This window comes from Mus caroli, unplaced genomic scaffold (genome assembly GCF_978045245.1).
Source record: "Mus caroli unplaced genomic scaffold, Mus_caroli_1 scaffold_8, whole genome shotgun sequence".
Classification (NCBI taxonomy): Eukaryota; Metazoa; Chordata; class Mammalia; order Rodentia; family Muridae; genus Mus; species Mus caroli.
The window spans coordinates 90458659-90946245 of NW_028227263.1; the positions used below are offsets into that span (position 1 = coordinate 90458659).

At 40.8% G+C, this 487587-nt stretch overlaps 1 protein-coding gene and 1 pseudogene across 2 annotated transcripts; one reads left to right on the plus strand and one right to left on the minus strand.

Annotated features, from left to right (window-relative positions):
* The first annotated feature begins 116104 nt into the window (after positions 1–116104).
* Positions 116105–116188, plus strand: LOC115031680 (U2 spliceosomal RNA; annotated as a pseudogene).
* A 58473-nt stretch (positions 116189–174661) lies between these two features.
* Oca2 (OCA2 melanosomal transmembrane protein) lies at positions 174662–484807 on the minus strand. Of its 2 annotated transcripts, none has more exons than XM_021168684.2 (23): positions 484563–484807; positions 456971–457039; positions 453526–453714; positions 450933–450990; positions 449792–449864; positions 433872–434032; positions 432237–432316; positions 430593–430746; positions 406515–406586; positions 404885–404950; positions 401858–401914; positions 399717–399841; positions 398667–398805; positions 389985–390117; positions 388550–388697; positions 387050–387107; positions 385199–385307; positions 371026–371153; positions 294671–294730; positions 294018–294122; positions 285720–285813; positions 279491–279584; positions 174662–174746 (listed from the first exon to the last, which is right to left on the minus strand). In XM_021168684.2, exons 1-23 carry the CDS (start codon positions 484805–484807, stop codon positions 174662–174664), a joined length of 2502 nt encoding a protein of 833 aa, XP_021024343.1. The 2 variants fall into 2 exon arrangements, with proteins under 2 accessions (XP_021024343.1, XP_021024342.1); XM_021168683.1 differs by having other exon boundaries at positions 456971–457066.
* Between the last annotated feature and the right edge of the window lie 2780 nt (positions 484808–487587).

A 487587-nucleotide genomic window follows, 5' to 3' on the forward strand; every position in this document is an offset into this window, starting at 1 on the left:
TATAAATAAGAAATGTTGAATTTCATTTATACTGATAGATTATTGGTTTGGAACTTTAGAACACAATTATATGGAAGGGTCTTTGGAAATAGGAAGACAGGAAACAGAATACCAATTCACGGAAAATGTCTTATTCACAGTTTTCCCTGAACTCCCATCAAATGGCTACTAGTGGCCTGTGATAACCATTGGGTCTAAGACTAATCATGGTCCAAGAACTGAATCTAATGAAGTGCTCAGGACAGACAGGCCCATCTCTGATCTCCCTTCTACTGTAAACATGGATCAAAACATAACAGGGAGAGAAAACAACCCGTGTCTTGAGATGATAAGGTAACAGCTAACACAGACACCTTCCCAGAATAAGGAGTTGTTTTGTTTTTTAAATATATTACGGTTTTGGAGCCTTGAAGTTGGGATGTTTCAACTTCCCTCTTTTAAAATTTCTTTAGCTTACAAGATACTAATCCCATGATAAAAAGCTTGATTTAATTCTGTTAAGGTTAAAAGAGAAGATGTTTCTATTCATTTGCTTCCAAGATGTCTTTTAGTTGAGTGGTGCTTTTGTTCTAATATTCCCTGTAAGACTTCTAAACTTCTTTGTTACTTTTCCTAGACTAAAATCCCAGTCTTAAAAACAGCTTACATAAATCAGTGCAAAACTCTGACTTGAACTCTCGTTGGTCATTAAAAAGTTTCCCATGCTTTGAGTTAACCAGGTTAGGTTATGTGAACTAGTAAATACTTAAACACACACACACACACACACACACACACACACACACACACACACACCACTTCCAAATTAAGGAAAGTCTGATTTGTTTTTTCATTTTAATTGAGGCAAATGTAAACTGCTTTGCTTAACCTGTTCAGTTAAGCATCTATTTTAAGCACTTCATTTTTCACATCTGTAAGCACAGTACAAGGTTGTCCCAGCCCAGGGAACAGGTTGCACAGGGTGAGTCAAGAGTAGTTACTGTGGGAAAGGAAGGCTTCTCTGTCTGCAAGGTAGTTTAAACTGCAAGGGTAGGGAGAAACAATTGACTTTCAACCACAAAACCTCCCAAACTGAGCTAGTTCCTGCTTGGTTTTGTTCTTTCCTAGATATTGAAAAATACTGCTCTGTATTTCTGTGAACAAGGAGAGTCTGCTTCTGGATCCATGTATTCTGTATCTGTGATTTCAACCACCATCAAGAATGTCAACCACTTTTGTCTCTGTACCTAGCATGGGCAGGCATTTCTCCTTGTGATTATTTCCCTAAATGTAAGAGAGTAACAACAGAGGCTGACATAGAATGTACAATGCATAAAGCCGTGTAAGCTGTCCTGGGGTGGTGGAATGTATAGAGAAGAATGTGCATAGTGTCTATGCACATAATGCCCCGACTTTATTCAAAGGACCTGTGTGTATCTGAGAGTTCTGTTTTCCTGAGGGATCCTGGAACCAGTGCCCCCTGCAAATTTGGAGAAGTGACTGCAATGTTTTCATTTCTTATAACAGACTTAGATCCTGATGTCTCCTGGTTGCCCTACCCACTGAAGTACCATGTCAGTACGTGTACATAACCAAGCCAGTGTTCATTTCTTAAATATGCATTTCTTAGATCAGGTGCTCACAACATGGCTATTACAGTCCCCTCTATACATCTTAAAATTATGACATTGTCCCTAGCTTCCATTCACAAAAGATAGTTCCCATTTACCATTGATCATTGATCACTGATCATTTTTGAATACACAGGACTTTATATAGTGGACCCTAAAATCACACTAGGGAAAAAAATGTTTGACCCTAAGCTGTAGCTTTATGAACATTGTGAGAATCAATGTGGAAGCTTAAAGTGTCAGGCATGGGCTGAAGTAAGGGTGACATGGGTCCACCTTCTGATTTTCTCCTCAAACAGGCTGAGTTCTTAATGTATGAATGAGTCTGCTTCCTGGCACAGTGAGGCAAGTGCTTCTGGTAGGGTTGTGTTTGCACCTACTGAACAATCTCCCAGGACAGCTGGCTGGATAGGCAACCATAAATGTCCTTGTCAGTTGTCGTGAGAGTGCCCACGACTTGCCTACATCATTTTCTTAAACATCAAGTTATGCCCCGGTTCACAGGAATCTTCTGGAAAGATTCTCAAGACATATTTTAGAAGTCTTCCCATTGTGGAATTGGTATTGTCAGGGACAAGTGATGACAGCTTTGAAATAATTAGTATTTGCTGAAATGTCTTTTTATCAATAATTGTCCAGGCTTTTAACAGGAAAGATTCTTATCAATTTTAAGTTTGTGTGAAGGCCCCCAACACACAGAACCCCACACTGAGAAGACCTAACTGCCCAACCCTCTGTCTAACCTTGGCAGTCACAGGTAACCATCAGTGAACTGGACACATCATTGTGTCCTTGCATTTTCAGGGTTATCTGGGAAAATAAAAATAAAGAACAAAAGAAAGCTAAGAAACAAATCATATCTTCTTAAGTAACATTCTCTGTAATTAAAAGCTGAAAATGTACATAACCTTGATGACTGAACTTTCCAACGTATCCATCAGATATGAAGGAAGAGTATGGCAAGACCTCTGACATGGTTTTTATCCATGGTCTAGTTTGTAGCCACCAAAGCACTGCAGAGATTTTCTGTCTTTTATAAGCTGTGACAAAATTAGAACATGTATTTTTTTTAATGATGACAAGCTCTTAAAAACTTTAATTGTAATGTTAGAATAGAGTCCAAATTTTTGTTCGTTCCTTGGAAGTCCATCTGCCCTGGTTCCTGAGTTTCCCAGCATTTGAGGAGTGCATGCCACCCAGTATTTATTTCCTGGTTACTTTTCTTCTTTTCATTTTTGCCTTATTGGACATTTTTAGTCATTTTCTTCTAGATACAATTTTGATTGGCTAGGCACTATTTTTTCTAATGTGGCTGCATCTTCAGAAGTTGTAAGTTTTGTTGCCCAAAGAAACCATCACTCCTTTGCTCTCCATGTCTTTGGGTCTAGGAGTTACTGCAGATCTTGTTGGCATTTTTTTACTATAGTCTCTCTAACTATATAGTAGTGAAGAGTTTGCTATTGTTTTCCTTTTTTCAGCTTAGAGTAATGATGGAAACACCCCCAAAGCCACAATGGCCAAATTGTGCTAGTGAGCCACGTTTACATACTGACATATTTGTGTACAGATACATGTTTTCTTTTAAGCAGCTCCTGGACTCAGCAAAGCTTTGCTTGTTTATGTTTTCCATGAAAGGCTCTAGGAGAGTGACAATTTTCAGGGACTGACCTGTAACTCGTTTGAAGTGATGGGGTATCTTGTGTTTACATGCAGTGATGTGTGTTTTCGTGTTTGTATGTAACAAGGTAAAACTGAACAACCTATTAATGTGTGCGTTACTCTATCAACTGCCCCACATTTAGTTGAAACACTTAGGAGCACAGCTTCCTAGTGATAGCATGTTAGTTTAGTAAGCCTCTGGTTAAGGCAAACAGGAAACAGGGGAAAGAAGGGAAAAGGAAGAAAAGGGCCCAGATAGAGTAAGAGACAATCATTGTATTTCCCCAAAATATGGGATCACATCCTTTAAAAAACAAATCAAGATGAGATGCCTGATCAGAAGCACCACCAAGTTTCTTGGGTGCCTTGATTATCTGTGTACTGTGACCAGGCTTATCTAATATACTGATAGTACTTCTTGATATATGGAACACTGGCCTTACAGTGTTCATTTGGGAAGCCATGTAGTTGTTCACAGACAAACCTAGGTAGGGCCTGTCGTCAATTTTCAAAGCCTAGGAGTCAGCTACAGAGTATGCAGGTTCATTCTGAGAAGTAAAACTTTCACAGTCCTGGGCCGTGACTCAGGCAGAAAAGTATGGAGTTGATTTTCTATCTGCCTGGAGTCCTTCCCACCTCTACAGCCTAAGGTAGGCTGATTCCAGAATCCCACAGCATTTTGACATCAGTTCTGAGCAAGTGAGGACTGTAGAGGGCATTGGCTGGGAGGAGGGTGACCTGTCCTGCCCAAGTGCTGGCTGGCCCCTTAGAGAACTGGGATCATGGTCAGAGGCTGGCCTCACACCAGTGGCTTGCAAGAGCACTGGATGTCCTGCTGTCCTCGAGGGCCCTCTTCCCCAGCATAAAAACGGTGACTCCCCTGTACCCTGCAACTCGTGGTGTCCTAGTGAAGAGAGGGCGCCCTTGTGCCCAACGTGCCTTGGCGACCCCGGCGGCACCGCGCCCTGCCTTGCACGTCGCGACCCCGCCGAGCCCTCAGGGCCAAACCCAGCCAGAAGCCACCTGAGCCTCTTGGCTGGGCCGCCCTCTGTATTTGTATTTGGATTCCTATGTTTGTACTTCTGATACAAATAAATGCACATGTTGTCAGAAATATTGAAGTGCACCTCCTTCTGGTCTGAGCGGCAACTGGGAGGGCACTGCTGGTATTGAGGATTAACAACATCAACTGTCCCTTTCAGACATGCATGTCTCGGGAGCCAGATGCATTAGCAGATTGCACACCCGGTCAGGATAGTTATGACCTCAAAGTTAAAAGGGTGAGTTTTCTGCAGGCCGCTTCTCCCTCCACTCCTGCCAAAGCGAATGCACGAAGACCCTGAAGCCAACGATGACAAGCAGGAAACTTCAGTGCACTCAAGACAAGGTAACTGTGCCAGCCTCCGGGTCTCACCTGCCCCACAGGAGTGGACTCAACCACAAATGACGTGGAATACTAGGAGACACAGGCTCATAACGAACTACCTGATCCTACGGCTCTTCTGCCCCTCTTCCACAATATTCCCTGAGCCTTTGGTGGGGTCTTTTGCACTTATATTCATTGCAACTGGTCTCCACAATGCAACATTTTGATTGTTTGTGATTTTCCGTGGTGATCTCTTCCTGTTGCAAAGAGACATTTCCTTGATGAAGAGTAAAGACTATACATATCTGTGGGTATAAAGACAAATGTTTATAGAATGTTGTTAGGTATACTGCTGGCCTAGTAAAGTTGTAGGTTCTCCTTTCATAGCTGTAACTTCGATAACACTGAGCAATTAGGTAGGTATGCAGTACCTGGCTATGCCCAGAAGTCTCACCAACATAACTGAGCATGAGCTAAACAATAGACATGCCAAAGTGGATGAGAGAAAATCTCAACCCTACACAAAAAAAACTACAGACAAAGTATGCTGAGACCGTGCAAAATAGCCTTCTCCAGGGAAGAACACACCAACTGGTATCAAAAGTCAAATGGCTCAGCCCAAAACTGTACATACAAAAAACCTAGCATTATGCAGACTGAGCAGGTTATATATACATATACATATGCATATACATATATATGCAATAACAATTAATGAAAAGACACCATAAATTTGGAAGAGAACATGCAAGGGTATATAGGGAGGATTTGAAGAGAGGAAAAGAAAGGGAGAAGTGTTATAATTATATTATAATCAAGAAAAAAGTTTTAAGGGAGCTAGGGACAGACTAAGGGCTATCCTAGGAAAGTCAGTGGCTAGGCACTGAGACTGACTATGGGAAGGTCAAGTGTTGGTCCCCTTGACACAGACACTGCTGCCCAAATAGGACACAGATGGTTGCAATGGGATACAATAGCTCTCTCAATCATTATTAATGGGACAATTTAGGACAACGCCCTTTGAGGCTGGCCTAGGCTACATAGATAAATGTTTTCTCCCAAAACAAAAACAGTAAAACAGAAAAAAAAAAAAAAAAAAAAACAATGGATATAATATCATCAACAACCACCATGGGGCAGTAGCTCAGTCAATGTTAGAAGCTTCTACATCACACTTTGGTTGGTCCACATAAATGAAATGTATTTTTCTAAGTAGAACAAATGCAGGTTGGAAATTGAGACTTCTTGTATTTAAAATTAATTTCCTTGAGAGGGCTCACTTTCCAGAAAGTATCTTTATAATATGTCAAACTGTCAGACTGAGGTCACCAGTACATGCTAGGAATACACATAAATCAAGAACATCTACTCCAAGCATCATAACTAACTAAAAGAAACCCACAAACAACATTAGGGCATTTGGGCTGTTCTCTTGCTCTGTGACTTGAGAATTAGGAGCAGCAATTTCTCTTATTCAGAAGCAGAATTGCAGTGACTCTGGGTCATGCCCCCACCCTGACAGTGCTGCTTAAAAGGAAAAACTTCCCAAAGAACCAAGGAGAACTGGGACTCTGCCCCAATCCTATTGTCTTATCTTTTCTAAAAAAAATTCAGTAAATTTCTCTGAAGCCATTTCTCTTGTGAGAATAGTCTTTTCGAATGGCATTGCCCCCTTTTCTATTCATGCCTGAAGCAAATTACATACATGCCCTGTTCAGAAAGATGTGCTCTGTATAAGCAGCAGGCACTCTAAAGGGAACGTGCGTAGTCATCTATATTAAGGATGCTGGAATGAGACAGGATGAGCTCTAGAGCTGCTATGGCTGGGTATATAAAGATTGTTAAGGGAAATGAATAGTTCCATGGGACATTTAAAAATAGAATTACAGCACCTGCTGCCAATGAAATCAAAATCCAGTACCTTCTGAATGCAATAGAAAAGAAGAATTCCAAGTCTTTTGATAGTAAGATTGTCAAGATGGGTAAATTAGTATTATGAGTATGTGTGTCATCTCAGTACATTCGAGATTCAAGGGTATACCCCTCACCTGGAGACTAATGCCATTTAGTGGGAGAAATCCAGGCAGCTACTGAAGCACAGATGCCAGCAGGAAATGACATTTAGAATCTCTGGTTTTGGTAGGACACATAATATTCAAAAGGAGCAAAGTTAGGTGGCATAGTGCAGTCTCCAAATACATTAGATTCAGTTCCTGTAAGGACCTGTACAGGACCTGTTCAGGTCCATTCCTAGGGACCAAGAAGCCTGGTGTTTTGATCTGTGTCTTTTCCTGGGATCACTAGCCATCTGCCTGGTATCAGGTTCACTACACTGAACCCTCCACATTATTGAATTGACACTGAATATATATACATGTGTGTGTGTGTGTGTGTGTGTGTGTGTGTGTGTGTGTGTGTGTGTTTGTCCTTTAAAACAAGTAAAGATTTAAAGTTTTCCAGGTAAGACTTTACCTACCCTCCCCCCATAGCCATGAACATGCCTGCAGAGTGCCTCCATATGGCCATGACAGAAAACACACCATGTGGCTCTTCAGGCAGCGAACCAGCTTTTCAGATGTTCTCAGAGATGTTTTTAACCACATAGAAATCCCAACCGGTAAGAAGGACACATGCTCCACTATGTTCATAGCAGCCTTATTTATAATAGTCAGAAGCTGGAAAGAACCCATATGCCCCTCAACAGAGGAATGATACAGAAAATGTGGTACATTTACACAATGGAGTACTACTCAGCTATTAAAAAGAATGAATTTATGAAATTCCTAGGCAAATGGATGGACCTGGAGGGCATCATCCTGAGTGAGGTAACACAATCACAAAAGAATTCAAATGATATGTACTCATGGTAAGTGGATATTAGCCCAGAAACTTAGTATACCAAGATATAAGATACAATTTGCAAAACACATTGAAGAAGAATGAAGACCAAAGTGTGGACACTTTGCCCCTTCTTAGAACTGGGAACAATCACCCATGGAAGGAGTTACAGAGACAAAGTTTGGAGCTGAGACAAAAGGATGGACCATCTAGAGACTGCCATATCCAGGGATCTATCCCATAATTAGCCTCCAAACGATGACACCATTGCATACACTAGCAAGCATTTGCTGATAGGACCCTGATATAGCTGTCTCTTGTGAGACTAGGCCAGGGCCTAGCAAACACAGAAGTGGATGCTCACAGTCAGCTATTGGATGGATCACAGGGCCCCCAATGGAGGAGCTAGAGAAAGTATCCAAGGAGGTAAAGAGATCTGCAACCCTGTAGGTGCAACAACATTATGAACTAACCTAGTACCCCGGAGCTCTTGACTCTAGCTGCATATGTATCAAAAGATGGCCTAGTAGGCCATCACTGGAAAGAGAGGCCCATTGGATATGTAAACTTTATATGCCCCAGTACAGGGAAACGCCAGGGCCAAAAAAAAAGGAAATGTAATTGAGGAAAATATGTAATAAAAAAAATATTTAAAAAAAAGAAATGAATGTTTTCATTGGTGACAGAGGTTTAAATATCAATGGGTGATTCAATAAATGGTATATAAATATACCCAGACTCTCCAATCAGGTAAGTCATATTTTCTTATAATAATTGCAACCCAGTAGTATAGAGATAAACATAAAGAGAAATAAACTCAGAGAAAAGCAGGTGTTAACCAAGGATGACTTAGCGAAAGAGGCCACCAGGCACTTACCTTTTTCATTTTTATTTCTTCTCTCTTAAGGTTTTTATTAGTATGTAGTCACTGGAAATAAGTTATGGCCTTCATAATGGCATTTTTGTTTGAGTGGATTATGTTCTATGTACTCTGACAAATTTATTTGCCATCACCCTTCCCTTCTCTCTCCCTTTCAATTAGTGTTCCTCCCCTTCCGCAATTGTTCCACATCTTTTTTATATTTTCAGGGTGTGTGTGTGTGTGTGTGTGTGTGTGTGTGTGTGTAAATTCTAACTTGCACATATGAGAGAAAATACAGTTTTTCTAACTTTGCATCTGACTCATTTCACTCAATATGATGGTTTTCAATTCTATGCATTTTCCTGCAAATGATCATTTCTGTTTCCTTCTTAGTATTAGATAAAAGTCCATTGTATATAAATACCAATTGTCTTAATTCATTCATCTCTTCATGGCTACCTACACTAATTCCATAACTTGGGCACGTGTCTCTTCAGGGTGCTATCTTTGATGCCTTGGGGGTATACTCTAAGGAGATGTGTAGCTCGATCAGACAGTAGTTTTATTTTTACTTTGTTGAGGAACCTCCATAAAGATTTCCATCATAGTTTTCCTAGTTCACACTCCTACAAGCTATAGGTTCATTCCCAGCACCCTTTTTAAAGGTAGATATAAAGACAGCTATAACGGGCACAACAGAACCTTAGCGTAAATCTGTTGTGCATTTTCCTAAAGGTAAGCATGCCCAGCAGTTCTCCATGTATCTCCGGGCCACGTGCATTTCACCTTTTGAGAAGTACCTGTTCATTTTAGTTCCCCAGTTGTTCGTTGACTTATTTGGCTTCTGTGTTTAACTTTTGAGATTTTAAGAAAATACATTCTAGATATTAATTCCCTGCCAGATATATAAGGACAAATATTTTCTCCCATCCATCATTGTTGTCTGCATGTAGATTTTTCATTTGATGGCATCCCATTTGTCAATTCTTGGATTATTGGAATCCTTTAAAGAAAACTGGGTATTCACATTTAATATGACCTACCCCACCCACCTTCCTCTGAGTTACTGTGACAGGTTATGATAAAAACAGAAACCTCCTCACATGCCCATTAGGGAGTAGAAAGTCATTGCACTTGAGTAAATAGCTACAAACACAGTAATAAAAGCAAACAAAATAGAGTCTCCTTTTAAAGAGCCTAATGTATCAAACAGCAGTTGATAAAAACTACAACCCCAGATGAGAAGTGAATCAGGAGCTTCAGCTGAGGAATACCGTGAAGGCTGATACAAGATAAATGGGAATAAAACAAAGAAGAATCCCAGTTGGCTATGGTTATAAGGTGCTTTGCCCTATGTGTTCTGCTGGAAAGCTTGTGGTCTTTTAATTACATTGATTTACTGCTTCTGATTCTTGAGATTACATTCTCTTTTTCTTTAATATAGGCATTTATAAGAATAGGCCCAGGTTAAGCTATTTTTATATATACAGATCAAGCATGGAAAAAGTAAATTGTATCAATCTTTGCCCAGGACACTTTGAGCCTGGCCTTCCCTCCACTAGACACAATGAGAAGCAATACTGGATACCTCAAAGGCAATAAGCAAAGATGTACAGATCAACCATTGAAAAGGAAGCATTAGAACAACTATTCTTTTTCCTTCAGTGGGGAAATTGTGAGGAAATACATGGCTGACAGGAATATTTCTCCCCAACACACAGAAGCTCCTTTAAAAATGGAAGATTTTTAAAGCTAGTTGCGGTGGGTTGAGTGAGAAATGTCCCCCATACGCTTACATGTTTGAACATCTAGTCTCCAGCTGCTGGTGCAGATTGGGAAGATATAGGTAGTGTAGCCTTGCTGGAGGAAGTAAGTCATTGAGGGTGGCACCTGAGAGTTTATGATCTCATCCTACTTCTAGCTGTCTCTTTCTTCTTTGAGTGTTCTCATTGAGGATATGTTCTCAGCTTCCTGCTCCCGCCACCATGCCTGACGTCCCCATCACCCAGCCATGATGGACTCTTATCTTTCTTTAACCATAAATTCAAGTAAACAGTTCCTTCCATAAGTTGCTTTTGGGCGTGTTTTTTTTTTTAACCACAGCAACAGAAAATTAATTAATACACTAATCTTCCTCAGTCCATTGTTCTCTTCCAAGGCAAAGCCCACTTTGCCTGCTTCCCCATGTCCAAACCTGAACTGTATATGAGTGTAAGACTAGGGCATCCACTTCAAAGTTCCTCAGGTAGCAGTGCTGATGTCCAGACCTCAAGCATGGAGCAGAACCCAGGAATATGCAAGTACGACACACCTGCCCTCTTCCCTAGAATCATTGGAAAGGGAGGGGAACAAACCTGCCATCTAGGCAGGTATCCAGAGACTGAGAAAAATTATATTATGTTAAGTAACTGACTTCTCAGTGAGCCAGTGGTCGCAGGTTTAGGGACTCCAGTCCCAAACACTATGTCTTTGGGACTCTGATATCACAGCTTATAAGCTCTGAAAACTCAGGGGCTGTGGTTGAGCTCAGTCTTTCCATTTCTCAGCACAGGACCCAGCTATGGTGAGCCCAGCTCTACCCTTTGTCTGTTCATTCTACACATCCAACATCTGGGAAGGAGAATGAGACACTTCCATGGGGGTATATTTATAAATGAGGCTTTAAAATAGCTGCATTCTCTTAGCTGAGACTGACTAACATCGTTACTACCAGCTGACTGCAGAGGAGGCTGGGAAACGTGGCCCAGCTCCACAACCTGCATGGAGTGAGTATGGATTTTGGTGGGCCAGAGTCTCAACGCAAACACAAGTGAAATGGCAATTCAAATATAAGAAAGCAGCATCAGGCATGCTGGAAGATCAGCACACCAGGTACCAGTAGACTCCCAGACACAGCAACATCTGCTGACTACAGAAAAGAAAACCTGAGGTTATCCAGACCTACCCCATTAAATGCACGTTTGAAGACATACCAGGTCATAAATAGTATTGTTTATTCCACCATGGAATTATCTCTGTTCTAGTCACTGTTGCTATTTCTGTGATGAAACACCAGAACCAAAAACAATGGGGAGAAGAGGGTGTGTCTGGCCTACACTTCCACATCTCTGTTCATCATTGAAGGAAATCAGGACAGAAACTCAAACAGGGCAGGAACCCGAAGGCAAGAGCTGATGCAGAAGCTATGGCGTTGAGCTATTTAGTGGCTTGCTCCTTATGGCTTGCTAAGCCTGCTTTCTTATAGAACTCAGGACTACCAGACCAAGGGTGGCACTATAGTGGTCTGGGTCTTCCCCATCAATCACTAATTAAGAAAATGATCTCTAGCCTTGCTTACAGCCCCATCTTATGGAGAAATTTTCTCAAATGAAGTTTCCTCCTCTCTGATGACTATAGATTCCATCAAGTTGACAGAAAACTAGCTAGCCCAGTCTCCAAATAGTTAAATTTAATCCCAATTTTTAAAATTCTTACGTATATGAGTGCTCTGTCATTTGACATGTAGTCCTGCATGCCCCAGAGAGAAAATCAAACAGATAGTTTTGAGCCCCCGACATGGGTGCTGGGAATTGAATTCATGACCTCTGGAAGAACAGCCAGTGATCTTAAAAACTGAGTCATGTCTTTAGTCCCTTAATCCCAAATTTAAATGTTGAAGGAAACAAATAGAAGATTCCATTAAAATTTTCCAGACTTTTCATGAATGTGAAAAGTTTAACAGCTATGAGAATAAGTATTTCACCTGTGACATGGAGCATTTGGAATTTTGGACAATTACTGAATGTGGAGCCCAAGGTCTCTACACAGTAGGTAGGTGCCCTACCACCGAGCTCTGTCCTCAGCCCTCCTTCGTGTTAACTGTTAAATTTTGAGATAAAGTCTCAGTAAGTAGCCCAGATTTGCTTTGAATTGACTCTGAAGTTCATGGTGGCCTTGAACTTGTGACACTCTTTCCTCATCCTTCTGAGTAGATGAGTCTCAGCACTGCACCATTTCCAGTTGATTCCTGTATTCACTCAAATCCTGTCATGGCTTCCTCTTTTCTGACTTTATTTGTAAATAACTTGGAAAGTTATAGGAAAGAGGATAATAAATGGAAAATTTTTATTACTAGGCCAGCTAGGGCTGATGACATGTACTACGCTTAGGACCACATAAGTCAGGGATGTGGAACTCAGAGCCTTAGATACGTTTCCAAACTCTCTACAAAACCATAGTAAACCCCTAAGTATCTGTAGCACAGGCCTCCTGCATTCTTATGAGTCCAAATGTGCCATTAGTACATGACCATCACTTCCACAGTCACAGATCTCTCTCTTGTGTAGAGACACAGAGGTTCAAGTTACACGGAAAGCACGTAAAACCATACCAAAATATGTCTGATCCATTTCTAGGTAGGAAGGGAAGGAGGGAAGGAAGCTCCAACAGCAATCACAGTGAAGATGACACCCTGGTAAAAAATGTAGCTACATTCCACAAATGAGAGCTAAAGAGGTCTCTAGAAAACAGGGAGCATAAAGGACATAAACACCTAATTACTGAGAGCAATAAACTAGTAACAAAGGCTGAGAGTCCTGAGGCTTTTAAACTATGGTCCACTGAGTTCCTACAGAGACAGGCACATCCAGACATGCAGCTGTGGAGGTGCACTGGCCCAGGGAGCTTAGAAGACCTGTCATTCTGAGCATCTTCTTACCTCTAGGAAACAAAGAGGAACAAAGTATGAGAGGAGCTGAATCTACTCAAGTCTGCCTTCATCTACCAATAAGATGAGTGGGAGTGCAATCCCAGACACAGGGAGTCTTCAGGACGGCCTTCCCAGTACTGTTTCAATCCCCTATTATAGCCACACGACTTCTGTTTGTTCACAACAGTAGGAAGTTTCTCAGAGAAAGAACTGTCTCCAGAGGATGGTACTGAGGCAGAGATCTGATCCAATTGGTATAATCATGACTCCTGAGCCTTTTTCTTTTTATTCTTCTCTTTAAAGTTAAACTCCTGGTACAAACTCAGGTATTATGCAGAAAATCATTGAAAAATAATTTGGAAGTCTTAAATTTGCTGAGATACTGTGTATAGAGAGAAGACATACTAGCTGTGATTCACATACATACATGTACATACATATACAAACAGTAACCAGACTTTGGGAAAGTCTATTTTCTTTGCTTTCAACTGACCCCCTCAATGATAGAATTCACTGATGAAGCCTGAGAGCTGTGCACATAAAATAATTACATTTGAATTTCTGCACTAAGAGATCTCACCAAGTACTAGCTCAGATTCAAACAGGGTCATGTTGCTATGGTGACCATATCCTTAACATGACTGTGTGATAAGTCAATGCAGCCATGATTTATTTGTCTTAGACAAATGTATCTATTTGTTCCACTGAAAACCTGGTGGCAGGCAAACAGAGCCTCAAGCACCCTTACAGTTCACCTATAATAAAGGCTGGAAATTGTCAGCCTTGCTCTGCCTTGAATGATGTGAAGGTTTAGTCAAACCCTGTCTCCATAGGGTTCTGGAAAGTTCTTTTTGAAATGCAGACACCAAGAATGTGCTGTGACTCTGTCTCCTGTCCCAGTCCCCATGGGTGGGGCAGAAATAGTACAATGCTCTGCTCAGACCTACATTTTGCTCCCCCTCCACGACACTGTCCTTTTAAGGCTGGGCCTTGCTTCTCTGTATAAACACCAACAAGGACACCAAAGGTGGTCCAGTTACAGGGCTATGCACATTTAACATCCTTGGTGCCTTTCCCCAAGCCCATCCTAGCCTATCAATACTCTGCAGCGTTTTGTTTCTGTCCAGTTGATCTCAGCTCCTGCTGGACTCTCTCTCTCCAGTGTCACAATGATTCTAGAATCAAGCCTTTCTTTCTGCTTTAACTGGGTACAGCCCAGCTTGCCATTGTAAATCTAAGCTAAAATATAATCCTAAAATAGTCTACTTCAACCTTTCCCTATAAATCAGTTCCCTCTTCAAATGAATCTGTATAAAGGTCTATAAAGAAAATAGAACTATTTTTCAGTGTGGAAAAAAATGAAGTGAAGTCAACTCTTTAAAGGAATTACTGGAAGAAACATCCATTTTTATCATAGTGTAACAGCCATGACCTACCTGTACACAGTACCATTTCACAGTTTTCTCTTTGGCTAGGGAAATATTAGCATAGAGTCTCAATAATAAAAACCAAAGAACAGATCAATCTACTTTTAAACATGGATAATAAATAACCTTTTAAATGTATTAATTCTTCAAAGTGTTCATAAAAGCAACAATGTATTTTGATCATAATCATCACAATTCTTCCATACAAATTCTTACTAAGTTCATCTTCTATCCCTACCGCATCCCAACTGCATGTCCTATTTTTTAAATAACTCACTGGGTTAAATTAATGATGCACATATATGTATGGTAATGGGACTATCCACTAGAGCAAAATTGTCCTGCCAGGAGCCATACCTTTTAAAAAAAACTAATTTTTCTCTAGCAACCATCAACTAGTCAATCATCCTTCAGGAAAAGAGGAAAAAGAGATGGGTACTTCTGAGCCTCTCCATGCCCCATGCTAGAATGTTGACTTCCTTGTTCTTATGCGGGTTTGTTCAGGCAACCACAGCTGCTTGACTGAATATAGCAATCCTATTATGTCCTGAAGATACTGTTGTATTCTAGCCCTTCACAACTCTCTGGCTCTTATAGTCTCCCACCCCATCCACTTCTATAATGGTCTCTAAGTATTGGGGAGAGTGGATATGATAGAGATATCACAATTATTCGTGAGCACTCCTTTGACATTCATTCTTTGTACTTTGACCAGTTGTGAGGTTCTCCATTAGTCAACCACTGCACAGAGAAGGAAGCTTGTCTGATGAATTCTGAAACCCATACTAATCAACTACATGTATATATACAAACTTAGTAGGCAGCTTGATACTATGTTCAGTTAGAAAAATATTAGTACTATGGCTGGGATCTATGTTCTCCCAAGCTTTGGGATTTTAGCTAGATTTTAAAGTCCAAACCATATGTCTATTCCAATAGACCAAAGTTTATAATCCACCAGAAAGTATGGTTGCCTCCATGCCATTTATTGCACCAGTGTGATTTAGTATGCTAAAACCTTTAGTATGCTGAAAAGCTTCTAAATAATGCATGTTATTGCCATTGTGCATGGTTGATCATCAGAAATTGATGGTAAGACCCTAAACATCACACATTTTGGTCCAAGGACATGGGGAGATCAAGTTGATACTGACTAGGAAACTTTCTCCTGATGTTCAGCTTTCACAGTACTAGAAGGTGCTGTGAAGGCTACTAGAAAATAGCAACTAGTAGATGTATCTAACAGTGAACACTGTGAGTTACAATAATTTTTCTTATTCATAAAATAAAGGTTCAAGGTGGTCATTTTCTGTTTGAACTTTGAATGTTTGGCTAGATGATAGACATCCAGAAATTAAACCTAAGCTACCAAGCCTGCTTTCTATTTTGTAAATACATCAGCTAATTCTTATACCTGTCTCTCCCTCAAAATCTCCTAAGGGATTCACCTGGAAGCCTTCCCTATGATTCTGCCCTGCCCTGGCATTTTTAGATGCCACTCATCACCTGACTGCCTCAGCATTGCCCCAGAAAACACAGTACATAGAGACGCTTGCTAAATAACATAGCACAAAAAATCTATTGTTTCCAGTTCTGAAATTGAATATTCCCTGTCCATTTTTGTTGAGATATACTGTCCAATGCTGGGCACAAGGTGTTGCTCTACCACAGAATACATACTATTCACATACACAAAACCTTCCCCCAAATACTTCACAGGGAAGAAGCAGACAGCTGCAGACAATTTTGTTTGCTACACATGCTGTTACCTGCCCTGCTATTATCAAAGCAGTAATACATACAAATACTTGCCTTGCTATTATCAAAGAAATACTACTGTTGCTTTGATATATTTTTGCTTTGATGTTATGGCTTTGGTAATAGGAAGGCAGGTATTTGTATGGAGAGATATGTGTACCTTGCAATACTGAGTGGTCTATAAGACTAGGCAGTATGATTTATAAGGAACATTTACTATGAACAATGAGGGATGCATTCGTGCTCCAAGATCTTGTCTGGCATCTGCTTATTTAATTCTTACCTCAACAATGCCTGGCTATGTTCTTAGTTCACAGACTTGTTAGACTTATCTCAGTCCTGAATAGAAAAGGACTCTTTTCCTAACTTCAAGTGCTTTATTAGTGTGTTGCTAATGTTTCCAGCTGGTATGCTACTAAAAAATCCATCTTTCCATAAGAACTTACAAAGAACGAAAATAGGTCTGATTTAAAATATCGGCATCTTATGTTGGGTGTTGACTCTGCTCCTTAGCAAGAGAAAACTTGTTCCACTAAATAAAACAGTTCAATGTCTTAGGTTTCACATATGAGGTTGGGGCCAGCCTGGGATGCACGCCAAGGAAAGCATGGCAATTTTTTTTATTAGGTATTTTATTCATTTACATTTCCAGTGCTATCCCAAAAGTTCCCCATACCCTCCCTCCCCCCAAGCCCCCTACCCACCCACTCCCACTTCTTGGCCCTGGCGTTCCCCTGTACTGAGGCATATAAAGTTTGCACAACCAATGGGCCTCTCTTTCCACTGATGGCCGACTAGCCCATCTTCTGATACATATGCAGCTAGAGACACGAGCTCCGGGGGGTACTGGTTAGTTCATATTGTTGTTCCACCTATAGGGTTGCAGATCCCTTTAGCTCCTTGGGTACTTTCTCTAGCTCCTCCATTGGGGGCCCTGTGATCCATCCAGGCCCCGGCATAGTCTCACAAGAGACAGCTATATCAGGGTCCTTTCAGCAAAATCTTGCTAATGTATGCAATGGTGTCAGCGTTTGGAAGCTGATTATGGGATGGATCCCCGGGTGCAGCAGTCTCTAGATGGTTCATCCTTTCGTCTCAGCTCCAAACTTTGTCTCTGTAACTCCTTCCATGGGTGTTTTGTTCCCAATTCTAAGAAGGGGCAAAGTGTCCACACTTTGGTCTTCGTTCTTCTTCAGTTTCATGTGTTTTGCAAATTGTATCTTATATCTTGATATACTAAGTTTCTGGGCTAATATCCACTTATCAGTGAGTACATATCATATGAGTTCCTTTGTGATTGGGTTACCTCACTCAGGATGATGCCCTCCAGGTCCATCCATTTGCCTAGGAATTTCATAAATTCATTCTTTTTAATAGCTGAGTAGTACTCCATTGTGTAAATGTACCACATTTTCTGTATCCATTCCTCTGTTGAGGGGCATCTGGGTTCTTTCCAGCTTCTGGGTATTATAAATAAGGCTGCTATGAACATAGTGGAGCATGTGTCCTTCTTACCGGTTGGAACATCTTCTGGATATACTAGCATGGCAATTTAGTATGACTCTATTTCAAAATATAAACAAACAAGGAATTCAGGTTCCAAGCCTCCCTTGCAGTTCTTTTCAGGCATTCTCTATGGGAAGCTGAACTGTGACTGTGGTATCCCCGTCCTTGTTTTTCCCACATGTGAATTGTATGGATTAGCGGTGTTGTAGTAGCACACACATGCAGAAAGCATGTACTTACCAAATCTAACCTCTCTCTTCCACTCTTTCCATGGTACCCTTTCCCATCTTTAGAAACAACTATTCCATTTTCAGATTGATGTTGTAGCTTCCACACCTGGAGGAGAGCATGCTACAATAATTTTTCTTCATCTAATGTATCTCACTTAGCATAATGTGTTTCAGATCTGTCCATTTTGCAGCACAAGACAGAATTTCATTCCTTTTACTTTTTAGGGATACAGCTCAACAAGATTTTAATTAAAATGCATATAATATAAAATTACTTTTACAAGTACTTTTAATTCCCTGTAGCTTAGTAAAATATTATTTTCAAATATTGTTATTATAATTTTTCTTCCTCTTTCCCTCCTGCTCTTTGCTGTCCTTTGTCCCCACTCTGCATTTATCTCCCACCACTTTTCCCACATCTTCTTCATAGCAACTGCATTCTACTACTCTCCTCCCTAGCACTCATGTTTCTTTCTCATCACACCACAGTAACTTCACACTTTCTTTTGTGTCTGTGGCTAATCTAGCTTACATGCTTATACATAAAGATTCAGAGTTAGCATTCACAAACTAGAAAAAATGTGCATCATTTGCCTTTCTGGATTTGGGTTTCCCCATTCACTATTTGTCTCTGTTCACTTACCTGCAAATTTTATGATTTCATTTTCATTATCTGTCTATCAGTAAAAGGCAACTGGGTCATTTCCACTTCCTAGGTATTGTGAATAGAATGGCAAGAATGGCAATGGCAATGAACATGACTGAGCAAGTCTCTGTGGAATGATATGAACCTTCTGGACATACATCAAGGAGTGGTATAGATCTGATGGTTCTTTGAATTGATTTCTTTGCTTCCTGTCTATCTGATGTTCTATATGTTTCTTATATCTGTATGGATTTGTCTTTTCTTAAGTTGTAGTTTTCCTCTATGACTCTGCTGAAGAGCTTAACACCTGAAAGGTTTCTTTATTATCTATGCCTATAATTTGAAGCTTGATATTTTCAGTGTCCCACATTTTTGGCACATTCCTTTCTCGAGATTTTTTTTTAATTATTTGCTTGTGTTGTCTTTATCTCTACCTTATCTCTGAGTCCTGGTAGTCTATCTTTTACTTGGTTTATTCTACTTGGAAAGCATTTCCTTGAGTTTTCTAATTGGGGTTTTTATTCTTTCAGTTTCATCTTCATTTCAGCTGGAGCTCTATTTAATATTTCTATTTCTTTGAATTCCAATTTCAAATACTAAGGCATCTCCATCATCTCATGCAGCCACACATGCGTGTTTTCTTTGACATCTCTCATGTGTTTATTACTATTCAATCTAAGTTTAATAAAGCATTTGTTTGTGTCATCACTCAACTCTTTGAATACCTTGATAAGGTTTGTGATTGTTCTTTTAAATTCTGGGTCCTGAGATTCATTTAAATAATGTTGTATGGTTTTATTTTTTATGTTTTTCTAAGTTTTTCATATTCAATATTTAAATGATCCATTTCTTCTGCTTATTCTTCAAGTCTCATGCTCTGTCTTATATTTGATCCATTCTGCTGGTAAAGCTTTACTCCAAACTTTCTAATTCGGTTATTGAGATTTTTTGATTTCACCTTAATTTCAACTTGAGCTTTCTTCAATATTTCTTTATTGTTACTGAATTCAGTTTTCAGATCCTGAATTCTTTTCATCATTTCATTCAGATGAATTTTTTTTCTTAGACTTCACTCGGGTGGTTATTGTTCAGTGAGGTATTTATTGGCATCTTTAAATAATTTGAATTACTTGAGCAAGTTTTTTTTATTATTATTCTTTTAAATTCTATGTCCGAGGGGTTTATCTGGGTAATTCTCATTGGCAGATGTTTCCACAGGACCAGTTGTCTTTGATGATGCTCTTTAGACCTTTCATATTGTTTGTCTCTTTGCAATGAGACTAGACTAGGTCATGTGGAATTCTTTATTTGATTCCATGTCTAATAAATTGGATGAATGCAGGAGCTACATGGCTGTAGCTAGGCCAGTGAAAAAGAGCACATGAGCTGGAGTGTAGACCAGGAAAACCTGTTTGTAATATGGTACATGTCAAGAGCTAAGGATGGATGGCACAAAGACAGATGGACTAAGTGGGAAGGGCTCACCAGGCAAAGCCTGTTCACAAGCTGTGCTTCTGGACCTAGGTTGGGCAGTATCAAGATTTCATTCTCTACAGCTAAATAAAGCTTTGCTGTGTATCATCCATGTATCTTTTCTCTTTTCTTTTCCCTTCTTTTCTCTTCCTTTCTTTTCTTTTTTTCTTTCATTTTCTTTCTTTTCTCTTTTTTTCCTTTCTCATTTCTTTTCTGTTTTTCAGTTGACAGATACCTGGTCTGATTTCATATGGCAGATAGTATCATAAAAACATGGGTGTATTCTCAATCACTTCCTCAGATTCCCTCCTCAAATTTATTTCTAGAGGTGAAACAAACCAGTGCAAAACAACAACAAAAAAAAAATTCAACTTCCACCTGGAAAAATTTTTCTATGGTCTCATTTACCATTCAGGGTTGAGTGTTTGCATCTCATTGATTAGATCTGATTCATTATGCATATAAATAGGTATGTATAACAAAGCTCTTCTCTTCTGTTCCCTGTAATAAGCTTGGTTATTCTTGCCCATTTTTATTTTTTAAATAAAATTTATAAAAAAAAATGCTAGGATTCTGTATTAGTTTGTTTTGGCCTCCAATTTCTGATTTTCTTCCCTCAGCCTTTCAAGTGCTGCAACTGCAGATGTATTTGTATTATCTCATTAAGGACTTTTTTAAATATTTGTGTTCACAACAAGTATTATTCTATTCTGATATTGAAAATCGTGATTTGATAGTTGGTATATCCGTCAAGTTTTCATAACGGCATTATTTTCACAGTAGTAAGTGGCAACTCAGAGTTCTCTTTAGTGGACCTAGAACCCCAAATAGGCTGGGCCTGAGCTAGATGGGCACACAGAAAAGCCTGGGCCTGCCCTGATCATGTACCCAAGACAGCCCATCCAGACTTTGACATGCACCCAGGATTGCCAGGCCAGAACCTGGAGACATCCAGAGTTCTCGGTTTTCCAAACAGAAAGTCAAGTGTAAGACCATAATCAATGACAGAATCATATTTTATTCTAAGATAGAGTTGGTAGTTGATTTTCTTTCTGTTTTATCAAAAGCACCATGTTCTTCAGAAGGTGGATTTGTTCAATAGCTATGTATTCAGTACTCATTGCTCACCTTCTGTGAAGTTTACTATTAAAGATTCATCAGAAGACAACAAAACAACAACACAGTGAAAACAAACCCAGAATCACAAGCACATTTCTACTGAAAGTGTACTTCTGACATTGCCACTGCTGTTTCCATCCATTATTCTTGACTAAAGCATAAGCATGTATCTTATGCTTTGTAATTTAAGGTTTCCCAGATTTGACACCAATCTAATTTCAAAGCTTTGAATCCCTGTGTAACCCTCTTCATACAGTCTCCTACATCGCAATCAAAAGAAACTCGAGCTCTTGCAACTCCCATCCCCCAGAATGAGTGTTTCCATTTATTTTGTTTTCCTAAACTGGAAAGTATTTCATCCCTCATTCACCTGATGCTCCCAATTCAAATCTCAACTCAGAGATTACAATCAACACTGACTTTCCCCCATGATAAGCAATCTCCTGAATGGAATCACTAGAAACGGTGTCTCAGTATCCATTTTTGGTGCTTCCTGCTTTAGATTACAACTACCATCTTTATTCTATATCAACATCTCCCATATTTGGGTTGAAGTTCTTCAGTAGTTCAGGAAGTTTAAGGTCTTCCCATCACAAACTTCTTTAGGTTCATCACTATTATTGCTACTGAGACCAATCAACTATTTTGGAAATAAACCAAAAGTAATTTCACCATTTTATTTCCTATTACTTTGATTAAACTATCCACAAACTTAGGAAAGAAAGGATTTGTTTTAGCTCATAATTCCAGATTATAGTTAATGGCGTCAGGGAAAATCATAAGAGCAGGAGCTGGAGAGAACTGATCACATTATGTCTCCTGTCAGCTCATTTTCCTAGTCAAGGTCTCAAATCCTTAGAATGGTACCACTCACTTTTAAGCTAAGTCTCTCCAAATTAATTAATGTCACCAAGACAACCCTACAGACATAATAATCTAACCTAGAGAGTTTCTCAATGAGCATTCTTTCCCATGTAATTCTATGGGTCAAGTAAAACTAAATAGCAAAAGTTGTACTAGACTTGGTTTTCTAAGTCAAGAGAATGAAATGAACAGCCCTCAAGTATGATCCATTTATATATATCCAAGAAATTGATTGACAGCAGTCTTGTCCATACATAATACTTTTAGAGGTCGCTATATATCTTCTACACCTTCATTTTCAGAACACCTCTATACTCAAATAGTGTATCCCATCAAGGAACCACACCACTCTATACCATGTAGAAGCAGATGGCCAGTGTGGGTTCCACCCTCTGGACATTCTATTTCAGATGCTTTGGCCTTAGTTACATGCCTATAATAATGCCATAACAAGAAAGTTCACTCATGCCATATGGAGAAGAATCGCCATAATGAGACTATACCAACCCATGCATATATTCTACACCCAAATCAGCTCAGTCTCAGCCAGTTCAGCCTCAGTCACATATTTACTGTCCATAGCCTGGGCTTTGAAACTGGTCTTTTTAAACTCATGTTTGTTTCTGCTGTACATCATGTTCAGACATTGATTTAATGTGTTAAGTATACCAAATGGCCTACAGCACTGGGACACCTCATGCCATGCACAACCATAAGTAGGCTATACTTGGAACAAGAGTGAACAATCTGGGCCTATGGAAAACAAGCAAGAGCTGTTCTTGCTTCCCAAGGGAGTCTGTGGTTGTCTTTTAAAAAATAATCCATGACTTAGCAGGGCTGTGAAAGCCACTATTCAGTAATAAGTAGGCCTATTCTGATTCTAGCAGGAGGTTCTGTTTGACTTTGAGATCTTGTTTATGGAAGCATAGTTGGCAGAACTCATGAGTCAACCATCCTTGTCTTTCTTAGTTTTACCAGATTTCAAAGTGGCACAGAACAGTAACTCTAGGCCTTATCCTACATTCCTGACTTCCACATTTAACTATAAATTTAGTTGTGTACACAGAACAGATCAGTGCATTTGAAATAGTCATTGTTAAAGTCTGTTGGAATTACTGTAGGGTTGAATAGAAAATGAATGGGTTTTTGTTTTGCTTTGTTTTTTATCATTTGCTACAATGGAATCCTTACAAACCATCCATATTTCAATAGCATTTTGTCTGCATCAGGAAAGTAATTGGCATTTCCTTGTACAGAGATCAGTGGTCCCATTAACAAGACTTTCAGAGCCTTTTCAGCTCTTGAACCTGGATGAACAGAAGCCACACAGCCAGACATGTCTTACCAGAGTGGGCAGCAGGCAGATGTGGGTGTGAGATTTCCCCGAAAAGAGAGTATTTGAGCTAGAAGCACCAAGATGAAGGATGAGCTGTCTATAGAAGTAAATGAAAGACTTCACATTGGAGAGCCTCTACATTACTCCAAACTTGCTTATCATGAGAGACTAGACAGAAAGGAAAGAGTTTCTGAGGCAGGAAGAGATTAGGGAAATTTCGATCACAAGATACTGAAGCCAAGGAAAGTGGTACATTGGGCACTTATTCTTACATCCTCCCAGAACATTAAAGGGGGAACAAAGCCCCATGGATTTATTTTCTTCAGAAATATTTTGTACCCAGGAGAATCACAAGAGAAATAATATGGGGTAGAAGTCACCAAATACCAACATATTTTGGGAGATATAGTAATCTATTTTCTCATAGCTGTGTCAAGGAGAGGAAGGGATTATTCTGGTTCATGGTTCCAAGAGAATCAATCCATCATGATGTGTGTAGCAGCTATTTTTTGTCATTTGACACAAACCTAGTTAATTCTAGAATGTGAGAATCTTAATTAAGACATACATCTATAAGATTGGCCCATAGGTAGGTCTCTTGGACATCTTGCCCATTTATATTTGATGTTAGGGCCCAGTACGCTGTGGATTGTGCCTACCCTGGGCATGTTGACTGATATTATATAAGCAGCCAATCAAGTCTTGAGAGATAAACTAGCAAATTGCACTCCTCCATGGCTTCTTCTTCATTTCCTTTCCTGACTTCCCACCATGATGGTCTGTGATCAGATGGTGTAAGCAAACTAAACTTGTTCATTTGCAAGTTCTTTTTGGTCACTGTGTTTTATCACAGCAATAGAAACCTAAGACAGTGAGGATGGTATGGCAGTGGGACTGGCCTATGTCCATGATGGCAAGATCATGAAGCACCTACTTGTTATATGGAACTAATCACTGAAATAAAGACAGCTAAACCAGAACCCCAGAGTCAGTTTTTAACCTTCAAGGTCTTCCCTTAGTTATCATTGTCAGCCAGGTCTCACTTCTTAAAAATGTTAGATTTATTATATATTATATACTTACATATATTATATAATATACATTTTATTCTCCCAAACAGTGCTACCAGCTAAAGACAAGGACTGAAATATGTAAGTCCATAGATGACCACATAGTTTTAATTTATTAGACATCCCTTACACCAAATACCAAAATACATCAGTTTGAATGCATTAATGATAAACTCAGAGTCACCAATAAGGTATTAGTGTCACACTAAGGAAAAAAAATATTAACATAAAGCCCTTCCCGTTGGTGTCATTTCATTAGGAACGAGTCAAGATTTGAATTTTCTCCTTTTCTATCTCTATGTCTTCTGTTGTTCCCTGTCTTCCTGTTGTAGCATTCTGAGTCTATTCCTACCTGAGTTATGTCCTGTGACTCTGCCTGGCCCTGGCTCTGTGTCTGAGTGTGTCCCAAACAGTATAGAAAGCAATACATGAAGAGGAATGGTGAATACTTTACATAAATCTTTAACAGAGTTATGGGGTGAAGTTTCTCGTGCCTACTGACCCTAACTGACCCTGATAACAAACAGTATTGCAAACATCATTGTTTATCAAAAAAAAATCTATATTTTGCTTTTAACATTTATGGTGGATCTTCATTTATAATACTGGTTATAACCTATTTTGTTTCTAGAAGTGTTTTTCTTGGGTCAGGGGCATGGAAAAGTACCTTAAGTACTTAAGATTACCAAACTATGCATTAGCTTAGGTTATAAAAGTTGATTACATGGGAAATCCAAGTAAAGTAAACTTGATTGTTCTCTTAAAGACAAGTTTTAAAAAGCAGGCTCAGTACACAATGGAATAGCAGACTTAAGTCTTAAGTGACTTCAAGGTGTAATATTGAGGAAGGTTCAGCAAAAGTACCATTCTGTCAAAATATAAGAAATATTTTTAATATAATGCATTACTACAGAGGACTTGTCACCACCACAGCAAGAGAGAATGAGGAAAATAACCAGAATAAAGTAAAAGATGAAGAAATCAGACCTGTGGAGTAAAATCAGTGGCCAGGTGATAATGCCAACTCAGGAGTCATGACAGTAACTGTGCACACCCTCTAGAAGAGACACAGTATGGATGCCAAAATCTGTACAGGAAGCTCTGGTTAGGACATAAAGGTGTGCACAGGAAATGGCAGTATGAAAGCCCTTTCTTCTCTGACCTCTAGGGTTCTTTTAGGTGACCTTTCTAGAAATAGCTATATGACTTACGATCATGTCAGTCTTTCTGATTTAGTTTTTATTTTAAGGGGGACTTTAAGTGAGCTTCATTTTTTTGGCTCGCACAAGGATGACCACTTATGACTGACATAATGACCCCAAACCCTGAAGGTCAGGAAGCCAGGCCCACACCTGTCCTTCACTTCATTTCTTCAACACAGCTTGAATGCACAGTTGAGCCTCACTGAGATAGGCAGAAGTACTCACAGGGATCATTTCAAGAATACCTGGCATAATCTAAAATCTACTGCTATGAAGCTCTTTTTATAACAGAGCATTCTAGTATAATGTGATGTGCTTCCTCACATATGCATTAAATCATCTTGTTATTTATGATACTAAAAACAATGTAAACCATTGTCGTGTTGTTTATAGAGATTGCTGGCAAAGAAAATTTAGACCTGATCAATGTAGATGGCATTTAAAAATACTTTTGACAGATGAGTGACAGAGCCTGATTCTTGAATCTGGGGATATGGAGCCTAATCCTAGAGACAGAAGCTGCACTAGAAATATTCAGTTTTATCTGTTAATAAGCTCCGTTGGAGTCTGGTGAAAGATGTAAACTCTGTGGGCTTGCTGATGCAGATATCAGTAGAAATGCTATTGCTTCTCTGAAGTAGAGTGGAATGTCCCACAGTGAGCTATGCCAGACTCAAGGCCACTGTTAGGGCTAATCTTTTATTTAATATTATAGAGATATTATTTTCCTAAACTTATTCTATGAATATGATATAATTCTTATAAAAACTCTAGGTATATATTTTTTTTGTCTTGAAAAACTGTAAACACTATCAAGAAGCCACACACTGATGCCCCACTTATAGAACAGCTACTAGGATGACCTGATAAAGGAATAAGACGTAAGACAGGATCACACTGGTATTTCAGTGAATAGTTATAAATGGGCTTGAATATGCAGAAAGACTGGGCAAAGAAATATGGTGTAGGGAAGACCAGATGGGAAATTTGGAACTGAAAGTGTACAGTATAGTAGTCAATATGAAATCTTAATGCAATCACTTGACAGCAAAATGAACTAGACAGAGGAAAATCAAGAGTTGAAAGCTAAACAGCACAATTGCCATTGTGTGCAAGTGAACAGCACCTCCCCCTTACTGCTGAGTCACTGGAGCTATGGCTTCCACACTCTCTCCACCAACATTGTATTTGTGGGGGACTGTTTGTTTTCAGCCTCACAGGCCTTGAACTAATATGGGTTGTAGGGAAGGAGAGCCAGATTTTACCTATTATACTTGACTGGAGTAGAGCACTGTGGTCCATCTTGCTTAACTGCCCTTCTGGTCTCTGCCTGGAGATTGTGTGTGTGTGTGTGTGTGTGTGTGTGTGTGTGTGTGTGCGCATGCTGTAGCTTTTTGTTTATTTTGTCTGTATTCATTGTGGTTTCTGAGTTGCTCTTTCTCCAGGATCCAGTTTGAAATATGATCAGTAAAAAGAAAAACAAGGAATTCAGCACATGCTGTTCCTTTATTTCTCACCTGGATTTGTTATCTCTAACTCTGAATTTCCTTCTATCTGTTCCCTCTGGCTAGGAGATGGATGCCTAATAATTTTTTTTGATATTTTATTTATTTACACTTCAAATGTTGACGCCCCTACCCCATCCCCCCTTCCTCTTTGTCTCTAAGAGGGTGCTCCTCTGCTACCCACCCACTCCTGCCTCACCACTCTAACATCACCCTATGCTGGAGCATCCAGCCTCCACAGGACCAAAGGCCTCCCCTCCAGTTGATGCCAGCTAAGGCAGTCCTCTGCTACATATGTAGCTGGAGCCATGAACCCACCAATGTATACTCTTGGGTTTGTGGTTTAGTCCCTGGGAGGTCTGGGGGCTGGTACATTTTCTTAAGCATTAAAACAATTTTAGAAATCCAGAATCCTCTTCTGATTCCCACTAAGGGTCTTTCCCTGCCATCCAGAACTCTATGGTTCACTTTGTGTCTGAAAAGCAATAAATTATTTTTTCTTAGTACTGAACAAAAGTTTCACGCTAATCTAATAGTGATGATGAGTTCTGATGATGTCCCTATTCTGGAATATACTTACCTATATGTAAAGTCAGCTGGAAGAAGGTCTGTGTCACTCTGTGGAGTGACCATTTTTAAGAATTCACATTGTCTTCAACTTCCATGCCTTGCAATAGGTGAAACCATCCTCATCTGCCGGAGCCAAGAAAATCCTCCGCTTAAGGACAGTGTTCTTGGGTTGCAAATGTCAACTAAGAGCAAATGTTGTACACTATTAATTTTAAACTGCATTGTTTTAGGGTGACTAATCTTGTCTAGTCTGACTTTGTAATTTCAATTTCAATAATACTGTCAGGCTCATGGGTCAGTCAAAGAAGATATTGTTACCTACCCATGAGATAGAGAATGTTCAATTTTGGACAATGTTAAAGTAGAAAAAAATTCTGGTCACAAAAATAAAATCGCTGGGTTGAGTAGTGACCTAACAGTGACCAGGCCATGAGATTACCTCATAGGATAGCAGGCTCACCATAAACCAATGTGAGGAGACAGGCAGAATAACTGGTCATTTAATGGGATACCTTTTAAATGCTATTTTTAATATAAATGAAAGCAGTAAGTTAATACAGCAGCTATATTTCTTTATCCTGGTAGTTCCCAATAATGACACAGAGAGACCAAGATTTATTTTCAAACTTCATCTCATTATCTGGGCAGTCAATTAATTCATCTTAATTTCCAAAGCTGATCTGGCTGAACTCTCAAGAACTCTTTCCTCTTTCCTCCTTATGGCTGACGTGAATCTCCCTTCTTCTCTCCCTCCATCCCCTGGCTGGCATAAGTTTTCTCTATTCTCTCTTCTAGCCAGCCATTTGGTAATCAGTTTTTATTGACAAGACAGAAAATAAATGGTAAAAATAAGAGATTCATGGCATAAACATTACAATACCATGTTAGATTGAAACAAGATATAAAGGCACAAAAATCAGCATTTGAAAAACACAAGGATAACCTTTACACAATGCACAAAAACATTACACCTACAACGCTTTCCTTCCCAGAATCCCTATCCTTAGCAAGTACCTCGCCAGGCTGCAGCCATGAAGCCTCAATAGTCTGCCCACTTCTCTGAGTTAGAAATTATAACTTCTTTCCTTCTCTCTCTTTCTAACATGTGTTTCTTAACCCTTGGTGTTTCCCCAACATTTTGTGCCTCCTTACTCTTTCTCTAAAGCCTCACTCCATGTCATGTGGCTTCCATATATGACTTCCACTCAAGCTTAAATGGCTTGGATTTTTCTTTTTCTCTCTCATTCTTCTTTAAGTAGCTGTTGAAATTTGCAGCTTGCTTGATCTTGAGGGTTTTCTTTGAAACTCTAATGAAAATGTACTTGATTTTCCATTTTAGTCTACTCCTAAATTCATTTATTATTGAGACTAAGAACCTCAACAAAGGACCCCAACTTCCTCAACATCCATAACAGGATCCCTGTGACTTTATGGTAGCACACAGATTCTCCTGGACGTGATGACGTGATCACACACACACACACAATTCAGTGATCACTCAACAATAGTTATCTCTATTTACTTTATATCTGGATCCAGACTGAAACATCAATCATTTCAGGCCCCAGGATACACTATGCTAGAGACATTTTTCACTGTTGAGGCTGGAGCATACCTCTGGCAGTTGGAAAGAAGCCAGGGAAGCTGCCAGAGATCCCACACTGACATCAGCTCCTACCACAGTGAAATGTGTAAGTACTGATACAAATAATTGATACCAAGACACTTTGATACAGATAAATCTTCATCCACCTTTTGGTGAGGTTTGCTCCAGGATTCCTAGTGCATTCAGCAACATTTTCTAATGGATTTGATAGAAATAGTGGTTCTCAATGGTTTCTAAATACAAAGGCTTGAGACAACCAAGCTTAGGTAACCCTACTGAAAATGCTTATTCTAGGGATTTGTATTGCTTCTGGTTGTTCAACAGACTGCTAAACTTGCTGAATCACTAGAGATTTCTTATTAAAATGTGTATTGAATTTGCTTACCTCACTGTCCTTTGTTCTGTGTGACACAAATTAGCATTCAAATTACCTTCAGGAAGTACTCCATCCAGGGGATTCTAAAAGGAGTGGTCATTATCATTATTTGAGGAAACTTTTAACAGTTTTGGGAACAACAGGAGGTGATAAAATAGAAGATGACATCACTATTTAAGGAAAGCCTTAATTTCAGTTTCCTATTAAAATGCCATAGTTAAAAAGAAGAAAAGGAGAAAGAAAGCAAGATGCCATCTCTATAATACTATTTTCCATTGTTAAAAAATGCAAGGAACCCAGAATTCTTCCATAAGAATGTAATTATTTATTTATTCCTGTGTGGTGAGCCACCATCAACAATCTGATTCTAATAAGCCAACAGTACTGAAATCTCAAAGCAAATTCTATATCTAACTTTAAAGTATCTTAATACAGTTATGGCCTATTATAAATCAGACAAGTAAACAAAATTTGAAATATGCACTATTATGGAATCCAAGGAGTTAGCTTTATCCTTTCCAAGTTCTTTTGTGTCTACTCATGTAGAATAAAGGCAGTTTTATATCAACATCTGATTATGTCTGCTATTCTAAGATCTGCCTCTTTTGAAAAATTAAAACAATGTGCTCTCTATATCTTTTCAAATTTAACTAATTATCATAAATCTTTAATCAGAGTTTCTATGCTAACATAGCACTCCAGTGTATTGTTGAGTGTGATTAATTTTAGTGTTGACTCCTGCTGATCCATGCCATTCAATCTTGCAAAGCTTCCGTTCCCATCTTGTTTAATTAACTTTTATTATTTCAGCAGCTTTTTCCATAAACCAATTGCTTAGGACTCACAAAAGGAACATTTTCAATTTTGCTACATATCGTACATAAATACTAGATAAATTTAAAAGCTAAGGATGTCTATTAAATTTTCCATTTCTTCACACCTTAGTCAATACTAGATTGTGCTGATAATCTAACCTTTGTGGCTCAAATGAATGATAGTGTTTTACTTGTGTTTGCCTGGTTATGAATTAGGATCTATTTTTCAAGAGAGTACTTATAGAAAACCTCTGCTCATACATGAAGTAGACTATAGAAGACAACAATGAATACATACAATTCTTACAATCTGATAGCTCATTCTAAATTTTACCATTAAGAATAGCATAGTAATGGAGATTTTGTAATGGCTACTGCTCATTTTGTTTGAAATAATCAAAGAAGAACAGACAATAGTAGACATCTAGTACGATGACATGAAATTATAGGTTCTTTTTGCCTCAGATCTTCCAGGAAACAGAGAAAGACAGTCAGGTTCATACAAGCCCAGAGATTCATCTAATCCCATGCGAGTTGGCCACACAGTCAGAACTGACTTCACTTCTCAGCAGCTGCCATCAGGAAGAAAGGCTCAAGTCTAGGCAGGAAGCGTCTTCTCACTTCCAAAAATAAGCCTAGTTTAAAGTCAAGCACCTAGGCCCTTGGAAGTGATAAGCTGTGGAGCCTGTCAGCGGAGTATTAAATTCTCATGTGGGACCTGTTCTTAGGGGCCAACAGTCAAAAATTAAATTTCCATATCCAAAGCCAAATGTCAATTTTCTAAAATTTAGGGTATAGAAATATACACACTAAAATTAACTATAATATCATTATTATGTATTTGAATAGTTGTACTTTAAAATTTTTGTCACTTCAGGTTCTGAGTCACTAAGGCAAGGAAATGTTACACCAAACAGACATTTATTTTAACTCTTTAAGTATCACAAAACCTTTTGTTAAAATGTTAACCCTATAGGCACTCTTAAAGATACCAGATCCCCTAGTGAAATCATGGCTTTGGGGAAGAATCTATAACAACTAATTAAACCACCATAATCCCTAATAGCAATCTATTAGCATGTGTCTTTGTACCCACAGATAAGTGTAGTCTTCATGCCTCATCAAGGAAACTGCTCTTTGTAATAGACAGAGACAACTACAGAAAACTACATCCAATCAAAATTGATTGTGTCTCCCAGTCTTATACAAAGCTGTAAAATCTCACCATCAGGACCACCCAAAGTTAAGCTGATCAAGAATGACACTGATGAATATACATGGGTTAAAATTCAGGGAGTATCACAGGATTCACAGGGATAAAGATGGAGCAGAGATTAAGGGAACGGCCAGCCTATTACTGCCCAGAATTGACACCCACTCCATGTGAAAGCCAACCACTGATATTTTTATTGATACTCTGCTATACTTGCAGATAGGAGCCTAGAATAACTGTCTCCTTAGAGGCTGTATCCAGCAGCAAAAAGAAACAGATAGAGATCCACAGCCAAACATCAGGTTGAACTCAGGGAATCTTATGGAGGGGAGTATGGATGGAAGTGATTGAGCCGGAGGGGCCAAGGACACAATGAGAAGAAGTACAAAGTCACCTAACCTGGGCCCATGGGCACTCAAAGAGACTATACCACCAACCAAAGAACATGTAGTGGCTGGACCTAGATGTCCCTACACATTAGTAGTAGATGTGCAGCTTGGTCTTCATGTGAGTCTCCTAACAATTGGAACAGGAGCTGTCTCTGGCTCTATTGGTTGCCATTTGATCCTCTTCCTGTATCTGGACTGCCTCATTGGACCTCAGTGGAAGAGAATGTGCTAAGTCCTGCTGCGATGAGCTGTCCCAGGGCAGATGATGCCCAAGCGGGCCTTCTCTTTCTTTAAGGAGAAGGGGTTGGGAGTTAATAAGGGAAGGGATTTGTACAGGTGGGTCTGGGAGAAGAGGGAGGGGGCTGCAGTCAGGATGTAAATAAATAATAAATAAATGAATGAATGAATGAATAAATAAATAAATAAATAAATAAATAAATAAATAAATAAATAGTAGAAAAACTCTCAGGAGATATCAACCTTACATGAAGAACTATAGGAAACTGAGTAAAACTGGGAGAGGGAGGAGTGGTCTTCCCCAAGGAAGACCACAGAGATTGGTTTGCCAGTGCCACATAGTTGTTAATCCCAAAGATAAAAGGCAAAAGACCACCAACCCAAATCATCATTAAACCCAAATTAATTGAAACAAGCAATTAAAGCAAGCTTTTTTATTCATATACACAGGCTGCTTATATCCAAGGCTAGGTTCAAGAGGCCCAGTTTGTACATGGGTAAGATAAGGTTTTCCTAGCTCTAATACAGGGGCTTTCCAAACGAGGAATTTGCCTGCAAATACGTGGGGTTACAGAAGCAGAACATAATAAGGTTGTATGACCTTTTGAAACAAAGGTAGGGCTGCAAGATGGTCATAACAACTTTTTGAAACAAAGACATAGTTGCCATTTCCTGGATCAGGCAGTACAGAGTCATCTATAATTAAGGTTACAAATGAAGCATCTTTGTGAAACAGAGATTTAATCATAAACAGGAATGAACTTGGTTTGTCTTTATTATAAGATAGATCTCAAGGCCAGATGGAGACAGGCCAGTTTGTATGTATGTGTGTGTGTATACATACGTGTGTGTGTATGTGTATGAATATATGTATATACACACAGATGCAATAAAGTTTGAGGAAAAAGGAGACCATGAATTTGAAGGAGAATGAAGTTTGGAGGAAAAAAATTGTAAGGGAAAAATAGTAAAATGGTATAATTAAAATGCAACCAAAAATAATCAAGGAGATACAAATTGGAAAGGGAGAACTCAAAAAAAAAACTTTAATTAAAGTAAAATAAAAGAGAAAGAGACCAGATCCTTTAGCTGTAGATAACCCACTCTGGAACAAACAGTTAAGGAGCAGCAGGTGCTGGGACTCCACAGCTAGGAATTTATAGACTCTGGCCCTTCCCTGACCCTTTCTCTTTTATTCTGGGGATTTCTGGGGATCTCTCAGCCTCTGTTTCTCCTTTACTTGCATTCTTAATGAAGTTTCTCTCTGGACTTTCAAGAGAATACTCTCCTTTCTTTTAGGGCTCCATTATGCTTTCCTCTCCCATATACTGTGCCTTTTATTTTAATCTTATGGTCTCCCTCCTACCCAAGCATGTCACTGAGACCTCTCCTAACAACCTGCATCTTCTAAAGAAACTGTCAGCCTTCTTTCCCATCCCATACTGCTACATTAGCTGTTATTTAACCCACAGTAGAATGAGGGTCAGACAGTGCTGCAGTACTGTTTTCTGGAAGAAGCTATTCTTCATAGATGATCACCTTGTGCATACCTTAAAACAAGTTAACACTCAATTATAAATAAAGTAGATGTTTTGTTTATTCAATAATTTCAAACACATAATAAACTACCTCTTTGTTTTAAGTTTTTTGTGTACTTTAATATTGATTACATTCTTTTTGTTTTAATTAATTTTTTTAATTAGGTATTTTCTTCATTTACATTTCAAATGCTATCCCAAAAGTCCCCCAGACCCTCCACCCCCAGCTCCCCTACCCACCCACTTCCACTTCTTGGCCCTGGCGTTCCCCCATACTGAGGCATATAAAGTTTGCAAGACCAAGGGGCCTCTCTTCCCAATGATGGCCAACTAGGCCATCTTCTGATACATATGCAGCTAGAGACATGAGCTCCAGGGATACTGGTTAGTTCATATTGTTGTTCCACCTATAGGGTTGCAAACTACCTCTTAAAGATTGTATTTAAACTATTGTTTAATTTGGTTCATTGAAAATTAACCATGTTTGACTAGGCTAAATTAACTAGGCTCTTACCTCATTATATTTGGATCAAAAATATTTGCCACAGTGTTGTATAATGTAAGCTTGATCTCAGATGCCATGGGTTGCCAAATAAAAATTGCCAATTCTGTTTTTTCCAGTATCTTTAAAGGCTTATTAATTTTTATTTTATGTGTCTGAGTGTGCACCACATGCTTGCCTGGTAACTGAGGAGGCCAAAAGAGAGTGTCAGATCCAGTAGGGGCAGCGCTGAGAACTGACCAATTCAGTTTTGAAGACTGCATGATCCTAGTAGCAAGACAATAAAAAATAGAAAAGAAATCAGTATAAAAAAAAAATAAAACTACAGACCAATCTATAATTAATACATATGCAAACTCAAGCAGTGAGTAAAGTGGACAATATAGTAAGATAAAGCAAAAGTTTACTCCAGGGACACACAGTTGCTTCTATATTTCTAAGTCACAAACGTAACACTCATACTGTTATAATGACTACAGAAATTGTTGTGGTGTTGAAAACCAAGAGCTAACACCAAGATACTGCTAGTCTCTCTTCATAGGAGGATGAAGTGTCTTACAAACTGTAGCAGAGGAATTCTTGTATAGGTCCTTTATGACTTTTGCAAGCAAGTAAGGCTAACAAAAGTGAAACTTTTGTGATTAGCATTTACATAAATTAGCATAAACACATTGCTACTGGTTTTTAAGGTTGTCATGGTCAACCCCTTTTGGAAAGCCTTGTTTTTCAAGTCAAGTCTATATGGCTCTCTGAAGGTCTTTATGGACTGATGGTTTGAAAAACAGTCTTCACAATAGGAATATAAATTCCATCTTACCTAAGAAATACAAGTACATATATCGAGACTCTGGAAACAAGTCTGGAAGTTGAACAATAAAGAGAACAGAGGCCCTGTTATTATTTAACTCACATTAAAATCAATAGTGAAGGCAGAAATGGAGGAGCCAGCTTCTACAGAAATTGTATTATTAAATCCATAAAAAGCCATCAATGAAATCCACTGCTCTTTTCTAATTGAAACTGTCAAACCACGGCTAGGAGGGAAGTTGCTTAACAGTGAAGGTCACATTTTAAAAGCCTATTGCTAAAATCATCCTTAATAACAAAGAAATTGAATGGTTATTTTTAGAATAATTTTTTGTCTTTTAAATTGTTTTAGTTAGCATAGAAAATAATGGGCTTTGTTGTGATATTTTCATACACACGAATCACTGTCCTGTGCACATATTGTTCATAATGCTGCCTTCTGTCTGAGCCCATGCCCACTGTTGGGCTTAGGCTCCTTTCCTCACCTTTAGCCCTCTTCTACATTTCTATTCTTTATAGATTTTTTTATGTAGATTCAGCAAGTAGGGGGAACAGCAGTATTTGTCTTTGTTTGTTTGTGTTTTCTGTATTTTTTTCTGTTTGATTGCCCTTTTTTGCTCCTAATCTATCTAACTGAATCCTTTCTCCACAAACAAAGCTAAACATGTGACATTTGTCTGTCTCAGTCTGGTTGTGTTTCCTTAATTTTATGTCTTCAGCTTCATTGATTTTCCAGAAAATAAAATAATTTCATAAAATTGTCATAATACAAAAATAAAATTCAAATGTTTACATAATTAAATATATATGACTCTAGCAAATGTAAGCAATGATACAAATAGCAGTCAAGTCATTTAATACTTTAAGATTTCTATACTCTGCACCTTTATTTATGCATTCAATGGGGCATGCTTATGTTTTGTAGATATCAACACATTGAGTCTGAAATGGAGAGGAAGACAAAATCAGAGAATAGCCAACATGACACTAAAAATCAACAGAGTAGGAAAATTCCTATCACCTGCTATGTCACAGCACAAAGCAATACAAACCAAACCAGAGACTGGGGAAATATAAGCATGTTCACAAAACAGAATAGAGAATTCAAAAATAGAATTATGGAATATAGCTAATTGATCACGTATTTTCACCAAAATACCTGGAGGATGAAAAGAAGTTTGTTTTTGTTTTGTTTTGTTTTTTCATAAATGTTGACTGCAAAATTAGATAGCTATTCCCAAGGATAAAACTAGATAGTGACTTAATAAGCTAAAGACAAATTTATTAAAGTTAGTTATAGACTAAAGATCAAGATGGAAACTTAGAAAACTAACAGAGAAAAGGAAAGGGAGATATCCTAATACTTTTGTAATAGTTTTGTGATGAACTTTTAGACCAAACAGTAAGAAGATCCACAGTAAGATAATCAAAGGTTGATGAGAGAGCAAATCAGGCTCAGCCACCCTGACAGGTGATCCAGTCCCACAGAAGCAGATCTAAACACCTATACGTAGAACCATTACTAAACAATAAACCAATAGGTCATATTTATCTACACATCTACAAATTTGTATTTATATTAACACATTCATATAACTAAAGAAGAGCTCATGAGTTTGAAAGGGAGTTTGAGTCCATAAGATTTAGAAGATGAATAGGAGGAGTGAAAATTACCTAAATATAGAACTCGCATATGAATTTTTTTAAAAAATAGGTATTAAATTTAAAAATTAAGGGGACATGACTTCCTCTAAGAAAGAATAACTTTATTTCTCTTCCTTTCCCAACCTCTCCTTCAGCAGCCACATAGATAGGCAGCTTCCCATAGTTTTCTCTCTTTAATTCCAATAACTTTAGCTCTAATAGCTCCAGGAACCACAGAGCTAGTGTGACAGCTTGCCACACAAGCTAAGCAATCTGACTTCAATCCCCTAAGGACAAGTACAAGTGCAAGGAAAGTGTCTTCATAAAATTCTTTTGACATCTACAGGGATACTCCACCATAAAATATAGAAAGTATAAAGAAGCAGTAGTTTTCTGCCCCATGGAATATTACTTCAAAAAGGGCAGATTATGGATATGGGCAGGGTAAAGAAAGAATGTATACATTAAAAACAGCAACATCTCATTGCATGGTATGGTTTTCCTCAAGCAATCCCATCTAGAACTATGTTCTCCAATTTAGAATATAGTCCTATGTAACTTAATAAAAAGGAAAAAATAGCTAGTCAGCTACTCACAGATACTATAGAGCCATCCCTGGAGTGCTATCTCATGATTCAATGAAAGCAAAGAGACTTCTAAAACATGGCCTTGTTTTATTGACTGAAGCCCACCCCATCCCACCCAGCCACATGGGCAAAGCACATGCTTCATGCCAAGCTGCAATGAACTGTCAGTGACATATGAGAACTAATGACAAAGCAGACCACCCATCAGTTCCCACATTCTCTTTAGGACTCAGGCTCCTGGTTTATATTCTTAAGAACCTTTCTTTAAACACAGCACTTCAGTCTGTATCACTGAATTTCAAATAGTTTCCCTCTATCATCATTTTGAAGCACGAAGATCATTTCCTAAGCCATGTATTTCTTCTTGAATTTACAGACACAAATTGGAAAGGTATCTTGACTTACTCATGATGATGAGGTATTGCAATAGTCACTATCTAGGAATGGAACCTGCCAAGACCTTCAGTAGATGCCTGAAGTCATGGATGGTGCCAATCCTTATGTTTACTGTGCTCTTTCATCTACACATACTATGTTAGTGAACCCCTTTCTGTTTAAAAAAATGCCTGAGAGAAATCTACATCAAGAAGAAAGATTAATTTGGGTTCATAATTTCAGAAGTTTTAGTGTGTGACCAACTGGCCCTAGTGCTCAGGCTTGTGGTACATCACTGAGGTGGTCCATTATTGATGAGGCTTATTGACCTCGTGACTGCCAGGAAATGAAAGTTAAGGGCAGATTTGTTTTCATCATAGCTCAAGAACACACCTTTAATGGGCTGAAAATTTCTAATATGGCCCACTTACTTGAAGTTCCTACCACATCTTAATGAAGTCAAGCTGTAGACTGAATTTTAACACGGAACTTAGAGGGGAGGGCAATGTACATCCAAAACATATGTAAGGTGAGGTTTAATTTATACATCAGGCAAAGGAAGAGAGCAATATCAACAACTACAATAAAATAGGATAATTACAAGGATGTATCACATCCAATGCATGTGCTATCTTTATATACATACTACAGATACACATGCACATAGATTAGATAGACAGAAGAGAAATGGAGAGACAGACAGATAGATTGGAAAGATGTAAGACCGAGACAGATGGATAAAAGATCATATCAGATTGTGGTTGGCCACATGTACCCCAAAACATGGAAATAAGATAATAAGTTTGTAATAACAGTTGTATTTTGAAGAACAAAACCACAACCCCAGATGCTGTAGTGTTGTAACATCTGTTAGTTTTAATCTATTTTTTCCAATTTAGAAGCCTGCACTTAAAATGTGAATCTAATATAACAGAGTCAAATGGATTTATTTGATGCTTTGAACAGAAAAAAAATAAAATTAAAAAAAAAAACAAGTTTTGACACTATTTACCTTCCCTGCCTTTTATTAATCAAATAAAAAATATATGTTAAGCATTCAGTGTGAAGCAACAGCAGCCCTGGAGAGATGTGAATGGATCACCAGAAACATTATATTCCTACTAACAGAGTGGAGTCACAGGACTCAGGCTACAATAAAGTGAGGACTGGCTTTCCAAGATGTGAGGCAGGGAGACCAGGTAGAAGGGAAATGTCAAGAGCCCAACAGGTGCTTGAAGGGAGGCACTCATTTATGTCTTGGCTTCTTAGAGAATACAATGTTTCCTGAGAACTCTAACCATAGGCCTTGAACTACCCTACTTTTAAGAATTCCTCTCCACATTGCTTGTGTGGTTCCTGTATCTTTGATGAGGAAACATGTGTAAGTTTGTGATGTGTCACAAAACATCAAATCCTCACCTTTCTGACCTCTAAAATCAGACTGAAGACTCAACTTTCAACACATGAACCTTGGGGGACCTTTCACACCCAAACAATAGCACTTGCATCATTATGTACATGGCACTCATCTTAGTAGCCAACATCACAGGGACTCTGAAAAGTCAGAGCAGTTCAACATAGTTTTTCTTTTTCTAGATAAAATGGTTTTAAAGAAATTGGCTGAATTATTTTTGCCTACTCGTCAAACAATAAAAGGGATAAGTTAGGTGAACTGTGTGTGTGTGTGTGTGTGTGTGTGTGTGTGTGTGTGTGTGTGTGTTGCTTTATAAACTGTGTCTTCATATTACAGGAAAACTAGATTTTTCTCCCCACAAGGTAGAATTTACAATACTGTAATTCTGAGCCAGACTTTCTACCCTGGCATGCAGTGGTGTTGCCCTAAAGAGTGTGTGATTCAGGAGTCATTCCCCAGGGACAGCAACGAGCTGATAGGCAGGTAGGACCCTAAATATTCAGAGTGGCTTCTCTCTCCTTGTCAATCCCTAGGCATTTTCAACTGGCATCTGAGGAGTGTGTCAGTCACAGCCATCTCTAATTTTAGTAATTTTATTTTTGAAATCATCACCCAGGAAACATCACATAGAATAAGACACAACATTCATGGTTTGTTCTTCCTTTACAATGTTCTGTTTTTCCTTTTTTTTTTTTTAATAGCATACTTAATGTGAACACAGAAACACAGAAAGCCTGAGTAATTATAGCCCAACATTCCAAAAACTGCACAGTACTTTGTGACAATTTCTTAAAGCCTCTCGTTTAAAAAATAGACAAGAGCCGTTAACAAATACACAATGTAATGATGTTTTTAGACTACATATGCTGCAGCTTAAGCAGATGTTGTTCTATTGATCTTGTTGGCAAGTCACTGACACTCTGAGTTCAGTAAGCAGAGTTCCATCCACACTCAGGACTCTATTCATCTTAAAATATGGATAAAGAAGCACATTTATAGCTCCTTTTAAAGTAGTTACACTGGGTTTCTCGATAAGAATGCAACTGAAGACCTCTGTGAAATTGTTTTCTGGTGTTGTTGTTGTTGTTTTGTTTTCCATAAAGATTAAATAAAGGCAGACTCATGACCTGAAGCATCTGGAGCAGCCACATCAGAGATGATAACACTGCTTTGTGAGGGAGACCATGCAGTAGCCAACAGTGCCACTCATTTTCCTGTCACATTAACAAATGCCTGAAATGAATAAAATTATCAAGAGAGAAGGTTAGGCATGCAACAGCCATATGGATACCTAAAATCTTCCAAAAACTGAAAAAGTGCTTTAAATAGGCTGTTAGAATTCTGATAACATGAAAGAAGTGGGGGAAACTTCTTTTAAGGTTAAAGGCTTAAGGGGAAAGCTGGGAATGAGAGAAAGCAGAAGTATAGATCAATCAATGGTTTATAAAGATGCTTCATCAAAATCAGTTATTTTTCAAGATATCTAAAATAAATGTCAACCCAGTGCCACATAGTGCAAGTACTGGGGGAGGGGGGAGGGCATCCCAGATAATCCCCACACCAGCACCATGGGGCCTGGTCAGGGACCAAACCAGAGATGACCCCTGCCCCTGCCGGTGCCACATGGCATGGGTATGCTCCTGAGACCATTCCTGAGATGACCCCAGACACCCAGAGGCTTCAGGCACCGCTAAGATGAACAAATAAGTGGTGGAGACATGGAAGAGAAGTAGAAGTATGTGTATACAATGAAGAGAGAAGGAACTGGAGACTCAAGGGTAGTGAGGAACAACCTGATGTGAGTAACCAATGATGCCACCTAAGGTCACGTTAAGGTCCTGGCCTGTGCTGCCATCAACAGCCATATCTGGTTTTGTGGCCTTGCAGCAATGAGGGTCTGTAACCACCAAAATTTAGGTCGACATCCCTGGCCTGGGCTGCTGCCTGGGGCCGTATTGATGTATGGGGGCTATCCATATCTGGCCCCACCCTTCACCTGGACATTGTGGGAGAGCTGGCCTCAAAGGTGTGAGAGCAGGAGAGATGGTGCAGCCCCTTGTCAGCTACAATACTTGGGAGAGAGTCCCTGGGCCTTGCCCAGGAAGCACTCTACATCTGGCTCTGATTTTAGGAGTTGTAGCTTGTGAGCATGAGAGAGATGGCCCTGCCACTTGTCTGCCATGAGGAGGCATGGGAAAGGGAGAGATGCCTTCTCCTGGCCCACGAAACCCTCCACACCTACAGCAGGTGCAAGAGATGAACACAGGGTCTTGAGAGCCAACTGCAGCACTCAGTAGATCAGCCCCTGTGCCTCACAGGGACAGCACAGTAAAGATGACCCTAGTGATGGAGGCACAGGTGAGCTTGCCCCAAGGGCATGCGCATGAGATCTGCCTCTGCCATTTGTCTGCTCTGTGGTGGCATGGGTGAGGAAGAGATGGCCCCCTCCCTCACCCCTTATCACCACCTGCAGCACTCCAGAGAACAGGCTCTGTACCTCACATGCACCCACAATAGAGCTGGCCCTGCTGGCACAGGTGGGAGTGAGCTGTCCCTTAGGACATGAGCTAGAGAGCCAGCTCTGCCCCTCCCTGGCTGACAGGGCAGTGCTGGATAGCTCATTCTGGTGGGGGTGTGTGGGAGAGTTGGCAGACTGACTAGCTCAACTACCACACAGACTCAGATTCGGGGTTTTGATTTGGCCCATCCCAGCATCAGCCCCATTGATGAACTGCTGGAGCTGGTGAAGCGACTGGCCCTGTAGATTTCAGGTTTTTGTCTGTTTCCAGTACTAGATGTGATTCTTTTTTCTTCTGTAAAGTGGACCTAAAGTCCAGTCAGTCAGTTGGTCTTATCCACAGTCACTCTAGATACTACACATCTTGCCTGGAATATTCCTAAGGACACACACACAGGATCCACAGTTGAGTAGGTAGCTTCTGGAACCAGAGGACTTAGCTTGGAAGGAAGGGGACACTTCTGGCCCAGTCTGAGTTTTGTTTCTCTAAGTTCAACAGCCAATGCACACAACCTCTGCAGCATATAATAGTATATAATCTGACCATTCTGTTCTCAAAGGCAACCAGCAACTATGGCAATAGTTGATTTGACAATAGTTATATGGCCAAGAACTCCTAAGAGAAGTAACCCACTCCTCACACTGTAATTCCAAATTAGTCACCTCATAGCTCCAAGGAGCATCAGTTTTTACCTTTTGGATACTCTTGAACGTTTACAGGCACATTATTAGAAACTTTCCCCAATCACCGTGGTGGGTATTATTTTTGTCCTACCCAGTCATAAAGTTCTCACAAATTCCACTGCAATACCTAGTTTTTGTATCCTCTGTGAGTGAATTACCCAGTACTTGATTCTCCAGGCAGGCTTCATTTATCTTGAATAAATAATCAAATCTAAATATCACCTAAGAGTGAGTGTTCTGCTGCCCCATATGTAATAAAACCTCTGTGCAGAGGATGGGCAGAAGTCTCAAACCACCATCTAATAATGGCTAAATGGGACCATGAAAATAACTATATATTTCAAAGTCTGGGTCATCTATTCCAAACAAGTGTCAGGTGATCACAGAAAGTCACAACTGTGAAGACATTGAAGTCAAACATAAGCAAAGTTTAACAGAACAGAATACTATACCCACTAGTACCAGGTGTTTCTTCCACAGATCCATGCTGGGTATAGTAGCATGGAAAGGGGAGATTAACTTAGCTTATCATAATCCTCAGTTTTCTCTCTGAGCCATTCCACTCGATGCCCTGGAGCACTTCCATGGAGCACCTCCGTGCATTTCCCTACCCCTGCTGATCATGTTGGGATGGGTACATGCTGCCCAGCTATGCTCAGGGCCAATGGTAAATGGGTTCCTGCTCTCCTTTGCTGCACTTGCAGCCCAGGCTGGTTCACTGGGTTATGGAGACTTTGGGTGAGCACTGTGGCTATAACTGCAGCCTCTCTATCCACCACACCTGGTTTCAGGGAGATGCTCTGGATAGGCAAACTCTCACTAGTATTAGCATAATCATGCAGGACAAAAGTATTCCCTGCTTAGTCTGGAAGGATAACTGCCCAATCCCTGGACAGGCTTAATCTTTTTCACCTATATTGTTTTATCTTGGGGACCTTCTGTGAACTGCTGCTTGAGCTGTAAAGCCTTCCATAGTTCATTAGCACAGAATTGGGCTGTCAATTTTTCCCTTAGGGACTCAGGCTCAACCCATATACTTGTCACATTTGTTCTCAAGTAACCCAGACAGATCTCTTCCTCGGCATTGCCTTTCAATTATCTCTCTCAGTTCTCTCAGTTTACAGACTCTACTTCCACACTAGTCTAAGTCACTTAGATCCTCCAAAGCCTCCTACTTTATACAGTTCCTGCCTCACCAAAGGGGTCAGCAAAGCTTCCAAAGCACCATGCCTGTCTTAAAATCTGGATCCAGTCCTTTGCTAAGGCTCTGGGAAACTTTACTATCGGGCTCTGTGAACTGGACATCATACATGATTTCCCTCATACCTAGTTCCTTCAGGAGACGTTCCCTGTCTATTTTGTCCTCCAACCCCGTGATACCCATGGGATTTCCACTGTTGATGACCTAATGTGGCTAATGAGTTGTATGAAAGACTCCAATAGGGACTGATGCCTCATGTGTTGCCTCGGTTATAAAGCATGTGTGGTTACATTGCTCGGTTTCTACTGCACTCTTCCTGCTCTTATCTGCCCCTGCATTCTGTAACTTCACAAGCCAAGATGCAAGAGATTCTCTCATTGTTTAAAACTTTCTTCCGAGTCCTGATAATCAGCATTCTCTGATTACCATAGTCTCTTGCCCAGACCATTGTTAAGACTTCTATGTCATACTGGATCATGAATCCTGTCTCTGTATTAAAAGTCAGAGTATCTTTGGTTGTTCCTAAGTAACTCTCGTCCTTATCACTACCTGACTTCTCCCAGACCCTCCAGGCTTTGAGACTTCAGAAGGGGCTCTGTGTTCCTTGTCTAGTTAGGACCTTCTGCTTCTTTCGGCCCCTTGGCATAAAAGTCAGCAACCATCACCTCCATTTCTGCATTTATTTTATCTAATTTACCAGCTAAGTCAGAGTCCAGAGCTGATACCACCAATTACAGCATATTCCTTTCTTGATGCAATTCCCCCTAGTATCTGAAACGTCCCTCTGGTGTGACCCTTCTGACTTAGGTAGATCTCCTATTACCAATAATAGTGGCCAGGCTGCCTCTGAAACTGTTTTCTGTCCCTGATGTGTTATTAAAGGGCTCATAATGTCTGCTTTAGACCTTTGGCAGTTCTAAACACTTTTCTTTTTCTTTTCTTTTTTAATTACATCTTTTCCTCAATTACATTTCCAATGCTATCCCAAAAGTCCCCCATACCCTTCCCCCTAATTCCCTACCCACCCATTCCCATTTTTTTGGCCCTGGCGTTCCCCTGTACTGGGGTATATAAAGTTTGCATGTCCAATGGGCCTCTCTTTCCAGTGATGGCCTACTAGGCCATCTTTTGATGCATATGCAGCTAGAGTCAAGAGCTCTGGGGTACTGGTTAGTTCATAATGTTGTTCCACCCATAGGTTGTGGATCCCTTCAGCTCCTTGTTTACTTTCTCTAGCTCCTCCATTGGGGGCCCTGTGATCCATTCACTAGCTGACTGTGAGCATCCACTTATGTATTTGCCAGGCCCCAGCATAGTCTCACAAGAGACAGCTATATCTGGGTCCTTTCAGCAAAATCTTGCTAGTGAATGCAATGGTGTCAGCGTTTGGATGCTGATTATGGGATGGATCTCTGGATATGGCAGTCTCTAGATGGCCCATCCTTTCATCACAGCTCCAAACTTTGTCTCTGTAACTCCTTCCATGGGTGTTCTGTTCCCAATTCTAAGGAAGGGCATAGTGTCCACACTTCAGTCTTCATTCTTCTTGAGTTTCATGTGTTTAGCAAACTGTATCTTATATCTTGGGTATCCTAAGTTTTGGGCTAATATCCACTTATCAGTGAGTACATATTGTGTGAGGTCTTTTGTGATTGTGTTACCTCACTCAGGATGATGCCCTCCAGGTCCATCCATTTGGCTAGGAATTTCATAAATTCATTCTTTTTAATAGCTGAGTAGTACTCCATTGTGTAAATGTACCACATTTTCTGTATCCATTCCTCTGTTGAGGGGCATCTGGGTTCTTTCCAGCTTCTGGCTATTATAAATAAGGCTGCTATGAACATAGTGGAGCATGTGCCCTTCTTACCGATTGGGACATCTTCTGGATATATGCCCAGGAGAGGTATTGCTGGATCCTCCGGTAGTACTATGTCCAGTTTTCTAAGGAACCGCCAGACTGATTACCAGAGTGGTTGTACAAGTTTGCAATCCCATCAACAATGGAGGAGTGTTCCTCTTTCTCCACATCCTCGCCAGCATCTGCTGTCACCTGAATTTTTGATCTTAGCCATTCTGACTGGTGTGAGGTGGAATCTCAGGGTTGTTTTGATTTGCATTTCCCTGATGATTAAGGATTCTAAACACTTTTCTATATTCCCAAAGCAGACCCTGCCCATCAAACATCCTGGTATTTTCCTCATTGATGGTTCCTGTAGCTGCACCTTAAAAACTGTCTTACTGTTCTCTACCCTGTCTGTCCAGTATCTCCACAAGTCCTACAGTGACAAACTACCATTGAAACTTCACCTGTGGAGATAGCCCTGCCATTCCTCTGCTGTGGCATAGTCTGGACATGGGAAGATATCCTCTGCTGTGTCCCCTCATCCCTCACCAGAGGCTGTTGGGAGAGCTGAGCCTAAGGTCATAAGAGCAGGCAAACTGATCCTGACTCTTAGTGGCTATAGAACTTGGAGAAGCTGGCTCTCCACTTCACCTGGACAGCACAATAAGCTAGCTGTGCTAGAGGGGGTGGAAGTGGGGCTCAAGTGAGCTATCTCTGAGCACAGGTGAGCACAGGAGAGCTGGCCCCATCACTCATCTGCCATGAGGTGGCCTTGGTACAGGAATAATGTTACCTCCTCCCCAGTCCCTTGCTACCTGCAGCAGTTGGGAGAGCAAATTCATGGGTCATGAGAGTGGATGAGCTGGCCTGTTCCTCAGTGGCTCTAGCAGTTGGGAAAGCAGGCACTGCACCTCACTTAGGCAACACAGTAGAGCTGCCCCAGATGGCAAAGACTTAGATGAGCTAGCTCTGGGTGCTTAGGAGTAGGACAGCTAGCCCAGCCCCTGGCAGGCTGTAGCATTTGGAAAGTGGACTCCAGCCTTGACTGAGCACACAGTGGATCTGGTTCTGGAGGTATGGTGCTGGTGAACCAGCTCTGAGGGCATGAGAGCAAGAAAACTGACCCTGCCTTTTGCAAATGGCAGCAGTGGATGGTCTAGCCAGAGTAGTCATGGAGAGCATGCCATGGTGGTGTGAATAAGGGAGAGAGAGAATGCTAACCAGCTCAACTACCACCCATGCCCATACTGGGGTCTTTGAGTTGACCCACATCCACATCAACATCAACCCCATCCATGAACTGCTGGAGTGTGTGAAAGGGCCAATCCTACAAACCCAAAGCTGCAGGGTCTTCATGACATGACAATAATAGGATAAACTAAGAGGAGTCCCTGTGAGGAATCAATACTTATGATGTCACAGGAGCCAGAGATATGAAACCAGACCAATGACTTACTGCAACATTTGCATGGGAAGATGTGTGGAGAGAGAAATATACTGTGGAACACACTGTAACATACTACCGCTTCCACAATGGAATGTTTTCCTGTGTGGGGAATATGCAAACATAATGCAAAACTCACAAAGATTCAATAAAAGTTTGAAAAAGAAAAGAGAGCACCTGGGTAGCGGGAGCGCAGGGTTGCCTGACACCCGCCAGCTACCCACGACCCCCGCCACAGGATTTTGGGACTGCTGGTGAGTGGAACACAGCTTCTGCTCCAATCCAATTGCGCAGGACCTGAGACTGCATTAGTTAGGGAAGCAGAAACCGGCCTGAGTAGGGCCACAGGCCTCATCCGGCCAGATCAGTGCCGGGGTAGCGGGAGCTCAGGGTTGCCTGACACCCGCCAGCTACCCAGGACCCCCGCCGCAGGATTTTGGGACGGCTGGTGAGTGGAACACAGCTTCTGTTCCAGTCCAATCACACGGGACATGAGACTGCTCTGGTTGGGGAGAGAGAAATTCCGGCCTACATAGGGCCACAACCCTCTTCCGGTCAGAAAAGCACCGGGGCAGCTGGGGAGCAGGGTCGGCTGACACTCACCAGCTACCCACAACAACCGCCACAGGATCTTAAGACTTCTGGAGAGTGGAACACAGCTTCTGCTCCAATCCAATTGCACGCGGGACCAGAGACTGCATTAGTTAGGGAAGCAGAAAAACGACCTGTGTAGGACCACAGGCCTCTTCCGGCTGGACCAGCACCGGGGTACCGTCAGCTACCCACGACCCCCGCCGCAGGATTTAGAGACTGCTGGTGAGTGGAACACAGCTTCTGCTCCAATCTTTTAACAGTGACAACGATAACAACTAACCCCAGAGATTACCAGATGGCGAAAGGTAAACGTAATAATCTTACTAACAGAAACCAAGACCACTCACCATCATCAGAACCCAGCACCCCCACTTCGCCCAGTCCAGGGCACCCCAACACACCGGAAAAGCTAGACACGGATTTAAAAGCATATCTCCTGATGATGATAGAGAACTTCAAGAAGGACTTTAATAACACACTTAAAGAAATGCAGGAGAACACTGCTAAACAGGCAGAAGACAATAAAGAGAAAGCACAAAAATCCCTTAAAGAATTGCAGGAGAACACTGCTAAAGAGTTACAAATCCTTAAAGAAAAACAGGATAACATAATCAAACAGGTAGAAGTCCTTACAGAAAAACAGGAAAACACATCCAAACAGATGATGGAAATGAACAAAACCATACTAGACCTAAAAAGGGAAGTAGACACAATAAAGAAAACCCAAAATGAGGCAACACTGGAGATAGAAACCCTAGGAAAGAAATCTGGAACCATAGATACGAGCATCAGCAACAGAATACAAGAGATGGAAGAGAGAATCTCAGGTGCAGAAGATTCCATAGAGAACATCGGCACAACAATCAAGGAAAATGTAAAATGCAAAAAGATCCTAACTCAAAACATCCAAGAAATACTGGACGCAATGAGAAGACCAAACCTACAGATAATAGGAGTGGATGAGAATGAAGATTTTCAACTCAAAGGACCAGCAAACATCTTCAACAAAATTATAGAAGAAAACTTCCCAAATCTAAAGAAAGAGATGCCCATGAACATAGAAGAAGCCTACAGAACTCCAAATAGACTGGACCAGAAAAGAAATACCTCCCGACACATAATAATCAGAGCAACAAATGCTCTAAATAAAGATAGAATACTAAAAGCAGTAAGAGAAAAAGGCCAAGTAACATATAAAGGCAAGCCTATCAGAATTACACCAGATTTTTCACCAGAGACTATGAAAGCCAGAAGATCCTGGACAGATGTTATACAGACACTAAAAGAACACAAATTCCAGCCCAGGCTACTATACCCAGCCAAACTCTCAATTAACATAGATGGAGAAACCAAAGTATTCCACGACAAAACCAAATTCACACATTATCTCTCCACGAATCCAGCCCTTCAAAGGATAATAACAGAAAAAAACCAATACAAGGACAGGAACCACGCCCTAGAAACAACAAGAAGGTAATCCCTCAACAAACCTAAAACAAGACAGCCACAAGAACAAAATGCCAACTTTAACAACAAAAATAACAGGAAACAACAATTACTTTTCCTTAATATCTCTTAATATCAATGGACTCAACTCCCCGATAAAAAGACATAGACTAACAAACTGGCTACACAAACAAGACCCAACATTTTGCTGCTTACAGGAAACTCATCTCAGAGAAAAGGATAGACACTACTTCAGAATGAAAGGCTGGAAAACAATTTTCCAAGCAAATGGCATGAAGAAACAAGCTGGAGTAGCCATTCTAATATCTGATAAGATTGACTTCCAACCCAAAGTCATTAAAAAAGACAGGGAGGGACACTTCATACTCATCAAAGGTAAAATCCTCCAAGAGGAACTATCAATCCTGAATATCTATGCTCCAAATACAAAGGCAGCCACATTCATTAAAGAAACTTTAGTAAAGCTCAAAGCACACATTGCACCTCATACAATAATAGTGGGAGACTTCAACACACCACTTTCACCAATGGACAGATCATGGAAACAGAAACTAAACAGGGACACAGTGAAACTAAGAGAAATTATGAATCAAATGGATCTGGCAGATATCTACAGAACATTCTATCCTAAAACAAAAGGATATACCTTCTTCTCAGCACCTCATGGTACCTTCTCCAAAATTGACCACATAATTGGTCACAAAGCAGGCCTCAACAGATATAAAAATATTGAAATTGTCCCATGCATCCTATCAGATCACCATGGCCTAAGGCTGATCTTCAATAACAAAATAAATAATAGAAAGCCAACCTTCACGTGGAAACTGAACAACACTCTTCTCAATGATACCTTGGTCAAGGAAGGAATAAAGAAAGAAATTAAGGACTTTTTAGAGTTCAATGAAAATGAAGCCACAACATACCCAAACTTATGGGACGCAATGAAAGCATTTCTAAGAGGAAAACTCATAGCTCTGAGTGCCTCCAAAAGGAAACTAGAGAGAGCACACATTAGCAGCTTGACAACACACCTAAAAGCACTAGAACAAAAGGAAGCAAATTCACCCAAGAGGAGTAGACGGCAGGAAATAATCAAACTCAGGGGTGAAATCAACCAAGTGGAAACAAGAAAAACTATTCAAAGAATCAACCAATCAAGGAGCTGGTTCTTTGAGAAAATCAACAAGATAGATAAACCCTTAGCCAGACTCACTAGAGGGCACAGGGAAAGCATCCTAATTAACAAAATCAGAAATGAAAAAGGAGACATAACAACAGATCCTGAAGACATCCAAAACACCATCAGATCCTTCTACCAAAGGCTATACTCAACAAAACTGGAGAACCTGGATGAAATGGAGAAGTTCCTAGACAGATACCAGGTACCAAAGTTGAATCAAGATCAGGTTAATGATCTAAACAACCCTATATCCCCCAAAGAAATAGAAGCAGTCATTAATAGTCTCCCAACTAAAAAAAGCCCAGGACCAGATGGGTTTAGTGCAGAGTTCTATCAGACCTTCAAAGAAGATCTAATCCCAGTTCTTCACAAACTATTCCACAAAATAGAAACAGAAGGTACTCTACCCAACTCATTCTATGAAGCCACAATTACTCTGATACCTAAACCACAAAAAGACCCAACAAAGATAGAAAACTTCAGACCAATATCCCTTATGAATATTGATGCAAAAATCCTCAATAAAGTTCTTGCTAACCGAATCCAAGAACACATCAAAACAATCATCCATCCTGACCAAGTAGGTTTCATCCCAGGGATGCAGGGATATTTCAATATACGGAAATCCATCAACGTAATCCAGTATATAAACAAACTCAAAGACAAAAACCACATGGTCATCTCCTTAGATGCGGAAAAAGCATTTGACAAGATCCAACACCCATTCATGATAAAAGTCTTGGAAAGATCAGGAATTCAAGGCCCATACCTAAACATGATAAAAGCAATCTACAGCAAACCAGTAGCCAACATCAAAGTAAATGGTGAGAAGCTTGAAGCAATCCCTCTAAAATCAGGGACTAGACAAGGCTGTCCACTTTCTCCATACCTATTCAACATTGTACTTGAAGTCCTAGCCAGAGCAATTCGACAACAAAAGGAGATCAAAGGGATACAAATTGGAAAAGATGAAGTCAAAATATCACTTTTTGCAGATGATATGATAGTATATATAAGTGACCCTAAAAATTCCACCAGAGAACTCCTAAGCCTGATAAACAGCTTCGGTGAAGTAGCTGGATATAAAATTAACTCAAACAAATCAATGGCCTTTCTCTACACAAAGAATAAACAGGCTGAGAAAGAAATTAGGGAAACAACACCCTTCTCAATAGTCACAAATAATATAAAATATCTTGGCGTGACTCTAACTAAGGAAGTGAAAGATCTGTATAATAAAAACTTCAAGTCTCTGAAGAAAGAAATTATAGAAGATCTCAGAAGATGGAAAGATCTCCCATGCTCATGGATTGGCAGGATCAACATTGTAAAAATGGCTATCTTGCCAAAAGCAATCTACAGATTCAATGCAATCCCCATCAAAATTCCAAATCAATTCTTCAACGAATTAGAAAGTGCAATCTGCAAATTCATCTGGAATAACAAAAAACCTAGGATAGCAAAAACTCTTCTCAAGGATAAAAGAACCTCTGGTGGAATCACCATGCCGGACCTAAAGCTCTACTACAGAGCAATTGTGATAAAAACTGCATGGTACTGGTATAGTGACAGACAAATAGACCAATGGAATAGAATTGAAGACCCAGAAATGAACCCACACACCTATGGTCACTTGATCTTCGACAAGGGAGCTAAAAACATCCAGTGGAAGAAAGACAGCATTTTCAACAAATGGTGCTGGCACAACTGGTTGTTAACATGTAGAAGAATGCGAATCGATCCATTCCTATCTCCTTGTACTAAGGTCAAGTCTAAGTGGATCAAGGAACTTCACATAAAACCAGAGACACTGAAACTTATAGAGGAGAAAGTGGGGAAAAGCCTTGAAGATATAGGCACAGGGGGAAAATTCCTGAATAGAACAGTAATGGCTTGTGCTGTAAGATCGAGAATTGACAAGTGGGACCTCATGAAACTACAAAGCTTCTGCAAGGCTAAAGACACCATCAATAAGACAAAAAAACCACCAACAGATTGGGAAAGGATCTTCACCTATCCTAAATCAGATAAGGGACTAATATCCAATATATATAAAGAACTCAAGAAGGTGGACTCCAGAAAGTCAAATAACCCCATTAAAAAATGGGGCTCAGAACTGAACAAAGAATTCTCACCTGAGGAATACCGAATGGCAGAGAAGCACCTGAAAAAATGTTCAACATCCTTAATCATCAGGGAAATGCAAATCAAAACAACCCTGAGATTCCACCTCACACCAGTCAGAATGGCTAAGATCAAAAATTCAGGTGACAGCAGATGCTGGCGAGGATGTGGAGAAAGAGGAACACTCCTCCATTGTTGGTGGGATTGCAAGCTTGTACAACCACTCTGGAAATCAGTCTGGCGGTTCCTCAGAAAATTGGACATAGTACTACCGGAGGATCCAGCAATACCTCTCCTGGGCATATATCCAGAAGATGTCCCAACCGGTAAAAAGGACACATGCTCCACTATGTTCATAGCAGCCCTATTTATAATAGCCAGAAGCTGGAAAGAACCCAGATGTCCCTCAACAGAGGAATGGATACAGAAATTATGGTACATTTACACAATGGAGTACTACTCAGCTATTAAAAAGAATGAATTTATGAAATTCCTAGCCAAATGGATGGACCTGGAGGGCATCATCTTGAGTGAAGTAACACAATCACAAAAGACCTCACACAATATGTACTCATTGATAAGTGGATATTAGCCCAAAACTTAGGATACCCAAGATATAAGATACAATTTGATAAACGCATGAAACTCAAGAAGAATGAAGACCAAAGTGTGGACACTGTGCACCTTCTTAGAATTGGGAACAAAACACCCAGGGAAGGAGTTACAGAGACAAAGTTCGTAGCTGTGATGAAAGGATGGACCATTTAGAGACTGCTGTATCCAGGGATCCGTCCCATAATCAGCTTCTAAACGCTGACACCATTGCATACACTAGCAAGATTTTGCTGAAAGGACCCAAATATAGCTGTCTCTTGTGAGACGATGCTGGGGCCTAGCAAACACAGGAGTGGATGTTCACAGTCAGCTATTGGATGTATCACAGGGCTCCCAATGGAGAAGCTAGAGAAAGTACCCAAGGAGCTAAAGGGATCTGCAACCCTATTGTTGGAACAACATGATGTACTAACCAGAACCCTGGAGCTCTTGTCTCTAGCTGCATAGGTATCGAAAGATGGCCTAGTCGGCCATCAATGGAAAGAGAGGCCCATTGGACTTGCAAACTTTATATGCCCCAATATAGGGGAATGCCAGGGCCAAAAGAATGGGAATGGGTGGGTAGGGAAGTGGGGGGCGCTATGGTGGACTTTTGGGATAGTATTGGAAATGTAATTGAGGAAAATATGTAATAAAAAAAAAAAAAGAAAAAGAAAAGAAAACAATCTCTTCAGCGCGCGCGCGCGGGCACACACACACACACACACACACACACATCTTCACCTCATCTGCTTGTCTAATTCTCCATATCAGGAACATCATTGTTCTCCAGTTTTCTTGTATCTTGATGACTATCTCAAGCATTGCTAAAATGACTTCCCAGAGAAATGTAAGGAATATTTATGTCTTATTTTAAGGATTCAATGACAAACTGAACACCATTCTACCAAAATTCACTCTGGGAAACCAACAAGCTTATTAGACTTCCTTACTGAGTGTTGGGTGGAGGGGATAATCACAGAAGTCTGGACATTTCTTCCCCCAAAAGCCCCACCTAGAAAGCCTGTACCCAACTGGAATAAGGGTTTCTACACAGATGCATAGATTGAGCCCAGCCTCTAATCTTCTATTGCATGAATGCTTATATGTATATCCCTGTCTTCTTGTAATTCTGCCTCTTGTGTGCATGCTTTCTCTCTCTTTCTCTCTCTCTCTCTCTCTCCCTATATATATACATATATATATGCACACATACATACATACATATATATACACATATATTTGTATGTATATATGTATATATATATATATATGAAATAGTCATATATATGAAAAATGTAATAGATATTGGTGACACAGATAGGGAATAGTAGATAGATAGATAGATAGATAGATAGATAGATAGATAGATAGATAGATAGATAGATAGAAGATAGATAGATAGTTGGGTGGACAGGCAGACAGACAATAGCTCTTTTCCCAAGCCATATTCATTGTTACTAGTAGGTAGGGAAAAGTGGGGTACTTGTGGGGAAGGTATAAACTGTCAACAAACCAAGCTAGGATAATCTTTTGCAAGGGAAACACAAACCTTAAGATGGCAGTTGCTTAGGTCATAGACAGTCACTCGCAATCAATGGAAGAGTCGGGTTTATTGGCCTTATTTACAACATCTCGGAGATTAAAGTATTTCAAGTTTATCCTGGGATGCAGAGCAAGTTGGAGGCCAGCCTGGACATAGTAAGACCATACCTTAATATAAAGGATGTTTACGACAAACTTTATTAATATAAAAAGATTAAGTTGGTGGTAAAAGATTGGTAGGTCTCATGTTTGTTTTACCACATTTAAAATTGTGCATTTTAATCTCTCATTTGTGCTTAATTCTATATTAGCATATTTTCTTTCCAAACCCCAATGTACTTTCAAAATATGAAATACTATACTTTATAACAGAATGTTGATAATATTTTAATAGTAGAATGTAGTATATATTAACAATTTCAGAAATTGTGAACAATAATGATTAGTAATGCATATATTGCTGATATCTGAACTAATATAAGATTGTTCATAAACTCACAATAAGTGATGAACTGTGTTCATAGGATTAGGGGCCTATGCAGTAGTTTATATAAAGCTGTAAAGTTTTTCAACTCTGTCAATTATATGGTCTTTTTTAATTAAATAATTTTTTACTATATATTGATTATATACTGCCCCTCCTAGCTCCTCCCACATTTCCCTCACCTCCTCACCTGTTCTTTCTCTCTCACTCCCTCAAAACAAAACAAAAACACCAACAAACTAAACAGGAGAGTTTATATACGGACATACCATTTAGTGCTGAGTGCTTCAGAGTCTCTCTCTCTCATCATGCTGTCCTATTGTGAGCCTCTGTGTTAATTACCATCTACTACAAGAAGACGCTTTGCTGAAGAACATTGAACAATACTTTGATCTATGGATATTGCAATGTCATTAGGAGTCATTTTATTTCTATGTTCATTTAGCAGAATAATAACATGCATATATAATTAAAAATAAAGATGAATCTTAAAATACTTTTTAAGGAAGTAAAGTGAAATTAAACAAAAAGAAACAACTATAAGCCCACTGTATGCAAAATCTCCAGAAGAAAATGTCTAAAAGTCTTTGATTAATGACTAATTCTAAAATTCATGTATTTATATTATGATTTATTGGGATGCTCATTTCATTTGTGCTAAGGGTAATTATTAAGTTTTGTTGCTCTGTATATTTTGGATTTCATTTCTTAATTACTCTAGCTGATGGCCTTAAGTATATTGTGATAATGTTTACTGATGACCACATCAAGCTAGAATGTATTTCATTATTTCACAAGCCTACAAAGGGTCCCAGACACAGGCATCTTCCCAACCCTCAACATTATCCTCTGTAGCTATCCAGCTGTGAGGCAGTGTTTGTTTGTAGGTGTATGGATGTAGGTGTGGGTGTGTGGGTTCACAACAGATCACACACAGATGTTCTACAAATGATGATGAAATTAAAGTAGATATACCCTAGAAAGCTGAAATAATACAGACACAACTTAGTGCACCCAATATACTGAACTCCATGATGTAGCACCACAGTACACTGTGAGATAGTGACTCAGACCTGTGTTCACTGCTGCTAGCCAGCATCATCATATGATATCACACCACATTGTCCTAACCTGGAGAAAGACTGTAATTCAAAACTCATAGTACAGCTCCTACTGAGCTTGTGTTGCTTTTGTAGCTCTGGGAAGAAATATAATCACTAGGCTAAACCACTTGTAAGTCATGGATCTAACTACTCATGCACAGGTAAATAGATAGATGATACATCTGTAGATAGAGAGATAGCAGAAAAGCTTGAGAATACTTTACAGTATCTACATTGCCGCTGCTCTGGGACTCTCTAGGCACTGGTATTTTCATTGAACTCAGTCACCTTTGTATCTTTAAAAGAAAGTCTAAGTTTGCTCTCATGTCACAAGCATTAGATCAATATTATTAGGTCAAGAAGTTAGAAAATGTCACTTATTAGTTTACTGATCTAGAAATGCATGAGTTTCTTGGCCTAAGTCAGTAGATGAAGATATCCACATGGATTGGTAGAATCATGAGAGAGTCATAGAGTAGATACAGAAGCAGAAACTAGAGTGGTTTTTCCATTAAGGAGTCAAAGGATTGTCTTAAACCCATCTTCTCTCAACAGACTTTGCTTAATTAAGGAGCCTAAAATTAGACAAAGTCAAAATTACAGCTGTATTCTTTTTTTTTTTTTTGAAAACAAATACAGTTCCAACTTTGCTACTTCAAGGTACTGCATCCATGCCTGACATATCAAGTTAGCAAACATTGCTAAATCTTAAGTAGATTTCCACCTAAACAGGCTACTTTGTCCTGAGTTTGTTCGGTTTATACCTCAGAGAGAGAGGTGTATTCATAGGCGAGAAATTGCAATGTAAGTACTTAAGGACCAGAGTTGAGAACTAAACATGTGAGAGTGGGCGTTGAGACAGCCCACCACTTCCAAGCAAAATTTGAGACCCAGAAGGCATAGTGGTGCATGCCTATACTTCTAATTGGAAGGCGGAGGCATGAGGATTGCCAAGAGACAAACGTCTGGTCTTAATATCAAGTCCCAGAACAAACATGGCTTTATTTGAAACCTTGTCTCATAAAATGTAAGTGACAGAAGAGGAAGGGAAAGAAAAAAGAAAGAGGTTAAAAATTAGCACAGTGGACATTGTTCCCTAGAGAGGTGAGCCAAAGTCCACAGGATGGACCACTTTTGGGCTGGGGGCTCCTTGACCTCTCATTCTTTCAAGGCCTCCTGATGCTATTCTTGTTTTTCTCAGGCTCACACAGAGAATGTCCTTACGATTGTGTACAGGATTCAATTCAAGTATGCTTTCCCAACTTCCCCTTGGTGAGACAATGTTGCTGCCAGTACATATCCCAGCCATTTGATTCTTAGCATTAATGCTCTCCATGATTCCATCCTGTAGTCACCAGACTATGCACCAATATAGAGCAGAAGGAAAACTGTCTTAAAGTATTGTGTATTTCTTAGTCCCTCTCTTCTCTTGGTGTATCTTCTCTTTAAGACTCCATGACCATAACCGTACCCAGTTGAACCTGGCTGTTGAACCTATTAGATGCAGTAAAAACATTGCAAATTCAACACTGACCCACAGTACTTCTGTCCTGTTTCTAGGGTACACCATGTTGCCACTAAGGCCTGGCCAGCACAGCTTCTCCTATCTCCCCATCTTCCTTGCCCACTTATACATATTCCACCATTGTGATGTTGTCTGCATAGGACCCCTTACCTGAGCAAAGCAGCATGACTTTGAACTCCAGAACTTGCTTTAATTTTGTACATATAACACAGGTATATTTTATGACCACAGGAAATGAACTAAGACAAAGGTCACAGAGAGTCTCATATATTTTTAACAAAACAGAAAACAAAAAAGGCAGGTAAGGGTGGAAAGAGGGGACAAGATGCTTCAATAGATAAAAATGTTGTGTAGAGAAACAGAGTTTGTTTTGCCAGAACTCTACAAGAAATCAATTCCCAAAACTTGTCTTCTGACCTCTATGTGTACAACATAGCACATACACACCCATATTCTCATGCATACACATACACGCATGCACACACAATAATAACGAAGGAAATTCAAAAAACAAACTCAAGCTATCTCAATCTGATAATATCTTAGTTGTCTCATTTTTCCAGGAATTTGGATATTTTAATGGCTGACTTAATGGGTCAATGTAACAAGACCATGGTGACCAAAGATTTGCTCAAATCCCTGGCTTGATGTCACTGTGAGGATGTATTTAGCTAAAACTAACACTGAATAAGACAGATCTCTGCCAAAATATAATGGGCATTATCCACTCAGTTGAAAGATTTCATTAAAAGTACACCAAGTTTCTCCCAAGAGAAAAGGATTCATATTTGAGACCAACTTATGACTCAGAGCTGTGAGACTAACTTTCCCTTGAGTGTCACCTGTCATAAACTCTGAGATTTCTGACACCCATACCCACATAGGCAGCTCCTTAAAAATCCCTCCTCTTTCCTTCCTTCTCCTGCTTGCTCTCCCCCTGAATCTTCATATGCATACGTGTATAAATAAATGCACATGCATAAGTGTGTACAGTCTTATTGTAGTTATGTATACATGGGGATACAGATTTATTTTTAAGAATGGGCTGAGAATTGTGGAGAACAGCAAGTCCAATCACCTCATATGTATACTTGTACATGTACTGTGTTGGCTCTGATTCCCATTGACTCTTAGAAAGCCAAGCCTTACTGGTCTTACCTTCTAGTGCTTAACAGGACAAAATAGAAAAGCCATAAGAAACAATAGGTAGGGGAATTCCAGAATAAGGGAAAAGCTACTGTTTGTTGAATGTTGAATGTTGAGGGATCCAGGAGGGAAGTGAACACAGGGAGAAAGAGGAGAATGCAGTGTTGGGTTGAACCAAATGCAAAAACTCCATTGAATAAAGATACAAAGGTGACTCTTATAATCAGTTACTGAATAGTCTAAAAGAAACCTAGATGGTACTAGATCGCATGACTAGATTCTGCTTGCTAGATCTCTCTGCTAAGCTCAAGACCTGCTGACCTGCTTCTGTCCTCCCTATAAAGATCTCTTTCAGCTATTAAAACCCACCATATCCAAAGCTACAGTTTCTCTGCAATCCTGTACATACATGGGTTAAAAATCTCAATGAAGAATGGTAGCACCAACTCATAGGGAAAGACAAAAGCATGAGCATCATCTAGCTTCCTTTGTAACTTACCATCAAGCAAATGTTAGTGCATACTCCTGAAGCACCAGTATTCTTAAACTCCCTTCATGCTCTTCCCAATAAAATGTTTCTTGCTGTTGCTATGGCCAGGAGTTGGGACAGATTTACGCACAAATTAATATCTGACTATTGAATCTCTGTATTTTATTGATAAATATAAGTGATGTGGCTTATTTACATTAATATCTAAGTTAATATAGCTGTTATGAATTCCACGAGTTTTGCCCTTAGAACAAATATAAAGTCCTTAAGAAGGCTCCAAGTGACGGGTTACTAAACCTCCTTCAGCTTCACCTTTTTTTTGGAGATAGTTTTTTTTTTTAATTGGGTATTTATTTCGTTTAAATTTCCAATGCTATCCTAAAAGTCCCCCACACCCTCCCACACCCACTCCCCCACCCACCCACTCCCACTTCTCGGCCCTGTTGTTCCCCTGTTCTGAGGCATATAAAGTCTGCACAACCAATGGGCCTCTCTTTCCACTGATGGCCGACCAGGCCATCTTCTGATACATATGAGTTCGTTGTTGGGGGGGGGGGGGGGAGTACTGGTTAGTTCATATTGTTGTTCCACCTATAGGGTTGAAGATCCCCCCAGCTCCCTGGGTACTTCCTCCAGCTCCTCCATTGGAGGCCCTGTGATCCATCCAATAGCTGACTGTGAGCATCCACTTCTGTGTTTGCACAAAATCTTGCTAATGTATGCAATGGTGTCAGCGTTTGGAGGCTGATTATGGGATGGATCCCCGGATATGGCAGCCTCTAGATGGTCCATCCTTTTGTCTCAGCTCCAAACTCTGTCTCTGTAGCTCCTTCCATGGGTGCCTTGCTCCCAATTCCAAGAAGGGGCAAAGTATCCACACCTTGGTCTTCGTTCTTCCCGAGCTTCATGTGTTTCGCAATTCTGCACAGTTGCCCTTATCCTAAGCCCTAGGACTTATCACAAAGGTTTATTCTAGCTAAATGTGTTTCCCAAATCTCCAGCTAGCACCCACTGAGCGCCCATTGCCCAGAGACATTCACATTCCAGGAGGCTGCACAGGATGCCTCTTTTCTAGTCAGTCTACCTGCTAGTTACTCTTCTAAGAAACTGCTCTCTATGGAGCCTTCATTTCATGTATCATTGCAGGTGGTTAAAGCCTTCCCCAGTGGGCTTCCAAGGCAATGTGGTTTCTTCTCCAACTATAATGACAGAAGCAAGGTGAGTTTGGAACATTACAGATACTCAACAGACATGCATTCAAACAGATTAAAATTTTAAGTGGGTGAGTTACCTGACATATGAACAACATAAATTGGATTTGCACATCAAAGATAAGTTAAAGAAAAACAATTTTCAGCCTAAAGTTAATCAGCAAAAACCACATAAATAAGACAGTATAGTTTGCACTCCTATGATATCTCTTACCATGCCTTTTGATCTGGAGTTCTATAATTGAAAATAATTGACAGATTGCTATATCCACTCCAGTAGTGACTTGCTTGGCAGGCCTAAAAGCCTGGAAGCAGTCACTAGGCAAAGAGTTTCACGGAAACTTAGCCTCCTGGCACCTTGGCATTCCCATAGCTAGAATGCCCCAGATTTGTCCCTGCGATATTGTGGAGGGTATTACATGCTTTCTTACAGTATTTTACTGGATAAGAATTAGAAATCTCAGGGCAAGCTTAGGAAAGTATACTTAGAATCTTCACTACAGTCAGGTATTGCAAACTACATTGCATATTAGAAGAAAGATGGTGAATTCTTCTGACAAATGGAGATTCCCTACAGATACTTAAGAACAGCCAAGTTACTCTCATATGCAAGAATTTACCAAGGCCTAGAAAAAAGGGGGTTGTGGTATTGCATTACTCAGGATAAGGTCTGCTAGAGCAGAACCCCCTGGTGCTAGCTTTCACAAGGCTCAAAGGAATAGCATAAATTGTGACTAGGGTGTGAAATCCTTACCTGTCATTAGCTGACTCTAGGCAGAGCTGTTTTATCTTTACTGTAAACATTGCCTGGTTCTTGTCAGTCCTTTGAAGGCATTCCTCTGTTTTGTGTGAGATACTTCAATGTACCTTGCCTGCTGTGACACCCTACTCCTTTGTTTTCTGTATAATATAAAACTGATGCCAACTTTGACAAAAATTATATCCAGATACAGCACTCCCTTGTGTTTGTATTTGTTTGTCATTCATTTCTCACCAACTCTTGCTCACCTGTAACTAGAACCCTGTTTCCTGCAGATCGGAGACCAAATAGAGGTCCATCTGCAGTAACAGATGACATAACTTTCTCTATTATTGAAATGAAAAGTCCAGGTTTGTATCTGCTTGAACCTTACCTGAGACTTTGGTTTCAGTTATAATACCCTCACTGAGTGAAGGGAGCAAACATATTTTTATTATATTAGATCATGAAGACTAGAATTTTACCCAGCTTAATATTTTGAGTGGAGAATCTTTTTCTGGATAACATTATAAGCCAAGTAATGATGATAACTTAGCATAAAGTCATTAACACTAATTGAAATGTTTCTAGACAGACCATTCATTGGATAGTTAAAGAAAATCAATGGAAATACAGAGCATGCAGCCAAGTCACTATTGTAATAGGTTTGTCATTACCAGATCAGAAGCAGGAAATATAACCACAACGTTCACAAGTACTCTCTGTCTCTCTGACATATTCTTGAAATACTAAGAGGTTTGCAGAGTGTGTGCAGGTGTTTGTGCATCTGTGTGTATAAGACACAAACATTAGTGTTGGCCTTGGCCTGTCAAGGGACTGCCCATGTCACTGTCCTCTACTCTACATTTCTTCCCCCAAAGACTTGAGGACAGTTCCACACAAATTGAACTGATACTTCTAGAGACAAGCCCTTTTTCATAAAAGCTCTTGAGTGTTTGTCTTGAGTCTGGCAGGCTGTTTTTTTAAAGTGAGATTATAAGGGTTAAACTCTAAAATAATGAGGAAAAACTATGAAGTGAATGTTGAACCAGAAACAGCTTTTTTTTTTTTCTGACACATTCTGCACAAAAACGCACAGTTGCACTTCCTCAAAAGCTTCAATACCGTGGATTCATTTGCACAGGCTTTACCACAGCATGTCATCACACATTAAACTAATCATCAAAATGAATGTCAATGGGATTCAATTTGATTTTAATAATTTATCTACTAAGTTAATAAGAAAATGCTTGTAAGAACGAAGAAACAGAGACAGAGAGAGAGACAGAAATAGAGAGAGACAGAGAGAGATAGAGAGAGCTGACCCGTCCAGCAGGTCCACTTATTCGAGGGTCTCAAGGGGACCTTCTCCTAATAACAAAATTGGGGGTAGAGAGAGACGAGAACCTTGTTCAATGAACAACACACGGAAGCAGTCTGAGTAGCATCAAGGTCCCACTGTATTAGCAAGGCTCAAGGTTTAAATGCACAAGCAAAAGAGGAAGTACTTCTCAGCAGGAGGAATGGGGCAGCGGAAATTTTTCTTTTGGCAACTACATGGGGAAACAGGAACTTGGCTGTATCAGGGTACATCTTGAGGTCAGGACATCCAGTGCTGACTTGGGGCTGGAACAATCTGTGGTTGTTCTCGGAGCGGTACATCAGTGGCCCGCTTTTGACCCTTTTTTCTTCTCGGAGGGAGGGGGGGGATGGGGAGGCCCAATTCAGAGATCAGGACAATAGTGTTGTCTTAATAGCTCCCAACAGAGAGCGAGGAAGAGAGAGAGAGAGAATGGTGGTTAAAAAAAACCTATGATTTGCAGTTCTATGAATGACGTCTTAGTGCAGACAGTTAACATTATGTTTATGCCCAGTACCCTATGAGACTCAGTCATATGGGCTTCGCATCACTTAGCAAATAGAATCTTTGGCTTCGAGAACTTTCAGCAAAATACAGGCAAGACTGCAGGGGAGGAAGCCCTTCCAAGTGCTGCTAGGTTTTCATCTATATTTTCATCTATCTAGTCTGGATGACAGTCGCAGGGGCATCAACCAGATTCATAGTTCTCAGCCATGTCTTGAGGTTTCCAAGCTGACATTAAATCTTTACACAGTGCCCCCAGCCTCAAGGAAAAAAAAAGTGAAATCACCATGTCATGTGTCTTAATTTCAGTCATCTTCCAAATTCCTAATGGTAAAAACTAAAAGTAAAATAAAATCCTCTTTAATTTTATGGAGTTCACGACCCACATGTGATTCAGTTTTCAATACACTAAACTATAGTCACAGTATAACTACTTTCTCCCTAATACACCAGATCTAAGCATCAGGATGCCAGGAGAGTCTAGTCGGATGAATGATTCAGTTCCAAATCCTGAGTCTGGGTAGTGCTCTGTTAGATTTTCCTCAATGGCAAATTCTTCATGTTTGGAATTTTGTAGCACACTGATCAAAACCGAGAGGGAAGATGATAGCATATACTGGTAGAAAGTATTTCCCTACCATATCCAGACTAAGCTTAGTCTAATCAAGAGCTCTGAGAGTAGAGTCTGGTCTATCTACCTCACTCAAGGACTCAGGCAGATCTGATAAGTGCCCATAGCTCCTGTCTGCTCCCAGATTAGGAAGTCTGTTGAGTGTTCTTTAGGGATAGACAGCAAATGCCCCAAGCTTTGTCTCTGTTTCAGTTGCTTAGCTCATACCTCAAAGCTCCAATTCAACCACTCATTTAACATTTCCTTCTTGTTTATGGGTCCAATGAGAATTTAACAACACCACAATTGTCATAGTATTGGTTTTGCCTCCTTCTAAGTTCTAGATATTCTAGTAGTAAACAGCCAATTAGATCTTCAGTCAGCCCACCTTGATGTAAGGATTCTGAAGACAAGGAACAAGAAACTCTCCAAATTTTATCTCTCTCTCTCTCTCTCACACACACACACACACACACAAAACAAACAAAAAGACAAATAGCATCATTTTATGATAGACACTCAAGTCAGGTACCAAGTGATTGGCTCTCATTACCTCAATAACAGTAACACCAGAAGTGCTTAGTATAGAATATCCAAATCAAAGTGGTGATTTGAATGAGAAAGTTTTCATAGGCTCAAGAACCTGATCAGTTGATCCACAGTTGGTGGTACTATTTGGGAGTGGCAGGGGGCAGGGTTTAGAAAGTGTGGCCTTGTTGAAGGAAGTATGTCACTAGAGGCAGTACTTGAGAATTTAGAACCTTGTGCTATTTCCAAGTCACTTTCTCTGCTTCCTGTTTGCAGTTCAAGATTGCTCAACCTTGTTACTCCAGCATCCATGCCTGCTGCTTGCTCTCACTCTTCCTAGACCTATTAGATTATTATTCCTCTGGAACTGTAAGTCCAAATAAACCTGTCTTTCCATAAGATGCCTTGTCATAATGTTTTCTTACAGTAAGAAGCCAATTGAGGACACAAGTACTATCAACTATTTACTCCTCACAATTGTAACTCCATAGGTCATACTTTACAAGTGCATTTATGGGGGAGGAAGCAGTATTGCAGAATAAGAAAGATGCACAGGTGTTAATGGCTCTGAGTTCATAAAATATGGAATTCCATCCACATGTACTACAGCATTCTCAACAATGTTACTCTTTCATCAGTTGGTAGAAGTGGTATATTTCTTTTCTCAAAGTTAATGGCATTATAGTATGTTCTTGAATGGAAATAATCAGCAATGAAATGGTAAAATGCACTCAAATACATCAATAAAAAAATAAGACATTGATTTGTAAGGTTGCTCCATGCTGCACCAACATTATTAACAATTGTTGAACCATCAAGTAGGACTACTTATTAGACAAATTGTTTCCTAGATATCTTTGTCAGCCAAATACCCTGGCTTAAGATATCTCAAGTCAGAAGTCTTACAGTAAAGAAGAGAATCTACTTCTGGGTGGAGGTGTGCCATTTTCTCCTCCCTTAAAAGTTAATCCAGTTGGACAGGACCGTAACCTGAAAAAGGAACTATTCCCCAGGAAGATAAGATCACCCCTAAGAAGGCAGGCTCATCTTAAGATTTGCTAAAGAGCTAGGCAAAACAATTATCCCTTTAATGAGACACTGTAGTTTTACTTTCCAAAATTCTCTTCTCACCCATAACACAACCCTTACAAATTGTCAAGACTTTAGATGGATCTTCCCACCCCTATAAGTTCTGACTCAGGAATGCTCTACTTTATTTCCTCCTCCTCCTCTTCCTCCTCTTCTTTCTTCTCCCCCTCTTCCTTCTCTTCCTCCTCCTCCTCTTCCTCCACCTCTTCCTCCTCTTCTTCTCCTTCTCCTCCTCCTTCCTCTCCCTTCTTCTTCCTCTTCCTCCTCCTCCTCTCCCCTTACCCTGTTCTCTCTCTCTTCTTTTTCTATGCTAACAAGAACCTACCTGGCTCTTCTGGTACTTTTAACTTCCTTACTTTTCCTCTAAAGCATTGTTTCTCACCATGTGGGTGACCTCCATACTAGATTAACTCAAAGGCCATGGCTTTTTCTTCTGTACTTTATTTTCCCCTGGATAGAAGCTAAGGTTTTCAGATTATTGGTGATAGAGTATTATTCTTTTCAACTCTAATAAAAATTGTCTTTGAGCTTCCATTTGAGCCCCCTTTTAAAATTCTTTAATCATGAAGCTTCTAACCCCAAAGTGGGATCCGGGTTTCTCCAGAACCAAAAGAATACGTAGAAAAGTCATGAAAAGGAGAACATGCTGACTCACTTCGTTCCTCAGTCCTTCTTGTTGGCCAGAATCCACTGTGAAGGTTTTCTATATAAATTAAAAACAAAAAAACAGTCAAGAACAGCAGGTATTGTTAGAATTTTGAGGCAGCCACCAGCACTTTTGTTTAGCAGAGACACAAAAGGAAGCTGGAAAAGGAGGGGGCTTCATAGTGGAGCAGGATTCCTAGTTGGAGGCTGCTGGCATGAAGACTGGATGCAGATGGAAGAAAAGCAGACCTTGCTACACAGCTGTCTCAGCTTGTTCCAATAGATCCTGGGTAGTAATGTGAGCAGTAAAGATGTGAAAGAAGCTGTCAGTCATTAGCCAGGTCCTGATTAATCCTGGCTGACTACTACAGAAGCTGTGCTCTCAATGTCTATAGGAGTTCCAGAATCCTCTTATCAAACATGATCTAGTTCTAATTGTATGTTGTTTCTCACCCAGGTGACCCCATTTAGATCGTCTATAGAGGCTGAAAGGAGAGCATGTTGACTACACAGAGGGAAAGAATGACCTTCTCAAAATTTAGAGCTTGACACCCAAACACTAGAACAAAGTCTGCATATATACACACGTTCTCTCCCACATGCTTACACACATGTATATTCAACCATGCACATGTACTTGAGCATACATAAACATATATATGCACACACATATGTCTACTCATATATGTTCACACACGGCCATTCCTAAAACTTCAGGACAATCTATCTTCTCGTTACTATCAGATCTGCTTAGTATATGCCAGCAGAAAGTCTTCTTCCTGCCCAGTGCATAGAGTACTCTGTACATCTCCCAGTTTTCCCTGTGTATGATGGAAAAGCATCTGTCCAAGCCTTTGGACATTAACATCAGTCTTCCCCCCCTACCATTTTCCTTTGCCAATTAGTGGTCACAGTGTAGCCTCGTCTATTTGAAAAGTACCAGCTTGTTCCTATAATTTAAGTCAGATTTCATCTCAGTCTTCTATCACATAATTGTAGATAATGGTGATGGAATCAACTACGTCCAGGATTAGGCAAGTGCATATACATTTTCAGTCTTCTCTTTTGGCAGATTCTGTATTTTCTCATGTCTTTCCTTCTAGAATTTTTGAGGGCTCAGCCTCAAACAGAAAAGCATTTTATCTGTCTCCTGGAACCTCTCATTTTATACAAATATATGTGTTAGATAAAAATGGCTAACTAAGATGCCTATTTAACACATCAAGATCATCATGGCTGCCAGGTTCTTTCACAGTGCCTCAATCTCTCCCTGCTACAGGGTATGTCTGACATTTCCCTGACCCATATCCTGACCTCTCCAGCCTAGGGTCTGGGGTGCCTTTCCCTGTGATCCTTTCATATACAATCCAGCCATTTTCGATACCCAGCCATTTTGTCTACCCTTTACTCTCGTGGCCCCTTGGTCTCCTGGTTCTCTCCTCACCTCTGCTCCTCACATGATTCAGATGAGTGTTGTTCACTCTGATCTCTTCCAGACATCTCTGCTTCTGGCTTACTCTTCCTCATATCTACAATAAACCTCCTCTTCCACCATACCTAGGAGCAATCATGCCCTTCCTTTTTTATTTATTTTTTCCATTCATTACAGTTGTCTGTAATGACTTATGTCTACTATGGAGGGATCTCCACTGAAACATCACCTTGGAAGGTCTATAATGCATTTAGACCTATTTAGATCTAAACAGTCCCTTCCCATCTGGAGTGTACTGCTGTGAGGACTGCTCCCCTGCAGAGTCAAATTCTCTACTTCTCAGATGTGCAGCTTCAAATCCTTCATTGCAAACAGTATAGTAAACCACAGCTGGCTAACAATGGCTTTGCAAATGTGATTTGCAAATGTGGCGTTTGGGCTCCCTATTAGAGAGTGACTCACCTCCAGCTGCTCTCTGAGGATGATACACGGTATGTCTGCTACCCAACACTGTAAGAATGCTTATGGGACAGACTTACAATTTATAGTTTTGAATTGAAAAGTCATGATGAACCTTTTCAGTCATATATCAGAGGCTCAAAGACAGCCTCGGGTACTACTCAGGGTTGGACTACGAGCTGGGGTGGATGAAACTTTATTTGGATTCAGTAGATCACATCTTCCTTTCTGTTCTGTCTACTTCCAATTTGGCCTCCTCCTCTCTCCCCTGAGATGCTTTCTGTCTCTCCAACTCTTTGCTCTGCCTCCTTTTCCCTGTTCAATCACAGGTCTCCTGCTGCACTAATATTTTAATGTAATTGGACAGGGAAATTCTGCCACACCTTTCCAGAGTATCCTTGTACACACCAACTAGTCCAGCTATGAATATCCCACCTACCCATGAGGACCTCATTCCCAAAGTCTCCCATGCTGCAAACTTGGGAAGCTTTCTATAAGTGATGCAATACTACACAGAAAAAAAATTGATGCTGCTATTGCTTTGGGACAAGGGATCTTATTAATAACATGGTGAGTCACAGATTCCTGGCAAAGGTGACATAAGCACTTAAGCTCATGCAGGACTCTGCCAATGGTAAGTCACATATCCTGGACCATGTGACGGCCCTCTCTATGCCTCTCATCCATCTCAATCACAGTACATTAGAAATTGATTGCCATAGTCATAGTGCAAAAGCCTAAAATTTTCCAGGATATTTGTAATGCAGTGCAGTGAAGGAAAGAAAATATGGTTTTCCACTCTAGCTCATTATAAGGATAAGAATTGTCAATGCAGTCTACCACCATTGTTCTTGGAACCACATATCACTCAGTAAGTAGCAGTAATTGTTATTATTCCTTCATTTTCTAAACTGTAAAATTCATCTACTATATTGTTATGGAACTAATGCCTCCCCAGTGAGAAACAACTCCAAGGATGTAGAAATTAATAAAGGAAAAACTGTTCAATAATAAAGGAAAAATGCACAAAAGGGAACCAGGCCTAAACAAACTTCTGCTTCCTTATATAGCTCTTAGGTTTACACATTCCACATACAAAGTACCTTAATTTTTTTTCAGGTCCTGGCCCCAAATTGCATTTTGAACAATTCAGATATAGACAGGAGGCTCCAAGTCTGGACATTTGGGCAAATAGGAGGTTTATACAACAAAATATGTTGCCAGAATTAATTTTTTTTTAGTGACCAGCATTAATCTTTTTTGAGTAGCTGTTACCGAGAGCAATCCTGCTCACCTAACAAAATTATGCTCTTTCTGATAAAATAACCTGGACTTGATTGTAGATCAGGGCATAATGATAGTCATCACCTTGTACTGGGCCCTGAGCACCCCCTTAGAGGCATCTGCTTTGATTAGGAAGTAGGACTAACAGCTATTTGAAAGTCACAGTGGTTTCCTTTTTCTATGATAATGGGATCTATTCGGCCATCACTCTTGGTAACAAAACATAGATGAAACTTTTCTACAGTTTATAGTAAGTCAGGCCAGAGTACTATTATCCCTCAGTCATATTGGAGACAGAGCTCCTTAGCCAATTTTAACTTTGTAAAATGATGTTTCTTAAGCAATTTTATTAGTAAGTCATTTATAGCATAAATTTTACTTCAGTTTTCTCTTGAATCATTTCCCCTGTTGGAGCTATTAAGAATCTTTATATATATATATATATACCCTTTACTGTTGTTTTCTTTTTTCAATTTTTATTAGATATTTTCTTCATTTACATTTCAAATTCTATCCTGAAAGTCCTCTATACCACCCCCCTGCTTCCCTACCCACCCACTCCTACTTCTTGGCCCCGGTGTTCCCCTGTACTGGGGCATATAAAGTTTGCAAGACCAAGGGGCCTCTCTTCCCAATGATGGGTGACTAGGCCATCTTCTGCTACATATGCAGCTAGAAACACAAGCTCGGGGAGGGGGGAGGAGGTACTGGTTAGTTCATATTATTGTTACACCTATAGGATTGCAGACCCCTTCATCTCCTTTGGTACTTTCTCTAGCTCCTCCATTGGGGACCCTGTGTTCCATCCAATAGATGACTGTGAGCATCCACTTTGTATTTGCCAGGCACTGGCATAGCCTCACAAGAGACATCTATATCAGGGTCCTTTCTGCAAATTCTTTCTGGCATATGCAATAGTGTCTGGGTTTGGTGGCTGATTATGGGATGGATCCCCGGGTGGGGGCCAGTCTCTGGATGGTCCATCCTTTCATCTCAGCTCCAAACTTTGTCTCTGTAATTCCTTCCATGGGTATTTTGTTCCCTATTCTAAGAAGGAATGAAGTATCTACGTGTTGGTCTTCCTTCTTGATTTTCTTGTGTTTTGCAGTGGAGAAAGAGGAACTCTCCTCTATTGCTGGTGGGATTGCAAGCTTGTACAACCACTCTGGAAATCAGTCTGGCAGTTCCTCAGAAAATTGGACATAGTACTACCGGAAGATCCAGCAATACCTCTCCTGGGCATATACCCAAAAGATGTTCAACTGGTAATAAGGACACATGCTCCACTATGTTCATAGAAGCTTTATTTATAATAGCCAGAAGCTGGAAAGAACCCAGATGTCCCTCAACAGAGGAATGGATACAGAAAATGTGGTACATTTACACAATGGAGTACTACTCAGCTATTAAAAACAATGAATTTATGAAATTCTTAGGTAAATGGATGGATCTGGAGGATATCATTCTTAGTGAGGTAACCCAATCACAAAAGAACTCACTTGATATGCACTCAGTGATAAGTGGATATTAGCCCAGAAACTTAAGGATCTTTTATAAAGCTCAATTTAAACTTGTATGTTATAGGGGCTGGGACATTCAGGTGTTGTGCCCATTTTGTGAACCCCAAAAGAACACCAAGGAGCCAGGAGTCAATGCTGATGCAATCACACTAGAATTTTTATTACAAGCTCAAGCTTGGGCCATGCAGCAGAATGGGAGGTCGAAGCCAAAATCTCAACAAGACAAGGTTTTATAGGAAATAGTAAGCAAGCGAGAGGGTTTCTAGCCTAGGGCATATTTGATTGGGGGGCCCTTATGGAATTTTGTTGTCCTTTAACATAATTGGCTGGTGCTGGGAACCAAACCATAAACTTAATTTCTACTCTCTTCCTGATTGGTGGTTGTTAGTAAGGGTAGTTCCAGGGGCAGGCTTGTAACCTGAAAACTAGTGCCAGGCACCACCTTGTTGGGGAATAACCTGGAAAATGGTGCTAGGTCCTGGCTTGTTAGTTAGGTCAGATTCTCTAAGATGGAATCTGAACCCCAGATCTGGTCTCTCACAGGGTCCTCTTGTTTTACCCTTTGACAAGTTGGCTCCAAGATCAGAACCTTTTATAGATTATAACCTGTACTAAAGAGGTAACAAATTGGGTCAATTATTGCAGAATGCATGGTCTGAAGCATTGGTCTAGAATGATTGGATGAAAAGGCCATGTCATAAAACACACAAGTTTTTCAGTAACTGCATCAAGGATACAAGAAATTCTTTAGGTCTTCCATTTATATAAATACTTTATCAAATTATTGTTACTCCTTATTTGTTAGCATAATAAAAGCACTCATTAATCAGAAAAGCACATAACTTCTGTAGAAGGATTTTAATTCAGCAATGTGGTTACTCTGGATGGACTACAGACACACCCTTAGCACACACATTTAATCCTCCTTTCGAGAATGCAGTCATACCCTTGGTACATACCTTTAATCATAAACAACAAAGGTAAAGTTAGTTTGTAGAAGGAAGCACCCATATTTGAAAAAGGTGGCTAAATGAGTGGCAGACAAAGTGATGAATGAGCAAAAGATTTGACAGAATAGGATATGTCTAACTCTCAAGAGAACAGAGAGAAAAGGGAGGCTACTTAAGAGAGAGAAGTGCAGAGAAAGAAAAGGAGGGTTGACAGATTGATCAGTACAGTTGTAAGAAGCCAAGTTTCAGAGAAAGAGAACAAGCTAGACACAGGTAAAGAAAAAATGAACCAGAGAATGAGAACGAGCCAGAACATTAGCACATATTGCCAAAGTTAATATGAGGCCAAGCAGAGCCATTCAGAAACCAAGAGAAGCTATATTGAATCAGCCAAGCTTAGAAAGTAGTTTTGAGCCAGAACAGCTGAGTTGTATCAGAAATCTAGTGATCTGAAAGAACAAGGAAGGGGCAAACTTATTCAGCAGAAAGTTTCAGAGGCCAAAACATTCTAGGCCTAGATAAGAGTGTTCAGAGGCTAGAAGCTTCCAGGACCAGGCCTAGGTTAGCAGAAGGAGGCAGTAAGCCTCCAAGATTGATAATTATAACAGGCAAATAAAAGATATTTTTACACCCTTCCACAGGAGTTAGTAGATTTAGGCCTTTTACAAAGTTGTAAGGCTCTATTCATTGACAAGAAGATATTTGTATCATCTACAAGGACCAACTGTCACTTGGCACATAACTAACTCATTAAAGAAATCAGACAATATTTTTATAAACCTGTTATTTCCAGATATAGCAGAACTAATAAAATTCTTTGTGTCAGAGTCCAGTCATGGGGAGTCATCATGGCAAACCCTATAAAAAACATTATGGCTAATATTGCCCATTTTTACTGTCCAAGGAAAGGATAGCCCTGTGGCAAAGCCTTATGTTATTTAAAGCTCTCCCAGGACTCCTTACAGAATCAGGTATTGACCCTCAAACTGGGACTGAACATTGAAAGCTAGATTAAAAGACATGGCTAATTGAACCAGTATGCATGGAGTGGTACATAGCAGTTATTCAGTGAGCTTGGGTGCAAGATTCTCCTGTTCACAAATTCTCATTTGTCAATTCAGGAGACTTTGAGTGCAGAGTAATTGCATTGTACCACTCCATTGCTTGTGACATTTAGGATATGGGTTCAGACTCTCCTCCATTTTCCCAAGAGAAGCCATCTCTCTGTCGTGTGAGCCATGAGGGGTAATTCATCTTCTCCACAGATATTGAGAAGGCTTTCCTACTCAGGCCTACACAGCCAGAAACACACCAGACCTTGGCAAGTCTTATTTCCTCATGAATCTTGCCATGAAGCTAGCAAGATAAGTTTTGTGTCCCATCCAACAAAAAAGGTATGACTTGAGCCTGGAGAATGTCTTGCCATGTAGGGTGTATTGTAAATTTAAACTATTTTGTTCAAACATTTAATTCTCTATAACTAGTTTTTTGTTTTGTTTTGTTTTGTCTTGTTCTTTTTTTAATTAGATATTTTCTTTATTTACATTTCAAATGCTATCCCCTTTCTAAATTTCCTCTCCAAAAATCCCCTACCCCTCCCCTTTCCCCTGATCTCCAACACACCCACTCCTGCTTCCTGGCCCTGGCAGTCCCTTATACTGGGGCATAGAATCTTCATAAGACCAAGGGCCTCTCCTCCCATTGATGGCTGACTAAGCTATCCTCTGCTACATATGCAGCTAGAGCCATGAGTCCCACCATGTATTTCCTTTGGTTGGTCTTTTAGTCCCAGGGAGCTCTGGTGGGTACTCATTAGTTCATATTGTTGTTCCTCCTACATGATTTTGAATATTATTTTACATCAAACTAACTTTATGTTTACTTCTAAATTTGTTTTGAGTTACATGCCTTAGGTTTAACTTTGACATTTACAGAGAACCATATAATGAAATATGTAAACTGTTCTCTTCCTTCAGTCTTGTCTCTGTAAATGAAATACATTTGTACTTAGCATGACTGCTAAGTGCACAATTCTGGGCACATTAAGGACATCTAATCACTTATAAGATGACCAATCATTAACTGTTATGTTTTAATTACCTTTGTTTCAATAGTTTACAATAAATCAATTCTCACAAGATTAAGATTTTATAACTTTATCCATTATGATTATTTTCATTGATTTATTTATTTATCACTTTACATCCTGATTGCAGCCCCTTATCTTCTTTCTTCCCACTTCCACCCTCTCACCCCTCCCCCAACCCCCTTCCATTTTTCTCAGAGAAGGGGGGGGGGTCACGAATGTGTATCGACTTCACCCACACCCAAACACATCAAGTAGCAGCAGGACTAAGTGAATCCTATCCCACTGAGGCCAGACAAGGCAGCCCAGCTTGGGAAAATGAATCCAAAGGCAGACAACAAAGTCTAAGTCAGAGATAAGAGACACAAATCTGCTCCAGTTGTTAGGGGACCCACATAAGGACCAAGCTGCACATCTACTACATATGTGTAGAGGAACTATTTCCAGTCCGTGCATGCTCTTTGTTGGTGGTTCAGTCTCTGTGAGGCCCCATGAGCTCAGATTATCTGGCTCTCTAAGTCTTCTTATGGTGTCCTTGAGCCCTCCAGCTCCCTGAATCCTTCCCCCAACTCTTCCACAAGACTCCCTGGGCTCTACCTAATGTTTGGCTATGGGTCTTTGCCTCTGTTTCCATCAGCTGCTGGATGAAGTCCTCAGAAGACAATTATGCTTGGCTCCTGTCTGCAGCATAGCAGAGTATCATTTGTAGTGTCAGGAGTTGGCTCATTCCCATTGGATGGGTCTCACGTTTGGCTAGTCAGTGGTTGGCCATTCCTATCCATTTAGATCTTTCGTCTTAAAAATCAAGAATTCTTTAAACTGAAGCTCTTTTAGTGGCAAAATATGCTTTAAACTCCAAATACAGTCCATTGATAAATCCCATTCTCCTGGTACTTTTATAGTATATTTTTACAGATTCTAAATTAATTTAATAGATCTTTTATATTAGGTGACTCATTTTATCACAAAAATGTAATTACAGGAGATAATATTAAGGCTGGCTCTCATAAGGACACATTTATAACAGTAAAATGGAGTACAATTAAATTTTTTGACAGTTAAGACTCAATTTCTCCAAATAAGTTTGTCCAAATGAGACATAAAATCACTAGTCATATTTCTTTAGGTCAGTATTTGCTAACATGAACAGACTATCATAACCATAAAAACATTAACAATTTTTAACTATTAAGTATATTAACTTTAAGTCTCCATAAATCTTTTACAACATACTGAGAGCTTTTGTGATTTGGCTTCAAGCTTTTATAGTTTTGCCATTATCTTTATTTATATAATGTATCTTATTTAAAACAATTAACCATTTTATTAGAGATATAACCTCAAATTTACCCCTTTTTATTCCTTTCTTATGGTTTCACCGATCCTGAGAAAGTTTACATCTCACCAAGAACTTCAGAGATAGCAGCAAGCTTGAATGAAGGCCAATCTTCTTAAATACTCAGAGAGCTAACGTCGTGTAAGTGTAATTTTAGAGGATAAACTTTTTTGTAAGTTCTGTAAGCTATCTTCAACTTGCATATAAATTCCCTTGATTAGACAATTTAGCATTTTTCAATATTACTACACATAACATTAACAAATAAATTTGCTGTTTGTTATAAACTTTCCCTACAAGTTACGTGTTAGACAATATGTATTATCATTTGGGACTTTACCCAGTAATATATAAAATCTTTCAAGTTTCTGCATAGATGCCCATGCCCTGGGTCATAGTTTCCCTAGCCTATGCACACTAGTTTCTCAAGAAAATCTTAAAGACTCACACAATTAGCTGGGAGAAGTGACAGGAGGACACTCAGGAAAGGGGCCTAGAGCCTTACTGGCCTCCTTTCTGAAGGAATATTAACTTTTAATATTGCTATTGTTTTAAGCAGAAAAAACTATAGGGATCTGAAAATGGGAACTGTTCAGCTTAGAAGATACTGTGAAACATCACCTTAATAAAAGAAGGTTGAATCCAATTACACACATAATGAAATAAATTAATATTATCTGTGCACTTACGGTTAAACTATTAGGCCTTCCTGGGCCTGATTGGGCCTTATTAGGCCTTAGATAAACCTTATAGAAATATAAGACATCCTTTATGACTTATATACATAGTATATAGAGCTATTTATCAATCATTATTAATGTTTAGAGCTTCTAACAGAATTTAACTGAGGGAGCCCTGTTAAAAGTATGGTGCTGAAGTTATTTAGAGATTTTTGGTAGTGGTTTCTGTTTATCCTTTCTATGTATGAGCGCTCCATTACTTGGTTTTATCATAGATACCTTTTATACCTTGAGATAAACAATAGCCTCTGTTATAAATAGTTTAACCTCTCTTAGTGGTTCTTAAATACACAAATCCTTGTTTCTGGTCTCTTCTCTTGTTCTCCTCACTATCAGAGTTAGGTGAGCAACCAGACCAGGGGCTTTGGAGGAAACGTTGGGACAAAAATATTTGAATCTCAGATAGGCAGGTCAGATTCTAACCCCAGAACCAGCTTTTCAATGAGCCAAGGTAGCATGAACCAATCTTTTCACATTATCTATACTAAAACCTATTTGCTACTTTGTAGGATGGAATCTAGTGATCCACATACCCTTAACTGCATATTTGGGCAAACGACCTGAAACTCTTTCTCAGATGTCTCTTATAAAAACATCAAATTCCAAGTTGGTATAGTGATTCTATGAGGAAGGGAGGTTCCTTTGTCAAACTCCAATATAGTGTTTCTCTTTGATCCTTTCTAAGCTTATAATTACCTGTAACCTAGAGGTCATTAAATAGAAAACCACAAAAATCAGACATCTAAGCGAACTCAGAATATACTGACATCAAGTCCCCCCTACTTCTCTTAGTTTGTCTATGTATTTATAACTGAAAACAGAAGTAAAGGCAAGAGTACCCAGAGTTGGTGGGGCAGAAACAAAGGCATGAGGCCAGGGAGTCCCAAGATCAAGAAGACTACCCTATCACAGTTAGAGGAAGCAGCCTTGGAGTCCTAGTAGAAATTACAGGAATTAGAACCCAGTATAGCTTCTATCTCCAGTCTCACCCAATGCTGCACAGCTAAGGGGCTCTTTGCCACTGAAAAACTGGCCTTATACCTCATGACCTCTCTGAGGCGGGGCCTCTGGCCTCCCTAGCTGACGAGGCTGCCAGGACACCTAAGGTTTGAGGGGTTCTGGGGTGTCAAACAGGGTGGGGATGGGGATAAGGGTGGGGGGCTTCTCTGTTCCTGGGAACACTGCAGCTCCTTGGTGACTTCTATGAGGATTAAGCAGTCCTGCCTAGACTAGAATCTAATCATTCTGGGCTTGGTAGTCCATGCTCAACACATCAGAGGATTCCTTTTAGAGACACCAGACCCATTGTCTTGTCCCAGTCACAATTCAAACCGACTTCCCCCTTATCAAAAGCAGTGCCCCTGGTTTCAGTTGGACCTTTTGTATCAAAAGAGAGGGAAAGGGGGAGACAGAGAGAGAGGGAGAGGGAAAAGGGGAAAGGATGAGAGAGAGGGGGGAGGGGGAGGAGGAGGACGGGAGAGGGAGAGAGAAGGGGAGGGGAGGGGAGGGGAGGGGAGGGGAGGGGAGGGGAGGGGAGGGGAGGGGAGGGGAGGGGAGGGGAGGGGAGGGAGAGAGGGAGAGAGGGAGAGAGGGAGAGAGGGAGAGAGGGAGAGAGGGAGAGAGGGAGAGAGGGAGAGAGGGAGAGAGGGAGAGAGGGAGAGAGGGAGAGAGGGAGAGAGGGAGAGAGGGAGAGAGGGAGAGAGGGAGAGAGGGAGAGAGGGAGAGAGGGAGAGGGAGAAAGGGAGAGGGAGAAAGGGAGGCTGACAGGGAAAGAGACAGAGACAGGGAGAGGGAGCTCTTTGAGTCAGCAGCTCATCCCTGTGGCACAGATGAGGCAGGTTTCAAGGATGGAGGTAACAAGGCAATCTAGTTTAAAATTTTCAATCCTTCAGAGCAGGAAACTGATTTCCTCAGTGAAAGCTCTTCCTACTCACCTAGGACACAGGAGTTTCTGCAAAAGGAGTTCTTGAACAAACAGGCAACACCTTAATTCAAAGGTTACTGTATCCCTTTCCCCCACCCCCATCCCCCCACACTGTTTTCCTAATGGGTAGCCAGGCAGCTTTTCTAGGAAGGGTTCCTGGTGGGCATGCAGAAGAGGACATACACCCCATAGTTATTTATGTAGGGTGAAACCTAGTGAGCTGCTCCCCATCCAGTTTGGCATTTCCCTTGGTGGCATCCCTGTTCAGCTCACATTTGGGTGATTATGTTGGTGAGCGTTTATAGGAATAGTGTCTGATGCTGCTAGGAGGCACAGTTTACAGCAGTCTCTAATCCTCTGGCTCTTACACTAATTCCTCCTCTTCATCAATCATCCCTGAGTCTTAGGTGGGGGAGGGCTTTGTAGATTAATCCATTGGGACTGGACTCTACAACTTTACATCTTGAATGGTTGTGGTTTTATGTTTTAATCTCTCTGTTGCAAAGAGGAGTCTTCTTGATGAGGGTGATATGTGCATATAAAGACACATGTGTTAGAATGTGGGTAAATTATTGGTTGTAGATTCTCCTCCAGTCGCCATGATTTCACTAGTACTGAGTCAATATTTAGGTTTCTAGTACTAGACATGGTAGCCCTTTTGTTGAGTGGATCTTAAATCCAATTAGAGAGCAGTTGGCTACTGTCAAGGTGTGTGTACGAATAGTGCACTATTAGGGTTATCATGTCACACTGGTTGTTGATGTGGTTCATAGACATTATAGCTGAGTAGTGCTGTTGGTTGCCTTCCTCTTTTTAAGCTTGCACAGTACCTTATGGTACCATGAAAACTAGTCCTTTCCTCTATAGTAACTACAGAAACAAGGAAAGTGAAATAGGACTATTGTCAACATAGGGGGATTGGGAAGCAATAGAGAGGAGAATGACAGGAATGAGTGATATGTTAAGGGAAATGGGGGAAATGAGGGCTCCTTAGGGAGGGAGAAGAGGTAAAATCAGAAGGGGATAGGAGGGGAGTAAAGGGAACTAGAATGATAAAAGTGATTAACAGGGTAACAGGGCTCCTTAGGGAAAAAGAGTGGAGGCAAATTCAGAAGAGAGGTGGATAAAATAGCAATATGGGTATCTGAAAGAATTACAAGGAATCATACTATTAACTACTCATCCAAAAAGAACCAAAAAGTATCATGCACATATATCCAGTATATAAGTATAGATACATAGATTTTTGTTTTGTTTCATTTCGTTTTGAAACAGGGTTTCTCTATGTAGTCTTGGCTTTCCTGAAACAAGTTCTGTAGACTAGAACTTGGCCTGGAAATCACAGAGATCTGCCTGCCTCTGCCCACAAGTGCCAGGATTAAAGGCATGCATCACCACCCAGGTTACATATAGAGTTTTAATGAACTTTCCTCATCTAGGCTACTTGTGCTCCCTCAAAAACCCAACCTAAAAAACCCCCCAACACCAAACACGAGAACCCCTCATTTGAGTTCTTGTCGAGGGCTGTGCAAGAGATCCCCCAATGCATACAGCTTATTGCTATTGCCCTTGGTTAATGTTCCCATCCCCCATTCCCCACCCTGGAGATGGAAGGAAAATGCCTATTGATGGATTCATCATGTACTTCAGACAATAGAGCCCAGAGAGCCCTGGAGCTAGAACTTATTTTTTGAGTACCAGCAGCTTTCTTCTTGTCAAACAGTTGTTGCCCAGGTTAATCTTGCCCACCTGGCAGAATTATGCTTTTCCTGATAAGAGTTCAAAGGACTTAATGGCAGATCAGGACTAAATGGTGACTGTGACTTGGCACTGCTTCCTTGATCTGCACCTTAGAGGCATGCTTTTTGATACTATGGGGATGGACCTAATCAGAAATCAATCAGAATGAACAATGTTAGCAGAAACTTTTCAACAGGTTCTAACAAGCATTGCCAGTGTTCTATTTATCTCCAGGGCATATTGGAGACATTGCTCCCTAGCTAAATTCAACTTTTATAACTTAATATTTCCTAAGCAAGTTTATTAGCAAATCCTTTATAACATCAATTTTATTACTTCAAGCTTTTCCAGAATCAATATGTCCTCTACACAGAGTTGAGCTCTTATAAAGAAGAAATACCACAATGTCTCAGAACACTTCGCAAATCTACTTAGCTTCACAAAATGTCTTCAGGCTCACTAGTCACTTCTCTGATCTTCCTGTTCTAGAGTTTGAAGGCTGTGTGAAGACTGTTGAGATGGCTCAGCAGACAAAGACACTTGCCAACAAACCAAAGTTTGACCACCAGGGTCCGTATGGTGGAAGAAGAGAACATGTTGTTCTCTGACCTCCATTCATGCACCATGCTTCCTGCACACATTTGCATGAATGAGCAGACACACGCACACACACAAAATTAAAATTGTAATACAAAATTTTAAAGGCTGTGTGATTTTGAATCAACAGCCTTGTGACAGATATCTAGTATTGTCCTGTAGCAGCTAGAGGAGGTAAAAGATTCAATCCCAGCCCATCTAAAGGGAGTATGTTGGTATTATGTCTACTTCATAGCCTCCATTAATGATGCTGCAGATCCTAATTACCCATCACATGAAAAGTCAAGTGGAGTAATGTCATAGTGTCTGAAAATGCTAGCAGGATAGCCACCATGTTTTAGGAGCATGCACATAGTCACCTACATGTTTAGAAGTCAGTACACAGAGATGCTGGAGTCCAGATGTTCTGCAGTCCCTTTCTCTTGCACAAGTTCTGACCCAGATGTGGCCACATTCGGAAGATCATAGCCATTAAATAAGGCCTAGTAGGAATGTCCTCCAGAACAAAACAACATCACAAGGGCAGGGAAGTGTAGATGGAAAGAGACTGCCCAAGCTCTGCTTATAGTTTCCTTTTTAGTAGCTAGCTAAATAATATATAAACAGCAGGTGGGGGTAGGATTGTTCATTCTTGATCCATCCCATAAATCCAGAGTTTCCTGTCTCTGTCTACCATTACTCCTTTTCTGGGTCCACTGCTACACTGGACATATGACAGGGAGCCAGGCATCACAGTGTACCTGAAAATCACAGCCATCTTCCATGGCACTAAGGACTTAGGGTGGCATCTGTGTAGTAGACTGAAAATTGAGGTTGGAATTCCAGTTGTACCTAGGGCCATCATATGTTGCTGACTTTGGACACATTCCACCCTCCAAGAAGCAGTTCTTGAAGGAAAGCCTGACACTTGATGTCCCACATAATTAAGAAGTGCTATGCATTCTCCTGGACACCGGTTGACTGTGCAGGCCTGTCCATCCAGGTTCCCAAATTCCAGATTTGCCTCTTCCAGCCACTGTGGTTCCTAAGCCCTCCCTCCTTTCCTGAGGCATCTACTTTATAACCTAAACAGGGATGCGCAGTTGGGATTGTGCAGCTCCTCTCACTCTCTTGCCTTCATCTGCTGGGCTGCGCACATTCGCTCACCTCTGCTTTCTGATTGCTATGAGCCTGAAAGCCAGGAGGTCTGTATCATGGCACCTCTGCTCCAGCATGCAGAGCAGAAGGCACAACATCACTTCCCTGAGTCCTTCCCTTCTTTACTCTTTCAGCTTGATCTGTTCAATTCTTTTCATCTTCCTTAGATGTCTCTGCATTGAGGACATTTCTTCAGATGCTCTTTGAACAAGGGCTAAATGAACAACTACATATCTCACAATGGGGGCAAAAATCCAAATATACCAGTGCTCAGGACTCTTCATCTTGAAAGTCTTTGAAAGCAGTCACTTCTCTGGTCTTGCTGATGGGCATTTGTTCCAGATGCTTTCTCTCACCTGCTACAGGTTCACTTCCTGCAGTTAAGGTCATCATCCATTTATATGCTAGTCAGCCTCACATTACATAACATACCTGAGGCAGCCAACTCATAAAGATAAAAGATTTGCTTAGTTCATAGCTTTAGAGGCCAAATCTTGCCAATGGCATCAGCTCAGGGCTGATGAGCATGGTTGATGCTGGTGGCAGAATGAATGCTCAGAGTGAATGGTCACAGTCCCACATTCCCTTCAAGTTCATAACCTGATGATCTCAGGCTTCTAAAGGTTCCCACCTCCATAAAGCCATGTCATCTCCCAGTAATTGCCTGAGGACCTGATAGGCAGTCTTTCTTGGTTTTCCTTGACCCAGACATGTCCATGGTCATGCTGATGACATACTCGGGAGATCCTCATGACAGAAAGAGAGCACCTTGTACTGAGGGGAGCACAGAGCTCAAGGTTCCAATGAACATCCTAGTGTTGTAACAAAACCCATACTTGCCTTCTGAGCCATTTCCCAGGGAAAGTAAGGTAATCACCATAAATTCAGTATTGTCCTTGCTAGGGAAGCCCTGTTGTATCTCCTTTATGAGTAAGTCCAGTTTTAAAGACATCATCACTACCCTGCCTAGCTTGGCTGAGAATAATTCATAGGCCAGAGGCTGCTTCCCATCGTCTAGTCGGCCATTACTGGAAAGAGAGGCCCATTGGACTTGCAAACTTTATATGCCCCAATACAGGGGAATGCCAGGGCCAAAAGAATGGGAATGGGTGGGTAGGAAAGTGGGGGGCGGATATGGGGGACTTTTGGGATAGCATTGGAAATGTAATTGAGGAAAATATGTAATAAAAAAATAAAAAATAAAAATTTTAGAGAGAGAAGAATTTTAGAGAGACAAGATCATATGTTTTAAAACCGTATCAAAACTATGAGATTTCCCTCTTCAATTTTATAAAAATCATGTATTTGGAGCTAAATGCACATTTGTGAATCTGGGTCTATTCTGGAATGACTGTAGCTAAATGCTAGGCTCTCCCTCCTGTTCTGTACAGCACAGTATACCTTACTCTAGCAAAGGCCAAACTGCTGACCCTTAAGCATATCTCAGATTCAGGGCTGTTGGTGAGCCACAGGATCTGCTTGCTATATTTTCAGTTGAATAATAAAAATAATAAAAATTGAGTTTCACTGTTGTTATTTGGGTTAGGAGGTGAATTGGGTCTCTAGGATATCATTAAAATCTGAAATCTGAAAAATAAAAGTTCTCATACAGTCATAGAATGAGCACATCAAGGGATTTATTTAAACAATTTAAATAATTATTGACAGTGTTGCTAAGATAGGATCGCCAGTTGCATCAAATCCAATAGTAGACACAGGCCTACCTCAGGGATACTAGCAGGAATGTGAAATCAAGCCTGTTTCCCCATGAGGAGGAAGTCAGCGGGGCCTCCAGAAGATCTAGCACCCAAAAAAGCTATGTGTAGATACATTTTGTCTTGATATTGACATTCTACAACTTACTCAGTTGTGAAATAGCTTCCTTAGAACCAGAATTAGACAAGGTACTTTGAAAGACAAGTCACAAATAAGCACATGAAAGTCAAATAATATACAGAACCAGATTGGGTTCCCTCTGAGGGCCCTAGGGCTGTTTTTGTCTGAGATAGGAACTAGAATCGGAAGGCTGTGACTTTCTATTTTAAGGGGGGGAAAAAGCCGTTTAGTAATTTGCATGAACAATGACTTGAGGGAACAGCCAGTCTCTCTATAGTCTCTCTGTCTCTGTCCAACTATGCCAGAAACATAAATGAATGTTTTGTGTATTTCCACATTCCCCAATGACAATAATTTCCCAAGGTTTAGTGGTTCCAGTGACAGGATCTCTTTTACTTTTTATAGTCTTCCTTCGTTGGTAATCTGGCCATGGTGAATACAGGTTCGTTTATTCCAATCTTAATTACCAGTGTTCACTCTCATATCACAAAGCACACAGAAAAATCTATCTGTGAATATATATTAGTTTACAGAATAAACATAGGTTAGAGAGGCTGAAGCAGAATTTTGAAACATCTCAGATATGAGCTGAGAGTCTGTATTAGTAAGATAACAAACCAGACCAGTGCTGGGAGGGAGCTTTTTCTGATGCAACTAGAGCTGGTGTTTGAAAGTAAAATGGTAGTCTGACTGCTGGGTTACAAACAAGGGCCCTACAGTAGAAAAAGGCAAGTTCAGGTGCCGGTCCATACCAGGTAGATAGCAAGGCTACCATGGAAACAAAACCAATACCTGGTGACTGAGTCAAGCCAAACCTCCAGGGACCATTGAGGAGTGGCCCACTTGGCAGTCCTAGATGTATGCACAGGGTGTCATGAGAAGCTAGTGTGGGACAATGCACGTGCCACTTGCTGTGCCATGCTCTTTATGGGGGCCAAGTGAGGGACTTACACCAAAGTGACACCTTGGAGTCTCAGTTTTTCTGCAATTCCATGGAGACATTTAATCAAACTCATAGCTGCTTTTCTCTTTATCAACTATCTGGGATCTCAGGCCTTAAGAGTGAATTAGCATTTATAGTTTATTTTTGAACATTGTAGATAAATGGTGATATCTGGAATCTGTTACTTTATTTCATCAATCTCCCATTCTTCCAAACAGTCATAAAATAATAATCAAGTGATTATTATTGGCCTTCAAAGAAGGACAAAGAGCAATTTTGAAAAGCTGATCAGGAACCAACGCCAGGACATTCACATAAATTCTCTCATAAACCCTCACAGGAATCCTATTATTTAGGCATGTGACTAAGAAGATGTTCCAAAAAATAAAACAGAAACACCTTCTACAGAATTCTGGTTTGGTTTGGTATTGTTTGCTTGCTTGTTTGTTTTAAGATGATGTAGCTGGGTCTCTACTTTAATGCTGTGTTACCATTGTCAACTTCTTATCATTAAGAAATGTACATTAATTTTCTACTCTATGTTTCCTTTATATTTAACAGGCTATGTTTGAATATTTCATGTAATCAAAGCCATACACAGTAACTGCATGGCAGGTTTTCTAAGAGTTGATAGACTGCCAGCCCAAGGCAAACATCCTGCTACTCATGTCACAGAACACTTTACCATGGGTGGAATGAATAATTTCCTATTGTCTTAGAGTTTGATTGCTGTGAAGAGACACCATAACCAAGGCAACTCTTATTTTTTATGTTTATTTTTATTAGATATTTTCTTTATTTACATTTCAAATGTTATCCCCTTTCCTAGTTTCCTCACTGAAAATCCCCTATCCCTTCCCCACCTCCCTGCACCGCAACCCACCCACTCCTGCTTCCTGGACCTGACATTCCCCTACATTGGGGCATAGAACCTTCACAGGACCATAGGACTCTCCTCCCATTGATGACCAACTAGGCCATCCTCTGGTACATATGCAGCTAGAGCCATGAGTCCCACCATGTGTTTTCTTTGGTTGGTGATTTAGTCCCTGGGAGCTCTGGGGGTACTGGCTAGTTCATATTGTTGTTCCTTCTATAGGGTTGAAAACCCCCTCAGCTCCTTTGGTCTTTTCTCTAGATCCTTCATTGGGGACCCTGTGCTCTGTCCAATGAATGACTGTGAGCATCCACTTCTGTATTTGTCAGGCATTGGCAGAGCCTCTCATGAGACAGCTATATCAGGCTCCTGTCAGCAAGCTCTTGTTGGCATCCACAATAGTGTCTGGGTTTGATGGTTGTTTATGGGATGGATCCCCAGGTGGGGCAGTCTCTGGATGGTCATTCCTTCAGTCTCTGCTGTGAACTCTGTCTCTGTAACTCCTTCCATGAGTATTTTGTTCCCCCTTCTAAGAAGGATCGAAGTGTCCAGACTTTGGTCTTCTTTCTTTTTGAGTTTCATGTGTTTGGAAATTGTATCTTGGGTATTCTGAGCTTCTGAGCTAATATCCACTTATCAGTGAGTACATATCATTTGTGTTCTTTTGTGATTAGGTTACCTCACTTAGGATGATATCCTCCAGATCCACCCATTTGTCTAAGAATTTCATAAATTCGTTGTTTTTAATAGCTGTAGTACTCCATTGTGTAAATGTACCACATTTTCTGTATCCATTCCCCCGTTGAGGGACATCTGGGTTCTTTTCAGCTTCTGGCTATTATAAATAAGGCTGCTATAAACATAGTGGAGCATATGTCCTTATTACAAGTTGGAGCATCTTCTGGCTATATGCCCAGGAGTGGTATTGCTGGATCTTCTGGTAGTACTATGTGCAATTTTCTGAGGAACCGCCAAGCTGATTTCCAGAGTGGTTGTACCAGCTTGCAATCCCACCAGCAATGGAGGAGTGTTCCTCTTTCTCCACATCCTTGCCAGCATCTGCTGTCACCTGAGGTTTTTATTTAGCCATTCTGACTGGTATGAGGTGGAATCTCAGGGTTGTTTTGATTTGCATTTCCCTGATGATTAAGGATATTGAACATTTTTTCAGGTGCTTCTCAACCCTTTGGTATTCCTCAGTTGAGAATTCTTTGTTTAGCTCTATGCCCTATTTTTAATAGGGTTATTTGGTTTTCTGGAGTCTAACTTCTTTAGTTCTTTGTATATATTGAGTATTAGCCCCCTATCGGATTTAAGACTGGTAAAGATCTTTTCCCAACCTGTTGGTTGACTTTTTATTTTATTACAGTGTCCTTTGCCAAGGCAACTCTTATAAAAGAAATCATTTAATAGAGGCTGGCTTACAGTCTCAGAGGTTCAGTCCATTATCATTAAGGCAGACAGCATGGCACCCTGCCAGCAGACACGGTGCTGGAGAAGTAGCTGAGAATTCTACATCCTGATCTAAAGGCAGCCAGAAGGAGACTATCTTTTGCACTGGCTTTTGCTATAAGATCACAAAGATGACATCCACAGTGACAATACTTCTTCTAATAAGGCCAAACATACTCCAACAAGGTCACACCTTCTAATAGTGCCACTCTCTATGAGAATCTATGGGGACAAAACCAAATAAAACCACCACACCTATGGTCTTTAAATTTTTATTTTTTATTTTATATTCATGAATGCTTGCCTACATGTTTATCAGTATACTACATGTGTGTCTGGTGCTCAGCAAGGTGAGAAGGTGGCATTGAATTCCTTGGAGTTGGAGTTACAGACGGTTATGAACCACTTCACAGATACTAAGGATAGGATCATCTATCTCCTCAGGAAGAGCAGCCAGTGCTCATTCCTATTGAGCCATCTCTCCGGCCTCCATGGTGTTTTACAGAGTATTGAAAACTAAAATATACTTTCCAAATCCCTGGGTTCTGTCTAGGACTATAGATTAGTGACCATTAGTCTAAGGTTTCCTTCCATCCCATAAGCATTGTTTGCTTTTACTCTGAAGCCATGAGATAGAGCAATCTGGTCACATCTGACTGAGTTCCACATTCAGGTGGTTCTACACCTTGGCTCTGATCTTACTCTGGTGTGATTCCTGGGGGAAGAAGGGACCTCTGCAACAAGGGAACTCCCATGTAGCAATTCCTTAGATGTCTTCTTTATAGTTTTAAATTACTTTAAATAAAGGCAAAGACCTTGCTTTTTGGCTCACTTTTATTTCTGCAACATTGAGCATTGTATGAAAATAATAGCAGCAAGTGAGAACACATTTCTTCTAAGCAGTCCTACAAAGCCAAATATTTTTAAATTTTTGGTCAAATTGTGTAAATGTAAATCTATCGAAGGCAAACAAGAACAAATGCTCTGGTTTCTATGTTCCATAGCAAGTACACTTTATATGTTATATTGCTGCCTATGAAAAGGTTACACCTCCAGCAGCTACCAATTAGAAATGAAGGCTTGGAACATACATGTCTTCCCAGATACCAGGAGCTTCACAGGCAATGTGCCATTCAAGCCCCACCTCTTCTGCTAAGGTAAAAGATAGAGATCGTTGCCATTTTGTAGAAGTTTGCAAGTATCCCCTAACAATGTATAAGACATCAGCCAAGACTTTGATTGGGCTATGAGAGTTATTATTGTATCAAGAAGCTGAGACAGTTGATGAAGCCTAAGAAAGGAAGCTATTAAGAATAGGGCAGCAGGCAAAATAAGAGAATTAATGTCACATTTTATCTTCTAACATTTACTTGACTGAACTGACATTTACACGTGAGTGCATAGAAACACACATCTCTTTATAACTGTATAAAGATGTACTTGAATATTCAGGTGTGTATATGTAGAATTGCCATTCACATATATATGCACTAACATAAATCTACATTCATCTTGTATCAGAACATTTATAAAACAGGCAGAATCATCTTTTTTTTAAAGTAAAACTTGACTATAGTGGAAATACTTGGATAAATAAGATTAGGCTATTATTTGGAAATTAAATTTCCTGTAGCTATTTACTGGACATTTATTTAGTATAGCATGGTGCATTCATTATCTTCTTGATGATTCAGTTTTGAAGGGCAGTGGTACTACTCTGTATTCCCTAGTACTCATAAAAGTATCCCAGGGAGACTTTAAATGTTGTGTAGTGCATCCTGGGCTTGAAGTACAGCTTTTCTTGTACAAAATGCTTTGAAACAACAACCTTTACTCTGGGGAGCATTCAGATGCTGGTCCTGGGGGATGCTGAGAGGAAGAAAGTCCCCCTGCAGACCTTATGGTATGTCGCAGCTGTGGTGCAGCCGTTTCTTCAAAGAGATGTTTAACATCCTGGTTACACAGCAGAAGCGGTACAGAGCTTCCATCTTGTCAGTATCTGTTCTTTAGGCATTTAAGAAGGCCTGTCTTTTATCTCAACAGCCCTTAATTGGAGGGAGATGTATTTTGATTTTCTTTCCTTGCAGAAAATTATATCTCACAAACTAGCCCTACAAAGCCATGGTTATTGTTGACAGTGGCAGGAGGAACATACCAGATGCAAAGGCATTGAGCCTACAGTAGCATCCCTAGAATTATTTGGACTTTCTGACCTAAACTGCTTTAGTGGGAGGAATAAACCAGCAAGAAGATGCCATAGCACTAGAGAGAGATGGGAAGAGTGTGAAATTAAGGAAGTTCCAGAGCGAGCCTTTACCTTACTCCTCAGTTAACCTTTCAGGTAAGAAATGGCCTTCCCACTCTTATTCCACAACTGGGCATCACATGATGATAATGAGGATGATGATGACGATGATGATGATGACGATGATGATGAAGAACAGTAAGATGGCCATGAAACTAGCCCACCAGACAGCGATCAAGTTTTCCATGCTGCTGCAATCAGAAAGAGACTACAACCTGCCAGGTCATTTGATCATCAGAGACTCACAGAGTCAAAAAAGCTGCAGCACCAGAGCCATGTGTTTGTCAAAATAAAGGCTCCTCTCAAAAAGGCTCCTCTTAAAGTGGCCCTGGGCTCAGATGGCTATTCAGAAGAGAAGAAAACAAAGCCTGTCACGCAAGCAAAAAATAAACTGATTTATTGACCTTTAGCTCTCCTCTAGGCAACCAAGCAGCATAGCAGAGGGAATAAGCACCCCAAAGCCAAGCTTGTCTAAGAAGCCACTGAGCCCTCTATGAACACTGCTGCAAACACTTGCACAGTGCACATGCACTGTAGGAACAGATTGGGAGGAAAGGAAAGCAGGGTTGGGTTGGGCACAAAGCAGGTCCTCAACACGTGTCTTTTGGAATGCTAGCAATTTATGACAATGAGACTTACATAGAAAATTTCACCTACAGTAATTGAATAAATTACATCATAGTTTTTAGTCCAAAAAAAAAAAATACTTAGTGGGTGTTTGCTATGTTGTCCCTGGGCTCAAGTGATGGTCCTGTCTCAACCTCTTAAGTAGCTGGGACTCCAGGTTATAGCCATCATACCTCCTAAAATTGAAGTTAGTTTTTACAATACAAAGTTCCAATAGACTAGTACACGGAAACAGAGCCATTCTACAATCTGCTATTTGGAAATAATCTTAAATTTTACACAGTTAGTCTATTAACCCTCAAGATGGAAAGTCCTTAGAGGAAAGCATTGGGAATTTTTAGCACCTTCTTATCTAATTTGAGACAAAGATATAATTTTTCTAGACCTGGCAATATTTTTTAATTTTTATTTTTTATTAATCATTCCATTTATTTACATATCAAATGATATCCTACTTCCTGGCTACCCCCCATCAGCCCCCCATCCCACATACGATCTCCCCTCCTCCTCTTTGCCTGAATGAGAGTGCTCCCTGATCCACTCACACTCTCCTGCCCCACTGCTCCAGCATCCCCCTACTCTTGGACATCAAACTTCCCTGGGACCAATGGCCTCCCTTCCCATTGCTGTCAGGCAAGGCCATCCCCTGCTACATATGTATCTGGAGCCATGGATCCTTCCAGGTATACTCCTTGGTTGGTGGTCTGAACTCAGGGAGAACTGTGTGGTCAGGCCAGCCGATCTTGTTCTTCCAATGAGGTTGCAATCCCTCTCCACTCCTCCAGTCCTTCTGCCAGCCCCCTGCCCCTGCCCCCAGGTTCCCTGAGCTCAGTCTAATGGTTGGCTCCATGCATCCACATCTGCATTGCTCAGTTGCTGGCTGGACCTCTCAAGGAACTGCCACACTATGTTCCTGTCAGCAAGCACCTCTTGACCACAGCAACAGTGTTGGGTTTGTTGTCTGCAGACATAATGGACCCTCAGGTGGGCAGTCCCCGGTTGGCCCTTCCTTCAGTCTCTGTTCCATTTTTTTGTCCCTGTTCTTCCTTTGGATAGGGACATTTCTGGGATAAAAACTTTGAGATAAGTGGGTGGCCCCATCCCTCAACCAGGGGCCGTGGTGTCTACTGGGAATGGTCTCAAAAGGTTCCATATCCCACTTTTCTGCACATTTCAGCTGAAGTCATCCCTGTTGGGTCCTAGGAGCCACATGTTTCCCTGATGTCTGGGACCCTCCAGTGACTGTCTCTTTTCCTCATCTCCCCACCTGACACATATTTTTGTTCAATTTCATGACCCTTGGTACCTGTCCCACATCTGTTCCAGTTCCTGACTCTGCCACTGTTATTTCCTCTCCCCCCTTTCTCCCTCCTCAGTGTCCCTCTCTTTGCACTTCCCACAATTGTCCTTTTCTCCCTCAAAGCAGGACTGAAGCATCCATGCTCTGGTCTTCCTTTCTTCTCTGCTTCATATGGTCTGTGGGTTATATCATGGGCATTGAGCTTTGGGGCTAATATCTATTTATTTGTGAGTACATACCATGTGTGTTCTTTTGTGTCTGGGTTACCTCACTCAGGATGATATATTCTAGTTCCATTCATTTGCCTGTGAATTTCATGAAATCATTCTTTTAAATCGTTGTGTAGTACTCCATTGTGTATATGTACCAATTTTGCTTTTTTTTCCATGCAAAAGCCAACTTTATTCTGAAGTTCACATGAGTTTAGGTTGTATATAGTCATGAGGACAAACTAGTCTTGGATATATATTTTTTCTTTTCTTTTCTTGGATATTTTCTTATTTGCATTTCAAATTTTATCCCCTTTTCTGATTTCCTCTCCAGAACCCCCCTATCCCATCTCCCACCCCCTCCCCCTGCTTCTATGATAGTGTTCCCTCACCCACCCACCCATCTACTCCTGTTTCCCTCTCCTGGCATTTCTTTATACTAGGGCATCAAGCCTTCACAGGACCAAGGGCCTCTCCTCCCCTTGATGACTGACAAGGCCATCCTCTCCTACATTTGCAGCTGGAGCTATGAGTCCCACCATGTGTACTCTTTGGATGGTGATTTAGTCCCTGGGAGCTCTGGGAGATCTGACTGGCTGATATTGTTCTTCCTGTGGGGTTGCATACCTCTTCAGCTCCTTCAGTCCTTTCTCAAACTTCTCCATTGGGGACCCTGTCCTCAGTTCAGTGGTTGGCTGTTAGCATTTGCCTCTGTATTTGTCAGGTTCTGGCAGAGCCTCTCAGGAGACAGATATATCAGGCTCCTGTCAGCAAGTACTTCTTGGCATCCCCAGTAGTGTTTGGTGACTGGGTTTGGTGACTGTATACGGGGTAGGTCCCCATGTGGGATAGTCTCTGGATGGCCTTTCCTTCAGGCTCTGTTCCATACTTTGTCTCCATATAACCTCCTGTGAGTATTTTGTACACCCTTCTAAGAGGGACTGAAGCATCCACACTTCAGTTTTCCTTCTTCTTTGAGCTTCATGTGTTTTGCAAATTGTATCTTGGGTACTCCGAGATTTGGGGCTAATATCCTCTTATCAATGAGTGCATGTCATGTGTGTTCTTTTGTGACTGGGTTACCTCACTTAGGATGATATACTCCAGATCCATCCACTTGCCTAAGAATTTCATAAATTCATTATTTTTAATAGCTGAGTAGTATTCCATTATGTAAATGTACCACATTTTCTGTATCCATTCCTCTGATGAAGGACATCTGGGTTCTTTCCAGTTTCTGGCTATTATAAGTAAGGCTGCTATAAACATAGTGGAGTATGTGTTCTTTTTACATGTTAGAGCATCTTTTGGATATATGCCCAGGAGTGGTATAGCTGGGTCCTAAGGTAGTACTATGTCCAATTTTCTGAGGAACCGCCAAGCTGATTTCCAGAGTGGTTGTACAAGCTTGCAATCCGACCAGCAATGGAAGAGTGTTCCTCTTTCTCCACATCCTCCCCAGCACCTGCTGTCATCTGAATTTTTTATTTTAGCCATTCTGACTGGTGTGAGGTGGAATCTCAGGGTTGTTTTGATTTGTATTTCCCTGATGATTAAGGATGTTGAACATTTTTCAGGTAAACATTGATTTTTTTAGGTTGAACATTTTCTCGGCTTTTTGGTATTCCTCAGTTGAGAATTTTTTGTTTAGCTCTATACCCTATTTTTAATAGGGTTATTTGGTTTTCTGGAGTCTAACTTCTTGAGTTCTTTGTATATATTGGGTAATAGCCCCCTATTGGATTTAGGATTGGTAAAGATCTTTTTCCAAACTGTTGGTTGGGGTTTTGTCCTATTGACAGTGTCCTTTCCTTACAGAAGCTTTGCAATTTTATGAGGTCTCACTTGTCTATTGTTGATCTTAGAACACAAGCCATTGGTGTACTGTTCAGGAAATTTTCCCATGTGCCCATGTGTTTGAGGCTCTTCCCTACTTTCTCTTCTATTAGTTTCAGTGTATCTGGTTTTATGTGGAGGGCCTTGGTCCACTTGGACTTGAGATTTGTACAAGGAGATAAGAATGGTTCAATTGGCATTCTTCTACATGCTGACCTCCAGTTGAACCAGCACCATTTGCTGAAAATGCTGTCTTCTTTCCATTGGATGGCTTTAGTGCCTTTGTCAAAGATCAAGTGACCATAGGTGTGTGTAAGGAGCCGCCTTCACATTCGCCATTACAAGATGGCGCTGATGGCACTGACACCCGTGTTCTAAGTAGTAAACAAGCAAGCTGCGCATGTGCCGGGGTAGCTTTCCACGCCATGTGCTCTGCCTTTCCCGTGACGACAACTCCGGCTGATGGGCTGCAGCCAATCAGGGAGTGACACGTCCGAGGCGGAGGACAGTCCTCCATAAAAGGGAGGGGGCTCCGCCATCTCTCTCTCTCTCTGGCGCTCTCTCTGGCTCTCTTCTCCACTGGCTCCTGATGGGGTAAGCAATAAAGCTTGTGCTGCAGAAGATTCCGGTTGCCCTGAGCGTGTTCTTACCAGGGGGACACAAAAGCGGCGGGCAATAGGTGTGTAGGTTCATTTATGGGTCTTCAATTATATGCCCTTGATCTACCTGCCTGTCACTGTACCAGTACAATGTAGTTTTTATCACTATTGCTCTGTAGTACAACTTGAGGTCAGGGATGGTGATTCCCGCAGAAGTTCTTTTATTGTTGGGTATAGTTTTTGCTATCCTGGTTTGTTTGTCTGTTTGTTTGGTTTGGTTTGGTTTGGTTTGGTTTGGTTTGGTTTGGTTTGGTTTGGTTTGGTTTGGTTTGGTTTTTCGAGACAGGGTTTCTTTGTATAGCCCTGGCTGTCCTGGAACTCACTTTGTAAACCAGGCTGGCCTTGAACTCAGAAATCTGCCTGCCTCTGCCTCCCAAGTGCTGGGATTAAAGGCATGCCACACCACCGCCCAGCCTATCCTGGATATTTTGTTACTCCAAATGAATTTTAGAATTGCTCTTCCTAACTCTATGAAGAATTGAGTTGGAATTGTGACGGGGATTGCATTGAATCTGTAGATTGCTTTCGGCAAGATAGCCATGTTTACTATATTTATCCTGCCAATCCATAAGCATGGGAGATCTTTCCATCTTCTGAGGTCTTCTTTGATTTCTTTCTTTAGAGACTTGAAGTTTTTGTCATACAGATCTTTTGCTTGTTTGGTTAGAGTCACACCAAGATATTTTATATTGTTTGTGACTATTGTGAAGGGTGACATTTTCCTAATTTCTTTCTCAGTCTATTTATCCTTTGAGTAGAGGAAGGCTACTGATTTGTCTGAGTTAATCTTATTTCCAGCCAAGTGGTGAAGTTGTTTATCAGCTGTAGGATCTCTGTGGTGGAATTTTTGGGGTCACGTAAGTATACTATCATACCATCTGCAAATAGTGATATTTTGACTTGTTCCTTTCCAATTTGTATCCCTTCCACCTCCTTTTGTTTTCTAATTGCTCTGGCCAAGACTTCAAGTACTGTACTGAATAGGTAGGGAGAGAGTGGGCAGCCTTGACTAATTCCTGTTTTTAGTGGATTGCTTCATGTTTCTCTCCATTTAGTTTGATGTTGGCTACTGGTTTGCTGTATATTGCTTTTACTACGCTTTTAGGTATGTGCCTTGAATTCCTGATCTTTCCAAGAATTTTATCATGAAGTGGCATTGAATTTTGTCAAATGCTTTCTCAGAAGCTAATGAGATGATCATGGTTTTTTTTTCCTTTGAGTTTGTTTATGTAGTGGATTATGTTGATGGATTTCTATATATTGAACCATCCCTGCATCCCTGCGATGAAGCCTACTTGATCATGATGAATGATCATTTTGGTGTGTTCTTGTATTCTGTTTGCGAGAATTTTATTGTGTATTTTTACATCCATATTCATAAGTGAAATTGGTCTGAAGTTCTCTTTCTTTGTTGGGTTTTGTGTGGTTTAGGTAGAAGCATAATTGTGGCTTCATAGAACTAATTGAGTAGTGATCCTTCTTCTGTTGCATTCTTTCCAGCTTCTGGCTTTTATAAATAAGGCTTCTCTGAACATAGTAAAGAATGTGTCCTTATTACATGTTGGAGCATCTTTTGGGTATATGCCCAGGAGCAGTATAACTGGGTCCTCAGGTAGAACTATTTCCACTTTTCTCAGGAACTGCCAGACTGATTTCCAAAGTGATTTTGGCCTGGCAATATTTTAATGAGTTTTAATATCCTTAGTAGTGAGGTTTGGTGGTAAAGAAGTTGCACAGATTTTGTATGGACAAGGGTGTATGCCCTAGCATCATAAATAAGCTTGAATACCAAAAGTGAAATTAACTGTTGACTACTTCCATTCCCCACATATCATAAATATACTAATAGGTAGTGTCCCAGAAAATACTTGGGGACATAGTGGGGGACAGAGCACAGTACTTCAGCAATGCCCTGTGGGAAGTTCTTGTCTGGAAAAGTATACTCCTAAACCTTTTCCTAAATCATCATGCATAAGAACTGTTTTCTAACCCTGCCCCAGACCAAGGCATGTGTCTTAGTCACTGCCTTCCACAGCATCTCTGATCCAAATGTGTGCTTTCTGTTCTTAATAATAATAAAAGTTATTATTCAACTTAACATAAAAAATCAACTTAACATATCCCAGACATAGAAGCATCTCTTGTGTTTTTCCAGTGGTAGATATAGAATCTAAGGCCTTATACATGCTAGACAAGTGTTCTTTCACTGAGCTACACTGCCAGCCAGAGCATATGTCATTTTTTAAGTGCCACAAATAACCCTGCAAGGTAGACACTGCCAAGGCTTGGTTTTTCTAGAGCTCTATGCTTCTAGAAACAGTAAAAATGTTACCCTAAGGAAAACATTGACTATAAAAAGCCACCCTTCTTCTTCAGATAAGACTCAAAGGTTACCCTTTCTATAGCTGTGGTAAATCAGGTACAAGTTCTTACAAATGTCTTGCTTAAATTTCCCCCACTTATCAATCTGTACAAAGAGTTCAATAGTGGATCAAGCTGGAGGTAAGGGAGGCAGGATAATTTCCTTCCAAGATGTAGAACCTGCTACCCAGACTGCAACTGTGCTGAGCCAGGGCATCAGTATGGTTGCACACTATTCTCAATAACCCTTTCTTTTCAGCCAGGCTACCCTTCCATGAGGAAATCCCTTTCTTCTCATTCTTTAAGGGATTTGTTAGCCTGGTGGTCTAAGGATTGGCTTTCAACAGCAGTCTACCCATTTAGTAACTGTTAGTTACTGTTCATTCACAAGTTCATAAACAATACAGAAGGCTCTGTGGTTTGCTGGCATCTCACAGCTGCAGCCACCTCCAGAGCCCCAAGCCAAGCATCTCTACAATGTCCTGCTATGTATTGTTTATCTTCTAATCTCTTCCATCAAAAATAGACTTCACCATCTGTCCATCTGCAATATTAAAATTCTGGCCTGGAGCATCATTGAGAGGCAAAGAGACTGTGACTCTGAGATGTAAGGACAGATGTGCTTCCATTCAAAGTATGAGAATTAAGATGGCATTTTGTTGTTAGAAACAGAGATGGTGATAGGCTCTTGTTCAAAGGAAAATGTGACCTTGAATTAAGTGTGTCACAAAAAATTTGTATTCTTGGGAACTCCTGGGGGAGATCTGCTGTTGACAAATGATATGGTTGTAATGACAGTTTCCTCTCCAAAGTGTACACTGAAACGTATTCCCCAAGGTGGTGATTTGAAGAGCGGAGCCATTGAGAAATGACTGAGTCCCGAAGACTGTGCCCTCAGAAATGAGTTAGTAGCCCTCAAAAGTAAAGGAAAGAACCAGGTGAGGCTTCTTTTCCTCTCTGTCTTCCACCATGTGGGGATTTCACTGAGGAAAGGGGCTATCCTCATCATACAACATACTTCAAAACATTTTGCTTTCCCAGGCTGCGTAGCTATGAAGAATAAATCCCTCTTATTATAAATTACCCACTCTAAACCAGGCATAATGCATAAACCTGCACAATTTGGGAATCTGGGGTAAGATAATGGTGTGAGCTCAGAAAGTCAGGGCCAACCTGTGAAAACCAGCAAAATCCTGTCTGACAAAAAATAATTAAGAAGAAATCCATTCTCAGGATATTTTGCTATTGCAGCACAAACCGGCCAAGATGCAATAAGAAACATATAGCTAAGATTCAATTAGTTATAGACTCCATACTTGCAGGGCATTTATTCATAGGATATATTTGTATGCACTCTAAACTAAAAGGTGCTTTCACAAGTGTTTTCAGACACAGACAGAGTGGAAACACTTTTAATTGCCCAATGTACACATTCCCATGAGAGGTAGAAGGTGAAGGAGACTTGGCCTTCTTGATTTGTGCTGTGAATAACTGGCACCCTGGTAATACACAGAATTCAAGTGTCCCCTCATGTTCCTAAGTGTAAGGCTGTGATGTGCCATTTGAAGAAAATGATGTATGTGTTAAACTTCATTTAGAAATGAGTTACAGTGCAGCTGGCCAAAAATTCACTACTAATGAGTCAGCACATTTCAAACAGGGAGTCTTTAAACGGGAAAACAAAACTAAACAAAACTTTAAACTATGTTGGGTTGGGTAAAATGCCACAAACAGGCATTTCAGGAACTACAGCCCATATTCAGAAGCAGCCACAGCTCAGTAGCCTCTAGTACAGTGATTAAGCATCCCAGGACACAGCCTCTGCTTGACATAAGAGCAATCAGACAACTGTTGCATGAGGTGTCTTGTAAGCTCTACCATTTGCACTTTGTGAGCTTCAAGGTCACTAAATTTGTAAGCTATTAGTAAGAAATCCTTCTGTCTGTACTCAGAAGGTGAAGGCTATGGAAAAGTAGTAGAAAGTCAGAAAGAAGGCAAACTGTGAATGTGGAAACTACTCTCAGATTGTACACCCTTTTCTCAGTCCAATGTTTTGATATGACTTGATAAAGAACAACAGGTGAATCCAGAGGAGAAAAGAGAAGTCTCCACCACCTTGGCTTTCATTATTTTCTTTTGTGTTCCCAGTTTTTAATTCCAAGATTAGTGCTATGTATCTGTAGTAATTTGAATGATAATGAACCCCATAGGCTCATTTGAGCATTTGGTCCCCACTTGGTGGAACAGACACCACCCATTATGACATTGCCATGGTTTATGGGGGCCAGAAAGTAGAATCTAATAGTTTGAATGATAATAGCCCCATAGGCTCATATATAAGAAGGCTTGGTCCTCAGCCAGTGAAACTGCTTGGGAAGGATTAGGAGATGTGGCCTTGTTCCAGGAAACATGTCACTGGGCATGGGCTTTGAGGTTTCAAAAGCCCATATTTTCTCTCTCTCTCTCTCTCTCTCTCTCTCTCTCTCTCTCTCTCTCTCTCTCTCTCCTTCATGGTTGTAGATCATAATGCCTGCTTGCCTACTGCAATGCTCCAAGTCATGATAGCTGTGAACTCTAATCTATAGGGATACATTGTATGAAGGTGTGTCTCTGTATATTCAATTATTAATTCTGTACTAGCAGAGAGCTAAGTGCTAGCAGGATCTTGGCATTGCTATTTCAATGGACCATTACCAGCCTTATATTTTGTAAATATTCATATCTCCCCACTGGTCTAGAGACAATCTAGAATTGTATCTGATTGGCTATAATGAAGATATGCTGGCCAATAGCTGAGCAGAAAGTGGAGGGCAGGACTTTGGGGTGAGAGACAGAGACACAGAGATAGAGATAAACACGGAGACAAACACAGAGAGATAGAGACACAGAGAGACAGAGAGACACTAGGAGTAGAAATGAGATGCAGAAATTTGCCAGCAGACATGGAGGTAAATAGATGGACAGAGCAGAGCAGAGAGATAGAACTAGCCACATAGTGGGACAAAGTCCCTGGATTAGTTGGGTTAAACTATGTAGCTGGCTGGGAAACTGCTCTAGCTGAAAGGCCTAAGCTTTAAAATATTAAAAAGCCTCTGTGTCATTATTCATACTGCTGGCAGGTATAAGAAAGTCCCACTATACTAATCCTCTGGGACCATGAACCCCAATTATATGCTTTCTTTTGTAAGATGCTTTGGTCATGGTATTTTATTAGAGCCATAGAAAAGTATCTAAGAAAACAGCTTTAGAAACTAAGTTACTTTATAGAATTAAAGTCATTGATCTAATGTTTCCTTGGGTGCTAGAATATTTATAGAGACTAAATTGTTCATTAGAACTTCAAAATCAGAATATAAGCTACTGGGTACTGGCCTGCTGGCTAGTATTTTATCAACTTGACACAGTTGGTATCTGGGAGAAAGAAACCTCAAATGAAAAGATGCCTCTATCACACTGGCCTATAAGCAAGGCACATTCTTCATTAATGATTGACATGGGAGAGCCTAGCCTATATGGGCAGTGTCACCCCTAGCTAATAGCCCTGCATTGTATAAAAAAGCAAGCTGAACAAGCCATGAGGAGCAAGTTAATAAAAATTCCTCTGTGGATTCTACTTGAGTTCTAGCCTCCACATTCCTGCCTTGAGTTCCTTCCCTCCTGTTTCTGTCTTGCGTTCCTTCCCTGCTATCTCTCAGTGATGAATCATTATTTTAAAAGTGAATAAACCCTTTCCTTCCAAGTCATTTTGGTCAGTGTTAAATCACAACAGCATAAAACTAGCTAAGACATCCCCACGCACTGGATAAGATGGACTCACCAGCACAACCAGCCCCTAGCGTTGGATACTATTATGATTTGAATATTGCCTGTCCCTCACAGGCCATGTTCAGTATTCAGTATCAGCCCCAAAATAGTGATGCTCTTTGGGAGGTCCTAAAAATTGTGTGAGGTAGGACTTGGCTGTAGGAAATAGGCTACAAAATGCTGTTTTGAAGGTTATTCTTCAACTTCTCTTTCCTGTCTCCATGGAGTAGTCTGTTCTCATGGTCAGGATATTCTGCCTTGCAAACCCTGATTTGAGATATATTCTGGTCAAGCTACATGTGTCCCTCAGTAATTCAGAAGAGGACTTTGCTGCAAGAGATGTAATAAATAGTGGCAGAGTAGAAGGGACTATGATACTTCAGGCCATTTATACAGCTATTTGCCTTTATGAGATCTTGTCATTAAAGTGTAATTCCTCAACAGACAAAATGATATACATCAATATCACCTCTGTTTTTACAATATAAGTTTAAAAATATTTATGCCAAATATATTTTAATTATTTTCTTTCACATGTGATCATTTCAGGCTTAGTATTAGCCAGAAATAACATTCAAAATTATCTGTCAGAGTTTAAATGTTGTAAAGGTATTTTCAATCTTTCTTATAAAAAGAGAAAAGAAAATAGTATTTGGAGGCTGGAAAGAGAAATAGGATGAAAGAAGAAATATTAACTATAGGTAATTTGTATTTATCTATTATGCATTGCAAAAACAAATAGATGAACCCTATAGAAGATAGAATGGTGGCTTGATACAAACCTTACTCATAGGACCATCAAAGGTGCTTGTTACCATGCCTGAGGACATGAGTTAAGATTCCTGGGAAACACATAGTAGGAGAGAACTGACTTCTATAAATTGTCCTATGGTACACACACACACACACACACACACACACACACACACACACACACAGAAAGAGAGAAAGAGAGAGAGTAAAATATAATTAAAAGCTCATTTTACCTACCCATGGACTCCATTACTATTTATATTATGGTTAAATTCATGGTAACCACTCACAATAGTCCATTAGTCCTCTGATTACGCCAAGGACTAACTCCCCTTCATGGATTTTTCAGATGATCACCCATGTGATGTCTCCCATCTCCATTAAGACAGACAGCCAAAGAGTGAAATGTGTATTGTATCTCCCCTAAAGCTGACAAGTATACTGGGCAAATGTCTGACTCATGCAACGAAGACCAGATCAATTCTGAAATCTTGCTGACAAACTTGGCAGCTGGCACTTTCTCACACCAAGCAGCTGACTCTGTAATGTAATCTTCACTTTGAGAGGAAAACAACTGGCACAAGACTCTTGATTCCTTCACCCATTCTGTAGTGATCTAAGAGGGTCAAACTTTGAGAAATCATTGAGGGCTTCTTGAAACATGCCCAAGGAGATTTTGGATGATGCTAATCATAGGCAACTTTATACTGTAGATCCAGGAGTTCATTAGCTCAACTTTGGGTCAAACCTAAATTCTGTTCATGGTTCCAATGAAATCAAATCCAGGAGCTCCAGGAACAGATGATAGAGTTCTGATGTGAAGAATGTGGTGCTGATACCCCACCTTCAGGTCTAGTTGCCTGAACACCCTCCTGCTCAACATGCAGGCTGGCTTACCAGGGTGGTACTGGGTCTCACCTTACACGGTGATCTTTGGTCTCTACTGATGATTTACGGATGTTTGTCATTACATTTCTACACAGTATAGGGATCCAACATTTTTCTCCCTAACAGAAAGTCTGTATAGAATCTCTCTCCCTAACCTACTTGATAAAACAAACTAGGCAGGACACTATCACCAGTTTCTCCAAAGTGAGGTATTCCCAGGAGGCACAGAATAGTTGCCAATGGGATAGCTGAAGAAGATGTGTAGACATTCCACCTATGCAGTATATGGTACATTCATAATTCATGAATATATATGTATGTATGTATATATACATATATATTAAGAGTTAATGTTCAAAAAACCATTTATTGGTAGACTATTAGGTGTGCCATATGAGAAAAATTTAGAATTCACTAAATTAGATCACACTATAATAATCTGTTCTATAGTGCAGTCAAGCTCCTGTAACAACAGCATGCCTGGACAGTCTAGAAACAAATTTATCTCTTGAAGTTGTGGAAACTGGAAGACTAACATCAGTGCAGATCCAATATCTACTGAGAGCCCTCTTTCCTGTTCAGTAATGAAGACTTTTTGCTGTGTCCTCACATAGTCTCCTTCTGCTGCCTTCATATCACGATGTAGAACTCCCAGCTCCTTCTCCAGCATCATGTCTCCAGAATCATGTCTGCCATGTTCCCACCATGATGATAATCAACTAAACCTCTGAAACTATAAGCCAGCCCCACTTATTGGTTGTGATGTCTTTTCACAGCAATTAAAACCTAAGACAGTTTCCAAGGTGTGAGGACAACACATAAAAACCATTGCTGGAAGCACATGGTCTTAAACATGACAATCCACTAAAATTCCCCACTACCTAGTCCTTCTTTAACTTTCCCAATTCTAGTACTGTATGTCTCTCTCAGGTTTCATATTCAAAACCAGGGGAATCTTTTTCATCTGGCATGCCCTTCTATGGCTCTATCCCATAGCCTGCTATTTTGGCTGTGTTCTTCTCAGATACTTGCCTCTAGAATTTCCTGGAGGCTCCATTTAAGCAGTTCCCTGGTGCTGTTTTAATACCAGAGTCTTCTTGGAATGCAGAAATAACCTTGCTTTTGTGGTATACCTCCAGTCACCTGGCCTGTTTACATCTTTCTTACATTGATGAACTCTCCCCATGTATAGTTTGAATGTTTTCTCCAAAATTTACATATTAGAGACTTAATCATCAACCCAATGGTATTGAGAGGTAGAACAAAATGGAGATGGTTAGACCATTCTCCATGCCCATTAGTGAAATAGAGCTAGTTAGTGTGTCTGTGACAAGGATTTGTGGAGTGTTCTCATCCTTTTTCCCTTCCTCATTCTCACATTCTACCATGTGAAGATATATTTGTTCCTGCTCATTTTGTCTAGTTCACAGCAATAGCACCATCTCGAAGCAAATATTCAAATTGTCAGCACACTGATCTTGGATTCCCAGCCCACAGAACTATCAGAGAATGACTATTCATTTAAATAAGCTTCCTGGTCTGTGGCATTCTACACAGTGGCACTAAATAGAATGACATAATTTTAAAAATCTCGGTGGCTTTAGGGTGTAGATAAGGAAGCCATTCCATAGGTGAAAGGGTGAATGAAGTCCCTGCTAGCACATAGGCATGTTCAAACTGTCATGTCCTGTCATGATAATGTCCCCTGCAGCTCTTCTGAACCCGTTAGTTTTCCTATGCTCATCCTGATTCTTCTAAACCAGTTACATGCAGTTCTTCATTCTAAAATCAGACAGTGATCATGTTTACTTTAAATACCATCTCTACTATTCCTTCTCTCCCTTCTCCGTATCTCTGAGGCTTCAATTTCTGGCTTATTGTCAAGTAAACCAGTCTCTTCCTCTACACTACTTTTTTGTCATTTTTATGATTAACCTGAACCTCAACCATTACTATAGGACTTTACCAACATTTTTTTTTCTTTTCCTAAGATGAATTGAGCTACATAGAAGGTAAGTGCTTACAAATAGGAGACAGAAACAATTCCCACACCATTGGCTGACTGCTACTGAGAATAAAAGACAGATGGAGAGAAAGGAGAGAGGAAGAATAGTAGAATAGTAATTTTAGGAAGAATATTTAAATGACTTTCTCCACCATTGCACCATTCCTGGAGGGGGGTTATCTGCAATATAAAAACTGACTGCAGATCTGGAAGATGAGTGCACAGCTACATACAAAAACAAATGACTGGGAACAGGCCACAGCCAACCTTGCCTCAAGGCACTAACATTGTTTGTTTGTTTGTTTGTTGTTTAGCTTTATTTATTCATTTATTTTTACATTGACTTAAAAGGAAAAAGACAGATACTGCCCCAACATGTGACACCACAGAAACAAGTCCAACATGTGAACAAATAGGAGCATGATGGTGTTGAGAGTAAAAGCTACATATGTTGCCCATTCTGTTTTCTCTGGTAGAATCATAATTTTTTTTGCAAACAAAAAGCATAAAAATTACAGTTTTTCTCACTAGAATAATCACTCTGACCATATGCAGAGGAAGCCTTGAATTCAATAAAGGACCTTCACAGCCATTTTATTTGCTTGGTTTAGGACAGAGTTGAACACTGAACCAGAAAAATCCACATGGCTTCAGTTATTAATGCTCCAAGGGCTCAGGACATGAACATGAATTACCTGGCTCTTTTGCCAAATATCCCCCAAGAAACTGTGTAACCATCGTGAAGAGCTAGCAGCTGTGGCTTGGAGCATAAATGAAATAATCTATAATTAGCCAGAGATTTCCCTTTGCCACTAAGGAAATTTTCATTTGATCCAGTCCCTTTCCAGAGGCACGATTCTGGCTTCCAGACTGTTCTGTGGGATCACTGGGTACTCAAAGGCTTTGTGTTCCCTGTGCCTATCAACAAGGAAAAGATCTAATTTAATTATCATCTCAACAGATTCAAATATAGGAAGCAAAGTTATGCTCACTGAGATGACATCCAGGCTTTTGCATAAGTCTTCTAAGTTCTCAATTTGGAGCTAATGTCCAGGCCAATTAAGAGATGCTTTCTGGTAGCTGTATGTAGATGAGCTATAATTCTTTTGGCTTCTAGGGAGGTAAACTCTCTGAGATACTAAATTCACAGACACATCTAGGGATCTATTTGTCTCCCATGCATGACAACAGTCACCACAGAGGCCTCAAACTGTTATCTGTAAACTTCACATTTATTATTGTCAGTAACTTCCCAGCTCTCTATAAAGCAGTACCCCACAGCCAGCATCCTTTTATGAGACTTCCTGAAGATGTATTTGCGGAAGGTACTTTTCACTCTTGTGTCATGATTCAAAGGAGCAAAAGAAAACAGAAAGGACAAGCTGGACAAAAGCATGGTGTGATTATGGCATAGATAGGAAGCCCCTCGAAACAGAAAGCATCACTATAACAGACAGAAGGCATGCTTCTGCAAGTCCAGCTGCATAGCCAGGTGTAGTGAAGGCTTCGTGAGTGAGATGCAAGCCATGCCAGGATTACAAAGACCATTTATTGAGGATGAAGGACATAAAATGTAAAGTAAGGGACTGTTGGAGTTCAAAGGCATAGTGATCAGTCCCAAACAGAGATGCTGGTCACAGGAGTAGGGGCAGAGGTGGTCTTTGCTCTAAGTGGAACTGGAAATTGCATTTTGATTTAAGATATCAGATGTTTTGGCTGAATCTCAATCTTTCACAGCCATTTATCTTTCACTTCTAGTTTTCTTCACTTTTACTTGCACTGAAGTTGACTGCACATTTGGCTAGATTAAAGGGGCTGTTTGGAAACAAATTCTTGTCTTTTAATATAAGAGAAAGTAAATGAATAGCCACAATAGTATGAGGAGACAAAACTACTAAGCTTGAGGCAATTCAACACTCTCTTCCACACCACAATCCCCACACCCTCACAGCCAACTCCCAGTTTAACCAAAGCCTAGCATGTTAATTTTCCTTTATCAATTTCTAATTCCCAATTTCTCATAGAACACAGGGAACTAGGTAAGGAACTCAGCTTCACACATCACAAACATACAACCACATGCACACCATACACACAACTGTACATACAATCCACAACCTCACATCCCACATGTTACAAGCACATTCAGCCCTCCACATATGCACAGCACACAATCACAGTACTTATTCACATACAATACACACTTTCAAAGCACACATATAAAACACAGACATACACACACATACTACAATCAGTACACAGTCCTTGCACACAGACCCTCAACCTAAAACATTACATAATTATGCAATGTGTGTGTTTATGTGTATTTATATTTATACAAACATGCCACTTTAGACTACAAACACACATAGAGGCTAAAGGTAAGTGATAGTAAGGTCGGAGCGAACTGTAAACATGACAAGCAATGACGAGCTCCAAAAAGAACCTATCTACTATTACCAGAACCTTACCTATGGACAGCAAAGTAATGAAGAAAGGACAGACACAAGTACAGTAAAGCTGGGATCAGGTAGGGTCCTCTAACTGCTGCAACCTCAGCATGTTTCTTAGGCATAGTGCAGGGGAAGAGGTTTGATAGTCTCAGTAGGAGGTTTCCATAGGCTAGTAACCTCAGGCTATAACATTAGGGAGGGAGAGATGGAAACTTCAGTTGCTAGTCTTTTCACACATTGATCAGTCATAAACATTCATACTTCGACTTCCAATAAAAGCCTTTGCCATGTGCCTAAGACATATGATTTTTACCAATTGTCCCATGTATCTGAAGCCTTGGGCATCCTGGATCTGAGGCTGTGCCTATGTCAAAATTCACATTCACTCAGGGTTTCCTCTGTTCCCTACACCTACTTCTCCCTATTAGCTAAGAAAATGAGCATCTCAAAAGCACTATAGACCTCCAGGTGCTCAGTATATCTTACCAGGCCTCCTGTATACTAGTGACCTCTCCATTATTATGGGTGTTTGGGCTTTCTCATAATCAATCAAAGTCTCTTCTACAAATCTTATATCCCAGTGTGGTGGTTTGAATGAGAATACCCCACCACCACCATGGGCTCATATATCTCCATGCTTAATCCCTAGTCAGTGAAACTATGGAAAGAATTAGGGGGTGTAGCCTTGTTGGAGGAGGTATAGCATTGCTGGATGGGGTGTGCCACAGGGGTTGGGCTTCAAGGTTTTAAAATCCCATGGCAGGCTTAGTCTTTCTCTCTGCCTATTGCCTGCTGTACTGAGTGCTGGACACACAGCTGTGAGCAAGATGAAGCAAGCGTCAGCCTCTGCCCCAGCACTAGACCTGTCTGCTTCCTGCCATAATGATCATGATCTAGTTCTCTAAAACCATAATGAAGTCCTCAATTAAATGTTTTCTTTTATAAGAGTCTCCTTGGAACAGCCCACTTTGAGACCTATCCTAAAGGCAGGCACCAGTCCTTCCCCTATTAATGATGGTATGTTGTGCTCGCAGATAGCAGCCTAGCCTAGCAGCCCCCTGAGAGGCTCTAACAAGCAGCTGACTGAGACAGATGCAGATATCCACAAACAAACATTAGACTGAGGTTGGGGACCCCTGTGGAAGAGTTGGGGGAAGGAGTAAAGGCAACCCTACAGGTAGAGCCAAAGTGTCAACTCACCTGGACCCCTGGGAGCTCCCAGAGACTGAGCCACCAAAGAAGATATAGGGGCTGGTCCTAGGGGGAGGAGGGATAGGGAGCAACTCTGCAAGGTGCAACCAGGAAGGTGGGCAACATTTGGGATGTAAATTAATTAATTATTATTTTTTTAAAAAGTCACCTTGATTCACTGGGTCTCTCCACAGCAGTAGAACAGTAAGATAACAAGTGAGTAGAACAAAATCTCTCTATGTTGATGAAGGAAAACCTTGAAGTAGTAAAACTAATGATATAAAAGCCTTACTAATAAGCTTGCTTAAGGAATATTAAGCTATACAGAGTAGAATTTAGCTAAAGGAACACTGCCTCCAATATGGCTGAGAGATTACTTATAGACCAACTAGTTTTCCTAGAAACTGTGAGAATGAAAACTCTGTACCGTAACTGAAAGTTAGGGATGCAGGGACAGTTTTTGCTCATATTTATTTACCAAGCTTGACCTCCAATGAGGCACTATTCTCATAACAAAAGGCTACAAGTCTGAGTTCCAACCAGCTATTAAGCTCCTTCTCCATTAAAGAACATGTCTCTAAGAAGCAGCTCAAAGTGCACAGTTCAGAATCACAGCCATTAAACTGTGGTCTGCAGATGAGGTCCCTGAGCTCTTATCAGGAGGAGCATAATTCTGCCAGGTGGGCAAAATGAACCTGGGTAACATCTATACAAGAACAACACTGATACATCATGAAATAATTCTGTCGGTGTTATGCTGTGTAAATCTCCCATCTCCATAAGTGGCCAGTCTTGCAGTCTCCTGTCTCTGTTTAAATTGTTCAAAATGTAACCTGGGAAGAGACCCAAAGAGACTAAAGAATGCCATAATACACGGAATGCATAAGTCTTCGGTGTATATAAGTTAGTGAAATCTTCTATTCAAGGGCAGCTCCTCTTTGAGCATTAGCCAGAAGCAGAAGTTCCCTATATTAGAGAACCTTTTCTTTGTTAACCCCTAAGTGTATGGAGTGATTTCCTACTGGAAAAGTATATTATTTCTACAACAATGTCATGGCTTTGTAGCACCCAACAAGGGTCCTGACTTGGACAGAGAACAGCAGGGCTCCAGGAAGGAGCACAAATTCAGTATACCACATCAGCATACAGTCATGATAAGCTAAACAATGCTTCTCTCAGATGGACAATTTCTGCCTTTAAGAAATGGAATCAGGAGAGTGGATCTGGGGGAGAGTCGGGTAGAAGGGGAGCTGGAAGGATGGGGGAGGGAAACTATGGGTTCTGATTTATTGTATGAAAGAAGAATCTATTGTCAATTAATAAAGAAAGAGAGGTGGAGGGACCGAGGGAGGGAGGAAGGAAGGAAAAAAGGGAGGATGGAGGGAGGGAGGGATGGAAAGAAGGAAGTAAGAAAGCAGGGATGAAGAAAGGAAGGCAGGCAGGCGAGTGGAGTCCTCAGTGCCACTGAAGGTCAGAGAGATAAATGCCTTATGTCACTGCCATTATCTTTGCCTGTTCCCTGCTGTGTCTTTTGTCTCATGAATATCCCTCATAACTACCATTTGTTTATTATGTTTTCTACTCTGAAGCAGAGTGCAAGCCCCGTGAGAATGATGCTTCATCTTGCTCACAGCTGTGTGTCCAGAACTCAGAACAGCACATGGTGATCAACAGAAATTTAAAGCAGATTTATTGCGTGAAAGAAGAAAGGGCATTATAATCAGAGAAAATGTCAGGAGAGAAAAACCCTAGACTCTAGGGGACTATATTTCTTATTTCTGTCCCACCCTAAGCACCAGCTGTGGATACTCTTAGACCCAGGCAACCTGGGGATTTACTGAGAGCTAAGGTGATACCACAAACCCTTGGACACTTCAGGCTACTTAAGTCTTCTGGAATCAGAACAGTCCAAGCATTTGGAAGAAGACTACAAGATATCATTTGGAATATTTGTAAAAAATAAACGCAAAGAACTGGTTAGATTTTCTCCTTTGAAGGGGCTTGGTCTGTCTGATTTTTTTTCTTTAAATATCTGTTGACAGGATAGCTGCATTCATTATTCTGTTGAAATGCCTCAAAGTCAGCCACCTACATGGCACATCCTCACTTTAGAATTAAGACCATGAGTGTACAGAGCATACATTCTGAGCCTGTGTGTTCAGCCTAGGAAGTATGATGGAGTGGACAGCCTCCTGCTCCCCCAAACATACCTAGACTAGGGAGGGACACCTCTCCAGTGTTAAAGCACTGCTAATAAATAGTAAAATAATTTTAGTGTTTATGCAACAATTTCAAAGTTTTATTTGTATGCACACAAAGCATTCTTTATACTTATTTTCTAGTAATTAAGCAAAGGTTGGAGGGTAGGGCACTTTGACCCTGTCAGCTATTTGACTGTCCCTTGCTACACTGGCTGCTTTGAGGAAAGGGATGGAATTCAGTCAGTCAGCCAACCACACCACCCTGTCTTAAATATTCCATGCCTAGCTTGAAAAAAATCACACAATGATTCACAGCCAATCAGTCATTCTGATTCCTAAGGGCACGGCCTTACTCAGGGCTATTTCAAAGTAGACTTTCTGCTATCATGAGTCTTCATGAACTCTATGAACCTGCAACGATTTCCAGCCAAGCCTGTGAAGAAGTCCTTCCTCTGCTGGACTTGCTGTGGGGAATTGCTGCAACTGGGCACAGGAGATAAAGCTGTGATTGGTGCAGACACAAACCTTCATTGACATACAAGATATGCTGTGATTACTCAGAACATACATTCCCAGACTTGTGGCAAGCTAAGAGATGCTCCTCACTCACAATCTTAGGGTTCCAGAGGCCTGAGGCAGTTCCACTTTTCTGGTTCTGCCATCCACGGTACATTTAGCTTGGCTTGCAGGATTAGGCCCAGATCTGTTTCTGTCCTTGGCAGTCATCCCATGGTACTGGCATCTCCCAAATTTGGGGGCTGCTACTGCCCCTGAACTGAACCATCTCCAATAGCCTCTATTAAGTTCTCCTTGGGGACTCAGATCTGCCACACTATACTAAACCTCAACTTCTCTCCAGGACCCCCTCAATCCTGCACTTCTACTACAACTGAGGCTTCACCTTCACCAATCACCATCACCCAGCTTCTCTTGGGAGACCCCAGGATCCCAAATTTCCAAGACTCACCTGCTCTCTATGACCCCTTCATGTCTTCAAAACCAGAAACACCTGGGTGATTCTCATCCTACCAAGTTCAGCTACCAGCATGAGGTGTAGTCTCAGGTCCCTCTGGACCACACCATCTGTGAGCTGACCCTGAGGAAATATTCCCAAATTGGTGATCCTCAATGATGCTGATCTCTTCTTAATCACAGCTGACTCCAGCTCAAGCTAACTACTATCAATTGTCCTAGTAAAACAAAGGTTACACTTTACTGATTCTCATCCCATGTTAATCACAACTGATTCTTCAGCCCTAGCTGATCAGAACTACAGATTCACAATTCAAAATATCTGACAGCCTTGATGGAGTCTTTAGGAGACTTTCAAACTTCCCAGTGGAACTTCACAGGTCAGGCCTCCACCACCTACACAGCTCTCAGAATTCATCTTCTAAATTCACACAGAACAGTCCAGTGAGCTTTGGGCTTTAAATTGCTTTTCCAGATCAAAGTTCCAAAAATCTTTCTGCAGTCCTCCAAAATTCACCAGGGCTGTGGCCAGGTCTGTCACAGGAGTATCTGAAAGACTGGTACAAATTTTTGTCTTACTTACTTACACCAAAACCAAAAGCAGGTAGTGAAGAAAGAGTTATTTCTTCTTACAACTCTCAGTTCAGAGTCCATAACTAGAGAAAAGTCAGCGTAGGAAATCAAGGCAGAAACTTGAGTCACAGAGGTCATGGAAGAGTGTTATTTACTGGCTTGTTAACCTGACTTTTAAACCACACAGGAGCACTTACTCAGAGGTGGTGCCATCTCAGTAATCTGGATCTACCCACATCAATCATTAATTAAAATTGTCAACAGGCAAATCGTATGGAGGCACTGACTCAGTTGAGAATCTCTTTTCCCAACTGACTCCAACTTGTGTCAAGTTGGCATAAACCCAATCAGCACACTCTCTGCCATTTCTATCATTGTATAGCAAAAGGACCCCAACCAGCTGGTGAGGATACTGCACCATGCTCTTGGCCCAACAGTATTTGATAGAGAGTTTACAATGTAGGTTTTCTTTGCAAGGACAAGCACCTCAGTCACACTGGGTTGTGGCCAAGGCATGTTTGTGTGCATCCCCTCTTCAGGGCATGGAACAGTGAAGCAGGAAGAGGGGGTGTGTTGTGGATAGCCCTGGGGCTAATTATATTTTATGTTAATTCTGTTCTCCTGTGTGGGGTTGTGAACAAGGAATGAGTCAGCACTCCAGTGATTTCCTGTAAACCACCTTAATTTGTAAAATAAAGGAAAGCTGATGATTGGGCAGATAAAAGGGAAGGTGGAGTGGAAAGTTGGGAGAGAGAAGAATGGGGAAAATGGAAGAGGGAGAGGATGCAGAGGAGGAGGAAGAAGAAAAGTGGAGCAGAAGCATATGGCCCAGAGAAACCTCAAGTTCTAATGGGTCTCATAGATGTGGAAGATGGTAGTGTAGTGATAGATCTGCCCAATCTAGGTGCACAGCACGTATTCATATTAATTGTGTTGTGTTTTCATTGCCAGGGCATATTTGCATTGGAGATATACTGCAACAGGGGAGAGGCCCTCGAAGACCCACCATCACCTGCTCTATTACCTCTCTCACCCAAGCTGTTTAACAAAGCCTTCTTCAGAATCCTTATTCTCCATTCTGTAAAAATGGGTCAGCCAGTCTGGGTGTCCATACACATACCAAAAGGGCACAGTCCAGGCAACAGCTTGGATCATTGCCCCAAATTGCAGCACCAGAATTGCTTTCCTTGGAAAGAGGGAAGGACCCTACTCAACCTTCTGTTGAGCACAACTGTGAGCTGGGACTTGAGAGAGGAGGAGGACTTCACCCTCTGCAGACAAGGAGAAGGCTGCTTAATTCAAGAGATGTTTCTAGCAAGGTGAGGGCTATGAACAGAGAAAGTGCAGCCAATGCAGGTCCTGAACTGCTTTTGTTTTAGCTTTTTATTGATTTATTGTGAATTTCACATCATGTACCCAAATTCCATTCATTTCCCTGTCCCTTCATGTCTGCCTCCACCCTTGTAAACCCCCCCAACAGAAAAAAACAAAAACAAAAACAAAAACAAAAACAAAAAAAAAAACCTCATTGTGGAAACTGTAATGTGTCATGGTATATGACACAGTGTCTTAGTTAAGGTTTTATTGCTATGAAGAGACAACATGACCAAGACAACTCTTACAAAGGAAAACATTTAATTGGGGTTGGCTTACAGTTTAAAAGGTTCAGTCCATTATCTTGATGGCAGGAAGCATGGCAGCATACTGGCAGACATGGTGCTAGAAGAATCAAGAGTTCTACATCTTGATTCTCAGACAGCCAGGAAGAGACTGGATTACATACTGGGCAGAGCTTGAGTATAAGAGACGTCAAAAGCTCATGCCCACAGTAACACACTTCCTCCAACATGGCCACACCTACTCCAACAAGGCCACACCTACTCCAATATGGCCATATCTCCAAATAGTGCCACTCCCTATGGGCTGAGCATTCAAACACATGAATCAATGGTGGGCATACCTATTCAAACTACCACACAAAGTATATCTTTTTGTCCACACATCTTTACTTGCAAATGTTCATTTCAATGAGTCATTGGTCTGGTTTGAGGCCTCTCACTTCTGCTACATTATCAATACTGGATCCTTACCTGCATGACTCTCAAATATCCTGCCATAGCTGTGTCATGGAGCTTTAGCTTTGAATCTATAGGAAGAGCCCTTTCACATGTGCCAACAGTGCATAGATGGGATAGATGTTGGAGTGGGCCAACTCAAAGCCCTAGATATGGGCCTGGGTGATAGCTTAGTTGGTCAGCTTACCAGCTCTCCTGCACCCATGCCACCAGGGCCAGCTCTCTAGCATTGCCCAGGTTAACGTATACAAATGCCACAGTCAACAAGGGGGAGGAGAAGGAGGAGAAGGAGGAGGAGGAGGAGGAGGTAAAAAACAAGCCAGATGGGAGAAAACAAATGGAACAAAGAGCCAAAGAATAGGTAGAAGAAACACACACATGATAAAACATGCATTCACACACACATACTCACACAGAAAACCCACTAAAACAAAATAAGAAATCACAATATATGAGCAAAAGATCTGTAAGTTTTAGCAAAAATGCCCAGACAAAGCAAAACACCTCAAAAAAGAGCACTGTGTTCATTTTATGTTCACCATCTACTGCTAGGATGGAGCCTGTCTGTGATGTGCTTCATATACCCTGTAGACTCCATTGGAGAGAACTAATGTTTCCTTTGGGACAAGTTAGCAATTGGAGATAGCTTCTGGGTTAGGGATGTAGGCTGTGTCTACTTCCCCTCACAGTAGAGTTAGACATGTGCAGCTGCTGTGCATGCTGCCACTGTCTGTGTGAGTTCACATGTGTGTCAGTCTTGTCATGTCTAGAAGGCCTCACTTCCTCAGTACATCAAAATGAAAGTTAGTGAACAGCACCACACTGCTGTAGATCTTATACCCACTCGTTACTTGTTCTTTACTCTCTGCCTTGATCTTGAAATGAAACCATCAGACAACTTTTTCCCATTTGAATTGTGCCTTTCTTAACGTTGACAGTGCTCCCAAACTATCCCTGAAAGGTAAACATTTTCTGTCCTTTTCATTGTCTTCATTTCCTTCTGCTTCTTCCTCTTTGCCTTTTCTTTCATGTTCCCCTCACTCCTGTTATTACAGCACATGGCATTCAAGAGAAACACCAATGATACTGGCATTTATTTATTTATTTATTTATTTATTTATTTATTTATGTCTTATTTATTATTATAAAATTATTTATTACCATTCATAGTAATATTTATTACCATAGTAATGAATGGTAATAAATAATTTGTATAATAATAAGCATAGCCTCAAGACTATGTTTGCTTACAACACAGAAGCTCTAAAATTTAGAGTGAATCTGTAGGTTTTTACTAATTATTATGTATTCGTATTTCTACACTTTCAATTTTTGATCTCTTGAGAACATGTTGTCCCCCACTCTGCTGAGGACAAAGTATGGACCTCTAAGGGACTCTGGAAAGAAGGCAAAGATTTGTGCCTTCCCCTTTGGCTGTTGGGGTACTTAAACAATTTAAGTGATGAGCTTCAATTAATTGGCACTTCTCCAGGAACCTTCCAAGAGGAGAACTAGGCTGAACCTGGTGCCAGCCAGAGAACTTACCTCAGATTTCACACAGTTCTGATAACTTGCCAGACCATCTTTCAGGAAAAATTAGGACCAATACAATGATGGATCAGTGACAAGCATTACTACTCACTGACCAGGATGCTTAGCTATGCACATCTCTTGCCCTCTATTTAATCCTAAATTTCATCCCAGGACCCTGAAGATGGAGTTAGGAGTCACTTTTTACTTATTCCTCTTCCAGACATAGGCACAGTGAATAATTTGCCCTTCTTTGCCTTTCTGGATTTATTTGTCTCTTTAATTCGCCTATTGGACATAGATGGAAGTTCCTTGCCTGTAAAGGTTGCCAGGGTCCAAGCTCTGACTTTAACAGTTGTAACATTTCTGCTCGTTCTATCCATGCTGATGAAACCCATTAAGGACTGGGAGTGAAGAATAAACCTGAGATCTTTTGTCTTATGGGTCTCTGTCTTGCCTTAGAAGCAAGATTTTGCTCCATCTAAGCCTTGAAGCACAAAACACTTCTCTGTAAGACCACAGATGTAAGTATGCAGAGTGGACCAAAGAGGATTTGGAAACAGAAGGTGAAGGGTTGGCCTCCCCAGCCCACAGAAGTGTCTCATAGAGAGAATCATGTGTGATAAGGGGAGATAGCATAGTGAGATAGAGCTGCTTTGGACAATTTCAGAGCCAAGGTACAGGGAAGGAAGGCATAGAGCACTAAGCTTAACAAGAAGCAAGTGGGGGAAAGGGATGTTTTGTTTTACCAGACCCTGAGGCCAGAAAGCAGAAGTGGGGGGTCATTGCCAATCAAGCAAGAGCCTAGGGCTCTGCTTTGATGTTTCCTGAGCCTTAGTTTCTTTTTTTTTTTTTCTTAGCAGAGCTTAGCCACAGTGCCCATCTCAATGTGCGAGATAATCACCAAGAATAGAGGCAGGTGGAGTCTGCAGGTGCAGAGAGGAGGATTTTTGTAACAGATTAACCAACCACATGGAATTATAATATCTCAAAATTAGGCTTCTGGCAGATGCTTTCAGAATTAGGTGCCCCACCTTTAGAAGCTGCAGAAGATTGGAGGCATCTCTGTGTCTAAATCACCCTTTGCCCCTTGCAGGACTGGCCTGAATGTGGACAGACCTCTGAAGAGCTAAGCTAAGCAGCCTTCAAAGCAGACAAAGGAAACTATGACGGCACCCTCCAGCATCCCACAAGCTGGCCATTCCCAATGCTTAGATAGCAATCTTCCATGAATGTGTCTCATTTTCATCCCACCTGGCATAAAATCCACATATCCCGTAGGGTTGTCAAAACAACAGATAGACAAATCTAAGGTCTGTCCATTACGGTTTTTTTTTTCCGTACCAAATGTTCTGTAAAATACTGGGTTTCATGCAGCTCAGGGATGAAAAGCTATCTATGCCAGCAGCAAAGAAAGGTACTTTCTCCTTTATTAAGCAGGCACAGGGAGGGGCTCCATGGAGGAGCAGGTGGCCACGGATGCTGCCTCCATGGCAACCCAGTGTGCAGTCACCTTCAGGGTTAGTTCTTTCACTTCATAGGAGAATTGAGGAACGTGTCAGTACTTCTGAAAGGGCAGGCTCAGCTTAATTGCTGCTCATCTGTGACGGTGGCCCACCCACTGAACATGGCCCTGGCCACCTGAGGAAGTGCATGAGTTAGTGGAGATGATTTGCATGGTGTCAACTGAGCATAAAATCAACTTGGTGGAGAACAGGAGAAAATTACATTTATTTGGTGCTAATTAGGGTTGCAATCTGGGAAATCACAGATTCAAGCCATTTGAAAATGTACTCTAAGGTCTTAAAAACAGCAAGGATATTTGTAGCTTGAAAATTCAAAAGGGCAGACATCACATCACTCCTTAGCAACTATGACTGGTTGGGGCAAAGGTCAAACAACACTCTCAGGAAGGCACTGGGTGTTGGTTCCAACCTCAGTATTTGAGAGGAAGGAGCCAATGGGCAGGCTGTCGGCAGAGATTAGCAAACAGTGTTTTAGGGAACTGAATATGAACCCAGTACCAAGGCCAGCACATGATGAGAATGTCTTCAGGCCAGTTTAGCAGCAGACATGTCCACCTTGTGACCTGATTTTACCATACCTGTCCCCAAACAATGCTACTCAACATTATTCAATTTTGGCTTTCCTCCTTGGTGGTAGCCATTGTCTTCTGAAAGTTTCTCTATCGCTTCTCGGCCTTTTGGCTAAGATCAAGTGTAGTATCTGAAAGTTTCTCTATTTTTTTCCGTTTTTTAGATTTTATCTATCTTTTGTTTGGTTGCTTTTCAATTTTATTTCAATGAATATTTAAATTTGTTAGAATCATGCTTTTCATGCGCTCTGTATTCCTTTGGCATAAATATTATACAACTATGCAGTATATGGAATTTTTAAGAAAAAATTCATAAGTTGATTTTGCTTTTCTTAAATAGTAAAGTATAAGTAAAAATGTCATGTTTCGCTTTTTAAAGGCATTTTTATTTTTAAATATGTGCTGTTATATCTAATGAAAATATCAATTTTTATTTAAATATATTTTTCATTTCTTGATCTATTAAATCTTAGAAAAACATTTAAAAAAAAAACTACCATCCTTTGATAGCTCAGTTGGTAGAACAGAGGGCTATAGAAATAAACCTATCATTCTAACATACAATATCTGTTTTCTATATGAGGTATGAATGCCATACTTTTTAAATAAAAAGATAAGCAATAATTCATTGTATAAAGAGAATCCCTCATCCAAAATATAGACAGCTACACAATTTTACCACAGTCAAGATGTATGAACTGTATAAATTTAAACCTGTTTTTAACTCAACTAAATTCAAGATTACTAGCAAAGTAAATGAAATAGATGATAGTTTTGGGAAAGTCTCTCTCCAGTCAACTACAGGAAAAGTTATAAACCAGATCTCTGAATCTTAAAACTAAGGAGCTATTTATAGGTAACTGCAAGCTAGCAAATGTACAGAGCATTGGTGTTGCTAATAACCAGAAGAGACATTTTTTGAAGGCCATCTGAAAAGGCCTGTTGCTGTAGCAGACACTTTGGTCACTTGCTACTTTCTAATCAAAGACCCAATATCTTACTTACCATTTTCCCAAATACAATGGACAACTTGGTCATTATGTACAGTAATACACTTCAGAGCTAAGTAAAAGTCTTGTCTAAAATTCCCAGAATTATTTCATTTAAAATGTTGAGCTTTCCCATGGAGCTATCAGAAACTCGCTGCTGACAACCCTCAGATAGAACTGTGAAAATTTCCCTGCAGAGGTTCAAGAGAGGGGATCTTTGATATACATGTTTTCTTAAACCTCTGTCTTATCACTGTCTGTCCAGAGATGATTGCTGTGAAAATTTAGATATAACACTTTGGAGAAAGTGAAACTATTACAGGACTTCACCCCCTAGAAAATAAAGGCTGGACCCTGGGGCTGTGAAATCATCGAAGAGTACCGTCCAACCTCTGGTGCTGTAACTTAAAAAGAAAAGAAAGTTATGGTTCAATGTGTGTCAGGTGGTCACAGCTGTGGAACAGCTTGGATTCCACCATCTGTCCCCCAAAAGGAACCCACCCAAAACTAAAACCAAATTTAACTATCTACATCATAGACTGTGTCTTGGCTGTCTTTATCAGCTGTCTTTATACTGTCTTTTAGGAAAGGGCTTGTTCTGCCTCCTTACATGGCTGCAGCTTGGAGTGCTGTCCCCTGCTGGTCAGACTTCACAGGATTCAGGGATGATGCTACTTAGATCTGGTATATGCAACTCCCAAACTTGCTTGATACTTGGGAAAGTCTGTGTTTTATTTTGCTTTGTTTTGTTTTGTTTTGTTTTGTTTTGTTTTGTTTTCTGACAGAAAGCCATATGAATCATATGATTTGATGGTAAAGATGCTACAATAGGGTTATTCAAAGCATGCATTTTTAAAATTCTATCCATGTACTATATTTACACCATTCCCCCTTCCCACTTCTTCCTCCAACCCTGGGAAGGGGGAATGGTGTAAATATAGTACATGGATAGAATTTTAAAAATGCATGTTTTGAATAACCCTATTGTCCAACCCTGTATCCCCCAACTTCTTCTAAAATTTGGCTTTTCCTTTATTATTATTGTCACACACATACACATGTGAATAAATATATATAAATGCAACCCGATGAGTCCATTTAGCATTGCTACTATATATGTGACTTTAAGGCTGACCACTTGGTAACTAACCAGAAGGCTCATTCCTGGGAAAGACTGATTCTCACTACAGTTCTTCCCCTATGGATGTGTCCTTATGAAATTTCCCTGGCCCATGTTGAGAGACATTATCTAGTGTTGTTATTGTTCACGCCTTCTTTAGGTATCCATATCATTAAGAGTCTATAGGTTTAGCTTTCCATATATTTATAGAAGATACAATGTCACAACAGACATTCTGGTCCCCTTGCTCTTGAAGTGCTTTTTCCCCATCATACCTGATGTTCCCTGAGGTGTAAGGTGCAGATGTATTGAGTGGGGCTGAGTACCCACAGTCTCTGCAACTTGACAAATTGTGGTTTTCTGTAGTGGTCCCTCTTCTGCAAAAGAACCTTGTTTTGATGAGGTGGTAGCTACACTTACCCATAAATATAAAGATAAATATTTGATATTTAGAAATCACACTGGGTTAGGAAAGTGGTCGTGGTGAGTTCTAGTCTACCTTGCATGGTATCGCCAGCCATGGGTACATGACTAAGTTTAAAGTATCAATCTTGTGAACAAGTTCAGACCAGATGGAATCCCAGCACTGAGAAGAGGATATGAACATGGGCTTCCAACCCTAAACAAGAAGCTACGTGCAAGTGCTACCCACTTGTTAAGGAAATATTGGTTGTCTCCAATGGAGTCTCATTGGTTATATTTACCTTCAGGGCAGGTCCCATGATCAGCAGTAGATGGCCAACATAAAATGAACCAAATGGTAATTTTATAGACTGTTTTCTTTATCTCAAATTGTTTGGGTACGTTTTTTAGAAATCAAAATAAGTTCTTAATAACCTAGTGCAATTGAGAGTCACAATAAAGTTTGTTTTTATTCTTACCCTATAGGAAACCTGAGGTGAGCACTCTTGGTGCCTGTGGTTTGTCCATTGTTGGCACTCACACTTGAAGCTCCACCTTTTCATTATTCTCTGCTCTTCTATTGGGTGAATAGTGTGCAAGTCTCCCCCTGTTAGTGAACAGGAGAACAATGTTTAACTCAGGCCATCCTGTGAAATGCTCCTTGAAATACCTACACACCTTCAGAGAATATATACACTCAGTTCTGTTTGCAATACTTTTAGGTAGAAGTTAAACTTTACCAAAATGGCTTCTTTTATATTTATTTACTTTATGTATACAGGTGTTTTCCCTGTATGTATATCTGTGTAACACATCAATGCCTGGTGCTCCTGGAGGGTTGGGAGAGAGTGTCAGGTCCCATAGAAACAGAGTTAGTTAACTGTTGGAACTCCTGTGAAAATGGGCCCCAGTGACCACCTCTGACTGTCCTCTCTCAGGCTCATCACCCATGGCAGTGAAAAACCTCATGCTTGAGAGTCCATGTCTCCTGCTGCAAAGCAGATATGTGTAGCCTGTAGTTCAAAAGAGAAGAGACAGCTGGGTTAGCTCTGTTGTAGGCGTTTCTCTTTGCTGGAGCAGCAGTTTCCCCTTAATACATATAAGGAACTTGGATACCATTTCAACTTCCTGAAAGACAGACATAAGGGGAGAGTTAGCAAGTTTCCAAGGAATGTTGAAGAAACACTACAAAATTTGGTGGGGATTTGACCACTCCCTGTCCTGCTGTCCTAGACTCTTCAGCATGATCACTAGCCCTGGGATGGAATCTGGGGACAACTTCTGTATCCCTGACTCCAGCTGCCCTCCACATCTTCATTTCCTCCACTTGGTCACCCTAATCCTGTTTAAAAAGAACTATTTGGGTGAGATTATAGTATGTATTGCCTAAAATAGTCTTCAATGCACTCTGTTCATCCCTCTCTGTGTAAAGGGTTTTACTGTTACTTATCTTACCCAAGCACTTAAAAATCCTTGTGTATCTTGTTCTAAGAGAGAACCTTACTGCAATTTTCTAAATAAACTATTCTGCCTCTTTAAGTTTGTACAATAGAAATTGTTTGCATGTGTATGTGTGAATGAGTGTTCACTTGTGTAAGAGCATATTGATGTGTGCATATAGAGGTTCAAGGTTGATGTTGTGTGTTATCCTCAATTATTCTCTTTATATACTGAACCCATAACTTATTGGTCAGATAGTCTATGTAGCGATCTTACCCTAGGGATTTCAATATATGTCATTTCTTCTAATATGCTGAGATTACACTGTGACCATCAGCTTTTTAAGTGAGTGTTATATCTAAACTCTGATGTTTGTGTTGGTACAGCAAGCGCTTAATCCACTAATCCCCTCCCCTTCTGGTGTAATTTTGCATTGGCTGCATCAGAGCTACAAGTCCTTGAGGAGACCCTATACAATCTTTCTCTTCTATTTTTTCATTAAATTTCACCCCTGTGGTTCTGAAATCCTTGTGACCTTGTTAAGCTTGGGCCTTTATCATTTGTCAGTCATCTGCTTCGACAGAGCTCTGATCTCTCTGTCTATGTTGTCATTATCAAATACTCTAATGAATCTGAGGTATGATTTCCTTGAAATCTCTGATGAAATATGTGATTGTTCCTTTTAGTTCTGTGTCCTAAGGTTCATCTAGGTAATTCTAATTTAGTACATTTCTATCAGATTGGTATATCTCAAGAAAGATACACTGTCTTACCCTCCATGTATTTTTATGCTGAGCCCAGGGCAAGTAGTCTTCTTCATTGGCTGTGTGTTTAATATGAAGTTCTATGCTTCCTCGAAGTAGTCCAGATTATAGACTTTGAGGATGAGACAAGGCTGGTGGGTATGAATGAGCTAATGAAGTTTCGGCTACTCGTGAAGCTGAATCCTTTCACAGATGTTTTATAGGCTAAGACTGGAGATTGGATACAGTAGTACATAATGGTTAGGGTATAGTACAATACACAGGATATGTGACTGGAGCCAAACTTGGTTGTTAGAAATAGCACAGGCAGTACACAACCTGTGCTAGGTCTGGAGACTGGAGAGTGTGCAGGCAGCATAGATGTAAGGCAACTGACTAGATTGGACCTGAACACAGGACGCAGAACACAGGCAGGTCCTGGTAGTTGGCTGTGGTATGGGCAACTGGAGTGGGTGAGGAGGAAAGGGAGAGCACAAAGAGCACCCCTGGTCTCTGCCATGTGTGGTGGCTACTGAGTTCCTGGGAGCAAGCAGGGCTGCCATCAGGGAAGTCCCAAAGGAAGTGAGTTTTCCTTTCTTAGATTCATAAATACTTGGACAATCATTACCTAGTATTTTTTAAACAGGAGCTATGGTGCTCTTTTATTTTATTCTATGACTACATAGTTAGGCTTTTCTGACGGCCTTCTGCTTGCTAGCTATGTGTGAAAGGAGCAGCAGATGCAGTAGGCAACATGGCTATGCCTTTGCCACTTTGACTGTCACAGACTTGTGAAGGTAAAGATAACACACTAAGAAGTGATAAATATTTTTTGTAGTCACTGATATCTATTCTTTTCAAACAATGCAGAAAAGTTGCCATTTGAAGTTCAGTAGTTGGAAAGAACCCCATTCATAATCTCAACAAGTCCAAGCCTATATTTGTTCCAAAACTTCCTTTTACGAGTCCTTTGCACTTTTGATGGATGTCAAATGTAGTATAAATTATAATCACCTAGAGAAACTTGGAGACCCTCTAGTCCCAGTCACAGACTTCTCATTCAACACATCTGTAAAGAGTGTATTCAAGTACCTCCTCAACATTATGAATGCTCTAGTTGGAGCCTTCTCTGACCTACCATTCTAAAACAATCACACCAAAAAAAAGAAAATGGACTTACTTATTATAGGCAACATGGTGAACACACCTGAATAACAGCCTTGTCCTTAAATTCATAACCTTGGATGAAACTAGGAAAATTGACCACTGTTATATATTTTTTCCAATTTTTCATAGTGAGAATTTTCTAGTTTTTTTTCCATATACAATGCCATTCTTCTTTACTAGAGTTTCATGAATCTGGGTAAGTCTATAAGCCTTAATTTAGCATTAGTTACTGTTTGTGTGTTTGTTTGTGTGTGTGTGTGTGTGTGTGTGTGTGTGTGTGTGTGTGTGTAAAACATTAGTTCATTTCTTTACCTTGGAACTCTTAAAAGATATATAATACAATCCAGAACATAAAGCATACACATATAACACATATATACAGGCACACATACACATACACATGCTCACACATATGCACACATATATACAGGCACACGTACATGCACATGTATCTCTGCTTGTGGGGATGGAAAATGGTGCAAATATTTTTTAAAAATGCAACAGCTTACTTAGCTAGGTATGGTGAATGATGCAAGTATACTTTAGATCACTGGAGGGACTATGACAGACTGCCTCCGGCCTCTCAAAATGTGTATCCATCATACATGCAAAATATGTTCAACCATTTCCAACTGCCCCAACATTCTCATCTCATGGTCAATACATAATTCATCTAAATCCCATCAGTTTAAAAGCCCAAGTTATTATGCAAGCCATCTGTGAATATAAGTTTGTTCTCAGTATACAGGAATGGTCCAGGAATAGAACATCAGTTACAGATACTCCCATTTGAGGACCAGATGAATCATTATATCCTAAACAGTTGTGAAATAAATATTTGCAAACTCCATTACATTCAAAGACTAAAAGTATTTCTCTACAGTCCTAAATTCTGCCTTCTGAATTCCTTTACATTTCAAAATGAAATATAATTAGCTTTCCAGCACTGTGATGAAGCATTTATGGCAATTGATTTCATAAGAAAAAAATGTCAACTTAGGCTTAACATTTCAGAGAGTTCAGCCCATGTTCATTTATGCCTGTTGCTTTGGTCCTACATGGCATATGGCATTATGGTTAGTACACATGACAGAAGTAGCCAGGATACAGAGAGAGACAGGCATACCCACCAATGACCTAACTTCTTCCCAGGATTCACCTTCTAAAGGTTCTGCCAACTTAAATAACATTACAGGGCATGAATGAAGCCTTTAGTGTAGAGATCTTTGGATACATTGCAGATACAAACTAATACAAATATAGACCCTTCATGAAGCTAAGTAATTGTTCCACTCTGTTTTTTATGAATAGAATTTTGAAGCTCTAACAGCCTTCCCCTTTTTCTTCTTTATTCCTTTCAGGGTTGGCTGATAGTGTTTCTGCAGACTTAAAATTCTAAATAACCTCTACACACACACACACACACACACACACACAACATGGGGCTTCACTGTAATGTTCAAGAGCTTACCTACAAATATCCACTAGATAATTCAGTCTTCATTTTTTGCTTCAGTAGTGGGAAGAAAATGCCCTTATACTTCCTGGATGTGAGTCAGTTTGATAGCACCTGTGAATCACCTTTTATGTGACTTAATACTCTGACTTATAGATCCTAATGTATTGTGCAGAAGATTCTCAGCCTTCAACTTTTTCTCTAAGGCATGCTTTCTGACAATAACACACACCTCCAGTAGTATCCATATTGCTACCAATGCTCTACTGACAACTCATGCACTCCAAGCGTGATACAGATTTCTCTGCTGTGCCTCATATTCTCTTTGCTTGTTCTCTGACAATATCAATGCCCATGTTTTCTATTGCTAGTCTATTCCAACAACCAAGGCCTCTTTTATCACCTCAAAACCTTTCTAGTCTCTTTGTACTTCCCTATTCAGGACAATTTCCACATTTTCAAGAAGCTACTGCAGGGATGCTCATCTTCTGGTTCCAAGCACATGCATGAGCTCTCTTTTTTAAATTCTAAAACATAATGATCAATTATTGACATTTCATTGTAGCATTTCTCTTTCAATTCAGGTTGTCATGGTTTCTATTGCTATAAGATTCTTGACAACCTTTTGGGCTACATGTGTATCATAAGGCCACATATGAGTTGATAGGAGGCTTGTCCCTAAATACTTCCTAGAGCAATCTCTCCCTATCATTAATACAATTCATTATGGCAATCAGCACCATCTATTAAGGAATTAGGTGTTGAACAAGGTAAGGAACAAGGTGTTGAGGGTTGTGCGTCTTTCTGGAGGCTCTAAGGAAATATCAATTTTCTCTCTTCCTTGTCTATTTGAATTGTTGGCAGAAGGCAGGTTATACACTCACATGCACACACAAATACTCATATAGACACATGTATACAGATATACACATATATACACATGCACATATACACACATACATATACACACACACACAGAGGCACATGCTCCACTATGTTCATAGCAGCCTTATTTATAATAGGCAGAAGCTGGAAAGAACCCAGATGTCCCTCAACAGAGGAATGGATACAGAAAATGTGGTACATTTACACAATGGAGTACTACTCAGCTATTAAAAACAATGAATTTATGAAGTTCCTAGGCAAATGGATGGATCTGGAGGATATCATCCTGAGTGAGGTAACCCAGTCACAAAAGAACTCACATGATATGCACTCACTGATAAATGAGCCCAGAAACTTAGAATACCCAAGACACAATTTGCAAACAGGATTTTCTAATTCTAAAATTTATACGATTGACATTGGGAAATGAAAACCTAAGGATGTGGGTAGGAGCAGGATTCTACCTAGCACAAAGGTGTACTTAAAACTACAATGAGCTACAACCCTGAATGTGGTGCTTTAGTGCCTTAGACTTATACTTTAATCAAAGGATTTTAAAAGAAAAATAGATATGTTTATTTTCAATTGAGATCCTATTCACAACAGTTCTTGCAAGAAAAGAGGTAGAGGAGGGCAATTCAGCATCAACAGGTCATCTAATACTTTGACATCAACTGGGCATTTAAAAAAAAATCACCTAAGGAATTTCTCACAATTTTTGAAGTTGGCAGGTGAGATCTCAGTTTCTTTTTTTTTTATTTATCCTTTTATTTGTTTACAATTTAAATGATATCCCCTTTCCCTGTCTCCCCTCCACAACCCCTAATCCCATCTCCCCTCTTCCCCATCCCCTTTGCATATATGAAGATGCTCCTTCACCCACTCAACAGTTTCTTAAGTGAGCCCCAATTTCAGATCAGAGTCACAAGCTCAGGCTTCCCACAAGTCAGACCAAACTGCAGTGAATTGCAGCTTCCCAAGACTCTGCCCCCTTCCCTCTCAGGGTCTGGTGATTCAGAGAAATGCCTCAATACTCAGGAAACACATTTTTCTCTTTTGTCAGTTTATGTTAAGGCACGTAACATAGCTATATTTTAATGGATGAATTGTATAAAACTCCTGGGTGATGCGCTTCCACAGTACCCTACCCTCTGTAATCTGCCAGAAACTTCAAACTCATGGATGCTTTCTTGGGCAGGCATGGTTGGCAGGTATTAGCTGTGGGTGATTAATGTGATCTCCAGATTCTTTTCCCTTCCTGAAGGTGGGATGGGTGAAATCCCCAACCATCTAACAATGCTTTGGCCATCTGAGCATCCAGCTCAATCTTAAAACCTTCTAGAGGGCCCAGCCATGGCTTACCTCACCAGCATACAAAAGATACTGCTGTTCTTCTGGAGATTCACAAATATGCCAGAAACCAGGGACAAAGGGACAAATACTTACCCTCATTGTGTCACAGGAATTTGGAAACTAAAGTGATGTGGCTGCAAAACCAGCCCTAGAACACGTCACAGAAAACAAGCACATATAACAGACAAGAAGAGTAAAATGTAGAAGGATTTCCAACCCCAGAGGGCTGATAATCGAGCCCATATTTCCTCAACATTATTCCTAGTTAAAGTTAATATTTTCCTCACTTTAAAAGTGAAGCTCAATTTTCTATCTACGAGTAAACTCATGACTCTACCTATTAAGCTGAAAGACTTCACAGCTCCTAAAACTTGCCCAAGTCACTTAACTAACACAGAGCTGGCTGTGGGGTAGTTCCAAACAGCTTGAGTTAAATTTGTACTAGGTCATAATATTACCTTAAAATGCAAAAGGCAGAAGTAGCTGTGCAATTCTTTTGAAAATAGTTTCATACAGATCATATATTTTCATAAAACTATAGTGGATCTCAATTTACAATCTCTGTGTGTTCATAGTGGTAAGGAAATTACTTGTAAAAAAAAACACTATCAGCTCACTCTAGACTTAAATAACCAACCCCACTCAACCCACAGCCCTCTCTTGGACCCAATATTCATTCCACCAAATCCACCCATTTCTGCAGTTTGCCCTCTCTTTCTCTCCCTTTCTCCACTATCTCAGACTGACACTACCAACTCCTCCTGCGACCTGTCTGAGACCAGGAATCTCAAGCCTGAAATCTGGCCTCCCTTTTTCCCTAGAAGGACCGTAGATATCTACCAGCAACTTTATCCATTCCAGAAGCTTGTGTGAGAAACACATGCATCTGACCTGCTGGTCTAGCCTTTTCTATGTAGGGGCTATAGGCTCATGTTGCCAATTCTACCTATGCCTGTGGCCTGCCAGAAGACTGTGTACCCCTTCCTCACTTACCACCCCCACAACCCAGCTTTGTATCAGTCTCCTGTGGACACTCCCTCTATCCCTGCCTCCTAAGCACCTACTCCAGACTGCTGTGTATTGACTGTTAGAATCATCTAACTGCACAGAGAATTACCCTGGTCTTAGAGACTTCCTTAGCTCCAACCAAGGTAGAACCACTTCTGATAACCCAATCAACCATAAACAGTGACTGAACTCTAACCTGCATTCAGAGAGTCTACAACCTGAAAAAATAACAGGAAACAGAGATTCAAACACCTACTCAAGAAAAGACAGATGAGATTTCCATACCAAGAAATATGACAGTAACCCAACGTCAAATGCACACACACCACACAGTTTCATGCCCAATAGGGTCCCAGGGCAGAGAGGGTGAAGTGGTCATAGTCTCCTTCCTCTAACCAAGAAACTATGTGCAGTTGACACCCACTCACAAGGGAAAATGCAGTTTGTCTATTGGCATCTCACTGAAATATTAACTGTACTCCAGAATAGGTCCCATCCTCACGAGTAGCTGGCCAATACAAAATGAACTCACGGGTAATTTTTAGAACTTTTTGCCTCATTTTGCTTTGCTTGCACATTTTTGTCTTGTTGGTTGGTTTGAGTTTTTTTGCTATCTAATTATCTATCTATCTATCTATCTATCTATCTATCTATCTATCTAACTAACTATTACAGCCTGACTGAAGTTTCCTCTCCCTCCTCTCCTCCTAGTCTCTCCACTCTACCTCCCCTCTTCCATCCACTCCTCCTCTGTTTGTCTTCAGAAAAAAGCAGGCCTCCCATGGATGTCTACCAGCCATGGCATATCAAATTACAGTAAAACTAGATACTTCCTCTCCAATTAAAGCTGGACAAGACAAGCCAGTAAGAGGAAAGGGCCCCAAAAGCAGGAAACCAAATCCAAGATAGACCTTTTGTTCATAATAGCTAGAAACTAGAAATAACCTATATGTCCCTCAAGCAAAGAATGGATGAAAACGTGGTGCATTTACACAACAGAGTATCATTTATCTGTTAAAAAACAGTTATGTTAATAAAACCCCACCCAGAAAGGCAAACATGGTATGTACTCACTTATGAGTGGCTATTAGCCATAAAGTAAAGTGTAACCATCGTTGGGTGTTTTAAAGAGAGAAAAGGAGTAAGAGTGTGAAGCTGGGAAGGTAAGCAGGTGAGGAGTACTGGGAAGAGACAGAGGAGGGAAAAATATATTGTATGAAACAATTTTTTTCAATAATAAAACTATCAAAACTTATAAAGACATAATGAAGGCAACCCTAAGAGGAAATTATATAACATTGTATGAATATATAAAAAATTTTAATGAATCTCAAATTAACAAATTAATGATGTACCTGAAGACTTTAGAAAAGCAAAGACATTTTGTGGGGACACTGCAGATCTTCTGAGCATCCCAAGGAAGAGGGAATACAATGAATAGTTACGTACTTATTGAGATTCAGGGAAGACTGGAACAGGAGACTAAATGAGGAGGGAAAGGGAGCTTTTGGTTTTAGGAGGTGAGAGAGAGAAAAAGCACGAGGCTGCGTAGGTAGTGTGATGGGTCTTTGAGGAGTTGCAGAATGAGGAAAACATGATCAAATTCTATTGTTTATAAAAGTTTTCATTTTAAAAAGATCTTCAATGGGATTACTCCATAATCTGACACAATCCCCATAGTATACAAAGCAGGTTAACAAATAAAAAGCCTAATTCAGAAATGGGTTACATCTGCAAGAAGCCATGGAGTTGGCTTGGCCTAGCTGCCTTGAGAGGCAGGCATCATAGCTTTTTCACGTTAGAGTCCATGGCTCCTGGAGAATATTGTGCCTTCCAGTTTCTGAGAGACTGATGCACTCTCTGGCAGTGAAGTGTCCAGGTTTCTTTGTATTTCTCTCTATGTTGCCTTAGTTGTCAAGGAAGCATAGAACCTTGACAAGACAATTGGTCTTAAACATTAATCTTGTGTACCCTGTAGAACTTGCAAATATCATTGTATTCTAGCAACTACAACTCTATTGATCCTGGCAATTGCCATCACATTCTGTTTATGATAAAGGTATAAAAAGTCTGATCACTCTTAATAAAACTGTCACAGCCTCCATTATGCTGTGGTTCCTAGAACATAGGTTAATTTAATTCTTTGGAGCCATATCATGTGACCTTGGTCTTGTAAGGAGGCATTAACATCTACTGGAGTTGTTGGCCAATGGTATTCCACAAAACTCTACATACCACAGGCTACTGTCATTGCTCTTATTTACCCTCCAGAACAAGATCAAAAGATATTTTCACTGAAAATATAGACTTGAGTTGTAAAACATGGAGAAATGAAGCTGGACCCCACTGGGAATCTTCCTTACTACTGCTAGCTTTCATGGTTCCAAAAGGTGCCACTTAGACTTCGGCAGGACAAAATTTATCTTCAGTCTTGTTCAGCTGTGAACTATGTGAGCTACAGTAATGACAACCTTGTAAAATATGACTCCTGGTGCAATGGTAGGATCAATCACTTCCCACTTAGAGGAAGAAGGAACAAAATTACTACCTTCAATCCATGTTGTATACTAGGTGCTGGGACAAAGGAGAGAGAACCAACTTAAATCTCAGGGATACAGGATGGGACATCCCATCACAACATACACAGCATTCAAGAAATAAAGATGGAAGTTGCAGAGTTAACCTGGAGTGCAGGACTTTCGGCACTGCCTTGACCACAGAGGACCCAATGAGAAAGGAGGACACATATGGGTATGACGTGGTAGGCTCTCAAATTATCTGTCTCTTCTGCTCAGTTTGCGTGGCTCTGGTTCTCTCCATCAAGATGCCACTTCAACACTGAGGTTGATCTATGACACAGCAGCACACAACTTACCTGGCACAAAGTGGCTCTGAGCCCCTCCTGATACACACTGTACAACAAGCATTCCCCCTCCCTGCATTCCAATGTTCACCATACAAACAAGCATTCCCCACCCCCATTCAGATGTGTTACTGAACCCAGAAGTCAGTAATAACTTTCAGACATATTAACTTGAAAAAATTGGAGGTGAGAAAAGTAGTCATGTTGCATTTTTGCCTGACAGGAGGGTTTGGCCTCATAGAAAGAACTCAATGTGATTGTCATTTGTATTCTCAGATGGTCATATGCATCCTTCTTCATCTGCCCACCACAGAAAATTGGGCAAAGGATAATTACAATTGTGTATCAAAAAGCAAAAGCAAGTGGGAAAAGCACTCTGCAGCAGAGACCTGGTGACCCACAAACCCATTAGCATGCATTGTCTACTAAAAGACATTCCAAAGCCTACATTCTTCTCCATAGATCTAATTTGGTTAAAATAGCTTCCAAGTACCTAAGAAGTTTTTGGCTCATTCAGACTTTCAAAAAGACAGGAAATACCATTAAAACCAGAAATTAGGATTTAATTTTTTTTCTATTTCCTTTTTTATAGACTTTTATCCCCTTTGGAAAATATCAGTCCAGTTGAATTCTTCCTTCAAAGGAAGTGAGGTGGATCCACAGCTCACAGTATATCCACCTCTCTGCTATTCCCTCAGCTTCCATCCCAATGCCTCCTAAACCTTAGACTAGAGCCTGCTTCCCAAATAGAGCAGTATATTAGTCTAAGTTCTCTAGAGTCATAGAACTTATGGAATGTCTCTATATATTAAGGGAAAATATTGGAATGACTTACTGTCTGTATTTCAACTAACCCAACAATGGGCAGCTATGCATAAGAAGTTCAAGAATCTAGTAGTTGCTCAGTCCCATAAGGCTAGCTTTTTTACTTGGTCATCTGTATAAACTGAAATCCTGAAGTATATGTTCCTACAGATGTGCTGGCAAGTAAATGCAAACAGGCAGAGAAACAGGAAGCCTTCCTTCTCCCATTGTCTTTATGTAGGCCTCCGGCAGAAGGTATGACCTAGATTAAAGGTATATATCACCACATCTGGACCTAAGCTGTTTTTGACTTGGAACTTTCTCTGTCCCAGACCAGCCATGAACTTAGAGATCTGTTTGCCTCTGTCTTCTGAGATTAAAGGAGTTACCACCTTGCCTGGGTCTAAGCTGTTTATGGTCACTATTCCTCAAGATCCAGATCAAAAGCTTGTGTCTTCCAGCTTCAAGATCTGGATCACAAGTGTGCCCTCCATTTCTGGATTGTAGTTCATTCCAGATATAGTCAAGTTGACCACTGGGAATAGTCATCAAAATCCACCCCTTGTCAACTTGACACTAACTATATCTCATGTCCAAATGAAAACACTAACCAGGTAAGAAATACACAGAACATGATGTAACTATCTTTTGTATAACCACAACTACATTGTAAATGTAGAATAGGTCTATGTCCCTTGGGAAACATCCTTTTTGTAACAAAATAAAACAGAAGCACTCATGTCACTCACAATCCCTGTTTCTGCACCTGGTCACATGACCCTAGATGATTATTTATAACTGCCTTCTTCTACTGCCCATTCTATATTTCCTCCACCCTCTGCAAGCACCTCGGCAGGTCTTGGCTCTTTTTCTGGAAAATAAAAACCAACTTTCATTCCTGGTGTGTCTCTGCTCTTTGTCATCCTTCAGCAAGTCCTACCAGCGGAATACATCCATGATTTCTGCCCACCAATAGTTTGATTCGGTTTCCTTGAGTTATCTTCAAGAAGGTATTTACCACTTTAGTCTTTCATACTACACCACCCCTCAAGATCTCAAACTGTGCATTTCCCCTGATAGCCAGACAGAACACACTCTAGAACCACCTGGGAACACCACAATTCCTAGATGTTCAAGCCAAAGATAGAGCTCAGCCATTAAAAACACACACTGCTCTTACAGGGGACCTAAGTTTGGATCTCAGCACCCTCATCAGGCTGTTCAGCGACCTGTTCCTCAGAACCCATGGGGTCAAGCACTGTCTTTTAGACTCCACTGGCATCCACAAGTAATGCCATGATTTGTGAATTATGTGAAGACAAGCCAGTCTGTTCCGCTATCATCAGAAGTGTTATTTAAATCTAGTCAAGTTGCTAGAGGGAAAGGCAAGATACAAAATAGTCAATTAGTTCTATTATCAATTCGTTCAAAACCTGTAAGAGGACAACATTTATAGTGGTACCAAAGAACATGAAAATATTAAGAATAAGTAAAATTATAAAATGTATGCAAGACTTCTTTGCCAATGTAATCCTACAAATCAATAGTCAGAGAATAAAGAAATCCTGAGTAGAGGGATCACGTATGAAACTCATGGGTTTGTCTTCCCAAATTTATTTGCAGATTGAGGAACATTCCAATCAAAATCACAGCAGGCATTTTTGTGGAAGTTAAAAATTTGTATCTAAAATTTATTTGTATTATTTGTTTTACAAATGAAAAGGCAAATTGCCTAGACAATCTTGAGAAATGAGGCTAAGTTGGAAGTCCAGCATATTAGGACTCATTATAAAGCCACAGTGATTATAACAAGGATGTCGGTTTGAAGTTAAATGATGAGTGAAGGAGAATATTCAGAAATAGAAAGACTAAATTTCCAATAAAAGATAACCAAATACTTATGAAAAAGATTCTCACTTGTGTCATCTATTAAAATAAAACCTAGTTCTGAGTGCATTGTACAAGTAAACACAAAATATAAAACAATACAATTTCAAGGAAATATTGTGAGAAATGGCTTTTTGTGAGGAATAAGCACAAATAGCACTATCCAAATGAAAATAAAATAAAATAAAATAAAATAAAACCTCATTGTTGGGAAACCCTGCTAGTTAAGGTCAAAACCTACCAAGTCCAAATAGCTCCTCTGAACTCAGTGAAAAATGGAGGACCCACCTTTCCAGCAAGGTTTCCCTTCCCTGACCTAATTAGGGAGCCCGTCCCCCACACCCTCTCCCTGAGGAAGGTCACATAGTTCTTGGCAAACCTATAAGTTCAACTTCCTCTTTCCTAATAACCCATCTAGCAAGTACCTAGGATTTCTGGAATGCTTCTCCATGCAAATGAGGCATTCCCCCTAATTCAAACTCCAGCCAATAATTTATACTCACCCTGAAAACTCCTTCCCACTATGCACGGTTCATATATAGCCTTTGTTCACCCCAAATAAAGTGTGTGCACACAAGGTGTTTCACTGAAGATTGGCTAAGAGAGCTATTTCACTGAGTACCATCTGAAAGAGAACATGAAAACCCTCGGAGAAGGCTTCCCCAAACCTCCAGCATTCACTCCCAGCCAGACTGGGAGTCTTCAGATCCTACCCATTCTGGACTCTGCATCATCCTTCCAGTCTGGTGTACAATGTTGCCTGGACACGCTGAGGGAACAGAGAACTTGGAACTATAGCTGGCACCCAAGGAAAGCATATACATGAAACCACAACTTATAAGATCTAGTGTATTAAAATTAGGATCATATGTTATGTTCAAATATGTTGTTATTCAAGACTATACTACAGGAGACAGATAAACCACACACAGGACTCAGAGAACGTAGCGAATTCTTGTAAATTAGCATGGAAAGATAAGATAGGAGAGTGGCAAAGGGCTTGAATAGACACTTTACAACATCTTCAGAAAATTAAACCTCAGGGGAAAGGTCAGAGGGTATAATTATGGGTCCAGAGGCTGAGTGAATGGAATTCAGCATTGACTAAAAGCAGAAACAGACCAAATACCACAAACAGCAGGACAGATAAAATAACTGGCAGACTCACACAATGAAATATTTTGAAGGAACAAAATAAACTCTGCTATATAACAGCTCTATCTGCCAACAGATGCTGAGTGAGCTGGGATTGGAAAATAGGAAAGAAACATACAGTGTGCATCCAATGTGGACAAACGAACCTATGTTATTAGAAAGTAGGAGCTCCTGGAAGACCTGGCAGATGAAGACGGGCCCTTGTAAGAGGGTGTGTTAGTGAAAACGCATCAGGCTGCACATTTCTAGTTTTCTATATGCACATTGTGATTTAGACAAATATTCATTCAACTATTACATCAGCAGGTTTTTATCCAATTTAGAAGCAGTCAGGTAGCCTGTATTCCATTGCCCCTGAACTGCAAGATAAATACTGAGGTGCAGACACTGAATAGCAAGTGCAGACTGAAATTATTGGAAGAGCAAAAACAATTCTATTCCCAGTGTTCTAGAATGTAAGGGAGCAGTTGTGGCACAGCTCCATACCACACTGTTACCAAAGCCACCAGAAGAGATCTTTCCAGAGACCTCTACCCAGACAAAATCAAACATGGTTTTGATGAAAAAAAGAATTTCATGGTAAATCAGAGTTAAGCAGATTGAATTTATTAAAAACAGACAACAAGGCATAGGACCACAGGCCTCATCCGGCTGGATCAGCGCCGGGGTAGCGGGAGAGCAGGGTTGCCTGACACCCGCCAGCTACCCACGACCCCCGCCGCAGGATTTTGGGACTGCTGGTGAGTGGAACACAGCCTCTGCTCCAATCCAATTGCGCGGGACCTGAGACTGCATTAGTTAGGGAAGCAGAAACCGGCCTGAGTAGGGCCTCAGGCCTCATCCGGCCTGATCAGCGCCAGGGTAGCGGGAGCGCAGGGTTGCCTGACACCCGCCAGCTACCCACGACCCCCGCCGCAGGATTTTGGGACTGCTGGTGAGTGGAACACAGCTTCTGCTCCAAGCCAATTGCGCGGGACCTGAGACTGCATTAGTTAGGGAAGCAGAAACCCGCCTGAGTAGGGCCTCAGGCCTCATCCGGCTGGATCAGCGCCAGGGTAGCGGGAGCGCAGGGTTGCCTGACACCCGCCAGCTACCCACGACCCCCGCCGCAGGATTTTGGGACTGCTGGTGAGTGGAACACAGCTTCTGCTCCAGTCCAATCACGCGGGACCTGAGACTGCTCTGGTTGGGGAGAGAGAAATCCGGCCTACATAGGGCCACAACCCTCTTCCGGTCAGAAAGGCACCAGGGCAGCTGGGGCGCAGGGTCTGCTGACACTCGCCAGCTACCCACAACACCCTCCACAGGATCTTAAGACTTCTGGTGAGTGGAGCACAGCTTCTGCTCCAATCCAATTGCGCGGGACCTGAGACTGCATTAGTTAGGGAAGCAGAAACCGGCCTGCATAGGACCACAGGCCTCATCCGGCTGGATCAGCGCCGGGGTAGCGGGAGAGCAGGGTTGCCTGACACCCGCCAGCTACCCACGACCCCAGCCGCAGAATTTTGGGACTGCTGGTGAGTGGAACACAGCTTCTGCTCCAATCCAATTGCGCGGGACCTGAGACTGCATTAGTTAGGGAAGCAGAAACCGGCCTGAGTAGGGCCACAGGCCTCATCCGGCTGGATCAGCGCCGGGGTAGCGGGAGCGCAGGGTTGCCTGACACCCGCCAGCTACCCACGACCCCCGCCGCAGGATTTTGGGACTGCTGGTGAGTGGAACACAGCTTCTGCTCCAGTCCAATCACGCGGGACCTGAGACTGCTCTGGTTGGGGAGAGAGAAATCCAGCCTACATAGGGCCACAACCCTCTTCCGGTCAGAAAAGCACCGGGGCACCTGGGGCGCAGGGTCGGCTGACACTCACCAGCTACCCACAACACCCACCACAGGATCTTAAGACTTCTGGAGAGTGGAACACAGCTTCTGCTCCAATCCAATTGCACGTGGGACCAGAGACTGCATTAGTTAGGGAAGCAGAAAAACGGCCTGAGTAGGACCACAAGCCTCTTCCGGCTGGACCAGCACCGGGGTACCGTCAGCTACCCACGACCCCCGCCGCAGGATTTAGAGACTGCTGGTGAGTGGAACACAACTTCTGCTCCAATCTTTAAATAGTGACAACGATAACAACTAACCCCAGAGATTACCAGATGGCGAAAGGTAAACATAATAATCTTACTAACAGAAACCAAGACCACTCACCATCATCAGAACCCAGCACCCCCACTTCACCCAGTCCAGGGCACCCCAACACACCGGAAAAGCTAGACACGGATTTAAAAGCATATCTCCTGATGATGATAGAGGACTTCAAGAAGGATTTTAATAACACAATTAAAGAAATGCAGGAGAACACTGCTAAAAAGGCAGAAGACAATAAAGAGGAAGCACAAAAATCCCTTAAAGAAGCACAAAAATCCCTTAAAGAATTGCAGGAGAACACTGCTAAAGAGTTACAAATCCTTAAAGAAAAACAGGATAACATAATCAAACAGGTAGAAGTCCTTACAGAAAAACAGGAAAACACATCCAAACAGATGATGGAAATGAACAAAACCATACTAGACCTAAAAAGGGAAGTAGACACAATAAAGAAAACCCAAAATGAGGCAACACTGGAGATAGAAACCCTAGGAAAGAAATCTGGAACCATAGATACCAGCATCAGCAACAGAATACAAGAGATGGAAGAGAGAATCTCAGGTGCAGAAGATTCCATAGAGACCATCGGCACAACAATCAAGGAAAATGTAAAATGCAAAAAGATCCTAACTCAGAACATCCAAGAAATACAGGACACAATGAGAAGACCAAACCTACGGATAATAGGAGTGGATGAGAATGAAGATTTTCAACTCAAAGGACCAGCAAACATCTTCAATAAAATTATAGAAGAAAACTTCCCAAATCTAAAGAAAGAGATGCCCATGAACATACAAGAAGCCTACAGAACTCCAAATAGACTGGACCAGAAAAGAAATACCTCCCGACACATAATAATCAGAGCAACAAATGCTCTAAATAAAGATAGAATACTAAAAGCAGTAAGAGAAAAAGGCCAAGTAACATATAAAGGCAAGCCTATCAGAATTACACCAGACTTTTCACCAGAGACTATGAAAGCCAGAAGATCCTGGACGGATGTTATACAGACACTAAAAGAACACAAATTCCAGCCCAGGCTACTATACCCAGCCAAACTCTCAATTAACATAGATGGAGAAACCAAAGTATTCCACGACAAAACCAAATTCACACATTATCTCTCCACGAATCCAGCCCTTCAAAGGATAATAACAGAAAAAAACCAATACAAGGACAGGAACCACGCCCTAGAAACAACAAGAAGGTAATCCCTCAACAAACCTAAAAGAAGACAGCCACAAGAACAAAATGCCAACTTTAACATCAAAAATAACAGGAAACAACAATTACTTTTCCTTAATATCTCTTAATATCAATGGACTCAACTCCCCGATAAAAAGACATAGACTAACAAACTGGCTACACAAACAAGACCCAACATTTTGCTGCTTACAGGAAACTCATCTCAGAGAAAAGGATAGACACTACCTCAGAATGAAAGGCTGGAAAACAATTTTCCAAGCAAATGGCATGAAGAAACAAGCTGGAGTAGCCATTCTAATATCTGATAAGATTGACTTCCAACCCAAAGTCATTAAAAAAGACAGGGAGGGACACTTCATACTCATCAAAGGTAAAATCCTCCAAGAGGAACTATCAATCCTGAATATCTATGCTCCAAATACAAAGGCAGCCACATTCATTAAAGAAACTTTAGTAAAGCTCAAAGCACACATTGCACCTCATACAATAATAGTGGGAGACTTCAACACACCACTTTCACCAATGGACAGATCATGGAAACAGAAACTAAACAGGGACACAGTGAAACTAAGAGAAATTATGAATCAAATGGATCTGGCAGATATCTACAGAACATTCTATCCTAAAACAAAAGGATATACCTTCTTCTCAGCACCTCATGGTACCTTCTCCAAAATTGACCACATAATTGGTCACAAAACAGGCCTCAACAGATATAAAAATATTGAAATTGTCCCATGCATCCTATCAGATCACCATGGACTAAGGCTGATCTTCAATAACAAAATAAATAATAGAAAGCCAACCTTCACATGGAAACTGAACAACACTCTTCTCAATGATACCTTGGTCAAGGAAGGAATAAAGAAAGAAATTAAGGACTTTTTAGAGTTCAATGAAAATGAAGCCACAACATACCCAAACTTATGGGACGCAATGAAAGCATTTTTAAGAGGAAAACTCATAGCTCTGAGTGCCTCCAAAAGGAAACTAGAGAGAGCACACATTAGCAGCTTGACAACACACCTAAAAGCACTAGAACAAAAGGAAGCAAATTCACCCAAGAGGAGTAGACGGCAGGAAATAATCAAACTCAGGGGTGAAATCAACCAAGTGGAAACAAGAAAAACTATTCAAAGAATCAACCAATCAAGGAGCTGGTTCTTTGAGAAAATCAACAAGATAGATAAACCCTTAGCCAGACTCACCAGAGGGCACAGGGAAAGCATCCTAATTAACAAAATCAGAAATGAAAAAGGAGACATAACAACAGATCCTGAAGACATCCAAAACACCATCAGATCCTTCTACCAAAGGCTATACTCAACAAAACTGGAGAACCTGGATGAAATGGAGAAGTTCCTAGACAGTTACCAGGTACCAAAGTTGAATCAAGATCAGGTTAATGATCTAAACAGCCCTATATCCCCCAAAGAAATAGAAGCAGTCATTAATAGTCTCCCAACTAAAAAAAGCCCAGGACCAGATGGGTTTAGTGCAGAGTTCTATCAGACCTTCAAAGAAGATCTAATCCCAGTTCTTCACAAACTATTCCACAAAATAGAAACAGAAGGTACTCTACCCAACTCATTCTACGAAGCCACAATTACTCTGATACCTAAACCACAAAAAGACCCAACAAAGATAGAAAACTTCAGACCAATATCCCTTATGAATATTGATGCAAAAATCCTCAATAAAGTTCTTGCTAACCGAATCCAAGAACACATCAAAACAATCATCCATCCTGACCAAGTAGGTTTCATCCCAGGGATGCAGGGATGGTTCAATATACGGAAATCCATCAACGTAATCCACTATATAAACAAACTCAAAGACAAAAACCACATGGTCATCTCGTTAGATGCGGAAAAAGCATTTGACAAGATCCAACACCCATTCATGATAAAAGTCTTGGAAAGATCAGGAATTCAAGGCCCATACCTAAACATGATAAAAGCAATCTACAGCAAACCAGTAGCCAACATCAAAGTAAATGGTGAGAAGCTTGAAGCAATCCCTCTAAAATCAGGGACTAGACAAGGCTGTCCACTTTCTCCATACCTATTCAACATTGTACTTGAAGTCCTAGCCAGAGCAATTCGACAACAAAAGGAGATCAAAGGGATACAAATTGGAAAAGATGAAGTCAAAATATCACTCTTTGCAGATGATATGATAGTATATATAAGTGACCCTAAAAATTCCACCAGAGAACTCCTAAGCCTGATAAACAGCTTTGGTGAAGTAGCTGGATATAAAATTAACTCAAACAAATCAATGGCCTTTCTCTACACAAAGAATAAACAGGCTGAGAAAGAAATTAGGGAAACAACACCCTTCTCAATAGTCACAAATAATATAAAATATCTTGGCGTGACTCTAACTAAGGAAGTGAAAGATCTGTATAATAAAAACTTCAAGTCTCTGAAGAAAGAAATTATAGAAGATCTCAGAAGATGGAAAGATCTCCCATGCTCATGGATTGGCAGGATCAACATTGTAAAAATGGCTATCTTGCCAAAAGCAATCTACAGATTCAATGCAATCCCCATCAAAATTCCAAATCAATTCTTCAACGAATTAGAAAGTGCAATCTGCAAATTCATCTGGAATAACAAAAAACCTAGGATAGCAAAAACTCTTCTCAAGGATAAAAGAACCTCTGGTGGAATCACCATGCCGGACCTAAAGCTCTACTACAGAGCAATTGTGATAAAAACTGCATGGTACTGGTATAGTGACAGACAAATAGACCAATGGAATAGAATTGAAGACCCAGAAATGAACCCACACACCTATGGTCACTTGATCTTCGACAAGGGAGCTAAAAACATCCAGTGGAAGAAAGACAGCATTTTCAACAAATGGTGCTGGCACAACTGGTTGTTAACATGTAGAAGAATGCGAATCGATCCATTCCTATCTCCTTGTACTAAGGTCAAGTCTAAGTGGATCAAGGAACTTCACATAAAACCAGAGACACTGAAACTTATAGAGGAGAAAGTGGGGAAAAGCCTTGAAGATATGGGCACAGGGGAAAAATTCCTGAATAGAACAGTAATGGCTTGTGCTGTAAGATCGAGAATTGACAAGTGGGACCTCATGAAACTACAAAGCTTCTGCAAGGCTAAAGACACCATCAATAAGACAAAAAAACCACCAACAGATTGGGAAAGGATCTTCACCTATCCTAAATCAGATAAGGGACTAATATCCAATATATATAAAGAACTCAAGAAGGTGGACTCCAGAAAGTCAAATAACCCCATTAAAAAATGGGGCTCAGAACTGAACAAAGAATTCTCACCTGAGGAATACCGAATGGCAGAGAAGCACCTGAAAAAATGTTCAACATCCTTAATCATCAGGGAAATGCAAATCAAAACAACCCTGAGATTCCACCTCACACCAGTCAGAATGGCTAAGATCAAAAATTCAGGTGACAGCAGATGCTGGCGAGGATGTGGAGAAAGAGGAACACTCCTCCATTGTTGGTGGGATTGCAAGCTTGTACAACCACTCTGGAAATCAGTCTGGCGGTTCCTCAGAAAATTGGACATAGTACTACCGGAGGATCCAGCAATACCTCTCCTGGGCATATATCCAGAAGATGTCCCAACCGGTAAAAAGGACACATGCTCCACTATGTTCATAGCAGCCCTATTTATAATAGCCAGAAGCTGGAAAGAACCCAGATGTCCCTCAACAGAGGAATGGATACAGAAATTATGGTACATTTACACAATGGAGTACTACTCAGCTATTAAAAAGAATGAATTTATGAAATTCCTAGCCAAATGGATGGACCTGGAGGGCATCATCTTGAGTGAAGTAACACAATCACAAAAGAACTCACACAATATGTATTCATTGATAAGTGGATATTAGCCCAAAACTTTGGATACCCAAGATATAAGATACAATTTGATAAACGCATGAAACTCAAGAAGAATGAAGACCAAAGTGTGGACACTGTGCACCTTCTTAGAATTGGGAACAAAACACCCAGGGAAGGAGTTACAGAGACAAAGTTCGTAGCTGTGATGAAAGGATGGACCATTTAGAGACTGCGGTATCCAGGGATCCGTCCCATAATCAGCTTCTAAACGCTGACACCATTGCATACACTAGCAAGATCTTGCTGAAAGGACCCAAATATAGCTGTCTCTTGTGAGACGACGCCGGGGCCTAGCAAACACAGGAGTGGATGTTCACAGTCAGCTATTGGATGTATCACAGGGCTCTCAATGGAGAAGCTAGAGAAAGTACCCAAGGAGCTAAAGGGATCTGCAACCCTATTGTTGGAACAACATGATGTACTAACCAGAACCCCGGAGCTCTTGTCTCTAGCTGCATATGTATCGAAAGATGGCCTAGTCGGCCATCAATGGAAAGAGAGGCCCATTGGACTTGCAAACTTTATATGCCCCAATATAGGGGAATGCCAGGGCCAAAAGAATGGGAATGGGTGGGTAGGGAAGTGGGGGGCGCTATGGGGGACTCTTGGGATAGTATTGGAAATGTAATTGAGGAAAATATGTAATAAAAATATTAAAAAAAAAAAAAAAAAAAAAAAAAAAAAAAAAACAGACAACAATGTCTTCCAAGAGACTAAGGCATTCCCAACAGCAAGGACATGGGCTTTTAAGGGAGATTCACAACTGTCTTTACAATGGATACATATGTAGAATTTGTGGCTTTCTAAGCAACATTGACTAATGGGTGTGATTTCCTCTAAGGACTAAAGAAGTTTTCTTAGTAAACAGAGTTATAAAGGGGACTTACGAGGGGACTTTTTCAGCTTTAGGTAAGAATACTTACATTGCTACATCCCTTTGTATCGAGTAAACACACTTCACTCTTTGGCATCTGTGATTAGAGTGTCTTTATCATTTCATCCCAACCGAAGCACAGCTTGATTGCCTTTGATATCTTAAAAAATATATATATATATATATATATATATATATATATATGTGTGTGTGTGTGTGTGTGTGTGTGTGTGTGTGTGTGTGTGTGTGTGTAGAAAATACAGACTGTCTCCATGGGTATTTAGTTTCGTCAGTAGTACCTAGAGTTTCTGACTATTAGGACAGGTGAGGATCCCTGGCATCCTGACAATGTTTCTTTCCCATGCCTCATGTTCCCCTTTACATATTTCTTGTATTTCCACCCTGCATCAATGAGTTTCCTTCCTTCCACCTTGCTGTACCAATCTAAAGATGCTTCTTGTGATTTTCGATGCCATGGCCATAAGTGACGAGAGGTTGTAAGTACAAGAAATAGATATTAGAAGGTAACTTCTTAAGGAAACTTATCAGCATCACTATTATTCAAGTAAAGGCTAAAAGAAAGCAGGCCCATGACCCATACATCACTATGAAGGGCTCCCAAGCAGGTCACAATTATTATGCAAAGATTCTAATCATTCCCCAGAAGCAGCGATGATGGGATTGCACAGTGCTCATCAGGATTCTCAACATTAGCCTTCATCACTTACAAGCTCATCAATTATCACCTCCATCTAAGCTTAGTTGGTACATAAATCCCACGTCTTCTTCACATTCCTATGTTTGCTGAGGGAGAGCTGTTTAACCGGAAGCCACCTGTCCCAGAGAGTTAACACATGTCCTGGACACTACAGTCCTTGGAGGCCACAACTTAAGAGTGGTATCATTAGATGTTTACCTCAGATAGTTTTAATTGGCACATTAGGTTTAATGTTTAGTCATATGCTGCTCTTTGGGGTCTGAATAACAAGAAAATGAATTGGAAATTATCTTGTATTTCCCTGTCTTGAAAAACACTCGAATTGATAAATGGTCTCCAGCTCTCAATCAACCATTGTGCAGTGGTGTTCACAGGGTGCAGAAGAACTGGGGTAGGACCTTGGACAGTGTGGTAAGTGTGGCAGGTACAAACTTCCTGGGAGACTATTTCAAAGGACAGTTCATTTACTGAAATAGTAGGACTAGCTGATAAATCTCAAGTCAGTGGAGAAGAGAAGAAAAAGGACAAGGGAGGAAGTGTTGCACAGGAAGTGGCCGTGGGGTTCCAAGCTATCAGTTAAACTAGCAGAATTCAGGTCACATGACATCTGAGAAGCCAGTTCTCTGGCAGGGAAAACAGACACCTAACTGACTTTATCATCAGGTGGCCTCTGTGGAGTTGAGTAGGCCTAAGCCTGATTTGGGTAGGGAACGAGCCCTACTCCTGCTCTCTAAGAGATGTTCAGGGCATGGGCAATGCTCTACAGTCCCTTACCTGGCTTGGGAACTCACACTTCGCTATGCATAACCTGCTTTTATAAATGTGTCTCATACCACCTGGTTTACAGCATCCATTGTTTCCTGTTGTTTTAGTTCAGTGGGAGAGGCATTTTCTGAGTTCTGCCCATCTGTGGGTGTGGTTGCAAATTCCTGTTGAAGTTGTGAGTGTACCTGGCCACACAAGATCAGAAAAATCTGAAAAGTTCTTACTCAACTTTACTAGATCAGGCCTCTGCCTATGCCCATCTTCCCAGTGCAGAAGCAAACCAGAACACACAGGTCATTTCCCTGCCTGTTACCAGGGAAAGAAAGTGATCACTAAAAAAAAAAAAAAAAGTTGGGTCCAAAGTAGGCTCTCCCAAACCCCGTAAATGGCAGTACCATTGACAATGTTCTGCGTAATAGTCTGGGTTCAGTTCAGGCTGGACTCTGACAGGTAAACAGAAAGGTTTCTACTTAAAGCTAGCTAACATTCCTCAGAAACTTTATACAGTAGGTTTCTGTTTGTCAAGAAGAGCTATCACTTCACTTATCTCCCCAGCTCCCTGCTAACTACCTCCAGGAAGGACATCTAGCCCCCTATTAACTCAAATAAGCCTCCAAAAGATGAAAGCGCAATGCTAGTTTGCAGGCTGTCTCACCCAACTCACCTACCTCCCACTACAGCTTTCCCTCCATTTCCACTCTCTCTGTTCCTAGAGATAGGCTTGGCAGTTTGAATAAACTTCCTTTTCCTCCCATGAAGTGCTCTAGTTTGGTGGTTTCCCTGCACCCTCACTTAAATCTGGTGGGGAAACACGGGAGAATACAGCTCCCCTTGCTCTTCCTCCCAAAAGAACCCTGCTCCCTTCTAATTGAACCAAACTGCCAATTTGACCCTCTTGGTTACAGATCATTAGCTGTCTCCTGCCACCCATGATGTTCTACTCCAAATTTTAGGGTTGGCCTCCTTAGCCATTTTTCTCCCTGACCTACTACTCTATCCATTTGTCCCTTTTCTTATGTCCATTTGGATATACCTATTCTTTCTCTCTGGCTTGCTGGAACCTGCTACAAAAGTCATACTGGTATGGTATGGAGTGGTGGTTTGAATAGGTTTGGCCCCCATAGATTCATGTGTTTGAATGCTTGGCTCATAGGGACTGGCATTATTAGGAGGTGTGTCTTTATTGGAATAGGTGCAGCCTTATTGGAGGAAGTGTGTCATGGTGGGGGCAGTCTTTGAGGTCTCCAGTGCTCAAGAAACACCCAGTATGAAAGACAGTCTTCTGGCTGCCTTCAAGTCAAGAACTCTCAGCTCCTTCTCCAGTACTATATCTGCTTGGACTCTGCCATGCTGCCCTCCATTGGTGATAATGGACTAAAACTCTGAAACTGTAAGCCAACCCCAATTAAATGTTTTCCTTTATCATAGTTGCCATGGTTCTGGTGTCTCTTCACAGCAATAAAACCCTAACTAAGACAGCCAGGTAGCTTCAGTGTGGCCTTTTAAGCATCCTATTCCATGGGCCTCTGTCCATGGAATCCTGGGCATCTCTGACAAGTCACTTTAGGATGCCCTTGGTTTGAGGCTCTGTTGTTTGGTGTTCTCCCTTATCACGCCACTCTCCCTGTATCTGTGCTTTTGGAATCCTCCTTAAGGCAGGATTCCGAGTTGTAACCCCTTTCCTAAGTCTGGTCCACCTCTCCTTGCTCTGTTCTTGGAAGATCTTTCCTGACACCCTTTAAGGATGTCTCCCTTCCTCTTTCCTCTTTTTCTCACTTGCTAAGCTTGCTTCTTTCCTACCCACTCTGTCTTTTGCTCACTGCTGGAGCTTGCTCTGTATCTCTTGCCAGCTTATTGGCCATGGGTTCTTTTTAGACTTGTGGCTCCTATTGTCTGCCTTCTCTAATCTCTTCCTCTCCTGTCTCAGAAACTATTAAAGCTTGGCTGGTTTACTATAGATGTATAGCCTTAGTACAGACTAGCCAATTGCTTGGCCTTAGTACAGACTAGCCAATGATTTTCAACCTGTGGGTCATGAACCCATTGGAAAACCATATCAGATATCCTACATGTCAGATATTTACATTACAATTCACAACAGTAGCAAAATTATAGCTATGAAGTAGCAACAGAATATTATTGTTGGAGGTCACCATAACATGAAGAACTGTATAAAAGGGAAAGTTGAGAACCATTGGACTAGACAATCAGTTTTGATGAAAAAGAGAGAAAGAAAGAAAGAAAGAAAGAAAGAAAGAAAGAAAGAAAGAAAGAAAGAAAGAAAGAAAGAAAGAAAGAAAGAAACAAAGGAGGGAGGGAGGGAGGGAGGGAGGGAGGGAGGGAGGGAGGGAGGAAGGAAGGAAGGAAGGAAGGAAGGAAGGAAGGAAGGAAGGAAGGAAGGAAGGAAGGAAGGGAAAGAAAAAAAAAGGTGCACTTGATTTTGAAATTCTCAGACTGTGATAACTTCTGCCAAAACACAAACAACCAAAGCCCCCTTATCTCTGGGCCTTCTGTATTGTCCACTCTTGGACCTCTCTCTGATCACTGGATCCAGTCTTACATAGATTCAAATGTATTTTGTGTGTGGATAATATTGAAATATTGTTGCATGCTGTCTTAGGGTTTCCATTGCTGTGAGGAGACACCATGACCAAGGCCACTCTAATAAGGGACCAACAATTCGGCTGGCTTACAGTTTCAGAGGCTCAGTCCATTGTTAGCATGATGGGAAGGATGGCAGTGTGCAGACAGACCTGGTGCTGGAAGAGTTAAGAGTTCTACATCTTGATCCTCAGGAGAGGATTGGCTTCTAGACAGCTAGGAGGAGTGTCTCAAAGCCCACCCCCACAGTGACACACTTCCTCCAACAAGGTCACACCTCCTAATAGTGTAACTCCCTGGACTATGCATATTCAAACCATCACTCATGCTGTCCTGATCTACTGAAAAGCTGACTCTGGAGATGGGATGTGGCCTGCTCACTCTAGACCCAAGTACATTGGTTTAAAAGTTTCCTCTAAAGTCTCTGTCTTGGGTCAGGCTGTTCACCTGACTCTATGAAAGTAAAAGGAAAGCAAAACAGAGCCCAGGAAAAGACACTGTGTACTTGAGAACAGCTAAGTGGCAAACTATTTCCAGTAGAGCTTGTTATTGACAAAGTATAATCACAGATATCTAACTCTCTGAGTCCTCTCCTCCAATTTACATCTTTAAAGCTTTTCCTGAAGACTAAACTTTCTCTTCGGATTTGGATTTATAATACCATTGTATAAACTTTTTTTTATATCAAAACGTGTGAAATTGTAAATATATATGTGCAAATGTGTGTGTGTGTGTGTGTGTGTGTAATGTGGGGTTTAAAAGTCTGCAAAATTTATAACAGTCAAAATTAGCTTAAAACTTGTAACAAAAAGGTTAATAATTTTTAAAAATCTATGCATAGGTTAATCTTAATTTGCTATAGTATAACATATATGTAACTTGGATTCAATTCTTGTTTAGGAAAATTGATTTGCTACAACATATTATATATGCAACTTCAATTTAACTCTTATTTACAGGAAGTAGGACTTACTAACAATATGTTTTTGATCGTTAAGGCTTATGAGTTCCTAATGTCTGTCTATTCAGTCTGACAAAAACTGACTCTAATCACTTATGCCCTTGCTAACTTTGATAAGTGGCATCAGGAACTGGCTCTACAGTCAGGAACCAGCTTTACAGTCAATCACAGGTCACCTTCGCATTCATAGATGAAGGTGATGTCACCCTTAGGCAACAGGGACCTGTGCATTTGTTGCCATGGAAATCATCATACATTCCCAGTGTCTGCCTGGTCTACCTGCCCAACTTTACCTGTGCCAGCAGTGCACGTGGTTATATCATAGCCCAAATAAAAGTCAGACCCCTCCTGACCTTCACTGTCTTTCCCTTTTTGTCTTCGTAGCCTCCTTTTGTCATCCATACTCCCCCACCCTCAATAAACCTCTCCTGTGGAACTGTGCTGGCCTGGTGTGATCAACAGACCTAGGCTGCAGCAGAGACCCCTGGCAGTAGCTACCGTGATCAACCATTATAACCGCTGATGAATTTCGACCCCAGCTGCTGCCGCCACCACTGCCACGCACCATGTGGGTTTTGACTGCAAATGCAGCTGCTCCCCCCACCCCTGCTGCTGTGAGCCATGTGAGGCCCCCACTAACTCACCGATGCCATCATGTGGATTTCTGTCACCGAAGCTGCACACAAACTTCCACCAGGTGAGCTGCTGCTGCCACTCTCTACCATGTGAGCTAGCTTTTGCAACGTAGGTTAAGCCCCATGGCCAAACCTCATTCAGACAGGTGTACCAACTGCACAGTTCCTTTTTTCCTGCTATCAGACCACTAAAAATCTCATACAAGCATCATTGAATTGGTAAGGTCTTTCCTCCAGTCAGCGGGTAGGGCCCCAGTTTCCCAGAAAAGCCTTGTCAGCCTCTATGAGCTAAGGGGTTGGTGTTTCATGGCTATGGTTCCTATGGCTATCCTCCTAGGTGATGAACAAGATAGGACTTTGACCCTTGGGTGATTTCCCTCTCTAAAGTAGTTTCTGACCTTTCCCCTCGGGCTTTTGCACTCATTCAGAAAACCCTAAGCATAGGTAGAAACACATTTTGGTGAGTCCAGGACTCACTGTAGCCTTTTGATGGCCCACATGATGACCTGGACATCTAGCCTGGCTTGTATTCATTGTTGACCTTTCTCACCATGCTTGTACAAATAGTTAAATAATATCCCCATCACCCAATGGGCTCATCATCATCTTTGACTGTGCCTCCAGGCTCCCCACTGGAAAGTCTCCGGGAAAATCTCAAATCTCTGAAGTTAATGCCCGACTTGAGGGTATCAAAGCTGCTACACCTCTGCAATAAGGTCTGGATTCAGTACCCATTAGACAATGCCTCTAAATGGCCACTGAATGGCCATTTATTTTACAGGATCTTCATACATACTGATAAATGGAAAGAGGTCCTCCATGCCCAAGCATTTACCTATCTTTGCTCCAATCCCTCTCTGTGTTTTTCCTGTTCCCCAACCCAACTTCTCCTAGCCATGAAACCTCCACTAGATGATGCTACAACCCTCAATCCAGCAAATGAACCACCTCCTTTCCACCACAGACATGTTTCTATGCCTTCAAAAAACTAAACCACCACCATACTTTCTTCTTCTCAACCAATTACCCAAAAGCCTCTTTGCTCGACCTCTCCAGACCCCTCCCTTCCTCCTGTGCCAGCTGTAGGTTGCTCCAATCACCCTGGATTGGCACCTCCCTTCAGCCCTCCCATCACCCACTCTAAGGCTTCAGTCAAACCCCCAAGTCCCTCTCCCCCAGACACCTGACCCAGCATCAGTTGTTCCTTTAAGGGAAGTTGCTGGGATAGATGGCCTTGTCAGAGTACACATTCCCTTCTTGCTGAGTGAACTTTCTCAAATAGAAAGCAGACTGAGTTCCTATACGTCTAACTCCTCTGCCTTTATTAAAGAGTTTCAGTATAATACTCAATCTTATAGTCTGACTTTCCATGATGTACATATATGATCCTCACTAATAATTTACTTCCTGACAAATGCAGGCAAGTTTGGGAGCAGGAGAGAATATATGCAGATGAGACTCATTAAACACATGGAACATATCCAATCAGATCAGAGGCAGTACCTGACCAAGATCCTTGATGGAATTATAATTCTGCAGGTGGTATCTTAGCCAGAGATATTAATAACCTGCCTCCTGATTGGTCTCCATAGGACAGCCTTAAAACCAGTAAATTTTCAAAATCTCCAAGAGGTCATCCAGGAAAAACAAGAAAACCCATCTCAGATTTTAGAATGCTTTAGAAAGGCCTTATTACAATATACTAATCTAAACCCTGAAAACCCAGAAGGTAAGCAACGTCTGATGATCTACTTTTTTTCCCAGAGCTACCCTGACATGAAAGCTAAACTTGGGCAGTTGGAGACGGGGCCCCTAACTCCACAGGCAGACATTTTGGCTCTGGCCTTCAAAGTGTACCATGAAAGAGATGAAAAGGCCCACAGACCAAAATACCATATGCTGGCAAAGGCTGTGTGACCAGTCCCAGCCACTGTCCCTGACTCCTGGTCTTCTAAGACTCAGAGATCACCAAGCTCCTGCTACAAATGTGATAAACAAGGTCATTGGACGAGGGCTTGTCCTAACCCCGAAAGCCAAAGGTCATGTCCTAGGTGCTATCAGGGTAGCTTTTACATCTGGATAGCTGAAGTTCAAGAAACCCCTACTGATAATAGTCTTTCCAAGTGGGGTCAGGAAACTATTCCATGGCTGGATGCCAGGAACCAACCCAAATTGCTGTCACCCCTGTATCTATTATCCCATCTAAATATTATGCTCTCTTTGCTTGCTTTCTCTTTGACTGGACAAAAGATGATTATAAAAGATGGCCAGACGATATGGGGCTGCCCATATTGGTCTTGCCAGACCCATATGCTAAGATCATGGACCAATTACTTCTTCTATCAACAACACAAGACACTCTTTTTCTACATACAAGACCCATCATAAGTTCTATCATAAAAAACAAGCTGGGCTCCCCAGTAAGTGCTATTCACATCCAGAGAAAAAAGTCTCAATTGCCCAACCTCTAGATAACGGAAAAGTAGGAGAAGTAACCAAACCCTGCTCCAAGGTTTTTACCTCCTTTATGTCCCCTCTCATAAATGGCACTAACTTGTCGTTTCACCTTTTGCTTCAGACCTTGACCTCGGCATACCAACTCCTTAACGTTACCTGATCTGGTCACTTTCAAGACTGCTGGTTATGTGTAGCCCCTAGAACTAACTAACAATTGCCACTTACAGCCTCTCCAGGATACTGCCAAGTACTGTTACCTCACTTTTTGTCAGCTGCCCTGACTCTGACGTTGCTGTGACTCCACACCTTCCCTCTCTATCCCTTTTTTTTTGGGCATGGCAAACTCTTTTAAGACCTCCAGGACACATTCTGTAGGAACACTAAGCTCCCTACAATGCAATAGAACAACAAGCCTTGATACCTCATCTATGCCACAATGCCCTGCAGTCCAAAACACATCAGTTCTTTGTGGCACTCAGTTATATTACCACCTACCTGACAGGTGGTCGGTTGGTCAGGTGTCTACATGCTGGTATTCATTTTCCCTAAACTAGGAGTAATCCAGGGAAATGAGCCCCTACCAATCTCAGTTGGAGATATGATAGCTGCCTAACAGAAGAGGGCAGTTCAGGTTGTGTCACTCCTGGTCACTGCTGGAATAGCCATAGGAACTGGTAATGAAATTACAGAGATAACTACTTCTATAACCTGACATGATAAATTCACTTCAAAGCTTAGCACTGGTTTTCAAAAAATGTTTGAAATCATGCTTACCTTCCAGAAACAGATCAATTGTTTGACAGCTGTGGTGCTTCAGAACCAATGGGGGCTAGATGTCCTGACAGCTAAAACAGGTGGTCTTTGCCTGTTCCTCCAAGAAAAATACTGTTTCTAAGTCAACCAATCTGGGACAGTGAGACTACAATCAGACATGTAAAATTCTGGGAATGTGATACCTCCAATTCCTGAATTTTTGAAAATCCAATATGAAAGTGGATACTCCCTTTCATAACACCTTTCTTAGTCATCTTCCTGGCATTATTATTTGTTCTCTGCCTCATTAATCTTGTTTCTACATTCCTTCAATGACAAATACAAAAAATTTCTAACCAAACTATTAATCAGTTCCTGTTACAGGACTACCAGCCACTGTCCACAGAGGAGCCTGATGCAAACATTTACCAAGTGGACCCCAACGGTGAAAGTCAGCTACACCCCGAAATTGATTATGCACCTAGAAAGCAGGGAGAAGTTTAAGAGATTCAATGCCCCTATTCCCCTTTCACCATCAGCTTTCTCTTCCCCTTTTATTTCTTCTCCTTATAATAAGTAAAAAGGGGTGTATGTTAGCATCAGGAACTAACTCTACAGTCATGAACCAGCTTTACAGTCACAGGTCACCTCTGAATCCAGCAATGACAGTGATGTCACCACAGGCAACAGGGACCCATGCATCTGTTGCCATGGCAATTGCCATACATTCCCAGTGTCCACCTGGTCCACCTGCCCATCTTTACCTGTGCTAGCAGTGCACCCAGTTGTGTCACAGCCCAGATAAAAGGCAGATCCTCCCCCACCTTTGTTCTCTTTCCTTCTTTGTCTTTGTCACGCCCTTTTATCCTCCTCCCCACCCCCAATAAACCTCTCCCTTGGAACTCTGTTGGCCTGGTGACAGACAAGCAGTGAATCTAACAAAACAGTTAAGCTTTAGCTATTTGGAGAAACTGTGTCATATAAGAAACTGTGAGAAAAGGGGGGCTGTGATCCGGATGTAAATTTAAAAAATAGATAACAAACAAACAAACAAACACGGTGATACTCTGTAAAATTACACTATAAAAGGATCAGGAAAATGAGGCTTCCAGTCTCTCTGTGGAATATATTTATGACTTAAAGTTTATTCTGATACTAAAGGATTTTCCATTCAAAAGTATGAATTTTAAGGCTCAACTGTAACAGGATTAGTTATGAAACCCTAATCTTATAAAAGCTACTAGCATATTAGAAACTGTTTAAGATAATTAAAATATACAAGTTAATGGTCCATCACCCTATAAATGAGCAAACATGCTCAGAACTGTTTGTAGTCAGGTGAATTGTGAATGTTATTCATTTATAGAGACAAGCTTTAGCCTTCTGTGTATGTTAAAGTAAAGCCTTATGCAAGCAACTGAATATGAAATTCATTTAACATAAAACAATAGTCAAAATCAGGTACTAGATGATGCCCCTCCCCAAGAGAGAGTTTCTGCATATAGTATTTAAGGAAAAAGCAGGCAAGTATGAAAAATGCTTCCCATGATAAACACAAACACCAGCTTCTGGCAGCCGCCATGGGGCCAACTCCAAAGGAGATAAGGTGCCAAAGGACTCTACCTGGGACCTCCTTCAAGTGTAGCATCACTGTCCCCAGGGCAAAGTCCTCTCCCACACTTCGCCCTCTGACAGCTCCCTGGTTAAACTGTGGGCAGGCTAGACACTGGGGTGTTAACTCTCAATGTCTGTGTCATGTCACCAAGTAGATCAGTTCCCCAAGTTCCTCCTTCACAGGGAAACCTCTCAGATCTTCTGAGCCTTGTCATCAAAGACTGGTATGACTCTATATAACAGCTAAAGTCTAACACTGCTCTGCAACCCTGGGATCCTCCAATGGAGGAGCCAAGACTGACTGTCCGTATAGCAGGTTAGATTTCTGTCATTTTGAATTGATCCAGATGCCACTTTGTTTATGCTTCCTGCTCACCCCAGTAAGACTTGTTCTTCTAGTATCTCTGTGATGGGTGTTGATGGCTGTCCGCATCATGTCCCAGGGCCCTATCTTCATCAAATTATTAGACATCCCTATCACCTGTTGTTAGAGCAGGAAGCAAGCCCTGGCCAGCCCCTCCACCATTACCAGTTAAGTCTTTACAATAACTGTGTGTGCAAACAATGGACCTATTGCTTGCTGATAATATACATTTGAGAACTTAAAGAAAAATTTACAGATAATACTGAGACTTAAATTAAAAACAAAACAGTATGAAAAAACTGAGGTAATTGCCTGTCAGCTTAAGTTGGTTTCAAGTATAAATAAAAATCAGGCCTTGCTTTTTGTAAATAAAATCAGAGCTGGCAGGTATAGTCACTAAATAGGTTTCAGTGAAAAAGCAAACTCCAAGCTGCCATCCTGTTACTACTTACTAAAAAAGACTTGCCTTTTCAATGTTTACCATCAGTACTCAATCATTCATGTCTCATGGTAAAGGATGGGGTATGAGGAAATGAAAGGTTTATACAAGCTGTTAAGATCTGAGGACTGATTTAAGGTATATGAGAAATGAGATTCACAGATGTATCATATGATAGTAAAAATTCAAAGTTCAAAGTTTAACATATTGATCAGTGGAGCTCTGAGGAGTCATTGGTCTTGGTGAACATTATAAGCACTGGCTGCTAAAGCTTTTGGAAAAATTAACATAGTCACAGGCTCAACAAATTTAAATTTCCTTTGGTTGTTTTCTTTCCCAAATATGAACTCCAAGGTGCTTCTCATTGTGTTGAAAAGATCTCTGTCCAATCTTTATCTATCCAGCCCTCTTAAAGTGCTGTTGTGAGAACAATCAGACAAAGAAAAAAAGAGTTCATGCTTCCATCCAGAACCATCTTTGGGCCCTCCAGTTCTTCTTCCCCTTGGTTCTCCTTTCTGCCAGGAAGTTTTTATCTCATTGCAGATGAATGGTCATGTTTATATTTTTAAATTTTTAAATTTTAAATGTTTAAATTTTTAGGCATTATTCTTGTTATGGCTCAAAGGCAGGAGTCTTCTGCAAGCACTTGTTATCTACTTTCCCTACAATGAGGATTTCGGTGCAGATTAGATGATATATCTTTTAAAAAATTATCTCTTTTTGTTAACTTCAAAAAATTCTTGTAAGCTTTTGGGAGAGTCCTGACTTGCATCTATCTGTCACAGGTCAAACAGGCTCTGAATTGAAATTTTAAGTATATATCTGAGGTAGAGATCCCCCTAAGGAGTTTTCCTTAACTGATTTCTATCTCTAATCTGTCCCAGCAGATTTACACTCAGCTGACAGACACCATCTAGGAATCAACTTTGTCCTTGCAACTATTGCATAACCAGCTCATGTCTCCAGTTTAGGTGATACTACAGAACCAGCAAACCCTCAACTTGTTGACAGCAGAAAAGGAGCAACACTTGCCTCTTCTTCAGTGAAGAATGCTGCTGCTGTTGTATTTTATAAATCTTAGCAGGCCCTGTCAAGGCATTCCCCTGAGGAATCAGGCATATGACAGGCTTAGTATAAAGGGGAGTTTATTTGGGGGAAGGGAACTGAACCTGGGAAAGGGGTAGAAGCTGAGAAAGGGGACAGAGAAGGACAGAGAGAAGAGAGAGGAAGAGGGAAAGAGGCCAAGGGGAGAGGGGGAGAGAGGTAAAGGGGAAGAAAGGGAGAGGGAGAGAGGAAGAGAGGAGGATAGGGGAGGGGAGAGAGGCAGAGAGGAAGAGGGATGGACAGAGGGAGAGGGAGGGGGAGGGAAGGGGAAAAGAGAGAAACAGCCCTTATACTTGAACAACTATGCAGGCTGTTGCTAGGTAACTGTTGGGTGGAGCCTAAAGAAATTGCTAACAGCTTCTGTGTGAACCAGTCTAGACATAAAGAAAAGAGGATTCAAGACTTACAGGATCTGGTTCACAAACTACTGCTTCCAGATGTTCTTCTTTTCCATCTCCCTTGAGGCTCTGGCTTCTATCCCTCCTTGGCCCACTGTTCTCTATCCTTCTCACAGTTATGATTGCTCCCTGTCTGTCTTAAGAGTTACTATAGCTGTATGAAACATCGTGAACAAAGCAACTTGGGGAGAAAAGGGTTTATTCAGCTTACACTTTTACATCACAGTTCACAATCAAAAGAAGTCAGGGCAGGAACTCAAGCAAAGCAGGAACCTGGAGCCAGGAGCTGATGAAGAGGCCACAGAGAGGTACTGCTCACTGGCTTGTTCCCCATGGTTTGCTCTGCCTGCCTTGTTACAGAACCCAGGAGCACTGGCTCAGGGTTGGAACCACCCACAATGGGCTGGGCCCTCCTCCATCAGTCACTAAGTAAGAAAATGTCCTACAGGCATATGTACAGATGGATCTTCTAGAGGTCATTTCTTAATTGAGTTTCCCTCCTCTCAGATGACATTAACTTGTGTCCTGTTGACATAAAACTATCTTGCACATTATCTCTTCAAGTTCTTTCAGGCAAAATCGATGGTCAATAAGCCAGATGTTACTAATGGAATTTTTTCAGTCTCCTGACTCCCCCCACCATTTACCAACATTTTGGTAATGTTGGGGCCCCCATAATATCCCTACTCATCCCTGCTCATGACAATTATACCCTTTCTTTAAGAAGTTAGAGACTATGACCCCCTCAGCATCAATGGAAAAAACTGGCATGTTAACTCCAGTTGCCCCCACCTACACACCCTCAAAATGTTAGTGCCACTGAACGTCCCAAATGACATTCTGGGTTCAGCCTAGACTAGCCTGGCCTCTGGTAGGTAAAAATAATAATTTCTACTTAAAGCCAGTGTTTCTTAGAGAGCACATAAAGTGTATTTCTGTTTGTTTAAAAAAAAAAAAGTCGTTACTTCTTTTATCTTCCTCCCTTCTGCAGACAACATAGGCATCTAGATCCCTATTAACTCTAACAAGCCTCAGAAAGGCTTTGACCTCATGATAGTTCCCAAACGGTTGTTCCTAGCTCAGTTACCTCCCAGTACAACTTATAACGGTTGTTATAACATATAATTTATAACTGTCAGGGCTCTCTCATCACTTCCATTCTTTCTGTCCCCACTCCACCCCCACTCCCAGAGATAACCTTGAAAGTTTCACAAAACTTTTTTTTCTTTTTCCACACATGAAGTGGTCTGGCTCAGAGGTTCCAGTATGCCTTTGTTTACAAAACCCATGTTACTGTGCCCACTTGTTATCTCTGCCCTCAGGGTTTCGAAAGGCCAGAGAGAAGGAGAGGTGGGAAGTTGCCTAGTCTGATCCACATCATGTTCATGAGGGGAAGTAGCAATACTTCCTGTATGCTGGCTCTTTTGCCAGGTGCTAAGATGCAAAGCTGAGGCATGCAGGCTTTGCACATTCCCAGCTCAGAGAGAGAGAGAGAGAGAGAGAGAGAGAGAGAGAGAGAGAGAGAGAGAGAGAGAGCGCAAACAGGCTGAGGAATACTTACCAAACATGAGTCATGGTAAGTGCAACCAGAAGACGGCCTAAAGAACCAGTGGTCTATCTTACTCCCCTGCTAGCTTAGTTGAACAAAGGCAGAGACCTGTGTGGGGGTGAGGACCCAGTCTCCCAAAGCTATGGACACCCCTAAAGGTCTCTGTTCCTGCAACATGTGTGAGACAACTCCCAGCCTTGTCCTCTCCTTCTTTTCTCAGCTCTCCATTATCACTTGCCTTTATAATGGGCACACTAGGGCTAAGCACACCTGCTGGGGTTTACAGAGCCCAGGTTTTAATAGCCTTCTTTCCAAATTTCATCATACTGCCACTGAGCTACATCCCCAGTGCAAGTATTTTTCCTTTGTAGACATGGTTGAAAGAGCAAGGTGTTGCAGGAGAGGAGAGATCTAAGTTATATATCAGGGTAGAGGGTTCATTTGTGGCAAACCTTTCCAGAGAGAGAGAGAGAGAGAGAGAGAGAGAGAGAGAGAGAGAGAGAGAGAGAGAGAGAGAGAGAGAGAGAGAGAGACTCTGATTTAACCACTAATGTTTCAAGGAGCACAGAGGGGTCAGGGAAAATGTGACTAGGCTACTATGAGTTATCTCAAATGACTCACATTCAAATGACCATCTAAATTGTTATGAATAGCATACTTCTCATTAAAGTTACATGACAAACATTAGTCATCACGTAAAACAACTTAGAGCAGCGAGTGTGCTTTAATCCAGTTTTTAAAGCATATTCTCTTTGACTTTTGATGAAAAATGCTGATTAAAAAACATACACCTTAAAGACTTGTCTGGATCTTGAGGACACTGTTTGCTTGGAGGCAGGTAGTGTGTGCCCTTTACCAGCACTGTCTGTCTGACAGAAGAAGAACAATTCATACTAGACCTGAACAAAATGGAGAAAGCAGACACATCTGCCTCCTAGCTAAGCTAGAGAGGGAGACAAGGCCAGGGCTGTGCTTGCCAATGAGAAGAGAGGTTGAAATGGAAGATTCGGTCCTCTTGGAACGCAGATTGGCAGTGGTAGAGCATCGTGTTAACAAACTGCAGAGCAACCAGGAGCTGTGAAACAAAGCCTGGGGTCAGCTCAGCCTTTAGCACACTTGTGCAAAAACCAGAGTAGACCAGACTGGATTGTGCAGGGCTGCAGGAGGAGACAAGAGAGCTTCCGAGCATTGTCTGGAAAGATAGACAGATGAAAGATAGATAGATAGATAGATAGATAGATAGATAGATAGATAGACTGCAAAACACCAGAGAGAAACATCAGAGCAGACTACAAGAAAGAGCTTGAATCCAACAAGACAAAAGTCTGCATTTGTTCTCAAAATAACCATCTAGGCATCCAAAAACATAGTCATGTTTCAGTTCACATTCAATTTTATGAGGGTCCCCTGGAGAGTCTGTATGGATTAAAAAGCACTTTGCCAGTGAGCAGGGCCTTGAACAGTGACTAGTTGGAGTAGGAAGTGCTCAGTGGAAGTAACCACCTCATAAGGCCGAGTGTTAGATGATCTCTAACTGGAAAGCTTGCTTTTTCGTTCTTTCAAGCAGAGACTGCTGTCAACCCCAACATTTGCAGAGGTTTCACTGGCCACTGTATGGGCTTGTCTTCTGCTTGGTGCTCAAGTGAGCCCAGCATGGTTGTGAAAAAGCTTATGTGCAAGGCTGAGCATTTTCCCTGAGCGCCTAGGGTAGGCACAAGGATCAGAGCAAATTCCAGTACCTTGTTGACCAAGCCATAAGTACTAGGCAGGGCAACATTCAATTGTGGTGCCCTTAGAGACTAAAGAGAGGAATTGCAACTGTGTTAACTATTTTTATGTCAGCTCGGCACAAGCCAGATGCATTTGGGAAAGAGGAACCTCAATTGAGGAAATATCAACATAAAATATACCTTTAAGTAAGTCTGTGAGGCATTTTCTTGGTTAATGATGGATGTAGGAGGGTCTGGCTCAGTGTGTGTGGTACTCCATTTGCATAGGTGGTCAGTCTTGAGTGCTATAGGAAACAAATTGAACTAGCTGTGGCAACAACCTAATAGTAACCAGTGTTCCTCCATGGCCCCTGCTTCAGTTCCTGCCTCCTTGATTTCCTGCCCTAACTTCCTACAAGGATGGACTGTGTGATATGGAAGTGGAAGTGAAATAAACCCTTTCCTTCCCAAGTTGCTTTTGGTTATGGTGTTGCATCACAGGAGCAGAAACTTTATTAAGACAATAACCTGTTAGTGACTCCTGAAAAGGGATCAGGGATGTGTCTGACCCATGGACGCTGTACGGAACCTCAATGATGGTTTAACCAAACACTTCTGAAGCCAGAGTAGTGCAGGTTCTGAAAGCCTGCCTTCAGAGTTTGGGCTTCACTTTCTAGGATTAGAGCCCTGTTTCAGGCAGCCTAACCTGAGTCTGCTAAGTTACAAAGGGTACCCAGGTTTGAATTATGGAGAGTCTGCCTGAGCTGTGCCTTCCACTGGTCGTCCACCACCAGGTGTCTGCCTTGGCGGGTACTCAAATTTCAATGGAAACTCTTCTGTCTCTGCTAAGATAGTGTACAAACTAATGAATCTATCAGACAGGGAGAGAGAGAGGCTCACTAAAGTTCCTGACAGCTACCCAGAACAATTGCTCCATTCAGACACCCTACAGACTCTCTCCCTCTAGGCAGACTGCATCACCATCTCCTCTTCTGATCTCTTAGCAACTGCTCCCTACTAACAACTAAATCCATTTCCCACATGAATTCCTCATTGATTTTTCTACCACTGGAGGCAAAACTATATGAGATTGAAGGCTAGCAAAAGCTGCTGGGGGGCCTCTCATACACATTTATGCCTCATGTTAGGGTACATGATGCAGAGGATATGTTGGTAACTATTATAAGACAATCCTCTGGGCCAAGAAATCACCACCTTGGGCTGGGGGGAGGTTCAGCTGTTCCCCCCTTGAAAAGGTCATCCTAGCTGTCCGGCTTGACCATTTCCACCCCAGCATAGAGGCTGGGAACCGGGCACAAGATTTAGATTTGAACTTGAGTGTTAAGCTGCTCCCTACTGCCTGGAATGATCCAATTGGCCTGGGGCAGAGCCAAGAATATATAGAGTTGGGAGAAGACTACAGCAGCAGCTTCAGAGAAGCCCTCATCTCTGCTGGGAAAGGCTTTTTAGGTGTGTCAATTGGAGGAGGAGTGACCACACACCTGTAAGTAACCCCTCTCCTAGGCACTGTAAGGGAACCCAAGAAATGCATTGGTTACCTAGCATGAAGTTTTTCAGAATCATACCATGGTTTGTAGTTGAAATTTTAGCAACATCAGCCAAGGTAGAAAAATAAAATTAGTGATAAAGGTCTGGGTGTTTCAGCTTCTCCCACCTCAGCCTAGGCATCCTACGTGTCTTGCATCACAGAATGTGGAGCCCAGAGTGGAGAAGGGCTTTTAATAAATTATTGGATTCATTCTAAGGTATAAAAAAGCAGCAATATTTAAAGTACAGTTACTCCTTAGCATCTAGAGGATATTGGTTCTGGGGTACCCACCCCTGTAAGCCCACTATATAAAATGGCAGAGCCTTTGCCTGGAATTCATGTGTCTGGCTGCATAAATTAGCTCTATGTTGCCTACAATGCCTAAGACAGTGTAAATGCTTAAGTAAATGGTTCTGATTTTATTAGGGTTTTGTATTTATTATTATACATTATACAACTTTATATACGTGTTGCCTCGAATTACTAAATAATTTTGTCTTTTTCTAATCAGTATTAAATTAGCCAGTTCCTTTTATTTCCTAACTTCTTTTTTGTTGTTATTTTTTGAGATTATAATTATATCATTTCCCCCTACCTTTCCTCTCTGCAAATACTGCTATATACCCTCTCTCTTGAATTATATAAATAATATATAAATTAAATATATGAAACCACATAAATAAAAATTTTTAAATAAAATTATATAATCACATAAATAATCTCTCTAAATACAACCTGTTCAGCTGTGCATGCCTGTATTATGCATATACAGAGCTTACCATTTAGTACTGGATAATCAGTCTGTGTTCTCTTCCTTCGGAAGACTATTTCTTCAATGCATCATTCCTTAGTTGCCTGTCATTATTTGTCTAGGGTTGAGACCTCACTAACTAGTTTTCTCCCTTCATCTTATCATATCTATAGGCATCATCCCTGTTCAGGCAGCCATCCTGGTGAAATCTCCTGGATATAGTCTCTCTGATATTTCTAGGAGACTGACTGTTACAGAAAATTTCTGTAACAATCTTTTCAGTTCCTTTCCACAATGATCCCTGAGCCACAGGTACAGGAGTTGTGTTCTGGATATTTTGGTTGGGACTGGGCTTTGATTTTCTGAAAATATAGTTAGGATTATGGTGGTTTTGTAAAGAGGTAGTTGTAAGTTCTCCTCCAAGATCCATGACTTCACTAGCTCTGGGTAGTTGGTTTTCATTACTGGGCATAAGTTACTTCTTATTGACTAGGCCTCCTAAAGACCAATTAGAGAGCTTTTGGTTACCACCAAGAAATATGCACCACTATTAATTACACTACTAAGATTTAGTTCCATGCTTGTCATTGTAGTTCATAGCTGATAGGACCACTGGTTGCTCCCCTCCTTTGGAGACTTTAAACATAGTACCTTCTGGTAACATGAAAGCTAATGCCCAGGAAGGAAGCTTTCAAGTCAGATGAGCTCAGGTTCTCTGAATCTCATGTCGGAAGTGCATGTCATCTTTAGCAATGACTTATTTTTCATCTCTAGAAGGCAACAGAGGGCAACAGCAGTAATAATATATGTTTTAGTAGTCTTTGATAATAAGTCAAAAGAAGGCTTCTCGTGCCATGTGTTGGGATTTTATTGGGTAGTCTTTGCTCTTGGAGAGACCATCTCTAGGCCATTTCCTGTATTTCATCCTCTCTAATTAAAGCTCTGGGTTGTTGTTGTTTTTGTTGTTTTTTTTTTTTTTTTTTTTTCCATTTCTGTAGCCTGTGCTACAGGACAACTTGCCACAGGACCCTAACTGCCCTTGGGGGTTGGAGATGAGGTGGCCTGGAATAAGCAACTCAGACTCTGGGAGCAGGTGAGAAACGCTGCACCAAGCTTGTCTGACCACTGCTGCAAGCGCCTTTAATACTTTCCACCTGCACCCCATTGGTCCAAAGAAAGCATCGCTTCTAAACAGCTGATTGGCTGACATTGTCTTCGTCAGCAATCATTGGTCTCTCAGGCTGTCCTCAATTAGGTCCTCCTGCCGGAGAGGCCTTTGTGGCTGTGTGCCCTCAGCATTTATGTAATCTCTGTTCCTCCGACACATTTCCACCGTCAGATCACTTTTACTCTTTCTATCCCTTTCACCCCTGCAATAGTCCCTTTTTATTTTGCTACTTTCTGTATTTACTCTAGCATACATAGTCCCATTTGGGAGCTGGACCTTGTAACCTCAGATTAAAAAAAGCATGTCACATCTGTCTGTCTGGGTCTAGGTTACCCAACTCAACGTGATCTCCTGTTCTTTTTTAGTTGTTTGCTTTTTCACTTTACAATTACAACATTTCTCCCTTCACTTTCTTCCCTCCAAGCCCTTCCATATAACCCTCCCCACCCTCCTTCAAAGTCATGACCTCTTTTTTCATTAATTGTTATGGCATGCATGTATGTATATACATATATATATTTCTAAACACACACACACATATATATATATATATTATTAAATATAAACTTCTTAGTCAATATGTTACTTGTAAGTATGTTTTCAGCGCTGACCACTTGGCACTGGACAACCAATTGATTTGCTCTTCTCTGGAGAAGGCTGCCACTACTTCTGCCAACTTTTCTCAGCTGCCTATAGTTCTTTATCTAGAGCTAAGGCTTTGGGGGCTTTTTCCTGTCTACCTTGGCATGTCCATTGTTTCTGTCCTTGTTCAGCTCCAGTTTAGGCAGTCATAATTGTGGGACTTTATGGATGTAACTTCCGTCATTATAAGGAAACAATCTCACAGCAAACTCCCTTATCTTCTGGCTCTTACCATCTTTCTGCTCCCTCACCCAAAATGTTCCCCAAGTCTTAGATACAAGTCTTTTGTAGGTGTACCACTTATCTTAGGACTGACTGCCACAACTCTGAGATTTGATTGGTTGTGGTTTTATGGTGTAGTCTTTGTAGCAGAGAGAAATTTCTTTGATGAGGGTTGACTACACTTACCTGTGGATAAAAGGATCAATGTTTATAGATAAATTAGTTGTATATTCTGCTCCAATAATGATAACTTTAATAGTATGATAGACTCTGATAGGTGAATAGTATTCCATAGTACTACATTTGTATTTATGTAAATAATTATATACTTACAAACCAGGATCTCCAGATGTGGTCAGTGGGAATGAACAAGGCCACATTAAAGGGAACTCAGCAAGACTGAGACAAGTTTATTTTAAGCAGTCAGACTTTTTATAAACTCAGCACAACAGAACATAATGGCATATTTAAGGCCAGACAGCACAATACAAGATTAATATCAATGCTAAATGTTTAGCCAAGTTCTGTATGCTTTACCAAGCTCCATGAAACACAGAATCACACGGTTGCCTCAGTGCTTCACTACCTGAGGAGGTGGATTGGGTTCTTAAGCACTGAAAGGCACACAAAGCGGCACAGGATCAAAGTGCAAAAATTCCATTATCCATGCCTCTCAAGGTAGCTAGACCAGACCAACTCAATGATTCCTTGCAGTTGGACATTTTTAATATCCATTCATCTGTTGAAGGACATTTAAATTGCTTCCATTTGTTTTATAATTGTGAATGGATTAGCAATGGCCATGGCCAAGCAAGTATCTGTAAAGTAGGATGTCAAGTCATTTGAGCATATGCCAAGGGGTGGTACAGTGGAGTCATATGGTACATATTTAGCATTTTAAGAATTCCCTATCCTGAATCCTAGACATTTTTGAAAATTTTGCAATCCCACCACCAGTGAAATGGGGTTTCCTTTTCCCTCCAGCATTCATTGTAAGTTGTTTTCTTGATATTGGCCATTCTGACTGGAATAAAGTGAAATCTCAATGCTGTTTTCATTTGCATTTCCCTAATTTGTAAGGAAGATGAACAAATTTCTCAGTTATTTTTATTTATTCTTTTGATAACACATTGTTCAGGTCCCATGCAAAATTTTTTGAGAGGGTTGGGGATGATATTGTTGTTGTCGTTTTTATTTTAAATCTTAGGCTTTTGTTTGTTCATTTTTTAGTTCTGTCTATATTCTGGATATTAATTCTCTGTCAGTTGTATAATCAGAAAAGAATCTCTCCCATAGTGGGCTTCCTCTTCATTCAATTGGCTGATTTTTGAGTTAAATTTAATCTGTATCTTTAAGTCTAGGAATGTACTTTCTATAAAAATAGATGCACCAGAGTTTGATGCATATGTGTTTAGGATAGTAATGTCCTCTAATTGTTCCATCGAGTCTCCTTCTTTATCTCTGTAACGTGTAATTTTAGAAATCCACACTAAAACCTGATAGATGCCAGCATCGCAGTCTCACCCCTCTCCCGTACCTAGATCTAAGCAGCCTGTCTAGCCCTGATTCCTATGGCCCAGCTTGCTAAGTTGACCAAACCAGTTTTTTTCTGGAAACAGGAAAAACTATCTGCTCATGTTCCTCAGGCCATGGATGGACTGCAGAATACCAATGACCTCTCTGATCTCACTCTACTCCCTATAGGCACATGAAAGGAAAACACTAGAGACTTATATTTGTACTAGCCAAATTTACATCAGTAAATCTCCAATCGCAATATGCACATGCAAAGAACACACAACTCAGTTAATATATTTATAAGCTGCACAAATATATCACTACACTACTCTATTCTCCAGCTATGAAATCCCTAGCTACTTGTGGTTCCTCTGGGCTGTGTGGGTCTGTTCCATCTCCCACCTCTTCTTCTGCCATCTTCTTCTCCCTCCATCCTCTATCTCTTCTTCCCTTTCTTTCTTCTTTCTCCTTCTCTAAAACTTCCAGCTCTACCTTTCCTTCCACTTCCCAATCACAGGCTCTAGCCTTTATTTGACCAACTAAGATTTCACTTGAAATCACCTGATCTTCTCCTCATTGGGATACACCTCTTTAAAAAAAATTATTATGTATTTTCCTCAATTACAATTCCAATGATATCCCAAAAGTCCCCCATACCCCCCCCCACTCCCCTACCCAGCCATTCCCACTTGTTGGCCCTAGCGTTCCCCTGGGCATATAAAGTTTGCAAGTCCAATTGGCCTCTCTTTCCCGTGATCACCTACTAGGCCATCTTTTGATACATATGCAGCTAGAGTCAAGAGCTCACGGGTACTCGTTAGTTCATAATGTTGTTCCACCTATACGGTTGCAGATCCCTTTAGCTCCTTGGGTACTTTCTCTAGCTCCTCCATTGGGAGCCCTGTGATCCATCCAATAGCTGACTGTGAGCATCCACTTCTGTGTTTGCTAGGCCCCGGCATAGTCTCACAAGAGACAGCTATATCTGGGTCCTTTCAGCAAACACTTGCTAGTGTATGCAATGGTGTCATCATTTGGAGGCTAATTGTGGGATGGATCCCTGGATAGGGCGTCTCTAGATGGTCCATTATTTTGTCTCAGCTCCAAACTTTGTCTCTGTAGGTTTTATGTTATTCCAGATGAATTTGCAGATTGCCCTTTCTAATTCGTTGAAGACTTGAGTTGGAATTTTGATGGGGAGTGCATTGAATCTTTAGATTGCTTCTGGCAAGATAGCCAGTTTTGCTATTTTGATCCTGCCAATCCATGAGCATGGCAGATCTTTCCATCTTGAGATCTTCTTTAATTTCTTTCTTCAGAGACATGAACTTCTTATCATACAGATCTTTCACTTCCTTATTAGAGTAACACCAAGGTATTTTATATTATTTGTGACTATTGAGAAGGGTGTTGTTTCCCTAATTTCTTTCGCAGCCTGTTTATCCTTTGTGTACATAAATCCATTGACTTGTTTGAGTTAATTTTATATCCAGCTACTTCATTGAAGCTGTTTATCAGGCTTAGGAGTTCTCTGGTGGAATTTTTAGGGTCACTTATATATACTATCATAGCATCTGCAAAAAGTGATATTTTGACTTCTTCCTTTCCAATTTGTATCAACCTAATCTCCTTTTGTTGTCGAATTGCTCTGGCTAGGACTTCAAGTACAATGTTGAATAGGTAGGGAGAAAGTGGGCACCTTGTCTAGTCCCTGATTTTAGTGGGATTGCTTCCAGCTTCTCACCATTTACTTTGATGTTGGCTACTGGTTTGCTGTAGATTGCTTTTATCATGTTTAGGTATGGGCCTTGAATTCCTGATCTTTCCAAGACTTTTACCATGAATGGGTCTCAGATCTTGTCGAATTCTTTTTCTGCGTCTAAGGAGATGATCATGTGGTTTTTGTCTTTGAGTTTGTCTATATAATGGATTAGATTGATGGATTTCCATATATTAAACCATCCCTGCATCCCTGGAATGAAACCTACTTGGTCAGGATGGTTGATTGTTTTAATGTGTTCTTGGATTCGATTAGCAAGAATTTTATTGAGTATTTTTGCATCGATATTCATAAGGGAAATTGGTCTGAAGTTCTCTATCTTTCTGTATCTATCTGTGGTTTAGGTATCTGAGTAATTGTGGCTTCATAGAATGAGTTGGGTAGAGTACCTTATACTTCTATTTTGTGGAATAGTTTGTGCAGAACTGGAATTAGATCTTCTTTGAAGGTCTGCTGGAACTCTGAACTAAACCCATCTGGTCCTGGGCTTTTTGGGGTTGGGAGACTATTAATGAATGCTTCTATTTCTTTAGGGGATATGGGAATGTTTCGATCCTTAACTTGATCCTGGTTTAACTTTGGTACCTGGTATCTATCTAGAAATTTGTCCATTTCATCGAGGATTTCCAGTTTTGTTGAGTATAGCCTTTTGTAGAAGGATCTGATGGTGTTTTGGATTTCTTCAGGATCTGTTGTTATGTCTCCCTTTTCATTTCTGATTTTGTTAATTAGGATGCTGTCCCTGTGCCCGCTAGTGAGTCTAGCTAAGGGTTTATCTATCTTGTTGATTTTCTCAAAGAACCAGCTCCTCTTTTAATTGATTCTTTGAATAGTTCTTCTTGTTTCCACTTCGTTGATTTTGCCCCTGAGTTTGATTATGTCCTGCCGTCAATTCCTCTTGGGTGAATTTGCTTCCATTTTTTCTAGAGCTTTTAGGTGTGTTGTCAAGCTGCTAGTGTGTGCTCTCTCCAGTTTCTTTTTGGAGGCACTCAGAGCTATGAGTTTCCCTCTTAGAAATGCTTTCATTGTGTCCCATAGGTTTGGGTATGTAGTGGCTTCATTTTCATTAAACTCTAAAAAGTCTTTAATTCCTTTCTTTATTCCTTCCTTGACCAAGGTATCATTGAGAAGAGTGTTGTTCACTTTCCACGTGAATGTTGGCTTTCCATTATTTATGTTGTTATTGAAGATCAGCCTTAGTCCATGGTGGTCTGATAGGATGATGGGACAATTTCAATGTTTTTGTATCTGTTGAGGCCTGTTTTGTGACCAATTATATGGTCAATTTTGGAGAAGGTCCCGTGAGGTGCTGAGAAGAAGGTATATCCTTTTGTTTTAGGTTAAATGTTCTTTAGATATCTGTTAAGTCCATTTGTTTCATAACTTCTGTTAGTTTCACTGTGTCCCTGTTTAGTTTCTGTTTCCACAATCTGTTCATTGATGAAAGTGGTGTGTTGAAGTCTCTCACTATTATTGTGTGAGGTTCAATGTGTGCTTTGAGCTTTACTAAAGTGTTTTTAATGAATGTGGTTGCCCTTGCATTTGGAGCATAGATATTCAGAATTGAGAGTTCCTCTTGGAGGATTTTAACTTTGAGAGTATAGTGTCCCTCCTTGTCTTTTTTGAAAACTTTGGGTTGGAAATCGATTTTATTCGATATTAGAATGGCTACTCCAGCTTGTTTCTTCAGACCATTTGCTTGGAAAATTGTTTTCCAGCCTTTCACTCTGAGGTAGTGTCTGTCTTTTTCCCTGAGATGGGTTTCCTGTAAGCAGCAGAATGTTGGGTCCTGTTTGTGTAGTCAGTCTGTTAGTCTATGTCTTTTTATTGGGGAATTGAGTCCATTAATATTAAGAGATATTAAGGAAAAGTAATTGTTGCTTCCTTTTATTTTTGTTGTTAGAGTTTGCATTCTGTTCTCATGGCTGTCTTCTTTTTGGTTTGTTGAGGGATTACTTTCTTGCTTTTTCTAGGCATGATTTCCTTCCTTGTATTGGTTTTTTCTGTTATTATCCTTTGAAAGGTTGGATTCATGGAAAGATAATATGTGAAGCTGGTTTTATCGTGGAATACTTTGGTTTCTCGATCTATGGTAATTGAGAGTTTGGCTGGGTATAGTAGCCTGGGCTGGCATTTGTGTTCCCTTAGTGTCTGTATAACATCTGTCTAGGATCTTCTGGCTTTCATATTCTCTGGTGAAAAGTCTGGTGTAATTCTGATAGGCGTGCCTTTGTACATTACTTGACCTTTCTCCCTTACTGCTTTTAATATTCTCTCTTTATTTAGTGCATTTGTTGTTCTGATTATTATGTGTCAGGAGGAATTTCTTTTCTGGTCCAGTCTACTTGGAGTTCTTTAGGCTTCTTGTATGTTATGGGCATGTCATTCTTTAGGTTTGGGAAGTTTTCCTCTTTAATTTTGTTGAAGATATTTGCTGGCCCTTTAAGTTGAAAATCTTCATTCTCATCTACTCCTATTATCCGTAGGTTTGGTCTTCTCATTGTGTCCTGGATTTGCTGGATGTTTTGAGTTAGGATCTTTTTGCGTTTTGTATTTTCTTTGATTGTAGTGCTGATGTTCTCTATGGAATCATCTGCACCTGAGATTCTGTCTTCCATGTCTTGTATTCTGTTGCTGATGCTCACATCTATGGTTCCAGATTTCTTTCCTAGGGTTTCTATCTCCAGTGTTGCCTCACTTTGTGTTTTCTTTATTGTGTCTACTTCCCTTTTTAGGTCTTGGATGGTTTATTCAATTCCATCACCTGTTTGGTCGTGTTTTCCTGCAATTCTTTAAGGGATTTTTTGTTTTTCCTCTTTAAGGTCTTCTACCTGTTTAGCCGTGTTCTCCTGTATTTCTTTAAGTGAGTTATTAAAGTCCTTCTTGATGTTCTCTACCATCATCATGAGATATGCTTTTAAATCGGGGTCTAGCTTTTCGGTTGTGTTGGGGTGCCCAGGAGTAGGTGGGATGAGAGTGCTGCATTCTGATGATTGTGAGTGGTCTTGATTTCTGTTAGTAGGATTCTTACATTTGCCTTTCGCCATCTGGTAATCTCTGGAGCTAGTTGTTATAGTTGTCTCTGGTTAGAGCTTGTTCCTCAGGTGATTATGTTAGCCTCTATTAGCCGACTTGGGAGACTAGCTCTCTCCTTAGTTTCACTGATCAGAGTACTCTCTGCAGGCAAGCTTTCCTCTTGCAGAGAAGGTGCCCAGATATCTGGTGTTCGAACCTGCATCCTGGCAGAAGTTGTGTTCCACTCACCAGAGGTCTTAAGATCCCGTGGGGGATCCTGTGGGGGTCCTTGAGGGGATCCGGTAACTCTGCGGGCAAGGAACCCCAGTGCTGGAGTGGACCAGAAGGGACTTGTGGAGTATATCTCTTGAAGGAGCAATCCACAACATATCTCTTCTGCTAGTATAAATTATTTGAAATATTATTTCTCAGATATAACCATGCCTGCTTGCTTCCTGGCCACGTTTGATTAGCTTCCTTTTATCTATTCATTTACCTTAAAGTGGTAGCTATCTTTAAAACTGAGATATATTCACCAATTTCTTTGTTTTAATTAGAGAGCTGAGGCCATTAATATTACTGAAATGTATGTGTTAATTGTGGTTATTGCATTATTGATTTGGGGTGGTTTGGGTGGTATTTTAAGATTTAGCAATTAGGGTTTTCTATTTCTTTCTACAGTATCTTGGTTATGTTCATTCCTCTTTTTAGTCAAAACTATATTCTGTTGCATTTTCTTTAGGTTCAGGTTATTGGGTGGAATTTTTATATACTGTTTACATTATGGAAAATTTTTCTTTTCCTTCAACTATGGTGGAAATTTTTCATGAGTAGTCTAGTAATCTAGACATCATGGTCTTTTAGGGCTTGAAATGTATTATGTCAGGCAATTCCAGCTTTCCAAGTGTCCACTGAGAAATCAGTTATTATCCTGATGGGCTTTCCTTTATAAGTGACATGTGTTTTGTTTTGTTTTTCTTCCTTTGAAGCTTCCTCTTTCTTTGCTCTGCATACTAAGTGTTTTATAAATTAACTACGGTATGCCAATGTGATTCTCTTTTCTGGTCTTGTCTAGTTGGTATTCTAGGTGCTTGTTTGATGGTATGGGTTTGTCTTTCTTTATTTTGGGGAAGATTTCTTCTATGATCATACTGAAGACCTGTTCTATGCCATTATGCTCCCTCATCTATGCTTATAGTTCAAAGATTTTTGTCTTTTCATAGTATCTCACATTTCTTGTATGTTCCTCTCCAGTAGTTTTTATTTTAGTAAAAATACATTTTGTCATACATATATTGTGATTATGGTTTCTCCTCCCCAAATCCTTGGAGATCCTCCTCCCTACTTTGGGAATTATGACTATTAATTGAGAGTTACCAATGAGCAGTGTTAATTGATTACTTTTGTTGTTATTGTGTGCTCCCTCCCATTGATTTACTGGTCTGTAATTATTTGATCCTTTTGTTTTCTTGGATGTAACAAACCTCTTCAGGATCGTCTCACATCTGTAGAGTTGGATTTATAAATAGATGTTGCTTAAACTTGGCTTTATCATCGGATGTTTCCTTTCTCGATCTACTGTGATTGAAAACTGTCTAGGTAAAGTACTCTAGGCTGGCATCTCTGATTTGTAGAACATCTGATCTGTCTCTACCCTCCTGGCTAGTAGAATCTCCACTGATAAGTTAGGTGTTATTCTAATGGTTCTGCCTTTGTATGTTATTCGGTCTTTTTTTTTCTTTGAAACTTTCAATATTTTCTTTGTTATGTATGTTTAGTAATTTGATTATTGTGTGTAATGGTGACTTTCTTTCCTGGTTCTATCTATTTGGCTTTATGTATGCTTCTTGTAACTTAATTGGTCCCTCCATCTTTAGATTGGGGATATTTTATGATTTTGTTGAAAATATTTTCTGAGCCTTTGACCCCTGTTTCTTCCCCTTCCTTCATCCTATTATTCTTAGTGGTCTTTTTTATAGTGTCCCAGATTTCCTGGATATTTTGTGCTAGAAGCTTTTTAGATTTAACATTTTTGACAGGTGTATTAATTTCTTCTATCATGTCCTCAATAACTGAGATTCTTTCTTCCATCTCTTGTTCAGTGGGTTTCTTTATTTCAGGCCTGACTACTCTGTGCAAAGGTAGGAAGCTGCTGAATAGTGACACTGATTTATAACAACCATTCTTGGCATGTTCTGCTAATGGTTCCATGACCCAGATTTACTGGGGATCCAATATCAGAATCACAATGGCTATCTAGTGAGCAAAAAAAAATCTTCAAGTAAATGGGGGCAGAGAACTGTGTTCTCAGTGTGGGAAACACCTGGAGGTCTATTTTTTCAGCACTAATCTCAACAGGAATTAATAAGGAACTTACATATAACCTGCTTTTATATCTCATCTCTTAAAATTGTCTTTTTTCCAGTTGAAATAAAAGAAGTAAAACTATGATTATTTTAAATGTAGTTTGGCTGGGTTTTTTAAAGAATTATCTTTTAAGAGCATTCCACTTGATCATGTGAATTATTTTATAACAGCAAAAGAAAATGATGGTCTAATTAGATAGAGTAGATTATTGTTCCATTCTTTCCCGCTCTGCATGGTTCAGGATCTTAAAAGCACTGGAAATGGACAACAGAGAACTATGAAAAGTAGATGGAACAGGTTAGCCCAAAATAGATGAAACACAGAACAAAAGAGTGGTGGGACCTCAACACCCTCTACCAATCATAGGAAACAGCCCAGGCTTGGTGCTACCCAGCCCTACTAAGCTAGAGAAGTTGGCCCAAATTGCTTCCCTCCATCTTCTGGTTCAACATAAGATTACCTATAACAGCAGGAAAGCTGGAACACAGAGAGGGAGATCAGCTGAAATCCCTACTGACTATGAGTGGTCTTCTTCACCTAGCCCAGAAGTCCCTTTTCCAATTTAGAGAACTGGCCATGAAAATATCCACCAAAGGATCCTGTCTGAAGATTGTCTTATATGTGAAATACTGATCATTCTACTTACACACAGCACCTGAGAGCACACTTAGAGCACAACTTGGAATAAAGCCAGAGTGGGGTTCCCATTTATCAGGGAAGAGAGAGCATTCAGGCCCTGGTGCAAGCAAATATAAAGAGCAATAAGAAGATGTGTTTCCTCCCTCTAAGAGTTTCCACTTTGTTCTCAGTGAAATAAGATTGGCACTAGAGCAAGATGACATTAGAGATGAAAGAAGTAAAAAGAGTTACAAAATGGCACTGAATCAGAGGAAGATGAACTACCCAGCTGAGCTGAATCCCTTTCACCTGGCCTTTTCCCCTACCCCAAGCCATCTGGTGGCTGCACCTGAGCCTGTTGCTTAACAATGCATACAAATTTGCTGAAGACCTGTCTGTTGCTCCTCTCATTTTCTCTAGGTCTCTTCCATAACATCAATACATCCCTAATTATGTCTGCTTTACACATAAATTATTATGAATACCGAAACACTCCATGATCTCACCACTCTGTTTGGAGTGATCAGGTGTTGAAATCAAATGATGTGATGCCATAGGGGAGGAGGGAATAGAGGCTCTGAATAGGCTAAATGTATTCATGACTTCATGCAACTGGAATTAGATATTTAGTGCCCTGATCTGAGCATTCAAAAGAAAAGTCTAACATGTAGACTAGGAATTGCTGATTAATTCTTGACATGTGGAGAAAGGTCTAAAAAGGACTCTGGTGGTGTACAAACCCCTCACAGTCCCATGAGAAAGCCCGGAACTTTCCTTATCTTGTTATTAATATAGGTGCTGTTTGGAATGGAAACCGTCATACACTCAAATGCTGAGCACTGACATGCTTTGGAAAGTACTGATGCCATAGGAGTGCAGTAGTGGGCCCATGTTCCCTGTTCTCTGTGATCATAGTGAGACTCCAAGGTGGTTGAGGCCAGGAAAGTCTTGGTCCAGGTGAGAACTAACTACTCAGTCTCAGCATGCAGCTTCCCATAACTCAGGTGCTGGCAATGACCCTTTCTCCCCACTTATAGGGCCCACCGTGTCTCCTCTGACTAGCCTGGGAAAGTTCATAGTATCATGTTAGGAGCCTCTGGTAGGGGAGAAAAAAAAAATCACATGGTGATACAGCAAGCTCAAGAGCAGGGAGGGGCCGGCCTTGCTCTTTTATTACAACTTGCTTTTAAGGGAACTAAAAGGCTTTCCATGAGAACAGTGTAAATCCTTTCTGAAACTATTTCCCCCATCACTAGGCTCTGCTTCTTAAAGCTTCTACCATCTACTACAATCACTACAGTGAGGACGAAGCTTCTAACACGGGAGCCCTGAGAGGAAAAAACAAAATAAAACAAACAAACAACAACAACAACAAACCCTACCTCACATACTTCAACAATCCATAGCAGAAAATAACCTGGAATAACTGGCCAGAAGTACGAGAGATATCGGAGATGCTTGAGAAGAAGAAATCATAGTGTATCTGCTACTGACCAAGTTAGTGTCCTATGTTAGAGTAGAATTAGAGTAAAGAGTATGTGAGCTAACAAAATCAAATTTTAAAGTTGGGGAGATCGGAAGGGGTCTGAGGAGAAGAAGGAGGAAAAACTGAGTCACGAGGGAGGCCTAGCAGAACAAGAAGGAAAAAGTGAGGAGCTGATGAGGATGTGGCTTGAGGCAGTGATGGAGAGGAGCAGAAGTGAGCAGGAAGCAGCATGGAGTGGAAGAGCATCAAGACCACATCACAGCATGCAGAATCATAGGGTGGACCAAAACAATGCTTTCAGTGAAAGAGCAAAAGAACTCAGGCTTCCATGGAGCCAACAGGAAACAGAGATGTTTCGTCATGGGTTAATCAGGTACTTAAGAGAAAATGCAAGCATGCAAACATATAGAATGCTGAGCCCAGATTTTTAAATAAAAATGTGATGCATCCTATCTTTGCTTTTAAGACATTCAGAGATAATGCGTGACTCCTGAAGAATCATGTGCAAAGAGGAGAAGAATTCCCATAAACCACTGGTTCTCAGTCTTCCTAATCCTTTGGCCCTTTAATATAAAAATGCTACTTAAAAGATACTTTTGGTCTTCTGCAAATCAAACTCTCTGGGGGGTGGGGGGTGGGGAGAATGCAGAAGCAAACTGTCTGCACACACTGAAGTGTCTCTTAATCAGTAATTCTGGGTTACAACATTTACAGCCTCTGACTGCTCCTCTACCTCATGTTGTGGTAATCCCCAGCCCTAAGATTATTTTACTGCTAATTCATAACTGGAAATTTGCTACTGTTATGAATCATAATGCAAATATCTATGCTTTCTGATAGTATTAGGTGAGCCCTGTGAAAGAGTGGCTTGGCCTCCACAAAGGGTTCGCAACCCACAGGTTGAGGCCCACTGCTATAAACAGTGGCAGTGTTTCAGGAAGGGAGTACTTTGCCTCTTCATAAAAACATGCTCTGATTTGCAGGAAAGCCACATCTACTCTGAGAGTGTCAGCAACAGAAAATAGAACTAGAAAAGTCTCCTAAATTGTACTTTAGTGCTCGAAGCTCCTTGAGCCTTTTTAAATTAGAAGCTCTTCCATGTAAAGTCCCTGATGAACACCCTCATGTCTCATGGTTAGACATAGATAGCTAAGAACTCAGGGAATGCCTCTAGGCACAGCAGAGGCAATGACAACTGAAGCACAGAGACATCTGCATAGGCACAGGCTCCCTCTGGCTCTGTGCTCTCAATGTTTCTGTCTGACATGGGTAGTACACAAAGGAACCACACCTAGAGATGTTACTGAAACAGCTGGAGCCTCACAGGGATAACAGAGACGAGCATATTGATCAAACTTTAGTGTAATTGATGTAAATAGCATGTGTCATTTTCAAAATGGAAAATTACTGTTCTTGGCCATTAATATAAAAATGCTACTTAAAAGATACTTTTGGTCTTCTGCAAATCAAACTCCTAGACTTTTAAATACTAATTTTAAAACTCTACAGAAAAGAATAAAAGTGGATAAAATGTAGTTCGATGTAATTGAAAATACTATGGCAAATAAATTACCAAATCATATGTCAAGGGACACTTTATTTTTTTTTAAATACACAAAATCTTTTCTTAACACTCATCTGTCTCTTCCCAGAAAAAGACATATTAAATGGATATATAAACTGAATGCTATTTCCACATGTAGGGTGATTACATTGAGAAAAACTGTATATCTTAGAATTGACCACTAAAAGGGACAGCTGTTTGGGTGGATTTGCACCATTTCTTATATAGAATTACAAGAAATATTTTCAAAATATATTTTTTTCTTCTGGGAATCTTGGTAAGTTGATTTGTTTTTCCCGTTTTTTTTTTTTTTTTTTTTTTTTTTTTTTTTTTTTTTGTCTACAGGGAGAAGATGTGGTTTCCCATCATCCACCTGAACAAAGATTGGTTGCCATGTATATCATGGTGAGCTCATCCTTTTCTTCTTCAGAGGTGCTGTGGGGAAGCCTTCCACCTGATGCTGATGCTGATCAAGTCTCTCTTGGTCTGCAAATGACGGCTGGCTGTTAATTCCATCCCACCACAATGTGAGCAATCAGGAGATAGCACATCCCAATGGTGCAGGACATGAGCATCATAGGGAAGCCCAACCTGAAAAACAGAAAGACGTTATGGCCTCTGGTATGCAGAGAGAACTAAGAGATGCAGACTCTTTATACGTTATGTATTGCAGAAGAATGTGGCCCCAGAATCTTTATGTAAGGAAAACTTAATTTTTCATTCAGGTTGTGAATACTTTTGCCATAACTCATTTATTTATTTTTTTTTAAAGATTTATTTATTTATTATATGTAAGTACACTGTAGCTGTCCTCAGACACTCCAGAAGAGGGCGCCAGATCTCGTTACGGATGGTTGTGAGCCACCATGTGGTTGCTGGGATTTGAACTCTGGACCTCTGGAAGAGCAGTCGGGTGCTCTTACCCACTGAGCCATCTCACCAGCCCCTTGCCATAACTCATATGGCTAGGTCCTGGAAACCAAACTAGATCAATGAGGGAATGAAGAAAGGACAGGCATACAGACACACATACAGAAATACTGGGATTAGAGAAGCCACACACATACAGAAATACTGGGATTAGAGAAGCCACAGACTGTTCACCAGCAGTGGCTCAGAAACTGTGTTTATTTTTTACATGTGAATATAGGAGACAGGTTTATTGTATGTGAAGGAAGGTAAAATATTGTAACTTGCGAGTTGTTTAAGAGCCCACTGCCCAGGCCTGGGACTGGGAACAAAGCGAACAGCCCCCAGGCCTGCCAGTGCAGGGCTGTTGTTAAGGCATTCCTAAGAATATCTTAACTGTGAAGATGAAAAGAATTCAAGGAAGCAGGCAAGGCTATCTTGTCTGAGTCCCCACCATCTGGCCGGAACCTCTCCTCTGTCTATTGCCCCTTGGCGCCAGGTAAAAGTCATACATCTACTGGTTGCTATGTGAACAAAGATAAGCCCCCAGCCCACAGGAACAAAGTCCTGTTGCTCTGTAATCCTTCTGTTAATGTTTGAATAAGCCAATAGTGTGTCGCTATGCTGAATTCCACACCCCTAAGCCCCTTACCCCATAAAAACTCCTAGCTTTCGAGCCTCGGGGCCGATATTCATTATCTCCTGTGTGGGATGCATGTCGGTCCGGAGCTCCGTAATTAAACGTCCTCATGTAATTACAGCAAGAGATGGTCCTTTGTGATTTTTTAGGTGCACGCCGAATCGGGAATGGGGTGGGGGTTTCCCCACTAGGTCTAACATATGCAGCTGAACAAGGAGGTGGGCTCAGCTAATCTTGGTAGAATGTAATCTCCCAAATGTGGTCTAAGAACTGATGGTTCTGTGATGTTTTTACCCTTTTTCTGATGTTTCATAAGATCTTCCAAGTTTTAAGGTATGACTATGTATCTCTAGATTCTATGTGGCCCATGGTTTACACCCAGTGCCCAGAGTTACACCTGCACTGCTCCCTTTACCTTTATTCTTGTGCTTCTCATGGGAATGTTCCCTCATTTGATGTGTGAGTCCCCTGCAGTCAGGTGTCCCTATTTGGGTGCCAGTTGTTCTGATCTACTCAGCTTTGGAACTGGCCCAACTGGGGCCATAGGGAATGCAGAAAGGGTAGACACACAGAGACACTTACAGGTCAGGTAGGCTGTGTGCTCTGATGAAAACACACCAGAAGTTCTCTGGAATCTGGGCATGTTTATTTTACATCTAAATCCATGAGGCAGGTTTCTGTATACAACTGAATGAGGAGGTACTGTTATTGTATACAGCTAAAAAAGGAGGCTTGTGGGTTTAGCTCATCTCAGTGGGAGGCCTCTGTAGAGGAGCAGTCGGAGGCTATAAAGTTGTAACCCAGAATTACTGATTAAGAGACACTTCAGTGTGTGCAGACAGTTTGCTTCTGCATTCCCCTGCCCCCTCCCCCTGAGGCTCCCATTCCCCACCACCACCCCCCTGCCAGGCAAGCACAATAATGCAGACAGCTGGTTTCTGTGCTGCTTCCTCCCGCAGCAGCCCCTCCCCATCCCCAGCATTAGAATGGCACTGCCTCTGTGTCTCCAAAAACCAACACCCAACACTCCTCCTGATAACTCTCCAGGTGCCTGTCCTTGATACCTTAGAGAAATAACAAGCTCAAGGGAGACCATGGGAAAAGTAAAAGGTAAACAGAGGTCAGGTCACAGACAGTTACGACTGTCCATAAAATTAGTCCTTGAACAGACGCCTATTAAACCCCCTCCCACTTCAGTACTATTCCACCCTCTACTCCCCTTTTCTGTGAATATTCACACTATTTCTATACTGTATATAAACATTGTTTTCTGGAATCAGGGTCTCTTGCCAGCATTCACACAGTGAGTTTGAACTTGAAAATGAAAGACTTTTTTGTGAGTTGTAGCAGACTTTGCAATTCTTGGGCTCCTCTGGGTTTCCTGTGAACTCAGGGCACAACATAAACATCCCAGAGGAGGAATCTGAGATCTGCATTTTCTGCACCCACTGTCAACATCCACACATGACTAGGGAATTTGCTATTTCCCTAGACCTGATTCAGGGAAGACTCTGTCATTTCCATGAATCTGGGCACTGCAATGTGTCCATTTCAACAATACACATTCTGTCTACTCCTCACATGTTTTATATAGGGCCACTATTTAAATCTCTGGTACAGCATTTATCTGGCATGTGTAAGAATCTGGGCTCAATTTCTATCATCTTTCTCCCTCCAAAAATAATCTCTGGATGTTTCCTTCAGCTGTGTCAAGTTGCAATGGGCATTCTATAGCCTCCAAAGGAAGTCACATTTCCATCAATTCATAAGGTCTCTTTCATTTAAATCAAGGGGGGGCGTTGAAAGGTAGGATTGGGAGATAAGGCCACCTCTTGTCTGGAGAACAGACAACATGACTTTCCTCTGCATTTGGTGAGGTACATATGGGATATGAGAATAGGTATTTAACTATTTATGAAGGCTATTGAGAGGAGTCATGAGTTCTCATCTATAAATCTTTTAGAACAGGTGAGCCCTCAACTAACATGAACCACTGCTCCTGCTTCTCCATGCAGACATCTGACTCATACTCTATGACAGGGTTCAAGAGAGCACAAAGTCAGAAAAGCCTGTGTGGTATTTTAACTTCTTTCTGGTCCTGTGACAAACACTATGTATAACTAGGACAACTTGGGGAGAAAGAGTTTATTTCATCTTGCAGCTGAACTTTATCAGCAAGGGAAGCTACAGCAGGAACTCATGTGAGGAGCTTTAAGCTGAAACCCAAATGGAAGAATACTATTTACCTACTTGTTCCCTCTAACTTTCTCAGATACCTTTTTTTTAAAATACAACCCAGGGCTGCTTGCCTGCTGAGTGATTTTGCTCCTACAGAGGTATGGGTCCCCCTACATCAATTGGGAATCAAGAAAGTGCCCCCTCCTCCCTCCCCCTCCCACACACACACACACACACACACACACACACACACACACACGATTACAACCCAGTCTGATAAAGGTAATTCTGCAGTTGAGGCTTCCTTTCCCCAAGCGTCTCTAGTCTGTGTCAAATTGAGTAGTAAAACCCACATCTTGTCAACGTGGCACACAAACACATCACTATTAAACCATAACCTTTTCTTTCTTGTTTGTCTCTAATATCTCAGACTAACATTAATATCACAATATAAAACACTGTCCAGCTTTGAAACATCTGACAATCTTTTAATATGTCAATACTTTAAAAGTTCAGGATTTCTTTAAAAATCCAAGTCTCTTAACTGTAGACTCCTCTAAAAATTGGAAGTTAAACACATTGTTTGTTTGTTTTATACCAAAAAGGAAAAGCCTGTATGTAAAAACAATTATTTTAAAGCATAACCCAAACTCAGTAGTTTAAAGCCAGATACTGAAACTCAGTGTCTGATATCTGGGAGCTACTCATGATCTTTGAGGCTCCAAATGGCTTGAGTAGCCCCACCTCTCCAGCTCTGCCATACATAGTGCACACACAATTTGCTTCATAGGCTCAAGTGTCAGATTGTACTCCACACCAGCCACTGTCCTTGGTAGTTGTCCCATAGTCCTGGACTCTCCAATAGCCCAAAGACTCCATTGTATGTGAGCTGTACCAATGGCCTCACCTAGGCTCACTTTAGGGACTCCAATCCTGCCAGCTGGTAGAAAGCCTTAGCTGTTCTCCATGACCCCTTCATACCTTCAAAATATTTTTCTAAGAAATTCTTCTCTCATATATTACATCCTGACTGCTGTTTCCCCTTCTTCATCTTCTTCAAATCTCTCCTCCCGTAACTCCTTTCTCCCCAAGATCCAACTCCCCCACAGAAAAGAGCAGGCATCCAAGGGACATCAACCAAACATGGTATAGCAAGCTACACTAAGACCAGGCATGTACCGTCACAACAAGACTGGACAAAGCAATCCAGTAGGGGAAGGGTTCCATGAGAAGGCCAAAGAGTCAGGGTCAGCCCCTGCTCCCACTGTTAGGATTAGAACAACAAGGTACTAAGCCATAACATATATGTAGAGAACCTAGGTCAGACTCATAGAGGCTCCTCAGCATCTGAGTCCCCATGACTCCCAGTCGGTTGATTTTGTGAGCCATGCTTTCATGGTGTGTTCCTGACCCCTCTGGTTCCTCTATTTCTTCCTTTTTCCTCCTTTGCAGAATACCCCCAAACTCCACCTAATGTTTGTCTGTGGTAGTCTGCATCCACTCCCATCAATTGCTGGATGAAGTCTCTCTGGTATATCTGATGCCAATTATACTAGGCTCCTGTCCCAGCACATCCTGCAGGCATGACAAACTGTAGGTAAAAGGTTTTGTGGCTGGGTTGGTGGTGTTCCAATCCTTCCCCTTGAGGCCTTGCCTGGTTAGAAAATACGGCTCCTTGTTCCCCATCACTAGGACTCTTTGCTAGGGTTACTGTTGTAGAGTCTATGGGGTTTCTATAACACCAGACTTTCACCTCACCCCTGCAATGCCCCCGTTTCATTCATTTCTGCCATCATTTTCTCCCTCCACTCCCCACTCTCACCTGATCCCTCCTGTTCCCAGCCCACCAAACCTCAGTCTACCTGAGAAATCTATTGCATTTCTCTTTCCCAAGAAGATCCTTGCATCCTAGCCCCATTAAGGCCTCATTTTTGCTTAGCCTGTCTGGGTCTGTGTACTGTAGCATGATTGTCTTTTATTTCACAGCTAATATCCACTTATAAGTGAGTGCATACCACATTTGTCTTTCTGAGTCTGGATTACCTCACTCAGGAAAATTTTTTTCTAATTCCATCCATTTGCCAGCAAATTTCATGATGTTACCATTTTTAACAGCTGAGTAGTACTCCATTGAGTGAATGTACCACATTTTCTGCATCCATCGTCAGTTGAGGGACATCTAGGTTGTTTCCCGTTTCTGGCTATTATGAATAAAGCTGCTATGAACATAGTTGAGCAAGTATTATTGTGGTATGATAGAACTTCCTTTGGGTATATGACCAAAAGTGATGTATCTAGGTCATGAGGTAGACTGATTTCCAGTTTTCTGAGGAACTGTCATATTGACTTCCAAAGTGGTTGTATAAGTTTGCACTCCCAACCGCAGTGGTGGAGTGTTCTCCCTTGTTCCATCCTCATTAGCATGAGCTGTGATTTTGTTCTTAGCCATTCTGATAGGTATAAGATGACATCTCAAAGTCATTTTGATTTACTTTTCCCTGATGCCTAAGAATGGTGAACATTTTTGTAAAATGTGTCTTGGCCATTTGATATTTCTCTGTTGAGATTTCTGTTTAGATATGTATCTCATTTTCTAATTGAATTATTTAGATTGTTGATGTCTAGTTTCTTGAGTTCTTTAGATATTTTGGATATTAGACCTCTGTCAGATGTGGAGGTGATGAAGGTCTTTTTCCCATCATTCTGTAGGCTGCTGTTTTATCCTATTGACAGTGTCCTTTGCCTTAACAGAAGTTTTCAGTCTCATGAGGTCCCATTTACTAATTATTTATCTCAGTGCCTGTGCTATAGGTCTCCCGTTCAGGAAGTTGTCTCCTGTGCCAATGCATTCTGTCAGGTTCAGTGTATCTGGTTTTATGTTGAGGTCTTTTATCCACTTGGACTTGAGTTTTGTGCAGGGTGATAGGGATGGATCTATTTGTACTCTCCTGTATACCAATAGCCTGTTAGACCAGCAGCATTTGTTGAAGATGCTGTCCTTTTTTTCTGTTGTCTATGTCTGGCTTCTTTCCCAACAAAACCAGGTGTCCATGGGTGCGTGGATTTATGTCTGGGTCTTCAATTCAATTCCATGGATAATGTGTCTATTTTTATGCTCTTGTGGCCATTCTTACACATTATCTAAGTCCTGCTGCCATCTTGATCTGCTGCCTTGGTCCTTTCAGACCACAGCTGACCCCGAGGCAATACTTCCAAGATTTCACCTCAGTGATGCTGATCTCTTGTGAAGCACAGATGATTTCTCAGTGCCAGCTGATGGCATTCCTCATCCCAGTAGCTCAAGATCAATTCACTTCCAAATCCCACTTATAAATACTATACTTACTTTTAATTCTTATGTGTGCTTTGCCTGCATGGTTGCCATACAGCACATACCTGTAGTGCCCATGGGGGGCTAGACAAGAGCACAGGAGCCTCTGGAATTAGAGCTACAAAGATGGTTGATAGCTATCATGTGGCTCTGTCAATCAAAGAGTAACAAGTGCTCATAACCACTGAGCCATCTCTTTAGCCCCTTTCACTGGTTCTTAATTCAAATCTATGCCACACAAACAGCCCTGACAGTCTTTGCTCCCCTGTAAAACTTCAGAAACTATGCTTCCATTGTCTCCATTGCTCTCCACATTGTTATCTTCGAAGCTCCCATAGAACAGCCTGCTGAGCGCTGAATGCTCTGCTAACTTTCCAAACCGATATTCCAAATGTTTTCACAACCTTCCTCCCAAACAACAGCCTGGGCTGTCAGCATAATACTCCACTCAATTTCTATTTTTGTTTTCTTTCTGTTCTTGTTGGCTCTATGCAGTGATAAACACTGTCCTAAATAAAGGAAGGAATGGATTTATTTCATCTCACAGGTTATTTATAATCCACCATGGAGAGATGCATAAGGAACTAAAAGCAGGCAACTGAAGCAGAAACAATGAGGGAACATTGTTTACCCGCCAGTTTGACCCTGGCTTGCTCAACTATTTTTTAAAATACAGATTTGAACCACTGGTGTAGGAAAGGTAGCACCCACATTCATCCAGGTCCATTCACATCACTTAGATATTAAGAATGTCCTGTACCCCAGACATGTTCACAGGCCAATCCAAGAGAATAATATTTTAATTTTTTTAATTTATTTTTTATCAGATATTTTCTTTATATACATTTCAAATGCTATCCTGAAAGTTCTCTATACCCTCCCCCCACCCTGTTTCCCTACCTACCCACTCCCACTTCTTGGCTCTGGCATTCTCCTGTACTGGGGCATATAAAGTTTGCAATTCCAAGGGGCCTATCTTCCCAGTGATGGCCAACTAGGCCACCTTCTGCTACATATGCAGCTAGAGATACGAGCTCTGGGGGTACTGGTTAGTTCATATTGTTATTCTGCCTATAGGGTTGTAGACCCCTTCAGCTCCTTGGGTGCTTTCTCTAGCTTCTCCATTGGGGGCCCTGTGTCCCATCTTATAGATGACTGTGAGCATCCACTTCTGTATTTGCCAGGCACTGGCATAGCCTCATACGAGACAGCTATAACAGGGTCCCTTCAGCAAAATCTTTCTGGCATATGCAATAGTGTCTGGGTTTGGTGGCTGATTATGGGATGGATCCCCGAGTATGGTAGTCTCTGGATAGTCCATCCTTTCGTCTTAGCTCCAAACTTTGTCTCTGTAACTCCTTTCATGGGTATTTTGTTCCCTTTTCTAAGGAGGAATGAAGAATCCACCCATTGGTCTTCCCTCTTCTTGATTTTCTTTTGTTTTGCAAATTGTATCTTGGGTGTTCTATGTTTCTGGGCTAACGTCCACTTATCACTGAGTGCACATCTAATGCCTTCTTTTGTGATTGGGTTACCTCACTAAGGATGATATCCTCCAGATACATCCATTTGCCCAAGAATTTCATAAATCCATTGTATTTAATAGCTGAGTAGTACTCCGTTGTGTAAATGTACCACATTTTCTGTATCCATTCCTCTGTTGAGGGAGATATGGGTTCTTTCCAGCTTCTGGCTATTATAAATAAGGCTGCTATGAACATAGTGGAGCATGTGGAGAACAAGTTTTTGATTAAAGTTCTCCATTCCCAGATCTCTCTAGTTTGTGTCAAGCTGACAATAAAAACTAACCAGTATAGACAGGAACATGAAATGTTTTTGACAAGAGAAAACCTAACAACACAGCACACAGGTCTGTTGGAAAATAGAATATAATTATGTTATTCTCAAAAAGTATAGAACAGACTTTTGGTTCTCAAGCAAAATAAAGAAGATACATTTCTTCCTGTAGGCACCCCCACCCCAGCACAGCCTGGAATAAAGGAGAACCCTAGTGGCATAAAGAACCTGAACAGCAAGGTAGCTGAGAACCCCACCCCACCCCCAAAAAAAACAGCATGGTAGTGAGTTGCCTTCCCCCATCCTCTATGTACCCTTTTGGGAAGCTGGCTCATGAAACTCTCAATGGACAGTAGATTCTCAAAAGAAAAGAGGCCCCCAGGAAAAGCCTGCTGTAGTCAAAGAACAGTAAAGGGGGGAGTATAGGTCGTCAGAAATCTTGCAAATAGTAACTGCTGAAAAACAGGCAAGTTTTATTAACTAAATCTTCATTCTGCCTCTTTGGCAAAGGCAACAGAGAGAGCTAGGATTTCTACCTCTTCAGGCTGTGCTGAATTATCTTCCTGGGGAGTCGATGGAGAATCATGAGGAGCCTGGACTTCCACCCCTCCTTAGATACAAGATGTCTGTGGCTTTCCAGCTAGATGGCTGGAAAGGGCAACTGCAAGAATAAAGCAGTTCTTGCTCTATTATCTGTCAGATGTAGTAAGACCATGCTTCCACCAGGTCAACAGAGCAATAGGGATTGCCTGGAAAGAAAAATAATGCAGTCCTCCACGTGTTGGAGATCCTCGGTGAAGGCAGAATGACCCCCACTAGGAAATTCCCCACAGGAACATGCACTAGCATGAGTACAGGTCTAGCAAAAAATGTAGGACTCAAGTGCACCTACCCTGTCCTCACCAGCACTGTCATGACCTTCTCAAACTGAAGGTTTAAAATAGGATGCAGACATGATACTAGTCACAAAACTGCACACATTAACAGGGACCTTTAGAGTGATGGAGACCCGGAAAGCATCCAACAGACATTTTAAATGGCCATCATAAAAGACTACTTAGGAAGCAATTACAAACACTTGAAACAACTGGAGAAAAGTAGCTTCAAAAGAGCAGCAGCCCATACAAAGGTGGACCTGGTGAGTGGAGTTAAAGGGAAATGACTTCAAGACAAAGCTAACTAACTGATGGGCACAGTGTCAGAACAGAACTTTTAAGGGAAGATTCACAAACTTGAAGATGTCTGGAAAAGAGAACTGAATATCATTCACCAGAGAAAAACAAACTAAAAAAGTTATAACATACAAATCCTCAGAGCTCCACATGACAAAGAGCTAACATGTGTCACCAGAAAGAAAATGAGGGAAGAGGGGAAAGGAGTATTCAAAGAAATAACAGCTTAAATTCACACCCCCGAAAAGAATGTCATTTTAAGACCTACAGGTTGGGCCTCCTTTGGTGGTTAAACAACTCTTTCACAGGAGTGGGGAGGGCACCAGTGGAAAACACAGATATTTACATTATAATTCATAACAGTAGCAAAATTACAATTATGAACTAGCAATGAAAATAAGTTTATAGTTGGGGGTCACCACATCATGAGGAACGATATTAAAGGATCGCAGCATTAGGAATGTTGAGAACCACTTCTCTAAAGACTTAAGTGTTGGATCCTTTTCTAGGTGCTAGTTACAGGCAGAAAGTGATTTTTCTCATCAGAAACCAGCACCTCCCAGAGCTCCCAGGGACTAAACCACCAACCAAAGATTACACATGCAGGGATTCATGGCTCTAGACAGATATATAGCAGAGGATTGCCTTATCTGGCATCAGTGGGAGGGTAGACCCTTGGTCCTGTGGAGGCTTGGTGCCCCAGCATAGGGGGATGCTAGGGTGGTGAGGCAGGAGTGGGTGGGTAGGTAGAGGAGCCCCCTCGTAGAAACAGGGGGAGGATGACATAGGGGGCTTGCAGAGTTGAAACCAGGAAGGGGGATAACATTTGAAATGTAAATAAATAAAATAACCAAGGAAAAAGAAAAGAAACCAGCAGATCAACAGAAAGTAGCACACATTTCCTGTATCCATTACAAATCCTATTCATGGATGAAGGAAAACAGAAAGGGCAATAGATGACAAGAATGTTCCTGAAAGGGTTCTTCAAACATCAGGAGACCATGCAAGAAGAACGGAGGGACCAGAAAGGAATACAGAATGAAATAGTTAAACATAATATCCCTTCTTTGTTTTTCAGTTTTCAAATGCTGTTGGATTGTTGAAGAAAAAAAAAAAAGTAAGTAACTAGAAAGGAGTTTAAGTGTTTAACCACATAACCATGTAACTTTAAGATAGTGGACATGCTAATTAATTTTATTTCATCATTACAGGATGTATATACTCATAAGCACATAAATATGCTCAATTTATGTCCATTAAAATCAAACAAAAATAGTCTCAGGATGCATTTGTCCATGCACAAGGCCTTGGATTCAATCTTCAGCACTACAAATTTTTTAAAAAATGAAATTAAAATATCATTACTCTGATGTGATTTTCAAGGCATATAAAGGAATATTTGAGACAAATGTGTCATAGATGGGAGCACCAAGAGATTTAAGGGAAGCTGGATTTTCACATGCCCCAGGACAGTGAAACAGCAGAAGCAATCGTTGTGTGAGTATCTACTGCTGGCAGTATAGACAAAGCATGCATGAAGACACGTGGGAGCTCTCTAAGAAAGGCCATGTAGCCCACTAGAAGGCAGCAAAAGAAACTAAAAAGGAACTACAAAGAAAATCAAGAGAAGGCAAAAATAAAATAGTACATGTGAACACTACCAATCACTGCATTAGGAGCGAAAAGCCTAAACTAAACATGCTTATTAAAAACATGCATTATACAGTGGCATTTAAAAGCCCTACATTCGATCTATATGAAATTCACTTCAACTATAATGGCATGGATTGGCTGAAAATAAGAGGATATAGAAGAGAAAGCATTAACCAAGAGAAAAAGTGTGGCTATATTCATATCCCATAAACTGTAATTGGAGCAAGAAAATTTAGCAATGAATTCGCAGAAATTGGGACTAAAAGCTTACGACAAGTTAAACTCACTCCGAATATAACAAAATGTTTCGTGCCAGTGCTTACACCACAGCCCATGGTTCCTGCTTTAGTCATACTTTACAAGGCTAATGGGGAATGATGCATATTGATAGAGCATCTGATCTACCAAGAGCAGTTCTAAATAAGCATTCTACAAATAGAAGACCTGGAAATACACCAGACAAATATTAACAAAACCAGCAGGAAAGAATGGCAAATATGCCCATAGATTTCAGGATGTCAAACCCTCATTATACTTGAACATGTATAACAGTACAACTTGCAAGAAATCAAACAAGACTGTGGCACAAAGTATTGTCCAACAGCCAGACATTACTGGTACGGTACTGGTACATTAGTGGGCACATTCTACCCAGTAAAAGCAGGTTATGCATTTTTTTCAGCATCCACAAAGAATTTACCAAGATAGATGATATTCTAAGCCAAAAAATAAACTTGTCAAGATTTAAAATAATCACTACCATACAGAATTTGGAGTCATACACAATTAAATAGCAGAAATGTAAAAAATAAAATAAAATAAAATTTAAAAAGTCCAGGTAGTCAAAGAACATGCTTTAAAAGAGTCAATGGGCATAAGATTCTTTACAGAGAAAAATAAATAAATATGTAGAAATGAATAAAAATGCTTCATATCACAAATTGAGAGAGAGTTTATAGGAATGAATGTTTATGTTTTTAAAATCTCAGATCTCTAATGTAAGATTCCTATTTAATGAAATAGAAAAAACTGGAAAAAAAATAAACCCAAACCAAGCAGAAGGAAGTAAGGATGAGAACACACAAAATTAAAAACAGAAAAAAATAGTAGAAAAACCTGGCGCAACCAAGAGTTGACTTTTAAAATACATTTATGAAACTTAACAGTTAATGCCTGACAAAGCACACAAAGAACAGACATGAGCAGCTACAGTCAGCAGAGCAGGGAACAAACACCACATACCCTGGACTCTCTGTACGCACTGCACACACTAATGGAAGGGTGAAGCAAGGTGAAGCTGCCATTGGCCAGATAGTTTAATTGGTGAGTTCCACACAACATTAAAAAATACAAGTTCTACACATGTATTTCCAGAAAGCTTGAGGAAAAAAATAAAACTTTTCAAGTCACTTGGGAGTGAACACATGGTACTGAAAGAAAATGAGATTTTGTATCTTGTGATTCATGTAAAAGAGTTGTCTATGAACCTGTGGCCTGGGGCCAAGAACAAAGCAGAACAGACAGGGCTGTTGTTAAGACATTCCTAAGAACAGCTTGATTGTACAAGCAGGGCTATCTTGTCTGGGTCAACACCACCTGGCTGGAACCTCCCCTCTGTCTACTGCCCCTTGACACCGGGTAAAGTTATACATCAACTGGTTGCTATGTGAACAAAGATAAGCCCCTAGCCCACAGGAACAAAGTCCTGATGCCCTGTAATCTTAAAAAAAAAAAAAGAATAAGCCAATAGTGTGTCACTATGGTGAATTCTACACCCCTAAGCCCCTTACCCCATAAAAACCCCTAGCTTTCGAGCCTCGTAGCCTACATCCGTTATCTCCTGTGTGGGATGCATGTCGGTCCGGAGCTCCGTAATTAAACGTCCTCATGTAATTACATCAAGAGATGGTCCTTCGTGATTTTTTGGGTGCACGCCGAATCGGGAATTGGGTGGGGGTTTCAGTACGAAAGCCACAGCCAATCTAACTACCATGACAAAGTACAGAGAAGAACCTGCCAATACAACAGGGACTCTGCAGCTTTCTGTGGCTTTTTGTTTGGTTTTCTGTACAGATAGGTTTTGTTCTTGTTGGTTTTTGTTTTGTTTTGTTTTGACTGTTGCTTTTGTTTTTGTGTTTTGGAGGAAGGAGAGGAATGGAGAGACGGGGGGGGGGGCTGGGGGGGGCAGAACATGAAGTTGGGTTAGTAGTGAGGTGGGGAGGACCTAGGAGGAGTTAAGGGTAGGTAAAAACAAACAAAAAACAGTATATTGCATGTTTTGAATAAAATTGCATCTGTTTTAAATAAAATACTTTCTAAAAGACATATAGATGAAAACAGCAGGAATAAGATTTGCCTTCTTCGCAGATAATATAATAACTTAACTCAGAAAAATCTCATGAAATCTACAGAAAACCAAAGAACAACAAAATCAACCCATAAAAATAACCAGGAAACAATGAATTCAGAGGAACAATACAAAATCACATAATTTTTCTATGTATGACGAATGTATATATGGAAATTGAAATTAAAAGCTCTAGATCAGTTGAGATCATTCCAAAGACTCCAAAGTGTGTAGTGGCGGTACAGTTTGTCACGATGGTTCTACAGTATATACTGCAATCAAATCCACTGATCCCTTCAACATTATTCTGCTTGCTCAAAATTTCTTTGGCTGTCTGCGTTCTTTTATGTATCCACATGAATTTCATTTTATTTTTTCTATTTCTATGACAAATGACATTGGAATTTTGACAGGGATTATATTAAATATCTCCTTTTGGTAAGAAAGCCATTTTAAAAGTATTTATTTTCTCAGTCCATGAGCACTATCTTAGTGTTACTATTGCTGTGGTAAATCACCACAACCCAAGAAACTTAGGGAGGAGAGGGTTTATTCCGCTTACATTTCCATAGCATTGTTCAGCAATGAAGGAAGTCAGGGCAGGAGCTCAAACAGGGCCTCATCCTGGAGGTAGGAGCTGATAAAGAAGTCATGGAAGGGCGCTGCTGCTCATCATGGCTTGCTCAGCCTGCTTTCTTATAGAACCCAGGATCTACAGCCCAGGGATGACACCACTAACAATAGGCTGGCCCCTCCCTTGTCAATCACCAATTATGAAAATGCCTTACAGGTGGATTTTATGCAGGAATTTTCTCAACTGAGGTTCTGTGTGAAGATCTTACAAAACACTATGATAAATCTACCATAATCCCTAGCCATGCCTCCACTCCTCTGTATTTAACCAAGGGAGACTAAATAAACACATGGCTAAGATACTTGCACATCAAGAGTGAAACAAAATAGTGCAAAGCCCTGTAACCATAGGAAGGTATCCAACATCAGAGGAATGGATAAAGAAAATGTTGTATATAGACAGGGTGGAATTTTCTCAGCCAGTATGACCAAAGAGTCCCAAGGAAGGAACCCAGCTAGTGGGGAAAGAGGCATAGTGTGAGGGGCAGAGAGGAAGAGACGTGTAGCAGAGAGAGAAAGCCAAATATCAGCTATAATCTCTCCTATTAGTGGTGTGGGTTAGCATGGAAAATTCCGATGTGTCATTTTATACAGGTGTGTCATTGCACTTTGTTTCTGTTTGGCTCTAGTGTCTCAGATCCTAGCCTCACCCCGTGCTAATTGGGTTAGGATATGACAACAAAGAATAGTGCATGCAAACATAATTACTCACAAAGTGAGAACCTAGAAGCCCTTAACCCAAAACGTTGTACAGTGGTAGGTTTTTATGACTGTAGTATATGCCTCCCAGACCAGCAGCCAAACTCCTCCACACCCAAGACCAAACCTGGCTCAACACTTGTTTCGTGGGAAATTTTGCCATACTCAACATAAAACTTCAGTGAAATGGTTTACATCACTTTTCTTCTAAATCTTTGGAATCTGTGTAGAGTCCTTCATCCCGCACATCTGTCTGGACTTGCTGCATGTCAGGACGCTAGTGGAGCCCTCTCCCAAGACACTGGTCTTGGGAAGCACTGGGCCAGATGCAACTTTCAGACTCTGAAGAGTAACATTTTTGTGGGGGTTGGCTAGGACCTGAAACAGGTGTGCGGCATAGATACCCAATTGCTAGGGGGCGTGGCATCCTTGCCAGGTTTTAGCCGGCCAGGAAAAACAAATCCCTTCTGCTAATATTTGTCAGGCTCCTTGATCAACCGTAGTCTAAAGGTAGCAGAGCTGTTTTCTCAGAGCTTTCTCTAGCCTGCAGACAGCTCCTCCTGGGATACTTCAAAGCTGCCTGTGGCAGGTGGCTGGTGCTTTTTCCTGTCCTTTCAAGGGAGGGAGCTCTGGTGATGTCTCAGAGATTCACACCCTTCCCCAGCCCGGAGCCAAAAGTAATGACTTCCTGTCCTGCTGGGAATACACCAATATAATAGAGTCCATGATGCTCCAAGCTCCCCAGGATCTTCACATTCCCAGCAGATTCATTTATCTTGCTCCCCCAGGCTATCCGAAAGGTGACACCTCTCTATCAAAGGCCTTAGGAAAAGAACATTTGCTCAGCCATCAGTAGGACTTTATGTTTTCCTTTCTCCGCAGGGCTCTTTTCAAACTTGTCTGGCCGAAGCCACCACATTGCCTTACTCCAGACAAAAAAATACTTGAATGTCAAAGTGCAAATCATGATGCAAAATGTCAAATGAAGGCTGAGACAGAAGTACATTGCATGTACTATTTAGTTTTAAGCTAAAAGAAAACTATCTGAATGGCATGTTGTGGCTTCTAGGCAGCTGGGAAGCAAAGGGCAGGGAGGAGATGTTTTACACAGGCCTGTATTCAACAGAAAATCGTTGCTAACAAAACTCCCTGTCTGAAGCTTAGACTGAAGCAGTCTATTGTTTCTTTTCCAAAAGGCAGCTTGTCTACAATTTAAAAAAAAAAAAAAGGACAGTTGATATTGTCTTTCAGCAAAGATGATCCTGTTTCTCTTTCCTCTAGCCCATGCCAGAGATGAACCCAGGGTTTCCTACATGGATGTGTTCTGCCACTGTACCACAGGCTGTTTCAAGCAAGAGCAAGAATGCTTTTCCTTCTGCAGGCCTGTGAAGGCTGATCACAGGTACACAAGGCTACAACCTTTCTGTAGCCAAAGGATCCCTTGAGATCAGACCTTCAGTACCATAGCCTGTCCTCAGGTTGTTCGGGGTAGGGAGTTTATCCTCTAATCTGTTTCATGAGTGATGGCTGGAGGGCCTCCCATCCCCTACAGATAAAACCCCATCATTGTGTTTCCTCTAGAAATGCAGGTACACCGGATGGGAGAGAGCCCAAAGGATTTCAGAAAAGGCAGAGAGTGCTTTCAGGGCAAGGAAGTAGCTTTGGTGGTCAGTAGCAGCTCCCTAACCCAGAGCACTGTAACCTGCCTCCAGCATCAGCCATAGGCTAAGAGACAGTACAGACATCTTAGACCTTCGGGTAGTGAGTAATTCAACAAAGGAAAGAGGGCTTTGTTAGGTTTCAAAGCAGGTCAAAGGTGAAGGACAATGCCTATTTAACATATCAAAGGAGACCTGTCTGCCAGGTTCTCCCTGATTCCCCACTGCCCCTCTCTGATCCTCTCCCTCTCTCCCCACAGGGTCCACCTCAGGGTCATATATACTCTGGTCTCTCCTCTGGCTATGCTCCCCCACATATCTATAATGAACTTTCGCCTTCACCACCCCTAGGAGCAGTCATGTTTCTTTCCTTCTGTTTCTTTTCTTTTTCATGCAGACAGAATTAGAGAGTGAAAGTCACTCAAAGCTGAAATTCTAATATTTAACTTTGTTCCATCCCAGGACATGCCATCTGGGTGGCCTTTTCTTCTTTTTCTTTTTTTCCATGCATTTAATTTTATGGATGGATCTATCATCGTGAGAAGAAAGTGGAAGAGGAAGAGGAAATTGAGAATACTTCATGACCTGGTCTTTCTGGAGCAGGGAAAAAGGGTGGGGGTGGGGGGGCTTTCCTCACTTTCTCACTGTACACCTGCACTATGCACCTCATCCCACAATGTGTGTGTGTATGTGTGTGTGTGTGTGTGTGTGTGTGTGTATGCGCGTATGCACGCACACATGTGTTTGGTGTGTGTCCAAGCACATGTATGTATAAGGATGGGGTTGTACCCTCTGCCTCATCACTTGGTCAGTTACAGGTCTCTTGTTTATCACCCGGACTAGGACTCTCTCCCCTTCCTTCCGTGGAACATGACTGCAATCAGCATAAATATCCCTCTTATTTTGTACTAGGACTCCTTAAATGGCCCTGTATGTTGGAGGGCATATTTATCTGCTGAGTACCCCACTGTGCACATCCCCACTCTGCAGGAACACAAGGGCCAGGACCAATACACACTTGGCTTCATGTCTAGGCACTATACTGAGTTCTGCTCAATACCTTCTAGAAGCAACTAGCTCCTTCCCATATGCTTATCTTCAGACTTCAGAATGTGATCTGTTTTTTTTTTTTTTTTTTTTCAGATTTTTTGGAGAGTGTTTTTATTATCCAGGTTAAACAGGAACAACTTTGCTTAACTCCCCCAGCAAGCTGCTTTAATGCGATGTCTTCATTTCTTCCTCCTTTTATGTGCTAAACTTAGTTTGGACGGCATCGTCGTTTGCCTCCTTCTAGAACTTTCTACCAAATGCTGCCTGCTCTCCTACCTGCAGTGCTGCTCTTTTTACTGAAATCTTCTCTTGGACAATACATACCACAAAACCTTCCCTTCTTTGATCACAAAAACATTGTTTTTCTCTCTGTTCCAATCGTCTCAAATCCCTTCTTCCCTCACTTGCATGGCCTTACAAGACACTCACAGTGAAAAAGGATAATACAAAGCCAAGATCTGAGTGAGGAGTATGCATGTTTTCATTGCTGGCACGGGTGCTGACACAAGCCGGACTTCAATGGAAGTGCTCTACATGGAATCCTCAACTTACTGCCCATGTTCAGCATCATGCAAGAATTAGACAAAGTATCACTAACCATGGATCAAAATCCAAATTCTAGTAGATTGCACTGAATGAGTAAGCTTTTAAACTCTCTTTCAAATTAAAAAGAGAGTGCACATCAAGCCAGTGCTATAAAGCAGTCTGTATATTTTACTTCAATTAAAAATGGCTAAAATACATAAGGCTTCATTTCATTCCTAAGTGTGGCTTCAAAGACTCAGTGGAGGTTATGGTGCCACCATGCATCTTAGGACAAGATCAAATGTCTGCCCACCCTCAAGGCCAACATATCAAAGCCTTAGTGTGTGACTAGTGAATGCTGGGCCAGCTAAAGGGTTGGTCTTTTCCCCCTTCGCTCCCCAGGCCTCCCTTCCCCGATTTATGGCTGGGTGCCATGACACCAACCTCTCTGAGCCCAATGTGCCTATATTTGCTGCTAAGAGACAGTAGGACATGCAAAATAGGGTACTTTCTAATCTAGTAGTTGGTAAATATATATGGAATGGTGCACTTACTGTTTGTGTGACTGTACCTGTAAATTCTATTTATAAAAATATATTTATTGATTTGCATTTCTTAGCCCAGAAACTTAGTATACCCGAGATATAAGAGACAATTTGCAAAACACATGAAATTGAAGAAGAACAAAGACCAAAGTGTGGACACTTTGCCCCTTCTTAGAATTGGAAACAATCACCCATGGAAGGAGTTACAGAGACAAAGTTTGGAGCTGAGACAAAAGGATGGACCAGCGAGAGACTGCCATATCCAGGGATCCATCCCATAATTAGCCTCCAAACGATGACACCATTGCATACACTAATAAGCGTTTGCTGAAAGGACCCTGATATAGCTGTCTCTTGTGAGACTAGGCTGGGGCCTAGCAAACACAGAAATGGATGCTCACAGTCAGCTATTGGATGGATCACAGGGCCCCCAGTGGAGGAGCTAGAGAAAATATCCAAGGAGCTAAAGAGATCTGCAACCCTGTAGGTGCAACAACATTATGAACTAACCAGTACCCCAGAGCTCTTGACTCTAGCTGCATATGTATCAAAAGATGGCCTAGTCGGCCATCACTAGAAAGAGAGGCCCATTGGACAGACAAACTTTATATGCCCCAGTACAGGGGAACGCCAGGGCCAAAAAATGTGAATGGGTGGGTAGGGAAGTAGGGAGGAGGGTATGGGGGACTTTTGGGATAGCATTGGAAATGTAATTGTGGAAAATACGTAATAAAAAATATTAAAATATATATTTATTAATTGTACTAGTGCTATCTCTGTCTGTCTGTCTGTCTGTCTCTCTGTCTGTTTCTCTGTCTCTGTCTGTCTCTCTGTCTCTCTCTCTCTGTCTGTTTGTCTGTCTGTCTCTCTCTCTCTCTCACTTGCTTGCTCGCTCTCTCTCTCTCTCCTGTCTCTCCTGTACTGGAGATGAAATCAATAACTTACACATTCTGATTACATTCTCAACCACTGGACTACAATTAATCTCTCAGATATTTACATTCTGAGGCTGCTGGTTTATAGATACCTCCTACAAAGACCAGATAATCCCTTCTCCTGTGCTGTACACTAAGAAAAGTGCTGAGTTTCTTTTCTTAGGAAAGGTTGCCACCCCAACAGGTAACAGATTCCCCATGTGACCCCATCTTTCCTGCATGTGTGCTGTGTACATCTTCTCTTCATCATACCATACAGGATTATAGCACTCCTGTAGCTATTATCTAGCCTCTTTCTATCCTCCTTTTCCCTGCCCATGTCTTTCAATAATTACCCTTACCCTTCTATTCTTTATTCTCATAAAGTCATTTATTTTGATCCCACAAATGAATGAGACCACGCAGTGTTTGCCTTCCTGTGCTCAGTTTTGTTGTCTTTGTGTCTAGAAAGAAGCCAGGCCTCAGACTGAGCCCTCCCCCTGAGCTCACTGGAAGCAGATCCACACATCCTTGCTCTTTGCTTCACTATATACTGGGCCAGCTCCCACTATAAGAAAATGGACTCAAGAATGACCTGTCAGCCTCACAAGTCAGGTCTCTTCAGCCATGTAGTGCCCCCCATTTAGGATATATAGGACTATGTGCCTTGGATGCTCTCTCCTCACATAGCTTCCCCATCTAGGGCTTTTCTACTCAGATTAGATCATCTGCTGGAACACTGTTGAAATACACTAAATGGGTCTCCACTGTTCGCTCTGAAGCCTTTTTGCCTCAGCCTTAGCACCCATTACCTACATTGTTTTACTTTTTTTTTTTCTGAGACAGGGTTGCCCTCGCTGTCCTGGAACTCACTCTGTAGACCAGGCTGGCCTCAAACTCATTAATCTGCCTGCCTCTGCCTCCCAAGTGCTGGGATTAAAGGCATGTGCCACCATGCCGGGCCTTGTTTTTATAAACAATGTAAAGGGAGCTGCAAGCTATATGATGTGCACAGTGAAAACCAAACTTGAGACCTCTGAAAGATCATGTGCTCTTAACCACTGATCTCTGGGGATGGGGGTCTTTTCCTAAAAATGTACCCTGTCTCAGGATAGATGTGTCTCAGATATGGAGGTCTCTGGTACTCCTTCAAGGATATTGGCAAGAATTTGACATTGGGCTAGGACAAGGAAGTAGGCTCAGATCTTGATCATCTTGATAAATCCCTGAATACCATTGGATCTTTGTTTATGGACCTTTAAATATCCTATCTTCAAATATAGGTACATTCTGAGATGTTAAGTATATAACCACAACATACAAGTTTTGAGTGAGACCCAATCTGGTTCATAATAGCATCCAATATGAAAGTCTTTATCCTAAGTGGGAATCAGTTCCCAGCTTTTCTCTTTAGGTGATATTCTTCTCTAGCATTCATCAATTCTCAAGGTCATGGCTTTCTCTTTAGTCTTTTAGTTTATCAGACATGAAATTGTAAACTTCTGTTGCTATCAATATTTCATTTTTTTTCAATCTTTAAATGGCTTTTACTACTTCTCTGGTAGTTCTGGCCCACACTGATGCATATATAAGTAGCTACCTTAACACTTTTAAGCATGCTTTCAAGGAACTCATAGCATGCACACACATTTTTGACACTAAGAGCTCATAGCAATGTGGTCATACTCAGAGTCCATGAGCCATGAATGACTCTGGGGCTTCTGCTCTCTGCCTGGAATAGCAGTGGGCATAAATGCTCGAGGGCTTTTTAGTGCACTATGTGCAGAGGCTCAGCTCTGCAGCTGACCATGGAGAGCCTTGTTTAATAAGGAATTGATGAGTGCTCCCAAAGGACAGAGTCCCTACCCTGCCAGCACAGTCAAGGTGACAGCGTCTGATGTTTGCCTTTTCTGAATTCTCAGCCCAGGGAAGAGGTCAAACAGAACTCAGAGGTTTTGGTCACCCTTTCTCAAAGCAAAGAATAAAGAATAATGAGGGCAAATAAACTCCTTTTAATAAGTTGCTGGTAGACCACAGCCTACAGTAATTTTAAGCCCATTAAACAGTGGAATTAGTGAGAAAATCATATTTCAGGAAGAATACTTTATGCATAAATACCACCTAATTTAGTTAAGCCTATTTTATGAATTCGAATTTCTTTATATAAAAATTCAGGCATGAGACCTGTGACCAAAGCAGCTTTGTGGACATAGTTTTATTGCCTAACTTTAGATTTTTGACATCAAACCACTTACTGAACCACCAAGGTAAGCTATCCACTTTTAATTCAATATCCTTTCTGCCCCTCTATTTCCTCAATAATTCAGCACTTATGACTGAGCTGTAGAGATTAACCCTGCATTCTTTACTAATGCATTTGCACCATGCCATGGATGAGCTAGGGCTTGTAACAAAAACTACTGATCTAATTTTCAACATAGTTGTATTGGGAGATGTCTGAGCACTAGAGATTAAGGCAGCCAAGATGGATTAGTGCTGTCCTCCAGAGAGTCTCCTTCAGTTGGTGAGCTGGAGTCTGGCAAGCATGCTTATTTTGCTGATGGTCATGCAGGCTATTGAAATTTCATGAGCCAAGATCCAAGCACATAGCCATGTCAACAAGAGTCTCCCTGAAGAGCATATCTGGCCCACTCTGACTCCAACATGAATATCCTTGAATAACTACCAGTGTTATTCAAATAAAATTACAAAGTAAATTAAACTTAGAAAAACTGAAAGGACTCTATAGGTCACCCATGTAGTTTAACACAGTGCTCCATAGAGTGTAGTATCATGGACAAATGTTACTCCAAAGACTATACCACAGCTTTCAGAGGTTCAGACATGAGTTTGACCTGGTGTCCTCTTTTGGAATTACTATAAGCATCTGTGCCCTGAGACCCTTTTCTAGAAGAAGAGGGACAGAAGGCAATAGGACTAGAATTAGTAAACTACTAGGAGCCATGGTCTACTTCACACACACACACACAAAGAGAGGGTGGGGTTCACAAATGTATCTTTACAAAATTTTGAGGGAGGAATATTCTGTGGTCTTTCTTAATTCAGAATTCATCCAGACATTATGTGAACATACCTTGTCTGTCTCCTTCTGTACCAAGCATATAATTCCGTATCTATTCAGACATTCTATGAAAGTGCTTTGTCTGTCTCATTCAAGTATACAAGATACCAAGTATACCCTTTTATAAATTCCACTCCCATAACACCAGATTTGGGCATTCAGCATAACATGTCTGTCTTAGTCAGGGTTTCTATTCCTGCACAAACATCATGACCAAGAAGCAAGTTGGGGAGGAAAGGGTTTATTCGGCTTACACTTCCATACTGCTGTTCATCACCAAAGGAAGTCAGGACTGGAACTCAAGCAGGTCAGAAAGCAGGAGCTGATGCAGAGGCCATGGAGGGATGTTCTTTACTGGCTTGCCTCCCCTGGCTTGCTCAGCCTACTCTCTTATAGAACCCAAGACTACCAGCCCAGGGATGGTCCCACCCACAAGGGGCCTTTCCCCCTTGATCACTAATTGAGAAAATGCCTTACAGTTGTATCTCATGGAGGCATTTCCTCAACTGAAGCTCCTTTCTCTGTGGTAACTCCAGCTGTGTCAAGTTGACACAAAAATAGCCAGTACAATTGACCCCTTGTCAACTTGACACACAAACACATCACTAGTAAGCCTCAACCCTTACATTCTTATTCATCCCCAAGATCTAAATAACTTTAAAAGTCCCATAGTCTTTACATATTCTTAAAATTTGAATCTCTTTAAAATATCCATCTCTTTTAAAATCCAAAGTCTTTTTACAATTAAAAGTCTCTTAACTGTGGGCTCCACTAAAACAGTTTCTTCCTTCAAGAGGGAAAATATCAGGGCACAGTCACAATCAAAGCAAAAATCAATCTCCAACCATCCAACGTCTGGGATCCAACTCACGATCTTCTGGGCTCCTCCAAGGGCTTGGGTCACTTCTCCAGCCATACCCTTTGTAGCACACACGTCATCCTCTGGGCTCCAGATGCCTGTACTCCACTGCTGCTGCTGCTCTTGGTGGTCATCTCATGGTACTGGCATCTCCAAAACACTGCATGACCCCTTCAGTCCTGGGCCTTCAATTACAACTGAGGCTGCACCTTCACCAATGGCCTTCCATGGCCTCTCACAGTGCTTAGCCTCAGCTGCTCTGCATGACCCCTTCATGCCTTCAAAACCAGTACCACCTGGGTGACCCTTACACATTACCAAGTCCCGCTGCAGAAGGAGTACAACCTTGCCTATCTCTGGAACACAGCCTCTTTGTGCTTTCAGAAAACACTTCCCAGAAGATGTCACCTCAACGATGCTGGTCTCTTCTTAATCACCGCTAATTTCTTAGCTCCAGCTAACCAGCATCAATAGTCCCAGTAATGCAAAGTTTTTGCTTTAGTAGTTCTGGTATCTTGTTAATCACAGCTGATTCTTCAGCCCCAGCTAACCAGAACTACAAAATCTTCACAATAAAAACAGCAATGGCCCTGAAGAGAGTCTTTAATTTTCCCTCTGAAATTTCACAAACCAGGCCTCCATCTTCTGCACTGTTCTCAGCATTATCTTCCAAGCTCCTACACAACATCTGACAGAGCTCTTAAAAACAAATGGGTCTTCAAGCCCAAAGTTCCAAAGTCCTTCCACAGTCCTCCCAAAACATGGTCAGGTTGTCACAGGAATACCCCACTCTGCTGGTACCAATTTGTCTTAGTCAGGGTTTCTATTCCTGCACAAACATCATGACCAAGAAGCAAGTTGGGGAGGAAAGGGTTTATTCACCTTACACTTCCATACTGCTGTTCATCACCAAAGGAAGTCAGGACTGGAACTCAAGCAGGTCAGAAAGCAGGAGCTGATGCAGAGGCCATGGAGGGATGTTCTTTACTGGCTTGCCTCCCCTGGCTTGCTCAGCCTACTCTCTTATAGAACCCAAAACTACCAGCCCAGGGATGGTCCCACCCACAAGGGGCCTTTCCCCCTTGATCACTAATTGAGAAAATGCCTTACAGTTGTATCTCATGGAGGCATTTCCTCAACTGAAGCTCCTTTCTCTGTGGTAACTCCAGCTGTGTCAAGTTGACACAAAAATAGCCAGTACAATGTCATTTATAAGTCCTAATCTCAATGCAGATGTTTCCAGGGTTAAAGAGTCACCTATCTTCCCAGGCATTCATTGTGGGTTCTGACCTTCACCTACTTCCTAGAGAGGGTCAGAAATTCTGTGTGCATTTACAAAACTCACAAAATCCCCTATAGTCAAGTGGAAATACCTCACTTGAAAGATATTTAAATCTACCTCCTGCCTCTTTCACATTCTCTTTTTCTTAGTCTTTCAACCAATCAGTTAAAGACCTGGAAATCTTCAGTCACTCTTTTTGATGTAATGCAGGTAGTAAGTATCTCAGTGTTGCTCATGCTCATGTTTTAAAGGCAAACTTTCATAGTGGTACATGAGTAGAGGATATCCCTTGCTTAGTGACTTGTATGTTTTTTCCTGCCATTTTCCCATTGATGGATACTGACTTCCTGAGTCGTTTAGGTTTCTGTAGGTTCAGTGAGATCCACCACACATCTATGCATTTTTATTTATGTGCTTTAACACCTTTAATGACTTCTCTATCCTTTCTTCTACACCAGATGAGATATAAGATGTTCTGGAAGTCTTTTTTCAGGGAGAGGGGGGAGTCTTAGAATTGTAAATGTGAATGACCCTTGGTAGTAATCTTGTCTGACCCTTTATGTTGCTCACAAGAAGCTGAGACCTGAGGTGCCAAAGAACTGCTGCAGCCCTTTCCTTTAAGATAAGTTTTGGGCATGTACCACTGCTATATCTGGCACGACCTTGGTAGGGATAGAATGACATGGTTCCTGTCCCTGGGACAGGAAGGTCAATGGCGGCTGTGAGTGAAAGGATTGTTTGTATAATAATATACACATTCTACATTACTCCTTCAAGAAATACCCTCTCTGTTAATGTTAATAACACTATGAGCCTAGGAGACGAAGATATAGCTAATGTCTTAGCAAAATGGTAAACACTGGGACTTTCAGGACAGCCCTTAAGGCTATGGAAAAGAACTCTAAAAACATGAGTTCAAAAATATAAAATTTCTCAAAAAAATATGAAGGCCATGTGGATCATAAAGGATTTAGGAACAAAATCATCCACAAAAGATAATTTGTCAGAAAGATATTAAGGGAGGAGATAAAGAGATTTAGGGAGTGGTAATTACAGGAGATCCCACCCAGCTAAGTTTATTTTTTTTATATGGTTACAAAGGTAGGTAGATTCCTGAGTTCTGGGTAGGCCTAAGACAAAGCAAGATTAGGCCCAAGTGTGGTAGAAATGGTAATTTCAGAACAGGATCCCACCCAGCTAGCTTATTGTTTGTACTTAACAGAGGCAGGCAGATCTCTGAATTCTTTTGCAAGGTTAAAAGAAAATGTATGCTTGCTGTCTCCTAAGAACTAAGGGGCTGAAATCTTGGGGATGCTGATTCACAAGATAATTAAAAGGAAACCTGGAGTAAATGACTAGATTTATATGTAAAATAAAAGGCTAGGCTTATGATCTGCAAGAGATAAGCTATCCAGAGAATTTTGAGAATAGCTAGGGGAACTGCTTGGAAAACAGAGAGAGAGAGAGAGAGAGAGAGAGAGAGACAGAGAGACAGAGAGACAGAGAGACAGAGAGAGGGGGGAGAGATAGATGGCTATAGAAAGTAGATTAGAGAGAAAGATAGTAGAATAGAGAGAAATCAGGCTGGAAAGCTTTCTCAAGCAGATCATAAGCCTTCAGTTTAGACCCACAATTTGACTTCATTTCACTGCTCCTAAACACCCCTTCCTCAGAACCCTTCACCAAGCTGGAGGCTGTTCCTTGGCATACCACCTGCTATGATACATTGTATTTTATGGTGCAGGGAGGAGCCTGCAAAATTATCTGTTTCCAGTATGCTGTTGTTTAAAATTTTAAATAGAAATCAATTCTTTCCATTACTCTCTTGGCTTTCTCTCATCCATTTCCTTTTATAACATAACAGTTACTTTAAATATCCACATTCCTCACATATACATGAAACCCAAGACTAATAAAAAGCTATTTGTACTTAACATAAAGCTATATTTGATAAGGCTGATTCTTTTGGGAAACCCAAGCATTGAGGAAGCAACCTCAATAAAATGAAACTGAAGAAAATGAGAGTCTAAGATTGCAGATTCTAGGTCGCTGTGACAAAACATAGTTGTCTAAAGAGAAGATATGCTACAGAAAGTTTCTCTAAGAGGATGGTCCTGGGATTGTTTTCTAATGCAAGCTGGAAGACAGGTGTGTCAGACATGCTCCAGCTTTTAAACTGTGTTGATTTAAAAAAAAAAAAAAAAAAAACAAAGTAAAAGGTCAACTCACAAAACATGGCATTTTAAGAACAATCAGCTTTAAAACATGCATGTTGCTAGTTTTAATGCATTCTTATCCGTAGTCTGATTCACCAATAAACCTGCCAAAAAGCAACTTTGTAGGACTGTGTAGCAGTGCCTTGACTGTGTAGGGTTTGAAGAAGACATTTCTGGTTCTTGTTAGCCTTTACTTCTCAGTTTCCTACCCTGCTCTCCTTGGAGTTGCATGTCTCATTTTTATATCTGTTAGCTCATTTAACTGGATATATTGAAACCTGCTATTTTCAGGAGTGCTTTAAAGCAAGTAAGGTTTTATTACCTTCAGTGGGTTATATGAACAGTGATGGAATGAGATATGTATTATTCTCTGTAGTCTTTGTTTATTACATCATTGATCAGACATGCAACACTGTCTGTGGAATTCTAAGAGAAAGCACACGGGTTCTATGCAGGATGTAGCTATGTAATCACATGCCTAAGAAATTAAAGTATCGTTGTAATCATCTGTGACAGTTCAACCATGTCTAGCACGGTGTGCTGGTCACCAGCATTCAGGATGAGATGGGAGATGCTACAGGTAAGCAGCAGACCCATAGCATAGCAGTCAAAGTCGCTGTAAACAGCAAGTGTGGAGGTGTATCACTGGGACATTGTGGAGAAAGACAAAAGGACTATTTAGTTTGGGGAATCTATTTCCCCATGCCATGTGCTTCGATTAATTAGTGTAGCTAACTGTCTCTTATATCAAAGCAAATGTCGATCTTAAACCAAAACTATAACTTACAACCATATATTAAATCCCAAGTCACACATCAAAACTGTTCCTGAACCAATCATACAACCGAAGTTCTGGAGCACTACCTGCCCAGCAGTTAAACAAAGGCAGGCAGCTGTGTAAAGATACATGATATGAACACCCACTTACTTGTCAGAAGTCTACCAGACACTACTATGAAGAGTTTAGTTCTAGATGTTTAGCCATCTGATGACAGCAGCATTTGGCCTTGTGAGAGAATATGTAAATGCTATGGCTTCATATACAGGGAGAATATGTACTTGCACCCTCATCTCTATGAACTTCATTTAGTATCCAAAGAAGACTAAGAAGTGCAGCTATTTATATAATCCCAACAGAGGAATAGGCATCTGGTATGACACCAGGCCTCGATCCATCTCCATGATACCTGAATAGACCAAAGTTCAGAGTTATAAGGATCAGGGAAACAAATACTGTGTTCTTGGATCCCTGATGAAGACTCACTGAGCCCAGCAGGACTAACACAAAACCTTAAGCAAGGAGTAGGAAAAAAAAAAAGACACTAAATTGGAAGTGGGAGATAGGAGGTGCAATGATAACACACTGTATGAGATTCTTAAAGTATTATGTTAAAAATAAAATATAAAATTATGAGGGTAGCGGGAGCGCAGGGTTGCCTGACACCCGCCAGCTACCCACGACCCCCGCCGCAGGATTTTGGGACTGCTGGTGAGTGGAACACAGCTTCTGCTCCAATCCAATTGCGCGGGACCTGAGACTGCATTAGTTAGGGAAGCAGAAACAGGCCTGAGTAGGGCCACAGGCCTCACCCGGCCGGATCAGCGCCAGGGTAGCAGGAGCGCAGGGTTGCCTGACACCCGCCAGCTACCCACGACCCCCGCCGCAGGATTTTGGGACTGCTGGTGAGTGGAACACAGCTTCTGCTCCAATCCAATTGCACGGGACCTGAGACTGCATTAGTTAGGGAAGCAGAAACCTGCCTGAGTAGGGCCACAGGCCTCACCCGGCCGGATCAGCACCAGGGTAGCGGGAGCGCAGGGTTGCCTGACACCCGCCAGCTACCCACGACCCCCGCCGCAGGATTTTGGGACTGCTGGTGAGTGGAACACAGCTTCTGCTCCAGTCCAATCACGCGGGACCTGAGACTGCTCTGGTTGGGGAGAGAGAAATCCGGCCTACATAGGGCCACAACCCTCTTCCGGTCAGAAAAGCACCTGGGCAGCTGGGGCGCAGGGTCTGCTGACACTCACCAGCTACCCACAACACCCACCACAGGATCTTAAGACTTCTGGAGAGTGGAACACAGCTTCTGCTCCAATCCAATTGCACGCGGGACCAGAGACTGCATTAGTTAGGGAAGCAGAAAAACGGCCTGAGTAGGACCACAGGCCTCTTCCGGCTGGACCAGCACCGGGGTACGTCAGCTACCCACGACCCCCGCCGCAGGATTTAGAGACTGCTGGTGAGTGGAACACAGCTTCTGCTCCAATCTTTAAATAGTGACAACGATAACAACTAACCCCAGAGATTACCAGATGGCGAAAGGTAAACGTAATAATCTTACTAACAGAAACCAAGACCACTCACCATCATCAGAACCCAGCACCCCCACTTCGCCCAGTCCAGGGCACCCCAACACACCGGAAAAGCTAGACACGGATTTAAAAGCATATCTCCTGATGATGATAGAGGACTTCAAGAAGGACTTTAATAACACACTTAAAGAAATGCAGGAGAACACTGATAAAAAGGCAGAAGACAATAAAGAGGAAGCACAAAAATCCCTTAAAGAATTGCAGGAGAACACTGCTAAAGAGTTACAAATCCTTAAAGAAAAACATGATAACATAATCAAACAGGTAGAAGTCCTTACAGAAAAACAGGAAAACACATCCAAACAGATGATGGAAATGAACAAAACCATACTAGACCTAAAAAGGGAAGTAGACACAATAAAGAAAACCCAAAATGAGGCAACACTGGAGATAGAAACCCTAGGAAAGAAATCTGGAACCATAGATACGAGCATCAGCAACAGAATACAAGAGATGGAAGAGAGAATCTCAGGTGCAGAAGATTCCATAGAGAACATCGGCACAACAATCAAGGAAAATGTAAAATGCAAAAAGATCCTAACTCAAAACATCCAAGAAATACAGGACATAATGAGAACACCAAACCTACGGATAATAGGAGTGGATGAGAATGAAGATTTTCAACTCAAAGGACCAGCAAACATCTTCAACAAAATTATAGAAGAAAACTTCCCAAATCTAAAGAAAGAGATGCCCATGAAGATACAAGAAGCCTACAGAACTCCAAATAGACTGGACCAGAAAAGAAATACCTCCCGACACATAATAATCAGAGCAACAAATGCTCTAAATAAAGATAGAATACTAAAAGCAGTAAGAGAAAAAGGCCAAGTAACATATAAAGGCAAGCCTATCAGAATTACACCAGACTTTTCACCAGAGACTATGAAAGCCAGAAGATCCTGGACAGATGTTATACAGACACTAAAAGAACACAAATTCCAGCCCAGGCTACTATACCCAGCCAAACTCTCAATTAACATAGATGGAGAAACCAAAGTATTCCACGACAAAACCAAATTCACACATTATCTCTCCAGGAATCCAGCCCTTCAAAGGATAATAACAGAAAAAAACCAATACAAGGACAGGAACCACGCCCTAGAAACAACAAGAAGGTAATCCCTCAACAAACCTAAAAGAAGACAGCCACAAGAACAAAATGCCAACTTTAACATCAAAAATAACAGGAAACAACAATTACGTTTCCTTAATATCTCTTAATATCAATGGACTCAACTCCCCGATAAAAAGACATAGACTAACAAACTGGCTACACAAACAAGACCCAACATTTTGCTGCTTACAGGAAACTCATCTCAGAGAAAAGGATAGACACTACCTCAGAATGAAAGGCTGGAAAACAATTTTCCAAGCAAATGGCATGAAGAAACAAGCTGGAGTAGCCATTCTAATATCTGATAAGATTGACTTCCAACCCAAAGTCATTAAAAAAGACAGGGAGGGACACTTCATACTCATCAAAGGTAAAATCCTCCAAGAGGAACTATCAATCCTGAATATCTATGCTCCAAATACAAAGGCAGCCACATTCATTAAAGAAACTTTAGTAAAGCTCAAAGCACACATTGCACCTCATACAATAATACTGGGAGACTTCAACACACCACTTTCACCAATGGACAGATCGTGGAAACAGAAACTAAACAGGGACACAGTGAAACTAAGAGAAATTATGAATCAAATGGATCTGGCAGATATCTACAGAACATTCTATCCTAAAACAAAAGGATATACCTTCTTCTCAGCACCTCATGGTACCTTCTCCAAAATTGACCACATAATTGGTCACAAAACAGGCCTCAACAGATATAAAAATATTGAAATTGTCCCATGCATCCTATCAGATCACCATGGACTAAGGCTGATCTTCAATAACAAAATAAATAATAGAAAGCCAACCTTCACGTGGAAACTGAACAACACTCTTCTCAATGATACCTTGGTCAAGGAAGGAATAAAGAAAGAAATTAAGGACTTTTTAGAGTTCAATGAAAATGAAGCCACAACATACCCAAACTTATGGGATGCAATGAAAGCATTTTTAAGAGGAAAACTCATAGCTCTGAGTGCCTCCAAAAGGAAACTAGAGAGAGCACACATTAGCAGCTTGACAACACACCTAAAAGCACTAGAACAAAAGGAAGCAAATTCACCCAAGAGGAGTAGACGGCAGGAAATAATCAAACTCAGGGGTGAAATCAACCAAGTGGAAACAAGAAAAACTATTCAAAGAATCAACCAATCAAGGAGCTGGTTCTTTGAGAAAATCAACAAGATAGATAAACCCTTAGCCAGACTCACTAGAGGGCACAGGGAAAGCATCCTAGTTAACAAAATCAGAAATGAAAAAGGAGACATAACAACAGATCCTGAAGACATCCAAAACACCATCAGATCCTTCTACCAAAGGCTATACTCAACAAAACTGGAGAACCTGGATGAAATGGAGAAGTTCCTAGACAGATACCAGGTACCAAAGTTGAATCAAGATCAGGTTAATGATCTAAACAGCCCTATATCCCCCAAAGAAATAGAAGCAGTCATTAATAGTCTCCCAACTAAAAAAAGCCCAGGACCAGATGGGTTTAGTGCAGAGTTCTATCAGACCTTCAAAGAAGATCTAATCCCAGTTCTTCACAAACTATTCCACAAAATAGAAACAGAAGGTACTCTACCCAACTCATTCTATGAAGCCATAATTACTCTGATACCTAAACCACAAAAAGACCCAACAAAGATAGAAAACTTCAGACCAATATCCCTTATGAATATTGATGCAAAAATCCTCAATAAAGTTCTTGCTAACCGAATCCAAGAACACATCAAAACAATCATCCATCCTGACCAAGTAGGTTTCATCCCAGGGATGCAGGGATGGTTCAATATACGGAAATCCATCAACGTAATCCACTATATAAACAAACTCAAAGACAAAAACCACATGGTCATCTCGTTAGATGCGGAAAAAGCATTTGACAAGATCCAACACCCATTCATGATAAAAGTCTTGGAAAGATCAGGAATTCAAGGCCCATACCTAAACATGATAAAAGCAATCTACAGCAAACCAGTAGCCAACATCAAAGTAAATGGTGAGAAGCTTGAAGCAATCCCTCTAAAATCAGGGACTAGACAAGGCTGTCCACTTTCTCCATACCTATTCAACATTGTACTTGAAGTCCTAGCCAGAGCAATTCGACAACAAAAGGAGATCAAAGGGATACAAATTGGAAAAGATGAAGTCAAAATATCACTTTTTGCAGATGATATGATAGTATATATAAGTGACCCTAAAAATTCCACCAGAGAACTCCTAAGACTGATAAACAGCTTCGGTGAAGTAGCTGGATATAAAATTAACTCAAACAAATCAATGGCCTTTCTCTACACAAAGAATAAACAGGCTGAGAAAGAAATTAGGGAAACAACACCCTTCTCAATAGTCACAAAGAATATAAAATATCTTGGCGTGACTCTAACTAAGGAAGTGAAAGATCTGTATAATAAAAACTTCAAGTCTCTGAAGAAAGAAATTATAGAAGATCTCAGAAGATGGAAAGATCTCCCATGCTCATGGATTGGCAGGATCAACATTGTAAAAATGGCTATCTTGCCAAAAGCAATCTACAGATTCAATGCAATCCCCATCAAAATTCCAAATCAATTCTTCAACGAATTAGAAAGTGCAATCTGCAAATTCATCTGGAATAACAAAAAACCTAGGATAGCAAAAACTCTTCTCAAGGATAAAAGAACCTCTGGTGGAATCACCATGCCGGACCTAAAGCTCTACTACAGAGCAATTGTGATAAAAACTGCATGGTACTGGTATAGTGACAGACAAATAGACCAATGGAATAGAATTGAAGACCCAGAAATGAACCCACACACCTATGGTCACTTGATCTTCGACAAGGGAGCTAAAAACATCCAGTGGAAGAAAGACAGCATTTTCAACAAATGGTGCTGGCACAACTGGTTGTTAACATGTAGAAGAATGCGAATCGATCCATTCCTATCTCCTTGTACTAAGGTCAAGTCTAAGTGGATCAAGGAACTTCACATAAAACCAGAGACACTGAAACTTATAGAGGAGAAAGTGGGGAAAAGCCTTGAAGATATGGGCACAGGGGAAAAATTCCTGAATAGAACAGTAATGGCTTGTGCTGTAAGATCGAGAATTGACAAGTGGGACCTCATGAAACTACAAAGCTTCTGCAAGGCTAAAGACACCATCAATAAGACAAAAAAACCACCAACAGATTGGGAAAGGATCTTCACCTATCCTAAATCAGATAAGGGACTAATATCCAATATATATAAAGAACTCAAGAAGGTGGACTCCAGAAAGTCAAATAACCCCATTAAAAAATGGGGCTCAGAACTGAACAAAGAATTCTCACCTGAGGAATACCAAATGGCAGAGAAGCACCTGAAAAAATGTTCAACATCCTTAATCATCAGGGAAATGCAAATCAAAACAACCCTGAGATTCCACCTCACACCAGTCAGAATGGCTAAGATCAAAAATTCAGGTGACAGCAGATGCTGGCGAGGATGTGGAGAAAGAGGAACACTCCTCCATTGTTGGTGGGATTGCAAGCTTGTACAACCACTCTGGAAATCAGTCTGGCGGTTCCTCAGAAAATTGGACATAGTACTACCGGAGGATCCAGCAATACCTCTCCTGGGCATATATCCAGAAGATGTCCCAACCGGTAAAAAGGACACATGCTCCACTATGTTCATAGCAGCCCTATTTATAATAGCCAGAAGCTGGAAAGAACCCAGATGTCCCTCAACAGAGGAATGGATACAGAAATTATGGTACATTTACACAATGGAGTACTACTCAGCTATTAAAAAGAATGAATTTATGAAATTCCTAGCCAAATGGATGGACCTGGAGGGCATCATCTTGAGTGAAGTAACACAATCACAAAAGAACTCACACAATATGTATTCATTGATAAGTGGATATTAGCCCAAAACTTAGGATACCCAAGATATAAGATACAATTTGATAAACGCATGAAACTCAAGAAGAATGAAGACCAAAGTGTGGACACTGTGCACCTTCTTAGAATTGGGAACAAAACACCCAGGGAAGGAGTTACAGAGACAAAGTTCGTAGCTGTGATGAAAGGATGGACCATTTAGAGACTGCTGTATCCAGGGATCCGTCTCATAATCAGCTTCTAAATGCTGACACCATTGCATACACTAGCAAGATCTTGCTGAAAGGACCCAAATATAGCTGTCTCTTGTGAGACGATGCCGGGGCCTAGCAAACACAGGAGTGGATGTTCACAGTCAGCTATTGGATGTATCACAGGGCTCCCAATGGAGAAGCTAGAGAAAGTACCCAAGGAGCTAAAGGGATCTGCAACCCTATTGTTGGAACAACATGATGTACTAACCAGAACCCTGGAGCTCTTGTCTCTAGCTGCATATGTATCAAAAGATGGCCTAGTCGGCCATCAATGGAAAGAGAGGCCCATTGGACTTGCAAACTTTATAGGCCCCAATATAGGGGAATGCCAGGGCCAAAAGAATGGGAATGGGTGGGTAGGGAAGTGGGGGGCGCTATGGGGGACTTTTGGGATAGTATTGGAAATGTAATTGAGGAAAATATGTATTAAAAAAAAAATTATTTCTATGCAATCTCAAACCAGACCAAATCACAGTGTGGAGAGGGTAGTTGGTCATGAAGTCCCCTAAACAGGGAACTATTGGTAAATGAGGTCTGCTGGAAGGGCAGTCAATTTTCTTTAGTAAGAGTATAACCTCTGGCAAGTCTACCACACTTCAGTGGAAGGCCACACATCCATGAGTACATGGTCAGTGCAAATAGTACTTGATGTGTAAATAATAAATAAGAGAATCTAAAGCTGCCTGGATAGGGGCAGGAAATGTATCTGGGAGGAGTTGATGGGGGTGAATATAATCAAACCACATTATACAAAATTCTCAAAGAACTAATAAAAAATGAAAATTAAAAAAAAAGTAGTATCATCAAGTATAAACCATGTACTCTAATGCATGAGCCGATGGGAACATTTTGAATTCAAATCACATTAACTTAAACACAGAGTAATACTACATGAATCTCAAGATTATAGAGCACAGCAAATAACCATAGCAACAACCAATCTCAAGCCAAGACTGAATCAAGCCCTGCAGAGAAGGCCTGGGAGGGAGAGAAATGTGTTTTCATTTCCAGGCAGAAATGAATACTTGCTTTAGTTTCTACTCTGCACATCTCAACAAAAAAATTTGAGCTATATGAATGAGCTAGGGAGGAGGTTGGAGGGGGAAGAACCAGATACTCTCAGGAGACAAAGCAAAGTACATTCTGCCAGTCCTCCACCTCTCCTATAGTCCTTCGCCACTAAATTCTCTGCTTGTTTTCTCTGATCTCCCCTAATATTATTTTAAGGCTGGCCTTTAGGGTTTAGTGTAGCTTGTTAGTCTGACAGGGTTGTGTCAGTGGTTGTTCTGAAACACTTTGCCCAGTAGGACTCCCTCAACCTCCATGTGGACCAATATGTGTGGGGTTCAGGGATGCAGTTACAGCTCAGGCATTCATAGCTCCTCCATTTTTAATTCTTGACATGTGCAGAGTTTTCCACACAAAGCAATAAGGAGCACTGAGATCTTCTCTTGTCTCTCAGTACGTGCTCAGCCTTCCAGGCTCTCAGTACACAAGAGCTTCACAAAGCCTGCTCGGACTCTTCTATTACCAGATGTAGTGGTTTGGCCTCCCACAGACTCATATGTTTGAATGCTTAGCCCACAGGGAGTGGCACCATTAGGAGGTGTGGCCTTGGTAGCAGAAGTTCATCACAGTAAGGGTGGGCTTTGAGGTCTCCTATACTTAAGCTCTTCCCAGTGTGGAATTCCAGTCTCCTCCTGGCTGCCTTTGACAACTTTCCAGCGCCATGTCTACCTGGATACTGCCATGCTTCCCACCATGATGATAATGGACTAAACCTCTGAAACTGTAAGCCAGCCACAATTAAATGTTTTCCTTTATAAGAGTTGTCTTGTTCATGGTGTCTCTTCACAGCAATAAAACCCTAACTAAGACACCTGGATCTCTTTAAATGTCTGGCTAGCATTTTTATTACTATTTTTTAAAATAAATGAAAACATATGGCCTTTTCAATGAGTGGTGCTATAAGGATGACATATCCACATGCAAAATGAATATTTAATCATATCTCATACCATATGCAAAAGTAAACTCAGAGGAATTATAGACTTATTATTTTTGAGTGCTGGGAACAAATCCAGACCCTTCTGCATATTAAGCAAGCACTTTATCAGTGACCTACTTCCCTAGCCAAGAGCATACATTTAATAGAGGTAAAATGTAAACCTTGTAAGTTCATTTAAATACTCACAGGGCATAGAAGGGAAAATGTAAGCCTTATAGTAGAATATAAGATAAAATCTATGGCAATGTTTTAGCTATGGGGTTTAGATATAGCAATAAAAGCATGATCTATACAGGAACAACAGCAATCCATCAATTGGATTTTATTATAATAAAAAGCTTTTGTCTGAGAAAATTGCTATGACAGAGATAAAACAAATTTAAGTCACTTATATTACAAGACATGCATTCCGAACATATAAAATCTTGCTGAAACGCAATACAAAGAAACAATTCAGTTTATAAAGCAATGCAAATTTCACATACCTTACCCAAGAACACAAACACATATAGACAGGTTCAGCATCATGAGCTGTTAGTAGATTACAAATTAAAACTTCAAGATATCATCTTACTCACTAGAATGGATAATAATAAAATCTGACAGAACCAACTTCTGGCTCCACCTTTCACAGGTTAGTAATGGGATTCAAATGATACAATGACTCTAAAACTAAGTGTCACACACCATCTGTGAGGCTTACAAACAATCCTATTGCTAAGTACTTTTTGCAGATAAATCAAGGTATGAGACTAGGTTCAGGCCTCCAGGGAATCTGTGGTTCAGCCATTGTCTACTGATAAGTGAGGAAAACTAGACCATGTTTTTCTGAGACACTGGAGAAAGCAAAAATGTGGAAACAAAAATCATATCCACTCTTGCCCAGGAGCAGGAGAAGAAGAAGGTGAAGAATATAATAAGAAACCAGGAAACTTTGAGAGTAATAAAAATGTTCTATGTCCCTCTTGGGCTAGTTATTTCATCACTACATGTTTTCCCAAACCAATTGAAGGACACACTATAAATAGCAAAGAATAGTGTGTAGTTTTATCTGAGCTTTGGGACCTAGTACAGTACACTGTGATTATAATATCTGCTTGTCTCTCTCTCCATTGAGCTGTCAATGTCAAGGAGAGACAGGATTTGATTTGCTCAGAGCCCTGGAGTAACAAGTAACACATGGCTGAATGCTGCTGACTTAAGGCAACAATCCACAGTGAGGGCTATGGGGAAAAGCTGGAGAGTCAGGCAGAGGAAGAAAGTGGTGTCTTATCTGGACTCACAACAGTTGCCCAGGGAACAAAGAAGGGCCTGCCTGGTTCCTGCCCCTACAACAGCACAGGGGCACTGAGCTGTGAGCATTGTATCATCATGAACAATATTTCATCTTGTTTATCCAATCAGCTTCCAATGAAGCAGAGATCAGTGTGGCTGTGCTACTCAAAGTCGCCACCTTGTTGCTAAATACTTTCTTCCAAATGGACCAGAAATTTAGCACGTGTCTATTTCAGCTCAGTTTCATAACTATGAAGCTTACAGAAAATTAGGTATGTGACAACTTATATTTGGTGAACTATTACTAAAACCTGACAATGATAATGTTATCTATACCCCACACACATGTACAAAATGCTCACCTAATAAAATCACAAAGTTGCCTACCAGATGGACCATATGGAAGGGAATGCTTTAATTTCAGGTGAAAACTAGCTCTACACTCACTCCTTTATTAGAATATTCAGAAATATTTTAAGACAAATATGATTGGTACATTGTCCAGTAATCACAGACGCTTGATCCGGCAGCTGGTGCAGAGATACACAGCCAGATATTATGCAGAGAAATAGTCTAAATTGGAAGTCTCTATCAGGTCCCTCCTCTCAGAGCTCAAGGAAGCCAGAAGAAGAGAAGGAGGAAGGATTGTAGGAGTCAGAGGGAGTAGAGGACACCAAGAGAGCATAATCCACTGAATCAACTAAGCAGGGCTCATATGGGCCCACAAAGACTGAAGTGTGAAGTACAGGGTCTGCATGGGTCTATACCAGGTCCTCTGTGTACCTGTTCTAATTGTTAGTTTGCTGTTCTGTGGGACTCCTAACAGTGAGAGCAGGTGTTTCTCTGACACCTTTGTTGCTTTTGGAACCCTTTGCATCCTATTGGGTTGTCTTGTCCACTCTCAAAACTAGGGCTTTTTCCTTGTCTTATTGTATCTTGTTTTGTCACCTTTGGTTGTTGTCTCTTGGAGGCCTGCTTTTTCTAAAGAGAAAGGGGTTGGATCTGGAGGAGAGGGTTGGTAGGGTGCATGCAGGGAGGAATGGCGGGAAAGAAAACTATGATTGGAATGTATCATATAAGAGAAGAATCTCTTTTCCATTTTAAACAAGAAGTAAAGTGGTAATTCTTCAATTGTTACTGATAACATTTTTGATTTGAGATCAGAGCACAATCTCCAGGGCCACCCCTTTAGTCCCATATGGTGCCCACTCTTCACTCCTGTGTTGGGTGGGCCTCTAAGCTGCTGTTCCCTTCTTAGCCATTTATCCAGTCATCAGTATTTGCTCTGCCTCACCACAGCTCTAATTCTGAGATCGTTTTCAGTGGTTAGTTTAGACACTGAAAAGGGCAACTCTGTCTCCATTTTCTAAGAACCTTCCCAAGAGTCCATCTAAATTCTCAGCTGCACATCTCACAAGGTCCTTCTAAGCCTGGGGTTTCTGACACAGGAGTGAGAAGGGAGTTACCTCACTAGATCCCGGCACCTTGCTGAATGGAATGGTCCATAAACTTAGAGATGGTGTTATCATACTTCTTCGCCTTCATAGATTTCAGGGTCCTGAGAGTCTATAGAGCTCAAGTGCATTAGTGAGCGCTGTAAAGCTCTTTCTTTACATACATGTGGAATGATGCAGGGCTGAGTTAGAAGCTTGCCTGTGAGGTAAGCCCCTTCTTACTGCAGAGTTGACGATGCTGTAGTCAGAAACGCCAGGCTTAGAAGGACCTTGTGAGATGTGCAACTGAGAATTGAGATGGACCCCTGGGAAGGTTCTTAGAAATCCCTGGTGTTAACCCTGTTTCCTAACCTGTATGTGGGGTGATGGATCATAAGAGGAAGCCTGGTAAGGTTAAACTAAGGCTTGAAGACCTGGGGACCCTGAAGGGATTGTAGGAGCTTCACCTTCTCCAGGCATCAGGCCCCTGTCATGTAGCAACAATCCCCCCATAGAGAGAATTGTGGCCATCAGACAGCACCTTCAAGCCCCTCTAGATGTAGATGAGGCATCTCTAACATCTCAGACCAAGCCAATAGAAAGCACCTGCTGTCAGACCCCAACTCACCCCAAAACTGTATATAAGATCCTATCTGTAGTCTGTAGTCTAAGAGCATCTGTCGCAAGAGCTGTAACACTGCTTTGGAAGAGAACTGCTGTCCTGAAGCTTTTGTCACCAGAAGCTCCTCCCTTAACCCTCACTGGCTCAGCTGGGTGTGGCTCGGTACAGCCAGTGCAAAATCTTGGAGCAACCTGCTAGAGCAGTGGCAGCAGTGGTAGCTGCAGTAGCAGCAGAGGCAATGGAGACAATTCCCCCTCCCTGCTCACGCCCTTTGCCTTCACTTGAATCCTCCCACCTAGCCGGACCAGAGATCCCCACAGATAGCCTCTGATACACAGACTGGCACCTGTATACTTAGGATCTCCTAGAATGTTTCCTTCTTTTCTCAGCTCATCATTTTCCCAGAGTACAGCTATGTATAGAAATAAAATTTCATCCTGTGTCTTTGGCTCCTCTTCAATACCTTCTCCTCTGTGACTGTGGAGAGACGTATTCAACGCTTCCCCATGGTATTCAATGTTATTTCTAAACATGAACCAGAGCAAAATTTCTAGGCTGTTAATCAGGAAGACTGAGGGGGGTGGTGAGAAATTCCTGGTTACATCCCCACTAAGTAGACAGCAGTTCCCTACTTTCCTGTTCTCCACAGAGACTCCCAAATCATAGCTCTTCCAGCCATGCTTAATATGACATTCTCCATCTAAATTTCTGTGGGACAGGGGATATTGTCATAAATTAAAAGGCTATCTCATGTGGTTGTGTCACTTATGAAATTGTAACAGGACAATTGCTTGCTGTAGCTTGTCATGAAGAAGTTACATACATTCGGAGGACATCATACTTTGAAATTTAAGCTTTCCTTTTGCCCTAGGCTAGCAAGTCTGAGTAGTGATAAATTTCTGCTCTAATTGACAATAGGATAGTGAGGACACATGACTGGCCTTCAGCAGTATACATACTGTGTTGCTGAGCAATGGGTTAAGTGGAGTAATTAGTACATTTAGTTATCAACTTGCCATAACTTACAGTCATGGAATGCCACCAAAAGTCATGTGAATTTTCCTAAGGAAGAAAACTCAAAGGTTGTTCTAAAACACATTCATTTTGTGCTTTCTGAAGCATCCTAATTGATTTTTCCAGTCATTAACACTCATGCTGCTATAGTCTAGATTTGGAACATATCCCAAAGACTCATATTTGGATATATTAGAAGGTGGTGATCTTGTTTTAGTCTCATTTCTATTGCTGTGACAACACAGTCTGACAAATAAAATAAAATAAAATAAAAACCTTATAAGGATGAAAATTTGGCTTATAATTTTGCAGTTCCAAAGAAAACAAGAAGGAACTCAAGAAACTAGTCACATCAAAATGCTGGCCAAAATACAAGAGACAATACACACAGCTTTGTTTCTTGCTTTCATGCTTATGGCAATGTTCCACTAGCTTTCAATGTTCAGCTAGCTTTCTTTACTGTTAGTCATCCCAGAGCCCAGCCTAGGAAATGGTGATGCCCACAGTGAGCTGAGCCTTCCTTTATTAATTAATAACAAAGATACCACACAAAGACCTGCCTACAGGCCAACTTAATCTAGATAATTCCTCAGTAAGATGCTCTCTAAGTCCATCTGTGCCATATCTATATATCCATGCTCTCAGACCTCTATCTGGTCACATAGATCCTGCACCTGCTTTACCTCATGAGTTTCTCCACAACCAAGGCCACTAATGCTATCTCTATACCCTTGGAAATACCTCTAGTTGTAAAGCTACTGCACTTGTTTTCCATGAAGAGTTCTTCCATAAGCACAATCCTCATACTCCTAGACTTATCACAGACTATATACTCCCAGGCCTCCCTCCTATACTGGCTTTATTTGAAAAGTTTCCTCAGAAACAAGTTGTCTTTGAACTCCTAGACCTAGTTCCAACCATATAGCTCACATACCAGCTTTGCCTGGTGAAGTCCCACAAAAACTCACAAACTATCACCATACTCCCAGGTATATCTCTAGTCACCCACTTTCTCTAGGTATATCTCTTGAACCCACTTTCCCTGTTCTCTAAAAACAAGCCTGCCAACACCATCTCTACACACTCAGACATACACCAGGAACACAGTTCATGCATCTTTACCAATCCTAAGTCCTAGAGGGGACTAATGTCCAGTATATATAAAGAACTCAAGAAGATGGACTTCAAAATATCAAATAACCCTATTTAAAAATGGGGTACAGACTAAAAAAAAGAATTCTCAACTGAGGAATACTGAATTGCAGCGAAGCACCTGAAAAAATGTTCAATATCCTTAATCAACAGGGAAATGCAAATCAAAACAACTCTGAGATTCCGCCTCACACCAGTTAGTATGGCTAAGATCAAAAATTCAGGTGACAGCAGATGCTGGCAAGGATGTGGAAAAAGAAGAACACTCCTACATATTTTTGTGCATACATGCACACACAGTTTAAATGAAGCTGCATCACTTGGGTGATAATACCTTCCCTAAGAACCATAGACTGTCTAACAGAAATTCAGTGCCAACCATAGAAACCTTTCTTCGGGTTGTTAGTCAGGGAAGTCCAAGAAGGCTCTAAAACAAATCAGGATATTACTGTTGTCCTTGGGTGCCTCTCAGAACTATTTCTGAAGACACCACAAACTTTGAACACAGGACTTGGATAAGTTGGAATTGAGCTGGAACTGACCTGGAAGCCACTCCCCTGAGGAATAACTCTTACTGTATCAGAAAGTGTTATTCAAGTTGCTCAAGGGAAAAAAAAAAAAGAAATCAACAGTCAGTCCTACTCAGTTGTAAATATATGAGTCAAAACAATGTGACAAGATATCCCAGACAAGAAACCTCAATGGTGCAGTGGTGGCACTTTTACATTGGCCATTACATATCTAAACATACATTACATATATAAATCATTAGATAGTTTTTACCGGCCTGAGCAACAGCGGGAGACATCTTGGTTCCAGGACTCTGCCGAAAGTAGTCTGCACAGGTGAGAGTGTGGACTACAGAAGCTAACAGCATCTGGGACAGGTGGGAGCCACAGAGCTTCTGAGGCAGCCACATTTTTGGGCTCCAGATATCCAGGCACCTTCCCAGCCAGGAGATAGGTGTCTGCCCTGCCCAGGAGGGCTTTGCAGGAGCACCTGGGGGAGCCATCTTGGTTCCTGGATCCCTCCGATACTAGTCTGGGCAGGTGAGAGTGTGGACTACAGAAGCTAACAGCTCCTGTGACAGGCAAAAGCAACACAGGTTCGGGGACAGGTCCTGTTTTGGGCCTTCATCTTCGGCCAGGAGGGAGGTCCGAAACCCAGATATCTATGCACCTTCCCTATAAGATGGGAGCTTGCCTGCAGAGAGTGCTCCAACCAATGAAACTCAGAGGAGAGAGCTATTATCCCAGGTCTGCTGATAGAGGCTAACAAAATCACCAGAGAAACAATCTCTAACCAGAGACAACTATAAAAACTAACTCCAGAGATTGCCAGATGGTGAAAGATAAATGTAAGAATCTTACTAACAGAAACCAAGACCACTAACCATCATCAGAACCCAGCATTCCCACCTTGCCCAGTCCAGGGCACCCCAACACACCCAAAAAGCTAGACCCAGATTTAAAAGCATGTCTAATGATGATGGTAGAGGACATCAAGAAGGACTTTAATAACTCACTTAAAGAAATACAGAAGAACACTGCTAAACAGGTAGAAGACCTAAAGAAGCACAAAAATCCCTTAAAGAATTGCAGGATAACACGACCAAACAGGTGATGGAATTGAATAAAACCATCCAAGACCTAAAATGGGAAGTAGACACAATAAAGAAAACCCAAAGTGAGGCAACGCTGGAGATAGAAACCCTAGGAAAGAAATCTGGAACCATAGATGCGAGCATCAGCAACAGAATACAAGAGATGGAAGAGAGAATCTCAGGTGCAGAAGATTCCATAGAGAACAACAGCACAAGAATCAAAAAAAATGGAAAATGCAAAAAGATCCTAACTCAAAACATCCAGGAAATCCAGGACACAATGAGAAGACCAAACCTAGAGATAATAGGAGTAGATGAGAATGAAGATTTTCAACTTAAAGGGCCAGCAAATATCTTCAACAAAAATTATAGAAGAAAACTTCCCAAACCTAAAGAAAGACATGCCCATGATCATACAAGAAGCCTACAGAACTCCAAATAGACTGGACCAGAAAAGAAATTCCTCCCAACACATAATAATCAGAACAACAAATGCACTAAATAAAGATAGAATATTAAAAGCAGTAAGGGAAAAAGGTCAAGTAACATATAAAGGCAAGCCTATCAGAAGTACACCAGACTTTTCACCATAGACTATGAAAGCCAGAAGAGCCTGGACAGATGTTATACAGACACTAAAAGTACACAAATGCCAGCCCAGGCTACTATACCCACCCAAACTTTCAATTGCCTTAGATGGAGAAATGAAAGTATTCCACCACAGAACCAAATTCACAGGTTACCATTCCACGAATCCTGCCCTTCAAAGGATAATAAAAGAAAAAAAAAAAAAAAAAACAATACAAGGACGAAAACTACGCCCTAGAAAAAGCAAGAAGGTAATCCCTCAATAAACCTAAAAGAAGATAGCCACAAGAACAGAATGGCAACTTTAACAACAAAAATAATAGGAAGCAACAATTACTTTTCCTTAATAGCTCTTAATGTCAATGGACTCAACTCCCCAATAAAAAGACTAACAGACTGGCTACACAAACAGAACCCAACATTTTGCTGCTTACAGGAAACTCATCTCAGGGAAAAGAATAGACACTACCTCAGAATGAAAGGCTGGAAAACAATTTTCCAAGCAAATGGTCTGAAGAAACAAGCTGGAGTAGCCATTCTAATATCTAATAAAATCGACTTCCAACCCAAATCATCAAAAAAAAAAAAAAAAAAAACCAAGGAGGAGCACTTCACACGCATCATCAAATGTAAAATCATCCAAGACAAACTCTCAATTCTGAATATCTATGCTTCAAATACAAAGGCAGCCACATTGATAAAAGAAACATTAGTAAAGCTGAAAGCACACATTTCACCTTACACAATAATAGTGGGAGACTTCAACACACCACTTTCACCAATGGACAGATCATGGAAACAGAAATTAACAGGGACACAGTGAAACTAACAGAAGTTATAAAACAAATGCATCTAACAAATATCTACAGAACATTTTATCCTAAAACAAAAGGATATACCTTTTATCAGGACCTCATGGTACCTTCCCCAAAAGTGACCACATAACTGGTCACAAAACAAGCCTCAACATATACAAAAATATTGAAATTGTCCCATGCATTCTATCAAATCAATGGAATAAGGCTGATCTTCAATAGCAAAATAAGTAATAGAAAGTGAACTTTCACGTGGAAACTGAACAACACTCTTCTCAAAGATACCTTGGTCAAGGAAGGAATAAAGAAAGAAATTAAAGACTTTTTAGATTTTAACGAAAATGAAGCCACAACATACCCAAACCTAGATGACACAAAGAAAGCATTTCTAAGAGGGAAACTCATAGCTCTGAGTGCCTCCAAAAAGAAACTGGAGAGAGCACACACTAGCAACTTGACAGCACACCTAAAAGCACTAGAAAAAAAATGGAAGAAAATTCACCCAAGAGGAGTAGACGGCAGGAAATAATCAAACTCAGGGGCGAAATCAACCAAGTGGAAACAAGAAGAACTATTCAAAGAATCAATTAAAAAAGGAGCTGCTTCTTTGAGAAAATCAACAAGATAGATAAACCCTTAACTAGACTCACTAGAGGGCACAGGGACAGCATCCTAATTAACAAAATCAGAAATGAAAAGGGAGACATAACAACAGATCCTGAAGAAATCCAAACCACCATCAGATCCTTCTACAAAAGGCTATACTCAACAAAACTGGAAAACCTGAATGAAATGGACAAATTTCTAGACAGATAAAAGGTACGAAAGTTAAATCAGGATCAAGATAACAATCTAAACAGTCCCATATCCCTTAAAAATAAATAGAAGCATTCATTAATAGTCTCCCAACCAAAAAAAGCCCAGGACCAGATGGGTTTAGTGGAGAGTTCTACCAGACCTTCAAAGAAGATCTAATTCCAGTTCTGCACAAACTATGCCACAAAATAGAAGTAGAAGGAACTCTACCCAACTCATTCTATGAAGCCACAATTACTCTGTTACCTAAACCACAGAAAGATCCAACAAAGATAGAGAACTTCAGACCAATTTCCCTTATGAATATAGATGCAAAAATACTCACTGACCGAATACAAGATCACATTAAAGCATTCATCCATCCTGACCAAGTAGGTTTTATTCCAGAGAAGCAGGGATGGTTTAATATACAGAAATCCATCAACGTAATCCATTATATAAACAAACTCAAAGACAAAAACCACATGATCATCTAGTTAGATGCAGAAAAAGCATTTGACAAAATCCAACACCCATTCATGATAAAAGTCTTGGAAAGATCAGGAATTCAAGGCCCATACCTAAACATGATAAAAGCAATCTACAGCACACCAGTAGCCAATATCAAAGTAAATGGTGAGAAGCTGGAAGAAATCCCACTAAAATCAGGGACTAGAAAAGGCTGCCCACTTTCTCCCTACCTATTCAACATAGTACTTGAAGACCTAGCCAGAGCAATTCGACAACAAAAGGAGATCAAGAAGATACAAATTGGAAAAGATGAAGTCAAAATATCACTTTTTGCAGATGATATGATAGTATATATAAGTGACCCTAAAAATTCAACCAGAGAACTCCTAAACCTGATAAACAGCTTCAGGGAAGTAGCTGGATATAAAATTAACTCAAACAAGTCAATGGCCTTTCTCTACACAAAGAATAAACAGGCTGAGAAAGAAATTAGGGAAAAAACATCCTTCTCATTAGTCACAAATAATATAAAATATCCTGGCGTGACTCTTACTAAGGAAGTGAAAGATCTGTATGATAAGAATTTCAAGTCTCTGAAAAAAGAAATTAAAGAAGATCTCAGAAGATGGAAAGATCTCCCATGCTCATGGATTGGCAGGATCAACATTGTAAAAATGGCTATCTTGCCAAAAGCAATCTACAGATTCAGTGCAATCCCCATCAAAATTCCAACTCAAGTCTTCAACGAATTAGAAAGAGCAATCTGCAAATTCATCTGGAATAACATAAAACCTAGGATAGTAAAAACTCTTCTCAAGGATAAAAGAACCTCTGGTGGAATCACCATGCCTGACCTAAAGCTTTACTACAGAGCAATTATGATAAAAACTGCATGGTACTAGTATAGTGACAGACAAGTAGACCAATGGAACAGAATTGAAGACCCAGAAATGAACCCACACACCTATGGTCACTTGATCTTTGACAAGGGATTTAAAACCATCCAGTGGAAGAAAGACAGCATTTTCAACAAATGGTGCTGGCATAACTGGTGGTTATCATGTAAAAGATTGTGAATTGATCCATTCCTATCTACTTGTATTAAGGTCAAATCTAAGTGGATCAAATAACTCCACATAAAACCAGAGAAATTGAAACTAATAGAGGAGAAAGTGGGGAAAAGCCTCGAAGCCATGGGCACAGGGGAAAGATTCCTGAATAGTACAGCAATGGCTTGTTCTGTATGTTAGAGAATCGTTAAATGGGACCTCATAAAACTGCAAAGTTTCTGCAAGGCAAAAGACACCATCATAAGACAAAAAGGCCACCAGCAGATTGGGAAAGGATCTTTACCTGTGATAAATCAGATAGGGGACTAATATCCAATATATATAAAGAACTCAAGAAGGTGGACCCCAGAAAATCAAATAACCCCATTAAAAATGGGGCTCAGAGTTGAACAAAGAATTCTCACCTGAGGAATACCGAATGGCAGAGAAGCACCTGAAAAAATATTCAACATCCTTAATCAAATGCAAATCAAAACAACCCTGAGATTCCACCTCACACCAGTGAGAATGGCTAAGATCAAAATTTCAGGTGACAGCAGATGCTGGTGAGGCTGTGGAGAAAGAGGAACACTCCTCCATTGTTGGTGGGATTGCAAGCTTGTACAACCACTCTGGAAATCAGTCTGGCGGTTCCTCAGAAAATTGGACATAGTACTTCTGGAGGATCCCGCAATACCTCTCCTGGGCATATATCCAGAAGATGTCCCAACCGGTAAGAACATGCTCCACTATGTTCATAGCAGCCTTATTTATAATAGCCAGAAGCTGGAAAGAACCCAGATGCCCCTCAACAGAGGAATGGATACCAAAAATGTGGTACATTTACACAATGGAGTACTACTCAGCTATTAAAAAGAATGAATTTATGAAATTCCTAGCCAAATGGATGGACCTGGAGGGCATCATCCTGAGTGAGGTAACACAATCACAAAAGAACTCAAATGATATGTACTCACTGATAAGTGGATATTAGCCCAAAACTTAGGATACCCAAGATATAAGATACAATTTGCTAAACGCATGAAACTCAAGAAGAACGAAGATCAAAGTGTGGACACTGTGCCCCTTCTTAGAATTGGGAACAAAACACCCATGGAAGGAGTTACAGAGACAAAGTTTGGAGCTGTGATGAAAGGATGGACCATCTAGAGTCTGCCATATCCGGGGATCCATCCCATAATCAGCTTCCAATCGCTGACACCATTGCACACACTAGCAAGATTTTGCTGAAAGGACCCAGATGTAGCTGTCTCTTGTGAGACTATGCCAGGGCCTAGCAAACAGAGAAGTGGATGCTCACAGTCAGGTATTGGATGGATCACAGGGCTCCCAATGGAGGAGCTAGAGAATGTACCCCAATCGCTAAAGTGATCTGCAATCCTATAGGTGGAACAACAATATGAACTAACCAGTACTCCCCCCTTGGACCTCGTTTCTCTAGGGGCATATGAATCAGAAAATGGCCTAGTCGGCCATCAGTGGAAAGAGAGGCACATTTGTCATGCAAACTTTATATGCCTCAGTACAGGGGAACGCCAGGGCAAAGAAGTGCGAGTGGGTGGGTGAGGGAGTGGGTGGGGGAGTGTGAGGGGTACTTTTAGGATAGCATTGGAAATGTAAATGAAATAAATACCCAATTAAAAAAAAAAGGACCAAGAACTTGGGAAGATTAACATTTCCTCCAAGGTAAGACAGAGCTGGAAAAAAATCTTTCTACTACTTCCTCCTTCCACTATTCATGAAGTATATTTTTATATTCTAGAAATCCTTCTAACCCCATCTTAATTGGTGCGTCATTATAAACATACACACACACAAACACACACAGAGAGAGAGAGAGAGAGAGAGAGAGAGAGAGAGAGAGAGAGAGAGAGAGAGAGAGATCACATTGCAGACATCTGTTCAGTGAACCTGTGGTATGCCTATTTGCTGTTGTTTACTTCCCTAGTTAGAGTAATGGACTCTTAAGAACAGGGCCCTTGCTGTGTTTTCCATTACCTACCTAGGGCTAGAATGGTGCATGTAGTAATGTATCTAATATATTTTGAACTGATGCACGAGTGAGGTTCACTGGGTCTTCAGGCTGCTCTACAATAGCTAAACCTGTAACTGAACTCTCAGCAAGCAGACACAGCCCTCCTCTTTCCCAGAATTGAGACTGACTAACTTTTTAGGCTAATGAGAAAGAATCATATTTTTAGGGTACTTGTTGAAAAGCATTGTTTGTTCGCCTTAGATTCAACTGCAATGCTGATCCAACAAAGTTTATAGCTGTTCTCAAAAGGCTAACCACATTATCATCAGGGAAATCACATTCTAAACAGAACACTCAAACTGGAGCCTTTATAATCAAGTGGTTGTTCACCCACATGAGATGCTATGCTTCCTAGCCAACTGACAAATGCTTTGTAAATTTAGGTCCTTGTAAATCTACAAAGAAGGTCAGAAAATCCTGTAACCATTTATGTTGTTTCAGATGTTGAAACAAGCTGATGCTGGCATGCTCAGTGATCCCTGGTCAACCAAAGCAGAAGGTCCCTCTTCAGGGTCACCAACACAAGACCAAAATTGCTTGCTGCCACATCAAATGCCTACCTCACTGATCTCGGGTCAGCACAGCAGGTAGGTTAATTGTCACCTTACATGACCTCACATCAGTACAGCAGGTAGGCTGTCCCCTCACATGGCATCACATTAACACAGCAGGTAGACTGTCATCTCACAGATCTCACTAAAGTCAACTCCTGTGCAATAAAATGTTATGAAAGACAGAGAGCAAAGATTCATGGAACCTTGATGACAATCTACTATAGACAAGTCTGTTTTATTCATGACTGTTGTTAGTCTCTGTCCAAGTTTTCTTTCATTATAAGAAGCAGCTGATACAATCAATTTTTAAAGAAAAATATTTATATGGGTTCATATTTTTGGAATTATTAGTCCAGTAAGGGCAGTGTATCATGTACCTGAATGGTGGGCTACAGTTCCAGAGAGAGGAGGGGAACCCGCAAAAATGCTGAGGCAGCAGGGGCTTTCAGATGTGGAAAAGGCTAGAACAAGGATGGAGGGCTGTGGAAAATGTGCCCAGGCAAGAGGGGCTACCACACAAGAGACCTCATGGATTCATGATCAATCAATGACAGAAAGATCCTTGGCAGCTCCCCACCATCTCATCTCTGTTCTGTCTTATATCTAGACCAATACGACAGTAATGTGATGTTGTTGAAGTACCTTTTATATTATCATTGAAAGGAAATAGCACTTCATTTTATTTGGTTTTTCTCTCAGTATCATCCTGAAGTTCCATGTGAATTTTTTAAAATAGAGCTTTCAGGTTAAAAAAAAAAGACAAATAAAACAGTATATTCTGTGATCTTTTATCTACAGTATTTAAAGGCTTTCCTGAAGTTTGATTCTATAGAACTGAAGACAGTTGCCATCTTAGCAACAGGATGGCAGATGTTGAGCACACATGAGTGACCACCCTCCTTTCATTGTATCTTTTCTCACACTGCTGTATTTTTTTGAGTTTACGTATTTGTAAGACTTATTTCTTGGTATTTTATAGTTTCAATGCTGTGTTGTGTTTTTTTTGTTTTTTTGGGTTTTTTTTGTTTTTTTTGTTTGTTTGTTTGTTTTTTGGCCCTGGCATTCCCCTGTACTGAGGCATATAAAGTTTGCATGACCAATGGGCCTGTGTTGTGGTTTTTTGATTGTTTTTCGTTTTTGTTGTTTTACTTTCTTTTGTGAATTTTATGCACATGTGCTTACTTTTTAATATAATAAAATAAGTCAACAATGCATTCACATGGTAAAATTGTCAAACAGCATAAGACACCTCATATATAGAGTTAAAGCTCCCTCCTAATGTAAATGTGTGTATATTGAACTTAGTCTACTAGAGATTTACTAAGTGTGGTTCTAGGAGTCTTCTATAGATTATATCAAATCTGTTTCATTAATAAATGCAATTCACCTTTATCTCTCCGAGAATGTATGCACCTTTCATTTCCTTCCTAAGGGCAATGTCTAGAACCTTTAGTATGGCACATTGGTTATATCCCCACTAGAGTTCTGAACAGAAATGGTGACAGCATTTCTTTCTGCTGGTCTTATGAAGCATTTTCATTGTGCCTGATGCTAATGTATTTTTCTCCCCCTCTCTTCTTCCTATGCCCCACCCAAATCCATTCCAACCCCCATGTGTTACGTGTGAACTTCAGAAAGTTTTCTGTTTTCTTCATCTTTATCTTTTTGAGGCAAGAGGGGGAGGAATCCTGGGAATCAAGCCCAGGGACTTGAGCATGCTAATCTAACCCTATTCTAACACTGAGCTATATTCACCTACCAGTGGCCAACCTATGTGACTTAGCGAAAACCTGTCTGAAAATAAAAAGTATAAAACTGAGTGGTCTATGGGGCATAGCTCAATGCAAGAAAGCATACCTACAAAACATAAGGTCCTAGGTTCAATCTCCAGTACTGATAGGGAAAGAAACAATATTTAGCATATGTTACAAAGACAATAAGACCAAAATCAAAGTAACTGGATATATACCCAACCATTGACTGAGGTCTCAAATAGACACTTCTACATCTACTCTCATAGAAAGACTTATTGAAATAGACAAAATGAGAACTAATCCAATCCATTGAGATTTACAAAGTAGAATGTTATCAACTTGAAAAGGAAAGGAAGTCCAGATACACACTGAAATGTGGGCAAACTTACGGATAAAGTGAAATTCCAGACCCCAAATAGTAAATTCTTTGCAATTCAGCCCATGTGAGTTCCAAGGGCAGATTCTTATATTCATAGAGTTGGACACAGAGAGACAGTTCAGTTGGTGACATGTTTATGATGCAATTATGAGGATATGAGTTCAAGCCCCAGTACCCATATTAAAGCTATTGTGGCTGTGTAGTCTGCAATCTCAGTTCTGAGATATAGAAGATAGTAGAGCCCTGAGGATCACTAGTTAGCCAGTCTAGCCAAATCAGCCAACCCCAGATCTCACCGAGGATATAGACTCAAAACAAAGCAAAACTCTAAGGTGAAGAAATACCCAGAAATGCACCTGCTTGAAGCCAACCTGGCCTCCATGCACATGTGCACTGCCACCCCCAACACACACACACACACACACACACACACAAAAGCAAGATGAATTTCTACTTGAGCTAGGAGTAGTAACAGCATAGTTGTCATTGTTAATGTTAATTGACATAGCATTTGCTTTGCAAGATGCAAACTGTTCAGGAGATAGACAAGACTAATGATTACTCAGCAGTGTGGCTGTCTGTAATGCTGCTGAGCTGTGCTACTTAAAATACTTTGTATTGCTTGTGCTTTGCCATAATAGAAAAACATACATTAAAATGAAATTCATGTCTACAACCAAAAGTACAAAAAATATTTAAAATGCACAGAAATAGAAACTCTCATCCACTACTGATAGAAAGACACCATTTGGCTAATACCTTAAAATTGTCAGTTTGTGTATGACACAGACTCTTAAAAAAAACTAATGACATACTTAGAATTTAACCAGTCATTTCATGCTCTGATTCTTGTTCAAAAAAATAGATGCAATCCACCTGCTTTGGCCTCCCCCTGAATGGCATGAAAAGTATGGGTCATTACATCCAGCAGGAGACTGTAGTCCTGGAGCAGTCTGCTATCCCCAGTGGACCACCATTGTCCTGTCTCCTCTCTGTCCTCCTTCATCAGACCTGCTAGAATTCAATGAAAATGAAGGCACAATATACCCAGATTTGTGGGACACAGTGAAAGCAGTGCTAAGAGGAAAGTACATAGCACTAAGTGCCTACATAAAGAAATTTAAACATTCTCATACCAGAAATTTTAAAGTACACCTAAAAGTTCTAGAAAAAAAAAGACACAAACACACTGAAAAGGAGTAGAAGGCAGGAAATAATCAACATCTGGGTTTAAATCAATCAATTAGAAACAAAGAAAACAATACTAAAAATCAAAGAAACCAAGAGCTGGTTCTTTGGGAAAATAATAAGATAAACAAACCCTCAGTCAAACTAATCAAAACATAGAGAGATAATAACCAAATTAACAAAATCTGAAATGAAAAGGGAGTCATAACTACAGACACTGAGGAAATTCAAAGAATCATTAGGTCTTACTTCAAAACCCTGCATTCTACAAAAATCAAAAAATCTTAATGAAATGAGTGATTTTTCTAGACAGATACAACTTACAAAAGTTAAATTGAGGTCAGGTAATCTATCTAAACAGCCCTATAAGCCCTAAAGAAATAGAAGCAGTCATTAAAAGTCTCCAACCCCCCCCCCCAAAAAAAGCCCAGGGCCAGATGGTTTTAGTGCAAAATTCTACAGACATTCCCAGAAGAACTAATATCAATACTCCTCAAACTATTCCACAAAATAGAAACAGAAAGTACACTGCCAAACTCATTCTATAAAGTTACAGTCATCCTGATACTTAAACCATACAAATACTCAACAAAGAAAGAAAACTTTAGACCATTTTTTCTTATGAGGATTGATGCTAAAGTACTTGCAAACCAAATCCAGGAACACAGCAAAAACATCATCCATCATGATCAAATATTCTTCAACCCTGGGATGCAGGGATGGATAAGTATATGAAAATCCATCAACATAGCCCACCTTATAAACAAGCTGAGAGAAAAATATCACATGATCAATCTCATAAGATACTGAAAAAGCATTTGACAAAGTCCTTCATATTAAGTCTTAGAGATATCAGGGATACAGGGGGCATGCCTAAACTAATATAAGCAATATACAGCAAGCCAATAGCCAATATAAAACTAAATGGGGAGAAATTTCACTAAAATTAGGGACAAGACAAGGCCTCTCCCTATCTATTCAATATAGTACTTTAAATTTACATGAGAGCAGTAAGAAAACTAAAGGAGATCAAGGGAATACAAATTGGAAAGGAAGAAATCAAAGTATCACTATTTGTAGGGTGATATGATAGTATGCATAAACAACCCCAAAAATTCTATCACAGAACCCTTACAGCTGATGCGCACCTTCAGCAATTCAGCTAGACACAAAGTTAACTCAAAAAAAAAAATCAGCAGCCCTTCTATATACAAATGATAAATGGACCAAGAAAGAAATTTGGGAAACAACATCTTTTACAATAGCCATGAATAATATAAAATATCTTGGTGTAACTCTAACCAAACATGGGAATATCCTATATGACAAGAACTTCGAGTCCCTGAAAAAAAGAAACTGAGGAAGATTTCAGAAGATGGAAAGATATCCCGTGGTCATGGATCAACAGGATTAACATAGTGAAATGGCCATCTTACCAAAAGCATTTCCCATCAAAATTCTTTACAGACCTTAGCAGAGCAATTCTCAACTTCATATGGAGAAACAAACAAAACAAAACAAAACAAAAATCAAAAATCATGATATCTAAAACAACCTTGAATAATAAAAGTGCTTCTGGAAATATCACAATCCCTGACCTCAAGCTGTACTACAGAGTAATAGTAATAAAAACTGTATTGGTATAGAAACAGACAAGATTGATCAATTGAATCAATTGAATAGCCACAGACAAATCCACACATCTATGAACACTTGATATTTTTGACAAAGAAGGCAAAGCCATAAAATGGAAAGAAGAAAACATCTTCAACAAATGGTGCTGGTCTAACAGAATATCTGCATGTAGAGAATGCAAATAGACCTATATCTATCACCCTGCAAAAATGTCAAGTCCAAGTGAATTAAAGAACTCAATGTAAAACCAAATACACTGAATTTAATAGAACAGAACGTTTTTTAACTCATTTACAGAAGACAATTTCCTGAACAGAACACCAATGGCTCAGGCTCTAAGATCAACAACTGGTAAATAGAACTTCATGAAACTGCAAAGCTGTAGGGCAAAGAATACTGTTAAAGAACAAAATGGCAGCTTATAGATTGGGAAAGAATCTTCACCAACCCTATCTGACAGAAGCTTAATAGCCAAATTTTATAAAGAGTTCAAGAAGTTAAATACCAATAATCCAAATAACCCAACTAAAAATGGGGTACAGAGCTAAACATGGCATTCTCAACAGAAGAATTTTGAATGGCTGAGAAGCACTTAAAGAAATGTTCAAACTCCTTAATCATGAGGGGAAAATAAGTCAAAATAAAAGTCTTGAGATTCCATCTTACACTGATCAGAATGGCTAAGATCAAAAACTCAAGGAATTGCACATTCTGGCAAGGATGTGGAGCAAGGAAAACATACTCCTATTGCTGGTGGGAGTGCAAACTTGTACAACCACTTTGGAAATCAATTTGGTGATTTCTTAGAAAACTGGCAATAGTTCTATCTCAAGACCCAGCTATACTACTCCTGGGCATATACCCAAAAGATATCCCCACTAAACCAAAGGGACACTTGCTCAACTATGTCCATAGCAACTTTATTTGTAAAAGCCAGAAACTGGAAACAACCTAGATGTCCCTCAACTGAAGAATGGATAAAGAAAAGGTGGTACATCTACACAATGGAATATTATTCAGCCATTAAACAAAGACATCATGAGTTTTGCAGGCAAATGGATGGAACTTGGAAATATCATCCCGAGTGAGGTAACCCAGTCTCAAATGGATCATGGTACATACTCATTTATAACTGAATATTAGCTATAAAATACAGGATATCCATGCTACCCTCCACAGACCGAAAGAAACTAAACGGCACAAGCAAGGATTCTTGAATCTCACTTAGAAGAGGGAATAAAATGGTCATAAGAGGCAGATGGGAGGAGAAAACTGGATGGGAAAGGGGATGGGGAGGGGGATTGAGGGTTTCAGAATCAATTGGGGAGAGACAAGAGAGATGGCCAAATGGCCTTGAGTATGAAAAATCTGCTCACCAGGGACAGGTAGGAGGTGCATATGGAGGACATGCCAGAGACCTGATATCAGGGAGGTTTTCAAGAATCAGTGAGAGTGACCTTAGCTGAGACTTACAGCAGTAGGGATATGGAACCTGTATTCAGGCAGAAACCTCCGAAAAACAATAAGGACACCAATCCAGCCACAAAACTTTTGACCCAAAATTTATCCTGTCTAAAAGAAATACAGGGACAAGAGATGGAGCAGAAACAACCTAGCAATTACCAGCAATACCCTTCCCATGTTCAAGCACCAATTTCTGACACTATTAATGATAATCTGTTATATTGCAGACTGGAGCCTACCATGGCTGTCCTCTGAGAGGCTCTACCCAGCAGCCAACTCAGAGGGATGCAGAGATCCATGCCCAAACAGTGGATAGAGGTTAGGGACTCTTATGGAAGAGTTGGGGGAAGAATTGAGGCCCCGATGGGGATAGGAACTCCACAGGAAAACCAACAGTGTCAATTAACCTGGACCCTTCAGGGCTTTCAGAGACTGAACCACCAACCAAAGAACATACATGGGCTGTATCTAGGACTCTCCACACATATGTATAACAGATATGCAGCTTGGTCTTCATGTGGGTCCCAAGCAACTGGAGCATGTGCTATCCTTAAAACTGTTGTCTGCCTATGAATCTTGTCTCCCAATCTGGGCTGCCTTGGCTGGCCTCAATGGGAGAGGATGTGCCTAGCCCTGCAGGGACTTGATGTGTCAGAGAGGGAGGATACCCAGGGGGACCTCTACCCACTCAGAGGAAAAGGAGAGGGGGACTATGGGAGGGGCATCAGAAGGAGTGTCAGCAATCCGGGTGTGACATATATTAATTATTTTTTTTAAAAGACAGATACATGCAGACAAAAACTGCATGAACACTTTACTTGAGTAGCCAAGCACTAAAAATGGCCCAAAGAGATTTGTGAGTCTATCCCTACCTGAAACTCACCCGAATTAAAAGATTCAAATTATTTTAAAAACAAATGAGATGGATAAATACAGTACAGTATACTCACAGACTGGAATACAGCAGTAAAAAGGAATGAGCCATTGATAAAAAAAAAAAATACTCAAATCCAAATTAACTATGCTCACGTTAGAAACAAAACAAGGACGCACTAAAGGAAAGAACAGGAATCAAGAAATATTGTCATTATAAAGTCAAAAACAAAATTTTAAAAGTTTCATTATATATAAAACACACACACACACACATATATATTATATGTATATATAACAGTATTTCAGTATTTTAAAATTAAGAGGCTGTGGCGGAACACAGCAAAATATTAAAAACAACAATAAAATGTTCTCTGGTTCATTCTGAAAAAAATCCCATAACAAACACATAAGTAAAATATGACTCAGGAATTGTCAGAATGTCTGTGACTTCTACCTCTGTTTCCTGTGGTGTGCTAAGATGTTCCAACCGGTAAAAAGGACACATGCTCAACTATGTTCATAACAGCCCTATTTGTAATAGCCAGAAGCTGGAAAGAACCCAGATGCCCCTCAACAGAGGAATGGATACAGAAAGTGTGGTACATTTACACAATGGAGTACTACTCAGCTATTAAAAAGAATGAATTTATGAAATGCCTAGGCAAATGGATGGACCTGGAGGGCATCATCCTGAGTGAGATAACCCAATCACAGAGGAATTCACACAATATGTACTCACTGATAAGTGGATATTAGCCCAGAAACTTAGAATACCCAAGATATAAGATACAATTTGCTAAACACATGAAACTCAAGAAGAACAAAGACCAAAGTGTGGACACTTTTCCCCTTCTTAGAATTGGGAACAAAACACCCGTGGAAGGAGTTACAGAAACAAAATTTGGAGCTGAGATGAAAGGATGGACCATCTAGAGACTGCCATACCTGGGGATCCATCCCATAATCAGCCTCCAAACGCTGACACCATTGCACACACTAGCAAGATTTTGCTGAAAGGACCCTGATATATCTGTCTCTTGTGAGGCTATGCCGGGGCCTAGCAAACACAGAAGTGGGTGCTCACAGTCAGCTATTGGATGGATCACAGAACCCTCATTGGAGGAGCTAGAGAAAGTACCCAAGGAGCTAAAGAGGTCTGAAACCCTATTAGGTGGAACAACAATATGAACTAACCAGTACCCCCTGGAGCTCGTGTCTCTAGTTGCATATGTATCAGAAGATGGCCTAGTCGGCCATCAGTGGAAAGAGAGGTCCATTGGTCTTGCAAACTTTATATGCCTCAGTACAGGAGAACACCAGGGCCAAGAAGTGGGAGTTGGGGGTAGGAGGGGGGGGAGGGTATGGGGGACTTTTGGGGTAGCATTGGAAATGTAAATGAAGAAAATACCTAATTATAATAAAATTTAAAAAAACTATATAAAAAAAGCTAGACACTGTATTTTGTTCCTTGTGAACATTAACACACAATATCTAGGCATTTCTGCACAGGAAGGTAAAATTAAACAGGTTTCAAACTTCAAGCTCCTTGTGTCTAAACTCCCTTCTTGAAACTTCAAGGGAAAGAATTGCACACTATGTGGGGTGCAGAATCAGAAAGGCCCAATCTCATACAGACAGAAATAGAATCATTCCTGAACAAAAAAAGAGAAGATTGCCCAAGGCACTTTCACATGGAACATTCTTCTTTATTTTCATTATTTACACTACGGTTTTATTTCCTAAAGGCATGTGACAAAAATAGAGTCATATAATGTGCCCATCACAGAAGACTGGAGAACCATCTGGTTCTTCTTTGTGATGTAAACAAATCAACTAAAGCCCAGATAATGAAAAGTATCTGGGGAGGAGGCTGGGCAGGAGACTAGACATGGGGACAAGGTTCACTCATTCCCTGGACCAAGAAAGACAACAAGGCCAACAAATCACTGTCCCAATGCCTATCAGGACAACAAGAGTACAGGAGTCAGGTCCATTCTTTAACAGAATATTCAAGCATTCAATTCTTTCAGTGCCTATTTCTTTTTACCTCTCTTTAACACACAAAGCTCTGAGCTGCTTCATGTGCAGCTCACCCTATTACCACATAGAACTTCACTGAGCTTACTTCTGGCTGGATACACAGAAATGAATCATTAGACAGCATGGTTAGTTATTCAGTGGTATTTACTAGTGATGCCTTCGTGAAACTCCTGGAAAGGGCGGTAATGGTGGAGAGGAGTTAGCAGAGCATTCGTATAAGTAGGGAAAGGACCACCTGGACCAAATAAGCTATTATCCACGGGATTTCACAGGACAGCAAGTGCTGGAACTGACATCATGGTAGCATAGCAGTTACCCTTACATCTAGTCTAGGATGAAGCTATCTCCTGTTTATCACCCTTCAGGTGCTCTATGTAGTGAGTGGTAGGAGGTACAATAACAATTACTTCTGAAATTACAGGCAAAGCTGGGATAGCCCAGGAAGGGCCAGCAGAGTGGAGGCACATGAGGGTCATGTTCAAAACTTGTTGATAATTTCAAGGTGCAAGAGCAACATTTTGAAAGTGAAGAGTTGCGGGGCGTGGTGGCACACAGCTTTAATCCCAGCACTTGGGAGGCAGAGGCAGACGGATTTCTGAGTTCGAGGCCAGCCTGTTCTACAAAGTGAGTTCCAGGACAGCCAGGGCTATACAGAGAAACCCTGTCTCGAAAAAAATCAAAAAAATAAAAAATAAAATAAAATAAAATAAAAATAATTTAAAAATAAAAAAAGAAAGTGAGGAGTTCTCAGGGGGCTCAGACACCTACACACTTTTGGAATGGCCCTGCCAAGGTTTAGTAATCAACTGAACATGGAGGAGGAAAAGTGGAAGGTGTCTCCATCCAAGGTGCCTGGGAATGACGAGGCTGAGCTGGCCAGCATCTGGAGATGCTTTGGCCATGGAACAGGCAGGAAGAGAACAGAGATAGCTGCTGAAGAACCTGAACCATCCACACTGAGGTCCTCATGAACTGCTAGATGTACAGTGAATACTAAAAGAGCATGCAGATGGGGTCCAAACCATGAAGAAGTACAGACGAGACCCTGATAAAGAAACGGCAGCAGATGTATTCCCAACAAGAAGACAAGCCAGAGGTTGAATTCAGAAGAGGAGACTGAAGTCCACAATGTAAAGCCTTGCTTTTCTATCCTACCTCCAAGCTGATCACACAAATCAGCCAGGTCCCTACAGGCTAATTACAGTGCAAGTTTCCTGCCATACTGAAAATCAGATGTTTTCTAACATTAGTGCATTTAGAAGGGTTCCAGTTCTACAGCCCAGCTATCCTGGCGTAGGTCATATCCTCCCAGTTCAGAAAGACAAGGTCTCTAAATGGTTATGGTAGCCCTGGGTATACAAATACCACTTTTAATCTTGTCTTGATATAAGCTTTATATGACCCTTAGTCTGCACTGGAAAGATTTAGAATTTCTCAGAGTAGAAAGTTTTATTTTTCATCATGATGTCTTAAAACTTAAAGTTCAAGGGGATCTGAAAAGAGTGTAAGGTCTGATCATGATTCATAAATTCACAAAGAGTGCTTAAAATATTAAAACTGTTTTCCACCCCAAAAGAAAGACTCTGTGAGGGAAGTGGCCAGTTGGGAGTTTGACTGAGTAGACTGAAAAGTGTTTGGGGATTTTGGCCTACCACCCCTGCCTCCACCTTCTCAGGTTGCATTTCAAGATGGAGATCAAAACAAAACTCCCCTGAGGTCTTAGATATATAATCGTTTAGGAGTGGAAAGTACCTCAGCAGAATGCCATTCTTAACTTCATGGAAGATCTACTCAACACACGTAATGGGGGTCTATCCACCATGCATGGAAGGTTTATGCCTTGTGGTTAGTTGCAAGATCAAGCCTGCATGTGTGAAACAGCTACCACAGCAGTAGTGCATAGAGAGCATCTTGCATGTGTGGAGGATCTACCTCTGTCCTATGGAGCATCTACCTTGCCTGATCGTATGACCACCCACTCTCTGTCTGTGCTCACTCCTAGTCACAGCCATCGGACCAAACTGATGTCATAAATCAATGCTGGGATACAAGCTTAACTAATGAACTTTTTATGCAGAAGATTATTCCTGGTGGAATAGAAGACATATTCTGAAGAAAAAACACATAACCAATCCAATAGTGGCCCATACTTTAGAGACATTTTCCACTTTAGTAATAGCTAATGAGATAATTTTCTTCATATATACCACCTATCAAAGTTAAATCAGGATCAGATAAGCAATCTAAACAGACTTTTAAACCTTAGTAAACTAGAGCAGTAATTAAAAGACAATCAAAAACAAGAATTCAGTGAAGCATTCATCCAGATGTGCAAAGAAGAATTAACATCAACACTTCTCAAATTATTCCATAAAATAAAAACCCAAGGAATACTGATTAATTCTTCTTATCAGGTTACAATTGCCCTGGTATCTAAACCACATAAAAACCCAACAAAGAAAGAGAATTATAGACCAGTTTCCCTTATGAACATAGATGCAAAAATCTCAATAAAATACTTGCAAATTGAATACAAGAACATGCCAAAAAAGATCACCCACTACCTTCAAGTAGGCTTCAAGACAGTTCAACATACAGTAAATCAAGATATGTAACCCACCACATAAACAGACTGAAAGACAAAAGCCACACGATCATCCCATTAAATGCAGAGCATTTCATTAGAGGCCAACCTCTTTTCATGATAAAAGACCTGGAGAGACTGTGGATACAAGGGACATACCTCTCAACATAATACAGATTATTTACATGTAGCCCATAGACAAAAACAACTTAAATGGAGAGAAACTCAAAGAATTTCTACTAAAATCAGTTCTAAGATCAAATATCAACTCAAGGACCACTCTCTTCACACTGTTCAGCACAGGACTTGAAACCTTAGCTAGAGCAGTAAGTCAACTGAAGGGGATCAAGGAGATACTAATAGGAAGGGAAGAAGTCCAAGTATTTTCATTTGCAGATGATGATAGTATACGTAAATGACCTTTAAAATTCCACCAGTAAACTCATACAGCTGATAAACACTTTTAGCAAAGTATCTGGATAGAAAATTAACACCCAAAAATTAATAGCTCTCCTATATACAAATGAAAAATGGATTGAGAAAGAAATGAGTGAAACAACACTTTTCACAGTAGCCTCAAAGAAGAGGTTACTAACTCTAACTAAGCAAGTAAAAGACTTGTATGACAAACTTTATGATGATAAAGAAAGAAATTAAAGAAGCTATCAGGAGATGGAAAGATCTTAATTAGTATGAATTAGTATGGTAATTAATTAGTAGAATTAGAATGGTTAAAAAAAATGACTATCCTACCAGAAGCAATCTATACAGACTAAGTGCAATCCCCATAAAAATATCTAACAGTTCTTAGCAGAATTGAAAGGACAAGTTTGGCAATTGTAATATGGAAACACAAAAAAACTTGGGATAGCTAAACCAATCCTGAATAATTAAAGAACTGCAGCCAGTTCACCATCCCAGACTTCAAGGTATATTACAGAGCTGTATATAAAAACAACATGGTAATCACATAAAATTGATACCTTGATCACTAGTGTCTAATGGAATGAATACATAGACATAAGTCACACACCCATGGACACCTGACTTTTTATAAAGAAGCCAGGAAAACACACTGCAAAAAGACATCATCTTAAACGAAGAATGTTGGTTATGCTGGATGACTGCCCGTGGAAGAATGTAAATACATCCATACGTATCAACCCACACAAAATAGAACTCCAAAACCTCAATATAAAATCAGATATATTGAGGCTGATAGAAGTAAAAGGTGGGAATAGTCTTGAACTCATGGGCAATGAAAAAGCTTTCTGAGAAGAACACTGATAGCATAGGCACTAAGAGAAATAATTAATAAGTGAGGTCTCAGGAAACTGAAAAGCTTTTGTGAGGCAAATGACACCATCATTCAGAAAAACATGAGGCTACAAAATGAGAAACATTTCATCAACTACATACCCAAAAGAGGCCTAATATCTAAAATATATAAAGAACTAAAAAAGTTAAACATCAAAAAATAAAAAACCCAATTTAAAAATTTGTTACAGATATAAATAAGGAATACTAAAAATATCCCACCCTAGAACCAAACTCTACGTTAGTCAGAGTTCTCTAGAAGAACAGAAATTATAGAATGAGTATATGGATATATAGAGATAGATAGGGATATATAGTTAGAGATATATAGATATAGATAGATACATTGAATGTATATTAGAGAGAGAGAGAGAGCAAGAGAGAGACAGACAGACAGAGAAAGTTGTTAGTCTACAAGGTTGGATGTCTCAGCTGTTGTTCAGTATACATTGGAATCCAGAAGAAGTAGTCTCTAATGCTGGTGAAGGAGTGGACCTGCTAGTGAGAACTAAAGCAAGCAGGCAAAGGAAGAGAGTAAGTTTCTTTCTTGCTTGCTCTCTTTCTTATCCCTTATATAGGCTACCAGCAGAACCTGTGGCCCGAATTAAAGGTGTATCTTCCCACCTCAAAGAGACAGATTAGAAGTGGGTCTTCCCACTTCAAATAATTTAATGAAGAAAAACTCCCTCACGGGTGTGCCCAGCTATTTGGGTTTTAGTTAGTTCCAGATGTAGTCAAGTTGACAACCAAGAATAACCATCACAGGCTGAGAATCACTTAAATGTTCAACAGCCTTAGTTATCAGAAAAATACAAATCAACACTTCTTTAGATTTTTATCTTATACCAGTCAGAATGGCCAAGACCTATTTAAAACAAAATGACAGCTCATGCTGCCAAGGATGTGGGTAAGATGAACCCACATCCATTGACACTGTGATTGCTAGTTAGTTCAGGCACCACGAAAACTAGAGGTTCCTCTGAAAGCTGGAAATAGATCTGTCTCAAAATCCAACTATACCACTCTTGGGTATATACCAAGACAACTCTGCGACCAACTACGGAGACACTTGCTTATCCATGTTCATTGGTGCTCTATTCATAATCATCAAAAATTGGAAACAGCCATCAACAAATAAATGGATAAAGAAAATGTGGTACATTTACACAACAGAATATTACTTGGCTATTTAAAAAATGAAGTCATGAAATTCACTAGGAAATGGTTGGAGCTAGAAATGAAGCATCCTGAACGAAGTAACCCAGATCTAAAAAGATCTATAGTATTTATTTGCTGAACACAAACGTTAACTGTTAAATCTTCGATAAGTACACCACAATCCATATAATCAAGCAGTTAGGTATAGAGTAAGAACTAAAGGAAGGGAAGGTTCTCCCTAGGTATGGAAAACAGAATAGATAGTTATAGATGGATGGGAGTGGCTAGATAAAACATCAAGATAAAATGGTATGGGAGACAGAAGGGGTAGGAGAGAGAGGGAATTCAGGGAGAGACACTAAAATTAAAGGCCATTTGAGATGGTATTACCAAATAACAAGGGTGACAAAGTCCGAACTACTCACCTCTCACCACCCAATGAAACCTTCCATGCTTTATATCTAATAGAGTTGCTGGCCAAAGGGGCCCCCACGGAAATGCCAAACAACCCAGGCTGTTTCCAAAGCTATTAGTTGCTCTCCACAAACTGATGGTAATGACCTGTTGTGGAAGCCAACACCTATGTACCTCACCAAACACAGAAAAGTTTGGCTGGTACCTACCTAAACCCTTCACTCCCACAGACCAGTGTTCATGGTACTGGAAGATACTCTGCACACTACCAAAGGAGGAAAGAAAAGACACCCATCCAGCTACAAACCCTTCAATCTACAATGGTGGCTTACACACAAGATGTACTGGTGCTATAAAGGCACAAAGCTATTGCCAACCAGTATCTGATTGGAGTGTAGGCCCACTCTGAGATGGAGCCCATCCTCCATGCTGCTCATATGGCCAAGAACCTGAGACTAGATAGGGTGGAGATCCAGGGGAAGAAAACAAATATTTTTTCTACTAGAGGAAGGTAGCAATAAGATGACTCATAATGGTATTCTGCTATACTCAAAGGCCAGTATCTTGTTCAGCCATCTTCAGAAAAGTTTCCTTCTGCAGTGAATGGGAACAAATACAGACTCACAACTGGACTTTAGAATAATCAGTCTTAATGGGATGTCTCCATCAAATACGTCCCCCTCAGGCCTCAGAGAACCTTGAGTTTCTGGATATACATACCATTCTGTATACTGTCCCTCATAAAGAAGTGATTTTTTGGAAGAAAATCATGTGTGCTGTCCAACTACCTGAAGAGCTCTCTAGAATGAATTTTTTCAAAGTTTTTTTTTTAATTGGCCACATATTAAGCAACAGTCTTCTTGTCCCTAGAGATGCTTTCTGCCTCAGGGAGGGGACTTGGCTCTTGTCCTAGTTAGGGTTACTACTGCTGTGATGAAACACCATAACCAAAAGCGACTTGGGGACAAAAGTATTTATTTTGCTTACACTTTCACATCTGTTCATCATCAGACGCAGTCAGGGCAGGAACTCACATGTGTTCTTTATGAGTCTCTGTATTTGTTTCCTTCCACTGCAGAAGGAAGCTTCTCTGAAGATGGCTGAACAAGATCCCGGTCTACAAGTATAGGAGAATGTCTTAATGGGTATACATATAATTCTTAAAGATAGGTCCTATGCAGTAGATGGCCAATAGCATTTTGGAAGTTCTTTATCATATAATTCTTCATCAGGGCATTGTTTTAAATTTTACAGGTTTTATGTGTATATATTATGGTTTCTGATCTTGTGTTTTTATGGAATTTTTGTGTGCTTGAATATGTCTCTTAGTCGGTATGTGTTTCTTGTGATTTTTTTTTGACTCCTTTTCTTTGTTTTGTCTTGTTCTGGATTGCTCTTATTTTATCTTATCTATTATCTTTTTTAGATGCCTGCTTTCTTATGGGAAAGAGAGGGAGGGTATATATTTTGGGAAAAGACAAAGGGGGTTGATCAGAGAAGAGTTGGGGAAGGGGAAACTGTAGTCAACATACAAAGATATAATTAAAATCTATTTTCGATAGAAAAACAGAATAACTAATGAGAAGCAAACAGAGGTTCAAATAAAGGGCGTTGACCTCACCCAAGCCTGGCTTCCCATTTGCCAAATGGTACCTTGTTGGCTCTTCGTGATTACAGGCTAGTCCATTTCCTGCCCACTCCAAACGTAGCCACACCAGATGTGAAGACCACAGCCATTCTTTTCCAGTCAGGCTCACCTTAGCAGCCTCCTCAGATCTGAGAGGAGTGTGCCATGTCATCCAACCTCTGCCATCCAGTCACTGCTCTTGATTAGACAGCTAGAGTACTCCCTGACTGAGCACTAGCTGTCATGGTGCCTGTCTACAAAGTACGAGGATTATGTTGACATATAAAAATAAGTAAACAAAAGTCCTTCTGATTTCCAGAAGATCAAAACCACATCCAAATCCCTGACTTAATCTCTGAAGCCCTGCCTGGGCCTTCCACTCACCCACACAAGGCATTTTCACCTGGCTTCCCACACATAGCCTTATTTCTACACCTGCTGACTTGCTGGCACATGGCTCAAACCAACACACCTCTAAGGTTTTTTCTGTACAGCATGCCTAACCAGCCCAGTCACTTAGCACTCAATGGAAAAACCATACACACACAAATAAATATATACACATAAAAACACATACACAAAACACCCAAACACATACATACACATACATAAACACAAATGCAAACACACGTGCACTCTTACACGCGCGCGCTCGCTCGCGCGGACACGCACACGCACATACACACATGGAGTAGTGTCATGGAGTAGTGTTAATACTGAAGTGGTGGGGAATAAGAAGGAAGAGCCACCTCTGCCCTTCTAGCCTCCCTGTGACAGGAAGCATCTCCAGGGACAAGAAGAATGTTGCTCATTATGTGGCCAAATTTAAAAAAAAAAAAATTGAAAAACTTTGCTCTAGATTGCCCTTCAGTAAGTTGGGTGGCACACATAATTTTCTTCCAGAAAATTCCTTCTTCTTTGTGAGAGACAGAATTATGCTTAAAGTTTCTCTTCCTATGATGATTGGGGAAAAAAAGCAAGCAATAAATCCCTAGCCCTACCTACCTATCTTAAGGTGACTCTTCTATGTGACCCTGGCTGAAAGGAAAGGGAATCACCAGCTGTCTGGAGATGGGTGGAAATCTTCCATGATCTGCAGAGGCTAAGGCAGCACAAGCTATTACATTATATGTCCATATTAAATCATGGGTAATTGCTTCCTGCCTAGCTTTGCTAGGCCTCAGAAGGAGACATAGGAGACCCTGAGCAAAGGAAACAAGATGTACTGATTGGTTTTATGTCAACTTGATACAAGCTAATGTCATCTGAGAGGAGAGAACCTCAATTAAGAAATGTCTCCATAAGATGGGGTTTTAAGTCTGTCTGGAGAGCATTTCTTTTGCATTAATGTAGGAGGGTCTAGCCCATTGTGGGTGGTGCAATCTCTGAGATGATGGTTCTGGGTTCTATAAGAAATTGGGCTGACTAAGTCATGAAGAGCAAGCCAGAAAGCAATACTCTTCCATGGCTTCTGCATCAGCTCCTGCTTCCAGGTTCCTACCCTGATTGAGTTCCTGTCATGACTGCATTTGATGATGGACAGATGTGAAAATGTAAGCGAAATAAACACTTTTGTCCCCAAGTTACTTTTGGTTATGGTGTTTCATAGCACTAGTTACTCTAATTAAGACAAAAAACAAGTCTTCAGCACTTTGCCCCAGTAGGAATTCATTTTCTCCACTCCCCATGTGCAAAATGCCAAGCGAGGCTTTATGAATGCAGCAGGTATGGAGTATAAAACAAGGGTAAGTGTGTTCCGTTCTGTTCTGGTAAGACCACGTGAAATGTAGAAAATCTGAGCACTCACACCTGCTCAGGTCGGATGGGAAAGAGTGTGGGTGGCAAGAGCTATGCAGAGTTTTAGGTGAAGACAGAAAAGGCCAGCTATGAGTGGTAATCTTCTGGAGCTGAAACTATTAAGTCAGGACCCATGGATAAAGGCAACATTGAAGGGAGGACCATTGGGAGGCAGAATTTTCTTCCCTGTTAAAAGAAGCCATCGAACCACCAAACTAAATGGATAGAGTAAGCTTGCTGTCCAAGGACTGGAAGACACATGATATGAGAAGATACGTGTGGGCTGTTGGGGGTGGGGAGCTGTGGATTGACTCACATGTCCTAATACACCACTGATGTTCTCTGACTCTGACACTCCTGTCCTGAATACCTTCCATAGCCTGGGAGTGTGTTCCCTGAAGTAGGAGAAAGCTGTGCATTTTGCAGCAGGGAGACAGTTGGTTCTGAGCATAAAGTAGAACTGGCCTGGTGCAGAGTGGAGTAGAAGCTTGTGCACTGTCTTTCTGGGAATAAGATGTCCACCCTCCTTTATTGCCCTGCTGAATAACCATTGCCATTTCCTCTCTTCCTCACCTTCTGTTGCACCCTGAGGTCCTCCATGGATCTGCTCACCTCAGCCCTCTTAGACTCCCTGTCTTTGCAGCTTTCTTCTCAGCTGCTCCTCATACCATCAGATGAACTTCCTCTTACCAAGGCAGGCTGCCTCCCACATTTTTGTTTCTTGGATTTTTTATTTTCACTTTTTTGTGGCAATCTACTTTTTGGGAAATTCTGAATCTTCAGATGTTTAACTTTGTTTGGAATCATTAGCTTTTCTACCCCTCCCCCCAACCCAATTCAAGAATTCTCCACCTGCTGAAGCCGAGGAGCCTCGGGGCCCCATATTTCTTTGTTAAATGCATAAGACAATCACTAAAAGAAGACAACTAACTTAGTGTTGTTTCAGAGTCTTGGAAGAGTTGTTGAAAGGTTATCTTTCTTTAGAAAAGTAGGACCAGTGTATTCCTGGGCTTTGTGGCAATTGTCAGAAAGAGAAGCACACACACACACACACACACACACACACACACACACACACCTGGACCCCCGAGATCTCTCAGACACTGGGCCACCAACCAGGCTCCTTCCTAACCCCTCATCAATACTTTGCAAAGATTGTTCCTAATTTTGAGAGTGTGAAATATGTAACTGAAGTCTCCTTGGAGCGCACCGTGAATTTCAATGTCCCATTAGGCCTCGCTGTAATTACAGATGTGATGGATATTTTCTCCTGGTTGGAAAGCTTTGCATGAAGATGAAGTACTTCCCTTTAATGAGCTTTAATGACCTTTACACCTCACGGCTCTTTATCTTCCTTTCTCCTGTTTTAAAAAATGTTGAGATCTGAATATTTAAGACTAGTTTCTACAGTTTCTGTCTACTGGAGAAGAGTACAGCTGTGGTGAGGTGCCTTGGGGGAAGCAAGTTCAGACTGACTGGACTGAGTGACTGAAAGCCCACTAGGGTGAGCTTTAGGGGGGAGGCCTTGGGGAGGCTGTGGTGCCTGTCATCTTGTTAGTCAGATCTGTCGTGGTAAGAGAAACAGGACCTACTGAGTGGGCATAAAACTGAGGGAGGCATCACAGCACACAATTCTTCATAAAAAGAAGAGTTTTGTCTGTGTTTTGGGGGGTAAATGTTTTTGACAATTTTAAAAGAAGAAAAGTATATTCCGGACTAGGAATGAATAGTAAGTTCACTAAGATAGCAGTCCTGTAGGACTAAATAGAACCATTTACTCTAAAATGCAGCTTAATGATTTTTAATAAAACATTTAACACAGCATCAGTCTGAAGGCTTCTCTAGAATGTCTTTCTGGAGACCGTTACAAACAGCACTTGCACAGTGGGGCTGGGTGGCTACAAATCATCCCTCCCAGATAATTTTCTACACCAAATTAGAAAAAAATTAAAAGTGAATTAATAAAGTAAATAAATCTTTAAAAAAAATAAATATTCAAAATTCATAGTTATGCTGAAAGTATCCTGTTATGTCATGAGGTGAGGAGCACGCGACAGTCATTTGCTAGGAAACCTGGAAGCAACAAAATGGAAAACTAGCAATTTTGCTTCATCATCTGTATTCCAGAGATGTGTGTGTGTGTGCCAATGTCATGTACACAAAGACACTAGGAAACACACTCCTGTTGACCTACCACAGCGGAATACAGTGAACCACTAAAGAGTGGGCAAATTACATGCATGCTCACAGGGACTGTCCTTGAGCTGTATGACTAAATTTTAATAAAATAAGGTACAGAGCAGCATACAGAATGGTTCTCGTTTTCAGTATATTGAAACAATATATACACAGAGAGACATGCATATATTGACTGTAAATGATCAATGTTGACTATTTCTCAGAGAAAGTTTTATTTTAAAGGAAGATAGGGGGAAATGTAGTTTTTAAAAAACATTAAAGACCCCTGACCCCTCTGCATCTGGTTTAGACAGGTAAGGAATATCCAGGCCTGCTTACTTTCTTCACACTTCCATTACGCCATGAATATCCAGTCCAGACAGGTGAGAGGCCTGGAAAGTCCCATCTCCTGCCTCTCTTCCCCCACCTCATGAGTATCAAACCTGGACAGAGTAGAAGTCTCCAGACCCTCTGACCATGTATACACTTCCTTCATACCACCAGAGCAACCCAGTGTCTTCTGGATATAACTGGGCCACTGCTCACACAGACTAAGAGAAGCTGTGGTCATCTGCATAAGACCTGTACAAAATCAAGCTAGTCAAGTAATTAATTAATCAGCTAATTAATTAATCAAGCTAACTAATTCTAGCCTGAAGCTCAAAAGCCTTCCCCACCCTCCCATCTCTAACAGAAATGCTTTTGATAGCTGATGGCATCTAGGGGAGGGAGAGTTAGTTTTTAAGGGTGTGGCTCCTGGTAGGTCTACCACACTCCAGCAGATGGCCCCACACACATACATATATGGGCATAGCAAACCAGAGTCAGTGGATTATTAAATTAAAAAAAAAAAAGAGGCAGTTAGACAGTGGGATCCAGGAGTGGATCTGGGATGGGTTAATGAATGAATATGATCAAAATACATTGTATGAAATTCTCAAAGATTAGTAAAAATATTTATTTTATAAAAATTCTCGTATTCTTTACGTGAATTTTGGAGTAAAATCCCAGTGTCTAGAAAGCCAAAATTTAGTATAAGGGGAAAAAAAACAAAAAACCTCAAGAAGATAATGCTAGTCTCCAGAAGCTGAGAGAACAAAGGAGAGAAATTATCATGCTAGAGAAATCTCACATGCGGAAATTGGATTCTCAGGTCCTATATTCTTTATTATTCCATGAGTCACTTGTGGGAAAAAATACAAAGAAAACTATGAAGATGCTATAAATTTAATTGTAACATCCAGGTCACAAAACAGTAGAGATCAAACTATTTTAGTGCAAGAAAGAAAGGGTGTTTTGTTTTAAACCGTGGAAAACTGGCATGATATTAAAAATTTAGAAAACTAAATATAGAGACATTTAAGACAGGCACAATCATATCCTTGCTTTAATTAGGGAAAAGTGAATCATCTGTTAAAAATACAGATTTGCATTTCTAAAATGAATTTCCATTCGTGTTTTTGATTTTTTTTTTAAACCGACAGATTTTCTGTAAGGACATTTGATAAAACAGTATATATAGCACAAGGCATTCTCAGGGTAAATCCTATAACTCAACAGAGATTTTGTTGGGCTGGCCTTATAATTTTCTGGTTTTCACGTTGCTTTTGTGAGTGGTAGAATAGAAGATGGACCTGAATCTAGGTAAAACGAAGTCCAGGGCATTACTTCCTGTCCTGGTGGCACTGCAATACTCCTGTTTTGCTCTCCACCATCATCTCAGACATACTCTCTGTGTGATCCAGATTCTCTAACGAACACTGAGTGAGTCCTCAGTGCTGACCTTCTCTACTCTAACTGGACCAGGCTGGTCAGATACCAGTGTCTCCTCAGTCATCCAGGTCTGGACCATGGCAGCTACCTGAGGATAGTGTCACATTCCAGGAGCCTGTCACTTCTATGCTTAGAATCTTACAGAACATTTGTGGAAGAAACAGAAAGGATTCACATAGAAAACCACTTCCCAAATATTCAGCTATTCTTGGTAGATCTCAAAGTGCTGATAAGAACATTTAGATAGATGCTCAGGTGACCCAGACAAGTTCAGGCTGATAAACATCACTGCCATTCAAAATGAATGTAACATCGCAAAAACAATGTTATAAAAAACTATCCATTCACAAGTATGTGAATGCAAGGACTGAAAGATGTCTTTTCAGGGTTAGATTTCTCTACTGGGTCTGGGGAAATGTTGGACTGTGCCCAGAGTACCTAGGAGAGGCTGATAACACTTGACTATGCACATTAGAAAGAGGGCTAGTTCTCTTTGGCATAAGTAAAAGAAAATTCTGGGTTCTCCAGCACCCTGAGAGTGTTGGGGGTTTCCTGTGACTAGGCAGTCAGAAAATGGTTGCTCTGGTCTGCTAGCTAAGTTATCCTTAAGATTAGTCACACAGCTGCAAGGGCAGAATACATGAAGCAGCCTAGGGAATCAACAGGTCCCAAAAACAAGGGCCAGAGTCTCATGGACAAGAAGCCCCCACTGATATAAAAGTAAACCTGAAGCCAAAAGGCCTGTAACAAAAGTGATGCCATTAGAATATGTGTTAGATGATTATGGGGAAAAAAAGAAAGGCAGGTATGTGTAGAGAGATAAAAATTAAATAAAATAGACATAATAAGTAAATAACAGACAATAAATAAATAAACAATAGTATATGTTATATATAATGCCATATATTACTATATATAGATAAATATATAGTAATAGGTACTCAGATAATAGTTGTTTACTTAGAAGATGATAAATTATAGATAGATTATAGGTAGGTAGATAGATAGATAGACAGACAGACAGTAGATAGTGATCAATACAGATGAGAGATGCTGAGCTAGACACAGAAATACAGACATAGCATAGGCTATTAAAAATGTCAACAAAACAGACTGAAACAAAACATGTACAAAAACGCCACACATTAAAAATAACTTATTCCTACTGTGGTGGGAAATGGAAGGTTTTCCCTGGAGGAAGGCCAGGTAATAGGAATGAAGCCATTACTTTCCATAACATTCAAGGAAGGCAGATTTTTTTAAATTACATTTTTATTAGATATTTTCTTTATTTACATTTCAAATGTTATACCCCTCTCCTAGTTTCCCCTCTGAAAACACCCTATCCCCTCCCCGCTCCCCCTACTCACCAACCCACTCACTTCTGCTTCCTGGCCTTGGCATTCCCCTATACTGGGGCTTAGAACCTTCATAGGACCAAGGGCCTCTCCTCTCATTGATGTCTGACTAGGTCATCCTCTGCTACATATGCAACTAGAATCTTGTGTCTTTGGTTGGTGGTTTAGTTCCTGGAGCTCTGGGGGTACTGGTTAGTTCATATTTTTGTTCCTCCTATGGGGCTGCAAACCCCTTCAGCTCCTTAGGTACTTTCTCTAGTTCCTGCATTGGGGACCAAAGTTGGCTGAGAGCATCCACCTCTGTATTTGTCAGACACTGGTAAAGCCTCTCAGGAGACAGCTATATCAGGCTCCTGTCAGCAAGCTCTTGTTGATATCCACAATAGTGTCTGGGTTTGGTGACTGTATATGGGATGGATCCCCTGGTGGGGCAGTCTCTAGATGGTCATTCCTTCAGTCTCTGTTCTACACTGTTTCTGTAACTCTGATCTTTCTTACAAGGGGGAACAAAACACCCATGGAAGGAGTTACAGGAAGACAGATCTTAAAAGCTAGACGTGGTGGTAGTACTTGAGGAGCCATATGACTGACTTGTAGACTAGGAATTCTAAAAGATCTCTTTTGCTCCCGCCCCTGCATCCCTTCAATATATGTAATGAATACATTATTTTCACCCCACCCCCACCCCGGTCTTTTCATAGGAGATATCCTGTTTTGTGTTTTGAATGTGCTGCCATGGTAACAACACTCAGTGATGGATACTAAACCCAGAGATAGTTAAGGCTAGTGAAGAGTAAACACCTGTCCTCCTTGGGCCAGACAAAGCCCTTCCAGAGAACACTTTCAGGTCTTCCTTGGAGCTATAGGGACTGTTCCCTGCTATATGTAAGAAGCCCTGCCCCTGGCCTAAGCATGGTTACCAGAGAAGGACAAGTTCAAAACAGGGTTCATGCTACTGACAAGGCCTAGCTAGACAGGCCATTCAGAGCTGGCAAGTCTTCTGGTCTGCTTACCATTTTCTCAAGCTAATTAGGTTAGAGTTTGAATGGCCCACAACCACAAGTCATAACTAACAGTATACCATATTATGTTCCTCCTCCTCCTCCTCTTTCTCTTTCTCTTCTTCCTCTCCCTCTTCCTCCTAGAGCACACAAAATGACTCAACTGCCTGCTCTTAAGACCATCTCAAGCCCCACATATCATTGTCTCCATTCTAGGAGTTTTTGATTGCTTCTCTCTTTGGACCTGTGCCACAGCTACCCTGGCATCTGGCAGTCTGTCTCCCAGTGCTAAAGGTAACAGAAAGTCAGACTACTTTTCTCCTCCTAGAGAACTCCTACATTTGAATGCAGCTGTGACTTCTTTACTCCTTGACTTACTGATGTTTGTTTTCAGGAAATCTAGCTCACTTGATACTACATCAACCCCTGCCCATTCTCCATGCCTCTGAGACATCCACCCCCATTCCCGAATGGGCTTCAGTCCTGTCTCCCTACTGGCAATCTTGAGTCTTTCCATTTTACTGCAAGCAGGAAGAAATGTTCTTTCAGAGGTAAGTCTTGATTTATTTGTTCACTCCTGTTGAAGTGCATAACCTTATCATACCTGCCTTCCTTCTGCTGTACCCTGTGTGCAGCCCCTTCACCAGAGCTTGGCATTCCACACCAAAGGCAGGAGCTCACAAAACTCACTTCCTCAGATCATTTTCCTCCTGAGAAACAATGACTTTAGCTTTTACCAGTGACAGCCAAGGCCACATCCTCTCAACTGTGCTTGATGTTCCCCTCATGGGCAGCTTCCCAGCTCTGCAGATCCTATCTAAACATTTTGCCCTGTGTGATACTCATACTCTGGCCCAGTTTGTTTAAATGTGTAATCTGAATAGATAAATGTAAATGGACAAGACATTTTTTACATGAGTGTTTATAAAATATGGCCTGATCAATGTCTGATAGAAATTGGTTATCTATAAATATACCACTTTATAAAGTTAAGGCTACCAACCCATGTGAATATGTATGTCTATAGTCATTTTTTTTAAATTGTGTGCCTTATAGGGAAGATGGGCCTTTTTCAGGAAGTTGTCAATTAATAGTTTCTCAAGAAAGGGCAGTTTAAGAGCATTTCTATCAACCATTAGTGGGGAACTACATACCACTGTTTGGATTTTCAGGACATTACTAAATATGCATTGCTTGTAGAGATTATACAGTGAGTGTCTGGGACTCACTGGACTCCAACTCCTCCTTCTACCACACTACCAGATTATTTTACTTTTGAGTAATGTTAAGTCTCTTATGTCACTTTAAGATTTTCAAAACCATCTAAAACCATCTCAATTTGCCCAATTGAACACATTCTAAGTACTTCAATATTTGAAATTTCTCTTATTCAATTAATAAAATCATTTAGGCTGTAAGGATCGTGTGCATCTCCAGTCTAGTTGTAGGGAATTGTACAATGTAAAGGCAAGGCAAAATTTTACAATGAACAGCTCCATGGAACATTTTTCAACTATGGTTTGGAGTATAGAGTCTGTTATTTATTTATTTATTTATTTATTTATTTATTTATTTATTGCTTAATTTATGGGGGAGGTGCATACCCCATGGTATATATATCAGTGTTAGAGAATAATGTATGGGAGTTGATACAGTGTGAGTTCCAGGGACTGAACCTAGGTCATTGGGATTGGCATCAAGCCCCTTTTCCCACTAAGCCATCTCACTGGTCCTGCATATAAAGAACAACTGACAGTGAGCAATGGTCTTCTCAACTACCTTAACTAGCACACCCATCTCAGTAAATAACCTATATAAATTCTAGATCAGGTAGTGTGGGTGAAGCAGTAAGACATTTAGCTAAAACCTCTAGTTCCTCTAGGCAGGGAGTTAGACACTGATAGATTTAAAGGACTGTGTATGTGACTTCCTCTCTCACACTCAGCAACTTATACAAACAAGATCTGAACTTTGAGAACCTAGTTACTGGTCAGAAGAATGAGATCTGAGTTATCTCTGGTCCTGGCAGGAGACATGACATTCTGAGCTGCATGGGACACCATGAACAAATAACTACCTACACCATACAATATTATATAGCCATAGGCTAATAAAATATAAGGACAAACCATTGTCCTTTCCTGTAAGTGTCAGTTTCAACAAGCCTGTCAATCATGGAAACAGGAGCAAGCCTTTAGGAAAGGTTGCTTTTGGATAGTTTGGGAATTCCAGGCATCCCACCAGGAATGTTGATTGGGACACTCTTTCACCTATCTCCCAAAACAACCACTGGCGCCTGCTGAGGTTAAGAGTACAACTATAAGAATACCTAAGTATTTCAACAACATTCACATGTCATTTTTGTAAGTATCCTTTCCTAAGGGATATCCAGGTAAAGCAATTGTCCTCTATGCCTCATAGAACATGACCATAATGTAGCACAAGTTGCAGGTGTCCATAGTAATAGTCATAGAGGCTTTAGCACCTCCTACCAAAAGGAGAACCTATACTTGAGGTTCTACCTACCACTCTCTTCTGCCTCCCAGCTATACATTAATCTTGTGAGATGCTAGTATATATAAAATATGGAAGGTTATATGAAGACTTGTATCTATGACAAACTTCCTATGGGAGGATTTCACTCACATTCGATTGTGCTTTGGGAATTCTGTAGCTTGTTTCAGAGTCATCCATTGATGTGATTTGAATGGACATATCCCATATAGTATAAGGCATTTGAACACATGGTCTACAGTTAGGGTCACCGTTATGGACGGTTTAGGTCCAGCCTTGCTAGAAATGTCTCACTTGGGAAGGCTTTGAAATTAAAGCCTTGTGCCACTTCTAGTTGTCTCTCTCTGCTGCATGCTTGCATTTGAAGATGAGTGTTCTCAGCTTCCTATTCCTGACACTATGCCTGCTTCTTTCTGTTATTCCCCCATGACATGATAGACTCAACCTTTGGGGACCATTAGCCCAAAGAAAAATCTTCCTTTTGGCTGTTTCTGGTCATGGTATCTCATTCCAGCAACAGAAACATAACTAATACACACATAGTCCTGATTACTCATGTTCTTCTAAGTAAGCTCAATAAATTCATTGGCTCATGAATTTGACTTAGATGGAATCTCCCCCCACCTCCCCTCTATCTGTCGATAGTGCCCCATCTGAGTGCACAGACTTTGTTCACATCTCCTCAAGAAAGGTAAAACTCTTCTAGTGAGCCATCCAATAAACCAAAGTAGTCACATTATTACCTAAGCCACAAGCTAAGATGTTCCAAACCAGAACTTTCTAAATATAAAGGAAAAGAAAAAGCAGGAACAAATACATAATTAGATGTCCTTAATTTAAAAAAAAACTAGTTAAACTGAGTACTTTTTAAATATCATGAAGGGATGATTCATTTTTTGAGGCATTATATGACTCAGATACCTTATAGTCCCAAGGGACAAAAGTCCAGCATAATGCAGCCAAAGAAACACTAAGATTCATGAGATCATAGGAATGTCACACCTGGAGATAAATGGAGTTATGTAACAGGTTTTATTTTCCAGTTTTGTTTCTACTTGTGTATTCTACCCTACATGCTCATCTTCTAGTCTTGACAATGGCCATCTTCACTCTATCTGCCATTGAAGGTCTAGATTGTGTCACACAGACTAAGCATCAGGTCCTAGCTAAGTTACCCAGCTCCTAGCCCACCTACACCAACTTGACACTACCAGGCCTAGTTGAGGTCCTTCGGCTTGTAAGCTATCCAGTCCTTGTGAATGACCCAGATCACTACTTGTCCAAAACATCTGGATACCCCCAGGTCTAGCTAGTGTCATGCAGCTTTTATCCCAGCCCAAAAAAGTGAGTGCTATAGATTGCTGCCCACCCACATTGTCCCCACATTCTCAGAGAGTCTTGTTCTAGTCAAACATACGATCATGAGCTCCACTCAGTGAGTGATCCAGACCTCTACCCAACAATGCCTTCCCAATATTTGCAGGCCTAGCTCAAGTTACCCAACCGGAGCATCAACTGATCCTGGCAAATGTCCCCAGCTACCACATGCTTGTGCCATCCTGATACTCTCAGGCAAAGGTGGAGTCATGCAGATCATACTCAGTCAGGCGAGTGCTTCAGATCCCTGCATGCCCACCTATGCCCACACTCTGAGAATCCAGCTAGGTTGTGTGCCCCAGATCCCAGCCTTCCCACCATGTCAGCATCAAATTCCTTCAATCCAACCTCTATTAACAGAGCCTGCATCCTGACCCAGGAAGGCCCAGCCAGAAGAAACATTCTCATGCTTTCTTGCTTCTCACTAAATTGGCTCTCAGATCAAAACAAAAAACAAACAAGCAAACAAACAAGCAAAAAAAAAAAAGTCCACAGGTCTATAGAAATAATCTCCAATGAGAATTACCTAGAAGAAACCATGATATGGAATTAAAAATAATGATAAACATGACAAAAGAATTTAAGGAGTTTAAAGACACAAACACCCCAATAAAGGAAGAAGGAAAGAAGAAAGAGAAAGAGAAAGAGAAAGAGAGAGAGAGAGAGAAAGAAAGAGAGAGAGAGAAAGAGGGGACCAAAATAACAGATTTAGAAGTAAGCAATGAAATACTATATTTTTAAACACCAAAGACATTCAGAAGACTGTAAGGAAATATTTTAAAAACCTGTACTCTATTAAGAGATGTAGATTAAATTCTAGGTTTACACAAAGTTATGCTGAAAACATTAACAACTTAAACAGACTTGCAAAAAAAAAAAAAAAAAAGGATTGAAACAGTAATAGAAAGCTTTTGATGAGGAAAAACAAAGTCTAGCTCCAAATGGCAAATGGATGGACACCAGAATTCTACCAGAACTTCAACCAGGTATGAAACAGTGGTTCAATAGTTAAAAGCACTTGCTGCTCTTGCAGAGGACCAGCATTTGGTACCTACCACTCACATGGAGGCTAAAAAGCTTCTGAAATTTTAGTGTAAGATACTCTGGATACCCGCTGCTGATCTCTATAGGCACCAAGCACCCATGCAGTACATTCAGGTAAAACCCCCATACACATGGAATAATGTTTTTTTATGTTTTTTTTAATAAATCAATTTTGAAACAACTACAACCAATACTTTTAAATTATTCAAAAAATATTCAAAAACTTATTAAAAAAAGAAACAGAAAGAACATTACCAAAATCCTCTTTAAAGGAGTATTATTGTAAAACTAAAACCAGATAAAGAAAGAAACAAACAAAAACCTTCAAGCTAATATCACTAATGAACATAGATACGAAAACCCCCATAAAATACTTGCAAACCAAATAGAGGCATATATCAAAAAGATTATTCACCACAATCAAATTGAATGGGCTAATATAAATAAGCAATAAATGTAATTAATCATGTAAATCACCTTAAAGACCTCAATAAAATACTTTCTTCTGAAATTTCATAAGACAGGCTCCCATAGTCTGTATTCTCCCAACATTCTTACCTTCCAAGATACCACAAAATAGCCCATTAAGTTCTGAGCTCTATAGAGTAAGTACCCAAGGAGCTGAAGGGGTTTGCAGCCCCACAGAAGGAACAACAACATGAACTAACCAGTACCCCCAGAGCTCCCTGAGACTAAACCACCAATCAAAGAAAACATGGTGGAACTTGTAGCTCTAGCTGCATATGTAGCAGAGGATGGCCTAGTTGGTCATCAATAGAACGAGAGTCCCTTGGTCCTGTGAAGGTTCTATGCCCCGGTATATCTGAGCTCTAAATAACTTTTCCAGCTCAAAGTTCCAAAACCCTTCCACAGTTCTCACCAAACACAACACAGTCAGCTCCATCACAGCAATAGCCCACTCTCTACTACCAATTTCTTTCTAAATTAGGTTTCTGTTGCTGTGGTAAAACGTCATGACTAAAATCAACTTGAGAAAAAGGTGTATTTAGCTTACACTTCTGTAATCACACAGTTTATACTTAAAGGAAGTCTGGGCAAGAACTCACAGAAGAATTTGGAGGCAGGAACTGAAATAAAGGTCACAAAAGAACACTACTTGCTAAGCTCCCCATGGCTTGATGAGCTTGGTTTCTTACATAGCCCAGTCCTATCTTTCCACACCAAAAAGCAATCAAGAAATGCCCCACAGATCTTGGTTCCCAGATCCCTCTGAGACTAGTCTGCACAGGTGAGAGTGTGGACTATAGAGGCTAGCGGCTTCTGGGACAGGCAGAGATGACACAGCTTCTGAGGCAGACCCCGTTTCGGGCCACAGACATCAGGGCACCATTTCTGCCAGAGGAGAGGTGTCCACCCCACCCAGGAAGGCTTTGCCAGAGCACCTGGGGGAGCAATCTTGGTTCCCAGATCCCTCCTAGACTACTCTGCGCAGGTCAAAGTGTGGATTACAGAAGCTACACAGCTTCTGTGACAGGCAGAAGCAACACAACATCTGGGGCAGACCCTGTTTCGGGGTTCCAGACATCTGGACCCCTTCCCTGCCAGAGGAGAGGTATCTCCCCGGCCCAGGAGGGCTTTGCCAGAGCACCTGGGGGAGCCATCTCTGGTCTTGGATCTCTCAGAGACCAGTCTGTATAGGTGAGAGTGCCAACTACAGAAGCAACACAGTTTCTGGGACACTCAGAGGAAACACAGCTTCTGTGACAGGCACAGTTCCGGGCCTTCATCTTCTGCCAGGAGGCAGGTACGAACGCCAGATATCTATGCACCTTCCCTGCAAGAGAAAAGCTTGCCTGCAGAGACAAGAGTCTGCAGAAACAGGGTCTGACCACTGAAACTCAGGAGAGAGCTAGTCTCCCAGGTCGGCTGATAGAGGCTAACAGAATCACAGGAGAAACAAGCTCTAACAAGAGACAACTATAACAACTAACTCCAGAGATTACCAGATGGTGAAAGGCAAACATAGGGATCTTACTAACATAAACCAAGACTACTCACCATTATCAGAACCCAGCACTTCCACCTCAGCCAGTCCTGGGCACCCCAACACACCCAAAAAAGCTAGACACGGATTTATCTATCTCATGATGATGGTAGAGGACATCAAGAGGAACTTTAATAACTCACTTAAAGAACTACAGGAGAACACTGCTAAAGAGTTACAAGTCTTTAAAGAAAAACAGGAAAACACAACCAAACAGGTAGAAGTCCTTAAAGAAAAACAGGAAAACACAAGAAAACAGGTGATGAAATTGAACAAAACCATACAAGACCTGAAAAGGGAAGTAGACACAATAAGGAAAACCCAAAGTGATGCAACACTGTAGAAAGGAACCCTAGGAAAGAAATCTGGAACCATAGATGCGAGCATCAGCAACAGAATACAAGAGATGGAAAAGAGAATCTCAGGTGCAGAAGATTCCATAGAAAACATCGGCACAACAATCAAAGAAAATACAAAATGCAAAAGAATCCTAACTCAAAACATCCAGGAAATTCAGGACACAATGAGAAGACCAAACCTACGGGTAATAGGAGTAGATGAGAATGAAGATTTTCAACTTAAAGGGCCAGAAAATACCTTCACCAAAATTATAGAAGAAAACTTCCCAAACCTAAAGAAAGAGATGCCCATGAACATACAAGAAGCCTACAGAACTCCAAATGACTGGACCAAAAAAGAAATTCCTCCCAACACATAATAATCAGAACAAAAAAAGCACTAAATAAAGATAGAATATTAAAAGCAGTAAGGGAAAAAGGTCAAGTAACATATAAAGGCAGGCCTATTAGAATTACACCAGACTTTTCACCACAGACTATGAAAGCCAGAAGATCCATGACAAAACCAAATTCACACATTATCATTTCACAATTGCACCCCTTCAAAGGACAATAACAGAAAAAAACCAATACAAGGAAAGAAACTACACCCTAGAAAAAGCAAGAAATTAATCCTTCAACAAACCTAAAAGAAGACAGCCACAAGAACAGAATTCAACTCTAACAACAAAAATAATAGGAAGCAACAATTACTTTTCCTTAATATCTCTTAATATCAATGGGCTCAATTCCCCAATAAAAAGACATAGACTAACAGGCTGGCTACACAAACAGGACCCAACATTTAGCTGCTTACAGGAAACCCATCTCAGGGAAAAAGACACACTACCTCAGAATGAAAGGCTGGAAAAGAATTTTCCAAGCAAATGGTCTGAAGAAACAAGCTGGAGTAGCCATTCTAATATCGAATAAAATTGACTTCCAACCCAAAGTTATCAAAAAAGACAGGAGGGACACTTCATACTCTTCAAAGGTAAAATCTTCCAAGAGGAGCTCTAAACTCTGAATATCTATGCTCAAAATGCAAGGGCAGCCACATTCATTAAAGAAATTTTAGTAAAGTTCAAAGCACACATTAAACCTCACACAATAATAGTGGGAGACTTCAACACACCACTTTCATCAATGGACAGATCATGGAAACAGAAACTAAACAGAGACACAGTGAAACTAACAGAAGTTATGAGACAAATGGACTTAACAGATATCTACAGGATTTTTATCCTAAAACAAAAGGACATACCTTCTTCTCAGCACCTCATGGTACCTTCTCCAAAATTGTCCACATAATTGGTCACAAAACAGGCCTCAACAGGTACAAAAGTATTGAAATTGTCCCATGCATCCTATCAGATCACCATGAACTAAGGCTGATCTTTAATAACAGCACAAATAATAGAAAGCAAACATTCATGTGGAAACTGAACAACATTGTCCTCAACGATAACTTGGTCAAGGAAGGAATAAAGAAAGAAATTAAAACTTTTTAGAGTTTAATGAAAATGAAGCCACAACATACTCAAACTTATGGGACACAATGAAAACATTTCTAAGAGAAAAACTCATAGCTCTGAGTGCCTCCAAAAAGAAACTAGAGAGAGCACACATTAGCAGCTTGACAACACATCTAAAAGCTCTAGAACAAAAGGAAGCAAATTCACCCAAGAGGAGTAGAGGACAGCAGGAAATAATCAAACTCAGGGGTGAAATCAACCAAGTGGAAACAAGAAGAACTATTCAAAGAATCAACCAATCAAGTAGCTGGTTCTTTGAGAAAATCAACAAAATAGATAAACCCTTAGCCAGACTCACTAGAGGGCACAGGGATACCATCCTAATTAACAAATTCAGAAATAAAAAGGGAGACATAACAACAGATCCTGAAGAAATCCAAAACGCCATTAGATTCTTCTACAAAAGGCTATACTCAACAAAACTGGAAAACCTGGATGAAATGGACAAATTTCTTGACAGATACTAGGTACCAAAGTTAAATCAAGATCAGTTGAATGATTTACACAGTCCTATGTCCCCTAAAGAAATAGAAGCAGTCATTAATAGTCTCCCAACCAAAAAAAAAGCCCAGGACCAGATGGGTTTAGTGCAGAGTTCTATCAGACCTTCAAAGAAGATCTAATTCCAGTTCTTCACAAACTATTCCACAAAATAGAAGCAGAAGATACTCTATCCAATTCATTCTATGAAGCCACAATTACTCTGATACCTAAATCAAAGAAAGACCCAACAAAGATAGAGAACTTCAGACCAATTTCCCTTATTTATATCGATGCAAAAATGCTCAATAAAATTCTCCCTAACCGAATCCAAGAATACATCAAAACAATCATCCATCCTGACCACGTAGGTTTTATTCCAGGGATGCAGGGATGGTTTAATATACAGAAATCCATCAATGTAATCCACTATATAAGCAAACTCAAATACAAAAACCACATGATCATCTCGTTAAATGCAGAGAAAGCATTTGACATAATCCAACACCCATTCATGATAAAAGTCTTGGAAAGATCAGGAATTCGAGGCCCATACCTAAACATGATAAAAGCAATCTACAGTAAACCAGTAGCCAACATCAAAGTAAATGGTGAGAAGGTGGAAGCAATCCCACTAAAATCAGGGACTAGACAAGGCTGCCCACTTTCTCCCTACCTATTCAACATAATATTTGAAGTCCTAGCCAGAGCAATTCAACAACAAAAGGAGACCAAGGGGATACAAATTGGAAGGGAAGAAGTCAAAATATCACTTTTTGCAGGTGATATGATAGTATATATAAGTGACCCTAAAAATTCTATCAGATAACTCGTAAACCTGATAAACAGCTTCAGGGAAGTAGCTGGATATAAAATTAACTCAAACAAGTCAATGACCTTTCTTTACACAAAGGATAAACAGGCTGAGAAAGAAATTAGGGAAACAACACCCTTCTCAATAGTCACAAATAATATAAAATACCTTGGCGTGACTCTAACTAAGGAAGTGAAAGATCTGTATGATAAGAGCTTCAAGTCTCTGAAGAAAGAAATTAAAGAAGATCTCAGAAGATGGAAAGATCTCCCATGCTCGTGGATTGGCAGGATCAATATAGTAAAAATGGCTATCTTCCCATGGAAGGAGTTACAGAGACAAAGCCTGGAGCGGAGACAAAAGGATGGACCATCTAGAGACTACCATATACGGGGATCCATCCCATAATCAGCTGCCAAATGCAAACACCATTGCATACACTAGCAAGATTTTGCTGAAAGGACCCTGATATAGCTGGCTCTTGTGAGACTCCACCGGGGCCTAGCAAACACAGAAGTGGATGCTCATAGTCAGCTTATTGGATGGATCACAGAGCCCCCAATGGAGGAGCTAGAGAAAGTATGCAAGGAGCTAACTGGATCTGCAACTTTATAGGTGGAACAACAATATGAACTAACCAGTACCCCCTGGAGCTCGAGTCTCTAGCTGCATATTTATCAGAGGATGGCCTAGCCAGCCATCAGTGGAAAGAGAGGCCCATTAGTCATGCAAACTTTATATGCCTCTGTACAGGGGATCCCCAGGGCCAAGAAGTGGGAGTGGATGGGTAGGGGAGTGGGGGGGAGGGTATGGGAGACTTTGGGGATAGCATTGGCAATGTAAATGAGGAAAATACCCAATAAAAAAATGTTTTAAAAAATGTCTATCTTGCCAAAAGCAATCTACAGATTCAAGGCAATCAATTCTTCAATGAAATAGAAAGGGCAATTTACAAATTCATCTTGAATAACAAAAAAACCTAAGATAGCAAAAACTCTTCTCAATGATAAAAGAACCTCTGGTGGAATCACCATGCTTGACCTAAAGCTGTATTACAGAGCAATTGTGATAAAAAAAAAAAAAAAAAAAAAAAAAAAAAACCAAAAACTGCATGGTACTGGTATAGTGACAGACAAGTAGACCAATGGAGCAAAATTGAAGAACCAGAAATGAACCATAGGTGTATGGTCACTTGATCTTTGACAAGGGAGCTAAAACCATCCAGTGGAAAAAAGACAGCATTTTCAACAGATGGTGCTGGCACAAGTGGCAGTTATCATGTAGAAGAATACCAATTGATCCATTCCTATCTCCTTGTACTAAGGTCAAATCTAAGTGGATCAAGGAACTCCACATAAAACCAGAGACACTGAAACTTATACAGGCAAAGTGGGGAAAAGCCTTGAGGATGTGGGCACAGGGGAAAAATTCCTAAATAAAATAGCAATGGCTTGTGCTGTAAGATCGAGAATCAACAAATGAGACCTCATAAAATTGCAAAGTTTCTTTAAGGCAAAAGACACTGTCAATAAGACAAAAAGGCCACCAACAGATTGGGAAAGGATCTTTACCTATCCTAAATCAGATAAGGGACTAATATCCAATATATATAAAGAACTCAAGAAGGTGGACTCCAGAAAATCAAATAACCCCATTAAAAAATGGGGCTCAGAGCTAAACAAAGAATTCTCACCTAAGGAATACCAAATGGCTGAGAAGTACCTGAAAAAATGTTCAGTATCCTTAATCATCAGGGAAATGCAAATCAAAACAACCCTGAGATTGATTCCACCTCATACCAGTCAGAATGGCTAAGATCAAAATTTCAGGTGACAGCAGATGCTGGTGAGGCTGTGGAGAAAGAGGAACACTCCATTGTTGGTGGGATTGCAAGCTTGTACAACCACTCTGGAAATCAGTCTGGCAGTTCCTCAGAAAATTGGACATAGTACTACCAGAGGATCCTGCAATACCTCTCCTGGGCATATATCCAGAAGATGTTCCAACTGGTCAAAAGGACACATGCTCCACTATGTTCATAGCAGCCTTATTTATAATAGCCAGAAGCTGGAAAGAACCCAGATGCCCCTCAACAGAGGAATGGATACCAAAAATGTGGTACATTTACACAATGGAGTACTACCCAGCTATTAAAAAGAATGAATTTATGAAATTCCTAGGCAAATGGATGGACCTGGAGGGCATCATCCTGAGTGAGGTAACCCAATCACAAAAGAACTCACATGATATGTACTCACTGATAAGAGGATATTAGCCCAGAAACTTAGAATACCCAAGATACAAGATACAATTTGCAAAACACATGAAACTCAAGAAGAACGAAGACCAAAATATGGACACTTTGCCCCTTCTTAGAATTGGGAACAAAACACCCATGGAAGGAGTTACAGAGACAAAATTTGGAGCTGTGACGAAAGGATGGACCATCTAGAGACTCTCATATCCAGGGATCCATCCCATAATCAGCTTCCAAACTCTGACACCATTGCATACACTAGCAAGATTTTGCTGAAAGGACCCAGATATATCTGTCTCTTGTGAGGCTATACTGGGACCTAGCAAACTCAGAAGTGGATGCTCACAGTCAGCTATTGGATGGATCACAGGGCCCCCAATGGAGGAGCTAGAGAAAGTACCCAAGGAGCTAAACGGGTCTGCAACCCTATAGGTGGAACAACAATATGAACTAACAAGTACCCCAGGAGCTCATGCCTCTAGCTGCACATGTAGCAGAAGATGGCCTAGTTGGCCATCATTGGGAAGAGAGGCCCCTTGGTCTTGCAAACTTTATATGCCTCAGTACAGGGGAATGCCAGGGCCAAGAAGTGGGAGTGGGTGGGTAGGGGAGTGGGGGGATAGGATCTGGGGAACTTTTGGGATGGCATTTGAAATGTAAATGAAGAAAATACCTAATAAATAAATACATAAATAAATAAATAAATAAATAGACAAGAAAGAAAGAAAGAAAGAAAGAAAGAAAGAAAGAAAGAAAGAAAGAAAGAAAGAAAGAAAGAAAGAAAGAAAGAAAGAAAGAAAGAAAGAAAGAAAGAAGAAATGTCCCACGGACATTCCCATAGTCCAATCTGGTGGAAGCAATTCCTGATATGAAGTTCTCTCTTCCTAAATGATGTTAGTTTGTGTCAAGTAGGTAAAACATAACCAGCAAGAGTTATTCCATGTGTATGGGTGGGAGTGCCTGAAGTATGTATATGTACTGCATGAGTGCTTGGTGCCTATAGAGATCAGCAGAGGGTATCCAGGGTATCTTGCATTACAGAGTTCTCACAATAAGAAAAAAAATGGCTAGGAAATATCTGGAAAAGTATTGAACATCCTTAGTAATGTGGAACTGGGAAATAAAACCACTATAGAAATCAGTGTAGAAAATTCTTCAAAGGCTGGCCTATATGCCCAGTTATATGACACTTCTGACATAGTCCCAAAGGACTCAACAGATGTATGATCAGTTGTGTTCATTGCTGCTTTATTCACAATAGCTAAGATATAGAAAGAACCTAAAAGTCCTTCAACTGATGAAAGGTTAATGAAATTGTGGTACATATTACACAATGGAATGCTAGTCAACTATAAAGAGAAATAAGATCTCTGGATGAATGACTGAAACTGGAAAGATATTATACTGAGTAAGGTCACCCAGACTCAGAACAACATACACCGCATGCTTATTTCTTATTTGTGGAGCCTAGCTCTGATGAAGGGGAAACAGGAAAAATGGGAGGTGGGTAGTTACCTAGAGAGGAAGGGTAATATAGAAAGAGAGGAAGGAAAATAAATAACACTAAATATATTTAAAAAGAGTATAGGGAAACACATTTTATGTTTATGAAATACACTAGATGAGAGAAAGATGAATAAATAGATTGTTGGTGGAAGATATAGATAGATAGATGATAGATAGATAGATAGATAGATAGATAGATAGATAGATAGATAGATGATAGATATGGATGGATAATACATACATACATACATGCATGCATACATCCATCCATATATACATACATATACATTCATTCATACATACACATATACATAGCAGAAACAGAGGTGGGTAGATAGATAGTTTAAACAGTTACTTCATATGAGGTGATTGTGTTTCTCTCAATAGCTATAGACTATCTGACAGAAACACTACTGCTGGGCATAGGGAACTTACCTTAGAAATGTTAATAACACTGTAAGAGACTCCCAAACAATAAAAGCTATTGCCAATCTTTGATTGTCTCCAAGAACTTGAAGGTAATACCCTGTTGCTGAAGATACCACACATTTTAGAATCAGGACTTGGAGGAATGAAGATGACCCAAATTAGAGGCCTCCTCCCTGTGGAATAGCTCTCATAGTATCATAAGGTATGGCACAAGCTGCTAAGGGGTGAAATCAAACAACAGTCCTACCCACTTGTAGAGGTTACTACACTGGTTAAGTTTTGTCAAGTTGACATAAGTGAGGGTCATCTTGAAAGAAGAAACCTCAATTAAGAAACTGCCATTGATAAGACAAAAAAAAACACCAACAGATTGGGAAAGGATCTTCACCTATCCTAAATCAGATAAGGGACTAATATCCAATATATATAAAGAACTCAAGAAGGTGGACTCCAGAAACTCAAATAAGCCCATTAAAAAATGGGGCTCAGAACTGAACAAAGAATTCTCACCTGAGGAATACCGAATGGCAGAGAAGCACCTGAAAAAATGTTCAACATCCTTAATCATCAGGGAAATGCAAATCAAAACAACCCTGAGATTCCACCTCACACCAGTCAGAATGGCTAAGATCAAAAATTCAGGTGACAGCAGATGCTGGCGAGGATGTGGAGAAAGAGGAACACTCCTCCATTGTTGGTGGGATTGCAAGCTTGTACAACCACTCTGGAAATCAGTCTGGCGGTTCCTCAGAAAATTGGACATAGTACTACCGGAGGATCCAGCAATACCTCTCCTGGGCATATATCCAGAAGATGTCCCAACCGGTAAGAAGGACACATGCTCCACTATGTTCATAGCAGCCCTATTTATAATAGCCAGAAGCTAGAAAGAACCCAGATGCCCCTCAACAGAGGAATGGATACAGAAATTATGGTACATTTACACAATGGAGTACTACTCAGCTATTAAAAAGAATGAATTTATGAAATTCCTAGCCAAATGGATGGACCTGGAGGGCATCATCTTTAGTGAGGTAACACAATCACAAAGGAACTCACACAATATGTATTCACTGATAAGTGGATATTAGCCCAAAACTTAGGATACCCAAGATATAAGATACAATTTGCTAAACGCATCAAACTCAAGAAGAATGAAGACCAAAGTGTGGACAATATGCCCCTTCTTAGAATTGGGAACAAAACACCCATGGAAGGAGTTACAGAGACAAAGTTTGGAGCTGTGATGAAAGGATGGACCATCTAGAGACTGCCATATCCAGGGATCCATCCCATAATCAGCTTCCAAACGCTGACACCATTGCATACACTAGCAAGATTTTGCTGAAAAGGACCCAAATATAGCTGTCTCTTGTGAGACTATGCCGGGGCCTAGCAAACACAGGAGTGGATGCTCACAGTCAGCTATTGGATGTATCACAGGGCTCCCAATGGAGAAGCTAGAGAAAGTACCCAAGGAGCTAAAGGGATCTGCAACCCTATAGTTGGAACAACATGATGAACTAACCAGTACCCCGGAGCTCTTGTCTCTAGCTGCATATGTATCGAAAGATGGCCTAGTGGACCATCACTGGAAAGAGAGACCCATTGGACTTGCAAACTTTATATGCCCCAATATAGGGGAGTGCCAGGGCCAAAAGAATGGGAATGGGTGGGTAGGGAAGTGGGGGGCGGTATGGCGGACTTTTGGGATAGCATTGGAAATGTAATTGAGGAAAATATGTAATAAAAAATATTAAAAATTAAAAGAGAAACTGCCATTGTTACATTAGCATCTAGGCAACTCTATGTAGTATTTTCTTGATTAATGTTTGATGTGGAAATAAGTACTCACTTTAGTTTCTGCCTCCAGGCTGGAGTTTCTTGCCTTGAGTTTCTTCCCTTCATGAGGAACTACACGATGTAAGCTGAAATAACCTCTGCTCCCCATGTTGATTTTGGTCATGGTGTTTATCACAGCAATAGAAACCTAACTAAGATACCTATAAGCCACAATGAGTGGCCTCCCAAGATATCTCCAACAGTGTAATAGTAGCAGGTTTATCTTGGAAGGAACCAGCTGCTGTCTGATTAAATTCAAAGAACGAACAATAAGAGGGATGCCATGCCTGGTACTGTGAACCAAGACAGTTACCAATGGCTGGACAGGTCATAGACCCTAATAGAGAACCTACTACTGACTGTTTTTTATACCAGTAAAATGTCTAACCAGTGTGTGTGTGTGTGTGTGTGTGTGTGTGTGTGTGTGTGTGTGTGTGTAGAAAGAGAGAGAGAAAGGAGAGAAAGACTATTTACATTTATATAGAAGACTAAAGAGATAAAAAAAAAAAATCTGAATCAGTCTAGATGAGTTCCCAAGCCTTGATCAATGCATAGTGGTTGAAGTATAGCTTGTGAGTTAGCCTAGCTTCAATGCTTGAAAGCTCTCCCAGATTGCAGGCTGACCTGTTCCATTCATTTGTTTTCTCTTTGTTTTGTTTTTTGGGGTTTTTTGTTTGTTTGTTTGTTTGTTTCTTTCTTTCTTTCTTTCTTTCTTTCTTTCTTTCTGTCTTTCTTTCTTTTTTTAGTTAAAAGACCCCACAATAATTTAATGTGAGCCAGTCTCCTTATGATTGGCAAATTCTAATTTTGATTTTATGTTAATGTATTATCAAAGGTTGTTTTAGGCAAACTAACTTCATTATTACATTTTATTTTCTGGGTGCAGTGGCCTATAGACCACATACAGGAAGAAGTCCAGGATCTGACCAGTTGCCAATCTAATGTTTCTGAGTTGGCTTAGGGGCAGGTGTGTCAAGAACACTCTGGGACTATCTAACTTTTTTGAGCTTTTCACAATCTCCATGGCAAGGAAGACTCCCGAGGAAGACCAGATAAGGTTACTTCTTGGAGAGCAGAAATAATTTTCTGGGTAAAAGGCATTAATGAATCACAATGTAAAAAACCCTCCACAAATGAAACGTGCAGAGATCAGAAACCCAAAATAAAAGGCAGCACTTGGCTGAGCTTTGCTAGACTGTGTGGGGCAGCTGTGCTGGCTTTATGGCTCTCGCCAGTTTTTCACTACTCATGGCTGTGCCATCTCCCTTTTTCTTATCTATTAACTGTAAGGCTTGTGGCATGCAGGGCATATCTTAATCCCTGGAAGATGACTGAAAGGATAAGAATTAAAATTAGACCAACTCCCAGAATTATTCCCAAATTAATAATGGAAGACAGAATGCCTTGTCCTGAGACAATGGACCTCAGAGACTGCAAAATTTTCTTTGCAACATTTGAGACTCAAGTAGATTTTAATTGTGCTGAGCTCAAAGCTGAAATTTGTCAATATAAAAGCTGCATATTTATTGCCAGATCAGGACTACTCCACAAGCCAGTGGAGATGGGATTAAACTTGTTCCCATGACATCTCAGATGGATTATACTGAAGTAGGAGATATATATCCAATTGAATGGTGAATGACAGCGAAAAGTCAATCAAACCTTAATATTTTGAATTTGATAATATATAAAGAAGATTGCTTCTTCTAATGCATTTATCTTACCCTCTAAATTATTGTTTATATTTTCCTGTGTAGTAAGTACTAAGGAGACATTCTTAGAAACTGGTTAACATGTTCTGCAGGATGTATTTGCTGAGTCAAGGCAGTACAGAGACTATGACAGATGCTAAGATTTCAATTAAAGCAGTAATTTTGAAAATGAAAGCAGCAACAAATCTTTTGGGACTAGTAAGAGTGTTCATATCTAAAGCGTGAGTTCCTAGGTCATCAAACCAAGCCTGGCTCAGATTCACAAGGAATAAAACATAGGAAGTTCTATCTACTGTATCAAACATTTTCTCATCATGTGAGGAGCTAATACAGTTAGTGATAGTACAAGATGAGCATTTTATGTGAAAACATTTAAATTTAGTGATAAAGCCTTTTTTATATTAATACAGCAAAGGCAGAAGAAACAGAAACTCAGAAACAATAGATTTGGCAAGAGATCAGATTACAGGCTTCTTCCTATGTAGTCTATAGGACACTGCCCCAGAAAATAAATATATATAAGAGTTTGCATGCATGTATGTATGATATATATATATATATATATATATATATATGTATATATATCCATTTGTAGCAAACTGGGGCTGTTCCAAAGAACCACATCTGGTGAAAATGTAGAGAATAAGATGCCTATTCCTAATGATTCATCTGAAAATAAATCTCTACATCTTAATGCTCAGAGAAAATCATGGAAGAGGGGACAGAAACACTGTAAAAGCTGGAGGACCTCCAGGATGCTTGCTGTTAAATAGTGCCTTTTAGACATGATCAGGAAGCTGCACCCCTGAAGACTCAGCAATGTGGTTGCCTGAACAAGGCCTTCATAATGACAACAAGTAGCAAGCTAAGGAGGATGGGGAACATTTCCCAAGACCTTGCCTCTAGATGAAGAGCTACAGGCAGTGGTTACTGGGAACTTGCGATAACAAGTTAGGTGGTCAGCCCTAAACACACACACACACCTCTAAATAACATGAAATGAGCTCAATAAACTGTGTGTGTGTGAGAGAGAGAGAGAGAGAGAGAGAGAGAGAGAGAGAGAGAGAGAGAGAAAGTGTGTGTGTGCATGAATACAATAAGAAGAGGAGCTCATGAATTTGAGAGGGTCATGAATTAGAGAGAGCTGTGGGGAATGATGGAGGGACTGGGATGGGTAGAAGAAGGAGATGTTTAAAATACTACTTCAAAAGCTAATAATAAAATAAAAATATTTTTACTTGTGCATCTGGGAAAGCCTATCACATAGTTACAGAAAAAGGCCTAAGAGGCTCTAGCATAGCATCCCCAGATGTCTGAGTCTCTGCAGCCCTAGATGAGAAATAACACAGAAATGAGCAAGTAATAACTGATTCAAGCCCCTGGCTTAAGCAGACCCCAACAGTTCTGAGAACAGAAGTACACTTGCTTCTTCACATTAGGTAACAACAGGACATTAAAGGTGATATAACTATCTTTTAATTACTACATTCTGAAACAAGTTTGCATGCAACCACAATAACTGGACCATAGATATACAACTAAGGCCCTTCTCTCAACTCTGACACCTTGGGACTCAGGCTCTATTCTCAGGCTTCTACCTATGGCACCTGTGACCCCTGGTTTGCTTCTTGTTTTAAATTTTACTGTTATTTTATGTTCATGAGTGTTTTTCTACATTCAGATAGAGAGAGAGAGAGAAAGAGAAAGAGAGAGAGATACATACATACATGTATACATACATAAGTGATAGATCGACATTTTATATATATATATATGTATACACACACATATATATGTGTATATACATATATATGTATACACACACATATATATAGGATATATATATATATATACACACATATATATATATATATACATATATATATATATTCTCAAGATCAAGAGAGAAAGAGAAGGTGGATGCAGGGGAGAGCACATGGATGCAGTAGTCCCCATGGAAACCAGTAGAGGGTGGCCATCATGGTTCTGCCATGTGGTTGCTGAGACCCATACCTGGGATGTCTCTAAGTGCTCTTAATGGCTGGGCCACCTTTCTAGTTCCCACTCTGTGTCTTAACAAGAGCCTAGTAAGATGTATCTCTTGCTCCAAGAAAACAGATGTCTATTTCTCCAGCAGAAAGAAAGCTACATGGAAAATGGCCTTCCCCTCTCTCCCTTTCTTTTCTCCTTTTAATGAACAGCAAAATATATAGAAGAGACCAAGTTTGAAATTCACATTCAAAAACCATGGGTCTGATATGTATGATTTCATCCCTCAGGAGGAAGGAAGGACTCTGTCTCTGCTGCTATAAGGCTGCACATGGCAGTCCAAAGATTAACCTTTAGAAAAGGACCCTGTAATACATTAGCATCTGCTGTGACCTTTGAGAATATATGCATGTCTGGCCAGAGGTCCCTGAAGCAGTGGCTAGGCAGGCTTTATAAATCTACAAAGAATTCTACTCTGACAGTGTCGGTCGATGGTCACAATAAGTAAAGCCAGGCCATCTTTAAATCAGCTTCAAAAATGGTGTTCTCTATTCTCTGGATATATTTTTCACTTTTTGCTTTGTTTTATCAGCTTGTTCATTTTTTAAAGCCTCATAAAAGTTAGTTATGCTCCAATAAATTTCAAAAGAAAACAAAATATTGTCTTTATAGAAATTTACTTTCATGAAAAATTAATTTAATATGTCTCCAAAACTAAAGAGATAGCAACAAGTCTACATTATCAATTGATAAAACAGCCTTTTATAGATGTGTGTATATTGTGAGTAGGAGTGAAAACCAGTAATCTTTCCCTGTAGGAAAACGCACAGGAGACTACATTTCTACCCAGTGAAAGAATACATCAGAACAATCTCTAGTCATAAAAATAATTCTCCTCAATGGAAAAAAGGGGTACCTTTTCCTGGAGAAAAAGAAAAGATGCTCTTGGTGGTGGTGGTAGAGGGGAGGTACATGGGTGTGGTAGGCTTGAGGTGCAAAATGGAATTAATAGAATCCTGTCCTTAAAAGAAGAAGGAGCTCTGGAAGGCACCATGAAAGGAGCCACAATAAACTCATTCACCATTAAAGACTAACAAAGCATCTCACACTAAAGCCTGAAAAGACCATGAACAATCATCAGTTCTCATCATGACCATCTCTCCTCTTATGCACCTGCCCCAAGCTTGTGCAAACCACTATCAGAGCCAAAAACAAAAACAAAAACAAACAATAGCAGCAACAAGAAAACAAAGACTCAACTAAAAGAGGAAAGAAGCAATAAATGTGTAACATTGAAGAAACAACAGCTAGTGCAAGGAAGGCCAACCTTAATTAAGAAATGTAGCAAAGAGCACAGGATGCAGAAAGCCATGCCATTCACATGTCTCCACATGATATCCTGGATGCCATCCTTGCTGGGGAGGAGATAGAAAAGAACAAGACTGGCTCATGCATCCATTAAGGACTGAGAGAAGGGGAAAGCAATGAGGGGAGAAAATGGAGACAAAAGAAACAAAGCATTCATGGATTAGTTATCTCTCAAAGCTATAACAAAATAAAACTCAGAAGACAGACTCTGGAGTTTGCAGCAAAGGCTGAAGACTTCTATTAAACTCTGAATAGTGGGAAAGACTCAAGCTGGTAGCCTGTCTCTGAAGCACAAGAATCCAAACTCAAAAAGACTGTAAAAATGCATACACAAAGCACCCTACAGATGTTTCCAAAAAGCCAAATGTAAACTAAGAAAAAATACTAGACTGAAACACTCTGCAGGAATGGCATACGCTCAGACACAATATGAGAATTTGATAAATTAACTTGAATCAAACCTTAAATATTAAGAACAGAAGCAGACAAAAATACAAAGTGAGAATTCAAAGACCTAATTATGCTACAAATGAAGATCAAATGCTAAGACAGAAAGAGTAAAGTCAAGGGGAAGGAAATAAAGGACAGTGAAGGAACAGAAAACATTCCCATATTTTTATGAAAAAATGAGTTAAATGTGAGACAGTAAGAAGCCACATAAAGAGAGCCAAGAGGCAAGGAACATAACAAATATTTAAAGTTACGATCCTAGGGAACTTTTTGAAACTAAAAGGAGATAAAGTCTTATATGTTATAAAGCCCATGGGACACCAGAGGACAGTCTAATAAAGCTGAGACTTCAAAGGTAAGTTTTTAAATCCTTCAGGCCTGCAGCAAAATGAACAAGCAACTTAGAGATATCACGGAAAGCATTTCCAAGCAAGCTTCCTAGAAATATGTGTTGGTTAGTGTCCATTGTTAGCTGGACAGAATCTAGAGTCACCTGGACAGGTTTCAGGGCACAACTGTGAGGGTAAGAAAACATCTAAACCTAGATCCTAGCTGAAAGCCAGCTGAAAGCCTGTGGAGAATAATCTTGATCAGATTGATTGAGATGGGAAGTCTCTGTGGAGAGAATCATTTCCAGGGCTGGGATCTGGAACCGTTTACAAAAGAAAAAGGAGGGGATGAGATGCCTATATTACACACACACACACACACACACACACACACACACACACACACTGCACAAGGAAAATCATAGAAAGGGGAATGGAAATCTTGCAAGAGCATAGGAGGGGAAGACAATGTACTGGCTAGTTTTGTGTCAACTTGACACAGCTGGAGTTATCACAGAGAAAGGAGCTTCAGTTGAGGAAATGCCTCCATGAGATCCAACTGTAAGGTATTTTCTCAATTAGTGATCAAGGGGGAAAGGCCCTTTGTGGGTGGGACCACCTCTGGGCTGGTAGTCTTGGTTCTATAAGAGAGCAGGCTGAGCAAGCAAAGGGAAGCAAGCCAGTAAAGAGCATCCCTCCGTGGCCTCTGCATCAGCTCCTGCTTCCTGACCTCTTTGAGTTCCAGTCCTGACTTCCTTTGGTGATAAACAGCAGTATGGAATTGTAAGCTGAATAAACCCTTCCCTCCCCAATTTGCTTCCTGGTCATGATGTTTCTGCAGGAATAGAAACCCTGACTAAGACAGACATGAAGCAAAAAGACATCTTGAGGACATGACATGGCCTTTGCCCTTCATAAAGTCACTGCAACTGGGTTACCTGCCAAAGAGCTGCAGGTGATAAGGCTCGTCACCATTTCTTCAAAGATGGGTATGGGAAATGTACTGGGGAGAAAGGATGTCCTTTCCTTTTGTGATATCATAGTAATGATATCAATAAAGCCCTAGTAAGTACCTCCCATCCAAGCTCAGGCAAGATATTCTAATTCAACTCAGTGAGTCACACACACAAGAAGAATACAGAAACCAGTAGATGGACATGTTAGAAAGAAGGGTTTTAGTAGGAGAAGGGGAGGGTGAGGAAGGAGAATGTGTGTGAGAATAGTGAAAATTTATCATAGAAATGTATGAGTCTATCACACAGAAAATGAGAAGAGAAAAGAAAGCGAGCAGTGTTCATCCCTCTCTGCACCCTAATTACCACACACTGTGTCTAGAGTCCCAAGCTCCTGCTGACAGAAATCCCCCAAAACACACACACACACACACACACTCGGCCCTTGAGCTGTGAGCTAAAGTAAACCCTCTCACCCTTAAGATGCTTTTGTCAGGGAATTTTATCACAGCAACAGGAAAAGAAACTAAGGGGAAAGATGCTGATAACACAGCATCTTCAGAGACACAGAAGAGAAGCCAACCCTGCCATGTGGTAAGGATATCCAAAGCCAGCTTTAAATTCACAGGAGCTGAAAGAATATTCTATATAAGAGGTGTTCAATATTAACCTCATCCATTGGGCTAGAGAGATGGCTCACCAGTTAAAAGCAGTGGATGTTCTTCCAGAGGACCTGGGTTCAATTCCTACCACCCATACAAAGGCTCATAACCATCCATAATTTCTGTTCCAGGGGATCCAATACCCTCTTCAGTCCTCCATGGACATCAGGCACTCATGTGGTATACAAACATATATACAAATGAAAATGCCCATATACATAAAATAAATAAATACTATGACTTTAAAAATAAATGTATTAACCTCATCCATCAAAATACTAGGAAAGCCTGGGAAAAATGAGCCAGTGATGAACATACAGGAGGATTAACTGCAGAACTCAGACAAACAAATCGAAACCATCAATGAAAAGTAATAAGTACATGTTCTATCTAGAAAGGAGAAATTAATCAAGTAGCAAGTATATGGAGAAAGACCTAAAGAGAAAATAAACTTACCAATGGTCATACAGGTGATAACTAGAGGCCAAAGGACATCTAAGATCCCTTTGCAAAAATTAAAATATGAAAGAAAAGTAAAATGTAGTCAGGGGCTGGAGATAGTTCCACGGTTAAGATCACTTGTGGCTCTTACAGAGGACCTTGTTTGATTCCCAGCACCCACTTAATGGTTCACAACCATCCATCACTCAAGTTCCAGATGATATAACACGTTCTTCTGGACTCTTTGGGTACCAGGCACACAAGTTGTGTTAGCTATTCATGGTTGCCAACTTGACTATGTGTACAATGAACTATAATCCAGAAATGGAGGGCACACATGTGAGAAATTTTCTGCTTGGTTTGAAGTGGTGAGTCCATGTCTAGTCCAGACTTTTGACGTAGGAAGACAAAAACCTTTGGTCCAGATCCCAAGGCAGGAAGACATGCCTTTCATTTGGACCATACCTTTTTGTGGAAGTCTATATAAGGACATAGCAGAAGGAAAATTTTGTTAATTGCCTGCTTGCCCTCGCCTTGCTAGCACATCCATTCCTTCACTAGCGGTGGAGCCTACTTCTTTGGGATTTCAGCATATACAAAAGACCAGCTGAGAAATCCAACATTGTGGGCAGAGCAACTACTAGATTACTGGACTTTCTGGATACAGCTAACCACTATTGGATTAGTTGGGCTGTACCCTGTAAGTCATTCCAATAAATCCCCTTTTAAATAAATAAAGAAAGAGATTCATTCCATAAGTTCTGTGACTCTATTGAACCCTAATAGACAAATGAGGTACATGCATATATACAGAAAATCACACATATACATTAAATAAATAAATGTAGTCAAAGCATTTCTATTCAAAGTTCTTCCTTCATGTAAACAAACTGTATATTAAGTATTAAGAAACAGAATGAAAGACTTGAAGGCATATTACAAGAAGATGTACCCAACTGAGTTTTGGGGGTTTTCCTCTTTTTGTATTATGGGGAATTGAACCTAAGGCTTTCATGTATGCTAGATAAGAGTTCTACTTGTGAGCATACTCCCATTTCTAGGTTTTTATTTTGAAACAGGATCTCACCAAGTTGCTAAGTTGTGGTGGCTGTGGACCATGAGGGCATTCAATTTCCATGCAAGAGATCATCTGTGATATATGAGGGGTTTGTGAAGGTCAGCAGGCTCCTGGAGGTCATCCCAGCTTTCAGCTGTGACTTACCATGCTCACAGTATCCACTGATGTTGAACCACAGGCACTCCATATGTCCTGAGAAACTGGGCCTCTCCTAACTCCCTAAGAGACCAATGCTTCAAAATCTACATGAAGTTTACCTACTCAGTGAAAATAGAAAGGAAGTAGAGAGGCCATTGACTCCTGTGCCTGGATAACCAAAGAGGAACATTTAGGTGACATCCTCTAACTCTTCTGAAATTAAGAGCTCAATCTAAATGAGGGGGAGTTGGTTTATCAGGTCTAGGTCTCTATACTGTGACTTTCCATGACACTGCTCATCTCGGTACTTCTTTCTTGGCTATATTCTGGGCCTGAATTCTCCCTAATGATGACACAAAAATAAGCTAGTACCATGAAGCAAGTCAGTCTGCTGAGACCACTGCCATGATTATTATTAAAACAATTCTTCATATTTAGGATTACTCTTTTCATTATCAGCACAGGCAGAAGTGAGTCTGAAGAAGAATAATTTGGTCAACACTATATTTTGCACCTTGTTCCCTAGCAGCAGGATCAGCAGAATGCCCAGGGTCCAGTGGGAAAATCAACAGTTAGCACATGCTGTCCTGAACAGCAGCAGCTCACTGTCTTTTTCCCACATCTCAGACTCCCAGAAATGTCCATCAGGTTAATGTCTCCACAAAATTTTACCATATTTATAGTTTCTCATGAGCTGGGAAAATGTCTATTAAACTAAATCTCACCAAAGTTATCATTTGTTTTTACATGAGGACAACTTACTAATTTTGACTATGCCCCTCAAATTTTCCGTGGTGGAAACTTAATCTCCAAATTCATCTATTAAGTGTTTAGAGGTGATATCACTGGGAGGTGGCTGAGTCATGCAGAGTCCACTCTCATAAATGGAGTGATCTCATGAATTAATAAATTAATGGACCGTTGATGGAATGGCTTTGTAATAAATGTTCTCTGGCATAATTGCTCTGTCTCATCAGTGATGCCATTTCCCATGTTATTATGTAGCAAGCAGGCTCTGCACCAGATGCCAGGCAGATGCAAAGGCAAATGTCTTAGATGTTCAGCCTCCAGATTTCAGAGCTAATCAAGCCATTATTCTCAGCAAATTACCCAGTTCTAAGTGTTTGTTATATCATGATATTGTGATAGAAAATAGACCACGGTGGTTGGTCTTGATTGCTAGAATGACCTAGGAAATACACCACTGGATGTTCCTGTAAGTACATTTCCAAAGAGGATAAACTGAAGAGGAAAAATTGTCCTCAAAGTGCAAAACCTTCCAACCCCAGTCAATAGATGGTCAGGAGGAAAAGCAGTATCCATGCACCTCCTTTGTGTATTCATGAGCAGGTGTGTCTATCACTGATGCTGTGACCCTCTGCTGACACCACACTCTCATCTCCTCAGTCTTCTAAGGTAGATTAAACACTAGTGGCCCTCCAAGGAACGTGCAGGCTTTCAGCATTAGATTGGGATGGATGACTCACTCAGCTCCATGAGCTGAGTCTCTAGTGTGTACTTTTACTCTCCAGTGTGCAGGTGGACATTGTTGAATAACCAATGCCTATTGAGTAACCCAATCTAATATATTCTGTACATGGTTTGTTGTTTTGGCGGGGGACTTGTTTTGGGGAGAATATGCACGAGTTTGGAGCTATGGCCTAAAGATGTTCCAGAATGCCTCTTAGAAGATTTCAATGAATCATTCTGTTGAGAATGTAGAATGCTGATAGCAATACAGATGTTAATAACAGTGCTCATGAGATTTAAGGGGATGAGAACTCTGCTGGAAATCTTATTGTAGATTCCTTTATGTGGTATCCTGTAGTAGAATATCTGACAGTATTTTCCCAGTTTTTAAAATTTTAACAAAGTTGAATTTCAAAGTAATGAACAATGTGTTTGCTACAGGAAATTTCAAGACAGAATAACCTTTGGGCTGTGGAATGGTTGCTCCTCACTGATCTTAACCAGGTTTACAATTAGAGCAAAAGTAGATCTGTTTCTTGCTCCAACAACCTTATATTCTGCTAGTAGAGAAGACATGGTTCCTAGACGGGAGAATGATATTATCTCCACTAAATTGAACACTAACACTTCTCCTTGGTTACTTTCAATTCTTCATGTCCTTGAGTCAACAAGCCAAAGTAGGAATTATAGCAATAGCAGGTGTGTGATTGATTCAGATGACCTGTGGGAAATTGGACTTCTATCACACAACAGAAGATTAAATAGGGAATACAAACAATTTAAAGCTCATTTCTTCTATTTTCTTTTTCTGTTATTGTTGTTTGTTTGCTTGTTTTCAAGACAGGGTTTCTCTGTGTAACAGTCTTGATTGTCCCGGAACTCACTTTGTAAACCAGGCTAGCGTCAAACTCACAGAGATCAAAATCACAGAGATACACCTGCCTCTACCTCCAGACTGCTGGGATTAAAACTGTGCACCACCACACCCAGCTTTTTGTTCTAATTATTTATTTTTAGTTCATGTACATTGGTCTTTTGTCTGCATGTTTGCCTGTGTGAGGGTGTTGGGTCTCTTGGAACTTGAGTTACAGACAGTTGTGAGCTCCCATATGGGTGCTGGGAGTTGAACCCAGGTCCTCTGGAAGAGAAGCCATTGTTCTTAACTGCTGAGCCAAATGGCACTAACCCTACAGGGCATTTCTTAATATTCCTATGATTGTAGTTAAGTTCAATGGAAAACAACCCAATTCAAACAGGATGAAAATGGAACATGAAAGTGATGAGTGTTTTGCTTCTGTTTTGTTAAGAATGTTTTTCTAGGTATGGACACATGGCTCAGTGGTTAAGAGTACTCAGTTCCCAGCCTTCACAACTCCAGTTCCAGGAGATGCAATGCCCTTTGCTGAGCTCCTTAAGTAGTAGGCACACATGTGCTGCACATATACACATACAGACAAAGCATTCACACACATTCAAAGAAGAGTGCATTTGTGTGTATATATGTAATATATATGTTATATATATAATATATTAAGTGAATAGTCATGCTTTCTTTACCTTCTATTATTTTCCATGTAACATAAAATCAAATGGCTATCAGCATTTTAGTATTATTTAAATTATGTAATCATAATTAAGTTATGAGATATCCAAAGACTAAGTATTCTTCAAAAGACTTTGTCATATATTCTGTAGAAAGAATTAGTGAATTCTCAGCTGTATAGGAGATACTTATATGAACTGAGAAGTAGTTATTTCTTTGTCATTATCATAGTTTAGAGGAGTTCAGAAAATGTGATTGAACTTTATTATCAACTTGGCTGCATTTAAGATTTCATAAGAGTGACAGATCAGGGTATATCTCCGAGGTCATTTACAAAGAGGATTACCTGAAGGGGTCTACCCATAGTGGCCTCTCCTCTAGCCCACATATAAAGGGATTCAAGGAAAAAGAAGTTGCCTACTCCTCTGCCTTCACTTCTTCCTAAGCAGGTATATCTGCAGATACCAGCTTCCTTTGCCTTCTAATAGAAGCTGAATACCAGGGATGCTCCAGGAATCTTTTAGACCTTCAATTCCAGGTTGGAACTTCAAAGGCATCCATCTCATGGGCTGAGCAGCTACCAGGTTCTGAGGCTCTCTACTATGCAGCTAACCATTGTTTGACTGCTTGGTACCTATTCTGCAAATTAATCTGATCCTCCAGAGAGCCTTGCATATCACATAGACTAAGATACCATTTAGTCCTCAAGTATGTATGACAGCGATCTTCTCCAAGCTCAGACCGGGACAAGCGATGCCTTGCAGAGGGACAACTTTCTATGGTAGGAATGACTGCCTCCAAGAGTCATAGTCGCTCTCCGCCACTTAGCCCAACTTGTGTTAGGATTCTTCACATACAGGTTGACAGAAGCCCATTACTGTGCATATACCAAGGTGCAGTTTCATGATTCGACATGAAATAAAGCTCATTTCGGCAGGACCATTTTGCACAAGCCTCTTGATTCCATTCTTCTTCCTCTGAGCTTGAAAAGTAGCCCTGGGCCACATAAACAGGCACACTAGCAACCAAGACCATAGAAGGAACCCTGTCTCTCTGGAACAGATTTTCTTTTGTAGATATCAGCTGTGCTCCCAATAACACTGGACCCATCTCTGTGCAGGGCTCCTGTGAGGTGCTCACACACGAAACACCTACTTTCAGGCTGCCCTAGGCATGATTAGTGTGCACCCAGTTATCAGCATTACTCCTGAATCCTTGCTAGCATCATTTCTTTTTTTTTTAATTTTTTATTAGGTATTTTCCTCATTTACATTTCCAATGCTATCCAAAAAAGTCCCCAATACACTCCCCCCCACACTCCCCTACCCACCCACTCCCACTTTTTGGCCCTGGCCGTTCCCCTGTACTGGGGCATATAAAGTTTGCAAGTCCAATGGGCCTCTCTTTCCAGTGATGGCCGACAAGGCCATCTTTTGATACATATGCAGCTAGAGTCAAGAGCTCTGGGGTACTGGTTAGTTCATAATGTTGTTCTACCTATAGGGTTGCAGATCCCTAGCTCCTTGGGTACTTTCTCTAGCTCCTCCATTGGGGGCCCTGTGATCCATCCAATAGCTGACTGTGAGCATCCACTTCTGTGTTTGCTAGGCCCTGGCATTGTCTCACAAGAGGCTAGCATCATTTCTCTATGCACTTGCTACCTTAATGATCAGTTAGCATTAAGATTTCAAAACAGAAAAACATGAAGTGTCCACGAAGCTCACAACTGTTTCTTAGCTGCTGACTCAACTCATTTCATTCAGAATATGATGACACTAATCCAGGCTATGCCATTAAGTCTTAGCAACAAATGTGCCTTGATCTGAGCTCATCTTACCTGCACCGAAGTCTCTAAACACCAAATGATGAATTATCCACGTGTTCAGCAGCATGCATTGGTGCTTTTTTTTAATTAAATAAGTTAAAGAACCTGATCCTTAAAGATACATCTTAAATGATTATTTTTTAATATTTAAAGTACCTGAAAAATTCCATGAAAGAGAATCCATACCCATGCTGCTCTGCGATTCCTGCACAAACAACATTTGTGGATGCTCCGATAAGTGTCCCATTACCTGGAATCAGAAATTAAAAAATAAAATAACATCCCAGATCATCTTGGAAGCTATTTCTGTTCTTTTCTTCTGCTCAGAGGCTGTGGTGTGATGAATACAGTCATCATCAAAGTTAATGCTTTGCAAATGTCTGGGAGCAAAACATGTTGCCAACCAGAAAAGGAGTTACCTGTCTGTAAATAGCATGATTCCTTCACAGTTATCACTGCTCTATGTGATGCTAAGGAGAGTTGAGAAGGTCCCTGTTGGAATCAAGTAACATGTATGTTTTAGAAAAAAAAATGCAAACAAAGCTAAAAACCATGGGTGGCAATGTGTGTCCTTTTAAAACAGTGACATGAAACCTCAGACATGAACCATTGGTCTCTAGGCTCAAACATTTCCTAAGAAATTCTTTCAGCAGATGAAGAGGATTGAAAACACTATATGAAACAATGGCATAGCCTAGTTTTGTTCAGTGATGGGTACTTTTTTCACATAAATGGTCTCTTAAATAAGCTTTTTTGTGTGCACACTTTTTCATAAAGAGACATGCTGTGCACACTGAAACATAAGCCAGTTCTCCCAGTTTGGATAAAGAACACAACCAAGGCTATCCAATCAGATTACTCATTTCAGTCCTTCTCCTTCCCCAAGCCCCACAACTAATAGTTCATGAAAAATGAACACAGCCAAGCCTGTAAGCCTCTTCTTTCTCCCTAATTGGACCCATCAGTATTCAAATGCACAACACAAGCTCCCCCAACTTAGCTCAGGTCTGACATCAGTGCATAAGCAGTAGAGAAAAAGACTCATTCCCCTGAGGCTTAGTGAGTGGATAATGCTGCTCCAGAGTTGCTACAGTCTACAGGGAGAAAATGATGCTCCTGAGACTGGAAACATAAGAACAGAACAGAGAGGTAGAAGAAATCCACTGTCCTCATGAAGAAAACAATGGGAGGGAGACTGAAAAGTTTGTGGGGGTATCAAGTGTGAGGAGTGAGAAGCCCTGAACATGAATCCAAACTTTTGACTAAAGAGCAGTGGTTCTCAACCTGTGGGTAACATTTGGGGGATCAAATGACTCTTTCACAGAAGTCACCTAAGACCATCAGAAAACACAGATATTTACATAACAATACATGACAGTAGCAAAATTACCACTATTTAAGAAGCAGCAATGAAAGTAACCTTATGGTTGGAGGTCACCATAACATAAACTGAACAACACTCTCCTCAATGATACTTTGGTCAAGGAAAGAATAAAGAAAGAAATTAAAGACTTTTTAGAGTTTAATGAAAATGAAGCCACAACATACCCAAACCTATGGGACACAATGAAAGCATTTCTAAGAGGGAAACTCATAGCTCTGAGTGCCTCCAAAAAGAAACTAAAGAGAGCACACTAGCAGCTTGACAACACACCTAAAAGCTCTAGAACAAAAGGAAGCAAATTCACCCAAGAGGAGTAGGCAACTGCAGGAAATAATCAAACTCAGGGGCGAAATCAACCAAGTGAAAACAAGAAGAACTATTCAAAGAATCAACCAAATGAGGAGCTGTTTTTTTGAGAAAATCAACAAGATAGATAAACCCTTAGCCAGACTCACTAGAGGACACAGGGACAACATCCTAATTAACAAAATCAGAAATAAAAAGGGAGACATAACAACAGATCCTGAAGACATCCAAAACACCATCAGATCCTTCTACAAAAGGCTATACTCAACAAAACTGGAAAACCTGGATGAAATGGACAAATTTGTAGACAGGTACCAGGTACCAAAGTTAAATCAGGATCAGATGAATGATCTAAACAGTCCTATATCCCCTAAAGAAATAGAAGCAGTCATTAATAGTCTCCCAACCAAAAAAAGCCCAGGACCAGATGGGTTTAGTGCAGAGTTCTATCAGACCTTCAAAGAAGATCTAATTCCAGTTCTTCACAAACTATTCCACAAAATAGAAGTAGAAGGTACTCTACCCAATTCATTCTATGAAGCCACAATTACCCTGATACCTAAACCACAAAAAGACCCAACAAAGATAGAGAACTTCAGACCAATTTCCCTTATGAATATCGATGCAAAAATACTCAATAAAATTCTCGCTAACCGAATCCAAGAGCACATCAAAACAATCATCCATCCTGACCAAGTAGGCTTCATTCCAGGGATGCAGGGATGGTTTAATATACGGAAACCTGTCAACATAATCCACTATATAAACAAACTCAAAGACAAAACCACTACATGAGGAACTGTATTAAAGGCTCACAGCATTAGGAAGATTGAGAATCACTGTGATAGAGCAGCATCAAAGAGGAGCATAAGGGTGCCTAGGGCTGTCTATGGATAGACAGAGAGCATCTGAAGGGACTGAAACAGATAGCAACATACAAGTCATGGTTTTGTTGCCCCAGACCACCTCTCATGGGTGTTATTCTTAGATGTATCCAATCTATCACCTGTCTGTCTGTCTGTCTGTCTGTCTGTCTGTCTGTCTGGTCCTGTTCTGAATCTAGAGACTTGACAAATGAGACTCTTCATCCTTGTCAAATGTGATTAATGTCTTAATGTCAACCTTCCAGCAACCAAAGCCACCTGGGTGATAGGCTTCTGGATGTGTGCTGGAGATTACACTGATTGTTAACTAAGGAAGGAAGTCCTGCACACTACGAGTATCACCATTCCCTGGCTGTGACCCTGGCCTATGTATTTAGAAAGGAAAGCTGAGCATTGCATTCATTGCTCTCTGCTTCCTGACTGCCAGGAATCTGGCCAGATGCTGTGTGTACTGCAGTTTCTATGGATGTGATGAAGCACCATGACCAAAAGGAAGTTTGGGAGGAAAGGATTTATTTGGCTTATACTTCCATATTGAGGAACATGAATAGGCAGAAGCTGATGCAGAAACCATGAATGGGTACTACTTACTGGCTTGCTCCCTATAGTTTGCTTAGCCTGCTTTCTTATAGATCCCAGGACCACCAAACCAGGGCTGGAACCACCCATAATGGGCTACATCCCTTCCCAACAATCACTACTTAGGAAAATGGCCTTGCATTTAGGGCATAGATGTTCAGAAATTAGATGTCATCTGGTGGGTTTTTCCTATGAGGAGTATAAAGTATCTTTTGCCATCTATTTTGATTACTTTTGGTTGAAAATATATTTTATTACATATTAGAATGGCTACTCAAGCTTGTTTGTTGGATCCATTAGATTGGAAAACCATTTTCCAGCCCTTTACTCTGAGGTAATATTTATCTTTGTTGTGTTCCTTATATGCAGCAAAATGATGCATCCAGCTTATACATCCACTCTGTTAGCCCTTTGATATTGAGAGATATTAGTGACCAATGATTGTTAATTCCTGTTATTTTGATGTTGGAGTGTGTGTAAGAGTTGGAGGAAGAACTGAGGAACCCTGAGGGTGTAGGGACTTCACAAGAAGACCAACAGGATCAACTAACTTCAACCATTGGGGTCTCCCAGAGACTGAACCACCAACCAAAGACCATACATAAGCTGTACCTACCCACTCCCCCACATACATATATCAGATGTGCAGCTTGGTCTTCATATGGGTCCCCAACAACTGGAGCTGGGACTATTCCTGACTCTATTGCCTACCTCTAGATACTGTTCCCTTAACTGGGTTGCATTATCTGGCCTCAGTGGGGGAAGATGTGCCTAGTCCTGCAATGACTTGATATGCCAGGGTGGTTAGTATTCAGGAAATCCTCCCCATATTCATAGGAGAAAGGGAGAGGGCTGAGAGAGGGACTGTGTGAGAGGGAGACTGGGAGGAGGGGGGAGCTGCAATCGGTATGTAAAGTGAATAAATAAATCAATGAGAAAAGAAGAAAACAAAAAAGAAAGTGTCCTACAGGCTTTGCTACAGTCCTTGGGAAGCATTTTCTGAAGTGAGGCTGCCTCCTCACTGATGACGTTAGCCTATGTCGTGTTGCCAGAGAACAAGCCAGTACATTCTGCAAGTTCCTGCTACTTTGATTCCTGGCATGGTAGACCATAGCTTTAACTGTGAACAAGAATTAGCCTTTCTTGTATTAACTTGTCTTTGTCAAGGAAATTTATCACAGCCATAGAAAAAGAAACAGTGACAATCAGATGAGTAAAATATGTTTTAGTTTCGAACTATCTAGTCAATGTTCCCCAGTCCATGAGAGATGGGCCCCAGCAGAATTTGTGTACAACTAACACCTAGCAGAAGTGTTTAGTATGCCAGGAATAAGTACCTTCCAAGACCAGAAGTACTTTTTAAAAGTTCTCAGTGCCAATAAAACTCTATTGGTTAGTAGTGCTACATACCTGCTTCCCAAATGTACTTGGTGTCTAGCCTACATTTGCTTATTATTACATAATAGGTCAACTTTAGTGTCTCTCCTGGAGACTCCCTCCATGTTTACCCTTCAGGAACTATCCCAGGGGGCCTAATGCCTTTAAGATCCTTCTCAAAACCCCCTCTCCTCTGATCATATTCTCTGCCTACTCGCTCTATCACAATCTTTTTCTGGAATTTTCCATGTGCTCAGAAAAAAAACATGGGAGAATGTACCCATTGTTATTACCTTAGGTCAAATGATTGGCTCGCCCCCACAGAGCACAATGCCAGGTTATTATAGTAGGTAGTTCATACATTTGAATTTTTTTTTAAAGATTTATTTATTTATTATATGTAAGTACACTGTAGCTGTCTTCAGACACTCCAGAAGAGGGCGCCAGATCTCGTTACAGATGGTTGTGAGCCACCATGTGGTTGCTGGGATTTGAACTCCTGACCTTTGGAAGAGCAGTCGGGTGCTCTTACCCACTGAGCCATCTCACCAGCCCCCACATTTGAATTTTTAAAAATTCCATTTAAGGAATGAATTTTCAAATGTCCTTGCATCTTATTTCAATTGCTGTATCTATGAAAGAAACACAGTTGCCGTTTTCCCAAGCTGTTTCTCAGATGGGAAAAAATATAAACATTCTGCACTTTTATATGAATTTCAGCCCCAGTCACAGCATTAGATGAATTAGTTGTCTCCTGAAGTCACAGATGCATCACTGCCTGATGTTAATCCCCCTTCACAAATAAGCAGATAAATGAACCAGAAAGTTATCGACTCAGTAGTCAGAGAAGTCAAAGAACACAGAAAGCTAGATTATCTGGAGGCAATAAGAATGTTAAATATATCTGGTGTGTTTATCTAAGATTCTCCACAATCCACCTGTGTTCCCACAGGTGATTAAGCTGTCTAAATATTAAAAGGACTGTAGCTTGACTCCCCTCCAGACAGCTAAATCCAAAGCCCTCAGGTATTAACCAGCGGTCAATTCCATCTGGCAATCTCTAACTCACATTGCAGTTTTCTTTAGACTTCGGTCCCAGCACCTGTGCTTGATCTCTTACCATCTCTCTTCCTTTTCGATAGATAGAGTCCCTGCTCTACCTAATGCATGTGCATTTCTTCTGAACAGGGGAGCCCAGAGAGGAGAATGAGAAAGAATGTCCATTGCAGAGCCTTACTTGGACAGGGTGGGAATGCATTAGCTTTGAACTATCAACAGTGACTGTCATCAGATCATGGGTTCTGCAGAGTGAGAAGTAGAGTGAGAAGTAGGGAGAAAGTAAAATCCTGAGTGACTATATTGTTGCTGTAGCAAAGCCTTCCTCTGATCTGGGTGTGCATGGAGACAGTGTGTAAAGCGGATGTCTGTTATAGCTTTCTCACCCTGTGTGTTTACAGCCTGAAGACTGCTCCCCTACAGAGATTAGCTAAGCCTGTCTTCTTGGTCAGATGTATGAAATAACCTCACCTCCCTGTTCAATTACGTATAATAAACTCTGAGCTTCCCAGAGACCCCAGACCACATGATCCCAATTTTCCTGTATGTCCATGGTTTGTCCATTTCTTCATTTCCCTGGGTAGCCTTGATTAGGGTTCTGGGACCCAATCCATGAAAGTTCATGACCAAAAGGAGAGGCTTCACAGAGGAACTGAGGAGTTCTGGTTGTTCAGATTTTGAAATCAGGAAGTCACCAGGATTCTCCTCAATTTACTTTTGATCTGTTAACTACTAAATCTTGCTTTGTCTAGACAAGGAGGTCAGTGTGGTCTCCCAAAATGCTGTTGTCAACCCTTACCTCCCAGGCAGGCACCGAGGGCCAGGGCATACATGAGAGGCAGTGCAGGCAAACTAATTTCAGGGTCTTGGCTCAGGTTCAGGAGTACAGGAATCTGTGGAAGAAACAAGTATTATGGACACAAGCCATAGAAAATTATAAGAGCCACCCACTGTGACTGGTTTACAGAACCTAAAGAACCTTGTTTTAGAAGAGATAGCTCAGCCGTTAAATGAACTGGCTACTCTTACAAATGACTAGCTTCAATCCCCAGTACCCATGTGGAGCCTTACAACCAGCCTCTTAAGGATCTGGCCTCTGAGAATAAAATAAAGACATAAATGTAGGCAAAATGCCTTTCACATAAAATAAAATTTAAAAATTTTAAGAGCTTTATATCATTATTGTTATCATATTATCAACATTATTATTAGTTTGTGTGTGTGTGTGGGCGGGTGATGGCGTGGTAGTATCAGCACAAGTATGGAAGGCCAACCTTGTAGATTGGAATCAGTACTTTCCTTCTGGGGATAAAACTCAAGTTGTCAGGCTTACATTCTCATATAGCAAGTGCCTTTACCTGCTAAGCTATCTCACTAGCCCTCAGAAACATATTTTTTATTAGATATTTTCTTTATTTACATTTCAAATGCTATTCCAAAAGTTCCCTATACCCTCCCCCCCCCGCCCTGCTCCCCTACCCACCCACCCCCACTTCTTGGCCCTGGCATTCCCCTCTACTGGGGCATATAAAGTTTGCAAGACCTAGGGGGTCTCTCTTCCCAATGATGGCCGACTAGACCATCTTCTGCTTCATATGCAGCTAGAGCCACGAGCTCTGGGGGTACTGGTTAGTTCATATTATTGTTCCACCTATAGGGTTGCAGACCCCTTCAGTTCCTTGGGTACTTTCTCTAGCTTCTCCATTGGGGGCCCTGTGTTCCATCCAATAGCTGACTGTGAGCATCCACTTCTGCATTTACCAGGCACTGGCATAGCCTCACATGAGACAGCTACATCAGGGTCCTTTCAGCAAAATCTTGCTGGCATATGCAATAGTAGAGACATTTTTTTAATGGCCAAACTGTTTTGTTTTTTTTTTTTTTAATTTAAATGAGCACAAGATGCATGGCAGGGAACCAAAGCAAATTTTGGCATTCACAAAACTTTGTGTTTGTACCCATCTGTCTGTATCTGGTGCTATCCAGATGAACAACCAGGTTTCCTTGTTTAAAGCTGCCCAGGCTGCTGCTGTGAGTCACAGTGGATGAAGTCATGTCAACTCTCATGTGGTGTCTAAGAGCCATGCATTCAGTGTCTATGATACCCTGCCAGTGTTGTGCTGTTTGTGAGTCATCCTGTCAGTGTAAGTCCACACTAACTCACCCCTCAAATGTGTCTGCTTTCACTTTAATTGACAGATGGAGGCTGGTGATATGGCTAGGAGGGACAGGGCCTTGATGCCAAACCAATGGCCTGAGTTTGATTCCCAGACTCCATGTGTTAAGAGGGAGCTAACTCCTGCAAGTTGATCTCTGATCTCTCTCTCTCTCTCTCTCTCTCTCTCTCTCTCTCTCTCTCTCTCTCACACACACACACACACACACACACACACACACACACACACTTGGGGGAGGGAGGGCAGGCTTGTGGCCCTGCAATTTCCCTCCAAGGCCACCTTCCCTAGCCAGATGACTCACTCATCACCTACCCATTGGGGAAGTCCTGCAACCTGCATTGCCAAGTTCATGGAGGGGACAGGGTGCCTTTGTTGCTCACATTCCTATTCCTCTTAGTTCTCATAAATGGCATATTGGGATCCAATCCAGATCCTCCCTCTGCAGAAACCCAGCCATGAGTGCCTATAACTGCTGTGTTATTTAGCCTAATTGCAGGCCACTGGACCTGGCTCAGCTCTCTATATTATTTTGTTTCAGAACATTTTAGAAAAAAAGAAAAAGGCTAAAACCAAAAATGGCATCAAGTAAAAAACAAAATGTAAGTGTGTGTGTGAAGGACCTTTGACCTTTATCACCACTGCATGGTTTTCCGATCCCAGCTACGACAGCCAACAGCAACACTTGCTAGAATGCCTCCTTGTGGGCCTGGAAACAGACCTGGGATGAGAAACTGCTGAAGAAAAAGATGGTGTTCAAAAAAATGACTTCACACATGAGCTAAATGGCAATACACACAACTATGCGTATCCAAAACAAACAAACAAAAAAAAACACAACAATTTTTAAGAACTATAAAATTATGTGCACAAGTGTGCATCATTTGAATTCAGGCCAGGACAAAAATTATAACATTTTAAATCTGAACGTTGCCACAAAATCTTTCCCATTCAAATGAAGGAGTATGAAAAAAAGGGAAGGAGGCTTCAACAAAGAAAAACTGTCATAGAATTCTCAGTGCTTAGCTAAGTATTTCAGGTTCCCTTTAGGGCACTGTAGCAGAGACCTAGAAATTCTCTGCTATGGGGCTATACTCAGATTCCCACAAGCTCTTGTCTGCTGCAGACAGGAAGAGTGAGCAAGGAAAGAAAGGCAGGTGAGTGTAAAGGGGATTCCTAGGCATGGAAAAATGTGTCCAAATATTGAAATATCTCAACACCAAGATCCCCATAGCTTCTATTGACTTAGCCTATTCGGGTTTCCCTTTACCTCAAACAAGCAAGGGACTGACGCTGGCACATAGTGAGGAGCAGAGCCTCACACTGCCCACTCCAAATACCCTATGGCTGTTCTCATTGCATTAAAAATTAGTAGTGCTAAATATTGTCTCATATTTCACAGCTAACAATAAGCAATGATGGCAAAGGCCCATGACAGCTATCCTGATTATCTAGACACAGCTCTTGTCTATAACAATAGTGACCCAGAAACACTCAGACGTGATGAGTGTCAGAAGCATGTTACTTCAGGTTAAAAAATACAATAGCAAAGATAGCCAGACATGGTGGTAAATGTCCACCACTCAAGAGGCAGCCTCAAGAGTTCAAGGCTAGCCTAGTCTACCTAGTAAATGCCAGGCCCAGGGCAACTTCATGAAGCCTAGTCTTAAAACTAAAAACAGCTAGTAGCAAACTTTGTCTATCACCAAACCCTGGAATGTGGATGCCTTCCATAATCTACACTGCTCTCAGTACAATGTTCCTAGAAGCCTTATCCAGACAACATGGAAAACTGAACTCATCTCCTCTGGGCATAAATAAAATACTCATGGTGTCATCCTGCCATTTATGGGCTAATTCTCTGAATATCCTCCCTCCAAATGATAACTCGTTCTTTCCTGACTGTGGAAAGTGGAGCTCTACAACTGACACGCATGAGCTGTTCTTTGTACACAGTTCACATAATCAATGTGTTGGAGATCACTACAACATAAGGAACTGTATTAAAGGGTCACATCACTTTTATTTTCCTGCAGCCACGGCAGCTCCTCACCAAGAGGCCTCTGTACTGGCTAGTTTTGTGTCAACTTGACACAGCTGGAGTTATCACAGAGAAAGGAGCTTCAGTTGAGGAAATGCCTCCATGAGATCTAACAGTAAGGCATTTTCTCAATTAGTGATCAAGGGGGAAAGGCCCCTTGTGGGTGGGACCATCCCTGGGCTGGCAGTCTTAGGTTCTATAAGAGAGCAGGCTGAGCAAGCCAAGGCAAGCAAGCCAGTAAAGAACACCCCTCCATGGCTTCTGCATCAGCTCCTGCTTTCTGACCTGCTTGAGTTCCAGTCCTGACTTCCTTTGGTGATGAACAGCAGTATGGAAGTGTAAGCCGAATAAACCCTTTCCTCCCCAACTTGCTTCTTGGTCATGATGTTTGTGCAGGAATAGAAACCCTGACTAAGACAGCCTCTGACTCCCAACTACATCTGTACTAATAGTCCTTTGAAACAGCAGCTGTCTCTGCCAGCTCTTTGGCCCTTGGTGAGTTTTCCTAAGTGTTCCCTACATGCAGAAGGCTCTACATCTGTGGAGAATGAAGACACTTCCAGAGAGAAGTAACTCTCTGCAGACAGGAAACCTGGTGCCCCTCAAACCACTGATCAGTCAGTGGGCAGAGCCAAATCAGTGAGGGGAAACTGCCAAACACAGGTTCACAGTGGGAAGTCACTCCACACACCTGGCCTTGGACAAAGGAGGCTAGAGATCCATAAAACAGCCCTTGAAACCCAGAGACATTGGCTCCAGCTTTCCACAGTTGGCCTGGGGGAAGATTCTGCTGGAGGTAGACAGGCACTTAGTGGATGGAAGAAGAAGGGGGCACATTCTCAAGCCCTGGTCTTTTATTAAGCAATGGAAAATTCCCAGGTAGTGTATCACTGACTGCAAAGGAAAAAATAAAACCAAAAGCAGTAATAGGCAGCTGGCTAGTTCCACATCACTGGCCATGGGCCACACAAGCACTCTGCAAGCCTGCTGTTTGGCTCTGCTGTCAGCGTCTAGAAATGAGCGCAGGCTAAACTGTAGAAAGATTTCTGGTGATTAGATAAAAGCCTAAATTCCTTAGGCACTTGCAAAACTGGTTCCTAGCTGCCAAAAGAAGTCATTCCCCATACCCCTAGCAGTGGGGACAAGTGGCTACCTGTGGTGCCAATCAGCATATCAAAGTCGATGCTGGCCACCAGACCCACTCAGTACCTGTTACACATCTCTAAGTCCATGCTAGCATCCTGCCCTTTCCTCCTCCAGATACTCATCCTCCTTATGATTCAAAGGCTGTCTCCCCCCACACTCTGTAGCCGGTCTCTCTTTCACTGTTCATGCTCTTGTTCACCACTCCCTCTTGCTGTCTCTGTCCTCTCTCTCCTTCCTTACCTCCCTCCCTCCCTCCCTCCCTTCCCCCATCCTACTCTCTCCTCTATTTCTTGCTACCTCACTATCTCCACCATTCTCTCCCATTCTTTCCCTTCTCTAGAACTGACTAGGCCCCCATCTAATTTCTCTTTCTCTCTACTCTGGACTCCTCCAGATGCCTCTGGACATTATCTCTTAGTCACAATTAAAACAAACAAACAAACAAAAACAACAACAAAAATCCTTATCTTAATAAGGAAGCAATTCTGCTGGCAGTCTCGTTCATGCCCCCTCCCCTACACCCCACCCCACATCTCCATCCTCCACTCCCTTGAATACACCCATAGAGTGTAGAGGACCACTGCATCACCTTCCACAGGTAGTGCTAAAACCACAGGAGCAAAAGAAGGCTCTGCATGGGCATTTGCCATCACATTGTACCAGCACAGGTGTAGGATTCCCAATCCGAATCTGCACTTATGCATGTGCAGGTGCCAGGACAGAGAAGGAGAGAGAGCTGTTACCAGATGCAAAATCAACAAAGCAAAGGTTAAGGAGATGGTAAAGAGAGGCACCCTGCCTCTAGTGATGCGATGGTGTGTCTCAGATAGGGGAGGCCCAGCCGGAGGGGCAGGCAGAGATGGAGCCTATGACTCTGGGGGACACAGTAAAGCTCTAAGAAAGCCTGAAGAATTTGAAGATATAAACAGAGTTACTTAGGGAAAAGCAACCTACTGTGATTAATTCCTATTTTTATCCATTTATGCCAGGCATGGCTCTTTTTTTTTTCAACATGAATATGCATGAGTTTCCCTAATAAAATCCCTCTGTCTCCTTTGTTTAAGGAGACTGGGGCTTTGGGAGTTACCCCAGAGCTCTTCTTACTTGTACTCCTAATAAAGCTTCCTTAGCTCTTTTATTGCCTCGTGTGCTGATTGGCTTTGCACTCATCCAAGGAGGGTGAACTCACTGTGGTCTGCCACAGGCTGAACTATCAAATAAAATGGTCCTCACTAAAACACCATGAATAAAATTGTTAACCGCTAAGGTTCTCTACTTGGAATTTTTGAAAACTTATTTACATAGTGTTGGAGTGTTTTTTAAGAAACTAAAAAGAAATGTGAAGAAAAGAGGTTTTTTTGGTTTTTTTTTTTTTCATTTTATCCAAATGAATGTTCGGTCTTCATTCTGCACGTGCACCACATTCATTTCTAGTGCCCTTAGAGGCCTGAAGAGGGTGTTGGATCCCCTGGGATTGCAGTTATAGATGATTGTGAGCCACTATGTGAATGTCAGTACCCTTAACTGCTGATCCATCTCTTCGGCCCACGAAACAATATTTTAAAAGAACAAAAATAAAGCATTGGAACGAGATACAGCAAAGACTTGAAGAGAAGGTAGAAACCTCACCCAGGATAAAAGAAATACATCACATGAACAATAAGCCTTTAGTGCCAAACACAACTATGAAGCAAATAAGGAAAAGCTGTGCTGAAATGTGCTAAAGTGCAAGTCATAAAAGACCTTCTCTAGTAAGCCATGAATAATTAGCAAAGCAAGGAGGGTCCCACACACCTATGGATGGATCACAGGGCTCCCAATGGAGGAGCTAGAGAAAGGACCCAAGGAGCTAAAGGGATCTGCAACCCTATAGGTGGAACAACATTCTGAACTAACCAGTACCCCGGAGCTCTTGTCTCTAGCTGCATATGTATCAAAAGATGGCCTAGTCGGCCATCACTGGAAAGAGAGGCCCATTGGACACACAAACTTTATATGCCCCAATACAGGGGAACGCCAGGGCCAAAAAATGGGAATAGGTGGGTAGGAAAGTGGGGGGGGGGAGGGTATAGGGGACTTTTGGGATAGCATTGGAAATGTAATTGAGGAAAATACGTAATAAAAAATTAAAAATTAATAAAAAACAAACAAACAAATAAAAAACAGTAGCCTCTTTGGTTTCCTAGACTGGAGTTCTCTCATCCCCAGGCCTTTCCCAAATAAAGCCTTGCTATCCTAGAGTTGTTCATTTCTATGTCTGCCTTACCTTCTGATATTACAGTGCCCAGCATGAAGAACAGATAAAGGATTATGGCAAATGCTTATGTCCTGGGACCACATGATGTGGTCTCACTGAGATAGGATAAGTGTGTAAGGTTGCCTTGTTGTCTCTGGGGCTGAAGATGCATCTGATAATGGCATCTATTTCAAGTTCTCATTATTAGTCTATTGTGCCTACAGAGGAACACAATGATTTATTAACTGACTTTTATCTCTACAGGACCTGAAAAAATTACCTATCAATCCTAATTGTTAATTAGTAGATTCTTTAGCGTTATCTAATATATAGATTGTCACTGAAGTTTAATGTCTCCATTTCCAGTCCTTTCTCTTTGTTTCTCTTGCTTTATTGCACAGCCTCTGACTAGTAAGACATGTTCATAGATAACATTGTCTTGTTCATTTCTTAAGGGGAAAACACTCAGTGTTTTACATTAAAGCATACTGCTTTATTGCAAATTTTATAGACTCTCAGGACTCCTTAAACACACCATCCTGCAACCTGAAGATCTTATGTGTTTTGTTCCAGATGTGTCCACTAGAAATAACAACCACTGAGTTAGTTCAGAATTCCCAAACCCACACCTTGAAACAAGAACTGTTCTGGGTCACTAGAGAATAAAGCTTAGCATAAAATGAATTCCAGACTGAGGAGGTCTAAACAATGTAGGTTGGAGAAAGAAAGGCTATCAGCCTAACCAGCCCTCTCCTTACATGGCCAGCTCTGCTGTACTCATATGTGGGGATCCTTGTTCACAACATACATACGCTATCTGTATGGGAGGGAGGGACCACTTGGGGCCTCATGGAAAACAGAGAGAAGTCCCCCATCAGAATCCTGCTGTGAGAACACTCACCCTTCTGCTCTAAGCACTCTTGGGCCCTGAGCTGTTTGTGGCAGGACTCAGATCTTATGGTTAAATCTCTATTCTCACTTTGATTTTTTCACACAAAAGACCACAGTTCCTGTCCTAAGACAAACAATCAATGATGCAGAAGATGGCCCAGAGATAGGGGTCTTGGTGTTGGTTGGGAGTTAGAATCAAAAAGAGACTTAAATCTCTGTATGGACAAGCCAAGTACCAGAATCCATTCAGGCTGCTTAGAATAAATAACTTCTGCATTTGAGGAAAAATGAAGGCAACAGCTCAGACTTTTGGTTTCTTGGATTTCCTTTGAAAAAAAACTGAAACTTATTTTTCTGGGAAGGGTAGCAGCCCTCAACTGGGCTCCCCAAACAGGCAGTGACCATGATATGCTGTCCACTCTCCAAAGCCTGGTCTCCAGCCTGTCACTGTTCTCTAAGTGTTCCATATCCAGCTGCTCACATTTTCCCCTTACATGTAAGGGCAACAGAGGAGCTGGTTTCATGCACTGCTTCTTAGGGAGAAAAAGGATGAGCCCAAATAGGAACAGGTAAAGCTTTGTCTTAAACACACAGAATCACACCACTTACCATCGTAGCAGTAAATGGGATGTTGTCAATCAAGGACGATGCCAAGGCTGAGACCCACACTATTAGGACAATGGCAGCTGCAAAGCGCTGATCTTCTGGAACCATCTAAAAGGATCAGATGATAGCCACATTAATGCATTAACTACTGCAATGCTAAGCCATATACACAAAAAGAGTCAAAAGATTGTTACTCTTTCTTCTGATACATGATAAGACCCAGGTAAGCAAAGATATGCAAATGAGGGCCATATCTATACCAGGAACCTTGGCCACAAGTAACTGGAGAGGAGCCACTCTCAGCCAAGTAGCTCTATGTGAGGAAAAATGTGCATTAATTACTAACATCTGATGACCACACAGATTGGCCCAGCAGAATCCTAAGATGGGAATTTCTGCAGCATTCACTTTATGTGCTACTCCTTTTTAGACTTACTGTAACTAAAGGCAAAAGCAAGATAGCAAGCATCTATAATTGTATATTATTTGACAAGTATCCCCTTCATCTCTAGGTTACCCAGGGTAAAGTAGGCTCCTGTCAGTGCTTTTGACATAATTAATGTAACACTCTTATCAGACTTCTTTTGTTCATTTTTCTTTTAACAAAAATCAAAGGATAATGGCTTGAACATATTCTATTAGAACATTCAATGTACCTTTATTAGTAGGGCAGTCTGTTCTCCAACATACTCTACTAAGTGAAGATGTGTCAATGCCTAAAAGAAAAGATATGTTTAAAAGTGAGAGTATGTACAGATTTCATTTGTCTTTCAAAAAGAGAACATAGGGTAGGCACAGGTTATCCTTTCTCATTGACAACTATATTCCTTAACACAGTCTATAAGTAATTTGGTATCATACATACACATGAAGATGCACAGAGGGAGAATGTACAACAGCAATGGCAGGAATTCCCTCACTGATTCATGTTAACATCTATGCTACATTTATACGCGGACAGAAGGCAATCCCTTTATTTTAAGGTCTATAAGAAACATACCATTTGATCACATACAAAGAAATGTCAATCCACAAAAAGGGACTTTTAAATAAACTATATATCCACAATGTATTTTAAAGGCTTGAGTTTAAATTTTCAGTTCTTAAAACCATTGAAGCAAGTTTGTTTGTTTGTTTGTTTGTTTGTTTGTTTGTTTGTTTTAAAGTACATCTAGTGAGGCACATGACCATTTTCCCAACATAGTAAATCTGCCTCCATGAGAGCCTGTGCCCAATGGAATATAGAAGAGCAGAGTAAGATGGTGGATGCTCAAGAGATTCTGCTCACACCACAATCTTGGCCACAGGCAGAGGACACAGCACTGGGATAGGACAGCAACCCAGGTGCCCATCACCTCTTCAATGTATTGCATTTTTCACTGGGATTTCCACTGAAGGGAGATTAATATTGGAATATCAACTTGAATGTGCATAAATATAAGTTGCAGTATCCTGATCCATGTGTACAGTTTCCAGTTGGATTTTATTTGAAGATGATAAAGCTGTAACCTCAAACACAACTCTCAACCAACTTGGATTTTTTTCATTAAAAATAGATTTTTCCCTCATATAATATATTCTGATCACAGTTTCCCCTCCCTCTACTCCTCCAAGCACCCCCTACCTCCTCTCTCCCTCAGATCTACTCCCCGACTCCCAGTTTCACTTCAGAAAAGAGCAGTCCTTCAAGAGACAACAATCAAACCAAACAAAACAAGATACACTAAGACAAGGCAGAAGCCCTCAGGTCAAGACTGGCCAAGGCAACCCAATAAGAAGAAAATAGTCCCAAGACCAGGCAAAAGAGTCAGAGACATACCCAGTCTCTCCATTTGATCTCTTCCTTTGGAGTTCAGAAAACCCAAAGGAAGACTGGGAGAAAAGATTGCAGGAGACAGAGAGGATGGAGGGCAAGGAGGAAACGGCCCATTGAATCAACTCAGCAGGGCTCACATAGTTTCACTGAGACTGAAGCCAATGATACAGGGCCTGGAAGGGTCTGCACCAGACCCTTTGCATATGTTATACTGTTAGCTTGAGTGTTTTGTGGGGAAGAGGAGAACTTGATGAACCTAGTTTTTAACATTAACTAGATAAGAAAGATAATCCACCCATAACAGGGCTGCTCAGCTCCAGGGATACCAATATTTGGAGATCATCAACTTCAAAATCAACACAATGAGAATTACAATCACCTCAGTGGGATACCTCTAGGAATGTCTGTGAGGGTGCTCTAAACAGATAGCATTTAAGAAGGAAAACTCACCCACTATTCCATGGGCTGGGGTCTCAGACTGAATTTAAAAAATGGAAAAAAGAAAGCAAGTGGAGTGCCTTTCATCTCTCTCTACTTCCTAACCATGGACACAATATGACTGTTTTTCTCATGATTCTACTACCATGTCTATAGTCACAAGTGAGGCAAAACAAACTCTCCTTTCCGTGAGTTGTTTTTGCCAAGTAAGTATTTTGTTATAGGAATGTGAAAAATAATACAGAAGATTGGTATGGCAGCGGGGGTGGGGGTAGGGCTGATTCTTGCTGTAAGAATACATTGGCAAAAGTAAAGTCAAAGGGGAGAGTTGGCTTTGGCTGAGGATATAATCCATGATGGCAGGGACAGCATGACAATAGGAACATGAGGACATTGGCCACAATGAATCCACATTCAGGAACTCTTTTGTACCTTCAATAATAATTTAGGGCCTTGGTGCATGTAATGGTATCATTCACATGTAGGTGGGTCTTTCCCCTTCAGTTAAACTGTTCTGAAAACACTATCATGGCCATAGTGCTTCTAAATCCAGTCAAGTTGACAATGTGGTGCTTAGGCATTGGCAAGTGGCTTGTGGAAGAATGTGAAGACTTTATAGCAGAGACCACAGAAGCCCTAGAACGCTATACGCATTGATGGGCCATTCTAGTGGAAGCTTGAAATACCAGGATGTCAAAGGCAACAGGCATTAGAGACTGTGCCTATGAGGTCCCAGGGGGAGCAAGATTTTACCATTAAATGGGCTGGAGGTCATTCATGTTGTAGTAAAAATAAAGAAAAAAATCTGTTTTCAGCCTCGATCCTGAAAACTTCAGTGGAGCTAAATTCAGGTGTAATGGATTAAGTTGTTTGTTGGAGAAATTCCAATAGAGAAAAACACTCTACACTTACTGTTCTCGGTTAGGTCTTCAGTGAGAGAGCAGATAATCATGAAAAATTTGCAGTTTGATGAGGAAATGAGTCTAAGTGACTGTAGAGTTGCAGGCAAGATGGGTGCAGAAAATGTGGCTGTGGTTAAGGAGGTGAGTATGTAGCCTGTAAGAGAAACTTTTCCCCCTTACATAGGGACAATAGGGATGGCCCCAACTTATAAAATTATTTGAAAGAAGGAAGTCTGACTTTAAAATGCCACTAAGTTGGTTCCTTTTCCAAAACAACCAAGTAGAGAATTATTTTCCAAAGTTTAACCATTAAGATGCAGAGAGGCTACTCCAACAGTGTCAGGTTGCCAAACTAAACCTTAACCCAGCAGTAAAATTGACAGCATGATCCACGTGGTGCTTGTTTTTACAAGTATGCAAAAGAAAAGAGTTATAGAGTTGTGGACATTTCCACCAAGGTGCAGAAAACATGCTGAGGCCAGGCATTGTCTCAGGGTAAGATTCCTGCAAGAAAGCCTTAAAGGGCCTCTAGTGAAGCTATTGTGCTGAGGCCTAAATTATAATGGAGACCCCATTATATCGAGGTTACCAGAACCATGGATGTCTACCAAGGAAAGCTGCAGGCACAGAGAGGAGCCAGCCCAAGAGAGGTTGCTACAGGTGATAGAGCTGCAGAGGTGAAAATGGTTGGAGTCCAAATGATTCCATCCCATGACCTAAGTGCCAGGTATGGAACTGCCTAATATGGTCCTTTCCTCCTGTTTGGAATGGAAATGTTTTCTGACTGTTTTTGAACACTGGAAATATATAGCTTGTAACTCTTGTTGTTGTTTCTTGTCACTTTGGACTTTATAAAAGTTCACAGTTATGACCTGGCTTGCACCCCAGTAGGGATTCTGCACTTAGACTTTTGAATAGCATTGGAGCTTTAAAATACTGAAGACTCTTAGACATGGACTAAATAGATGTTGTATTCTGAAATGAGCATGAAGATATTAGACAAATGTGAAATATTAAAACATGAAGTATTGGATTTGGGTGTCAAGTTGACAAGAAGACTTATGATAGCTAATTTTCAATGTCAGCTTGGCTAGATTTTGATGTAGACGTCAAACCTCTAGGTAGGCTTGTGAAGGTGTTTTCAGAGAGATTTAACTAAAGAGGGAAGACCAATCCCTGAATATGAGAGCCACCAACCATTCCTGTTGATTAGGTTTCTCACTGAATGCAAAGGAGAAAGTGACTTGTGCACCAGTCCCCATTTCTCTCCAGTCCCTCACTTTGTTCCATGTGACCAGCCTTACCCATCTGTCATCACAGCTACAACTACCTGCTGTCACAATTACCCTGTCAGGGGAAATGCTGCTTTTAAACTGAGCCAAATAGAGCTTCTGAGGTATTCTGAGGTATTGAGCTTCTGAGGTATTCTGTCACAGTGAGCAAAGCAGCTACTGCAGAGCAAGGCAATCACTCCTTGCTGAGGGGTGGACTTGTGCACGGTAAAATGTTGTGCTGTGTCCCCCATGGGTGATAGTAATGCTTCTACCATTGCCATATAACACCACAAATGTCCCAGAAAACAGGCTGAGTCTCATAAGACAATAAAATAAATCCCTGTTACTAGCTAGTAACCTAATATAATCCAAGTTTAATTAAATAATAATGTGCATTTAAAAAATTAAATGCAGCTAAACCTTTTGTTTTATTTTATGGAACCATTGACTAAGAGAAAAATCAGATGTCTGATTTAAAATTTTCTGACAGATGACATGTAAAGATGGTCATATGTGCATATTTCTACACAATATGCAGTGCCTATCTTATGTGTATATATAGATGCCTAGTGTTATATAAACTCTCAGAGTCTATGTGTATAGTATGAAGAAATAAAAAAAATCATAAACAGACTTAAACATTGCACCAAATAACTCATTTTGAAATATCTAACACATCATAAAAAATAAGGATAATACAAATGTTGTGTCTTACTATATAAAGTGGTAAATTAGGTACGTATGTGGCGATTCCATCTCTCAAGTATAAAGTTGACAAATATAACATATTGTGTTTGTGTGTGCTTGAAGACTATGAGCATCACTCATTGCCATCAATGACATACAGTGGAGAAAAGGGAGTGATAATAACTCACAGCACCCTGCAGGACACAGCAACTGTGCCCAGAGATAAGCCAGCACAATAACTCATTGCCGCCACCTTCAGAAGGATGGACAGCAAAATGCAGGCCCTTCTGCATCCAAACAAAAAGATGCTGAATACAATTCTTTTTAGCACAAGTGGCTGGAACAAGTCATCCCAAGAGACTAATGTGGGCTCTTCTGAGTCCCAAAATTAAGATTAGTATTGAAATTACAGTCTAGGGCCACCAAAGACCAAAGAAGGCAAGAGATGTGGATAGAAGTAGAAATAACTAAAACAGGAAAGAACTAACATCTAACAAATGAGAATTCATAGGTATCAGATATAAAAAGAATTTTTGTTTAAAGAAACCAAAGGTTGAAGAGACTTAAGATGTCAATTCAAATTGGCCCTTTATGAATTAAAGATGAAGGTTGTCTCTAAATCAGATAACCACTAAAAATATGGAATGAATAACTGTGGGAAGCTAGAATTTTAAATACTCTCAATCAAATTAAATAATTCAAAATAGGAGGCTGAAAATAAAAACATAGAACCAATAAAATGATAGATGTAAAGCCAGGTCTCTGCAGTGTCATTACATGTAAAGTGAGTGTTTTTGGCCAGATAGGGTAGCACACACAATACAACAATCCTAGCACTTGAGAGGCTGAGGTACAGAGATGACTTGGAGAGCAACCTAGGCTACATAACAAGTGTGAGACGAGAATAATCTCGTCTTAAAATAATAATAAAATAGGCAAGGAAATAAAATGGTATGGTAAAATAATAAAATAAAATAAAAAAGTCTTACTAAAATATTGAAGATTGTCACACTGGATTAAAAATATAAAATCCAAATAGATAACATTTGCTAAAGGTGCCCAAAAATAAACGAGCAGAAGAAAACATGTACCAAGACTATTTTAACAAATGAAAGCTTCATGCTTCTCTTTATTACTTATAAAAGCAAGCAATTCTAAATTATACATGACTAATAACAGACTTAAAAGTATCAGAAGCATAAATAAATAAAATGACTACTCCAAGTAGATAATTCCACAGTCATTTTACAAAAATAATGGAATAATATAAGACTAGAAGTACAATGTAAGTAAAAATAATTTGAACAAATAAGAACACAGGGGCTGTCAAAATAGTTCAGTTGTTTGGCTGGTAAAAGCCAACCAACACTGACAAACTGTGTTTGGTCCCAAGAACCCGTGTGATGGAAAGAGATAACCAACTCCCCCATGTTATCTGCTGACCTCCACATGCATAGCACATCACAGAATATAAATGTAATTGTATGAAGAACGTAAACATGATTAAAGTGCATGTCAAAGCCTAAAGAGGTTTGCCAAGCTAAGCTGAAAAGAAATCTACAGTCTTAAATATAAATACTGAAACACGTAATGAAAATGGAAAGGCAATTATCCAGAAGTTAAAAAAAAAAAAAGAACAATTTAAGCCTTTCAATAGTAAGGAAGAAAAATAATAATAATTATCAAAGCAGAAAATATTAAAGTATCTAACTTACAGTTGATGGTTTTATTAAGACTAATTACAGAGAAAATCATAAAGACAAATGGGATGGTAGAAAAAAGACGAGTGTGGCATCAGCAAGAAAAGGGCTGCTGGGCAGTGGTGGCACACACCTTTAATCCCAGCACTTGGGAGGCAGAGGCAAGCAGATTTCTGAGTTTGAGGCCAACCTGGTCTACAGAGTGAGTTCCAGGACAGCCAGGGCTACACAGAGAAACCTTGTCTAGAAAAAAACAACAACAACAAAAATGAATGAGGAGGAGGAGGAAGAAGAAGAGGAGGGGGGGAGGAGGAGGAGGAAGAGGAAGAAGAAGGAGGAGAAGGAAGAAGAAAAAGAAGAAGTAGTAGAAGAAGAAGAAGGAGGAGGAGGAGGAAGGAGGAAGAGGAGGAGGAAGGAGGAAGGAGGAGGAGGGAAGAAGGAGGAGGAGGAGGAAGAAGAAAAAGAAGAAGAAGAAGAAGAAGAAGAAGAAGAAGAAGAAGAAGAAGAAGAAGAAGAAGAAGAAGAAGAGGAAGAGGAAGAGGAAGAGGAAGAGGAAGAGGAGGAGGAGGAAGAGGAGGAGGAGGAAGAAGAAGAAGAAGAAAGAAGAAGAAGAAGAAGAAGAAGAAGAAGAAGAAGAAGAAGAAGAAGAAGAAGAAGAAGAAGAAGAAGAAGAAGAAGGAGGAGGAGGAGGAGGAGGAGGAGGAGGAGGAGGAGGAGGAGGAGGAGGAGGAGGAGGAGGAGGAGGAGGAGGAGGAGGAGAAGGAAGGAAGGAAGGAAGGAAGGAAGGAAGGAAGGAAGGAAGGAAGGAAGGAAGGAAGGAAGGAAGGAAGGAAAATGGCTGTCACTAAATTCAAATGAGAAATGGTAGGGGTAAATAACTGAACACCCTTCCAAAAAGTCATATGAAGACCTAATTATATTACTGTAGAAGCTCCCTTAAATGCACACAAACAATTGTAGATAATATATAATAGGACAACCATGCCCCTACTAGACACTAAACTATGGGCTAGCTAATAAAAAAACCAGTGGCAGAAATGAGTTTCTTCTTTCGGAATTGTTGGCCAGTAAGATACTAAATATCATCAAATACTGCAGGCAATTGCCATTGTGCTTAGTTACCCTAGAACGTGATTATAAGACCCTAGTGCTGAAGGATATGAACACACCTCATACTTGCATCACTGGAGCTATTACACTAGTTATCAGAAGCCTCTTCAATACTAGCCAGCTTTCATATGGCTAGAAGATGCCAAGCATCCTACTGAAGGAGAAAAGTAATCACCAACCTGACCCATCTGTGAACCACGTAGCCACACTAATGACTGACCTTCAAAACATGCTCACTGGTAGTGGCATAAAAATCCATGGGACAAGCATCACTTTCTGCCTAATTTAAGTCCCACTCCACAAGAGGAAACCAACACCTGGCACAATTATAGGGCTGAGAATAATAATAATATTATTATTCTACTGAGCAGAATATTATAATACATAATATTAAATTTACTACTAATGACTTCTTGCTACAGTCATAGATTAATGCATCTTCCAACCCTCTTCAGAGAAGCTTCTATTTGCAGTAGATAGCGATCAACACAGAGACCAAATCGTGACCAAGATACAGAAAATAAGGGCCTGCAAATCACAGGCTTAGTCCTAAATGGAACATCTATGATGTGCCCCTTCTCTCAAGGCTCAGGGACAATTGAGGGGATATAGAGGTTGTAAAATTCAGAGACAGTGAATGAATCCAGGGAAACTGTGTCCTTTGAAAGCAACAAGGCAGTTGATAGCAGGACAAATGAACTAATAGCAGCTACAGTAGCATGTGCAAGACCTTTGCAAGCCCAAACCACATTAATCCTGGAGAAATCCCTGAGTGAATGAAGACTTGAGAGAATGTGTATTGTTGGTAGGGCATGGACATGTCAAGGACTCCAATGCCTGTGTTCCATTGTAGTATAAGTCCCTGGCCAAGGTGAGACTCAGAATAATATTATTTTTTTTCCCTCAGATCCAAGTGCAAATGTTGATAGTGTGTGCAGAGAATGTTCCCTGTAGCTTTTTCTTCACGATGCTTACAAGCTGAGGAATGCTCCCCCTGCTGTGCTTCCCAAGAGTATCTAAAGCTACATCCTTGGTTCAGCTATATGCCATGATCTGCCTCTCCTCCCTGTTCAACTTTACAACAAACGTGCTGAGTTTATGGAGTGCTGTTGTTTCTCTATCATAGAGCCCAGTCAATCCAATCCCAAGTTTTCTATGTATCTGTGTTTATCTTTTCGTCATTCCTTCTCTGGCCCAGCAAGGTCCAAATCCCCGGAGCCGCCAAGAACTCAACATCCCAGTATGGACAACCGAAGTAAACATGAAGCCCTGCTTCTACCCAAGGAGCTACTGGCAACTGGTAGCTGCTAGGAGAGAGTTAGTTTTCCTTATGAAAATTACCACTGGTAAGTTGACTATACTGCAGCCAAAGGTAAGAAAATAAAAGAGATCACAGATTTGAATAAATAAAAAAATAGGAAGTAAATCTGGGAAGAGTTGACTGAGAGGATAAATATGATCAAATTTTATTATTATTTCTTAATATTTTTAAGATAAACAAGTAAACCTGTAGAAACAACAAAATCAGATGAGGTGTAAAAATATGAAAGAAAAAAAGCTCTAGCATTCTTTTTGTTTCCATTCAAATAATCATCTGACTCATTACTATTGGTTGAAAACTTTTTTCTCCCCGGATGAATTGCTTTGGTGATCAGGAAGTGGGACCTGCTTAAAGGGAGCAGGGCCTGAAATTGTCCCCTTGGGATTCTGGCCCTTCCTGAGACTTCTGCTCCTAGCCACAGAAAGCCATTGGCTCTGCACACCCCTTGAGGGAGGTGTCAGTCTGGAAACAATGAAACCAGCCAACAGGAACTGAAAAACATCCATCAAAGTAGCTCTTTCCATCTCCAAACTGTTCGCCCAGGTCTTCAGGGGCAGTGACAGGAAGGTGGGTGAGCACCACCTTGCATCTCTTTCCCACGTTTCTACTTCAGTTCTGATAGGGCACCTGATGGATTGTCCACACTTGCAACCGTGTGGTCTGCAAGCAGAGAGCTGTCTGTCCATCCTTTGTTTCTTTGAGACAGTAACTACATTATCCAGAGAACATAGTGTGGCATGGTAGAGTGAGCACACAAGTGTATCTCCCAGCTGGGGGCCTGGGGGGGGGCGGGTAGGGAAGAGTTGTTTTTTCAACAACAAATGTGAGATTGCCTCTAGGATTTTCCAAACTTCCTGTCATCAGAAACCTGTCATGGTTTTCTGAAAGTTTTTATTATAATTTTGAATGTCTTTTTACCATCTATTGAAATGATCATGTAGGCTTTTCCCCTATAATGTTAGGACAAAGAATGAATTGCTTGACTTCAGAATGTTAAAGTCAACACTGTGTTACTGAAATAAAACTGTTTTGTTTTTAAATACTGTGGCATCCAGTTACTATCTTGCTAAATACTTTTAGGTCTGTCTTAATGAGGTCTTTTAGTCATGGTTTCTTTCTCCTATAATGCCTATATCCAAGGAGTTACAAAACAAGGTATTTTCTCTTGAATGGTTTCATGGGATTCGGGTCTACTGAGATGTCAGCTGTATCTGAACTTTCCCAGATGGAAACATTTACATTATTAATTCAGTTTCTCTGATTGATATAATAGTATTCAGATTATCTATTGCACCTTAAGTCACTCAGGGTGTTCTATTTCAAGACAGTATTTCATTTATGTAAATTGTTGAATTGATTATTGTAAATGTATTTATATATTCTCATTGTTACCTTAAAATCTGTAGTGTCTGGATTACAACCCCATTTTCTTTTGACATGGGAACCATGTATTCTCTGATTTCTTTGTGAAGGATTAGCTTTCTCTCTGAATTTTTATATATTTCACCTTTCTTTCTTGTTGATGATATTCTTATCTTTGTTGGAATTTTTTTCTATTTAGTTGTCTTCATTCTTTTCTCATATTCTTCTTAAAGTAGAACATCAGATGACTTTTGATATTTCTTGTCTCATGTATTTCATCCACAATTTTCTCTTTAAGCTAGCTTTGGTTGTATTCAAAAACAAATTTTTGAGGTAGTTTAAATTCACATTTTCTCTCATCCTCGGGAGTCCATCTCTCATGAGCATAGTTTAGTGGTCAGCTAGAGACTACAGTGGCTCAAATTTCAGACCAACTCTCCAGACTGGTTGCCTGGCACCTGTTTGTGATTTTTGAGCTGGTCAGGCAATTCTGAGGCAGATCTTGTTAAAGTGGTTTGAGAGAGCCCCACATATCCAGATACTTGTGAGACTTGTGAAGATCATGCACAGATTTGGTTGAGTCCTCTGGTTCTCTTTTCTGGAATCCTTTGCCCCTCCATCCCACAGACAATCCTGTTTGGCTCCTCAAGACAAATGCTGTCAATCAATATCACCATGACACCCCATGATAGAGGCCTACCCTGGGACAGTCAAAGAGATTTAAAAAAAAAAAAAGGAGACCCACCCATAAGAGGGCCACTCAAGGTTTCCACTCCTCTCCAACACCTTACTTGGCTTTGCTTATTGTTCAGAGTCCATGAGCTGTTGACGTTTCTGTTTTGTCCAGATTTCAGTTGTAAGCAGAGGGAAGAATAGACTTTAGTGGGTTTACAGCTATAAAGCAAAACTGGAGTTGAAGTTCTTGTTTCTTATGAAATAGAGATATCATAATACCAACCCAGGTCTATGCTTAGAAGGAGAATATGCTTTTCCTGGGCCTATCTTCTCTTCTTCACTAACTGATACACCCAAGGAGGGCTCGAGCAGAGGCAGGGCCTCATGCAACCCAGAACCCTCTACAAAGTTAGGGAAAAGAGCAACTCTAGAAGAAACAGAAAGGGGGCAGTCGGCCTGATTCTCTCAGAGATTGTGTTGAGGGAAAAGAACACCAATGCTGACATTCAGAAGTCAGGCAGAAAGCAGTGTGCCTTAGGGGTTCATTTTTTTTTTCTTCACTTTTTTTTTTCTTCTCACAGTGTCTACTCTATTTTAATTCTGAGCTAAGAAAAATAATCCAATTTTTAATCATTGAAACATAAAATATTCTTACATGTTTAACAGCTGATGCATTTATTTATTTTTATAAGCATTCTGAATACATTATAATTACAATCGTTTTAAATAAACTTGAATTATACTGCTATTTTGGGGGTAATGTCACAACAAGGTTATTTAAAAAAAAAGAAAACTGACAAAGAGCTAATTGTAAGTCATCTTTGCCACAAAATTTAAAAATAAAATTGCCCATGTATTAATTTTCCCCAGAATTATGCATGTGTCTTCTCATGGAGATCACTGGTGCTCTTACTTGCAAGACAGCATTTCCACAGAGACTGACTTACAAGAGAGGACAACAGGCAAGAATCCCTGTGTTCCTTTGTCTAAAAGAAAGTTAGGAGGCAACTCTCAGGGTCCTCCACACCAGAATCAGCAGGCTTTGGACACATCTGTAAGTTAATAGCCAACCTTATTTGTTCTATATCCCATAGAAGAAAAACATGGAGTGGCTTAGCTATAAGGCAGTAAATTAAAGAAGTAAAAATTACTTAAGGTCTTCTTTTCTATTGTGGTATAATAGGTTCATTTTATTCTTACTTCAGTATTGATTTTGTGTTTCCCTTTGTTTGGCTTCCTTTTTGAATGGGAGCAGATTATCATTATCATTATTATTATTATTATTTGTTATTATTATTATTTGTTATTGCCCCCCAAAGTTAGGAAAAATAGTCACTGGTGTGCCAGTAGCCTAGGAGCTACTGTCATTGAAGCTTTTGGCCTCACCTCTCACTTTCCTGGTATCACTAGAAAGTTAAATATCAGCTTTGATATTGGGTTTTAAATTACCATTTGAAAAGGATGGACTTAGGCTTTGTTGAGATCCAGTAAAGCAAAACAACTTCCTCCTGGTTAGAATATCAAAAGCTAAGTTTTACCGCTGGCTCTGAGTAGAACTGGTAGTCTATAACATACAAACCATTCCAAACTCTTATTCCCTCCTTTTTAAGAGGTTGTGCATCTGGGCCTGTCAAGCACATGGCTTGTAGTTCCAGCCAGTGCACTTGTAAAGCCTTGCTAAGGAGAAGGCATGAATGATTATCTCCTTCAGGAAAGCCCTCCAATTCATTCCTCCACACAGTGATTCACAGAGCTTCTAGCATGTAATGCTGCAGCCTGCCCAGTTTCCTGAGATACCCAAAAAGGAGCAATTTCCCCTTTTTCTTCTCTTTCTTTCTTCCTTCCTTCCTTCCTTCCTTCCTTTCTTTCTTTCCTTTCTTTCTTTCTTTCTTCTTTCTTTCTTTCCTTCTTAATTCTTAAAATAACTTCTTTACTGAGATAAGTTTCACACATCAAACCATTCACATATTTAAAATGCAGAATTGAAAAGTTTTAGCACATTCATAAAGATGTATGCAAACATTCACACAATGAGTACTAGGCCATTTTATCACCCCAGAAAGAAACTTAAGGCATTCCTCCCCTCATTTTCCCTGACCCTCCCTATTACCTAGATTTCCCAGTAACGTAGGCATTTCTGAATTTGTAAACTAAATGTGTTGGGACACACTCTGCCAATGGAGGGCCATGTGCTTTTACTAACACCTCACTGCAATTCATCTTCAGTGAATGACTAATCTGTTACTCTATGTAATGTGTAATTTCTCAGTTGACCTTAAAGTTTCTCAATACAACTGGTAACATAAGAATTAGAGAACTTTTATGCTATAAGCCCTATGGTTCAGGAATAAAAGTAACTTTATTTAAAAGAAGTTTATACATACATAACCAGGTACACACACACACACACACACACTCACTCCCCACATGAGAGAGCCAGGAAAAACCTAGAAAATCACAGTAGAGGCTACTTTGGAATTTGGCACAACTTATTAACTATTAATCCAATTATTACATTCAACCTATAAATGAATGCCTATTATGTGGCCTATTATTTGTATGATTATTCATTTCAAAGACAAAAGAATACAGGGCTGGCTGCATGCAGAACTCATCACCCAGGAAACAAGAGATCACTGACCACTCTAACAGTGATAACATTATTTTTTGCTTTCTTCTCAGTTTGAAATTGGGATAAAAAGAAATCCTTCTGACAAGAAGCCTTCCTAGCTGGCTGTTTCTGAGAGCCACTCTCCAAACAACAAATGACAGCAGCCTTTGTTGAATTAACAAAAATATACTTTTATAGATGCATAATTCTGCATCTCACATTGCTCAATCTCATCTATGTAGTTCTCTCTTTGTACGTGTTTAGTGAGTGCTTTCTATGCAGCTTATACTGTGAGGAGTGCTAGGGTTCAACATCAGCACTTCACTGGTCTTCTGGAGCTTAAATTCTGGTGAAGGCAGACAGAAAGCAAGAACTGAACACATACACGTGAACACATATGCCTATCGGAGTATCACCATCATGTAGAACAGACAATAAGCTGATGGAAGAAAATGAAAAGCACGGGAAGAATCTCTTTCCACAGGGTGAGGTAGGACCTTCATGAGGATGGAGGTGGAGCAGATGTAGTAGGACCTTCGTGAGGATGGCTGTGGAGCAGATGCTAGCCACTAACATGCTTGGAAAGAGGCTCCCATTGAGAGGTGACAATGCAAATGCACAAATATCCAACAAGCAGCCACTGTGTGGAGCAGGGGTGGTATTAATATGAACAAACAGGATCTGAAGCAAGTTTGTGTGTATCTACATAGTTTTTAGCTGAGACTTGGGGATTTCTCCAAATGTAGCTAGGACAGTGTACCACTGTCAAAGGTACAAAATGCTATTATTCTTGAAAAAAGAGGGGAAGGGTGCTCAATGGCAGCAAAGAGGGACTTCTGCTGCTCAGCTGTCTTCCCAAAGAAGTGAGTGCTGATTTTCAATATCATTGGCAAGAATATGCAAACTCAAGACTCTCAGATCACAAGCCTGCCAAGAAGCCAGTAACGAACTCCACTTACTTGCCAGTAGGTTTGAAATAGCTGCTGACTTTCATGGCATCTTATGGTTTCCAGATAAAGATGAATTTACATGTTTCTGTACATTTTTAAAGGTTATTTAATTTATTATTTAACAGGCCTGCACCTCTTCAGCCCTGTCTTCTATAATTTTTTTTTAAGTAACCATCTAAAAGAATACAAATAGCATTTATAGTCTCAAGATACTAGGAAAATAGATGCAAAGAAATTTTACCAATATCTTACTTCGATCAGTGTATGGGAAGATAAAATGCCCAGGTAAAAATCAAATAGTACAGAGGAAGAGAAAAATAATGCACATATAACTTAAAGGATCTTTCAGTCTATACCTAGGCCTAAACACCTGTCTCCTACTGTCATCAGTACTCAGTAGCATCATCTCTGAGAAACAGTAAGAGGCAACTTGAGAAAAGGACTCCAAACTGGTTCCTAGATAATAAACATAGATGAAAGGTGTCTGCCATGCCTCCAAACCAGCATTTCACAACCAGTTATGACAAGAAAAGGGATCCTATGACAGTAAAGCCTGGAGTCTCAGTCCTCTCTGACACAAGGACTGAGGTTCCTTTGGTTGGCAAATAATACCAGGGCATCTGTGGGCACTTGTATGGTTACCCTACCACCTGTTTAGGAAATACTCTGATACCTCAAAGGAATAGGGTTTCATCTCAACATGTAGCCTTGTAAAACTGTGAGACTGGTTCCTCTAATCTAGTATTTGTATCGTTGGAGTTCTAAAGGGTAACAGAATTAGAACAGAGCTGAAAGGGAGGTTTAAGAATAAATGCCGAAAAAGCACCGGGGCAGCTGGGGCGCAGGGTCGGCTGACACTCGCCAGCTACCCACAACACCCGCCACAGGATCTTAAGACTTCTGGTGAGTGGAGCACAGCTTCTGCTCCAATCCAATTGCACGCGGGACCTGAGACTGCATTAGTTAGGGAAGCAGAAACCGGCCTGAGTAGGGCCACAGGCATCATCCGGCCGGATCAGCTCTGGGGTAGCTGGAGCGCAGGGTTGCCTAACACCCGCCAGCTACCCACGACCCCCGCCGCAGGATTTTGGGACTGCTGGTGAGTGGAACACAGCTTCTGCTCCAGTCCAATCACGCGGGACCTGAGACTGCTCTGGTTGGGGAGAGAGAAATCCGGCCTACATAGGGCCACAAGCCTCTTCTGGTCAGAAAAGCACCAGGGCAGCTGGGGCACAGGGTTGGCTGACACTCGCCAGCTACCCACAACACCTGCCACAGGATCTTAAGACTTCTGGTGAGTGGAACACAGCTTCTGCTCCAATCCAATTGCGCGCGGGACCTGAGACTGCATTAGTTAGGGAAGCAGAAACCGGCCTGAGTAGGGCCACAGGCCTCATCCGGCCAGATCAGCGCCGGGGTAGCTGAGGCGCAGGGTTGCCTGACACCCGCCAGCTACCCACGACCCCCGCCACAGGATTTTGGGACTGCTGGTGAGTGGAACACAGCTTCTGCTCCAGTCCAATCACGCGGGACTGAGACTGCTCTGGTTGGGGAGAGAGAAATCCGGCCTACATAGGGCCACAAGCCTCTTCCGGTCAGAAAAGCACCGGGGCAGCTAGGGCGCAGGGTTGGCTGACACTCGCCAGCTACCCACAACACCCACCACAAGATCTTAAGACTTCTGGTGAGTGGAACACAGCTTCTGCTCCAATCCAATTGCACGCGGGACCAAAGTCTGCATTAGTTAGGGAAGCAGAAAACCGGCCTGAGTAGGACCACAGGCCTCTTCCGGCTGGACCAGCACCAGGGTACTCTCAGCTACTCACGACCCCCGCCGCAGGATTTTGAGACTGCTGGTGAGTGGAACACAGCTTCTGCTCCAATCTTTAAACAGTGACAACGATAACAACTAACCCCAGAGATTACCAGATGGCGAAAGGTAAACGTAATAATCTTACTAACAGAAACCAAGACCACTCACCATCATCAGAACCCAGCACCCCCACTTCGCCCAGTCCAGGGCACCCCAACACACCGGAAAAGCTAGACACGGATCTAAAAGCATATCTCATGATGATGGTAGAGGACTTCAAGAAGGACTTTAATAACACACTTAAAGAAATACAGGAGAACACTGCTAAACAGACAGAAGACACTAAAGAGGAAGCACAAAAATCCCTTAAAAAATTGCAGGAGAACACTGCTAAAGAGTTACAAATCCTTAAAGAAAAACAGGATAACATAATCAAACAGGTAGAAGTCCTTAAAGAAAAACAGGAAAACACATCCAAACAGATGATGGAAATGAACAAAACCATACTAGACCTAAAAAGGGAAGTAGACACAATAAAGAAAACCCAAAATGAGGCAACACTGGAGATAGAAACCCTAGGAAAGAAATCTGGAACCATAGATACGAGCATCAGCAACAGAATACAAGAGATGGAAGAGAGAATCTCAGGTGCAGAAGATTCCATAGAGAACATCGGCACAACAATCAAGGAAAATGTAAAATGCAAAAAGATCCTAACTCAAAACATCCAAGAAATACAGGACACAATGAGAAGACCAAACCTACGGATAATAGGAGTGGATGAGAATGAAGATTTTCAACTCAAAGGACCAGCAAACATCTTCAACAAAATTATAGAAGAAAACTTCCCAAATCTAAAGAAAGAGATGCCCATGAACATACAAGAAGCCTACAGAACTCCAAATAGACTGGACCAGAAAAGAAATACCTCCCAACACATAATAATCAGAACAACAAATGCTCTAAATAAAGATAGAATACTAAAAGCAGTAAGAGAAAAAGGCCAAGTAACATATAAAGGCAAGCCTATCAGAATTACACCAGATTTTTCACCAGAGACTATGAAAGCCAGAAGATCCTGGACGGATGTTATACAGACACTAAAAGAACACAAATTCCAGCCCAGGCTACTATACCCAGCCAAACTCTCAATTAACATAGATGGAGAAACCAAAGTATTCCAGGACAAAACCAAATTCACACATTATCTCTCCACGAATCCAGCCCTTCAAAGGATAATAACAGAAAAAAAAACAATACAAGGACAGGAACCACGCCCTAGAAACAACAAGAAGGTAATCCCTCAACAAACCTAAAAGAAGACAGCCACAAGAACAGAATGCCAACTTTAACAACAAAAATAACAGGAAACAACAATTACTTTTCCTTAATATCTGTTAATATCAATGGACTCAACTCCCCGATAAAAAGACATAGACTAACAAACTGGCTACACAAACAAGACCCAACATTTTGCTGCTTACAGGAAACTCATCTCAGAGAAAAAGATAGACACTACCTCAGAATGAAAGGCTGGAAAACAATTTTCCAAGCAAATGGTATGAAGAAACAAGCTGGAGTAGCCATTCTAATATCTGATAAGATTGACTTCCAACCCAAAGTCATTAAAAAAGACAGGGAGGGACACTTCATACTCATCAAAGGTAAAATCCTCCAAGAGGAACTATCAATCCTGAATATCTATGCTCCAAATACAAAGGCAGCCATATTCATTAAAGAAACTTTAGTAAATCTCAAAGCACACATTGCTCCTCATACAATAATAGTGGGAGACTTCAACACACCACTTTCACCAATGGACAGATCATGGAAACAGAAACTAAACAGAGACACAGAGAAACTAAGAGAAATTATGAATCAAATGGATCTGGCAGATATCTACAGAACATTCTATCCTAAAACAAAAGGATATAACTTCTTCTCAGCACCTCATGGTACCTTCTCCAAAATTGACCACATAATTGGTCACAAAACAGGCCTCAACAGATACAAAAATATTGAAATTGTCCCACGCATCCTATCAGATCACCATGGACTAAGGCTGATCTTTAATAACAAAATAAATAATAGAAAGCCAACCTTCACGTGGAAACTGAACAACACTCTTCTCAATGATACCTTGGTCAAGGAAGGAATAAAGAAAGAAATTAAGGACTTTTTAGAGTTCAATGAAAATGAAGCCACAACATACCCAAACTTATGGGACGCAATGAAAGCATTTCTAAGAGGAAAACTCATAGCTCTGAGTGCCTCCAAAAGGAAACTAGAGAGAGCACACATTAGCAGCTTGACAACACACCTAAAAGCACTAGAACAAAAGGAAGCAAATTCACCCAAGAGGAGTAGACGGCAGGAAATAATCAAACTCAGGGGCGAAATCAACCAAGTGGAAACAAGAAAAACTATTCAAAGAATCAACCAATCAAGGAGCTGGTTCTTTGAGAAAATCAACAAGATAGATAAACCCTTAGCCAGACTCACTAGAGGGCACAGGGAAAGCATCCTAATTAACAAAATCAGAAATGAAAAAGGAGACATAACAACAGATCCTGAAGACATCCAAAACACCATCAGATCCTTCTACCAAAGGCTATACTCAACAAAACTGGAGAACCTGGATGAAATGGAGAAGTTCCTAGACAGATACCAGGTACCAAAGTTGAATCAAGATCAGGTTAATGATCTAAACAGCCCTATATCCCCCAAAGAAATAGAAGCAGTCATTAATAGTCTCCCAACTAAAAAAAGCCCAGGACCAGATGGGTTTAGTGCAGAGTTCTATCAGACCTTCAAAGAAGATCTAATCCCAGTTCTTCACAAACTATTCCACAAAATAGAAACAGAAGGTACTCTACCCAACTCATTCTATGAAGCCACAATTACTCTGATACCTAAACCACAAAAAGACCCAACAAAGATAGAAAACTTCAGACCAATATCCCTTATGAATATTGATGCAAAAATCCTCAATAAAGTTCTTGCTAACCGAATCCAAGAACACATCAAAACAATCATCCATCCTGACCAAGTAGGTTTCATCCCAGGGATGCAGGGATGGTTCAATATACGGAAATCCATCAACGTAATCCAGTATATAAACAAACTCAAAGACAAAAACCACATGGTCATCTCGTTAGATGCGGAAAAAGCATTTGACAAGATCCAACACCCATTCATGATAAAAGTCTTGGAAAGATCAGGAATTCAAGGCCCATACCTAAACATGATAAAAGCAATCTGCAGCAAACCAGTAGCCAACATCAAAGTAAATGGTCAGAAGCTTGAAGCAATCCCTCTAAAATCAGGGACTAGACAAGGCTGTCCACTTTCTCCATACCTATTCAACATTGTACTTGAAGTCCTAGCCAGAGCAATTCGACAACAAAAGGAGATCAAAGGGATACAAATTGGAAAAGATGAAGTCAAAATATCACTTTTTGCAGATGATATGATAGTATATATAAGTGACCCTAAAAATTCCACCAGAGAACTCCTAAGCCTGATAAACAGCTTCGGTGAAGTAGCTGGATATAAAATTAACTCAAACAAATCAATGGCCTTTCTCTACACAAAGAATAAAGAGGCTGAGAAAGAAATTAGGGAAACCACACCCTTCTCAATAGTCACAAATAATATAAAATATCTTGTCGTGACTCTAACTAAGGAAGTGAAAGATCTGTATAATAAAAACTTCAAGTCTCTGAAGAAAGAAATTATAGAAGATCTCAGAAGATGGAAAGATCTCCCATGCTCATGGATTGGCAGGATCAACATTGTAAAAATGGCTATCTTGCCAAAAGCAACCTACAGATTCAATGCAATCCCCATCAAAATTCCAAATCAATTCTTCAACGAATTAGAAAGTGCAATCTGCAAATTCATCTGGAATAACAAAAAACCTAGGATAGCAAAAACTCTTCTCAAGGATAAAAGAACCTCTGGTGGAATCACCATGCCGGACCTAAAGCTCTACTACAGAGCAATTGTGATAAAAACTGCATGGTACTGGTATAGTGACAGACAAATAGACCAATGGAATAGAATTGAAGACCCAGAAATGAACCCACACACCTATGGTCACTTGATCTTCGACAAGGGAGCTAAAAACATCCAGTGGAAGAAAGACAGCATTTTCAACAAATGGTGCTGGCACAACTGGTTGTTAACATGTAGAAGAATGCGAATCGATCCATTCCTATCTCCTTGTACTAAGGTCAAGTCTAAGTGGATCAAGGAACTTCACATAAAACCAGAGACACTGAAACTTATAGAGGAGAAAGTGGGGAAAAGCCTTGAAGATATGGGCACAGGGGAAAAATTCCTGAATAGAACAGTAATGGCTTGTACTGTAAGATCGAGAATTGACAAGTGGGACCTCATGAAACTACAAAGCTTCTGCAAGGCTAAAGACACCATCAATAAGACAAAAAAACCACCAACAGATTGGAAAAGGATCTTCACCTATCCTAAATCAGATAAGGGACTAATATCCAATATATATAAAGAACTCAAGAAGGTGGACTCCAGAAAGTCAAATAACCCCATTAAAAAATGGGGCTCAGAACTGAACAAAGAATTCTCACCTGAGGAATACCGAATGGCAGAGAAATACCCGAAAAAATGTTCAACATCCTTAATCATCAGGGAAATGCAAATCAAAACAACCCTGAGATTCCACCTCACACCAGTCAGAATGGCTAAGATCAAAAACTCAGGTGACAGCAGATGCTGGCGAGGATGTGGAGAAAGAGGAACACTCCTCCATTGTTGGTGGGATTGCAAGCTTGTACAAACCACTCTGGAAATCAGTCTGGCGGTTCCTCAGAAAATTGGACATAGTACTACCGGAGGATCCAGCAATACCTCTCCTGGGCATATATCCAGAAGATGTCCCAACCAGTAAAAGGACACATGCTCCACTATGTTCATAGCAGCCCTATTTATAATAGCCAGAAGCTGGAAAGAACCCAGATGTCCCTCAACAGAGGAATGGATACAGAAATTATGGTACATTTACACAATGGAGTACTACTCAGCTATTAAAAAGAATGAATTTATGAAATTCCTAGCCAAATGGATGGACCTGGAGGGCATCATCTTGAGTGAAATAACACAATCACAAAAGAACTCACACAATATGTATTCACTGATAAGTGGATATTAGCCCAAAACTTAGGATACCCAAGATATAAGATACAATTTGCTAAACGCATGAAACTCAAGAAGAATGAAGACCAAAGTGTGGACACTGTGCCCCTTCTTAGAATTGGGAACAAAACACCCAGGGAAGGAGTTACAGAGACAAAGTTCGTAGCTGTGATGAAAGGATGGACCATTTAGAGACTGCCGTATCCAGGGATCCATCCCATAATCAGCTTCTAAACGCTGACACCATTGCATACACTAGCAAGATTTTGCTAAAAGGACCCAAATATAGCTGTCTCTTGTGAGACGATGCCGGGGCCTAGCAAACACAGGAGTGGATGTTCACAGTCAGCTATTGGATGTATCACAGGGCTCCCAATGGAGAAGCTAGAGAAAGTACCCAAGGAGCTAAAGGGATCTGCAACCCTATTGTTGGAACAACATGATGTACTAACCAGAACCCCGGAGCTCTTGTCTCTAGCTGCATATGTATCGAAAGATGGCCTAGTCGGCCATCAATGGAAAGAGAGGCCCATTGGACTTGCAAACTTTATATGCCCCAATATAGGGGAATGCCAGGGCCAAAAGAATGGCCATGGGTGGGTAGGGAAGTGGGGGGCGCTATGGGGGACTTTTGGGATAGCATTGGAAATGTAATTGAGGAAAATATGTAATAAAAAAAAAAAAGAATAAATGCCGAAAGTCACCAACTTTGACAAAACCACAAACTTTTAATCAGCCAAACAAATTGCAGGAAAATCATAACAAAATGATTCAAAGAAATCTTCCAAGTCCATTCTAAACTCTGTGTGTAAAAACTGAACACACAACTCTCTTTAAAAACAACCAGAGATGCTTATGTATTATCTATAAGGAAACACAAACTCAAGTGATAGTAACCTTCTCCTCAGAAACTGCAAGGACAGAAGAAAACACTGCAGTATTTCTCAAGTGCTGGGAGAAATGAAGCTGTCCATTTGGAATGAAGAGGGAGTAAAGACACTCTCACACAGGAAATCTAAAAGACTCTCTTAGCAGACCTGCATTATTGGCCGAAGCAAGGTCTGCTGTGTTGAAACTGCAGGTACTGCTTGGCCATCTGTGGCTCCAAAGACTTAGAATCATCACATAGGCAAGAGTAGTGGTCCAGAGCTGACAAACTCCATTATCAAATGGGTTATTCCTGATCCTGCTGAGAAGCAAGAACTGTCTGAAACATCACAGCAGCCCTGATCACAGACGCCTCGGCACTTCAGTAAGATTCTGGGTTTGTGACAATGATTGTCTGGCTCATCACAGAAATAAGTAGAGACTAAGAAGAAGAAGGATAAAAGGCACATTAGAGAAGAAAGTCTATTAACAATTCAGACTTGATAGTCACCTTAGAAGCCGAGCCCAGCTCCCAGGGCTGGAGAGTCTTGCCGCCCCTCCCCTCACCTGCTTCATTACCAATTACTGTACATGCTTAGAACATCTTCCCTACAGTTCATGTGCTCAAAACCAAATTCATATGTTGATTGAACTTGAAGGTGAATCTTTGAGCTATTTACAATGAGATGAGCTCATGAAAGCCGGCCCTTGTGATGACATTAGCATCTTTGTGTGAAGAACAGAAGAGACTCAAGCCAGCACACAGGCTCTGTCTTACCATGTGATGCCCTCTGCCATGTCACAATGTAGTAGGAAGATCCTCACAGATGTCAGGAGTGTGCTCTTGGCCTTACAGTCCCCAAATATGTGTGCTAAATAAACTTTTATTCTTTATAAATTATTCAGTTTCATCTATTTTGCTGTATCAGCAAAAGATGGACTAGGACCATAAGAGCAGCAAATATTTTAGGTTCTGGGTATGATTGAATTGACATCATGATATCATATACTATTTGACATGATTTATAAGACTCTTATGCTGGGGACAAGTAACTTTCTCCTGAAAAAAGGAGGCACAGGTAGAGGCCTGCTCTTGAGTATCTGATATGTGTACCTCAGTACTGTCCCCAGCTTCATTTTTTTCCCCAGCTTCTGCCCTATCTTCAACTTCTTGACCTAGGTCAGTCAAATTGTCTTGACTTCAAGGTGCCAGGTGAATTTGGAAAATATTGGCAGGAGAGAAACAAGTGAGAGAAGGGAGGTAGACATAGTCCCTACCAGGCAGGCTGTAGTTTATCAGGGCAGCCTTCTCCCACTGACTGCACAAGGCAGGGTAGCCCGCACAAGTACAGCTCCCATTCAAGCCCATGAAGCTACAGCTCCATGGCTATGACTTCTGTGTTATTCTCTGGACAACTCAGCATACACATTTCTTCCAAACTCTGACTTTAGGCATAGAGGGTTTGGGGGGGGGGGTTGTTTGTTTGTTGTATTTTCCTATTGAAACCCTGCCTAGGAAGGGGAGTCAAAAGAACTCATCCATACCAGGGGATTAGCTCAGTGGTAGAACTTTTACCAAACATGCATAGAGCCCTGGATTCTGGATTCAGTCCCCAACACCCCACATATACCCCCCCCTCTCTCTCTCCCTACAGCTCTCTCTTTCTCTAGAGCTCTCTCTAGAGTTCTTCAAGGTGAGGAAAAAATAGGAAATAATCTAAATAACAAGGAAGGGGAGAAAGATGCCCCTTGAGTACCCAAACAGTTAACAATATAAACAATTTTAAGGTGCTGATATATTCATATGGAGAAGTAATCATTGGAAAGATATTGAACCATACAAATAACCTGAAAAAAATTATTATAAAACCACATGCATATATGATTCTAATTTGGTTTTTAATTACCATACATGTACAGCACAGGAAATCTATATATCAAAATGTGAAAAATTGATATCATTGGTATTTAATTACAGATTGGGGAAGGGATGTTGCTTATCTGATTTTTCTAATTTGCTAAAGTTAAAATTCTGAAAATCAATCTTTTAAGTACCTAAGTGTTAAAAACTCTGAAGGAAAGTCTTTTTTGTAATTACATTGCCCCCACCCCCACCCCACCACCACCACCATGACTACGGGGGTTGAAGCAGACCTGAGCTACAAACCAAGTAAGCTAATCGGGGTAAATAGGCCTGAAGTGAAGGAGCAGATGATGTCATAAGGGAATGGCCATCTGAATCCCAGAGTAGAGACCTGAAGGAACAGGAGCAGGACAGAGCCAATGAGCTCTGCTGTCCTTCAGTGTAAGGGAAGCCAATCCCTCCTGGGATGCTGGGGCTGTCAATATGCAATGCCCAGTAAAGAAGACTCTTAATGTAGCAGCAAGTACAGCCAGAGCCAAGAAGACTGGTGCTGTCTTGAGGCCAGTCTTACTCTGTTTGACCTCCAAGTTTTCATCTTAAAATAAAAAAGATTACATTAAATAACCACTGTTGTTTCACCTGCATCAGAAATCCTTCCATCTGTGTGGCCTCCCTTCCCCCAGCCTGGAACCTGCCTGCTCAAGGGTGGAGCTACCGGCTCATTCGTCCTGCCACGCCTACCTACTGCTGGAACCTGCCTTTGCCGCCTGGAGGCACACACGTGTTCATCCTGCTACTGGACCCTGAGTTACTTGGCGGGAAATTGGGTTCCCTCCCCCTTCCTTTATAAACTGAGTGTCTGAAATTAATAAAATTGAGTCTTGATCAGAGTCTTGTCTTGACTCCATTGTTTCTTCCGCCCCGTCTAGTTTCCTCTCTTTCAGCCTGAACTGCCTTTCTCAGTGAACCGTTCGTGTTGTAGACCGCGGGCGGGCCGCAACACATCTGGAGATAGTTGGAGTTTCTCCTGCTTCCTGCACCATGGCTAGGCTCCTATTTTAGTGAGGACCACATAAAAGTAGGAGAAGCCCCACTGATGTCTTTCAGGCATAGAATATTGACATATTTGGAACTCAGAAAAGAAAAACCCATTTTTTTCCTATGTTTTAGCAAAAAGCACATTCTAAAGGAAATTAAAGCACATAGAACACTTCCTTTCATGTAGTTTAGATGATTTCATAACTGTAGAATGTTAAAATGTATCACTGATTTGATTTCCTCAACAAATTATCATGCTTGGAGAATTATATTAAATGGAACTTATTCCAACTGTAATTATCACTTGAATAGTTTTATTTTTTGAGTGCTTTTCTTTTTTCCCAAATTGAAATATAAATGAATGAATTTTAAGAAAGTAGGTGTCTTTGTTCTTTCTCTTAGAACCTTCTTAGGAAAAGCTCCTATGGAAATAAAGCCCAAGTGTTAGAAGCTAGAAGTGCCAATGCAAGGGAGGATCATCAAGAGCTCTGCCAGGCATCCTCTGGACCCTTAATACAGGTGCACCATCTGTGGGGCAGCCAGGTTTCCTCCATTACTCAAGCAACTGAGTGTCTAGCTCCCCTTGAGGCCTTAGTGCTTCTCTGTGTGAGCAATTAACTTAAATAAATGACTGTCGAGACATACCCATGGCTTCCCAGAAACAACTTACTAAAAATCTATTGTGCCTTTTCCCTTTGCTTCTTCTGAAAGGTGGGAGTGGTTGTGTGTGTGCGTGTGTGTGTGTGTGTGTGTGTGTGTGTGTGTGTGTGTGTGTGTACACAGACTTACAACTGCAATGCTGCTTTATTGTTAAGAGCCCTCAAGGCTCATCCTAGCAGAGGGGACATTGAGGCAGGGGCATCTTTGGTGGCTCTTAAGCAAGAAAAAGTCAAAGGGGGGAAAGAGGAGAGCATCTCTACACCAATAACATACCCAGAGAGAGCCGCTAGCAATGGCTGCTCTCCTATCCTCCCATATCCTGCACTTTGAAGCCTGACTGGCTGAGCTGATATTGTAACTGCAAGACTGAATTCCACAAAGATCCTCCCTTTTTATAAACACCATGCTTCTAAGCACTGGTCAGGGACCACACAGCTACCACCCTGTACCCCAAACCCTGTGTAAGAACCGAGGTCTTACGAATCAGTCACTTCTTTCTCCTTTTGTTCACCAGATGTCCTTCTTTACTGCTTGAATGGTGACACCCCCCCCCACACACACACACAGAGGCTCCAAATACTTCCCTGGCAGGTCCTGGCTACAAAGGGAGTCTGGTTCAGAAAACTCCACTAGGAGACTTAAAGCAGATTCCAATAATTACCAGCCCTGTCTGCTCTGTAAGTGGCACTGTCCATTACTGGGGAAAGAATCTCTTTAAGATGGCACACGCCTTTACTCCCAGCACTCGGGAGGCAGAGGCAGGGGATTTCTGAGTTCAAGGCCAGCCTGGTCTACAGAGTAAGTTCCAGGACAGCCAGGGCTATACAGAGAAACACTGTCTCAAAAAACAAAAAACAAAAAAAAACAAAAACAACAACAAAAAATAAAGAACAAAACAACAACAACAAGAGCAAAATAGATTCCTCCAAGAACTCAGCCCTCCTATCCCTCACTCCATTCTACCCTTACAGGAGCCAACAAGGATGGACTGACAGAGGAGCCTTCAGCGTGTGTGGTGGCAGAGGTAAGCACAGCATGGAACTCCAGGTCAGGATTCTAACATTTTGCATCTGTATCTTACCACTATGCCCCACTCTCTTGTTATTCAGAATTAATCTTTAATGTTAGCAGAGAGCTTCTTGCATATAAGAACGTTTCTTCTTGTTTGAGAAGGAGTCCAGATGAATATTTCATGTGATAAGCCCTTGTAAAACTTTTCTTTTCCTCATTAGAACAACATAGAACACAGCAATTCTTCTGTACACTAGAAATTGGTCTCAACCTCTAACAAGAATAGTCTTGGGGGGAAAAATAGTCTTTAAAATGATGAGTGTGGTTTGGTGGCCATTAGCAAGAAAGACATTAAAATTTAACATGGTATATCCAGACTTGTTAAAGCTCTCACCTTTCCCTCTTCGTGAATCTCAGTATCTCAGAGTGAAGCTCAGCTCCTAAGCCCCACAGGGCATGAAGTCTTAAAGGCGATAAACCTGTTAGGAAAACTCAAAGTACAATGGATCCTAAATTCACTCAACTTGGGAACATGGGGTAGGATGACCTGACTGGGTAGTTAGGATTGAAAAGACCCCATAGCAAAGTTGGATAAAAGCCAAAAATATCCTTAACCCTCTCGGTAACCAAAGATGCCAAAAGTGTTTGGGGGTTCTTTCCCTTCCATGTTGCGGCTTGTCTGCCTTGTGTCTGACCTCCATCCCAGCTTTGACAGCATGGTTCCTATCCTTTGCTCCTACCTCCCCCACCTGGGGCAAGCTCTTGGTGTTTGAAGCTTGTCTGCCTTCATGTCTTTCTTTTCAACTGTAATTAAATTGTCCTTGGGGTTCCATTTGAGTTCATTCTCAAATTCTTTTTGTCAAGGAGACTAAGAACCCCAAGGGGGAACTCCAGTCCCCCATGTATCATTACATCTCCTGGATTGAGCCATCAAGAAAACAAATGCAGGGTTATGTGTTGCAGAACCAGGTGGACAGCAGGGCCTAATCTGTAGCAGCAGGCATGGTCCTTGATGGAGATGCCCCAGAAGAAAAGATAAAAGTGTACCAAATGGTGCTGTCAGGACAGAGGGAGGCTGCGCGGGGAGGGGGGGCGTGTTTCAACCACACGGGGACTAGGATGATGAAACTGTGGTTAAGAACATTTCAGGTAACTCTGCTATGGAAGTCACAGAGGACGTGAGTGTGGTGGGGTACTCCTAGAAAAGAAGATGCAATTTTGTCCCACCAAGAGCAGTTTAGAGGAGCCAAGTGAATTGAAGCAGATAAGGATGCACACAGAAATACCTTGCTGATCTCTCTGCCTTTTCGAAAACAGAATATTCAGATCCTGCTTTAGAGTGAATTGCCACCACCCCATCCCTCAAGGCATGTTCAAGGACAAACCAGAAGCAAGTTACCAAGGATAAGACCTGTAGTTCCAGGCTCTGACTCCTCCCTCTCTTAGCACTCACTTCTACTCCCAGCCTCTAAATCCAGGGCAGAGCACTATGAAACACCTACTAATCTAGCTTGTGACCACCACAGCAGTGTAGCACAATGCTTGTGTAACTGGTTTACAGAGGTTTCATTTTATATACTGGCAGCCTGGTAACAGCACATACCTATTCTCTCCCCAAAAGATAAGAAAAACAAGAAGAGAATAGCAAACACTACAGAGAACTTTTCAGCTATGATTTCAATGTGTCCCTCAAAGTTCATGTCTGAGCACTTACTTACAGCCAGAAGTAGTGTTGGTAGGTGGGCCCTATGGGAAGCACTTAGGTCATTGGCACTCCATACTCAGGGTGAATTAGTGTCATTTCAAGACAATGGATTTGTTCCAGCTCTGCTTCCTCATACACACTGTGACTGACAGCAAAGCTAGACAGTCTCCAGCATACATAGACATTTCTATCTTGAACTTCCAGCCTCCAGAATTATGAACTGAAGCAACTTTTATTCATTATAAATTACTGTCTGCCTTGAGCATTCTGTTATAGGACAGGATATCGAAATTGGCTTCCAGCTTAGGGTTAAAAGACTCCAAAGAAGAGTGACCAATTTTTGCCAAAAAGCCAGGTATGAGTTTACCTAAAAGTCTTGGGTATCCCTCTAGCCTCCTTCTATTGCTGAAGGCCAGAAATCCTAGACGTGTCTAAGTCAAAAAGTCTTTGTTCCATCATGGCCAGAGGCTAAAGAACAAAGAAAGGGGTAGGCTGTGATGGGGTAGGTTTTTTCCTTATCTCTTTACTCTGAAAAGTCCTTTCTGGAAAGCATACTGAGGTTGGGATCTCCTGACATCTTGAACATAGCTCATCCCACTTCCATGCATTGAAACTGTATTAAGTGGAAAGAAGTGTAACTCAATTGTGTCCCTGACTGGGACCCCTCCTGATGTCACAAGCTTTGCTTTCTTTCTCTCCTTTAATCTTATAATAAAATACTTCTTTCTACATCTCACCTTTTGTAATCTATGAGTTTCTTTCTTTGAATTTATGAGACAGAACCAAAAAGCCTCTGTGTCAGGGTGGTTTTGATGGCCAATGAACACCAGTACCCTAGCCCTGCCCCCCCCCCCCCAAGCTAAATACAACAGAGCTGAGAAAGGACCTACATTCAAAGATATACCCCCATAGTCCCAAATCATTTCAGCAACAGAAAAACATTAAGATACACACATTCCTCATAATATGAAGATAGACAGCATCAAAATTATAAACGAGATGGTGGGGCCGAGACAAGCAGAGTGCACTCCTGTATGCCCACACAGCTAAGGGAAAATATCTCACTTACAACTGCAGAAAGGGGTGGGAAGAGCAGAAAGGGAGAGTAAGGCTGCAGTAAGTACCACAGTAAAGCACTCTTGAACTCATCTCTCTAGTCCCTTAACGTCTTTTAGTTGTATGCTCACTGTACAGAGACATGGACTTCATCACAGCATTTCCATTCCAGTCTGCCATGCACTAAAGCTGTGTGCACTGCCCATTGTGCTCTCTCTCTCTCTCTCCCTCTCCCTCTCCCTCTCCCTCTCCCTCTCCCTCTCCCTCTCCCTCTCCCTCTCCCTCTCCCTCTCCCTCTCCCTCTCCCTCTCCCTCTCCCTCTCCCTCTCCCTCTCTCTTTCTCTCTCTCACATCCCATTCTGCTTTCCAAGTAGTGTCCTTTTTACTTTCACGTGTATGGGGAGTTAGGGAGGTAGGGGTGGGTGTGCGTGTCTATATTATGATATGAAGGGGGATGATTGAGCAATTGTGTGGAGGTCAGAGGACAGATGTTGCCCACCTGTTTTTGAGACCTCTCATTGGTCTGAAACTCACCAAGTAGGCCATACTGACTGTCCAGAGAGCCCCCAGAGAGCTGCCTTTCTTTGCCCCTCTAGTGCTAGGATTATAAGAGTATGTTCTCCATGTCTGCCTTTTGATTTTTAGTGGGTTATGAAGATTGAACTTAGGTTCTCATGCTTGCAGAACAAGGATTTTACCAACTGTGCCCCAGCCTGATGATTTTGTTTTCACAATAACCACTGTGACTGGCGGGAGATAAAATGTTAATGTAGTATTTGATTAGATTTTCATAATGGCTAAAATAGTACAATTTTTCATGTATTTTTTTTTTGCCATGTGCCTATTCATTTTGTTTGTTCACTTACAGATTGGAGTATTTATTTGAGAATGGGGCTTAAACTTTTGAGTTCTATATAGATTTCAGATATTAATCTTAGAAAGAGAAAGAAAGCATGGATTTGGGTGTGGGGGGAGGTGAGAAGGATCAGGGGGACTGATCAGAATATATTACATAACAATTTTTCAAAAGAAAAAGATATAGGAGAACAGAAATGCTCCTTTACAGTTCAGAGGCCAAAAATCATGAAGAAAGGATGATTAAAATGGGCCTACAAGTGAAAGGCAAAACGATACTGCTGTGCTGAGAAGACAGTACCACAAACTGGGATCCCTCAGAAGCATGAGGCCCAGATGCTTTAAAAGAACAATGAAGTGAGTCATACAGAGCCACATGGAAATAACCATGAAGTGAAATTTCATGCTTATCAGATGAGGAAAAGAGCTCCTTCTGCCTCTAACCTCGAAGCAGAGGAAGATGGAAAGCCCACACTTCAGAATAAGCTAAGCACTCTTGAACTTGAAATTCAAAACCCATTTTAAAGTCAGAAACAGAAATGATAAGTAATGGGAATATATATACATACATATACATATATATATATATGATATATACATATCATATATATATATGATACCCATGGGAAAACAAAAATAAATGAAAACATAATTTTAGTCACTGAAGTTCAGAAGGTTTTAAAACAACCAAGAAAATGAAATTGTTAAAATACATTAAAGATCCCAACACACGGTAGAAATGGGAGTAGCTAGATGGAGGAAGCAAGTGGAAAGAGACTGGGATGGAGGAATGGTGCCATTACTGAACTAGAATATTGGACACATCACAAGTAAAATTATTAAGACTTAGAAGAAGTAAACAAAACCATGGACTTCTACTAAAACAGAATCACACTGCTGTTAGACTTTCAAAATTAACAACATAAAACAGGGCAATAGGGAAGCAGTCAGTGGCCAGACAGAAACTGAAGATATCAGTGAAACAGCCCTCACAGGAATGAAAACAATAGCTAACCATGTATCTTCCTTGTGGCTCTTTCTCTATTTATGCAATCAGATTAGAGCCAATAGAGCCTGAAGCAACTAACTCCAAGTTCTAGAATTAAAGACGAAGTTCTAATAGTGGAATTGAAGACACAGAATAACACAAATCCAACAAATTTCAGCAGTTTCAAAACCCACTTTTCCCAATAGAGAGGTCATCTGAACAAAAAACAAATGTAGAAACCTAAGAATTGAGCGCAGGGTTGGCTGACACCAGCTAGCTACCCACTATCCCCGCCACAGGATTTTCAGACTGCTGGTGAGTGGAACACAGCTTCTGCTCCAGTCCAATCACGCGGGACCTGAGACTGCTTTGGTTGGGGAGGCAGAAATCCGGCCTGACTAGGGCCACAAGCCTCTTCCGGTCAGAAAAGAGCCGGGGTAGCTAAGGCGCAGGGTCGGCTGACACTCGCCAGCTACCCACAACACCCACCACAGGATCTTAAGACTTCTGGTGAGTGGAACACAGCTTCTGCTCCAATCCAATTGCGCGCGGGACCTGAGACTGCATTAGTTAGGGAAGCAGAAAACCGGCCTGAGTAGGACCACAGGCCTCTTCCGGCTGGACCAGCACTGGGGTACCACCAGCTACCCACGACCCCCGCCACAGGATTTTGAGACTGCTGGTGAGTGGAACACAGCTTCTGCTCCAATCTTTAAACAGTGACAACGACAACAACTAACCCCAGAGATTACCAGATGGCGAAAGGTAAATGTAATAATCTTACTAACAGAAACCAAGACCACTCACCATCATCAGAACCCAGCACTCCCACTTTGCCCAGTCCAGGGCACCTCAACACACCGGAAAAGCTAGACACGGATTTAAAAGCATATCTCATGATGATGGTAGAGGACTTCAAGAAGGACTTTAATAACACACTTAAAGAAATACAAAGGAACACTGGTAAACAGGTAGAAGACAGTAAAGAGGAAGCACAAAAATCCCTTAAAGAATTGCAGGAGAACACTGCTAAAGAGTTACAAATCCTTAAAGAAAAACAGGATAACATAATCAAACAGGTAGAAGTCCTTAAAGAAAAACAGGAAAACACATCCAAACAGATGATGGAAATGAACAAAACCATACTAGACCTAAAAAGGGAAGAAGACACAATAAAGAAAACCCAAAATGAGGCAACACTGGAGATAGAAACCCTAGGAAAGAAATCTGGAACCATAGATACGAGCATCAGCAACAGAATACAAGAGATGGAAGAGAGAATCTCAGGTGCAGAAGACTCCATAGAGAACATCAGCACAACAATCAAAGAAAATACAAAATCCAAAAAGATCCTAACTCAAACCATCCAGTAAATCCAGGACACAATGAGAAGACCAAACCTACAGATAATAGGAGTGGATGAGAATGAAGATTTTTTACTCAAAGGACCAGCAAATATCTTAAACAAAATTATAGAAGAAAACTTCCCAAATCTAAAGAAAGAGAAGCCCATGAACATACAAGAAGCCTACAGAACTCCAAATAGACTGGACCAGAAAAGAAATACCTCCCAACACATAATAATCAGAACAACAAATGCTCTAAATAAAGATAGAATACTAAAAGCAGTAAGAGAAAAAGGCCAAGTAAAATATAAAGGCAAGCCTATCAGAATTACACCAGAGTTTTCACCAGAGACTATGAAAGCCAGAAGATCCTGGACAGATGTTATACAGAAACGAAGAGAACACAAATTCCAGCCCAGGCTACTATACCCAGCCAAACTCTCAATTACCCTAGATGGAGAAACAAAAGTATTCCACGACAAAACCAAATTCACACATTATCTCTCCACGAATCCAGCCCTTCAAAGGATAATAACAGAAAAAAACCAGTACAAGGACAGGAACCACGCCCTAGAAACAACAAGAAGGTAATCCCTCAACAAACCTAAAAGAAGACAGCCACAAGAACAGAATGCCAACTTTAACAACAAAAATAACAGGAAACAACAATTACTTTTCCTTAATATCTCTTAATATCAATGGACTCAACTCCCCGATAAAAAGACATAGACTAACAAACTGGCTACACAAACAAGACCCAACATTTTGCTGCTTACAGGAAACTCATCTCAGAGAAAAAGATAGACACTACCTCAGAATGAAAGGCTGGAAAACAATTTTCCAAGCAAATGGTATGAAGAAACAAGCTGGAGTAGCCATTCTAATATCTGATAAGATTGACTTCCAACCCAAAGTCATTAAAAAAGACAGGGAGGGACACTTCATACTCATCAAAGGTAAAATCCTCTAAGAGGAACTATCAATCCTGAATACCTATGCTCCAAATACAAAGGCAGCCACATTCATTAAAGAAACTTTAGTAAATCTCAAAGCACACATTGCACCTCATACAATAATAGTGGGAGACTTCAACACACCACTTTCACCAATGGAGAGATCATGGAAACAGAAACTAAACAGGGATACAGTGAAACTAACAGAAATTATGAATCAAATGGATCTGGCAGATATCTACAGAACATTCTATCCTAAAACAAAAGGATATACCTTCTTCTCAGCACCTCACGGTACCTTCTCCAAAATTGACCACATAATTGGTCACAAAACAGGCCTCAACAGATACAAAAATATTGAAATTGTCCCATGCATCCTATCAGATCACCATGGACTAAGGCTGATCTTCAATAACAAAATAAATAATAGAAAGCCAACCTTCACGTGGAAACTGAACAACACTCTTCTCAATGATACCTTGGTCAAGGAAGGAATAAAGAAAGAAATTAAGGACTTTTTAGAGTTCAATGAAAATGAAGCCACAACATACCCAAACTTATGGGACGCAATGAAAGCATTTCTAAGAGGAAAACTCATAGCTCTGAGTGCCTCCAAAAGGAAACTAGAGAGAGCACACATTAGCAGCTTGACAACATACCTAAAAGCACTAGAACAAAAGGAAGCAAATTCACCCAAGAGGAGTAGACGTCAGGAAATAATCAAACTCAGGGGCAAAATCAACCAAGGGGAAACAAGAAGAACTATTCAAAGAATCAACCAATCAAGGAGCTGGTCCTTTGAGAAAATCAACAAGATAGATAAACCCTTAGCCAGACTCACTAGAGGGCACAGGGAAAGCATCCTAATTAACAAAATCAGAAATGAAAAAGGAGACATAACAACAGATCCTGAAGACATCCAAAACACCATCAGATCCTTCTACCAAAGGCTATACTCAACAAAACTGGAGAACCTGGATGAAATGGAGAAGTTCCTAGACAGATACCAGGTACCAAAGTTGAATCAAGATCAGGTTAATGATCTAAACAGCCCTATATCCCCCAAAGAAATAGAAGCAGTCATTAATAGTCTCCCAACTAAAAAAAGCCCAGGACCAGATGGGTTTAGTGCAGAGTTCTATCAGACCTTCAAAGAAGATCTAATCCCAGTTCTTCACAAACTATTCCACAAAATAGAAACAGAAGGTACTCTACCCAACTCATTCTATGAAGCCACAATTACTCTGATACCTAAACCACAAAAAGACCCAACAAAGATAGAAAACTTCAGACCAATATCCCTTATGAATATTGATGCAAAAATCCTCAATAAAGTTCTTGCTAACCGAATCCAAGAACACATCAAAACAATCATCCATCCTGACCAAGTAGGTTTCATCCCAGGGATGCAGGGATGGTTCAATATATGGAAATCCATCAACGTAATTCAGTATATAAACAAACTCAAAGACAAAAACCACATGATCATCTCCTTAGATGCGGAAAAAGCATTTGACAAGATCCAACACCCATTCATGATAAAAGTCTTGGAAAGATCAGGAATTCAAGGCCCATACCTAACCATGATAAAAGCAATCTACAGCAAACCAGTAGCCAACATCAAAGTAAATGGTCAGAAGCTTGAAGCAATCCCTCTAAAATTAGGGACTAGACAAGGCTGTCCACTTTCTCCATACCTATTCAACATTGTACTTGAAGTCCTAGCCAGAACAATTCGACAACAAAAGGAGATCAAAGGGATACAAATTGGAAAAGATGAAGTCAAAATATCACTTTTTGCAGATGATATGATAGTATATATAAGTGACCCTAAAAATTCCACCAGAGAACACCTAAGCCTGATAAACAGCTTCGGTGAAGTAGCTGGATATAAAATTAACTCAAACAAATCAATGGCCTTTCTCTACACAAAGAATAAACAGGCTGAGAAAGAAATTAGGGAAACAACACCCTTCTCAATAGTCACAAATAATATAAAATATCTTGGCGTGACTCTAACTAAGGAAGTGAAAGATCTGTATAATAAAAACTTCAAGTCTCTGAAGAAAGAAATTAGAGAAGATCTCAGAAGATGGAAAGATCTCCCATGCTCATGGATTGGCAGGATCAACATTGTAAAAATGGCTATCTTGCCAAAAGCAATCTACAGATTCAATGCAATCCCCATCAAAATTCCAAATCAATTCTTCAACGAATTAGAGAGTGCAATCTGCAAATTCATCTGGAATAACAAAAAACCTAGGATAGCAAAAACTCTTCTCAAGGATAAAAGAACCTCTGGTGGAATCACCAGGCCGGACCTAAAGCTTTACTACAGAGCAATTGTGATAAAAACTGCATGGTACTGGTATAGTGACAGACAAATAGACCAATGGAATAGAATTGAAGACCCAGAAATGAACCCACACACCTACGGTCACTTGATCTTCGAGAAGGGAGCTAAAAACATCCAGTGGAAGAAAGACAGCATTTTCAACAAATGGTGCTGGCACAACTGGTTGTTAACATGTAGAAGAATGCGAATCGATCCATTCCTATCTCCTTGTACTAAGGTCAGGTCTAAGTGGATCAAGGAACTTCACATAAAACCAGAGACACTGAAACTTATAGAGGAGAAAGTGGGGAAAAGCCTTGAAGATATGGGCACAGGGGAAAAATTCTTGAATAGAACAGTAATGGCTTGTGCTGTAAGATCGAGAATTGACAAGTGGGACCTCATGAAACTGCAAAGCTTCTGCAAGGCTAAAGACACCATCAATAAGACAAAAAAAAAAACACCAACAGATTGGGAAAGGATCTTCACCTATCCTAAATCAGATAAGGGACTAATATCCAATATATATAAAGAACTCAAGAAGGTGGACTCCAGAAAGTCAAATAAGCCCATTAAAAAATGGGGCTCAGAACTGAACAAAGAATTCTCACCTGAGGAATACGGAATGGCAGAGAAGCACCTGAAAAAAGGTTCAACATCCTTAATCATCAGGGAAATGCAAATCAAAACAACCCAGAGATTCCACCTCACACCAGTCAGAATGGCTAAGATCAAAAATTCAGGTGACAGCAGATGCTGGCGAGGATGTGGAGAAAGAGGAACACTCCTCCATTGTTGGTGGGATTGCAAGCTTGTACAAGCACTCTGGAAATCAGTCTGGCGGTTCCTCAGAAAATTGGACATAGTACTACCGGAGGATCCAGCAATACCTCTCCTGGGCATATATCCAGAAGATGTCCCAACCGGTAAAAAGGACACATGCTCCACTATGTTCATAGCAGCCCTATTTATAATAGCCAGAAGCTGGAAAGAACCCAGATGTCCCTCAACAGAGGAATGGATAAGAAATTATGGTACATTTACACAATGGAGTACTACTCAGCTATTAAAAAGAATGAATTTATGAAATTCCTAGCCAAATGGATGGACCTGGAGGGCATCATCTTGAGTGAAGTAACACAATCACAAAAGAACTCACACAATATGTATTCACTGATAAGTGGATATTAGCCCAAAACTTAGGATACCCAAGATATAAGATACAATTTGCTAAAAGCATGAAACTCAAGAAGAATGAAGACCAAAGTGTGGACACTGTGCCCCTTCTTAGAATGGGGAACAAAACACCCAGGGAAGGAGTTACAGAGACAAAGTTTGTAGCTGTGATGGACCATTTAGAGACTGCCGTATCCAGGGATCCATCCCATAATCAGCTTCTAAACGCTGACACCATTGCATACACTAGCAAGATTTTGCTGAAAGGACCCAAATATAGCTGTCTCTTGTGAGACGATGCCGGGGCCTAGCAAACACAGGAGTGGATGTTCACAGTCAGCTATTGGATGTATCACAGGGCTCCCAATGGAGAAGTTAGAGAAAGTACCCAAGGAGCTAAAGGGATCTGCAACCCTATTGTTGGAACAACATGATGTACTAACCAGAACCCCGGAGCTCTTGTCTCTAGCTGCATATGTATCGAAAGATGGCCTAGTCGGCCATCACTGGAAAGAGAGGCCCATTGGACTTGCAAACTTTATATGCCCCAATATAGGGGAATGCCAGGGCCAAAAGAATGGGAATGGGTGGGTAGGGAAGTGGTGGGTGCTATGGGGGACTTTTGGGATAGCATTGGAAATGTAATTGAGGAAAATATGTAATAAAAATATTAAAAATAAAAAAAAGAAACCTAAGAATTAAAGGTTACCTTATCAAATGGACATAATTATAGAGGGCAAAAGGTCCTCATGCTCACAGATAAGCACCAAGCAAAACAAAAATGTTAAACACACAGAGTTGTCTCCTCAATGGAAGAGATGTATACCTCCTTTCCACCCGCAAAGCTGGTAACAGATGTCAGTAATTACCTAGTAACCATGCTAGCTGTAGGGCCAGGCCACATCTGAATCCCCCAGACTAGTATGTTTATCCAAGATACTTCCTCCCTAGACTTTTATCATGAGCATTGTTTCTCAGTCAAACAAACCCATCCTTAAGAGAGATCTCACTTGTACTTTACAACAGCCCAGGTAACCTCTGTGCTATCTCTAGGGTCAGGTTACTCCTGAGTCCCAAATACTTTTTTATAATTGCTTCACTAATTCTTCCTAGACCCTTATCTTGAACATTGTTTCTGTGTCAATAGCACTCATCTTTATGGAAAAGGCCATATGTACTTTGTAAAGAGTTTCCATGTAAACATATCTTAAGTTTTATATGGGGCTCAGAGCTGAACAAAGAATTCTCACCTGAGGAATACTGAATGGCAGAGAAGCACCTGAAAAAAATGTTCAACATCCTTAATCATCAGGGAAATGCAAATCAAAACAACCCTGAGATTCCACTTCACTCCAGTCAGAATGGCTAAGATCAAAAATTCAGGTGACAGCAGATGCTGGCGAGGATGTGGAGAAAGAGGAACATTCCTCCATTGTTGGTGGGATTGCAAGCTTGTACAACCACTCTGGAAATCAGTCTGGCAGTTCCTCAGAAAATTGGACATAGTACTACCAGAGGATCCCACAATACCTCTCCTGGGCATATATCCAGAAGATGTCCCAACTGGTAAGAAGGACACATGCTCTACTATGTTCATAGCAGCCTTATTTATTATAGCCAGAAGCTGGAAAGAACCCAGATGCCCCTCAACAGAGGAATGGATACAGAAAATGTGGTACATTTACACAATAGAGTACTACTCAGCTATTAAAAAGAATGAATTTATGAAATTCCTAGGCAAATGGTTGGACCTGGAGGGCATCATCTTGAGTGAGGTAACACAATCATAAAAGAACTCAAATGATATGTACTCACTGATAAGTGGATATTAGCCCAGAAACTTAGTATACCAAGATATAAAATATAATTTGCTAAATGCATAAAACTCAAGAAGAACGAAGACCAAAGTGTGGACACTTTTCCCCTTCTTAGAATTGGGAACAAAACACCCATGGAAGGAGTTACAGAGACAAATTTTGGAGCTGTGACGAAAGGATGGACCATCTAGAGACTGCCGTATCCGGGGATCCATCCCATAATCAGCTTCCAAACTCTGACATCATTGCATACACCAGCAAGATTTTGCTGAAAGGACCCAGATATAGCTGTCTCTTGTGAGACTATGCCGGGGCCTAGCAAACACATAAGTGGATGCTCACAGTCAGCTATTGGATGGATCACAGGGCCCCCAATGGAGGAGCTAGAGAAAGTACCCAAGGAGCTAAAGAGATCTGCAACCCTATAGGTGGAACAACAATATGAACTAACCAGTACCCCCCTGGAGCTCGTGTCTCTAGCTGCTTATGAATCAGAAAATGGCCTAGTCGGCCATCAGTGGAAAGAGAGGCCCATTGGTCGTGCAAACGTTATATGCCTCAGTACAGGGGAACGACAGGGCCAAGAAGTGGGAGTGGGTGGGTGGGGGAGCGTGTGGGGGGCTTTTGGGATAGCACTGGAAATGTAATTGAAATAAATACCCAATTAAAAAAATATAAGAAAAGAAAAAAAAAGTTTTATATACCCACAGAGTGGACTTAATTATCATCAGGAAACATTTTCAAAATTGTGCTGTGCTTTAATATGCCTAAAAGAAACACCCAGTATCATACTCTAGAAGTTTGAACCAGCACAGGCTACCGAATCTTACTGAACCAGATTCCCTTCTTGCTCATGCACATTGTTGCTAGGCTAACAATGGAATTTGGCAAGGGTCCCAACACTTAACTGATCTCTACAGAATATTCTACCAAAACACCAAAGGATATACATGGAAGCTCTTTTTAAATAGATCACATGTTGGGGTACAAACACACACACAAATACACACACACATGTGCATATGCACAAAATACAGCAAATTTGAAATATGTCCATGTATCTTATCCTGATGTTTATGCAATAAAACATAAAACTGACAGCAACTAGATCTCTAGTAAATATGCAAACTCATGGAGATCAAGCAAATCATTACTGAATGATGAATGAGTTAAAAAATAAAGTTAAAATATACCTAGAACTAAATGAAAATGAAGGCACAATACAAGAAAATTCGTGAGACACATGAAAAAGTTGTTCTCAGAGGGAAGTTTATAGCCCTACATTCTTATATTTAAAAAGTGCAGCAAGAACTTAGTAGGAAGAAGTGGGGCAGGTCTTGTGAATAGGAGGAAGATAAAAGAAAATCAAGGGATAAGTATGACCAGAATGTATGATAGACGTGTATGAAATTATCAAAGGGTAAATTAACTTAAAAAGAGTGGGGAAAGTCATAAAGATTATAAATAAATGATTTAATAATGATCTGAAAAGATTTGGAAAAACAAGAACAAACCAAATCAAGCAGATTGAAATAAAAATTAAACAGTAATTAATTGAATACAAACAAAGAAAACAAACACCAAAAGAGATTTAAAATGTTTAACAACATTAAAAGTTCCTTGGCCCAAACAAACAAAAGAAAGACTTAACCAACTTAACAGAATCAGAAAAGAACAAAGAAAGGTTATAACAGACACCACAGAAATTCAGTAATTATAAAAAACACTTTAAAAATCTGTACTCCATTAAGTTGGAAGATCTAAATGAAATGTAGAAAATCTTAATTAATCAAGCTACCCAAATTAAACCAAGAAAGAGTCTAAAAACCTAACCAAACCCATAACAAGGAGGAGACTGAAATAGGAATGAAAAGCCTTCTAACTAAGAAGCCCAGGCCCAGATGTGTTAGAGCAAAATTCTACCAGACTTTCAAGGAAGAACTCCAACCAATACATCTTAATATTCGAAAATATAGTGATCACTGAAAAACTCATTCTATGACACCTGTATTCAATTCTGTTTTAATACAGAAACCAAGTAAAGACACCACCATTAATAAATGATAGATAGATTGATAGATAGATAGATAGATAGATAGATAGATAGATAGATAGATAGATAGATAGATAGATAGATAAGCAAGCAGACATAATCTCCTAAATGAGCATAGATGATTCAGATGATTTTTTAAATCACTGGAAAACTGAATACAGGCACACATCAAGATCATCTATCATGATCAAGTTGGCTTTATCTTGGAAAATAGGAATGGTTCAATATTCATAAGTCAATAAGCATAATAAATCATATAAATAGACTTAAAAACAAAAATTGCATGATCATCTCATTAAATGCAGAAAAAGGCTTTCATAAAATCCAACATGTCTTTATGACAAAAGTCCTAGAGACAGTAGGCTGGAGAAAACATATATAAACATATTAAAGGTGATCTGTGACAAACTTATAGCTCACGTTATTCTAAATAAAGAAAAACTCAAAATAATTCCATTCAATTCAGAAATGAGACAGGGATGTCCACTTTCAATATAGTGCTGGAAGCACTGCTGGTGCAACATGGTTGCCAATGCGTGTTGCTACTTGTTCCCTGGGAAATTTTAGCCAACTCGTGATGGTTCAGTGGTGCCAGGAAGTATTTGAAGCAGAAAATGTTTTTGAGAAACCTGAGGTTGTAGCAGTTAAGAGAATTAAAGACGCCAAGAAAAAAGGAATAGTAGGCCTGGGTCACTAAGGACAAGGATATCTATAGAAAATACAAGGGACAAGGTCAGGAACAAACAGCTGGGTCTACTGGATTAGTGAGCAATGGTTAGCCCCCCCTTGGGGGAGATCTCGAATAATAGAACAGCTAATCCAGAACTATTATTGGGGGAAATTGGAATATATATATATATATATATATATATATATATATATATATATATGATAAAAAAAAACAAAGATACAGGATGGATAGAAGAGTTTGGACCCCGTGTCAGGGTGGTTGGATTAGTGAACTGACCTTCCTGGAAAGATTGAAACATACCCCCTGCTACTGCCTGCCTAAGGAAATGAGAGTACGAGTTTTAAGAAAAAGAATTTAGGTTTGTGAAGGAGCCCTGAGGGAAGCTGCAAGAGGAATTAATATTGCTTATCGAAAACAATTTGAAAAGTACTGTGGAAACTGATATTTATATGAGCTTAATAAAGAGATCTTGCAAATTGAGACAAGTTGAAAATACTAATGTTACCCTGACCTGTTTAGCTCCTTTCTCTTCTCATGCCAGTGCTGTAACCTCAAGTTTATGCCCTGATGGCCTATGATATAGAGGTTTTTCTGAGAGTTATAAGTTAATGTATAACTCGCTTTAGCAGACACTAAACGGTGACTTTGTGTGTGCATCGTGCTTTCTGGTGGCATAGTTACATACGGTTCTTTAGGAAAACTAATGGTCTTGAGAAAAATAATGAAAAGGCTTTTGATTATGTATTATTATATAACAAGAAGATGTGTAACTAATAGAAGACTGAGGTAAACTCAGAGAGACAGACAGACAGACAGACAGACAGACAGACAGAGCTGTCTCATAGTGTAGCTTCAGAACAGCAATGAGTCACCTGGCAGCTTGTACCTGCATCCTTGCCTGAGACTCTGATTTGGCACTGATCCAATCCTCCCCTTCTCGAGAACCTGAAACAATTGAGGCTGATCCTCAGCTACTAACTATAGCAATAAGGCAAGAGAAGGACATTAAAAGGATGCAAATAGGGAAAAAAGTCAAACTACACTTATGTGCAGATGATGTGCTATTGTACATAAGCTACCCCAAAAATTCCAGCAAAAAGAAAGCTAGAAACTATCAATAATTTGAGCAAGGTGGCACGATGAAGAATCACCTTACAAAAATCAGTAGCCTTCAGATATGCTAACAAAGATATCATGGGCACACTCCCACTTACAATATCATCAAAAACAATAAACTATTTTGAAAAACACAGAAATATTATAAGAATGTGCTTTTGTTTTAATCCCATGTAGAAGGATGTGGGATTGCTTTGGACTGTCTGAAGCAACTGATTATGATTTGCCTAGCAAACATATGGTTTTGCCATCTGCAGATAGTTTCTATGATTGTTTAACACGTGGAATTCTGGGAACTTTTCAGGAGGTATCTACATCCTATGGCCCTGAGACATTCAATGGGTGGTTGTTGGTCATTAAGGAAGGTTGTTTGTGGTTTGTTAGTAGTCGAGGTCAAAGAAGAAACAAAATGAAAAATACTAGATTCAAGGATCTCCCTCTTTCTTTCTCTTTCTTTCTCTCTCTCTCTCTCTCTCTCTCTCTCTCTCTCTCTCTCTCTCTCTCTCTCTCCCTCTCCCTCTCCCTCTCCCTCTCCCTCTCCCTCTCCCTCTCCCTCTCCCTCTCCCTCTCCCTCTCCCTCTCCCTCTCCCTCTCCCTCTCCCTCTCCCTCTCCCTCTCCCTCTCCCTCTCCCTCTCCCTCTCCCTCTCCCTCTCCCTCTCCCTCTCCCTCTCCCTCTCCCTCTCCCTCTCTCTCTCTCTCTCTCTCTCTCTCTCTCTCTCTCCCCCTCTTCATCTTTCTCTCCTTTGTAATGTTAGGGGATGAAACTGAGAGTCTAAAGGATAAGAAAAAGAAGAACCCACAAAATAGAAAAGACCAGCTACAATATCTTGTGTTTAAGGATTAGTAGAATTAATATTGTGAAGTGATCATTAAACATGATGCAATTTACAGAATCAATGCAATCCCAACTGAAATAGCAATAACATTGCTCAGAGAGATAGAAAGAAAAAAATCCTAAAATTCATATGGAACCAAAAAAGACTGCAGATAAACAAAGTGACCAGAACAAAAAGAATAATACTGGGGGAATTGCCATTCTAGACTTCAAGATATACTGCAGAGCCATAGTAATAAAAACAATATGATACTGGAACAAAAGCAGAACTGTAGACCAATAGAAAAATAATGGAAGACTCAAACACATTACACATAACTATGACATTCTGATATATGACAAAGAAACCCAAAACAAATACAGAAAGAGATGAAAGCATTTTCAGCAAGTGGTGCTGGGGAAACTGGGTGTCCACATGCAGAAGAATGGAATAAGACATAGATCTATCCCCCTACGCAAAGACCTCATTTTGAAACCTGAAATGCTAAAACTGCTAGAAGAAACCATAAGCATCACCCTACAAGATACAGAAGTAGGAAATGAGTTTCTGAGTAACACGGCATTTGCTCTAGGAAGCGTGGCCAACAACTGACAAGTGGGACCTTATAAAACGAAAAGGCTTCTGCACAGCTAAAGAAACAATCAATCAAGTGAAGAGGAAGCTCACATAACAGGAGAGAATCTTTACAGATGGTTAGTAACTAGAACACACAGAACATACAAAGAAGATAAAGAACAAGGAGTCAAAGAAACATAATGACCAAATTAGCAAATGAGGTAAAAGTCTAAACATAGAGTTCTCAATAAAAGAAATAAAAACAGCTAAAAAATACTCGAAAAAATATTCACTATCCTTAGCGATTAGTGAAGTGCAAACTAAACAACTTTAAATTTTTGTCTTATGGCAGTCAGTATGGCTAAGATACACAAAACAACTAACAACAAATGCTGGCAAGGTTTGGGGGGGGGAATAATGAGGAAAAAGAACCCCTCATTCACTGTTAGTGGGATTGCAAACTGGCATGGCCGCTCTGGAAATCCATATGGGAAATTCTCAAGTGTTAAGAGTAAATCTACCATAAGACGCAGCTATACCACTCCTTAGCATATTCCCAAAGCACTCAACAGCCTACTTTACAGATAATTGCTCAGCAGGATTCATTGATGCCATATTCACAATAGCCAGGAAACAGAAACAACCTAATGTATGTCCCTCAACAAGCAAATGGATAATGATATGTGGTACATGTGCACAATGGAATACTATTTAACATAACTGACAAAATAAAATTTTCAGACAAAGGGGTAGACTTAGAAATAGTTGCCTTGAGTGAGGTAACTTGGCCCAGGAAGGACAAGCCATGCCTTACGCTCTTTCATCAGTAGCTTCTAGCTTCAACACTTCAGATATAAGTATAAAACATGGAGTAATCACAGAGCCCATGGAAGTAAAACGGGTCCATAGGTGGGGTAGGGGGCTTCAGAGGAAAATAACACTATACATAGACTAGGAAATGGGAAACAGAAAGACAGAAGTGAGGCTCCAACTTACGAGTGGGGAGGGTGGTCAGTAGAGAAAGAAGAGGGAGAAAGAACAAAATCTCTAAAGTTGTTTCACAATGCCTTAAGAAATCATACAATTTTTAGTTATGTAAAATTAGTGAACGCACATAGTCAGTTGGGTAGTCCAAGTAACTCCCAAAACAATTTCAGCTTTGGCTATTGCCTTTGATTGCCTCTCAGAGGTTGAAGAAAATTTCCTATTGCTGAAGACAGTGCATACTTAGAACACAAAAACCAAGGTTATTTGAGCTAGATCTAATCTGAAAGTCTCCTTCCTGCAGTCTAACTTCTATAACACCAAAATATACTACACATCCTGCTAAGAAAGCAACCCCTATGAACCACAACAATGGTCCGTATGTGAACATGCCTATAAAGATGCAATAATATGGCATTCATATCTTGGTGGCAACCAACAACAGTCTAATTGGATTTGAGGCCCACTCAACAGGAAGAAAATCATGCTTGGTGCTAGAAATATAATCAGCTACCCAGGACTAGTGAGGTCACGGATCTCAGAAGATAATCTACTACCAGTTTAGTAATTACCAGTGTAATTCTTAACTACAGTATAAATCTTATCTTTATACCAACATGTAAGTGTAACTACCACCCCTCACCAAAGAACCTTCTCTTTATATCATGTGGATATAGTCTTTCTGTACAGTTAAAAAGTATTCCATTGTGGGTATGTATCTTATTTTCATTATCAATTCATATGTTAAAAACACATTTAGATTTCTATCTTCTGGTTATTACAAATAGAGTGTCATTGAACATGGCTGAGCACAAATCTGTGAAGTGGAATTAGGAGGGATAGTCTTGTTAGCGTGGGTACAGCCTTTTTGGAGGAGATGTGTTACTGACAGTGGGCCTGGAAGCTTCGAAAGCCCATGGCAGGCCCAATGTCTCTTGCTATACCTGTTGCCTGAGGATCAGGATATAGAACTCTCAGCTACTGCTCCAGCACCATGCTGGTCTGCTTTCCACCATGATGATTATTATAGACTCACCCTCTGCAACTATTAGCAAGCCACCTGATAAGCACTTCCTTTTATAAGAACTGGTCATGGTATATCTTTACAGCAATAGAACAGTGACAAAAACAGCTCTTCGTTTCATGGTGACAAAAAATGCTAAGTCATCAATAGTCTGACTCAGCTATGACCCTTGCAGGCTACACTATCAACAGACCATGCAAGATGTACTCACTGAAGCAACAGTGGCAAATCTGTTTTAGCTAACTAGCATCTTTCTAGTTGGAGTAGAGACTTGAGCCTCTGGAAAAAATTAAAATCTGTTACTGTATACTGGTCAAAATGCCTGTAGTAAGGAGGAGGCAGGCCCTCCTGGGAAGGCTGCAGCAGTTATACTGCTAAATAGATGTGATGCGCTTGTCTTACTGTCTTCTCAATATTTATGCTTATGGTCATAGATTAGCATCACTGGAAGCTTTCTTCAGAAAAGCATCTTTTTGCAAAGGATAGTTCTGAAAATGCTTATAGCTGGTCATAGTGTTGGTTGAATGTTCAGTCATGAATAGGACATTTAAATTACCCCAGCAAGGCCAAGGGAAGATATGATGAAGCAGGGAGGGGTTCACGATCCCTTCCCTGAGTGTTTGTAGGCAGTTGGTGGTTTCTAGTGGAGTGGAAAAGATCTTCAGTAGTATAGCTCATGAAAGTTCCAGTAAACATTTGCCATACTCCTGTATGCAATCACAATGCCATCATTGCATCACTGAAAACAATGACATGAAAGCAGAGGGTGAAGAACTTGGGAAAAGAGAGATGTCTTAGTTGAGGTTTTACTGGTGTGAACAGACACCATGACCAAGGCAAGTCTTATAAAGGACAACATTTAATTGGGGCTGGCTTACAGATTCAGAGGTTCAGTCCAGTATCATCAAGGTAGGAGCACCTAGGCAGGCATGGTTCAGGAGTTCTACATCTTCTCTGAAGGTTTCTAGCAGAATACTGGCTCCCAGGCAGCTAGCATAAGGGTCTTATAGCCCACAGTGACGACACACCTACTCCAACAGGGCCACCCCTTTTAATAGTGCTACTCCCTGGGCCAAGCATATAAAAACCATCACAAGGGATAATGTGCAGGAGTGAATGGGGAACAAAGAGGACAATTGAGTAAATATGATCAAAATATATATGCATAGTAAAGTGTCATTATAAAGCTATTATTATGCATAATTAACATATACTAAAAACTTTTTTAAAAAATGAAAATGTTTCAAGACAAAGATGATTTATTCTAAAATTCAAAGTTATTTCAATTGTAATAAATTAATTAATGGCTTAAATTTTATTAATTGATCTAAGAGAAAATTATTACTATGAATTCTAGAGAAAAAAATCAATCCTTACAAAATTCAATATCCATTAATAACTAAAGTACTCAAAAAATATGAACTGAAATACATTTTCTTTTTTTAAAATACATTTTCTTAATGTGATAAAATGAATAGAGCATCTCCAATGTCAGTGTCTTGTTTAATAGGCTAATACTGAAAGCATTTCCTCCAGAGCATCACACATTTGGAGATGTGCTAGCATGCATGAGATTGACTGTATACTTGCATACTTGACTAGCATGTAGTATAATGGTGTAGAAAGAATGACCTCCAGATCACGGATGGAGAACCCAGGAACAGAGGGATAGGAATATAGCAACGTTTCTACCAGAGACATCCTTATAGAGTTATGTTTTTATTGGAGTCACTTTGTGCTAATTACACAAAAATTCCAGGAGAAATTCAGGTTTTAGCATAGATTAAATTGCACAGACAGTCCTGGCACTCACACCTGTTACTGAATGAAAAGAAAACCTCTTAAATGTGAATTCCAGCTGCCAGCTAAACTCTCAGCAAGCATTTAATCCCACACATAGCATTTTTAGGCATTTCATGTTGGCCATGTATCTCTGCTACACACACACACACACACACACACACACTGTGATAGTTATTCTTTGTTGTCAGTATATCTAGATTCAGATTCACCTAGAAGGCTGACTTCTCTGAACATCCTCGAGAGACTTTCCAGATTAAGATGAATTGAACAGGGAAGACATGCCCTGAGCATGGGTTGCAGCATTCCATGGGCTGGAAACCCAGACTGAATAAAAAGGAAGGAAAAAATTAAAAGGAGAGAGCTTAATGTATATCATTACTCACGTCTCTCTGCTTTCTGACTGCAGAAACAATATGATCAGCTGCCCCAGGTTCCCGCCACCATGCCATCCCTGCCGTGATGGACTGTGTCCTCCAGAATGTGAGCCACATAATCCTTCCTCTCTTAAGTTGCTTCTTGTCAAGTATTGGCCAAAGTACCAATAAAAGGAGGGCAGGAAACTGATCCGGAAAAGTGAAGTAATTGCTGTGATAAACTTGATCATGTTTGTCATGTGTATCGGTAAATCCCAGGCCCTTTTAACTAACATGAGAGAAGAAGATGAAAAAGGTTGGAGATACAGACTAAGGAAACCTTATGTTTATGGTCCAAGTGTGGAAGAGCAAACGCCAATAGGTACGCAGATAGAAAACCGAAGTTTCAGAGGGAGAAAAAAAGAACTATCAGAATCTGGTGTAGGTGGCCATGCATGTTATGAATCCAACTGCTTTCTGCCTATGTCCTAAAACTTCAATGAGACTGAGTTTAAAGGGAATGGACTAAATTTTTGACAGAAATTTAAAGGCAGCTTTATAGTCAGTTTGTATCCTTGTTATTGCTTACTGAATTTACCCTGATTTGCAGAAAGAGAGAGAACAGACTGTGGAACAAAAAGATGCAGTGACATGTTGTGTGGCAGGAAAAAAAAAAAGCATGATTCAAGTTCCACTGTGGACAGAAATATGCAGGTGGCAACTGACCTGGTGACAACAGAAAATGACCCTGCCTTGAGGTTAAAAATCCACACATCAAGAGCTTGAGAGCATGACAATGCACATTCATTTGAGAAAGAGAACACCTGGAAAGAGAGGGCCTCTAGGATGTCCAACTGTGAGTCAGCTACCTGGAAGGGGTGGGGGGAGCGTGTTTTTTTTTCCAGGTTCTGCTGGGTAGCCACATAGAAGCTACTGCAACTGTGACCCAAAAGCACCAAGTTATATCTCAAGCTGACAGCATTATCTGCATTATTCATGTAGTGATGGTTTTACAGATACACAATGCAAGAGGGACAGATATCATCGCAGCTAGCACAAAGGCTGTAAATGGCTACAGAAACCAGACCACATTTGGAGTGTTGAATTTTCTACATGGAGTTGCAGAAGAAGCTGCATGTGAAGCTGGAAAGGTGTACCAGATACCTCAGAATACTGTAGATGTCAGAAATATAGGACACAAGCTGAGAAAAGCTACCAGCCCCAACTGAAGGAAGCCCAAGAAAGAGTGCGTGTCATCTACTATAGACAATGGAAGTAGCAGTTCAGGGCTATCTAAGCCTATTAGAACACAGATATTGCCACCAATCATCCCAGAAACCACACCTAGATGTGCAGGGTCTGTGTTTGTCTTGTGGGGTTGCAGTCTTGCTTTGGTCCAATCTCTCGTTACTATCCTCTTGTTCTTCTTTTTTCAAAAGGGAGTATTCACTCTGAACTATTGTCAGGGAAGTTTGATGCTCCTTAATACATACTTGGTCACAGCAGTAAGAAAAGTAACTAATATATAATCTAATTTTTAAAACCTATGTTCTAGCTGAGGTAGCTGAGTGAGAGAGAATGCAATTGCAGTATGAAGCTATAGGCTCAATACCAGTATGACAGGGAAAAAGACAAGGGTCTTCATACACATATACATACATGCATACAATAGGGAGAGAATGTGCTGGTAAAGAACAATGTATATGGCCCAGGCGTGGTGGTGCACACCTTTAATCCCAGCACTTGGGAGGCAGAGGCAGGTGAATTTCTGAGTTCGAGGCCAGCCTGGTCTACAGAGTGAGTTCCAGGACAGCCAGGGCTACACATAGAAACCTGTCTCGAAAAAACAAAACAAAAGAAACAAACAAACAGAACAGAGTATGTGATATAGACAAAGATGTGTTGGAACACATTGTGTGGGCCTGGGTACCAGAGGTTTTCCACCGAGACCTCTATCCAGGCCGGGTGGGAAGGCCCCAGCGAGGGGGAGTGAGTGCAGGCAGGGATACAAAGCCTCTGCCACACCTTCCAAATAGCTGGGTAACTCTCTGGTAGCCTCTCTGAACTGAGTCAAGTCAGGCTGCCTTCAGGAATGCATAGGACCTCAGCATGGCTCTGGGGAGAGATCTCTTCCCAAGTGTTACAGCTCTTGGAACAAATGGCTCAGACAAAGGAATAATTCTCGAATGCCTTTAATTCCCTGCATGGCTCTCTATATACAGTTCTGGCAGTGATTTAGGGTTTGACAGCAAGCCCCTCTCATTGGCTTGGACTGAGAGTTTGGGGAAAACCTTATTTGCATGTGGGAGGGCTTGGTGCTATTCCTAAGTGGCTGATAGCCACGCCTCTCCTGTGGGGGTTGTAGGGGCGGTAACTTGGACAGGAGCCAGGGTCCAGGAGACATGAGAGAACTCCTTCCTTCCCATGTAAGTGAATTATCACTACCGGGTCTCTAGGTTCAAGATCTAGCCTCGACTGGACACCACGCTGTCTGCGCTTAGCTCATTGCTTCACAACATTGAACAGAACTCCTATAAAATTATACAACACAATCTTAAATCATTCCTTGTGGGGGATTTTTTTTCTTGTATTTTTATGAGATATTTCCTTTATTTACATTTCAAATGTTATCCCCTCCAACTCCCCCTCCCCCGCCATTCACCCTTCCCCTGCTCACTAACCCACCTACTCCTGCTTCCCTGTCCTGACATTGCCCTACACTGGGTCATCGAGTCTTCACAGGACCAAGGGCCTCTCCTCTCACTGATGTTCCACAAGGCCATCCTCTGCTACATATATAGCTGGAGCCATGGGTCCCACCATGTGTACTCTTTGGTTGATGGTTTAGTCCCTGGGAGCTCTGGGGTTACTGGTTGATTCATATTGTTGTTCCTCCTATGGGGCTGCAAACCCCTTTCAGCTCCTTGGGTCCTTTCTTTAGCTCCTCCATTGGGGACCCTGTACTCAGTCCAATGGATGGTTGTGAGCATCTACTTCTGTATTTGTCAGACACTGGTAGAGCCTCTCAGGGAGAGCTATATCAGGCTCCTGTCAATTGGCATCCACAATAGTGTCTGGGTTTGGTAATTATATGTGGGATGGATTCCTAGGTCAGACAGTCTCTGGATGGCCTTTCCTTCAGTTTCTACTCTACATTTTGCCTCTGTATGTCCTCCCGTGGGTATTTTGATCCCCCTTCTAAGAAGGATCGAAGTATCCACACTTCGGTATTCTTTCTTCTTGAGCTTCATGTTGTCTTCCAATATATCTTGGGTATTCCAAACGTCTGGGCATTTATCCACTTATCACTGAGTGCATACCATGTGTGCTCTTTTGTGATTGGGTTACTTCACTCAGAATGATATTTTCTAGTTCCATCCATTTGCCTAAGAATTTCATGAATTCATTGTTTTTAATAGCTGCATAGTACTCCATCATGTTAATGTACCACATTTTCTGCATCCATTCTTCTGTTGAGGGACATCTGGGTTCTTTCCAACTTCTGGCTATTATAAATAAGGCTGCTATGAACATAGTGGAGCATGTGTCCTTATTACATGTTGGAGCATCGTCTAGGAATATGCCCAGGAGTGGTACAGCTGGGTTCTCAGGTAGTAATATATCCAATTTTCTGAGGAACCGCAAGACTGATTTCCATAGTGGTTGTACAAGCTTGCAATCCCACCAACAATGGAGGAATGTTCCTCTTTGTCCACATCCTCGCCAGCATCTGCTGTCACCTGAATTTTTGATCTTAGCCATTCTGACTGGTGTGAGGTAGAATCTCAGGATTGTTTTGATTTGCATTTCCCTGATGACTAAGGATGTTGAATATTTCTTTAGGTGCTTCTCAGCCATTCAGTATTCCTCAATTGAGAATTCTTTGTTTAGCTCTTTACCCCATTTTTAATAGTTATTTGGTTCTCTAAAGTCTAACTTCTTGAGTTTGCATATATTGGATATTAGCCCCATATCAGATGTAGGATCGGTAAAGATCTTTCTCAATCTGTTGGTTGCTGTTTTGTCCTATTGACAGTTTCCTTTGCCTTACAGAAGTTTTGCAATTTTATGAAGTCCCATTTGTCAATTCTTGATTAGAGCATAAGCTATAGGTGTTCTGTTCAGGAAATTCCCCCCTGTGCCAATGTGCTAGAGGCTCTTCCTCTACTTCCTTTTCTATTAGTTTCAGTGTCTCTGGCTTTATGTGGAGGTCCTTGATCCACATGGACTTGAGTTTTGTACAAGGAGATAAGAATGGATCAGTTTGCATTCTTCTACATGCTAACTGCCAGTTGAGCCAGCACCATTAGTTAAAAATGCTGTCTTTTTTCCAATGGATGGTTTTAGCTCCTTTCATAAAGATCAAGTGGCCATAAATGTGTGGGTTCATTTTTGGGTCTTCTATTCTGTTCCATTGATCTACCTGCCTGTCTCTGTACCAATACTATGCAGTTTTTATCACTATTGCTGTGTAGTACAACTTGAAGTAAGTCAGGGATGGTGATTCCCCCAGAAGTTCTTTTATTGTTGAGAATAGTTTTTTGCTATCTTGGGTTTTTTGTTATTCCACATGAATTTGGAAATTGTTCTTTCTAGCTCTGTGAAGAATTGAGTTGGAATTTTGATGGTGATTGCATTGAATCTGTAGATTGCTTTTGGCAGGTTAGCCATTTTTACTATATTAATCCTGCCAATCCATGAGCATAGGAGATCCTTCCATCTTCTGAGATCTGCTTCAATTTCTTTCTTCTGAGACTTGAAGTTCCTGTCATACAGATCTTTCACTTACTTACTTAGAGTCACACCAATATGTCTTATATTATTTGTGACTATTGTGAAAGGTGTTGTTTCCCTAATTTCTTTTTTCAGTCTGTTTATCATTTGAGTAGAGGAAGGCCACTTATTTGTTTGAGTTAATTTTATATCCAGCCACTTTGCTGACGTTGTTTATCAGGTTTAGGAGTTCTCTGGTAGAATTTTTGGGTCACTTAAGTATACTATCATATTATCCACAAATAGTGATATTTTGACTTCTTCCTTTCCAATTTATATCTCTTTGACCTTTTGTTGTCTTATTGCTCTGGCTAGGACTTTGGGTACTATATTGAACAGGTAGGGAGAGAGTGGGTAGCCTTGTCTAATCCCTGATTTTAGTGGGATTGTAAAGCATTCTTGAGAGACATAGATATAGACTTAAACATAGACAAAAAGAAGCATCCTGTTCTTAGATTGGATGAATCAACAAATATACAGAAGTTATTTTACATTAATTTTTACATTTGGTGCAATTTTAACCAAGAGTATATGCAAACCATTTTGTTGTGTTATGATAAATTGATACTAAAAAAGAAGAATGGTGCAAAATTACCCAATGAAAAAGGAAAAACTATGCAATAACTAACCCCTCTAGACATTTAAGATAAATGAAAAGCTTCACACAGCTTTGTACAGTACATGTGTAGATAAGTAGACCATGGAACAGATAGAGATCACAGCTTGCACTTATCTGACCTGGAAAGTCAGCACACAATGGAAGTGGCATCTAGATTTCCCTGGTAAAAGTGTCCTCTTTAGTGAGTGCTACTGAAACAAAAGAAAACTCATTTGAAAATAAAATAAAACTGGTTCTAAGCAAAATAAGAATCCTAAATGAGTCAGAGATTTAGGAATAAGAATGATGACACCTAAGCAAGGATGATTTCTTTTAGCCTGGGTGTACATAAAATACTTCCAAATACAAATAAATGTCCACATGCATAATTCATAAATTTGGGAAATTAATGGGTTTGAAATTTGCATGACCAAAAATAAATAACAAGTACTACACAAAGTCAAAACATAACTGTCAAACTCGGAGAAAATAATTGCAGCATATATCATAGCTTAAAAGCTATGATTCTTAATAAATGACAAACTTTTAAAATTGTGTAACAAAACTCAAAACTCCATAGAAAATGGGAAACTAGACAGCTGTGGTGATCATATCTACAATATGTGGAGGCTGAGGCAGAAAGAATTCAAGTTCTAGGTCAGCCTAGGAGAAAAAGCAAGATTCTCTCAAAAAGAAAAAAAAAATGGGAAAATTGACACAAATGCACATCACCAGGAAGGTGTGAAAATTGTTCTCAATTATGAAAAATATGCCAAGATGGCTCAGGGATTAAGAGTGTTCTCTGCTCTTGCAGAGAGAACTCAGTTACATCCTCATCACCTACAGCATCTCACAACTGCTTGTAACTCTAGCTCCAGAGAATCCAACACCTCTGTCCTACATTGGCACCTGTACTCACACACCCATACGTACACACAGACACACAACTAATTTAAAAATAAGAAGAAACTTTAAAAGGAAATATAAATGGAAACAGTGCTGATATTCTGCTCATCACGAGCTGCCACAAGAAAAAGCATGAAGTCTCTCACACAGTAGGAAACAGTCAGGAAATGGGTTGATTTTCTCATAGTGCCAGTGTGATGTTAGCCAGTGAAAGCCTTGTGTAGGGAAACCTGGTGATATCTAATGAAACATGCTCTTGCTTGTAACCCAGTGGTGTGACTTCTAAGAAGCTATACTGAATACACATACCTCCAACTGGCTCTATTCTTATACAACACTGGAAACAACCCAAGTGCCTCTATATAAGATGGAAGCTCAATGACATATTCACTGTGTAGCAAACTACACAGCTGTGAAATGTGAAGAGTTCTGTGAACTGACTAGACGTGACTTCCAAGACAGTTGGTCTTAAAAGGTTGAATGTGTAAAGTCATATACTGGCAGGATACTTGTCAGGTAATAAAAACTTTAACAAAACATGTCACTGTCTGCTTATTTGTTCAAAAGATATAGGAGGGATATACTAGAAGTATGAGCCATTTACAAGAATATATGGAAAAATGTGAAAAAGATGAAGGAAATAACCAGGTTAGTTGGGGGGGGGGGGTTATAGGGGACTTTCAGATGAAGCCGGGCATGGTGGTGCATGCCTTTAATCCTAGCACTTGGGAGGCAGAGGCATGTGGATTTCTGAGTTCAAGGCCAGCCTGGTCTACAAAGTGAGTTCCGGGACAGCCAGGGCTACACAGAGAAACCCTGTCTCAAAAAACCAAAAAAAAAAAAAAGAAGAGTAAATGAAGAAACTATCTAATAGAAAAGATTAAAAAAAAAGAAGAAGAAAAAGAAAAACACAGAGAAAGTAATTATACTAAAAAACATCAGAAAACAAACAGCTTGTATTAGAGAATTTTGATTGAGGGAATGAGTCTGTTTTATACAGAAGCATGAGGTGGCAATCCTGTGGTCACTTGAGGAAGATGCTGGCTTAAATGAGTAAATGAGCACATGTCATAATAACAGCAAGAGGCAGACCTTGAGGTGATTGGCTGAAACTGAGGGCTCAATGTGCTCACAGAGAGACTGACACGGAAACACACAAAAGCAAACGACTGTGCACTGGGATGATTAAAAAAACCTCTGGATATATTTACTGAGAGATTTGTGAGAGATTAAGGCTATAAACCTGAAATCAGCAACAGCCACATTGCAGCTAGCACACCCAACACCCAGATCCTCTCTGGAATACCACTCTCCAGTAATAGGAAGGAAAGCATAGAACAATAGAGCAACAAAACGGGCGATGGTATGGACTCAGAACACAGCAAAAAGCAAGCAACACGAACAAGTTAAGGAGAATGATGGTGCCTCATTTCAGAGTAATTCAGCAAATAACTGCAAAAAAGTACATGAAAAACGTACAATCACCATTCAGCCAGCATTGTCAGCGGGCCATGGTAAGTATCAGTGCATATAATTTTGTGGATGTAAACATTTCCCAAAAAATTAGAGTTCTTCTGACCCTCTGTGCTTCGGATTAGGGTGTTTCCAAGCTACACAAACGTGTGGTGGTTAGCTCTAGAATATGCTCTAGAGAACTTAAGTTTAGAAGACAGAAAAGGGTAAGGAACCCCCAAAAATCTAGGAGGCCAAAGAATTAGTTGGAATAGGGATGTAAAGCCAGAGCTGTGGGAAGGGATCTCTGGTCATTAAAGAATGACCGGTTACCAGTGAAAAATCCTCATCCCAGTGAACCTTGCCTGGTGCTAAGATTCTATCAGGAGGAGTGTTTGGCTCCCTCTAACCCATTCTGTGCTGGACTGGAAGCATCAGAACCAACTGGCTTCCTCAAGGTGACACTGGGTGCACACTTGATTGTTGCTCAGCTCCCATGTTTGCCTACTCAAGCTGAACTTTCTGAAAACTGACAGTTCATACAATGTTTAGTCTGACTCTGGAATACTGTACTAGCAAATTCAGTTTCTGCTGATGATAAAAGTTTTCAGAAGATTCAAGTATCAAGAAATAGATGAAAATACTCTAATGAGACTTGAGTTACAATATGGAAACTGAGGCAAAAGCGTCTTCCTCGGCTACTGTCAGAAAACCATCCTATTGGCTTCTATACCACAAGTGGCTCTTGATTAATAGCTAACCCACAGCTATTCAGAATTATCTTTAATTAAGAGAAAGAATCTTTGCTAAACTGTTTTTTTTAGATTAATTTCAGCCACTAATTAAATCACTTAGTTTGTTTCCCACCTCTAAGGGAAAACATATTATGCCCTTATTATTGCTAGAAAAGTCCAAAAAACCTATGCAACTAAATTTTACAAAATTATATCCTGACTTATTAATACGAAGACAATCAATTCTACATGTATCTGTACTGTTGGATAAACATTAAAGACACATTGTCCCTGTCTCATACTTACGTGTAGAAACTGCCTGGTTCTTATCAGGATACTGCAGTACAGTAATGAATACAAATGAGAAGAAATTGAGATATAATAGCCTTTCCCTCATGTCAAAGCAACTAAGTCAATAGGATCAGTTTGGCTCCCTAATTGCTAGGCTAACACAGAGAAGGGAGAAAAACACTAAAACTCATTTGCAGGTTGTTAAATACTATAAGGCTATAAAGCAGATGTGCATAGACATAAAGATTAAGAAATGTAAAACAATCCAGAGTAAACACCTAAGAAAGTGAATTCCAGACAACCCTTCTCACAAAACCATTATTGCTCGCACTCTCACAGTTGTGTTAGGGGTGGCAGGCACTGTGGGTAAAGCAGGTACAAACTGGTTTCAGTGGATCTCATCTGCTTCCAAATGGTTATGCTATCAACCTGGCAAGGCCCTGGGTATTCCAATATGAAAGTGAAATAACAATTGGGAAAATTTTCCCAGCTACTGCACATAATACCTCCTCATGGGAAGAAATGTCCAAGAAAGACCACTGAATCTCTAAAATATTCCAGGTCCATTTTAAACACTTAGTGATTGGTCTTAATTTGCTATATGTCTTAGTAACTCTTCTATTGCTGTGAAGAAACACCATGACCAAGGAAACTCTTATTTAAGGAAAGAAAGAAAGAAAGAAAGAAAGAAAGGAAGAAAGGAAGAAAGGAAGAGAAGAGAAGAGAAGAGAAGAGAAGAGAAGAGAAGAGAAGAGAAGAGAAGAGAAGAGAAGAGAAGAGAAGAGAAAGGAAAAAAAAGAAAAGAAAAAAGCATTTAATTGGGGATTGTTTACAGTTTCAGAAGCTTAGTAGATCAATTGTCATGGCAGAGAGCATGGTGGCAGGCAGGTATGGTGCTGAAGAAGTAGCTGACAGAGAGGTAGAGATAGATAGACAGACAGGCAGACAGGCAGGCAGGCAGACAGATAGAACGACAGACAAACAGACTGACAGACAGACTGGACCTAAGGTGACTTTTGAAAGCTCAAAGCCCATCCCTAGTGACACATTTTCTCCAGCAAGGCCACACCTACTCCAACAAAGAGATGCCTCCTAATCCTTAGAAACTATTCCACTACCTGGTGAACAAGTATTCCAGTATATGAACCTGAGGGGGCAATTCTTATTCAAACTACCACACCATAGAGGATTTTATTATGTTAGAGTGACATGGTTAAACTCCCAAGGAAAAGCTAACTGCTGAAGTAATTGCTTAGGAATGATCTCCACCTCTGGACACCACAAGTCTTTGATCTTGTGAAAAAAAGACACAAGCACAGAATGAAGGAATATAGAGTATGACTTCAGAATGGCATCAGTGGAAGTGTGCAAACCAACTCTCCAAGCAAACAGCTGTGACAATAAAATTATTTTTAAAACATTCAGGTCTCTAGAAGTTTTTCTATGTATGTATGTGTAACAAATAAAGACATCTATTAAGTCTTCATAAGGACACTAGCACTTGAACCATAACCAATTCCCTATCTTCCCACCACAGGCTTAACCTGATGGACATAACAAAGAAAGGGCACACCTCTAGGAGGTGGAGACCATTGATTGGCATTCCTCAGTCTCTAGCACTGTATTATATTCCTAATTCCAGGAGAGCTTGGTCAAGAAACCAGAGGATCTCTACTTCTACCCCAGATCCTCTAGATGCTGCTGCCTCACAGATCTGGCCACACACACACACACACACACACACACACACAGTCACACACACAGGTTCCTTTTTACTTTTCTGGTCTGTGCAGTTATCCCAAGTTATATATACAATCTAAAGATCTGGGGTTAGGAAGCTCAGAAGACACAGACCATGGCTCTGTAATAGATCTTGAGATCTGTGATATTAATCCTTCCATAATTATTCTATGATTATTTTAGTAATTTGGGGCCTTCTGTGGTGCCCTATGAATTTCAGAATTTTTTTCCTATTTTGGTGAAAAATGATATGGATATTTTGATTGGAATTGCATTAAATCTGTTTATGATTTCTACAAGATTTCTGGTAAAAATGTTGGCATTTAAATATAGTATGTTGTTATCTACAAATAGGGGTAGTTTGACTTCTTTACCTATTTATATCCTTTCAATTTTCTTCTTTTCCTTATTGCTCCAGCTAGTACTTCAAGCACAATATTGAAAATGAGTGGGGATAGCGAATTGTTTAGTTATGGACTTCAGTGGGATTGTTTTAAGTTTTTCTCCATTTAGGCTGCAGGGCTTTCATAGATAGCTGTTATAATGTTGAGGTATGTTCTGTCTACTCCTATTAACTCTAGGACCTTTATCATAAAGGTATGTTGAATTTTGTCAAGGTCTTTTTCTGAATCTGTTGAAATGCTCATGTGATTTTTTTTCTGTAAGTCCATTTGTGTAGTAACTACATTTATTGACTTGTATATGTTAAACCATCACTATATCTCAGGGATAAAGCAAACTTGGACATGGTGGATACACTTTTTTACATGTGTCTGTATTCTATTTAGAAGCATTGGGAAGAACATTTTTTCAATCTAGGATCATCAGGGATATTGGCTTTGTCTTTACCCTGGGATTGTGTCTTTACTCTGGTTTTGTGATAATGACCTCATAGAAGGAAGTTTGAGAATTCTCCTTTTATTTCTATTTTCTTAAAAGTTTAAGAAGGATTGGCTGGCCTTCCTTCTAATCTGCAATTCCTCCCACCCCTGGCAAATCATGCCACTACCACCCACACCCAGAGTTAGCATGACTCCCAGGAGGTCTGTCATAACCAGGGTCACAGGTGAGATCCCCACCCCAATAGCTGCCCTAGATGGGACCTTCCACAGAGCCCTGCAGATGCAGGACTTATCCACTCTGCTGGAGACACATCTTCCTTTGGGTGAGCAACTCAGCCTGAGGCAGATCAGGCATTTCAACCTCATTCCCACACCCAGAGACAGCCTGTCTTCTAGGAGTTCTGCCATAACCAGGGTCACAGAACATCTACTATAAGCAGGGTCACAGGAGGCCTGCCCTAATTAGGGACACAGGACACCCCCACCCCCGTGCCCAGTCAGAGACAGCACTATTTGCCTCCCTGCTCTAACCCAGCTCACAGAAGTCCACCTGCCTACAGGAAGGACAGGCTCTAGTCAGAGACGACAAGGTGAGTTAACACCAGAGATAACCAGATGGCAAGAGGCAAGGGCAAGAACATAAGCAACAGAAACCAATGCCACTTGGCAACATCAGAACCCAGCTCTCCCATGGAAAGAACATGCAGCAAGCCATGGAAACCCCAACACACCTGAAAAGCAAGATTCTGTCCTAAAATCCCATGTCATGAAGAGTGTTGTGGATAACCCTGGGGCTAATTATATTTGATGTTAATTCCGTTCTCCTGTGAGTGGTTGTGAAAAAGGAATGAGTCAGCACTCAGGTGATTTCCTGTAAACCTGCATTCCACCTTAATTTGTAAAATAAAGGAGAGCTGATGATTGGGCAGATAAAAGGGAAGGTAGAACAGAAGTGAAAAAGAGAGAAGAAGGAGAAAATGAAAGAGGGAGAGGATGCAGAGGAAGAGGAAGAGGAAGAGGAAGAAGAACAGTGGAGCAGAAGCACATGGCCTGGAGAAACCAAAAGTTCTAAGGGGTCTCAAGCTGTGAAAGATGGTAGTGTAGAGGTAGATCTGCCCAATCTAGGCACACAACATGTAATCATATTAACTGTGTTGTGTTTTCATTGCTGGGGCATATTTGGGTGGAAATTTACCCCAACAATAGAGGTCTTTAAGGAAGACATAAATAACTCCCTTAAAGAAATACAGGAGGGCACAGGTAAATGGGTAGAAGCCTTTAAAAAGGAAACACATAAAGAAATACAGGAAAACACAATTAAACAGGTAAACAAATTACCCATATACTCATGGAAACTGAACAGCTCTCTACTCAATGATAACTTGGTCAGGGAAGAAAGGAAGGAAGGAAGGAAGGAAGGAAGGAAGGAAGGGAGGGAGGGAGGGAGGGAGGGAGGGAGGGAGGGAGGGAGGGAGGGAGGGAGGGAGGGAGGGAGGAAGGAAGGAAGGAAGGAAGGAAGGAAGGAAGGAAGAAAGAAAGAAAGAAAGAAAGAAAGAAAGAAAGAAAGAAAGAAAGAAAGAAAGAAATTAAAGACTTTCTAGAATTTAATTAAGCACAACATAACCAAATTTATGGTACATGATGAAAGCAGTACTAAGAGGAAAATTCATAGAACTAAGTACCTTCTTAAAGAAATTGGAGAGATCCTATACTAGTAACTGTAACAGCACATATGAAAGCTCTAGAACAAAAAGAAGCAAACACACCCAAGAAGAGTAGACAGCAGGAAATAGTCAAACTCAGGACTGAAATCAACCAGTTAGAAACAAAGAGAACAATACAAAGAATCAACAAAATTAAGAGCTGGCTCTTGAGAAATTCAATAAACTAGGTAACCCTTTTGCCAAACTAACTAAAGGGAACAATGATAGTATCCATTGAAAAGGGAGGCATAACAAGAGAAACTGAGGAAATTCAAAAAATCATCAGACCCTACTACAAAAACCTACTCTCAACAAAGCTGGAAAATATAAATGAAATGGATCATTTTCAAGACAGATGTCATGTACCAAAGTTAAATCAGGATCAGGTAAACTATCTAAACAGTCCCATAACACCTAGGAAAATAGAAACAGTCAGTAAAGTCTCCCAACCACAAAAAGCCTAGGGCAAGATGGTTTTAGTGCAGAATTCTATGAAATATTCAAAGAGCTAATGCCAATACTCCTCAAATTATTCCACAAAATAGAAACAGAAGGAATGCTACCTAATTCATCCTATGAAGCCACAGTTACGATACTTAAAGCACACAAAGACCCAATAAAGAGAACTTCAGAGCAATTTCACTTATGACTATCAATAATTAGTATAATTCTTGCAAACCAAATCCAAGAAAATACCAAAGCAATCATTCACAGAGATCAAGTAGTCATCATCCCAGGGACACAGGGATGGTTCAATATATGAGAATCCATCAACATAATCCACTATATAAACAAACTCAGAGAAAAAAAATCACATGATCATCTCATTAGGTGCTGAAAAAATCTTTGACAAAATACAACACCCTTTCATCTGAAAAGTCTTGAAGAGATCAGGAATTCAAGGCACATACCTAAACATAATAAAAGCAATATACAGCAAACTAACAACCAACATTGAATTAAATGGAGAGAAACTTGAAGCAATCCCACTAAAATCAGCGGCTAGACAAGGCTGCCCACTCTCTCCCTATTTATTCAATTTAGTACTCAAAGTTCTAGCTAGAGCAATTAGACAACAAAAGGAGGTCAAAGGGATACAAATTGAAAATAAAGAAGTCAAGGTATCACTATTTGTGAATGATATGATACTATACATAAGCGACCCCAAAAATTCTACCTGAGAACTGCAGCTGATAAACAACTTCAGCAAAGTGGCTGGATATGAAATTAACTCAAACAAATCAATAGCCTTTGTCTACAGAAAGATAAATGTGTTAAGAAAGAAATTAAGGAAGCAACATCCTCCTCAGTAGTCACAAATAATACAAAATATCTTGGTGTAACTGTAACCAAGCAAGTGAAAGATCTGTATGATAAGAACTTCAAGTCCCTGAAGAAAGAAATCAAAAAAGACCTCAAAAGATGGAAAGATCTCCCGTGTTCATGGATCCACAGTATTAACATAGTGAAAATGGCCATCCTACCAAAAGCAATATACAAATTCAATGCAACCCTCATCAAAATTCAACTCAATTCTTCAGAGAGATAGATAGAGCAATTCTCAACTTCACATGAAATAACACAAAACCCAAGATAGCAAAGTTAGTTTTATTTTGAAATCATTTTGTTAAGATTAAGATAACAATGCCTGCTTGCTTCCTCCTGAAATTGGACTGAAGTCCTTTAGACTACTCTATTTTAAAGCAGTACTTTCGTAAAGCTAAAGATATGTTTCTTGTAGAGGACAGATAGCTTGTTTCTTGCTTTTTTTCCATTAGCCTGTGTCCTTTGATTGGAGAATTTAGGCCATTGATATTTAAAGGAGTTGTTAAAAAAAAAGAAAAGATGAAATTTAAAATGAGGGTAAGGGCAAGCAACAAAAAATCAAGATCTTGTTTCTTTCACATCCTTTCATATGGGCTGCCACCAGAAAGTGTGGCCAGGATTTTAGGTGGGTCTTCCCACATCAAATGATCTTATCAAGAAAAATTGCTCACAGGTGTTTCTGGTGTTTGGAATTTAGTTATTTCAGGTGTAGTTAAGTTGACAACCTGGATTAGTCATGACACAACTTAAACAGAGGCATAATCCTCAATTAAATTTAAGCAGTAATGTCAATCTCCCAGTGAAGCAAAGCTCAGGACACCAGATGAATTCCAGGCTGGATGATTGATAAATCATTTCAATCACTGGTAAATAATCAGCAATCATTTAAAGAAGAACCACAGGTAATGCTCCTCAAATTGTTCCGTAAAATATCAAAGGGGAAGGCACTACCAAACTCATATTACAATGTTGAAATCACTGTCACCAAAACTAGATAAAACAAAACAAAGAAAGAAAAGATGTAACAATTTTGGTGATAACCAAAACCACAACAGTTCTCAATAAAATTCTTACAAATAGAACTGAAAAACATGTTAAGAAAATTGTAGAGCATGACTGAATTGATTTTATTGCAGAGATGCAAGTTTGTTTCAACATATGGAAATCAGCAACTATAATTCAGCAGACAAATAAATGGTTATCTCAGTAGTTACAGAACAGACCTTTGTTATTTTACTTATTTATGTGTGTGAGTATCTGCTTATGTGTGTACAGGTTAGAATGCAAATAGAGGCTAGAGAAAGCGTCAGATCCCTCTGACTTGGAGTTACAGGCACTTACAAGATGCTCAGTTTGATATATGGGTACTGGAACTCTAACTCTGGTCCTCATGATTGATTGTGCACCAAGTGTCATCACTGTAGCCCTCCCCCCAAAAATGGCCTTTGATAAAGTTCAACATCTCTTTATGATTAAAAAAAGATTAAAGAAACAGCATAAATAAAATAAAATAGATGTAATATAATAAGGGATACATGTCATGGTTATAAGCTAACATTCTTCTAATGTAGGAAGCTGAGACTGTTTTCTAAACTCTGGAATGAAAGAAAATTGCACACTTGCTCCACTCCTATAAATATGCTGTTGAAGTCTTAGCTACAGCAATAAGAAAAGTGAAAGAAATAAAAAGACTATAAATAGGAAATGAATCATTTAAATTACCTCCTATTCCACCAGAAGCCAAGCTGACACTGAGAACCCCAGGTAAGCCCCCTGCCCAGGGACCACTAAAACTCCCCCAGTGCCAACCCAACCTATGTGAAATAACTCCTCTTCTCTTTGTGACCATATCTGGTCCAACTTGAGGCCCACAGCACAAGAGGGAGCTCATGGCTGAAACTGTGTGGATGGCCAGGAACCAGAGGCTGGTCAGTCCAGAGACCCAGGATAGAACCAAATAAGTCTAACTCCCTTCCCCCCCAAAAAGTAAATTGCTTGATTCCTAATGACATTCTACTATACCTATAGATCAGTGCCTATCCCAATTGATATCAGAGAAGCATCATTTAGCAAATGATAGGAGCAAATACAGAGATCACAGCCAAGCACCAGGCAAAGCTACGAGAACCTGGAAAAAGAGGGAGAGAATGGATTCTAGGAGCCAAGAGTGGTTGAGAACACAGTAAGAACATGACCCACTGAATCAACTAAGCTGGGCTCATACTGGCTCATAGATACCGAAGCTACAATCATGGACTGTAATCGGTCTGAACTAAGTCTTTTGCATATACATTATGGTTGCATAGTTTGCTGTTCTTCTGGGATCCCTCACAGCAGGACTGAGGGGGCATGTCTCTGACTATTTTGCTTACATTTGGGACTCTTTTTCTCCTACTGGGCCACCTTTTCCAACCTTGATATGAGGGTTTGTACCTAGTCTTATTGTAAATTGTTATGCCATGTTTGGTTACCCCAGGAAGGCTCCCTTTTTTTGTTTGTTTTTTTTTTTGTTTTGTTTTTTTTGTTTTTGTTTTTGTTTTTCGAGACAGGGTTTCTCTGTGTAGCCCTGGCTGTCCTGGCACTCACTTTGTAGACCAGGCTGGCCTCAAACTCAGAAATCCGCCTGCCTCTGCCTCCCGAGTGCTGGGATTAAAGGCGTGCACCACCACGCCCGGCTTCCCTTTTTTTTTTAAAGGTATGCAAAAGAGAAATAGATCTGGTAGGGGCAGGGAACTAGAAGGAATGGAGTTAGAGGAAACTGCTGTCAAGATATAATATATGTAAAGAGTAATAATTTAAATTTAAAAAATAATTAAATTTATCCATATTTACTAAGAAAATAAACCTATAATTAAAAAGTCCTAATAACTCCACTAGAAAACTCTTAGACCTAATCAACAAATTTTAGCAAAGTAGCTGAATATAAAATAAACATGCAAAATTAATAGCTTTTCTAGATACCAAAACAAACTTTTAGAAAGAGAAATCGGGAATCCAATTGCGCGCGGGACCTGAGACTGCATTAGTTAGGGAAGCAGAAAACCGGTCTGAGTAGGGCCACAAGCCTCTTCCAGTCTGAACAGCACCTGGGTAGCTAGAACACAGGGTCTGCTGACACCCGCTAGCTACCCACGACACCCGCCACAGGATTTTGAGACTTCTGGTGAGTGGAACACAGCTTCTGCTCCAGTCCAATCACGCGGGACCTGAGACTGCTTTGGTTGGGGAGGCAGAAATCCGGCCTGAGTAGGGCCACAAGCCTCTTCCGTTCAGACCAGCACAGGGGGAGCTAGGGCGCAGGGTCTGTTGACACTCGCCAGCTACCCATAACACCCGCCACAGGATCTTAAGACTTCTGGTGAGTGGAACACAGCTTCTGCTGCAATCCAATTGCGCACGGGACCTGAGACTGCATTAGTTAGGGAAGCAGAAAACCGGCCTGAGTAGGGCCACAAGCCTCTTCGGGTCTGACCAGCACCTGGGTAGCTAGAGCACAGGGTCGGCTGACACCCGCCAGCTGCCCAAGACACCCGCCACAGGATTTTGAGACTTCTGGTGAGTGGAACACAGCTTCTGCTCCAGTCCAATCACGCGGGACCTGAGACTGCTTTGGTTGGGGAGGCAGAAATCCGGCCTGAGTAGGGCCACAAGCCTCTTCTGGTCTGAACAGCACCGGGGTAGCTAGAGCACAGGGTCTGCTGACACCCGCCAGCTACCCACGACACCCACCACAGGATTTTTGAGACTTCTGGTGAGTGGAACACAGAGACTGCTCCAATCTTTAAACAGTGACAACAATAACAACTAATCCCAGAGATTACCAGATGGCGAAAAGTAAACATAAGAATCTTACTAACAGAAACCAAGACCACTCACCATCATCAGAACCCAGCACTCCAACTTCGCCCAGTCCAGGGCACCCCAACACACCGGAAAAGCTAGACCCGGTTCTAAAAGCATATCTCACGATGATGGTAGAGGACATCAAGAAGGACTTTAATAACACACTTAAAGAAATACAAAAGAACACTGGTAAACAGGTAGAAGACATTAAAGAGGAAGCACAAAAATCCCTTAAAGAATTGCAGGAGAATACTGCTAAACAGGTAGAAGACATTAAAGAGGAAGTACAAAAATCCCTTAAAGAATTGCAGGAGAACACTGCTAAACAGGTAGAAGACATTAAAGAGGAAGCACAAAAATCCCTTAAAGAATTGCAGGAGAACACTGCTAAACAGGTAGAAGACATTAAAGAGGAAGCACAAAAATCCATTAAAGAATTGCAGGAAAACCAGACCAAACAGGTGATGGAATTGAATAAAACCATCCAAGACCTAAAAAGGGAAGTAGAAACAATGAAGAAAACCCAAATTCAGGCAACACTGGAGATAGAAACCCTAGGAAAGAAATCTGGAACCATAGATACGAGCATCAGCAACAGAATACAAGAGATGGAAGAGAGAATCTCAGGTGCAGAAGACTCCATAGAGAACATCGGCACGACAATCAAAGAAAATACAAAATCCAAAAAGATCCTAACTCAAAATATCCAGGAAATCCAGGACAAAATGAGAAGACCAAACCTACAGATAATAGGAGTAGATGACAATGAAGATTTTCAACTCAAAGGACCAGCAAATATATTCAACAAAAATATAGAAGAAAACTTCCCAAACCTAAAGAAAGAGATGCCCATGAACATACAAGAAGCTTACAGAACTCCAAATAGACTGGACCAGAAAAGAAATTCCTTCCAACACATAATAATCAGAACAACAAATGCACTAAATAAAGATAGAATACTAAAAGCAGTAAGGGGAAAAGGTCAAGAAACATATAAAAGCAAGCCTATCAGAATTACACCAGATTTTTCACCAGAGACTATGAAAGCCAGAAGGACCTGGACAGATGTTATACAGAAACTAAGAGAACACAATTTCCAGCCCAGGCTACTATACCCAGCTAAACTCTCACCAGAGACTATGAAAGCCAGAAGGGCCTGGACAGATGTTATACAGAAACTAAGAGAACACAATTTCCAGCCCAGGCTACTATACCCAGCCAAACTCTCAATTACCATAGATGGAGAAACCAAAGTATTCCACGATAAAACCAAATTCACACATTATCTTTCCACGAATCCAGCACTTCAAAGGATAATAACAGAAAAAAACCAATACAAGGACGGAAACCACGTCATAGAAAAAGCAAGAAGGTAATCCCTCAACAAACCTAAAAGAAGACAGCCACAAAAACAGAACACCAACTCTAACAACAAAAATAAAAGGAAGCAACAATTACTTCTCCCTAATATCTCTTAATATCAATGGACTCAACTCCCCAATAAAAAGACATAGACTAACAGACTGGCTACAGAAACAGGACACAACATTTTGCTGCTTACAGGAAACTCATCTCAGAGAAAAAGATAGACACTACCTCAGAATGAAAGACTGGAAAACAATTTTCCAAGCAAATGGTAGAAAGAAACAAGCTGGAGTAGCCATTGTAATATCTGATAAGATTGATTTCCAACCCAAAGTCATCAAAAAGACAAGGTAGGGCACTTCATTCTCATCAAAGGTAAAATCCTCCAAAAGGAACTATCAATTCTGAATATCTATGCGCCAAATACAAGGGCAGCTTCATTCATTAAAGATACTTTAGTAAAGCTCAAAGCACACATTGCACCTCACACAATAATAGTGGGAGACTTCAACACACCACTTTCACCAATGGACAGATCATGGAAACAGAAACTAAACAGGGACACAGTGAAACTAACAGAGGTTATGAAACAAATGGATCTGACAGATATCTACAGAACATTTTTCCTAAAACGAAAGGATATACCTTCTTCTCAGCACCTCACGGTACCTTCTCCAAAATTGACCACATAATTGATCACAAAACATGCCTCAATATATACAAAAATATTGAAATTGTCCCATGCACCCTATCAGATCACCATGGACTAAGACTGATCTTCAATAACAAAATAAATAATAGAAAGCCAACACACACATGGAAACTAAACAACACTCTTCTCAATGATACCTTGGTCAAGGAAGGAATAAAGAAAGAAATTAAGGACTTTCTGGAGTTTAATGAAAATGAAGCCACAACATACCCAAACTTATGGGACACACTGAAAGCATTTCTAAGAGGAAAACTCATAGCTCTGAGTGCCTCCAAAAGAAACTAGAGAGAGCACACATTAGCAGCTTGACAACATACCTAAAAGCTCTAGAACAAAAGGAAGCAAATTCACCCAAGAGGAGTAGACGGCAGGAAATAATCAAACTCAGGGGTGAAATCAACCAAGGGGAAACAAGAAGAACAATTCAAAGAATCAACCAATCGAGGAGCTGGTTCTTTGAGAAAATCAACAAGATAGATAAACCCTTAGCCAGACTCACTAGAGGGCATAGGGAAAGTACTCTAATTAACAAAATCAGAAATGAAAAGGGAGACATAACAACAGACCCTGAAGAAATCCAAAACACCATCAGATCATTCTACAAAAGGCTATACACAACAAAACTGGAGATCCTGGATGAAATGGACAAGTTTCTAGACAGATACCAGGTACCAAAGTTAAATCAAGATCAGGTTAATGATCTAAACAGTCCCATATCCCCTAAAGAAATAGAAGCAGTCATTAATAGTCTCCCAACCAAGAAAAGCCCAGGACCAGATGGGTTTAGTGCAGAGTTCTATCAAACCTTCAAAGAAGAACTAATCCCAGTTCTTCACAAACTATTCCACAAAATAGAATCAGAAGGTACTCTACCCAACTCATTCTATGAAGCCACAATTATTCTGATACCTAAACCACATAAAGACCCAACAAAAATAGAGAACTTCAGACCAATTTCCCTTATGAATATTGATGCAAAAATCCTCAATAAAGTTCTCACTAACCGAATTCAAGAACACATCAAAACAATCATCCATCCTGACCAAGTAGGATTCATCCCAGGGATGCAGGGATGGTTCAATATACGAAAATCCATCAATGTAATCCATTATATAAACAAACTCAAAGACAAAAACCACATGATCATCTCGTTAGATGCTGAAAAAGCATTTGACAAAATCCAACACCCATTCATGATAAAAGTCTTGGAAAGATCAGGAATTCAAGGCCCATACCTAACCATGATAAAAGCAATATACAGCAAACCAGTAGCCAACATCAAAGTAAATGGTGAGAAGCTGGAAGCAATCCCACTAAAATCAGGGACTAGACAAGGCTGCCCACTCTCTCCCTACCTATTCAACATTGTACTTGAACTCCTAGCCAGAGCAATTAGACAACAATAGGAGATCAAGGGGATACAAATCGGAAAAGAAGAAGTCAAAATATCGCTTTTTGCAGATATGATATGATAGTATACATAAGTGACCCTAAAAATTCCAACAGAGAACTCCTAAGCCTGATAAATAGCTTCAATGAAGTAGCTGGATATAAAATTAACTCAAGCAAGTCAATGGCCTTTCTGTACACAAAGGATAAACAAGCAGAGAAGGAAATTAGGGAAACAACACCCTTCTCAATAGTCACAAACAATATAAAATACCTTGGCGTGACTCTAACTAAGGAAGTGAAAGATCTGTATGACAAGAACTTCAAGTCCCTGAAGAAAGAACTTAAAGAAGATCTCAGAAGATGGAAAAACCTCCCATGCTCATGGATTGGCAGGATCAACATTGTAAAAATGGCTATCTTGCCAAAAGCAATCTACAGATTCAATGCAATCCCCATCAAAATTCCAACTCAATTCTTCAAAGAATTGGAAAGGGCAATATGCAAATTCATCTGGAACAACAAAAAACCTAGGATAGCAAAAACTCTTCTCAAGGATAAAAGAACCTCTGGAGGAATCACCATGCCTGACCTAAAGCTGTACTACAGAGCAATTGTGATAAAAACTGCATGGTACTGGTATAACGACAGACAAGTAGACCAATGGAACAGAATTGAAGACCCTGAGATCAACCCACATACCTATGGTCAGTTGATCTTTGACAAGGGAGCAAAAACCATCCAGTGGAAAAAAGACAGCATTTTCAACAAATGGTGCTGGCACAACTGGTGGTTATCATGTAGAAGAATGCAAATTGATCCATTCCTATCTCCTTGTACCAAGGTCAAATCTAAGTGGATTAAGGAACTCCACATAAAACCAGAGACACTAAAACTTATAGAGGAGAAAGTAGGGAAAAGCCTCGAAGATATGGGTACAGGGGAAAAATTCCTGAATAGAACAGCAAAGGCTTGCGCTGTAAGATTGAGAATCGATAAATGGGACCTCATAAAGTTGCAAAGCTTCTGCAAGGCAAAAACACAGTCAATAAGACAAAAAGACCACCAACAGATTGGGAAAGAATCTTTACCTATCCTAAATCAGATAGGGGACTAATATCCAATATATATAAGGAACTCAAGAAGGTGGACTCCAGAAAATCAAATAACCCCATGAAAAAATGGGGCTCAGAACTGAACAAAGAATTCTCACCTGAGGAATACCGAATGGCAGAGAAGCACCTGAAAAAATGTTCAACATCCTTAATCATCAGGGAAATGCAAATCAAAACAACCCTGAGATTCCACCTCACACCAGTCAGAATGGCTAAGATCAAAAATTCAGGTGACAGCAGATGCTGGCGAGGATGTGGAGAAAGAGGAACACTCCTTCATTGTTGGTGGGATTGCAAGCTGGTACAACCACTCTGGAAATCAGTTTGGCGGTTCCTCAGAAAATTGGACATAATACTACCGGAGGATCCAGCAATACCTCTCCTGGGCATATATCCAGAAGATGTTCCAACCGGTAAGAAGGACACATGCTCCACTATGTTCATAGCAGCCTTATTTATAATAGCCAGAAGCTGGAAAGAACCCAGATGCCCCTCAACAGAGGAATGGATACAGAAAATGTGGTACATTTACACAATGGAGTACTACTCAGCTATTAAAAGGAATGAATTTATGAAATTCCTAGGCAAATGGATGGATTTGGAGGGCATCATTCTGAGTCAGGTAACATATTCACAAAGGAACTCACACAATATGTACTCACTGATAAGTGGATATTAGCCCAAAAACTTAGGATACCCAAGATATAAGATACAATTTGTTAAACGCATGAAACTCAAGAAGAATGAAGACCAAAGTGTGGACACTGTGCCCCTTCTTGGTTTGGGAACAAAACACCCATGGAATGAGTTACAGAGATAATGTTTGGAGCTGTGAAGAAAGGATGGACCATCTAAAGACTGCCATATCCAGGGATCCATCCCATAATCAGCTTCCAAACACTGACACCATTGCATACACTAGCAAGATTTTGCTGTAAGGACCCAGATATAGCTGTCTCTTGTGAGACAATGCCAGGGCCTAGCAAACACAGAAGTGGATGCTCACAGTCAGCTATTGGATGGATCACAGGGCCCCCAATGGAGGAGCTAGAGAAAGTACCCAAGGAGCTAAAGGGAACTGCAACCATAGGTGGATCATTATTATGAACTAACCAGTACCCCAGAGCTCTTGTCTCTAGCTGCATTTGTATCAAAAGATGGCCTAGTAGGCCATCACTGGAAAGAGAGGCCCATTGGACTTGCCAACTTTATATGCCCCAGTACAGGGGAATGCCAGGGCCAAGGGGTGGGGGTGGGTGGGTGGGGGACTGGGGGGGGGAGTGTATTGGGGACTTTTTGGATAGCATTGGAAATGTAATTGAGGAAATTACCTAATTAAAAAAAAAGGGAAAAAAAAAGAAAGAGAAATCGGGGATGGGGGGAGTCATGTTCAATGTATCTTTTTTTAAAAAAAAATATGAAATCTACCAAGAAAGTAAAAAAAAAAAAATAACCTTCAATAAAAAATTTAAGACATAATAGAAACTATGTTTTTAACCATGGCCCAGAAATGTATATAGCCAAAAATAATAATGAATGTAACCTAAACAAAATCAAACATTTTTTAAAACTGTGTTTTAATTCATTTTTGTTCAGTTCTTAAGTGTATATCTTGTGGATGATATCATGTTCCAACATTACAAGGTTAAGCATACCTGCTAGATGATGCAAGTATTTTCATGTTATGGATTGGCAGGTTTATTATTATTAAAAATGGTTATATTATTAAAAGTAATCTATGGGTTTAATACAATCACCATTAAAACACTAACAACAGGATACTTTCAAAATTTTTAACTTTCACATAGAAGCATAAAAGATTCCATCCACATAACCAAAGCATGATGAAGCAGGAAGAATTGGGCTGGGGGCATCATGATATTTGACCTCAAGCTATACTATTACAGAACCATAATAGCAAAACTTGTATTATACTGGCACAGAAACAGACATAGAAACCATTGGAGTAAAACAGTGTGCTCATAAATAAACTCACACAACTATAGCATCCCAACAAAGGTGCCAAAAATATAGAGAAAACAAAACAACAACAATAACCAGCCTCTTCAGCAAATACTTCAGGGTACACTGACTATCCACATGCAGAGAGGACAGAAACTAAAAGGAAAAAAAGAAATGATGGAATTAGAAGGTAACTGGCTGAAGCTAGAAACAGTCATTCTGAATCGGGCAACTGAAACAAAGGCCATGCTTCCCATCCTGCACAAAATCGATTCAGAAGGACTCCAAGTCCTTAATGAAAGACCTGAGAATCTGACACTGCTCAGAGGAACATAGTAAAATTCTTCAAGGTACAGGCACAAGCAACTTTTCAACAATGTCTCCAATCGCATAGAAAATAACCCCAAGAAATGAAAAAAAGGAATTATACAAAAGTAAAAGGCTTCTGCACAGCAAAATCATGAGCATAAAAGTGAAGAGATAGCATACATGATGGGGAAATTTTGCTACCTACATATCAGACAGGCAGTTAATATCTGCATTATACAAATAGCTTCAAAATAATGCATTATCCAATCAGAAAATAAGCCAGTATACTGAAAGGTGGTTTGCAAAAAATTATAAATGGCTAATAAATATCTTGTTTTTTTAAACATACTTAGCATCAGAACAATGAAAATAAAACTTCTTTGCACGTATATATAACCACAATCAGAATTGCCATCATCCATGAAGAAAATGACAACAAACCCATGGATGGGGGTAAATGGAAGGTTTATTTATCATTGGTGGAAATGTAAACCATAAAACAACTGTGGAAATCAGCTAGAATCTCTTCAAAAAGCTAAAACTAAAATTCAGATATACCATTTATGGGCATGAACCCAACAGATTCCATATCCTACTGCAAAGGTACTTGCTCATCCATGTTCACTGATGTTCTGCTCACAAAAGCAGTCAATATACCCATCAACTAAAGAATGAAGATTCAAATATGGCATTTTCTACAATGGGCTATTACTCAGCTATCAGGAACAATAAGATGATGGAATTAGAAGGTAAATGGCTGAAGTTATTCTGAATGAGGTAACAGAGACTCAGAAAGACAAAAGTCAAATGCTTTCTCTCACTGTGGATGGTAGCTTTGAATCTTTAGATGTGAGTGTTTTATTTGGAATGCCCCTAAAGGTAAGGAAATTATTAAAGGCCTACAGGTAAAGTTGTTCAGGAGATGGAAGATAGAATATCCTGACATAATGGGTTAAAGGAGACTTAAAGAATAGAAAAGGATAGATTGTGATATAGGAGGGAGACAGAGTAGGAGAGGAAAACTGAAAGGGAAAAAACAGCACCAAAAACTTTTCAAACCTCACATGAAAATCTACTCCTTAGAAGCTTCCTAAAATACATCTATACACATACACAACGAGAGCCAAAATTAAGTTTTCCTACAATGAATCAACAATGATCCTAGGAGACACCAGCAGTTTAGTACTGGGAATGGGTTGCCTCTGTAGGACTTGTTGTCCAATGAGGTATGCTTCTATGTTGTGCTTGCAGACAGAAGCCTAGCATAGCATCCCTCTGAGAGGTTCTACCCACCAGCTGACTGAGACAGATGCAGATACCCACAGTCAAATATTGGACGAAAGTCAGGGCCCCTGTGGAAGAGTTATGGGATTATTGAAGGCCCTCTAGGAGATGACAACCCCACAGGAAGACAACAGTGTCAACTAACCTGGACCCCTGGAAACTCCCAGAGAGTAGAGCCACCAACCAAAGAGCATACCCAGGCTGGTCTAAGGCCCTCAACACATTAGTAGCAGATGCATCTAATCCTGCAGAGACTTAATGCACCAGGGTGGTGGGATACTGGGGGGAGGCTCCCCTCTCAGAGGGAAGGGGTGGAGTGGAGGAGGAGATGTAGATAGATAGATAGATAGATAGATAGATAGATAGATAGATAGATAGATAGATAGATAGATAGAATTATCATATGACCCAGGTGTATCACTTGTGCCTATGTACCTGAAGAATTCTAAGCTAACATACCAAAGAGATCACACATATTGGTGTTTACTGCTGAACCAGTCACAAGGACTACACCTAAGACATGGAATCAGCCAAAATGTCCATAAACAAATGAGTGTGTGCTAATACACACATACACACAGAGAGACTCACACAACGGCTATATAATCACAGACACAAAATGAAAATTTTTAGCTGTAAAACACTACCATATTTACAGGAAAATGGATGGACCTGAAAGACCGTTATGAAACCACTATAAACCAGACTCAGAAAAACAAGTGTCATGTGTTTTGTCTTCTATGTAGAATATAGATTTAATTGCATGTGCGTGTGCATGTGTGTGTGTGTGTGTGTGTGTGTGTGTGTGTGTGTGTGTAGAGTCATGACTGCAGATAAGGGATCATGAGTGAAATTAGGAATAGATTTTCAGGAAGCCAGGAAGGGTAGAAAGGGAGTGGCTAAGAGAATCCATGGGACATGAAAGCCAAAGGGAGGACTACTTGAGAGATGGAAGGAGATGAATGAGAGTGGAGCAGATCATGGAAGGGTGTGGCAGAAGGGAGATGAATGAGAAAAAAGAATAGCACCTGCATGAAATTGCCATAATAAAACCCATTCTTTTGTATGCTAACTTTAAAATTAATTTTGGAAAGATAAAAAATAGACTTGTAAGAGTTAAAAAGGCCATTACTGGGAAATTTGGGAAATGTTCTGCCTTTAGAAGTGAAAACATAATACAGGGGAACAACAGGGAGGCAATGAACCCGTGCTTGGTCAGGAACTCTTTGGTGAATCATATTTTTGTTAGCTATTTTTCTTCCTCTCTGTTTGAGGAAGGCACAACTTTATAAATAATGTCTTAAGATTAAAATACATATTGTGAATAATTTCTAGAAACCTTCCCAATCAAAGCAATACATAATAGCATCACATGTTCTCTGACGTAGTTTTTCTCTGCCTATACAGCAGTATTCATTCAGTATTGTGCAGTCTAAGTCAGATCCTTGTGCTGTATGAACTTGCTAGTGTAAGCCATTTCCTCCAGACTTATTTTGAGCAAATTATATTTTATTAGCGAATTAAAACAAATGTATATGTCACAAAAACGATTCAAGAAAAAAACAGAATAGTAACCAAATAAACATTTTTATAAGAAACATTTAAATGTCAGAAATAGAAACATGGGTCACCTTAACATTAATCACTATCATTTCCCATTTAGTGACTATGTAGAAAGATGTGCAGCCTTAGGCTTCACTCTGCAAACAAAATGTAGAAATCGAAAATCAAGTAATAGTTCCAAAGCCTTACCTCCATCAGCACAAAGAGTGCTGCAAAGAAGAGAAGAGTCGCCCACTCTACTCTGTGTAGAATGATCTCAAAGTCATGAATATCAGCTAAAATTAGCAACCAGATGGCACCCAGAATAGCAATCCATCCTGTAAAACAGGCAAAATACAGCCTGTAAAACACCATTGCTAGCACACCAGTGGATGATTTATCTTCTGAATGGTTTACATTTTTTTGTTGAAAACAATGCTGTACTGCAAACTGTGTATATTTAAAAGTATAATTTCTATTTTGGCTTATGTATACATTCATGAACCAACACTGCAATCAAGATAATGGGCATATTCATCATCCGCAGAACTCATGCTCATTCATGCTCTATCCCCCTCCAGATCCTTCTGTCACTGTGTGATAGCACACTCCCAACAAAACATCCTTCTCTTGTCTCGATAGATCAATTTATATTCTCCATATTCTCTATGAATGAGGATTTGTATTCTCATCTCTCTCCTCCTCCCTCCCTCCTCCTAATGCTTCAAATGAAACCCCAAATCTCACACATTTTATACAAAGGTCTACTCTTGCTGTCACATTCCCAAATGACCTAATGGTGCATATTTTTACGTGACAGTGGTCAGATTACCTTGACAGAAAAGCAGCATTTAGCACAATTAATTACTTTAAGGTTCTTCCCTTTCACATTGTGAGTTAAATTCAATGTTCTTCACCAGTCAGTGGTATATTTGGCTATGCCATAATGTACATTCCATTTTCTCATTAAGAACATCTCAATGGTTTCTAGTGCTTGGCTATTACAAACAAATGTAAGTAAATATTCACAAAATAACAGCTAGAATGACCTTTCTCTATGTGACCAGAACCTTAAAAGGGGGTAACAAATTGTCCTGGACCTGAGAAACTTATCCAGCTGCTTTTGGAGATCACAGAGTCATGAGGCCTGTCCCTTTATTCCCCAGGTTCCCTGATTGTCAAAGACACCTTCTTCATTGACTCTTCTCATCCTGGTCAACATCTGGGCAGGTTCCAGTCATTTCTGATGCCTGAGGACTGTGGTACCATAGCTCACAAGTCATGTCACATAAGGTTATTGGAAATATTTCAGAGTATGTTTTGTGTAATGGCTCATCAGTATACACTCACTACTCCTTACTCTGTTGTTCTCCTTCCTACTGGAAGCTTTCTCAGTCCCATGGATGAAGCTACAAGATCGACATATTCACTGAGCTGTTAGCAAACAAAATCCACATTCCCATCCAGAACTTGAAGTAGATTTCTGCTCTAACCACCATTTCTGTCTTGCCAAGGTGACTCAGAAACTGTGTGCTCATCTGATGGCATCAAAAAATGTTAGTTCTCTGTCCAAAAGGATCCCTATTGATCAACACTAAACACAGAACAAATAAGAAAAACCTTTGAGATAGTAGGACCAATGTTCTACCCAACATATCTTATTCTATTCCAAAGCATCCGGCCTAAGGAAAAGTTGCAATGTACATTATTTAAGTAATATTATGCAAATAGTCAAAGAAAAACTAGTTAACCATGTTGTTGAGTTTTGTTCTAATATGCTGTGCTATTTCCTAACAACAAAACAGAGTTTCCACAAAAAAATCGAAAAGCTTATGAAATAATCCTATCTAACAAGATTTTTCAAAATCATTGCTTAAGTTATAAATGCTGAAAACTTGAAACATGGCCATAACAAATGAAATAGTCAACAGACCTTATTGTTTCTAATATGATGACTCAAAATAGAGATATTCAGAATTTTAGGGAAAATCCCTAGTCCTGGTATTTCTAATAAGCCTTTACATATGAACAGTTTTATTTGGTATTCTAAAAACAAATGTGAGAATTGCCCATCTTACAAATGCTAAAGGAAAATAGAACTTACATAGAAAACTAAATATTAGTATGTTTGATACAACTTAAATTGTCAAGGTTAATTGTCCAGGAGAAAATCATATTAATAAACATTAATCACTTGGTTTGAGAGTTTAATAATTGCCTTGAAACATGGCTTACTATTTTGCTGATAACTAATAGATATTTCTGTTTATATGTACTTTTCAGAAAACCTGTTGCTGGAAAGATACATAGAGTCTATCAAAATCACTTTCAAAAAGCCAGCTGTCTTAGTGTTTGTGCAAACCTGTGTGATACAAGGTATTGAAAATGAAAAATGAAAGGTGGATGGGCAATCAAATTCTTGGCTCCAAATTCTTCATCTCTGTGACCTCAACATAAGAAACTGGCTGCATTATTCAAACCATAGTAGAGCCAATAAAAGAGCAGGTGGTAGTACTTGGGTAGTTGTAGCTAAAACATGGCCAACCTTGCAGAATGCACCTTTGGATTCCTGGGAAAGGTCTGAATAAGCCAGAGAAGAGGGGATAGGCTTCTTAGTTTCAAATCTCACAGTGTCTGTATGATGGCCAACAAGTGCAACTCAGTCAGATCATTAAAGTTACTCTGACAACCAAACCTCTCCAGGTACTCAAAGATATCAATAGTCTCCAAGGAGAGACGCACAAATCACCAGTGAGAAGCAGGCAGGAACATCTTCCCTCAAAAAGAAGTTTTTATTTAGAAGTGAACAAAAAGTCTCACCCCCAACCAAGAACCTGCTTGCAGTTGATACCTGCTGGGAAAGGGACAATTCATTTTTGGTGTTTGAAAGAGAGAGGAAGAACATGAAGTTGAATAGTAGGGAGGTGGGGAGCGGCTTGGAAGAGGTGGGAAGGACAATATGGTCAAAACATTTTATAAGAATAAATAAATAAATATTTTTTATTGACACTAACAGAACAAGTTTCTATGATGACAAATGCATCGAAATTCAGCTAGGGAAGGATGTCAATGTGAATATAAAATAAGACCTTCAACAATCTATTCATCTCTAAAAGAACTGAAATTATGGTGAGGTTTTTGGAAATGTAAGTTGGTTCTAAAGCTTTTAATAATACAAAGTATAAGCTGGGCAGTGATAAGAACAACAAGTTCTAATCTTAGGAAGAAGATTAATAAGTAGAAATTATTAACATCAGAGGCTTGTGAGACACCATGAAGCAGACAATACATGAATCATAAGAATTCTAAAAGTAAAAGCAGAGGAAAAAGGATAAAATATAAAATATTTGAAAAAATAATGAACAAAACTCCCCAAATATGATGAAAAGATTAATCTCAGCATCCATGACATTCAACTAAGTTCAATAAGGACAGATTTACAGCTAGCCACACTCAGACATATTATAGTAAAAATGCTGAAAGACAAGACAGGCACAAAGAGAAAGTTTTGAGTCAGTGAGAGAAGCAACTAACCATGTAACTCAATAAAATTAGTAATCACACAATACTGATGCCAGAAGACCCTGGGATTACATAATCAAAGTGTTGAAAAAGAAGATTGTCAACGAAGAATTTCATACCCAACCAAACTGCCATTCAAAATGAAAAATGGTGGGACATTCCTATATAAACAAAAACAGGAAAAGACATGACTACCTTTAATCTAAGGTATACTAATAGAAGCCCTTGAGTCTTAACTGAAAACCATTTTGGAAAGATACTCCAACCACATGAATAAATAACACCTGGGAACATTTATATAAATAAAAATAATATAGATATAACCTTTTTTGACCTTTCAAGTTATTTAAAATATGTCATCTTAAAATAACAACTATAGAACTGAATATAATATATATAAAGATTAAAATTATATAGCAAATAGTAGCACAAAAGACAAAGAAATGAAAAATTATAAAAAGGAAAGCTCTTTCAGACTATCAAAATTAAATTAGTGTTGAACTGAAATAGACTGTTACAATTTAATTTGTTCCTTGTAATTACCATAATAATGATTAAGAAAATAACTCATAAAATAAGAGTAATGTGGAATTAAAACAGTGTTTTGGAAGCATCAATAAAAAAAAATAACAAATGGAATAATAAAAGCCAAGACAATGGAGGATGGTCTTGTGCTCATAGATAAGTACTAAGGAAACCAGGAATTACACACAGGGTTGTTTCTTCAAAAGAAACTATGTATTTCCTGTTTTCTATCCAGAAGGCAGGAATAGTTGTGGTTCATAGCCTAGTGACCTCTGCATGATCTGTATAATGCAGACCACACCTGGCTCCCAAAGACTCTGACATTTATCTCAATCAATCTGTAGCATTATCTTCTCCCAGATCCTTATCATGAGCTGTCTACCTTGAGCCTGTTTCCCAACTTAAGATATAGAGTTTATCTCTACGGAAGATGTCATTTATACTTTATAAATTTCTATGTAATCATGCCTTAAGCTTTGTTGTATACACAGGATTGAGTTTAATACTACTAGAAAACATTTTTCTAATTGTGTTGTGCTTAAATGTGCCTAAAAGAAACTACCCAGTGTCAGACTCTTGAAGTCTGAGCCAACACTGGCTACTGACTCACGCTGAGCTACCTTTCCTTCTTGCCTCACGTGGACTGACACTCTGCTGGCCACGGTGTTTGCAGAGACGACTCACAAAAATTAATAGTGCAGTATAGATTAAATTCTGTTATCACAGTGATTATATTAAATATGAAAATTTAAGTATTTCAAGCAAAAGGCAGATACTAGCACATGAATGATTCAAATATATGCTGTGCTCAGGTAAGTGGAAAATAAAAGTAAGGAAAATGACATACAGAGTAAACCACAATTCAAGTAAAACCCATAAGCTACATGTGATAGCACTTACCTATAAGGAAGCTGAGGTAGGAGAATCATAAGTTCAAAACCAGCCCAGGCTTCATAGTGTTTGAGGCCAGGCTGTCAGCAACTGTCTTTAAAACCCAAGGGCTAAAAAGATACATCTCAATGACAGAGCACTTACTTAGCATGTACTATGCATGGACTCTGTTCTATGAGATGTAAAACTAAATGCAGATTAGTAAGAGTAAGTAAGTAAATAAAATTGGACTGACTGTGTTGATTCCAGATAACAAAGATTTCACAATAAAAGAAACTGGTGCTGAAGAGTATTTTATATGCTGGACAAGAAGAAAATCCACTAAGAAAATATTACAAGTCTATAATGTCTCTAACAACCAGTTTTCAAATACATAAAGCATGAATGACAGAATTGAATAAGCAACTCAATGTTTTTTGGAAATGTCAATATCCTCATCTCAGTGATGCCAACAGATCAACAAGGACAGAGACGGCTTGACTAAGAAGAGGAGGAAATCAGAGCTAACAGGCATCCGTACACTTCACACCAGTCAAATATAGTCTCTCAGAGCTAACAGGCATCTGTACACTTCACACCAGTCAAATATAAAGTCTCTTAGAGCTAACAGGCATCCGTGCACTTCACACCAGTCAAATATAAAGTCTCTTAGAGCTAACAAGCATCCATACACTTCACACCAGTCAAATATAGTCTCTCAGAGCTAACAGGCATCCGTGCACTTCACACCAGTCAAATATAAAGTCTTTCACACACATATGGAAGATTCTCTAAAACATATTATTCCATAACAAATACCAATAAACTTATGAGGATTGAAATCATGCTAAATTATATATCTAAACCAGAATGAAATTCAGAAATCAATGATGAAAGAAAATTTGGAAACTATAGAAATGTGGGTAAATGAAACATCATGCACTATAAGTTCTTAAAATCTTTTAATAGAATTTTTTAACTCAAAAATAAAATGTTAAATGCCTCAAAATAGTAGAAATGGAATCTCAGTAGAGCAGCATTGTTGACAACAGATAAGGCAGTAATGACATAAGGTAGCCTACTCTGAAAGTTCTCTGTGCAATCATGTAAACTTTGATGTTAAAACACGGGCATTGTAAGCCCAAAGTAAGCTTATGAAAGAACATGGTGAAGGTTATATTGGAAATAAATGAAGTGGAACAGACACAAAACAATGTAGATAATTAATGAAACAAAAAATTGGCTCTTTGAAAAAAGGATAAACAAAATTGACAAATAATTAGCTAAATTATTATGGTTTGAATGAAAATATTTCCCATAGGCTCACATGTTAAAAATTTGGTCAGCAGTTGGTAGTGCTGGTTGGGGAGGTTGGAGAGCCATTTGAGTATGGGGCCTATCTAGCATGGGCCTTTCAGGGATACTCTACTTTTAAGTCGAGTTCTCTCTTTCCTTGTCTGCTTAGATATGAGGAAGCCATGCTAGAAAGTTCCCCTCCACCAAAAAGAAGAGAAAATAATTAGCACACCATCTCAGCCACAAAACCTTCAACCTACAATTTGTTCTGCCCAGATGTGCTGGGGTAAAGGTGGCACAGAACTTGGGACCGGCCAACCAATGACTGGTCCAACCTGAGACCCACACTATGAGAGGGAACCCATGCATGACACTGCCTGGAAGCCAAGAACCATATCTGGATAGCCCAAGATCTAGACTAGAACCAACGTGACTGGCAAAAATAATGTCAATGGAATGACTCAGAAAGATATTCTGTTATACTCCTAGACTAGAGCCTAGCATAATTATCATCAGAGAGGCTTCATCCAGCAACTGATGAGAGCAGATGCAGAGACCCACAGCCATGCATTAGGCTGAGTTCAGGGAATCCTTTGGAAGAGGGAGAAGAAGGATTGTAGATTCACAAAGACTGAGACAATAATCAGGGAGCCTGTATAAGTCTGACCTAGGACCTCTGCGTACATGTTATGGTTGTATAGCTTGGTCATCTTGTAGGACTCCTAACAGTAGGAGCAGAGGTTGTCTTTGACTCTGCCTGCTTTGGGGGACCCTTTTCCTCCTACTGGGTTGCCTCATCCAGTCTTCATATGAGTATTTATGCCGAGTCTTATTGTCATTTGTTCTGCCATGTTTGGTTGCTATCTCTGGGAGGCCTGCTATTTTCTAAAGGGAAACCAAGGAGTGAATCTGGAGAAGAGGAGTTGTGGTGGGCAGAGAATGGGAGGAGAAAGAAGGAAACCTGCAGCTATGGTCTAATATATGAGAGAAGAATAAATAAAAAAAAAAGAAAAACTATACACACAATAAAGTTCCCCACCATGGACAACACCAGTGTGTGCCCTGCCTCTCGCAGACATGGGACTGTAGCTTTCTAATGAGACTCAAAATATATCATTCATCCATTCGATTGCTTCTGTCAGATATTCTGTCACAGTGATGAGATGAGTAAATGATGCATAAATGGCCATAAATGTAGATTAACCTATTCAGAACACTCTAAAGTTCAGTGATGTTAACCCACATGAAACCCAGATAAACCTACTCAGATAACAATTAAAACTTCTCTTCTGTTAACTCACATGAAATGACTAAATTCCTAAAATCATAGAAACCACTGATCCTGATCCAAGAACAAGTAAAAAATATGAATAAGGCTCTATCACATAGAGACTGTGTTCATAATCATCATGCTTCTTATGAAGAAAGCATCTCTCGTCTTGCAATAAACAAAGGCAATGGATTGATGACTGACTGAATTGCTAAGAGTCTAAAGCTAAAACAGACAACCATATTTTCTCATGACCTTTGCATAGGCAATAGTCAGCTACATGTAACACCAAATGACAGTGTTCAAAAGAGGTAACATGGGCTTCCCCCCAAATTGTTGTGTTTCAAGAGGAATACTATCAGCAAAGCAGTCCTTGAGAGACTGAGGCAGGAGAATGAAATGTTCAAAGCTAGAGTGGACTATACTGAGTTTAAGGCTCACCTGGGTAACTTGTCGAGAACTTGTCTCAAAATAAGAATTTTAAATGGAGTAGCTGTGGATATAGCTCAGTGGTAGAAAACTTGCCAGCATCTGTGAGGTCCTAGGTTCAATCCCAAGTACTGCTGTGGCAGCAACATGAGGAGGAGGAGGAAGAAGAGGAGAAAGAAATGGAAGGAGGAACAGAAGTTATCTAGAAATGAGAAGAATATACTTAGGCTATGTGCAAACACATACCATCTTAATTAAGGATCTTAAGCAGCCAAATGTCTTTGTAACCCTAGGTAGTGGTGGAATCAGTCTCCTAACGATACCAGGAGATAACTAGACTGAACAGACACTAGAGGGACTAATAAATGTGTTAGAAGGTTTGGAGAATGTCTGTCCAGTTATAATGAACTCTTTCCTCTAAAAAATTATGCCCTCAACCATCACAGCCATGTGGTTTCATGTGACCCTGTGCTCCTGGCTGGCATTTCCAGTGTTTGGGAAATAACACTGCCTGCACCAATCAGGTGCTTCATGTAAATATCTGAAGCTCAAAATGGATTTTTCTCTTTGTATAGCTAAAGCAGATTCTATAAGCTGATTGAGAAGTTGCAGGGTAGGGGTGGGGTGCGGGGGATGGATGTATGGCCACTGAGGGACAAGCAGGTTTGTCCATGCAGAGTAGCTTCTATCAGACGCACCCCTCAAAGCCTGTCCTCATCTGACCTCTGCTGGCAGCCTATTAGCGATTCCCACACTCCTCTCTGTTGCCAAAGACAAATCAAGTAGATTGCTTTAGTTGCAGCTAAAAATACTCCCTTAAAGACAAACAAATAAACTGCTCCAATATAGATGCTGAAAGATGCCAGGAGACACCTCATGTGTATCAGGTTAGCTCTAAGGAAGGGAGTCCGTGCTGCTGAGGCTATGGGGCATTCATACTGTGGGAATGCAAAACTAACAGCCTCTTTGGGAAGCTCAGACAATTTCTTTTGTGGTGAACAGTATATACATATATGATCTTAGCCAAGAATGGAAGTTGAAATTCACACAAATCCTTAAATTTGTTGCCATTTGGACCAGTTCTATTCACAGTTGGGCTGACCCCCAATAATGACTTAAAAACCTGGTCCCTCCATGCCATGGAATATCTCTCAGCAACAAAAAAGCAAACTTCTGATATAATCTGAAACATGAAAGGATCCAGCCATGTAGTGTTGGTGCAGGCAAAGTTCATTGCAGAAGGTTGCATATCATCTCATCCCACATACATGACATTCTCAAAAAGGAAACTGATCTATTGCTGATGGGAAGGGGAAAGAGCCACAACGGCAAGCATGGGGTTTTGTGGGAGTATCCTCTGACTTTTATTGGTAGTTGCATAAATCTCCATGGGTATTGAAATAAATACAATGTTATGAGAAAAAGTCCATTTTGTTCTGATGCTGGGCTTAGGTTCTGGTTCTTCAAAGAAGGGATGTGTCAGATGATGTCGCATTTCATCACGTGATGCGCAGTTCACAACACTATTTCACATTACATAAGAATGTGCATTTTATGTCATATTACATTGGCATAGTACATAATGGGTGCTCTATATTTGACATTTTCATATCTTGTTACATGATACGTGTCATGTGCTATGACATCACTTTGTATTATATGACACCACATTACACAATATCATGATATTATATAAGGTTATTTTATATTATTTGACTTTTGGTTTGCATAATACATAGTGTACTAACTACTTTTGATGTCAACTTGAGACAAGCCAGAGTCATTTTTGGGAGAGGGAACAATTGAGAAAATGCTTATGGAGCATTTTCTTGATTGATGATTGATGTGAGTGGGCCCATCCCACACTGGGTGGTGTCACCTTTGAATAGATAGTCACAAATGGCATTTTAAAAGCTGGCTGATTAAGCCATGAGGCGCAAACCAGCAGTCCTTCCTGACCTCTGCATCAGTTCCTGCTTCCAAGTTCCTGCATTATTCAGTTCTATTCTTGACTTTACTGAATGATGGGCTACAAGCTGTAAGATGAAATAAACCCTTTCTTCCCTCAAGTTGCTTTTGGTTGTGACATTTTATCACAGAAATAAAAGTCCTAACTTTTAAATAAAAGCACACAGAGTTAGATGACATTCCCTTGTGTCGTAAGATGTCAGTCACATTCTACAAGACAGCTACTGTGTTCTATATAAACAAATTCCGTTACCTGAAATCTTGTGCTACTTAATACGACCCTACATTATTTGGATGCTGTTGACAATGCATAGGGTCAGGTGGCATCATGTTGTATATATGATACCACATATTCCATGTTGTGCATTTTATAGGATGTCACCTTGTGCTATATTACATCATGTATGTATATGTTCGGTTCATGAGCAGGTCACATTCAAAGCAGAATTTATCAAATGACAATCTTATTCTCTACTGACTGAAGCCTTGGAAAGATCCTGTATTTATTTTTCTACCATTGACATCAGGCCAGTTACTGTCTCTCTAAGGAAACTATAAACTAATAAAAACACATGAGCAAAGTTGGTACTAATCTTTTCCCATTTTGTCCTATTGGTGGTATCCTTTGCCTTACAGAGACTTTTCAGTTTCATGATGCCTGATGTATTAATTGTTGATCTTAGTGTTGTTGGTGTTCTCTTCAGGAAGTTGTCTCCTGTGCCAATGCATTCAGAGCAGTTCTCCACTCTCTCCTTTATTGGGTTCAATGTGTCTGGTTTTATGTTGAGGTCTTTGATCCACATGAACTTGAGTTTATATGAGGTGATTAATATGGATCTATATGCATTTAAGATTTTCATCAATTCTACATCCAACTGGATGGACACTGACTGGATACCCCCTGGAAACTTGGGATAGAAACAAACATGGCCAAAAAAGTCAATAAAATTATTCCTATTGATGTTCTGCTATACTCATAGACTGGAACCTAGCTCAGTTGTCATAAGATAGGCTTCATCCAGCAACTGATGGATGCAGATGCAGAGGCCCACAGCTAAACATTAAGCAGAGTTCTGGGAACTCAACAGAAAAGGGGAAAAGAAGGACTATAGCAGCCAGAGGGGGTTGAGGACACCACAAAAACACGGCCACAGAATCAACTAAACAGGGCTCACAGGGGCTCACAGACACTTAAGAGACAGACATGGAGCATGTATGGGCTTGATCTAGGTCTTCTGCATATATGTTATGGTTGTGTAGCAGGGTGTTCTTATGAGACTCCTAACAGGGGCAATGGAAGATTTCTTGGGCTCTTTTGTCTGCACTGAGGCCTTTTTCCTCCCAACGGCTTGTCTTCTCCAGCCTTGATATGAAGGTTTGTGCTTAGTCTTGTTGTAACTTGTATGACATGTTAGGTTGATATCCCTAGGAGGCCTACTCTTATTGAAGAGAAACAGAATAGAGGTGAATCTGGAGGAAAAGGCTAGGTTGAGGAGGGAGGAATTCACAGGAGAGGGAGGGAGTACTGTGGTCAGGATGTAATGTGTGAGAGAAAAATTTAAAAGTTGAAAATAAAAAAAATAAAAATAAAAGCACAGGTTAGAAATATAGGTTTATGGTTAAGAATATGTACTGCTTCTGCAGAGGACCTTAATTGGATTTCCAACACCCACACCAGAAGGCTTACCACTCCCAGTAATGCCAGCTCTGATGCCTCCTGCCTCTGTGGGCACCTGAACTCACGAACATACCATCACACACACATAATAAAAATAACACAAATAAACCTTTGAAAAATACAGGAACTTAACCTACAATGTTCTTCCTAATTTTCCCTCTAACAGTTTCATGGTCCTACATCACAGAATAGGAAAATACTTTGTTCCCTATATACCTAACAGACAGCTAACATGGAGACTATACAATACTTCAAAAATAGGAATCAATAAGTCAGTCAGTCAATAGACTAATGTAATGAATTCACAACAGATGAACACAAATAGTCAGTAGACCCATGAAAAATGTTTAACCTCACTCAACCTCAGAAAAAAATGCAAATGAAAACTACAGTGAGATTTCATCTCACCCCATCGTTATGGCGGTCATTAATCCATGACAGCGCCAGGCAGTGGTGGCACACACCTTTAATCCCAGCACTTGGGAGGCAGAGGCATGTGGATTTCTGAGTTCGAGGCCAGCCTGGTCTACAGAGTGAGTTCCAGGACAGCCAGGGCTACACAGAGAAACCCTGCCTGGAAAAAAAAAAATTCTACGACAACAATGATTGATGAGGATGAGAACAAAGCTGTGATACACTGTCAGTTGGTATAGCCATTATGGAGATCAGTACAGCAGTTTCTCAAAAAAAAAAAAAAAAAAAAAAAAAAAAACTTTAAATAGGTCAAGAACACAAGCCAGCTATGCCACTCCTAGGTGTTTGCTCCAGGAAGTTCAAGTCCATGCATAATAGAGACACTCTGCATCAATGTCTATTATGACTCTGTTCACTACAGATAAGTCATGGAAACAACTAGGTATCCAACAACAGGGAAATGGAAAGAGAAAAATGTAGAAAATACATACACACAAGAAAAAAGTGTGGCATTTTCAGGAAAATGAACACAATGGGGTATCACTATATTAAAAGAATTAAGCCAATTTCTGAGAGACAAATATGTGTTTCTGTAACTCTTTGTCTTTAGATTGTATATAAAATCACTATATATACATATATATGTGCATACATGTATATACACACACATATATGACATGAAAGTAGAAGGGACACTGTAGGGTCAGGAGAAGGAAAGGAGACAGTAGTGGGATGGGTCTCCCCAAGTATATATAGTAAAATACACTCAAAGTATATTACATGTTTTCAATAAAATATTTTTCTGAAACCTAGTACTATATACAATGAAGATATTCCCACTTAAATATTCTGTTTTAAAATGCTAATGAGGCATGTTTTCCTATTCACCCTAACCTTTCAAGATAAAGAAGCAAACAAGGGCAATGTGTATCCTAGGATCTCTGATAAGATCACAAACTGAAGGGGGAAGAAAAGCAACACTATCATTAAAAGTAGAAAGGAAATAGTCCTCTCCATCACAGGTACAACATAGGCATAGAGACACAGGCATATTTTTGTACAAAAGGGGAAATGTAATTAAAATACAATCTCAGGAAAACTATTCCTGGGCTTCCCCAATAGTAGCGAATGCTTTTTAAAGGTATGTATAAAGATGTGTCTTTAAGTTGTAAAACTATTGTTCTGTACACAATGCCAAGTGGAGAGTGTTAGCAAAAATTGTGTATAAGCCCCATGTGTTGTTAGTTTTTCAAGTACTTACGTACTCTTTTCAAGCACAAGTAAATCTAACTGATCTGTGAGCACCCAAAAGAACTCTCTAATGGAAGGTCTTCGCTTGTTTATACCAGTTCCACTTTATTTGTTTAATTACCAATGCTTACTTGATCTTCTAGGTGATTAAAAGTTCAGAGTGTTAAAATTATAACCTGTCTGGGTATAATCAAAATAATCTCACTTTAACAATTTCTAGCTGCACCTCCACCAAAACAGTTGAGAACCATATCATTGTTAACACTGCTTTCAGTTTTCTTTGGGATTCAGACAGGATTTCTAGGAGAATCATCCCTGTTTAAAAAAAAACAAACAAAAAAAAAACAAAAACAGCTGTCTGCTCAGAGCCAAGCCTGGGTTACTGGTAAATTGGCCACTGCATCAAACTTCTATTTCTCATTGGTCTATACTTCCCTATGTGATGGTTTTTACAAGCATACTTGGTTTCATTCTGTTTCTAGTACTGACACAAAGATCACCATGAAATGACATGAAGTCTATGGGCAAGTGTGAGATGTTTGGGGAGAGGAAGGGCTCTAGGAGGTTCAACCTGAAAGAGCTATTTCTCCCCTGAACACAGGTGGGACCTTGACACAGAGTTGGAGAAGGGCAGAGGCTAACCACTAAAGAGAATGTGCTGACAGTGAGGGGAGACCAAAGGGATAAAGTGGGGGGAGGAGCTTACTGCGTGGGGAAAGTATTGGTAGCCAGACAGGTCACTTAACTTAGTAGAGCTCTTCCAACTTCCCAGGCCCTTCACAGTCGCTCCTTTGGTTATGATTTCAACCCTGTGCTGAAGGCAAAACTAGTTTTGCTGATGTAACTTTCAGGATCTTCTAAGAACCATTTTAAAACATAGTTAGCAAGCATGATGCGAATGACAGTATCGATTGTACATCCCTTCTCACACTGAGCCCTGCAGGGGCTATAGCTTAGTTATATTCTCCCTTCCTCCCAACAAAGGTGGAAGTTACACAGGCAGCTTTCCTTTCCTCCTTCTGCTGAGCGCTGCCCACATCCATCTCCACACAGCAGCCTTTGGTACAGTTATCATCTGGGAATAGGGTTAAAAACATCACCCACACTATAACGTCAAATGCAAAACCTAGCAACAAATGTTAACAAAATATTGGACTCACCAAGATCAAGATGAATGCCAGGGACAAAGGAGTTGAGAAAGAACATGGAGATGACAAATCCCAGCACCATCAGGCACTTGACAAGCAGACTCCTGTCTGATATCCTGTGCTTTAAGAGAAAAAACACAACTCATTTTCTCAGTTCAGTCTTCTGATTCTTGAAGTCTGTTCACAGTTCTATATGACTTGAATCACCATTAAGTGTTTCCTTTAAAAAAAAAAATAGAACATTTTTTTTCCGTGAGCCTAGCATTTAGTGGCTGCCAAACATTGGACAGAGCTTGTGGTTCCCTAGGGAAGAGTTAGTGGAAGGTTTATAGGACCTGACAGTGATGGTAACCCCACAGGAAAACCAACAGTGTCAATTAACCTGGACCCCTGGGAGCTCCCAGAGACTGAGCTACCAACCGAAGAGCATACCATACATGGTCTGAGGTCCCTGGTACGTATGCAGCAGTGGACGCCTTGTCTGGCCTCCGTGGGAAAGGATGCACCTAGTCCTGCAGAGACTTGATGCACCAGGGAGAAGGGATACCTGGGAGTGGGGTACACTCCCAGAGTCAAAGCGGGGAGGAGATGGAGAAGGAACCCCAGAGTCACGAGGTAATGAGTATTCTGTTTCCTATGAGTCCCTCAGAGGTGCTGTACCCCATAGGCAGCTCATTTCAGCATGAAAATTAGCAGAAAATAAAAGCAAAGTTCTGCCTAGAAGTCAGACTCATAATGTCAGGATACACCCAGCTCACATCTGTCCTAAAATAACACATCCTATACTACATGTCAAGAATCCATGCCCTGTATACTCTCTGGGTCAAGAGAGTTAATGAGCAGAAGCTGCCTCAAGTGGTGGCCGCCATGCCTTTTCGGGACATACTTGGAGTGCATCTTTCAGATGTAGATGTAGATGCAGATGTAGATTTAGATGTAGATGTAGATGTAGATGTAGATGTAGATGTAGATGTAGATGTAGATGTAGATTTAGATGATGTAGATGCAGATGCAGATGCAGATGATGTAAGATGTAGATGTAAGATGTAGATGTAAGATGTGGATGCGGATGCGGATGCAGATGCAGATTTACATGTAGATGTAGATGTAGATGCAGATGCAGATGCAGATGCAGATGCAGATGTAGATGTAGATGTAAGATGTAGATGTGGATGTGGATGTGGATGTAGATGCAGATGTAGATGTAAGATGTAGATGTGGATGTGGATGTAGATGTAGATGATGTAGATGCAGAAGTAGATGCAGATGCAGATGCAGATGTAGATGTAGATGATGTAGATGTAGATGTAGATGTAGATGTAGATGTAGATGTAGATGTATGCTTTTATTTCCTGAAAAAATAATTCTGTTATTTTAGAAAATATTTTTTCTCATTAACATATAAATTATAACTCATCTAAAGCTACAAGAATGAAAAGAGCAACAATTTTTCTATCATTAACTGAATCTTAGTGTGATGGTTTGTATATGCTTGGCCCAGTGAGTGGCACTTTGTTGTAGTAGGTGTGGCTTTGTTGGAGTAGTTGTGGCCTTGTTGGAATAGGTGTGTCACTGTGGGTGTGGTCTTTAATACCCTTAACCTAGCTGCCTGGAAGCCAGTCTTCTCCTAGTGGCCTTCAGATGAAGATGTAGAACTCTCAGCTCCTCCTGCACCATACCTGCCAGGATGCTGCCATGCTCCTGCCTCAATGATAATGGACTGAACCTCTGAACTTCTAAGCCAGCCTCATTTGTCCTTATAAGAGTTTCCTTGGCCATGGTATCATCATGTAAAAAAAGCAATCACCCTTTTTACAAGCCATGATTCAGAATGCCTTGAGAAAAAAATAAAAGACAAGATACCTTTCTCTGTAGCTCTTGAATATTGGTCTCCCAATTTTTGTCTTCCTGTGAAATTTGCCTGTGATAGAAAAAGGACTCTCATTTCTCTGTCGCAGAAAGCTCGATGCTTCATGAGACTAGCAAGGTGACACTGACAGCTGTGGAAACCTAGATATGTCTGTGGATCCTGGCACAGCCGTGTAAGGGACAGCAAACCCATGACAGTGACTAGGGAAATTAGGAAAGCTATTCACCTTGTATTTCCCAAAGAAAAAGGACAAATATGATGATCTGAGAAAGAAAATATGAGAACAATTGCAAAAAAAAAATTCACAAATAATACCTGCCAGTGTGTGAGATTGACTAGGGCCACAGGGTGGTGTTCTATCCCTACCCTTCAGGAACACTGAACTTCATAGGTGCTCAGTGCTTCTTATAAAATGGCATGGTATCTGCTGTACTGCACACTCTTACCCTCACACATACTTTCAATAATCTTTGTATTAGTTATAGCACTTACTATAATATATAATAGCATAACTACAATTAAATGCTAGGGTAAATAGCTGGCATTCTGTATTACTTACAGAATAATAACAAGAAGAGTAGATATACATATTCAGTATAATCATATTTTTTCAGGCTTTAGAAATATATAAATTTTCTTGGTAGTAGTACATTGAATACCACAACATGTGTGTAAGGTTGGAGGGTAACTTGCAGGAAGGGAATCTGTTCTCCTTCAACTGTGTGGCTTCAACTTTTATATCAAATTTCCTTTTGATCTGTACAGTCAGCTCACTTTTTCTGTTTTGTTTTCTTCTACACTAACCATAGGTAAAATGAAGGATAGGAAAGAAGGTCATTTTGGTGAACACTTAGACAACAAACGAGCACCAAAGGAGACCAGCTGCCTAGCCCGTGGAGCGCTAAAGGAAATTATGGCAGAAAGAGGAATAATTCTCTTTACTTTTCAAACAACTTTTCAAAAAATGGCAAAGCAATAATTGCAGGACATTCTCCTGATTAATGATTAATATGGAAATTCCTACTACATTGTGAGTAGTACCACCATGGAAAGACAGTTCTGGGTTGTATTAAAAACAATAACCTGAGTGAGCAATAGAAAGCAAGCCAGTGAGTGTCTTTCTATGGACTCAGTTTCATTTTCCTCCTTGTGTTCCTGCCTTGAGTTCCTGCTCTGTTCTTTCTGTGATGTAAGCGGGAAGATGAAATAACCCTGTCCTCTTCAACTTGCCTTGAGTCATGCAAGACGTTTATTACCAGCAATCGCAAGTAACCAGGCCAAACTGTAAGCCCAAATAAACCCTTCCGTCTGGTAAGTTGCTACACTGTTTAATTACAGCAATAGAAAAATAACTAATGCAGACAGTAAGAAATATTGTGATCAAAAATCATTTTTACCCTCTTGGGTATCCTATGATAAATGAATGCAATGCCACCATTAAGCACAACCTGTAAGGAGCCCCTGGTACAAATCCAAGCAGGATCCTGTGGTACCTGTGGAAAGTGTGCAACCTTTGGGCCAGCAGATGCTCCAGGGCAAGCACTTTCTCCAGCAGCAAGCCACGCACAGCTGTCTCCTCACGGCTGGCTGGACTGATGCGCTGGGCAGTCAAACGCCAGACATGAATCTCGTGCTTCAGTTCTGCAGAGAAATAAGTGTTAAGGTACTGAGGGTACTGAGTCGCTCCCACTCTCAGCCCTCAGCAAATGCTTTTCTGTCCATCACACACCAATGACATCCACCCACATTCCATGCAGACTCTTCACAGCATGAGCTACAATGATGGGACCAGATGATAGATCTGAACTCTGAAAGTCATCGTGGAAGCAAGAAAGACGATTTCAACTCTTCCTGAAAAAGGAAGTCTTTATCAAGTGATATCTTTTAAAAATTCATGTATTGGTTTATTATTATTGGTTATTGTTGATTTATTATTATGTCAATAATATACTGGTTTTTTATTATTATTTACTTGCAATGCCTTAACTCTAGGACTCAACAACCGCAGAACATTCTCACTGGCTCTGCTTTCAACCAAAATCTAAGCATCACTCCTGTGGTTTTAATATGGTTTGTCACAGCTTCTCAGATGCTTTCCGGCTATAGTCAAGTGTACCTGGATTATTCTCTCCAAACTATGTGGCCTGTTATGATGCAGCAAAGTTGCTGGGGCCATGCTCCTGGATGTCCTGTCTCCTGGACAGTAAGCTATTATAAACATCTCACTTTTAGCTTGCCAGGGTGGAATACTGCGATAGCAACACAAATGAACTCAGCCGATTGCCTGGTCTTGGATTGGTTTCTGAAAGAGAACTCTGGAATAACAGCTGCCTGTGGTTCTCAGGCAGCCACGCTTGGCACCCTCTAGTGGAGGATCTGCTAAGGAATGGGCAACGGGAAAGCATCTCCTCCCAGGGCGTAGGGGGAGTTCCAGTGAGCTCCAGTGTGTCACACAGGAGAGATTAATCAGCAGGTGAAATCCTAGCCAGAAAGCAGCAAACAGCACTTTCACCCATCACTGAATTCAGTCACCTTCTAATGGTGTCTGAGACACCATTAGAGACAGTTTTCCATCCACTGCTTCATAAGATATTAAGCTATTTTATGAGACTTACATTTAACCTCAGTTTTACAGTTTGAAATATATATATAAGGAAAGGGCCAAGGTGGCAGATTAAAACAAGTCACCCTTTATAGTTCCCTGGCAGACTCAGACTGAAGCAGCCAGAGAGCAGCTGACGGGACAGCTTGCAGGAAGCTGTGGACAGTCACTGCCCCTAAGAGTGCAGCATACCAGGAACCAATAAATACCTCCCTGGTGATCCCATGGGAGAATGCCCCCGCCTCCTGCTCATGAGAACTTCCCTTGGTTTTGAGGAAGAGTCCTACAGAGAAGAATCTGCAACCTGGGAAGATGCTCATACCCACCGACGATCTCACTAGGCTCCTTGTTATAAAGCTTTTTGTTCCAGTACAGAAGTCTGAGGAGGGGAAAGGAGACCAGGAGAACAAGGCAAATTCCCAGGAACATGTGTGCTGTGAAACCAGCAAAGTCCAGGCCCTGGAAGACGAAAGGAGAGATACATGATATGTGGGCCTTGAGGGGGGCTGAGGCAGGGTATGGGCTGGAAACACAGGGGGGCTCTGGTGACATTTGGGCAGAGTCCTGCCACCAAACATTGATACTTTGTAAGTTTGGAATGGTTAAAGCCTTTAATTGCTGTTTTGGTTTTGGTTTTTGGTTTTTCTCTTCAAGACAAGGTTTCTCTGTAGCTCTGGCCGTCCTGGAAACCCGTTCTGTAGACCAGGCTACCCACAAATTCACAAGAATCTGCCTACCTCTGCCTCCCATGTGCTGGGATTAAAGGTGTGTGCCACCATTGCCCGGCTATTTAAAGCCTTTTTTACTCATCTTGTGTTTTTGAAAAGCCAGTGCTTACATAACTTACAAGCCATCTTAGAAGAAAACAAAAATAGACTATTACAACTAGCTCCAGACTAGACTTAGTCTGCTCTCACTAGGCTATGTGTTGCCCCAGGATGAAGAGAGGTCAAAACATTGAACAATGTTATTTAATAGTTAATTTTTTTTTAATGTTTGACTAAAGTGCTTGCTGTGATTGGAAGGGACATCCTCGGACTGGAACCTGTCATCTTCCCATTTGTTACTGTGTCTACCCAGAGCACTAGAATTACTACAGGGGTTCTAGGGAGGCAGCCTCTCCCTTCCTTCCTGCTTTCTCTGATGGCTATGAGGCTGTGTCATGGTCATCAGTTGAGTGTGCTTCATATGGCTAAAAATCCACCCCTAGGTTAATTTGTTAGAAAGTAAGTCAATAGCAATCTTGATTAATTTTACTTTTTAGTTTATTTTGTTATTTTATTGGTATTTTTAAGCAAATATGTACAGCATCTGTTGAGCCCCAGTAGGAGAGATGAATCTTTGAAGATGATGATCTATGAGAATTCAAGCAGTATCCATAAACAGCTACTGCCTTAAAGGGGGTAGGGTCAAGGGTACCATAGTACTGTGAGGCATTGGGATCTCAGAGGTTGAAGGATATTGGCAGTAAGGATATGGTCACAGAGGACACAGCAGTCCAGCTGTGCCATGAGACATGCTGTCAGTAAGCCACTGTAGGGAGGCCACTTCCAACACTTCTCAGCACTTATATATAGCTCAGGTTAATTACAACAACCTCCCATGTAATGGAGCTGTAATGGTGTCACCAAACCTCACCCTGAACTCACCACATTCTAGCATTTCTTCAAAGAAAACACTACCTAGTACTTTATTTTTATCTATAGAATTCATACCCCAAATGTCTGAATGAAAAATAGTTATATCTTTAGGTGTTCATGAAAATGTTTTTTGTTTCCTTTAAAACCAGAAGAAGAAAAATGAGCTTGGGGGTGGTAGAGAAATGGATCTGATTGCTTTTGCAGAGGATCCAGACTTTTCCCCAGCACCAACACGATACCTCACAACCCTCCAGTCATGGGTGATAGAATGATCTCTTCTGTCTAGCGGGTTGGAAACCCTCTTCTAACCTCTGAGAGCACCAGGCATGTATATGGTACACAGACATACATAGAGCCAAAACCACACAAACACATAAAATAAAAAGTAAATAAACATTAAAATTTTTTAGTAACCTGAGAAAACTACTTTTTTGTTGTTGTTTTTTTTTTTATATTTTTATTACATATTTTCCTCAATTACATTTCCAATACTATCCCAAAAGTCCCCCATAGCGCCCCCCACTTCCCTACCCACCCATTCCCATTCTTTTGGCCCTGGCATTCCCCTATATTGGGGCATATAAAGTTTGCAAGTCCAATGGGCCTCTCTTTCCATTGATGGCTGACTAGGCCATCTTTCGATACATATGCAGCTAGAGACAAGAGCTCCGGGGTTCTAGTTAGTACATCATGTTGTTCCAACAATAGGGTTGCAGATCCCTTTAGCTCCTTGGGTACTTACTCTAGCTTCTCCATTGGGAGCCCTGTGATACATCCAATAGCTGACTGTGAACATCCACTCCTGTGTTTGCTAGGCCCCAGCATCGTCTCACAAGAGACAGCTATATTTGGGTTCTTTCAGCAAAATCTTGCTAGTGTATGCAATGGTGTCAGCGTTTAGAAGTTGATTATGGGATGGATCCCTGGATACGGCAGTCTCTAAATGGTCCATCCTTTCATCACAGCTACGAACTTTGTCTCTGTAACTCCTTCCCTGGGTGTTTTGTTCCCAATTCTGAGAAGGTGCACAGTGTCCACACTTTGGTCTTCATTCTTCTTGAGTTTCATGCGTTTAGCAAATTGTATCTTAAATCTTGGGTATCCTAAGTTTTGGGCTAATATCCACTTATCAGTGAATACATATTGTGTGAGTTCTTTTGTGATTGTGTTACTTCACTCAAGATGATGCCCTCCAGGTCCATCCATTTGGCTAGGAATTTCATAAATTCATTCTTTTTAATAGCTGAGTAGTACTCCATTGTGTAAATGTACCATAATTTCTGTATCCATTCCTCTGTTGAGGGACATCTGGGTTCTTTCCAGCTTCTGGCTATTATAAATAGGGCTGCTATGAACATAGTGGAACATGTGTCCTTTTTACCGGTTGGGACATCTTCTGGATATATGCCCAGGAGAGGTATTGCTGGATCCTCCGGTAGTACTATGTCCAATTTTCTGAGGAACCGCCAGACTGATTTCCAGAGTGGTTGTACAAGCTTGCAATCCCACCAACAATGGAGGAGTGTTCCTCTTTCTCTACATCCTCGCCAGCAACTGCTGTCACCTGAATTTTTGATCTTAGCCATTCTGACTGGTGTGAGGTGGAATCTCAGGGTTGTTTTGATTTGCATTTCCCTGATGATTAAGGATGTTGAACATTTTTTCAGGTGTTTCTCTGCCATTCGGTATTCCTCAGGCGAGAATTCTTTGTTCAGTTCTGAGCCCCATTTTTTAATGGGGTTATTTGACTTTCTGGAGTCCACCTTCTTGAGTTCTTTATATATATTGGATATTAGTCCCTTATCTGATTTAGGATAGGTGAAGATCCTTTCCCAATCTGTTGGTGGTTTTTTTGTCTTATTGATGGTGTCTTTAGCCTTGCAGAAGCTTTGTAGTTTCATGAGGTCCCACTTGTCAATTCTCGATCTTACAGCACAAGCCATTACTGTTCTATTCAGGAATTTTTCCCCTGTGCCCATATCTTCAAGGCTTTTCCCCACTTTCTCCTCTATAAGTTTCAGTGTCTCTGGTTTTATGTGAAGTTCCTTGATCCACTTAGACTTGACCTTAGTACAAGGAGATAGGAATGGATCGATTCGCATTCTTCTACATGTTAACAACCAGTTGTGCCAGCACCATTTGTTGAAAATGCTGTCTTTCTTCCACTGGATGTTTTTAGCTCCCTTGTCGAAGATCAAGTGACCGTAGGTGTGTGGGTTCATTTCTGGGTCTTCAATTCTATTCCATTGGTCTATTTGTCTGTCACTATACCAGTACCATGCAGTTTTTATCACAATTGCTCTGTAGTAGAGCTTTAGGTCCGGCATGGTGATTCCACCAGAGGTTCTTTTATCCTTGAGAAGAGTTTTTGCTATCCTAGGTTTTTTGTTATTCCAGATGAATTTGCAGATTGCACTTTCTAATTCGTTGAAGAATTGATTTGGAATTTTGATGGGGATTGCATTGAATCTGTAGATTGCTTTTGGCAAGATAGCCATTTTTACAATGTTGATCCTGCCAATCCATGAGCATGGGAGATCTTTCCATCTTCTGAGATCTTCTATAATTTCTTTCTTCAGAGACTTGAAGTTTTTATTATACAGATCTTTCACTTCCTTAGTTAGAGTCACGCCAAGATATTTTATATTATTTGTGACTATTGAGAAGGGTGTTGTTTCCCTAATTTCTTTCTCAGCCTGTTTATTCTTTGTGTAGAGAAAGGCCATTGATTTGTTTGAGTTAATTTTATATCCAGCTACTTCACCGAAGCTGTTTATCAGGCTTAGGAGTTCTCTGGTGGAATTTTTAGGGTCACTTATATATACTATCATATCATCTGCAAAAAGTGATATTTTGACTTCATCTTTTCCAATTTGTATCCCTTTGATCTCCTTTTGTTGTCGAATTGCTCTGGCTAGGACTTCAAGTACAATGTTGAATAGGTATGGAGAAAGTGGACAGCCTTGTCTAGTCCCTGATTTTAGTGGGATTGCTTCAAGCTTCTGACCATTTACTTTGATGTTGGCTACTGGTTTGCTGTAGATTGCTTTTATCATGTTTAGGTATGGGCCTTGAATTCCTGATCTTTCCAAGACTTTTATCATGAATGGGTGTTGGATCTTGTAAAATGCTTTTTCCGCATCTAAGGAGATGACCATGTGGTTTTTGTCTTTGAGTTTGTTTATATACTGGATTACGTTGATGGATTTCCGTATATTGAACCATCCCTGCATCCCTGGGATGAAACCTACTTGGTCAGGATGGATGATTGTTTTGATGTGTTCTTGGATTCGGTTAGCAAGAATTTTATTGAGGATTTTTGCATCAATATTCATAAGGGATATTGGTCTGAAGTTTTCTATCTTTGTTGGGTCTTTTTGTGGTTTAGGTATCAGAGTAATTGTGGCTTCATAGAATGAGTTGGGTAGAGTACCTTCTGTTTCTATTTTGTGGAATAGTTTGTGTAGAACTGGGATTAGATCTTCTTTGAAGGTCTGATAGAACTCTGCACTAAACCCATCTGGTCCTGGGCTTTTTTTGGTTGGGAGACTATAATGACTGCTTCTATTTCTTTGGGGGATATGGGGCTGTTTAGATCATTAACCTGATCTTGATTCAACTTTGGTACCTGGTATCTGTCTAGGAACTTCTCCATTTCATCCAGGTTCTCCAGTTTTGTTGAGTATAGCCTTTGGTAGAAGGATCTGATGGTGTTTTGGATGTCTTCAGGATCTGTTGTTATGTCTCCTTTTTCATTTCTGATTTTGTTAATTAGGATGCTTTCCCTGTGCCCTCTAGTGAGTCTGGCTAAGGGTTTATCTATCTTGTTGATTTTCTCAAAGAACCAGCTCCTTGATTGGTTGATTCTTTGAATAGTTTTTCTTGTTTCCACTTGGTTGATTTCACCCCTGAGTTTGATTATTTCCTGCCGTCTACTCCTCTTGGGTGAATTTGCTTCCTTTTGTTCTAGTGCTTTTAGGTGTGTTGTCAAGCTGCTAATGTGTGCTCTTTCTAGTTTCCTTTTGGAGGCACTCAGAGCTATGAGTTTTCCTCTTAGAAATGCTTTCATTGCGTCCCATAAGTTTGGGTATGTTGTGGCTTCATTTTCATTGAACTCTAAAAAGTCCTTAATTCTTTCTTTATTCCTTCCTTGACCAAGGTATCATTGAGAAGAGTGTTGTTCAGTTTCCACGTGAAGGTTGGCTTTCTATTATTTATTTTGTTATTGAAGATCAGCCTTAGTCCATGGTGATCTGATAGGATGCATGGGACAATTTCAATGTTTTTGTATCTGTTGAGTCCTGTTTTGTGCCCAATTACGTGGTCAATTTTGGAGAAGGTACCATGAGGTGCTGAGAAGAAGGTGTATCCTTTTGTTTTAGGGTAAAATGTTCTGTAGATATCTGCCAGATCCATTTGATCCATAACTTCTGTTAGTTTCACTGTGTCCCTGTTTAGTTTCTGTTTCCATGATCTGTCCATTGGTGAAAGTGGTGTGTTGAAGTCTCCCACTATTATTGTATGAGGTGCAATGTGTGCTTTGAGATTTACTAAAGTTTCTTTAATGAATGAGGCTGCCTTTGTATTTGGAGCATAGATATTCAGGATTGATAGTTCCTCTTGGAGGATTTTACCTTTGATGAGTATGAAGTGCCCCTCCCTGTCTTTTTTGATGACTTTGGGTTGGAAGTCAATCTTATCTGATATTAGAATGGCTACTCCAGCTTGTTTCTTCATACCATTTGCTTGGAAAATTGTTTTCCAGCCTTTCATTCTGAGGTAGTGTCTATCTTTTTCTCTGAGATGAGTTTCTTGTAAGCAGCAAAATGTTGGGTCTTGTTTGTGTAGCCAGTTTGTTAGTCTATGTCTTTTTATCGGGGAGTTGAGTCCATTGATATTAAGAGATATTAAGGAAAAGTAATTGTTGTTTCCTGTTATTTTTGTTGTTAAAGTTGGCATTCTGTTCTTGTGGCTTTCTTCTTTTAGGTTTGTTGAGGGATTACCTTCTTGTTGTTTCTAGGGCGTGGTTCCTGTCCTTGTATTGGTTTTTTTCTGTTATTATCCTTTGAAGGGCTGGATTCGTGGAGAGATAATGTGTGAATTTGGCTTTGTCGTGGAATACTTTGGTTTCTCCATCTATGTTAATTGAGAGTTTGGCTGGGTATAGTAGCTTGGGCTGGAATTTGTGTTCTTTTAGTGTCTGTATAACATCTGTCCAGGATCTTCTAGCTTTCATAGTCTCTGGTGAAAAATCTGGTGTAATTCTGATAGGCTTGCCTTTATATGTTACTTGGCCTTTTTCTCTTACTGCTTTTAGTATTCTATCTTTATTTAGTGCATTTGTTGTTCTGATTATTATGTGTCGGGAGGTATTTCTTTTCTGGTCCAGCCTATTTGGAGTTCTGTAGGCTTCTTGTATGTTCATGGGCATCTCTTTCTTTAGATTTGGGAAGTTTTCTTCTATAATTTTGTTGAAGATGTTTGCTGGTCCTTTGAGTTGAAAATCTTCATTCTCATCCACTCCTATTATCCGTAGGTTTGGTCTTCTCATTGTGTCCTGTATTTCCTGGATGTTTTGAGTTAGGATCTTTTTGCATTTTCCATTTTCCTTGATTGTTGTGCCCATGTTCTCTATGGAATCTTCTGCACCTGAGATTCTCTCTTCCATCTCTTGTATTCTGTTGCTGATGCTTGCATCTATGGTTCCAGATTTCTTTCCTAGGGTTTCTATCTCCAGTGTTGCCTCATTTTGGGTTTTCTTTATTGTGTCTACTTCCCTTTTTAGGTCTAGTATGGTTTTGTTCATTTCCATCATCTGATTGGATGTGTTTTCCTGTTTCTCTTTCAGAACTTCTACCAGTTTGGTTGTGTTTTCCTGTTTTTCTTTAAGGACTTGTAACTCTTTAGCCATGTTCTCCTATAGTTCTTTAAAGTCCTTCTTGATGTCCTCTACCATCATCATGAGATATGCTTTTAAATCCAGGTCTAGTTTTTCAGGTGTGTTGGGGTGCCCTGGACTGGGCGAAGTGGGAGTGCTGGGTCCTGATGATGGTGAGTGGTCTTGGTTTCTGTTAGTAAGATTCTTACCTTTACCTCTCGCCATCTGGTAATCTCTGGAGTTGTTATAGTTGTCTCTGTTCAGAGGTTGTTCTTCTGGGGATTCTGAGTATCCTCTGTCAGCAGACCTGTACAGACTAAGTTCGGCGGAGTCCCGGAGCCAAGATGGCGCTCCCTGCAGGGCAGGTCACTGTTCTCCGGCTGGGAGGGTGTCGGATGTCTGCGGCCCCTAAAGGGTGCTGCCTCAGCGGCTCTGTGGCTCCCGCCTGTCCCAGAAGCCGTCTGCCCCTGTGGTCCCCACTCTGACCTGTAGAGACTAAGCTCGGCGGAGTCCCGGAGCCAAGATGGCGTTCCCTGCAGGGCAGGTCACTGTCCTCCGACTGGGAGGGTGCCGGATGTCTGCGGCCCCAAAAGGGTGCTGCCTCAGCGGCTCTGTGGCTCCCGCCTGTCCCAGAAGCTGTCTGCCTCTGTGGTCCTCACTCTAACCTGTAGACTAAGTTCGGCGGAGTCCCGGAGCCAAGATGGCACTCTCTGCAGGGCAGGTCTCTGTCCTCCGGCTGGGAGGGTGCCGGAAGTCTGCTGAGAAAACTACTTAAATATACCAGTCTGCTTATCTTTAAACCATCCAGGTCATAAAACATAATTATTAGTTTTAGGGAAAAAATAGCCGGAGGAGACAGGAATTCTGTATCCTGAGTAACTCTGAATCTGTTCATAATGTAAGCCCCACTGTTTTCTCCTACTAGGAATGGTGGGACAATAAGAGAATGGAGCAATGAGAGGAAAACTGCAAAGGGAAGAAAGTTAAGGAGGCCCTGGGATGCCTCCACAGCAAAGCGGCAGCACAGAGCAGAGCTTACTAGGAAGGCTTTACAGGTGAGTTTATCAAGCAACAGAAAGGAAGATCAGAAAAACCCAAACTGATAAGTTTTAGAAACAACAAACAAGGAGGGCAGATGCACTGTGCCCTGGGATTCTGATGAGGTTTTTGAGCCTATCAGGCACTTGTGTCTGGAACTCCTTGCTACTGTTACATCCCTTTGTCATTTCCTAGACATTTCTCCTTGGGGTTCTCAATGACAAAACCACCTCCCATCACGTTAATGTCAATACAGGCCCTAAATGCAGCCCCTTAACCTTGAAGACTGTCTCTCCTGATTTTCCCCTCCTAAACTACTTATGATCAATAGTACCTGCTGAGAACAGGTGACAGCAAGAACCTTGGTTCACAGTACTTAGTAAAGAAAGCTGCATAGAGTGCTCTGTTGAGTTTACATTTCCTGAAATCAACCCTACTGTGCTGTTACCTACCATTTTTCTCAACTCCTGATTGGAAACAATGATAACATTTGGTGGGTCCCCAATAGCAGTGGCAGCTCCTCCAATGTTTGTGAAGATCACTTCTGCAATGAGGACTTGTCTCGGATCAAGATTGAGCACCTCACATAACCTACCATGAATGGAAGACAGTGATAAGGTCTGTCCACAACCCTACATGCACACATACGCACACTCGCACACACACATAATGCAGGGAATGACCATCAGCAGTAACATCCTCAGATACAACAAATTACAAGGATACTTCTAAGTTCACACACCACAGTCTGAGCTATCCGTGTGATGGTATGGCTTCTGCCTGCTCCCACAGCCCTATAGGAGTGCTGAGCTCCATGTGTAGGGCCACAGTAGAGGAAAGGGGCCTGGAGCAGATGAATGGACATCAGCTATCAGATGCCTTCAGTTCAGAGAGTGGTGGGGAATCAAAAATCACCAGCAATAAAATAACACTAAGCCTGCTGACTTAGACCCTTATGTGCTCTCCCTTTTCTGAAGAGACTTTAAACCCTCTCTGCTCATTACTTGAATCATTACCTTTACTCCCTCTTGGCTGTAGGTTGGCTGCATGATATTTGTCTTGGAATCTTTGGAAGTCCTATACCCTGATCTGCTGAAGACTAAGCTCTATGAATAGATGGAAGATGAAAATGTGGGAAACCATGAGCAAAAACTCTTGGTACATAGCGATCTGCACAAATCTCTTGCCTATATTCCCTGTGACAGTCTATGTCTTGGAAAGCAAGGCCCATGTCCTCCAACTTCTTGTGGTATGTTTACCCTATGCTGTCACCTGTACCTGTCTATATTCTGCAGTCACACAAGCCAGAACTGGCTGGGTTGGAATTCAATAAGATGGACTCTAGGGGAGGGATGGATACTATCCCTTGATTTTTTCGTAGAAGTAAGGAAGAAACCTTGAAACCAGGTGGTATACCCAGAACATGCATACGTCTCATGCATACAAATACACATTTGCTCCAAACTTGGCCTTAATTCCAATATTAGAAGAATTCTACACACCTTATGGTGACAGGGGTAAAAAGGAGCATCGTAGTGACATTGTCTAAGAAGGCAGAAAGGATGGCAGCCATGAGACAAAGCATGATGATCATGGCCCACACTCTTCCTCGAGAAAGTTGATATGCCTAGGACACATACAGGAAAGAACAAGCCAGAATCAGAATATCTGTACAATAAAAGCTAGGTTTTTACTAATGACTCCAAGATATGGAGACCAAAATATATTCTCATTCAGAATTTGCACAGTTTTGTTGTAGAAATTATTTTTTTAAAAAAAAATTTTCAATTCCAAAACTGAAGTGACTGTTAACACCAAGCTTCTGTGTTAGTGGAGTGTGCCAAGGTCTCCTCATCTACTAGGGTATGGCAAGATCTCCCTTTATCCACTATGCATGGAAGGTTCTGTTCAAATCTTCAGACCCATTGACAGATGGTCCAGGGTTCCAGTTAAAATGCAAAGTCCAACTATGATGAGTTACCATTTCTTACCTATTAGAATGATTTCCATTTGAAAAGATAAAAGGTAACAGGGCTGGTGATGTGTGGCAGTGGTAGAGTGTTTGGCTAGCATGCACAAGATCCAGGGTTCAATCCCCAGCACCACCTAAACCAGTGTGGTGGCTCAGGTCTGTCATACCAGCAGTGAGGAGATGAAGGTCAGCCCTCCTCCATAATATAGTGGGTCTGAGGCAAGACTGTGTTAAACGAAACCCTGTTTTAAAAGCAGAAAGGAGGTAGGGGTGAAAGAGACTAAGCATGGGAGATTAGGGAAAAGGGGATCCTTCAAGACCAGTGTAAAATTAGTTGTGTTTTAAAGAGTTAAAAGGATAACCACAGGCAGCAAATGAATATGGTGAAGGAATAAACACCTGCACCATGTCTTTTAGAGAACTCTTCCGAGATATGGAACCAACCTAAGTGTTTGCCAGCAGATGAATAAAGACAACATGTTCATAAACATGAAATACTATTTGCACATGAAATCCTCACACTTTTAGCAAGTATTTAGCATAATATAATTATTTTAAGCATTATTTTAAGTGCAAATAGCCAGGCATACACATACAAACGCCATATGATTTCATTTCTATGTTGAATTCAAGAAAACTGATCCCATAGAAGCAGGTGGGAGAGAATAGAGAGACCCCAGTTCTAGGCACAGTAAAAAGGTATGGATTTAGAGAACTTCTGCACCAGCAGAGTGACTAGTGCATCTTTGAAAATAACTTAAAAAGTAAATTTTAAGCTGGGTGTAGTGGCTCACAACTTTAATCCCAGTACTTGGGCAAATCTCTGAGAATTGAAGCCAGCCTGGTCTACATAGTGAGTTCCAGGACAGTCAGGGCTGTGTAGAGAAACTCCATCTCAAAAACAAAAACAAAGAAAGTAAATTTCAAATATGTTACCATAAAAAAAATGATTGTAAGGATATGCTAGTTGGCTTGATTTAAACACGACACTCTGTTTGCACATACATTGAAACATGATATTATATTTACCAAACAGATATGATTACAAATTGTCAACCAAATAATAATTATTATAATTAAAAAAAATAAGACCTTTAAGGAGCTAACACGTTAGTCCAGTGATGAGACTGTACTGAGCATATGCAAGGCCCTTTGTTCAATCCCAATTAAAATATTATCCATACAAGTCTAAAACACCAACAAAAATAAAACTGAGTTTTCCAAATTTAAAACTCAGGACAATACAGGTCTAGAAAGTAAACAATGAAACTATGTCTCCAAAAGGCAACACAGTTAGAGGCTGGTGGTTTGACATATTCAGACTTATAAATTAGGTTTTGATGTGTAGCCCTAAACAGCTCACTCAAATGCTGTTACACAAATGCTTAGGGGAGAATTTTTTGCCCTGAGTTTCCTCTTCATTTTCTTATGGAAAAGCTAGAAGTGTTGCTTTCACATCATGCTTAGCACAGCAATTATCGCTTGGCTTACTGAAGCCATTTTGAAAGAAAGATGGAATTTTAAATATTTTAATTTACTAAATATATATTAGGATAATATAGTATTGTTAATTAATTAACATTATTAATTATTGATCACATTTGTATATTGCTTTTATTATATATATGTTTACATTTATTTATTTATTTATTTATTTATTTATATACCTACCTTTACAGCACAATAATCAAAAAATCCCGTTTCTGAAAATACGGCTACTAAGATCATCTATAAGAGAAAAAAAGTAGACAGCAAAGATTTTTAGCAAAATACTGCATTGGAATGATATCAGAGTGAGCCATCCTGAGTTTGGACTCTGGCTCATGACAGCTGAGCATCAAGAGCAGCTCTGTCTGGCTAGATGTCTAGCACTTCAGTTATCGACATATGAACTCCCTGAACGGAATCTCTTACAGATGGTTTTATGTGCATATTTCTATCCAGGGCATTGTCCTACAATATGTTATCAATGCATCTAATCCTGACAACATATATCAAATGCTATCTTCACTGTTTTATAGACCGAAGAAATCAATGGCTTGATCAGTCTTGAAGCTAGAAGCAGGGAAAACCATGATCCAGATTTGGCCATTGTACTCGATTGTCCCCATAAGCAGCACTCAGACATTGAATACATTTAAAGTTGTATCAAACTTAGGTTTCTAAAATAATTGAACCGATTTTTTTTCTTTCAACTTTGATGACCATGGACAAGCTGGACCAATGGTAGTGAAGCAACTGTCCTCCAATCCTGTGTGCACGGAGAATGCTTACCTGTGTTTCTACTGATGACAAATGAGGAAAACAGCCACCCATGGGCTAACAGAAATAGTGCCATGTTTATTCTGTGCTTAATCAACCAGAAATTCCAGCAAGCCTGGACTTGGTAGAAGTTTTCCTATTTTCCAAGAAGTGGAATAGCATTCAATTTATTTTTTTAAACTTGTAGGTATCTGATATGGCTCCCTTTTTAATAGATGCTCAAACCCTATCTTCCTCCCAGGACCAACACAGAGACTGGGTTCTCCATGGAGATTAAGATCAGAGCACAATCCTGCCTTTCTACCCTTTACCCACATTGCTACCTGTTGAATTTGGAATGGGTAAGTGCAAGTTCAAGCCTTCAATAACAACAAAAAGGTGTGCTTGACTTATCACTCTTCACTTCAAGTTTCTCACTTTACCTCTGGATGTCCTTTATCTTGTGAGCTCACTGTGAGAGTTTGATGAAATTATATAAAGTAGTTGGGTTATATAAAAATTATATAAAATAGCTGTGTCGGTGGGCCCAATACACTTCAAATAAACTGTATGAAACACAAATACTCCTGAATCAGTCTGAACTCAGCGCTACCTTGATCTAGAGCAGCTTCCTAACTCGACAACCCCCTGTGGGGCTGTTTGTAGCATGCAGTGCATCATGTGAGCATAAATAGACACATGTGGGTGGGGGCTTGTGTGGCCTTCTCTTGTTATGGAGAGCCATTCTGTCATTGTCTGATAGAACAGGGACTTGGGCAAGCAGTCCCAGGAAATAAGTCAGGTAAAGGAAGACCCACTCTATGCACTACCATTATAGGATCAAAAGCATAGATGATATAAGTGGCTGCTGGGACAATTTTAATTGGGAAAAAGAAACACCAGACCATTTTTATAGGCTGAATTCTGTCCCTCTTCCTTAAAATGTATATGTTGGACTACTAACTTCCGGGGCCTAAAAATGTGACTGCACCCAGAAACAGGACTTTTAAGCACTACAATGAGATCATTAGGGTAGACCTTTATTGAATTTGTCAGCTGACTTTATAATGAGATCATTGAGGTGGAACTTAATTGAATATGACAGCAGCCTGATAAAATGACGGAACTAGGCTACCAGCACATGGAGAGAAGACAGCCAAGGAGGAGTCTCAACAGAGGTCAGCCCTGCTGGCACTTCGATCTCAGACATCAGCCTCTTTAACTATGAGAAATAGCACTATACATGTCATGCTTGGTTATAGCAGTTCTAGCAAACTACTACACCATTTGCTTAACTTTTCAAAAAATAGTGTGTGTAGACACCTAATATGATTCCCTTCTTCTATCCAGATAACCAATCCCTATGCATTTCTCAGCACCCAACAGTTGTTGGCTCCTCTCTGAAACCTGAGTTCAGAGCTCTGTTCCACCTTCCCATTCAAAGAGGATGACAGCTCTGCATGCTTTTCAAGACTGGTATTCTACAAAGTGGGCCTCCTGGTGCAGTGCAGATGAAGCATACAGACCTTGTTAAGAGAATGACCTGAGAACATATGAGCATTCCCACTTGGGTCCAGGACTTTGCCAGACCTCATTTTGTTCTGGCTTAGCTGACTTACAACTCATGTCCTACACTAATCCTCTGTGAGTTTATCTTTCCTTTCTACAAGCTGACCTAGCAATGTTCCTCACAGCCTACCAATATGATAAACCGAGAAGCCCGGAACTATTACTTAAGGACATTTTTCTTTATATAATTAAAAATTGCGCTCACAGTCAGCTATTGGATGGAACACAGGGCCCCCAATGGAGAAGGTAGAGAAAGTATCCAAGGAGCTGAAGGGGTCTGCAACCCTATAGGAGGAACAACAACAGTATGAACTAACCAGTATCCCCAGAGCTCGTGTCTCTAGCTGCATATGCAGAAGAAGATGGCCTAGTTGTCCATCATTGGGAAGAGAGGCCCCTTGGTCTTGCAAACTTTATATGCCTCAGTACAGGGGAATGCCAGGGCCAAGAAGTTGGAGTGGGGGGGTAGGGGAGTTGGTGGGGGATAGCATTTGAAATGTAAATGAAGTAAATACATAATAAAATTTTGGGAAAAAAAACATTAAAAAAATCACTTTCCCAGTCACTGAAATTGTTCCCTGGTTTATGTATTTGAAGTATGTCATTTTTTTTATCTTAAGGGTAATAACTCAAATAAACTGCCAACTTTTGGAAATAATGATGCCACTTCATTGTTCAAAAGCCTTAGAGATGAAGTCTTTAGTTAACAAACCAGCAACAGTCAGTCCCTCCTCCATGAGAAAATAGCTAGACCTGTATTAACACTTCTCAATAAAGCCCTAACTGTCAAGATATATGCCATCTTGACTATAATGATAGTATCAGCAACTGTGGGATAGTGAAGGACCCAGACTTGGAGCCATATCCTGCTGGGAAGACTGTAATTACCATGCCAAACAGCAGGGCCAGAGTCTCGAAATCAATCCACTCCACCACGTGGGTCAGGCTGGGTCTCTGTAATCAAAGCACAAATTTGCCAATTAATCCTGAGCATCAACCTACTGAGCAAAGCTCTAAAAATGGGCTGCCCTTACTGCAAGTGCAGACATTGGGCCAAAGCTGGAAACATTGCATCCACTTGCCTTTGAAGTTGAATTCTATCACACTGCTGAATAACACTCATGACCCAGTGCATCTGTCACATCCAAAATATTCATGAACAAAAGGGAGGGGATCTAATCCTAGAAGCTCTAGGAAGAATTATTGCCTGGACTGCTGGTTTGGTCTTCCTCAGTTGGGTGGCATGATTGACACTGTCTATTCTACTCTTCAAGTGCCACTAGAACAAAGTGTGAAGTGAGGGACTGCCAGAACCTAGCCTGCCTGGGAAAGGACAGTTCACTGAGTACCCCGGGGGCTTCTTGATGCATGTGCCTACTATATGCCATAAGAGCTATTTTCCAAATGAAACATTATGTGAACCATACTCATGAGAACAAGTGCATGACTCAGAGACTTCTTGGAGGCTGTTAGCATGTTGGCATTCCTTCTAGGCTCTGCCCAAGTTACTTAGCAATAGCAGATAGGCCTGACTGGCTATAAAAGGGACTTTTTGGATTCTCTTTCCTCTCTCTGACCCTTTTGTCACTCTGACTCCTCTCTCTCTCTCTCTCTCTCTCTCTCTCTCTCTCTCTCTCTCTCTCTCTCTCTCTCTCTCTCCTCTTTCCCTTTCTCTCCTCCCCCCATGTGTTCCTGCCAGCCTCTTCTCTCTCCTTTCTCTATCACTCTCTGTCCTCTGATCCCTCTCTTTCTCTGCCTCTACTCCCTTCTCAACTCCCCTTCCTACCCCCTAACTAAACTCTATTCTATACTAGACCCTTAGTATGGCTGATACCACAGGGGAGAGATGCCTCAACCTGGGCCTGCTGAGGCCCTCCCTCCCTCCACACCATACTACTCTGTATGAAACATACCATTAGTTTTATAAAATATATCAGAGGCAATCTCACTCTAGCCCAGATAGCACCCCACATCCATGGACTGCATCCTGCTTAAGCAGCCCCCACTTTCCCATGCTAGTGGTGTCAACTTCCCTAAGTCAGTTCCTGTTGGCGACTGGTTCCAAAGCTTTGTCTTAACTCAGCTCTCAAAGCTGCACTTCCAGACCTGAGGGTCCCTGCCTGCAGCTGGCTTCGACTGATTTTTAAGAATTGCTATACAGCCGGTGGCTGGGCAGAAAGTCAAGTGGACACCACTATTTATATCTGGGTATCTCCAGGGCCTACAATGCCACAGAATAAAGCCTCATCCCTGATTGGTCCACCTCCATGTCCCCACACCAGGTAAATGCATGCCTAGGGAGGCTTTCTTCATCCCAAATGGAGACTATCACTACATAGATGTGTGTGTCTTTATATCCAGTGACAACTTTCTTAAACCAAGTTTGTCAGTTCATGCCTCTATGAATTGTGGGCAAATGGCATGGAAACATCACATGAAACAATTTGAAACAACTAATACACCATGGGTCTGGCACTTTATCTAGTAGAAAGCCAGTAAATCAAACATAACAACTTACATCTCCAACCACAGCCAAGGCTGCTAGTGCTGCAAGTGCTCCCAACATGGCTGCCAGGGTTCTGTGAACAATCTGGAAAGGAAGACACCAAAAGCGTGTATTGACATGTGAGTGCTCCATGTGCTTCATGTGTATCAAATGAAAAAGATATCAAGGGGGTTGATATTTTTGCAGCCCAGAGAGACCCACAACCACCAGCAGCCTAGGTTCTTGGAACGTTGCTTCCATCTCCAGAGTGACTGTGAAAGGATGCTCAAGGAAGTCTACAGTAAAGCATCATTAATTATTTACCGTGTTCTCTAGGCAACAGAACCTTTAGTTCAAGGACATAAATTAGCCCTTTCAATTACTAAGACTACTTTTAAGTCAGCATACAGACAACTGCCTTATCTCATTGAGACTTCAGCATATAACCGAATCACGAAAGAATTCTCGCCTATTTAGTTACAATCCAGTGGACATGGAATTTCAAATGCCAAATAGGTTGGAAGTCTGATCCTGCATACACTGCCAGTGAGAACGCAAAATGCTAAAGCAACTGCTGAAAAGAGTGTCTTAAAAAGTTAAACACGAGTTTACCATATAGTTTAACAATTCTACTAGGAAACACCTAGACACACGTGAAAACATGTATCCCATCAAGGCATGAATGTTCTGAACAGTTATTCAAAATAGGCCAAACCTGGAAATTTCTATGTGTCCATTTGTACACTAGATTCCAACTTCACTTTCAAGTAATTTTATGTCTATGTTTTAAAACATATTCAATGTCCAAACTTTTAAGGGTTAGTATAGTTGCTTTATTATTTTTGTTTATCATCATAATCATCATTATCACCTTGGTTTTGGAGTTTTCAAGACAGAGTTTCTCTGTGTAGCCCTGGCTGACCTGAAACTCGCTTTGTATATCAGGCTGGCCTCAAACTCAAAGCCCCACCTGCTTCTGCCTCTTGAGTACACTACAAGAACCTGGCACTATATTTGCTTTTTGTTTGTTTTTTTAATTTATTTTTTTAATTAGGTATTTTCTTCATTTACACTTCAAATGCCATCCCAAAAGTCCCCCAGACCCTGCCCCCCCCCACTCCCCTACCCACCCACTCCCATTTCTTGGCCCTGGCCTTCCCCTGTACTGAGGCATATAAAGTTTGCAAGACCAAGGAGCCTCTCTTCCCAGTGATGGCTGATACAAGTACCTACAACTTAACACGTTGCTACTAAATTGTAACTATCCCTTACATTTGCATTCTGCTTTTCAGTTTCAACTGATGGTACACATTAACACTTCCTCCTTCTTGTGTGATGCCTAGACAGTGAGCTGGGCAAAATTCCTCCTCAGCTTTCTAATTACAGAAAACAACCCTGAGGTTGAGTGAGGTCATAAAGAGAATGAGATGAGTAGCTTCAGGGAGGGGAGTCTGTGAGCTGGGGGAGTTTAGGGTAGGGGAGGAGATGAAAAGCCAGGATCCTAGTGTAGTCTCTGAAAAGTACAACAGACACCTGTGATACTGAAGGGTGTGGGAGCCAGCCTGCATTTTGGTATGCTAATAGGTGCCACCACAGGTAGCGCCATGTCCCTTCTGCCTTTTGGGATTTGTGGAAATGGGATTTCCCTTGAACATGACAAATCTAAATCTGTGTTCCCAGCCCATGCATACTCAAACTTGGTTCTAGAATAAACTATATTTTTACTCTATTTAAAGTCAGAGCTATGGGGTTTTTCCACCCATTAATTTATTTATTCATTTTACATCCAGATCGCAGTCCCCTCTCCCAGTCCCCAACTTAGGGACCCTCTCCCCTACCCTTCTCTTTCACCTCTGAGAACGAGAGTTCCCCTGCCTCCCCGGGTACCAGCAAGCTCTAGCACCTCAAGTCACAGCACATCCTCTCCTATTGAGTTCAGACAAGGTAGCCCAGTCAGTAGAACAAGATCCACAGGCAGGCAACAGAGTAAGATACTCACTCCAGTTGTTGAGGGACCCACATGATAGCCAAACTGCACTTCTGCTACATATGTCGGGTAGAAGGATAGGTCCAGCCCATGTATGCTTTTTGGTTGGTGGCTCAGACTTTGGGAGTCCCCAAAGGTCCAGGTTAGTTGACTCTGTTGGTCTTCTTGTGGAGACCCTATCACTTCCGAGTTCTTCAATCCTTCCCCTAACTCTTTCACAAGACTTCCTGAGCTCTGTCTAATGTCTGACTATGACTCTCTGCATCTGTTTTGGTCAGCAGCAGCTAGGTTAAGCCTCTCAAAGGACAGTTATGCTAGGCTCCTGTCTGTGAATTCAGGCTGACAGATACAAACACTGCATGAGGCTCCAAGGTAGTTGAAGAAGAAAGGCAGGCCTGTGATGTATCCCTATATCGGCACAGTTTGCTACTGCCTTGGGACATATATGAATGTAGTAGCTTAGGGGGGTTACCTTCTGCAGATCTGTTCCCCTGCAATCTCAAAGCAACAAATACCGAGGGCTATTGGTATGTTGACCTCATCAGAATCTTCCAGCTCCTAATTGCCTGCAGCCACTATCAGAGGGTCAACTTTTCTGTCTGTAGTTTCTCAGCTCACCTGAGGCTTTCACAGTCATTAATGCTTCATTGGCAGGGGGATGGGTAGGGGGCGGGGTGTGTTGCCTTCAGAACCATTTGGCATTGGTTGTCTGGTACTCCTTGAATGCCTAATTTTGTGATTTTTTTTTTTTTTTGCTGTTTCTCACGTGCTCTTACCAAGCCTTTAGCTCTTGATTGCCTCTGGATGTTCTCTCTCTCTCTCTCTCTCTCTCTCTCTCTCTCTCTCTCTCTCTCTCTCTCTCAAACACACACACACACACTGAAAACCTTCCCCTTCTCCACAGCATGGAATGATCGTGTCAAGAAGTTTCCTTACCATGCCCCTTCACATACAATAATGATAAAGACTCCAGATACAAGAGAAATTTGTTTCCCTTGATCCAAAAGGGTAGAGGTGTCAGAGGGAACACTCCACAATGTGCGAGGGCCTTACAAGGAAACTCAGAAAACTTCCCCTATTCCTGGGTAAGAAGAAAATCTACTGGATTTCCTGGGAAGACATTCATTGGGGGTTGGCCACCCAGTGTCTGGAGCACCCTCATGTTTGTGTAAACATGAATGAAAATTCTGAGACCCAATGAGAGAAGATGAGGGGGAGGGCATTGGGAAAATTCTTCTAAAAAGCAGTACGTGATCCTGATTCAAAACATATCTTTCAAGAGAACATAGGCGGCATTTTTCTCAGCAGAGAGAAGAAAGGGAAGGAGAGAGAGAGAGAGAGAGAGAGAGAGAGAGAGAGAGAGAGAGAGAGAGATTAAAGAAAGAGTATTTAAAGATAAGCTAACATCTAGAACTTGGGGTGTGAATATTTTACCTTCTAAGTATTTAGAAGAACAAGAGATCTATCTAAGTGTAACCTGGCTTTAGGGTTCCCTCAGTGGGGAATTTTACTAACTCCAAAATGGTTTCTCCTTCATGTTTAACCAGGTCCTGGGCAGTTAAATTTTTAAAGATCACCAGTGGGCAGCCTTCTTAATTAAAATGAAGAATGATCTGATTTAAAATTAATTAAAATAGTAATTTGTAATAAGAAGTCTACAAAAACTACATGTGAGTTAAAATGAGATACTAAAAATAAGGAATAGATTTTTTTAATTGTAGAATTTATATTAAAACTAAAGAGAACTTCTAAAATTAGCACCCTACTTGTTGGAACACGGTCCGAGCATGGAGTTGTGTGAGGAGAATTCTGAGTGCTTGTGAGAACACTCCAAGAAAGCAGACGGGTCTCAGATGTGTTTTTGTGCCCCTCCCATGTGTAGTGGATTTACTTCAGATTATTCTAATTGTTTTGAAATAAACTTCTTTGAGATCTGTTATCCACAAATGCTTGATTTGCATACCTACACATGCACCCAAATCCATAAAGTTGTATGAAAATTCCTTTCCTGAAAACAGATTGTAAGTGGGGAAAAGTTGAAGATGCTCAGATCTAGGTTACAACGTAAAAGTCCATGTCATACGATCTGGTATATAAATAGATGGCACACCCTGGCTACTATAACAACAAATGCTTACAGCAATACAAGAGTAAATAACAGGAAAGGAAAAGAAAAGGAAAGTGAATAATATCAAATATAGTTCAAGTTGGTTATTTCGAATCACATTAGTGCTTTGAACCTAAACCTCACTCTCACGTGGAATCATTTTTTTTCCGGCCTCTGCCTCACCCTATCTTCAGACATGAGTAATCACCCCGATTAAAAAATAATCACCAAGACTAAAGGGTCTTCTGTGATATCTGGCCTTGTGGGAACTGCTATGAGGAGCTGCAGCAACCTTAGGGTATTGAAATGTCAGGTCTTGTAGCAAACAGATAGAGCATGATGTATTCCCCAGACATCCTGAATCTTTTAACTTGTTGGCAGTTTTAACCTAATACAGAGTTCCATGAGTGGTGCTAGAGAATCACAGATATAGTGTCTCCCATATTCAAATGTGTGTTCCCCCTGCCAGAGGCCATATGTTCCACAATGTTTCTGAAATCCCAGCTGTTAGCTAAAATCACCTTAAAAGATCCAACAGGAAGCTCTAGATGGTGCTCATACTTGTAATATCAGCCCTTAGATGGCTAAGACAGGAGATCTGCAGAAGTTCCTGGCAACCTGATTTACAAAGTGAGTTCCAGACATCCTAGTTGACATAGTGAGTTCCAGACATCCTGGTTTACATAATGAATATCAGCCATCCTGAGCTACACAATGAAACACTGTCTCATTCTCTCTTCTGAAAGATGGGATGAATAGGTGAAAGAAGGGAGAATTGCATGTCCTTGTGGTGAAATAAATCAAGGAACTCCTTCTGCTGAAACACTGGGGCAGAACATAAGCATTATCTGAAATTGATAAATACAATTAAGTGCTAAACGACGATAAGATTGTTGTGTGTATTCTAGCAAGATTTTGCTGAAAGGACCCTGATATAGCTCGCTCTTGTGAGGCTATTCTTGGGCCTAGCAAACACAGAAGTGGATGCTCAGAGTCAGCTATTGGATGGAACACGGGGCCCCCAATGGAGGAGCTAGAGAAAGTACCCAAGGAGCTAAAGGGATCTGCAACCCTATAGGTGGAACAACAATATGAACTAACCAGTACCCCCCGGAGCTCGTGTCTCTAGCTGCATATGTATCAGAAGATGGCCTAGTTGGCCATCAGTGGAAAGAGAGACCCATTGGTCTTGCAAACTTTATATGCCCCAGTGCAGGGGAACGCCAGGGCCAAGAAGTGGGGTGGGGGGTGGGGAGAAAAGTGGTGCGGAGGGCATGGGGGACTTTTGGTATAGCATTGGAAATGTAAATGAAGAAAATAACTATTTTTTAAAAAGGGGGGAAAAAAGAAAAAAAAGAAGCTTACTGCATGATATGTAGCTTGTGCAAGACTTATGTTGCAAGATATCTGATCATGCTTAAAAAAAAAGAGTGTTGTGTGTATTATGCTTTAGTTAAGTCTTTATTATAAATATCTTGTTAATGTTTTCTGCAAATAATTACAAATATCAAAAGTGGTGATTGGCAGGCCTCAGCCTTCCTTGTCCCTAACAATCTTGAGTGTGGAATTGTCAACCTAGCAGCCACTTTACTGGCAACTGGCTACACTGGCAACATGGCAGCCAGCTTTTTTATACACTTTGAAAGTACTCTGTGGACACGTTAGTAGTTGCAGAGGACCCATTAGCACCACAACGGGAAAACCATTTGTGTTGTAAACATTCCAGACAAATTGGTTCTACTAATGTGGAGACAGGGGGTCAGGAGTTCAAGATAATCCTTAGCAACAAAGTGAGTGAAAGGGCAGCCTGGACACCATGGGATCTCATCTCAAAAAGAAAGAAAGAGGGATGAAGAGTTGACTGGAGGGTTAAGAACAGTAGCTGCTCTTTCATAGGTCCTGAGTTCAATTCCCAGTATCTGCGTGGTGGCTCACAGCCATCTACAACCATAGTTTCATGGGATCAGATGGCCTCTTCTGGTGTGTAGATAGATGTACATGCAGACAAAATATCCATATACATAAAATAAATGAATCTTTAAAAAAATAAGAAGGAAGGAAGGAGGGGTCCTTAAGTATGAGCAGCCTTGATAAATTCTAGATGAGCCTGTTTACCCAGCTCTGAGATTGATACACACACAGACATTCATTTACATAAACATCTTCTTTGATTGGTCCAAACACTTTTGTCACATCCCCTCTCTGGCTGCTTCACTCCATTTTCAAGAAAGACCCTGTTGCCTTGTGTGCCCCCTAGAGTTGCAATACTAGCTCAAATGAAAGCTTTCTCCAAATGGCCTTTTATAATCATGTTTGATCTGCATCATGAGCAGAGCAGACTGAGCTAGGGACATGAAGAGGCAGATGAGGCAGCAACCATAAAGATGGTGGCTGAGGTATAAGTGGTAACTAACTACAGCAGTAATGGTGACTTGAGTGCAGCTGAAGGCCAGAGAGTGGCCATTATGGAAAGAAGGAGCAGAAACATCAGGAAAACAGGGGCTGATAGAGTCACAGCAATGGTAAGAGAAGGAGGAACACTGAAGCTAAAGAAAGAAAGAAGGCTATGAAGAGACAGAGAAGAGAAGGGGTGGCCTCTGGTTACTAAGAGTTCTTAGGAGGGGCCAAGCATGAAGGGCTAAAGGCTAGAGAACTGTACTATGGGCCACTGTCAGAGGCTGAGGGTCCTGACAGTGAAAGGCCTGAAAGCTCTAACCCTGGATGTCCAAGACACTACCATTGGTTGATGTAGAATTGAGGGTCCCAGAATTCACGTCTCATTTTAGATCAGTATTGGTTGCTTGCTGCTGTCTGCTGCTGACCCTGACTCCTGTTGAAAGCTAAGGACTACAATAGCTGTAAAGTTCCAGGAATGCTAGGGATTATAGCCTCATCCCTAAGCCTCCGTGTATCTCATACAGAGCTGGAAACATCTCCTAAAGACTTGAATTGTTGTCTGATGCCTTTAGTTGTTGAGAGCCATACCAAACCAAAGCTTTCTCAGAGGTCTTGGTGAAAGGACAAAAAAGAGCCTAGTTCTGGGTCCTTGCCCAAAGGCAGACTTAGCAAGAGCCAGTCTGAAGCTGGGGTCAGGACCTCAAAGATATTAAGGTTCCTGTGAATTTTTCTTTTTCCCCTGAAGAGACTAGCATTATCAGTCCCAAAACCATGTGCTCTGTCTCTAAGGCCCGGGAGATATTCTGTATTCTCTTTGAGCAACATTGCTTGATGCAATTTATGCTGGCTTGATCCCATTCCTCCCATTAAAACTGTACATAAGATGCTGTGCTTCTTAATAAACTTATTTGGTATCCGTTATAGCTTATGCAAGACTTCCTATGTTAAGCCCCAAACTTTCCTGTCCTCTTATATCCTCATCTCTTGGTCGCCATCCCCTTAGGACCTGATCACTAAAGAACAACCCATGGATCCAGGTCATTTCGCCTTAGAGATCAGAGCTGTAAGCCTAATATTAGTACAGTCCCTAGGCTTTGGCAACCAAAAGCCTTTGACTGTCAGCACTGGAAGACCATCTCCTCACCTACTATAATGTATACCCTAGTACAAAAGGATCCTAAACAGTTGTTCATAGTAACGGTGCTTTTCTGAGAGCTGCAGGCCTCATATGTAGTACTTATATGGATGTAATATCAGCCATGCTAAAGCATAAATACATAAATACACCCCCAACAAATGCTGAAGATGGAGAGAGTTGGAGGTGCCATGAATCTGCCTTCATGTCTCTGTAGCACTGTCCTTTATGTGAGAACAACTCTGCAGACCTAAAAGCCCTGCATCCTATGCAGAGCAGAGCCTGGAAAGTTACAGCAAAGTCAATAGTATGCCATTGAAAGACATTGCCTGCTACACTCAAATATGAAGTGATCCAAAGCAGAGTGCTACAGAGGTTTAAAAAAATCAATAAAATGTGGGACAAAGGCCTTAAGGCATAACTGAAGACTTTGAACAGCTAGTGGACGAAATAAGAAGACAATATATGGCTTCTACATTATAATGACAGGGACTCACCTGCTACATGAAAGAGGGCAGATGTGCCTAAGGAGCTTGGGTAATTGCACCATACACACGAGTCCATGTAGGAACATAGAACTGTAATGCTCTGAGAGTGAATTCTGAAAAACTGGACTGGGGGGTATTGGGTATAGGGGCTTTAAAATGAGGGAGGGAGGAATTGGGGTTAGTGTCTGGAATGTGGGATTCTGACTAATGGAGATCAGGCACTGGACCATGAAACTGAATGACTAGGGTACTCAGTTCTGGAACATGGGACTCTGAGTGATGATGGAGTTTGCCTGCTGTAACATGGACCTGGGAGGGGTTGGGGCTGACATTGCTGTAAGGGATTGAGATGAGTGCTCGAACATTGAACTGTGAGGAATAGTAGTAGTTCTAGACCATAGTACTGTGACAGATATTGGTGGTTTCTAGAACTTGGAGCTACGATGGATACTGGTAGATTGTAGAACATGGAGCTATGAGGGGTATGAGTGGGTGCTAAAACATGGAGCTGGAAAAGCTAAGAGGAAGGTTCCAGAACCTGTAAATGGCTAGGCAGTTTCTGTAACAGTTGTCTTTGAAGTGTGAGGTTGCCTCATAAGACCCTAATTACCTTCCCCGGGACTCCTCTCTCCAAAGCACTTGTATTAGGTTGCAGCCACATGGAATCCCTAGTCCATTGTGTCTGTCACTTCTAGAGGCTGCTTTTCTGCCCTAATCTGTGTTAACTCAGTCACAAAAGAACATGCATGGTATGTATTCACTGATAAGTGGATATTAGCCCAAAAGTTCAGAATATCCAAGATTCAATCACAGACCATATGAAGCCCAAGAAGAAGGAAGACCAAAATGTGGATGACAAATACAGAGGCAAATGCTCGCAGCCAACCATTGGACTGAGCACAGTCCAATGAAGGAGTTGGAGAAGGGATTGAAAGAGATGAGAGGGGTTGCAGCCCCATGGAGGGAACAACAGCATCAACCGGCCAGACCACCCTCTGGAACTCCCAGCAACTGTACCACAAACCAAAGAGTACACATGGAGGGACCCATGGCTCCAGCCGCATATGTGGCAAAGGATGGCCTTGTTAGACATCAGTGGGAGGAGAGGCCCTTGGGCCTGAGGGGGTTCGATGCTCCAGTGTAGGGAAATACCAGGGAGGGAAGATGAGAGTGGGGGGGCACCCTCATAGAGGCAGGGAGGGGAGGGGAGGGGAGGGGGGTTTCTGAAGAGGAGACCTGGAAAAGGGAAAACATTTTAAATGTAAATAAGGAAAATATCCAATAAAAGAAAGGCATGTGCCACAAAAAAAAAGAAAGGAAAGGAAAGGAAAGGAAAGGAAAGGAAAGGAAAGGAAAGGAAAGGAAAGGAAAGGAAAGGAAAGGAAAGGAAAGGAAAGGAAAGGAAAGGAAAGGAAAGGAAAGGAAAGGAAAGGAAAGGAAAAATACAAGTACATGACTTGCCTCTGCCCTCAAACCTCTTACATGTCCCCTATCCTCCATGTTCTCTCTCAAACTCATGGCCTCTTTTTCTTTAATTATTATTACTACTACACACACACACACACAAAATCACATTCCAATCTTCTGAGTCTATGTTGCTTGTATGTATATGTTTTGGAGGTGACCATTTGGTATTGAAAAGCCAGCTCAGATCCAGCTCAATTCTTCTGAGTTCTGAACTTCAACTTTGGGGATGCAAACAAGAGCAAATGCAATAGCTTAGATTGCTTGCCCTGACCATGCCTGGTACTGGGGATTTCATAAGACAGTGTATGAGTCTTGGGGAAAGCACTGTCACACCAAGTAACCTAACTTCATTTAACATATGCATATGTATGTATGTACATATGTTTGCATATTTCTTTTTTTATTTAGTATATATTATAGGCATGTATTATATAGCTCATATATAATTTGGGTAAGTATGAAATAGCAAGATTCCTTGTAGATTTTTCAAAGTTGAGGGAGCTAAAGCCTCTCCCCCACTTCCCTCTTTATATCATTTGACTCGTGCTGTTCCTCTCTCAAGAGCCCATTCCACAATCCTATTTAACATTCCTGGTTTCTATGGTTACTATGGTTACATGCTCACATCTAAAGATCTGGAGCTAGGAACCACAAATTAGAGAACATGTGGCACTTGAATCTCTGGGTCTGGGTCATCTTACTAAAAATATTTTCTAGTTACACTCACTTATGAGCAAACTTCATGGTTTCATTTTTTCTTTACAGCTGAATAGGCTGCCTGCAATCATCTCCATATGTTACAAAGAGAAGCTTCTTAGGTAAGGAATGAAAGGCACACTTACTTATAGATATGAGAGTACGTTTCTATACATTATCCTATTGGATAATTGTACAGCAGTTTTGACTCAGTCATCAGTTGAAGAACATGTAAGGTCATTCATTCTCTGGCTATTGTTAATAGGATGGCAATGACCATTAGCTAAGCAAGTATTTATGAAATAGGACATGAGTCCTCTGAAAATATGCCATCTTGTGGTGTAACTGAGTTGAATAATTAATCTTTTTTTAGTTTTTTGAGATTTCCCACACTGATATCCACAGTGGCTACACCAGTTTGCCATCTCACCAAGAGTTAATGAGGGTTCCCTTTCTCCATATCCTTGCTGATACTTGTCAGTTGTTTTCCTGAAGTTGACCATTGTGACTAGAAGAGGGAATTTCAAAGTAGTTTTAATTCTCATTTCCCTAATTATTAAGGATGTTGAATACTTTTTGAGATATTTCTTGGCCATTTTTGTTCCTTCTTGGGGGGAAACTCTGTTCAGAGACAAGTTCATTTTTAATTTGGGTTGTTTGTTTTGTTGACTTTGTTTTTTCTTTTTTCTTTTTCTTTTATTTTTTTTTCTCTTTATATATTCTAGATATTAATCCCCTATCAAATGTACACCTGGCAAAGATTTTTTTCTCTGGGCTTCTTCCTTACCTGATTGATTGATTTGTTGTACAAACCCTTTTTACTTTCATGAGATCCTGTTTGTTCACTATTGGTGTGAACAATGGTTCAGACAAATTAAGTCCTAGTCAGAAAGCTCTTTTCTATACCCATCCCTTGTAGGACACTGCCTATGTTTCCTTTAGCAGTTTTGACATTGTGAGAGGCACACTAAGCGTTTTGACCCATTTGAAGTTGATTTTGTGTAAAGTATGGACTTCCAATTTTTCCAGCACTATTTATTTGAGGATGCTGTCTTTCTTCAGTGTATGTTTTTTGGCAAGGTTGTTAAATATTAAACAGCTGCTTATTTTTCTGTTCTTCTATCTTGTTCCATTGGTCTACATGTCTGTTTCCATGCTAATACTATACCGTGTTTTTATCTCTTGAAATCTAGACTAGTAATTCCACAAACATTGTTCTTTTTGCTCAAGATTGCTTTGGCTATCTATGATCTTTTGTGGTTCCATATGAATTTTAGAATATTTTTTTTCTATTTCTGTGAATAAAGTTGTGAGGATTTTTTTGTTATTGAGATTACATAGAAGCTGTAAATTACTTTTCATAGAATGGCTACTTTTCATGATATTAATTCTATCAGTCAATGTGCAGCAGAGGGCTTTCAAAATGCTAGACACTTCCTCAATCTCTATCTTCAGAGATTTAAACTTTTCATTGTAGAGGTCTTAGGTTTACTTCTAGATGTTTTCCTTTCTTTGGGGCTAGTATGCATTTTAGTGTGTCCATGGTCACTTCTCAGCATGTCTGTTGTAATACATACAAGGACTATTGATTTTGTATTCTACCACTTTAATAAAAGTGTTCACCATTTCTAGAAGTCTGGTACCATTTTTGGAATCTCTTCTATATAATATCACACCATATACAATTAGGAATAATTTGACTTTTTTGCTATTTGTACTCCTTTAATTTTCTTCTCATATTGCTTTATTCCAGATTATGTTTCAAGTACTATATTAAAAAAGAGTAGAGACAGTGGATACCCCTTTCTCATTTCTGATTTTAATGTTGCTTCAAGATTTCTCCACTTAGGATCATGTTGGGTGTGAGTTTGTAATATATAGCCTTCATTATGCTGAAGTATATCCCTTCTATTCCTACTGTGTCTAGGACTTTTTCCACATAGCCAAGTTGGATTTTGTCTGAGGTCTTTTCTGTTTCTATTGAGATGATTGTGCAATTTTTTGTCATTAAGCCCATTTGTGTGGTTTATTACATTTTTGTTGCTTTATTTAGTTGTACCAGCCCTGTATCTCTAGGTTAAAATCAACCTGGATCATAGTGGATGATCTCTCTCCAGCCCCCAGTACTCTCTGTAGCACTAGCTTGGTGAACATGATTTCTTTTAGCCCATTTGTGTCATGGAAAGTTTTTATCTTTCCTTCAACTATGGCAAATAGTTTTACTGCTTCTGGTAATCTAGGTTGGCACTCGTGATATTTTAGAACTTGGAGTGCATTGTCCCTGGCTCATCTAGCTTTAGGGTTTCCATTTTGAAAAAAAGAAAAGTTGCTGCTCTGACGGATTTGCCTTGTATGTGATGTGTATGGTTTTTCCTATCAGAGCTTTCAATACTCTTGCTTTATCCTGTGTATTCAGTGCTTTAGCTATGATATGCAATAGAGTTTCTTTATTTTTTTTATCTTGTCTGTCTGGTGTTCTGTGTGCTTCTTGTATCTGTATGTGTATTGCTTTCTTTAGTTTGGGGAAATTTTCTTCTTTGATTAGTGACCTGAGATTCTTCTCCTTCACTCATGCCTATAATTTGAAGAATTTGGTCTTTTCACAAAGCCCTGTCATTCCTGCATAGCCTTTTTTCTAGGTCTTTCTTTTTTTCATTTTCTTTGCTTGAGTGGTCTAGTTCCTTTACTTTATCTTTGAGTCCTGATATTCTTGTCTTCTGCTTGATCCATTCTTCTGCTTGTAAGGCTTGCCCTGGGTTTTTTTAATTGGGTTGTCGAGCTTTTCAATCACACCTTCATTTCATCTTGAGTTTTCTTAGGTATTTCTACATCCTTACTGAATTCAGTTTTCAAGTCCTGGGTTGTTTTGTCATTTCCATCAACCTAGGTTTGTGTTTCCTGGGCATCTCTCGGGCATTTATTCTCTTTAACTTTCTTGATCTGTTTCTTGGTGTCATCCTTAAACTTCTTAATTCTGTGATTATGTTTATGATTGTATTTTTTACGTTCCTGATCTTGGGGGCGGGGGGGCTCAACTAGGTATTTCTCTCCTGAAAAACATTTCTGTAAGACTGATAGATTTTGTAAGGGATGTGCTTATTATCTTAACCTTCCATGGTGTTTGTGGGTTTGCAATGAGACCTGGGCATTTGGACTTATTTTCTTGGTTGTAAGTCTAATGTGGACACAAAAGACTAGCATTAAGGATATGCCACCCAGCCCAAATCTGAAGGATGGGTATGGCATAGGTAGGGCTTACCTGTCTGAGCCAGGACCCTAGTTACAAGCCTAGGGAAGGTATGGGGATTAAAGAAATTGAAGGCAGAGAAGGTCAGGTGAATTCACCAAGTTGGGCTGGTACAGAGGATATGAGGTCTGGGACAGGCCTGGAAGTTAGGCATGGTGGGCTTCGATAAGATCAAGAGGGTACTTGAATTGGTATGGTATACAGGTATCAACCTGGCACGAGCCTTGGGTTGAGGAGAGTATAGGCAGGACTCCCCAGACTAGACCAGGGATGTGAGAAAATCTGAACTAAATCTGAAGATTGTGGAGGGTCGAGGAGAGGTAATTCAGACAGGCAGACCTAGCAAGCTGGGAGGAATTACAGATATACAGGCCAGACTGTGTCTGGAGATTGGTTACAGCACAGGCAGAATAAAGTTAGGAAGCCATGGGGCACTGGACTGGTGCACAAGATCAGAACTAGCTTTTAAACCAAATGCTACATAAATGCATAAGCCAAATACAAAAGGACCTGAACAGTGAAGCCAGGCCTCACAAAGAAACTGCCTAACTTTGCCTCTGTTTGATAAGGGGGTAAAGGAAAAAACCTTTGTGTTCCTAGCCAAAAGGAACCCAAGGTGGATGTCTGGAAAATATATTATCTCCTTTATGCTGTGAACTCCTTTTCATTAAGACTGTCTAAGCCTTTTTTAAAATGTGATTTTATTCAGACTGCTGAACTTTAGCTGTGGCAGAATTTTTAGTATGCTATGCTGAGGAATTCTCCAAGGCCAAGGCCCAGTTAGAGATCAAAGTATGAGAGTCAGAAGGGCTGCTCCAACTTTGTTCTTCCTTGCTTTCAGGGAGGACAACTTTACAAGGATAAGAAATATGACACTGAGGAACTGCCAATAAGCTCTACCTCCACTATAGAGTCAGAGCTATAAATAACCCAAGGGATGTCCTGAAGTGGTTTCATCCTATCCTGATATTAAAGACCTATGGAAACCCTGGCTAAGCCTTTGTCTCCTCAATTCCATGTGGGTCAGTGGCACATACCAAAAAAAAAAAAAAAAATGGTGTGGGTAGTGCTCAGGGGTCAGGATATCTGGGCTCAGAACTCAGGACCTGTCTCAACCATCTATAGGTACTCTAGGGACATGTGTTTGTTTATTGAGCTAGCTTCATGTCAGGTTCTGTTCAAGGCACTGGCCTCAACATTGATGAACAGGCATGATAAGGGGGCTCCTACACAGAACAGATGAGGCAAGGCCAGGAACCAGATCGCAGCTACAGATAGCAGAAAGAGTTGTCCAGGAAGTAGTGACAACAATATATAGGGAGAATGAGTGGGCAGATCAGTTGGCTCACCCCAGGTCTTGCTCCCTCAGGGCAGTGACATCAGACAGCAGCAATGTAGGCTGAGGGTGCCTGTCTAGAGAGTCTAGAGACCTCTAGTTCTGGAGAAATAACTGGGATCCAGACATAGGGAATCTTCTGAGTCCCCACATGTTAAGTCCTAGAGCAACCCAGGAAAACTACAGTGTTGACCTCACTTCTGGACACAACCCCTGCCCAGGGGAACTTACACCCACAGAGGAACTCTACAGAATTCTAGAAGCTCAAAAATTATAGAAGCATAAACCAAACCATAACTGTTCTAACACTTCTACAAATTTCTTTTCCTTCTTAACCTAGGGACAAACCTACCAAGGGAAAGGTTTGGATTTCACAAGTTGTTACATAGATAATTTTTATTTGCAAGTTACACTAGTGTCTTAAAATAGAAAATTTCTTTCAGTCCACAAAATATAAATCAAGTCAGATTAAAAATCTTGTATCATAAAAAATTAATAAGCTTGCAATCAATGTATAATAAGTTCTCTGATCATACAGGAATCAAATGCTAACTATATAACTGAAAGAAGACAGAAAAAGTGCTGAAGTTTACAAATTAAACAGCATATATCTAAGCCAGGCATGGTAGCACATACCTCTAGCCTCAGCTACTCAAGGAGGCTGAGACCAGAAGATCACCTGAGCCCAAGAGTTTGAGGTCAGTCTGGCCAATATATCATTACTCTGTCCCCTCAAAAAAAAAATAACAAGAAGATAAATAACAAAGTAAATAATACATTGAAAAATTTTAAAGAGAAAATAAATGAAACTGAACCACAAAGATCAAAATCTGTAGGATGAAGCTAAAGGAATGATAAGAAGATATGAGTACAGTCACTTAGGAAAACACTTGATACAGAGATATAAGTATGCCCCCAATGTATGTCCTAACATAAATCAATCTAGTGTAGTGATAACCTAATACAGACAAATCAAATGATCACAGGGGCTGATGCAGAAAAGTACACTCAAAACTCAATACCCTACGATGGGAGGAAATCGCAATACAACTGGAAAATAAAGAGATGTCCCCTGTCTTATAAGCAGCATCTACAGAACAAGTGATGTCCCCTTAATGGTGGAAGCTGGAAGTCCTTCCTGTGTGGTCAGAGAGCACAGCAAAGATGCCCACTCCCACTCTCACCACCTGTCTTAGTTAGGGTCTCTATTGCTGTGAAGAGACACCAAGACCAAGGTAAGTCTTAAAAGGGACAACATTTAATTGGGGCTGGCTTACAGGTTCAAAGATTCAGTCCATAATTATCAAAGCAGGAAGAATGGCAGCATCCAGGCATTCACAGTGCTGGAAAAGGAGCCAAGAGTTCTACATCTTGTTCAGAAGTGAACCCAGAGAAGACTGGCATCCTCAGGCAGTTAGGAGGACACTCTCAAAGCCCACCTCCACAGTAACACACTTTCTCCAACAAGGCCACACTTCCTAATAGTGCCACTCCCTAGGCCAGGTATATTCAAACTACCACACTATCTTATTACCTTATTCTGGCTACTGTAAAGAGACAAACAAACAAAAAAACCCAAACAAACAAAAAATGCAAAAGCAAAACCAGAAATTAAAGGGATTCCAATTAGAAAGGAAAACATAAAAACACCCCCCAGTACATATGCTATGGTGATCTGTCTTTAAAATCTCAAGAATATTATTTTTAAAAGTACACCCATGAGATCAGAAAAATGGCAGTACACAAAAGTAACCCAGAAAGTCGTAGGGCCTGTGCAGTGATTTTAAGATAGATAGATAGATAGATAGATAGATAGATAGATAGATAGATAGATAGATAGATTAGATCAAGAGATACACTATGTTTACGGACTATAAGAGCACATAACTGGACAGAGCCGTTGAGGCAGCACCCTTTTGGGGCCGCAGACATCCGGCACCCTCCCAGCCAGAGGACAGTGGTCGCGCCCTGCACGGGAGCCCTCTGCCTCAGGAGAAGGAAGCGCCATCTTGGATCCGGGACTTGGCCGAAATTAGGAACTTAGTCTGCACAGGTGAGAGTGTGCACCACAGAGGCAGACAGCTTCTGGGACAGGCAGGAGCCACAGAGCCGCTGAGGCAGCACCCTTTTGGGGCCGCAGACATCTGGCACCCTCCCAGCCGGAGGACAGTGGTCCACCCTGCACGGGAGCCCTCTGCCTCAGGAGCAGGGAGCGCCATCTTAGATCCGGGACTCCACCGAACTTAGGAACTTAGTCTGCACAGGTGAGAGTGTGCACCACAGAAGCTGACAGCTTCTGTGACCTGCCAAAGCAACACAGCATCCGGGAAAGGTCCTGTTTTGGGCCTTCTTCTTCTGCCAGGAGGAGGTCCAAACACCAGATATCTGTGCACCTTCCCTGTAAGAGGAGAACTTGTCAGCAGAGAGTGCTCTAACCACTGAAACTCAGAGGAGAGAGCCTGTCTCCCAGGTCTGCTGATAGATGGTAATCAGAATCACCAGAAGAACAATCTCTAAACAGAGACAACTATAACAACCCCAGAGATTACCAGATGGCAAAAGGTAAACGTAAGAATCTTACTAACAGAATCCAAGACCACTCACCATCATCAGAACCCAACACTCCCACTTCGCCCAGTCCAGGGCACCCCAACACACCTGAAAAGCTAGACCTGGATTTAAAAACATATCTCATGATGATGGTAGAGGACATCAAGAAGGACTTTAATAACTCACTTAAAGAATTACAGGAGAACATTGCTAAAGAGTTACAAGTCCTTAAAGAAAAACAGGATAACATAATCAAACAGGTAGAAGTCCTTAAAGAAAAACAGGAAAACACATCCAAACAGATGATGGAAATGAACAAAACCATACTAGACCTAGAAAGGGAAGTAGACACAATAAAGAAAACCCAAAATGAGGCAACACTGGAGATAGAAACCCGAGGAAAGAAATCTGGAACCATAGATGCAAGCATCAGCAACAGAATACAAGAGATGGAAGAGAGAATCTCAGGTGCAGAAGATTCCATAGAGAACATCGGCACAACAATCAAGGAAAATGTAAAATGCAAAAAGATCCTAACTCAAAACATCCAGGAAATCCAGGACACAATGAGAAGACCAAACCTACGGATAATAGGAGTGGATGAGAATGAAGATTTTCAACTCAAAGGACCAGCAAACATCTTCAACAAAATTATAGAAGAAAACTTCCCAAATCTAAAGAAAGAGATGACCATGAACATACAAGAAGCCAACAGAACTCCAAATAGACTGGACCAGAAAAGAAATACCTCCCGACACATAATAATCAGAACAACAAATGCACTAAATAAAGATAGAATACTAAAAGCAGTAAGAGAAAAAGGCCAAGTAACATATAAAGGCAAGCCTATCAGAATTACACCAGATTTTTCACCAGAGACTATGAAAGCCAGAAGATCCTGGACAGATGTTATACAGAAACGAAGAGAACACAAATTCCAGCCCAGGCTACTATACCCAGCCAAACTCTCAATTACCCTAGATGGAGAAACAAAAGTATTCCATGACAAAACCAAATTCACACATTATCTCTCCACAAATCCAGCCCTTCAAAGGATAATAACAGAAAAAAACAAATACAAGGACGGGAACCAAGCCCTAGAAAAAACAAGAAGGTAATCCCTCAACAAACCTAAAAGAAGACAGCCACAAGAACAGAATGCCAACTTTAACAACAAAAATAAGAGGAAGCAACAATTACTTTTCCTTAATATCTCTTAATATCAATGGACTCAACTCACCAATAAAAAGACATAGACTAACAAACTGGCTACACAAACAAGACCCAACATTTTGCTGCTTACAGGAAACTCATCTCAGAGAAAAAGATAGACACTACCTCAGAATGAAAGGCTGGAAAACAATTTTCCAAGCAAATGGTATGAAGAAACAAGCTGGAGTAGCCATTCTAATATCTGATAAGATTGACTTCCAACCCAAAGTCATCAAAAAAGACAGGGAGGGGCACTTCATACTCATCAAAGGTAAAATCCTACAAGAGGAACTATCAATTCTGAATATCTATGCTCCAAATACAAAGGCAGCCACATTCATTAAAGAAACTTTAGTAAATCTCAAAGCACACATTGCACCTCATACAATAATAGTGGGAGACTTCAACACACCACTTTCACCAATGGACAGATCATGGAAACAGAAACTAAACAGGGACACAGTGAAACTAACAGAAGTTATGAATCAACTGGATATGGCAGATATCTACAGAACATTCTATCCTAAAACAAAGGATATACCTTCTTCTCATCACCTCATGGTACCTTCTCCAAAATTGACCACATAATTGGTCACAAAACAGGCCTCAATAGATACAAAAATATTGAAATTGTCCCATGCATCCTATCAGATCACCATGGACTAAGGGTGATCTTCAATAACAAAATAAATAATAGAAAGCCAACATTCACGTGGAAACTGAACAACACTCTTCTCAATGATACCTTGGTCAAGGAAGGAATAAAGAAAGAAATTAAGGACTTTTTAGAGTTCAATGAAAATGAAGCCACAACATACCCAAACTTATGGGACGCAATGAAAGCATTTCTAAGAGGAAAACTCATAGCTCTGAGTGCCTCCAAAAAGAAACTAGAGAGAGCACAAATTAGCAGCTTGACAACACACCTAAAAGCACTAGAACAAAAGGAAGCAAATTCACCCAAGAGGAGTAGACCGCAGGAAATAATCAAACTCAGGGGCGAAATCAACCAAGTGGAAACAAGAAGAACTATTCAAAGAATCAACCAATCAAGGAGCTGGTTCTTTGAGAAAATCAACAAGATAGATAAACCCTTAGCCAGACTCACTAGAGGGCACAGGGAAAGCATCCTAATTAACAAAATCAGAAATGAAAAAGGAGACATAACAACAGATCCTGAAGACATCCAAAACACCATCAGATCCTTCTACAAAAGGCTATACTCAACAAAACTGGAGAACCTGGATGAAATGGAGAAGTTCCTAGACAGATACCAGGTACCAAAGTTGAATCAAGATCAGGTTAATGATCTAAACAGCCCTATATCCCCCAAAGAAATAGAAGCAGTCATTAATAGTTTCCCAACCAAAAAGAGCCCAGGACCAGATGGGTTTAGTGCAGAGTTCTATCAGACCTTCAAAGAAGATCTAATCCCAGTTCTTCACAAACTATTCCACAAAATAGAAACAGAAGGTACTCTACCCAACTCATTCTATGAAGCCACAATTACTCTGATACCTAAACCACAAAAAGACCCAACAAAGATAGAAAACTTCAGACCAATATCCCTTATGAATATTGATGCAAAAATCCTCAATAAAGTTCTTGCTAACCGAATCCAAGAACACATCAAAACAATCATCCATCCTGACCAAGTAGGTTTCATCCCAGGGATGCAGGGATGGTTCAATATATGGAAATCCATCAACGTAATTCAGTATATAAACAAACTCAAAGACAAAAACCACATGATCATCTCGTTAGATGCGGAAAAAGCATTTGACCAGATCCAACACCCATTCATGATAAAAGTCTTGGAAAGATCAGGAATTCAAGGCCCATACCTAAACATGATAAAAACAATCTACAGCAAACCAGTAGCGAACATCAAAGTAAATGGTGAGAAGCTTGAAGCAATCCCTCTAAAATCAGGGACTAGACAAGGCTGTCCACTTTCTCCATACCTATTCAACATTATACTTGAATTCCTAGCCAGAGCAATTCGACAACAAAAGGAGATCAAAGGGATACAAATTGGCAAAGATGAAGTCAAAATATCACTTTTTGCAGATGATATGATAGTATATATAAGTGACCCTAAAAATTCCACCAGAGAACTCCTAAACCTGATAAACACCTTCGGTGAAGTAGCTGGATATAAAATTAACTCAAACAAATCAATGGCCTTTCTCTACACAAAGAATAAACAGGCTGAGAAAGAAATTAGGGAAACAACACCCTTCTCAATAGTCACAAATAATATAAAATATCTTGGTGTGACTCTAACTAAGGAAGTGAAAGATCTGTATAATAAAAATTTCAAGTCTCTGAAGAAAGAAATTATAGAAGATCTCAGAAAATGGAAAGATCTCCCATGCTCATGGATTGGCAGGATCAACATTGTAAAAATGGCTATCTTGCCAAAAGCAATCTACAGATTCAATGCAATCCCCATCAAAATTCCAACTCAATTCTTAACGAATTAGAAAGTGCAATCTGCAAATTCATCTGGAATAACAAAAAACCTAGGATAGCAAAAACTCTTCTCAAGAATAAAAGAACCTCTGGTGGAATCACCATGCGGGACCTAAAGCTTTACTACAGAGCAATTGTGATAAAAACTGCGTGGTACTGGTATAGTGACAGACAAGTAGACCAATGGAATAGAATTGAAGACCCAGAAATGAACCCATACACCTACGGTCACTTGATCTTTGACAAGGGAGCTAAAACCATCCAGTGGAAGAAAGACAGCATTTTCAACAAATGGTGCTGGCACAACTGGTTGTTAACATGTATAAGAATGCGAATCGTTCCATTCCTATCTCCTTGTACTAAGGTCAAGTCTAAGTGGATCAAGGAACTTCACATAAAATCAGAGACACTGAAACTTATAGAGGAGAAAGTGGGGAAAAGCCTAGAAGATATGGGCACAGGGGAAAAATTCTTGAATAGAACAGCAATGGCTTGTGCTGTAAGATCGAGAATTGACAAGTGGGACCTCATGAAACTGCAAAGCTTCAGCAAGGCAAAAGAAACCATCAATAAGACAAAAAAACCACCAACCGATTGGGAAAGGATCTTTACCTATCCTAAATCAGATAAGGGACTAATATGCAATATATATAAAGAACTCAAGAAGGTGGACTCCAGAAAATCAAATAACCCCATTAAAAAATGGGGCTCAGAACTGAACAAAGAATTCTCACCTGAGGAATACCGAATGGAAGAGAAGCACCTGAAAAAATGTTCAACATCCTTAATCATCAGGGAAATGCAACTCAAAACAACCCTGAGATTCCACCTCACACCAGTCAGAATGGCTAAGATCAAAAATTCAGGTGACCGCAGATGCTGGCGAGGATGTGGAGAAAGAGGAACACTCCTCCATTGTTGGTGGGAGTGCAAGCTTGTACAACCACTCTGGAAATCAGTCTGGCGGTTCCTCAGAAAATTGGACATAGTACTACCAGAGGATCCAGCAATACCTCTCCTGGGCATATATCCAGAAGATGTCCCAACCGGTAAGAAGGACACATGCTCCACTATGTTCATAGCAGCCTTATTTATAATAGCCAGAAGCTGGAAAGAACCCAGATGCCCCTCAACAGATGAATGGATACAGAAATTATGGTACATTTACGCAATGGAGTACTACTCAGCTATTAAAAAGAATGAATTTATGAAATTCCTAGCCAAATGGATGGACCTGGAGGGCATCATCTTGAGTGAGGTAACACAATCACAAAGGAACTCACACAATATGTATTCACTGATAAGTGGATATTATCCCAAAACTTAGGATACCCAAGATACAAGATACAATTTGCTAAACGCATGCAACTCAAGAAGAATGAAGACCAACGTGTGGACACTATGCCCCTTCTTAGAAATGGGAACAAAACACCCATGGAAGGAGTTACAGAGACAAAGTTTGGAGCTGTGATGAAAGGATGGACCATCTAGAGACTGCCATATCCAGGGATCCATCCCATAATCAGCTTCCAAACGCTGACACCATTGCATACACTAGCAAGATGTTGCTGAAAGGACCCAAATATAGCTGTCTCTTGTGAGACTATGCCGGGTCCTAGCAAACACAGAAGTGGATGCTCACAGTCAGCTATTGAATGTATCACAGGGCTCCCAATGGAGAAGCTAGAGAAAGTACCCAAGGAGCTAAAGGGATCTGCAACCCTATAGGGGGAACAACATGATGAACTAACCAGTACCCCGGAGCTCTTGTCTCTAGCTGCATATGTCTGCCATCACTGGAAAGAGAGGCCCATTGGACTTGCAACCTTTATATGCCCCAATATAGGGGAATTCCAGGGCCAAAAGAATGGGAATGGGTGGGTAGGGAAGTGGGGGGGGGAGTATGGGGGACTTTTGGGATTGCATTGGAAATGTAATTGAGGAAAATATGTAATTAAAAAATATTAAAAATTTAAAAAAAAGATTAGTCATAAAAAAAGAGCACATAAGTGTACATGGAACAAGAATGGTCACTGTACTGAACAACTTTGGGGAGGTACAGCAAGTGAGAAATGTTCTCTCCAGTATGAAGACAGAATACACCTGCCATCATCAAGACAGTGTGGGAAGATATGAACAGGCACTTAACCAATGTGCTGAGACAGGGAATCCAGAAATATGCCCCACAAAAAATGCCAATGGCTTTTTAATTTTTTTAGATTTATGTATTTTATATACATGGATGTTGTACTTGCATGTATGTCTGTGCACCATGTATATGCCTGGTATATGGAAACAAAAAAGGGAGGTGGGATCAGATCCCTTGGAACCGGTGTTGTGAGTCTCCATGTGAATTTTGGGAACTAAACCCAGGTCTTCTGCAGCAACAACAAATGCTCTTAACCACTGAGCCATCTCTTCAGCCCCTCCAATCACATTTTAAAAATTACGCATGAAAAAAGCAGTTCAGAAAAGGAGAGAAAGCTTTCTCAATAAACGCTGCTGGGGTCATTCGGCATCCTGGAACCTGAAAATGGGCATCTGAAACTCGCACAGATTCAAGAAGCAGCTCAAAGCTAAAACTTTAAATATTTTAAGTAACTACAACTGAGCAATAAGTTCTTAAACATAACACTAAAGTCATGATCCATAAGACCCACAAACTTCATAAACCACTCTAGAAGAAAGTATTTGCAAAATGTACATCCAACAAAGCCTTTATATCCCGAGTATATAAGTACCCAAATGCCAACATTAAAAATTCAATTACAAAGTACATAAATGACAACATGCAAACACCTCACGAAGCTTTTCTGGTCCTCTCACAACCTCTCTTGTTTTTGTCAGTGCCCATGATTCAGCAACTATTTGTGGGCAGTTGCTTTTCCTACCTAGAATCCGTAGGAATTACTCATTTCCAATTTGGCTAAATAAAACTGAGTTTATCAAAGCATTCAACAAACTGACCCGACCATGAGCAATGGTAGACCATAGAACACAGGCACGGTAGTTACCTCAAATATGATCAGAGTATAAACCCCTGCAAGGATGGCCACCGCACTGGCCACTTGTGCTTCAACACTTGCCCCAAGGAACTGATGGGCCAGCAAAAGAGGAACGAGGCGAGTCTGTTGGAGAGAGGCCTGGATGCTGATGGAAACAGCCTCCCTGCAAAATAAATCAAATCCCTTGAGGTTGGTCAGGGACACTAAGGGAATATTTAGTATACCTCCTCAGTACCCTTTCTAGCAAGTTATTCAGCCCAATGCACAACCTCACAGACAGAAAAGCCCTGAGTACAGACCTGTGACACAGGGCACAAGCCTTTCTGGGCCACTCAACAAGAGCTCTTTAGCCTTTTGCAAGTGCCAGTCCAAAAATTAGCCTGCAAAAATGGCAGCAGATTTAGCCCCTCATTTTCTTCATCCTTGTCAGCACAGGAGCACTCCAGCTGCTAATACAGAGTATCACTAGCTACTTAAACTTGGGTCTCCTATAGTATTGAACTGAGCCTAAAATGGCAGGCCTGAGGATAATCAAGTGCGACATGCAGGAAAAGGAGCTCTTTTGTCACTCAGTAATAACTCTGTTGAACCTAGTAGCGTCCATTCCTGCCCCAAGTTAGTATATTGAACAACTTATCTATATACCTCAGAATGTGATTATTTAGAGATGGTTCTTAAGGAAGTCACAATGATGAAATGAAATCATGAGGGTAAGCCTAATTCAGTGGGACATATGTCCTTCAGAAGAGGTCAGGACACAAACATCCAGGGAAGACAAAACAAGATAACATCTGTGATTCAAGAGACTAGACCTGTCATCAGCTAGATGTCAGATTCACAGTCTATTAAGCTCTGAATAAGTATGTGTGATGCTTCAGCCCTCAAGGGTATGCACCTAACTGACTGGGAAGAACCAGGAATTGAGGTAAAAAATAGAGTGCTTTTAGTTAAATTTTAAAAAAAGAAGAAGCCTAAAATTCCCCAGAGTATAAAAAAGTTTGAATCCAAGACCTCCAAAGATACCAAAACCAAGATACTCCAGTCCGTTATGTAAATTGACATAGAATTTGTATAATATTAATAAAATATGAACATTGACTAAAACATTCCTTTGCTTCAAAGTGGGTACTGAAGTCAATCCTCTTGTGTCCTGACCAGGATGGTTACATTGTGTCCTGCAGAGGTTTTGCACCTGCTATCTACAGTGAATGCATGAGGACCTTGTTCAGATAATGTAGAGCTTTATAAACACGTATCATATGCATGTCCATGTTTGCTGTTCTGTAGACTAAAGTTCTTCAAGCAAGTGATGTGGTTTGATTGTGCCATTCAAAAAGTCCTTGGCCTGCAAATGTATATGTTGATAGTATTTGGAGGGAGTATGGGAAAGGCACACAGGGTTTCATGAGCTCCTAAATGAGTCTTCATATGACAGGCATGGCTGTGGAAGAAGAGTGCCCCAGGTTCGCAGGCATGCTCAGTCTCACAGCAAAAAGGACCCAATGGCAAGATGCGGTTGGCCCTGTGCTATCAGACTTCTCCAGAAACTGTTATTCCTTATAAATCACTCAGTCTTGGATAGTCTAATATACCAGAAGAAGACAGACTGAAGATGGAAATCCTTACCCAGAAAAAAATGTCCCCAAAACCCACCTGCTCACTATCTCGAAGGTTCTGCTCACCACCACGTGCTCACTTCTTGGATTTAAAAGGACAGTCCAATTGTAAGTGACCTGTAGAAGCCAAAATGCAAAATGACAGTCAGTCTTTGGGAATAGCCACCATGTAACATAGGGGCACATAGTCAGTACAGACACAGTCTTTAACAAATATTCTCAAATGAAAGTTGATCTAATCCTTGAATGTAGAACCTGTGGATGAGGAATGCCAACTGGTTTATGAGTAAAATAAATCCCAAGTTATTGGAATTATTTGAGTTCTGGGTTCTTTTAGTCCTCTCAGGCAACCTCCAAAAAAAAAAAAAAATGATTCCTTAGAGTTGCTTCCTGCTTACAGCCAGGAGGCAGAAACCTGCCCCCAAGAAACCCCAGTGTGCTGTGTTGCAGCAGCCTCCTCCCACAGAGCTAAACTGGAACAGCAGCTGCTGCAGACAAACCATCTCTGAGCCAGCAGTCTGGAGGACCAGAGAGAAACTTCCAGTGAGAGGACAGGAGTCTCCCCCACAGAGGGAAGAACTGGACACAAGGGTTCTCAAATAGGTCTCTGCAGAGAACTTCATACATGAGAAAACTCTTCGAGGCTTCTCAATGGCAGAGTCCTTTACTAACAATGCCAATTACTCTGATCTGATTATTATATATCATATGCTGGTGTCAAACTATTATACTCTACCATGTAAGTATATATACACATGCCAATTAAAAATTTCTAACTATAAATAATATTAGAGGCATTAGGATATACCCCACTGTCTTCTACACAAGAATCAACAGGCACAGGGTAGACACATTACAACTCCCTCTCTCACTGCAACAGTCTGTGTTCCTTGACTGGGAACAGAGTTTCTGTCTTAAGATCATTCTATAGTTTACTATGTTGGTTAATACCAGCCATTGACAATTACCATCGCTGGGTATAATTTGTGGCCCTGTAGACCACGATCTGCAGATCAGGAAAATGTAAGGGGTACAGCCTTGTTCAAATAGGGTTTCCTTCTGTTGGTTGGTTACACTAGGGAAAACCCCTGAGCACAGGACATACCTTCCATGCAGGAGTTCCTGTTGGTAGCCAGTGGAGTCACTGACACCACTTGGGGACAGGTAAGGTTCCAGGGACAAGCATCAAGGCTTTGATGCCCAGGCCCTGACTACTGCTGGCTTTCCTCCTGTGCCCGGGTGCATTTGAAGAATGGAAGCTGAAGGTGGGACTCTGCACAGGGCCTACAGACACAAAGCTTAGGAACCTACATGCTTAGCAAATGCCACCAACACAATGCAGCTGTGGGATGCACCTGTGCTCTGTGCTGTCCAGTGATTCTCTAACTGCCTTCCATTTTACAACAAAAACTGCTGAAGTCAATAACACTTCTATTCAATAAGCTAGTAATATTTTTTTTCATTACTGCATGAAGAACTTGCAAGTGCAACTTGACTGTAATGGCATGGAAAAAGAATTTCAATGGCAAAGCAAAAGATAAGTATCAATGACTTCACTAATAATGGAGTTACTGCCGTTGGCTTCCATCAAATCCATTCAGTAGGAAACTCAATTTATAATAGGATGTAATGAGATTTTACAATTTCTTTCAAATGATGTGGAAGTAATAACCTGCTGTGGTCGCCGCCGTCTGTTGCCCACTGTGTCTGTCTGGGTCACCACCACCACGACATGTTCTTCTTTCCCGGAACCACTTGGTCCACCAGTCATTAAGGCCCCTGCCAGGTCCAGCTGAAGTATCATGGAGTCCGCGTGACCAGTAAGGTTCACAGCTGAAGGTGCATCAAGGTGAACCACAGAACAAGGAAGGAACACCAACCATTCCACAATCACTCACACACACACACACACCACACACCACACACTGAGACACACACACCTAGGAAAGCTCACAAAGCAATGTACATCCAACCATTTGATCCAATCCCTATACTTGGTCTGCTTACCACTGCAGCCCTTCACTACTACACAGACAATTGGCTCTATGTTGAGTGACTATTGCTTGAGTTTTGGATGATATGTACCCAGTACTCATGACTGTCTTCCTGCATACACTATGTACAGCTGGCATAAAATTCCCATCCAAGTTCATGGGCCCATAGAAGATCAGGAACCCCCATGAATGAACCCACCCATACCTACATCCAAGTTATAGGATATCAAAACCCTGATTTATCAGGTGAGAAATCACGATGGGAATTAAAAGCGTTCTGAAGCCGGGCGTGGTGGTGCAAGCCTGTAATCCCAGCACTTGGGAGGCAGAGGCAGGCGGATTTCTGAGTTCGAGGCCAGCCTGGTCTACAGAGTGAGTTCCAGGACAGCCAGGGCTACACAGAGAAACCCTATCTCAAAAAAAAAAAAAAAAAAAAAAAAGCATTCTGAAACTGGCAAAAAATAATGGTGTCCACAGCAATGCATGTTGAAGGTTAAGCTCTCAGTCAAGCAGGGCCTATGAGGAAAAGAGGCCCCTCCCAATTCACAGTTCTTCCCATGACAGTGGGCACTGCACAGTGGCCTTCTCCTCAGCTTCTACATCCCTGCCTGTGTGTTGCACAAACATGGGAGTCCATACTCCTCAGCTGTATCTTGACTCTCAGAACTTCCTACCTCTGCTGTTAGGTCCTAGTGTTATGGACTGCATAAGTGTGTAAGTGCAATCATAGATTGCGCAGGATGGCTACCCTAGGCATTTTGACCCAGGTCTCCAAAGACTTCAGAAAGAGCTTGCTGGGTTCAGGATGTTCCAGTGGCCAGTCCCTTTGCTCTGCCTTCAGCCTCTAGAAATTCACTGGGTTTATTGGGGGCAGAATACCTAAGGGTTTTCTTTTGAGTGTTGGGGAAGCCAGTTAGTAAATGACTCTTTTTTATTGTTTTCTTTGATCTTCAAACTATGCTATTTTTTAAAAGTTGTACAAAGAATCTTAGTAAAGGAAATGTTTGGTAAGCCTTGTGATCTGTGTTACAGCTATCCTACACGGCTTGATACTTGGGTATAGAAGGTACAAATGGAAAATGAAAATTACACATGGAACAGAATTTACCAAGAAAAAAAGTCTGAGATACCCTGTTGCTTTGCCAGACTGAAGCGTTTCATGTCCTGGTCCTTCGTGAAGGGAACTCGAGGGAAATAAATTAACAGAAAGAAGAGTGTAATGGCCATGAAGACAGCAGAAAGTAGAACAGTGCCACCTTGAGGTAAATCTCAGAATTGCAGCAGACTTCTCACCCCAGTACTCGTGAATTTATCAACAGCAGAGTTAAACAAAGCCTTTGTCCTTATTCTTCTCCTACCTGTGAACAAACACTCGACAAGAACAAACTGGAGAGCTGAAAATTTTGTTCTGGCTATCAGTTTGAGAAAGTCTAGTCCTTCATGGTGAGGGTGTCTCCATTGTAGTGAGATTATTCTGAAAGAGAGACTGGGCTCTAACCCTTAAGGCCCTCTGCACTGGACCCCTTCCTAAAGTAGGTCACACCTCCTAAATATTCCACAACCTCCCAAACCAGCTCATGAGTCTTTGCAGGGGTTTAAAAGCACTAATAGGGAGATGATAGGTAAATTAAATCACCTGACTGTTAGCCATTCAAATGGACAATTCAAAAACCCAAGGCACATAAGCCCTACAGATGTAGCCACCTTTCCTTTTCCCAGTGCATGCCCAGGGCGCCAAGCCCAACTTGAAGTTCCACATTGTGCAGGAGTGTCCACACTCTGCAAACAGAAGCCTTGAGGTTGAGTCCTACCCCTCAATTCTCTTTAACCCAAGGCTTCCAACCATAGTGTGATGGTAATACAGTCGCTGTCTCGCCCTGCTCAGGAACACCCATCTTCAGTGAAGCCTCTCTTGTGCAGAACCTCACTATACACTTTGCCCTCTCTGAAACACAGCCAAAGGCCTGGGTCTCTACTGGAGTTCTACCACTCCGCCCTGTGTTCTGCTGTACTCTGCTGTCATGCATGCTTATTCACAGTCAGTGGTTGACACTTCTCTTAGATTTTCTCCCTAACAGGTATAGCTCTTCAAGCAAAGGGATTTCTTTCTTCTTTATTACTCTCTTTCTCTTTCTCTTCCTCTTTCTCTTTCTCTTTCTCTTTCTCTTTCTCTTTCTCTTTCTCTCTCTCTCTCTCTCTCTCTCTCTCTCTCTCTCTCTCTCTCTCTCTCTCCTTTTCCTTTCTTTTCTTTTCTTTCTTTAACTTTTCTGGACAACAGTGGATTTTCAAATCATTAGATACCCATAAACAGAACATGATTGCCAGATAAACACTTGCTTATGGAATCAACTCTGAATCTAAACCAGAATTCCAGACATACAAGAGCATGAAAAGATGCCTCTGTTTTCTGATCCATCAGCCGCACTCTTCCTGCCTGGCCCATTTGCCTAAATCTATGCTTTACCTGTCATTCAAGACCTAACTCAGCATCCCCAGAGTGTTCTAAAAATCATCCTCAGACGTCCTGTTGGCCTGTGTCTCCTTGTTTCTCGTTTTTCCTCTGAGGACAGGGACTTCCTCCTCCACTCTGCTGCTGGCTGTCCCAGTGTCAAGATCTAGACTTGTAGCGAGGAGGATGACGTGAGAAGACACTTTGGAAGAGCAGACAATGTTCTGCTGTGGGACAGAGGACAGTCACAAAGGGAGGTATTTACTGACACCTACACTGTTTCGTCCTCAAAGGCTTGGCTTTCACTTTGCTATAGAGCCATCAAACATTAGGCTCAGTGTTGCCAGGCCTAGGATCCCTAGTTAGTCAAGCTTGGACCCTCTTTTTGGACTGGGCCTTAATTTTAGTCTTGTCCTTGGCCTGCAAGCAGTCCTCCTCCTGACACCACCTAAGGATTCCTTCTTCCTTTGCAATAGTTACTTTGAGGGTCAATTTGCCTGTTACAAGATTCCCAGGTATTTGCTTAATGATAGTCACAGAGTATGCCTGTGAGAGTGTTTCTGAAAAAGATTAACATCTGAACTGGTGGACTGGAGTAAGCTGAGTGCTCTCCCCAGCACAGCAGGAATCATCCAACCCACTGAATGATCCCCGAGGGAGGGAGGGAGGGAGCTCACGACACAGATCTTCATCTCCTCCTCTAGGCTCAGGTCTTCAGCCTCAGACTGAAACACACACCATCAGACCCCAAACACCTAGGCCTTTGAATTCTACTTCTACGCATAAGTGGACTTCTTGGCGTTCACAGTTATGTGAGCTAATCCTTAAAATAATTCTTGTTTTACAAATACATATATATAGCTATATGTATACATACATATATGTGTATGTGTGTGTGTGTGTGTATTTGTTCTGTGTTTTGATAGTCTAACTTATGGGGTCCTATTTGGAGCTAAAAGGACAAAGGGAGAAACTATTTTTACTCCTCTATATACACTGCTTGCTCTCCGGCTCAAGGTGTGAGGAGGGGTGGAAAGAGAGAAGAGGAAAAAGAAAGGGTGGGGTGTTGAGAAAGAAGGGAAGCGGGGAGAAAGAGGGATATCAAATCTAGTAACCTGTGGGTAAAGGGTCACTGGCCTCTGCTCCTTTACATAATGGCCTGGGAGCCTTGCCATCCTCTCCCATAACAAGCACAGGGAACAATTCAGGAACAAAGAACTTCAGGTGCCTGCAATTATAGGTTTCTAAAATAAACCCTGCAATTACTGAGCTGACACAGCCTGACTGCTACAAGGATGTTCACAGGATGCAGATGTTCCCAAGAAAGATACAGCCTTGCTCTTCCCCAACTGAGGGCCAGTGGCTCTTTATCCAAGAGCCTTTCCTGATGCAGCATGCATCCCATTTCTCTGGCTTTAGCTCCAACCAGGAAGGCTAGCAGAGGTCAAGAGAGGAAAACACCCCAGGCTCTGCTTAATTCTCTAAGAACTTCCCTCAAAGGTCGGAACCCCACTCGACCCGACACACCTTGCCTGCCTGTTTCTTTGTTTCGGTGTTCTAAGACAGGGCCTCAGCATGCAGCAGATTTTCATCTTGACGTGACATTAAAGTCCTCCTACCTCAGCTTCCCAAGTGCTAAGATCCCAAGCTCACAGTCATACCTTGCCAACATCCTAGACCTTAAGCAGGAAAGAAGTAATTAAAAATGACAAACTGAAAAGCACCGGGGCAGCTGGGGCGCAGGGTCCGCTGACACTCGCCAGCTACCCACAACACCCGCCACAGGATCTTAAGACTTCTGGTGAGTGGAGCACAGCTTCTGCTCCAATCCAATTGCGCGGGACCTGAGACTGCATTAGTTAGGGAAGCAGAAACCTGCCTGAGTAGGGCCACAGGCCTCATCCGGCCGGATCAGCGCCAGGGTAGCAGGAGAGCAGGGTTGCCTGACACCCGCCAGCTACCCACGACCCCCGCCACAGGATTTTGGGACTGCTGGTGAGTGGAACACAGCTTCTGCTCGAATCTTTAAACAGTGACAACGATAACAACTAACCCCAGAGATTACCAGATGGCGAAAGGTAAACGTAATAATCTTACTAACAGAAACCAAGACCACTCACCATCATCAGAACCCAGCACCCCCACTTCGCTCAGTCCAGGGCACCCCAACACACCGGAAAAGCTAGACACGGATTTAAAAGCATATCTCCTGATGATGATAGAGGACTTCAAGAAGGACTTTAATAACACACTTAAAGAAATGCAGGAGAACACTGCTAAACAGGCAGAAGACAATAAAGAGGAAGCACAAAAATCCCTTAAAGAATTGCAGGAGAACACTGCTAAAGAGTTACAAATCCTTAAAGAAAAACAGGATAACATAATCAAACAGGTAGAAGTCCTTACAGAAAAACAGGAAAACACATCCAAACAGATGATGGAAATGAACAAAACCATACTAGAACTAAAAAGGGAAGTAGACACAATAAAGAAAACCCAAAAGGAGGCAACACTGGAGATAGAAACCCTAGGAAAGAAATCTGGAACCATAGATACCAGCATCAGCAACAGAATACAAGAGATGGAAGAGAGAATCTCAGGTGCAGAAGATTCCATAGAGAACATCAGCACAACAATCAAGGAAAATGTAAAATGCAAAAAGATCCTAACTCAAAACATCCAAGAAATACAGGACACAATGAGAAGACCAAACCTACGGATAATAGGAGTGGATGAGAATGAAGATTTTCAACTCAAAGGACCAGCAAACATCTTCAACAAAATTATAGAAGAAAACTTCCCAAATCTAAAGAAAGAGATGCCCATGAACATACAAGAAGCCTACAGAACTCCAAATAGACTGGACCAGAAAAGAAATACCTCCCGACACATTATAATCAGAACAACAAATGCTCTAAATAAAGATAGAATACTAAAAGCAGTAAGAGAAAAAGGCCAAGTAACATATAAAGGCAAGCCTATCAGAATTACACCAGATTTTTCACCAGAGACTATGAAGGCCAGAAGATCCTGGACGGATGTTATACAGACACTAAAAGAACACAAATTCCAGCCCAGGCTACTATACCCAGCCAAACTCTCAATTAACATAGATGGAGAAACCAAAGTGTTCCACGACAAAACCAAATTCACACATTATCTCTCCACGAATCCAGCCCTTCAAAGGATAATAACAGAAAAAAACCAATACAAGGACAGGAACCACGCCCTAGAAACAACAAGAAGGTAATCCCTCAACAAACCTAAAAGAAGACAGACACAAGAACAAAATGCCAACTTTAACAACAATAATAACAAGAAACAACAATTACTTTTCCTTAATATCTCTTAATATCAATGGACTCAACTCCCCGATAAAAAGACATAGACTAACAAACTGGCTACACAAACAAGACCCAACATTTTGCTGCTTACAGGAAACTCATCTCAGAGAAAAGGATAGACACTACCTCAGAATGAAAGGCTGGAAAACAATTTTCCAAGCAAATGGCATGAAGAAACAAGCTGGAGTAGCCATTCTAATATCTGATAAGATTGACTTCCAACCCAAAGTCATTAAAAAAGACAGGGAGGGACACTTCATACTCATCAAAGGTAAAATCCTCCAAGAGGAACTATCAATCCTGAATATCTATGCTCCAAATACAAAGGCAGCCACATTCATTAAAGAAACTTTAGTAAATCTCAAAGCACACATTGCACCTCATACAATAATAGTGGGAGACTTCAACACACCACTTTCACCAATGGACAGATCATGGAAACAGAAACTAAACAGGGACACAGTGAAACTAACAGAAATTATGAATCAAATGGATCTGGCAGATATCTACAGAACATTCTATCCTAAAACAAAAGGATATACCTTCTTCTCAGCACCTCATGGTACCTTCTCCAAAATTGATCACATAATTGGTCACAAAACAGGCCTCAACAGATACAAAAATATTGAAATTGTCCCATGCATCCTATCAGATCACCATGGACTAAGGCTGATCTTCAATAACAAAATAAATAATAGAAAGCCAACCTTCACGTGGAAACTGAACAACACTCTTCTCAATGATACCTTGGTCAAGGAAGGAATAAAGAAAGAAATTAAGGACTTTTTAGAGTTCAATGAAAATGAAGCCACAACATACCCAAACTTATGGGATGCAATGAAAGCATTTCTAAGAGGAAAACTCATAGCTCTGAGTGCCTCCAAAAAGAAACTAGAGAGAGCACACATTAGCAGCTTGACAACACACCTAAAAGCACTAGAACAAAAGGAAGCAAATTCACCGAAGACGAGTAGACGGCAGGAAATAATCAAACTCAGGGGTGAAATCAACCAAGTGGAAACAAGAAAAACTATTCAAAGAATCAACCAATCAAGGAGCTGGTTCTTTGAGAAAATCAACAAGATAGATAAACCCTTAGCCAGACTCACTAGAGGGCACAGGGAAAGCATCCTAATTAACAAAATCAGAAATGAAAAAGGAGACATAACAACAGATCCTGAAGACATCCAAAACACCATCAGATCCTTCTACCAAAGGCTATACTCAACAAAACTGGAGAACCTGGATGAAATGGAGAAGTTCCTAGACAGATACCAGGTACCAAAGTTGAATCAAGACCAGGTTAATGATCTAAACAGCCCTATATCCCCCAAAGAAATAGAAGCAGTCATTAATAGTCTCCCAACTAAAAAAAGCCCAGGACCAGATGGGTTTAGTGCAGAGTTCTATCAGACCTTCAAAGAAGATCTAATCCCAGTTCTTCACAAACTATTCCACAAAATAGAAACAGAAGGTACTCTACCCAACTCATTCTATGAAGCCACAATTACTCTGATACCTAAACCACAAAAAGACCCAACAAAGATAGAAAACTTCAGACCAATATCCCTTATGAATATTGATGCAAAAATCCTCAATAAAGTTCTTGCTAACCGAATCCAAGAACACATCAAAACAATCATCCATCCTGACCAAGTAGGTTTCATCCCAGGGATGCAAGGATGGTTCAATATACGGAAATCCACAACGTAATCCAGTATATAAACAAACTCAAAGACAAAAACCACATGGTCATCTCGTTAGATGCGGAAAAAGCATTTGACAAGATCCAACACCCATTCATGATAAAAGTCTTGGAAAGATCAGGAATTCAAGGCCCATACCTAAACATGATAAAAGCAATATAAAGCAAACCAGTAGCCAACATCAAAGTAAATGGTGAGAAGCTTGAAGCAATCCCTCTAAAATCAGGGACTAGACAAGGCTGTCCACTTTCACCATACCTATTCAACATTGTACTTGAAGTCCTAGCCAGAGCAATTCGACAACAAAAGGAGATCAAAGGGATACAAATTGGAAGAGATGAAGTCAAAATATCACTCTTTGCAGATGATATGATAGTATATATAAGTGACCCTAAAAATTCCACCAGAGAACTCCTAAGCCTGATAAACAGCTTCGGTGAAGTAGCTGGATATAAAATTAACTCAAACAAATCAATGGCCTTTCTCTACACAAAGAATAAACAGGCTGAGAAAGAAATTAGGGAAACAACACCCTTCTCAATAGTCACAAATAATATAAAATATCTTGGCGTGACTCTAACTAAGGAAGTGAAAGATCTGTATAATAAAAACTTCAAGTCTCTGAAGAAAGAAATTCTAGAAGATCTCAGAAGATGGAAAGATCTCCCATGCTCATGGATTGGCAGGATCAACATTGTAAAAATGGCTATCTTGCCAAAAGCAATCTACAGATTCAATGCAATCCCCATCAAAATTCCAAATCAATTCTTCAACGAATTAGAAAGTGCAATCTGCAAATTCATCTGGAATAACAAAAAACCTAGGATAGCAAAAACTCTTCTCAAGGATAAAAGAACCTCTGGTGGAATCACCATGCCGGACCTAAAGCTCTACTACAGAGCAATTGTGATAAAAACTGCATGGTACTGGTATAGTGACAGACAAATAGACCAATGGAATAGAATTGAAGACCCAGAAATGAACCCACACACCTACGGTCACTTGATCTTCGACAAGGGAGCTAAAAACATCCAGTGGAAGAAAGACAGCATTTTCAACAAATGGTGCTGGCACAACTGGTTGTTAACATGTAGAAGAATGTGAATCGATCCATTCCTATCTCCTTGTACTAAGGTCAAGTCTAAGTGGATCAAGGAACTTCACCTAAAATCAGAGACACTGAAACTTATAGAGGAGAAAGTGGGGAAAAGCCTTGAAGATATGGGCACAGGGGAAAAATTCCTGAATAGAACAGTAATGGCTTGTGCTGTAAGATCGAGAATTGACAAGTGGGACCTCATGAAACTACAAAGCTTCTGCAAGGCTAAAGACACCATCAATAAGACAAAAAAACCACCAACAGATTGGGAAAGGATCTTCACCTATCCTAAATCAGATAAGGGACTAATATCCAATATATATAAAGAACTCAAGAAGGTGGACTCCAGAAAGTCAAATAACCCCATTAAAAAATGGGGCTCAGAACTGAACAAAGAATTCTCACCTGAGGAATACCGAATGGCAGAGAAACACCTGAAAAAATGTTCAACATCCTTAATCATCAGGGAAATGCAAATCAAAACAACCCTGAGATTCCACCTCACACCAGTCAGAATGGCTAAGATCAAAAATTCAGGTGACAGCAGATGCTGGCGAGGATGTGGAGAAAGAGGAACACTCCTCCATTGTTGGTGGGATTGCAAGCTTGTACAACCACTCTGGAAATCAGTCTGGCGGTTCCTCAGAAAATTGGACATAGTACTACCGGAGAATCCAGCAATACCTCTCCTGGGCATATATCCAGAAGATATCCCAACCGGTAAGAAGGACACATGCTCCACTATGTTCATAGCAGCCCTATTTATAATAGCCAGAAGCTGGAAAGAACCCAGATGTCCCTCAACAGAGGAATGGATACAGAAATTATGGTACATTTACACAATGGAGTACTACTCAGCTATTAAAAAGAATGAATTTATGAAATTCCTAGCCAAATGGATGGACCTGGAGGGCATCATCTTGAGTGAAGTAACACAATTACAAAAGAACTCACACAATATGTATTCACTGATAAGTGGATATTAGCCCAAAACTTAGGATACCCAAGATATAAGATACAATTTGATAAACGCATGAAACTCAAGAAGAATGAAGACCAAAGTGTGGACACTGTGCACCTTCTTAGAATTGGGAACAAAACACCCAGGGAAGGAGTTACAGAGACAAAGTTCGTAGCTGTGATGAAAGGATGGACCATTTAGAGACTGCCGTATCCAGGGATCCATCCCATAATCAGCTTCTAAACGCTGACACCATTGCATACACTAGCAAGATTTTGCTGAAAGGACCCAAATATAGCTGTCTCTTGTGAGACGATGCCAGGGCCTAGCAAACACAGGAGTGGATGTTCACAGTCAGCTATTGGATGTATCACAGGGCTCCCAATGGAGAAGCTAGAGAAAGTACCCAAGGAGCTAAAGGGATCTGCAACCCTATTGTTGGAACAACATGATGTACTAACCAGAACCCCGGAGCTCTTGTCTCTAGCTGCATGTGTATCGAAAGATGGCCTGGTCGGCCATCAATGGAAAGAGAGGCCCATTGGACTTGCAAACTTTATATGCCCCAATATAGGGGAATGCCAGGGCCAAAAGAATGGGAATGGGTGGGTAGGGAAGTGGGGGGCGCTATGGGGGACTTTTGGGATAGCATTGGAAATGTAATTGAGGAAAATATGTAATAAAAATATTAAAAATCAAAAAATATATATATAAATATATGAAAGGGATCTAAATGAAATTGTCAAATAACAGGGAAAGCCCTAACTGGGACTATCTTGTCACCAAATAAAACTTCTAGTACCAGAGCTGGGTTACATTTGCCCAGAAACAATCTAGCTATGGCCAAGACTACAGGTTGCTCTCCAGAAACTCATGGCAAGGCCTCATTAATGAAGAAAACACCAAAACAATTCAACGGCCACTCCCATGTGCCAGCATCTTTGGGCCAGCTGTCATCTAATGAGATGCTGATGTTGCGAAGAGACCCTCTGCCTGGAGAACACTTGACCCTAGATATCGCTGTAGAATATCTCTGGACCATATCATAGAGCAGGATCCCGAGACCAGACCACTGCTGACCTACCATGATAGCCATGGGTACCAAATGCTTTTACATAAAATCTGCCTGGGTTTGGTTTCCTACTCTTCTTCCTTGATCCCATCCCTCACTTTCTATGAACAGTGCCTTGGAAGAGGCTACAGGGACAATTGCTGAGCCATGGAAGAGGCTACAGGGCCAATTGCTGAGCCACATTTTCTACCTCCTTTATTAAAACTCCCAAGTGAACTGGCCTTTCTTTTTTGTTTAGACTTAACTCTGTCAAAGCTAAGCTCTCACACAGGACACACAACCAATGCGACAACCAGACAAACTGTATATGTGTGTACAGTCAGCATGGTAACCTGCAGAAGGATTGGAGTTGATGCAATTAAAAGAAAATGGCTTTAAGTTAAAAAAAATAAATAAATAAATAAAAATAAAAATGACAAACTAGTGTCTGTGAGCGTGCTTTGTCCATTCAGAGATGACCCTGGATAATAGCTATTTATTAAGCTCTGGGCCCCTTATCGGGTAGAATGTAATTCTCCAGGCAGGCTAAGTGACCCTGGTTAACAGCTGGCCCAACAATCTCTCTACTCTGTAAATCCCCCATTTGTCCAAAATGACTAGAACTTACTGGGTTTTTGTCCCTGTAAAAATATTTAATTGATGTAATTGTAACTTGGGGACAGGAACCTAAAAGCAACTTACACATGAAAGTGTATGTAAGAGTGCAAAGTGATAGCTCAAATCTGTAAGATTTGAATTCAGGGTGAAGGATCCTTGAGCTAGAGGCTAGAGTCAACCACTCACTAATGAGATTGATTGATTGATTGATTGATTGATTGATTGATTGATTGATTGATTTATCTCTGGATATTGGAGTGATTTCTTGCTGGAAATAATTAACCTGCTATTAGAGCCCCTTCATCAACTCTAGCAGAGCTGCATTCTGTAGAAAATATGAGTACATCCTCTGCAGCACACAAAACCAAGTTGGCACCCACCTCCTCGCTTGGTTAAGGCCCAAGAGTCTACAGGCCAGCAGCTTTCAGAAACCTTCACTGTGCATTTAGAGCCTAGTGTCTGCAGACAGGAGCCATGGGACATCTGTGGTGACCTTATGAAGCAAGAATCAACCTCCCATGAGCAGTCCTAAATCCTCCAGCACCCCTGCCCTCTAGCCTGGCTACCCTTATGTCTCCCATCTCTTTCTATCTCTTTCTTTAACCAAATGTGTAAGAACCCAAGAAATAACAATTAGAGCTCCTTGTCATCTGTGTTGTGAAAAAAATCATGGGCAATTGGGCAAGACAGGCTGTGGGCTCCTTGGTAGAGACTAGCACACATGGCTTTCCATGAAGGGCTTTGTGTCACATTGTAGAAGGAGGGTAAGAAGGCTTTACCTGTTGTCTTAGTTAGGGTTTTGCTGCTGTGAACAGATACCATGACCAAGGCAACTCTTATAAGGATAGCATTTAATTGGGGGCTGGCTTACAGGATCCAAGATTCAATCCATTATCATCAAGGCCAGAACATAGCAGCATCCAGGCAGGCATAGTGCAGGAGGAGCTGAGAGTTCTACATCTTCATCTGAAGGGTGCTAGCAGAATCCTCACTTCTAGACAGCTAGGTTGAGGGTATTTAAGCACATCCCCACAGTGACACCTTCTCCAACAAGGCCACACCTCCAAATAGTGCCACTCCCTGGGCCAAGCATATTCAAACCAGGATACCTGTTGATGTCCATTCTCTTCCTAAACTGCTATGATTATGCAGGATGCCTAAGTGACCACAGTTGTACTGTTGGTGCTCACAAGATGTCCCAGCACAGCACTAAGTACTATCAACTCCCTTCTGTTGCCTCTCCTCCTCCCTCTGTGAGTCTCACAGAAGACATGACCCAGCAACTACACAGGTCCATAAGGGACTTTAGCCATCTGCCACAAACTCACCCGGTGGTAGGAAGCACAACATCCAAGTCTTGGGAGCAAAGATGAAGTCAGTGCTTTGAAAAAGGAAAGAAAAGGGGTCACAGAAAACAGCAAAGGAAAGTCTTGGATTTTATTTTTTCCTCAAGGAAGTGAGATGGAGGGAAATCTACCTAAACTCTAGCTCCCCAGTGTTCTCATAGGGAAGTGGCTCTCCAACTGAAACTGAGGCGCCCCTTCCCATAATGAAGAAAATACAAGGATGTGAGCAAAGAAAGGCTCAGTCAGATGGCAGAGCGACCCTGTAGTGAACTTAGTGAAACCTGAGAGAGACACCTTCACAAAGACTTGAAAAATAAGCTATACAGATGACAGATAGAAAAATGACCGAATTTTCTAAAGTTATATATAATGCATATGGAAATATCACCCTCTTTTATAGGAAAGAATGTGCAGAGAATTTTAAAACCCTGTTTTTTAAAAACCTCATTTAGAATAACATTTTTAAGTGCCTGGGAATAAGTCTAACCAAGGCAGTAAAAGACCTTGCCATGAAAACTTTAAGGTGTTAAAAAAAGAAAAAAACTAAAGCAGATCCTAGGAGATGGAAAGACCGCAGGTGCTCATGGACGAGCAGAATTAATGTTAAAAAAAATGGCTGTAGTACTAAAAGCAGGTTCATGCAATCCCCATCCAAAACCTGATGATAAGCTTATATTTCATATAAAACTCAAAGATCCTGAATGATGAAAATCACAATAGACAGAAAGAACAATGCTAGAGGTATTGCAAAACCTGAACTCAACTATACTACAAAGCCATAGAAACAAAAAATATCTGTCAATGGAAATTAATTAGTTAATTGTTTTTTATTTTATTAGATATTTTCTTTATATACATTGCAAATGCTATCCTGAAAGGTCCCTATACCCTCCCCCTGCCCTGCTCCCCTACCCACTCACTCCCACTTCTTGGCCCTGGCGTTCCCCTGTACTGGGGCATATAAAGTTTGCATGACCAAGGGGCTTCTCTTCCCAATGATGGCCGACTAGGCCATCTTCTGCTACATATGCAGCTAGAGACATGAGCTCTGGGGGTACTGGTTAGTTCATATTGTTGTTCCACCTATAGGGTTGCAGACCCCTTCAGCTCCTTGGGTACTTTCTCTAGCTCCTCCATTGGGGGCCCTGTGTTCCATCCTATAGATGACTGTGAGCATCCACTTCTGTATTTGCCAGGCACTGGCATAGCCTCATATGAGACAGCTATATCAGAATTAATTAATTTTAAAAAGATGTAAGGAGCCCACCCCTGCAATGAGTCTGGGTACCATTCTTTTAGGCCCTGGTGAATCTCAGCAACAAAGGTTTTCTCATTTATTGGGCAATGCTCTTTGTATCTTTATGATGGCTATGTTAAATTGTTGGTAAGTTTACTAAGGATAATATATTAATTGTCAGCCCTTCACAGCAATAGCAGCAAGGCCAATGAGGCTAGACTCCCCCAGAATCAATTCTAAAGAGACTTCCCTCCTGTGAGGAACCAGCTGCCAATCTATGGAATCACGCATAAGACTTCATAAACCAAAAGTGAAAAACGGGAATGTGCTGGGGTCCCTCAGCCATGTCCCCATCCCTTTGTCTTCCCATTTCCTCCCAGGCAAGCGAACCTACTGTCCATTTCTCAGGAAACTAAGGGCACATCTGCTGCACATAATCTACAATCTGATGAAGATACAATATTGTATCTTATTTCCACAGTTTCTCAAAATCTCCCCACAAAGCACGCATATATAACGAACTGCCTGTCTCTATATTCCACTTGTCCCATATACTCAGCCCCTGGAATTGTGTTCCCCCACTTCTCTCTCTCTGTCTCTCTCTCTCTGTGTCTCTCTCTCTCTCTCTCTCTCTCTCTCTCTCTCTCTCTCTGTCTCTCTCTGTCTCTCTCTGTCTCTCTCTGTCTCTCTCTCTCTCTCTCTGTCTCTCTGTCTCTCTCTGTCTCTCTCTGTCTCTCTCTCTCTCTCTGTCTCTCTCTGTCTCTCTCTGTCTCTCTCTGTCTCTCTCTGTCTCTCTCTCTCTGTCTCTCTCTCTCTCTCTGTCTCTCTCTCTCTCTGTCTCTCTCTCTCTCTCTCTCTCTCTCTCTCTGCAAGTTTCTCTCGGATGTGTGGACTTGACTGACTATGCAGGTTCTCCCATAGTTAGAAGCTCCTCTTCCAAGGCTCAACTCACCATGCTCTGCATGGCATGGTACTGGAAATGACTGGAGCAGATTAGGAATGGAGAAAGGACAGCCATATATACAGAGAAGCTGGGATCAGGTGGGCTGTGCTCACTCTAAAAGAGGACACCAAATATACCACCCAGAAATTCACCACATTTATTATGTGAGGCACAGGGGGAGGAAGAGTTAGCTAGTCTCAGTGGGAGGTCTTTGGAGGGAAGGAGTCTCAAGTTGCTGACATGTGCAAGGATGAAGCTACAGTTGTTAGTTTTGCACATACTGTCAATAACTGTATGCAATTCCCATAATCTGAGGCCTTAGAGTTCTTGACATGGTCATACTAAAGTCAGACAGTACACATTCACTCCAGGCTTCCAACACTCCCTTCACCAGCTGATGTATGACAAGGTTCACATCAACCCTCCAAGTAGTGCAGAAGAAAAGATGTGATCTATCTCTACCTTTAAAAACAGCATGAAATCCAGTACCCAACTATCCTATACGATGGTTTTCCACAGAAAAGAGAAAATGAAGGCACAAAAATAGTAGCTGAACAGAAGACGTGGTCAGAGGTAAGAACCATAAAGATATGCCAATAGAAATTATCTGTATTGAAATGGTAGACGAAAGGGGAGATGAGCACAGAACGTGTGACACTAGACCTTTGAGAAGCCTGAACCTCCTGCCCATCAGGTACATCCTGAAGAAATACTACATGTAGAAGGATTACTGACGCTGACAGTCTGTGTTCGGGTCTCTTTAACAGGTGTAATCATTTCTGAATGGCTTTGCCTTGCAAATTTTAGCCATGGATAACTGTTATCCCATGCATACTTTGGATACAGTAGTTTTCCAGTGGTGACACAGCCAACAGCTGCCAGAACTTTTCTTGGTCCGGATACAGGCTGAATAAAATCTGTAACCATTAAAAATATTTAATTATATATTTATAATATGAAGACCATAGAATTTATATAATTTTGACTACTGTTAAAAGTAGAGGTGTGATTTATGCATCTGCATTTCACCAGCTTGCACTAACAGCATTAGGATGTAAAAATATTTTTATTCATCGACCTATCAGAGCTGCGATGACCCTTGATTGTTGATGTTTTCAATTTTAAGGATTCACACTTCCAAAGTGTGTTTTGACAGCTCCTAAATACCCAGCCACAAATTAAACTGTCAAAGTGCATACGTGTCACTTTCCTATTTAGAACAGAGGAATGGACCTCAGTGACCATTGTAACATGTTTGTGGAAATTGCAAAGAATGTTATTTTTAAAAAAATGAAAATGATTAAAGAAATTAATGATAAGAGTCCATACTGTGGAAGCTCAAAGCAATTTCTCAAATTCTTTCAGATGTGTCTACAAGTTAAAAAACAAAAAACAAAAACTGAAGCCTAAAGATTGACCTCAAGTTGTCTTTTGGGCATAAGGAAAAACTGATGAACTCTGACCCCCTCCTTTGACATCACAGCAACCTTCAATCTCTTCTTAGTGAAGGCCTTAGAATCACACAATTGTGTGGTAGAAATCCAGGGGCACATTACTACCAAAATGTAGTTAAACTGTGAGGTTTCCAGAGTTCAGGATATCTGTTTCCATTGGATGACGTGAGCATGCCTGATTCTGGACCCCCACACACAGGTCTTAGGAGCTGACTGTGCTCATTCAGGCAGCAGTAATGAGATGTGTCATTTTTTGCAGACTACATGTTACAGAGAGATACACAGACTCCTGCCTACACACAGAAGCCCAACCAGTGCTGCTGAGGGCAGGCTTCCATCAGCACCCCTCAGCCTGCCATGTCACGCATACTCAGTGTCCCCTTCAAAGAAGTCAGCCAATCAGGGCTAACACGAGGTCCCAGACCTCAGGACCCGATGCTATCCGCCCCAAAGCACACAGGGCTGTGTCCACCCAGAAAGGCCCCCAGGACCCACACTGGTCCAATAGTTCTGGATGACATTGGTACTCACAGAGCAGAGCACCACGAAAACAAACAAGCCTGTGATCTTCATCCAGCGCACACAGCACCTACAAGAGAAAAGGGAGGCCCTGAGTCACACAGAGCACCAACCTCTGTTTGGATTGGGCATGAAGCAAGAGAGCCTATGTTGGGACAGTTTCTGATTACTTGGTTCGCTTGTTCAGTTCCTTATGTGTTAGAAAGTCATTCTGGAGATTTGAAAACAGTAAACTTTTATTTCGCACTCTCTTAGATTTAACGATTTGACAAATAACCTTTCACTCTTCCAAATTCTGTCCTGCCGGATCCTACTTAAGTTGGGACTCTAAATGGCTTTTGTTTTTAAAGTCTAAAGTATAGTTGAGATATCCTAAGTGTAATTTTTGTTACATAAGTGACGTACAGCAGAGCTGACAATTCGGAATAAAGCATCCCTTACAAATGTCTTTGCTCTTCATGCCTGGTACTATCTAGACTTATTGCTAGCAACCCCACAGGTACTTTTGGAGTAGTACTATATGCTTGCAGAAAGCTGCTGCCCATTCAGAAGACTAGCCATGCCTCCAAAGTTGCTTTCGGTTGCAGATCGGCCTTTCAGAGAAATGTATAAGAGAGCAGATACTCTCCACAATGGCATGTTAGGTGAGCAAAAACAAACTTAAAACCCATTTTATTACAGTCTCTGCCCAGAGGAGTTCCTCGTCCACCAGGGTTTGAGCAGGTGATGTTAAGGAAACATGACACTGTAGTTGTGATGGAACAAGACTATCCAGAGGTTCCTCCAGCTTGTATTTCTGCTGAGGTCATTTCATATTTAACTACAATCTGATCTCCTTGATGGAGAATCCCATAGAAAATTACTCAGAGCTTTTCTAGGAACCTAAGGTCAGGACATCCTAGCCAACTTTATCTCAGCCTGATGGTTTAGAACCTTCTGCAGCTACATTCAAGCTGCTTGCTTACTCCAAGTCCCTCCCTCTATGCTGAAGCTGCTAAGCAAGATACCAGGACTTAGTTTCTGCCCTCAAAAACCTTATGTTCTAGACATTCAGGGCTATATGTGGGTTCCTCAGTACTTGGTTCGTCCCAACTAGCTAGAATAAAGACTCATAATTAACTATAGACTATGTCTAAGAGGTCACAGTAACAAAGTGCCTGCCAAGCTGAAGAACCTTCAGCCCAGAGACATTTGTAAGATGAGTCTTACTTGATGAAAGTGCTACTATTCCCTTAACAAAGCCCCCCCTTGTTGGATTTACTTGAGACGTTGTTTTGAGACTCGCCCAGTGTCTTCCTTATTTGTTGCCAAGTAATAAGCCACTCTTCACTTTCTTATCTCCTGATTGAGTTTATCCCCAAGAGTGAGACTATTGCATTCAGCTGCTCTGTTATACAGAGCTATATATACAGTTACTGACTGGGTTCAACCCTCTCCTCCAATGACTCTGTAGTCAGATCTTTAAATATAAATTTCATGATTTGTAAAATTTCAGAACATATCTGTGAGCCAAAGATGTATTAGGCCTAAAAGAATAGCTGAAAGCAATCATGGTGAAGAGGCTGTCAATGGGTAGGAAACAGGTTAGAAAGAGACAGCTCATGGTCAAGAGGAAAGGATTCCAGTCACTATTCCTCCACATAACTGCCACAAGTGTTCAGAGACCAATAGGGTGACTTGGTAATGACTTGGCATTAGACCTCTATAAGCATAGATAAATATACTTGAGGCCTAAAACTGAGTCCACCAACCCTTCCAGTATCTTCAGAAAAGACCAATCAGCAAACACAGTGACACAGCATCACAACACTGGACAGTTTCATCACATGTTGGCCATACACCTTATCTTTGAATAAGCCCACAGAAGGCAATGGAGTGAAGGGATGCCATGTCACAGGAGGTAACTGTGACACTAACTGTAACTATACACAGCCCTGTCATAGTCACCCAACCACTTCAAGTCTTAAATGGGGACTACTGACTTTAGCTCCCAAGCCTTGGTCTTTCCTTGGAGATGGGCTTTCAAACACTTTGACCTAAGGAGAACTTTCTCCGAAAAAGTATATGTGAAGAAGGAAGTGAAGCAGATGAACTATGTAACATTAGGATGCTCTGCGGGCAGCTCCGGAGGCCAGAAAATCCTCTTAGCCCTCCCACACATATCCCTCCATCCTTGCCCTAGAAGCCTAAGGCTCCCACTTTTTACCACACAGGAGGACACTAAATTCTACAAGACCATAAATTTGAAAACACCACAGGGTTCTCTAAATCCAATTATTCTATTTGTCAAGAAGATACTGGCCAGACTCATAAGCAGGAAAGGATGAATAGGAAATGTAGCTCACTTGGGTATTTCATCAGGCTTCCTTGTGGTTGGTCAGTAGCCTGCTGTTTTTTCAGGGCTGACCTATGTGTCTCCCATAGCCTAAGGGAAGAACAGATAATACTGGGTGGGGGGGGATGTAGCCTGGCTAAACAGGATAAGTTTATCCTCCTTTAAACCTTAGGCTTTTGAAAGGGTGAAGTATGGGCAAGCCTCAGGGCAGACAGAAAGCTATGTGCAGCCATTATCTACTGTCAGAGCTGTCTCTCCACATCCACCTACCCAAGCTTGGAGACCTGGGCTCTAAGATGGACACTGCCTGCAAGATCCCGTTTCTCTGAGGAGGCCAATGCAGACAAATCTGCAACCTCTTTACCCAGCATGCATTTTTGCTCCCAGGCAGTAAGGCCATTTTCCCAGGAATCTTCAGTAGCTATGAATTCTGGGGGATGAACAGGCATGAGATGTGACCTGGAAAGAAAAAAAAAACTGTTTTATATTTCCTGAAATTATATCTCCCTCAAAAACAATGCTAGTCTTTCAAAGAAGTTGTGGTACTTAATACTGATTGTCAGTATTACCTAGAAGACACTGATTGTTAATTATTACCTAGAAGACAAATCCCTGAGCATGTCTACAAGATAGATTTCAATCTCGTTAATTAAGCTGGGAAGGACCACCCAAATATTGGTAACATGATTCAACAGACTAGGATCCTCAACAAAGTAAAAAGGAGAAAGCTGGCTGGGCAATGGCTTCTCTCTCTCTCTCTCTCTCTCTCTCTCTCTCTCTCTCTCTCTCTCTCTCTCTCTCTCTCTCTCTCTCTCTCTCTCTCTGCTTTTTGATGGCAGGTGCCTGACACTCCTGTTGCAGTAACTTTACCACCGTGATAAACTGCACTGTGAGTCAAAATGGCCCCTTGCTTCCTTAAACTGTTTTGTCAAGCATTTGGTCACAGCAATGAGACAGGACCATAGACATCATGGCATTGTCTCATACTTCCTGCAATGTGTCTTTCTTGAAGACATTCAACTCAAATTTTGTAGGGCCATTCAGTTTCTGAATGAAGGAAAGAGGACTTATGGTTTATCTGATGTTCTAGCCCAGCAGCTTCTGGTTCAGACCAGTCCATGCTCCTCCCTTTATGTCCTCTTCTTTGATGTCCATGGGCACTCTCTAGCTAGACCTAGTCCATGTGATGATGTCCTTAATTTTAACCATAGCTGAGATCTGGTGTCACATGTTCATTTAGTCAGGCAATGTGATTCTCAATGCTTACCACAGTTTGAAGACTTTTTCACATAAAAAAAATTATCTTATTCTTAAGGAAAAACTTAGAGATAGAAATTAATTTGGTTTAGCCACAATGTAGGGGCCAAGATAAGTGGTTTTGAAAATAGTTATCGTTTTAATTAATTTTGTGACTGGAAAATGCCCATGCTTGAAAAATATTATCACTTTCCTTTTATTTGTTGAGAGAACCCACAACTGCAATAGAACTGGAGCTAAGAAGCTGTTCTCTTTGAGAAGCATGTTGCTGTCTACACTGTGTACAGCAGGGTGACACACTGGAGCTTTCTGACAAGTAGAAATGGATTCTACACATCTGCTCCAGAGACTTGAATTGTGCCAGCACAGCTGGAGAACTGAAGCTGAAACATCACATGTGGTGAGTGATTGCCATGTTAGTTCTGGTATGGAGCACTCTCCAAGCCAGTGCCATTGTCCTGAGTGCTCTGAAATGACACTGGGTCCTTCTGTAAAAGCAATAGATATTTTCATGATAAACTATTATTCAAGTTGAAATAAACTACTATTCAAGTTGTAACAAAGGAAAGGTGGTAAAAAGTAGACAAAAGATTTCCCCACCACCAATATCTTTTCTAATTTTATTTTTTATGTTTATTTTTACATTCTTTGGGCTTTCACACATTTATCCTATGCATTTTGACAATACATGTTCCTTATTTCCCCTTCCAAATTCTTCTAGAACTCTCCACATCCCCTCTGCTGACTTCATATCACCTTTTTTTTTTTCCCTCTATGGTCTGCTGGTTTCAATTAGTGGTCCGTGTGTGTGTGTGTGTGTGTGTGTGTGTGTGTGTGTGTGCACGCAAGAGCACGCATGTGAAGGTGTGTAGAGTCATCTACTAGAGCATGACAATCTATGAGAGGCCACACCCTTAAGAAAATTGACTCTTTCTCCTCCAGCAGCCGCCAACTGCCAATAGTTCTCACCTATTGTGTAAGTTCATGACCCTCCCTACAAACAGAGTGGCTTGATCTTGTGTAGACCTTCTACAGACAGCTCAAACTGTTGTGAGTTCATTCAATGGTCCTGTAATGTCAAGAAAACAATATTTTCAAATTCTCTGATTCCTTATACCTCCTATGCTATATTGTTCTCTGAATGTTGGGAGGAGGGGGGATATAGATGTCCCGTTTGTGGTGAAGCACTCCATAGAGACTTCCTCTCTGGACTTTAGCTTTCTTTGGCAGAACAGTCATGATAGTAGTTATCAGATGGTGATATGATAGCAGGTGAGATTGATGGTTTCTTTTCTCTTCTAGCAGTGTGTATAGCACCTTCCAGCACTAGCCAGTAGAGATAAAACTTCCAGTCATTAACAACTTGGTTTCTCTGTGTTTAGTGGATGACCACATATCTAAGAGTATATGAACAACACAAATTGCACTCAAGAGGTTATTGTTGTTTTTGAAATGAAAACACAAAATTGATAAGGTAAGGGATAGAGGGTGAATCTGGTGATTGTCATGAAAAAAGGAAGGTGAATATGATCAAAACACATTGTATAAAATCTCCAAAGCATGAATTTTAACAATAAGTCTTAAAAGAATCCTTTGGTGTGGAGTGAAAGCTGCATGAGTATTTAGGAAACAGTTGGATGCTGTTTTCATTTTTATCAACATAACAGGAGTGGGGTATACATGCCTACCCCAGCCACAGGGTCTTGACCATGTTTATGGTGCCAAGTACGAGTTCCCTCTTGTGGAGGAGGCCTTGAGTTTAATCATAAAGCTACTTACTATTAGCATATGATATTTGTGTCATATTTGCACCATTTGGAGCTCACAGGGTTGATTGTCAGGTAAGCCCACAACCAATATCTTAACTCACTTCATGCATAAGAAGAAAAGGAGAATATCATGTAAGCAAAGTTGTCTTGAGTTTTGGTTTCTAGCTTGCTCTGGCCTCCAGCACGAACCAAGCTAACACCCAAACCATGTCTCTGCCCAGGACAAATGCTTGTACATTGCTGCTTTGTGGTGAATTGCACATTGGAAATGTATTAGCTCTTAATAATTGACCAAGTAATTCAAGAAAAATACCAAAAGAAATAAGTGTGTGGATGTTTGCTTTTAGCTATTTCTCAGAGAAGAATAAGAGAATTAAGTTATATTCTGGCGGATAAGGGTTAAGCCTCTGGGTCAATGAGACAGCCTGTCAGAATTGTCTACATGCATGAGTGCACACATTTATGAGGTCATCATTCCAGGGTTATGCCCAAAGCATAGTCACAAGCCACAGAATACAATCTCAAATTATGAATATCTACTGTAATAGCCTGTCAGAGATCTGACAGAGATCAAATAAAAAAAATCTTATCTCAGGAAGAATTCACCATCATTTGTGAAGCAAACAATACTGAGCACCACAGATATTTTCCAGGAAGTTATTAATTTAATTTAAAAGGAAAGAACTCACCTTTTCTTTTGGGATGAATTCCAGAGCAGAGGAGTGTCTTCCTTAAAAGAAAGGTCTTTTAAGCTGGAGCTGAACTGAGACAAAGGTGAGTGAGTCCTGGGAAAGAGAAGGAAGAAACCAGAATCACCAAGGTGGGCTGATGCTTGCAGGAGTGCACTGCTTGGTTCAGACATAAGTGAGATCTAAATGGCCAGAGTTCTCTCTGAGCAGTAAAAGCCAGAACTTAGGAGAGACAGCTACAGAGAACTCTCCTTTCCAGCTTGAAGCAGATCAAAAGTACAAAGCAGTTTCCTGGATGAAAGGCCGTCTGTTATGGACTGAAACTTTGAGGCCCACTTTAGCAGATAACTCAGTGGCCACCTTAATATTTCTATGCAGCTCAGGTCTTTTTATATGTAGAAAATTCTGTCTCCTGAGATCAGGATATGTCTTGGGACATGTCCTCATAGCTCCCATCAGAAGAACAGGCATCAGAAGTCAGGGCATACAGGTCAGAATGAGATGGCAATCAGAACTGCTGTCTGGGGACAAAGCATATTAGTCACCACTGAAACAAAACAAACATTTGCCCTGGATAGGATGCCCTTTTGCTATGTTAGCTTTTCCAGTGGAGGAAAGGCCACCATAAAGGTATCACTCAAACCAGACACTGCAAATTGTAACCGTTTGTAACATAAGGTAAAAGGAGTTTTCATCAGAGGTTAAAGAAGTCATTCTCCTATTTAACTACCTTAAACGCCAGTGTATTACCTGTCTTGCAGAGCCTATACCATACAGAGGTGCTATGGCTATTATGAACCATTTACCCAAGGGAATAACAGCAATTCTTTAAGATTATAAATGAGCAAATGACATCAAGGAAGGAATTTAAGAAAAATAATTTCACTTGCTTTCTCTCGTGCAAGTGTTTACCTGAGACCTGGAGAATGAAGCTTTTCATCTTGTGGATAAGTAAAAGTCCGGCTCTTATCTGTGTCTGACAACAACTATCATATCTCAAGAATCAGAAAAGGGGTCTACTTAGAACAAGAGTGTGACTTCTACACCATTTCCTATAGAGAACAGAGGTGCCCAAGAACCCTGTTCAACAGAGCTTCTAAAAACAAGGGAAGATGTCAAGATAGAAACACTGGATAGAGGTCTTGGCTTAGGCACACCAAAAAGGGAAGGAAAGATGTCATTTAATAATTAGCATGCTTTTGGAGCTCAAACTGGCTTGAATCATTAGATAGGTTGGCTCCCCCATCTCCCATAACTGACTCAGGTCTTCTGGTGCATTTATAGAAGTGTCCCAGTGTGGTACCTCATATCAAGCTGTTCTCTGTTGTAGCCTGAGTGTTTGCATAGTACGTCTGGGAAAGCTAGCTGTTTCAAGGACCTTGTTTATAATAATTGAACTACTCTGTGCTTCTATTTTTTTCAGTCATGTGAAGAGAAACACATACTTGTATATATACAAGCACTCACACACAAGTACACATACACAGAGATATATACACACATATATACACATGCATACATTTATATACATGAACGTATGTTTTTGTTTAGGCCAGAAATAATGTGATATAAGTGAAAAGTGCATGTGCCTATACTAATTTTGAGTAACTTGGAGACACAAAAGATGATAAACAAATTAAACAATTGTACATAATTTTAAGAGTCAAAGATTCTTACTGTTAACATTTTTAAAACTTCCTTTTAGTCTTTTTTTTTTTAAAAAAATAAGGTAGCCTAGAATGTGTAAGTTTGTAATATTATTACCTTTACTAAGTCTTTTCTTTTTTTTTAAATTAGGTATTTAGCTCATTTACATTTCCAATGCTATCCCAAAAGTCCCCCCTACCCTCCCCCCCCAACCCCCTACCCACCCACTCCCCCTTTTTGGCCCTGGCGTTCCCCTGTACTGGGGCATATAAAGTTTGCAAGTCCAATGGGCCTCTCTTTCCAGTGATGACCGACTAAGCCATCTTTTGATACATATGCAGCTAGAGTCAAGAGCTCTGGGGTACTGGTTAGTTCATAATGTTGTTCCACCTATAGGGTTGCAGTTCCCTTTAGTTCCTTGGGTGCTTTCTCTAGCTCCTCCATTGGGGGCCCTGTGATCCATTCAATAGCTGACTGTGAGCATCCACTTCTGTGTTTGCTAGGCCCTGACAGCTATATCTGGGTCCTTTCAGCAAGATCTTGCTAGTGTATGCAATGGTGTCAGCATTTGGAAGCTGATCATGGGATGGATCCCTGGGTATGGCAGTCTCTAGATGGTCCATCTTTTCATCACAGCTCCAAATTTTAAGTCTTTTCTAAATAATATTTTATTTAATTTTTGAAATTGTACATATTTGTGCAATGTAGTCTGAGGATATTCATTCTTGCTGCCTCCCTCCAGCTTCTTCTATAGCAATGGTTCCTGACCTAATACTGTGACTCTTTTCTATAGTTCTCCATATTGCAGTAACTAGCAATCATAAAATTCTATTCCTTGCTACTTCATAGTTGTAATTTTACTACTGTTGTGAAACGTAATGGGAATATTTTTGGAGACAGAGGTTTGCCTCGGTCACAACCCACAAGACATGCAATCTCTCCTGTGAAGCAGGCCTCAGCTCTAACTGGAAAGCAGTTGATTACTCCGATAATAAATATGCCACTATTGCAACATTGGACAAAGTTTTCAAGGAAGGTCAGTGTCATAACATGTAAGGTTTAGTGCCAGTTAAAACTGTGGATGTCGTTTCTGCCCCAGCAATTCTGGTTAGCACCTTCTGTCACTGTGTAAGCAGCCAGCATGGAAATGGTTTCCTATTTAGCCATGCTTGATTTCTCTATGACCTGCATCCAAAGAACATGGTGTCTTCAAGAATAGAATCTCATCAAGCAGTTCTGGTGGGCAACCCAGAACAATGTCAGTAGCCTGTGTTATTTTGTGTGCCTCTGAGGGCCACCCTGGCCAATAACTCAAAGGGAAGAATCATCTGACTAACACACTGAGATTTTTCACCTAATAACCCAGGCCTTCTGAGCACAGTCTTATCACCTACTCGTGCAGGGTACTTCTCTAGAAATTAAAGACTTACATATTATTATATGTATTATTTTGTATGTTATTATGGATATTACCTTTATTAATTTAATAAACCAGGAGATTTCTATAATGTTTCTTCATACATCCTTCCTTTTAATTAATCCACCCACTACCCCCTCTCTCACCTATCCCTCTGCCCCAACCCCACTTAAACCTTTACAAGGAGTATTTTCTCCCTGGGAAAGTAAGATATTCAAAAGCAGCCATGCGTATCAGAAAATCAAAAATGCCCTATATATGATCAAACAAAATTCACACTTAGTAAGCACATGGTAGGGTCAGAGACTCCTATCTCAAACTGATCTCCAAACTCAAGTGTACCCAGCCAATCAGTAAAAAGGTACCTAATAATGTATATCTACAAAACATGCCTGGAGTTGTGGCTCATTTGGTAAAGTGCATGCCTTGTACACATGAAGATCTGGCTTCAATCCCCAGTCTAGTATAAATGAAGTGTGTTGTCATTCCCCTATAATCCCAACACTGGGGAGGTACAGGCAGAGAAACTGCAGATCAAGCATGTCTGTGCAGCTTCCAGGTGAGCCTGATAGCCATAAGACCCTAAAAGAAATAGACAAAAAAGCTAAGGGCAACAAGTGAAAGGAAAAATGAATAAAATTTAGAATATCAACAAAAAGATTGACATTTTCAAATAGAACCGAACAAAAATATAAATTACTTGGAAACTTCACTATATCTGTGTGCCTGTGTGCCTGTGTGTGTGCATGCATGTATGTGTGCCTGTGTGTGTGCATGTGTTTCTGTGAGTGTGTACAGGTGTGCACCTGAGTATATGTGGAGGCCAGAGGCTGATGATGTTGGTACATCGTCTTTAGTTACTTCCTCACCGTACTTTTTGATACAAAGTTTTTCATCAAACATGAAACTAATCATTTACCTAGGCTCCCGTGTCAGCCACTGAGCTCATAGGCTCTGCCTACCCCTGCCTTCCAGTGCTAGGTTAGGCCACAGGTCACCAGCTCTAACACATATGTGAATGTTGCAGATCCAGCCTCAGGTGATTATGTTTGTGCAGGGAGCACTTTACCTACTAAGCCATCTCCGCAGCCTCCCAAGAAACCCTTAGCAGCTGACTTAGCAGGTGGAAGAAATGAGAAAACTTTAAAATAAAACAAAGTATAAAGTGTGGGAGAATAACAGAAAATTTAAAAAAAAAAAAGATAAAAAGAGAGATCAGATCATTTGTGGAACTGAAGTCACTAATGTATGTATTTTGAAAGTCTCAAAGAAGAGAGAGAAAAGCAGGGGGGGAAAGTATTTGAAGAAATGCTGGCTAAACATTACCTAAGTTTGATAGAAGAAATAAATGTGGAAGTACAAGTATCTCAACAAACTTCAAATAGGGTAAACACAAGAACGCAAAATTGCTACAACTTGTGATGTTAGCTTGGTAACAGGCAAAGTGGGTCATTTGAAAACAGGAAAAGAGAAGTGACCTCACACCTCAGAGATTGTCAGTGAGACTCTAAGCAGAAATCCTGGAAAACAGGCAGCAGAGGTCTGTATTTCAACTGCTGAGAAAAAACCACTGTTGACAAAAACACTATGTCCCTAAATCTAACCCTCAAAACTGAGAAAAAAATTAAGGCATTACCAATTTCTTTGTTTTCTTGTATATAAGACAGAGTCTACTACTTGGTCAGGATGGTCTGGAACATGCTATGAGATCAGGCTGTCCTTAAACTCACAGAGATCCATTTGCCTCTGCCTCTGCCTCTGCCTCTGCCTCTGCCTCTGCCTCTGCCTCTGCCTCTGCCTCTGCCTCTGCCTCTGCCTCTGCCTCTGCCTCTGCCTCTGCCTCTGCCTCTGCCTCTGCCTCTGCCTCTGCCTCTGCCTCTGCCTCTGCCTCTGCCTCTGCCTCTGCCTCTGCCTCTGCCTCTGCCTCTGCCTCTGCCTCTCTGCCTCTGCCTCTGCCTCTGCCTCTGCCTCTGCCTCTGCCTCTCTGCCTCTGCCTCTGCCTCTCTGCCTCTGCCTCTCTGCCTCTGCCTCTCTGCCTCTGCCTCTCTGCCTCTGCCTCTCTGCCTCTGCCTCTGCCTCTCTGCCTCTGCCTCTGTCTCTCTGCCTCTGCCTCTCTGTCTCTGCCTTGCCTCTCTGCCTCTGCCTCTCTGCCTTGCCTCTCTGCCTCTGCCTCTCTGCCTTGCCTCTCTGCCTCTGCCTCTCTGCCTCTGCCTCTCTGCCTCTGCCTCTGCCTCTGCCTCTCTGCCTCTCTGCCTCTGCCTCTCTGCCTCTGCCTCTCTGCCTCATCCTCTGCCTCTGCCTCTGCCTCTCTGCCTCTGCCTCTCTGCCTCTGCCTCTCTGCCTCTGCCTCTCTGCCTCTGCCTCTGCCTCTGCCTCTCTACATCTGCCTTTCTGCCTCTGCCTCTGCCTCTGCCTCTGCCTCTCTGCTCTGCCTCTGCCTCTGCCTCGCCTCTCTCTCTGCCTCTGCCTCTGCCTCTCTGCCTCTGCCTCTGCCTCTGCCTCTGCCTCTGCCTCTGCCTCTGCCTCTGCCTCTGCCTCTGCCTCTGCCTCTGCCTCTGCCTCTGCCTCTGCCTCTGCCTCTGCCTCTGCCTCTGCCTCTGCCTCTCTGCCTCTGCCTCTCTGCCTCTGCCTTGCCTCTCTGCCTCTGCCTCTCTGCCTCTGCCTCTCTGCCTCTGCCTCTCTGCCTCTGCCTCTGCCTCTGCCTCTGCCTCTGCCTCTGCCTCTCTGCCTCTGCCTCTCTGCCTCTGCCTCTGCCTTGCCTCTCTGCCTCTGCCTCTCTGCCTCTGCCTCTCTGCCTCTGCCTCTGCCTCTGCCTCTGCCTCTGCCTCTGCCTCTGCCTCTGCCTCTGCCTCTGCCTCTGCCTCTGCCTCTGCCTCGCCTCTCTGCCTCTGCCTCTGCCTCTCTGTCTCTGTCTCTGCCTCTGCCTCTCTGCCTCTGCCTCTCTGCCTCTGCCACTGCCTCTCTGTCTCTGCCTCTGCCTCTCTGCCTCTGCCTCTGCCTCTGCCTCTGCCTCTGCCTCTGCCTCTGCCTCTGCCTCTGCCTCTGCCTCTGCCTCTGCCTCTGCCTCTCCCTCTCCCTCTGCCTCTGCATCTGCCTCTGCCTCTCTGTCTCTGCCTCTGCCTCTGCCTCTTCCTCTGCCTCTCCCTCTGCCTCTGCCTCTGCCTCTCTGCCTCTGCCTCTCTGCCTCTGCCTCTGCCTCTCTGCCTCTGCCTCTGCCTTGCCTCTCTGCCTCTGTCTCTCTGCCTCTCTGCCTCTGCCTCTCTGCCTCTGCCTCTGCCTCTGCCTCTGCCTCTGCCTCTGCCTCTGCCTCTGCCTCTGCCTCTGCCTCTGCCTCTGCCTCTGCCTCTCTGCCTCTGTCTCTCTGCCTCTCTGCCTCTGCCTCTCTGCCTCTGCCTCTCTGCCTCTGCCTCTCTGCCTCTACCTCTCTGCCTCTGCCTCTCTGCCTCTGCCTCTGCCTCTCTGTCTCTGCCTTGCCTCTCTGCCTCTGCCTCTCTGCCTCTGCCTCTCTGCCTCTGCCTCTCTGCCTCTGCCTCTCTGCCTCTGCCTCTCTGCCTCTGCCTCTGCCTCTGCCTCTCTGCCTCTGCCTCTGCCTCTCTGCCTCTGCCTCTCTGTCTCTGCCTTGCCTCTCTGCCTCTGCCTCTCTGTCTCTGCCTTGCCTCTCTGCCTCTGCCTCTCTGCCTTGCCTCTCTGCCTCTGCCTCTCTGCCTCTGCCTCTCTGCCTCTGCCTCTGCCTCTGCCTCTGCCTCTGCCTCTGCCTCTGTCTCTGCCTCTCTGCCTCTGCCTCTGCCTCTCTGCCTCTGCCTCTCTGCCTCTGCCTCTGCCTCTGCCTCTGCCTCTGCCTCTCTGCCTCTGCCTCTCTGCCTCTGCCTCTCTGCCTCTGCCTCTGCCTCTCTGCCTCATCCTCTGCCTCTGCCTCTGCCTCTCTGCCTCTGCCTCTGCCTCTCTGCCTCTGCCTCTCTGCCTCATCCTCTGCCTCTGCCTCTGCCTCTCTGCCTCTGCCTCTCTGCCTCTCTGCCTCTGCCTCTCTGCCTCTGCCTCTCTGCCTCATCCTCTGCCTCTGCCTCTCTGCCTCTCTGTCTCTGCCTCTGCCTCTCTGCCTCTGCCTCTCTGCCTCTGCCTCTGCCTCTCTGCCTCTGCCTCTCTGCCTCATCCTCTGCCTCTGCCTCTCTGCCTCTCTGTCTCTGCCTCTGCCTCTCTGCCTCTGCCTCTCTGCCTCTGCCTCTCTGCCTCTGCCTCTCTGCCTCTGCCTCTGCCTCTGCCTCTGCCTCTCTGCCTCTGCCTCTCTGCCTCATCCTCTGCCTCTGCCTCTCTGCCTCTGCCTCTGCCTCTGCCTCTGCCTCTGCCTCTGCCTCTGCCTCTCTGCCTCTCTGCCCCTCTGCCTCTCTGCCTCTCTGCCTCTCTGCCTCTGCCCCTCTCTCTCTGCCTTTCGCCTCTCGCCTCCTCTTGCCTCCTCTTGCCTCCTCTTTCCTCTCACCCCTGCCCCTGCCCCTGTAGTCCTGAAATTAAAGATGTGTGTTACCATGCCCAGCACCACTGTTTTTAAAGTCAAGGAAGTTCGTAGCCAAAACACCTAGCTGAAAAGAAATGATAAAAGGAGTTTTTTTTACACTGAAATGACACAGACACTTAATCAAAGATTTGAAGACTAAGTTGAGACCCCTAGCATGAGGGATATGGAGCCTGAAGTGGCCATGTCCTGTAGCCAGGCAGGACACCAAGGGAAAGGATAAGGACACCAACCCACCCACAAAACCTTTAACCCAAACTTCGTCCTGAATACAAGAAGTTCAGGGACAAAGACAGAGAAAAGACTGAAGGAATGGCCAACCAATCCATCCCATGGGCAAAAACCAATCCCTCACTATTAATGATACTCTATTATGATTAAAGACAGGAGCCTAGCAAAACTGTCCTCTGAGAAATGTCACCCAGCAGCTAACCAAAACAGATGCAGAGACCCACAGCCAAACATTAGATAGAGTTAGTCTTGTGAAAGACTTGGGGGAAGAATTGAGAGACCTGAAGAAGATAGGGACTCCACAAGAAAACCCACAGAGTCAACTAACCTGGACCTTGGGGCTCCCAGAGACTGAACCACCAACCAAAGAGTATACATGAGCTAAACCCAAGTGTCTTCACTCATATGTAGCAGATATGCAGCTTGCTCTTGATGTGAATCCCCCAACAACTGGAGCAGGAGCTGCCTGCCTAGGGATCCTGTCCCCTTAACTGGGCTGCCTTGTCTGGCCTCAGTGGGAGAGGATGTACCTAGTCCTGCAGTGACTTGATGTGCCAGGGTGGGTTGGTACCCCCTGAGGACTTCCCCTTCTTTGAGGAGAAGGGGATGGGGAGAGACTATGTGAGGTTGGAACTAGTAGAAGAGGCTGTGATCTGGATGTAAAGTGAATAAACAATTTAATAGGAAAAGAAAAGATCTGGAAGCTGGGCGTGGTGATGCCCAGCACTCAGGAGGCAGAGGCAGGTAGATTTCTGAGTTCGAGGCCAGGCTGGTCTACAAAGTGAGTTCCAGGACAGCCAGGGCTATACAGAGAAACCCTGTCTCGAAAAACCAAAAAAAGAAAAGAAAAAAGAAAAAGAAAAGACCTGGAGAGTGCTTTAATGACACATTAAGGAGTACTCTCTCAGGGTACCAAAATGTATCAATATTGCATTAAGGAATGAAAAAAAAAAGAGTTCCCCTTGGAGTAGTTCAGACCAAGAATGAACTAAATTTGAATTCTCCATTTCTCTCTCTGTCTGTAGTTTGTGGTTTGTGGCCTGTCTGTGATGCCTGTCCCTAATAAAAGGCTTTGCTTTGTAGTTATTAAACAGCACAGAAAACATGGCAGGGGGAAGAAATAAGGGATATTTTTCTGTAGAAATCTTTAACAGAGTTAACAAGGGAAGGACTTACTTTCCTGACCGCAACTGACTCAGAATTGTTCTCAAAACTTCAAATAGATGTTACAAAGCTATATCCACATATTGCTTTCAAAATTCTTGAAATATTTGTTGTTTAAGGAGGTTGCTCTCAACCTGTTGGATGCTTCCAGCAAATGGTTATAACACACAAATACATTTTTCTGGTCGGGGATACAGATGAGTACATAGTTTAAGATTGAAGCTATGTAGTTAGCTTAGGTTAAAAAACTTATTACATGGGAAATCCTAAGGCATGGTAAGATTGGTTACATTGCTTTCTTCAAGGCAAGTTAAACTTAAATAGGCTAAGTATATAGTATGATAACAGTTTGATCACATGATCATAAGGCATGTTAGTAATTTGACTCTAGGATCTGGCAAGTTTCTCTACCTTCTCAGGCAAAAGTGTTTTCAGAAAAGACATTAGCACGGAGTTCTGGTAACAAACATGAAAGTAAATGTAACTACTCGCATCATTATCGTTTTGGTGCTTTACCAACTGAACAATCTCCCTTGTAGGAGCAAGATGATTTTTGAAGATTATGAATGAGAAGGTTAAAGAAAATTTAGGATGGGGGAGCAGTGAATAATTTGCCCAGTTAGACAAGAACTACAAATATTCGTAATAAAACTAAACATTCAGGGAAGCAGAAAACCTGGCCTGAGTAGAGGCACAAGCCCCTTACGGTCGACCAGCACCGGGGTAGCTAGGGCGCAGAGTCGGCTGACACCTGCCAGCTACTCACAACACCAGGCACAGGATCTTAAGACTTCAGGTGATCCGGCCACCCTCCTGGCCACCTCCAGGACAGGTCTCTGCCCAGCCCGGGAGCCCTTTACCTCAGGATCAGTGGGAGTCATCTTGGTTCCGGGACTCCGCTGAACTTAGTCTGCACAGGTGAGAGTGTGCACCACAGAAGCTGACAGCTTCTGGGACAGGCGGGAGCCACAGAGCTACTGAGGCAGCACCCTTTTCGGGCCCCAGACATCCGGCCACCTTCCTGGCCAGAGGACAGGTGTCCCCCCGGCCTGGGAGGCTTTTGCCTTTAGAATGGCGGTAGCCATCTTGGTTCGGGGACTCCACCAAACATAGTCTCCACAGGTGAGAGTGTGCACCACACAAGGTGACAGCTTCTGTGACCCACAAAAGCAACACAGCTTCTGGGAAAGGTCCTGTTTTGGGCCTTCATCTTCGGCCAGGAGGAGGTCCAAACACCAGATATCTGTGCACCTTCCCTGTAAGAGGAGAACTTGCCTGCAAAGAGTGCTCTGACCACTGAAACTCAGAGGAGAGAGCCTGTCTCCCAGGTCTGCTGACAGAGGCTAACAGAATCACCAGAAGAACAATCTCTAAACAGAGACAACTATAACAACTAACTCCAGAGATTACCAGATGACAAAGGTAAACGTAATAATCTTACTAACAGAAACAAAGACCACTCACCATCATCAGAACCCAGCACTCCCACTTCACCCAGTCCAGAGCACCACAACACACCTGAAAAGCTAGACCCGGATCTAAAAGCATATCTCATGATGATGGTAGAGGACATCAAGAAGGACTTTAATAACACACTAAAAGAAATACAGGAGAACACTGCTAAACAGGTAGAAGACATTAAAGAGGAAGCACAAAAATCCCTTAAAGAATTGCAGGAAAACCAGACCAAACAGGTGATGGAATTGCATAAAATCATCCAAGACCTAAAAATGGAAGTAGACACAATAAAGAAAACCCAAAGTGAGGCAACGCTGGAGATAGAAACCCTAGGAAAGAAATCTGGAAACATAGATGCGAGCATCAGCAACAGAATACAAGAAATGGAAGAGAGAATCTCAGGTGCAGAAGACTCCATAGAGAACATCAGCACAACAATCAAAGAAAATACAAAATCCAAAAAGATCCTAACTCAAAATATCCAGTAAATCCAGGACACAATGAGAAGACCAAACCTACGGGTAATAGGAGTAGATGAGAATGAAGATTTAAAACTCAAAGGACTGGCAAATATATTCAACAAAATTATAGAAGAAAAATTCGCAAACCTAAAGAAAGAGATGCCCATGAACATACAAGAAGCCTACAGAACTCCAAATAGACTGGACCAGAAAAGAAATTCCTCCCGACACATAATAATCAGAACAACAAATGCACTAAATAAAGATAGAATACTAAAAGCAGTAAGGGAAAAAGGTCAAGTAACATATAAAGGCAAGCCTATCAGAATTACACCAGATTTTTCACCAGAGACTATGAAAGCCAGAAGGGCCTGGACAGATGTTATACAGAAACTAAGAGAACACAAATTCCAGCCCAGGCTACTATACCCAGCCAAACTCTCAATTACCATAGATGGAGAAACCAAAGTATTCCATGACAAAACCAAATTCACACATTATCTTTCCAATAATCCAGCTCTTCAAAGGATAATAACAGAAAAAAACCAATACAAGGACTGAAACCATGTCCTAGAAAAAGCAACAAACCTAAAAGAAGACAGCCACAAGAACAGAATGCCAACTCTAACAACAAAAATAAAAGTAAGCAACAATTACTTTTCCTTAATATCTCTTAATATCAATGGACTCAACTCCCCTATAAAAAGACATAGACTAACAGGCTGGCTACACAAACAGGACCCAACATTTTGCTGCTTACAGGAAACTCATCTCAGAGAAAAATGTAGACACTACCTCAGAATGAAAGACTGGAAAACAATTCTCCAAGCAAATGGTAGGAAGAAACAAGCTGGAGTAGCCATCCTAATATCTAATAAAGTCGACTTCCAACCCAAAGTCATCAAAAAAGACAAGGAAGGGCACTTCATACTCATCAAAGGTAAAATCCTCCAAGAGGAACTATCAATTCTGAATATCTATGCTCCAAATACAAGGGCAGCCACATTCATTAAACATACTTTAGTAAAGCTCAAAGCACACATTGTACCTCACACAATAATAGTGGGAGACTTCAACACACCACTTTCACCAATGGACAGATCATGAAAACAGAAACTAAACAGGGACACAGTGAAACTAGCAGAGGTTATGAAACAAATGGATCTGACAGATATCTACAGAACATTTTTATCCTAAAACAAAAGGATATACCTTCTTCTCAGCACCTCATGGTACCTTCTCCAAAATTGACCACATAATTGGTCACAAAACAAGCCTCAACATATACAAAAATGTTGAAATTGTCCCATGCATCCTATCAGATCGCCATGGACTAAGAATGATCTTCAATAATAAAATAAATAATAGAAAGCCAACACACATGTGGAAACTAAACAACACTCTTCTCAATGATACCTTCCTTGGTCAAGGAAGGAATAAAGAAAGAAATTAAGGACTTTTTGGAGTTTAATGAAAATGAAGCCACAACTTACCCAAACTTATAGGACACAATGAAAGCATTTCTAAGAGAAAAACTCATAGCTGTGAGTGCCTCCAAAAAGAAACTAGAGAGAGCACACATTAGCAGCTTGACAACACACCTAAAAGCTCTAGAACAAAGGGAAGCAAATTCACCCAAGAAGAGTAGACGGCAGGAAATAATCAAACTCAGGAGCGAAATCAACCAAGTGGAAACAAGAAGAACTATTCAAAGAATCAACCAATCGAGGAGCTGGTTCTTTGAGAAAATCAACAAGATAGATAAACCCTTAGCCAGACTCACTAGAGGGCACAGGGAAAGCATCCTAATTAACAAAATCAGAAATGAAAAGGGAGACATAACAACAGATCCTGAAGAAATCCAAAACACCATCAGATCATTCTACAAAAGGCTATACTCAACAAAACTGGAGAACCTGGATGAAATGGACAAGTTTCTAGACAGATACCAGGTACCAAAGTTAAATCAAGATCAGGTTAATGATCTAAACAGTCCCATATCCCCTAAAGAAATAGAAGCAGTCATTAATAGTCTCCCAACCAAAAAAAGCCCAGGACCAGATGGGTTTAGTGCAGAGTTCTATCAGACCTTCAAGGAAGATCTAATCCCAGTTCTTCACAAACTATTCCACAAAATAGAAACAGAAGGTACTCTACCCAACTCATTCTATGAAGCCACAATTACTCTGATACCTAAACCACAAAAAGACCCAACAAAGATAGAGAACTTCAGACCAATTTCCCTTATGAATATCGATGCAAAAATCCTCAATAAAGTTCTAGCTAACCGAATCCAAGAACACATCAAAACAATCATCCAGCCTGACCAAGTAGGTTTCATCCCAAGGATGCAAGGATGATTCAGTATACGGAAATCCATCAACGTGATCCAGTATATAAACAAACTCAAAGACAAAAACCACATGATCATCTCCTTAGATGCTGAGAAAGCATTTAACAAAATCCAAAACCCATTCATGGTAATAGTCTTGGAAAGATCAGGAATTCAAGGCCCATACCTAACCATGATAAAAGCAATATAAAGCAAACCAGTAGCCAACATCAAAGTAAATGGTGAGAAGCTGGAAGCAATCCCACTAAAATCAGGGACTAGACAAGGCTGCCCACTCTCTCCCTACCTATTCAACATTGTACTTGAAGTCCTACCCAGAGCAATTAGACAACAAAAGGAGATCAAGGGGATACAAATTGGAAAAGAAGAAGTCAAAATATCGCTTTTTGCCGATGATATGATAGTATACATAAGTGACCCTAAAAATTCCACCAGTGAACTCCTAAGCCTGATAAATAGCTTCAGTGAAGTATCTGGATATAAAATTAACTCAAGCAAGTCAATGGCCTTTCTGTACACAAAGGATAAACAGGCAGAGAAGGAAATTAGGGAAACAACACCCTTCTCAATAGTCACAAACAATATAAAATACCTTGGCATGACTCTAACTAAGGAAGTGAAAGATCTGTATGACAAGAACTTCAAGTCCCTGAAGAAAGAAATTAAAGAAGATCTCAGAAGATGGAAAGACCTCCCATGCTCATGGATTGGCAGGATCAACATTGTAAAAATGGCTATCTTACCAAAAGCAATCTACAGATTCAATGCAATCCCCATCAAAATTCCAACTCAATTCTTCAACGAATTAGAAAGGGCAATCTGCAAATTCATCTGGAACAACAAAAAACCTAGGATAGCAAAAACTCTTCTCAAGGATAAAAGAACCTCTGGTGGAATCACCATGCCTGACCTAAAGCTGTACTACAGAGCAATTGTGATAAAAACTGCATGGTACTGGTATAACGACAGACAAGTAGACCAATGGAACAGAATTGAAGACCCTGAGATCAACCCACATACCTATGGTCACTTGATCTTTGACAAGGGAGCAAAAACCATCCAGTGGAAAAAAGACAGCATTTTCAACAAATGGTGCTGGCACAACTGGCGGTTATCATGTAGGAGAATGTGAATTGATCCATTCCTTGTACCAAGGTCAAATCTAAGTGGATTAAGGAACTCCACATAAAACCAGAGACACTGAAACTTATAGAGGAGAAAGTAGGGAAAAGCCTCAAAGATATGGGTACAGGGGAAAAATTCCTGAATAGAACAGCAAAGGCTTGTGCTGTAAGATCGAGAATTGATAAATGGGACCTCATAAAGTTGCAAAGCTTCTGCAAGGCAAAAGACACCGTCAATAAGACAAAAAGACCACCAACAGATTGGGAAAGGATCTTTACCTATCCTAAATCAGATAGTGGACTAATATCCAATATATATAAAGAACTCAAGAAGGTGGACTCCAGAAAATCAAACAACCCCGTTAAAAAATGGGGCTCAGAACTGAACAAAGAATTCTCACCTGAGGAATACCAAATGGCAGAGAAGCACCTGAATAAATGTTCAACATCCTTAATCATCAGGGAAATGCAACTCAAAACAACCCTGAGATTCCACCTCACACCAGTCAGAATGGCTAAGATCAAAAATTCAGGTGACAGCAGATGCTGGCGAGGATGTGGAGAAAGAGGAACACTCCTCCATTGTTGGTGGGATTGCAAGCTTGTACAACCACTCTGGAAATCAGTCTGGCGGTTCCTCAGAAAATTGGACATAATACTACCAGAGGATCCAGCAACACCTCTCCTGGGCATATATCCAGAAGATGTTCCAACGGGTAAGAAGGACACATGCTCCACTATGTTCATAGCAGCCCTATTTATAATAGCCAGAAGCTGGAAAGAACCCAGATGCCCCTCAACAGAGGAATGGATACAGAAAATGTGGTACATTTATACAATGGAGTACTACTCAGCTATTAAAAGGAATGAATTTATGAAATTCCTAGGCAAATGGATGGATCTGGAGGGCATCATCCTGAGTGAGGTAACATATTCACAAAGGAACTCACACAATATGTACTCACTGATAAGTGGATATTAGCCCAAAAACTTAGGATACCCAAGATATAAGATACAATTTGTTAAATGCATGAAACTCAAGAAGAAAGAAGACCAAAGTGTGGACACTGTGCCCCTTCTTGGAATTGGGAACAAAACACCCATGGAAAGAGTTACAGAGATAAAGTTTGGGGCTGTGAAGAAAGGATGGACCATCTATAGACTGTCATATCCAGGGATCCATCCCATAATCAGCTTCCAAATGCTGACACCATTGCATACACTAGCAAGATTTTGCTGAAAGGACCCAGATATAGCTGTCTCTTGTGAGACAATGCCGGGGCCTAGCAAACACAGAAGTGGATGCTCACAGTCAGCTATTGGATGTATCACAGGGCCCCCAATGGAGGAGCTAGAGAAAGTACCCAAGGAGCTAAAGGGAACTGCAACCCCATAGGTGAAACGTTATTATGAACTAACCAGTACCCCAGAGCTCTTGACTCTAGCTGCATTTGTGTCAAAAGATGGCCTAGTCGGCCATCACTGGAAAGAGAGGCCCATTGGACTTGCCAACTTTATATGCCCCAGTAGAGGGGAATGCCAGGGTCAAGGGGTGGGGGTGGGTGGGTGGGGGACTGGGGCGGGGGAGTGTATTGGGGACTTTTTGGATAGCATTGGAAATGTAATTGAGGAAAATACCTAATCAAATAAATAAATAAATAAATGTAAAAAAAGGCAATACCAACCAGGCTGGAGCGACAGCTCACAAGTTAGCAGCATGTGCTGCTCTTGTGAAGACCACAGTTCTGTAGGCATAATGATATTGTGCACTGTGTAAAGTTTACCCTTGTGTGGTTCAAGTGCTGATTTCTCTGCCCTCACATCTTGTTGCAATCTGGGCCTGGCACTGTAATGCATGTGTGAAGAATCTTCTGTCTCAGGTTTGTGTAAATAACGTTCATCATTTATTCTCTGCCTTGTCAATAAAAACTGGAAAAGCCAGGGACTTGGAAATAAAGAGATTAGAGAGAAGAGGGCTGGAGAGACGGCTCCATGGTGAAGAGCACTGCCTACTCTCCCAGAGGTCCTGAGTTCAATTCCCAGCAACCACATGGTGGCTCACAACCATTTGTAATGAGATCTGATGCCTTACATATAATAAATAAATAAATCTTAGAAAAAAAACTAAACATTCATTACTATTCCTGCCAGCTTGCTGTCAAAGTTACTACTTAATAAATGCTAAACACACACACACATATACCTACACAAACATATACACACATATCATGCATACATATGCACACGCATATCACACACACACACACAACACACATACACACATACTTATCACACACACAACACACACATACACAATACATACACACACACAACATACAATACATACACACCCACACAACACACATACACACACAACACACACACACACATACACAACACACACATACACACACACAACACATACACAAACACACACCCATGCCTAATCTCTCTGTGCTCATACATAGGTAGTCATATAGAACCTTTCAACCTAAGACTTAAGCAATTTCCCAGACATACTAGACATGATCCTTCCTTTTCAAAGCTAACAAGTGAAATGCAAATAGTGATGTTGGAAGGATTTCTGTACTGTAATAAATGAGTTTTCACATGTCAACCTAGTGAGCAATGAACACATTATTCAAACAATTGTTATCATTCACAGGGAAAAAAAATCGTTCAGTTTAGTTATCCTGTAAGCCCAGAAATGTGATCATTAATATTATAATAATGTAAGGACTTGAGTCTAGGGTAATTAATTAAGAGATAAGTATATTTAATTGCATGTAAAATAAATGTATGCCCCCCAAAGCATTCTTTCAAGGAAGATTAATTAGATACTCTGTCTATGAAATATATACCAGCTTTGGTAACTCTGGTATACAGTAAGCTCTCCATATCACTGCTTCTGTATCAATATATTGGACAACTACCTACAGTGTTTGTATCAATACTAATGTACAGAGTCCCTTGTTTCCTACTCAATGTTTTATAATAACTATTTATGTAGTTTTCATGTTGCATTAGGTATAAGTAGTCATCTATAGATGAAGTAATGTCTGCAGGGGAATGACATAGTCTATGAAGATGCCATGCCATTTTATATTAAGAACCTAAGTATTCTTAGGGAATGCAGGACCAGTCCACACAGATACCATGTTTTCTAGGCTCTTTTTTAAAACATGCTAGCCCATCAGGATAGAGCAGCTCTTTGACCTGGTGGTCCAATAAAAGCCCAGCACTAGCCTCAACTGGCACTAAAGATGAAGATAGAATCAGAGTTTGCAGGCACAATACTCTCTGGCATGTGATTTGAGCCTTGGATCCAGTCAAAGTTTCAACAATTTTCTGTCTGAGTTTTCAAATAGTTGCCAAATGAAGGAATTAAGATTTCTGTGACTCCCTCCTATGTTGGGTCAGCTTCTGTTTATACATTTTGAAGCTCTGTGGTTAAGTTCACAAGCCTGGACAATACCATTTTGATAAACTGACTACCTCATGTGGCCTCTTCATCCCAGATAACATTCTTTCACTATAGTCTACCCTCTCTTTGTAAAAGCTCTTGATTCAGAAAATAATTCTTCTAATGCAATTTCTGACATTTGCTCTTAACCATCCCTTCTTCCTTTCTTTTTATCCATTTTAGCACTGCTGGTGCTTCCAGCCAAGTTGCTTTCATGCTTATAGTGGTCCTTTGATGGCAGCATATAGCTCAATATTGATAGTTTTTATCCAATTATATAATTTTTCACAGATAATATGATTATTATCTGTGAAAATTAGTATATGTGGTCTTAAATCTATCATTTGAAGTCTGGGAAGACGGCTTGGTTTGTAAAGTGGTTACTGCCTGAATAAGGACCTGCCTGAGTTTGGATGACCCAGTACCCTTGAAAACAATCAGAGGTGGGTGGCATGCACCTGTAATCCAACACGAAATATGCAGAAAAGAGAGGGTCCATGGAGCTTGCTGGCCAATTAGTTTAGCCAAACAAGTGAGCTCCAGCTTCAGTGAGACCTTTTCTCAAAAAGAAATAAAGTAGAGACACAGTTGAGGAAATGTAGACCTCTGGCTTCCACATGCACACACATATGCATCTGCATACACAGCTGTGCACATAAATAAATAGACAAATAGATAAATAAGCAAAGAGTAGCATATATAGACAATGGAATATCATTTCCCTATTTGAAAAGAAAAGGGTGGTGGTGGTGCATGCTTTTAATCCTAGCACTCTGGAGGCAGAGATAGATGGATCTCTGAGTTTGAGTCCAGCCAACAACTCTACAGAGTGAGTTCTAAGACAGACAGGGCTGTAAAATGATAGATTTAATGATTTTACACAGAAAACCCTATCTAGAAAAAAAATTCAAAACAAAAATGGGAGTGATTTATTTAGTGTTTATTTCCAAGTATTTTTATAATAAAGTTAATATTTAAAACCTTTAAAATTAAAAAGAAGAACAAAGAAAAGTGGTAAATTGCTATAATGAAGCTTGAGTACCTACTGAGTAGATAAACAAGAAGTGAAAGAATAAGTTCTGTCCAGCCCTACCTTCATGAAATAGCTATAATCAGCAAATAGAGACCGAAGGTAGATGTGTGATATCAATGCAGGGGAAAGAGTATGGCGAGCCACCATTTTACTAAACATAAAATTTCTGTATAGGGAGATGGGAACATTTTAGTATTACATAAATGTAATGATTACACATTTTAAGTCTTATTAATGCCCCTGAATTATACATTTTAACTGAAATTCCAAAAATACTCATTAGAGGAAATGTAAGGTCTTCAGCAAATGGTACTGGGAAAACTGGATTTGTACATGAAGAAGAATGAACTCAGTCTTCATCTCTCACAGTGATGAAATAACCATAACTTAAGAAAGACCAAATAACTTAAGAAAAAAACTGAAAACAAGGAAACTGGTGAAGGAAAAGGCAAGAAAAACCCTCCAAAGTGTAATCAGTGGTGAGGACTATGGGACCATGGTCCCCAGTGGGGTGGCCTTATTTCAGCAACAGTGAGACCCATGGAATTCAGAAGCTTGTGTACAACAAAGGAAACAGCAGTGGGGGGAGGGGGCGGGGACAGCCCACAGAGTCAGAGGAAATCCTCAGCATTCCTCAGACAAGGATTGGTAACTAGACTATACAGAGAACCAAAAATAACAGAAAACAACTCTAGCAAAACAAAAATGAATTGAATAGAGAACTCTTGAAAAAAAGTACAAATTACTGATTTTTTTAAGCACTCAGCATCATTAGCAGTCAGGGGTGGGGGTGCAAATTAAAACTACAAGAGATCACATCTCACCCCAGTCAGAATGTCCACCATCAATAGAACTAGGGACAACAAATTCTGAAGAGGCTATGGGAAAGGGGGAGCCTTTATTCGCTGTGTGCAGGAAGGTAACCTGATGCAGTTATTATGGAAATGAGTGTTGGGTTTTCTCACGTGGCTAAAGGTAGAAGAAATACCATACACCCGAGCTATACCACTCTTGCGTTTTATATCCTACCATATGTGCAGATACCTACTTGTTCATCCATCTTGAGTACTGCTCTATTCACAGCAGCTAAGACATGGGATCAGCTTAGATGTTCATTAACTGACTAATGGAAGATGAAAACATGGTACATAAACAATGGAAATTTTATATTCAGCTGTAAAGAAAATTAAATTTTCAGGAAAATGAATGGAAATTATATTTTTCAAGTGAGGCAAGTCAGGTTCAGAAAGACAAAATGTGGGACGTTCTCACTCACATATGGTCATAGCTTTAAATTTTCAAATGTGTGTGTTTGATAGAGGTTAGAAAGCTAGAATTGGAGCATGACAGCCAGGGAAATAGGTGCTGAGGAGGTGAATAGGAGAATATATATGCCAGAAAGTAGAAGGGGCTAGTGGTAAAACAGCTTACGTGTGGATAAGGGTGGAAGAATGTGGAGAAAGAGGGGGTTTGCAAGAGAGTTAACCAAAGCTAGAAATGTATATTAAAAAACCCACAGGGAAATTAATTTTATAAGCTAGTTTTAAAAACTATGATGATGATGATATGATGATGATGTTGATGATAGAGTTTAAACAGAGGTACTTCATGTAGATGGATAATGCTATTTCAATAAGGCACAGATTATTTAAAATTTCACTGTCGTGGGCAGATTACCTCTCTAGAAGTTACTAGTCAGACTGATCCTTGAGGCCCCAAAACAACACACATTATTGCCACTGCTCTTGATTGTCTATCAGCAATAGAGAGTATGACCCTATTGCTGACGACACTGCATGCTTTGGTTACAGGACACAGAAAAATCAACCTGGAAGTGGACTGAAAGCTCAGCCTTCTACCATTACCTTCACTCACCTCTTCTAGCTAGTTTTCACAGTGCTAGATGGTTGTATGCTATGCAATGCAGACTGCTGGGCAAGAAAATTAATCAACAGTATTACCCATCTGTGAACCCTATATGCTATACAACTGAGAGCCAAATGAGATGTGTCCACTGACACAATAGTGGTACAGCTGTTATAGAGGTAACCAACTGCTTTCTACCTGGATTTAAGACCCACTCCAACCTGAGAGGATCCATGCCTGGGACTTTAAATCTGGTCAAAAGCCTGTGGCTAGGGATATCACAAGCCTGTGGGGAAGTTACTATTGCCCTTTGGCTAAGTGGAAATGTTGTGCTATTCAAGCTGCCTCCTGAATATATATTTATATTTATTCCCATAGATTAGTGTTGCTCCCTACTTGGGGGAGCTTTGTTTTGCAATGAATGGGTGGCTACTGAAGAAATTCAGAACTAGTCAAAGTGTTGAGAATAGGTGATTGTTCAATGGTTATTTATTCAAGGCTCAGAGAACATTGTCAAAGAGGGAGCAGAAAGACTGCAAGAGCTAGAGGGTGGAAGAGAGTGCTGTGGAAAGATTTTGCCTGACAACATCCTAGCATGGACAGGGAAGGATTCGTGAGGGTCCACCCACCCTTCCTTGAGAAGTTATTGGAAATTTATGGTTCCTAGGGAAGAAGGAGACTTTTTTTGCAGCAGCAGCAGCATAGATATAGTTCACTTGTCAACAACAGTAAATGCCCTTCCACCCATGCTCACATAAGCAACCTTAAACTCAGTGAGTGAAGAACAACAACAAAAAAAGAGTAATTGGGGTAAATAGGCATTCAACAGGAAGGAGCAAGAGAAGATAATGGGATAAACTGATTAAAATATAACACATACATAAAATTGTCAGAAATAAAATTTGTTTGAAAAAAGATTAGAGTTTATATATATATATATTTATATATATATATATATATATATATATATGCCAAAGTGTATATATATGTATATATATATATATGCCAAAATATATATATATATATTTATATATATATGCCAAAGTATATATATATATATATATATAATATATAACTGTAGATGTTCATTATATCTATTATATATTTATAAAACAATATTTAAATGATTTAATACATTTTACCACCATAACAGCAATTGAAAAGGTATTTTAATACTTATAACATACAAGCTGGCATTTTATTTTGTTTTTATTTTTTTATATTTTATTGCTTTTTGAGAATTTTATGTATGCATATGGTATTTTTTAGTTATTCACCCTACATTTCTTCCGCTAACTTCTCCCAGATCTAGCCCCCACCCACTTCCCCTTCCCAACTTCGTGACCTCAGTTTTTTTTTTTAATAGACAATTGAGTCCTGTTTGTGCAACCCATTTATTCACTGTGAGGGAGTAGCACCCTTAAGAAAATTGCCTCTCCTCCCCCAAGAAGCCATGGACCAGTTCCTCGGCTAGGGTTGGGGCTCAGGAGCCCCTTCCGTTCCACACTAAAATGTTGCTTGTGTGCCCATGAACTCAGTGGTCCTGTCATGTCTAGAAGACACTAATTCAGTCCAGTCCTCCCCAACCTCTGGCTCTTATAATACTTTTGCTGTGTCTTCAGATGTGGTCCTAAACCTGGGGCAGGGGTGAGATACAGACATCCCGTTTTCAACAAGCACTCCACAGACACTCGTTCTCTCCACTTTGATCTGCACTAACAACTGTCCACTGCAACAAAAAACTGATAAGGTCTTAGGGCTACACTAATCTTTGACTGTAAAAATACACACTTAAGAGGCAGTTTCACCCCCTTGGTCCCATTTTACTCTCTCTGGTGTCTGTGGTTTCTCCAAGTTATATGCTCATGTCTAATGACTCAAAGCTAAGATAAACAAATAAGAGAGCATCTTAGTTAGGGTTTCTATGGCTTTGAAGAGATGCCATAATGGCAATTCTTATAAAGAAAATTAATTTAATTGTGCATGTCTTACAGTTTCAGAGGTTTAGTCCATTATCATCACGGTGAGAAACATGGTGCTGGAGAAGAAGCTGAGAGTCCTACATCTAGATTAGCAGGCAGCAAAAGAGAAAATGAGACACACTAGGCTTGGCTTGAGCACCCGAAGCCTCAAAACCTGCCCCCAGTGACACATTCCTCTAACAAGGTCATACCTACTCCAACAAGGATACACCTGTTCCAACAAGGCCAAAGCTCCTGATAGTGCCAGTCCCTGTGGATCTATGGGGACCATTTTTACTCAAATCACCACAGAGAGAACATGTAGCATTTGCCACTTTCATAAACCAGCACAGCTTCTAAATAGCTGTATTTATAAGTATTTTACTCTTCATCACAGACGCTTCCTTTTGCAGCAGATGAAGATCATTTTTCAGAGAACACCAAGCCATAGGGTGCCCAGCCTCAACTGATGTACCTACACACAGCCCCTACTCCTAAGGCTCAGGGAACATCCCAGAAGAGAGATATTGTAAGAGAAGAGAAAAATCGATAGAGCCAGAGGCCCAGGAAGCTGCTGGGAGATGGTGTCTTCTATCTATGACAGGGAAGCTGAGCCAATGAACTCTCTTGTTTAGGATTGCCCAAGCTAGATCTCCATAATGACAACATCAGTTGACATGACAACACAGATGAGGGAAATCTCACAAGACCCTACCTCTAGATGAAGAGCTGCAAGCAAGAGATGGATATTGAAAGAGAGACAGAAAGGCAGAGAGAATATCAATCTACTCCTTCTCAAGGATCAGCCCTAAATGCCATAGATAGATAGAGATAGGTAGATAGGTAGATAGATACATACATACATACATACATACATACAGGAGGTAGATAGATATAGATAATAATTTTAAACAAAGAGGATATGAATTTGAGAGGGAGTGAGTGTTAAGTCTCAAACAAACTGGGACAAGTCTCAGTCAGTACCAGTGGCTCCTCCCAGCACTTCTCACACCACAACCTACCCTAAACCTCCCTAACCCAGAGGCTGGGCTTCAGTTTCCCTTCCCCCAGCTTCTGATTCCTCTATAACCCAGCCATCTTGACTACTACCCTCTTAGTTCCTAGTTCCTTTCTTGGCCTCTAGATCCAAGGCTCCTCTCATAGATGCCCCCCTCTCTCTTCTCTTCCTCTCTCACTCCCCTCCACTATGGTTCACTCTAGAATCTTCCAGATGCTCTGGCTGTTTCCCCCTCATATCTATGATAAAACCTTCACCTCAACTATTCCTCAGGATCAGTCATGTCCTCATTCTTCATTCAGTGAAGAGGACATGGGCAGAATTTGAGAGGAGAGGGAGGAGTAGAAACTCCGTAAATGTAATATTTGTGCACAAAACCCTCAAAAACATTAAAATTTTTAAATTAAAAGATAAAGAGGATTCCGAGTTTGCCACAGACTTATAAAATGTTTGACAGATGTCAAAAGTTACTGTGAATTGTACACCAGATGGAATTAATTAACATTCCAGCTAATGGTTGAAGAAAGAAATAGCTCCTTGGAAACGTGTAAACCACCAACTCTTGCAGCTGTGTGCTAATGACAGTACAGTTGCAGAGAGGAGACTGCATGACCCTTCTGTGCTTTCATTGTAACTATAAGCATTGGTGGCCTCAGAGCAAAGCAAATGACAATACAGCTCAGAAAGGAAACAAGTAAGAACTGATTGAGAAACGCGAAAGAATTGCACCCATCAGACATTTGTAAATAGGCTGGAGGAAAACACCAGCTGTAACTGTGTGATGCTTTCAAATCCTACAGAGTCGTTCCTGCCTTTGTTTTCAGTACTAGGGACTGAACCCAGAGCAAGCTAGGCAAGCACTGTACTGCTGCTGTATCTCCACCTACATCCGCAATTAACAAAAAAATCTCATAGAGCTACTAAGAAAACACCGTTATATGAAATTCAAAACTAACACATGTTAAGTTTTGCAAATCTGTATTTCCTAAAAGCTTGTGGTCTACCCTTCTTCCTTGGAAACTGACCTAAAGACAGTGCTGTAGATTGGGGAAGAAGGAAATGGCAAGAATCCACTGGCCAATTCCTTTAACCAGTCAAGTGACACTCAGCTATCAACAAGCATGACACCAAGAGACTATTTTAAGGAGCAGAGAGATGGTTAGCTCCTGCCCATTAAAGCTGCCAGGTAAGGCATCACAGAAGGCATCAAGAGAGTCTTCAAGGCAGAGTAGACCTTAAGTATGTAGCTAGACAGACTTGGGGTTATTGGGTGGCATTCTATTCTTAACCCAGGCCCAAGGTTCATCCTTGAAGCAGGGGTTGATAGAGGCTGCATGGTGATGGCTCATGCATCCTGAGACCTGAGGAAGCCCTGTTGTCTGTCTTGGCCTGTAGAATACTTGTTGCCCTTCAAGAGCCTGATGCAGCAGGTTGCAGCAGATGTGCAAATGCCAAAGCTGCTGACCCTGGAGCCAATGCTCAGAAGCATCTGACAAGTATCAACTGCAAATTTAAGTTGCTAAAAATGACACTAAGGAGCCATGAGAGTTTTTCTGAGAGAAGTCACAGTGACTGTATCCCTAATTTCAAGCCTAGTTATGGCTTCTTCCCAAAAGGCTTAAAAAAAACAATCTATTACTGTTGTCCCCCTCAGCAGGAAGGGGCACATAACACACACACATAAACACACATATATATACATACACACATACATGCATGCATACATGATACTAAAGGCCTCTTATCAGCAGCCCCAATGTGCTCCCAGAAGGATCCAGGATAAAGTGTCCCCAAAAGCTGGACACTGGGCAGAGGGGTCTGTTTAGAGATTAGAAAAAAGAAAAACGAAGTCTAAAAAAAAACTCAAAAGGCTATAGAAAACATGATAAAGAACAAGAGAAGATGAGAGTTAATTATGGAAAGACTGTGACGAGCAGGAGCTTATACAATAGCAGCAAGCAATTGACTCCTAACAGTGCTGAGGACCTTCGGAGCGAGTTGGTGCTTCTGTGAGAGCCAGTGAAGGAGTGTGTCTGAGTAAGAAACCAGACTTTATCCCAAAGACTGAGATAGAGGGAAAGCAGGAATAAAGATACTCCATATGAAGAAGCTAGCCAAAAACAGCCAACAAGTTCCCTGGCAGAGAAGGGACTCAGGCAAGTGAGATGAAAGCTAAGCACTCCTACCCTCACAATTAGCCTACAGCGCTCATATGCCTCAAGTCCAGTTATTACTTACAGTAAGACAGTGATTCCTCTGGAAGATGGATCAGGAGTGGAGAGAAATCCCACTTTGTCATACTGTATGATTATAGGGCATCAGATGGGCACCATCTTGACAGAATCTGTTGTTAATAACTAAGCTCCTTGGTGGCCCAACAGCAGGAACTATCCACAGGTGGAAGAGTTTCAATTTTGCTTACTGTAGCTACTGGGGAATAAGAGGCATAGAAAGGTGGTTTTTGTAGAACTAGAGGACTAGCAAAGGGTGCAGGTGGCAAGATTCTGACTTTGACAAGAAGTGAGAGAAGACAAATAGCCCCACCATTAGATATCCCGGGTCAACTGAGAATTAGCTTAGAGTTTGATAGTTCGAAGTCTGAAGCCAGTAGAGGTGAATACATTTTAATTTAAGATTGCATTCAGATCATACAGCATAAGCAACTGTTTTATTTTCTATTGGACACAAGGCTGATCAACATGTGCAAATCAAAAAGCGTAATTCAGCACATATGTAGACTTAAGGAGAGAAATTACAGGATCATCTCAGTCAATATAGAAAAGCTTTTGACAAAGTGCATCATTCTTTAAGAATCATACATTCCAGAAAACTCAGATTCTTTGACAAATAGAGTTCTAGAAGAATGAAACTTGACCCATGTCTCTCTCTCTAAACAAGAATCAAGTTAAGATGGAGCAAAGACCTTAGGGTAAGACTTGAAATTTTGAAATCGCTAGAAGAAAGCATAGGCTAGACACTTAAGTATATCAGTGTCTTAGTCACTCACTATTCTATTGCTGTGAAGAGACATCATGACCAAAGCAACTATCACAAAAGGAAACATTTAGTTGGAGGCTTGCTTATAGTTTCAAAATTTTAATCCATTGTCATCATGGTGGGGAGCATGGTGGAAGATAAGCAAGTCCGAGAGCTACATCCTAATCCATAGGCAGAGATAAAGTGAAGTTAGGCCTGGCATGGGCCTCAAAGCCCACCCACATTGGTATACCTCTTCCAACAAGGCCACACCCACTCCAACAAGGCCACACCTCCTAATTCTTCTCCAATGGTGCCACTCTCAGATAACTAAGCATTCAAATATGAGCCTGTGTAGGCCATTCTTACTCAAAACTCCTCAGTTTACATAGGCAGGGATTTTTAACCAGAACTCCAGTAGCACAGAAAATAGCCCTAAGAACTGCCCAAAGAAAGTAAAATTAAAAATAAAAAAGCGCATGAAACTAAAGAAAAATTCTCCACAGCTTCAAAATAATCACTAAAGAAACAAAACATGTGAAATAATTTTACCAACTGCCCATCATGAAGGGATTAGTACACAAAATATAAAGAGACCTGTAAAAATTACCCCACACACACACACAAAACACTACAAACAAAACAATCAATAAATAAGCTAAGAAACTGAATGGACATTCTGAAAAGAAGAAACTTAAAAGCCAAACGATTACTTGAAGGAGTACTCGGCAGACTCAGGTAACAGAGAAATTCAAGTTAACACTTTGAGACTCTGTTTAATCTCAGTTAGAATGTCTGAAATTTTTCTGAAAATTTTTCCCATAAAATGGTGGGAAAGTATGTTTGTAGAAACTTAATATTTACCAACTCCATGCCTATTACATATCTATTACATGGACTGTTTCACACTCACCTCCCCTTCACGAGGAATGAGCCAAACTCTGTATGTTCAGGAACACAGAGGTTCTTCCCAGCAGCCTCGCCAGCATATGGGATGCAGGGGTCTGCCTGGCCCAGCTTGTAGTTACTGGTAGCGGGTTTGACGGTCAGCAGCCGTCCTGGGTCTGGGCAAGTTGGAACCGACAAAGCAGATGTCTGGTGTAGCTCTACTTCCAGCATGGCTGAGGCCAGCCTGATATCTTTGTTCTCTAGGCGCATGTCCCCGTTGCTGATGTGTCTGAGTCAAACAAAAAGAAGCACTTACTGTTGCTGAAAGGAAAACTATACAACCAGAGGGTACTTAAAACACTGCCCTTCCAGTGGTCCAAAATTCAAGTCTCACACAAAAGACAGTATGTGGGTGTCTCCAAAGAGTGATATCTCAGCCATTTCATGATAGCAGTGATTTGCACATTCTATAATAGAAATGATACATGATACATTTTATGTGTTTATTTTTAAATTTTTATTTATTATTTTTTACATACAATATATTTTGGTCATATTCTTTTTCCCTCCCCCAATGTCTCCTACCTCTTCCCCACCTACTAGCCCATACAATTTTATGCCCTTTCTCGCTCAAAACACAATACAAACAACAACAAAAAAAGAAAACCAAAACAAACTACCACACACACACAGAGCTATGAAGCTTATGTTGGGCATTTGACCTGCTCTGTAGTGTGGATGATATACCCAGTGTCACTACATCGGAGAAAAGTAATTTTACTTTTTTTTCCAGCAGATATCATTTGCAAAAATCTTCTTAGTTGGGGGTTGGACTTTGTGTCTACTTTCCCTCCTTAGTACTGGGATTTAGACTACAATAAAGTTTGGGATGTGCATAGTATGAAATACCATGTGACCATAAAAGTTATAGAGATGGATATTCAGTGATAATAGTAAATATTAAGAATATACATAAAAGACAACCTATGATATGTGATATTTCTATTAAAACAAACATGCATAGATTATATGTGCAGAACATCAGATCAAACAGACATATTCTTCAAAGCACCACTGCCTCTGACTAGGGATGGTATAGATTACTGAAGGTTTTCATCTTTCTCTCTTTCTTTGTACTACGATGTTTACTGGTTTTGCTTCTAATTGAATTGAGAAGGTAATAACTGCTATAAAGATGAGGAAATGTACTGTAACTGCCATTGGAGCTTACTTGAAATTAGTTGCTGCTTTTATTTTTCACATTTTATAGCATCCAATAACTCAAGAAAAAAGCCTTGGCTTTGTAGCAACCTGGTTTGTTGTCAACAGATTCTACAAAACTAAGGATGCCTGAGTACATTTTAGAAAGCTGAGAAACAAAGGCTTGAGCTTCTCTTGTAGTTAATATAGTATGTGTTATCACTGCTCCTGGTGCCTGGATTTATCTGCAGCATCCACCATACACTTTGAGATGGGATTCCTGTGGATCAAAGCTGAGTAGGGGTTCAGCTAGACTCCAAACAAGTACAGAACAAGTAAGCTATATCTGCAGCTAAGTGGACAAGAGTTACACTTTAAATTTAGAATGTTCACAAAACACCCACATGTTAAAGGCTTGGTCTTTAACCCATGGGGCTCCTGGGACAAGGAAGAACCTTTAAAAGGTAAGGTTTAGTGAGAGATCTTAAAAAGACATGACTTTAAAGAAGTCCATGGGGTCCCATCTCCTCCTTTCTCTCTCCCTTCTTGGCAATGAGATAAGGGGATTTTTCTGAGACATGTTCTACCATTAAACATGTACATGTACATATGCATATATAGATACAACATATACATACACATATTATATATACATATATATATACATGTGTGTATGTATATACGTATATGTGTGTATATATTTATAGATGTACATATACATACATATATATATATATATATATATATATATGTTATCACCAACCTTAAGCGATGGTGTCACCCATCATAGACCTACACCTGTGAAACTTGGAACTAAAATAAAACCTTTCTCTTTGTAACTATGCTTTCCTCAGGCACTTGCTATAGTTATGAGAAGCTGACTAACATAACTAGACCCAAGCCTAGAGGAGTTAAAATTTATGTCAAATATGAAAAGATATTGACATTGAAAGAAGCCTATACATTTTTTTTGTGCCCAGCATTGCCTAGCCATGTTTGACTAAAAAAAAAAAAAAAACAAAAAAACAAATTGCAGATCACTATGATGGAGAGTCTTGGCAGAATATGCTTATATATTTTATTTCACTAAAAGCAGGAGCAGAAGCCTACCAGAAGGTAGGCTACCCACCTACAGACCTCCCCAACTCTCTCAGTGTCCCCCAACACTAATTCAAATCCCCCACCTTCACTTGTCACCATGTTCTGGTCCCCAAATTCAGGCAAAGACCCCCTACTCCACCAGAAGTCACACTGGCTACCAGAACTCCAGGAAGGCTACCCACCTCTACTCTCTCAGTGTCCTCTCTAACTCTTCCCTCAATCCCCCTTCTTCATAGACATATCCTAGCCCCCAACTCATGCAGAAACCCCTTGCTCAACCAAAGGCCACACCTACTGCCAGAAGTTCATGTAGGCTCCCCACCAGTGAACCTCCCCAACTTCCTCAGTGCCTCCCCAGCCTATCCTCAACCCCTTCCCAACCATCCCCATGTCATAGCATTCAACTTAGGTAGAGACTCTGTGTAATAAGAGTCATGCCAGAAGTCCAGGTAGACCACCCATCTGCAGACCTCCTCCATTCTTTCAGTGCTCTACCACCTACACCCATCCTTCTCCCCTCCCTGTCCATCTTGTCACAGCCTCCAACTCAAGCAGAGACTCCAGGCTCAAGCAGAGTCTACACAGGCCAGAATACCAGAGAGGAGACAGAAACCAAGGAACAAAACAAAACATCCATGCAACAAAGACAAACTCAAAAATCAGAACCTAGGGGCTGGAGAGGCGGCTAAGAGTTAAGTTAAGAGCAGTTAAGAGCACAGACTTCTGCTGGTGTGTCTGAAGACAGCAAC

Excerpts from the sequence above, each read along its gene's own strand:
- Oca2 (XM_021168683.1), bottom strand. The coding sequence starts at position 484,807 with ATGCGCCTAGAGAACAAAGATATCAGGCTGGCCTCAGCCATGCTGGAA. Across the intron at positions 457,067-484,562 it reads TCATTCCTCGTGAAGGGGAG|GACTCACTCACCTTTGTCTC; the intron begins GTGAGTGTGAAA and ends TCTCTTTCCCAG. Across the intron at positions 371,154-385,198 it reads TGGCATTCATCTTGATCTTG|GATGGATTGCTATTCTGGGT; the intron begins GTGAGTCCAATA and ends CCTGTTTTACAG.